We start from the raw sequence: 483779 nt of genomic DNA, 5'->3' as shown, positions 1-483779 counted from the left end.
ATCTGTCTGTTTTATTTCATTTGTCGACAAACCCACACAGTAGGACACTCAATCGAAACGGTCATACCTATCAGATAAGGTATACAGAAGATACCTTCTACATGGACGATCTCAACTCCGCTAGCGAATGACGGATCTCAATAGTAGCATGTAAGTAATAACCTACGTACTTGGAACTATTAAGAACCAGAGGTACAGGTCCAAAGCCCTGGTAAAGGAAGATGGTTGTGATGATCTGGGCCGCGGTCACCACGTAAAGCAAAAAAAGGTCATAACCCCAAGTCCAAGGCGTGAAGCGACCCGTGCTGAGGGATGAGTGATCGAGGGGGTGAAAAAGATGCTCGATCGTTAACGGAGTCTGTGGGGTACCTGGGCAACCCCACAATAAGCGTTACTGCGGAGCTCTGGCGTGGCGGACCTTTCTTTCTCGCGTAACTCGTGGGAACAATTATGATTGAAGTGAGTAAAAACAAAAACCAAAAAAACGGAGGTGCCGAACCCCTTTGCTAAAGGTGGTTTGAAGAGGTCTCCCCCCAGTGGGGAGAGTAGTGGAGCGACGGGGGCTGCATCCGGCAGCACCAGTGACCCCCCAGCAGTGGTAGAAAATAGCCCTACCAACGCGCTGGACGGGCCACTAACCGCGATGCGTAAAGTGGTAAAGCAGCTCGATGCTATAATCGAGTTCACTAACGTGAAGCAAAATATCGGCAAAGAGCTGAAACAGAGCCTGCTGGTGCTCCGGAAGGCTGTTCGTGTCGCAAGACAGGAACAGCAGTCTTACGCCAAAAGGGTGGAATATCGCGAGAAGTCCGACAGAGGAACCCAGACAGTGGCCTCCAAGAGCGAGGGAAGAGAGAAGGCCGACATAGGCACCTAGACAGTGGCCTTCTCCTTCTATGGAGCAGCCAAGTCGCTCGGAGCGGCTTGAAGCACTCTTCCCGTCTCGAGCCACCTGGCCTCCTGCGCCGCAAGGCATTGTGGGTGCGGGCGAACTGGTGGCTCCGGTGACGAATGAAGAGTTACTCGCAGTGGCTAATTCCCTAGCAACGAACAAAGCTCCAGGGCCTGATGGAGCTCCAAACAGCGCTCTCAAGGCAGCGATCATAGCGAACCCGAACATGTTTAGGCTAGCTATGCAGAGATGCCTTGACGAGTACCGCTTCCCCGATAGATGGAAAAGGCAGAAATTGGTGTTGTTGCCGAAGCCTGGGAAGACGCCAGGCGACCCATCGGCGTACAGACCAATCTGTATGATCGACACGACTGGCAAATTGCTTGAGAGGATCATCCTCAATAGGCTAACCCCGTACGCAGAAGGTTCGGACGGCCTGTCAAGCAACCAGTTTGGCTTTCGGAAGGGTAAGTCCACGGTGGACGCTATCAACTCAGTGATAAAGACTGCCGAGATAGCGATCCAACGAAAAAGGCGAGGCATTCGATACTGTGCGTTAGTGACTCTCGTGGGTTTGTACCGGATCCTGGAAAGCTACTTCCAGAACCGCGTACTGCTATACGAGACCGATGCCGGTCAGAAAAGGGTTCCGATTACCGCCGGAGCACCGCAGGGCTCGATCCTAGGCCCGGTGCTATGGAGCCTCATGTATGACGGGGTTCTGAGACTGAAGCCTCCTGGGGACAAGATCGTCGGCTTTGCCGACTACGTGACCTTGGAGGTCTATGGGGAGTCAGTCCCTGAGGTAGAACTAACTGCAGAACACGCGATCAACACGGTGGAGGAATGGATGAGCGCGAGAGGCCTGGAGCTCGCTCATCATAAGACGGAGGTACTTATCGTCAACAACCGCAAGTCGGCACAACATGCTGTTATCCATACTGTTCGTATGTCCTCGTTTCGACGTCGAAAGAAGAGCAATGCTTGACGTCTGCGGCTGGGACACAACCCCTGATACCCTTATTCAGCGGATGTGTCAATCGGTGGAGAAATGGAACGCAGTCTCAACTGCAACCACCCAGATTGCCTGTAGGCTACAGGGAATTTGGCGCACCGAGCAACAGACGACGGGTTCGACTAACTAGTGATTGGTTAGTTGGAGCGAAAACAGTCGAGCGCAGAGTGAGTGAATGGTCTGTTCATGCTGAGGCAGGTTTGGCGCAGCGACTGGCAACCGCGTAAGGGGTAAACCCAGCCACCCTGAAACAAGGCAGAAGAGCGAGTGTATAGGCGTATATGTAAACTGCCTCATGCCAAGATGGGAGGGTCGTAGCGTAGTATGTTGGAACTTAGCTATCGATGCCTCGTGGCGTGGCAGAGGAGCGAAAGGATGAGCATCCAAGTCAGTCTCACACGATATGTTAAGGGTGAGCACAAAAGTCAGCCTCAAATGGTATGTTAGAGGTGAGCACAAAAGTCAGCCTCACAAGGTATGAAAACGGTGAGCACCCAAGTAAGCCTCACATGGTATGACAGAAGTGGAGCCTAAGAAAAACGCCTCGCATGGGATGCCACAGGGAGCGACAGGTGTGTAATAGAGTGGTACGACTGAGAGTGAACCAGGTGATAGGGCGAGCATCCAAGTCAGCCTCACATGGTGTGTTAGAGGCTAGCACACAAGTAACCCTAGCAAGGAATAAAAAAAAAGGTGAGCATACAAGTCAGCCTCGCAAGGAACGAAAAAAGTGAGCTCAAAAGTAAGCCACAGGTGGAGTGTTAGAGAGTGAATCAAGGTGTGACAGAGAGAGCACGCAAGTAAGCCTCATACAGGACATATGAACGCATGAGCGAGAGTGAGTGAGTACATCAAGTACAACCATCCCCCCTAGAAGTAATACCGAGAGGTAGTCCCTGGGGGGAACAATGGCGGAGCCCAATGGAGTTTAGTCGGTATCAATGGCGGCGTCACCATGAGAGCCCGACACACCCCCAGTACACCCCGTGTGGTAGCTTGGCATCTACTAATAGCACGTGTACTGGGCTAGTACGTAAATGTATTGTCCATTGTAAAAAAAAACATGGACGATCTCAAGACTCAACGGAACGACTAGCTGTAGTCATCAAACTAGTCGAAAGTATAAGTGGCGACATCGGCATGGAGTTTGTTCTAGAGGCATCCCGATCTGTTCAGCTGCTGTCGATATCGGTGGCTACAAGATCGACGATGGTGAGATGATTTGGTACATGGTGCTTGGAGAATCGTAAAAGTTTTTCGGACTAGTTCACTGAACTACGAACTACCATTAGTTGCTTATGTCTGTTCTGGAAAATACCCGTTGAAGCTGTACGAGGATCGCGTTATTCTATTGGACCAATTTTTGAACCATAATCGTCTGGGTATACTGGTCTATGATAAAGGGTCGACAACGAGTCATCATAATCGACATCGTTGTTCTACTGGACCACAATTCGGTAGATATTAAAGGAAACAAAATTTCCCGATATTGACCCTAGAGTTAAATGACATGTGAAGGTTGGAGGACATCCGGTGAATTGTTCTTGTGGTGCTTTCGATGATGGGAGCCGCTCCAAGGAAGCTGCTAGAGGCACTGAAATAGGAGGAGGAGCTGGCTGCTATCCAGAAGTTGCAGATTCTCAGCACATGCCTGATCCCCCGAGACTTTTTGGAACATGACGATATGCTGGATCCAGAAGCGTAGCTTAGCTGAGCTTTTATGCGCTTTGTGTTAAATTTTGGAAAGGCTACCTGGTGGTAGGTGAATCGTCAATAAATATAAATAGGTATATACCGAAAAAATGACAGCTCTATCAGTTCGTCTACAACCATGGCGAAAGCAGTGAAGCAATTACGTTCGATGGTTTGTAATTAGCGCCGCTTCTATACCGATGCGAAGAAGGCCGCCATCGTGGCACACTTTGTGTCAGCAGTTCAACGGTTTTGCGTGACCACAAAGTGCAGCAAGTGCTGAAGCTAGAGACGGAAGGCAAGGTGGCGAAATCCGTTCGCGCCTTGGACCGGGAAGTCAGTGCAACCGGTCAGATAATCAAAAAGCATTTGGTCAACATCGATATCGTCGCATGAGGAAGCAAAAGTGGTCACTCAAATGCTGCGGCTGACAGTCTTTGCTAAGAGTGTCTTCTCTGCAATGTGGCTGGGAGCATGGGCGATGGGACGTACCTGGCACTCGACGACTATATCACGTCCTCAAGGAAGTGTAGAGTTATAATTGTGTACATAATCGAAATGAGTAATTCGTAGCGACGATTTGAGTAAAATAAATTGACCGTGTATGTGGAGAGTTGAAAGAAAACGCACACCAATGAGAACGGTGGCGAACAAAGTAAAACCGAAAGGGAACGGCACATGGACACGGACAACGACAGTGATCGGAAGCGAAAACAGCGCGCACCGCTCAGAATAACCGGACGTTGTAGCAGTGATGAAGTATAGGGCAGAACACTACAGGAAGGAGATGAGCAGCGATGTAAAGTAAATCTACCACACGAAGCTCCTGAAGAAGGTTCTCTCGTGACTGACAATCATTGTCCACAAATCCTGTCTTCTTTTTTGCAGCTTGCGGTTAACAGGATAGTGTACAGTACGAAGTGCTTACCGTGTCTTCATTAACCTTCCAGCAGTCGCGCTAGTGCACTGAGTGCACACTGCTCTGAAAATCTGGCGAAATCGTCTTAGGGTACCAGCGGTTGCTCGTTTAAGGGGCCATTAGCGCGACTCGCGGAGGGTTAAGAAACACCACCAGCTTTCTGGTCTCGGCACATTATGCAAAGCGGTCACTAGAGGAAATGGAGCGTTCCAAGATCCCAAACGTCTCCAAGTACGCCAATCACCCAACGTGCTCAAGCTGTGCCCAATTAAAATTTTCTGGGTAAATCTAAAGCGGAGGATCTACTCGAGCCATTTCTTGACGAAAACCGAAAAGATACTGATCAATAAAGCAACCAGGGAGCTGAAGAATATGTCAACATTCTTCTTTTCAGGAGGTATGACCAAAGTTCCGACCTACTACCGTGAGGTTGCGCGACTAAGAGCGGAGTCATTTTTATAAATTTTCGAATTAATACAGTAATCAATGAAAAGTGGTTTTGTTTTGATATTTTTATCATATTTTTCATCCATCCAAAAATTGTTTCTTAATACAAACGGTAAGCGTTCAAAAAAATATGCTAACATCGGAGAAGTTGAATTCCAAAACCCATCTTTCGTTTAAAGCTTTTATTTTTCACGTTTCCATTTGTTCATATATTAAAGCACTTTACAATGATCTTATCTAATCGTTCATTACTGAGATATTTTCTTTTGTTCATTAATAAATAGTGGCCCTGCAGCTGCTGCTGCCGCAATCATTGGAATGAAAATGTATCCTTACATACTACTGCACTACCAGGTTTGCTGCCCCGATCACTGCACTATCACATCATTCCGGCTGGCGGTAGACACCGTTAAACAGGACCGCCTGCGTCGAATAATCGTAGATGATAAATACGAACGGATGGTTGCAGTGGAAGATGGCCGGATCAACCGGTCGCGACGACCGGAAGCTGAACGCAATCGTACTGGAAGCCGCTACCGATCCCTCTTCGTTGACAGTGATTTTGGATTTCTGCTGAATCTCGTCGAAACCGATCTGTTCCTTCTTGGAGAAACCGGAAAAGTTTGCTGAGTTTTCAAAGATTTTACCCATGCCCATCCGGTCCAGCACCGTCTTCATATCTACGGTTTTCTCGATGTTGAACTTGGGTAGCTTAACGTCCACCCGGCGGGTGATGCCTTCGCCGACGACTTCGCTGAGGATATCCGTGGAGGAGGTTAGCCGAGCTAACAGTTTGTCCAGCGCGTTCGGTTCCGCCGGTGGCAGAAAGACAAACATCGATACACGGGCATCTTCGTCCTCGGAGTTGTATGGCAGTTCCAGGATGTGGCAGGCAAGTTTCTCGTTGGCGGCTGTAATTTATAATACAAGCTTACTGGTAGTACTTTAATAACATGCAGTGTTAAATAAACATACTGTGGCTGAAGGTTCCCTCGACGTGCATCATGTCAACAAACTCCTGTCGTTCGTTTGATATGTAGAAGATGTCTTTCTTGGTGTCCTCAGGCTTGAACTTGTTCTGCCAAGTGCCCTGCAAATATGTGGTGAAATTGTTATTCGAGTGCTTCTTGACAGTAATGATTTGCATCATCTTACCTTGAAGTATGCTGCGTTTGCAATCGCTAGCTTCGTGTTCCTTGTGATCGAACCGGGGATCAGCAAGTCCTTGATCTCACCATGAGTCGCATTCTCCACCCAGTTGTTGATATAAACACGTTGCGCTTCCGGCTCGTTCTCAAAGTCTAGCTTTTCAATCTCCTCGAAGAATTTGTCCTCCATGCATTCCTCGACCGGAATGTGCTTGCCGAAAAATAGTTTATCGATCGAGGTAAATTGAATGTCTTTGTTGTTGCTGAATCGCGTGCTGAGCGACTTTTTGCCGATATTGTACGCCTGCCATATCACCGGCTTTTCCTCGGTCCAGTGAAGTTCCAGGCCGGTACGGAGTAGCTTTTCCGTGTCCGACTTAGCGCCAAAGTACATCAGCAGTAGCACGTGGTACAGACTGTACGGCGAGAAAAAGATGTTTTCCGTTGGCGTGGCCGCATTGATAGCTTCGAGCAGTTTAAGCGTGAAAATCGATTCACCTTTGTATAGCCGATTTCGCGATAGAGGGTTATCTGCTTTGGTGTGCTGAATGTTGTCGTTCTCGGCTAAACATTGTCCGGCGACGTTCGGTGCGGCCATAGCCGCGAGGAGTAGCGCGAAGACAGATGTGAACCACTTCATTCTGTAATGGGATGGCAGGTTGTTAGTATACGTGACTTATCAGTAGTAAATTTTGAGGATAGAAAACATGTTTTTGCTTTCCTTATCACAGTACGAGCATTTCATTTTGTGATGAACGGACAAGGACAAAACTGAATGCTGGACAACGCCTACTCAAGGGCACTCCCAACTCAATCCTATAGCAAGTATTACGGAGTCGTGACCTTCTGTTAAGGAAGTATACCATTTATCGTAGCTCAGGTCACGGTAAAATGGGCATAGCCGACTGAGATTTTTGCTTATGGTGAAGCTAATGCCATTTTCAAATCATATTTCCCAAGAAGTCTACACGGAAACTATGGTCTTCGGACTGCCTTCTACGAAGTAGAAGCACTATTCTTTTGCATCGAAAACCGTGTGTCGTTAATCCGACAAAGTGCCTCGATATTTAAAATATTTCGTTGTCGCAACATACAATGGAATGTTGGGGAATTTCCGAGTTATACTAGGAACATTTAAAACCCTTCCGAGGTTATAAAATTTGCACACTGTCAATATACTTGGTGCACAGTTTTATCCCCTCTACTTTGATTATCGAATCGAGCTTCGTGTAATCAATCGGTCAGCCGCTGTTTAAATTATCGTTTCTAAATAAAACCACTATTTTTTACTGTTAGCCGCTTCGTCGAATGGAACAGTTACAAGCTAGTTGTTCCATTGTCGTCTTGGGATTTCCCAGTCAACGTGGTTCGGCTGCGCATGAATCGTGCACCGGCTATTTATTGACCGAGCGTGTCGCAAAGGGTATATTTCTAAACAGGGACTAGAAGGTAATGAAAATGTTTTCGTGGTCGGTCATACCGTTGTGTTCAGAACATTACGTTTGGGTTAGCCAGGTACTTCTGAAATCTTAGAAAATGGTTTTATTGATTGTTATGAATTATCAATACGCCAGCCAGTTGATGCATCGATGAATGTTTCTACAAATAAAGACTGTTTGTATATGTAATTTCACTCTTTCCAGCTGAACGTACAGCTGCATCACAGGCTGCAACTCTGCCATTGATTTTCAAGACCGCGTGAAAGGTATGCATTTTATTTACCTTACCAATGACAAACAGACGACCGATAAGTGGCGACTGAGCTGAGTATGTGATCCTTCGATCACTTCGGAGGGTATTCGAAGATGGAAGCCGGTATCATATCGCCGGAGAGGAGGAGCTCCGAAACCATATGTGGTAACAGCTGCATCGTCGAATGTGGGGAACCGTATAGGTAAATGTTATGCGAAACTCAACCACAATGCATTTTGCGTGGGTTGAATGGAACAGTCATAACAACATCACTTCCCCTCTGCGACTGTCGGAACAAGCCGGAATTTGAAGCAAACTAAACAAACAATGATTGTGCACGGCGCGGTATGTTGGCGAGTTGTCGGAAGGTGAGTCATAATTGAATGTAAACCGAGCCTCTGCGTAGACGAGTCGCCGTGTGCTTGCCTAGTGGTAAGGACGGTTGAGACGAACTGACACGCAGCTTTGTATACTGGTGTATATTTAGTTAATCAAAATTAATTCAGTTACAAAACAAGAACAGGTTTTCGTATTACTTGATCGGCATACTAATCGGTGTACACAAGCTGCTTGAAGTCATTTTTGTGTAGCAAATGTGAATCATGTCATATGAAATGTGTTACACTTAAGAAAATCGATATTTTTTTGGAACATCAGTAAAGGCATAAGGTTTTACGTCTTTCCTTTGAAAACCATTACCCACAAGTTCCCCCAGAAAAAAAACATTCTTCACAAAAGCATTCCCTATAGAAAGTACCAATTACTGGGAAGTTATTTTCAAGTAAAGCGTAACCCATTATGAACAAATACCCAGAAAAATGATTAGCCAGAAATAACCATTACCCAGCCACATAAGCGTGCTCATCTTTCTCCATTGGCGGGGTTGGCCAACCATTTGTATTTATTAGAAAAAAACTCTAGAAAGAGAACTGCGGAGACTCCATTTTGGATCGATTGGATCCGCGTTTAGCTGTCAAAAACGAATCCAATCGAACATTGCCTATATCCTTATAACATTGGACGTGTTGCCATGCAATGCCGGGGCATACGTTGCCAAAAATGCTGTTTTTCTCTCCGCAGTTCTCTTAAATTAAATGTGTATGCGAAAAACGTATGGTCTTGTCTGAGTCTAATGATGACTTCAATCATGTACAAGGGTTGAGATTTGACAATTCGTGTGAATGATCGAAAACCAGATACCAATTTTCTTTATGTCGTTTTCGATTGAGAACCTAGAAACTAACCCAGGTTAGTTGCTTCAAACAAACGTTTTTAATGGAACTGAGTTGGGTTCTCGCAAAACAGCGGTGGTGTGAGTGAACCCGAAATATATTTCTGGTTGGAACCCAACCCGGTTTTCAGTTCAGTGTCGCATAACCTAGGTTCGAAACAGGCTTCAAACAAATGGTTTGACAGCAGTTAGGTCCGAAACTGAGTTAGTTTCTGCCTCAAGCGAAAACGACATTAGTCATATTAGCACGAAAAACAATTCTCGCGTATTTTTTGAGAAGGGCCAATAAGCATACTGTCAAAATTCACTTTGAGAGGAAATTCTGGACAAACCATTAATCGCCGATTATAAATCGCAGCAACAGACGAAACAAAAAAACTTTTCTCTTTCTTAAATGTTAACGTCGTTAATTCTCGGCGAGTGAGTTACGGTTTGTCCGGAATTTTATTTCAAAGTGAATGTTGACACCATGTTTATTGGGCCTTCTCAAAAAACACGCGTGAATTGTAGTCTTGTTTTGTTCATTGGTTTGGTTGTTATTTGGATGTTGTTCACTAGGAGGTTAATAATAGGTTTGTTCCAGTACATGGAAGTTACTCCCTGTTGCTCCGGAGCAAAAAATTCTTGCTCCTTTTCACTCCGGTTTGCCACCAGAAGAAGAAAAAAGAGAAGAAGATAGTACAGGAACGATTTTCTCCCTGTTTGCTCCGGAGTACTTCCAGTTTCTCCTGGTACTGGAGCAAAACTAATAGTCTATTATCTTTCTCCAGACAAAACCAGTCTAGAGGCCGTGTGGCATCCTGCTTCCGGCTGCAAACATGAGTCAAGGTGTTTCTCCGTGCCGAAGATTGAAAGGCTGGCAGGACTAAAATACGCCAGTCGCGTACAAAGTTTCGAGGGTCTTACTCTTGCTGTGTTACGAGAATCTCTGACACAGTGCGCGTTTGTTTCTTCGCAAAACGTGACATTCAAATTATTGTCATGTCCCTAATACCAGTGGCGTAGCACCTACCGGTCGGCTCGTTGTGGAGGCGTTCTGGAGGCTAGTAAAAATTGACGGCAGACCTTGACACCTACCGGGCGGCTCGTTGTGGAGGCTAGTTGGAGGACTGCAACGAGTAGATCGCGGCGAAACGGGGAGCTAAATGGTTGCTGGTATTGTGACAAAACTGGGAGCTTATTGGTTCACGAAACGGACATCTGTACCGAGACAAATTCCGCCACATTCTGTAGTACTTGACTGACGGCGAACATAGACTGGAGAGTGTGCGAGAACTATTCCGATAGTGACCACCAGGCGATTCGCTAGCGCTTCGGTCAATGGAACCCTGCTGCAGCACAGAGAAGGACGACCGGCAAGCTAAAGTGGAAGACGAAAGTCTTTATCAAAAACCTCTTTGTTGAGTCACTTCGGCGAATCAATTACGTCGATGCGGCTGAAGGATTGTGACGGCTTGTGACTTTACAATGCTACGAAAACTGGAGCCATGCAGTAGACGGTAGCTTACTGATTAAGCTGCACGCTGCTTGGCTTCGAGCGAGAAGGCGGGTTCAGAGAGCATGAGCGGAGAGTGAGAGAGGAACGCAAGCAACTTTGCGAGAAGGGACGCTTTAAAGTGGGAGATCAAGAATAGCAAGCCAGTTTATCTTAAGTAGCTGTACTGAGAAGTAGACGCAAATCCCTGGGGGCGCGTACTGAGTCGTCATGACGAAGAGGAAAGCTCGTCGACATCAGCTGAAATAGGCTCGGATAAGCTAAAAATAATTGTTAAGGGTCTCTTCCCGAAGCACGATTCAACTACCTGGTCACCGACACCATAGGGCTAAGAATAAGGAGGAAATACAGCCGAGTAGCAAACGACGAACACAGAGAAGCGTCGATGCAACTAAAATCAAAGAAAACCCCCGTCCGGATGATATACCAAACGTGGCGCTGAAAGCTGCGATCCTTGCATGGTCAGGATTTTAGTGCAGAAGTGTTTAGATGATGGCAATTTCTCCGAAATCTGGAACGTTCAGAAGCTGGTGTTGCTGTTATAGTCAGGGAAATCACCGAGCCATCAAGCCTCGCATAGGCCAATGCCGCAGCGCTGCACAGAAGAATGAGCCAGATCCTGAAGAGGTACTTTCAGAGTAGAGTACTGCTGTACGACACGAACGAAGGGCAGAAGTCAATGCGAGTCGCAGCGGGCGTTCCTCAGTTCCAACTCTTTGGAATGGGATGTACGATGGGGTCTTAACACTGCGGCTGCCCGGGAAAGTGAAAATCGTGCGTTTCGCGGAAAACGTATCACTAACGGTGATGAGTGAGACACTAGGAGAAGCGGAGGTGTCGGTGACGGAGACAATAGACGCGATCGAAAGCTGAATGAACGGGGTCAAGATGCAAATAGCTCACCACAAGACGGATGCGTTGTTGGTCAGCAACTGCAAAACGGTTCAGCGGATACAGATCTCCGTCGAACGGTACGTGATTGCATCGAAGCAATAGGGACCTTTAGGGGTGTGCGGGTTAAGGCATATTCTGATGCAGAATAGTACCGTGAGTTAATATCTCAGTCCTTTTTCAATTTTTAGGCCCGAAACTATTGAAAAAGGCATTTTTTAGCTTGTTTCCTTTTAGGACAATAACACATCCAAATCCATGCGACTTGCACGACTCTGTAGGTTGCCTTATCAGATCTACCATAGTTTGCATATGAAACTTGGGATGGCAGGCTGCTAGCGGATTGCAAAAGTACCAGATCATGGTGTATGGGGTGCTGTCCCGGTTAACAATGAGGCGAATGAGATATTTGCAGATACGTCATTTAGTAGGATAACTGTCAGTTTGTTGGTTGAATTTAATTTGGTTTTCTAAATTTAAAAATCAGAAAAGAATAATTAAGGTTTAAGAATGATATAAGTGTACTTGTAAGGACACCCGCTATCAATATATATGAAAAACTGACACAATTTTTTCAAATTAAAGATCCCAATTGGGAGTGATAATCGACGACCGGTTGAGCTTTAACAACCACGTTGATTACAGTCGGTCTGTTTCGTCATTGATACTGTGATATGGAATTCCTGCCTGGGGTGCGGCGCTGAAAACCAAGCGGAACCGCGAAAAGCTGAACAGGATGTTACAACTGGTGGTAATACGAGTTGCGATTGCGTACAGAATAATATCTTCGGTGGCAGCATAGGTTATCGCCGAATTGATCCCACCTGCATCACTCGGGCGGAAGATATCAAGCGCTACAATCAAAGAAACGCCAGAGATCTGAGGAAGGTGATGAAAATCGATTCGATGGTGACGAGGCAGCAGAAATGGGACAATACGGAGAAAGGAAAGTGAACCTATCGGCTCATATTAAACCTGTCGACGTAGGTCAATAGAAAGCACGGACCATCCACCTGAAACAGCTCCTGTCTGGTCACCGCTACTTCAGGAAATATCTTCATCGGTTCGGGTACGCAACGTCAGCATTGTGCCGGAGCGTGAGAACGTCGAGGATACACCGAAGCATGTGGTCTTCGAATGTCCAAGGTTTGAAGCGAAGTGCATGGAGCTACTTTAAACAGGAGGACCGGACATCAACCCGGGTAATGTAGCCTAAAGAATGACAAGCTTCCTAAAGACGTGGAACACAGTCAACAGAGTTATGATGTACATCATGACCGCCTTACAGTAGAAACGGCTTGATGAACATTGAGCAACGGTTACGGGAGAGCAATCACCGCCATGGAACCCTCCGCAGGAATAAGCTAGATCGATCGCCGAGGACTATTCGAATAGACTGCAACAGAGCACCGGGTATGGGTCGTCGAAACGCTAGCGAACTGGCCTCCACACTCCATCCGGAATCGCCAGACCGACCACAGCACTCCACCGGTTATTCCGATAGAAATATAGCGAAAACCAAAGAAGAATGGGTATTGGGAGAACTTCTTTCACCAGGGAACTCTCCGTCAGCGTAAGCTAGATTCACCGCTGGGAACTAGATTGAGTAGACCGCGACGAGATACCACCAGCCACGGGTCATCGGGGCATCAGTGAACCGGACGCCTTGCTGCATCGCAATCGCCGAACTGACCTCGGAACCTAGCTGATTGGCTTTGGGAGAACTTCTCTTGCCGGGGAACTTTCTGTCGCAATAGGTCAGTCCATCGTCGGGGACTAGAGCGAGTAGTTCGCAAACAAGTCGGGGAGCTGAATGGCTACGGAAGGAAGTAGTGCTAGATGGCACAAGAAAACAACTACAGGGCTTAAAGGAGTTGCAGTGCTAAATGACACCGGACACGAAACCAAAGGGCTCAAGAAGTTGTGGTATCGGTAGCGGGAAAACTTCTTTCGCCGGGGAACTCTCCGTCAGCATGTAGTCCGATTCACCGCTGGGAACTAGACTGAGTAGACCGCGACGAGACATCACCAGTGGCGCGAGGCTCCAGAAAACCGGATGCCCTCCTCCACCGGAATCACCAAACTGTCCTCGGGATCTGGCTGGCTGGCTCGCTTTCGAACATCTCTCGCCGAGAAACTCTTCGTCGGAGTAGGCTAGATCAATCGTCGGGGACTAGAGCGAGTAGTTCGCGAGCAAGTCAGAAGCTCAACGAGGAAGTGTTACTAAATGGCACAAGGGAACCGAAGGGCTCAGTAAATTAGACAGCCTGAAGTTTGCCGCCCAGACTGTCGTCTTATGGGAAGAGCACCAATTCTAGACCCAAAGCTAGCTTTCTTAATACAGTACAGAAATCTGACCTCCTTTCTTCTCAAATCAGTGGAAAGTTTAATCGACCACTACATTCAGGATGTTAGCTTGGGAGAGAACCCCGCTTCATGCAATGTAACATGTATATCAGCGGGGAAGTCTACTACCATCACTACTGTTACACAATGTTGTCTACAACATTGAAAAGGCTTTTTCACAAAAGCAATCAAGTTTAGAAGTTTTTCTCAATATTGAACGTGCTTTTGACAACGTGTCTTTTGAAGGCAGTTTGAAAGCAGCAAGAACTAGATACACGCAATGCTTAGTAACCGGCATCTGTGCTCATCGTTAAGACAAGTAGAGATAAGGAAACTGAGTGACAAGTAGAGATAAGGAAACTGATGTCCTTAAGGTGGAGTCCTGTCACCACTTTTATGGAACCTTGTCGCCTATGGTTTGTTTAGGAAACTTAATGAGCTTGGGTTTCCGACATATGGTTTGCCCATGATTATGATATAATGATTACCGGTACTTGCATTGACACACTTTTTGATTTGATGCAACAAGCACTATGTGTTGAGCTATGGTGTTTTCATGTTGGACTAACAATTAATCCAAATAAAACATCAATGGTGTTTTTATGCAACGAAGGACTACAACCGGAGCTCGTTCATTGCAGTTCGTTTACTCTGCAATTATTGTCGCAGATCAAGTTAAATATGTTGGGGTAATTCTTGACTCAAAACTTAGTTGGACAGCTCATCAATTTCAGAATCAAGAAAGCTTGCATGGCCTTCGGCCAATGTGAAGGCCTTTCGGCAAATCTTGGAGAATCAAACCCAAGTTCATTCAGTGGATCTACACAACAATTGTTAGAACAATACTGACATACGGGTGCCGTGTTTGGTGGCAGAAGGGCGAAATCATGACAATCCAATCAAAGTTAAACTATCTTCAGAGGATGGTCTTGATGGCGATGACTGGTGGGTTCTCGATAACACCTAACACAATAGATCGTGCAATTAGTCGCACATTACTGTGACCCAATAATTACTTGGGATGAGCATACACTTGCTCCCAGTGATCTTACAGTCACATGTAGTTTTTCCTTTAAAACTTCCAATGTCAGAATTCCTCCTCGCGAGAAATGGCTGTCTGGCAGGTTGCATCGTAAACTTGAAGAAGCTGGATGGTGATACAACTTAAAGTTTGTTATACTGAAGGTTCTTTGTTGGAGGACCGAGCCGGTGCTGGTGTCTATTGTCGTGAAATGAGATTAAACCAATCTCATTCGTTTGGTAGATACTGTGCCGTATTCCAAGCAGGAATATTCGCGATTTTGTGTGGCGTACAATCGGCACTTCAACAGGGAATTTAACTTAGCATTGCAAATGCTATCTACCTTCTATGGGCACCCGGTCAGTCCGGTTTTACTGGAAATAAATGGACGGATTGGCTAGAGCTGACGCTGCGACTGACTTCGTTGGTCAAGAACCAGTTCTGCCACTGTCGATAAGTTGGATAAAGCACAAGATTCGCCCTTGGGCTGCATCCGAACATGCTAACCATTGGCGTAGCTTGCAAACTTGCGTTCAAACAAAAACATTTCTGCCGGATGTGAGTCCGAAAATGTCACAGACTTGGCTGCCTTTTTCCAAGCACAATCGCAGCAGTCTAGTCAGAGCTCTGACTGTACATTGCAAACTCAATTGTCACATGGCTACTATTCAGCGTGCTGAGTATTATTCGTGTGATCTTTGTGAATCCGATTACGGTACTTCATATCATTTGATAGGTAACTGCCCAGCAGTAATGCCATTGCTTATCCGGATTTTTGGTTCTCCATATATAGATAGGCAATTGTTGCTAACCCAGTGTGGTAAAGAGCTAGAGTTTAAGCTATATTTGAATGACAATATCTCTTGGGGGATGTTGTCATTCTTTTATCTCAATATCTGCTCGGGGTTGCTGATATATCCGTTCACTGCTTAAATGAAAATTCTAAATCGCTCCTGGGGTTGGAAGTTTTACGTCTGCTATAGTAGCACCTGTAGATCGTTCAGCATCCTTCCGGGGGCGCAAAACACTCTGTTTTAATTGTTCTGTGTCGTTATTTTCCTTACCCATAAACTTACCACTTCCCTTATCGTTCCCATCAGGGAAGTGATGAAAAAGCAGATCATGGCAAGGCACAAATCTCCGATCAACATGGGAAACGTGCCATTTCAGTCAGTCGCTACTGATTTCAGGACGCGAGAGGCGAATTTCGGACAAGACGAGAGTTTCCAATCAGCCACGCGCATCAGGATACAACACTCAGTTTGTCCAAATTTCAACTAGTCAAAATAATAAGAAATGACCCCCTTTTGTATGCAGTTTAAATGAATCAGTATCCTATTCAATGGAAATATACTACCTTTTCTATTTCACATGTTTCGCTAATTGCTTCTTAAACGATGTTTACTCTTAGTCGTTTAGCTTCATTTGCGCTGTTATTGGAGAAAAGGAAAAGTTTACAATGCAAAAACCACACCGCGAAAAAACTGGAAAAGTTAATGGAGTGATTAAACAAAGCTACGCCAGCATATATTATAGTAAAACAACTGCCAGCTGGTGGGTTATTTATTTACAAAATGCATATCTAACTATGGATACCTACCTACCTTCTAGCAGATAGACCAACCCAAAAAGCGGAAGTTCAAACAAGTGATTCGAAGTTGTTCTTTTCATGTCGGTGGCCCAAAAAAGTTTACATTTGCCCCGACGATATATAAAGCATGATAAAAGAAACAGCGCGCAAAATGTGTACACGCGTAATTAACGAGCTTACGCAAACACGGCTCATAAAACCGACGAAAGAACTCTGTTCAATTCTGGCAATGTTTTGGTTCTCACTTCAGTAGTGTTACGGGTAATTGTTTTGATGCTTTTAATTACCCAACTGGAAGAATGGGAAAAGCTATTTCTCCAGGCAACGAAAAATTTTTTCTATGGGTAGATGACCTCGCTTTCCAGATGGTTTGAAGTGGCCAACTGTGGAGTAGATGCGCCTCGGAACAGATTCAGTTTGTGTGTGCAATTTGGATGACTAAAACATGAAAAGATTGTGTACAAGACAGCGTCGTTGTTTAAGCGGCTATATCCACTTGATTGGGTCGAAAAATTTCGAATTTTTTCTTTGCTTTTTCTTAATGTGCCTTTCTTCCAGAATGTTTCTTCAAAGTTTCAAAATAATCTGACTCTTAGAACTGAAATTACATAGCACCAAATAGCCGAAGGTGTCCTGCGGCCTGAGTGAGTGTTCAGTTTTCGTGGTTCAGGGTTTTCCCCAAAAGACAAAACGTGCATTTATTTGAAATACGTACCTAATGCTGGTTTATTCCGGGAGTCACGTTCGTCAGAATGTACATTAGTGTTGGTGCACTACGTCTGCCGCGTTACAAAGTATTTAGGCAGTTGTACCGTCTCTTTCTAGTAAGCAGCGCCGTAAAAATACTGTTTATGCAGTTCCAACTAATTTTGTAAACTGATAACTATTAATCAAGACCAAAAAAAGAAATTTCGCAGATTGGTTGATTTTTTCAAGCATTTGGAGTATCTTTTGCTGCTAATGCATATCAGTTTCTCGTGCAGCGGGACGAGAGACGCACGTCGGCCTCGGAAGGTAGTCAGTATGGCCTCGGAAGAGATGTAGATCGAACATTACTCATTTTAATATTGGCTAAATTGACGTTAAACTTTAAACGTAATTATCTCAAAATCGGATTTTTTCGAAAACTGCTTAGCGGTGACCACGATTTTTTGGAAACAATTACAATGGCTTACTCGTGAAAGAATTTTTTTTATTTTGATTGCATTTCTATTTTTAGGCTAAAAAAACCAATTCATTAGATCATTAAAAATCAACAATTTCGGAAGAATTATCACCATTTTGTAACAAAACAGAATTCTGTCAGATTCTTCGTTCACGGAGGCTGGTTTTAGTATTACAGATAGACCGTTCTTGATTTATCATGGTCACCGCGCATGAGGTACGAATAAGATGATTCGTGGCAACATATATATTACTACTCAGTGGTCCAGAATGTAAATTTACCAAAAATTTTAACTTTTTGCTGAAACTAAACAACTTAGCCCTACAATATGTTTTAGAAAGTATTTGTAGTTTCCAAGGCCCTTCTTTTCGTTGAAACAAAAGCTAGGGTGATTCTAAATTTAGAAAGATTTAAAACTGAACCTATTAAGGGAAGCGTCTGGTGTAAAGTGCTCAAAACGAAAGTCATTTTGTTTTATGTTTTTGAAGACTACAATGGATCTTTTGTGTAATGTTAAGATTTATTTATACATTAATTGTATACGAAAAAAAAATATTTTCAGTCACACAGCGTCATACGAGCGTTCTAAGAGTAGATGTCCAACCATTTCGACGTCGAGGAGCGCCGCGGCCAACATGATAACTCTCAATAAAATTATCTGATACGGGGAATTCAATAAGTTTTGTAAAGCTTAGACTTGTAGTTAGTCGATGAACCACAAAAAATAGAAAAAAGTTCGAGTTTCGGAAAATGGCTTCATGAAAACCGAAAAATCTCCTATTTTACTATGAAATTCGCTCATTTTCTTCAAAATAACATGGAGAATTTTTTTTGTTCAGTTTTCTATGGTTCATCACAGGCTACACATATTGGGCATCTTCATAAAAAAGCAAGTAAGTTCGTTGATTAGTTTTTGAGTTATCGTGTTCGCCAATTTGAAAAACGCGGTTTCGAGAAAAACGATTTGAAAGGGTGTCCTACATCAAATTGCATCTCGGAAGAAACGCTGTAGAAAATGATCCATGGTGTATTTTCTCTTGAAAATTTTAGTAGAAGTAGTTTAGAGTGTGTTGTTTACACTGTATTTTTATCGCTGCCAGTTTTTCGAAAATTGTTTCCGATAGATTGAAATCTGCGTATCTTATAGCAAATACGCGCGAGGAATACATGGCTAATTAAAACAAAAGAAGTTCAGCGTGGCCACCGAGATTGCGGGAGACTTTTCTAGTGGTTCAATATTAGCAATTAAGCAAATAAAAAAGAAGTCGATTATTTGTACCCTCTACACCGGACGCCCCCTTAACGGTTCGAGATAGAGCTTGACAATCTTCGATGAAGTTTAAGTAGAACACATTGTAGACAAATTTGTTGAAGACACGCAAGGTGTATCTTTTGTACTTTCCATAGCACGAGAAATCCAATTGTACACTGAAAATAATCGACACGATAAAACCATATGCAATTTAACAGCACTTTCATGTGTGTTCACATGTTAAAAAGTAAAAGAAATGATTTCCCTTTGAATTTCACATGGAAATCCTTCCACATGATTTTCGCACGAAAAACATATAGTGCATTTCTACATGATTTCACCGATTCTTCTGCCAATGAAATCTATAAGTAAAACTATGTGACATTCACGTGTAATTCATTTGGAAATTTGAGTCAATGGTATTTCTTATGATGTTGATGTGCTTTTCATACAATGTTCACATGAATTCCTTTTGAAAACCATATTTCCCACACTCGAATGGATTTTCAAACGGCAACCGTGTGCATTTCATGTGTTTGTGGATTGAAATAATTCAATAGATTTCCACACGATGTTAACGTGTTTATTTTTTTCAGTATGCTGATACTTTCGATATAATCGTAGTCGTAGTATCGATACTTGAAAATATCGCCATTCGATTCCACACTTTTACAGTAGCTTAATTCTCTGAATTAGGTAATATACAGATCGTTTGTTTGACAATTCAGCAGCGGGTTTTGTTAGTAAACCTTTTTCTCTGCTCCTGCGAATGGAAAAAAACCCTTTCAACAAACTTCGTTTATTGGTCCGATTCGTTTGATGTTGGATCCAGTCGACAATTCTGTCGGACGTCGAATGTCAGAAAAGATAAACAATAAATACAGTCGTGATTCGCTGGTTGGGCCACAGCCTTGTCCAACTAACGAATTTGATTCGCTAGTTGGACCGACTGACAAATGTCAAAAACTCTCCAAAGGAGAGGTTGGCAGTGTAAATGCATCTGTTCACATCTCTAAATAGTCAGATTGATTGTCAAAGTAAATTTGACACGAGATTTTGACGTTCAGATGCTTTTTAATTGGACAATGGTCCAACTAGCGGAGGTCCAGCTAAAAAGCGGTCCAGTTAAAAAATGTCCAACCAGCGAATCACGACTGTAATTGGCTGATCAGAAAGTCTCATGGACTGCTCCAATTATTTTGGTTTCTATTGAACAGTGGTATTTTTGAAGATTGTACGATCAGCCTGCTTCCAAAGTTAGCTTCAGCCATCTCTAGCATGTCTGTAGGCACCGGTGGTTCTTCGGAAGTAGGTACGGCTCTAGTTGCCTAACTTAATAAGAAATAGTGTAATTGAAACACGCACCAAAACTGTGTTGAGGAGATAAAAGGGAAAAAGATACCACATCGAAGACATTTGGTACCGGTGAGCTTGTTCTAATTACGTATTATTTCAATTCTTTAATTTTTGCAAAGGGTGATACTTCCTCCTTTATAGCGTTTTCGTAGGATTTTCATTTTTTCTGTTCTCGGAGCTGCTTAGGAGTTTTTGGTTTTTATGTTTAGTACTAAATAACCGATTTCGCCAATATTATCTTATTTCAGAGAGCGAGTAAAAGCACTATAACCTTGGCTCATTTCCAGGGCAGGGTTAATAACATCTGCCCCATCCCAGGAACCTAGGACCAAAGGAGTGACATTAACCTTCTTAGCCACGTCACTCCCAACGATTTATCAAAACCCCACCCCATCAAATTGAAATGGTTAGTACGGTTATCCATGTTTCTTCCTTATTCAAGGTTCAAAATAATTCGTTGATAAAATCATTCAATAAACGAATAATCTGATTGCTGTGTAATTTTGAATCATCTTCATTTTGTACGCTTCACAGTTGGCCTGGCCACTTTAATGATTGTGTCACATATGTGCCACAAACATTAATATTGACAAGATAACTTGTAGGCGAACGTCTGCAATTTTCCAGGATCCCTACATGTTTTGGCTGTGTATATGTAGAAATATCTAGACTAGACAGGGAGGAATGTTAGTCCGATACATGTTGCTGCTAGAGATCGAGGAATCCTCTACATTTATCACGGCAAGGGGCGAGTTGTTAGTAATGTGCCAATAGCGTTATTATGTAATGACACACTTTCCAGGTTGTATCGATCCGGAGTTGAACAATGTTCACAGATCTCATTCTGGTGATTTGGACTCGTGGGCGTTAGCACGCACATTGGTTTCCACTGAATCGGTCAAGTGGGCAGTTGACAGCTTTGCTCCATACAAATCACCCGGAAAAGATGGAATACTTCCCGTGCTACTGCAAATGGGATTTGATATTCTTAAACATGTCTTGAAAAAGATTTTGCTTTCCAGTCTTGCTACCGGGTATATCCCGAAAGCATGGCGAGAAATAACTGTTAGATTTATTCCCAAAGGGGGGCGCTCAAGCTATGAAGAAGCCAAGTGTTTTAGGCCTATCAGCTTAAGTTCTTTTCTTCTGAAAGCTTTGGAACGGATAATCGATCATCACATCAGGAACGTTAGTTTAGTTGAATATCCACTGCACAAAATGCAACATGCATATCAGTGTGGGAAATTCACGATCACTCTGCTTCACGATGTTGTTTACAACATTGAGAAAGCCTTCTCGCTCAAGCAATCTAGCTTGGGTGTATTTCTAGATATTGAGGGTGCTTTTGACAATGTGTCCTTCCAGTCTATTCTGGAAGCGACGCGCGGTCAGGGGATACCTGCATGTATCTCGGGTTGGATAAACGCAATGCTTAATAACCGCATACTTTGCTCGTCACTGCGACAGGCTGAGATACGGAAGTTGAGTATTTGCGGTTGTCCTCAGGGCGGCGTTCTGTCACCTTTGTTATGGAACTTAGTAGTTGACGGCTTGTTGAAGAAACTCAATGAGCTTGGATTTCCAACCTACGGGTTTGCAGGCGATTATCAAATACTAATTACTGGCTTTTGCATCGGAACAATCTTTGACTTAATGCAACAGGCATTAAAAGCTGTCGAACAGTGGTGTCTACAAGTTAAACTTTCAGTTTACCCAAGCAAAACTTCAATAGTTCTTTTCACGAAGAAGCGAATAACAACCGGGGTTCGTCCCTTGCAGTTTTTTGATTCTGAGCTGCTGTGTGCAGATCCAGTCAAATACGTTGGAGTCATATTGGATTCCAAACTGAATGGGTCTGCTCACATTGAGTTCAGAGTCAAGAAAGCGTGCATGGCCTTCGGGCAGTGCAGACGAACTTTTGGAAAGACCTGGGGTCTCAAACCTAAATACATCTATTGGATTTACACGACAATTGTACGTCCAATACTGTCATACGGATGCCTTGTGTGGTGGCAGAGGGGAGAGGTGGTGACAGTCCAGTCAAAGCTAAACCATCTGCAAAGAATGGCGCTCATGGCGTTGACTGGTGCTTTCACCACGACTCCGACTGCTGCTCTTGAGCCAATTCTAAATATCAAACCATTACACATACACCTCAAACAAGAAGCACTATCATGTGCACACAGACTGCAGGTTACTGGGCTTTGGAACAGTAATCATGTTGATCTTGCTACCAGTCATACACGATTGTAGTCACAAATGGTTACATGGGGTGAAGATATTCTTGCTCTCAGCGATATTACACTCACTTGTAGTTTTCCTTACAAGACATTCCATGTGAAGATTCCCTCTCGAGAGGAGTGGTTGTCTGGCTTTATGGAAAGACAACAACAAACGCAAGTGGTCTGTTACACTGACGGTTCTCTGATGAAGGGACGTGCTGGTGCTGGTGTCTACTGTCGTGAAATGAGATTGGAACAATCTCACTCACTAGGTAGATACTGTACTGTATTCCAAGCAGAAATCTTTGCGATTATGTGCGGGGTGCAACCGGCCCTTCAACTGAGTTTGTCCGGCAGAGTTATAAACTTCTGCTCCGATAGTCAGGCTGCAATCAAGGCCCTTAGCTCAGACAAATCCCGGTCCAAGCTAGTGATCGCATGCCGAACCCAAATCGAAGAACTAAGCATTGTCAACACTATCTACCTTGTCTGGGTGCCCAGACATTGCGGTATTACTGGAAATGAATGGGCTGACGAATTGGCCAGGGCAGGTTCAGCGATTGACTTCGTTGGTCCTGAGCCCGCGCTGCCAATTTCGACAAGTTGGATAAGGGAAAAAATACGGTCCTGGGCTTCGTCCGAGCACCGCAATTATTGGAGAAATCTACAAACGTGTCGCCAAACAAAGGCGTTTCTAGAACAACCATGCCCAGTGGTTTCGAAAAATCTCTTACATTTTTCGAAGCTCCACTGCGGCATGCTGACCAGGGCTTTAACCGGCCACTGCAAACTCAATTATCACATGGCAACTATTCAGCGCGCTGAGTCTTTTTTATGTGATCTTTGTGAATCCGACTACGGAACCTCATATCATCTGATATGCAACTGTCCAGCGGTAGCGCAATTGCGATTTCGAGACTTCAGCCGTCCTTATATAGACGAAACCATGTTTGGTCGACTGAAACTCAGAGACATACTAAAGTTTCTTATCCAATGTGGTAAAGAGCTTTAGGCTTATTCGCAGGCAAGTTGAACTACTTGTGAGTTTAACTTACCTGTTGTTTATTTTTGTTTTGTGCTGTTATTTTTCCCACCCTTCCAATTCTACTTCCCCACACCTCCTTGTCCTTTCCTTCCGCTCAGGAAATGATGAAAACACACGGCAAGGCACAAATTCCCGACCATGTACGGGGAACGTGCCATTTGAGCCAATATATTCTGATTCCTGATTTCACATATGTGCCACAAACATTAATATTGACAAGAAAACTTGTAGGCGAACGTCTGCAATTTTCCAGGATCCCTACATGTTTTGGCTGTGTATATGTAGAAATATCTAGACTAGACAGGGAGGAATGTTAGTCCGATACATGTTGCTGCTAGAGATCGAGGAATCCTCTGCATTTATCACGGCAAGGGGCGAGTTGTTAGTAACTGTGCCAATAGCGTTGTTATGTAATGACTACTCGGGGCAGCCAGTTGCCGAGAATTATATGTCGTGTTACGATTGGCCAAATAAGCAACTGAGGAGCATTGCTTTTACACAATGTATTTATGTGCTTCTTATTTTTTTCTTGTTGCAGGTTCTATTCTTGTAGATAATAGGAATTGCACACGTACAATGGTTTCGTAGTAAGAGGGGTTTTTATTAATAATAAACTGCAAAAATAATATGAAAACAGGAATGGAAACTGAGTTATTTCCGTAGCATTAGTACAACAGAATGCCTATTCAAAGTAAATAATAGAATGCTGATTCTAAGCAATAACTTCACCGCGCGCGTTTTATTTATTGTTATGATCACTACTGGTTACCCGAGCAAACGAAAAGCCTATAATACCCATTTGGTCATGGGGTTTGACATGGGTGTTTGAAATGGGTTCAAACCATGAAAAAACCATCACCATGGTCCGGTAGATCCCATATAAAATACCATATGTTGGTGTATTTATGGGTTATTGAGACCGTTTCATGGTGCCTTGTGACAAACAAATAAATAAAGTTTATTTTGGAAAACAACCTAGCAGATAGAGAACAAATAAACGGTATGAATACCAATCATTCAATCACGAAGAAAGGAGGAATAAAACACGCAACACGAAATCATATTGGAACACAAAAAACAAAGAGGGTATTTGGATTTTCGAGAAAAAAGTAAACCGACATTTGGAACAGATTAGGAAGATTGCCACGAACATGTCGGAGTGCCTATAAACTACTTTCAACTACCCAACATAGGGGTGTAGAAATAACAATTAAAATACGGGCAAGAAAAGTATTTGACAACTATCGCAGGAAGATAATCAAACAATGAAATGATATTTAACACATTTCAAACTAGGACAATCAACCTATTTTCAATATAAGACACTAACAGAGATTAGCAGAATATGAATATTACAAGTGCAACATCAGCCCAAAGTGGTGTGTGCCCTGTGGAGAACTACCCATTGCGTTCGACAAGGATGGAATATGGAAGCCATGTTAAACAACCCAACACGTGTGACGGACATGGAGCTGGTCGAAGGTAGGGGTGAGTAATGATATAGAATACAATTAAGTCAGACATTATTCCTACAGAAGGCAAACCAGCAAAAGGGTTGCCTTCTGTAGGAAAAAAAAACTCGGATAGAAAAGAAATCAAAGTGGAAACGAGCTGGGCCACAACTGAACAATATCGACCGTTTTCGCGACAAGGATATGAAAAAATTTCTTCGTGCTGAATGGACAATTCTCAACCCTAATACATGACTGAAGTCATCATTTCATTCAAACAAGACCATGCGTCCTTCTCACGCACACCTAATACCTCGTGGATTAATTTCTTAGTTGGTCAAATGAGTACCAAATAAACATAGAAATTAATCTGTTCAGTCCAATGCAATGTCAAGTGAATGCGACAAAATACGTGAAACTTTAAAAATAATAAAATAAAGACTACTACTTATTTGCTACAAAATAAGAGCAGAAAAAACAGTTGCATAACCAAAGATACTGCACTGTTAACGAATTACCCAACAAAAATAGGTGATAAGGGAGTGATCCGAAGCGAACAGTTACTGTGTTTGGGCAGGTTACACACTGATGGAATCAGCACAAATCGTCCTATTCTCAATGGATCTGCAAAATGTGTGTATTACATTGATGATAATCGTGGTCGATTAGTGATCGTATCTGTACGACGAAGATCCAATTCGAATGTTTGGATTTCACTCGATCATTACGGGAAGGACCAAAAGTAACTCAAGCTGCCCTAAGCTTGAGGAATGGGGTATGATATTTTGCACGGGGAAATATTTTGAAAAATGCTTAGAGAAACTTGGATATTCACGTTCACGTAGACGCATACAATATCTTAGAAGGATCGAATTGTGATGGTAAAATTAGCGATATTGTGCTACGTCACCGGTTCCAAACGTTTGATGCACACGTGTATTCCAACAACGCGTACGATTCCGCGAAACAAAGTAAACCACGGTAGATTGCTAGAGCAGAAGTATTTATTGTGTATATCACCAACTGAACTGTGATGATGTGCTGTACGTTCCAACTGGAAATTAATTTAACGTTCAGAGAACCCGAAATGTTGTTTTTCGCTATTTTTGAACAACATCCGGAAAAGTCTGAATGCGTTGTATTATAATCTCCATCAACGGATCAGAAAAGTTGAACCTGGGACATACCCGTAACTTCAATCCCACGGTCTGCGAAGAAATAAATATTCATTTCCATAGAGATTCGCTAAATATAATTTGATAACCTAATTCCTGGCCTCACTGAAAATGGCTTTAAAATGTATGATACATTGTTGTCTTACAGTAATTTAGAAGCAATATTCAAAATGAATCATATATCGTTCGACTGGAATGCTTCTATGTGGCACTTCTGGAAACCATCGCAAGATATTGAACTTACGACCCCAGATTTAATTTGTTTGATTGTTTCAGTAGGGCTGTTAATGTTCAGGCTTCTCGACAGCCAGGACAATTTGTATGAACTTTGAAAAGCTTATTTTCGTTTATTATATGCTTATCGTAGTATTTAATTATTCAACATAATTAAATATCGTTTTTGTTTCAAAAAGGTGTTAAATTAAAACTAGAAGTAATTCAACAAACAATATATTTGTAAAGTTACCCCCAATGACGGCATTATAAGTATCAAAGTATATCAAATACATAGTATAAAGTCTCGTTGCAATGAAACAATACACCATTATTCAGTTGAAATATTTCTTCGTCTCTTGTAAACAATCTGCAGCCAATGTTCAACAGCAAAGTGGTGGTAAAAGTATAGGTTAGGATGGGTCACGTCACAGAGTACAATTTAACCGACCCAGGGAATTGAAACTACATAAAGAGACGTGAATTAAGTCCGTGCTGTCCATCTTTCACGAACACACGTCCTCAAGTAATCTCCTTGATAGCAGTCAACGATTCGAATTCGCAAATTAAAAACACCTAACTAATGCACCAAAACGCCATGTTTCATCCCCTCTGAAGGTCAACTGCCACTTGAGCCGAACCCGGTCATTGGTTGGACATATTAAACAGGATGGCGCGTATGACACCTTTGGCGCGAATCCGCACCACCTCACCCCATACACTACAACTCGTCACAAAGCTTAACTGTTTTTATGTGTGTATTACGTAAAAAATGACGCCAAAGGGGAGTCATGATTCAATTCCGAGTTACTCAATTTCTTCAACTTCGGCAGCCAAACAGCTACAGAGGCCAACAGGCCGTGTACGAACGACGTCGCTTCACTTTCGTTTTCTTTCCTCTGATGGTGGTAGCAGCAGTTGCATCGCCGATCTGTGCCACGATAAAGCGAATTGGCAGCAGATTGGCCATTATGGCATTGCGAGTAATATGTTACACATCAGAGCAACGGAGCATCTGTTGCACAGCAGATGCACTCCATTGTGGTTGATTGATCCGTGACGTACAGAGGAAAAACTATGATGATGATCACCGATAAAACCGAGACGCTCATCATGCAATCTTCTATCCCCCACCCTTGAGTCTATTATGTTGATCACGTAGAGCGCGTTCTGTGACACACAGTTCATAGTTCGCGTGATAACCTATCAAATCGCTCGATGCACACTAATCACTTGGGGATTCCCGCCAACAAGACACATTCCAGCTAAGACACGACGGAGGATCGCATTATTAGAAAACTTAATCTATATACAAACGCCATATTCCAATCACGTACGTTTTTCTCCCTCTTCCAGTTCTTTGGATTGTAGATTACGTACACAACACACTAACTCTAGACGATAAAACAAACCGGTCCAACCACCACGAGGCGTACTATGAAACTGATCTTGATCACACACTATATCGAAGGTACGATTGCAAAAAACAACACCACTCACGTGCTGAACGACCCGTCGCGAACGAATTGCAGCACTGGACTGAGTAGGATCACCTCCGAAGCGTGAGCTTATTAGCCGAAGCTTGGCAGCCAGCACTTGTGGGTGGATCACAGAAGGCGTGATGATTGAAGTAACCGCCGGTAAGTTTCTTTGTTAATGACGATCGATTTGGTACGTAATCAGGTCAATTTGATAACGATAGCCTACTAATTGTAGTCGGGCGTCATCTATGAACGGTCCATGGAAAGTGCACCCCCCAACACGAGAACCGGTTGTTTAAATACACATTCGCCCTGAGAATATTTTCGAAGCTTTTTTCTTGTATACTCTTCGAACGAACATTGAAGCACAAACAAACAGATGTTGGATATTTATTGAATTTGTCGTTTAGTTGGAAAATTGTTTGTTGGAATTACACTAATGTTCAATAAACGTACTTGCAACACTGCGATCGCTCAAACCATAAATCATTCGGTTTAATCTTATATTAGACTGTCAGCAGTTCTCAAAAGCCCAACATGCGATGATTGTTTGTCTGTGACTGCACTTTCGTACTTAGACGATGATTGCATGATGGGCTTATCCCAGTAGCACTTTCTCATTGCGCGAGCGAGTTGCGGATGGCGGAATAATGCTTTGTTTTGGTTCCGGTGTTGGAAATTACGCGCGGTTATTTGTCAGAACAGGGCATTATCAGGTATTGTTGCAGGTGCGCGGTGTGCAGCTGGTTCTGCTGATAAAGCGACCATCCGCACGGATGAATATTACCGAACGTGGTGTACAGGGAAGTCCATGCACTCCATGCACAACAATTGATTTGATACGGGCGGGTTTGAAAAGCTAATCGAAAATGTTTATAATTATATGAATAATGTGAGCCACCGCTGCATCTTATATAAACCGTGTACCGGGAGATGTTTTAAAATGAACGAGCACTGATGATAACCGGTAGGTACTTCTACTCAGATTAGAGATTCATAAGCTCAGACGTGTAGCGGCCGCACTGAATTTATTTATGGGCAATATGGACAATATATACGACAACCTAATAATTATTGAGAGTTGAATTTGAAAACTATACATCTGATTTACAGCTGATCAGGGGTTATAAAAGTTGAACTGTTCTAGCAGCAACAGTTTATTCAATCTAAATAAATTGTAATATGTTGAACTATTTGCCGAACAATGGATCGTATCAAACTGCATGAATCCCAAGCAACCAAAAGTCCCGCATAAGTTAATTTTAAGTTCCACCGAAATGTTCTTACTGCTTAGAACTCGGGGAAAAATGTACAAAAACCCTAATGTCTCAGGGAACGGGTTTGGGCTGTCATCACCCGACCCACTAAAAACCTCTGCTCTTGCCCAGAACCTGATTCCTCCCTGGCATTACCTTACGGCATTAATTCGGGGAGGGGTTTTATGTGCATAGCACCCACTCTAATTCAACTACTTAGTAGTTAGTTCCTTCTGTAGGGTTATAACCCCACTCCTCGACACACCACCAGTTCTCCATCATCCACACAGACTGGCAATTTCTGCATGGTAGTCAGAAAGCTGGCTGTGAGTCGAGAATTAGTGCTCCTCCCCTACGAAGACAATCTGGGCGGCAAACTTCAGATTGTTCAATTCACCGAGCCCTTGGGCTCTCTTATGCCATTCAGTACCATGAATCGGCTCCCTTGTGCCAGTTAGCACCGCAACTCCCTTCTCGTATAATTCAGCGCGATTTACTCGTTGAGCTCCCGACTTGTTCGCGAACTACTCGGTCTAGTCCCCGACGGTGGACCTAGCCTACTCCGAAGGAGAATTCTGCGGCGAGAAAAGTTCTCCCAAAACCGAGCCAACCATCCAGGTGTCGAGGTCAGTTCGGTGATTCCGGTGGAAAAGGTCGTCCGGTTCGCTGGTACCCCGACGACCTGCGACTGGTGGTATCTCGTCCCCATCTACTCAGTCTAGTTCCCGGCGATAAATCTAGCTTACGCCGGCGGAGAGTTCCCCGGCGAATGAAGTTCTCCCGATACCGATTCTTCTTTGGTTTTAGCACCACTACTTCTTGAGCCCTTTGGCTCCCTGTCAGGTGCCATTTAGCACCGCAACTCCTTTAAGCCCCTTTGTTCCCTTCTCGTTCCATTTCGCTCCACTTTCCCGATGAGCCATTCAGCTCCCGCCCTCACTTGTTCGCGAACTACTCGGTCTAGTCCCCGACAATGGACCTCCGACGAAGAATTCCCCGGCAAGGGATGTTCTCCCGAAACCGAGCGGTAGATTTCTCCTGATACCAATGTTCGTTTCCGTGAGCCATTTAGCTCTCCACGTCGTCCCGATGTACTCGATCTAGTCCTCGGCAGTAGATCTAGCCTACTCAATGGGCCAGCCAGTAGGTTCTGCCAGTAGGTCTACCCGGCGATTCCGGGTGGAGCTTCCGGTTCACAAGTGCCCCCACAACGCACTGCTTGCTGTGCGACGTGGTCTACTCGGTCTAATCCCAGGCGATGGATCTAGCCTAGACGTCCGGTCCACAGGTGCCCGACGACCCAAACTCGGTGCTACGTCACGTATTACTCAACTTGTCCCCCGCGGTGGGCCTAGTCTACACCGTCGGAGAGTTCCCCGGCGGCGGAATTTCTCTCGAAACCCGTGGCTTCTTGTTGTTCTCTTCGCCACTTCTTCTGCAGCTCGGAGAGTATGCTCGTAACCACTCTGTTGACAGCGTCCCAGATATGTCCGTCGCGGCACATCGCTTCGACGATATTGTCAACTGTCACAACAGGTATACCCCTACGAGCTTCTTCGAACCTAGAGCATTCGAAGACCACGTGTTCCGGTGTCTCCTGCACAGTCGCACACTCTGGGCAAAAGGGTGACGAAGCATGTCCAAACCGATGCAAGTACTTCCGGAAGCATCCGTGCCCGGACAAAAACTGCGTCAAATGGAAGTTCACCTCTCCATGCTTCCTTATGCACCCAAGCCGACACATTTGGGATGAGTCGGTGGGTCCACCTTCCTTTCTCCGCGTTGTCCCACTCATGCTGCCGTTTAGCCAACGAGTCAACTCGGACCAGTCGCCTTGCGTTACGTGTATTTCTCCGCTGGTAGCATTCCACGTCCTCAGCCAGGGCGATGCAGGTGGGGATCATCCCGGTGATAACGCATACTGCCTCCAACGATATTGTTCTGTAGGCACTCGCGTTTGGCATGATTCTCGCTATTGCGTTCGTTGCCTTCGCCGATTTTTCACAGGCGTACTCGACGTGGTTGTTGAAGCTCAACCGGTCGTCGATTATCACTCCCAATTGCTTCAGTGCACGCTTCGATGCAATCACATGCCCTCCAACGTTGATCTGCATCCGCTGAACCGCTTTGCAGTTGCTGACCAACAACACATCCGTCTTATGGTGAGCTATTTGCAGCTTGACATCGTTCATCCAGCTCTTGACCACGTCTGTTGTCTCCGTTACTGACACTTCCACTTCTTCAACTGTCTCACCCATCACAGTTAGTGACACGTCGTCGATTTTCACTTTGCTGGGCAACCGCACTGCTAGGACTCCATCGTACATCTCGTTCCAAAGAGTTGGACCGAGAATGGAGCCCTGAGGAACACCCGCTGTGACTCGTATTGACTTCTGCCCTGTACTCATCTCGTACAGCAGCACTCTGCTCTGGAAGTAGCTCTTCAGGATCTGGCATAGATAGTCGGGATCCCTCGTTCTGTGCAGCGCTGCAGCAATGGCTTCCCAGCTGGTGCTGTTAAATGCATTATTCACATCTATTGTGACCACCGCCCAGTATCGATCTCCTTTACGCTTATGTTTAGTTGCCTTCTCGGCACTCTCGAACACTGTCCAAATTGCACCCACTGTCGATGTTCCTTTTCGGAATCCGAACTGCATCTAGGACAGTCCGCGCTCGCCGTCCGTGAATTTCGTCAACCTGTTAAGAACGATCCTTTCCAGGAGTTTTCCGAGTGCATCCAGCAGGCATATGGGCCTGTATGAGGCCGGATCGCCCGGTGGCTTCCCTGACTTCGGCAGCAACACCAGCTTCTGGACCTTCCTGATTTCAGGGAAGTTGCCTTCATTTAGACACTTCCACAGCACCATCCTGAACACGTCCGGATATGCCAGGATCGCAGATTTCAGCACTACGTTTGGTATTCCATTCGGGCCGGTGGCTTCCTTTGATTTCAGGCGCTTCGATTCTTCTGGGAGCTCGTCATTAGTCAGTTGCCGATCGTCCGTATTTGCTCCTTCTTCTTCGCCGTACGGTGTTGGTGGCCAGACAGTTGGATCGTGCTTCGGGAAAAGACCCGCGACGATTGTCTTCAGCTTAATCGGGCACATTTCGGCAAGCGTCGTCGAGCCCTTCATTTTCGCCATCATGACTCGATACGCGTCACCCCAGGGATTGGCGTCTACTTCTCGGCACAGCTCCTTGTGGCAATCTGACTTGCTAGGTCTAATCTCCCGTTTTAAAGCGACCCTAGCTTCCCGAAACGCTGCCTTGCGCTCTTCTCTATCTGGTTTCGATATCACTCTCTGAGCCCGCCTTCTGGCTCCGAGACAAGCAGCGCGTAGAGTGCTAAGCGTCTCGTTCGACCAGTAAGCTGGACGCCATTTGTTTCGTGGTTCCAGCTTTCGCGGCATTGTGGCGTCACAAGCCGCTACAATCCTTCTTGTTAGGTCGCCGCTTCTACGTTTTTGGTCTCAACCGTTCCGACGAAGTGCCTCAACGAAGAGGACTTTGTTGAAGGCTTTCGTCTTCCACTTTCGTTCACCGGACTTCCTTCTCCACACTGCAGCAGGGTTTCGTTGACCGATACGGTAGCGAATCGCCTGGTGATCACTATGCGCATACGTTTCGCATACTCCAATCCATGTCCGCCGTCAATGAAGGACTACAGAATGTGACGTCGATGATTGACTCCCTCCCTCGTACGTCCAACTTCGCTAGAGCTTCCTGCATGATACACCCTCTTGTATTGGTTACTCTACTGCCCCATTCCACAGAGCAGGCGTTGAAGTCACCACCAACGAGTACCGACTTCCGACCGATCAACTGTTCGGTTAACTGCTCCAGCATTGAGCTGAACTGCTCTACTGTCCACCTTGGAGGAGCGTAACAGCTACACACGAAGACGCCGTTGATTTTGGCGATCACGAAGCCCTCATATGAGCGTTCTATCACTTCTTGAATGGGGAATCTGCCCATAACTTGTATCACAGCCGTTTCTGATCTACCCGCCACCCAGTTACCGTTGACAGGGGGACTTGATACGGCTCTGCGATCAATGCGAAATCGCACATAGCTACTGTCGTACACTGCCACAAAAGTTGCTGTGCAGTGTCACAGTGATTCAGGTTTATCTGTGTTATCTCCATTACCATTGACCTGCAGTTGCCTTCTTGTAGGCAGGGCATTTAAAGCCACCCGTCTGGTGGTCGTTTCTGTCCGCTGGGGTCCAAAGCAAGTACTTCGGCATCTGCGTGCAGTCTCTCGCAAGATGGCTTGTCTCCCCGCATTTCCAGCACATCCCGGATCTGTCCGGGGCTTTGCAAGCCCCTGCTATATCTAGACCTTTTATTTAAAACGACATATCTACAATGAGTGTATCCCTCAACTCTTTGCATAATATGCTAGTCAAAACCATCGTCTTTCGATCTGTACTGTAAAATAAGTGAAAAGTGCTATAGTGACGCCGTAAAAATCGAAAGAGAAAGTAAACAAAGAGAGTCACTCATTGTAGATATGTCTTTTTGAAAAAACGCTCAAGATATGTCCAAAGCCCAAGCATTTGAAACATTTCTCCGCTTGTTTATGTACTCGTGGGGCGTCTCTAAGTAGGCATCTCGACCATCCAACCGTAACTTTGTCTACCTCCAGTGCCTTTTCTGCAGCGGTTACCGGTAAACGAATCATCGCTGTCTGAGTTCCTCCGTAACCCTTCTTTAACCGGATTGTCATGTGCACCTCGCCCAGGTTACAGTGCTGCTTCAGAACTCCTCTCAGCTCATCTTCCGTCGTGATTTCATCAAGCACACAATCACCATCTCCGGGTTTAAGGCTTTAACTTTTGCCTTTTCTCCAATTGATTTGGTAATAGGCTCCTGCAAGGTCGCGCTGCTTCGGTTCGGGGTCCACTCTGACCGTCTTGAGCAGCGTTGCATACGTCGTCGCGTCATTAGATTTGACGAGCACAGCTTCTCGCTTTGACGCCTTCTGACGAGCCGAGGGTTTTCCTTTCCTGTTCTGCTCTCCTTTTCGCTCCTCCTTTTTTTGCTGTCTCGCGCGTTTCTCCTTCCGACCTACAACGGTACTCCAGTTTTCTCTCTGTCGGATGGTGTCATTTCCTTTGGCGACAACAACGTCCTCGAGTGACACATGTGAGTGTCTGACGTCCACATGTGTCGTGTAAACCGTTTGGAATTTTTTTTGAGTCTAATCTGTGCTAAATTGGGCACTACTTCAGATACATCGTCTAACTAAACACCCAGTTGGTACTAGTTACTGACGAGATGAATTCGAATTAATTTAAGTTAGGTTTTGAATGGAATGAATTAATTTAAGTTAGGTTTTGAGGCATTGTGGTTGCAAAAGAAGGCTTGTAGAATCACATTGTGCATTTATAATTCAAATAAATTACCCTTATATTTAGCGAGCATCATAGAATCATACGTATTAAATATGGGAATAAAAATTTTAAAGTTCACGCAAAATTGAACAAGTAAATTTTTCGGTAGTTCACGGTTAAATGAAATAAGTCATATAAAAGACCAAATGTTCCTCGTTAAAATTGTTATAAAAAATCCACTGAATGTTTCCAATTTCGCATTTTAAACCACTTTGATGCCCACGATCGCATATCAGTCCCATAAAAGATAGGAAATCCCATAGAAAATGGGACAAATATGCGATCATGGGCAGTTTGAAAATTTTAAATTATTTTTATCAAATTGTACATTCTTGGGGGACATCACGCAGGGCTAGGGCTATAATTTAAAATATACATATACTTGTTCTTAAAATATAAATTCAACAACGAGGAAAGTAAAATGTCACTTTAGAAAGGATTGATTGATCCGAAAAAAATCAGATCCCTTTAATACACAATTTATTAATTAATGATATTTTTTTGGTAAGCAAAAACCTTCAAAATAATTGTTGTTTCATGTATTAAATTCTTCTCCACTGTGCGTCGTTCCTAGGGTCACCACCTCTGGCAAGGGTTTGACCCGGAGATTTTTTTTTATTTTGATTATAGAGGTTTTAACCTTAAGGTCATTCGCCTCTTCGGGTTAGAAAAATCTCTTATGAAAATTTCTAACCCTATGTGCGGGGTCGGGACTCGAACCCAGGTGCGCTGTGTACAAGGCAATCGATTTACCAACTACGCTACGCCTACCCCCGACCTGGAGATTTTTAATGACCTGCTAGTAGACTTCAAGAAACATATGAGTATTAGCTGGAATCAAATAGAAATGGGAATCAAAGCGATTGCTCGACATTTATCGCTTTTTATTACCCAATGAGTTAAAGGTGATAAGTATATCCTCATGCATTCCTTCTGAAACTAGTTAGGGTATCAATATATGGTTGATTGGAATTTTTTTTTCTTCCTTTTTTATTTCGACTATGTTAGTCACATTTTCTTTTTTACGTTTTAACGACATTCAATTAGCTAGAGATTACTGGGTAGGGAAAGTTATGAAACTTAGAGCCATAGTACTCAAGTGAGAGCAAGGATGTGAAGTAAACAGATCGGAAAACTAGAAGTGGCAGGGTCATTAGAACAGGCTTAATATCGTGCGGGCTTAATTTTTGCCTTCTGATAATGAGGGTCGAGCTTAGGCAGAATAACTACGAATCACCCGAGTTCACTATCATGTGTCCTTGATAAAGGTAGACGTATCTATCTTTACCGTGACAACCGGCAAAAATTAAGCCACGCAAGATCACCACTGAAAACCTGTCGACGATTAGCATCAATCTGAATGATGATTGCTGCTGTTCATCTCTGTATGCCTTTTGCATGCCGGGATAGATTTTTATTAGACTATTGTCACTGTTCTTACAGTCGTGGCGGGTTTGCTACATTGTGTTGATTGGAATATTTTCAAAATAAACTCACATTTGCAAAGTATAATGCGCGCCGCTATTCAGACCCGTTCATGTTACGCTGAAAATTTTTCACAATTGTAACGGTTTTGTACGTTTAGCTTGGTTTAGAATTTCACTTCCCCGGTTAATCGCAAAAAATACAAGAGCACCAGCCACTCTCGCTGTGGAGGATAGGCCAAACGAGCATTGCCCTCCGACACAGCTAACAGGAAGAGCAGAGAAGCAGGATATCAGAACTGCCAGGGAATCACTACGGTGTCTTCCAAGATTCTTTGTAGGGACCGAATAATCCCGTTTTTCGCCCCAGTTAGATCCCTGCAAAGAAGCAAAGGCCAACTCTGTACCCAATATCTAAGGACCGGTAAAGGAGCAGCAAACGTTAACACGAGAAGAAATCGTTAGATGTTGACCCAGCCGGTTGAATTTGACCAACGCCATCCTATCAAGCAGCAGTTGCGTAAAAGCATGAGCAACAAAGAGGTGATTTAGTGAAATTGAAGGAATTTAGCTTTTTTTAAACCATTTTGAGCGCCTAAAATAATAAATTTCAGTCAAACGGTGGGATATTTTTTTATCTAAAATGATGCGCAAGATCAATCGAAATTTTCAATCGAATTCCGAAATATTTCTTGGCATCTTGAAAAAAGGGTTAGTCGAGCAAATAACTCTTAACTCTAGAGGTGATAATAGCACTACTTACACTTTTCAAACATTTTGAAAAAAATTAGTACTAAAATAGTTTAAATTATCTCTTCTCTCCCGGTCAAACTCGGAGGGGTGGCAACCCTAGTCGTTCCGTTTCCGGCCTCATTGCATGTTCTGCTTCCACATACTGAAAAACTAGTACGCACCCATGTAATATTGTCACATATTTTAAATCTGGTAAAAGTCGAATGTAGCTAAAGAATTTCTTTATCCAGTGCTATCATTATCTCATATTTTGATGTTTTGCAACTTAGTCCAACACCGACCATTTTTAAATCATATCAGTGATAACATTTAGAAGTGAGGTCTGGGAGAGGTCATTAGGGCACCCGACTGAAGCGATTAGGACAGGGAGTGTGCAAATGCCAGCTCACTCTTGCTAACGTTTCGTGAACCTGAAGATTCTCAAACACTTCCGTGGATCGTATAGGCGAAGTGATTACTTCTGAGCAAACGAAATACTCTACGGATACCTCCTCCTTTTTGGCCCTTAATATCCAGCTGGTTATGTTCAATTGGTAAAGATTGAACATGTCATAATTTAAGTGCAAACCATGTAATAAAACGGTTGTTTTGCAACAATAGGTAGTAGTACTACGTTATATACTTATTAAACGTGCAACTTTCATAACGGACCCCAGATAGAATTTTACAATAGCATTTACCCTACAAACAATCATAAAACAATAAATATTATAGTTATTACTGTTTCAACATTGTTCGATGCCAAGTTCTCACAGTAGATTTACAATAAAATTTCATGTAACAATAAATTTCACTGTTCAGCAAAAAACTGATACAGCGCATTCACATTAAATTTTAGTTTTCGAGAAAAAAATGGAGAAAAATTGATGTTAAGATACATAACCACCCCCCTTTTTCACTGTAAAAGTCTATTTTACATTGAACTTTACTGTAAAAACGTTAAAGTTTATTGTTGTTGTATTGTAGCATAACACTAAAACTTACTGTAAATTATTGTAAAATTACTGTACTGTCACAGTGAAAATCATGGTTTTGTTACTGTACATTTCTATTCGGGACCGCACACCGCAAGTATTTTCAAGGCGCTGAAATTATACAATATTGTGTTTCGTGCGTTTTTTTACTCCGACAAGCTGGAAAACGATGATCCTACCTCGCATCATGGTTGACACTTCGGTTTGATGCAATGATGCCAGATTTCCATTGAATACGGAATAATTTCTCGGGAATATCATAATAATGGTATTTCTTCTCAATACTTCAATTCTGATGCTAGAATTAGTTAACTGCTTATTAAGTTTTGTACGTCATACAATTTATATTACCCGGAAAACAAGTACTGTTCTCGAGTAACACTTGATAAGTATAGACACTCATAGTAATAGACCAGCGAAGGTGCTTTTATCGAGCCAAACGAACTGTCAAAATCCGGAGCCAAACGAGCATGACGTCATTCAATGCAAACAAGCAGAACAAGTATTGCGATTTTATTTAAAAAAATATATTTTGTTATTCACAGTAGGCTTCATTTTTCGTGTTCGTATTAGTATTTCACAATGTTATTTAGGAAGATATTTATTTTGTTCAATATAACTACACAAAAAGTATTTTACTTATGCTCTTTTTCATCAACTTTGTGTTTCTGAAGAAATTGGATTTTTTTCTTTCTTTTCTCAATTTCTTGTTGCTCAGTATCAAACATATAACTTCTCTTTTGATTCATATATTGAGCCACCTGAAAAAATATTTTCATAAAAACAGATGATCGAATACAGTCGAGCACGTTCGAGCTTGCACATTTTTGGGTGATGCCAGTTTAACATGCTTGTTTTTCTAGTTGCCAGTTTTGTGGTTTTTACATCCGCGAGTCTATTACTATGAGTGTTTATATTGATAAGGACAAATAATCCAGCGGTTACAATACATATTGAGGGGGTATTCAGGACGAATCATTACCGTATCACAATATTCATGATCTCGTTTTACTTAATTAGTTTTCGACTGGTCCCTACATACCTACATTACCAATAAAATCTTTAATAAAGGAATCGGAACTTATGCAAAAGCCTACAAAATCAGCAGTACAATAAATTATAAATTACTTTATAATTTAATTATGGGGCTACTGTGCTTGATTGGAAAAGGTTTTCCTCCAAGAGTATATAATAAAGAACCTGTTTTGGCCCTATTAGTGAAGGTGCTTCTTTATTTCATGCATTACTCGCCCTACAATCGATGGACTCGTATAAAATTTTCATCAACATCTTTGCTTCGTTATCAAGAACCAACCTATTGTAGCGATTGGCGTTTCTTAAAAATTATTTTTGGCTCGTTCCGAATTTTGCTATCAAAATTTAGTTTGATTTCAACGTGGAAATGCGTATGTGGGAAAAATAAAAATTATTTCTGGCAACTCGGCCCGTGACACCCACTCGATCTGTCAAAAGGTGAAAATTTCTTCTGCTGTGTGTGCAACGAAATTTGCAGTGCTCCACCTCGAAGACTGAAATCATGTAAAAATCAGCCCAAATCGGAACCAACCTAGCAGAAAATGGCAACGCAAAAGCCCGGTGAGTGGGCTAACTCACTTTTGGCCCGTTTCGAAGAGCAGGTAAGCGCGATTGGTGTGGCTCGCAATTCCATCTTGCAGTGCGTAGCCCTAGCTGGGCTGGGATTCTGCCATCCGGCAGAGTTTTCATCCCGCGATCGATCGATATCGAGTCGCGGTGGCCTTGTCGGAGTTTGTGGCGGAGTGTGTGGGCGGTGCCGTGCGGTGGTGTGAGTGCCGGTTTTTCATGTGTTGGTAGGGGGTGGTGTAGCGATAGGTTTGTTTTGCTTTTTACGCACGGCGGTGTGCGTTCGTTCATGGGGGTGGGTACGTTTGTTTACTAACAATGTAGTACGCACGATGGGTGGGACTGGTGTTATGAATGGAAGGACTTTTGTGAATGAGAAACTTTCTACATGAATGAATGATTGATAGCATTTTCGCTTCTACATGCTGCTGTGCAAAATAGATGGTATTTTGGATTTTGACAGTGCACTACACCGGCGTAATCGATTCTACATTCGTTTAAACTTGGGTTTAATCAGTCTATCTGTTTTTGTGGCTACACGGATGCTTTCGGCGAATGTTTGCTCTTAGCGCATTCCGGGCCGATTAATTTAAATTGTTTGTAATAAATAATATTTGAAATTCACCTATTTTAGCTGCCGTATCGAACCGGTCCGCATGGAACGCAGGCACGACTAAGCATCGATCAGACGATGACCTGTTTGATACAGATCTCCCGCTATCGGTTTTCGTTGGTCATCTCCGGCCTAACGAAAATGCTGCAGCGAGTGAATGAAATCGTAAGTAGAGGAAAAGCTGAACTGGCTCATGCATGCATCCGGTTCTCAACGTTTGATTCTAGTTCATTATTTTACAGTTCCAGCCACCGGCCTGCCGAGGACACGAACCGGAACGGTGCTGCTATGATTCGTTAATTATTATACTGGAAACGCTAGAGCGCTGCCTGTCTGGTCAATCGAAGGATACGGCTCGCTTCGAAGAGGCAATGAATGTGAAGTTACTATTGAGAGAGATTTGTCAGTTTATTGGTATGGGGTTTGGTGTTTTTTGACGATTATCAACTTTTCTATATATTTTATTCTAACTTGTAGACATTCAAAACGAAAACAACCAGAATGCAACTTCGCTGAAAGCTCTCGCATCCAAGGTTCTCTATGCACTGTCGCAAAATCATTTCGGAGCTGTCTTCAATCGTATTTCGGCTCGACTGCAGGAACTCAGTACATCTTCGGAAGAGAATCCAGACTACAGTGACATCGAGTTGATTCAGCATATTGATCTGGATGTAAATCGGCTTACGAAATTGTTAACTGAGACCATTCAGAAATTTAAATCATTGAAAAAGTCGGCTCACTTCATTTTACTGAACTCACTGGAAAAGGCTCTGTGGAATTGGATTGAGTTTCACCCGAAAGAGTTTGAAGATCTGCAGCGCAACCCGAACGATGAGCTGTCTAAAGGTTGCGAGACTTTCTTCGACATTCTGGACTCTTACGCAGAGAACAAGAAAGCTCGGTCAGCTGTTTGGCCACTGCAGATCATGCTTCTGGTTTTGAGTCCGAAGGTATTGGAAGAGATTGTTAATGCGGACTCGGGTGCTCCCTGTTCGCCGAGACACCTAAAGAAAAAGCATTTCATGGAAGGGATCAAGAAGGGATTGGGAGCGCATGCCTCCTCTAAACAGTCAACCGAATCGGCAGCTATCGCGTGTGTAAAGCTTTGCAAGGCTTCCACATACATCAACATCAACGATTCAAATAACGTCACTTTCCAGCTAGTGCAAAGTATTATCAATGACCTCAAAACGTTGCTGTTCAATCCTGCCAAACCGTTCTCCCGTGGACAGGGTTATAACTTCCAGGATATTGATCTGATGATCGATTGCTGGGTGTCCTGCTTCCGGATTAAGCCGCACAACAACGAAGCTCTGAAAGTTTGTCTCAGTTTGAACTCACCGCCTGCGTATCACTTCGTGATTGTTAGTTCACTGCTGAAAATTGTTACCCAAGCGAGACTGCCCTGGTGGCCACAGATTGATCTGGTTTATGCACGTTCCGGAGAGCTTAGGGCACTGTTTACAGACACTTTGAACAAAGCAACGCAGGGTTACATAGCGCATACTCCGCTGAGAATGATAACTTCGTTGACACTCAAATCTAAAGACGCCCAGAGTCGCTTGACTCGACCCGACGAAGGCCCGGCACATAAAGCTCTGCTGCTACTGATGGTTCGGTTGATTCATGCCGATCCGATGCTTTTGTTGAACAGTCTTGGTAAAGCCGGTCATGAAGTGCAAAGTTCAACTCTTGAACTGATCAACGGACTTGTCTCGCTGGTACATCAACCAACGATGCCCGATGTGGCGCAGGAAGCTATGGAAGCACTATTGGCGCTTCATTCTCCGGATAAAATCGAGGTATGGAATCCGGAAGCTCCCATCAACACATTCTGGGACGTCAGTTCCCAAGTACTGTTCTCCATCTCGCAGAAGCTGATCCAGCATCAAATCGCAAACTACACTGACGTACTCAAGTGGCTACGTGAGATTCTGATCTGTCGAAACACATTCCTCCAGCGGCACAAGGATTACGCTAATGTAGGCAGCCAGATTGCCATCTGCCGGCAGGCACACATCAAGTTAGAAGTGGTGTTTTTCATGTACCTGTGGTCGGTAGATTTGGACGCCGTTATGGTTTCCCTGTCCTGCTTTGGTTTGCTTTGCGAGGAAGCCGAAATACGTTCCGGTTCGGACGAACTCACCGTTGTGTGCATCCTAGCGAACTACCATCTGTATCAGGAGCTTTCGCACACGTCCAGCACACTTACCACGCAGAATGTGGAGTCCCGGTACAACTTTTACGAACATACGCAGGGCAGAGCGGCACTGCAGAAGAATATTATGTCGCTGTTGCGTAAAATCGAACACTGCGTCAATGGAGTTCAGCCGGCTTGGGAGGAAACGTTTCGCAACTGGGAGGTAACCTCGAAGCTGTTACAAAATTATCCCAAAGGTAAACCCGAGGAAGGTCAAGCAGAGGTGTTTCACCGGAGCATGGGAAAGAGACGGGCCAGTCATCAGAGCTCGGAACACGATCTGGAAGAACAGATTACCGAGTGGGCAAACATGACCTGGTTTTTGCTAGCTTTGGGAGGTGTTTGTCTGCAGAAACCTCGCCTTCAGCGCGTGACGCAAAGTCAGATGCTGCCGATTGGTGTCAGTGGTCCCTCGTTGATGCAGTCGACAACATCGTTGTCCAGTTCCAGCTCTGGGCGAGGTTCGATGCATCCAATAATGGGCACCTTGGTGTCCTCAATTGGGGGTGGAAGTCAGGACGTCCAGTATTGTCCAGTAACGCAGTTCATCGGACAGTTGCTTCGACTGTTGGTCTGCAATAATGAGAAGTTTGGTCCGCAAATACAGAAACACGTCAAGGAACTGGTTGGACAGGAAATGTCTGCCCAACTGTATCCGATACTGTTCGATCAGATTCGAGCGATCGTGGAAAAGTTTTTCGACCAGCAAGGTCAGGTCGTGGTGACAGATATCAACACGCAATTTATCGAACATACAATTTACATTATGAAGTCGGTGCTGGACGGTCGACAAAGCAAAGATCAGAATGATCAACCCTCAAATGCTGAACATCTGGGAGTCACGAGTATCGAAAACTTAATGTTGGCCATCGTAAGGTATGTCCGTCATCTAGACATGACGGTGCACGCAATTCACATCAAAACCAAGCTCTGCCAGTTGGTTGAAGTTATGATGAAACGACGTGATGATTTGGCGTTCCGGCAGGAGATGAAATTTCGGAACAAGCTGGTTGAATACTTGACGGACTGGGTCATGGGAACGTCCCATCAGATAGCACCCCCTAGTTCGGGAGATGTGACTATCATAACACGCGATCTCGATCAGGCCTGTATGGAAGCAGTGGCAGCACTGCTACGCGGACTCCCTCTACAACCGGAGGAGTCCGATCGTGGTGACCTGATGGACGCCAAGAGTGCTCTTTTCTTGAAATACTTTACGCTGTTTATGAATCTCCTGAACGATTGTGTTGATGGATCAGAGGCAGATAAGGATACGAACAATCCACCGTTACTTCCACCACGTCCTCGAGTAGCTGCCGGGAAGTTGACGGCTTTGCGAAACGCTACCATTCAAGCAATGTCTAATCTGCTCAGCGCCAACATCGATTCCGGACTGATGCACTCCATTGATCTTGGATACAATCCGGATCTGCAAACACGGGCTGCTTTCATGGAAGTGTTGACGCAAATTCTACAACAGGGCACCGAGTTCGATACACTAGCAGAGTCAGTTATGGCAGATCGATTCGAACAGCTCGTTCAGTTGGTGACGATGATCAGCGATAAAGGCGAACTTCCAATTGCCATGGCACTTGCATCAGTCGTTACAACCTCCCAGATGGATGAACTTGCTCGCGTTCTGGTAACCCTGTTCGATGCCAAACATCTGCTCTCTCCTTTGCTGTGGAATATGTTCTACCGGGAAGTTGAGGTTTCCGACTGCATGCAAACCTTGTTCCGGGGAAACTCGCTCGGAAGTAAAATCATGGCATTCTGTTTCAAGATTTACGGTGCCAGTTATCTGCAAGGATTGCTGGAACCACTGATCCGACCGCTACTGGATGACCCAGTAACCAGTTTTGAGGTGGATCCCGCTCGTTTGGAAGCCAACGAAGACATCGAAGAAAACCGGAAAAATCTTATCGCCCTCACCCAAAAAGTTTTCGACGCCATCGTCAACTCCGCCGATCGTTTTCCTCCGCAGCTACGCTCGATGTGCCATTGCTTGTATCAGGTCCTGAGCAAGCGTTTTCCCAACCTTTTGCAGAACAACATCGGAGCCGTCGGAACGGTCATCTTTCTTCGCTTCATCAATCCGGCGATCGTTTCCCCGCAGGAACTGGGAATCGTTGGCAAACAGGTTCCCACCCAGACCAAACGGGGTCTCATGCTGATGTCTAAAATTTTACAGAACATTGCAAACCACGTGGAATTTTCCAAAGAGCAGCACATGCTATGTTTTAACGATTTTCTACGATCACACTTCGAGGACGGTCGTCGGTTTTTCATCAAAATCGCGTCGGACTGTGAAACAGTTGATCAGACTTCCCACAGTATGAGTTTCATCTCGGATGCCAACGTGTTGGCCTTACACCGTTTGCTGTGGTCCCACCAGGAGCGAATTGGAGACTATCTGTCGAGTAGCCGTGATCATAAAGCCGTTGGGAGGCGACCGTTCGATAAAATGGCAACCCTACTGGCCTATCTGGGGCCTCCGGAGCATAAACCGGTTGATTCGCATCTGTTGTTTTCGAGCTACGCTCGCTGGAGTTCGATCGACATGTCCTCAACCAACTTCGAGGAGATTATGGTGAAACATCAAATGCACGAGAAGGAAGAGTTCAAAACTCTCAAATCGATGAACATTTTCTACCAGGCAGGAACCAGCAAAGCTGGCAACCCTGTGTTTTACTACATCGCTCGACGCTACAAGATCGGCGAAACCAATGGCGATCTGCTGATCTACCATGTGATCCTGACCTTGAAACCCTTTTGCCATTCACCGTTCGAAGTGGTAATCGATTTTACGCACACCTGCTCGGACAATCGTTTCCGCACGGAATTTCTACAAAAATGGTTCTATGTTCTCCCGGAAGTCGCCTACGAAAACCTCCATGCTGCCTACATCTACAACTGCAACTCGTGGGTTCGTGAATACACTAAGTTTCACGATCGAATTCTTGCCCCTCTGAAAGGCTGCCGAAAGCTGATCTTCCTGGACTCGCCGGCAAAACTTAACGACGTAATCGACCCGGAGCAGCAGAAACTTCCCGGTGCAACTCTTTCCCTCGACGAAGATCTCAAAGTTTTCAACAACGCTCTTAAACTTAGTCACAAAGATACCAAAGTAGCGATAAAGGTTGGGCCAACAGCACTGCAGATTACTTCAGCCGAAAAAACCAAAGTCCTGGCACACTCCGTACTGCTGAACGATGTTTACTACGCCTCTGAAATTGAGGAAGTCTGTTTGGTGGACGACAATCAGTTCACACTGTCGATCGCCAACGAAAGCTCGCAGCTGAGCTTCATCCACAACGACTGCGACAACATAGTCCAAGCGATTATCCACATTCGTAATCGTTGGGAACTGAGCCAACCGGATTCGGTTACCGTTCATCAGAAGATTCGACCGAAGGATGTTCCGGGTACATTGCTAAATATGGCTCTGCTTAATTTGGGATCCTCGGATCCCAACCTGCGAACAGCAGCCTACAACCAGCTATGCGCTTTAACTGCAACGTTCGACCTAAAGATCGCGGGCCAGCTTTTGGAGACCCAGGGTCTATGTATCCCCTCGAACAATACGATTTTCATCAAATCTGTCAGCGAAACGTTAGCAACGAATGAACCACACCTCACGCTAGAATTTCTGGAGGAGTGCATCCAAGGTTTCCAGCGGAGCACGATCGAGTTGAAGCATTTGTGCTTGGAGTACATGACTCCTTGGTTGGCCAATCTGGTGCGGTTCTGTAAACCCTCCGACGAGGGCAAACGGCAGAAGCAAGTGGCTTTGATACTTGAAAAGCTGATCAATCTCACGATCGAGCAAAAGGAAATGTATCCTTCGATTCAAGCAAAGATCTGGGGATCGATCGGACGGATTACGGAGCTGATCGATATGGTGCTGGATAACTTCATACATAAATCAGTAAGCTCTGGACTGGGATCACCGCAGGTAGAAATCATGGCTGATACGGCTGTGGCACTGGCCTCGGCGAACGTTCAGCTGGTTGCGAAAAAAGTCATTGGCAGGCTGTGTCGTGTGATGGACAAAACTTGTCATTCGCCTACAGCGTACCTGGAACAGCACATGATGTGGGATGACATCGCGATTCTTGCCCGCTACCTGCTAATGTTGTCCTTCAACAATTGTTTGGACGTCGCACGCCATTTGCCGTACCTGTTCCACACAGTTACCTTCCTAGTTTGCAGCGGATCTCTTTCGATGCGTGCATCGACCCACGGTCTAGTCATCAATATTATTCACTCGCTATGTACCTGCACCAAACCGTCCTTCTCAGAGGACACCCAACGAGTTCTACGACTTTCGCTGGACGAATTCTCCCTGCCTAAATTCTATCTGCTCTTTGGCATCAGCAAAGTAAAATCTGCTGCCGTCACGGCTTTCCGTTCATCCTGTCGTCACCCAAACGACCGCTGGCTTGGCAATGAACGTGTCTCGCAGGCACCGCCACCCGATCGTGAACGGCTAGCACTCCCATCGCTGGAAGTCATTACGGATGCTCTGCTTGAAATCATGGAAGCTTGCATGCGAGATATCCCGGAGTGTGATTGGCTACAAACCTGGACCTCACTGGCTAAAAGCTTCGCTTTCTGCTACAATCCTGCCTTACAGCCGCGGGCTCTTATCGTGTTCGGTTGCATCTCAAAAAGCATCACCGATCAGGACGTCAAACAGCTGCTCCGAATCCTAGTCAAAGCTTTGGAATCCTTCACCGATACTATCCTGCTGGAGTCTCTAGTCATGTGTCTTACCCGGTTGCAACCGTTGTTACGTCCCGAATCACCCATCCACAAGGCCCTGTTCTGGGTAGCTGTCAGCGTACTTCAGCTGGACGAGCCCACACTCTACGCAGCCGGATTGGCTCTGCTGGAGCAAAACCTGCACACCCTCAACTCGCAGCAACTTTTCGACAAGCAAAACATTGCTGATGTTATGATGACCACACGGGAACCGCTGGAGTGGCACTTTAAGCAGCTCGATCATGCCGTCGGTCTGTCGTTCAAATCAAACTTTCACTTTGCCCTGGTGGGTCATCTGTTGAAGGGCTTCCGGCATCCGACGCCGACGACGGTTTCGCGCACTTCACGGGTGCTGACCATGTTGTTGGGAATTGTGGCGAAGCCTCATGAACGCGATAAGTTCGAGGTGACACCGGACAGTGTGGCTTATTTGACGGGTAAGTGATCTGTATAATTGTATTGCTTTGAACTATTTGCGGCCAGTGAGTGTGAAGTCAGCTTTTTGTAAGGTTTCTACCAAACAGCAAATTTTTGTCGGGCAATCGCACTATTTGTGAAACTCACTATAGTCGGCCGCAGGTTCAAATCCTTGAATGGCATTTTTCAGTTTGCTAGTTCCTTGTTCTGTGGGAGCCAAGTGTTTGAAAACAGCATGGGCAAGGATGGGTTAAACACAGTTTCATCTACATAAGGACAACCGAAAACTTGAAAATGTAATCACGTGAATGCAGGGCATTTGCGTTTCAGATATGAGGTAACATAGTCGGTTCTTTGACGGGCTGGAGGTGTCTGATTCCACCGCGCCAATAACACGAAAGCAACGGCTGTCTTTACTGGATCAAAATATTTGGTACCGGAACAATTCGGGCGTTCCTCTAGCTGACCGCCACGCAGTGAGTCTTCTCGTTGTAATCGATGCTACAGTTACCGGGAACCCAGTAAATCGCTATCAGTGGGTTATACTCACATGTACGAAAGGGTGGGTGGATTTTCTCGATGCAAGGCAGAAATGACCACCTTAAAGTCGCAATGATTGCTGAACTTGGTGACTATCAGCGGTAGGATTTGGCTTTGGTTTCGCTATCATGTTAAGGTTGGGCCCGCGGTCATTCCATGCCCGATCACGACCTTGGTGTTCGCGGGCAATCGGTGGCTGACCTACGTTCGTGTACTCCCGATGGATCTCGCTTGCTGTCCAAGAATTCCAGTATTCTACTGGCAGTGAGCTACGGTACCCGAGCAACTATTTTGGCTCGGGTATCGTAGGTGCTAGATTATTGAATGTTATCAATGAACACAAAAAACAGATCACAGGAGGCGAGGGTGAAAATTTTGAAGATGATTTTTCGTTCTGAAGAAGTATATCATTCATGCGAGAAGCAAATGTGATTTCATGAATATTATCTTAACCCTCAAAAGGGTAAGGGGTTTTAGAGGCCCGGGTAGTTACAGTTCTCTAGTTTGAATGTACATGTAATTTGAAAAACAAATGATCGAGCGTTTTCGGGTTTTCGATTCTCTCACTGATAAAACTTCAAAAAAGCGGCTTTTGATTTCATTGGGTCTTTTGGGCGATTCTTCTTGAAGTCACAATTTTAGCTTGCCGTTTTGAGGGTTAAAAAAGATGAGACCGGCAGGAGTCGAAACTGGATCTCCTTCCCCAACACGCAAATACTCGAAGTTCTTACAATTTCCCACAGGTGAACACTGTTTCGCTGTTTACAAGTTCGAGAAGAAATCTTCAATCTGCAAGAAGAATTACCACGGTTCTGTGAAATTCGTGCCATTTGAGCCAATATATTCTGATGCAATGTCAATGGCAAAAACATGAAAAAAACTGGTCCTAGTCGAAAAGGTTAGGATCCGTGGTCCGAGAGGAGTTGAGGAATTCGTTACATTTTTAGGTCAAGATTCGTCTCTGCCGATGATGGATTCAGCAGTTGCGGATAGTATGAGATTGCTGGAGTCGATTGTTCCTTTCGTCGGACGAATTATATTTGTCACATAGAAGAACAGTCGGTGATGTTATCTTTCCGTGTTTCTGGACCATCGGAGAAAGTGAAATGATATAACCTTAGCAATATCCAAACTGCAAATATCGCGCTACTCCCGAGTCCCGGTAAAATACGGCGTTGTCTCACACGATAGAAACGATTGTATCCCATGTTAGACGACGGTGGACGGCGAAAATAGCCGGTGGAGATCATCTTGAACCGCACGATCAAACGACGTGAAGAACGATTTGAGGTAGACTAGGTTAACAAATACAACAACTTTGTCTTTCCAGATAGCAAACCACAAGCGCTACGTCAACTCCAGATCTCGAGTAGAAAATGGACTCGAACCCCGAATTCCTTGAGCGATATTACAGCAAAATTCAAGATGTTGATAAAGATATGCTAGGAAATTGGAGCCTGAGGAAATAGCCTCACTTTAGCGTGGTGAGCGCCGAGAAGTTCCGTTTGGTCATGGATGCCAAAGCCAAGTCACATGAACGATCTGCTGCTGAAGGGTCCCGATTTAGTTCGGCCATTGATTGCGATTGTGATTCGCGCCAAAGTGAAGAGGATTGTTTACTAGAGAGCTTTAACCTCGATGGGTCATTCACCCTTAAAACATCGTAATTGCATTTCAATGTATTGTATTTATCTTAAGTCTACTTTATTTTAGCTGCCTGGGCTGGCTATGTTCGGACTGGTTGGTGGACCGCGAGAAACTTCTCCGCAGCTCCGGTTGAGAGTGGCAGATGGCCTGCGTGGGGTTTCCTCGGGTTCCGTTGCTGAGCCTGGGGGTGTGGGGGAGGGCCCAAAGTGTGCATGGTTGTAGTTCTCGCTATCTCTCCCTGTCTCGCCAGCCCCGGGAGGTTGTAACAGAGCCCCCATTGATGTTCGGCTGTTCGGCTCAGAATATGAGTTATGTAAACCCAATATTCACGGATGATATTATCGATGAGTTAAAGCAAATTTCTAGTGCAGTAAACTCACTGGAACAAAAGACTGCTGCTTCACCCGCAACAGATTCCTCCCCTAGTTTAGAGGCTGAGATGTCCGTCGAGGCAGCCAGTAACTCAGGCTGGCGTTTCCTTGGCAACTCTAAGGTATGGAAGGCTGATTGGTCCGAATACGACGCACGTAAATTGCGTCGTCTCAATCAACAAAAAGCGGAGGAGAAAGCAAGAATAAAGAAGAAACGGAATAAACAGAGGCCCGCTAATGCACTTGACACCACCCGAAACAGTAATAATAATACTAAGCGTCGCAAGAATCACGGTTACAAGCACCACACAATTTTCGACAAAAATAACGGATGTAATTACAACCACAGCAGATTTGCGTACCACGATAACAAACGCCGTGACATCGACAATCTTCCGTTGGATAGAGAGCTACTGGCTGAGGCAAAGAAACGTTTTTCGAGGCCACCTTCAACTTCGTTCAGACCTACCATTGCATTCCACAGAGGTGATGTTTTAAACCCGTGCCCTACCGACCAACCTAGCACCTCACATCGAACAGCTGCTGCCACACCTATGTACCCCTCCGGAATTGGCGCCTGTCAGTGTTTTTGCCGCTATCGACGCGCTCATTAGAGCAAGATAATAATGAATTGACAAATAATATTGCGATTCAAGATTTAGAAGAGGTAGAGCTAGGTCTAATTAATTCCCATTCAACTAACACTTCTCCTAGAGAATCTCAGTCAAGAACAGAAATCTTGGTCTATTGCCAAAACTTTAACCGCATGAAAAGTGCAGCTAAGATGAATGTGATTCAAAACAAAATATTAGGTTGTCATTATTCCGTAATTTTAGCAACTGAGACTAGTTGGGACGAAACAGTGAGAAGTGAAGAAGTTTTCGGGAGCAATTACAATGTATTTAGGGATGACCGTGATTGTCATGTATCTGGTAAGAAGTCAGGAGGGGGCGCTTTGATTGCGATTTCAGCAAAACTAAATGCAGAAGTTATCAAAACTATAAAATCAAAAGAATTCGAGCATGTGTGGGTGAAAGTACATGTTAAAGACGAAACTCACGTTTTCGCTTCGGTGTATTTTCCTCCAAATTTTGCTCGAAAAACGACTTACGAAAAGTTTTATCATGCTGCTGAATGCATTATTAATAGTCTTTCCCCGCACGTAAAAGTTCACATATATGGCGATTTCAATCAACGCGGTATTGATTTCATACCAGATGCTGATAATGAGAGCATCCTACTTCCTGTTGTAGGGGAAAATGAAACTTTGCAGTTCATTTGCGATAAATCTGCCAGTTTAGGACTTAATCAAATAAATCACATAAGAAATCAGCGACATTGCTATTTAGATTTATTAATGACGAATATAGACGAAGACTTCTGTGTAACGGAATCACTTACTCCCTTATGGAAGAATGAAGCTTATCATACAGCCATTGAGTTTTCTATATTCTTGCATGTTAACGACAGACCTGGTGATAGTGAATTTGAGGAGGTATTTGATTACGAGTCCGCTAACTATGAAAGCTTGAGGCAAAAAATTAATGCAATAAACTGGCAAATGATTTTAAGAAATGAAGAAAATGTTGAAGCTGCCGTAGACATATTCTACAAAATATTATTTGAAGTCATTCACGAAGATATACCATTGAAAAGAAGAAGGCGTCACTATAACTCAAAACATCCCATCTGGTTTAATAGAGAAATCAAAAATTTAAAAAATCGTAAGCAGAAAGCACACAAAATCTACAAAAAATACAACAGCGAAGATAACTTAACAAATTATTTAAATCTATGCGATCAATTGAACCTTGCCATTGATATCGCGTTTGAAGAGTACAATGCAAGAACAGAACGCAATATAAAAACTTGCCCAAAAAACTTCTTTAATTACGTAAAAACTAAAATAAAATCGGATTATTTCCCAACAGAAATGCATCTTGATGGAACGGTAGGCGATAACTCAGAGGAAATCTGCAATCTTTTTGCAACATTCTTCCAGGAAGTTTACACTACATTTTCAGAGAAGGATCGAGAGCGTGAATACTTTTCATTCCTCCCAGAACTTTCAAGAGATATTAACATTAAACAGATAAAAGTACATACAATCATGGATGCCTTAAAAAACTTGGATAGCTCTAAAAGCCCTGGACCTGATGGCGTTCCACCGGTGTTTTTAAAAACTTTGTCAATAGAACTAACCGCTCCTTTATTTTGGCTTTTTAACATGTCTCTAGAATCAGGTTGTTTTCCTAAAACATGGAAAAGCTCTTTCCTAGTTCCAATTTTTAAAAATGGTAAAAAATCCGATGTGCGTAACTATCGTGGAATAGCTATCATCTCGTGCATTCCCAAGATTTTCGAGGCGATTGTTAATGAAAATTTATTCCACCAAATCAAGAACAGAATTACCCATGTGCAACATGGTTTTTTCAAAGGGCGTTCTACAAGTACAAATCTACTCGAATTCATTAACTACACATTAACAGCAATGGATAACGGAAACCACGTTGAAGCTCTTTATACAGATTTTAGCAAAGCATTTGATCGCATCGACATACCCATGCTACTTTTTAAATTAGAAAAAATGGGGTTTGAGCCAGGACTTCTTACATGGGTACAATCATATCTTACAAATCGTGAACAAGCTGTTAGATTTAAAGGGATAAAATCAATCCCAATTCAAGTTACATCAGGAGTCCCTCAAGGGTCTCATTTGGGCCCGCTATTCTTTATTTTATTTGTTAACGACATTTCCTTCATTCTAAAAAATGTAAAAGTTCTTATATATGCTGATGATATGAAACTATTTCTAGAAATAAGAAATGGTGAAGACTTTCAGACATTTCAAAACGAAGTAAATATATTTTATACATGGTGTAATAAAAGCCTGCTGAAATTGAATGTAAAAAAATGTAATTCCATAACATTGAGTAGAAAGAATAATATACAGAACAATAGAATCTTATTGGGAAATCAACAAGTAGAAAAGTGTGACAGAATAAGAGATCTAGGAGTTATTATAGATTCCAAAATAACATTCATAGATCATTATAACACAATAATTAACAAAGCAAACAGCACACTAGGTTTTATTAAACGCTTCAGCTATAATTTCCAAGATCCCTACACAATAAAGACATTATATGTAGCCTATGTGCGTTCAACACTAGAATATTGTAGTATAGTTTGGTCGCCTTTTTCAGCAACGCATGCAAACCGGATAGAATCAGTACAAAAGCAGTTTTTGATGTTCGCTCTTCGTAAACTAGGTTGGACTGGACTACATTTGCCATCTTATGAAGCACGGTGCATGCTAATTGACATTCAAACCTTGAAAGATCGTCGTGAATTTTCTATGGTATCATTTGTAAACGACATTGTATCACATCGTATTGATTCAATCGAACTTTTATCGAAACTAAATTTTTATGCTCCTTCTCGACAACTACGTAACCGCAGCATCTTTTGTACAATTCGCCATCGCACTAATTATGCCAAGTTTGGCCCTTTAAACCAAATGATGAATATTTACAACAAACATTGCGAAAGCATTGACTTCACTATGTCGAAAACAAAACTTAAGCAGCAGTTTAAAGTAAACCAAAATTTCAACTAGTGTTAAGTTAGTTTAATAATTATTGTAAGAAACCGGTCTACATCTGATTGACGACTTGAAATAAATAAATAAATAGATGGTGCGGTCGTGGTGTTCCTGTTTGAATACCTTCGAAGAGTTCGGTTTTGGCTGAACCCTGCACCCGGAAGTGAGTGTGGCAGAGGCCCACAGTTGGTGGAGTTGATTGCTTTTGGCTGATCTGGGCCGTGGAAAACCTCTCCAGCAACCGGGAGAGTATGGCAGTCGGTCACGTTTGGTCGTATTGCCTTAAATACGGTGATACTAGTCGGCGTATTGTAGAAATAGGAGGGATACCCCCTCCCGGACCAGGTCGTTGGCCCGTACGTTCCGTATAGATTCCTCCAGGTCATATTATCGCTGGAGGTCCTCGAGCTCCCGACAGTTACAAAGGAGATGTTCGAGGAAGAGTCGTGTTCACCAAGGTACGCAATCCGGTATTGGTTCCCTGGAGACTGTTTGGGCGTGGGTCACTCTAGTGTCTTCCACCCGGAGTCGGGAGAGGATCCTTTACTCCTTCAGGGTTACTCGGTCGGTCCAGCTGTCGGCTGATCCCTTGACCTTCTGTCAAGATCTGCACCAATAGTTGGTAAATCCGTGCAGATTTGTGATGTGATGTGATGTCGGTTGTTTCTTTCGTCTGGAAGTCCGGCTCGGGCTCATCTGCTGTGTAGGGCTCGCCGGTCGGCATCTATGCTCTCTCTGATACCGCTGTGGCCAAGGAGTGTAACCAGTGGATCTCGGTGGCCTGTACAATGGGGGGAGGGGTAGACGTTCCGAATGCGATGTCCCTCAAAACTGACAGAGTCGGTGAGAATAACTGTTGGTTCGTTTTTCCTTCTTTTGGCCATTGCCAAAAGGAGGACGGCAGTAGGGGAAAGACGGAAGGAGAGCTCGCTCTGACCCCGTCGTCCGCCTTAGAGCAGTCGGTGTATACATTGAGATGTTGTTGGTAGACGAGTTCCCTCTATTTCGATATAATGGGAGGGGCTTGTTGGGGAACTCTCTATTTTGGATGCGATGGTGTGAAGGTAACATTCGTCACCCGCTGTCTTCTCAAGGATGTTTAGTGCCAGCTTGAGGGCTACACTGACTGCTTCCCAGCGGCAGGGGAGTACTTCAGCCTCAAAGCAGGCTTCTTCGGCAGGGGTGCTTGGAGGTAGTCTGAAGGCTAACCGCACCGTTCCGTGGTATAGTGGCCCAAGGATAGTGGAGAGCCCGTCTAGATTTCGACACGTAACTGTTAGGGATCGTCCGATGTTAAGTGCTGTTCTACGGTTATTATTGGGGTGACGGAAACAGATAGTGCGGTCCAGTCGCTTTCTGCCTTCGCAGTTCTTTCTTATTCGTCGGAAGTTGGGTGTCAACGTATGTTTCCTGTCGAGGGTGACTTCGTGGATAACTAGTTCCTTCCGAAAAGGTATAATAGTGTCGTTGAGGCGGGTTGGTCTGGAGTTCGCTAGGTGGTGAGTGCCGTAGCAGTGAGTGGTAGAACATTTTTCGGTGAAGATGTTGAATTCTGTGGCGAATTCCCATCGGCTGACGACGTTGCACAGTGGTCCAAAACGCGAAAAACGTGCTCGTTTTGAATAACTTCGAAATGGTTAGTTATAGCGATTTACTATCTTCGGAAGAATTTATGACAATGAGACACTCCATCTTTATAAGTCAAAAGTTTGCACTCTACATGAACGGGCAAACCACTCTATATGTATTTGAAAGTACAAGAAAGATGCTGCAAGATTCTGTATGAATCACTTGTATCCGGTTGTATCCATGGCTCTGGTAGCTGGATTTAAAGAATATCGTTTATTAGTCTAAAATATTGATACGAAACATATTCGGTAAAACTGTTGAGATAAAGTGGTGGTACCTTCGGCAAAGTGTCGGGGAATATTCTTCTTAGAAACATTGCCGAAGACACCAGTTTGCGACCTTTACTAGTTTCTTAGATATGGTGCAATATTTATGAAAAGCCTACTAAAAGCGATTCATTCGGTAATCGCGCATGCTTTGATTACTTTTTGCCCGTTCATGAATTATTTGAGTGCAAAGTAGGCCATTTTTCGACTAAAAATTGTGAATATCTCAGAATCTGCTCAACATATTAAGTTGCTTCCTTCACCGAAATTTTGTATTTCATCAATTGTGATAGTTTTGTAGAACAATTTGAACTTTTAAAAAATCTTGGAAAGAAGTTATAATAAAAAAATTAATATTTTCGGTATTTCCTCTAATAATGCTCAATATCTCAAAGAATATTAAAGATAGACTATTACCACCTTCAGTAAAGTTTCTTGTAGAAGAATTTACTACAACTTTGCAGAATACACCAATTTGCTATCTTTAATTATATGAGAAATAAATTTTGAATCTCACTTATAGGAGGATTAATCATCAAAGATAAAGATGGGGCGTCTCATTGTCATAAATTCTTCCGAAGATAGTATATCGCTATAACTAACCATTTCGAAGTTATTCAAAACGATCACGTTTTTCGCGTTTTAAACCACTGTGCGTTGACGGCCGCCTGCAGTGATATACTGGTACGTGTGATGGTCTTCCCCATGGCCACCAGGATTATGTCGTCGGCGTTAACGAACATGTAGCTGCCTACGGGTTGTGCTGCGAAGAGCGAGTTTATCCTGACGAGGAATAGTGTCACGTCTAGCACTAATCTTTGTGGCTTTGGTCCCGCCTATGCAGTCCCGGCAGCGGCGGTTGGTGAGGTAGTTCTGGATGAATGTGCCGAGGTTTCCCTGCAACTCCATCGTTTGAGATCTTGGAGTACGCTTTCGCTTTTCGGAAGGCGTGGTCTTCCAGCCACGTAGTCAGTCACCGGTTGACCATTCTTTCCAGAGTTTTAGCGGGGCAGGACAGCAAACTGATTTGGCGGAAGTCACCAGTGGTACAAGCCCCCTGGCATTTTTTGGGAATGGGTACTACATGGGCTATAGTTTCCATATGCTTCTGGGAAGGACCCGCATTCCCAGATTGCGTTGTAAGACTTTAGAAGAGCGATTTTGTCTCTAAAGGGAGATGTCATAGGATCGGGTAGCCCACCCTGTCGGGGCTGTCGGATTTTCCACGAGCAGTACTGAGGGCGGCGGCGTGTTCCATTCCGGTGTTGTCGGTAGCTGAAGAACTGGGCGTGAAGGTGGTCAGCGGGGCTTGTAATCTCCTTTTACGCTGGACGAAGGCAGCGGGCAGGGCTTCGTCGGCGGTTCAGGATTGGAAGTGGTGTCCTATTCTCTTCGGAATTTTCTCATGGTGGTGTTGTTGACCGATAGGTAGAAGCCGTTATGTCGGCGTTTTCCGCTACGCATTTACTCGCCTACACAGCTCGGCGGTTGTGGAGTCCGGGTGGATGCCGTCGATGAGGTTGGTCCAGCTGGTTTCCTTGGCCGTTGGGATCGTTGTCCTTGCGGTATTTCGGAGGGCTTCCCGACCAGGGTTGTTAACACGTAACATTTTTCACGATAATTTATCGACGATACTCGTTAACGATAATGTATCGTCATCGGAAACTCCGTTAACGATAATGTATCGTCGCCTTCATCGTCATCGTCGATAATTGTATCGTTGTATTCATCGTCATCGTCGGTTCATCGGTTATAGCGATACATTTTGCGTTACTTTCCCGTTTATTGGAGCTGAAGTTGATGCGGTTAACTTTCAATTGTTTAGATATAAATACTTATTGAAGGACATGTTGTTGGCAGTTGAAAATCAATAGTTTTGGACATACACTATACACAGCGGGGTCCGACGATGCGTCAAAATGATTTTTTTCAACTTTTCGGGAAAGTGTATTATATTGAAGGGAAAGTTGTTGGCAGTTGAAAATCAATAATTTTGGACATTTTCAATACGCAGAAGGATCCGACGATGTGTCAAAATGGAATTTTTTCAACTTTTCAAGTAAGTTGCTGCACAGAAGAGTCCCAGGTGCATAGTGTTTCCAAGCAGCAAAAAGGTGATCAAAAATGTTTTGACCATGAAGAAAACAAATTTTGAGCTATTGTGTAATTAGTAATTTTTAGCACGCAAAAACATATATTGAAAAAGCTACTAAACCACTATTATTAGGCCATTCACAAATTACACTACACATTTAAGTGGTTGCGTAAGCACGATATACTTCGTAGATTGCAGACTGATGACTCTCATTCCCAGCCAGACTTGAGGAGCATTGTATGGGAATAACAATTGATCCAGTCCAAGCGAGAGTTTCGCCTGAGAGCCACCATTGCGAGCCACGACCATCTTTACAGTAACTTGGGATGAGAAAGGAAGTGTTGATGTGGTACTTACTTAACGGAAGGCACCGACTCAGTGACACTCCCACAAGTACCACGGATTGGGTAGTGGGTGGGTTGTTAGTCAGGGTTCGCTTCAAGCAAGCGATGTGACCGAGACTATATTTTCGTGCATGTTTGAATAGTTTATTGACTGTAGGATACGTAAATCTTCTAGGCGTTTAAACTCTGGCTAATCGTTTATTGAAATTGTTTCATCGAAAACAACTTGAACTCCGGACAGCCGGCTGTCGGGAGTGTTGTCGACAATGTAAAATGGACCGTAAACAATGAGTTTAGAAGTGGTATAGTGGAACATTCAAAAATTATGTCAGGCAAAGATTACCCAATACTAACTAACTCTCTGTCATATTGCCACGTTATTTTTCCCCTTGGTCTAATACGAATCAAATTCTTTTAGTTTTTCCTTCATTTTGTAATAGCACTTTTATGCCGCTACTCGCAAAAGTGTTCATGTTCTATAGAATTTCTTATATACATGGCGCAATCGTGCGTAAAAACGGCCGATTGCGTCAAAGCACATGACGTGCTCCCCTCCCATTTATGTCACAATTAGTCATATCTCTTTCTCTTAATAGCGTGGCAGAATTCATAAATGGTCCTTATTGGTATAATCACAAGCATATTGAGATCCCGTAACTTGAAATTTTCCACTTCGTTCGAGTAAACGTGCCGATATTACAATGAAGACGCGAAACAGAAAAAATACAAATACTGCGTTCCTAAACGATATTAACATCATGTACGAATCAAACACCCCCCGTTTCCAAATAGTACGTACTTATTCTTAGCTCAGTATAATTGACTGCTGAGTTAATGAACTAAAAGTAAAGCATTAAATATGACCATAAAACAATTGTTCCTCGTGCTGAAATGATTGCCGCAAATTGGTAATTGGATTTGAATTGATCTTGCCAATTCTCCACCCTCATACATAATTCAAAATTCATTCACTCAGACAAGACCATGCGTATTTCTCACCTGCATTAAAGACCCGGTGGATTCGTTTCCTAGTTGGTCAAATAAACACTAAACAAACAAATAGATTAGTTTGTTCAGTCTAAAGAAATGTCAGCTCGATTGGCATCAACCGGCGGATACGTGTTCCCTTACAATGTCATTAAATGAAAGTACATTTAAAATTGCATACGACAAAATATGTGCAATTCAGAATATAACGAAATGAAGATTGCTTAATTATTTCCATTTAAAAAAGATCTAAAAAAATTAGTTGCATAACCAAGGTGGTTCATTTTCAAAGATAGCAGTGCTGATGAATCACTGTATAAAATTGGTGATAAGGGACGCGGACGAAAATAGCTGACCACCGCCATTACAATACACATTTAAGTGGTGCGGTGATTAACAGATTTTATTATAATTTCAATTTACACTAGAAGATTTTGAATTTTAAAAAGGATAATATACATATTTCCAATGTATGATTTTTTTCTAGTTGAGAATCTTTTAACCCCCTCCTCCGTTTCTTCTCTCCACTATGTAACAAGATGCTTCATGCTTCCTTCTTTTACCCTCAAATATGTAGTGAACGGCCTCATAATAGAGTTTTATTCGTTTTTGAATACAGTGAAGACCCGTTTTTATCAGCCCCTTGGTGAATTTTAGGCTGATAAAACGATGCCATTGACAAGATCGGCACATATTTTTTCTGTTCCTGAAGAGATGAAGTCGAAACGCAAACAGCTGGACTAGTATATTTTTTCTTTCTTTTTAATAAACCGCAGCGGTTAAAATATTCTTCTTTAGTCCCTCGACAAATCCTCATAACCCGTTCTGATTATTTCCCTTAAGAGGTCTTACAGTACAGTATTATTATTTTTGTATATTTTGCAACTCTAAGATAAGAAAAATACGCTGAAGAAGGAATTTACTCGAACTAGACTTGAACGTAGGCTAGAGCCCACCAAACGGTTTTGATAGTATTTGTTTTACAGGTTCGTCTTGGTGAAGCTATACCTGCGGAAATTTGCGGCTTCCATACTAAAACATTGCTTTTTGGACTCTAAAACATTCGATAACTTCTAAGTTGTAAGAGATACAAATAAACCTACATTACAAAAATTCTGTATTTTCTTATGCTGAACGAAATCTTGGAACATTTTGAAATTCTACAAAATTACCAGAAAAAGTATTTTGAAAAAAAAAGCAATTTTCTGGGGTGTATCAAAGAAATCTTCACAAACGTATAATCATCGACAGATAGACACATAGTCTCTTCAGCGAAGTTTTTTTTTTTTTTATTCATTTCGTTTATTTGATAGGCACAAATGCGTTAGCTTGGCGGTGCCAAATTCTTTTGTTTTTACATTTTGGATATTTTAAAACTAGGAGGTTATAATGGTGAAATATTTTTTTTTTTTAAAAGAAAAATTTTACAGCTATCTTAAGACTAGAAATAAGATTCTATATACAAGAGAGGGAACAAAAGATTTTTTTTTATGAAAAATTTTAAAACAAGGAATTCAATAGTAATAGTTTTTAGGAAATATTTACAGTTATCTTAAAACTAACAATATAGTTTGGTACACAAAAGGGGGAACAAATGTTTATGAGAAAATTCACCGGTGTTTTAAAACTAGGGATACAATTCTATTTACAAGATGGGGGACAATAGTTTTAACAAAGAGGTAAAATTACAACTATCTTAAAACTAGGAATACAGAATACAAATTTGAACTTTTTTAGCGGAGACTTATGCTTGGTCAAGATATTCAGAGGGGGCTGTAGAAGCAGTTGTATCAAGGACAGGGGAGAGAAAGCGTAGATGGTGACCGGGAGAGAAGAGCAAAACTTGCAACTTTCGGGCAAACGGGAGATCAGCGAGACAAATTAGCGCCTCAGTCTAGTAGGTCGGATTGGCGGATGGTATTCTTCGGACCCGCGGGGAATCCTTCAAAAGTCATCGGACCTCGAGTCGCTCTCGCTTCAGTTTCCGTAGTGGTAAGTGCGACGGCGGTTACATAGTTGCAGTCTGGAGCTGATCGGTCCCAAAAGGCAGGAGAAAACTTCTAAAACGAGAAATAAAAAGAGAGGGGCTAAATTGGGATATTTATCGTTTTTATGAAAGTATAAATAAGGGACATATAGGGGAAATCACGATTTGCCAGCATATCTCGGACTGGGACATTGGGTGGTCTACCTCGGGCCCGAAGGGAATCCTTTAACTGAGACCTGGCGTCCAAATACCCGGCGCATACCCAGACAACGTGCTCGATGTCGTGATAGCCCTCGTCACAAGCGCACAGACTACTCTCCGCAAGCCCAATACGCCGCAAATGCGCATCCAAGGTGTAGTGGTTGGACATAAGTCGGGACATTACACGAATAAAATCCCGACCCACATCCATCCCCCTGAACCAAGGCTTCGTTGATACCTTTGGGATAATGGAATGTAGCCATCGTCCAAGTTCACCATTGCTCCACGAGGTTTGCCAACTGCTGAGTGTCCTCTGACGACAAATACTAAAAAATTCGTTGAAGCAGATTGGTCTTTCATATATGTCACCATTTAATGCGCCCACCTTTGCTAATGAGTCGGCCTTTTCATTGCCCGGAATAGAGCAATGAGAGGGGACCCAAACAAAGGTAATTTGATAAGATTTTTCAGATAACGTACACAAGGACTCCCGTATCTTCCCCAGGAAATATGGGAATTGCTTTTTGGGCTTCATCGCACGAAGAGCCTCGATGGAGCTGAGGCTGTCCGAAATGATGAAGTAGTGATCTGTGGGCAGAGTGTCGATGATCCCAAGGGTGTACTGAATTGCAGCTAACTCTGCGACGTAAACTGAAGCGGGATCATTGAGCTTGAATGAAGCGGTGATAGTATTGTTGAAGATACCGAAGCCAGTGGACCCATCGAGATTTGATCCGTCAGTGTAGAACATTTTGTCACAGTCGACTTCTCGGAATTTATTATAAAATATATTGGGGATCACTTGCGGGCGTATATGGTCCGGGATTCCACGAATCTCTTCCTTCATGGATGTGTCGAAGAATACAGTAGAATCAGAAGTATCTAGGAAACGAACACGGTTGGGAGTATATGAAGAAGGGTTAATGCTCTGTGCCATGTAGTCGAAGTACAAGGCCATAAATCGGGTTTGAGAATTAAGCTCGACGAGCCTCTCGAAGTTTTCAATCACCAACGGGTTCAGAATGTCGCATCGGATGAGCAATCGATATGAGAGTTCCCAAAATCGATTTTTTAGCGGAAGAACGCCCGCCAGCACTTCGAGACTCATCGTATGGGTCGAGTGCATGCAACCCAAGGCAATGCGCAAGCAACGATACTGGATTCTCTCCAGTTTGATGAAGTGTATGTTCGCAGCGGAGCGGAAACAGAAACACCCGTACTCCATCACCGACAATATCGTTGTTTGGTATAACCTGATCAGGTCTCCTGGGTGGGCACCCCACCATGTTCCAGTTATTGTTCGGAGAAAATTGATCCTTTGTTGGCATTTCTGTTTCAGATACCTAATGTGACATCCCCAGGTACCTTTAGAGTCGAACCATACCCCGAGATATTTAAATGTGAAAACCTGATTGATCGTTACACCCATTAATAGAAGCTGGAGTTGCGCCGGCTCACGCTTCCTAGAAAAAACAACCAACTCAGTTTTCTCCGTGGAGAACTCAATACCCAGCTGAAGAGCCCAAGCAGACAAATTGTCCAAGGTATTTTGTAATGGTCCTTGCAACTCGGCAGCTTTGGGCCCTGTGACAGAGACCACGCCGTCGTCTGCAAGTTGCCTTAGCGTGCATGAATTGGCAAGACAATCGTCAATGTCATTCACGTAGAAATTGTAGAGCAGGGGACTTAGACATGAGCCCTGGGGAAGACCCATGTAGCTAAATCGCAATGTTGTTAAATCGCCATGCGAAAAGTGCATGTGCTTTTCAGACAACAGGTTTAGCAAAAAGTTATTTAAAATTGGCGAAAGACCATGCTGGTGCAGCTTCTCTGACAGAATGTTGATAGAAACTGAGTCAAAAGCCCCCTTAATATCCAAGAAGACTGATGCCATCTGCTCTTTGTTAGCATAGGCCATTTGGATTTCTGTAGAAAGCAACGCAAGGCAATCGTTCGTCCCTTTGCCTTTGCGGAAGCCAAATTGTGTATCTGACAGTAAGCCATTTGCTTCAACCCAATTGTCGAGGCGATACAAGATCATTTTCTCGAACAACTTCCGAATACAGGACAGCATTGCAATCGGCCGATACGAGTTGTGGTCGGAGGCTGGTTTTCCTGGTTTTTGGATGGCGATGACCTTCACTTGCCTCCAGTCATGAGGGACAATGTTACCCTCAAGAAACTTGTTAAATAAATTCAACAAGCGCCTTTTTGCAGTGTCAGGCAGATTCTTCAGCAAGTTGAATTTGATTCTGTCTAACCCTGGGGCGTTATTGTTGCATGATAAGAGAGCAAGTGAGAACTCCACCATCGAAAACGGTGTTTCGTTCGCGGTATCGTGAGGAGACGCGGCGCGGCACGTTTTCTGTACCGGGACAGAGTCCGGACAGATCTTCTTGGCGAAAGCGAATATCCAACGGTTTGAATATTCCACGCTCTCGTTGGTACTATTATGGTTACGCATACGTCGAGCCGTACCCCAAAGAGTGCTCATCGCTGTTTCTCTCGTTAACCCGTCGACGAACCGGCGCCAATAACTGCGTTTTTTGGCTTTCATTAGACTCTTCATTCGCCTTTCTAACGACGCGTACTGTAGATAGCTAGCGGGTAACCCGTCTTCCCGGAAGGCCTTATATGCAGTGGACTTTTCCGCGTACAGCTCTGAGCACTCTTTATCCCACCACAGGGTGGGAGACCGTCCATGGGTATTCGCGCTGGGTACTGGTTTAGTCTGAGCTTGATTCGCACTGTCGAGAATCAAGCCAGCCAAAAACCTGTACTCTTCCTCCGGAGGAAGTTCTTGAGTGGATTCGATTTTAACGGATATCGCGGTCGCGTAACTCTTCCAATCAATGTTCCGTGTGAGGTCATACGAGACATTGATTGTTTCCGATGGTCTTGAACCGTTAGCAATTGAAATCACGATAGGCAAATGATCGCTACCGTGGGGATCAGGGATCACCTTCCACCTGCAATCTAACTGTAGCGATGTCGAGCATAGCGATAAATCCAACGCGCTTGCGCGTGCTGGTGGTGTAGGAATCCGCGTCATTTCTCCCGTGTTTAAGATGGTCATGTTGAAATTGTCGCAAAGATCTTGGATTAATGTTGATCTATTATCATCATGAAGACAGCCCCATACCGTACCGTGCGAGTTAAAATCTCCCAGAACTAGCCGCGGTGCCGGTAAGGATTCCGTGATATTACAAAGCGTTCGGTGCCCTACCGAGGCTCTAGGAGGAATGTAGATGGAAGCAATGCAAAGGTCTTTACCTTTGATTAGAACTTGACAAGCGACAATTTCAATGCCTGGTGTCGAAGGGAGGTTAATTTGGTTGAAAGAATAGCACTTTTTGATCCCCAAAAGTACTCCTCCATAAGGGTTTTCTCGATCCAGACGGATTATATTAAAGTCGTGGAAGTTGAGATTTATATCGGAAGTTAACCAAGTTTCACATAATGCGAAAACATCACATTTTAAACTGTTTAGTAAGAATTTGAAGGAATCGATTTTCGGGAGGATACTTCTGCAATTCCACTGTAGGACAGTGATCGAATCAGTGACCTCGTTTGATGACTTAGCCATCGAAGGATACGATCGCTGCAAGGAGGGGCCATTTAGCAGTCAACTGTTTCAAAAATGTTTGCACCATAGGGAGAAAATGTATCAGAATGCTTTTAAGAGGATCAGTAACATTGAAAGCTGTGAAAATTAAGTCCACTATGTCAGAAAATTTCATTAGTCCGCTACTGGACTGAGTATTTGTTTGAAAAAAGGGAACACTTGGGGTTTTTGGTGTCCCTGGAAGTGGTGGATACTCCTTGTTAGAATTAAAATTTCCAAGTCCTGGAGCAAATTGCTTCGGCTTTAGTGCATCACTTCCGTTGGATTTATTGATTGTAGTTGGCGCACTCTGAGTGGATGACACCTTGGCACCCTTACGAGGCAATCTAGGGGAAGCTTGATTTTTCCTCTTCCTGGACTCCCCTGGGTTAACCAAAGATGTTCCCTCTTGTGGGTCGTCAGATTCTTGCTCAACGCCAGCCAAAAGAGCAAAGGAATTTTCGGAAGGGACAGATGGCGAAGCATTCTTAAGAATTTCTGCATAAGAGCGCTTCGAGCGTTCCTTAAGGGAGCGCTTAATTTTATCCCCGCGCTGTTTGTACGCGGGGCATGATTTAAGATCATGCGGAAGGCCCCCGCAGTAAATACACTTCTCAGTTTCTCCACTGCAAGCGTCATCCTCATGTTCTCCCTCGCATTTGCCGCACCTTTTCTTATTGCCACAATAGGTGGCTGTGTGGCCCAGCTGCTTGCAATTGCTGCAGTTCATTACCCGCGGTACAAACAGGCGAACCGGTAGACGAACCTTATCCAGGAGGACATAGTTGGGGAGGGAAGACCCGGAGAAAGTCACCCGAATCGAGTCTGACAATGAATAAGTTGTCTTATTATTCTCAGTTTTTGCTGAATACAATTGCTTGCATTCCAGAATCTTCACATGTTCAAGTGAGGGGTCCTTAAAGCAACCAACTCCATACTTCAACACGTCTTCGCACTTCAAACCCGGCTCGGCAACGACCCCGTCGATCTCCACTGCCAAACAAGGTATATACACCTTAAATTGCTTTGTAAAGCGCTCGTTGCGAGCAATCTGGTTTGCCTGGTCGAGGTCATTCACTAATATGCGTATCTTATTAGCTCTAACACGTGTTATCTGAGCTACGGCCGGGTAGTTAGCAGTCAGCTCCCGTGAGATCTCTAAAATATTAAGCGATTTCGTAATGGGCCGGAAATAGACCACCCAGGGCCCAGTTGAACTGGGTGGGTATGTTTTAATACGAGGAGGACTGGGGGAATCAGGGGAGGGAGTAATTTCGGGTTTATCCGGTATATCCATGGGAATATCATTCCCATCCAATGTTACTTCGCCCTCGGCCATTTAGGCACGAGGATAGCCCGTGGTGTAAACGAGAGATGAAACTTATATTCAGGGGAAAGGGATCTAAGAAATAGCGACAGATCGGGGGAAAGGGAAATGAGAAAAAAAAAAGATACTTAGCTTATATAGCGGCTTGTCCGGTTATTGAACTATTCACTTCACCAACCTAGGCACCGGCGAACAAAGCCTGCCGCAAACAATGACTGGCCTTCACAATGTATATATTTATATTGATCCACTCTATGCACAGCACAAGAAAACGATCTGCTTCGATCGAGAGTTCAGACGATTGTGATTCAGCGAAGTTAATACTTAAGATATTCTCAACAACTTCGCCACTTTTTATTTTCATAAATGGCCAAACAAAAACTTGCTTCTCAGCTTTAGAGGGATTAATCACCCAACTAATACTTATTAAATGCAAAAAAATATAAATAAACTTTGCTGAAGACATTATAGCTAAAAATGTTTTTCTTGGTGCAAAGAATTTCTTTCACCTTTTTGCCACTTTGGAAACACTGTGCACTGGTGGTTTCTCCTGTGAATTGAAAATGTCCAAAACTATCGATTTTAAACTCCCAACAACCTGCCCTTCAATATAAAAAGTTTGCGAAAAGTTGAAAAAATTTCTATTTTGACGTACCAACGGTACATGCCCAATAACTTCTTCAATATAATAAACTTTCCCTAAAAGTTGAAAAAAATCCATTTTGTCACATCGTCGAACCCCCTGTGTATAGAAAATATCCAAAACTATTGATTGTCAACTGCCAATAACTTTCCCTTCAATATAAAACTCTCCCGAAAAGTTGACAAAAAATTCCATTTCGACACATGGTCGGACCACCCGTCCGTCCGTTCGTCGTGGTTTGGAATCGATTGGGAACCCGGGGCTTCCGGAGGTTGCGTTTGGTGGTAGTTGAGTTGTCTCTAGATTATCAACAGATTGAAGAATCGGTGAGTGTTGGTGGTATTCAATGGAGGTTTAAACCACCTGGTGTTCCGCATTACTAAGCGATTGGTACGTTCCGTTAAAACTACTCTTCGTGCGATGTTGCAGGAACGACACTCTACGGACTTGACACTACGGACGGTGCGATTTGCATTGCCCGAGACAATGAACACAGTAAACGATCAATCGTTGACTTATGTTACAGACGACCTGTTGGATCCTGAACCGTTGACAACGAGCATGTTGCTGCTGGGACGGTCAAGTTCGACCATGATTTCGATAAATGAGAGTTGAACTGTCGTACAAGCAATCCCAGATTTGTGCGAATCGTTTCTGGCGTAGATGGTTTGCAGATTTTCCTATTATCTGTTTACTACCAGGAAGTAGTCTACACCGGCCTTTACACAGGTTGCCTTAGCAATTGGGCTGGGAAGCAGGTCAGAAGCCGCACGGAAGCTTTTGTGCTACAGGGGTCTCAAAATGGTAAAGACCTTCCGTATTGCAGGACAAACTTCACCCCGTAAAATATCCTGCTGTGGATTACCATCTGACTAGTGTAAAGAGATGTACGGCGGTTGCAACACTTGTGGCGGTAACAGATCTTTTTAATTAGTCGCAACTTGATCTCGCAGTCGACATTGTACCATCGAAGGTGTGGTACGACGGTGAAGCAATGGTAAGCAGTATCATTTAACAGGATCAACATCCCTGCTTTTACCAGCGGATATGTTAAATCTAACTGATATCGCTTATCGGCCCATTGCCTTTGCGACGGCTTGAAGTTTTAGACGGGTTCATTCTATGGTCCGACCAGCACAGTGTCATCGGCGTAGACGAAAACGTAGATTCTACCAGGCAGGCTCGCGAACAGAGAGTCCATGGCCACCAAGAACAGTATGACGATGAGTACATATCCACGGTGGACCCAGTTGACCTCCGGAAAGGTGTCGGACCGGCCACTCTGGATTCCCACCCGGAAGGTATGATTGGACTGGTAATCGCTAAGGAATCGACCTAGGTTTCCAGTGATCCCCAAGATGGCCAGCTCTCGCAGTATACTAATACCGTGTAACGCCACGGAATATACTCTTGATCCGCAGGAACGCATGCGGGATGGTGGCATCTTTAGATAGGGTCGCAAATTGCGTACCTTGCTCGTTACTTATAGTCACGAAGTCGATCTCTTGTTCCCTTTTACGGTAACGCCATAGCCGCTGTTTCATCACCTTTCGGCCAGACCTCTGAAGTCGTGGAGTCTGGAGAGGCACCTTCATAAAATCTGATCAGGCTGGCGTTGTGGGTGGTATCTGATCGTACATGACCTGAATAAGGAAGGGAACGGCAAGAATTGTTCAGTCACAAAATTCTGCAACAGTCAAGCAAATAGTGGATTCCGTTTGTCCGCGGAGGAATGTTGAGAACAACAGCGTCATTGTGTTCGACTATTTCGGCGATATCGTTCCTTCTCCTGTTGCATGCCCGTTTACATCTCCCATGATGATGATGATTCGGGTCTCCACCTGGTCAATGAGCAGCTGGAGTTTGTAGCCCTCGTTTCGTATTCTACCAGAAATAGACAGGAAAATTACGGTGCACCTGACTGTGTATTCAATCCTGCGGAAGACGACAACTACTTCGGTATTCTGTGGTGTCGGTCGGGATGGTGCAGATAGCTGACAGCCCAGGAGCTTACCCGGAAGAGGTTGGGTCTCCCGCATCAGCAGTCGCTGGACGGGGTTAGTACGGTGAGGTGGGTGCTCGCGTTGTCGCCAATCATACTCGGATTTTAGTCGAGTTGGAAGGGTCTTATCATGAAACGAAAATTTCTAACATTTATTTAGGGTATTGGCCCTCTTGCGCAAAAATTTCTTCATAACGATTTTTCCCTTCAGGGATTTTTTTTGCATGTGCCGCTTCCTCATCAGCAAACTAGACCATTTGTGCTTTCTAGTCGAGACATCACTCGAAATCAGTCAGTTGTGTAGGCGTTGACGCAAGACGTATGAATTTTTAATCAATCGTCTAACTAGTGCCAGTATTGGTGCTAATTTGGATTTATAGTCAAACTGGCCCCAAGTAGGTGCTAGTTACTGATGAGAAAAATCCGAAACGTAAAGTTCCAACCTTCAGAATCATTCACCTGCAAACGCACCGCTTTCTGGTCGACCAGAAATAATCTTATCACCACTTTCATTCACAGCCCTGGTTTGCCTGTCCGAGGAGGTCCGTTCCCGTTGTCACGTGAAGCACACGTTACCGCGATGGCCGGTAGAAACCGGTGTCGCCGCGGAACCTGGTAGTGGTGGTGATCATCTGGCAGCTGGGGGTACTGCCGGTTCGCAAGCCGGTACCGCTGGTAGCCAAAATGTGCGCCGACAAAAATCCTGGGATATGCTGGACCAATCGGCGATCCAGTTCGCACGTCAATCGCACAAAGTTCAACCGCATCAGGTAAGCAAGTTCGCACAAAGACTGTTTGTGGCAATGTATACCTGCTACGGCAGATGCCGTAGTAATAATACGATTTTCGTTTCACTACAGTTCTAGTTTGAGTATTCAATTTCTAATAACACAAAAAAAAACAGTTGTTCATATCCCCTTCTTGTGTAGAGTTTAATTGTTGGACACATTGACGTAGGGTATTTAGTGAGGATTTCATTGTTTTCCGATCGGGTAGAATATGTTAATTGGTTTTAGTGATACGCTAGATTATCATACCTGACCTCGCGATGGTACGTTAACTCATGTCACCTTGTTGAACTTCTTTTTCTTGAACCAGTTGAGTTTGGTAACGTGTTAGATGTTTACTGTCACTAGAAGTTATTTTGTAAGAATATTTCGTTATCGATCATTTTATTGGTGTGTCTTTCTTTTTTAACTTTCTTATACACGAAGTATACAGAGGCAATATGTCAATCACCTTTTTTATGTACAAAATTCGGCGCCTAGTTTGTTTTAGTTGGTTTACCATGGAACGGTTGAGATTGAACAAATTGACATATCGAAAGACATGAGAAAGTGCTTCTCGCAAAGTAGTAGTTTTAACCTGGGAGGACGTCGATGTTTAAAGAAATTTACTGCCAATGGATTCTTTTGATTCCAAATCCGGCAAAACGATTTTGCATTACTAGATAACTAGTTTTGTTCCTAACCAATTCTAATTATTAGATAAGAAAAAATATAACTTGGTAAACCAACGATACAAACTTATTCTCTTCCCAGTATAACAAGTAACATTGCAACATACATTTTCCTAGTACAAAATTATTTACGGAACCCATTTTTGTATGCACCCCACCGTTTCCTAATCTAGGACCCAGCTATCAGAGGAAAATCCTGGCGAAGTTTAGACTTAACCCATAATCCGCATCTAGGAATGATCAGTCATTCCACGTTTGTGTCACATGCCTGTACTAATACTAATACGAGCACCCCCTCTGCGTATAACACCACAACCAACAGCAACAACACGATCACCAACAATTCAAACAACACCGTCGGCAGTAGTCAGCTCGGTGGTGCCTACCACCGGAGTGATTTCCGCAATCGTCGCTCCTCGTCGGAACCGGTTAATCACCAGATGGTGTTGACTAACCCGAACATTGCCAAACTGTTGGCCCTCAGACAGGCTCACATTTACCCAGCGACTGGCATCTCTTCCGCTCCCCTCCCTACTGGTTTTGGTCAAAATTGTAGTACTGGAAATGCAGCTACTACCACCACCACCACCACCAACAACCTGACCACTGCTCATACAAGTTCTGCCACTACCACCAGTACGCTAACGATCAATACGGCCAACAGTAGTGCCACTAACAGTACTAGCCCGGCACAGTCTATCGAAGAGATTGAAAACGACGATGAGGCAAATAACTTCATCGTCGACTGTTTGCAAGACATTTCATCGATCAAAGTAAGGAAACTATGTGCAGAAACTAACTCGCAACCAGCAATCCAAATTGTATTCTTTTCTCTCGAATATCTTGCAAGAATCAATCTCTCTGGTTTCTCTTTGTCTCTTTTCTGTTATCACTACTTTCTATTCCACACACCCACTTAGCAATTGGCAATCGGTTCGTCTACCCCGAAATCTCTTTCGATCTACCTTACTCTGTCCTTTTCTGTGAGTTTGTATTAGTTGATCCCCGTTCGCGCTGCATCCCACTTGATATCACTTACACTAGGTCTGTAACTGTCCTGACCTGGTCCTGGCTGACTGGCCAATCGGGGATCTAAGAGAAGACCAGTCAATTACAGCTATCGTTCTATCCTACTGCGATATTTTACCCGCACTAAACCTAGTTAAAACACATAATTTATAGGGTAACTGCTCCCTAATTCATCTTAGCACCTCTATTCATCTCACCCATTTGAACACATTAGTTAGAGCAGTATCTGCTATCTCTACTCAACGCATTAGCTCAAATGGTAGGATGAATAAGGGTACGTTGTGCTCAACTTTTCGCTTCGCTCAAACGCGAGTATTTTACATTTCCCAGGAAATTTTTTTAACTGTACTGCTTCTTAGGAACGAAGCAAAGATGATGATACCTATTTAAGCGCAATCCACTAACTTTAAGTCGAGTTATCAACGAAATAGTGTGATATCCTGACTAATGAGATGAATAAGGGCTCGTCTACCCTAGTACAATTTGAAAGGTAATGAATGAATCTGATCGTGGCTGGTCTTTTCTTGGGCGGATTTATATCGATAACTACTACTACATAAAACAGATCCAAGGTTTCTGCCCTTTTTATAGCATCTCCCAGCTCAGCAGCATTTACTGTTCTTCACTTTATCAAGTCCGTATGCTTGACCCCGTTCTACCCTATCGATAAAAAACATACTTTTATTCTATTTTGTAATTCTTTGATACCTCACGCACTTTCGATTGGCACACAAACACGATTTTTACGAACGTTTTGAGTTAAAAATTCTTCAAAAATATGGTCTGGTGCTTTACATCAAAAGAGTATATTGTTTGTCATAGTAAAAACCAGTTGTTCGAAGGAAGACCCATGTTGAAAACCTGATTATCAGCTTCAAATAAAACGGTGTTATCCAACTATCGTATGATTGGTAGCTATATTCAAATGTGTGTGTTGCAATATTGATATGCCCTTTTCAGATTTAGTTTTGAACCATCTTCATATTGATATAGTTTTAGTGTGTAGCTATAAGCTAACAGGAAGTGGAGAGTTCCACCATAATAATTCTCGTATAGATGTTCACGCAGTACGGTTCAGAGAATAAAGTTAATGTTACCAGTGATATTGCGTTTTGAATAAGAGAATAAAACATGGTGTCAGAAGCTATCGTGAGCTTGTAATGTTTTCCGGCGTCACAAGGTGAAATCACGGAAATTTTAGTTTGGAGCGATACAGTAAAATCGTGTTTGAACGCGTCGTTTCGCAACGGCGGCCATTTTGAATTAAGTGTAAAACGATTGGTGTACGGAATTCCTCATCGGCATGGATCCGAACCAATTTCGGATGTTCTTGGAGCATCAAAACAATATAATAACGCAATTGATGAATACGGTGAATGCAACAGCACAACAGCGGTCACAACTAGAGCAGCACGCAAGCATCTCCCCAGTTACTGTTCCAGTGCCTCACCCGGATAGAATTTTACAATAGCATTTACCCTACAAGCAATCATAACACAATAAATATTATAGTTATTACTGTTTCAACATTGCTTAATGCAAAGTTCTCGCAGTAGATTCACAATAAAATTTCATGTAACAATAAATTTTACTATTCAGCAAAAAACTGATACAGTAAATTCACATTAAATTTTACTGTTCTCTAGAAAAAAAAATATATCGAGAAAAATAGATTTTGTTAATGTTAAGATACATAACCACCTCCCTTTTTTACTGTAAAAGTCTATTTTACATTGAAATTTACTGTGAAAACGTTAAAGTTTATTGTTTTTGTTTTGTAGCATAGCACTAAAACGTACTGTAAATAATTGTAAAATTACTGTACTGTCACAGTGAAAATCATGGTTTTGTTACAGTACATTTCTATTCGGGCAGCCATCACCGTTGTCGTTGGAAGGTGATATGTCTGCAAACTTTGAGTTTTTGAAAGGAATTGGTGCAATTATGTTAACGCTATGGGAATTAACAAATGGCCACAAGCAGACAACGTCAGGAAAGTGAGTGTTTTACTCTCAATCATCGTAGAGCAAGCCAGAAGAAGTTTTTTTAATTTCGAGTTAACTGCAGAGCAACAAGAGAATCCAGAGGCTGCGCTCGCAGCTATAAAAGCAAAAGTCGTGGTAAAAAAAAATGTCATCGTAGATCGCCTCGATTTTTTTTCTGCCGTTCAATCCTCGGACGAAAACAATGACGACTTCACATCTCGCTTAAAAGGACTTGCCATAGCGTCAAAGCTAGGGGAGCTGTAGTTAGAACTGATTGTATACAGGATAATTACATCTAACAAATGGCATCATCTTCGTACCAAAATGTTGACAATGACGGATATCACCCTGGACAAAGCGGTCGATTTGTGTCGGGTACAGGAAATAGCATCTAGGAGGTCGCAACAGCTGGGCGTTCTTTCTACTACGTCAGAGGTGAATAAGGTCGTCAAGGGAAAGCAAAGAACGCAACGATGTAAGTTTTGTGGAGACTATCACGAATTTTCAAAGCGAACCTGTCCTGCATTGGGAAAGCGTTGCCATCGTTGCAAAAAGAAGAACCATTTTGAGAAGATGTGCAAGGTTGGTGAGAAACATAACGTGCGGAAGTCCAGACGAGTGAAGGAAGTAAAAGAGGAGAAGTCAGAATCCGAATTGACGTCGTCAGACAACGAATCGGGCGAGGAAACGGAGGAAGAGTATGAAATTGGGAAAATATTTGACAACTCGAATTCAGGAGGCAGCGTATTAGCCAAGCTAAACTTGAAATTTGGTGAAAAATGGAAATCTGTGCTTTGCGAAGTGGATACGGGAGCAAGCACCAGTTCGTTGGTCACGCCCATCTGATCAAATTGTCGGGAAAACCTAATCTACCAATAGCAGGCAATAGCCTTCTAAGTTTCGACTGCAGAGTTTCGGCGGTAACCCTATCAAAGTGTTAGGCCAAGTTAGAGTAGCTTGTCGGCGAATGGGTCAGAAATATATATTCGTGGTTTTCCAAGTGGTGGACGTCGATCATTGTCCACTTCTGTCAGCAAAAGCATCACGCGAGCTAGGTCTCGTCAAGTTCTGCATTCTCGGTTATATTTGGTGGAGCGAAATCATCGGCGTCTACAGAAGAACAGCAGGAAGATCTATTTAATGTTTATAGAATAAAAGCGTAAAAAAATCATGGAAAACCATCAATCATTGTTCGAAGGTTACGGAAAGCTACCGAGCACAGTATCGCTAGAGATAGACAACATCTCACCGACAATACAAAACACCTCGTCGTATACCGATTGCAATGCGTGGTAAGCTAAAGAAGGAACTGAATAGCCTTGAGAAAGATGGAATCGTGGTCAAAGAACACAGAATGGGTGAGTAACATTGTATTGATCCAACGTGGAGGTCCAGGTTCTGGGGTGAGAATTTGTCTAGATCCAGTCGTCCTTAACAAAGCATTGAAAAGGCCACATCTACAATTTGTGACTTTGGACGAGATTCTTCCAGAGCGGAGGAAAGCAAAAGTTTTTTCCACAGTGGATGCGAAAAAAGGATTCTGGCAGATAGTACTTGACGAGCCAAGCAGCAAACTAACTACCTTTTGGACACCGTTCGGTCGATATCGATGGACTCGTCTCCCATTTGGCATTGCCTCGGACCCAGAAATTTTTCAGCTTAAACTACAAGAAGTTATCCAAGGATCGAAGGGTGTCGAATGTATCTGCTTGTATCCGGAGTAGGAGAAACGCGGGAAGATGCTCTGATTTCTCACAATGAAAACTTGGAGAAGCTTCTGTGTCGATTAGAGGAACATCACGTGAAGTTCAATAAGTCAAAACTAAATTTGTGTGAAAGATCGGTTAAATTTTATGGGCATGTTCTAACGGACCAAGGACTGCAGCCAGATGAAGCGAAAATATCAGCGATTAGGAATTTTCCAAGACCAATAAACCGCAAGGAAGTGCATCGGTTTGTTGGGATGATCACATACCTGGGACGCTTCATTAGAAACCTTAGCGACAATTTATCAAACTTACCGAAACTTATTTCGGAATCCGTGCCTTGGAAGTGGACTTCAACGGAAGAAAGCGAGTTTAGGAAGGTCAAATCACTGGTCAGTGACCTGAAAGCATTACGTTATTACAACATGAACTAACCGCTGACCATAGAGCGCGACGCAAGCAGCATCGGTCTCGGAGTTGCCGTTTTCCAGAAGGACGGTGTCATAGGATATGCGTCAAGGACCCTTACGGCAACCGAGAGGAATTACGCGCAAATAGAAAAGGAGCTTCTAGCCATACTATTTGCCTGTGTCAGATTCGACCAATTGGTAGTTGGGAATCCAAAAGTAACCGTCAGGACGGATCACAAGCCTCCTCTGAACGTTTTTTTTTAAAAAAAAACCCTTCTATCAGCGCCTCGTCGGTTACAGCATATGCTACTCAATTTGCAGCGATACAACATTTCTATAGAGTACGTCACCGGTAAAGAGAATGTCATCGCGGATGCACTCTCACGTGCCCCATTGTCGATCTCGCAAACGACGGAAGAATACAGAAAGCAAAGCATACTCAAAGTCTTCGAAGAAATCCAGGAGGTTAAATTAAGCAACTTTTTGAAAGAATCCAGTGCAAGAATTGACGAAATTATACGCGAAACCGAAAACGATCAGTCTATCCAGCTGGTTATAGACTTCATCCAGCATGGGTGGCCTGCAACTGTCGATCGTGTTCCTGATGGTGCTAAAACTTATTTTGGATTCAGGAACGAGCTGTCTTTTCAAGAGGGTTTGGTGTTTCGTAACGACTGTATCGTAGTTCCATATGTGCTTCGCAGAAAATTAATCGGTAATTGTCACGCCAGTCACAATGGTGTCGAAGCTACACTCAAACTAGCTCGAGCAAATCTCTTTTGGCCAGGAATGTCTTCGCAGATTAAAGATGTTGTTAAGGAATGTAATATTCGCGCTAAATATGCAGCATCCCAGCAAAACCCCAGCATGAAAAGTCACGAAATTCCTATCTATCCTTTTCAACTGGTTTCTATGGATGTCTTCTTTTGCGAGCAACAGGGTATGAAGAGAAAGTTTTTGATTATCGTGAATCACTATTCGGACTATTTCGAAGCCAATCAGCTGAAAGACATAAGTCCCGAATCTGTAATCGAAATCTGTAAACAAAATTTCGCACGCTACGGTGTTCCACATCGCGTCATAACCGACAACGGAACAAACTTCGTCGATCAAAAGTTTGCAAAGTTCGCCTCGGATTGGGATTTTGAGCTCGCTACTTCGGCACCACACCACCAGCAAGCCAACGGGAAAGCAGAGTCAGTAGTGAAAATCGCAAAACATCTTATGAAGAAAGCGGAAGAGAGCGGTGTGAATTTTGCTATGCATTACTGCAATGGAGGAACATTTCAAATAAAAATGTATCCAGTCCAGCGGCTCGATTGCTATCGCGTTTCACTAGGTGCGGAGTGCCGACCGCAACAGCAAATCTGCTTCCATCCATAGAAGAGGATGTATCTGCGAAAATTTAAACCAATCGTAAACGGTCAAAGTTACGATATGATCGTAGGTCACGAATCTTACCAGAGCTGCAAGTTGGTTCCCCAGTGTATGTGCAGTTCCATCCGGAAACATCAAAAACTTGGATGAAAGGAACCATATCGGATCGTTTCAATGAACGCTCGTATTTGGTTAACGTAGAAGGAAGCGATTATCGTCGCTCGTTGGTACACTTGAAGCCGCGTAAGGAACCTGTTACGGTGCCAAGCCACAATTCGCCGTCCTGTCTAGAAAGCATCCGTACACAGGTAAACAGCAACCAACTCGAACAGCCAGAATTAAATTCAACAGATGATCAAACCGAGCAGGGACAGTCAGTAACAGCAGTGGAAGAAAAAAGTTTGATGCAGTGTGCGCCTACTGCGATGACAGATTACAGTCCGCAAACAGCTACAGTGCCGCCAGTATCGAAGCCTAAAGGGATTCGGCCTATTACACCATCACAGACAAACCGTCCCATTACACTGTCACAGATAAACCATCCAAGAAGAAAAATTCGTATGCCCGTCAAGTACAGCGATTTTGCACTAACGCAATGATATCTTTTAAAGAACAGAGAGGGTGTTGCAATATTGATATGCCCTTTTCAGAAATAGTTTTGAACCATCTTCATATTGATATAGTTTTAGTGTGGCTCACCTCCCTAGCTAATTGATAAGGACCGCTGCCGGAGCAGCCAACAGAGATGGACCAGGCCGTTGTTGTTCCGGCCGTACGGAGAAGTCCGTCAGCAGTAACCAACGACGCAGTGTAGTGTGCAGCGAAGGGGATCGGTGGAATAAAATTTGGTAAATTTAGTTTATTTGTTTGTTTGCTTTTTTGTTGTTATGAAAATCTGAAATTCTGATAGAGGCACCTAGGCCGCTCTGACAAGAAGGGTCCGTTGTGATTTCATCCATGTCCTTGTACACAATCACCACCTCCGGGTTTAGGGCTTTAACTTCTGCCGTTTCACCCATTGGTTTAGTGATACTCTCCTGCAAGGTCGAGCTACTAGTCGTGTGATTTTTCTTCAACTCGAAGAGCATCTCGCCTTTTTGAGTGCGCCTGATTCTTACCACGTTTTCCCCCAAAACTTTCAGCTCCGGGTCCTCTCTGACCTTCTTGAGTAGCGCTGCATACGTCGTCGTGTCATTGGCTTTGATGAGCACGGCTTCTCTTTTTGGCGCCTTCTGACGAGCCGATCGTTTTACTCGTCTCTTCTGTTCTACTGTTTTCTCTTCCTCCTGCTTTTGCTGTTTCCCGTGTTTCTTCTTTCGACCTACAACGGTACTCCAACTTTCTGCCTGTTGGGTGACGACCTTTCCGTCGTCCACAACAACGTCGCGGAAACTGACGTGTTCTCCACTCCAATCTGCCTCTCCTTCCCCTGCTTCGTGGGGGGGGGGGGGGGGGCTAGGAAGATAGTAGCCTTAGCCGACGCCAATGCTTACTCAGCTACATACGCCCTCCGTGTTACCGTGTCCTACTCATTCACGGCAGACAATAACGCCTTCCGGATTTTGAGAACCATCTCTTTAATGTCCTTATGGACATTATTTCTCACATCCACAAACTTGTGGAGCTCCTCCATCAGGGACTTCACTGCCACTACTCTGTGGGGTGTAATCCATCCCGCTCTGCTGTGGCTGTTGTTGCTGCTGCTTCTCTTGTTTCCGCTGAATAACCTCAGTTGCTCTTGGTGGTGGTGACCTCACCAGAGCCGGATCGGCGTGAAATCGGGAATTCGTGACGAGTTTTAAACGTACCCGGAGACCTGCCAAGGTTTTGTTAGGACGGAGGCAGCCTTGCTGTTAGCCCACTCGCCATTTCAAGTCGATGTCATCCTTCCTTGCTCAGGGAGTAGAACAGCACGCCTGTCAGCCCGAAGTCGTCGTCCAATTCGAAATCCGTGTCCTGTCCGTTGACGTTTGCCATGGCCAGTATGCCATAATCAGGATGCTACTGGCCTCGATCCTGATGTACCGGTTGGGCTAGAGTGCTTTTATTGCTAGGGTCTTAGATTATTGGAATCTTAGGATCTTAGCAGAAGCGGCATAGATTCGCTTCGTCGGAGCTGCTTTCGGAGTTGTGGTTTTTTAGAGGTTTAGTAGAGCCCAATCCAAACCCCACCACATCGTAGCAAAACTCCCCAACTCGCAGTAGGGCCGGGGGAGGGGGTTTCGTTAAGCCCCTAGACTCCGCTCCTTACTGTCCCTGTTGCCCCCTGTCCGTGTGTATGTATGTGTGTAAATGTGCGTTTGGGTGTGTGTATGTGACCAAAAATCTCACTCACTTTTCTCAGAGATGTCTGTACCGATTTTCAAAATCATAGTCTCAAATGAAAAGTACAATGTTCCCATCGGTTGCTATTGCATTTCTAATCGATCCGACTTCCGTTTCAGGAGTTACAGGGTGATGAGTACGATCACGCAGCAAATCCCGACTTTAAAGAATTCTGCGATGTAAAAATGTGACATTTTTTCCAAAATGAGACCACAACTGCTTGGAGTTATTTAAAGACTATTTGGCCACCATCATCGGTTCCGGAAGCCCCGGCGGAAGAACTCAAATTGAGAATAACACCGATTTGATCAAACTTAGTCCCAATGAAAGTTGTTTCAACTCCGTAAATGGCCATTAAATTTCATTTCGATTCAAACCGATATCGCGATGAATCCAAAAAGGTAAAAAATTCGCTAAAATGTGTGTCAAACAACGTGTATTTGCCGTTCTAGGTCACTGAGGGCCAACTGAAGTCTCGGCTTCGGAATAAACTCACATCAGTTTATCGAGGATGCTTGGATCGATTTTCACACTTAGTCCCCAATGAAAGGTATATTATCGGATCGCTTATACTGCCTATAATCGCAAGTCAGTCCCATGTAGATAGGGAATCCTATAGAATATGGGACTGACTTGCGATTACGGGCAGTATAGGTCACATGCAATATTCCCATTTAAACCGAAACAACATTTTTTCAAAGAAGAGATCCCCATCCGTCAACAGGTGAGACCCGTCGTCTCGGGTAGCACGCCATCTACCTCCACCTCACGAGCTGGGATGTACACCATTTAATCCGACCATCGCAATCAATTGCGTTTAAGTTGAATCGGCTCGAGTTCTTGCACTAAAAGTGATTTTTCAAGGTGGCCCACCAGTGAAGATTTGGTTTGAAATGATTTTGAGTTTGGAACTATTTTAAAATTGTAACTAATTTAAAATTTCTTAAAAAGTTGAAAATTTTTGGTGGGGTTCAAAACCCCCGAACACTCTTGGCTCCGCCGCTGGTTTCGAGTGTTTCCGCGTCGACACATAGCGTCTCAAGTTCGTGGCTGTCGATCCATTGTATGTATGTGCAAATCATACTGAATATGTAATAAACATTCCCATTTGCTCCACTAGGTAGATTAAAATAGGTTTTTTGATGACATAGATAGGTTAGGTTAGGGTTTCGATAGGCTTGAATTCTCCACTTGCTGGCAAAAACGAGTGCTGAATACGCTACTCAACGGGTGACAGCGACGGCGGTGTGTTTGCATCGAGCGAGAGGCGGTTATCGAGAAAAGTTAGAAATAGGGCGAACCACGGCGATAGACGTCTTGACAGCATTATTTATTTTTATGAACAATTTTCTGCCACGTTAGCTACGAGTGAAGCGCACGTGTGCGATGGTGAAAATTTCCTAAGTGGGCCAGCTAATCGTGAAGGAGCATTCCAGCGTTCCGGCTCTCCTCCACAGTTAACCGCAAAGGAGAACGAAACAGGGCGGACAAAGGTGCTCCCTGGGAAGTGCAGTGCGGTGAATTCCGCGATCGCTCGCGGCGAGTAAGCGATCCGGTGATTTATCATCACCATGGCTAGGGCGGTTCCAACAAAGGAGCCAAATTTACCTCCCTAGTAAATTGTAAAGAACCGCTGCCGGTGCAACCATGGAGACCCAGTAGAACTCGATCCGGCCGATCGAAAGAAACCGCCGACCTTTCCGCCAGTAGAAATCCGGTAATAAGGGGAGATGTGGAGAAATAAAACGATAAAATTTAGTTTATTTTTTTCTTTCTGTTTATTTTTCTACGAAGATCCAAAAATGTTGAAGAAGTAGCCGTGTGGCCCTGTCAATAAGGGTCTACCGAGTAGGTAAAAAATAAAACCCAAGTAGTGGGCCAACCCCTACTGACAAAAGTATGCGTATGACTTCCGTTTTGGAAAAATTTAAATGACCCAGCATACTAAAGAAAGACATAAGTCTTACATCAACATAAGATTGGACTACTATTTTGGCGTGGCTTGAACATGTGAAAAGAGTAGGTGATTATTTCAATGTAATCTCGTACGATTGTATTACTGAATTGAAGATAGGATAAGATCCGGATACGAAATTTATTTACAAAAAATGGTTAAGAGGAGTAATTACATACCTAAAAATTTCACCGAGTGTTGAGTAATGATCCTGCGTAAACTTAACGAAGATCTTCCACGAAAATCAAAATTTGCCCTAACCCACAGTTTGCCCATGCAATCTATTGAGACGATTTATAGATCGTTTTGTAATACACCCGTCGAATTGACTTTGGTCATCATAGAAAGCAATTCTGTAACTCATGAAAATAATTCACGCGATTATTAGTTTTCATTTGGTTATATTTTTCAAAAATTCACTTTTATTTGGCGTTAGTTCAATCAAAGTTTTAACCATAATTTATAATAAACATACTCCGCCTTTTCCAAGATTTTGCCAATTTCAACAACACCTTGATCTTTTTGTTTGCTTGTACTGAATTAGCAACACTTCGAATATGCGCTTAATACAACACGCATCACAGAGGATACTGATAAAGGGCTCCGATTGAAATCGGGTTGCCAGCGGATTTTTTATCTTCTCGTACCACTAACTTAAGTTTCATGTGTGTTAATTATCCACCTTTTCCTGGTTTTTCTTTTGTCACTCTGTATTGTGCCTGCCCGATGATGCTTGTCTATGTGGGATTATCAACAACATTGCAACCATATCAACATCTTCGATGTCACCACCTTCTCCAAAAAACCATTCCAACCGTTCCCCATTTTTTTACAAATGTTTTTTCTTGATCATATTTATTTGTTTCAACGCTATATTTAATTCACTTCCGTTCGTCAAAATATTATTTATTCAAAACCCTGACAACAAAACTGCCTTTTTTCTAAAACACTATATGCATGATTTTTGAAATTCGTTGCAATACAATGTTTCACCTATCGTACTACCCAACATCAATTGCGAAATCGGCAACACTGGACATGAATAACTTGCCACCAACAATTGCATGCATTCTTATTCATGTTAATTTCCATTCATTTCTACGTTCTATTGTTCCTCTGTTGTGCGATATGTGCGTCCCACCTCCCCCATTACCTTCTTTATGTTGTGAACACCTTCCCCCTTCTACGAACAACGAACGTATTTGAACAGGACAAATGTTCAAACACAGCCCGGTTACACTTCAAGACGCAACGTTCGTTCTCGGTTCCTACACCCCGGGAACGGCAGGAAAAAACCGCCGGAATAAGCGAACGGCAGAAGGTATCATCATGCCATTTTCTCTTTGCCTCTCACTCTGCCTTTTTCTATATATTTCTCCACGTCACCGGAGTAGTGGCCTATATGAAATAATTCACGCTCTGCTCGAATCACGTTGCTACGTTTCACCTGCCTACTTTGATATTTCTATACACCCGTGTGTGTGTGTCCACATTTGCTTTTGTAGATTTTTGTATGTGTATTAAGTAGGTGTGTTATCTTTGATGATCGATGAGTAAATTTGTACTTTACAGCTATTTTCTTATATAGAGTTTTAAGCACAAATGACAGTCCTTCCTCAGCGCTAGAGCGAAGCACTGTCACGCTCACTTTTGGATTTCAATACTCTTAATCATATTTCTAATCTTCCTTCCCCCAACAGGAACGTGGATCTCGTTCTTCGGTGTCGAACGAATCGAACGTGCTGCTCGATCCGGAAGTCCTACCGGATTCGTCTACTCAGGCGCTGGTTCTGACGGTTCTGGCAACACTGGTCAAGTACACCACCGATGAAACGGAGACGCGAGTTCTCTATCAGTATCTGGCCGAAGGGTCGGTTGTTTTCCCTAAAGTGTTCCCGGTCATGTAAGTAACTTTTTTTTGACTCAACCTTAGAGTTGACTGCAGTGGTTATTCTTTCATCTCCAGACACTCCCTACTCGATCAGAAAGTGAACAATGTGCTCTCCGTTTCGACTGATCAGATAGTGCTGGCATCGGTTCAGAGCATCATTCAGAACATGCTGGCAAGCGAGGATGCTTCGCAGCAACCGCTGCATTTTCTGCAAAGTTGCGGCTTTGGTGGTTTGTGGCGTTTTGCAGGACCATTTACCAAGGTAACTGGCGGATGCGGTCCCTGGTCCCTTCGATTGCTGGAATTTTTACAATCAATTTCTTTGCAGTACAACATGATGGTCGAATCGTCGGAGCTGTTCGTCAACTGTCTGGAGGCAATGGTCGAAACCTGTTTACCGATGGAGGACAACTCTCCGATGCCGCCATCTCCACGACCGTACAATCTCAGCTCGAGTCTGAGCAGCCTGACGCTTGGTTCACCAACCGATAAAGGTTCATCTTCTAACTAAACCTCTTCCCAGTCTCGTCTCAGTGTGTACTGTTTCGGTGTACCGATCACTTGCGTTCTCCTATCTTCTAGTAGTTAGTATTAAAGTAACTTCTTTCTATCTATGTCACTCTTTCTTTGTTTTGGATGTAGTTTTTTTATCTTCAAAAAACAAGAATTTCTCTACTTGCAGTTAGCAAATGTTAACATGCTAAAAGGTTGCCGATTTATTGTTGGATGACGTACATTAGGTTTCCTTTTTCATCTCATAATTTACGTTTGCTTGTACAGTATAGTTTGACTTAGTTGTATTTATTGTAGATAAATGTATTTAGTTACAACTTACAAATACTCCAAATGATACGTTAGCTAAAACGAACACTCAAATGGTCCTAAAACTAAAGTTTGGCCCAAGTAACTGAAGTAAAAAATTGATTTCCTAAGTAAAATAATTGATTTTATTAATTCTTTTTATAGTCTATTTCATATTCAAGAGTTGAAATACCTTTTTAATAGATGTATGAAGGCTTGGGAACTGCTCAGTTTGATGAAGGTTCGCTAGTTCTGTTAATCGGTCCTTGGCCACTGAGTTATGATTTTGATATTCATTAGATCTATGGATCGCTTGTTATTCAGTTGGCTCGTTTTTCAAGCTATCTTAGAGTTGGCCTACCTCCGTAACTGACTTGGGAATCTGTTCCGCACGAACACTCTGCTCATAATTTCACAAATATTCACTTGTGTAGCGTTCCGCCCTATACTTAACCACTGCTACAACGTCCGGTTGTTCTGAACGGTACGCGCTGATTTTGCTTTCGATCACTGTCGTCCGTATCCAAGTGCCGTTCTCTTTCGGTTTTACTTTGTTCGCAACCGTTCTCATTGGTGTGCGTTTTCTTTCAACTCTCCACATACACGGTCAATTTATTTCACTCGAATCGTTGCTACGAATTACTCATTTCGATTATATACACAATTTTATAACTCTACAACTTGCATCTCTGTAAATTTTACTTTGACACCGGATGTGTAAAATCTTCTTGTTCTTTTTTCTTTTGTTAAAGTAGGGCATTGTCCTGCCCTTTGGTTTCAGTTGGTGTACAATAAAGTTGAATTTGGCGGCGGTTTCTGACCAGTAGGATTCATTTCTCGAATCGCTTCTCGTTGCTCTGTCTGCGAAGGGATATAGCTGATTGCTGTGGTACGTGCTTTTTAGTAGCTCTTTCCGGGTCAGTTGCTCTCTTCTGATCTGTAGTGGCATCTGCCCGGTTTCCCGCATGGATCACGTGGGTTGGAGTAGTTTTTAGGTACCGCATCGCATTGCGTAGGTACGAGTTGTGCACGGTTTGGAATTTCTGTAGGTTCGTCTTAGCCGCGTTTCCGTAGATTTGAGCACCGTATTCTAGGCGGCTGCGTTTCCGACCTTGCTAAGCATGTTGGGGTTGCTACTTTGCTTCCCGAGCATCTTGTTTATGTTTAAGGTCTACGCTTTCCCTTCCTATTTTGATTTTCACTCCGCTGGTGTCTTTTCTCGTGAAGGTCACTGCTGCACTTTTGGAGACGTTGATGCTGAGTTCTAGCTTCTCGAGACCTGCTTGGAGCTGGGTCAGGTAGTTATTGGCTTTTGCAGTTGCTTCTTCCACCACCACCACGGCAAAATCGTCAGAAAACTGGACGAGTTCGCATCCATCAAGAATGATCTGATGCATATTCGTTGTGTAGAAATTGAAGAGTATTAGTGGGCATCCTGGGGAAAGACCTTCGCTAATCTCTCTGTAGGCAACTCCTTCTTGTGTCTTGAGGATTACTCGGCGATCGTTGAGGTAAGTGTGGAGCCAGAAAATTAACTTATTTGGAATCTGCAGGGATTACAGGGTGTTTAGGAGCTTACAGTCGAAGGCACCTGTGCACCTAGTACTTCCTCGACCTGTAGTACCATTTCGTATCCATTCTAGTTGATGTGGGTCTCTGATGTAGGTTTCCGGACCGATTGGTTTGGAACTATTCTGCCTTCTCCAGTGTTTTTTCCGGTTTCCTATTTACTGGTTGTGTGGGCGCTGTGTCCAGGCCCTTCATGATGTGCCATAGCTACCTTGGCGAGGTGCTTTCGTCCACAGCCTCGGAAAGTTCCTGACAGTACGCTCGCCTTGCCCTTCTGATGAGTATTTAGTATTGGTTTTTGCAGCCTAATGCGATATGTCATGGTTTTGAGTTGGTTGTAGTTTCGCAACATTTCTCGCTTGGTCTTATAGTCCTGACTTATTGCCTAGGACCACCAGCGCTTTAGGAAGTTCCCATTTTTGTCCTTGACAATGAAGCTGGCTTTATTGATGCTCTCTTCGAAAATTGTTTGCATTTCCGCTAAGTTGTGGATGTATTGCAGTTTTAGCTGATTTTAGATCCGCTGCTTTGTTTTTGTTCACCAGTTTCACTGTTCCTGGTATCTGCGGGATCTCGCTCCCTATTTCTAGTGCGATTATCAGGTGATTGCTCCCGAATTTCTGGGGGGTGTTTTTGACGGCAAGCCTCCTGTCGCTAGTGTGAGGTCGATTGCTGTACTATTCCTGTTGATCGTGGACATGTACGTTGGCGTGCCATCATTGAACAGTACGAATTTGGAGGATTCAAGGACGCTGTTGAGCAGGAGTCCTTTGGGGAATTTTGACGAACCAGGGTCCCAGCTTTGGTGATGACTATTGAAGTCGCCCCCGATAAGGATTTCTTCTTGTGTTTTCGAGCGTCTCGAAAAACTCCAGAAATTTCCTTCTTGTTTCTCCGCAAAGGCTTTGCCCCGGTGGGATGTGCACCGAGACCAAAGTGAGTGGGGAGAATTCTTTTGCTAGCTTGATCCCTACCGCTTCAATAGGCAAGACGTCCTCGAACTGAATCGTTTCGTAGTCTAGAGTCTCGTGCACCAGGATGTCTACTTCCCCGTAGCCTTGATTTCGTCTGGCGTATACAAGTCTAAAGTGGGCTAATCTGAACGGTTCTTCCTTTTTCAGCCAAATTTGCTGCAGCAGTGCCACGGTTACTGAATTTTCCATGAGAAAGTGACTGAGCTCTTCGCGTGTTTTGACGGGGCGAAGGATTTGGACTTATGCTGCAGGATTTTCAGCTTTTTACACACCACTGTGGCGGTCTATGTTGGCTCTCGTGGGTTCTTGTTCGGGGTGCGGATATCCTTCAATGATTGATTCTAAATCTTGACCTATCTCGACCAGTAGGTGATCCCTGTCCAATTCCGATTCTACCTGTTGTATCCTTAGTACAATCTTTTGCTGGAGGCTTTTAAGGTCGCTTACCCAGCGTTTGGATCTCATCTCTGTGAGGAATTCTTCTCGCTACCACGCTATGAACCGTTCAAAATCGGTTACTCTGAATGGGTTCTTTTGGCGTTCTGTAACATTTTCTCTTCCTCGAAGTTTGTGGGGACCACCCTAATGAATATTGTGTTGTTTTTGTTTTTGGGATCGTACGGTCTTAGGTTGGATTCTGTCAGCTGTATTCGTCTTAGTTCTGTTTCGAACTCAGTATCGACTTTGAATCGGAACTTCCCCAGTTTGGTGATTTCTGAGAATTTGGTAAAACCTTTCCCTTTCAAAAACTTCCCAAGAAGAGTCGGGTGACTAGGGAAGTTTGGCCATCCTCTTATTCCGAGATGTCGTTTTCTGCTTTCTTTTTTGTTTGTAGCTTGGTGACACGGCCGCTGGTGTTTTTCCTGCTCTCTATGATTCGTTTGATCCTTTTGGCTACCTCCGCGCTTGCTACCGCCATGACCGAGCCGAGTGCATGCTTCCACCCGGAACCTTCTTTTTCGACCTACGCTGAAGGGTAGTTACCGTGGGTACGAAAGTTATCCGCATTTGTTTTTTTTTTTTCGACCGGACACACCGCGATATGGCTTCGAACCCGAATGTTTCGCCTGGTTTAGCACTGTCGATTTAACCCGGATGTTCGACCGACGATTCGTGTCCGACTTGTTCGCGACGGGAGTTGTACGCACTTTTTCCGATTTTCCACCCTTATTGTACCGGCACTATGTGAAGGGATTCTCCCCCTCAGAATTGTAATTTCGCACTTACATTCGCGCTCGTAATCAAACGGCGTAGAGTTGCTGCGAGATGTGCCACATTTTGCCTTTTCCGTCCGAAATTTAGTTTATTTCACTAGTGGTTTGACATGTGATACACGCACTGCCCGGTTTTCATTTCAGATCGTAGTTTAATTCCCGAAACTCTTTGAGCTGTTTTGTCCCCTTGGGAACGAATTCTACTGCTCTTTAGGTATTATTTTTCTGGTTTTCACTGGTGGAACGAATTTTCACTCGCTTATTGTCCATCTGCGCTCTTCACTACAGTTGAGCTTTCCCCTTCAATGTTCGATTATTTTTTAAGGGAAACGGAGAATATCCGGCAGAAGTAGCAAGATATTTTTACATCGAAAAAACGTTTCCTGTCACACGCGAAATTGACGCCATCTTCCAACGGTTTTGGCAGTTTCCGTGCTCGATGAAATCAAAACAAAACATTGGAGCAGCATAACTGCAGAAACAAATCAAAACAAAAGCATAACTTTTGTTGCCAGAATTATTGAAAGATACGAAAATAAAGCATGCAGAGTTGCCAGTTTCATGAAATTGGTCGGAGTTCGAGCAAAATTGGATTGAAATGTGAGAAATTTGTTGCAATTTTTTCGAATTTTTTTAGCAATACTCAATTTGATAGGAAATTGTTTTTTTTATTATAGAGGTTTTAACCTTAGGGTCATTCGCCTCTTTTCGGGTTAGAGAAATCTCTTTTGGAAAAATCTCTAACCCTATGTGCGGGGTTGGGAATCGAACCCAGGTGAGCTGCGTACAAGGCAATCGATTTACCGTAGTCCGTAGTCCCTGAAAATTGTTTAAATTTTCTAAAATTACCGAAAAAATACGAATTCATGCATAATCGAACGGAATATAACAATTATTCTGAAGCGAGGTTCCCTTCGTGTTTTCCAGTGTGTGCTGTTTACTACTTCCCTTTCGATTCCAAAGCTGCCTAGCCGGTGTAGACTGCTTGATTTTTTTAATCAGTTCCCTTACGTAACCGCGTGTTGTCTTCGTCATCCCATTTTTAAAACGAACTTTTTCTTTTTGGAGTAATTTGATCTGGATTGCTTTCAGTTATATGCTCGGAGTGTAGATACCGAACACTCGATTAGGACTGTAGCTGGCATCAGTTGTAGGAACATCATTGTTTTGTTTCTGGTATATACCTGTCAAATGGGTCAAAAAAACAAAGAATAATCCGCTAACGTCGTTTCATAGCGACTAATCATTTTTGTATCTCTTAGCCAGCAAAACAATGGCCATTCGTGACTGGTGTATTTTCGCTATTTAGAATGCACAAATTGTCTGATCCTGTACTGATCACATCATTTTTCTGCTTGCCTCTCGTTTCTTCTGCTGTAAAGTATATGCGTTCGACATTTTCGGTCTTGAATGCATAAACATAACAGCAGAATCAGAGAGACGGAAATGAAAAATAAACATTTTACCGATTTGAAGTTCAACCACAGACTATCAGACATAACACTCGAAAATTCGCGGTTATTTTAAATATATTTCCATATCAACTTTTGAATAGGGCTACTAAGATTTGTAAAAATTTGTTATAATTTCAACAAAGAAAACATTTGAAATTGATTCTACCAAGGGTAAAGATGTTAATTCATGCGTATTTTTCATGAAATTCAGCTCGGCAGCGGAATAATGAGCAAAATAAGTTTGTTTACAAAAGTCTCATTAGCCCTTTTGAAGAGTTAATATTGATTTGTAGTTTGGACTGTGACCGCTTCTGAAATAATTGCGCCACTAACATATTAACAAGCATATGGGACATAGACCACTAGTGAAAAATTATTCGCAAGTCTGAGCTAATAAGTATTTGGGACCGTAAATAAAAGGTGGAGCTACTTATCTTGGAAAATTACCGGATCGATATTTTTAAAGAAATTCCCTCATAGTGTTATGTCTGTTAGTCTGTGATTCAACTAAACGATTTGTTCTTGTTACAAACAGGCCGCATTTTTCTGCGTGCACGGAGAACTTGCATTGCCTAGCAGTGGGTAATCTGAAATCTGTGCATCCTGCTTCCTCCAACGAAAGAGAGAGAAGCCGATTTTACCCAAAAATAATGAAATATGACGTAAAGCCACTAAACTTCATCCCATTAATTTTTAGTAAAAACATCATTCCCTCTCCTTTGTTTTCCGACAGTGAAATAAGGATAAAAATTACCTACTGGTAGGTAATGGAATTTAATGTTTCTGCACAAAGAGAGTGTACCAAAGACTCTTACTAGAAAAACGTTCGTTACCTTGACAGGTATATACCAGAAACGAAACAAAAGGAACACCACCGACAATCCTAATCTAGTGTTCTGTATTTACTATGTGTGACGTTCGGCGTTTGTTAAACGTCCAATGCTTTGGACTTCCTCTTACTCGACGAATGGCGTAAGCTCCTATGGTCAAAATAAGAGCTGTTTCCATATTATGAACCGGATGTGTTGAGCGCCATTATACCGTATCAAATGCTGGACCGAGTATTGTAACAGGCAGCATTGTATTTCTACTGATTTATTTTCCAGGCGAAAAAGAAAAATTCTAAATATTTCGTCTACTATGAGTGTCAACTTCTTAACAATTGGATGTATGAAAACTTTATCGTTGTATTTTATTATTAGTGTTTAACATTGATCATTAGTTGCTATTTACTGCGATTGCATTTTGTAGTTCCTATTGACCTACTGGACCTACGTACCCAATACCTATTGTTAGCATTTCTTGAGTTTATTTTATCATTGATTTTTTATAAATAAACGTTCGAACAATCGGTAATTTTTTCATATTTTATATAGTTGCAAGCTTGGTTGCAAGTGTATATTTTAAATACACCAGAACATGATAGAAAGTAAAAAAAAAATTTCATCCATCAAACGTGTTCTTATAATTCGAAGAACTCAAGATAAACATATTTTCAAGACAAAAGTTCTATTACTATTTAGGTATTGCTTCATTCTAGGGGCAGATCACTCAAAGAATATATCTAGAGAAAATTTAGAATAGGACGTAAGTAACAATGAGAGATTCTCTTTGGGGTCTTTCTCTTCTGTTCATTACTCGGCCATTTCAACATTTACTACTCTACTCTTTGCATAATATTCTAGTAAATACCGTCGGCTTTCGATATGTACTGGAAAATTAGTGCAAAGTGTTGTAATGACGTCGTAATAAACGAAAGAGAAAGTAAACAAAGAGAGGCTGTCAATGTTACGTCCTATTGAAAATTTTCTCTAGATATAATAAATATGCATCTAATTGCATAAAAAAGCATTTCATTTCCATTTTTGCATCAACTTTGCACTCCTCGTAGAAAAGCCTGTTCAACAATCGTCTCTTCGTTCGACATTTCGTTGGATGTCGAGCTTAAATGGTTTTTCGCAGTGCTCTGACGTCTTGCACGCAACGCAAAACAAATGCATTTAATCTCGCTGATTTTTAAAAATGCATAACAAGTGATCTTCCCCTAGGCTTCAGTCCTAGTTTTTTTTATCGACGATTTTGTATTACTTTGAAAAGCATGTACTGAAATTCCTAGTTATATTTTATATCACATATCGACCACGATTTCATCAAATTCTCTTACTTTCTCTCTCTTTCTCTTCCGATATCTCTCGTCGTCTTATTTTGCATTGGTCAATTTTGAAATTTGTAAAATTTCTACCCACCGTTTCTGATGTATTGGTTTGCCTTATTTACAATTGTTTGAAAACAAAACAATAAACAACTATAACGAATGGCGGTACCGCAAAACTAACACGTAGCATTTTCATCAGAATCCCTAGATCACGACGGCTTTAGTGGTAGTGTTAGTTCACTGCGCAGAGCTTCCTGCAGTAAAGCACGTAGTACAAAGCATCGATTCGTTGATAGCCCGACCCATAATATTTGAACAGCACGCAAACATAGAAACCCCGATATCATCTGTTATCCACCATCACCACCGCCACTACAACTACTAAAAACCAACCCTATAATATTATGAGAGGCAAAAAGTTCCGAGTAAAACACAGAAAGAAAAAAAACTTTACGTAGCTTTCTTTAAAGTTATCTGGATGTCACAAAGATATTTAAAGTAAACATGAGTATTTATAGGCGGACAAGCGCGGCGGGGTGAATCTTATACTGCAAGCATTGATGTGCATTTACTACACGTTTAACCTTTTTGACACACCCTTGTGAAGAATCAGATTTTATGGTACTTTTCCAAGGCTATCGGAGTTCGATAACAATCTTTGACTCACAGATAACAGATGCGTAGGCCCGTACTTAAAATGTGCGTAAACCGTCATCTCGGGTAAAGCGAGCGATCAAACACATAAAAAATTTGTTGATGACACAGCTGTCGAAACTATGCAGTTGAAACGCAAATGTCTACTTACTTACAGCAAACAGTTGAGTAGATGGCAGCAATGTGCTACAGTTGCGATTCGCTGGTTAGGCCACATCCGTTGTCTAACTAACGAATTTGATTCGCTAGTTGGACCGACTGACAAATGTCAAAAACTCTCCAAAAAAGACGTTAGTAGTGTAAAAGATTGATAGATAAGTTGTCAAAATAAATTTGAGATTTTGGCGTTCAGATGCTTTTTAGTTGGACTAGCAATGGTTCAACTAAAAAGCGGTCTAGTTAAAGAGTGACCAACCAGCTAATCACGACTGTACTGATTTCGAACGTACATCACTTTTAATATTTTGACAGGTTTTAAAATAAATTTTGTTTCAACCTAAACGTCTGTTATCTGTGCTTAGGCTGTGTCATACAATCTTGGTGGATCTGACACATTTTGCATATTAGGGTACATTTCAATCAACGATTTAATGTTTTTAAGTCAATATCACTACCGAGCTGCTTATGTACCATCATGAACATCAATTTGGTCTTGTTCTTAATGTTGAAAAATGTCCTATTTTTATAATATGTTTTCGTTTACGACATTTAAGGGATTAAAACACATCTCGTTGTACTAACGTCAAAATACGCACTATAATTGTGTTAAGGACAAGACGAAATTGAGCGGCTTTGTGGTACATGAAAAGATGGTCAATCGCCCCATGCACATACTAGCCCGCGCTGCGGCTATAGTACGAATCCTATTGTTGTAACACTTAATAAAATAATCGATACATTCAGTGAGGCATATTTTTGTAAGATACCAGCACCTGAATACATCGGATAGTAATTTCATGATCGAAAGGATTATGCAAATTATTTTTTTTTCAATTAGTAGGAATTTATTTGATATTTTCTCAAACTTTTTTTAGTACAAAAACGTGACTAAACGCGTGCCAATATTTTTTTTCTGTTGAATGATAATGAAATTTCAGTTGTTTTTTTTAAGAATAAAGTACTAATGGTAACTTATGGCAGCTCTAGAACTTGTTAATGACTGAACATCTATGCATAGGTATATTTACTTGTTTTGTTTGAGAAAATAAAGTGTACTGAGCACAGATACTATCGAAGCTTGTTAAAATGTATGTATATTTTACTAGTTTGTTCGAATCTTCACACTAACAAGGTGCACAAAAGAATACCGCACTGTCCACATAACAGATAACATAATAAAGAATAAATATTTTTGTGTGAATTTGCCTACATACTTGACTTATCCGAAAATTCCCCATAGTTAATTAATCCTCGCGTCGTAACTTTTTCAATTGTTTAAAAGTTATAAACAAAATTCTATGCGAGTTCACTGTAAACTCTCATTACAACATTAGCACCGCTATACCAAACTAGACGTATAGCATTTTGAAATTTCTAGTAGTGCGAAATGTTAAATTCTCGACAAACATGATTACGGCCTAAAAGCCAACTGTCAAAATCCACTTTGAATGGAAATTCTGGACAAACCGTTACATGCCAATCACAGATGTTGGTAGTAAACGAAAGAGAAAAGTTTTCTCTTTCATAAACTGTTGTGAACTGTGTTCAGCTAGTATCGGTTTGTCCGGAATTTCCATTGAAAGTGGATTTTGACAGTTGGCTTTTAGGCCGTAATCATATGTTTGTCGAGAATTCCCCTATTTACGCGTGACTTTTTGGTTGATAAACTAAAAATTATTGTTCGAACAATCGAATCAATTAATCAAGCTCTCGAAAATTACTCGTTTAACGGATAATTTTCATAACATAATAACATATGATTACGGCGTAAAAGCCAACTGTCAAAATTCTCTTTAAAGAGAAATTCCGGACAAACCATACCTGCGAAAACTTTTCTCATTTGTCAACTACCAACATTTGTGGTTGACGAGTCGCCGTTTGTCCGTAATTTTCATTCAAAGTAAATTTTGACAGTTGGCTTTTACGCCGTAATCATATGTTTGTCGAGAATTGATTATTTGCAAAAAATAGCATCCCGAATAGTACAGTAACAAAACCATGATTTTCACTGTGACAGTACAGTAATTTTACAATAATTTACAGTAAGTTTTAGTGTTATGCTACAATACAAAAACAATAAACTTTAACGTTTTTACAGTAAATTTCAATGTAAAATAGACTTTTACAGTGAAAAAGGGGGGTGGTTATGTATCTTAACATTAAAAAAATCAATTTTTCTCCATACATTTTTTTTTCTCGAAAACAGTTAATGTGAATGCACTGTATCAGTTTTTTGCTGAACAGTGAAATTTATTGTTACATGAAATTTTATTGTAAATCTACTGTGAGAACTTGGCATCGACCAATGTTGAAACAGTAATAACTATAATATTTATTGTTTTATGATTGTTTGTAGGGTAAATGCTGTTGTAAAATTCTATCCGGGATCACTAGCTCGGATGAATCAATGAAAGAACAACTGTTGAAAAAAATCTACTCATATATCCACCGTCTCTAATTTCATCTACTTGATTCGTATCTCATATATAGACTCTACCTGAACGTCATACATACACGCAGAATTTTATTTATGCATCGATAGCATACTTTTCTATCTGCCTCTCGTTTCTTCTGCTGTAAATTTTATGCATTGGACATATTCGCTCTATCCACTCATTGAATGCTTACTATATGCATGAAAATGCATAAAAATCACAGCGGAAGAAAAGAGGCGGGATTAGAAAGTATGCTAACTATGCACAAAGAGAATAGGGAAAGACGAAAAGTGAAAATCAGTCAAAACGGCAACACTCCCTTTATGATGATTTTAACACTAGAATTTTGGAAACCGCTTCCACAGGCAGCACTTTAAATGACTCCTATTATATTTTGAAAACAAACCGTACGTCGATGGTTGGATTTGTTTATCAAAAGATGTGCATTTCGAAAAAAAAAGAGATGAAATAATTCTAAAGCTTATTTTTACTCATACATATACTCTAGAATGCACCTTACACTCTAGAATGCACCTTACAATCACACTAAATTCTGACGAAAACTCAAATTTCTTTTTTAATAGATGTACAATACTTATCTCCTCTAACTCAGGCATGAGTAATGTTTAGGTTTGTTCCAGTACCAGGAGAAACAGGAAGTACTCCGGAGAAAACAGGGAGAAAATCGTTCCTGTACTATCTTCTTCTCTTTTTTCTTCTTCTGGTTGCAAACGGGAGTGAAAAGGAGCAAGAATTTTTTGCTCCGGAGCAACAGGGAGTAACTTCCATGTACTGGAACAAACCTTTTATTTACATTGCACGATTGGTCGGCTCAATAAGGTATTTTTGGCTTCACACTATTCGTCTCTTTCCCTATTCTCTTTGACTATGCATATTTTTGTTTCTCAGTGTACATGTAACTATTTCATTCACACTGACGTACACTGAGCATGTCCTCTCTTTCGCGCATTCAGTGTGTTTGTGGAAATCAGAAACAACCAGTGTTGCCACAGGTTCAAATTTTCCAAAGTAAGGTTCAATTCTCGACAAACATATGATTACGGCCTAAAAGCCAACTGTCAAAATCCACTTTGAATGGAAATTCCGGACAAACCGTTACACGCCAATCACAGATGTTGGTAGTAAACGAAAGAGAAAAGTTTTCTCTTTCTTAAACTGTTGTGAATTGTGTTCGACTAATAACGGTTTGTCTGGAATTTCCATTCAAAGTGGATTTTGACAGTTGGCTTTTAGGCCGTAATCATATGTTTGTCGAGAATTTATTGTCACAGGTTTAAAATATTAAAATTTTAATATTACAGATTTACAAAGCTACAGAATGGTAATGATTTTTGACGGTTTATTTGCAAAAACACATCTTTGTTTAGAATTTAGAGTGGTGCAATGGTATTTTATGAAATTATTCAGAATTCGTTTGCAACTTGGGAATAATTAGGAACCGAATTTTTCCATTGCCCTGAAGATCTATATGATTTTGTACTGCCTTCATTATAATGGGTTCAAGGGTTCAACAAGCAAATAAAAACTATTAAATTTAGATGGGCGAAATTCAGGCAAGGAATTTATCTCATTAGATGAAATTCAATCAAAGGAATGGATTGTTTGAAAGGAACATCCTTGTTTATGTTGTTTATTCGATGTCCTTTCTATGAATTATGGTAGAACGCGGTGAGTTTGGATAGCGTGATCCATAAAATGGCTTGGCCATTTTTAATAATCTTTCCAGTAGTGTAATTTTTTTTTATTAAAGCGAGTGTATATCATAATTTATTGATAATCAGGTTCAACGAAAATAAGTACGGATGAACACACAAGGTTCAAAATGAAAGATGGCAACACTGGTAACCGCAATGACAGCTCAGCTACCCAAAGTCGCCATTTTACTAGTCAAAAGTGAAAAGTTTTCTTACCCATTCGGTTTGGATCCGCGCTGGTGCATATTTTCACGGGAAAATCGCCCTTCCCAAAGTGATCGCGGACGGCCAAAGTGGTATCATTCGATAGCCGTCGGTCCGTAGTACAGGTGTGCAGTACTTAGAAGTTGAAAATTATTCGCTTTTATACCATTTGAGGCGTTTGAAAAAGAACGGTGCAATTTAGTTCGGTCGATTGCCGCAGAGCAGCTTGCATCGATTGGTGTGGGTTTATAGGTGTTGCAGGCGGGTAGCGCTACGGAAGAGGGTTTTCTTCCTGACGACCGCACTTATACTACTATATCGACAGTGAACCGAAAGCCGGTGTCTAGTGTGTTGGTTATAGAAAGTTGGAAGACAGCCAAGTGTAGTGGAGCGTTGAAGGTGTTTTTAATTTAAATAGAGAATTTAAACACACGGCAAACATGGATATGTCTGGTCCTCCCAGGGGTGGCTTTCGGGGCCGCGGAGGTTTTAGCGATCGTGGACGCGGTGGTTTCGGTGATCGTGGAAGGTAAGTTTTTTTGGCTGTGTTCTTGTTTAGAGACGGGTAAATCGACGAGATCATTTCAAATGGGCACATAAACAAAACGTAAACAATTTCGGTTAATACTTACTTCAAATGGACACTAGCAAAGCTTTATACACATCTCAAATAAGCCGATTCTGAAGCCTGGCTTTTTGCGAAATAACATTATCGAAAAGGTACATAGGCAAAATAACTTGTTTTGTTTATGTTTCCTTACACTTCCCCTCAAAAATTAACGGTTAATATACGCCAAACAACAAAACGGGAAAAATTGTTTATGGGTACCTTTCTTAATGAAAAAAAAACTACACTCGAAAAGGGTTCCAAAATATTCCAACCCCGAGAACGGGATCCAACGCCTCGCCAAAAAGGGTTTATGAGAGAAGGCATAAAACCAGTGTGATGTTTTAAAAGGGACCAGAACATTTATTTTTTAAATAAATCATATTATTCGGAAAAATGGTTACATTAACACGGCATTATGCTATTTGGTCCTTATATCAAGCTGTTCACAAATGGGAATATAACATGCGAGGTAATTTTTCAGACTCCATTTTCTCAACAAGAGCATATTGTATTTAAGGGTGCGGACCATTTGGCATAGACATTTGGCATAAAGTCATTTGCCATAATGGTCCTTTGGCATAATTTGGGAAATTGATCACACTGAAGGTCATTTGGCTTAATGGACATTTGGCATAACGGTGATTTGGCATAATAATGGTTGCCGTCGGAAGCGGGGGCCCCTCGCAAGCAAACCTGTGATCCACTCGTTTGCCCGGATTACTCGAACATAGGGGCTTATAAATTAGTTTAAGTCCAACGGAGCGACAGCGATGTCGGACAGAACGCGAGTTGAAGCGATGTGGCGATGACATTAGTCGTAAACGTTTTTTTATTAATTGGTAAAGAAGAATAATCTAATTTTGGTTCAATTTTAATGTTAGCACTATTGGTGCACAAACTCATTGACTTTATCATTTAAATATTTAGCTAGGGTTAAGTGCCTATTTTCACCATACTAAGCAGGGTGCCTCACTAATTCATTAAGTTCTCGGCCTACAATCAATGGAATGCGTAAAAATTGACATCAACACCTTTGCTTCGTTGTTAAGAACCAATATTATAACACAAATACACTGAAAACAGTGAAATTTTCGCGTTTGAGCGCAACGAAAACTCGAATCGAGTTTTCGCGTTTGAGCGCAACGAAAACTCGAATCGAGTGCCCCTATTGTTGCGCTACCATTTGACTCAATGCGTTGAACAAAGATGCCAGACACTGCTCTAACCAACGGCTTCAAATGGGTGAACAACATAGCGAAAATGGGCTCATCACCCTAGTTGCCGTTATGACCAAACATTTGAGCAGCTCAAATGTTTGGTCATAACTCAAGCTGCTTACAGCTTGAGGTTGAGCTTGAGCTTGTGCGACCACCCCTGGGCTGCTACTTCCGTGTTATCGATCGGGACTAGCTGATGTTGCACAGGAAATCAGTAGATAATTATGCTTGGGATTAGCGAAACATCTTTCAATGTACAACTCCTGGTAATCCTAAGGTGTGATCAATACCGGCGCCGGCCAACGTAGATCGCGGAAGGAAAGGGAAAGGAATTGTTAAGTCTGTTACTTGCTTTTGCTAGAAGGCCGTATATTCTACTGCGCACTCCACAAGTATCACGGGAGGAGGATATTTTTGTTAGTACAGTATAGAAGTTGGATAACTTCTTCTTTACCGACGCCAGAGAGGTGATTCCACTACCTGGACTAGAATATCGGATCCACCAATTTCATGGACTTTACTTCCCTTCCGAAGGAAGACGTGACCACAGATTTTTTCACCTCAGAAATAGAATTGAACCCAGGCCAACTGGAATGAGTGGTGGTCACGCTTACCACTCAACCACCAGCGCCGTCATTGAGCAACATGTCAGCTGCTTACAACTGCATAACTAACTTTTCCTCGAACGATAAACGATATTGCCAACATACAATAAAAATACATAGCACACACAAGAAAGGATATAGGGGAGACCGGGGCTAGTTGGCGGTGTTTTCAGTTTTCAATTTTTATCGCTTTGATGTAGGTAGATCTTGCAAAATAGAACACGCGGTATGAAAGAGCAGTAAGGTAAGTTGGCGGTATGTGAGTGTATGCCAAAAACTAAGCAATCAAATGGAGATTCAATTACTTCAAGGGTCCTTTTGGAACGTGATGAATGTCTTTTCGAGAAAACTATATTAAGCAACATTTGCTATTATATTTCATTTTCAATACCCCGGCATTTTGACTTTAACGCGTACTCTCTATTCAAAAGCAAATTTTCGAAATTCTACATGCAATTTGCCGGAATAAATGTCTCCTACATTGGTGAGAGGTAATTGTTCCGAATCGCGGCTTTTTCGAAAAGAGGGTTAATTTCTTTTGGAAATGGTTCTAAATGGCCTATTTTATAACAAACAATAAAAAAAAAAAATTCGGGGGAAAGCTTTAAAGTAGCTTAAACTGGAAAAATAAATTGTTCCCACTTACCTTACTAACAATGGTATTGCTCATGAGAAAGTGACATTAAGGGTGAAGGTAGTGTGATGCGGCTTTTCCGCATAGTCGAGTCCAAGGATTCGAAGCGGCGCAAAGCCGCTGAGAAACCGACGGACGAGGTGGTGTTGATCTTGCTATCGAATGGTGCAATCAAACCTGTAATCCACTCGTTTGCCTGGTATACTCAAACATAGGGGCTATCTGTAGTTTAAGTCCGACTGAGCGGCAGCGAAGTCGGAATGAAGCGATGTGGCGTAGCCACATTCGGCTCTAACATTTTATTTTTGTAAATAAATACTATCCTATTGTTACTAAATAAAACATTGTTAATGCCTAATGTGGCTACGCCACATCGCTCTTTGTCATGCTGTCCGACTTCGCTACCGCTCAGTCGGATTTAAACTGCGGATAGCCCCTATGTTTGAGTATACCGGGCAAACGAGTGGATTACAGGATAGCAAGATCAAAACCACCTTGTCCGTCGGCTTCTCAGCGGCTTTGCGCCGCTTCGAATCCTTGGACTCGATTATGCGACAAAGCCGCATCACACTACCTTCACCCTTAACGTTACTTTCTCATGAGCAATGCCATTGTTAGATAGGTAAGTGGGAACAACTTATTTTTCCAGTTTAAACTACTTTAAAGCTTTCTCCCCAATTTTTTTTTTCATTGCTTGTTATAAAATAGGCCATTTAGAACCATTTCCAAAATAAATTAACCCTCTTTTCGAAAAAGCCGCGATTCGGAACAATTACCTTTGTGAGACACACAAGAAAAAGATTTTCCTACTTTGGAGTAAACTCCAGAAATAAATTTTTTGATGACTTTTTTCGCACTGTAAATAGTACCACCAACTTGCCCCACGTACAGCACTGCCAACTTACCCCAACCGTATATTTTATTAAAAACTATTCAAAAAATTACTTTTGTTTGTGGCTAGATGTAATATCTATATGGATACGGATACTGAAATTTACTTGGTATGCTCGAAAACACAATATCACCCTCAACTTCCACCAAACAAATCGTTTTGCAACAAAACCACATTGGATAACGTGTTTCACATAACTTGAGGTACACAAGAAGAAACAGCGCTATATGTTTAATAGAAACATAGAAAAAGGGATTCCGCCAACTTACCCCAACCGCCAACTAGCCCCGGGCTACCCTACTCAAAAACATCCTGGTAATCAATAACTTGGTCACTGCATATACCTATACAAACGACCGGTATGCTAAATTACTGTTTTCCTTAACATATCAATATTTGTACGAAAAGACCTTCAGCAGTAGCACGGCTCAAAATTATGCCGAATTATCTGACTTCTCACATAGTCTTAAATTATGTGTTTCCCAAATGACCTCCAGTGTGATCACTTCTCAAAATTATGCCAAATGATCGTTATGCCAAATGTCTGTTATGCTAAATGGCCTTAAGTGTGATCAATTTTCAAAATTATGCCAAAGGACCATTATACCAAATAGCCGTTATGCCAAATGTCCGTCATGCCAAATGACCTTCAGTGTTATCAATTCTCAAAATTATGCCAAAGGACCATTATGCCAAATGACCGTTATGCCAAATGTCTTATGCTAAATGGCCTTAAGTGTGATCATTTTTTCAAAATTATGCCAAAGGACCATGCCAAATAGCCGTTATGCCAAATGTCCGTTATGCTAAATGACCTTATGCCAAATGACTTTATGTCAATTGACCCAGACCCGTATTTAATACAATATGAAATGTTGACATCGAAGTTTTCTCAAGTAGAGACTTTGAAGTTGGATAAAAAGTAATTCATTCCAATTTCTGTAGTGGCAGCCAACTGATAATTTTTAAACTGATCCCGTATTTGAATGTTATACGACGTCCTGTTTTTCTTCTTTTATATTCTGATACTCAAGAAAAGACGCGTTAAATGGACATCCCCTACAAAAATAAACACATCTGGAAGGCCGACCTTGGTAAACACTGTCATGATTCTTACCACTACTTTATTACCTGTTATTTGTTTCATTCGCGTACTGAGAAATGGTTATGCCATTGGCAAGGACGGACTCCCGGCAGAACTTCTAACAGTCGGGTGTGACCGGCTGGACGAAACAATCCACTGCGCGGTTGGTTTCATCTAGGTGGAACAATAAATGCCTTCGGACTGTAATAACTATAGAAGAATAACGATCTTCACTGTCGCTTATAAGGTACTCTTTCGTGTTCTGTTTAGCAGACTCGCCCCGTTTTATGAATCCTTTGTTCGCAGTTAACAAAAAGAGAGTTGCGAGAAAGTTGATACGGACAAGATATTTACTTTGCGATGAATGCTGGTTAAATTCGTGGAAAACAGCTTGTAGACTCAGGAATCTCCCTCCATCCGAACGGTCGCGGAAGTCGCAAATGATGTTTTGGAAATGATGAATTTCTGAACCATACGCTATTCATATTTTTACAAGGCTGGTAATTTTTAGTGATTTGAACACGATCTACGGGCGACATTCCGACATATACTGAAATGAAAACTGCTAGCAACGACGGGTGCTGTCAATGCTTCGCTATACCGGATGAAGATCTTGTAATTGCGTTAATTGAGCTCGAAAAGTCCATATGTAGTATTGTCAACCAGTCACGTACAATATGATTGTTGCAGATACCGAGGGAGACGAAATCTTGCAGAAGGTGAAACATTACGTCGTCAATGGTTGGCCAGTAAACAAAAAACTGCTGGAAATCCAGAGATTGAACTATTTCTTGCTCAACGGGAGTCACTCAGTCTCGCAAACAAGGGTCTCATGTACAGAGAAAAAATATTATTCCCAAAGAACTGCAGCTGCGAGTTCTGGACCAGCTTCATAAGGGTCACTGGGACATTGATCGAACCAGATCATTGCACGGAATTATGTATACTGGCCTAACATTGACGACCATATCGCCAACATGGTCAAGTCGTGCTATGAATACGAGTACGAAAATATCGCTCTCATCGTGGCCAGAAAGGCCGTGACAGAGGGCACACGTCGAATACGCTGGGCCAGTGAACGGAATATACTTCATGATTTTGGTCGACGGTCTAAGTGGCCGGAGGTAGTACCTACACAGCGTATTACCACTGAAAAAAACTTAGCCATACTTCGGAGCATTCTTTTGAGGTACGGTACACCTGAAGTATTGGAGATAATAGCAGACAACTATCCAGCGCGATTTTCGAAAAGTATTGTGATTTCAATTTGTATCATGCACAAGCAGTGTGCTATCCTCAAAGCAACGTACAAGCAGAGAGGTTTGTAAATACGTTCAAACATTCACTGATGAAAACCCAGGCAGGAGGCGAGGAACTAGAAGCCATCAGCACATTTCTGCAGTGCTATTGATCTACACCGTCTCCAAGCGTTTCGGACGGAAATTCTCCAGCGGAAGCTCTCCTAGGACAGCGCATTCATATTTTCTTCCAATCAAATTTTAGAAGGTCGCCAGTTTTAAACACTCCCATCTGTTTGATTGAGTACAACGAACTGCAGCAGGAATTTCTTCAGGGAGCTGTTCCAACCGGATGTGAGATGCTGTCCAAGACGTCTGCAACCTCAACCTATTCCAGCGTTGGCTCAAGGCTATCATCCACCGCGGAACCGAAAACCTTCGGTCTGCTACAAACACAATCTATACTAAAGGGGGAGGCTACATGATTGGGAACTCCAGTGATATATCGCTCTCTTCTAGCATCTGAACAGAACACTAAAATACAGTACCAGTTTCACCACCCACGCGATCAAACAAGAGCACACGCGAATGGCACATGGTTGTTATAAAATCGAATTTATACACGCGAAGTTACATACACGCTAGCACACGCGACAAACACGTTAACATACAAACGCTTGAACCGTTCGCGATCGTCCACGCACACGTCCACGCCGGCGTTCTCGCAAGAATGATAACACCCCGGTGATAATGTAAACAATTCAGCACTTATACATTTTCAAGGGCAGCTTCAAACGTGAACGTACAAACGCCCGCGCTCGCGCGACTATGAATCGGTCACGTCCGGAAGTCTCTTCCCTTGGTCCTAGTCCATGCGTTCAGTTGGACCAATCGAAAAATAACGCTCATCCACTAGACAAAACGTTCCATGGCGACATGACCGGGAAGTCTAGTGATGTGATTAGTGGGGACTCACTCTCTTCTAGCATCTGAACTGCACACTGAAAATTAAGTATCAGACTCACGGAGGGATGAATCAAGAACACATGCGTATATGTGAATAGCCACATGATCATAAAATTGAATTTATACGTGCGTTTAAGCTTAATACACGCTAGCACACGCGTCATGCAAAAGCCCACGCGATCGAGCACTTTAACATACAAACGCTCGATCCCCTGGCCTTGGAAACACAAAAACGCCCCGATGATTTAGTGGACGCTACTGCACTTAGAATCTGATCAACGCGATCTTAAGCGCGAACAAATCAACGCTCATTTCCGTGCGATCGTGAAATCCCTACGTCCGCACATCTAAACCGTACACTCGATATCATATTCAAAATCACAACCCGCTGCAACGGGCAGTGTTTTTGTGGGTGACATTTCCCGCCTCGTCTGCAATTGTAGTGAGTGATTCTGACAGACAGCCTTTCCGAGAACCTACCTCTACCGCTCCAGCAGGACAACGCAAAAATTGTTTTTTTTTGTTCTTTATCAATTGTTATTTGATGGCCACCTATTAATAGGGATTGGTTTGGTCGGACGCATTCTCACCCCACGAACATTATTGGGAACATCCGCGAAGAAGTTCCTTCAATTATAAACTGTGACGGAATCGACTTTTCCGTATCTTGATATGAATTTTAGCGATATTAGCGGTACGCAGAGATAAATCACTTATGCGTGCCTCTGATACTTGAGGATTTTAATATGCAGGGGAAATACGCATTGTTCAGTTTGAGTAAGATGTGCCTTGCTATCCACAAAGTAGTGACCTCCAATTAAATGGACTTGCGTCCCCGTACTACTTTTCAATCATCAATTTACGTGCTAAATTCGCTCTAGTTTTAACCATTGTCAACGGATTTCAACCGAATTACTTGTAAACGACTGAGAATTTACTCAAGTTTCTTCGACTGTATATTTTGGTTAGGTCAGATAACCGATTCCGGATTTATACGGAAATTCCGTGGGGTCCGTCCGAGGGTCATGTAAGCTATTTTCTTTAATTATTTCATGTCTAGCTTTAAGTCTGGTATTATTATAGCCCGTACATGATCAAAATTTATATGCAAACCCTGCGAAGTCATTTTGGGATGGTAATGGCCATATCTGGGCATCCTGGAACCGGTTCCAGGAAGGGACCTAGTAAATCCGAAATGCGCTAACTTTACCAAAAAACCATATCAAATATAAATTTTCATGAAAAATACACAACGATGCAAATTGGATGCTCATAGACTATTCCTGGACCATTTCGGAAGCATCCGGGACATCCAAGAAATGATTCCGAGAGATTTCCTGGAAACAGGAAGCCTTATCTATGAAATAATTAAACTTTATAGGTATATGTACATACATCAAATTACATCAGTTTGATGATCTATGAACAATGCAATTCTGTTTTAGGTCATCTGGGCATACACTTAACGACCGGTTCCGGATATTCCGGTATCCGGAATGTTTTTAAAATAATATCACATCAAACTGATGTTATTTGATGTACCGCATGTCCAATATATTCACAAAAATGTTTTATCCAATGAACCGGGCTCTGGAATAACTGGAACCGGTCGAAAAGTGTCCTTGTGTGCACAGATGAGCCAAACCGTGATTGCATTTCTCCACGATCATCAAGCTGAAGTAATTGGATGCACCGCGTGATAGGTACATCCACCAAAAAGGTTTGGTCCGAAGAACCGGGTCATGGAATAACCGGAGCAAGTCGTAAAATGTCTCAGCATATGCAGATTACCTCAAACGTGATTGCATTGTTCTCAGATCAACATGCTGATGTAATTTGATGTGCCGCATGACAGGCATATTCACCAAAAATGTTTGGTCCGAAGACCCAATTCCGGAACATTCGGCTTCCTGTTTCCGGCAACCGGTTCCAGGAAATCTCTCGGAATCGGCTCTTGGGTGTCCCGGATGCTTCCGAAAGGGTACAGGAATAGCCTATGAGCATCCAATTTGCATCGTTGCGTATTTTTCATGAAAATTTGTAATATACAATATGGCTTTTAGGTAAAGATAGCGCATTTCGGATTTACTAGTTCCTGGAACCGGTTCCAGGATGCCCCGATATGGCCATTACCATTCCATGGTAATGACTTTGAAGGGTTTGCATATAAGTTTTGATCATGTAAGGGCTATAATAATACCAGACTTAAAGCAACCGTTGAAAACTTAAAGAAAATAGCTTAAATAACCCTCGGACAGACTCCACGGAATTTCCGTATAAATCCGGAACCTGATCTGACTAACATATACAGCCAAAGAAACTTGAGTAAATTCCCGATCAACAATTGACAATTGTTAAAACTAGAGCGAATTGAGCACCTAAATTGATGAGTGAAATGTATCACGGGGACGCAAAGGGTAAAAGAATTAGAAACAGGAACTAGTACTTTTATTGAGATGGGGCGGAATAGTATATGGCTTGTGGCCTTCGACTGGTTTTGATTCACACGTATTCATGATTTGTTATAATGTGCCTTCATTCTTACAAGTGGACTAATAAGTTTGCTTAGATAGGGATACATGTTGGTTCTGGTAGTTGTCGACTGCTTTCACCTTGGAATGGTACCTGATTGGATTGATGACTTTGGAGACCCCAAATTGGTACCTGGAAGATTGATTTATTTTGAGTATTTAATTGATATCGGCTATGAAAACTTTCTGATTAGACTGTTTCTCCGTTTGTTACATTCAAGCTAATACACTCTGTGATCTGATCATAAATTTAATTACGCTTGTCTACCTTCGTCCCCTGGACATGAAATGGGCTTTTTCGTGACGTCCCTATCGTGAGCCCGCCAGATAGACTAAAACCGTCATTTTCCCCTTAAATTACAGGTCTGCACCGTTCTACGGAAGCCGCGGTGGCGGGCGCGGTGGACCCGGAATGGGTCGCATGATGGGAGGCCCCCCGATGATGCGAAGCCGAGGCATGATGCGCGGTGGTCCTCCCCGCGGTATGGGTGGACCTCCACGCGGTGGTCCACCGATGTCACGTGGTGGCCCATATGGGGGACGACCACCGCTAGGGGCAAGCAGCTACCAGTCGTCAGCTCCTCGCTCCAGCTATCAACCGTCAGTTACGAACGGATCCGGTCCGCCGCCGTCTTCGACAACCGAGAATGGTGGTGGTGATTTGAAATCGGCTGATACTACTACCACCAAGACGGTGTCGACCGTTAGTGGAAGCACGCCCACTTCGACGTCTAACTCGGCCGTACCATCAACTGTGCCGAAAAGTGGCGCTCCGTCATCGTCGCAGGTTCCAAGCGCGGAATCGGGTCGGGTAACACCCCCACAACCGATTAAAACGGCGGATTCGAGCAGTATTTCGCATTCCAGAGAATCACATGAATCGTCCTATCAGTCAAGTTCATCTTACCATTCATCGCGGGGCATGGGATACAGAGGTCGTAGTAGCTATCCACCCCGTGGCATGGGACGTGGTCGCGGAGGATACGGCGGTGGCTACGAAGGTCCCAGACCATACCGTGGTAGTTATGAAGGTGGTAGAGGCCGTGGTCGTGGTAGTTACGGTGGTGGTGGTCCCGGAGGATACGGCCAGCCAAGCTATAACAGTGGTTACAATAGTGGTCCTCCACCATCGTACGGTCAGATGGGAGGTTATCAAGGCGGCTACAACCAAGGGCCACCGCGGCAACAATTCGACACACGTCAACCATCCAACACGACCACCGTTACACCGATCAAACGAGGTGGAATGCCAGGTGGTCCTCCTGGACCCAAGCGAGGCCGATATGATTCTGGACCACCAAGCCGTTCGATGCCCCCGAAGAGCATGCCACCGCATCATGGAGCTCCTCCACCGGTCTCGTCCTACAGTGCTGCACCAGCGAGTCACGGAGGTTATGCGGAACATGTACACCCAGCCGCCAGTATGGATCAGTATGGAACCCATGGAACTACCAGCGCCACTGGATATGGTTCTACCGGAGCAACACAAACCGGTTACGCCGCCAATGGTTATGGTCAAAGCACTTATGCTGGAACTGCAGTTTCCACAACCGGATATGCCACAGGAACGGAGTACGATACGAGCCACTATGACTATAGGTAAGAGAGGAAGTCAAGGCAGAAGAAATTTAACTAAGAGCAACTTTTATTTTTAGTACCGGAACTTATGATACCCGGTATCAGACTAGCTACCCTGCGGATTACAGTCAGTCGTATGGTACAACCACCGATTACAGCGCAGTGTCGACCGAAACTTATCCTACCCAGCAGTACGATGACCGATCAGGTTATGCAGGTTACGGTAAGTACTACTAAGCCTTCTTTTTCATTCTATATTGCAAACCTGTTCCTTATTATTACGTTCCGTTACCTACTTGTTTGAGTTATCTATCCGTAAAGAAGAGAGACAGAAAAATCGATCCACATGAACGAAAAAAAAAACAGTTTTACTATAGAGTACCAAAGATGAATAGAAGATGATTCCTTTCCTTTTTATTTCGATTAAATTTATGATTTGTTCACCGGTGTAGAATTTAAGCAGTAAAATAATACAAATCGTTCTCATTTCACATATTTTATAGACACGCAAGCCTACTCGCAGGGCTATGCAAAGACCGATCAGTACGCGCATGGTGGTTATTACTAAGCGAAAGAAAAAGCAAAGACCGCAAAAAAGCAAGTGTGTGTGTGTGTGATTGTATGCGTTAACGAATCATAAAGCTATAAAACAGTAAGCAAACAAAAACAGCAGAGCAACAGTAAGAAAATGATGAATACCCAAAATAATACTATGCAGCAAATAGTATCGGATACTTGACGCAGAAAGATCGCAGTAGTGTTGCGATTCACACATACATCCATCTTAACAGCAAACAAAAATGCACGCTGAGAACGCAACTAAGGCCCGATAACCCACGCTAGGACTCCCATCGTCTAAGAGCATAAACAAACCAAAAGAAAATATCTATGGTAAAATGTGATGTTGTCGGCTGGTAACGATTTTGAAATGCATACGAGGTTCGGATTGAGTCAAGAAATAGTGAGAGAGATACTGTAAAGGATTTTGTTTTTACGTAAATTAACTAAAATGCTTCTTTCAAAGCAGCGTACGACATATACTACATTTTAATACAGTTTTTCAAGTTGTGTAGTAAACATCAGGACGGAATTATGGAGCAAATACATTATTGAAAACATTTACTGATTAATTGAAAATAAAACTTAAAATACAATCTAGTACAGTAGGTGTCGAATGGTAGAGGATTAATATTCATAGTATCTTACTCACAGAAATAAACACAGTAATACTGGATGTGCACAATTTCGAACTACAATCAAGAGATTAAAAAGAAACGTCCCCAGCATAAGAATAAAAGTATTTTGTCTCTGCAATTATTTTGTGTAAAATTCATACATTTTTAGTTTTATTTTTTAAAAAAAGCCTGAAACAAAAAAACGAAAGAATAGCCAACTTTGCTCTTGCTGTTTTACTCATAATTGATTATTAAAAAAATAAGAAACGTACAAATCACACACTGATCAATACACAGTTATATATAATTAACCTTGAACTTATTACAGATCGTCCTAACGATGAAATGTTTCGATTCCACAAAGCGAAAGTATAACTCATTCTTATTAGCATAGCACACATTACTACGTTTAGCGAATTTTGTCAATGGGCGCATTTCATTGACGGAGTAATGGGCTTGCTTTAAGCAATCTGTTTCGCCAATTACGTTGAAGTTGCATATGAAATGTTCGTTGAACGTAGTTTGTGAGATTTATATAGAGGAAAATTGTTCTTTTCAACTCATCAGAAATTACAATGCGCAATCTTTATTTTTATCCTTAAATTAGTTACATCTTATACCAACAACACTTTTTGGTAGCTAAAACTGCTAAAAGCTAGTTTTGGCTAAATAATATTGCATCGTAAGACAAAAATCGTGCGAGTGTTTCCTAGAAATATTCAAGAAAATCTTTGTAACAGAAGGAAAGGAAGATGTGATACGAGGCGTAGCTCGGAAAAGTATATACGAAAACTATGGAAAACAAACAGCGTCCATAAAGCAACGATCGTGTATTGAAAGTAGTATTCCAGTTAAAAAATTGTACAATAATAAGCGATGAGCGGATTCCTTCAAAATATTTCATAATTTTCAGTTGAGTTTCTATCACGAGATCGAGAATTTGGACACTTCTTGTGTGTATCATTTATATTTGAGTTCCATCGCTATACTGTGTCTGAAAAAAACCATAAGATCAATGCGAGATTATAAATGTTTTGAGCCACCAACCATGAAACTATGATTACGTTAATACTATCTAATGGCGGGAGCACTAATACCTACTGATATGCTAATAATGTGTACAAAAAGAATATTACCAAAACAAAACGAAATAAACTAGAACCAGATTTGTGATCTGATCATAATTTTAATAATTCACGCCCGCGGATCTAATCTTGTATATTGTATGTTTCTCCTTACGAGAAATATTGAAACCAACATTAAAAGTTTATTTTTTAGCGATTTTGTTAGAACCTTGTAGAGAAAAATGGGACGAAGTTTCTTTGCTCGGAGAATGTACAATACAGTACAGTACATGGATGGAGAAGCTGAATCAAAAACCTGTTTCCAAATTATCTATCGCTATGAATGATGAACACATCAAGCGGATCCATTCGAACAAAGCATAAAATATCAGGCATAAGCTGTAATCATCACCACGTCCACCCACAATCGTTCAGAAAAGGCTTGCAGGGGAAAAAGTCACTGTGAACAGGTTGACAACGAACTTGCACAGTAGTCAACGATTGCAACCTTGGAGTAGCTTTCCATTCTCAATGTACTCGTTTCGACAATTCTAAGTTTAGAAGCATTTTATCTGCGCTGCGTCGGTCATCGGGGAAGAAAAAAAAGCTGGTGCTCCTTGCCTTTGCATCTTGTTGATTGTTACTGAAGGGAGTTGCTGTTAGTGGGATATCTATTTACAAAACCCTGGATTTACCTTGGTAAGTGATATGATCTATGCTGCTCTTAGAAGTGTCATCATGCGTCAAATGGTGTGAGCAGCCGATTGACGGAAATATTTGACAGATTTATCATTTGTTATCGAAAATTCTCGATTTGTAAAATATGCAATGTAATCTCCAGATAACCAAATATCGACGGTTTTGCTAATAATTAAGTCAAATGAATATTTCTCAAACGATTGAAAAACAATTTTAGTTTTTGTCATTGCTTTCTTCTGAAGAAAAGTTGATAGCAAATTGAATATTTTTTAGTATAATTAACTGTAACCGTCATTGAATCGTTATAATATAAGCAATGGAATGACAAATATGTATTATTTTCTTAACAAATGAATGAATCGAATGCAAACAATACCCGATAAAGCTATTATGCTACCTCTCGAAAAAAAGAATTGAGGATAAAATAGTTTAAAATTAGCTTGCTTTTTATTATACTGACTACATCCTAGAAAAAGAAGTAGGGAAGTCTATTTCGGATAGATAAGAAAAATAAGAATATTTTTTTAACTTTGCACAAGAATATGTTGAAAAAAAAAACAAACAAACAAAAAATGCTAGAAATGATAAAGAATCTTGTTTACCTAATTGGAACAGAAAATCTGGATTTGTTATTGCGTTCATTGGCCGTATACCACACAGTCTCTAACTGTAATTGTATGATGATTAATTTGGAAATAATTCTTTTAGTTTACATACTACTCAAAATGTAATGTTCCTAATAATATGACACTTGGAGTAGCGCCGGGTAATACTTAATAATACGCTTTTTCATTAACCCTTGTGAAGGCAACCTAAAATCCTAACATTAAAGGGCAAGCCGGGCCTCTCAGGCCCGTCTAAATTCAAGCTCCTTTTTGCCGTTCTCATATAGAAAGGTTATGCAATCGGTCGAAATTTCGACTTTTTAACCGAGACCCGCAGGGCCAAATCTCTTATACCATTCGACTCAGTTCGTCGAGATCGTAAAATATCTGTGTGTGTATGTAGGGTTGTATGTATGTGGCAAACGATCTCACCGATTTTTCTCTGAGGTGGCTGGACCGATTTGTACAAATTTAGTCTCAAATGAAAGGGGCAGCCTTCCCATCGGTTGCTATTGATTTTTTTTATTGATCCGACTCTCGATTCTGGAGTTACGTGTTGAAAAGTACAATCACACACAAAATTTCCATAGAAACTGATACCACCATGATGTCCAAATGATGCAATATATATTAAAATATGTGCAACATTACTTTGCTTTGCATGTCTAGATCATTAATGACCCACCGAAGGCACTTCGACCACATTGGCCAGGTATGGCGGTTCTTGATGCCCCGGGGGAACTTACCAAGTTCCTAAGATAATGTCATACCTATTTCTCAGCGAATTCTTTACCGATTTTTACAAACCTGGTTTCAAATGAAAGGTACAGCATTCCCATTGGCTGCTATTGAATTTCTAATTGATCCGACTTCCGGTTCCGGAATTACAGGATGATGAGTACGAACACGCAGTAAATCCCGATTTCAGCGTATAAGGCGATGGATGTAAATGGTCAATTTTTTTTCCAAAAGGTGAGTACTCGGAAGATCACTTCGACTGTCTATTGGTTCTGAGCTCCATTTCGTTTGAACACGACCAATAAATGTTTCTGGGTTGCTATTAATTTCTTCTGATGCATAACCGGAGTACATATTCATATTTTTCTGCATCAGATTCATCGTCGGAAGCAATATCATTCACATCTTCTTCCTCGCTTTGCAAATCAGTTTCAAAATCGTCTGCTGTTGAATTTGCTCGAATTTCTTCCATTATTTCAGATTCTTTGAGACGATTGAAAACATGGGCATATCGTCTTATAGCCATTTAAATTTTTTGTTGCTTTTAGATTCTACAATTTGAATAATTACGACAACTATAACACAAAGAATAGACAACAAAAATAGACAATAACGACAGAGTTAGGTTATGTTGTATCCAAATAACTGTCAAGTAGACCACAGTGGGTGCAATAAAAGTATATACCCAAAAAAATATGACGCACGTCATTATCGTATGCTATTTTTACAATTCTTATAAAACAAATGTATAGAATTCGCTCAAACTTTCAAGATTTATTTCTTATAAGAAAAGGTAAAGATAAAATCAATCAAAACATGAAAAAAAAAATCCTTCTAATATGAAGATGAACTCATCAAAATGTTTTTTTCGGATAAATATTAATGTATAAAACCCGTGGTATTCCTAGTAAATGTTGCATGCACACCGGGCCTGCCAGGCCCGGATTGCCTTTTTGTGCATGTAAAAAATTCAAACATAGCTGCGCATCACTCCATAGATGAAAATTTCACAATTCTTTATTTTTGTTATAGATTTCAAAGCTACTTATTAAAATTTCCATGCCCAAGCTTATAGTGCATACACATTTTTTTGTAACTAAAAAATTGTAACGTGCCGGGCCTCTGAGACCCGGTTGCCTTTTTGAGGGTTAATTTTACTGTTTCTGAGACCTTTTGCGATGAACTATTCTCAAAAAAACACAATGCTTTACTATACGTAATACCGTTCAGAAATGACACGAAACGCATATTCATTGGGCACTATTCTCACAGTCACGTCACCCATCGACCAGAAGAAAATTTCCTTCTCGTCACTAAGTGATGTGACTGTGAGATTAGGGCTCATTATAGTACAGTGGAGACCCGAATTTGTTAGCTTTTTGACTCGATTTTATAAGCTTCATATGAAAATTGATAGTTGGTAGTTTAATATGCTCAAGCAGACGAACCAAGATGAATTCGAGTAAATTTTTTCTTGTGCATATATTTCTTATTTTAGAGAACCGAAAAATTCAAAAATAAAAATATATTATTTTTTAAATTTTGCGCTGTCAGACCCACTTAAGGGGAACCTAAAGTAAATAATCAGAAAAGGTTGCGAGGCTATATCTAAGGAACACAAGAATATTTTCGCTTATAGCTTCGGTTTATTAATGTTGGACAGAGAAAGGATAAAATTCTCAAACGAAAAAAAGCAGTTTTTTTCCACACCGTATGTCAGATCTTCATAAAAATCAATCAGCAGTACTTGAACAATATTCTACATATGCTGATTGATTTTTATGAAGGTCTGGCATACGGTGTGGAAAAAAAACTGCTTTTTTCGTTTGCGAATTTTGCGCATTCTCTGTCCAACCATAAAAAGACAAAAAAAATTTAGTGGTTCACCTATTCCCGTGGTTCATCTATCCCCTCTCCACCATATAGATGAAACAATGAATATAATGTTCAACATTTGAAGTGGTCGTTCTGCTTAGACAAAACAATGCGTAGTACCCCCACCAATTCAGTGCCCCAAGGATTAGGTCTCAGCTTTTTAAAATACGCAAATATAGCCTGTGCAGTCTTAAAGTGTGTAAGCTCGTCAACTGGAGGATGCGTGCAATCAGGCTTGTTATGGATACTTGAAAATCAACTTCAGGGCTGATTCTGAATGCGAGGAAAATTTAAGTAATAGGAGCATCATTTTATTGTCCATTAGATTATGCAAAAATAAGAAAGTTGTCTTCGCACTCAAAACAAATATGCAGATAAATAAATTCGAGATTTACTTGTGAAGCGGTGCAAGAAGTTACAAAACTTCCTAAATAAAATCTTAGCGTACGATCTACCTATATTTCCGAAAGACACGGATTCTGGGCACATTCCAGGACTAAAGTCACATTTGTTATTCGTTGATGACTGAACCACTTTTCACTAACCTAGTCTCAAATGGAATGTATAATTATCGTTTGCACATAGATCAACACTCCTCCCCCCTTCCCTCATTCATAGATCGGATAGATAAGAATGGAACAATTGCACGAATAGGTAGATTAAAACAGTTTGTTTTGCAAAGCCTCCCTCATTCATTTACTTCCAAGGTGATTGAAGTTTCGCGTCGAGTAGGATGCCTCCAGTTCAGAGGAACTATAAAGTCATTCACCGACCAAACCATTCCTTTTTACATTATGTGGACAGATGGAAGGCATGGGGTTGGCATCTTTTACATTGACGGGCATAAGTGAAATGCGTAATTCATATCCGGTGCATATCTTTTCGATAAATCTATTAAAAAAGTGTCAAATTTGGCCTACGTGGTTTATGAATGGTCCCTGAACTCCAGAAGTCGCGTTAACCCATTATGTCCTAGCGTATGAAATTTCATACGCAAAAACAACACATTTCTGGATCATACTTGTTATACAATAAAGGCGTTTTCAAACTTCTAGTCTTCTGTGAACGTTAATTAATACACTATAACTTATAATGTGCATGCGCAATAATCTTGTTTCGGATTGAGAACGAATGACCATGAGTGGTGTGAAAGATGTCACTCAGTGCGAAAAAATGGAAGAAATTGTGTTTTCCTCCTATTTCGCAGAGTGTCGCAGCAACGTGCGATGGGTATTAGCTAGTATTATATAAAAAGGGACTCAAGCAAGATCCTTGAGGTAAACCAAAATAAATATATCGAGATAGTTTAACCATTTAAATAAAAGTGCATAATTTTGAAAGAGAAAAGATTATTAAGAAAATGAACAATTATAACAGGAATTCCTAATTCAAACATTTTTTTGTGAAATTATTGATCAATATTGAATCAAAGTTGAATTTGTGATGCTAAAAGGGCAGTACAATCCCTTGTACTTCTATCTTTTCGGAAACCATATTGAGAATCTGATAATATTTCGCGCCACTTAATAGGTAAAATATTTTGTGTTATAAAAATATTAAACAAATTTACTAAATGTATCTTTCCATCATCTGGTATATTGGAAAGAACTTTAAATTTTATTTTATCTAAACCAGGAGAACTATTACATGTGGTGGATAAAGCATAGTTGAATTCTTGCAATGAAATAGTTTAACCTAAATGAAGAAAAGGATTAGAGGATAATTGAGTAAATATTTTATTATTGGATGGAACATAATCAGGACAAATTTTTGATGCAAACAATTACAATTACGTAGCCTCCTGGCAGTCGACCATAGTGTGGTCATTGAAGAATTTTTATCAAGATTTTGAACAAAATTTCGCCAATAATTACGTTTTTTAAATTTAGTTGTACGTATAAACATAGCTTCTAATTTTCGGTAGATTAAAAAATCACGAATTAATCCTGATGATTAAAATTGTTTGAAGGCTGCTGATTTAGAATTTAAAAGAGATGATTTTTTAGAATCCCACCAAAATGTTGGACGTTTTCTCTTATTATCATAACTTGAATTTTGTTTAGTTTGAGATTGCAATAAATTTTGAAATAAAATATCGCAAAACAATTTATAATTATTGAGAGGATCTACTGAATAATCAAAATTTTCTAATAAAGAAGAAACTACAGCAGAAAATTTAGTCCAATCAATATGTTTAGTTAAATCGAACATAATATGTTCAACAGAGTGGTTTAAGCTAGATGTATACATTTAATAATTTAATAATATTGGTAAATGATCACTACCATGTAAATCTTCTACAGTTTCCCAAGAACAGTTCAAATGCAATGTGAACATAAAGAAATATCAACTGAGGAATTCTTAGCTGGGGTAGTAGCAATTCTGCTTGGGGAACCATTATTTAAAATTGATAAATGTAATTCATCAATGATATCCAAAAGAATGATGCCTCTGCCATCATCCCTGTCACATCCCTAAGAAAAACTATGAGCATTGAAATCACCTAATATGAAATATGGTTCTGAAACAGTAGTAAGTATACATTTAAATTCTGAAGAAGAGAAACTGTTATTTGGAGGAATATAAATTGATAAGATATGGAATTTTGAATTTTTAATTAAATTCTAAATTAAACACACTCAATAGAGTTGGACGAATGCCAATCATAACTCCACCAAAAGCTACATTTCTATCTTTCGTTATAATATTAAAAGTAGGAATACGGAAAAAATTGAATGGTCTAACCAAGTTTCACAAATACAAAAAAAAATATCTACATCATTATTACAAATTGATGATTTCAAGTGATCAATTTTTGGAATAATGCTTCTACAATTCCATTGAAGAAATTTCAAATAATTTCTATTTTGATGTGATGTCATTACAAATTCGATAATAATTGAACAATGATAGGCAAATATGAGGATAATTTACTAAAAAGTGATTAAATCAATGGAATGAGATTACTTAATATTTTTTTCCAATGATCGCTACAACCTAATAGATCAATCATTTAAAATGTTATGAAACAAAGATTTTGATTTATTAGAATCAGAAGGTTTATTTTCAGAATCATTTTTAGGGAAACGTGGAACATCATCAGATGATGTAAGTTTGAGTGGAGGGAATTCTTTAGGATTAAAAATGATCGATTTATGAGAGTTGTGGTTTTTCTTTAGTTCACGGTGAATATTACTTCGTCTTCGTTTAATTGAAGGATGATGACTAGAGTGAGGTTGAGGATCAGAAGAATTAGTATCATCATCATTAGGAAGGAAATCAAAAGAATTTTCAGTAGGAATAATTAAAGCGGAAGATTTAAGCAATGCAGCATATGACATTTTACTTTTAGTTAATGCCTTTTGATGCAATCTAGTTTGGCAATTAATATAAGCAGAGCATTCTTTCAATTGAGAATGAATACCTTTGCGTAAAATACATTTTTCGTCAGAAGAATTACAAGAAGAATTAATATGATTATCACCACATTTTCCACATTTTGATTTATAAGAAAAAAAAATTCAGTGCGACCGAAAAGTGGGCAATGATCACAATGCATTACTTTGGGAGTGTAAATACGAACCCGAAATAATACATTATTTACGTATAAAAAATCTGGAAGTGTAGATCCAGAAAAAGTGACACGAATAGCATTAAATGTAATAAATTTAGAATTATGATTTTCAATATTTTTTTTATAAACGCATTCACTATGAAGTACGTAAACAGAAGAAATACTTCTATTTTTAAATGCCCCACATCCATGATTGAGATTCAATAAATTCATCAAATATAACTCCATCAATTTCTACAAGATCCGAAGGGATATAAATTCGGTATACATATATCCGAAAAGAGTTTGGAAGATACTAAGGAGTTCGCATCTGTACAATCAGAAAATACAACCCTCAATTTATTTAAAGAATTTTTTTTAATTTCTTTAACAGATTTAAATTTCTTATAAATTTCGGATGAAATGAGAAGTACATTTACAGGTTTCTCTTTTTTCTAATCTAAGCAGTATAAGGTCCTTTTGTGGACAAAGGATATACCCTTATACGATTTTCTATTTTTTAACAAAATCATCTAAAATTTTTGGAGTTTCGATCAGCTCAATTGAATCAGAATCAACAACATCCATGACGAAATGGAGAAAGTAAGTTAAAATATAGTGACTAAAATGTAGCAGATTACAGGAAACATAATATAGAAAATAAATAAAATAAACAAAATAAATTCAAAAGACTGATTAAAATTAAGAAAAAAAAACAAAATTCTTATTCGATTATAGTCCCTTTTCAGAAACTGAATGAATTCCTGAATCCTTTTTTTCCGAAAAAGGAACACAATTCGCCGTTGTCTTCGTACAACGTTTTTTTCGTCCTTCTTCTTTTTTCTTCACGGTACTTTTCCGTATTGGTCCTGGAAGGACAATCTCCTTTCTTGAAACTTTCTGCAGCTTTTCCCTTGATTTGACGCTGAAATAAAGGAAAATTTTAGGTTCGCAGCAAAATGTTCAATTCATCATTCCTAATTTACATATTAGTCACTATTTGTGCTCGTGAAATACATCACAAAGTCATAAAGTACTTTTTCACTTTCATGATTTAGTTCATCTACATGAACTTATTATTTTCACGTGAATAATTTCACAGAGCTCACAGAAAATATTCATTGGTCGTGTACTGGCTCTTGATTCCTTGTATAGTAGTCACGACTGACCATTTGTGCTCGTAAAATAGTTCACGAAGTCGTAAAATATTATTCATGGATTCGTAAAGTAGTTTTTGATTTATAGTACGTTACTCACGATCTATCCTGCGTACTTCTGATATTTAAAAGATATCCCTAATTACACTCTGCAACTCTGCACACTATCTTCAAATTCTTTCGAAAACTGTTTCGCTAAATTTGGAATATCCATAGAATCATTTCTGTTCCGTGAACTGTTTCATGAAATATAACGTAGTTTTGTCCAGTTGCTAGTGATCAGCCAAAAGTATGAGCAGTAGATACAAGAATACTATCGGGACCTCGAACATCGTTATTGGATAAGGTTCAGTGTGATGCGTGGAATGAAAAAGAAAACGACACTGAGCGCCTAAAATATATTGCTGAGTCAAAAATCGTGTTCGTGAAATAATTGATAAAACGAGATACTGCGAATTGGTTACATTTTCATGAGCCAGTTTATATTGTCACGTTACTCCGAGTAAAAAATTCGAAGGGAACCCCAAAATAACATCACGATAACGCTGAGGGAAATTATGAATATATTGATATAACTGTTGATATCTTGAACATGAATTACATTATTCTGCTTATAATAAAATCATGAATAAAATAGCACGATAACGTGAGTAGAATTTACGAAAATCGTAACTAAGATCCTGAAGTCATAAAAATAAATCACATTACTCTGTCAGAAAAAAAATCCAATAATAGTCATGAATAAAATATCCCGATAACGTGAAGAGCAATAAGGTAAATCACGATTAAGCTTCTGAAATCACGAACATCGTTTAACTGTCGGTTCTTTCAGTTGATATTATTAATGCATTCCAGTGTATCCCCAAACTATAAACAAGAATCATAACAAAAATCAAGTATGTCATGGGAACAACTGCATTTACCCAACCAAATAACCATAGTTCACGAAATCGTGATTTTTCTTTCATAAATTTATGAACAGATTTTTTTCCTGTATGGTCGTTACAACGCTGTTACCGCACTTCAGCCAGATTTAAAAAGAGTTGCCGCTGCAATTGACGACTTCCAATTGACGATATACCTTTTTGCGAGAAAAAATTCAAAAAAGTTTGAATTTATGTAAAGGCATAAAGCAATGATTTTATTGCCTTATTAGCATATAGCTATGTTTTAGTATTGTGGTAGGCTTTTTTCCGAACCCCCTTTTTATTTAAGAGGATTGCGGTGATCACGATTGAAGATCAAGAGATCAACTAAAATCCTAAAACTCAAAAAATGTCATTAGTATATGAGTATTCCTACCTTAACGATTAGTTCAATAAATTATAATTTATGGTACGGGAAAAATTAATCACGATCAATTGAAAAAAAAAATGAAGAAAATCGGTGGAGTGTTTTTTTCGGCAATCGTGATCACGGAAAATCCATTTGTGAAAAAACTACATTTCAAGATAATCGAGTTTAAATTTTCAAGTTACCACTGCTCTTTTTTGTGGACGAAGCGCTGTAACTTACGATCTATTTTTTGGATCTCTATGAAAAATTGGGAAAATACTCTCAAGGAGTTGTACTTTCAGATAAAGCAATAAAAAAATTGAAAAAAAGCTACATACCTTAAAGTAATGTTTTTGTCTATCCTTAAATGTAACTTTTCTAAGTAATTACCATTGATGCCATAGGTTATTTTGGTGTAGATATATCAAATATAATCAAAATAATGTGTTCATTTTTTTAGTTCGCAAAAATGGACTTTAAGCAACTCTAATTTACTAAGTAAACATAAATGTCTAATAGCAAGTGGTTAAAATTATGGACATGGTATTGGAAAACAGGTGGATATTTAGCAAAGATGGGTTAATGATAAAATGAGATTATAAACATTTCGACCGTTAATGAAACAATACCTTTAATGAGTCATGGAATAACATTTCGATTTGGCCTCATCAGTGTCAGGTAATCGCACCACCACATGGCCGTTAAGTTTAAAAAACTTACTATTGTCAGATGATTTACATTGTCTTATTTTAATAGCTAGAATAATTTGGAAAGTTCAGCACGCTTCTCCCGGAAAATTTAAATTAGAAAAGCTTACGCGTACATACTGTAGCGGTCATGTCATATTCAGCAATATTTTTCAAATTTAGTAGAACCAGTCTGATTTGTTTGCGCCAAGAGTTAGACAACCTACCGTTGATCGACTCTTGCGAAACACCCTAGCAAATACTCCTCTCCACGAGGGGAAGAAATTAAATTGCCTGTTGAGATTCTCCTGAAGACGAAAACCATGACGATCCTTCGCTTGGAATGCATGATTGAAAGGGACAGATAGAGCCAAAGGTTAGCTGACAGAATAAAACAGCTAGTAGGGTCGTTGATTTCCGAACTTGCCCGAAGAAATTTGCGGGAAAATACGCGCTTCCTGTAAGTTCGTACGAAATTACCTTCCCTAATCTGAGGATTAACGCTGCTAGTCCATTTCGTCCCTGTCCGCCAAACATAGTGAAAGTGCGCGTAGTTTGTCCGGTTTAGTTTGTCCAAAGTAATTAATTTGACGTAATAGTACTGTGAATTGGTCTAATTCTTTGCTCTCCCATCTCAGGTCAAGTTTAAAGTTGAGTAGATAGTACGTGCGTAGGAAAGTGTGTGCAGAAGAAATAGTAGAAAAGGTAAATGTGCTCAAAGTTTCATGCCATTGACCCCCACATGTGCTAATGACCCCGTCGTGCAATAGCCAGACGGCATTTTTTATTTCGCACAGCATCTACGAACAAGAAGAAGGAGAGAGGACAAAATCACACGCGCGCAGGTCCTAACGCAGGACGAATTCGAACCCGGCACCGTCACGCCGCCGGGAGGAAGAACGGTCCGTTTCCGTCTATCGTCGGGAAACCCAACGCAACTTTTCCGGCCGATTAAAGCATAACCAGCATCCAACAACCGCTGGTCAGAAACCGGCGCGGCCGATCGATGTGATCGCCCGTCATCGAATCGCCCGTCATCGAAACAGCCACCGCATCGCAGAACGATCGACAGCAGCAGCAGAAACCAACAACAGCAGATTGGGTGAGTCGTATCGTTCTTGCTAGATAAGAGTGAAGGGTGGCGTCCAGGGAGGACGCCACAGTGATTTAAGCCGCCAGAGCGCAAAACGCTTAAGAAGTCGTCCACGGACGGCTAGAATTTAGGGACGCGTCCATGAAATAGGTTGTGTGTCGGCCATTACATTCGAGTTCCGCCATTCATGAACGCCACACACAACCCAATTAGTTAAGTCACCCGGGTGCAAAGCAATAGCTTGTTGAGCGCTGGAGCCGTGAGGTGACGTCACCGAATTGGGAGATTTGATGAAGGAAAGCCTGTTATGTATGGTCAATGAGCACAAGTAGGGAGAGAACACGCACACAGACATAGAAGATAGGCCTAGAATTTTAAAAGTGAAAAAAATACAAACATGCAATAGAAACGAAAATCTTTCCGCCTGTAGCGTAAATAAATGTTGTTTAGTCTAAACGTACTAAAATGTTTGTAAATCGGTGTAGTACTCCCTCAAGGTTTTAGTCTCGTTGAAGTATGGTTACGTCATTTCGTTCTGTAGTTTTCGTTTTGTTTCGCTGTCTTCCGCTTGGCGGAATTTGATTAGTGGTGAAAGCTTCGCTTTCTGCATGTTTGTGCCACCTGGTGGTGTGTGGCAGCAGTTCCAATGATGATATATTAGGTATGGGGAATTTCTTACTGCGAATTATCTGAGGGTGATGAGGTTTTTTGATGATTGCTGCTAGTTGATAATAGGGTCTTCTACCCGACTTTTGGAGGCTAACTTTTGAAAAGCCTGTCTGGTTCGATCATGATTAATTTCTTTTAGGTGAATCTTCTTCAGGGACTCGCCCTAAGAAGAGTCTCATCCGGGCAAACAAATCTTGGCGTGCAGTCTTCCTACGGGAAGTGGCGCATAAGCTGCACGCTTGCTAGGGATCGACCAGGGCTGGCTACAATACACGATGACCAAGGTCTGCTGCACTGACTTATACTAGCTGGTAAAGCTCGATTAAAATATATGTTCTGAACTATCTAACAAATACTACGTATTGTTTGGGATAGTAAAATTAACTGGTTGTCATTCCGGATGCAGTATTATCCTCAACGATGGCATCGATTAAAAATGACAATAATGAGGCTGTAAACGTATTTCTAGGCATTAAGTCCATTACTATCACGAAATCAAGCAACCAGTAGTTAAATATTAAATTTCATACAGAAATAAGGTGCACGGTTAGTCGCAGTATTACAGTTAAATAAATACCTGCTTCAATATATTAAAAGATTTAATCACTGACACTATTTCAAAATGGGGTTGTGTACATGACACAACCGCGTTGTAAGAATGGCACGCTTCAACGTAGAAATTGTTTGAATAAATTTAGTGTACATATTTCTTCTCTTATTAGTAATAAGAACGTTATAGTTTTCTTGAGTTACAACAGATGTTTTCTTAATTATTAATTTGATAATACAAACTTCTCTACAATCTACAAATAAAATTTCGATTAAAGATGCTGAATTATGTACTGGTGTTTCAAAACTAATAAACGAGGAAGGACAAACGTGAAAAACTTCAATAACTGATAGGACAACAAAGTTATCATAATGTAAAAAATGAATTTGCTTAGCGAGTTCTATTAGGTTGATGGTTCTGGTAGTCTAATGTAATTTGGGTGGCAATCCCAGTATCAGTTCAATGGTTAAAAATGATGACATATTATCTGGAACATAAATTTGAAGAAACAAATCTATAAGTCATGACGATTGATTTTAAAACTTCATACAAGAGAAAAGGTTATAATAGCTGCTATATAATAAAGAAAACCTCGATGAGTTATCGTACTTCCTTCAATGAATATCAACTGCACTAAGGTAAAAGTAAAAGTGATCAACAATAGGTAAGATTTAAGGTAACCTATAATAGAGCAAACAAAATCGTAAATCCCGTTCAAATATGCCTATTTTGTTGTGTATTTTCCAATTACAGCTGAAATCTGGATGCATCAGATAATTAAAATATTCAACGGATAGCATTCACAAAGTAAGAGTAGCACGAAAGGTAACTATCCAAAACCGAACGATTTACAATAGAGATGAACACAGATAATAGATGACAACAGACCATGGCGCCAAAAATAAAAAAAATACAAAACAGAGTGGTTTGAACGAAATGTGCACCGTAGAAGAAAGATTGAAATGATTATTAGATAAAAAAAACTGAAGACAAAACCTGATCCTCTCAAGATAAACCAAGGACGAAAGTGTTGCAAGAATAGGATTTTGCTTTTCCAAAATGGCTGACAATTTGAAGGTGTTCAATAATAATTAATCTGTTTACGTTAGTTGATTTTTTAAAGGATAGAAATGTCATTTTTGGCAAGCTGGTAAAAGAATAACGGGTAAATCATTCGCGCCAGAATCGCTTGATATAAACGCAGAAAAGAGGTTAGCCAAATATGCTGAGCATAATTCGAATACATTGACATCTTATTTTCTGCCTGTCAACAGCATACAGAAAAGGTAAAGTGTTGTAGGTATACTATTACAGGTAAACATTCGATCCAACTAGCAACGGACTCAGCGACGAATGCAGAAGTATTAGTGTGCTGTACTGTGCACCTACGGCGAACCGAACGGTCGCTGAATCCGAATAAATTGCCAGCCGGTTTTGTATTGCACATCATTCGACAGCGAACAGAGTTAGCATAGACAGTAGGTCGTCGCTTTATATCATTGCAGAAATAAACCAAAAGTTAAACGTTGATCGAAATACAGGCAGTGCAGTGAAAAAAGCTCTATTAAAACTAAAAACATGTTTTTTTTCAATACATGAAGTGAATCGGAAAATTTGATTGCCACGCTGTTTTCAGCTTTCGCAAAGATGGCTACCAATTATCAGCAAGAGTGACATGCAGAGATATGTCTATTGTTGTAGGATTTGATCGTGTGAAAGGTAAATCATTTCGGCTCTCAGCATGGCGGTATAGTGTAGTACAATTTCGGAATCAATGGTGAATTTAAGCCTAAAGTCAGCCATTTTGAAAGTGAACTAGCTCTTCTTAAATTGTTATACCAAAGACAACCGCGTTTCTAATTTATTTTTTTGTATTTTTGCCCAACAGCGCACAATAATTACGCTCCAGCTGGATAAACTATCAGAGCTTATGGATAATGCCGCAAGAAAAATCATGCTATGGATCGTCGTGTATATCGAGACAATACGGCAAATTTAATTCGACCGGCGAGAAGGGTGTATAAAAATGTCACTCACACTAAGCAACTTTGGATGCAGCCGGCTGTCTGCACGTGTTTCGTGTGCCGAATTGGGGTGCTTTGCCTGTTATATCAGCTGGCCTGGCGCACATCAGCATGATGTAGTGATGCTGCATAAGTTTCCGCAGAATCAGGAAGTTGTGGATTGTTTGCAACTGGATCGCTGTGTATGTGATTCAGCAAGAATCAATGTTAGGAAACAGTTGGCTCTTCAGATCGACGCCGCTTTAGAATTTTTAAGGTAAACTACTACTAAATTTGCAGTGAATTCATATTTCATGTTCATCTTTACAAAACTAGGTCGTTTTAGAATATTTACGTTAAATTATCAAAACTTTAATTTCGGATATGTTTTAGAAATTCGTTTTTTCCCTCTCTGGGGCCACCATGATGTTGGTTATTTTCTTTCTTATATATTTAAAGAAACGTCAATAGTGATTTTGCTCGTCTCTTCAAAACTAGGTCGTTTTAGAATATTTGTTTTGTTTTTTAATGACATTGCAAATCTCTTCAAAACTAGGTCGTTTTAGAATATTTACGTTAAATTATTAAACCACTTTAATTTCGGATATGTTTTAGAAATTCGTTTTTTCCCTCTCTGGAGCCACCATGATATTGGCTATTTCCTTTCAAAGAAACATCAATTGTTGCTCATCTCTTCAAAACTAGGTCGTTTTAGAATATTTGTTTTGTTTTTTAATGACATTGCAAATCTCTTCAAAACTAGGTCGTTTTAGAATATTTACGTTAAATTATTAAACCACTTTAATTTCGGATATGTTTTAGAAATTCGTTTTTTCCCTCTCTGGAGCCACCATGATATTGGCTATTTCCTTTCAAAGAAACATCAATTGTTGCTCATCTCTTTAAAACTAGGTCGTTTTAGAATATTTGTTTTGTTTTTTTAATGACATTGCAAATCTCTTCAAAACTAGGTCGTTTTAGAATATTTACGTTAAATTATTAAACCACTTTAATTTCGGATATGTTTTAGAAATTCGTTTTTTCCCTCTCTGGGGCCACCATGATGTTGATTTTTTCTTTCTTGTTTATTTAAAGAAATATCAATAATGATTTTGTTCTTCTCTTCAAAACTAGGTCGTTTTAGAATATTTGTTTTATTTTTAATGACATTGCAAATCTCTTCAAAACTAGGTCGTTTTAGAATATTTACGTTAAATTTTAAAACTACTTTAATTTCGGATATTTCTTTTCCTCTTTTACTGAGTGTTCTGTTTTTCGCATAACACTTGTGCTTCGGTTCTTTACCTAACTTTCGAAAAAGTATTTAGTCCTGGGGATTACTATTATCTGGTAGCTTTTAGCTACCTTTGACTTTTCGAAGGTAAGGATTGCTCGCTGTGTATAAGGTAAGACTAAGAATGTTCTTTTATTAATTCCCAAGGCTTATTTTATATGCGCTGGCATGTTGCGCGACATGTTTGTATTTTTGGTTATTCTGAGTAAAGCCAATTGGAGAGAGACAGAAAGGCTACCTAGAATTGGTCGCTACTCGGGCAGAGGGTGTGTGCCCATAGATAGCACTGGACGTAGGGAAAAACGCTTGTAAAGCGAAAGGTTCTATCAATAAACCTTATGGTCCTTGCCAAGTAACTTACTATCTTGAATTTCACCAGTTAATTCTTAGACTCTAAACTAGAGTGGCGATCTCGACAATAGGATGTACAAGCGAGCAATATAAAGCATATATCGTGTTCATATTGGTGCGCCATATATCCTGTTTCATCAGACTCGTGCCTATGTGGTCGATAAATACTCCATCCTGGACGACTCTGACCAACAATGAATTTGCCATACTGAAAACTGCTGCCGCAGTTACCATAGTTGTGAATATAGAACGTGGAGAAAGGCGAATGAATGGCCTAATTACCTCATTTAATATATTACTTTGTCTCCTTTCTACTTGAGAAATTCTCACAATTTCTCGTTTCATTTTAATTCGGTGTTCTTTAAAATTGGGATTAAAGGGTTCAGGTTCAGATGCATGCATTACACTATGCTCTGATTTTTGTCTACTATTCTTCGATTCTGGAATTAAATCCTCTCCTTCGACGTCTAAAACTACGTCTAGTTTAGCAATCGTGTGTCTAAACGCTTCCATTTTGCTTAGGATCTTAGCCTGTCTAACTACGCCTGCCATTCCTAAAATCGCATAGAAGGAAGTCAAAGATCGATCGTTCACATCCTTCAATGTTTTATGGATTAGTGGTCGCGAACTGACAAACCACTCTGCTTGAATGAAGGTTGATCGTAAGACTGCACTTTTAGGTGACCTTTTAGACATATCGTCTATCTTGGCACAGAGCACTTTTTTTATAGCTATGCTTAACCTTTCCCAGACGGCTCTAAAATGTGGAGCTGTTGGAGGGTTGGAAATTTTAAACTCCGTCGGCTCTCCTCGTTTCACTGTTGAATTGAGATATTGTAGAAACCGCTCTAAATCTCTTTCGGTCTCAACGAAATTGGTTTCGTTATTGCTGCGAAGCTGAGTTACTTTACCTCTACGCCACATGAAACATAGGAAGAAGCCATCGGTACTCATATTTCCTCCCAATTCAATATGTTTATCGCGAGTAATTAAACAAGTGAAAATTACTCCCCATTTATTTTCTTTGATATTTCTACCGTTTTGACCGTTGAAAGGTCCAAAATAATCCTTTCCGCTATACTCAAACAGAAACGCGTTTAAAATAGTTCTTATAAACGGGAGATTAGTCGTCCCTGGAACTGTTATGTGAAAAGTATTCACAATACAATTTGTATTCCAATCTACTTCGCGCTCTCATGACTCCAGTGTTGATGTCAATGAGGGGATATACTTTTTTAAAATAATCATTTTTGGTCAAATAGTGCCTTATTTGCTTTCTTTCTTCATCATTTTGGATGTCATATTTTAGCATCCTTTTTATTTCTTTCGCAAATGCTTCTTTTTGAACATTGTTAATATTTTCGTTTTCTGGGCTGTCGAGATTTTTATTAGTAGTAATTCTTTTGTTTCAGTGTATAGGCTCCTAGATTCCTTGATTAATTTATTCAGTGTTTGGTCTGGAATTAGGTGCTCGTTTTCTAATAATTCCTCTTCAAACCCTCTGTAATAGGTTTGGTTCAGTTCGTAAAATGTTGAGTAATGCTTTGGTTATGTAAGTTGGTTGCGTTGCGTATAGCACAATATTTAAAGAAACATCAATAGTGATTTTGCTCATCTCTTCAAAACTAGGTCGTTTTAGAATATTTACGTCAAATTATCAAACCACTTTTATTTCGGATGTTTTAGAAATTCGTTTTTTCCCTCTCTGGAGCCACCATGATGTTGATTTTTTTGTTTCTTGTTTATTAAAAGATACATCAATAGTGATTTTGTTAGTCTCTTCAAAACTAGGTCGTTTTAGAATATTTGTTTTGTTTTTAATGACATTGCAAATCTCTTCAAAACGTCAAACGTCGAGTGTATCAAAGTTTTCTACACTATCATCAACATAGTGCTGTTTCTTAATTACGCGTACAGCATCTGGAAACTGCTGTTCGAAACATCTCAGCGTTTGTATTTTTTACAGCTTGCGCGCACGATGGTGAGCAAGTTGATCCAAACGTCATTACTTGCATGACGCATATTTCCGGCGCTTTAGTATAGTCGCAATCGCGCCAAAGAAATCTTTGAGCGTTTTGGTCCTCAGCTCTAATTCTTACCTGGTGAAACATTTCCTTAATATCACCCGTTATTGCAATTTTTCCTTCTCTGAATCGCAATAATATACCGAAAAGAGAGGTAGTTGCATCCGGTCCAGAAAGAAGGGCGGAGTTGAGAGATACTCCTAGAACTTTAGCTGCTGCGTCAAATACAAGTTGAGCATATTTCGAGATATTTTGGCGTGGGGTTTAATACCATTCATTAAAATCCGAAAGTTTTGGCACTCCGGTGTTTTGCGTTAATACTTCTGCCCATTTCATTTGTAAATTAAATGGCAGCTTCTTCACCAAGTCTTCGACGAGGCGGTGGCCGTGAAGGTATTCATATTGTTGAATTATCTGAATATTTGTTACTAAGTTGTCCAGGGCGTCAGATAATTCGGCAACTGCTGCTCTGTTCTCTCTTTTGATTTTCGACAGCTCGCCTAGCAGTTGGTCATAAATTAATTATGGATTTCCGAAGTTTTCTTCCAATCGTTCCATTATCTTCGGAACTTTATCTGGTTCCGACATTGGTGATTGGCTACTCTTTTTGCAGCGTTACCCTCCAACACTTGTTGGAGTGTGCTCATGTTTTCGAGATTGCTGAATGGACCTTCTCGTGTGGTTTCATCGAAGATTTTCTTAAACTTCGGCCACTCTTTTGACGATCCATTGAATTTAGGTAGCGCTAAAAGTGCTTGCCTTTTCAGATATATTGTCCAATCTGGGGTTTGACGGACGTTATCTTCCTCGCCGTCCCAATCTGATGCTTCTTCCTTGGGTTCTGTTTGTCTCTCTGCTAGTGTTAGTGGTGTTGTCGTCTTTTCCATCAACGATTTTATGGCCTTAGTTAAATCTGCCAATATTTTGTCGTGCGTCATTGGCCTATCGCTAACATTTTCATTAGCGGCGTGGTTCTTTAGTTGAAGATTTTAGGATATGTTTTAGAAATTCGTTTTTCCCTCTCTGGGGCCATCATGATGTTGGTTTTTTCTTTATTGTCTATTTAAAGAAATATCAATAGTGATTTTGTTCGTCTCTTCAAAACTAGGTCGTTTTAGAATATTTACGTTAAATTATCAAACCACTTTAATTTCGGATATGTTTTAAAAATTCGTTTTTTGTTCCTCTCTGGAGCCACCATTACGTTGTACCATGTCAGCATTGCCAACCAACGTTTTAAGTATGAGTTCTTTTCAACTTATTTGCTATAGAAACATTTGCATGGGAATCAACCACTGAAATTTCAATAATTTCAATAACTTCTACATTTGCGGTACAGATCCGCAGCCGCAAGCATAACAAAGCATTCACATTGGTAAATGTTTTGCATTCTATCGAGTCTTAGCGGGTGAATATCACACTGCTCATCAACTTGTACTAACCCAGTGAATCTAGTGGAAAAATGAGTCGGCATTTTGGCTCCAGCTGGAATTCCCGCTGGACTTGCTAGGTAAAGTTTAGCTTTCTATCGTGTGATAAGAAAGAGCGCTCCTAGGCATTTTATAGCCTTTTTTCGCGTGTCATCTTGGGCCCTATTCTCACAGTCACGTCACCTAGTGACTAGAACAAAATTTACTCTAGTCACTAGGTGACGTGACTGTGAGAATAGGGCCCCTTGTTCCACCTGGGACACCGTTCTAACTATTGCTACCGCAATGCTTTCTCCCCAAGCGCCGCTTATAGGTTGGAACAAGATTGATAGCGGGAATGCGTATAAGACTAAATATTTGCGACTTTGTATTTGCTCTACTTAAGAGCACTAAGATAAGATATGAGACTACACCACAGTAATTTCAATAATTTCAATAACTTCTACATTTATGAATTTGTTCGTTTTAAAAACTGTTGTCAACCACTGAAATTTCAATAATTTCAATAACTTCTACATTTACGAACGGTTCCGTTATGAATTGTATCACTGCCAAACTATGACAATGACTTTTTCGTATCGGGAATTTGCGCAAAATACTATAATCTGCTTGTTTTGTTTCCAAAAAGTTTTATTTCTTGAAGAAGCAAGTATATTGCGTACGGTTCTTTAACGGGATTGTACCTAAGGACAAGAAAAGGAGAATATTGATACTTCTCCTGAACTGGTTTTCGGAACAGGAAACACGCTGACCGCTTGTTGCTTGATATACGACGATAAACATTCTTTAACTTAGTTATTTACATTTCAATGTCTTCCTTACCCGTCTTTCTCACTGCTTAACGCGCTTAACGTATTTTCATGTTCAAAACTAGGTCGTTTTAGAATATTTGCGTTAAATTGTCAATCCGATTTTTCATCTCTTTTTCTTTTTCTTCTCTGGATCCACCATGATGTTATTTTCTTTTTTTTGTCTAAAGAATTATCAATAGTGGCTTTGTTCATCTCTTCAAAACTAGGTCGTTTTAGAATATTTAATTTGTATTTAATGACATTGCGAATCTCTTCAAAACTAGGTCGTTTTAGAATATTTACGTTAAACTATCAAACCACTATAATTTCGGATATGTTTTAGAAATTCGTTTTTTCCCTCTCTGGAGTTACCAGACTAAGTTTTGTTGCAGTTCCGTGTAATATAGTAAGCACTGTGCCCGATAATTGTTTTATGACATTCAACCACTGAAATTTCAATAATTTCAATAACTTCTACATTTGATCGCACTTTTGAAACCGAGCAAAAGTAAAAATCCTATCGATTCGAAGAGTTGGTATATTATTTGTCTACTATATTTTCACCACCTACTTGGATTTCGATGAAATTCTATAGTTTATAATTTTGTAATGGTGTGTAGCTATAAGGTAGTTAGTAAGAATAAACAATTGTTAATCACAAAAGAAATAAATTACGACATTATTATTCCTTATCCCACCTGTTTTTATCTTAGTATCACATTCACGTTGGTCCTAGTAATGCACCGCAACAAACCTCCCTACGAAAGCAGTATATTTCACAGTGGAAAAGCGCAAATATGCGAATATACTAAAGGATGAATCACTGACGGAGCGTCGAAAAAAAAATATTTTAATGTACCAAACCATAGATTGCTGACTGGCGCGAGCGTTCGAACGTAATAGAAAATTGCTTTGACGTTTGAATCGAGCGATGTTCGAAAAACGGATTCTTTCGATCGAAACCGATAATGCAACCCAAACAAAAAGGGCAAGTTGCTGGCTAACGGGGGTCTATTTGCCAACTAGGATGCGCTAATTGCCCTTCAATTTGCCAGTAAATGGCTATTTCAAATGCAACATTAGGGTTACTTGCCGCCGTCATTTTTTGCCGCCCTACCCGCCCTTAAACAACCCCAAAATCGCCCACGGAACGCGCCATTTAATCGCCCTTAATTGCCTAATATAAGAATTACTAATAATACATATTTTCGGATTCATTATCTACTCACATAAACTTATCAGTATACTAGGTAATCACCACCAAACTATAGGAAAAATCAATGGCTAAATTGGTATTGCACACCAAAACTTACCACAAACTGACGTTCAAAAATGTCGTTTTCGATTGAGAACCTAGACACTAACCCAGGTTAGTTGCTTCAAACAAACGTTTTCAATGGAACTGAGCTGGGTTCTCGCACCACAGCGGTGGTGTGAGCGAACCCGAAATATATTTCAGGTTGAAACCCAACTCGGTTTACAGTTCAGTGGCGCATAACTTAGGTTCGAAACTGGTTTTTAAACAAACGGTTTGACAGCAGTTAGGTCCGAAACTGAGTTAGTTTCTGCCTCAAGCAAAAACGACATGAGACTTTAGGTCAGAGATCTTGATCTACTATACTTACACACGATCCCACAATTTCCCACATTCGTTGGCTAAATGACGTGCACTAGACAAACAAAATACAAGCGAGAACACGCCAATTGTTTCAAAAAACAATTTTAAGCTTAAGCCAAACATGAAAGTATTGAAATTGCCTTTAAATCGCATTAGAAAATTGCATTTGTTCCTAGCAGCAATTAGCACAGGCGAGTTGGGCTGGATGTTGTTGGCTCGAATCAAAACTTGTCGAAAGTAAACAAAGTTCATTTCATATCGTCAACCTGGCGCCCAGGTGGTGAAATCAACGGAGTGCTGGAGCGTTGCCAAAAAAAATTTATTTCCAGATTAAATTTTACTAAACTTCCCAGTTTAACTCAGTCGGAATGCTGGCTGGTTCTAATTCGTATTCTGGCTCCGGTGACACAACCGATTCAAGTTAGAATGTTTAAGGGGTACCTTTTCGATGCGGCTTAGCCGCATAACCGAGGCCTAGGAACCGAAGCGGCGCAAAGCCGCTGAGGATCCGCCGGACGAGGTGGCCACCGACCCGCCATCGGAAGCAAGCGAACCTGTGATCCACTCGTTTGCCCGGCTTACTCAAACATAGGGGCTATCCCTAGTTTAAGTCCGACTGAGCGGTAGCGAAGTCGGACAGCACGCGCAAAAGCGATGTGGCGTAGCCACATTGGGTGCTGGACACAAAATAAAATTGGCAACGCTAGCAAAATGTAAACACAAATGAACACTCCGGATGAATCTATCGTCAATTGACATTTCGACGAGTTTTGATTCGAGCCAATAATATGGGCCCGGCGAGTTGAGTCAAACGTCAAACTGTTTAAATCGCCTGACCGTCCGCATTTTTTTGACTGCGAAATTGGTCGAGTTGATCCAATGTGGTATGAACAGGTGTGACAGATCACACGGTTTGCAAACGTTGGAAGCCACAAAAACGTAAACAATCCAATCGCTTTGTATCCTCCATGAACCAGTTATCAGTATCATCGGTAAATATCCGGGAATGCAAGCCACCGGAAGAAGGCGAAATTCATAGGCATAACTATGAAATGTGGAAAGATTTGTTGCTGGGTTCTCTGTCTCTGGCAGGAATCGTCGATGAAAGGACCAAGTGCACAGGATTAAAGTTAAAAGCCGGTTCCAGTTCATATCGTTCAGCAATACCGTATTGATAAATCGTAAACTAACGGGTCGTTTGTTGTGTCAACCCCGGATGTTGGAGAAGGAAAAAATATTAATTGTGGACTGGAATCTCGATTCCAAACAGCATTTATCGGTTGTTCGGCCATCTATGGAAGTTGTACTTCAATGTCAGCTTCTTTCTCCGAACAGCCTAGCCGTGTAGTGTCGGTAGTGGTTGTTTCAACCGGCTAAGAATTGCACTACGGACTACCTGTTCCAGTGGTAAAAACCCACCAAACAGGGAACCCTAATTCCATAGTGTCATGCGACCCGTGCTGTGGGTAAAATTGTTGAGGGGGTTTAAAATATTCTCAATGGCAAACGGAACCTGGGAAAAATTGGGCGAACTCCCCAGTATGCCAAATTACGCAGCGGAACGTTCACTCTACGCACCCAAGTTTTTTCACCGATGATCCGCTTAATTTTGCCGAATCTTTGTTGGCTTGCTGAGACTCTCGGCTGATGGTAGTTCGGTGAAATTTTGAACGTTTTCGATTATCAAATTTCGATGTGTACAGACGAACCTGCCGTCTGGTATCTGGCCAAGAATTGAGCCACTGGGTTCCTGCTCCCATGTCGTAGGAGGAGACTGAAAGTAGGAGACCCTAAGTCAAGGTGTAGTTCGTATGCCAGTCACGCACGGAGCATTTTGGGTTTTGCGAATCTCTGACACAGTGGACCATTATTTTCTTCGCAAATCGTGGGAATCCAATGATCGTATACCATTTAAACCTGACATGGCTCGCTATATGCGTTAACAGCCCAACTTGCTTGGTGTCCTCTAATTGTGCAATTTATGTTGGAAATGAAATGTGCAGTTCTCTAATCAACAATGGTTAGAATAGCACAAATTAATCTCCAGCATAAACGTACAGCAACTATGAATTTATCCTGACTCATGTAGGAAGATAAAACTTCCATAGCATTGGACAACTCCAATTTGGTTACTAAATTTCATGGATATTTTCCAACTATTAGTCAACTAGACGACTTAGATGACGTCGTGGATACGACAAACTCATTCATAGTAGCATCATACGAAGAAGCTTGTTTACTTCGTACTGTTAAAACGACTAGGTGAACCCCGTGGTGGAGGGCTGAGCTTGAAAGAATGAAGATGGATATGAGAAGAGCTTGGAATCGGCGTCAGCGTGATGATTCGAGGGCTTTCAGGTCAGCTCGTAGTGCATATAAGAAATAATTGGTAAGAAAAAAGGAATCGGTATTTTTAGTAACTTTGTTGGTATTGAAATTAAAAATCGGTTTAGATATCGATAAATCGGTATATTCTGCAACACTGTTTTGGGGTTTATCTACGTCAAAACAATGTTTTTGACAAATTGGAATGAACTCTTGGAGTTCATACCCAGTAAACGAAACGGTGAATAGCCAGATTAAAATTGATGCCGGCGAGCGGTAGGCTACTGGAACTTTGTTATAGGCTACCCGCCGTTACTTTATTTCATATTCCCCACTCGAAGTTCATCCAAATGGTGTAAAAGTATGGAGAATCGAGTTAAAATTGGACAGGGGAATACAGAGTAAAATGGGAAGTTCGAAGAATTTTTGATTGTTTCAATAGTTAGAGACACCAAATTAACGTGGCAGTATTCAGAATCGATCCAGCGATGAAAACGGAAGCTGTTCTGCATATAAATTTTTTTGACGAGAAAGGTCTATTACGACAATAGCGTTCGCACGATTCTATGGGAGCGGAACGAACGGTATGATGAAAGCAAGACGATTTATTCTGCACTATGGCATCCCTCATAAATGTGTACCATATGCCAACCATTGCATCAATCGTTTCAAAACAATTTTCAATATGGTTCGTTCAACAATAGATTAACATTGCCTAGTATAATATCGAACATAACCAGTGTCCTTTTTCCATATTCGACCGTACAAACAACGGGTTGTTAAGAACAGTCACCATACCAAAATGTGCTGTTTTCCAAATACATTTTGACAACATACCATTCAAGAACCATACAGATTATGGTGGAACGCATATTTTAGGTTTAGCGATGGATAAAATATTAGCTAGAGAAAAAAATCTTTTCCCCTTCACATTTCAATTCTATCGATTGATGAAATATTATTTTGCTCTCGCCATCTTCTGAAGAATGCTCCGTTGACACTAAGTGGACTAACACTTTATCCAATTGTGTTATCTCCGTAATATTGTTAGACGAGGATTTTTGACCATCTTAAACTACAGATTTTTGGGTAAACAGATATACGAATAACAAAGCCCACCAGAGCAATACTAACCTCGGGCGCCAAAGGACAATGTAGTATACAAATCTCCAATATAGTATACACGGAAGGTATTGGAAATGGTAACTAAAATGGGTATGGTAGTATAACAGTTCAATTACAATGGTGAAATATATCAGTAGTATTCCCAATATGGTGAGCATTATACGAATAGTTTGGAAATGGTTTCGAAGATTTCTGGAATGGTATTTATTTATACGGGATATTCCTCCCTAAGGAGGAAAAATTGAGTAAACACCAAAATATCTCCCCAGGAAAAAAATTGTCGGTGAAACCACTCTACGTAAAGGGCACAAATTCTTACTTATAATAGGGATCTTTAATTTGGAAAAATTGTGCCAGTTTTTCATATGTATTGGTAGCGGGTGTCCTTACGAGTACACTCATATCATTCTTAAGCCTTAATTATTATTTTATGATTTTTAAATTAAAAAAAAAACCAAATTAAATTCAACCAGCAAACTGACAGTTGTCCTACTAAATGACGTATCTGCTAATATCTCGTTCGCCTCATTGTTAACCGGGACAGCACCCCACACAGCATGATCTGGTACTTTGTCAATCCGCTAGCAGCCTGCCATCCCAAGTTTAATCTGCAAACTATGGTAGATCTGATAAGGCAACCTATAGAGTCGTGCAAGTCTCATGGGTTTGGATGTGTTATTGTCCTAAAAGGAAACAAACTAAAAAATGTTTTTTTCAATAGTTTTGGGCCAAAAAAATGAAAAAGGACTGAGATATTAACTCACGGTACTAATCTGCATCAGAATATGCCTTAACCCGCACACCCCTAAAGATCCCTATTTATTCTAACCTAATACCACTCATGTGAGATTCATCTTACGAATGCCAAAGTACAATCTGAGCCACGCCTGTATACAATGGATTTGATCGTAATGATTCTAAACGTCGTGATCAAGAACAAGAGTGTATGTTGTATTTGAAAAATCGTAACTCAAAGAAACAAGACCCAGTGAAATTAAATGCCTCTTTTTGCCGTTTTATAAGTGAGAGAATTGAAAACCCGAAATCGTTGGATTATTTCAATTATAAGTTCTTTGAAACTCGAGAATATTAAGCGGACCCGTTTCAGGGTTAAATTAGACCTGCGTCATCCGCGAAGGCCATATATTTGACCTCTAACGCCATCTACGATCGAACGGTGAAGCTTTCCGCGCCAAAAGCTAGCGGAAAGCGTTCGATTCGTTGTTGATTTGACGCTTTCTGGTTGCTGTATTGGTGCTAGCGCCGCACACCAACACCAATTGGTGAAAGCATATCGCCGCGTGCGGCGAGGACAGAGTCGGCACGGCATGCCAAACAGGTTATTTGCTGCTCCAGAGGCATTCGGTTCGGTGTGAAGCAGAAGCAGCAGATGGACCCAATCCTGTCTGTAGTACAACAGGCCAGTCGCAGTTGTAGTGTGGCCGTGGTCGAGTGCAGTCGCGCAGTGTTTTGAAACCGCGTTCAGTCCGAAACGTGCTCTCCTAATTATAGAGTGGGGAGGTGGTGGAGTGTGTCGCTCCGCGTAGCAAGTGTCATCGGCAGAAGGGAAAACAGAGAAGCATGAGTTGGTGTCTTGTTGCAGTGCCGCCGAGCTTCAGCATAATGCCCTTTTGCGGGATGCACTTTTAGTGTGGAGTTTGAAAACAATTATTAGTAGAAAGTGGCCCGCGTGCAGATTGTGTGGCAGGTATTTGGAAGCAGGCAGCTGATTTGCCGGGTGCGGGTTGTTGAAGCGATAGCCAAGGAAAGGCTCGCGGGAAATGGAGACTGGCCGGTTTAGAGCGATGCGCAATCATTGATCGGAACTGGGTGGCTGCTGGCATTTTGGGCTTCTTGTTGATACTGTGTGTGCGTGTGTATAAAAACATATTGGTTGTTTCTTTATTCGGTTGTGTTCTTGTCCGCGCTGCCGGTAGTTTAGTGAAGCTGTGCCCGGTGAATCCGGGATTCAAAGTGTGTCGTGTGTTGATCAAGGAGAGGACGACGAAGCTGGCGATATTTTAACGACTCGACAGACGATCTACTGGAAGAAAACGGACTATTTGCGTACTGCCAGAATGTTTGTTGTTATGATTAGTGTTTGTGCGCTCGTACTTCTGTCTGGTTCATTAGACGCAGCCTAGCTGGTGAGGTTTTGAAATGTCAACAAGCGAGTCAAATTTAATAGAACTACACATTCTAAAGTCGTGCTGAATAAATGCTGTCGGAATAATTGAGAACTTATGAGCAGAAAAGAACATTTCGTATGCTAAAGATGTTATCAGAAGCGTTATTTTTCGAACATCGTAGCTGTTACGCACGTTTTGGTGGTAGTTACTTGTGATTAATTCAATATCAATTCTTCAAAAGGGCTAATGGGATTTTCATAAACAAACTTATTTCGCTCATTACTCCCCTGTCGAGTCGAAATTCATGAAAGATACACATGAATCAACATCTTTAACCTTGGTAGAATCCATTTCAAATGTCTTCTGGGTTGAAAATATAACAAATTAAGAGAAATCAGCAAAACAAAAGTTTGTTTACAAATCTTATTAGCCCTATTCTAATGTTGATATGGAATTAAGGTAGTCCTTGTAATGTTTTTGGGGTTTAGAATCGAGCAATATTGCAAATGATAGGTACCCATTGTTTCAACTGAAAATAGGCAAATCCAATATAGCTTGAAACGAGGATAAGAACAGTTACGAAGAATCCTTTCGAATCTCGATGTATTTCACCTTTTCTACAGGTTTATCCTTAGCTGTTGCTTGTGGCACTAAAAACTGGATTCTAATCGCACTGCGCACTTACCATTCTTCTTTTAAATTCTTATAGACTGGTTAGGTCGATTGGTCTGTCTATGAGGTATCATCTCTGTCACTTGAAACACACTTTGAAAGTGCGAAATCCAGGTCAGTGGGAAGTGCGCAATACTAATCAAAATTAGTTTCGCTCGCCCCTTTCCTAACCAACTTTTTTTTTATCGTATCTAGGGTTTCAAATCTATTTTTCCTTAGAATTTTTCGGGTCATGAAACACGAAAAACCTGTTTTGAGTAAGATATGGTCGGTATTAAGTCAGACCGGACTAAGTGACAAAATATTGATTTCGAGAAAAACGAGTTTCAAGTTTGAATCGCAGCATCCTTTACATTATAATTGGAAATATTTTTTTGCCATAATTCTTGTTTATTGTTACATATTTAAAATCTGACAAAAGTCGGATGTAGCTGACGAAGTGGTTTATCCAGTGCTATCATTTTCTCATTTTTTGATGTTTTGCGACTTAGTCCGGTCTGCCTTAACACCGACCATATGTGCTTCTTTCGCAGAGCTACAAACTGCTCTATTTTTACATTTTAATGCTCATTACAATTTACCTAGAATATTTACAATACTCCAATTGCATGGAAGAGATAATCAAAGACAGTCTAAATTGACAGTCTTTATTAGTTCTCAATAATATTGCAAACCAACGAACTTATATCAAAAAATCATGTTTCACCTTTAACCCTTTCATGCCCAGCTTTTTCTAGTGTATGTAGGGTTTCAAAATTATTTTTCCTTGGAAATGGCAGGGTCGAAAACACGAAAAGCCTTTTTTTCAAGAAGAGAAGTGCTTCCCTCGCAATTTATTTTCTGTCGTCAACGTAAACTGTCCCTGACAGCACTGCACAGTGGTCTGAAACGCCAAAAAACGTGAACTTAATTCACTAGAGACCAAACCATCGAGTATATTCACAGGGTGTCTTTGGAGGAATTGTTCGTATGAATATTCCCCACAATTTGATAACAATTAAAATTATGCAGGGCTTACTTTGATCGAACTAAAAAAATTAATTTTATTCTGACGCGATAGAAAGTTGGTGTCTTCGATAAAGTTTTAGAAATGCTCATAGTGAAGAATTTTGTTGAAGCACTTGAGCTTGTAGGACTAAAGGTTACCGATTTATAAGGCGATTTCTATGGCAAACCCCTTAAATTAGAAAAACTCTAGAAAGAGAACTGCGGAGACTCCATTTTGGATCGATTGGATTCGCGTTTAGCTGTCAAAAAACGAATCCAATCGAACATTGCCTATCCTTATAACATTGGACGTGTTGCCATACAATGCCGGGGCATACGTTGCCAAAAATGCTGTTTTTCTCTCCGCAGTTCTCTTACTAGAGTTTTTCTACCTTAAATCTAGTTTTTTTAATATAACTTTTTTCATTGTGATTTTTCGTACAAACTATGTTCAAGACAAATGTGTAGGTATCAAAGCTACATAATATTGTTGAAAACTGTATGTGAAAATACTTATTCGTTTCAAAATTATTGAAGATTTTTACATTTGTTTACGCCAACTTCAACTACGTATAAGAAAGAAAGGTGCAAACCAAAATGCACAAACAGGCACTTTTTTCACTGTCTAAACTATGCACAATAAAGCTAAGAAGGTTTGGTGCGTGGCACTCTAGAACCCTATGAATAGGGTAAGTTGTTATGTTTTTTTTAATTTTTCCATTCAAAAATCAGCATGAAATTTTTTTTTTCGATTTTTTTTCGTAAAATTTAGTAATTAATGGTATGACATCCTTTTGTAAGCATTAAATTCATTATGACATGTCTATTTGAGTATATATTAGAATGTGATCTCCAATGATATTAAACACAGAGGCGACGCGTGGTTCCACCGTCAACCTGTTCAATACCACAAAGTCCCTCAAAATCGTTGATTCTAACATCAAACTAATAAGACCAATGAAAGATGTTCGTCGGACGCTTTTTTCTGATGTTTTTGTGATCGCAGGAGTCGAGCAAAACAAATTTGTTGTCGAAACCCATCGGTGAATCGTCAAACAAACATCTTGTGTAATACCTAATTCAAGAGAGTCCCGTAGAGAATAACAAAAATATATAAAATATCCGTGTAGGCAACCAATTACTTCGCATTGAAAAGATTCCTTAAGTTAAATTTAAACAACACAATCATGTCTAAAGGCATTATTGAATATTCATAAATCATGTTATGATTCGAATTAACCTGTGAAAAAAAAGATTCTATTTTTTACACAGATGATTATCCCTCCTTCCGTATAAGGTAGGTTGACACATTTATTAACCTGTTTAAAATCTTAATGATGCGACAAGTAACCAATTATTTTAAATATATATGATTTCCACCAAATAGGATAGACATTTAAATGTTCCATATTCAATTCAATGAATCCAGAAAATTTATTTTGCTTGCAAAATGTCGTAAGAAAGAGACTTAACATTATTACAATAGAACGCGAAACGATTCGAACAAAATCTTTTTTGAAGTTATGCCCATTTTACATTTTCAGTAGACATGTTTTCAATATGAGTCATTCCACGCGAAGTGATCAAAAAAAGATGCAAACTTGAAGTCGACCTTCACGGATTTGAACCAAATTTGGAGGAATCGTTCATCAGGGGCCAGAATCTAGAATCTAACCGCAAGATGGCTTTTGAAGAAAATTGTTCAAGGAATTTAGAAAAAAAATATAAATTTTTGGGGGCAGTGCTGCCAACTATGCGATTGTTTCAGTTAATTATAAAAGTTAATTTTTCTCTCAATACATATATTTTAATTTTGAAAATTCTAATACCATTGCGTTCTTCAGACATTCTTACATGAAAAACACTTATCATCCCAATATAATATGAGCGCATCCTGAGATATACCGTTTTGAAGGGAAAAACTCATTTTCTCATATAAAAATCCATTTTTATTGGCCAAAATTGAGAAAATCATCAAATGGTCATAAAAATCGACCCTGATCTGCTAGAAGCAAACCAAAAACGTAGTTTGTCATCATTTCTCGTCTACTTCACGAAAAATTATGTTTGAACTCAGAATACTAAAGTTGGTTTTTTAGTGTGGTGCGGTTGCGATTTTATATGGGAAATTGCGATTTTTTCTATTCAAAACGGCGTATCTCATGATCCGCTCGAATTATATTGAGATTATAAGTGTTTTTTATGTAAAAATGTCTGAGAAACACGATGGCATTAGAATTTTCAAAATTAAAATATATGTATTGAGAGAAAAACAACCTTTTAATATTTAATTGAAAAAATCGCATAGTTGGCAGCACTGCCGCCAAAAATTAATATTTTTTCTAGATTCCTTGAACAATTTTCTTCAAAAGCCGACTTTCGGTTAGATTCTAGAGTAAATAGAACCGGAGATATGATCAAAAGAAAATCAAGGGTTTTGGCAGATTGTCAAAACGGGGGGTGCTTCCATGTCCCAAGGGGTGGTTCAATTGACACAAAAATTTGGGTTTTTATATATTGGCCCTAGATGAACAATTCCTCCAAATTTGGTTCAAATCCGTGAAGGTCGATTACACGTGTCTTGATCACTTCGCATGGAATGACCCATATGTAAATGCAAACAGCAAACAATTTCTACGAAGCAAAAATAGATGGTTCGTTATTATCGTCGAACCAAGTAAATCCATATGCGCTTATAACTTGTGTGTCCCAAGTGGACAAAGATCTGGTTAGATTACCCAAGAAAAGCGTTCGGCCGACGGATGTTAACGTACGGCACAGGTGCGAAACGTGTTTAAAATTTATAAAGCGCTCTCGTTTCGCACACAGAGCTCTAACGAGCATGTGGACATCACTACAATGCACGCTGGTTCAATATTTGATTCGAACCAGTGCAAAAGAGAATAGAAAAAGCCATCGCTCTTGGCTCTCACACTGCTGTTTCAACCATCACCCATGCTGCTGCTTCTTTCAAAGCATGTGGTGAGAGTACGATATGCGTGCATGTTTGAGGTTGAACCGATGAAACAATGAAGACGGAAAATTTCTGAAATTCAACTGGAGACGCTAGAATGGCTTATCGTTCCAATCTGAATGTGCAGCTTTACTGCTTGAAGATTTTTTCCTTCGTTGAAAATATTTTGCGTGGTACATACTGCAGTTAATTTAAACTCAAAATGGGTTTCGGTTCGTCTGATTTGGCTTACGTGTTCAATGAACAGGTTGAACGTACCGACGTGTCGCCTTTGATTAAAAACTTCACATTTTTGCTCCCACGTTTATAAAATCTGAAATATTCAGGTTTAAGTGAAAAAAATACTTGTAATTGAATATCAAACCAAAAATTTCAAGTATTGGGGTAAAAAAACTTCAAAATTTTTTTTTGCTGATTTTTGTACGGAAAAGGCCAAAAAACATGATAAAGTAAGCTTACCCTATTCATAGGGTTCTAGAGGGACACGCACCAAACCTTCTTAGTTTTATTGTGCATAGTTTACACAGTTAAAAAAGTGCCTGTTCGTGCATTTTGGTTTGCACTTTACTTTCTTATACGTAGTTGAAGTTGGTGTAAAAAATGGGTGGGTAATGTCAGAGACATAACCGGAGTGAAGTAGAATACACTTAGGATTATTTAAATGGATATGTAGGTTATCAACGGGATTTTGCGGAAAAGGGAAAGCCTTCTAATTAATTCTTCATTAAAATAATGGAGGTCCTGAAAAGGACCGTTTGTTCGCTTTGGCGAATGATACGCTGGATTCGATTCTCGTTGGATGCTGCTGACTTCTGCTCTCTATTTTCGGAATGAAATGTTGTCCATGGGTGCGATACTGACATGATTGGTGGAGCTGTAGCGTTATAAACCGTTTATGATTTCTTTTTGCATCTTATGGTGAAAATATTAAATTGCTGGATCAATTAAAGAAAGGTGGCGTTTGGAAATTTTCAAATGATTCGTTATGATAATTATGGTTAAGAAATTAAAATTAACAAATCAAAATTGGGGATAGTTCTCCATCGTCAACTAGTTTTCTTCTTTTCAAATCTGCAACATTCTTTGAAAATATTGTTGAAATTTTATTGATGAAACGCTGAAAATGCGTTTGGCAACACTGCCCACTAAATGGATGGTGGGGGAAAGGCGCGTATTCGTTTAGGTTATGCTAGTATTAGTAGCAGAAAGGAATGAAAAAGTGCATGGCACGAAAACGAGCGAGCAAGAGAGTGATAGTAGTGCGTATTCGCGCGTAAATATTGGTCGGTCGGTTTTCTCATCATTCGTTGTACACCAGAATAGCAGTAATTTCCGCGCCATAGCCCGTACCAAACAGGTCGTCCGCAAGCAGACAGCAACGAAAACCATCCGCGAAAGTACCTCAATCGCTGGTGACGTTGAGGAGCCAAATGCTACGGAACAGGAACTGTCACCCTGTGAGAAATTCGCCGCTATCGGAAGTGAACGGTATTTTCCTTCCACGATAAAACAAACCAATGGTCCTTTTCAATAAATTATATTGAAAGGAATTTTTAATTGAATTTATAATTGAAACTCCATATCACTTCGGTTGTCAGACTTTACATGCTCGTCTTTTTTATTGGAACTGAAAAGTGCATAATCTGTTTGCCGATGAGAAAAATCCGCTAATTATTATCACAATTTGAATTATTGATCATCGTTGAAATCAGTTCGTTTGTCGCCGGCGACCCGCTTCGTTAGTTCCTGGAAGGAATACTCCCCGTTAGCAGCAGCAAACAAAGGCGCTCTCAAAATTGCCTCCATCACTAGACGTGTACAGAAGTCGCATTGTTTTTGCAAGGAATCGGCGATATAATCACAACAAACGGTCCTTATTAGGACCACAAAATCGTTCTCAGAAGAATTACAAATGAAATTTCCATTTCGTGCTTTGGAAAATAACTTCCCTCTTATCGGATTAGTTATTTTCTATAATAATATCCGAAAAATGTACGATAAAACAAATGAACTGACCAATTTGACGGAAGCAAGAAAATACCTACAAAAATTTGAATCAGAAAAGTGACATTGACGGGAAGATGATTCGATCGTTTCTAATGGCGATTTCGCTTGAACCTGAAACTGAGTCAGGTTCTAACCCCAACTGCTGTCAGTTCATACATTTTGACAGCAGTTGGGGTTAGGAACTGACTCAGTTTCGCCTCAAACGAAAACCACATAAGTGTTTGGCGATTGAAGTTGCCGATTTGTTTTCCAACGTCAATTATTTGCGCGGTTGGCGAAAGAAATGATTTTCAAATTTAATTCTTTCTAATGGAACGATAGCGCTGATAAGGGCTAATTTGTTTGCCGAAGAAAATATTCTCCGGGTGGGAGATTTTTGTTCCAATTGTTCCTGCTTTCTAATACGGAGCTGCACAAATTAATCCATGGAGATGAATCCTAATAATCACCCTCCCGGTATTGACATCTGACAAGTGGACTTGCTGAAACCGACTGAAATGACAATTCTTTCTGACCAGATTTGCGGCTTGGTTCATGAAATTAGCGGGAGCCAATCAGGAACGAGCTTCAGTCAGATGATTTGAAATCGGTTTTTTGTGTGTGTGTGTGTGTGTGTATGCTATCTTACATCCATCAGAAATGAAAATGATGGCTTCTGCTAGTAGCACGTTTCAACATAAACTGATTCATCCACCAGTCGTGTACAGCTCACAAATATTTCTCAGTATTGTACAGCCAACCATTCGTGCCAAGCAACCAAATACGAATGTTGATAGAAACAAATCTGCAGCGAACCTATATTTAAAACTTTTCATCATTTAAGTGTTCGGTTGGTGCACCATATTGACGGCGCTGGCCGAGATGAGCTGAAAATTTTCACCGGCAGTTTTTGAAGGATCTTTTTAAAACACAGTATTTTCGGTATTAATGCATGTTATACATACTCCAAATTTTAATACATCATTGCGGAACATATTTTCGATCAAATTGCCTTAAACCTCAAATCATTTTATTAAGTATGATGGAAGTTATGAACGTTCAAAATCTGACGCGACTGCCACAGCCGATATTTTGAAACGGGCCCCCATGTTGAAACGTTAGAAGTATTCTACTTCAAAATGTAAAAATCTTTAATAACTTTGAAATGAATAAGTATTTTTATATACTAATTATGTAGTTTTGATACCTACACATTTGTTTTGAACATAGTTTGCATCAAAAATCACAATGAAAAAAGTTATATTAAAGAAACTAGATTTAAAGGGTTTGCCATAGAAAACGACTAATAAATCGGTAACCTTTAGTCCTACAAGCTCAAGTTCTTCAACAAAATTCTTCACTACGAGCATTTCCAAAACTTTGTCGAAGACATCAACTTTCTATCTCGTCAGTATAAAAAGTTATTTTTTTTAGTTCAATCATAGTAAGCTATGTCTCATTTTAATTGTTATCAGATTTTGGGGAATATTCATACGAACAATTCCCCCAAAGACACCCTGTGAATACATTCGATGGTTTGGCCTCTAGTGAATTAAGTTCACGTTTTTGGCGTTTCCGACCACTGTGTACTGCTCCATCGGAATCAAATCAGACTTATTGCAATAACTTCAGCTCTAGAGCTGATCCTTGCGGAACTGAATTTAATGAATTTCTGCATTTGGATTGAACCATAAGTTTCAAAATCGTTATTACAAATTTTTGAAAACTCGTAGCTAGTTACCGTCTTCGTCAAAGTTGTTAACCAAGGTTTGAACTATAGTTTTATAAAGCTGGTTTTTCATATTGAGTGACATAGCGATCTTTATTACGGTAAATGCAAAATAATTGATTTCCCCATATAAAATCCCATACAAACTTTGAACGCAATGCGCAAACCCGGGAAGCAACCGATCGCTCCCAAACTTTGCACAGGCATTTGGGACCACAAAAGGAACTCAAAAAGTGCTGTGCTGAGAAATGTCATATCCGAGCCACTCTATTGGGATATCTTTTATACTTTTTGTACGCTTTCTTTGTACTGCAAACTTTGAAAATGATTATTGAAGTGTTAATAAGAAGCAATAATCCCGATATCCGGCTGTTCGGAGTTCGAATTGCTCGTTTCGAATTCTCGGAAATTGATCGCGAGCGACTTCGTACATATTGCCAAGATCATATTGTCTATAGATGTAAAGATTAGAGATGGGCAAACCGATTCAGTTTGATGAGTGAACCGTGTCCGATACACTCACTAAAATGAATCGACTCTTTTGGTCGATTCAGTGACTTGTACTTTGAAACATGATTGTTTGAGATAAGATGAGAAAAAAACCAGAGCTTTAAGAATCGCTTCCTTGTTATACAGATTTGAATAAATTTTCTATAGCAGTTGCATTTTCAATAATGGACTGAATTTATTTTATGTTTCTCGAATACTATTAGAAAGAATGTTGACGTTAAAGGTACGTGTAGGCGTTTTAGTATAATTTCAAAAAGAGCAGGGTAAACTAATTTTCTTTCCTTTCATCAAATAGTTGGATCACCATGTGAGTGTGAGAAGAGGTTCTGCTATTATTTGACAATCTCAAATTGAACTGTTGTTGAAATCTTTTCAAATGCTTCATCTAGCAGTAGCTATGCCAATTTGGAAACCATCAGAGGACTTCGATTTACCTTCGGTTGATTGAGGCACACATTTATGTTGAATATAACAGCTGTTTTGTTGATGTTGATGGAACAATAAACAATATGTTTTATTCCGTGTATACAAACAGTGTTCAATGTTTGTCATTCATTTGGTTTCATTCGATCTAAAGATTCATAATCATGGCAAACTGTCAAATAGGGCATTGCAAAAAAAATTGTGAAAAATGTCAAAGTAAGCTCAGATGCCGAATTTCACATCATTTGGACAATTCTAGACTCCCGCCCACTTCGCTTGAAATTTTTGAAATTGGTACTATGGGAAAATATGGAGGAAAAATATATTAAATGCTATAACTTTTGAAGCAACAATTAGAAAATTACAGTTTATATCTCTTTTTACTGGAAATAACCTTTGAATGGGGATATTCCTGCTTCTAGAAAAATACGGCAAAGTGGGGTACTGGGTCATTTTGGCCCCAAAATCCACTATTTCGAAAAAAAATTCTTCTCCGTGATGCAAATAATAGGGGAACCCGGGGCTATTACGACAGTGGGGGTAATTCGGAGCCTCTCGATTTCTCAGAAAATAGCAAGACTTTCTGACTATCGTACATATTCGTGGAACCGCTATTCTGAAACAATAATTTTGAAATCTGAAATTGATTCTTTGTTCTTTGTAGAAAGGAGATACAACGTGTTTCGTTTTTTTTTGCCATTCTCAAAATAAAAATCATTGCAATGGAAAAACCGTGATTAAAGCAACAAATAAAAGTGAAAAAAACATAAGGTAAAGTGTTTTGGAAAGCTTGAGGCTCCTATTTTATGGAATGATTTTTGTTTGGGTGAAAACACAAATATTTTCGAGACGCTCACCGCATTTGTACTAAATGAGCGAACGGGGCTATACGGACCCCCTATTCCGTCAACCACCGTTCAGCGGCTTGCGGCTGTGCACACCGTTTCACTCGGAACAGCAAAGAAAATACATGGGTCGCCAATCGACAGCTGTGACATACCAAATTAAGTTTTTGTGAAGGATTTTTTTTGCTTCTTAAGTCTCTCTTATAAATACTTTATAGGTAAAAATAATTCCATTGCAAAAAATTGAAGAAAAATGACCGTCTGAATTGCCCCGTAGGGAGCTCCGAATTACCCCTACATTGTAAAAGGATGGAAAAACGTAGAGGTTTGCAAATCGTCGCCTAGCGCTGCCATTGAATGGTGGAAATGAATCTTTTATGGCATCAAAATGTAGCTGAGGTTTCAAACTAACAATTAGGACCTTTGACCGGTAAATTTTCTCACATCTATCCACCTAAAAGGGCGATTTGCTTAAGTAGGTCCGAATAGCCTCGGGTTCCCCTACATATTTTGCAGTTTTTCTAATGTGAAAAAATCTCAGAAATCGAACGGAACCTTTTTGACCTTTGTCCGAATACGAGAAGCTGGAATTATAGGGCCTGTTGTCATTCATATTACATTTTATTATTTTCTCGTGCATATATCTCTATTATTCTTCAATCAATTTCATAAAATGTTGAACGTGGAAAATTATTAGGAATACAACAAAAATAGATTCGTTAGCGGTAAAATTCAGAAACTTCAAATTTTTTGTCATTAACTCTACAAATCACATTTTTTCATTAAATCTCCTAATACCTCAACTTCCCCTATTTTTCCACGAATGAAACTTTTCTCATTTGATCCCTAAGCGTATTTTACACTAAAAGTAGTAAATAAAATAAGAGTTTTGTTGTTTAATGGAGTTAATATGTGCGATTTTATAATAAAAATATGAAATCGTAACTATATGTCAGATAATTTGATGTTTCTGAATTTTACCGGTAACGAATCTACATTTAATTTATTTCTAAGGATTTTCCGCGTTCAACAAGGTACAAATTTTTAAAATTGAGTAAAGAATAATAGAGATATATGCACGAGAAAATGATAAAAGTTAATATGAATGACAAAAGGCCCAATGACCCCAACTTCTCGTATTTGGACAAAGGTCAAAATGGTTCCGTTCGATTTCTGAGATTTTTTCACACTAGAAAAATCGCAAAATATGTATGATTTGTATAACGGAGCAGAAAAATTAATAAAAATAGAGGGTTTTGGGATCAAAATGACCCAGTACCCCACTTTCCCGTATTTTTCTAGAAACAGGAACATCTTCATACAAATACTATAAAATGAGATATAAATTGTAATTTTCTGATTGCTACTTCAAAAGTCATAGCATTTAATATATTTTTCCTCCATATTTTCCCTTAGTGCCAATTTTTTAAAATTTTAAGCGAAGTGGGCGGGAGTCTAGAATTGTCCAAATGATGTGAAATTTTGCATCTGAGCTTACTTTGACATTTGTCACATAATGAGAGGGGGGCCTTTGAGAATTAAAAAAATTGCATAACCCTATTTGACAGTTTGCCATGATTATGAATCTTTAGATCGAATGAAACAAAATGAATGGCAACCATGCAACAAGATATGCAATATTACTTTTTTGAACCAAAATATAATCTAGTGATCAAAATTGCTCGCAAAAATTTTAAACGGAATTTACTAAGATCACAATACTTCCTTCCAGTAGTATAAGAAGTTCTGCTCGTTTGGATCCATCAAATTTTCGTTCGTTTAGATACGTCAAATTCGTCTTGACCACACTCTATCCGCAAGTGCCGTTGAGGTGAGCAGAAATGCTCACCTAATAAGCAAATCATCATCGGTGACGACGGGAGGAGGAACGATGCGCCATATCGTGATGGTTAACAATGTTCTGTGCACTTTACAAAAAACATACCCATCAAAATCTAATTCAGCATTTTCGTATTGGAAACATATTGAATAATACACGACGACAAGGAGGGGGTTGGTCGGGCTATAGAGGAAGCGGGTTTATGGCTGTGAAAATGCGTGTTTCGCATTGTCGCGATGCTTTTAGAGCGTAGGGGAATTGTGGGAAAAACCGACACTGTGGGTAAAACCGACACCCCACAACTTTTCCTAGAAATCAAATTTTTATTCATTTCATAATGATACAATATTATTAGTACGTTTATTTAGAGCATTTGAAGAAAAATTGGATTTACGTTAGTGCGCCGAATGTCATAAAAATTAACAAAACATTCGACAGCAGCGTTCATACTCGTCTGGATGTAAAATTTCGTTGGTAGATTTTAAGGTTTTAACCGAACGAAAGCTTTTCAAATCACCCCATTTTTCAGTACCTATTATTATCGGCCTGTCCTATGATCAACTAGGTGCATTGAAGACGAGTTTGAAAAATTCAATATTTTTAATTGCTTTTATAAAAAAATGTGCACTGTTGGGGTAAAACCGACACCCTATGGTTAGGGTAAAACCGACACCCTGTTAAGATGGTTGTGTATAGTTGCGATTCATTTCAAAATACTGGGGATCTTTGTGACACTTCAATTAGCCTATTAGAACACTATAGTATTAGCAGAAACACACAGAAATACTTTTATTGTGTTTATTTCTTGTAAGTCTCTTTAAAAATCAAAAATTGGAATTTTTGCTTATCTGATTATATCGAAGCTTTTGCTATTTCTGCAAAAAGGTCATCAAACCGAATTTATAGTGTTCTCTTGGTTTGTCATAGACGAATTTTATCACAATGAGACAATGATATTATGTATACTCCAATAGATCGTTGATGATCAGAGTCCGAAAAATCAAATCTGAAAAAGATAGTTTTACTAAGAAGTGTGTGTGTCACTTATAAGTGAATGAATCCAATTAGCAGAACGTAGAACGCTTGAAAATCTTCTCTTATGAAATAAAATGAAACTGGAGGTTGCAATGATGTGCGCAAGGATTATTTGGAAATACTCATATCAATAAATAATCCTATAGCATAAAATACTCTTATTTATAGTACTACGCTTTCGAACTTTCTTCCCCTCACTACATGATGAAGCAATAAAAAGCACATATTTGCATCATACATACTCACACTTTATTAATCACGCATATATCTCATGTTTAATAAAGATAAAGATTTTAATAAAGTGGAGAGAAAATAAATTAAAGCGGGTGTCGATTTTACCCCTATGGGGTGTCGGTTTTACCCGCAGTGCTTACAAAAAGTCACTTTGTTTTCCAAGTTTTACAACCAATATTTTTTAATGAAATTAATTTTTTGAAGTGCTGAAAAAATTAAGTCTAGTTAAGAATTTTCTGAAGAAGAATTCTGCATAAAAATTATAATTTTATTGGTTTTGTGGCAACTTAGAAAAAGTGTTAAGCTTAAGGTGTCGGTTTTAACCATAATTCCCCTACATATACCAGACCTAGCACAGACAACACGTTGCAGTTTGAACGGTCGTTTTTTTGCGTTGAGAAACGATGACATCTCAAATAGTGTATCGTCTGTGGTACATTGTGCGAGTAGTGTTTGCATTTTAATCATAATTTCATGCTTGATCGAATCGTTTTTTCCTCTATTGCGTAGCTGGATTTGTTCGAAACCAGGTTTGAAAGATTTGAGGCAGTGATCATCGATGAGTGAAATAGTGAAGCATCGAAAGAATTACAGAACCAACCAACACCAACCAATCTCCGAGAAGATAGTTAATATTTTTACAATATCCATACGGTTCGAATAAGAGTGTGTCCGAAGACGTTAAATCAACTTGTGAATAGGTTGAATGTTTAATGTTGGTGCTACTAGAATAATTTATGTTCCGAGGTTCATACCGGTTGGTTTATTGTATCGCTGAAAAACCGGCGAAGAGGGAACCAGTTTTCAGATTTGGAACATCTAGTTGGCAGAGGCAGAAAAAAAATCTGACAGCATTGGCGATGATGGGCGACGAGTGCAACGTGGAGCAGTTGTTTTGCTGGTAAGTATGCTGCTAAAATACTAGTTTAGTGAGATTCTTCGCTGTGGATTTCGAGAACAAAAATAGCTTCACGTCCTAGATTCTTCGCTTTATGTTAGTTTAATCTAGGAGTCGACCAAGATGGCTTTTAACTTATTGTTTTTAAAAGATAGTGTGATTAAGCTGTTTGTAATAGAATGACATCCAAACCGTGTTGATTCACCGAAAACAACTATGATCGAACCAAAGTTAACGAATTTATCTGTATATAGTAATATACTTCAATTTTTCTGGTGGAACACAGAAGCCAAATTAGGTTAATAGTGCATAGAATGCATGCTTCTAATACAGAATAATGCTTTGCTGAAGGGAATCGTCTTGGCTGTACCATTTCCGCTGTATATAAAACCTTTTCCTCTAGACCCTCTCATTCGTTAGTAGGTTGGTTGTACTATACCAACTGTCATAGATTCATGTCGATGCGGATGCAGGATGCATTTGTTGGATTGAGCCGTCTTTCCTGTGCTCTTCGGTAAATTGCACGTGCAAAACGTGATCGAAAGTGGGAAATAAACGAAAATAGCGTACCCCAACTATATACTGAAACCGAGCTGGCAGTCAGATGAGCAGAGAGCAATTGATGTGCACACTGCTTAAGTTACTCCGCTTGTTTTGTGAAGCAGTAAATAAATTGTTCCATGAGTGCTTTTTGCGCGAAAAACGGTTTGGAACGTTTTCCTGTAATTATAGAAGAAAATAACTTCACGAGCAGCGAAAGGTGTGGCCGTCACACTTCTACTATTTTATCCTTGTTCTATTTTCCTTTCTCGTGCACACTTGTTCGAAAAGCATGTAAATACTGTCATTAAGGTAACAAAACTGTATCATGTTTGTATCTTATAGGAAAGACAGCATTCTTGGCAGCTAGGACCAACTGGTGCTCGTCCGAACCGAAGTGACCAGTCACTGAAAAGTTACCGTTAGGTAGAAGATGAAACCCAACCCGGATCCCTTTGGAATTGAATAACTAATGCATTCAGGAAAGCTTACACCTATCTCCTCGTTTTTTACGATAGTTCATTTCGGTTCAACTAGCTCGGGAACCCAATGAAAGGATCGATTTTACGAGTTCTATTCCATTCCAAGTCATGCATGCTTTACACGTTGCAGCCCGAGTTTCCAGGCGATTTTCCACCTTGCTGTTAATTTCATAATGTTTTGCTATCGGATGCACAGTGGGACTTTCAAAGGGCACAAAACCACAAAATGGCGAAATGTTGCGTCTAATACTAGTTTGAGATTTGTTTCGTGGATTATCAATCGAATATTGAATTCGTACAAGATATACGAAAAAGTTTTAAACTCAGGTAGCGTTAAAACAACATATTTTGAAAAGAAATGCTAAGAAACATGGACAAGTACAGTCATAGGCGTAACACGAGTGAAGTAGAATTCTTTGCGAATCAAGATATGTTAATGCACATACCAGCGATTATTAGGGGGACCCGGGGCAATTAAGACCGTGGGAGGTAATTCGGATCCCCTCGATTTCTCAGAAAATCGTAAGACTTTCTGGCTGTCGAACATATTCATGGAACCGCTATTCTAAAACAATAATTTTGACTGCTGAATCTAATTCATTGGTTTTACATTTCTTATAAAAGAAATGTATAGAATTCGCTCAAACTTTCAAGATTTTTTCCGAGGCCCGGAGGGCCGAGTCTTATATACCAATCGACTCAGCTCGACGATTTGGGACAATGTCTGTGTGTGTGTGTGTGTATGTAACGGACAAATTCTCATTCGTGTTTCTCAGCAATGGCTGAACCGATCTTATCCAAACCAGTTTTAAATGAAAGAACTAAAAAACAGTATGAACGCTATTAATTTGTTTTTGATTCTGATGTTTAGTTTCCAAGATATGAATGCTTGAATGCGTAGAAATGGCGTTTTTTGCAGTTTTTTAAATTATCTGCCGAAATTGACAATATAGATTAACAATTTATATACATTTAGACAGCTTTAACGAATACCTTTCGAACAAGCTATAGATTGTTGAAATCGGACTATTATCAAAAGAGATATTTAACATTAAATGCCGACGAAAGATTTTTATCATTTCCCATTGCCAGAAATATGACCAAAAACATGTAATCTATTATTAACGCCAAAACGGCTTATTTTAGGTCAATAGTATCTTCGGAGAATTCAATGGAGGTAATATTCCCTTTCTTTTGGTATTGTGCTTTTGCTGATTAATCCCCCTATGAGTGAGATATTATCACAAATTTTCTTGGAAGTGATTATATCAAAATGATGCCTTCAGCAAATTTGTAGCTCTTACTTTTGCGAATAACTTTGCTGAAGACATTAAATATCTATTTTGAATACTTTAAAAGTTATGGCTTGTTGTTTGTTGATTACTCTTTGTCGCCTATTTATTGTTCAATATAGTAATAATCCATTGAAATAAGCCAAACATTATTACGATAAAACGAATTTTGTATTTCATTTTTCTATCTGCAACCGCTAGAAATAATCACCGAACACTTCCAAGTTGTCTGGTAGGAACTTGATAACTTATCAGTGCAAAAATGTTCATTTGTACGAACCTTCTCACTGCAATTTTTCAAACTTGTGACCATCGGATCGATCTGAAACATATCGGAAAATGAAAAGCGAAATAAATAACTCCAAGCAACGGCATAGCCAAGAGAAGGTTTCGGGGTTTAAGACAATACAACCCCCCCCCCCAATACACCCAAAAAAATATTGGATTGAAGTTGAAAATTTATTGATGCTGACTGATTTAATTCAATATTACAATAACAATTATCTGATCCGTAGATTGATAACCTGTTGTTGTAAACATCATGAGGACTTTTGATAAATTGTCGGAATGGGGTCTTGATATGTAACTGATCTATTGGTCTTGATTTCACAGTTGTCTAATTGCATCCATATCAAATTCCTGCCTGAAAACATTCCAATAGAAAATTCCAGAGTTCTGTAATCAATCATAATCCTCAGATTTATTTTCAAATTGAGCTCGTTTTTGTAGAGATGTACTGTAATAAGGGTCTTTATTTAATAGGAAGCGAACATAAAATTGATTTAATGTTTATGAAACATAGAACTGCTCACCAAAAAAATGCATAACTTTCAACATTTGCTAAAAATGTTTTCCCCTTTCTCATTCACTCTAAAATTCGTCAATCTAATCCCGACCGGGAGGGCCGAGTGTCATATGCCAATCGACTCAGTTCTTCGAGATCGGAAAATGTCTGTGTGTGTATGTGTGTATGTGGAAAAAAATGTGACCTCTGTTTCTCAGAGATGGCTGGACCGATTTGCACAAAGTTAGTCTCAAATGGAAGGTACAACCTTCCCATCGGCTGCTATTTAATTTTTTATTGATTGGACGAAAAATGACGATTTCCATTCGACTCTAGCAGGTTCTAATCGATTTTGATGAGCATTTGATTTTTGTTGTATGACCAATTATATGTATAGGTCAAATGTTTAAAAACAGTAATTTAAGGTCAAGATAGCATCATTTTGAAACCGCCAATTTCGGAGGTTTAGTATCTTCGATGAGTTTTACAAACGTTAAACAGCGCATCATTTGATAAAATAATTTTGACGGTATATCGTCCAAGAAGTATTTATGGTGAATTTTATTCATGAACTCTGTTACTATTTTCTGAAAAATTAATTCTGCATAATTTTAAAACTTCAAAAATCACGGTTTCGGAATTATGCCGTTTGGACAGTATGATCGATTTTCACCAAACCGAATTTCTGGTTACGCCGTTGATTTCAAGTAAGTGGAAACAAAGTCGTTCTACACTCGTTCAAAAGAAACTTCTTCGAATGCTGAATATCTATTATAACACATTGAAACCCCAATTTTATCAGCCAAATATGAACATATGTTTGATGGGCTCTAGCAGACGAACAAGACTGAATTCGAGTAAATCCTTTCTTGAGCATGTTTTCCTTATCATGAAGATATGCGAAATATGCGAAAATAAAAAGTTCATCATAATCAGAAATAGTTATCAAACTACATCAAGGGACGAGAAGAATATTTTAACAGCTTCAGTTTATTATAAAGAAAAAAAATTGCCCGATTTAGTCAATGTCCCCATTTTGTCAGCCTAAAATACGCCATGAGACTGATAAAAATGGGTTTTTATGGTATGTATTATTCACTGTGTTTCACATTAATAGGTACATTTCATTTTCCAATTCGTATTCCAATTAATTGGTATACTTAAGGGTTTATATGTTGCAGATAGAGAAAATACTGAAATTTTCAGGTTTTTTCCTACACAATATTACGAAAGCTCATTAAACAATTTTTCCTAATAAGTTTGTGAAAATTATAAACTATTTGAAATTTTTTAATAGTTTAATTTTTTATTTAACCGTGATTTTTTAATAAATAGTGACCATCGCTTCACAACGTAGTCTATTTTTCATGGCTTGCGGTGAGCACGATCTCTCGAATTGCTGAACTGAAAATTATGGAATAGAAATTAATTTTTAGTATTCTTTACAGACCCGCTGGTGCCCTAAGACGATTTCGCTAGATTTTCAGAGCTCTGTGCACATATTAGTTCTTAAATAGGAAATAAAACCAAGTCTGGAAATATTCACTGTTAATTTTCTTTGAATGGTATCACTGCTAGTATCACCAGCGTTGATTTCTTAGTTCTCAGTCGCGTTGGAAATTTGAGTAAAGTATAAACTTCAAATCGATTCAAAAAAAAATTTCGATTTTTTTAGCTCAGTACAATATATAACCCCTTTAGGAAAATTCAGTTTTCCCACCACAATATAGATATTTTATTAACAGAGCATTAACAATAATTCGTTGGTATGTCTATTTTATGGGCCATTTTTTCGCTTTCCCATTGATTTGGTTTGAGATTTCTAGCATTGATGTTGTCCTATGCTGATTTGAGCGATTCTCTGAGTCCTGCCACTATCCCATGTAGTATGTGTTATCAAAAACATCGCGAAGCATCAAGTTCTAAATGTTCTCAAACGATATAATATCCGAAGAGTGATAAGAGTTATAAGAAATGTCTCATCACACTGTTAGGTGGATTAAACACGTTTTTTTTTAGAAAGGAGATATAACGTGTTTATTTTTTTTTGCCTTCCTCAAAACCAAAATCGTTATAGTGGTATAACCGTGATTAAAGTAATACATAAAAGTAAAAAAAATAACAGGCAACTGTTTTAGAAAGCTTGAGGCTCCTATTTTATGGCATGATTTTTGTTTGGGTGAAAACACAGATATTTTCAAGATGCTCAGCTCACCCTTTTTGTGCGAAATGAGTGTGCGGGGCTAATCTGACCCCTTATTCCATCAAACACCGTTCAGCGCCATGTGGCTACGCAGACGATTGCACACGCCACAGCGAAGAAAATACATGATGCGACAATCGACAGCTATGTCTAACCAGATTAAGTTTTTGTGGCGCAATTTATTTTTTTTTTGCTTCTTAAGGAGTTTCTCAAATAAATATTTCCTAGGTAAACATAATTCCATTGAAAAAAAAAATAAAAAAAATGACGTACTGAATTGCCCCGTAGGTAGGTTCGAATTACCCTTACATTGTAAAAGGAAGAAAAAACGTAGTTTTGCAAATCGTCGCCGAACTTTTATGGTACCAAAATGTAGCTGAGGTTTCAAACTAACAATTAGGACCTCGGACCGATAAATCCCTTCACCACATCTATCCACCTAAATGGGCGATTTGCTTAGGTAGGTCTGAATATCCCCGGGTTCCCGTATCTAAATGGAAGGTGGACTTCTGGTTCCGAAGTTACGGGTTAAAGAGTGCGGCCGCACAGCAAATTCCCATATACTGGTGCCACCATGATGGCCAAATGAAGCAATACATATTAAAATGTATGCAAAATTACTTGGATTTGCGGGTCTAGATCACTAATGACCAATCTAAGTAGCTTTCATACCATTGGCCGCCTATCACAGTCTACTTTCTACTTCTGCCCAAGTCAGACGTACAATTGAACCAAGTGAACAACAAATAGCAATACCTCGATCTAGTGTGAATTGTCTCGAGAACAAAGGAAAGATTTAATTTATTCTTCCCATCATGAGTAAAGTTGACGAAAAAACTCTGCTCCGACCCAACACAGCGGTCGTTGACTTTAAATTCTGTTCAATACGATTGAGTTTTCGTGAAGTGGAATACCTGCTGAAGGTGAAGATGCAGCTTAAGCTTAAGGAGGTTATGTATCTTCAGTATCATCATCTTCGCAATGTATTACTCGTATCATTCAACACGTTAGCCCAAGCCGAACGTTTCGTTTTGCAGAACAACTTGAAGCACGTGGCTGAAAGTGATAAAGATGGAATTAAGATTCCCGTGTATATAGAAAAAGACTACGTTAATGTAAAGCTACATGACCTGTCACCACGTACCCCTCCTGATCTAATTGCAAAATACATGTCGCAATACGGAGAAGTAGAATCTTTTACACGTGATACGTGGAGAAATTTCTTCCCAGGTACTCCTAACGGCGTTCTTGTGGTGAGGATGCGGATTGAAAGACCTATCCCCTCCCACTTGACTATAAAACTCAAAACCCACGAAGCTACTATTAACCAAACTACGTTATGCACCCATGAGGGGCAAACTCCTACATGCAAGTATTGCAATCAGCCAGCGCACCACGGACAACCTTGCGCGGAAGATACAGAGGAGAATGCATCTCTACCGATTGCCAACGCATCCACGGCAAACCAACCAAAAAAAGAGTTTTCAATACCAACACCTGAGCCACAAACGGTTGCCAAATTTGTGGCAGCTGTTCAGTCCATATTGACCACTAGAGTGGGACATGGTTATATGAAAAAAATTAAATTTCGCTCCGAGTAACTTTTTGGGTCCCATTTAGCTCCCAGAACAACTCTGCAAATTTTTAGTTCGATCGGTGAAACTATATTTTTGCGCCCACGGTTTAAAGTTTATATGGGATTTCGTATGGGGAAAACGTCTTTTGCAAATTAATTCTTCCAAGAGTCGCCCGTTACCTCCTAAAAATTAATAGATGTCTGATTTTTATAGGAAATTTGTTAAGGAAATAAAGTTTAGAAGACCATGAAACGATCTGATGCTTGTGGAAAAAGTTATTAAGAAAAAACCGATTGATGCCCTGATGATTGATGAAAATTTCACTTTTCATAGCATCACTGTTGCTGACTATCGAATTATATACAAATTTTTTAACTTTTTCTAATTATATACAAAAAAGCCTCAATTAATCCCTTAAAACCCTTACGAAGTGGCCAAACAGTATAGATTATTGATTTAGACACATTAAGAGAAGACCAAAACAAAATTGCATATAATTGGACAACCAACAACAGTGGTGCTAGAAAAAATGAATATTTTATTAATCGTCAGACCATCAATTGGTTTCAGCTTAATAACTTTTTTCTCAAGCGTCAGATCGTTTCGTAGTTTTCGAGACTTTGTTTCTTTGTTAAATTTCCTACAAAAAACACATAACGGTTTATTTTTAGGATGCAATGGGCGACTCCTGGAGGAATTATTTTGTGAAAGTTAATTTTTCCATATAAAATCCCATGTAAACTTTAAACGACGGGCGCAAAAATATAGTTTCAGGGATCAACCTAAGAATTTGCACAGATGTTCTAGGACCCAAATGGTACCCAAAAAGTTGCTCGGAGCTGGAATCTATTTTTTGTCCCACCCTATTGACCACAGCAAAAGCAGCATCCTGTACCCCAAAAAACCACTGTAAGCAACATCGGTGAAGAAGGTAATAATAATGACGACGGATTTACATTGGTCACCCGTAAGTGTAAGAAGCAGGAAAGAACACCTGATACCGAGCACCAAGGCACTTTTAACGATGATGACCTTGATGTGAAGGACAGGAGAGAATGAAATGATCTCCATAACGCAGTAGGCGGGCCGCGAAAGAAGGTCTCCGCTCGCAATAAAAAGTTGCGCGCTTGAGATCCAACGAATAATCAATATTTGTTTTTTTTTTTCTACATTTTGTAAACATATGAAAGATCCACGGCTCCGTTAAGCTACCGCTATGAGCCGTGTCAAATAAATGAAATAATAAAAAAAAAAATTGGCCGCCTATGACGGTTCGTGATGCCCTCGGAGAACATGCCAAGCTCCTAAGTTAATGTTCCATCTATTTCTCAGCGAATTCTTTGCCGATTTTTACAAACTTGATTTCAAATGAAAGATATGCCACTCCTATTAACTGCTATTGAATTGAATTCAGATCTGGTTGTGGAATTATGGGATGTTAAGGAGCCATTCATAAACCACGTAGTCTCAGTGGGATTTAAAGAGAATTGTGTTCAACATACTAGTCGGTTCAGCTAGCTATATTTATGCAGACACTTCGAAGCACTTCGAAACTATTGAGAAAACAACTCTTTAGGCGACCATTCAAACTAAGACCCAAGGATTTTTTGGACAAAACAACAACCCGACACGATGTTGTTCCTTGCGTATATTTAGATAATGTTTTGGTCTTATGAAAAACCCTCCCCAAGGTTGAGGGGTTTGACGGTATTGCAAACATCATCAGGCATATTGCGTGCATCAGCGCTAAAGAACAACTGCTTTAAGATGGTTATTGCAGTGCGCCTCGATAGTGGTGCATCGAGGAGACCGAGAGGGATTATGGGCCTTTTTTATGTTCTATGTTTCTTCATACTCTGCACCAGCGCATACAAACGCTCAATATACTGAAATCTGTGCGCGGTGATATGGCCGACTGGCGGGTCGAGGTGCATCGACTTTTACTGTGTGCCGTGTTTGCAAATATTGTTCCACAATTTGATGGTGGTATTCGTGGACGGGGCTCACAGTGGGAGTCATTGTGTGTCCATTTATCGGTTGAATTCGTCATCGTGCATATACTAATTAAATTAATTTAATAATTGAATTAATTTAATAAATACATAAGTAGAAACCTATTAGTTATCGCTTTGTAATAATCGTAGTTTTTCGTACTAGTGTACAATTGTTATGTGCTAGTCGTATGTCTATCTATGTATGTGTTCGTCTGAGTATTTGTGGCAGTTGGGTCAGGAAATCGATATGATAGAATAGTGGCTAATACTTCTGGCGATCAATCTGTGCATTTGGTTCTATTCATTCGGGAAAGTCGGATTGGATAATTTAGGGTACAATGAATTTACTGACAGACGTGAGTCATCCATTCCCGGCCAGCATAGCATGATGAAAGTCTAACAGCTTGCAATTGTCGTGACAACATTTGCTGAATTTAAACGACTTTGATTGCATGTTACATGTGTTTTTCTGTTCTACTTCGCTAGTCTGTTTCTTTTGTACATCTATTAATTTGCTTTTCTATTACTAATGTATACCAAAATAGTATCGGTCAATTTATACACTTCTAATCAAGTGCTTTGTATCTTTTTTCTTTATTCGGCATGTTATGATTCCTTTTATTAGTATATTTCTGCTATACGCTATCTATACTCATATAGGTACAAACGCTCGGGGCCTTCGCGATAACACAAACCTGGCCACAAACGCGACCATGCAATTGCAATAATCCACACATACTTACACCCGCGATTTCGGCTACATGAAAAAACCCCGGTACCGTAAAACGGAGAATCTTTGATCACCGGGGTAAGTTTGATCAAATGAGACTTTTTTCAGTGACGTGCGATAAGATGATTCCCTCTAGCAAAATCATCGAAACAAAATACAGACCATATTCTAACCATGTTCAGCATCTACCGGCAACGATTGTTTTGAAATTTAATGTACCTTTTATGAACATAAATTCAATTTGAAAATGATACAACTCCATGCATCGTTTCAATCTGTTCAAACAATTCCTTGTATATTAATGAAATCAACCAACTTCAACTAAACTGATCACTTTTTTAGAAACCGTAAGTATTTTTGTCCAATAATTTATTTAAAAAATCCGAGATTTTCATTGCTAACTGTTTTATGTCGACTATTTCCCCGAAAAAGTTCGATAAAAGTCGGCCGTATCCTTCCAGGCAATTTTGTTTTCTTACGAGACGACACAATATTGGGCCATAAAAACGCCTTCAGATATGCAATTTACACAACATTTGGAGCGTTATTTCTTATTTCGATACGCATATTTTGCTGATCAAAGTTACCCCGAAAACAACGAATGAAAATTTACAACAAATTTATTTTATTTTTATGGTAAAACGAAATAAATTACCGAACAATTTGGACGTTTTCAATCTACGAGTACCAGTACTTGTTTTAAAAATTCAAACAGCTACATCTACCGGATTTGAAGAAAGTTATTGATCAATGTTCCCACGTTTTACGTTAGTTAAGTAAACGTAGCATGTTTAAACTTCCAAACGCGGTCTCAAACATTAACCCATCACTCGCGCGATCATGAAACGGTCACATCCGGAAGTCTTACCTCGGTCCTAGCAGTCTGGACTAATGTCTTCAGTTGATCCAATCAAAAAAGTGACGCTCATATTCACTAAACAACACGTACAATGGTGACATGACCTGGAACTCTAGTGATTCTCTTCTACCATCTGTACCATACACTAAAAATTAAGCATCAGACGATAAAAACAAGAATACACACTACATCATTATAAAATCGAAATTATACACGCGAAGTCACATACACGTGACAAACACGTTAATATACAAATGCTTGAGCCCTTCGCGACCATCCACGGCACCTACACCCGCGATCTCGAAAACATGATAACATCCCGGTGATAACGTGAATGTCTCAGCTCCTATAAATTTTCAAACGCGGTCTCAAGTGTGAACCTAAAAACTCACGCGGTCGCACGAACATGAATCGGTCACTTCGGATATTTCTATCCTTGATATCAGCAGACTAGGTCCATGCCTTCAATTGGATCAATTAAAAAACAGAAAGCTCTCATATCCACTGGACACCACGTTACATGGCGACATGACTGAGGACTCTAGTGATATGGGGTAACTTACTCCCTGTCAGAATGTGAATTGTACACCAAAAACTAACTATCAGAATGAAGGTCCGCGTGACCATCCAAGAACGCACGCGTATATAGGAAATGCCACACAGTTACAAAATCCAGTCTTGTACACTCAAAGTCACAACGCTTAAGCCCTTCGCGATTAACAACGCATACCTACGTTCGCGATCGCGCAAACTTAATAACACCCCGGTAATAAGGAGAACGTTTTAGCACTTACGAAGTTTCAAACGCTGTCTCAAACACAAACCTACAAACGTCCGTTTTCGCGCGCTCATGAATCGGTCACGTCCGGAAACCATTAGTCTCTGTCCTAATAACTTAGGTCCATACATTCAGAAGAACCAATCAAAAAATAAAGCACATATCCACTAGACAACACGTATCATGGCGACATTACCGGGCATTCTAGTGATATGGAAGATCTCTCACCCTTTTAGCATCATAGCAGTACACCAAAAAATAAAGTACTAGATTCACGGTCCGCGCGCGATTATCCAAGAACACACGCGAATATGCGAAAGGCACACGGTTATAAAATAGAATTCATACACGCGAAGTTACATACACGTTAGCACACGCGACATACAAACGCACGCGCAATCGACGTACATATGCTCGAGCTCTTCGCGATGATACACGCGATCGCGAGTCCCTGCGCCCGCACATACCTGAACCGTACAATGAATATCACATTCAGAACCACGGCCCGCTACAATTGGCCTAATGCTGTGTTTTAGTGGGCGACATTGCCTGTCTCGTCTGCAAATTGTAGTATGTGATTCTGACGGGGAGCCCTTCCGAGAACCTAGCTCTACAGCTCCAGTAGGACAACTCTCGAAAAAAAAAAAATAAACATGTCGTTTGCAATTTGGCATTTAACCCAATTCGTCGCTGTTGTGCTATCTTATGACAAGCGCCATTTAGCACTTTTCGAGAAAAACGATTTTTAAAGTTTGAGATTGAATATCTTAAAATTTATAAATGTTAGAAGCTTTTCGGAGAAGGCATTCGATGCTTCTATCTTTTCTGAAGTAAACTCTCGATTTGTGCGAAGATCGGTTGACTATATTTACAGTTTTTGCTTAAAATGTAAACCAAAGTCGCTCACATACGTGTCATAAGTGTGTATTGATGATAAAATATGTATGACGTGTCACAAATGTGTACAGAAGATTTCATATAAAAATGAATTATAACTGATTCGTAAAATTATGCGTTATAGATCACTATGTCCAATATCATACTTTTCCATGCGATAGCAGCAATATCAGGTTACAAAATGATGGTATTAGAACACAAAGTTTTTCCAATTTTCCTCCTTTATTCGGGAAAAACAATGAACAAAAATTAAAGGGTTGTGTACAGGACACGACCACGGTGACATTAAAAATATAGCTTTTTTTATCTATCACACATATCGACACACGTTCTTGTTCACTCGCCTGTTTTCATATGTTACAATTGGCTATATACCCTCCCCATTAAAACATAATTTATTGAAGGTCTTTTAACGGTAATCTATTAATTAATCAAGTATCTCACTAGGTGATTGGCATTATTTGGCTGATCCATCTAGTAAAAATAGGCTGGTCTGTCCAGAAAATATATTCAAAAGAAAAGTTCCATATTGAGAGCTGTGATGAGGAAACCCACGCCCGCCAACGGAAATATACAGATTCTCCATAAAATATGAAATTTCATTTTCCATTTAAATTTTCAATAATGTACTAATGAACTTAAGTAAACAATCTTAAGTGTAAGTATTTCTTGATCGATTAGTGGTGGAAAAATGAAATTATTTGATAAATTACATTGTTATGCAACGTTCGCACTACCAGTTAAAACGGGTTTTTATGCTATCTTGGTGACATTTTTCTTGTTGCTAATTATTAAAACGTGTTATAACTCTGTAGTGTAAACATTGTATTATTAAACCAATTCTGCAGCGTTTTATGTTATATAGGTGTTTTATGTGGTAATAGGACTGACATAATTATATCTTCAGTACAGCGGTTTGTTTCATAATTTAAAACAGATTTATTTTAAAATTTAAATTAGTATACCCAACCGTATTTGTTGTATACCTTAAAACGCAATTAGAACTGTGTTTTAAATACATAGGGTAGGACAGATATTCTGACTGGATAAACTGGGAAAACAATTTTAAGTCCAGTAACGCTTAAGACATGGTTTGAATTTGAATCGAAAAAGAACACCCGCTTCAACTGCTGCTGGGACGGTAAGTTCTGTTTTAAAATTTTCCGTTGTGTGCAGTACGAAACAAAAGTGTTTGAAATTAGAAAACAAAAAGTTCTGCTGGGAATGTGATTGTTTCCGATGCAATTACACTCAGATTTTTCACGCAGGGGATACAGGCCGTGTAAATGAAAACCGCGTAAATTTCAAAATCCGCGTAAAAAACCTGATATAAAATATATATAAAATACTACGCTGCTGAACAGTGCAATAACTACAGAAGCACGTTGTCAGATGCCTTACTGATAAAAAACATATAACCGAAATATGAAACATGAAAACCAATTGGCTCTTTACCCTACGCAGCTACAAAGCGCCGTAAACATGGATTAACAAGTTACAACGCACACGCATGCATACAAATAAATATATTTTTTTCAAAGGCAACACTCTTAAGCAGCACACACCGTATTGAATTAAATCCAAACCACCCCGCCCACCCACTTTGCAAATCATTCTGTGACACCATGCTGGTACCCGACAAATCCGCACACGGCCACCGCTGCCGAAAATGCATAGCGTCCACCGCTTATTGTAGTGCCCAGACGCTGCAGCTATGATCTTACCCGTTCGACATAAGAACAAAAACTGATTCAAACGGGTACGCGTCACCTCTATTTATAAACTAACCGTATATGGTTTAGTCACTTAGGTGCGAGTGTGTGCAAATGCCAACGTTACCGAAAATCGATAGCGCTTATTGCATCGCCCGGAGACGACGTTGCTCGTGTGGGATAAGAGCAACAACTGATTTAAACGGACATGCGTTGCTTCTATTTATGACTTTTCGTGTTTCATTGAGCAACTAAGCTGCCCTCTTTTAACGGCTGTGTCTGAGAAATCTGCCTCACGAATGGTATTTTTCCCGTTTTTTGTGAACTTTTTAATTTTACCAATTTCCAAAAGTCTACTTTTATTGGGGAGATATTAAATTATTACCAATATTTAAGTTAGGTATTTCTGAATCGGTTGGTGTATGAATGATTAAAATCCATCTAGTAATATCGGAGTTATAAGCGTGCAAACCTTACATAGTTTCGTTACATGGGAGATAGTTTAGATTTTAGAATGACACCTAGCCCCAGATAGTGGAGTAAGACATTTTTAATGTCAAAATTGGTTTCATTGACAATTTAGAGACAATATGTATCAAACAGTGTTATTGTTGACAGATGACTAGACGAAACAAATGTTCTTCTTGCATAATCCATCACTACATTTCGGTATACTTTCCAAAACAAGTGGAAATCTTAAAAGGAAATTTGTTCAATAATCATGAATGTATAAGCCAACCATTCCCAGAAAAAAACTATGGTAGGAAAAGTTTTGCTCCCGAGACAAGAACCTAGCTAATGCTTATGGTTGATCTGCATAGGAATTACCTATGTCACCAGAGACATCTGTTGGCTTGCTATAAGCTTTTCGGCTTATAGCAAGCCAACAAACTAAGAATGTTGTCTCTTTTTTCTTTGTAATAAGATAGCACAACTCCATCACTCGAGAAATTGGCGTTTGTCATAATCGTGTTTCGCTATATCTCAGTAACCCAGCAGAATTTCAAAATTAGGAAAAAGCGACTTTTTGGAGATTTTAAAACTTAGTAACATGGCATATCTAACTCAGTTCACCCCAAAATGGCGTTTTTCATAAGATAGCACAACAGCGACGAATTAGGGAAACGTGTCTGATAGGGAGAGTGGAGATGCCAACTTGTCGTTAACATTTCGCAGTGAATTTCTTCACATTCATTTGGGATATATTTTATACTTTTGTATGCTTGCTTTGTACCGCAAACTTTGGAAATAATCATTGAAGTGTTAATATGAAGCAATACTTCCAATGGCTGGATGTTCGGAGTTCAAATTGCTCGTTTCGAATTTTCGGAAATTGATCGCGAGCGACTTTCGTACATCTTGCTAAGATCATATTGTCTATAGATCTCTATTATATTCCACGCGGCTTTGTCCTTTTATGTAACGCCCCGCGGAAGAATAGTTATTAAAATGCCTATTTCGAACGGCATTCATATTTCTACTGGAGGTAGCACACCTGAAAACTTTGATCTAAAATGAAAAGACAAAGCGCATGAGTACTTAGCTAAATCACAATATCTACCAAGATATATGCCGATTCATCTCCCTACCTACTAACACCAAACCTATCCTGTGACACTTGTGGATGATGCAGAGAATTTCTCGGTCATAATAGTCAAGTGTTGAACTAACATTCCTTCCCATCCCAAAATTGATCTGCATGAGCGTGGCCATCAACGTTATTGATCATACTATAATCTTATTCTCTTTAGGTTGCACGTTGAATATGATGTACTACTACCAAGCATCATACAATTGGTTCAATATGCAATTTCAACAGGATTTGATCAATCACGGAAAACTCACGGGCGGTCAACTAAGCTAAGCTAAGCAAATTATTCATTAATATGGGTTAATTTTATCCATATTATTATTTATCTTATTAATTTATCTTGTTTTTGGTTTTATTCATATTATTTATTTAATTTATTTTAATCATTTTATTAAATTGTTAGTTTTTCCCAGTTCATATATTTTATTCAGTTACTTCATTTTATCAATTCGGTTTAGTCAGTTCTTTTTGTTATTGTATGACACTTTGTTATCTTGAAACAACTTGTGTGCATGTAGGGTTTCAATACTATTTTTACTTGAAAACGGTAGGGTCAATAAACACGAAAAGCCTTTTTTCATAAAGATAGATGCTTCCCTCGCAGTGCTAGAAGCTGCTCATTTTTTACCTTTCAATGCTCAATACAATTCTCCTAGAATATTTACAATAGACCAATTGCGTGGGAAACGTAGCCAAAGACAGTCTAAATTGATAAGTTTTATCAGTTTTCAATAATATTGCAACATAACGAAGATATATGAAAAATTAATTTTCTGCTGTCAACGTAAACTGTCCCTGGCAGCACTGCTCCATTTGAATCCAATCAGACTAATTGCAAGTTCTAGAGCTGATCCTTGTAACTGTTAATACTCAAATGAAAGGCAACAGTCACATTTATTAGCCTTACTTGTTTTTGTGAGCAAATCTTGCCTCAATCGAAAGCTATAGCTGTTAAAAAACGTTGTTGTTCACAAATGACATGGGCATGAATAGGTTAGTTTTTTCATTTGAGCTAATTTGATTTATTTATTTTATTAATTTGATTTATGTTAATCATTCTATCCATTTTATGAATAACTTTTTTTTATTTTTTTGCTTCATAATTATTTTAAATTTTTATTTGATTTATTATTTTTCTTTAATTTATTCAGTTTATTCGAAGTGTTATTCGTGCAGGACTCGAAACTGTGCTTATATCACATCTAGTTGCTAACCAACTTCGCGTGTGATCGGTAAACCAATGAATAATACAACAGTGATATGTGTAAGAAATGTCTTATTTCACTGATATGTGGATTAAATCGGTTTTTTTATTTTGTTTTCTGTGGTTCATCGACAGGCTAAACATATTGTGCATTCTCATAAAAAAACCAAGTCAATTCGTTGATTAGTTTTTGAGTTATCGTGTTCGCCAATTTGAAAAACGCGGTTTTGAGAAAAACGTTATTAAAGGGTGTCCCACCTCAAATTGCATCACGGAAATAACGATGTAGAAACTAACCCATTAGATATTTTCTCTTGAAAATTTGGGTAGATTTAGTTGAGAGTGTATTGTTTACACTGTATTTTTATCGCCATTAGTTTTTTTGAAAATTGTTAGCGATAGATTGAAATCTGCGTGTATTATAGCAAGTATGCGCAATGAATGAATGGTTGTTTAAAGCAAAAGAAGTTTTGCGTGGCCATGGAAATTGCGGAAGACTATTCTAGAGGTTTAACCCTTGTGACGGCAAGCTAAAATCCTAACATTAAAGGGCAAGCCGGGCCTCTCAGGCCCGTCTAAATTCAAGCTCCTTTTTGCCGTTCTCATATAGAAAGGTTATGCAATCGGTCGAAATTTCGACTTTTTAACCGAGACCCGCAGGGCCAAATCTCTTATACCATTCGACTCAATTCGTCGAGATCGTAAAATATCTGTATGTGTGTGTATGTGTGTTTGTATGTATGGATGTATGTATGTGGCAAACAATCTCACCGATTTTTCTCAGAGGTGGCTGCACCGATCTGTACAAATTTTGTCTCAAATGAAAGGTACAGCCTTCCCATCGATCGCTATTAATTTTATTATTGATCCGACTTTCGGTTCTGGAGTTACGTGTTGAAGAGTACAATCACACAGCAAATTTCCATAGAAACTGATACTACCATTATGTCCAAATGATGCAATATATATTAAAATATGTGCAACATTACTTGGCTTTGCATGTCTAGATCATTAATGACCCACCGAAGGCACTTCGACCACATTGGCCAGCTATGGCGGTTCTTGATGCCTTGGGGGAACTTACCATGTTCCTAAGATAATGTCATACCTATTTCTCAGCGAATTCTTTACCGATTTTTACAAACTTGGTTTCAAATGAAAGGTACAGCATTCCCATTGGCTGCTGTTGAATTACTAATTGATCCGACTTCCGGTTCCGGAATTACAGGATGATGAGTACAAACAATAAGCAAATCCCGATTTCAGCGTATAAGGCGATGGATGCAAAAAGATCAAATTTTTTCCAAAAGGTGAGTACTCGGAAGATCACGTTGACTGTCGATTGGTTCTGAGCTCTATTTCGTTTGAACACGACCAATAAATGCTTCTGGGTTGCTATTAATTTCTTTTGATGCATAACCGGAGTACATATTCAGATTTCTCTTCCGAGTCTGCATCAGATTCATTGTCGGAAGCAATATCATTCACATCTTCTTCCTCGCTTTGCAAATCAGTTTCGGAATCGTCTGCTGTTGAATTTGCTCGAATTTCTTCCATTATTTCAGATTCTTTGAGACGATTGAAAACATGGGCATATCATCTTATAGCCGTTTAAATATTTTGTTGCTTTTAGATCCTACAATTTGAATAATTACGACAACTATAACACAGAGAATAGACAAAAAATAGACAATAACGACAGAGTTAGGTTATGTTGCATCCAAATAATTGTCAAGTAGACCACAGTGGGTGAAATAAAAGTATTTACCCAAAAAAATATGACACACGTCATTGTCGTATGCTATTTTTACAAGAAATGTATAGAATTCGCTCAAACTTTCAAGATTTTTTTCTTATAAGAAAAGGTAAAAAGATAAAATCAATCAAAACATGAAAAAAATCCCTGCTAATATGAAGATGAACTCATCAAAATGTTTTTTTCATATAAATATTAATGTATAAAACCCGTGGTATTCCTAATAAATATTGCATGCACACCGGGCCTGCCAGGCCCGGCTTGCCTTTTTGTGCAAGTAAAAAATTCAAACATTGCTGCCCATTACTCCATAGATGAAAATTTCACAATTCTTTATTTTTGTTATAGATTTCAAAGCTACTTATAAAAATTTCCAATCCCAAGCTTATACTACATACACATTTTTTTGTAACTAAAAAATTGTAACGTGCCGGGCCTCTGAGACCCGGTTGCCTTTTTGAGGGTTAATAATAAAAATCAAGCAAATAAAATAGAAGTCGTTTTTTGCCCACTACACCAGATAAGGGCGCTGATGAGAGCTAATGAAATCGAAATATTTGGTTTGACTTAGCAAGCCAATGCAAGATGCACTACACATCTAAGTTAGTGTCGGATTCTGATGAGACGAAGTTGAAACGCAAATTCCATAGCTTATTTAGTTTGTGCTCTTAACGAGCAAAGATGGTTTTTTAAAAAAAATTCTCCTTAATGGAGAAAAAATTGTTTTCACCTAAATTGTTCTCTACTAAGAAAAAATATGGCATAGTGCAATTATAACGATTTCATCTGAAGACCATTTGATACCTAAAACAAGTTGTCATTTCAATCAAGTAAATAGCTTTCAAGTTATGATTTTCAATATTCGTAACATGCTTTTTTTTAAAAATGCAGTCTCAAAATATGCGAACATGATTAAATGAAACTCTAGTGCAGTAACTCACATTTTTAAAATGTTTCAAACAGATTGAAAATGATTTTTTGCCTTTCTCATATAGAAAGGATATGTAATCACTCTGAAAACCGACTTTTTAACCGAGGCCCGGAGGGCCGAGCCTCATATACCATTCGACTCAGTTCGTCGAAATTGACAAATGTCTGTCTGTGTGTGTATGTATGTGTGTGTGTGTTTTCAAAACTCGCTCACTTTTCTCAGATATGGCCAAACCGAATCGCTAAAACTTGATTTCAGATGAAATCTATAACGCTCCCATAAAATTCCCCCTGCTATTGAATTTTTTGTCGATCGGACTTCCGGTTCCGGAGTTACGGGTTGAAGAGTGCGGTCACCCAGCAAATTCCAATATAAAATGGTAACACCATGATGTCCAAATGGTGTAATACATATTAAAAAGGGTGCAACATAACTCGAATTTGCGGGTCTAGGTCACTAATGGTCATTCTAAGCAGCTTTGACCACATTGACCACGGTTCTTGATGTCCCCAGGTACTTTCCAAGTTCGTAAGTTAATGTCACACCTTTTTCATAGGGAATTCTTGACCGATTTTTATAAACTTGGTTTCAAATGAAAGATACAATACTCCCATAGACTGTCATTGAATTTCATTCATATCTGACATTGGGTTCCTGAGTTACAGGATGGTTATTGCGGCCACATAGGAATTTCCCATATAAACCGGTACAATCGTAATACTTCAAAGATTCAAAATCCATTTCTATTTGCAAGTCTAGGTCACATCATTTCTATTTGCAAGTATATATCACTGATGGTCAATCAAAGATTCTTTGAATATATTGTCCACTATCGACAGTTCCGGGTTCTGTACGTATTGCAGAATTAGTCACATCAATTACGCGGTAATGGCTGGACCGATTTTCATAAACCAAGTCTCAAAGGGGCGTTTAATATGCGGTTGGGGTGTTGCATACTCCATCAACCCTCTCAGAACTTCCCCTCACACTATCTCTTTCTACATAACCCCCCCCCCCCCCTTTTTTTCCCTCCCCTTTGACCTACATTCTCTTCATCCGCCATATACATTTTTAGAGAATTTTGTCCTATAGCCATATATTAAAAGTGAATTTGGAGTAGCTCAGCTCAAATTTGATAGCGAACAGATCGGATCAATTCATCTTATAGTGATAAATTGATTGTGTCAAGCATTTTATTATATAAGTTTTGCCAATAGTTGGTGATAAATACGAATGAGAACATAAACTATCCTATTTCATTATCGTCAAATAAGTTCTTGCGGATTATATTTCAACGTACTTTAGTCAACTGTAACATATTTTTACTACAAATTTTACATCAAATGATAGAATCTAACGACATTCTTGCTATGACTTTCAGCTATCAACTCGGTATCGTTTGTTGATTTTAATCAACGATTTTATTTAGGCTAGCCTCAATTCGGTTGATTTCGTAACTGTGTTTTCGATTTAGATATAACACTTATCTTTAGAAAAAGCGCATCTTTTATAATCTAGCCAAATATTAAAAGACAACTTATTCGCTACACACTTAATTTGAATTACTGAATACAGTAAAATTTTGCTGGGGCTTTGAACAGCAAACCGTTCGGTAATCAATTCAGTAAAACATTTCGGTTACCGAACTCTCCGCAATCAGTTCTCTCCACACGTCAAAAAATTCTGGTCAGTCAGCAGTTTCCTCTGAAATTGGTGACTTGACAGATGATTTGCTCTACCTGTTTTTAAATTTTTGACGAGGTTCGGTAATGTTGGTACAATTTTGTTGAGCAATTAGTCAGTATTTTAATGTTTATGTGCCGAAAATTACCGAAGTGCTGATAAATTCAGTGAAAAATATTGCGGGTTTCAACAAATTATTCGAAAAATTACTAAAAATTGCTAAAAAAATGAAAACTCTACCGCAATTTTTTAAACAATTTGCTGACAGCTTCGTAAAAATATCACTTTACTGTTCAAGCCGTCAACAGATATTACTCTCCGCAAAACAGATCTATCTTTGTCACACACGTCCATAGCGAACTAGTCCCACCGCTTGATCACATTGTTTCTTCAAATTGATGTTCTTTGTGTGTTTCAAACAACTCGAATAATTTAAAATCATATTCGATTTTGTTCTGTTTGCCTCCATTGCCAGTTTATAAAAGAAGCAAATGAGTTATTTTAAGTCTTCGATCTTTTCCTAATACACTAGTGATAACACTATTTGTTTTTTTTTGTATGGAATTGTTACCTTCAGATTCGTCCAAATCTGAAAAAATTAGATCCGTCAAGATATTGAAAATATATTTTTTAGCTAATTATCAGCTAATAATTATTGCTGAAATAATACTATTAATGTTAGAAGTATGATTCGAAACAGCATCATCTTGAATATAACCAATCATGCTTACCATGTTCTTGAACATTACGAAAAAAATATTTACACAGCTAAACTAAAAAGGCAACCATTTAGCGAAGCTACAACCAGAAAAAAGATTTCACAAACAGTACTACTTTCATTAGTTGATATCTCAAATCAATCGACCCATCAAATACGTCATTACGAAGCAAATTAAATTAGTTTCGCTTTGAAATATAAATGATTTATGGCTCTCTTATTCTCATATTAGGAGATTACTTCAAAAATTGAATTCAAAAGTTTCAAATGAACGGTTCTAACACTCCCACTAGCTGCTATTGTATTTTTTGTTGATCCTACCTCCGGTTTCGGAATTACGGGTTGAAGACTGCGGCTACATAGCAAATTCCCATGTAAACTTGCACCATGAAGATGTCCAAATGATGCAATACATATTGAAACATATTTAACATTACTTAGATTAGCCCCAAGTAACCATAAGCATTAAGCCATTGCACTATATTGGCTATACATTTGCACTAATGTTGCAATGTTGCATTGAAACTCCATTACGGCATTAACAACGCAATAAAGCTCTATATTAGCATCAATAATGCATAACTGCACAGCCGACATATAGCATTATAGCTTGCTCTATATGCGTATATAAAGCTGATATAACGCGTACATGCTTCAAGGATCTTTAAAGCATGTAAGCTTTACAAGTTCATTTAATGCTATTATAGAGCAAATAAAAAGCTGATATAATGCTATTGTAATGCTGTGGGTTTATTTGTTACGCAACTCTTCTTGAAGATTGTATTCGGCATATTTCATTTCAATCGAACATATGCAATATAGTCCAGGAAGCAAACGCAGCGCACTTACTGTGAAGGACGAGGCAGGGTACCTCAGTTCGAGACTTACTAAAGGTAATTTTCGTAAACATTCATATCATGTGAGAACGAAAACCCATTAAGGATATTCATTACAATGCATTAGAACAGAGTCAATTACGGCTTTAAACAGAATGTTTTGTTTTAAAATTTTTCCTTTTTACTCATCATACCGAAAGGAAACACAAGAAATGGTTTTAAAAACCATGGCGAACAATGACAACCAACTGAAGCTTTTGAACAGCATTAGTAGTGCCAATATAAGGCTTTCAAATTTGACATTTGTACGCTTTTGCTATATAATAGCATTAGTACTGCAGAAAAGAGCTGTCAATCTCTGCACAGTAATAGCACTATATTTCGCCTTTTCTGGCATAATATCAGCATTATATAAGTATTTAGGGATTCACGGCTTTTAAGGACAGCTTTATATGTGGATCTAAAGCAGATATTAGGCTACGTTATAATGCTTATTGGTTACTTGGGGCGGACCTAACTACAGACCAATCAAAGTAGCTTTGATCATATGACGGTTCTTGATACTCCCGGGGAACTAGCAAAGTTCGTAAGATAACGTCACACCTATTTCTCAACAAATTCTTGACTGCTTTTTACAAACTTGGTTTCAAATGGTAAATACAATACACCCATTGACTGAATTGAATTTCATTCGGATCTACGTTTTGATTCCGGAGTTACTACGGTTACATGGGAATTTAAACCGGAACAATGTACCGGTCATATTCCAGAACTAAAGTCACATCGGATTCGGTGATGACTGAACCCATTTTCACCAACTAGGCGTCTCTCATATCCTCTTTTACAGTTATACTCCCTTTTCCCTCCCACTGCATTCTAAAATATGTTAACGCGAAGACAACATCAACCTCATGCTGATTTATCCATTTAAATATTATATTTTTTATTCCAAGGACGTCATTGTCAACATGTTGCTCATTAGGTTCGTGGCAGTCGTGTCCTTTGTAAATATGTAAATAGTGTAATAAGAATGTAATAGACATTTTCACAATTATATTGAATATAACTTGCTATTGAATAAATGAGAAAGGCACAATTACACCATTAGGTGGATTAAAACAGGTTTTTTTCCACTATTCCTGCCAAAATGGCTCGATAGTCAAAACGGCGTATTACACTGTGCGATAACTAGATCAGAAATCGTTACACAGAAAAAAATACACCAACGACTTTCAGTACATATTACTTGCACTCGAAGCCTTCTTCAGTACAAGAAATAGTAAAAATAACAAATAATTCAGTGAAGCAACGAATCGAAAACGACAGAACGGTCGAAGCTGTTCCAACACGTCGATCATTTTCAGTGCTGGCCAATGTATTCGGTTTCGGTTCTCCGGGGAAAATCGTCAGCTCGGTCGCGACTGAATTTAGCTCTATGTCAAAATCGAAGGAACTATAAAGTGGAAGATTTACGAGCACTTACCGGGGATATATGACGGTCGCATTACATTTTTTGTTGTTGTTGTGGGGTTTAGCCTGACCGCCTCGTGCCATTTGAAAGGTATTTTTGGCTCGGTACACAGCTGATGTTGCTGTTGGGTGGTTAATTTAATCGCATTATGGCGTGAATCTATGCAAACTTCCGACTTTAGATTTTATTACCGGCGATTATAGACGAGATAATATGATCAGAACGAACATTAACTGGCGATAAACCCTCGTTTTTTAAATGTCAGTCGTTTATGTTCGAATACTGGGGGGTTCGCTTCTGGAAGTATTTTAATGCACTAAAGTTATGAGTGTGATATATGTATTAGATATCGATTTCTCATTCTTGAGTATATCTAGCACGATCTTATATTTTATTAAATTGAAAACTCGTTTGGGTTGGTTGAAAATGACTACTGATCAGGGGCTGAGTAGAAACCCATGAGTCATATTTAAACAAATTGAAGAAACTCAGTATTTTATAGCATACTAATACACTTTAGTTTGATTGTAATTGGAAATAACAAACTATATTTTCACACCTCCACTGCCAATAACACTCGCGTTCACACATGCTGAACCGATTTTGGCACATCATAAATGTGTACGACGCTGTACAAGACTGGTGGAACAGTAATAAATGTACCACCCGAAGGAAAATCCAAATGATTCTGTTTAATAGAGCAGCTGTTTTACAGGTGCGTTTTACTCATTTACTTAGCTAACCTAACATGGAAATTGGTCGTGACAAATTGAGAATCCTTCCTACCCATCGGGATTTCACAATGAGTCGTCCGGCATCGGCACAATGTGTGAATAGTAGAGCACTTTATAGGACACCTCTCGTGGAGGCTAGCCGACGACTCTATCAGATAAACAAATAACATCTTGATTGCCGTCGCCTAGCCCAAATAACGATCCGAATCGACTTTGCAGCCAGCGAGTGGAATTCGACTTTGCCGCCATCAGGAAGAGCGGGGGATTATTCAATGATGAAGTCATGCTACCCATTCGGCAATATTTGAAACCGTTTGGCTATTGGTGCGAGGGTTAATGTTCCTATCTTTGCCCGGCATCCGGCTATCAGTTTGGATTTTATGAAACAACCTTCCTTCTGTGCAAGCAAGCAGCAAACTCATATCGAAAAACAGCAGCGGACTCCAAATAGTCTACTAAGTGTCTGAAAGAGGAGGCGGCGGCGGCGGCCATGCGTTGTAGTCTGGATTGGGATATGCGAGACCGATAACGACAAGATGACGCCAGACTGAGACACTTTGCTTTGTTGAGTGACGGAGGCGACCGACCGACCGACCGTCCAGTTTCGTACGACAGAGAACGAGTTCATACATCACACAGAACGAGTGGACGCTATGTGGACGAAATGAGGCGCGTATAATACGGTAGGCGACACACGCCGATATTGATTTAGTAGTTACGGATGCTGATGCGTCAAGTCGGGTGGAAAATGGAAATGTGATGGAAGAAAGTTTTTACTCTCCGAAGCTGGTATTACAAGTTCTTAAATTCATCGCATTCGCTTGGTGACAGAAAATTAAAGTCTCCGCTAACTTCAGAACATACAAGGATAATGACAGAGAGAATAAAAAGCAGTGATTTTTCGATTGTGAATTTCCGAACAGATAGCTCCGTTATTGCCGTAGCGTAAGGCCTCATTTGACAAATTTCATGAATGTTAGAACTACATCTTCTCAAGCGTTGAAAACAAAATAGAACCCATGAATGGATTTTTATACCCTAACCTTGTTGTCGAACCAATATAAGGGTATAAATATAAACTCTTTAAATAGATTTCAATATTGCGTCAGTAACACGGCGTTCTAAATATAACAAGCACTCAAGAACGATCGTGAATCATGCTAGGAATCATGAACCAGTTAACGAATACATAAACAACGGTTTTGTAAATTATTTCATGGGCACGCATGGTCAGGCGTGACTATTATTCTAGGAATCATGAACCAGTTCACGTTTCCATGAATAAGATATCATGATTATTTGAACTATTTCTTGACCACGAATGTTGAGTTATGACTAATATATTAGAAATCATGAATCAGTTCACGTATACACGAATATTTTTTTTCCGATTTTATGAACTATTTCCTAAGCACGAATGATCAGCCATGATTATTATACTAGGAATTATGAATTAGCTCACGAATACATGAACATTATTTCATGATATTGTGAACTATTTACGGGCACGAATGGTAAATTGTGACTAATATACTAGGAATCATGAATCAGATCACGTATACATGAATACAGTGATGACCCGTTTTTATTAGCCCCTTGGCGAATTTTAAGCTGAAAAAACAGGGACAGTCAAAAAGCTGATAAAATCGGGTGCGCGACGTTTGGCATAAAAACGTTAGGCATAAGTACGTTAGGCATACGTATGTTAGGCATACATATGTTAGGCATAAGTACATTATGCATAATGGACTATTGGCATAATTCACAAAATTAAAAAAAAATAGCCCAAGGCTTCGCTATTATAGAGATTTCAATTTTTTTTCGGGTTAGAAAATATGAGACTCCAAAATGAAAAATAGCAAGCGAGATATTCATTCCTTGCAAGTGTAGAGTTTTTCTCTATTTTTTCCGTGGACGAAATGAAGAAAGTATTCATTCATTTAAGTGAACACATTTGGTACAAGCACATTTCAAGCCTCTTAAATGTATTACCAATGCAGTTATCCAAATATTTAAAAAAGCAAAATAATGAACAAACATTTAATTTTGGCACCAATAGAAACTTGCAGTGTTATGAAGGACGAACTAAAGGTATTGTTTCAGAATAATTGTCTGACCTCTCCAACAATCAAGCAATAAGGTAAATTCCTGAATAACGTCTCCGGTAGCGGGGACGGTCAGAGTGATGGCGTTCAATATTGGATGGTGGTACGACGAGCGTTGCGGACAATCTAGTGAGATTCTTCTTTTTGTATTTATAATTTTCACTTTCGTGGATGTGTTTAATGGAATGGTTTCACTCAAATCCAAATGATTAACTATGCCTATAGCAGGTGTGCGGCTCGGGCATGGGAAATTTAAAGGACAGCTAAACATTATTTTTAGAGCGAGTAAAGGCGCTTTATCCTAGGCTTAACAGCCAGGGCAAGATGTAAATACCTCTGTCCCATCCCAAAGGACCGCAGGAGTGACATTAACCTTCTTAGCAAAGTCACTCCCAACGATTTATCATATCCCCTTCAAACTGAAACGGTTTGTACGGTTGTCCTCGTTTCTTCCTCCTTTAAGTTTCAAAACGATTCGTCATTCAAATTATTCATTAAGTGAACAGTACACGAAAAAACTCTCCCTCATAGCAGACAGTTTCCGTAGTTCTATTTTTGATGGCCTCGAGAATATTATCATTGACCTTAATAATATGAGAGATAATCAATATAGAAGCAGCAATATTCGTATATTCGTTGAATGAATAATAAAATGCATCATTCTTTCTTTCATGGGTTGTTCTTCAAGGTAATATATTTTCATCTTGGACAATTGCATCATGCATGCATGTAGGATCTAATCTAAGTTAACACTTTCATTCCCATTGTTGTAGCGTTCATGGGGTTTAAGAAGAAACGAAAAACCCGTTTTGAAAACCCGTGCTGGAGGCTGCTCAATGTTTACCTTCCGATGTTCAATACAATTCTCCTAGAAAATTTTCAATAGGGAGAGTTTTTTTTGTGTACTGTGAGGAGTTATCGAAACGAAATATGCTACGAAAAGATAGTCGAAAAAACCAAAAAACGTTTTAGTAGTTTTCAATAACAATGAGAAATAACGAAGGTATATCAAAATTCCATTTATCAACGCTAACAGAAAATATCTCTGGTAGCAATGCTCTATCAGGCTAATAGCAATAACTTCAGTTCTAGGGACTTTTAGCGCTGAATTGAAAGGTAATAGTCCCAGTTACTAGTCTTACTTATTTTTATGAGTAAATTCTACCTAAATCAAAAGTTACAGCTGTTTAAAAACGTTGTTGTTTATAAGCAACATGAGCATGAAAGGGTTAATGTGCGTAATTGATACACTAATACGAACGAAACTGATTTTAAACAAGAGTGTTTAGCTTATTTTAGTCATGTGCAATTTATCGGTTGCTCGCCAAGACATTAGCGCAAGCTGGGTTTCTGCATGCCAAGCATTCGTTATGCATCTTTTATATGAGTGAAGATTTCTTCAAGTATACGCAATAGAAAATTAAAAATTTCAAACATTTGCGCTATTACGACCCGAGGCCGTCAACGCCAAAAGTGATTTCTTTACAATTATACTTCAATATCATAATTTATGCCTAACGTCGGTTATGCCAATCGTTCATTATGCCTAATGTCCATTATGCCTAACGTATATTATGCCTAGCGTATATTATGCTTAACGTTCATTATGCCTAATGTCTTTATGCCTAACGTCCCTTATGCCTAGCGTACGTATGCCAAACGTCCGTATGCCTAACGTGTTTATGCCTAATGGGGTACACCCGATAAAATCGGGGGCTGATAAAATCGGGTCTCCACTGCATTATTTTGTGAATTATTTCACGAGGACGGATATTAAATCGTGACAAATATATTTGGATTCATGATCTAGTTCACGACGATTGAAAGGATTCATGAATAAAATCCTAAGTTCCGCGAAATAGTTCACGAGAAAATATGTTTTGATTTTGTGAACTAATTCTCAACCACGAAAACTAGACCATGTTCAAGATGTAATAATTCATGAATCAGCTCACGTCGTATTGTCGGACTCTTATTATTTTTCCTAAATCTGTGAATAAAATCACGAGTTAACCTTTGGTTTTGTGTATAATGTTCATAAAGTTGTGAACTAGTACTCAAGTGAGAGTAAGGATGTAAAATATACAACTAGAAGTGGTATGGTCATTAGAAATAGGCTTATACTCATACGAACTAATCTTTTGTCTTCTGTTGGCAGGAGTCGAGCTTAGGCAGCATAACTACGAATCACTCAAGTCTACCAACATGTTTCCTGGTAAAGACAGACTTTTCCCTCTTTACCGTGGGAACCGACAAAAGAAAAGCCACGTAAGATCACCACTGAAAACCTGTCGACGATTAGCATCAATGAAATGCTGCTGTTCATCTCTGTTTGCCTTTCGAATGCCGAGGTAAATTTTTATTAGACTATTGCCATTGCGTTTGCTGTGGTAGCGGGTTTGCTACTGTGTTTAAGGTGGTGGCTGTGTCTTCAGTTGTGAGCTAGTTCACGTACAGAAATTCGATTTGGTAACCGTAAATGAAGTTTAGAACATCAAAACCAAAACCTCCACTTATAAAAATGTTATATAGGCGTTAACGAAAGGAAATTGAACATGATTATAAAATACATGAATTTTGTTCATGGACTTGTTTTCGTAACGTAAAAACGTTCTGAAGAGACGAAGTTGAAACGCAAACATCTTTACTAATCATAGTTAGATTTGAAGCAATTTAATTTTTTTAACCAAGTTTTTCCTAACGGAGTTATATTGCAATTGCGGCAGATTTATAGCCCAAAAAATTACGAAATGTTTGAGAACGTGTACATCACAATAAAAAATTGAGCTTTCTTTGTTGTGTGTTTTTTCAAAATTAATTCCAAATAAAAGTTACGTTATTTTTCAACAAGATAAAAACCCGCCTCAATACTAGTTTAACCGTAAATTTCCGTTCTTTTGAACATAATTGTAGCTCTTCATACTAATCTCTAACAGAAAGTTACTGTAAGATGCTGTTTGAAATACACCATGATTGTGGTGTATCGAGGCTGCCAGGAGCCTTTTTCATGTTGCATTCTTTTCAAACTATCACCCGCGTTAACTACGTAGTATACGAGTCATACGACGTACCTAACGTTTACCGAATGAATGTCTAATTAACATGTTCTTCTTTTGCTATTTCTTTTCGGAAACACTCAAAAACACACAGACGTGACATATAAACGCCCACACGATAAAAAGAACATGCACAATAACATACACACGCTTGAACTTTTCGCGGTAATACAAACACAATCGCTAACAAAATCATCGATTGAATCAACGTGTTAGCACTTACCAATTTATAAACGCGGTTTCAAGCGCCAACATACAAACGTCTGGTCTCGCGCGATCACGACTCGTACTCACAATGGAACTCCCACTCAAAAATACGTAACATATGTACACTAGACTACAAATCTCAGAGCACTATATTTGGAGACTCCAACGAAATGGGGGCCTCACCTTCCTTCGTCATCTGAACCGTTCTCTCAAAATTAAAACGGCTAAACAGAGTAACGGCTCGCGCGAATATTAAAAAACCCACGCGAATATGCAAACGACTACACGGTTACATAAACGGTACAAACCCGCGCAAGTTATAAGTTCTAATACACGACATAAAAACGCCCTCTCAATCAAATGCGTAAACATAGAAACGCTCGTGTCGTTCGCGATAATACAAATCTGGTCACACATGCGGTTATGTATTCGCGAATATTTGCGCACAGCTGCGCTCCGCGCCGTCTTTAGTGTAATTATACCAAGACAGTTCCCACGCGAACATGAATCGGTCACCATCCGAGGGCCTCTACTTTAGGTCCTAGCAGTCTAGGTCTATGCTTTCACTTTTCGGTTTAAAAATATAAACTCATTTACACTAGAAGTCTGAGAATGCTTACCCCAGCAAATTCTCATGACTTCAAACACCATACTAAATTTCACAACCATCAAAACACCATACTCTAGAGATATGGGGAAATCGCTCCCTTCTTGATATGAACCGTACACTTACATTCGCGGTTCGTTCGAACATTCAACGCGAATATGTAAACGGTTACACGGCTATACAAACGAATTTATACACGCTCTACACACAGGCTCACGTGATCAAACCCGTTGGCATACAAACGCTCGATTCCTGTGTCATAATACAGCTCTGGCCATAAATTCGAACAGGCAGTTGCGATCATCCACACAAAACTACGCTCGCGAACTGGCACATTCGTGAATCGGTCACGTCCGGAAGCCCTCATCCTTGGTCCTTGCAAGACTCGCGGTCCGCGCGAACATTCAAATTCCTAAACGAATATGCAAACAAATGATAACACGGTTATACAATCGAATTTATACATGCGGAGATACATAGTCGCCCAGCACACTCGGCAAACAAGCGCTCACGAGACCGAACACGTTAACATACAAACGCTCAAACCGTTCGCGATGAAACACAAAGGCTAGCATACATTCGCGATTGTCCATGCACAACTACGCCAAAGAATTCGTAAACACAACGACACAAGATGATTTAGTGAACGCTATGGCACTCTGATTTGACTATTTGATTAACGTGTTTTCAAACGCGAACAAATAAACGCTCATGCCCACGCGATAGTAAAGTTCCTCCGCCCGCACATGTTAACCGTACACTCAACATCACAATCAGAATCACAGCCCGCTGCAATTAGTTTTAAGCAGTGTTTTAGAGGGGTTACAGCAGTGTTTTAGAGGAGTCTCGTCTGCAACTGTAGTGAAGGATTTTGACAGTGAGCTCTTCCGAGTACCAGGCTCCAGTTGGACCACCCCATAAAAAATTTCATCGTTCTAACCATTATTTCTGTTTCTAGATGTTGACTGCTAAATCCCATGAGTCATTTGGAGCAAAAAAATAGTTTCTTGGGATTCCAAAAATATCCAGAACTGATCGGATTGAAACGAAAAATATGGTGCCAGCCATAGTATCGTTAAGAGCATACGTCTACGAACATGCTACCGTTCATTTTGTGTCTGCAATCAATAGCATAGGACGATTAAGCCTAGTGATCAAAACACGCACTTCCGGGTGTACAACCGATGTTTGACCAATTCCAGTTACAACAAACTTGATAGATTTTACCTCGAACTGCATCAAGCAAATAGAAGACAGCGTTTCGGCATCGTTCACCAGTGAATCTGGGGTTCCACAGGGCAGTAACTTAGGTCCCCCGTTGTTTTCAATCTTTCTTCACGACATGGTGCTATTTTTGGGAGCAGGAGTTATGATTGTTTATGCTGATGACCTGACCTGAATCTTCCGTGGTGTGATCTGTTGATTCTTCCACCGTATCCTGACCGCTGCCAAATTTTTAGCGTTGAAACAAAAATTTCATATCAAATCAACGTGAAATGCCTCGTGCATACATGCTGGGAAATAGCGCTAAATATTGACGCATGTCTTATGTATAACCTCATGGCTCGCGATATTTGTGCTGTTACAGTCAATCTGACTGTTGATAACACAGACAGGAAAAGCTTCTATTGTTTAGCATATTTGCCGCATAATGAATCACCACCTTCTGATGATTACAAAAGGGTTGTATCATACTATGTCGGAAACGGGCTTCCACTCGTAAACGACAGTGATTAGAATACTCATCACATTTTTAGGGGAAGCTCAGATATCAATTTCAGAGGTACTAAATTAATGGAATACTTAAGCAGCACAAACCTGCACATATTCAAAAAATCGTTCAGCATTTCCTCGAGATTGCAGGGCAGATGTGTTAGATGTAACCCTCTGCGCTGACGGTATTATGCAAACTGGCTTGTTCAAACCGTCGTTATCTGATCATACATATGATATCTTTGTCCATTTAAATATCTCCCTAGATGTCGCCACATATCGTAATCGCAAATCCGCGAAATGGGTCCTCTAAATATGCAACAAACTCACTAAGAGTACCAAGAAGCTTGGTCGTTTTGAACTATGCGTGCTTTAAGAGGTGTTCAGTTCAGTTGGTGGAATGCCAAAATTGTTAGACTCAAAAAGTTACGTATATTTATTTATTTATTATTTATTGAAAAGAATCATCTGACAAAACTAGTTTTTATGAATGGCAGGAGTCAAGTTCTAGAATTGTAGACCGTGAATCTTTCTATGTGAAATTGTGCTACGGTCTCCCAAACTCGAACAGATACGTGGAGACAGTTCGCCTACATGCTGTTATCGGCTCGTTGAATCCAAACGTCGTACGGTGAAATCTAGGGTGGAGTAAGCCAGATGAGCGTACAGAATGTTGCGAATCACAAAATCAAGGATCTTCGGGGAGACAGTTTCAGCGTTGAGTAGCTTGGCTATAAATACTAAGTTCCATGTAAGCTGATGTGGACTCCAAATCAAAGAAGCATTGTCAAGTAGTGGGCGATCCAGCGAGCAATATAACGCATTCATATAATGCGGATCCTTGAAATCCCGGCCGATTTTAGAAATAAATCTGAGTTGTTGGGTTGCTTTTGAAATTAAAGTTGAGCGATACTGATTGAACGTTAGCTTCGTATCCAACAAAATACTGAGGTCGCTAACGCTATCAACTAGTAAGATTTTGTCCATCGATTTGGTAGTCGTAACGTATCGGACTGAACATGCGGTGGAAAGTTATAACTTGGCATATTGCAATGCTAATAACTAGCTAGCCAGTTTTTATGACACCAGCTAACAAATGTATCCAGAAGCTCTTAAAGACGGATGCAGTCGTCGATAGATCAAACTAAGAGGTATACCTTCAAATCATTGACCTAAATCACTTTGCACCCCACACCAAGCAAAAAAGCAGTGTCGTTGAAGAATAATACAAACAGTAGGGGTACCATGATGCTACCTTGAGGGCCTCCAGAGCTGTTTGTAAATTGTGGAAACAAGAGGCAAGCTGCACACGTAGGGCTCTTTCACTCAAGTAATGACCCAGTCATTTTAACACACACTTTTTAGGCAGTATGGAGCCATCACCGACGACTGTCCCTAAGTTTTTTAGGCAGTTCTAATGCTTGGGCTTTTGCTTGTAGAGTTATGACAATCAAATTCATAAAAACGAGTCTCCAGTCTCCGAAAAATATGGATAATGTACAGCCGCATCCGAACTGGTCTACCATTGGCGTAGCTTGTGCTCAAACAAAAACATTTCGGACGAATATAAATCCGAAAATATCGATGATTTTTTTTTTTGCATTTTTTAGAGCGCAATTGCAGCAGGCTCAGGGTACTGAATACAAATGGCAAACCCAATTATCACGCGGCTACTATTGAGCGTGCTGAATATTAATCGTGTGATTTTTGTGAATCTAATTACGGAACTTCAGATTATCTAATATGTAAAAGCACAACTATTGATTATTATCTGGGTGTTTTGGATCGTCATGGTTAGACGAACTTATGCACACGGACTTAACACGCAAGAATATTTTATTGTTCCTAACCCAGTATAATAAAGAGCTATTGGCTTTATCAGTAGGGCTCACTATATTTTTCAGAGTGAAGAATCCAGGCGTTCACTGTTTGGCATTGTGATTGTATTGTGTTTTCCAATTGCCTATCTTTTTCACCTCCCAAAGTCAAGAGACAGCATAGTAAGGTCCAAATATCCGAATAACATAGGGATCGTGCCAATCTAGCCAGTTTATTCTACTTCCTGATTTCTGAACTTAATACTTCCTACACGGAAAAAACTGATCATAAATTTAAACCAAAAATCATGATTTCGTAAAATGGATGTGATATTTCCTTTTTCCTGTACTACATTTCTGTGTTCTGTGTATTCCGATATGTTATTACCGCATGCTGTTCCTCCATTGCGAATATAACTATTCATGATGAGGCGAATTCATTCATTCGGATTCATGTTTTGTGTAGCTCAGTAACAATTTCATGAACATGTAATGTATTTTTGGCGCTCTGCGCAATTGAATATAAATATATAAACTATGTTCCATTTCATGGTAGCTGAATTGAAGACTAAAGGGCGAACACGAAATTATTGCGACACATTCAACAGGGCATAACTTTTTTACCATTGGGTAAAAATCAACCAAATTTTGCACACTTTCTCATTGATGTGTATTGTTTACATGCTGTCAAACTCGAAGTCGTGTTTTTCGATTCAACGAAAATGGAGGTGAACCAACGCGAGTCGAGAGAACAAATTCTTTCCAAACACCTGGAATTTTCTGACCTGTCGCACCGGCAATTGGGAAAAATGTTGAACATTCACCATTCAACCGTCTCCAGAGTGTTGAAGCGGTTCCAGGAGCGGTTAACGTTGGACCACGGCAAAGGAGCTGGAAGAAAACCGGGACCGGAGAACAAAAAGACGGAGGGAAAGGTGAAGCGGATGATTAAAGCAAATCCCAACGTCTCAAGCCGTGATTTGGCTAAAAAGATCGGCATGTCGCAGAGCTACGTCCAGAATGCAAAGAAGAGAGCTGGACTACATACATACAAGGTACAGAACTTCCCAAACCGCGATGAGCGGCAACAATCGACGGCTAAAACTCGGGCACGGAAGCTCTACGAAAAGATGCTGACAAAATATAGCTGCTGTGTGATGGACAACGAAACGTATATAAAAGCAGATTTTAAGCAAATTCCGGGGTTGGAGTTTTTCACCGGCAAGAACAAGTTCTATGTGGACGACAAATTTAAGAAGAAGAAAATGTCGAAGTTCGCCTCCAAATATCTCATTTGGCAGGCCATCTGCTCTTGCGGACTGAGGAGTGAGCCTTTTGTGACAAAGGGCACAGTAAATGGCGAGATCTACAAATCTGAGTGCCTCGAGAAGCGTTCTTGCAGCAGCACGACGAAGCTCCGCTATTTTGGCCAGGTTTGGCATCATGCCACTATTCTAAAAGTGTCCTGGAGTGGTATGAGGCCAATTCTGTCCATTTTGTTCGAAAGGACATGAATCCGCCAAACTGTCCGGAGCTGCGCCCGGTGGAGCAGTACTGGGCAATGATGAAGCGGGAACTTCGGAAGAGCAAGAAGACAGTCAAAGACGAGAAGGACATGTTGAGAAAATGGAAAAAAATTGAGAAACTGGTACCGAATGACACTGTAAAGACGTTGATGGAGGGCATCAAGCGAAAATGCGTTCAATTTTACACTCAAGGCTCCATCGATTAACTTTTCTTTTGATTTTTGAAGTAAATATATGTATAAAACTACCCTAAAATTTTGGTTTGATTTTAAACATTATAAGAAAATTGGCATGACATTTTCGGTGTCGCAATAATTTCGTGTTCGCCCTTTAAATCACCAGGGCTTTTTAATGCTTGCGAGCCTAGGTGTGCGAGGGTGATCGCGTGGGCGTTTGTATATGTAACTTAATGTAACTTTTCGTGTATAAATTGGACTGTATAACTGTGTTGTCATTTGTTTGAATTTAAGTGTACGCCTCCGATTTTGGCGCTGAAGGCATCGACCTCGGGTGCTAGGACCAAGGATATGGGTTTTCGGATGTGACCGATTCCCGAATGCGTGTATATAAAATGTAGCATTTACTTGATCATAAGAGCATTTTGATGATTGCCAGTTTTGCGGGCGTAGTTTTGCGTAGATGATCGCAATTGCATATTCGAGTTTGTGACCAGGGATGTACTATCACGCAGGAATCGAGCGTTTGTATGTTAACGGGTTTGATCACGTGATTGTGGGTGTCGCGTGTATAAATTCGTTTGTATACCCGTGTAACCGTTTACATATTCGCGTTGAATGTTCGCGCGAACCGCACATTCAAGATCTAGAAGGGAGTGAGTTTCCCCAATATCAGCAGAGTATCCGCCCTATGCGCTCTGTGACCAGATTTGCATTATCGCGAAGGACATGAGCGGTTCTGTGTTAACGCGTTTTTATGTCGTGTATGCTGACGTGTTTATGACCTCGCGGGTTTGAACGATTTGTATAATCGTGTAGCCGTTTGCATATTCGCGTGGGTTTTTGAGTGTTCGTGCGATCCGTTACTCCGATCTTTAATTTTGAGAGTGCGGTTCAGATGAAGGAAGAAGGTGAGGTCCTCCTTTTACTGGAGTCTCCAACTATAGTGTTCCATATTTTTAAGTTGCAGTTCGCAGACGAGTACGATTCGTTATCGTGAGAGATCGGACGCTTGAAACTGCGTTTATAAACTGGTAAGAGCGTTAGTGCGATACAGGATAGTGCGTGATGCTGCCTATTCACTTACACTTTTTCTACGACTTACGGGACACTGAAACACGAGCATTTGAGTCGTTTTATTGCGGTCTCCAGGAGAATTTCGCCGACAGCGAACTGTCAATCCTTAATACACCGTTGGTCTCAAAGCAAAGTGAATTTACTAAAACTGAACAAACTTGCGGACTAAATTAACCAGTTGGCTCCGCTCAGAGTCTCCTATGAATATAGTAACTATAAGTTAGACAATGCAATGAAAAATAGGATTGACAGGATTTTAGTGCGCTTCTAGCACTTTGTGTCACATCATTATGTTTGTTATACATACTAAGAATACCAAATCATGTGATGTGATGACCGAAAGATTAGAGAAGCAGTTCAACCACTCTTACCTGTAGAGATTCTCATTACACATAATAACAGACTTCTGAAAGAAAAAGTTTTGTTTCACAAGTGAATCAAGAACCAATGCTTTGCAAGTTATTTGCCAAAATTATACATTTTTTATTTTCGAATTTGACACAATTTACTTAACAAACGCTGTAAAATAAAGTCAATGGGATTTCGTGGGGCAATATTAGTCAAACCTCCCTCCCCCTTACCACTCCTTTCCAAATCCACCAAACCAAGCAGCTTTAGCGATCACTCACAATATTGTAAGTGCTCACTTACCGACAATATATGTGAACTAAATTAAAACTCGTCAAAATGTATGATATATTTGGGCTCGCCATTGAATACATTATTCATCGTTTCTGTATCACCAGCTGTGTTAAAAAACCTTAGCACGATTGGCGGTATCACTCCGTTCTGAATTTTAATACATTCATTTCAGTCTGAGATAACAAGATTTGTACATTCCGGTTCCCAAGATGTTTTGTGTTAGTTGAAGCCGTTCGTTTTTTGATGGAAAATTATTCACTTATATCATACGATTCTTCCAAATGTTCAATAAACCTGAGTAGAACTCAAATTCTAGAACATTGTCGGAAGAGATCACCTTTTTCATCCGAGGCGGGCGGCGTAACTCATTTACGTTCGTCCCAAACCGGACCAGTTGCGTGTGAAAACCTGAAAACCCTTTTAAGTTGTTTATTCATCGAAGTCACCTGAAACTCCCGCCAGAATACCAAAAACCGAGGACAGACCACAGTCGCCGATTCCTGCATGGACTGGCTGGCGTCTCGTTCGTTTTTCTCTTTATTCTTGCATGTTACATTCATTAAGCGTGCCGTCCAATTTTCTACGGCACAGGTAGGTAGGCTGCGCGAGGGAAGGGTTCCCAAGTGAACCGCGTTTGCGTGTAGAGATCACGAGCTGAAAACCTGTTTTTGGGGGCTGAAATTCACCGATTATTCGACAGTGGACAGTGGATGCTTGTGGTGCCGGCGGCTCGACCGACCAGGGCGGGGGTTCAAACACACGGCCCGCCGATAAAGGGAATGAAAATGTTGCCCCTTCAATTGCGTATGACATTGCCATCGAGCGTCCTTCTTTTCGACATTGGTTGGTTGGTTGGTTGGTTGATTAGATCAAAAGATCACTTCTTTCATTCAACTTTGCGTGTGCAAATGGGCCTTGCAGGGATCATATAGGTTAGTTTTATGCGTTCAAACAAGTTGGCCATGCGGAAGTCACTGTTTTCACAGAACTTCCGTTGCTGACTATAAACCTTTCAGTCCCTAACAAAATAGAAATGGTGCCGAATTATTTCGTGATGACTACAAATATCGTTTGAGATTACGTATTTCTCAATAAAAACATACCAAAGGCCATTGACGTAACTTTGCATCTGCCGTTGTAAACGAACAGCCAAAAATCTTAATGAAAGGATATGACTTTTGGACAGACAAATTCTCCAAGAGCCGGGTCACAAATTACAATCTAAGATGCAGAATTATCAAACTACGATTTGATTTATTTTACATGATCGCAATTACTGCCTATCGGTGGTATAATTTGAACCACAATCAGTGCGAACACTAATATTACAAACTCTGCAATTACCGGTTGGTTCGTACATATTTCACGATTTTTTCTTTCTTTCTGGTTCTGCACCTCGTAAAACAAGACAAACCAACACAGTAGTAATTCGATAGCGCAGTAACAAAAACACAGAATTACACAGAGGATGCAATATGGTCTATGCGTCGGCTGTAGCTTTGAACCACAGACAAATAGATGTGAGATGAAGCAAACGTTAAACGAGTTGTTTCCATTGAAAAATTGGTGAAATTTGCTAATTTTTCGAGGATAATAATTTTCTTGCAATTGAACTTTTCCTTCGGTCGGTAGCAATAAAACTTTTTCGCACTGGACGGAAAACGATCAAATTTTCCACATTTTCATTCACCTGAACAATTTGTAGCTAGGGTGGGCGCTCCTATAGTTGAGGTGTACCAATAGTTGCAGTAGTGGGTTATACGCCTAACTAAGGTACCAATCATTTACATTTTTTATCGATTCATTGCACTAAAATTATGCGTCAATAAAACTGTTATCCTTGAAATTTGCTCAAATAACTAATGAAAAGAATGGTTTTCTTTGAATTTTGAGCTCCCTTGCACCTATAATTGATCTTATGCACCTATGGTTGCCATAAGAAATAATGGGAATTGCAACAATAGGTACCGAAATTAGCGATTGCACCATTATTAGTACATGTGTTCCTATAATGGTACAAGCGGTTTTGAATACATGAATACATGAATTGTTTTGAATATTAACATTGCCCATAGGTCTATTAATCGATTTTGTAGCAAAAGTTTTCCTTAAGTACCGTAAACCGGGGTGACTTTGATCACTCGAAACTTTTTTCGTAGATCGCTTATTAAACCAAAAATGTCTACCGAATCATTTTAAATTGAAATGATTTTTACTCTAAACTTATAAAATACTGATTTGTTATACTTTTTGAGTAAATTGTTCGGTTTTCGGGTACGAATTTACAAAAAAAAACCGAAATTTGACTTTACCTTATTTTTACGAAGCATCGTAAAGTGTCTATTTTTTATAAATCAAATAAATCTCAGATTTGAGCAAGAGTAATAAATTACAAGCGAGTTTTTATTTTCCTTTAATGTGGGATGTGCCAAATTTACTTTTAAGAGTTTGTTTATTTTAAATACAATTTTTTGTAAAACTAGCTGGCAATTATTTTTTTATTTATTTATTTATTTCGTCAATCGATGTAGACTACAGATTTCCTTAATTACTAATGTGTATATTTCGTGAATTTAGTATAAATGAAGCAATTTCAGCTTTTACTGAATCATCCTCTTACGCGTTAGAATTTCTTTTGTGTATAAAATATTGCTTTAGTTTCAGTTTAGACATTGTAAAATCAATTGAGTCGCAATGGTGATTATAAATAGACATCATTCGATTTATGGGGCTATATTTTGCATAGTTTGTGCGAAAAGGAGTTATTGAAAATATACTTCGATTTCGTAGCTGTCGTGAAGGTGCATAAAAGTTCAATTTGGATAAAATTTCAGCTGAATCGATACGATGCGAAACGATATTATTAATGAATGAGAGCATTGCAAATTCGCGACGCTCCTTTAATGTTTGAATATTGATAAGCAAGCAGCGTGCTTCATAAGATGGCAGAGGGAATGCTGTCCATCCTAATTTACGAAGGGCAAATAATAAAAACTGTTTTTGTACCGATTCTATTCGTTCTTCATGTCTGCTTGAAAAAGGGCACCAAATAATACTGCAATATTCCAATATCGACCTAACATATGCAATATATAATATTTTTATTGTATAAGGATCTTCAAAATGATAGCTAAAGCGTTTTATAAAACTGAGCATGTTGTTAGCTTTGTGTATAATTGTGTTATAATGATCAATAAAATTTAACTTTGAATCTAATATAACACCTAAATCCCTAATTCTTTCACATTTTACTACAGTCTGATTTCCTAAGGTAATCTCAACATTCGGTGTTTGTCGTTTTCTACTAAAGGTTATTGAATTACACTTTTTCACGTTTAGTTGTAAGAGGCTTTTTTGACACCACATGTGGAAAATTTGTATTTCGTTTTGAAATGTATTAATATCCTCGGCATTTCTTATCTCCAAATAAAGTTTCATATCGTCCGCATAAATTAGTATTTTCAGTTTTTTGAGAATGAAGGAGATATCGTTCACGTATAAAATAAACAATAGAGGGCCTAAATGAGAGCCTTGTGGAACTCCTGAGGTGACTTTAATTGGATTAGATTGCTTTCCATTAAATTTAATTATTTGGTGACGTTCGGAGAGATATGATTCTAACCATGTAAGTAGCCCAGGCTCAATGCCGATCTTTGTCAATTTATAAAGTAACATTGGGATGTCAATGCGATCAAATGCTTTACTAAAGTCTGTATAAAGTGCCTCCACGTAGTTTCCATTATCCATTGCAATCAGTGTATAATTAATAAATTCTAGTAAGTTTGTTGAGGTCGAACGACCTTTGAAGAAGCCATGCTGGAGGTTGGAAATTCTGTTTTTTATTTGAAGAAATATTTTTTCGTTAATGATTGATTCGAAAAGTTTCGGAATACAGGAGATTATGGCTATACCACGATAATTACGTACGTCAGATTTTTTGCCAGATTTATATATAGGCACTAAAAAAGATTTTTTCCATATTTTAGGGAACTGTCCAGATTGCAAAGACATATTAAACAGCCAGAACAATGGGGCAGTTAACTCGGTTGCTAGGTTTTTCATAAATAATGGTGGGATTCCATCAGGGCCAGAACCTTTTGATACATCTAAATGTTTTAGAGAATTGAAAATGTCTTCCACTATGACATGATTGACACTAATATCCAAAGGAAAATCGGGAAGAAAAGCGAAGTAATCGCGATCACGGTCTTGTTCAGAAAAAGTCGTATATATTTCTTGGAAGAATGTTGCAAATAGGTTGCAGATTTCTTCCGAGTTATCACGTACGTTGTCATCCAAGTGCATTGTTGATGGGAAATTGTCTGATTTTAATTTAGTTTTGACGTAGTTGAAAAAATTCTTTGGACAAGATTTGATCTGCTGTTCCGTTTTTGAATTATAATCCGCAAGTGCAGAATCTATGGCCATATTTAGTTTATCGCAAATGTCGAAATATTTTTCCAAGTCCTCATTATTTTGGTTTTTCTTATATAGCTTATGGGCTTTTTGCTTCCTATTTTTCAAACTCTTAATTTGTCTATTATACCAAACGGGATGCTTCGAGTTGCCGTGTCGTCTTTTTTTCTTAATAGGCACCTCTTCATAAATTATTTTGAAAATAATTTTGTAAAATACGTCCACTGCGGTTACAATATTTTCTTCATTTCTAAGGCTATTTTGCCAGTCGACACTACTTAGCTTCCGCCTGATATTGTCATAATTGGCTTTATGGTATTCAAAGACTTCTTCAAAGTCACAATCGCTGGGTTTTTGAATTTCATGGATGAATAAGGAAAATTCAATAGCAGTATGAAATGCTTCATTTTTCCACAAAGGAGTTAGAGATTCAGATACACAGAAGTCTTCCTGAATGTTTGTAAATAAAAGATCGAGATAGCAATTCTGTCGATTTTTTACGTGATTTATTTGATTTAGTCCTATGCTAGCAGTTTTGTCGAAAATATACTGCAATGTTTCGTTTTCTCCCACGACTGGGATTAAAATATGTTCGTTTTCAGAGTCCGGAATAAAATCTGCGTTGCGTTGGTTAAAGTCTCCGTAAATGTGAACTTTAACCTCGGCTGGGAGTTCAGATAAAATTTGTTCAGCAATTTGGAAAAAAGCTTCGTACGATGTTATATTAGCATGCTCTGGTGGGAAATATACAGAGGCAAAAACATGCATTTCGCCGGCAATGTTTGATTTAACCCACACATGTTCAAATTCCTTAAACTTCACTGTGACTAGAATTTCTGAATTAAATTGAGCTGAAATACCCACAAGGACTCCCCCGCCAGACAAATTTCAAATTTCAAATTAGTTTAAGCTGAAATTCGCTACATTTTTTATTGTTCAATATTCCAACGTGTTAAAAGTGATGAAACTTTTTGTACATTGATAAAGTACTGAAATAAAACAATTTTGGCAGTTTTAAAGGTTTTCAGAATATTTTATTCTAGTTGGACACAAATTATACGAATTTCGGTTACCCGAATTTTAAAGTACATTGAAATACTTTGTATAATATCAATTAACATCTATTTAACAATGAGTATCTTTCCAGAATTAGTTTAAACAAACATTTGAATGAAAAACATTGATATCAATAACTTAATGTGGGTGAACATGCACGTTATCAAAGCCACCCCAGAATACGAAAACGATAAATTCAATGACTGCCGCCAGACATCATTCCATCCAACGATGTACAGGCTTGCCAGTTCCATGCATGCAATGATTAGCACACAGCACAGAAAAAGCAGAATGCTCTTTTTTGGAGTTCAGTAAACGGATTTCAAGTGTGCTAGGGGTGGTTGGATGCGAGAGACGCCGCTCTCTTGCTCTTTAAATATGTGGCGTGCTCAGATACACGGCGTGCGCTCCAGAGTGTACTGCGGTGGGTGGAGGGTGCTCTTTGGTAAATTTTCTTCTGGCAAGCGGTAGTGCGTTTGACGATTTGATTAGCATTGGTTGTTGTGTTGTGTGATGGAGATGATGTTGGCTTATTGGATGCTAATATAATATGTTTCTGCTGATGATTTGATGCTCAAGGCAAACTAGGACAACTTTTTACATATCATCGTATATGCTGCCATAAACACAGTTTTATAACGATCCGTAGAACCAGATTAATTGTATAACTGGTTATGTTCCGCCAAATGACTCAATGCTCATTTTACTTACTTCGCTGCTCAACTAGTGAAATGCTCCATGAAAAGTAATGTCCTGGCACTACATTCCTTGTCGGTTATTATCATACGTGAAAATTGCAGGGTTTTTGCGAAAACTCAGAACTAAGACTACTTGTTTGGTGTAGATTTGAACATATTATTTATGTTGTCGTTTTTTAGTTGATATTTTTCGGTGAAAATCCATTTAAAAAACACAGTTTACCGTTAACGTTTCAGCCTACTTTTTTATTTCCTTTCAGCCATCCTCAGAATTCTTGCCCAAGTGCGTCTTGCCACCGCTGGGGGAAAATTGATTTTCCCCCAGCGGTGGCAAGACGCGCTTGGGCAAGAATTCTGAGGATGGCTGAAAGGAAATAAAAAAGTAAGCTGAAACGTTAACGGTAAACTGTGTTTTTTAAATGAATTTTCACCGAAAAATATCAACTAAAAAACGACAACATTCAGGAACGGTGACTGAAACCTTGAAATACATATTATTTATAGGACAGTCGCCTTAACACTCCAATGATGACATTCCACGCACAAATGAGGAATTTCACGACGATCCGTCTGAAAATAATTAAAATCCTGATCGACCATCTTGGATTCCTCTGAAACTTTTCACATTTCATCGGAATGGAAAACTAAACAGTTTCCACAATCAGTAAGATTATTTTGACTCAAGAGTAATTTTTTAAAAGGGTGTAAACATTTCTACTTGCATTAATTTCATTTTGTTTTGTTCGATTACTGTATTTTATACAGCAAAACTTTCTGAGGACGAGTTTGAGAGATTTAATATTTATGTGCGAAGAAAATATACACTTTTCTATTTTTTTCTATATTTTAGAAACAGAGAGAAAGAGAAAAGAAATATTTTGAATGTGATTGTATGATGGAAAACTTATCGGCAAAAATGTTTTTCTAACAATAACTTTATACATGTTTTTAAATTTCATGCTAATTGTCACACAAAACTGTAATTTTATTACAGAATATAATTCTTAGTCTTATTTTAAATCAAAATGTATTTAACGAAAATCTTCCAAAATGCGATAGTTTTCGAGATATTTGGAATTTTGTTCCAACAAAAACAGTTAACAGTTCTTTTTAAAAGTTATTCGTGTTACCCAATTATAAAATGTCAAAAATCTAATGTTTATCGTTTTAAAGACGTTTTTCTGTGTATTTGGATCATGGAGAAGCTGTCAATAAAAAAATTCCTAACAACAACTTTTGACATATTTTTATAATTCTTACTATTTGCAGTCAAAAATACAATTTTGTTTTTGAATATGATTCTAAACGCTATTTTAAATCAAAATGCTCATAACAAAAATTTTCTGAAATGTAGTAGTTCTCGAGATATTTCATATTTTGTTTTAACAACATAATAGTTTTGTTTTATTACGACCTTTTCAGAAATTATTCGCGTTTCTCCATCATCAAAAAAAAAAAACTTTTTCAAAAGGCCCATAACATTTCCTGTAACTTTCTCTTTGACATCAAAGTGATATTGTAAGCCATTTGAAACCTATACGAATACAATCAAAATACTATCCAACCATAGGGTCTTATGATTAGACTAAATAGTTCGATCATATTGTGGTTGTTTTCGTATAGCTTTAAAATGGTTTACAATATCACCTTGATGTCAAAGAGAAAGTTACAGGAAATGTTATGGGCCTTTTGAAAAAGTTTTTTTTGATGACGGAGAAACGCGAATAATTTCTGAAAAGGTCGTAATAAAACAAAAGAATTGTCTTGTTAAAACAAAATTTGAAATATCTCGAGATTTCACGACCACATTTCAGAAATTTTTTGATATTAGCATTTTGATTTAAAATATTCAAAATTTTAAAATCATATTCAAAAAGAAAATTGTATTTTTTACTGCAAATAGATTTTTTTTTAAATTTTATTACATATTACCCTTCCGGCAGTCAAGTGCACACTGCTCTGAAAATCTAGCGAAATCGTCTTAGGGCACCAGCGGCTGCTCGTTCAGTGGGCCATAAGCGCGACTTCCGGAGGGTTAACTCAAATTCGTGTTTATAAATCACAAAACCTTTTTTTCCTCGATTTAGGCTGAAACTTAACTTTTTAGTGGGCGTCCGCCATATTGGATCGGCCATTTTTAATCTCGAACAAAACTGATTTCAAATTCGTTATCAGCGATGCCCAAAACCCATAATTCCATGCAATTGTTACAAAATATTGACATTCCACTACGAATAGTTAATCGAAAGTGTTCTCAAAACTTTAAAACGCGTTTATCTCAAAACATGATTTTTCAGAACTGCGTACAATCTTATTTGAAAACGGTTCAATTTAAAGACTTCATCTTTTGACCTCTCGAAAGGAAACCTTTTTAATTGAAGGATTGACCTATAAAATCTACAAATTCTTTGTATTCACTATTTTTAGTCAAGCCTTAAGGTGGAAAAAGGGCTGAACAATCGATCTCAAAGCTATTATATCATTCCTCCAATAAATTTAGTTTACTTTAGAACCTTATTATTAGTTTTGTGTTTCAGATCGATCTTGAGGCAGCAGGCTGTACGCAGTTCGTATCGAATTTGGCGTGTTCCATTTCTGCTACATCAGAAAGGCGTTTAAATGTCTATGTGTACCTTAAAATTAAAAAAAAAAATCGAGAACGTATTGACCCGAACTGAACCCGATAATTCCGATTTGAATAATCCGAATCCGACCCAGTCGCGGTTCAGGTTTCAGACTTTAAAAAATTCCTCCTCCTTTGCACCACGCGTTTGAGTGTCATGTTCACTGTTAGGTCCGTTTGTTTGTAGGCTTTACGGGTCGTCATACAGCCTATACATGAAGAGGGTCATAATAAAAATAAGTCTATGTTCTAGCACTTCGTTTACAGCACGCGCCATTCTCGGTGCCAGGCAGTACGCAAAAACCAAAAAAAAAAAGTATCAACACTGCTCGTTCGAATGGCTGAGTGCGCACAAATTTGAGTAGGCTGGAAATTCTACCGGGTCACCATGGTTTGCGAGGTGACTTCGAAATATGGAGTTTCATACGGCTTACGCACGAATCTATTTTAATTGTCTATTCATGTATTTACATGTCTCGTTAATTTCTCTGCAATAAAAATATACCATTTTCGCTTTGGTGGCGATTATAAATTCAGAGAATGCATTTGATGACAATACGAATGAACTATAGCACACCAAGATCGTGTTTCAGCTTCTGTATTTAGTGCCCAACTTATTTTTGACACGATACTCTAATTATATTGGACTGAAAAACCTTATTAGGGACATATATTCAATTGAGGTTTTATGACACTCTTGAAACCCTAGTTTGAAATTAGAATGCACTTGTAGTGTAAGTTACTGGGTTTTGGAACAGTATCCCAATAGATCGTACCGTGCAACTAGCCACACAAGGTTGTGGCCCCAAATGGTATCGTGGGATGAATTTACACTTGCTCTCAGAGACCTTACACTCACACGCAGTTTTCCTTTCAAACCTTCAGTATAAGAATTCCTTCTCGCGAGGAATGACTGTCTGGCTGGATGGAGCGACAACTTGAAGGTTACGTAGTTTGTTATACTGACGGTTCTTTGTTGGAAGGCCGAGCCGGTGCTGGTGTCTATTGTCGTGAAATGAGATCAAACCAGTCTCACTCGCTTGGTAGATACTGTACCGTATTCCAAGCAGAAATCTTTGCGATTCTGTGTGGCGTACAATCGGCACTTCAACAGGGAATTTGCGGTAAAAGAATCTATTTTTGACAGTCAGGCTGCCCTGAAAGCACTTAGTTTGACAGATTCGAGATCGAAATTAGTAACCGCATGTCGAGCTCAAATCGAAGAACTTAGTATTTCAAATTCTATCTACCTTCTATGGGTACCCGGTAGTTACGGTATTACTGGAAATGAATGGGAGGATGAATTGGCTAGAGCGGGCGCTGCGACTGACTTCGTTGGTCCAGAACCAATTTTGCCACTTTCGACAAATTGGATGATGTAAATCAATTTTGGCGTAAGACAAGAGGGTGGGTAGTTTAATGTAATTACTAGAAATTCCGTTAAGCTGTTTGTTAATGTTTTAATAAAAAACAATTTAGTGGAATTTAAATCAAAGGAAACATATTGGGGAATTTGCTTTTTACAAGATTTGCTCGGGGAAAACATTTTTAGGGGGTTTGAGTCCAGCATCGGGTTGAAAGCAGTATAAGGCAGGACCATAGACTGTCACGACAGCGAGCAGCGGGGTGGTCCTCTTCGGACAAGCAGAAAATCCTTCAAAATGGGTCACTCTTTCAGGTCGTTTTCGTTGATCTTTCTCGGGCCCGAAGGGAATCCAATAACTGAGATCTACCGCTACAATACTCGGCGCAGACAATATGCTCGATGTCGTGATAACGCATCCCCGCAAGCGCAGGGATTGCTTTCCTCAAGTCCGACACGACGAAGTTGCGCAATCCAACGTGTAATAATTTGACATGATCCGGGACAAAACACAATTGAAATCCCGATCAACATCCATCTCCTTGGACAAAAGTTTCGTCGGCACCTCCGTCGTCCTTAGGTACGGAATCCGCCTTCTCATTGCCCGGAATGGAGCAATGCGAGGGGACCCATAGTAAGGTTTTAGATAAAACGCATAAGGACATACGTATTTTGCAAAAAAAATACGAGGAACGCTTTGTCGGTTTCGACGAGCGGATAACTTCAATAGAACTAAGGCTGCCCAAAACGATGAAGTAATGATCTGTGGGCAACGTATAATTGATCTCATGGGTATACTAAATAGCAGCAGTTCTACGACGAAGACGTAGACGACGCAGGTTCATTGAGCATGAGTGAAACGGTGATACTTTCATTGAAGACATCGAAGACGGTGGACCCGTAAAGATTTGATCCGTCACTATAGAATATTTTATTGCAATCGACTTCGCGGAATTTATTATAAAAATATTTCGAATCACTTGCGGTCGTGTGTGATTCGGGATTCTATGAATCTCTTCCCTCATTGATATGCCGAAGAATGCAGTTGATTCAGAAATATCTAGGAGATGAACACGGTTTGGATTATATGTGGGATAGTTTGTGTTCTGTGCCATGTAATCGAAGTCCAAGGACTTAAATCAGATCTGAGAATTAAGCTCGACAAGCCTTTCGAAATTTGTAATCACCACCGGGTTAAAAATATCGCATCGGATGAGCAATTGATATGAGAGATCCCAAAATCGATCTTCCAGCATAAGAACGTGTGACAGCACTTCGAGACTCATCGTATGGATCGACTGTGTGCAACCCAAGGCAATACGCAAACAACGATACTGAATTCTCTCTAGTTTGATAAAAGCGGAGTGAAAGCAGAAGCACCCGTATTCCATCATCGACAGTATCGTTGGTTGGTACCAGCTGATCAAGTCTCCTGAAAGGGCACATCACCATGTTTCAGTTTTTGTACGGATAAAGTTAATCCTATGTTGGCACTTCTGTTTCAGATACCTAATGTGACATCCTCAGTCGAACTATACCCCGAAAAGGCATTCGTTCAGTCTTTTGCCTTTGTGGAAGCCAAAATGTGTATCTGTCAGAAAGTCATTTCTTTCGATTCAATTGTTGAGGTGGAACAGGACCATTTTCTCGAACAACTTCCGAATGCATGGCAGTATTGCAATCGGTCGATACGAATTGTGGTCGTAGGCTGGTTTTTGTGGTTTTGGGATGGTGATCACTCTCACTTGTTTACAGTCATTAGAGACAATGTCACTCGCCAGAACTTGTTGAATGAAATCAACAAACAACTTTTCGTAGATTCAGGTAGTTGAATTTGATTCTATCTAACCATGGAGCGTTATTGCTGCATGACAAAAGATCAAGTGAGAATTCCACCATTGAAAACAGGAATTATTCCGCAGTATTGTAAGGGGACGTGCGACGTGGCAGGCCTTTTGTTCCGGAACAGAGTCCAGGCAGATTCTTTTTGGAAAATTTTTACCCTCCGGCACTCGCGCGAATGGCTCCCCGAATGAACAGCCGCTGGTGCTGAAAGAAGATTTCGCTAGAGTTTCTGAAGGTGTTACACTAAATACAACGGCGCGAGTGCCGGAGGGTTAATATTCAGCGGTTGGAGCATTCTACGCTTTCGTTGGAATTGTTTCGGTTGTGCATATGTCGGGCAGTGCCCCAAGAGATCTCATTGCTGTTGTAGCATTTATAAATTTACAAACGCGGTCTCAAGCATTAACCCACCGCTCGCGCGATCATGAATCGATCTCGTCCGTAAGTCTCTACCCTCGATCCTAGCAGCCCAGCCTCATGCCTTCAGTTGGACCAATAAAAATGACGCGCTTACACACTAGACAACACGTTTCATGGCGACATGACCGGGAACTCTAGTGATATGGGAGATCTCGCTCTCTTCTAGCATCTGAGCCGTATACTGAAAATTAAGTATTAGATTCACGGTATTATCGAAAAACACACGTGAATATGTGAATGGACACACGGATATAAAATCTAATTTACGCACACGAAGTCACATACACACGATAAACACCTTTACATACAAATGCTTGAGCCCTTCGCGATCATCCACGCAACCTACAACCACGATCTCGCAAACATTAACATCCCTGTGATGATCATGAATCAGTTACTTCCGGAAGTCTCTATCCTCAGTACCACCAGTCTAGGTCTATGCTTTCAATTGGGTCAATTAAAAAAAGAAAGCTCACATATCCACTGGACAACAAGTTCCATGGCGACATGTCCGGTAACTCTAGTGATATGGAAGATCTCACTTTGTTCTAGCATCTGAGTCGTACACCAAAAATAAAGTATTAGATTCACGGTCCGCGCGCGCACATCCAAGAACACACGCGAATGTGTGAAAGGTACACGGTTATAAAATAGAATTTATACACGCGAAGTTACATACACATTAGCACACGCGACATACAAACGCACACGCGATCGAACACGTTAACGTACAAATGCTCGAGTCCTTCGCGATCATACACGCGATCGCGTCGTCCCTACGCCCGCACATACCTGAATCGTACAATGAATATCACATTCAGAATCACGGCCCGCTGCAATTGGCATTAAGCAGTGTTTTAGTAGGTGACATTACCCGTTTTGTCTTTTTTTTACAATGGAGAAGACGTTTACGTCCTAACCCAGTACATGTGCTATTGGTAGGTGTCCAAACTACTACACGGGGTGTACTGGGGGCGTGTCGGGCTGGAATGGTGACGCTGCCATTAATACCGACTAAACTCCATTAGGCTCCGCCATCGTTCCCCCCCAGGAACTACCTCTCGGTATTACTTCTGGGGGGATGGCTGTACTTAATGTACTCATTCACTCTCACTCACGCGTTCATACGTCCTGTATGAGGCTTACTTGGGTGCTCTCTCTATCGCACCTTGATTCACTCTCGAACACTTCACATGAGGCTGACTTTTGTGCTCACCTTTTTCGATCCTTGCGAGGCTGACTTGTGTGCTCACCTTACTCATTCCTTGCTAGGCTTACTTTTGTGCTAGCCTCTACCATACCATGTGAGGCTGACTTTTGTGCTCACCCTTAACATACCGTGTAAGACTGGCTTGGATGCTCACCCTTTCACTCCTCTGCCACGCCATGAGGCATCGATAGCTTAGTTCCAACATACTACGCTACGACCCTCCCGTCTTGGCATGAGGCAGTCCACTTATACGCCTATACACTCACTCTTCTGTCTTGCTTCGGGGTGGCTGGGTTTACCCCTTACGCGGTTGCCATTCGCTGCGCCAACCTACCTCGGCATGAACAGACCATTCACTCTCTTATTTTGCGCTTGGCCTTTTTCGCTCCAACTAACCAATCACTAGTTAGCCGTGCCCGCCGTCTGTTGCTCGGTTCGCCAGATTACCTGTAGCCTACTGGCAATCTGGATGGTAGCAGCCGAGACTGCGTTCCACTTCTCCACCGTTTGACACATCCGCTGAATAAGGGTATCCGGGGTTGTGTCCCAGCCACAGACGTCAAGCATTGCTCTTCTTTCGACGTCGAACCGATGACATACGAACAGTATGTGTTCGGCAGTTTCGTCTACACCTGGGCAGTCCGGGCAGACTGGGACCTCCGCGTGTCCGAACCTGTGGAGGTACTGACGGAAACAGCCATGGCCTGACAGGAATTGTGTCAGGTGGAAGTGAACTTCCCCATGGGGTTTTCCCACCCAGCTCGATATGCTAGGTATCAGCCGGTGGGTCCACCTACCTTTCGAGGAGTTGTCCCACTCACGCTGCCATCTGGCGACCGAGGTCACCCTGGTGCGCTCGCGGGCTCCCCTATTTCCACGTAGCTCAAAGCACTCCTCATCTTCCCGAATGACCAGCCCGACTGGCATCATGCTCGCTATCACGCAGGATTCATCGTGTGATACCGTGCGGTAGGCAGATATCACTCTGAGGCACATCACGCGGTAGGTGCTCTCCAGTTTCTGTAGGTAACTGGTTACCCTCAGTGCTCTTGACCATGACGGGCCGCCGTACCTGAGGATAGATACGGCAACGCCTGCCAGTAACCTACGTCTACTGGCGCACACCTTTGAGCTGTTGGACATCATTCTCGATAGAGCCGCAACAGCAGTCGACGCTCTCTTGCATGTGTAGTCGACGTAGCTGCCGAAGGTCAGCTTGTCGTCTATAATGACTCCAAGAGACTTCAGACTCCGCTGTGAAGTGATCTCGACTTCTCCCACATGAATAACTGCATGTTGACTTGCGGTTGTTGACGATAACTACCTCCGTCTTATGATGAGCGAGCTCCAGGCCTCTCGCGCTCATCCATTCTTCCACCGTGTTGATCGCGTGTTCTGCGGTTAGTTCTACATCAGGGATTGACTCCCCGTAGAGCTCCAAGGTTACGTCGTCGGCAAAGCCGACGATCTTGACCCCAGGAGGGAACTTCAGTCTCAGAACCCCGTCATACATGAGGTTCCATAGCACCGGGCCTAGGATCGAGCCCTGCGGGACTCCGGCTGTAATCGGAACCCTTTTCTGACCGGCATCGGTCTCGTATACTGGCTATAATCGCAAGTCAGTCCCATGTAGATAGGAAATCCCATAAAACATGGGACTGACTTGCGATTATGGGCAGTATAGTAGTACGCGGTTCTGGAAGTAACTTTCCAGGATCCGGTACAGACCCGCCGGTAGGTTAAGCCGGTGTAACGAGAGCGCGATGGCATCCCAGCTTGCGCTGTTGAATGCGTTCTTCACGTCAAGTGTCACTAACGCACAGTATTGAATGCCTCGCCTTTTTCGTTGGATCGCTATCTCGGCAGTCTTTATCACTGAGTTGAGAGCGTCCACCGTGGACTTACCCTTCCGAAAGCCAAACTGGTTGCTTGACAGGCCGTCCGTACCTAGAGGATGATCCTCTCAAGCAATTTGCCAGTCGTGTCGATCAGACAGATTGGTCTGTACGCCGATGGGTCGCCTGGCGGCTTCCCGGGCTTCGGCAACAGCACCAATTTCTGCCTTTTTCATCTATCGGGGAAACGGCACTCGTCAAGGCATCTCTGCATAGCTAGCCTGAACATGTTCGGGTTTGCTATGATCGCTGCCTTGAGAGCGTTGTTTGGAACTCCATCCGGCCCTGGAGCTTTGTTCATTGCTAGGGATTTAGCCACTGCGAGTAGTTCTTCATTCGTCACTGGAGCCACCATTTCGGCCATACCCGCACTGTCTGGTAGTGCAGGTGGCCAGGGGCTTGTGGCTTGAGACGGGAAGAGTACTTCGATAATCGTCGTCAACCGGCCCGGAGACCGTTCTGGGGGTGAAGAGCCCCCTTTGGTCTTGGCCCTCACAATCCTGTAGGCGTCACCCCACGGTTGGCACTCTCACACAGGTTGTCGAAACACGCTCTCTTGCTGCCTTTAATGGCCTTGTTAAGGGCCAATTTCGCAGCTCGAAACAGTTCACGGCGGTTCTCTCTTGCATCCTCGGTGCGAGCTCTTTGCATCCTACGTCTAGCTCTGAGGCAGGCTGATCGTAGAGCTGCAATCTCGGCACTCCACCAGTATATCGGGCATCTGCTGTTTCTTGGCAGGGTTTTTCTCGGTATAGTGGCGTCGCACGCGCGTGGTAGAACAGCTACCAGCGCATCCCCGCTTAGATTGTCGGTGTTGGCCTCCAGTCCCAGGGCCGCGTTGAAAACTTCGCTGTCGAAGTGATTGGTCTTCCACCCGCATACCTGGCCGGGATCTCCCGCCCTCGAATGCTGCACACCATAGTTGATCTTAAAGTGAATTGCTTAATGATCTCTATGGGTGTAGCCCTCGTCTACCCTACATTCCATGCCTGGAACCAATCTCGGGCTGGCAAATATTACGTCAATCCGCATGCACCCCTTTCTACGGAATGTGATAGCGGAGCCATTATTAGCTAGCACAGTATCGAGTTTCGCAAGCGCCTTCATTAGCGTTTGACCCCTGCTATTTGTACAGCGGCTGCCCCACTCCACTGCTGCCCAAGCGTTAAAGTCTCCCGCTATGACTACCGGTTTCCGGCCCACTAGGTCCGACGAGAGCCTGTCGATCATCTGGTTGAACTGTTCTATTGGCCACCTTGGTGGAGCGTAGCAGCTGCAATAGAACACACCATTGATCTTGGCAATCGCAACACCCTCGGCGGAGGAGTGTATTACCTCTTGAACCGGGAACCGTCCCGTTGTACAGATTGTCACCATTCCAGACCCGTCCGACACCTAATTGCCGTTGCCGGCAGGGATGTTGTACGGGTCTGATAGGAGGGCGACATCTGTCCTCGACTCCGAGACCGACTGCCACAGCAGCTGTTGGGCTGCTGCACAATGGTTAAGATTTAGTTGTGTGACTCTCACGGCTTCTTCTTATTTACCTCACCGAAGGGACACGAAGGTCCGCCCATAGTATGTTTATGGGCTTGCTTCTTAGCGGTGCAGATAAGGCACTTGTGCGCCTTAGTGCAACCCCGCTCCTTATGCCCCTCCTCGCTGCAGCGACGACATAGTTTGCTCCTGTCTATGCCCTTGCACTCGTAGGATTTATAGCCGGACTCAAGGCACCGATAGCACCTATCCACTGAAGGCGGCTGGGGTATGCTAATTGGGCATACCGACCAGCCGATCTTCAGTTTACCTTTCTCGGTTACCTTTTTGGCATCCGCTTTCAGTAGCCTGAGGTAGGCTACTTGGGTGCCGGAGGGTCCCCCTCTAAAACGCACAGAGGTCTGCTCGATTGTCACGTCGCATTGCTCCTTGACGGCTGCGACGACATCGTCTGCGGTCGTGAACTCGTCCAAATGCTTGCACTGGAGAGTCATTTCCGCCCCTAGCGACCTAACCTGGGCGCCTTCACCAAGGACCTCTTGTGCCAAAGCCTTGTACACTGCACTAGATTGTGCACCTCGCTTCAGCACCAGAAGCATTTCTCCTGTGTTGGTGCGTCTCACGCTACGCACGTCTTGCCCAAGGGCCGAGAGGCTTTCGGCCGCCCTCATCGACTTTAGGACGTCGGCGTATTTGTCCTTGTCGGTTTTTAACCACAAGGCCTCGCCTTTGTCCTTGGCCTTCTTCGCGGGCCGCGGTACCTCCGGTGTCGGTGCCGGCTTCTTCTTGGTGACCAGCGTCCAGGGGTTTACGCCCCCCTGCCCCGGTTGCGCCGGGTTGCTGGTACCATCACTCTGCCCAGCGGGGTCATTCTTGACCTCGCTTACCTCGACCAAACGGCGTTTGGCCTTGACGGTTGCACGCCGTGTGGTGTCGGTTTTTGCACCCTCGCCTGGTGACTTCCTAGAAGGTATAGGCCACTGTCTGGGTACCTATGTCGACCTTCTCTCTCCCTCCCTCTTTGCGACACGAACAGCCTTCCGGAGCATTAGCAGGCTCTGTTTCAGCTCCTTGCTAATATTTTGTTCCGCGCTAGTGAACTCGATTATTGCATCGAGCTGCTCCACCACTTTGCGCATCGCGGATAGTGGCCCGTCCAGCGCGTTGGTAGGGCTATTTTCTAACAATGCTGGGGGGTCACTGGTGCTATCAGATACAGTACTCGTCGCACCACTATTCTCCCCACGGGGGGGAAACCTCGCCAAACCACCTCTAGCAAAGGGGTTCGGCACCTCCGTTTGTTTGTTGTTTTTATTTTTATTCACTTCCATGTTGATACCCACGAGTTGTGCGAGAAAGAAAGGTCCGCCACGGCAGAGCTCCGCAGTAACGTGGTAAGGGACGCTTACTGGAGGGGTTGCCCAGGTACCCCACAGGCTCCGTTAACGATCGAGCATCTTTTTCACCCCCTCGATCAATCATCCCTCGGCACGGGTCGCTTCACGCCTTGGAATTGGGGTTATGACCTATCTTGCTTTACGTGGTGACCGCGGCCCAGATCATCACAACCATCCTCCTTTACCGGGGATTTGGACCTGTAGCTCTGGTTCTCAATAGTTCCAGGAATCAGGAATCAGAATATATTGGCTCAAATGGCACGTTCCCCGTACATAGTCGGGGATTTGTGCCTTGCCGTGTGTTTTCATCATTTCCTGAGCGGAAGGAAAGGACAAGGACGTGTGAGGAAGTAGAATTGGAAGGGTGGGAAAAATAACAGCACAAAACAAAAATAAAGAACAGGTAAGTTAAACTCACAAGTAGTTCAACTTGCCTGCGAATAAGCCTAAAGCTCTTTACCACATTGGATAAGAAACATTAGTATGTCTCTGAGTTTCAGTCGACCAAACATGGTTTCGTCTATATAAGGACGGCTGAAGACTCGAAATCGCAATTGCGCTACCGCTAGACAGTTGCATATCAGATGATATGAGGTTCCGTAGTCAGATTCACAAAGATCACATGAAAAAGACTCAGCGCGCTGAATAGTTGCCATGTGATAATTGAGTTTGCAGTGGCCGGTTAAAGCCCTGGTCAGCATGCCGCAGTGGAGCTTCGAAAAATGTAAGAGATTTTTCGAAACCACTGGGCATGGTTGTTCTAGAAACGCCTTTGTTTGGCGACACGTTTGTAGATTTCTCCAATAATTGCGGTGCTCGGATGAAGCCCAGGACCGTATTTTTTCCCGTATCCAACTTGTCGAAATTGGCAGCGCGGGCTCAGGACCAACGAAGTCAATCGCTGAACCTGCCCTGGCCAATTCGTCAGCCCATTCATTTCCAGTAATACCGCAATGTCCAGGCACCCAGACAAGGTAGATAGTGTTGACAATGCTTAGTTCTTCGATTTGGGTTCGGCACGCGATCACTAGCTTGGACCGGGATTTGTCTGAGCTAAGGGCCTTGATTGCAGCCTGACTATCGGAGCAGAAGCTTATAACTCTGCCGGACAAACTCAGTTGAAGGGCCGATTGCACACCGCACATAATCGCAAAGATTTCTGCTTGGAATACAGTACAGTATCTACCTAGTGAGTGAGATTGTTCCAATCTCATTTCACGACAGTAGACACCAGCACCGGCACGTCCCTCCATCAGAGAACCGCCAGAATAACAGACTACTTGCGTTTGTTGTTGTCTTTCCATAAAGCCAGACAACCACTCCTCTCGAGAGGGAATCTTCACATGGAATGTCCTGTAAGGAAAACTACAAGTGAGTGTAATGTCGCTGGGAGCAAGAATATCTTCACCCCATGTAGCCATTTGTGACCACAATCGTGTATGACTGGTAGCAAGATCAACATGATTACTGTTCCAAAGCCCAGTAACCTGCAGTCTGTATGCACATGATAGTGCTTCTTGTTTTAAGTGTATGTGTAATGGTTTGATATTTAAAAGTGCCTCAAGAGCAGGAGTCGGAGTCGTGGTGAAAGCACCAGTCAACGCCATGAGCGCCATTCTTTGCAGATGGTTTAGCTTTGACTGGACTGTCACCACCTCTCCCCTCTGCCACCACACAAGGCATCCGTATGACAGTATTGGACGTACAATTGTCGTGTAAATCCAATAGATGTATTTAGGTTTGAGACCCCAGGTCTTTCCAAAAGTTCGTCTGCACTGCCCGAAGGCCATGCACGCTTTCTTGACTCTGAACTCAATGTGAGCAGACCAATTCAATTTGGAATCCAATATGACTCCAACGTATTTGACTTGATCTGCGCACAGTAGCTCAGAATCAAAGAACTGCAAGGGACGAACCCCGGTTGTCATTCGCTTCTTCGTGAAAAGAACCATTGAAGTTTTGCTTGGGTTAACTGATAGTTTAACTTGTCGACACCACTGTTCGACAGCGCTTAATGCCTGTTGCATTAAGTCAAAGATTGTTCCGATGCAAAATCCAGTAATTAGTATTTGGTAATCGTCAGCAAACCCGTAGGTTGGAAATCCAAGCTCATTGAGTTTCTTCAACAAGCCGTCAGCTACTAAGTTCCATAACAAAGGTGACAGAACGCCGCCCTGAGGACAACCGCAAATACTCAACTTCCGTATCTCAGCCTGTCGCAGTGACGAGCAAAGTATGCGGTTACTAAGCATTGCGTTTATCCAACCTGAGATACATGCAGGTATCCCATGACCGCGCGTCGCTTCCAGAATAGACTGGAAGGACACATTGTCAAAAGCACCCTCAATATCTAGGAATACACCCAAGCTAGATTGCTTGAGCGAGAAGGCTTTCTCAATGTTGTAAACAACATCGTGAAGCAGAGTGATCGTGGATTTCCCACACTGATATGCATGTTGCATTTTGTGCAGTGGATATTCAACTAAACTAACGTTCCTGATGTGATGATCGATTATCCGTTCCAAAGCTTTCAGAAGAAAAGAACTTAAGCTGATAGGCCTAAAACTCTTGGCTTCTTCATAGCTTGAGCGCCCCCCTTTGGGAATAAATCTAACAGTTATTTCTCGCCATGCTTTCGGGATATACCCGGTAGCAAGACTGGAAAGCAAAATCTTTTTCAAGACATGTTTAAGAATATCAAATCCCATTTGCAGTAGCACGGGAAGTATTCCATCTTTTCCGGGTGATTTGTATGGAGCAAAGCTGTCAACTGCCCACTTGACCGATTCAGTGGAAACCAATGTGCGTGCTAACGCCCACGAGTCCGAATCACCAGAATGACATCTGTGAACATTGTTCAACTCCGGATCGATACAACCTGGAAAGTGTGTGTCGAAGAGACAATTAAGAACATCTTTTTCGTCCGTCACATAAACACCATCTCTGGTTTTTAAGGAGTTCATCTGAAAATCATTCGATTTGGAGAGAATTTTATTTAATCTGCTAGCCTCGTTCAGACTAGAGACATTAGTGCATAGGCTTTGCCAGCCAGCCCGTTCTGCAGATCTAAGACATTTCTTATATGCACTACGAGCTGACCTGAAAGCCCTGGAGTCATCACGCTGACGCCGGTTCCAAGCTCTTCTCATAACTTTCTTCATTCTTTCAAGCTCAGCCCTCCACCAAGGGGTTCCCCTAGTCGATTTAACAGTACGAAGTGGACAAGCTTCTTCGTAGGATGCTAATATGAATGAGTTTGTCGTATCCACGACGTCATCTAAGTCGTCTAGTTGACTAATTGTTGGAAATTTCATGGATATATGAAATTTAGTCGCCAAGTTTTCCAAAAAGAGGTCCCAGTTTGTAGATTTAGGATTACGATATGTCACCACATTGAAGGTGACATCAAAATGATCGAAAAATATATATTTATGATCGGATAGAGACGGTTCAGTTTCATTTGGAACCTGCCAATTTCCCAGTTCATGCAAAATTCTATCAGAGCAAAGTGTTATGTCTAACACCTCCTCCCTACCAGACCTCGCAAAAGTTGGTCGGTTTCCCACATTCAGAATATGGAGATTTGTACTACTTATGTACTCCATCAGTTCAGAGCCTCTCAGATTGATGTCTGAGCTGCCCCAAATGATGTGATGAGCATTCGCATCACTGCCGATAATGAGCGGAAGCCCATTTCTGCTACAATATGATAGAACGCTTTTGAAATCATCAGAAGGAGATGATTCGTTATGCGGTAGGTATGCTGAACAATATATATATTTTTTCCGACAGTCAGTGTAACTGTGACAACACAGATATCGCGAGTTGTGAGCTCCGATATGAGACACGCGTCAATAGCCTTATTTGCAAGAATGCAAGCACGAGGCATTTCACGTGGGTTAGTCATGCCTGTCTTGTTGTAAGCAATGAAGGCAGTGTTAAGTAACTTTCCAAAATAGAAGTTTCCTTTATGGAAATACGGTTCTTGAACCAATGCTATGGAAGCTTTACCTTCCTGCATTAGTCGAGATAAATTCATAGTTGCTGTACGTTTATGTTGGAGATTGATTTGTGCTATTCTAACCATTGTTGATTAGAGAACTGTACATTTCATCTCCAACACAAATTGCACAACAACTAGAGGACACCAAGCGAGTTGGGATGTTAACGCATATAGCGAGCCATATCAGGTTTAAATGGGACATGATCATTTAATTCCCACGATTTGCGAAGAAAATAATGGTCCACTGTGTCAGAGATTCGCATAACACAGTAAGGGCAAAACCCAAAATGCTCCGTGCGCGACTGGCATATTTTAGACCCTCCAGTCATTAAGTCCTCGGCACGGAACTACACCTTGACTTAGGGTCTCCTACTTTCAGTCGCCTCCTACGACATGGCAGCAGGACTCCAGTGGCTCAATTCTAGGCCGGATACCACACGGCCTCTGGGCAGGTTCATCTGTACACATCGAAATTTGATAATCGAAACTCAACAAAACTTCACCGAACTACAATCAGCTGAGAGTCTCAGCAAACCCCCAGCCAACAAAAATTCGGCAAAATTAAGTGGATCATCGGTGAAAAAAAATCGGTGTGTAGAGTGAACGTTCCGCTGCGTAATGCAGCATACTGGGGAGTTCGCCCAACTCTTCCCAGGCTCCGTTCGCCATTGAGAATGTTTTAAACCCCCTCAACAATTTTACCCATGGCACGGGTCGCATGACACTATTCCCTGTTTGGTAGATTTTTACCACTGAAACAGGTAGTCCGTAGTGTAATTCTTAGCCGGTTGAAACAACCACTACCGACACTACACGGCTTATCTAGGCTGTTCGGTGAAAGAAGCTGACATTGAAGAACAGCTTCCATATTTAGATGGGCGAACAGCCGCAGAAGGAAGAAAGGAAGGATAACGGGAGGAGAGGGATTTGGGCTAAGCGCTTATTTAAAGGCGGCGCTGGCTCGCCTTGTCAGGGCTGCTTTAGGGCATGTGGTATTTAGGCCTAGAACGTATAGGGCCCACTACCTCGTACTACCACACCCGCAGTCAGCCCCCGCTGCTGGTTCGGGTCGCGAATCACAACTAGTTGCTATCGCGATTAAGCATTATCCACCACCTATGACCCGCCCGGTTGCTTGCAGCTCAGCTTCCCACGTAGCGTTCCTCCACCACCACGGGGCCCGGGTCACGCCTTGGAATTGGGGTTATGACCTATCTTGCTTTACGTGGTGACCGCGGTCCAGATCATCACAACCATCCTCCTTTACCGGGGATTTGGACCTGTAGCTCTGGTTCTCAATAGTTCCAGGTACGTATGTTATTACAGACATGCTACTATTGAGATCCGTCATTCGCTAGCGGAGTTTACCCGCCTTGTCTGCAAATTGTTGTATGTGATTCTGACAGGGAGCCATTCCGAGAACCTAGCTCTACAGCTCCAGTAGGACAACTCTCGAAAAAATACCCGATGCATAATGGATATCTCGGAAACACGTTTCTTTAAAATTGTGAAAAAATGATGGAGCGGATCTGTTAAAAACAACGAAAAGCTTTCAAAGGATTGCATATCTGACCACTGGGAGCACCACTATCACCAACATTAAGTGCTCCATTTCAGAATGATCTACTCTTCGCCCTGTTAGGTTGAATAATCAAGATGTGGCTCTTTTGAAAGATTCGCAATACCAACTCCAGCCAACAGTTCAAATGAATTGAACAAACACACGAACGTCGGCATCATCATCATCATCAAATATTTTTAACGATAAATACAATTGCAAGTACCCACTATCTTTCGTTCTTTTCCCTGCAAAACTCGACGGGGCACCACTGCACAAAAAAAATAATAACTTGCCGCCATAGCTGCGGTACGCCGAGAGCTCCTCTGACACGACCAAGCAGGTGCACGTATTTACTGTCTGTCTGTCTGGCTGGGTTCCCGAGCAGAGCAGGTTTCGACTTCCTTTTGGACGCAATTTTGAAATTAAACGGGCAAGGCAGGAAAAAAAAATATCCGCGGTAGATGGCGTCACCGGGAAACATGTAGCTCGAAATTTTTATCTATAAAACTGTGGCCCCAGATGACTGCTGCTCCAGCAGGTTCAGCAGGCTCTCTCCACCAGACAACAAAGGCGGCGGCGATCGACGCCGGCTGGGGATTTGCACGTGAGCAACAATGAAAACAAACGAAAAAAAACAACAAACGTATAACAGAATGGAAACGTTTAGTGAAAACGTTTTGCGGCGTGGAGGAGAATTTAGTGGTTCGTTCCGTGTTTCATGTGTGTATGGAAATAGCACTTTAATTGTTCTTGATCATATCAGGGAACTATATTTCGGAAACCAGTTTTATATTCGATTTGTTCTGAAGTTCTGAAGTCGGAACTAACCTTTTCTTTTTTACTGTTTTACAGATCCTACAGTGTAACTGCCGAATTGGAATCCGGATAGAGGTAAGGATTTCATTGCTACTAACCTAGTTTTTAAATTCAAACTCAGTTAATGATGGTTTCGAAGATTATGGAAATGCACCACCTATCCAACACATGCCAAGTGTTAAATGATCTCTCCGCAATCAACACTCATTTTGTCAGCTTAGTTACATATGCTTACACAGTTGATCTTCCCGGCTCGGCACTCACGTTCAACGCTTTCCTATTTTCACTTGGCCTGTCAGGTTGACGGATTGACTTGAATTGGGATGCACATATGTACATATTTAGTTACAGGCGTGTAGAACGCCCAGTTTCCCACCCGATACGTGATACAGCGCCATCGCCGCAGCACTAATTCCTTCCAATGAATCATCATCCCTGTTCCCACCGTGTGATGTGGGCTGTGTGACCGACCGGCTCTGTTACTGTGATGATGATCTTCATGAATGAAACTAATTTTCAACCGCCTTCTCTCTCTCGCCGACATTTTTTACCCATTTCGTCCGGTTACTGTCAACCAAATCGGGCGTATTTTTCATTCACCGCGTTTGGTCCTACGGAAAACTGGTTTCTCTTGCCTCGCCCGTTGGCTCGGTATAGTTATTGTCTAATCAGCCCAACCGGTTGGTGAGGACCAGCCACTGAGAGAAGGCACCTAACAGCCAGCCCATTCATGCAGCCTTTCCGCGCCGTTCATTCATTCGAAGTTGGGACAAAAATGGCATCAATTATGAAATACACGTTTGTAGATGCCGGAACGGCTCAGGCGGGCCCAATTGGACTAGTTGGACTAGTATACGTATGGTAGGACTTCTTTTGGGATTTATGCGGTATATGTTTCATCGAAAGAGCATTGTCGGGCTCGTAGACTTTCCCTCGGTGTTGTGTGGGAAATGATTCGGCAGTGGCAGACAGAAAAATAAACATTTAAAGCATGACATGATTGTTCGAAGATAAGCTCTTAGTTGATTTTGAAAAAGAACGAATTCAATTCGAACTTGTCACTTCGATTCACGCGGATTCCAACCTTAAGCACTGTTGCAATATATGACACGAAACGAAACGGAACGAACCTTTTCCTTCGCTGTTCATGACATGTCTCCAAAGCAATTATGACCATCGTGTGGTCTGCGGTGGCTGGAATCCATACAAGGAAAAGGAAGAAATTGTTCCGCAAAAGGAGTGCGATAATTGACGGAATCCGTACGACGACGACGACGACGACGACGTTGGGTCGGGCAGTGGCCGCGAGACAAAGACCACCATCGGGGAGTTAAGCTTTTTCCATCGTGTTTTCTAATTTCGAATGCTTCCTTCCTTCGAAGCATAGCAGCTATAAGAAATCGATAATCTGAAATCTAAAGTCTGAAATCGGAAACTAGAAATGTTGAATCTTCACTTAAATCGCTTAAATAACATACCTGAACTGAAATATTATGTTTTAAATCTATAAAAATCTAAAATCTGAAAGCCTAAAATTGGAATATGAAAGTCAAAATAATTAATTTCAAATCAGCAATGTGAAATCTGTATTCTAAGACTCGATATCCGAAATCAAAAATTTCAACAGAGCATTTTCAAATTCGAAGATATCGAAGTTTAATTTTCTGTACTTTTAGAGATACGGAAAACTAACATTCAGGACATCCGGTAATCAGGAAATTTGAAAATCCGTTGATCCAAAATTTTTGGTCAAGTGCATCCAGAAAACCGGTTGTTCATGAATGCGATTAGCAGGTAATAGGGTTATTATGAAACTTATAATAACGGATATCTAGCAATTTGGAAATCTGGATATGCAGAAATCGAGCAGAAATTTTTATAAAGCGACATCCGATTATTCAGATATCTTAAAATCGAGGAATCCGAACAAGCTGACATCGTATATCTTGAAATCCAGAAATAGAGTATTTCGCAAACTCAAATTACATAAATTCTGTAATCTGGAAGTCCGAAGAACTGATTATTCAGAAATCCGAGAATCTGGAAATTTATACATTCGTAATACCAGGTTTTCGGTAATTTGGAGAGCTGGATATCTGTGAAGGTAATAGTGAAGTTCGGTAAGCTCCAAATCCGACAATTTGGAAATTTTCTAATCACAAAATCGAAACATCCGGAAATCGATAAACCCATATATCATGAAAGTTATACGTCCGGATCTTTGGGAATTGAGATGATCGGAAATTGTTTTTTTTGTAGACTTCCTATCTGACGAACTGTGGAATCGGTAAATCTTAAAAATTAGGTCTTTGAAATTCGAAATTTTGTGATTCATGAATTCGATTGTTCGGAAATTCGAAAATTTGACAGCCCAGAAATTCTATGGTAGATAATTCGAGAAACCCGAAATTCCTAAGGCCTGAACATCCAAAAATCGGATAAAGTCAGACTTTCGATTATCCTGAAATGCGGTTATTCTGTAATTTGGTTAACAGGCACGTAGCCGGAGGGGGGGCTAGGGGGCTAAAGCCCCCCCCCCCCCCCGAAAATTTTCAAAAATAAATTTAAGAAACAACATGTTTTTCGGTGACTCTTAAAAAAATTGTATCTTGTTTGGTTTCAACAAATTAATGCGAGAATTGTGAGGAAGATTGCTATTTCGAACCACCGAAGACAGCGGTCAGGATATCTACTCAGTATGCTGAGTGTGATAAAACAGTTCCCTTCATATTGTGTGACTCGTCGGAAGACAAACGAAACTGCTACTTTAATTCTTGCTGTGGGGATCTGTCGAATGATTGAGTCGCAGAAGCAAGAAGTAGTGCTCCAGCCAAATACGGAGGCTATTGACTTCAGGTCTTTTCGCATAAGATCGATCTTATGCGAAAAGACCTGAAGTCAATAGCCTCCGTATTTGGCTGGAGCAACATTAATGATGTGAAATATTTGCTGAAGGTGATTATGGAGGTTATGCTTACGAACATCGCCTTTAACGAGTTTAACCATGTCAGGCGTTCAGTGCTGATGCCATTTAACAAATTAGCCCAGGCGAAACCAGTCATTTTGCATAACAACTTGTAACATGTGGTTGATCCTCATATATATGGACGATGAGAAAATCAATGCTCGGCTACAAGATCTGATACCACTTACTTGCACCGTGGCTATTAAAAGATTCCTGTCACATTTGGAAAAAATGGTATTCATTATAAAGGACACATCTAGGAAGTATATTAAATGGTGTTTTTGTGGTGAAAATCTAGGTGAACAGACATATTTCCTCCAACTTGACCCTGCACGTAAAAACTGAATGCGATAGTATTATTTTACACATTATATCTTTGCATATACATAGTCTCCAAAACCATTTCCTGAAAAACAAACATTTGCCAAATTTTGGCTGCTGTTCGGATAATATTGACGGCAAAAACTGCGTCTAGTATCTCAAAATCAACGGTCGGCACCATCATTGAGGAAGTCGACACTCGTGACCCGTCAGAAATTCGCGAACATGGACATGGCAGTAACCACTATGATGATAAGGAAGTGTACGAGATAGAAATGAACACCACCGCGACACTGTTGGTTAGGAAAAATATTTCTCAGCCTAGTAAATAGTTCTCCACACGCAATCGCTAGTTGTTCGCACGAGATCTGTAGGACAACCATTTACGTTTTATCACTTTCATTGTTCACATCATGGAAATATATTGAAGACACAAGGCTTCATTTAGCTAATGCATTGAACCGAATAAAATAAACGAAATATATAATAAAATTGCAGAAGTTTTATAGAAAAGTGAGCTCAAAAACTGTCCCAAAATGAGAACTTTATCGCTAGTGGTTGTGTCTAACAAAAATCAGATATTATGTTATATATTAGCCAGAATAAAGTTAGTTAAAGCATAAGCAGATTGAATTTCTGTAATAGGTTAGTGCACTGTACGCTTAGTAGAAACATCAGGCATCTCACTCAAGCGTGCTAGACAAAAACATTTCCGTTAGTTGATGACAATATAGTCGAGAAGACAGTTTTTGTTTTCGCGTCATTTTAATGCAATAGTATTTCTGTTGACACTCAATTTCATTTTATGCGGAGAATGCGGTCCGTATTTAAACATTATTAGTCCGCAAAGTAGTTATATTTTAAACAATCGAACAATAAGCAAGAAAAATGCCAAAAAATAAACAAGCCAAAAAGTGGTAAAACAGCGGTTTTTCTGAGGTGTTCATCAACCCAAGAATTGTATACCGTCGTATATTACTAATGTTGTTCACATACAGAAACGTACATAGTAGCGGTAGGACTATCTGTTGTGATTTTATCCTTACTTTTCAACGGATGTCAATAGATGCTAAACCACATATTAGTCAATCAATCATAATAAACTTAATGTTGTAAGCAGCAGCATTTCTGTCTCTTTCGATGGTTTCCAATTAATGTCCATGTAAGTCTAAAAACGACGTGACGATACAGTGAACAAACATCAGTAGCCTATCACGGAGAGCGACTAAAATGTTGTAACTAGTTGAGTCTACAGTCAATAAATTGGGATTAATGTTTCGATTTCATGTTTTCGTTTTATTTGTGTTCGTTATGGAATAAAATGAGAGAGATGAGCAGAGATCACGAAGAAAAAGAGAGAAAAAATAATAAATAAATTGAAATCGACCCAAGAGCAGCTGTTCTATATTTTCTGGGCACTCAACTACAGAACAACAGAAATCATCCAAGAAAGTTGGCCTTACACCTACGTTACTCTTCGACAGAGGTGAAGTAAGTGCGATGTATACCCGTCCATATGTCGGAATAAAGAGATGCTGAAATTATTGAGCTTGTTCATATTTATAATATTTCTTTTTTTTTAATCTAAAATTTTATTTGAAACGGCTCAATGCGTTAGCACAACTGATCCGTGGGTCTTTTAATTTTTTTTACAATAAGTAAAAATAAAAAAATTCTAAGAATGTCGGTCTGCCAGATCTTGTTGACGCTGTTTGCTGCTGCGTGTTGAGATCTTTTTCCTTGGCGGTGAGGCCGCTTGGTGGTCATTCAGTCTGTCTTCTCTCGCGTTATCGTTCCCGTCCATGTCGTCATCGGTACTGCTTTCTTCCTGTTCACGATCAGAGGTTCTTATTTGTTTCTTGTTCTTATGGGTCGCTGTTGTATATCCGTCTTCATCGGTATTTGCTTCTTTATTGGCGATGCTAGTTGTTGGTTTGGGAGCGGTTGTCGTGGTCGTTGTACCTGCATTATTGGGTAATTGGATCGTTGTTTTAGGTTTATCTGAAGGTATCGGTGGCTGCTTGTTAGAGTTGGCTGTAGTAGATGAGTTTTGACTAGTTGCTTCGGCGCATGTTTTTCCGTAGTAGGCTGTATAGTTACAGAATTGGCATGTTGGGGTCTGCCCGGGATATGTAATTAGCGTTGTTTGCTTATAGGTCACGCCATCCTTCGGTGATTTGCATTCGATAGTCATGTAAGAAGGTATTGGTTTAGTCACTCGCATTCTCACAATACGAACGCCATTGGGAATGCCGGAGAAAAAATTTCTCCAGGTGTCATTCGTAATAGATTCTACTTCTCCATATTGCGACATGATTTGTTTGATGAAATCCTCCTTCGTGCGCGGGGCCAAATCATGGATACGCACGTCCACCATGTCGTTTTCCATATGCACGGGGATCTTGATTCTGGTGTTATTAAATTCGACCTCGTGTTGCATGTTGTTCTTTGCAATAAAGTTTTCGGCCTGTGCTAAGCTTCTGAACGTGATCAAAACACAGTTTTTACGTGATGTAGCTGAATGTAGGTAACTTCAGCGAGATTAAGCTCCATTTTCACTTTAACTAATTGTTCCACTTCCTTAACTGTTCGTGTTATCCCGTAGCACAGGCACTTTTGCTTCATTTGGCAAACTCATTTTACTCCGCAGCCGGGGGCAACGATACAATTTGTATGTGCACTGATATAGAACAATAGCTAGCTTGATTCACTGGTGCCTGTAGCCTGCTATAGCGTAGCAATTTTTTTTGCTTCTGCTTTTTGCGACATCAGAAGGTAGACCTTCTAGTTCTTTTGGTAATACATTTAACAAATTTCACGTACCGTCAAGTCCCCAGTTACCGTGCGTTTAGGTGGATTTGACGTGACTTCAAATCCTGTTTTTTTTATCAAAATGAAAACCGCCCTCATAGTCACCGTAAAAATACCTATCTAAATACGTCACAATTTAGAAATAATATAAAACTATTACCAACAAAACGAGAATAAGTAGTTGAGGACATTTGTTTGGCACCAGTGCACGTTATATGATCAACTTACGGTGTATTTAAAATTTTGATTCAACTTTAGTTGGAATGTTTCAATAAAACGATGAAACGAAAGGATTTGGGATCTGGATCTCTCCGATGGATTTAGGGAGCTAGTTCTTTAAATTTCGTGATTTTGAAACTGCACGGTGAACGACACATGCACGGCGACTGGCGATTTGAAGGAAAATTAGAAGATATTAGTAATCAGTGTTTTCATTCGATTTTTAGACAATTTTCTTTAATCAATTAAATTGTGGGCAGTTTCCTTCAGTTGATTTAATCATTTAAATTTATATTTTGATCCTATTGATTACCAAAAATCCTTCCTAACTGGGGTTCTAATCTACCCGACCAAGGCTAGTCTTGAAAATAGTTTCATTTAAATAGAATATATCAAAAAATTGTGTTAGCATGATGCCTTGGAACTGGTAATACTCGCAGAACACCAGACAAAGAAAATAGAAGTTGAACCGTCTCTGCGCATCTACAAATCGCTTGCTAAATCAGAAGATTTTGTACGAATTTCGACATTCTCTTCGTTCGAACATTTTATGGATATTTTTCTACTCATTTCGGTTTAGCATCTTCTACGCCTTTTAAAGGTGTAGCTTGGAACACCTAGTGTTTTCCAGCACCGTCAAGCATTGTCATATTCGGTTAGCGCATAAATACTGTGAACTCTAGAATATACTTTGTTGCAACGAGAGTAAGTACTATAACCTTTCTTGTGACAATGAACATATTTTTAGGATTGTCTTTGATTTGGAATTGATTTCATTATGAACTTTTCAAAATTTAATTTAGTTTCTAGTGACTATATCAAATTGTCAGAATTAAAAGCTTTATGCAAATTTTTTTAAGCCCCTCCCGAAACAAAATCCTGGCTACGGGCCTGTTGGTTAACCAAAACTCTGGAAATTCAGAAATCCGGTTATACGAAAATCAGGAAATTCGAAAACAAAGGTTTATACATTTGGAAATATTCTAATTCATTTACCCAAAAATCCGAAGACCTAACATTAAAAATAACTAATAATTAATCATGAAATCCGGGAGCTGCAAAGTTAATTGGAAATCAGGTATGTAATTGGAATGAACACCAAAGATGGCGGGGTTGGTGGTTGAGTGGTAAGCGTGAAAACCCACCCCAGTGGGTCTGGGTGCAATCCAAGCGGAGCTCGACAAAAGACAGAAAACACAAGACAACACAGAAGACAGCAGATACAAGACAGAAGATAGAAGACAGAAGGCAGAAGATGGAAGATAGAGGATAGAAGATAGAAGACAGCAGACAAAAGACAGCAGACAGAAGACAGAAGACAAGACAGAAGACAAGACAGAAGACAGAAAACAGAAGACAGAAGACAGAAAAAGGAGACAGATGACAGAAGACAAAAGACAGAAGACAGAAGACAGAAGACAGAAGACAGAAGACAGAAGACAGAAGACAGAAGACAGAAGACAGAAGACAGAAAACAGAAGACAGAAGATAGAAGATATAGAAATTAGAAATTTTTCCAAAGAGATTTTTCTAACCCGGAAACAGAGGCGAATAACCCTAAGGCTAAAACCTCTATAATCGAATTAAAAAAATTAAAAATTTCTGAGAATAAATTCTGAGATTCTTAAAATTTTTGAAACATTTAAAACATTTTGAAATTCTAGAAATATAAATTTTTGAACTTATTAAAATTTATATTATTAATTTTATTTTTAAAACATTTAAAAATTTTGGAATTTTGGATACCTACAATTCTTAAAATTGTTGAATTTTGTAAATTTTTACAAAATTTGGAATCTATTGGTTCTTTTTTAAATTTGAAATCGCAATTCGAAAATTGAAATTCAAAATTAAAAATTCGAAATCAAAAATTTAAAATTATAAATTTAAATTTGAGATTTGGAATTTGAAATTTGTAATTTGTAATTTGATATTTGATATTTGATATTTGATATTTGATATTTGATATTTGATATTTGATATTTGATATTTGATATTTGATATTTGATATTTGATATTTGATATTTGATATTTGATATTTGATATTTGATATTTGATATTTGATATTTGATATTTGATATTTGATATTTGATATTTGATATTTGATATTTGATATTTGATATTTGATATTTGATATTTGATATTTGATATTTGATATTTGATATTTGATATTTGATATTTGATATTTGATATTTGATATTTGATATTTGATATTTGATATTTGATATTTGATATTTGATATTTGATATTTGATATTTGATATTTGATATTTGATATTTGATATTTGATATTTGATATTTGATATTTGATATTTGATATTTGATATTTGATATTTGATATTTGATATTTGATATTTGATATTTGATATTTGATATTTGATATTTGATATTTGATATTTGATATTTGATATTTGATATTTGATATTTGATATTTGATATTTGATATTTGATATTTGATATTTGATATTTGATATTTGATATTTGATATTTGATATTTGATATTTGATATTTGATATTTGATATTTGATATTTGATATTTGATATTTGATATTTGATATTTGATATTTGATATTTGATATTTGATATTTGATATTTGATATTTGATATTTGATATTTGATATTTGATATTTGATATTTGATATTTGATATTTGATATTTGATATTTGATATTTGATATTTGATATTTGATATTTGATATTTGATATTTGATATTTGATATTTGATATTTGATATTTGATATTTGATATTTGATATTTGATATTTGATATTTGATATTTGATATTTGATATTTGATATTTGATATTTGATATTTGATATTTGATATTTGATATTTGATATTTGATATTTGATATTTGATATTTGATATTTGATATTTGATATTTGATATTTGAAATTTGAAATTTGAAATTTGAAATTTGAAATTTGAAATTGGAAATTGGAAATTGGAAATTGGAAATTGGAAATTGGAAATTGGAAATTGGAAATTGGAAATTGGAAATTGGAAATTGGAAATTGGAAATTGGAAATTGGAAATTGGAAATTGGAAATTGGAAATTGGAAATTGGAAATTGGAAATTGGAAATTGGAAATTGGAAATTGGAAATTGGAAATTGGAAATTGGAAATTGGAAATTGGAAATTGGAAATTGGAAATTGGAAATTGGAAATTGGAAATTGGAAATTGGAAATTGGAAATTGGAAATTGGAAATTGGAAATTGGAAATTGGAAATTGGAAATTGGAAATTGGAAATTGGAAATTGGAAATTGGAAATTGGAAATTGGAAATTGGAAATTGGAAATTGGAAATTGGAAATTGGAAATTGGAAATTGGAAATTGGAAATTGGAAATTGGAAATTGGAAATTGGAAATTGGAAATTGGAAATTGGAAATTGGAAATTGGAAATTGGAAATTGGAAATTGGAAATTGGAAATTGGAAATTGGAAATTGGAAATTGGAAATTGGAAATTGGAAATTGGAAATTGGAAATTGGAAATTGGAAATTGGAAATGGGAAATGGGAAATGGGAAATGGGAAATGGGAAATGGGAAATGGGAAATGGGAAATGGGAAATGGGAAATGGGAAATGGGAAATTGGAAATTGGAAACTGGAAATTTGAAATTTGAAATTTCAAATTTCAAATTTTGAAATCTGAAATTGAATTTGAAATTCCAAATTTCAAATTTGGGATCTGAAAATTGAAATTCGGAATTTGAAATTTCAAACTCCAAATTTCCAGTTTCCAATTTCCCATTTCCAATTTCAAATTTCTGATTCCAAATTCAAAATTTAATTTTTAAGTTTCAAATTGCAAATTTCCAATTTCAAATTAAAATTGCAAATGAAAATTTCAAATTTTGAATGTTAAATTTTAAATTTCAAATTTCGAATTTTCAATTTCAAATTGAAATTTTCAATTTGAAATTTGATAATTTAAATTTCCAATTAAAAAAAAGAATAGTTTCCAAAAATTATACAATTTCAAAAATATTAAAATTTTCCAAAATTCCAAAAATTTTGAATATTTTAAAAATTTCATGAATTTTAATAATTTCACATTTCACATTATTTCAAGAATTTCGAAAAATTTGAAAACGTCAAAAATTTTAGGAATTTCAATTTTTTTTCAAACATTTTATGGATTTTTCAAGTATTTCAAAAACTTCTTATTTTAATGTTTTCAGATGTATTGAAAATTTCAAACATTTTTTTTCATGAAATTTAAAAACTAAGAATTTCAAAAACTAAGAATTTTTACACCAAAAACTTGAAAATTTTTCAAAACTGATTTTTTTTAAATTCCAAAGCTTTAAAAATTTGAGAATTAAAAATTAAAAATTGTAATGGTCCTAAAAATTTAAATGCATCGAAAAATCCGAAAAAAATCTCAAAATACGTGTGCTTTAAAAATTTAAAATAATTTCAATATTTCAAAAGTTTTAACAAAAACAAACTTTCAAATATTAAAAATATTTGAAATTCTTCACAAATTTCAAAAAAGCGATAGTTTTAAAAATTTCATGGATCCATTTTTTTTTATTTTGAGCCGCGCTGACTATCCTTATTATCGATTTCAGAAAAATAGTCAAAGAATTTTTTTTAATATTTGAAAGTTTGTTTTTGTTATAATTTTTGAAATCTTCAAATGATTTTTTATAATTTTTGAAGCACATGTTTTTGATATTTTTTAAGCCATAAAAATTTTAAAATTTTTGATATTTTTAAGTCTTGAAATTTTTGGAAAAAAATTGTCGACAATTTCTCCAAAAATTTTAAAATTTTTGAAAATATCAGAATTTTATAAAGTTTAAATATTCAATGAACATCAAAAATTTTAAAATCGAAATATTTCAAAAATTTCCAAAGATTACCTTTAAAATTTTTTTAAAATATTTCTTCAAAAATTTTAGATTGCTCAAAAGCCAGCATTGTATTTTTTTTTGTAAATTTTGGAGATTTTAGGAATTTTCCAAATTTTAAAAGCTTTAAAAATTTAAATATTTTTAGGAATTTAAAAAAAATCTAGAATTCAAAGATTTAAAAAAAAAATCAAGGAATTTCATGAATTTTGATTATTTCAAACATTTTAGAAATTCTAAGGATTTCAAAAATTTCAAAACGTCCAAAGATTCCGAAAATTTTATTTATTTCCAAAGCTTTAAAAATTTCAATGATCTTAAAATTTTAAAAAATTTCATGTATACCAAAAATTTAAATTTAAATAACTTTAACGATTTAGAAAATTTCAAATATTTTTAATGTCTTAAAAATTTTTAAAGAATCATGAATTTTAAAAATCTCAAATATTTAATTTTTTTAGATATTTCAAAAATTTTACATTTTTCAAAAATTTCAATATTTGAAAATTTCAAAAAATCCTAAAGCAAAAGTTTTTAAATTCAAAAAATTTAAAAATTTTCGTATGTTCCAAAGTATTTTCAAACTTTAATTTAAAAAAATTTAACATTGTCAAAAAAAATTTAAATAACTGAAATTTATGAAAATTAAAAAAAAAATCTATTTCAAGCATTTTAAAAATTTGAAGAATTTCATAAATTGGGAAACTTTTCAATATGTTAAACATTTAAATTATTTTAAGAAATTTAAAAGTTTTAAAAATTTTAATTATTTCCAAAACTTCAAATTTTAAAATATTTAAAATTCGTGAATCTTTTAAAAATTTCAATTGATTTGATAAGTTCAAAAATTTCAAGAATATCAAAAAGTTCAAAACTTTAAAAATTTAAAAGTTTTAAAAATTTCAGGGGATCAAAAATTTTGAAAATTTCAGATAGGGTAAGGTGGGGCAAATCCGACCGTTGGGTAAACCCGACCTCCCTCTGTTATCGAAAATCAGAAGCACTACGCGAACTAATATCAATGTTGTCGTGTAGAGCATTGAAAATAATCATAATGGTGGCATGACAGCATTTTATTAGTCTACATTAAGATGCTCAAACGACAATAAGTGTGTTTTCACAACTTTTGATTTGATTTTTGTGCATCATTGACTTCAAGATATTTCTGATTGTTGAAGTGATAGCATAAAATTGTAAGCGGATTTAAATTCTTTGATTTAAGTCCTACAAAGTGCATAGATGAATTTAGGCCAACTTTTTTCATATTTTTTTTATTGCGTCGTAATGAAAAATGACGCGGTGGGGCAAATCCGACCTCTAAATAGTGGGGTAAATCCGACCGCTTTTTTGCTAAGAAAATGTTTATTTATCAATTTGAAAAATATTTTTATTATTATTATTTATTATTTTTTTCACACTATGGTTCATAATTACAAACGAAAAACACAAAAACGTGATGAATATAGTATTCGTCGAGCAATTGCTCCGATGCAAATGGGAATATTTTTACGTGCTACTGCTCGTGATTTTGACATTCCAAGATTGACATTGAATTCCATTTTCTTCATGTTACAATTGAATCACATAACATTCATCGATTTATCATTGAACAACCATAAAATTTGGATAATATCTGTACTAAATCAACCAAAAACATAGGCGGTCGGGTTTACCCCACCATTTTTGAAAACAGCAAAAATGAACTTTTTCGTAAAACGCTTTTATCTCCAAATTTTCTAAAGACACAAATAAAATGCTATATATAGAAATTTGCCCAGAAGTCTAGTCTTTAATTTGGTATATAAAACGACTTCATCCGATGTAAATAGAGCATTTTACAGCAAAAATCATTTACTAGGTCGGATTTGCCCCACCTTACCCTATATTTAAAATTTTAATATTTTTTAAAATTTTGAATGCTTCAAAAAATTTTAAACTTTTAAATAATTTAAACATTTAAAAATTGCAAATTCCAGAAATTTAAGATGTTTAAAAAAATTAAAAATCTCAAAAAACTTTAAAAATTTAGATTTTATAATTTTATAAGCCTAATTTTATTTAAAAATTTCGAAGATTCCATTTTTTTTTAAATTTTAAATTCTAAAGATTTTAATATCTTTAAATTTAAAGAAAAAAAATTTCAAAATTTTCAATGCTTAAAAATTAAACAAAATTTTCAAAAATTTCAAAATCTTTAAAAATTTTAACAAATTTCTGAAACTTAATAAAAAATTGAGGCATCAAGCATTTAAAAAAATGAAGTATTTCAAAAGTCTCAAAACTTTTTATAATTTCGCATAGATTAAAAATTTCAAAAATTTCAAGGCCTCAAAAAATGTAAAAATTTCAAATATTTCAAAAATCCTAAATTTTCCAAAAATTTCAAAAATTATGAATATTATGAATTATGAAACTTCCAAGACAGCGAAAATTTTAAAAATTTCAAAAAATTTTGATGTTTCTATAATTTCAGAAGCTTTAAAAATCTCAGGGATTCCAAAAATTTTAGAATTTTTAGGAATTCCAAATATTTCAATAGCTAAAAATTTTCAAAAAATTCAAAAGCTTCAAAAATTTTAACAAATTTCTGAAATTTTAAAAAATTTGGAGGCATCAAGAATTTTACAAATTTTAAGCATTTGAAATGTTTCAAAACTTAATAATTTCGCAAACATAAAAAATTTCAAGGTTTCCAATGATTAAAATTTTTTAAGTATTTCAAAAATCTTAAATATTCCAAAAATTTCAAAGATCATGAATATTATAAAACTTTCAAAACCGCAAAAAGAATCAAGAATTTGCCAATATTTTTAAAATTTTGAATTTTAAATTTCAAAGTTCAAATTATAAATTGCCAATCAAAAATTACAAGTGCCAAATATCAAATAACAGATGGCGAATGACGAATATCGATGACAAGAGAAGAGGCATACGTGATACGAAATTGGAAAGATGAAAAATGAAATCTACTCTCGAAGCCCGAACTGTTTTTGGGACATAAATTGAAAATGATCTTCTGAATAGATTTGGAATTTTTTATTTTGAAGACAAAAAACATAATAATCGATTACATTGATGTTGAACCTGCATGGGTCCCGCTTAAGTAATGCTGTGGCCAGTTGGATAATCTGCAATAAAAAAATTTAACAAAAATTTATGTAATTTTTTGATATATTTCAGACTGTAAAAATGCATAATTAATCCAAACATTTCACACAACACGTATGAACGCCCACAGTAACTGATTGTGATGTCTCGGTTAGCCAAGCAGTCTAACTGGCAGCAAGTTGGTGTCAGTTACTGACGAGTGGAACACGAAACATTCAAATCCAAATTTTTGAATAAATCTATTTCTAGACAATCTAATTTGTAAGTTCGTGTAACTGCAGTGAATGTGAGACTCATCAAAATACATTAGTTCAAATAAAAGCTATTTTGGGGTACTCTAATCAATTCGCCGATGAAAATCCATTATTCAGAATAATTAATTCTAATTATCACAACTAGACCATTAGCAGAGGAGAAAGTAATGAGAGTTTACTTCACCCTCTTTGGTTGCTTCTAGTTTATGGAATGCCGCATCTGCTCGTAGAAGTCAAGAATTCCAACAAACACCTAGCCTTGGGAATGTGCCATTTTCACCGCTCTCCGTTACTAAGTGGAATGGACTTCCGAAGCAGCGAAACTCACGAATGGCAGGTAGTTATACAGCTATATAACTATGTGGGGAAAATTAAAAAAAAAACCGCCGCAAAAATTCAGCCGGAAAAGTGCCATGCCACACTTAGCGTCAGCTGAGGTTAGTATGCCAGTGCCAGGCACCGAAAACAAGAGCAAAAAATAAAACGACCATTCAAGTGATTTTGCTCCAATTCTCACCACTACTGCTGCTGCTGCTACTGTTCTACGGGAAGGCGATGGCGGCTTTGTACGGAGCGTTACAGTGCAAATGAGTAGGAACAAAATAGGGCAGAGGAAAACCTCCGTCTGGTGGTGCTGTGGTTGGGTTGGACTAGAAGAAATGTAAACCATTGCATCGTTTTCCGATTAGGGTTCCAGGAGGTCAACGTTGTTGTTGTTGAATTAGAAATTTGGGCAGCGGTTTTCGGGTTCGGTGCTTCCATTTACATCAAGTCACCGGTTCAAAAAAAAAAAGAAATAAAAAAATCTAGGTTATTACTTGATTATTTTTGTTCTGAACTCAAACTGTTCCACATAAGCTTGAAGCGTCACTGCAAGCAGACTGCACATTACAACAGCCGAACAGAAATGGGTGAATAAGAAACGGTCTGAATAAAAAGTAATTAGCTTAATTACAGGTCAAGAATAACAAAAAAATAGTTCCATCTAGACGAAGTTTTCGGGAGTTGGTAGAAGTTTTTTTTTTTGTTGCTGTTGTTGATAGCCGGTGAGTGCATTTATACTGAGGTTCTACATAGCCGAAGGTTGGAGGGGCTCTTGACTGACTAGGCTGCGCGGAATGCCGAGTGTGAGGAGGCGAGATATCCGGTCGGTGGGGTGAGCTTTAAATGATTCGATTCCTGAAATGCGGAATGCGGTCGCTCACGAGGCGTAGATCAGGTTTTTTATGTGTCCGTTCTGGCAGTTTTCGACTACTATTTAGAAGGCGGCTGTGGCCTGCCTAACGTCTGAGCATGGTGTTTAAATTTTATGTCCGAAAGTTGCTCACTGCCGGTGGGGTTCGGTGGGCATTTATCGGAAAGCGCATTAAGTTGATTAATGTGAAAGGAATGAGAGATGGGATGTTGCCTGCGCTCGCTCCGGTCGGTTAGATTGGTCGGCACGAATAGAGCGCTGTAGTAATCGGTAAATGCGGTGTTTCCCTACCTTTCGTGTGGGCGCTCCAATTACAAGGGCATTTGATTTGAAATGAGCTTAAAATTGAGTAATTTTTCGCTCGGGCAACCGGTTGTTTCAAAACTTGCGATGGAAAGCTTGATGGTCGATTTGACATGGGATGGTGCTAGGCGATACTTAAAATGGAATTTTTGACAAAATTCAAATTGTTTGCCTAAAAGCGCTGCATAACACACAATATATCTTTGACACGATATTCTCATTTCCGCGCAATTAGGTTATCAAACTTGTATGGTTTTATCCATTTTTGTCTCATACTAGCGTTAATTAAATGAGCGTTTCTTTTATCTTATTCTTTTTTCGCTGTAGAAAATTGGTTCAGTCTTAACCGAAGAAAATATGTGCTTTTACTTTTGGAATATGCCTGGAACCCGGAACTTCTGGAATTATCTATAGTGGGCACTATATTCAAAAATAAAATTTAATTGGACATCGTTGAGTTAGATCTGAAAATCGAAGTAAGTTTATGAAATTTGCGTTTCGACTTTGTCTCATCAGAATCCGACACTAACATAGTGAAAGGACTAAGCTAGCGCCGCGGATTGACGCTAGCTCCAAAAACAGGAGACACAAATTGTGTTCCTGAGCAAACCCCTACACTGATAGAATATATTCGTAAATTGCTAGGAATTAGATTGGTACAGAAAATTTTCATAAAATATACGAATTTTTCGTACATATAATGAATCGTTCGTAGTTCTATTGAAACACTTTTATTTTTCATTACGATTGTTTAGTGAAAACCACGAAACGACTTTCGTTGGCTTATTACGAAATTGCTTCATTAGGCAAACGAATTGTTCGCTGCTATATACGAAAGTCTTTATAATATTTACGAGCACCATTCGTCAAACCGTCAACGTCAAAGGAGTTTCAATAGAATATGGAGTCATTATTGCTATTCGTCAGATAATTGTTGATCACCACGACGGTTTTGGTCTGACTATTTAGTAACCGTATCCGTGTCCGCCGGTTTCAGGAAGATTTCCTAAACTTCTTTCGCTTCCATTTGATCCAGAATCCGCAGCAGTACGGATTCAGTTGAGCCATCGTGAACTGCTCGTTGGTTTTGAATGAATAAGTTAGTTTTTCTCTGCGGGAGCAATGTCAAAATAATATGCTATTAAATACGAAAAATTCTCTTAGATAAACGAAAAGAATTCGTGCGAGATTGTTCGTAATATACACAAATGTTTATTAAAATAAACAAAACATTTCGTTTCATTCGCTAAAAATAATATCGTTTTTAACGACGACATTCGTGCAATGTACACTAAATTAGTAAAATTAACGATAGCTTTCGTTCATCAAGCGGCCATTTCTTCATACCACAAAAAAATCGATCTGTGTCATTTATTAAAAAAATCGGTGTTGGCAAACATCGATCCCAAAAGATCGAATGAAAAAATAAGAGGATAATAAATACGAAAACTTTTCTAAGATGAACGAAAAGAGTTCGTGCAACCAATCACATCGTTCGTAATATACATAAACGTTTATTAAAATAAACGAAACATTTCGTTTCATTCACGAAAAATGATGTTGTTATCAACGATAACATTCGTGCACTGTACACCAAATAAGTAAAAGTTACGAAAACTTTTGTTCATCAAGCGGCCATTTCTACACACCACAATCTTTCTAGTCCTCAACAATGATGAGCAGGTTGAAATAGAGTCGAATTTGCCAGATCGATCCCTTTTAATTAAAAAAAAAATCACTGCTGTTAAATATCGATCCTAAAAGATCGAATGCGAAGAACGAAATCGTTTGTAGTATACATAAACGTTTATTAAAATAAACGAAACATTTCGTTTCATTCACTAAAAATAATGTCGTTATCAACAATTACATTCGTGCAATGTAAACTAAATAAGTAAAATTTACGAAAACTTTCGTTCATCAAGCAGCCATTTCTTCGTACCACAAATCGATTTTTATAAATTAAAAAAAATCGATGTTATCAAACATCGATCCTAAAAGATCGACTGCAAGCAATAAGAGGCTAATAAATACGAAAACTTTTTAAGATAAGCGAAATAAAATCGTGCGACCAACAAAATCGTTCATCATATACATAAGCATTTATGGAAATAAACGAATCATTTCGTTTCATTCACGAAAAATAACGTCGTTATAAACGATAATATTACTGCAATGTACACTAAATATGTAAAATTTATGAGTGCTTTTGTTCATCAAGCGGCCATTACTTCACACCACAATCTTTCTAGTCCCCAAAAGAGGTGAGCAGGTTGAAATAAAATCGATTTTGCCAGATCGATCTTTTTAGTTAGTTAACAAAATCTTTGTTGTTAAACATCGATCTTAACTTATCGATTGAAAAAATAATATGCCAATGAATACGAAAACTTTCTTAAGATGAAGGAAATAAATTCGTGTGAGCAATGAAATTGTTCGTAATATGCATAAACGTTTATTAAAATAAACAAAACATGTCGTTTCATTCATGAAGAATAATGTCGTTATTAACGAAAACATTCGTGCAATGTAAACTAAATAAGTAAAATTTACGAAAACTTTCGTTCATGAAGCAGCCATTTCTTCGTACCACAATAAAATCGATTTGGCCACATCGATTTTGAAAACAGCAACAGGCTAATAAATACGCAAACTTTTCTAAAATAAACGAAATAAATTCGTGCTACCAACGAAATAGTTCGTAATAAACACAAACGTTTATTAAAATAAACAAAACATTTGGTTTCATTGATGAAAAATAATGTCGTTACCAACGATAACATTCGTGCAGTGTACATTAAATGTGTAAAATTTACGAAAGCTTTCGTTCAGCAAGCGGCTATTCTTGTTGATGAAATGAACGAAACCTATTATTTACAATGCACGAAAATACTTCGTTGCAGAAAACAACGAATGAATTCGTGCATTGCATAATCGATTTCATTATATTTACGAATTTATATTATCAGTGTAGTCAAGCGTGATGTCCCACAGGAAAAGGAGCTCATTATAAGCTGATGAGAACTGGTAAAATCGAAACATGCTGTTTGGCTTAGTAAGCCAATGCAAGATGCGTCAATCCGGCGCTAGCTTGGTCCTGTCGTTAAGTTAGTATCGGATTCTGATGAGACGAAGTCGAAACGCAAATTCCATAACTAATTTAGTTATAGGTTTTGTGCTCTTCACACGCAAAGGTGGTTTTAAAAATTTTTCTCACTAATGGAGAAAAAATAGTTTTTACCACAATTGTTCTCCAATATTTCTCCAAGGAGAAATATAACATGGTGTATTTTATGTCAGTTTCAATAGATTCGAACCTCGGAGGCGATTGTGCCACTTTATATGGGAAACCCTCGTGTGACCACGCTAACCAACCTGTAACTCCGGAACCAAAAGTCAGATTTGAATGATATTCAGTAGCAGTCAATGGGAGTATTATATCTTTTATTTGAAATGAAGTTTGTAAAAATCGGTCAAGAATTTGCTGAGAAATTATTTGTTATGTGTTATTTATTTATTACAAAGGTTCTCAATCGAAAACGACATAAGTGAAAGCTGCCCTCATGGAACATTGCATTTCGCAACCGCTACAACGCCGCTTTTTCCTGAGTAACTCAAAGACCATCGACAGTACTTACAAACAGGGTTACCAAAAGTACAGAGTAATCAGCATTTATACAGATTTGTCAGCCATTTTCAGACCAAGAATCTCTACGTACAGATATACAGATTTTTGTGTCTAAGGACAGATATACAGATTTTAAAGGAATTATGTTAGAAAAACTCTTGTTAGAAATATTATTTCCAGTTTCAGTAAACTTCCCCTCTGTCTCTTTCAGCTTAGCTCTCTGTATTAAAATTCTCTGCTTTTTTTTAGAGTGGTCACTCACTCTGAAAGATGAAGGTTTGTGATACTCTACGCTACGTAATTCTACTCCAAGAAACGTTAATTGTGACTTTGTTAATTCTTAATCTTTTGTACGAAAACTGGTCGACTTAATGTATATAATATTACACATATCAACAAAAAAATTTCCTATGTGCACATCGATAAAGTTCAACTTTCTGGATGTAAAATATCCGAACGATTTGTATTGTTTTTTTACGAAAATGTAAACAGGTCATTGTTTGACTGATTTAAACCACAGGAGTTGCTTTTCAAATCTGTGTCGATGCAGATATGGACGCAGATTTTTTGAAAGTAAATACAGATGAACAGATTTTTGAGTACAAAAATACAGATTTACTTTTGGCAACCCTGCTTACAAACAGAGCTGCCATTTATACAGACTCATCTGTATTATATAGATTTTTAAACGTAGATGCTGATCTGATACATAATACAGATTTAATACAGATTTCATTACATAATACAGGTTTAAATGAATTTTCAATTAAAAACATTTTTTCGGGCCCTACCCATAGCCGAAAGTAGCCATTTCTTCAAATAATTATTGTCAAACGAACCAAAACACTCTTTATATGTATTTATATCCAAAAATGTATTTAGCCGTTAAATGTGCAGCTTATTTTAAAGTTCTTATATGGAATTTCTTTTTTTGTTTTATATAGTGGACGTTACTTTATTTTTTTCGTTTAGTACAGACAATTACAGATTTTCTATTGGGACGATACATATTTTCATCCAAATCATCTGGCAGCTCTGGTTGAACGATGTAGCGCACAATGATAACCTCAGCAGTTCTTACTCCAATCTGCTCGAATCCATTGGAAAGTTTTTTTTTATTTCGAGAATTGTCCTACTCGAGCTGTAGAGGTAGGTTCTCGGAAGGGCTCCCCGTCAGAATCAAACACTAAAATTTTATTTTATAACCGTGACCGCGTATTCGCGTGTTTCTGGATGATCGCGCGCGGACCGTGAATCTAATACTTAATTTGCGGTGTATGGTTCTGGTGCTAGAAGAAAGTGAGTTCTTCCATATCACTGGAGTTCCCGGTCATGTTGCCACGGGACGGACGTGTTGCCTAGTGAATATGAAGGTTATTTTTGACTTGTCCAACTGACTGTATCAACTTCGTAAGTACTAAAACGTTCACCTTATGACCGGGGTGTTATCAAGTTTGCGCGATCGTGGGCAAACGTTTGTGTACGTGCATGATCGCGAAAGGCTTAAGCGTTCGTATGTTAACGTGTTTGTCGTGTGTGCTCGCGTGTATGTGACTTCGCGTGTATAAATTAGATTTTGTAACCGTGTGGCAATTCACATATTCGCGTGTGACCGTCATTATGATATTTAGTTTTTTAGTCACCTTATATCACTAGAGTTTCCGGTCATGTAGCCATGGAACCTGTGTTCCAGTGGCTTTTTTTGTTTTAATTAGCCCAATTGAAGGCATGGGCGTACCGAGGATAGACTTCCGGAAGGATTCATAATCGTGCGAGCGCGTGAATTTGTAGGCTCATGCTTGAGAGCATTTAAAAAGAAAAAGTGCTGAGACGTTTATTATCACCGGAATGTTATCATGTTGGTGAGATCGCAGGTATAGGTTACGCGAATGATCGCGAAGGGCTCAAGTGTTTGTATGTTAACGTGTTTATCGCATTTATGTGACTTCGCGTGTGTAAATTCGATTTTATAACCGTGTGTCCATTCACATATTCGCGTGTGTTTTTAGATGATCGCGCGCGGACCGTGAATCTTATACATAATTTTCGGTGTACGGTTCAGATGCTAGAAAAGAGTGATTTCTCCCATATCCCATAGAGTTCCCGGTCATGTCGGCATGGGACGTGTTATCTAGTGTATATGAGCGTCATTTTATTAGTCCTACTGAAGGCTTGAGGGTAGGCTGCTAGTATCGAGGATAGAGACTTCCGGACGGGCCGATTCATGATCTCGCGAGCGGTGGATTAATACTTGAGACCGCGTTTGTAATGTTATAAATGCTAAAACATTCACTTAACTACCGGGTTGTTTGAATTTTGGCAAGATCGCGAGTGTAAGTATGATGTGGATGGTTCGTAATTGTGACCAGGTTTGTGCTATCGCGATGGCCACGAGCGTTTGTAAACGTACGTGGGAAAGATTCCGAGATTTTACGTTTAGAATGGGAGAGAATATGCAATTTATTGTGTTTGTGAGTTAGAATGAATCTGATTGAAGATATAGTAATAAAAGGAAAAATAGGTCAAGCAAAGATGGATGAAGTTAGAACACAAATATAGATTATTTTAAGCATGCATGGATAATGTTAAGACAGAGTAAATTGATCTATACAGCGGGAAACATAAAGATTTTCTATAGTGTAAATAAAAATATATTAACTACAGAGAGAAATAGATATTACATGCATCTAAACTACTTTTAGGTGTTTGATGATGTGGTCGTGTGGATTGCATTTCTTCAAAAACTACGTATTTCAGTTTATTATGTTGGGCTAGTTGAGCTTTAACTAGAGACTGAACAGTGTGTTTAAGAAAGAGGTTCCATCCATAAGAGATTGTCGTCCCTGTTTCTGAAACATAGGAAGCAGAATGCCAGTTCACTGGTGAAGACATTGCACAGTGGGACGAGCCCGGACTTAAGTCCATATATGAATGTTTTGCAATATTCTCGCCAATATTTTTCTCCTATCAACTGAGACATCAGAGACATTTTTGCGAGATTTTAAGTGATTTGAACGTAATGTGAATTTTTGGCAGCTTTTTTAAGGACATAACTCAAGTGTTTTTTTGCATAATTTGACCATAGGAACTACATCCGGTTATTTTAGTTTTTCAAAGAAATGGTTGATTTTATGTATTGCATTACTTCATCAAAATTACCTGTGTGATAAAATTACATCGTAAAATCGCCAAAAATAAGTCATTGGTTGTTTTAGGTAGTGTTTAGATAACTGTCTGTCATAAATTTTTATTGTATTCGAACTTCTAATGCGATAACAATAACGACGCCCGTGAATAAGCAGTCAAAATTTAAAAAATGTGAATGGAGGCGCATAGTTATTACTGAATAATCACTTTATAGCTAGAATAATGACACGAATACATGCACAACTTTCAATTAGCATTGAGAGCATGATCTACAAGGGTTTTACTAGTGATCAAGAGTAAGGAGCCGAGTGGGAAGTATGTTTTTTAGATGGTAGAGGTATTTAGAATAATTGAAAATCAGTAAATATTTTCAACCATCTGAAATAGGTTACAAAATGTTTCTGGAACTATTTCTTGCTAACATGCGCAGTAACTGTCAAATAGACTGAACACAGTTGAGTTCTAGTCATTTGATAAGACTATTTTGATCCAAATTTGCATAGCACTGATATAGCTTAAGGGTATGCGATATTATCCAAATAAAATAAGACCATTTTAAATGAACCATATACACGAAAAAAAAGGTTTTGGATTTATTTTCATTTAAGATATGAAATAAGCAATCTAAGTAACTTAAAACACACCTACGATAAAAATCGTTAACCATCTTGTTGATTAGTGAATTTAATTAAACATTTCACTAAGACGCTCAAAATGTTTGTTTTGAAAATGATAGAAAACGTAGCTTTCATATCAAGTAACCCACTAATGAATTAAATGTTCCAAAATTAGTCGAACACATCTTATTTGATCCGTGAAAACAAAATAGTCATTTCTAAAGCCCCATCATGAAATGTCAATTCCAAAATTACTATTGAAAAAATATCATTATAAATTATAATCATTATAAAAGTCAAAATACTTACTTTTGAGCCCCTCTAATAAGTAGTAAAGTTAATTTCTATTTTTATAATTAAAATAGGGAGTGGGCGTAGCGTATTGGTAAATCGATTGCCTTGTACGCAGCGCACCTGGGTTCGAGTCCCGACCCCGCACATAGGGTTAGAAATTTTTCCTAAGAGATTTTTCTAACCCGAAGAGGCGAATGACCTTAAGGTTAAAACCTCTATAATTGAAATAAAAAAAAAAAAAAAAAAAATAATTAAAATAGACATTCACACACATTAAAATAGACATTAAAATAGACATAGCGCACAAAAACTTCTTTAAACAAATTTTTGAACCTTCACAACAAAATAATTTTTGAGGCATCCTAACGCATAATTAAGAAATTTATTACATGTGGTAATATTTGTGTCGATATCTTCGTCGGTAGAGCTTTGATTTTCGCTGTTAAATGTTTGGTGCTTTTTGTGTTTTCGTGGGACTCTGGTATAGCCGTCTTCTTTCTTTTTTTTTTGTTTTCCTAAGGTATGTTAAATAGTGGCTTGAGGATATCATGGAATATCGTTTGCTCGGCATTTATTTTTTGGCCGACTGTCTGCGGTGTACCAGCAGATGTCGAATGTTGTTTGGTAGTGTTGGTTGTAGTAGATGAATTTTCTTTAGTTGTTTCTACAACTGGCACGTAGGCGTCTGCCAAGGGTATATGCATTAGGGTGGGACAAAAATTAGATTCCTGCTCCAAATATATTTCAACTATAGGTACTGTTGATTAAACTATATAGCTGAATCATATGTTGGTTGTTTTCATGTAACTTTAAAATGTTTCACAATATCGCCTTGATGTCAAAGAGAAAGTTGCACGAAAGTATACGGGCCTTTTGAAAAACCTATTATTGTTGATGGAGAAACGCGACTAACTTATAAAAAGGTCGCAATAAAACAAAATAATTGTGTTGTTAAAACAAAAGTTAAAATATCTCGAGAACTACTACATTTTAGAAAATTTTTGTTAAGAGCATTTCGATTTAAAATGGCGTTTAGAATCATATTCAAAAAGAAAATTGTATTTTTGACTGCAAATAGTAAGAATTATAAAAAAATGTCAAAAGTTGTTGTTAGGAAAACTTTTTTATTGAAAGCTTCTCCAGGATCCAAATACACTAAAAAAGTTGCTTTTACGTCTTTAAAACGATAAAGATTAAGTTTTTGACATTTTTTGATGGGGTAACGCGAATAACTTTTAAAAAGAGCATAATTACACGAATTAATTGTTTTTGAAGTAGCAAAATTTCAAATATCTCGAATTTGATCGCATTTTGGAAGATTTTTGTTAAATGCATTTTGATTTTAAATGGTGCTTAGAATTATATTCTGTAATAGAATTACAATTTTGTATGTCTATTAGTATGAAATTTAAAAACATGTACGAAGTTATTGTTAGGAAAACTTTTTTACCGATTTTTCTCCATCATGCAATCACATTCAAAATGTTTCTTTTCTCTTTAGGTTTTTGGTAACAAAATATTTTAAATTTAAAAAAATGGGTTTTTTTGCAATTTAAATTTTTATCATAAATTGTTGTTTTTTTGAAAAATGACACAACATTTTTTTCAGTGTATATTTTTTTCAGACAGAAGTATTCATTCCCTGTAACTCGTTCTGAGATAGTTTTGCTGTATAAAATACAGTAATCGAACAAAAAAAAATTTGAAATTCATACACGTAGAAACGTTTACGCCCTTTTGAAAAGTTGCTCTTGCGTCAAAATAATCTTATTACCTGTGGAAAATATTTAGTCTTGCATGACGGTGAAACGTGGAAAGTTTCATTGGAATCTAAGATGGTCGGTCACGATTTTAAAGATTTTCGGACGGATCTTCGTGGAATTCTTCATCTGTATATTTTTAGGAGCTGGCGGGTGACTTGGAAGAATTATTTTGCAAAAGATGATTTCCCGATACGAAATCCCATGTAAAGTTTAAACCACGGGCGCAAAAATATAGTTTCACCGATCGAGCTAAAAATTTGCAGAGTTGTTCTGGCAGCAAAATGCGAAACAAAAAGTTACCCGGAGCAAAATTTTATTTTTTTCATTATAACCGTGTCCCACTCTAATATGCATAGTGTTCTTTGTATGTAATGAACACCTTGAGATGATTTGTCTTCGAAGGTCAAGTAAGACGGTATAAGTTGGTTCAGCCGCATTCGTACCACCAGAACACTTTTAAGAATGCCAGGGAAAAAGTTTCTCCAAGTGTCGTTTGTGACGGATTCCACTTCTCCATATTTCGACATGACTTTTTTAATATAATCCGTGCTAGTACGAGGTACGAAACCATGTAGGCGAATTTCCGTTAGATCAAGGCCCGTATACACGAGGAACCTGGTTTTGACGTTTTCATATTCAACGTCGTATTGCACATTGTTCTTCGCTACGAAGATTTCTGCCTCGGTTAATTAGTTGAACGTTATTAGTACTACTTGTCTCGTATGATATAGCTGTATATGTGAAACTTCTGTAAGAACAAGTTCTATTTTCACCTTGATCAACTGTACCACTTCACGTACTGTGGTCTAAGACGGATCTGCGAAAAGTCAATTGCGATTGTGTTCACCCGTAATGGGCGAAATTTATTTTGTGGTTCACTCTGTTCACTCGCAGTTGGGGTCAACTGTGTCGTTAGAGCGTTAGGGCGGCGCAGTTTTTTGTGTGTATACTGTTCGCAAACGGTGCGTCATTTGTGGTCTAGACCCGCAAATCCATCTAATGTCGCATCCATTTTAGTGTATATTACATCATTTGAGCATCATGGTGGTGCCACTTTACATGGTAATTTCCCGTGTGACCGCACTCTTCAACCGAATCCGTAACTCCGGAACCGGGAGTCCGATCAACTAAAAATTCAAAAGCAGTTTGTAGGAGCGTTATACCATTCATATCAAGTTGTTTCCGAGCCTTTGAACGGAGCAGACCGATTTACTTCACAGTGGTGTGTTTATTCAGTGAGTGAAGGTCAGCCTTTGTGCGTTGTTTGCAGCCGTTTTGCTGGTGCCGGCAGCAAATCCAGTACATTGTTCTCGCTGGAGCAGAATAATCGACGTTACTACAGATAAGTTTTGTTAGCTTTTTTATTCCCTTCGTGTGCTTTTTTTTTCTTTCCCTTCCTCTTCTCTACTGTAATCTAATGAAAAAAAATATATCTATACATTTCCATTTATACAACGCTCTGCCCTCGTGCTTAAATTGCACAGGAAGAAATATCATCTGATGTCATCATGGAAGTCCCTGATCCTCCTAACACTCGCATTGCTCCCCGTATATAGCAGTACCCATAAGATTCCTCTGGGCCATGGGTGCGATATTTTCGGACCGGAGAGAAATCGGTTAATATATTAAAACTCTCGGTATCTGACTGCTAACTACCCGGCTGTAACTCAGATAACACGTGTTCGGGCAAGCAAGATACGTGTTATAGTAAATGATCTCGGCCAGGCGAACGAGGTTGCTTGCTGTGAGCGCTTTACGCGGGAATTTAAGGCGTACGTACCTGCTATGGCCGTAGAAATCGACGGGGTTGTGTCCGAACCGGGCCCGAAATGCAAAGAACTGTTGGAGCACGGAGTTGGCTGCTTTAAGGACCCCTCACTCCAACAGATTAAGATCTTGGAATGCAAACAATTGTATACCGCAAACACCGAGGGAGGTAAGACTACCTACTCTCAAACAGGCTCGCTTCGGGTGACCTTCGCCGGGTCTTCTCTTCCCAACTACATCCTCCTTGACAAAGTTTGTCTACCTGTTCGCCTGTTTGTACCGCGGGTCATGAGCTGCAGCAATTGCAAGCAGTTGGGCCATACAGCCACCTATTGTGGAAATAAGAAACGATGCGGCAAGTGCGAGGGAGAGCATGAGGATGACTCTTGCGACAAAGATACTGACAAGTGTATTTGCTGCAATCATTAAATCATGCCCTGCGTACCAGCGCGGGGATAAAATTAAGCGCTCCCTTCAGGAACGCTCGAGGGGCTCTTATGCAGAAATGCTAAAAAATGCTTCGCCATCTGTCCTGTCCGAAAATCCCTTTGCTCGTTTGTCTCGTGTTGAACAAGAATCTGATGATCCTAAAGAGGGAACCTATTTCGTTAACCCGGGTGAGTTCAGAAAGAGGAAAAATCTAGCCTCCCCTAGTCTACCTTGCAAGGATCTCAAGATGTCGTACTCTGAGAGTTCGCCAACAACATCTAATAAGTGTTCCCTTTATTCAGACAGACATTTAGTCCAGTAACGGACTAATGAAATTTTCTGACATCGTGGACTTAATTTTCACAGCTTTCAATGTAGCTGATCCTCTTAAAAGCCTCCTGATACGTTTTTTCCCTATAGTGCAAACATTTTTGAAACAGTTGACTGCGAAATGGCCCCTCCTTGCAGCGATCGTATCCTTCGTCATCAAACGAAATCACTGATTCGATCACTGTCCTACAGTGGGATTGCAGAAGTATCCTCTCGAAAATCGATTGCTTCAAATTTGTACTAAACAGTTTAAAATGTGATGTTTTCGAATTATGTGAATGTTGGTTAACTTTCGATATAAATCTCAACTTCCACTTCCAGACTTTAATATAATCCGTCTGGATCGAGAAAACCTCTACCTCTATAAACAAAATAAACCGAATTAACCTCCCTTCGACACCAGGCATTGAAATTGTCGCTTATCAAGGTATAATCAAAGGTAAAGGACCTTTGCATTGCTTCCATCTACATTCCTCCTAGAGTCTCGGTAGGGCGCCGAACATTTTGAAATATCACGGAATCCTTACCGGCACCGCGGCTAGTTCTGAAAGACTTTAACTCGCACGGTACGGTATGGGGATGTCTTCATGATGATAATAGATCAACATTAATCCAAGATCTTTGCGACAATTTCAACATGACCATCTTAAACACGGGAGAAATGACGCGGATTCCTACACCACCAGCACGCGCAAGCGCGTTGGATTTATCGCTTTGCTCGACATCGCTACAGTTAGATTGCATGTGGAAGGTGATCCCTGATCCCCACGGTAGCGATCATTTGCCTATCGTGATTTCAATTGCTAACGGTTCAAGACCATCGAAAACAATCAATGCCTCGTATGACCTCACACGGAACATTGATTGGAAGAGTTACGTGACCGCGATATCCGTTAAAATCGAATCCACTCAAGAACTTCCTCCGGAGGAAGAGTACAGGTTTTTGGCTGGCTTGATTCTCGACAGCGCGAATCAAGCTCAGACTAAACCAGTACCCGGCGCGAATACCCAAGGACGGTCTCCCACACTGTGGTGGGACAAAGAGTGCTCAGAGCTGTACGCGGAGAAGTAAGGCCTTCCGAGAAGATGGGTTACCCGCTAGCTATCAACAGTACGCGTCGTTGGAAAGGCGAATGAAGAATCTAATGAAAGCCAAGAAACGCAGTTATTGGCGCCGGTTCGTCGGCGGGTTAACGAGAGAAACAGCGATGAGCACTCTTTGGGGTACGGCTCGACGTATGCGGAACGGAAACAGTACCAACGAGAACGTGGTATATTCAAACCGCTGGATATTCGCTTTCGCTAAGATGATCTCTCCGGACTCTGTCCCGGTACAGAAAACGTACCGCGCCGCTTCTCCTTACGATACCGCGAACGAAACACTGTTTTCGATGGTGGAGTTCTCACTTGCCCTCTTATCGTGCAACAATAACGCCCCGGGGTTAGACAGAATTAATTTCAACTTGCTGAAAAATCTGCCTGACACTGCAAAAAGGCGCTTGTTGAATTTATTTAACAAGTTTCTTGAACGTAATATTGTCCCTCATGACTGGAGGCAAGTTAAGGTCATCGCCATCCAAAAACCAGGAAAACCAGCCTCCGACCACAACTCGCATCGGCCGATTGCAATGCTGTCCTGTATTCGGAAGTTGTTCGAGAAAATGATCTTGTTTCGCCTCGACAATTGGGTCGAAGCAAATGGCTTACTGTCAGATACACAATTTGGCTTCCGCAAAGGCAAAGGGACGAACGATTGCCTTGCGTTGCTTTCTACAGAAATCCATATGGCCTATGCTAACAAAGAGCAGATGGCATCAGTCTTCTTGGAAATTAAGGGGGGCTTTTGACTCAGTTTCTATCAACATTCTGTCAGAGAAGCTGCACCAGCATGGTCTTTCACCGATTTTAAATAACTTTTTGCTAAACCTGTTGTCTAAAAAGCATATGCACTTTTCGCATGGCGATTTAACAACATCGCGCTTTAGCTACATGGGTCTTCCCCATGTCTAAGCTCATGTCTAAGCCCTTTACTCTACAATTTCTACGTGAATTACATTGACGATTGTCTTGTCAATTCATGCACTCTAAGGTAACTTGCACACGACGGAGTGGTCTCTGTTACAGGGCTCAAAGCTGCCGATTTGCAAGGACCATTGTAAGATACTTTGGACAATTTGTCTGCTTGGGTATCGAGTTCTTCACGGAGAAAACTGAATTGGTTGTCTTTTCTAGGAAGCGTGAGCCGGCGCAACTCCAGCTTCTATTAATCGGTGCTACGATCAATTAGGTTTTCACATTTAAATATCTCGGGGTCTGGTTCGATTCTAAAAGTCACATTAGGAATCTGAAATAGAAATACTAACAAAGGATCAATTTTCTCCGGACAATAACTGGAACATGGTGGGGGGCCCACCCAGGAGACCTGATCAGGTTATACCAAACAACGATATTGTCGGTGATGGAGTACGGGTGTTTCTGTTTCTGCTCCGCTGCGAACACTACACTTCATCAAACTGGAGAGAATCCAGTATCGTTGCTTGCGCATTGCCTTGGGTTGCATGCACTCGACCCATACGATGAGTCTCGAAGTGCTGGCGGGCGTTCTTCCGCTGAAAAATTGATCTTGGGAACTCTCATATCGATTACTCATCCAATGCGACATCTTGAACACGTTGGTGATTGAAAACTTCGAGAGGCTAGTCGAGCTTAATTCTCAAACCCGATTTATGACCTTGTACTTCGACTACATGGCACAGGGCATCAATCCTTCTTCGTATACTCCCAACCGTGTTCGTTTCCTAGATACTTCTGATTCTACTGTATTCTTCGACACATCCATGAAGGAAGAGGTTTGTGGAATCCCGGATCATATACGCCCAGAAGTGATCCCTAATATATTTTATAATAAATTTCGAGAACTCGGCTGTGACAAAATGTTCTACACCGACGGATCAAATCTCGATGGGTCCACTGGCTTCGGTATCTTCAATGATAATGTCACCGCTCCATTCAAGCTCAATGATCCTGCTTCAGTTTACGTCGCCGAATTAGCCGCTATTCAGTACACCCTTCGGATCATCGACACTCTGCTCACAGATCACTACTTCATAATTTCGGACAACCTCAGCTTTATCGAGGCTCTTCGTGCAATGACGTATACGAATGCCTAATCTGCTTCGACGAATTTTTCATGTCGTCAGAGGACACTCAACATTTGGCAAACCTCGTGGAGCAATGGTGAACTTGGACGATGGCTACATTCGATTATCCCAAAGGTATCAACGAAGCCTTGGTTCAGGGGGATGGATGTGGGTCGGGATTTTATTCGTGTAATGTCCCGACTTATGTCCAATCACTGAATCTTGGATGCGCATTTGCGACGTATTGGACTTGCGGAAAGTAGTCTGTGCGCTTGTGACGAGGGCTATCACGACATCGAGCACGTTGTCTGGGTGTGCGCCGGGTATTTGGACGCCAGGTCTCAGTTAAAGGATTCCCTTCGGGCCCGATATGCTGGCAAATCGCGATCTCCCCTCTATGTCCCTTATTTATACTTTCATAAAAACGATAAATATCCCCATTTAGCCCCTCTCTTTTTATTTCTCGTTTTTAGAAGTTTCCTCCTGCCGTGTGGAACCGATCAGCTCCAGATTGCCACTATGTAACTGCTCTTTTGTATATAGAATCTTACTTCTAGTCTGAAGGTAACTGTACACTTCTTTTTAAAATAAAAAAAATATTTCGACATTGTAACCTCCTAGTTTTAAGATATCCAAAATGTATAAACAAAAGAATTTGGCACTGCCAAGCTAACGCATTTGTGCTTGTCAAATAAACGAAATGAATAAAAAAAAAGTGTCAGCGTCGACATGGTGCTCATCAGGTTCGTGGCAGTCTCGCACTCATATATACTTACCAATGTTATATTGAATGTAACCAGCTATTAAATCATTGCTTTGATAAATGAGAAAGGCACAATTGAACCACTAGGTGGATTAAAACAGGTTTTACATTTCTTATAAAAGAAATGTATAGAATTCGCTCAAACTTTCAAGATTTTTTTCGAGGCCCGGAGGGCCGAGTCTTATATACCAATCGACTCAGCTCGACGATTTGGGACAATGTCTGTGTGTGTGTGTCTGTGTGTGTGTGTGTGTGTATGTAACGGACAAATTCTCATTCGTTTTTCTCAGCAATGGCTGAACCGATCTTATCCAAACCAATTTTAAATGAAAGAACTAAAAAACAGTATGAACGCTATTAATTTGTTTTTGATTCTGATGTTTAGTTTCCAAGATATGAATGTTTGAATGCGTAAAAATGGCGTTTTTTGCAGTTTTTTTGAATTATGTGCCGAAATTGACAATATAGAATAGCAATTTATATGTTTTAGACAGCTTTAACGAATACCTTTCGAACAAGCTACAGATTGTTGAAATCGAACTATTATCAAAAGAGATATTTAACATTAAATGCAGACGAAAGATTTTTATCATTTCCCATTGCCAGAAATATGACCAAAAACATGTAATCTATTTTTAACGCCAAAACGGCTTATTTTAGGTCAATAGTATCTTCGGTGAATTTAATGGAGGCAATATGCACCCAAAACAAAAATCTCTTGCAATAATTGCAAGCGACAATCACTTGCAAATAATGTTAGCATCGCTTGCAATTTTGCAGTTAAAGCCGCTTGCAATTGTTGCAAGCATATAAAATCACTTCATCTCTCTCTATACGTACATACGTTTCTTCAACACACTGTCAAAGGATTACCACCACATTCACGTGCCTATGCTGGTTGGTATAGCAACGCACGGCGAGTTTTTATTTTCTGTCTACTTTTTATTCATTCCTCACCAACATCATCAAACGCAGTTTTGAGATTTATTCATTACACACGAGACAGCATCAAATTGCGGATGTGACGATTGTACGAGTTTTAACGTGCTGTTCTCATGTGTAAGGACATATCAGTGCTTATAGTTAGCGCTATGATGCGCAAGGACGTGAGTTCAAATCTGGCTGCGTGTTTTACTTTTTTCATTAATCGTGAAATCATCCAATAGTTTATATATGATTTTTATCCACTTATTACTATCTGATAGTATGGTTGGGTAGATAAAGAATTGCTTAGCGATCTGTTTGTGCGGGGTTCATTTTTCAATGCCAACAGTCTTTTTTCTAACTCATATTGGTCACCAATACACATACATCGCTAATACATAGGCAAAATTCGCATTTTCTGTTTCTTGCATTGTATGCAAGAAAGCTTCTTGCAATTTTTGCACATTACCAGAACGCTAGCAATTTTCGCTCGTATTTATTGCATTAATGTAAGCGAATCTTACCGGGTACGTTTTGGGTGTGCCCTTTCTTTTGGTATTGTGCTTTTGCTGATTAATCCCCCTATGAGTGAGATATTTTTCCAAATTTTCTTGGAAGTGATTATATCGAAATGATGCCTTCAGCAAATTTGTAGCTCTTACTTTTGCAAATAACTTTACTGAAAACTTCAAATATCTATTTTGAATACTTTAAAAGTTATGGCTTGTTGTTTGTGGATTACTCTTTGTCGCCTATTTATTGTTCAATATAGTAATAATCCATTGAAATAAGCCAAACATTATTTCGATAAAACGAATTTTGTATTTCATTTTTCTATCTACAACCGCTAGAAATAATCACCGAACACTTCCAAGTTGTCTGGAAGGAACTTGATAACTTATCAGTGCAAAAATGTTCATTTGTGCGAACATTCTGACTGCAATTTTTCTAACTTATGACCATCGGATCGATCTGAAACATATTGGAAAATGAAAAGCGAAATAACTAACTCCAAGCAACGGCGTAGCCAAGAGAAGGTTTTGGGGTTTAACACCACACAACGCACCCCCCCCCCCCACCACACCAACAAAAAAAATTAGATTGAAGTTGAAAATTTATTGATGCAGACTGATTTAATTCAATATTACAATAACAATTATCTGATCCGTACATTGATATTCTGTTGTTGCAAACATCATGAGGACTTTTGATAAATTGTCGGAATGGGGTCCTGATATGTAACAGATCTTTTGGTCTTGATTTCACAGTTGTCTAATTGCATCAATATCAAAATCCTGCCTGAAAACATTCCAATAGAAAATTCCAGAGTTCTGTTTTCAATCATGATCCTCAGATTTCTTTTCAAATTGATCTCGTTTTTGTAGAGATGTACTGTAATAAGGGTCTTTATTTAATAGGAAGCGAAGTAAAAATTGATTTAATGTCTATGAAACATAGAACTGCGCACCAAAAAATGCATAACTTTCAACATTTGCTAAAAATGTTTTTGCCTTTCTCATTCACTCTAAAATTCGTCAATCTAATCCCGACCGGGAGGGCCGAGTGTCATATGCCAATCGACTCAGTTCGTCGAGATCGGAAAATGTCTGTGTGTATGTATGTGTGTATGTGGAAAAATATGTGACCTCTATTTCTCAGAGATGGCTGGATCGATTTGCACAAAGTTAGTCTCAAATGAAAGGTACAACCTTCCCATCGGCTGCAATTGATTTTTATTGATTGGACTTCCGGTTCCGGAGTTACGAGTTGAAAAGTGCAATCACACAGCAAATTCCCATATAAACTGAAATGAAAAATTTTCAAAATCAAATTTGTATTTTTGATGCCAAATGACTTTATAATGCATGAAACATCGAGATAATGTTTGACAAAAATTGATTTTTTTGGACTTTGGTACATTTTTGCCTTTCTTTTTTTTTATTTCGATTATAGAGGTTTTAACCTTAAGGTCATTCGCCTCTTCGGGTTTGAAAAATCTCTTGTGAAAAATTTCGAACCCTATGTGCGGGGTCGGGACTCGAACCCAGGTGCGCTGCGTACAAGGCAATCGATCTACCAACTACGCCACGCCCATCCCCTTTTGCCTTTCTCATACAGAAAGGTTATGCAATCAATCTAAAAATCGTCAATCATACCGGCCCGGAGGGAGTATGCAGTGAGTGGTTGCTATTTTAAAAATAAAACTAGTTTAAAATTTCTTAACAAGTTGAAAATTTTCGGCAGGACCCGGACCTCCCGGATCTTACTATGTGATACTGAAACATCGCTTGAAACCAGCGGCGGTCAAGCGATGTTTCAGTATCACATAGTATCTCAAGATCGTGGCTTTCGATCCATTGTATGTATGTGCAAATCGTACTGAACATGAAATATTCATTTCCACCATTTTATTGAACATAACCATCGTAGTCTGGACAAGTGAGACAAGCACAATTGCACCACTAGGTGGATTAAAACAAGTTTATATTTTGGGAATGCATCGAGTTGAGACGCAAACGTAATATGATTAATAACGAGGATAACACTTTCCGAATGTAGAGAGAAATTTATGAAAAATGACGATTTCCATTCGATTCTAGCAGGTCCTGATCGATTTTGATGAGAATTTGATTTTTGTTGTATGACCAATTATATGTATAGGTCAAATGTTCAAAAACAGTAATTTAAGGTCAAGATAACATCATTTTTAAACCGCCAATTTCGGAGGTTTAGTATCTTCGATGAGTTTTACAAACGTTAAACAGCGCATCATTTGATAAAATAATTTTGGCGGTATATCGTCCAAGAAGTATTTATGGTGAATTTTCTCAGGTTAATATTCATGACTACAATAAAGTCTCAACAAATTCGCTAAAATCACGAACTCTGTTACTATTTTCTGAAAAATTAATTCTGCATAATTTTAAAACTTCAAAAATTACGGTTTCGGAATTATGCCGTTTGGACAGTTAGATCGATTTTCACCAAACCCCCACCAATTGTAAAATTGGTATTGTAAAAAAAACGTAAGGGCGATACTTCAATGCTGATAGGTGGGACCGAAAAAGTAAACAATCGTCAAAGGGGCGATACTATCATTTTGTCAATTTCAATAGCAAACACAAATTTTAATTTAATAATTTCAAATACTTCATGAAGTTTTGGGTTTCGATCACTGAATCATGCAATCTAGGATGTAAAAAACACAATAGTTCTTAAATAGGAAATAAAACCAAGTCTGGAAATATTCACTGTTGATTTTCTTTGAATGGTGTCACTGCTAGTGTCGCTTTTTTCCAGAAAAAGCGTTGATTTTTAGGTCTCAGTCGCGTTGGAAATTTGAGTAAAGTATAAACTTCATTTCGATTAAAAAAAAAATCAATTTTTTGGCTCAGTACAATATACATAACCTCTTTAGGAAAATTCAGTTTTCCCACCACAATGCATTGATTGAGGAATTTAGATATTTTATTAACAGAGCATTAGCAATAATTCGTTTGTATGTCTATTTTATGGGCCATTTTTTCGCTTTCCTATTGATTTGGTTTGAGATTTCTAGCACTGATGTTGTCCTATGCTGATTTGAGCGATTCTCTGTGTCCTGCCACAATCCCATGTAGTATGTGTTATCAAAAACATCGCGAAGCATCAAGTTTTAAATGTTCTCATACGATATAATATCAGAAGAGAGTGATAAGAGTTATAAGAAATATCTCATCACACTGTTAGGTGGATTAAAAGCGTTTTTTAGTTCATATGTTACTATGGTAGACTTGGGTGCAACTCCCAACTCCTACTTAGCAGAAGGCAAAGGACTCTTCACATTTCCTTTCGATCATGTCCATATGAGCCTGCCTAGTTCTAGTTTTCCGTTCTCAGTTTATAACTGATTCACTTTAGAATACCTATCCGTCATTGCTTTCATTGTCTCTTAGTCTTAAATTTGCCGAAAATAGCCAACAAAATCGATACAGCACAAGGAATAAGGTTTTTCGGTGTTAAAGACTTTGTGTCTTCAGCGAAGTTGTTGGCAAAAGCATGCTCTACAACTTCACCGAAGACAATCCCCGTATATGTATTGGAAAGAAAGTTGATGAATATCACATTTAGGAAGATTAATCCTTAAAATCACAACAACACATGAATGGGCGTATAACGCGCACCAATTCCACCGAAGACGCCATTGACACAGGTTTTAAAGATTAATACATCGCACGATTTTGACAAAACCCACTGTGCGTCCTAAAGTGAGACTCGATTCATTTCAATCAAACTGAGCTAAATATAGGTACCCTAACCTGGCTAATTGGTGGGAAACCTAGAACCGCGAGTTAGCAGCTGTACCAAATCAAGCAACCAGCTGAATAAATAGCACATGTCTCCGCTTGAATAAGAGTGGCAACAGGATAAGAATGAAAGAGTACGAGTCAACCCGCAATCGTCACCATCGGGCATGCAAAGTGGAACATCCATCACCGGTCTGTGATCAGTTGTTTGCACTTGGATGCTGCCCATATGGTCACCAACCATGATGATACTGGCAGATTATCTTGCCATAGTTCTGTGCTATCCTTTTGGTCCACGTACCTACGTACTGCTAGCTGACACAGAAAGTGAAGTGTGGACACAGTAAAGCACTCGAGGCTGTCAGCATCTGTACTGCTAGTGTCGCTTACAATTTAGTATGCAGAGGAAAAACAGTTGCAACAGTTTAGGGAAGCTATCAACAACCGAGCTTACGTTTACAGTGCCTAGATAAAGTCAGTTCAGTGAAAGCTAAGTTTCGGGACATGGAATCCCGTTAAGGAAAGTTAACCTTCTGTTTCAACAGACTTCTTGAGCTACTTGCTAGTAAAAGGAACAATATTTGATTTCATAATTAAGAAATTCACTGCTCCCCATGTAGTTTGCAAAAGTGTGTTGTGTGCGTAATTTCCATGTATTAGAAATTTAAGAACTTTGTACTTTTAAAACAACTCAAAATATTCCACATCCAACCAACCAAGTGTTCGTGTTCTATGTGGACCGACTTTACAGAATCTAATTTACTTTTAATTAATGTATTACTGAAAACTATTTTGGGTAGAAAACCGATGAAGAAAGCATTCACAAGACGCCACTCCACTAACCAAAAAATATCAACTAAATTGACAAGTTGAAAGAGCCTGGCACTCTTGGATGGATTGCGAAATTATATTGAGAACCGACAAACTCTAATCGACAAATATTCACACAGTCATTGTTCCTTAAAATAAATTAGTCTCAGCAAAACAAAACTTGAAAAGCTAACAATAAATAATTCCAGATGGCTAAAAATATTCAGAATAAATTTTCAAACCGCGGCAGGCTGTAGCGCGGAACTCTACCCGGTTCATCAGCCCGACGTGTTTAACCGAAACCGAAAATCACATCTCAACATTTATGTTTCCCTTCTTGAACCACGCTACCCGACTGTCGGTCCCATTTCAAACCCGACCGACGGAAGTGTCACACGAAACGTTACTTGACACGTGTCAGCGCAGCTGTCGGAAGTGAATTTAACCTGCCGCTCACGGATGCTAATCATATAAGGATATATGTAGGTATGTCTACCGACTAGGTACCACCGTACCGCATTTCGCATCCTTTCCATCCAACAATAGACGTTAAACTCTCTTGAATCTACATTCCAACTCTAAAAGCTTCTGCCAGAGTCAGAGTTAGTGTCGAATTGCACGCCTGGTGCCTTTTCGCTTGCCGCAGGGTGGAGGATGGCACCGAATAACATTTTCACAGAAATATAGGACACCGCACCGCATGCACGTATGAACATTCCAATTGCTGCCATGCTCATCACTTGATGGAACTAGGACCACAACGGGGCCGCAAAACCATGCAAAAGGGGTTTCAAGTGGCCGGGAGAAAATGGCTTACTTTTTGCAAGGACCTAACCTCCTCCCCACACCCAACGATTACAACTCCGATGGACCCGTTTGTCGGGGTAGCCTTTTCACTTTTTCATCAAGCTCGACAAAAAAAAACCGGTTCACATATGCAGCCGCTTCTAGTTTTGCATTCAGTTTTCCACACGATCATTGATTTATTACATCGCATTCATTGTGTATCGCTTGTGTGAGCTGCTGGTTCTATAGTTTTGGCCTCGTGTTCAAAACTAAGTACATTCCGTTGCGCCACGGGCGGCGTTGGGGGGCGAGGGGCAGTGAAAATTTTATACATTCATTTTCGAGTTCGAGTGTGCTTCCGAAATTGTATTGCTATATGTGGGGGTCCACCGGTCGGCGAGCCGCGGTTCAGCGTTTTGTTGCCGGCGCTAAACCGGCATGTGCGAGGGTAATTCATTATTTACAAACATGCAATCGAAGGAAGTTTGGTGTTTTTCCGTTTCCAGGCAGGTGGAAGCGATTTAGCGTAGTTTTCGGTGCAGTCCTTTGGTGGTTGAACTGGGGCACAGGTTGTGGAATAATTATCTGTTCCATTTCCGGTTGCTTGAGTTTCTTATGGAAAGTTTAATGTTTTTAAATAATGAGACTTTCTACTTACCTAGATAGCATGTATGTATGTGGGTCGACGCAACTTGCTTTATTGAAAAAAAGTTTTTTATGACCTGCATCGGATATTGTAGAATTTTACAACTGAGGGATGATTGTTTGAAACTGATTCACCAAAAAAAATGCTTGGTTTCCGGAAAAGAATGGTTATACTATAAAAGGAATATCCGTTATTGATTATTCTATCAATCTCATCAGTATCTGGCAGCCTTAGACGGAAAGTACAAAAAGGAGGTAACCCGTCAGTACAGAAATTCTGACGAGATCATGGTGAGACCGAAGAATGATTCTGCACTTTTCTAGCAGAAAAAACTACAAGGGGCAGCCCTATGGGGTTGTACGAACTGTAGACGTAGGACTATACTACTTAATGTAAAATATTTATTTTCTTAGTACTTAGTGTGTGGAAAAAAACACCCGGATCGGTGAAGAAAAATCAAATTTTAGACAATATAATCACATCTCATGTATAGACCAAGCTTTCTAGTTGCTCTCAAACAGATCCTAAAAGTTCAAACACCCATGGATAACCCCAAGTTTGTAGATGTGTTTCGATGCCACAGGATTGAAAAATGGTTAATATTACGTTATGAAAACTCAATTCTTCCGTGACAATTTTTTTTGCCTGCAAAATGCCCTGTGTGTATGCAAAGCTCATGAATTGTTAGGATATTTGCATTCATCGGAAAATTCTATCCAACGCTGCGCATTGCATACATACAGGACATTTTGCAGGTCACCAGAAGCTGTTCATTTTACCACCGCCACATGTTCATTTTACCCACTCGCTATAACCATGTCTCATTTTTGGACATGTTTAGAAATCAAGAATGTTTGAAAAAATGTGTTTATGACAAAGTATTTTTACCAGATATGTACAAAACATGTCTAACAAGAAACATATAAGGTGATTGTAATATCTCATTCACTTATTAGTTAGAAAATAATGACTTTGCTTAACGTGTTCATTTTACCGCCAGTTCCCCTACCTACCAACACATTCGCCCCAAACATTAAACCCAAGCGCACAATGCAAAATGAGTCAACGCTGATGATGATTATGGGTAGAGCGAAAGAGACAACTAGTACCACCACGACACTATTAGCGCATTTCACCAAAATTCCACGCGGCCTTTCTCGATTGAAAGGAATGGCCGCGCTTAGCCCATCTGTCATAATATCGTGATTTTGCATAGCGAAGGGCTGAATGATAACACATTTTGTTCCAAAAAACAGCCCTGCGTTATGCAACACTTTGTGCAGGTTGATTATACCAGTTGCAAGTGGGGCCAAATTCACCAAGTTCCGTAAAATTCCTTTTAAATTACAGAATTGATAAAATCGCTTAGATGAGCTAAACTAATTAATCAAATCCTGTTTTAAAAACTGTCCTTGCGTTTAAACCAAAATGGGAAGCTTATTACTACCGCTACATTACTTAATTTCAAGCGCAAATAGCAAATACATGTGCTAGTTAAACCAAAAATTTACTGGCAACATTACAGCGGCATTTAGGAAGCAGTTGGAGCGGTCGCCTGTTGGACGACACAAGGTAGCGTCCCTCCACAGTCAGTGTAACGGACTTCTAGCTCAGCTACACTGGCTGTAAAAAACACAGCGCAGTGATCTGCTTCACCAGCCGTTCAACAGGGAACTGAGCGTGTCTGGCCAAGTCCGTTCTTTAAATAGTCGATGATGACGTCATTCATAGAAGCGTTGCGCGCTAGGTACACCAATCTGTCGTACAGGGTTTGGGAAGCTATCTTCTGTATGTTAATGCGCGATATTTTGACAAGGTTGTATATTATTTAATTTTTTAATGCTATGATATCAAAAATCTTTGGGTTTATCTATTGGAATCTATCCTTAGAAGTATTTCGGGGCGATTTGTGCAAAAAATTTGAAAATTTATCGTGAGATGGCTGAATTATATGCGTTTAAAATTGGACCACTTTTCGTTACATACCACTTTTGTAGAATTTGTAGAGTGCACCCCCATATCGAAAACAAAGACGTAGTCCTACGTCAAAAGTGTTTAAAACCATGTTGAGCAGCAAGAACAATATACTTACAACGTTAGTAAGACATTAAATATCGTATTGACATCGTCTCATCAATTTATGGCAGCCGACTTGGAAGCCGTGTAAGGTCCGGCGGGCAACCTGCTCTCGTGTCGGAAGAGGCGACTAACGACATGCTAGGAGTTCCTACGTCAAGGTATTGATCCGTACTGAAGACAACCTGGACGGACCTTAAGGTTTGGCATCATAGCCTTTATCCATTCTATATTGAGTCAATCACTGACAGACGGCGCCGGTGCTTGAGTGGTAAGCGTGACCGCCACTCATTCCAGTTGGCCTGAGTTCAATTCCAGCCGAGGTCGTTGAGATTTTTCTGAGGTGAAAAAATCTGTGGTCATGTCTTCCTTCGGAAGGGAAGTGAAGCCACTGGTCCCCCGGTCCATGAAATTGGTGGATCGATACCTAGACCAGGTAGCGGGATCCCCTATCTGGCGTCGGTAAAGAAGAAGTAGATCCAACTTCTATACTCTTACTAACAAAAATATCCTTCTCCCGTGATACTTGTGGAGTGCGCAGTAGTATATACGGCCTCTAGCAAACGCAAGTATCGGACTAACAGTTCCTTTCCTTCCGCGATCTACGTTCGCGCCTGGCCTGATCAATAAACACTTTAGGATTACCAGGAGTTGCACATTGAAAGATGTTTCGCTACTCCCAAGCATAATTATCTACTGATTCCCTGTGCAACTTCAGCTAGTCCAGATCGATAACGAAGTAGCAGCCAGGGATGGTCGCACAAGCTCAAGCTCTATATTGAGCCAATCACTGACACTATTCCTTTTCTGATTCGCTATTCCCGATTGTGTACCAACATTTTAGGTTTCTTCTTACGGTTGTACAATAGCCGTTACGGATGAAATCTAATTTTACACTACGTAGCAGCATACATTAAGCTACCGACTTTTCCACGCCAAAGTATAACTTTCGAAGCTTTGGTTCAAAAACCGTATTTAAAAAAAGTAATCTTTCAAGTAGGAAATTCTTTGAATTGGCCTAGGATGAAGCTGTCGAATGACACAAAATGTTTTTGTGTGGCAAGCGATTTGTAGATGTGTCAAAATAAGTTTTTTTTTTAATTAAATCTGGTACCGTCTACCGACAAATTTACATTGACGAATACCTCCAAAAGTAACTTCTTAAGGTTTCATGAATGTCTGACACTAGCTTTGTACTACATTTGCTTTGCTAAACAAAGGTAAATATTTCAATACCCCAGAACATCACTCTGTCAGAAAATTTAGGGCCATCGCAAGCTAAATCTTCGTAAAATCGCACTCCTGGTCCTTTCGTCAAGATCACCCAGTGCAGTACTCTGCGTCAATCTTTCAAATTGGAACCGCTCATCTGGTCGTCTTTCCCAGTACAGTGAAAACCCGATTCTATCAGCGCCGGATTTTATCAGCGCCCGATTTTGTCTACGCCCTATTTTGTCTACGCCCGATTTTATCAGCTTTTTGAGCCAATTTTGTCAGCTTCATATGCAAATTGATGGTTGGTAGTTTTATGGGCTCCAGCCGACGAACCAAGTTGAATTCGAGTAAATCCTTTCTTGAGCATATTTTTCTTATCTTAAAGCTCCAAAAATATGTTTTTTAAATTTTGGGCTGTCAAACCCCCTTAAGAGAAATTTAAACTAAATAATCAGAAATGGTTATAAGGCTATATCTAGGGACCAAAGAAGAATATTTTAAGAGCTTCGTTTTCTTAAAGAGAAAGAAAAATATATGTCCAAATTTTGTCAAAGTCCCCGTTTTATCAGCCTAAAATTCACCAAGGGGCTGATAAAAACGGGTTTTCCCTGTATTGTCCTTCTCCCATCCTTTCTTCTTCTGGGTGCCCGATGGATCAAAAGCCCTTGTCATTGTGTTTATTATATTTATTACGCAATATATCGTTTGCAATTTGGCATTTAACACAATTATGGAAACGTGTCTGATAGGGAGAGTGGAGATGCCAACTTGTCATTAACATTTCGCAGTGCATTTCTTCACATTCATTTGGAATATCTGTTATACTTTTTTATACGCTGCCTTTGTACTGCAAACTTTTGAAATGATCATATAAGTATTATTAAGAAGCAATACTCCCGATGCCCGGCTGTTCGGAGTTCAAATTGCTCGCTTCGAATTATCGGAAATTGATCACAATCGACTTTCGTACATTTTGCTAAGATAATATTGTCAATAGATGAATAGATAACAGAGACCAACGACAGTCGTAACATCACCTATTGAATAGATAACTCTATAATATTCTACACCGTATAATCCTTTCATGTAACGTCTCACGGAAGAATAGTTATTAAAATTCAATCGGAATTCATAATTCTACTGGAAGTCGCACTCCTGAAAACTTTGATCTAAAATGAAAAGACAGAGCGCGTGAGCTAAATCACAATATCTACCAAGATATATCCTGATTCATTTCCCTACCTACTAACACCATCCCATCCTGCGACGCTTGTGGATGATTCAGAGAGTTCCTCGGTCATAATAGTCACAAGTGTTGAACTAACATTCCTTCCCATTCCAAAATTGAGCTGCGTGGGCGTGGCCATCTACGTTATTGATCATACTATAATCTTTGTCTCTTTAGGTTGCACGTTGAGTATGATGTACTACTCCCACGTATCATACAATTGGTTCAATATGTAAATTCAAAAAGCTTTAATCAATTACGGGAAACTAATGGACGGTCAACTAAGCTAAGCTAGGCTAGCTAAAAAGAACGGAAAAAATTGCATAACCAAGGTGGTCCATTTTCAAAGACAGCACTGCTGATGAATACTCCGGTAAATCCGGATTACCGGGAACCAGATAGATTTAATAGAATCAAAAGGTGGAGGAGTTCCTTAACCCAAAACACAAAAAAACGAAATTGGTTATGGAATTCGCATTGCGACTTCATCTCATCATAATCGGACACTAACTTAGTGACCGGACTAAGCTAGCGCCGGATTGACGCTAGTTCCAAAAAACACAATTTGTGTTCCTGAGTAAACTAGACAAGTGTGATGTTTCGTAAAAAAAAAGAATCTAAAAGTGCCCAATTCAGTTATCAAAAATCTGTTTAAATCCACCTAGTGGTTCAATTGTGCCTTTCTCATATATCAAAGCAATGATTTAATAGCTGGTTACATTCAATATAACATTGTTAAGTATATATGAGTGCAAGACAGCCACGAACCTGATGAGAACCATGTCGACGCTGACACTTTTTTTTATTCATTTCGGTTATTTGACAGGCACAAATGCGTTAGCTGGGCGGTGCCCAATTCTTTTCTTTATACATTTTGGATATCTTAATACTATGAGGTTACAATGTCGAAATATTTTTTTATAAAAGAGAAAAAAATGTACAGGTACCTTAAGACTAGAAATAGGATTCTATATACAAAAGAGCGGTTACATAGTGGCACTCTGGAGCTGATCGGTTCCACAAGGCAGGAGGAAACTTCTAAAAACGAGAAATAAAAGAGAGGGGCTAAATTGGGATATTTATCGTTTTTATTAAAGTATAAATAAGGGACATATAGGGGAGATCGCGATTTGCCAGCATATCGGGCCCGAAGGGAATCCTTTAACTGAGACCTGGCGTCACAATACCCGGCGCACACCCAGACAACGTGCTCGATGTCGTGATAGCCCTCCTCACAAGCATACAGACTACTCTCCGCAAGCCCAATACGCCGCAAACGCGCATCCAATATGTAGCGGTTGGACATAAGCCGAGACATTACACGAATGAAATGCCGACCCACATCCATCCCCCTGAACCAAGGCTTCGTTGATACCTTTGGGATAATCGAATGTAGCCATCGTCCAAGTTCCCCGTTGCTCCACGAGGTTTGCCAACTGCTGAGCGTCCTCTGACGACAAATACTAAAAAATTCGTTGAAGCAGATTGGTCTTTCGTATATGTCACCATCGAATGCGCCCGCCTTTGTTAATGAGTCGGCATTTTCATTGCCCGGGATAGAGCAATGATAGGGGACCCAAACAAAGGTAATCTGATAAGATTTTTCAGATGACGTACACAAGGACTCCCGTATCTTCCCCAGGAAATATGGGAATTGCTTTTTGGGCTTCATCGTACGAAGAGCCTCGATAGAGCTTAGGCTGTAATTTCTGTTCATGTTATCATGATATTTTATTTTAGAGCTTACTTTTAAAGAGGTTCATGATATCAGCCGTTTTATCATGGTATTCGTAAATTCTCTTCGCTTTGTCATGATCTATTTTTTGGTTACCAACGATTTTTTACTCGGAATAACGTGACAATATAAATTCGCGATATCTGGTTCTGTAAACTTATATCGCGCACACTATTTCGGGTTCTTAGTGCAGTTTTCGTTTTCTGTCCGGACATCACAATGAACTTTATCAAATGAATAATGATGTTCGAGGTCCCAATAGTTTTTTTTTATATCTACTGCTCGTACCTATTACTGGTCGCTAGCAGCTGGGTATTTCATGAAAAAGTGGAACAAAAATGATTCCACGAATAATACTCCAAATTTTGTGAAAGAGTTCACGTAAAAATTTCATTACCTTGTTGCATGAAATTGTTAATGATTAGGAATATCACAAGTACGCAAATAGATACTAGATACATCGTAAATCATGTACTAGGAATCATGAACCTGTTCACGAATACATGAATATTTTATGATTTCGTGAACTTTTTCATGAAAACGAATGATAAGTTGTGACATTTATACTAGGTATCATGAACCAGTTCACGAATACATGAATAATATTTCATAATTTCGTGAACTATTTCATGAGCACGGATATTGGATCGTAACTAATATATTAAGAATCACGAACCAGTTCACAAATACATGACTTCGTGAACTATTTCACGAGCACGGATATTGAATCGTGACTAATATGTTAGGAACCATGAACCAGTTCACGAATACATCAATAATATTTTATGGTTTCGTAAACTATTTCACGAAAACGAATGGTAAGTTGTGACTTTTATACTAGGTATCATGAACTAGTTCACACAGATATTGGATCGTGACTAATATATTAGGGATCATGAATTAGTTCACGAGGATTGAATGGATTCATGAATAAAACTCCGAATTTCGTGAAATAGTTCACGAAAAACTTTCCAGAACATTTTGATTTTGTGAGTTAATGTTCCTATATCTATGAAAAAAATCATGAGTCAACCTTTGGTTTTATGAATAATGTTCATAAAGTTGTGACCTAGTTCGCGTATTGAGAATCGAATTAGAAATAACTTGGCGGAAATGGTGACTGAAGTTCACAAAACAATTACAAATATTTCCACTAATGAAAGCGTCATCCGGGCGTTACTGGAGGGAAATTGGGACAAATCAGTGCTTTGAACGTGCACATGTGTCATGCGAACTGTTTGGAATTTTTTTTGTATCTAACTAGTGCTAATTTGGGTACTAGTTTAGATTCATCAGTCTAATTTTCCCTTATGGGAATTAAGATTGCATAATCGACATGTTACTCAGATTCGTAGCAGTCGTCGATGAAAATTCATCGGGTGTCACGTCTCTCTGTCCTAGCTTGGTGTCTCTCTCAGGCACAGTTACCCTACTAGCATTTGTGCGCGCGATTTAAGAAAACTCTTGCTGCCCGACCACTAGGAAATATAACAAAGTGTCCGAGTAGTCGTTTTGTAACAGAAATAGTAAGATCAAAAGGAATAACACCAAATAATTTCCAACAAATGAAAAGATTGTGAATAAATAACCAACTTTATTACAAATATTTTGTATGGCGGACATATCCACAACTACAGACACTTTATTCACAGACTAGCGAAGAGTTAAAAAGTGCTTGTCAAAAACTACAGCCAAACGAGCATGATGGTGTCGTGACGGGAAGTAGAGGGGGAAGCTCATGCAAAGCTTGTGGGATCATCCGTGATGCTAGTAAATATTCATGGTTGCTAGTTTTACTGTTTTTGCCACCGCAAGTCTGTGCACAAAGTGTCTGTATCCACAACCATCTACCCAACAATAGTTTCAACATAAATGCACAGTCGAAGACGGGAAAAAACATCACCTAATTAACAAGCAAGCGATTGTCGTACGGAATGGAAACGAAAACAAACTTTCTTCTATCCCGACGATGATGCTGTTTTTGATAATAATAATACGATGGCATCGGAATTTCGCTCGCTGCTATGGGAAACAGATAGAAAGAAGAAGTTCGGAGAAAACAAATCAAGATACTGACGGAATGGGGTCAACTAGTCCGAAATCTGGGCGACACATCTAGACCGGAAGCGAACAAGTTGATTCGAAACAGGCTAATGAAGATGAACTTGTTGCAGTGATTGGTTTCAGCTGGTGTCATTTGCGGTGGTGACAGAATAATAATAATTTCCTTTCAGAAAAGAATAATTAGTTACATGTGTCGGTAGAAAAATGTTTGGATAATTAGGGAGAAACGACGCTGAATTTCCTAATAAAGACCCAACATCTCAATGTTCATGTGCCAGTTTAACTTTGAACGTACACAAGACTTTTCAATATCATTAAATTGAATAAAACTCAGCAACATTACATCGAATTATGCCGGAGAAAGAACATTGACAGTTCTAGTTTTCAATTGACGTGAAATTGGTAAACAAAACATAGAACATTACACAATGACACAATTACAGAAGAAAGTGACAGTTCAACGATTCGAACCCAGTTAGTGAGGTTAAACAGTTTTATGCAATGTTCTATTGAGTTATCGAGTTTTTATTCAGAGATGAATATATAGAGATGCGCGAATACTGAAGCCGAAGGTTCCAATCGAACTCAATACAACGGTTCCAAACGAGCAATCTAAACAAATATGGTGGGTTTAAGAAGTAACTCGTGGGGAGTATTGAGATTGAAATAAAATAAGAAATCCATGTAGTTATGATTACATACGAAAAGTGTAAACTTTATATACATACATACTAAATAACTTGTCTGATACAAATAAAATACGAGTAAAACACACTAAACAATACAAAGCCATAGATCGATTGTCTAGTCCTAGGTGTCTAGGTTGCATTCTATATAACTGGTAGTCGCAAAGTCTGAGCTTTATAAACTTATCGACTAGTTTTCTTCTAATATCGTGACATTCGTCATGATAATTAATTTTGAGTGGCATCAGCAAAGATATACGACTGTACGACAATATTGCTATTACTCATCAACTGCATTTTCGATATATACTCTCTAGTGCAACGAAAACATGTACACAAGCTCAGTTGCGTAAATCTATGCGTTTACGAGTTTCATGATTGAGTATTTTGCGAAATATTTCTCAAAAGAAATTCGTCAAGCAGTCATTAAAATAACAAGTCACTCGCTGTTTACATAAAACTCCTGGTCGCCAAATAACTTGGTAAACCGTGCAGCCAAATTCTCTATTTTTCTCTCCGCGTGTTCGGATGTGAGGATTAACAATCCTTAGAGCAGCCTTTTTTAGTTGGCAGCTTAAAGCTGAAATGTTTTATTTCAATTAGTTTTAGTTTCATTATTTCAATTTATCGGAATTCTTACAAATTTTGTTTCTCCTTTTGTTCCCTCAAAGGGCTGTTACAACCGGTCCGCAAATCGCTCTGGCCGGGTTTCTGATGATCGGCTGTTGGAAATTTGTCTGATATATGGCTATCTATTTAGTAAATACAAATTTGTTCTGTACTGACCTCATATAACTATCTGTTAGCGATCCGAAATCCAACGCACACCACGTGGAACAGTTCCGGAAAATCTATCGCCTGCATATTGTTCTCATATTAGCTTAAGTAAATATATTGCATGTTTAGGTTAACTTACGTTTTAATAAGTAGTTATAAGTTTTAATCTGCACTTCCTACACCGATAATTTTAGTAATTTTATTTAGGTTAAGAAGAGAAAACTTTAGATTTAGATTTAGTTTGATAAGAACAGCTTGTAATTTAGATTTCTATACTTCGAATGACAGTTTAATCTCTTTCTCCTTCTTCGTACACTGTTAACTGCCTGTACGTATTGCCGTGTATAAATGTACCCAATAATCCTACAAACCAGGGGGGGTGACTACCACAACACCGCGTGTCTTTATATTTAAAACATCGTCTTTGTCTTTATTCAGAGATTCGGCGTCTGCAGCAGGAATGACTGTTTATCAAGCTTACAGTATTATGGTCGTGGTATACAGAGCCGTAGCGTGCGGTTGGCCCCGCCAAGGGCCCCAGCCTTAGCGGGTGGCGCAGAAATCTTGATCTATTTAATAAAATTAATGTGAATAAGTTTAAAAACATGCCAAACTGTTTCACGTAGGATCCGGACACTTTATTCTATAGCAGCGTTCCAGTTTTTTTAGATAGCGAATTATTTGGGAAAATAGATAAAAGACGAGAAAAGAAAATTGATCTTGCGCACCTACTTTTGCGAACCCGACACTAAACTGATCAGCGGCAACATTGTGCAAGTTGTGCAGTATCTTGAGTCGCGTTTCTTCGATTTTCTTATAACTTTCGCTTGAAAATTGAGCAATATCGTTCGATTTGGCGGAGTTTGTGCTTGGCAAATTTTGTGCATTTAACAAAATGTCCTAATCAAATATCTTAAAACTAGTGTGATTAAATACGTCTCCGAAATCCAGATACGGGAAAGGTAAAATCAAATAGTGCGGAGAACTCTTTCGAACTTCTGAATTGTTGTGATGACTCGACAGCATAATTGGTCTCATATCAGGAAGAATCGTACCTCATAATCAGTCTCTGAACCCGCTTAGATCATATTGATCGAAGCCACATTGCAAGGATTCCAAATGACATTGCCGAATTCATTCCAGCATCGAACGCACCAACGAACAGTAAATAGTTGAAAACTCAAAGGATCACGAAATTCGCTGGAGATCTTAAACATGAATCTCAGTTGTTGATTGTAGCACAGAGGTGATGAGAGTAAATAATCTAGTAATCCAAAATTTACACCAAGATCTTAAATGTAGTCGTATAGCTGTGTATCGTTTGTAGTAATATTGTAGACATATTCTATGGCGTTTTCAGCGCAACAAAAGTTGATGACAATACAATTGAGAATACACAAAACCATATTCTGCACACATCAGTCGTTGGGAGTATCCAGAACAGTTTGTAGTGCGAAGACGAAATATATTTTAAGTGTGTGCTACCAGGACTTAAAATATATCGGCAACGTCGTTAACAAACGGCGAAACTAGCTAGCAGTGGTGCGTGTGTACTGCTTCGAGGAACTCCAGTGTTATTTTCGAAAGGTAATTGAATTGAGCAGTGGCAAATCGAACAGAAACTTGACGATAAATAAGATACGATCGAAGTCAGTAACAGAACCTAGTCGTACAACCATGTGGATCTTTGTGAGCCCTGATAAAAGAATTTATCCATTATGTTGATGGTTCTGAAAAACTTGTTTTTATGCCTACAGCCACTAATTCTTTGTCAGATCATCAGTTTCCGGGCGAATTTATTGGTAAAAATAAACTTGGATTTATTGGGGACATCACCTCGTGCTACAGCCAGATTTTCGGCGTGTGATTTGTGGGATGAAATTTCTTTTTTCGTTGTCTATCTACCACAACTTTTTCAATGGAGCGCGTGTCAAAATGACACTTTCTTCACTTAAATATGTGTATTTTTCAAACAATTCGTTGTTGAAATATTCCCTATTTGACCACTAGAGGCGCTGCCACAGAATAAATAAAGTGTCCAAATTCTAATTCCGTTTTTGATTTAGGCGAAACTTAGTTAGATTATAATCCCAACTGCTGTCAAAATATTTTGACTGACTGCGCACAGTGGCTTAAAACAGCGTTTTAGGGACTTAATTCATAAGAGTCAAAACTGTGCATATTAGCGATTTTAACTTTTCTACAAAGTTTGTGTGCGTCATCTTTTAACAATATTATTTAAAATTAAATGATCATAGTAGTCTATAGAAAATTTATCTTTTGAACCAGAAGAGATAGCACTTCTGTCTTCGACGAAGTTGTAGAGGAGAGTATTTTTATAAATTTAGCAGCGGCATACAAAATTTCCATTTGGTTTATGATTTTTGAGAAAAGATGGGTGAAAAATAATTTTTTGAATTTTCATTTGCGATGAACATACGAGCTATTATTGATACTGCATTTCAACTTCAAAGAGCCGGATGGAAATCGAAAAGAAGTTTTAGCATCATACTAAAATGTTTTTTTGAACACTAAAGCATGTTTTACCATATGGGACATTCCACGCGAAGTGATCAAGGCACGTGTAATCGACCTTCACGGATCTGAACCAAAGTTGGATTTGAACCAAAATTAGAGGAATTGTTCATCCAGGGCCCATATAAAAAAATCCAAATTTTTGCGTCAATTGAACCACCCCTCGGGTGATTGGAGCAGCACCCCCCCCCCCCCTCCCCCGTTTTGACAAATTGCCAAAACTTTTGATTTTGTTTTGATCATATCTCCGGTTTTATTTACTTTAAAATCGAACCACTAGATTTTTTTAAAGAATTCAAGGAGTCTAGAAAATATATATTTTTGCCAAATATGCAATTTTTTCATATAAATATTAAAAGTTATTTTTCTCTCAATACACTCAGGTTTTTTTTCACGCTGTTTTTTACGAGGTTTTTCACGCGGATTTTCCAATGAACGCAGTTTTTTACGCGCATTTTCCAATTAACGCGGTTTTTGCAAAAATATGATAAGTCCTTTTGAATGCAAAAGACTTAGAAGATTTTCGGAAAGTTGGAAGAGACTGGTTTGGAAGACTCCTTATGGTCCGCATCCCAACAATATGGATATTTTCGGAATGGTCTTGAAGAGTAGATGCCAGAAATTGATTTTTGACGCCATTTTGAAATCAAAGATGGCGACTTCCGATTTAGCGAAATTCGCCATAAGCCAATCCATATGGGTATTTTCGGAATGGTCTTGAAGAGTAGATGCCAGAAATTGATTTTTGACGCATTTTGAATCAAAGATGGCGACTTCCGGTTTAGCAAAATTGGTTATAACCCAATCAATATGGTATTTTCGTAATGGTCTTGAAGAGTAGATGCCAGAAATTGATTTTTGACGCATTTTGAATCAAAGATGGCGACTTCCGGTTTAGCAAAATTTGTTATAACCCAATCAATATGGTATTTTCGGAATGGTCTTCAAAAGTAGGTGCTATAAATTTATGTTTGACGCCATTTTGAAATCCAAGATGGAGACTTCCGGTTTAGTGGAAATTCTCTACAACTCATGCAATATGGGTATTGTCGGAATAGTCTTGAAGAGTAGGTGCCAGAAATTTATGTTTGACGCCAGTTTGAAATCCAAGGTGGCAACTTCCGGTTTAGCGAAATTCGCTATAACCCAATCAATGTGGGTATTTTCGGAATGGTTTTGACGAGTAGGAGACAAAGGTCGATGTCTGACGATTTTGAATTCCAAGATGGCGACTTTCAGGTTAGCCACGTTCACTATAACCCAGTCAATATGAGTGATTTTGGTTTGATTTTAACGTTTGATCTTAACGAGTAGGTTCCAAAAATTGATTTTTGACGCCATTTTGACATCCAAGATGGCGATCTCCGATTTATGGAAATTTGCTATAACTTATCAATATGGGTATTTTTGGAAGTGGAAGTTGAAGTACAAATAGTTTTAATTAAACAGTTGAATGTACTTAATTTTAAGCAGTATGTTTAATTTTTTCGCATCGTACTAAAAATGTTGTTTTGAACACTAAAGCATGTTTTACCATATGGGTCATTCCACGCGAAGTAATCAAGGCACGTGTAATTGACCTTCACGGATTTGAACCAAAATAGGAGGAATTGTTCATCCAGGGCCCATATAATTATCCAAATTTTTGTGTCAATTGAACCACCCCTCGGGTCATGGGAGCACCCCCCCCCCCTTTTTTTAACAAATTGCCAAAATCCTTGTTTTTCTTTTGATCATATCTCCGGTTTTATTTATTCTAAAATCAAACCGCAAGATAACTTTTAAAGATTTCAAGGAGTCTAGAAAAAAATATTAATTTTTGGCGGCAGTGCTGCCAACCAGCCTTCCAAATGAACATCGAACACCATGTTCGCTCTTGTTCTTTGCTCATCTTAAACCCACATTTCGTGTGCAAACTCGAACGAGATAATGCGTACCAAAACACGTACACATGTTCGTCTGCACAACCGAACCCTATGTACGTACGCGGTGTTCGTACACACAGGTTCTTGTCACCAGTTTTCTCTTTCTATCACTCATCATCACTAGTGTTGACTCATTCTGTTTTGTGTTTGCCTTTCTTGTGTCCGCACACGGTGAACGTACACGGTGTTTAAACCTAAGTTTGCACACCGTTCGCTTGGGTTCAGTGTTCGAGGCGAACCTGTACATAAAGGCAAAGCAAGTTTGAGGTTGAACGCGTGCACGAAATTTTGTACACAGGTGCAAACTTATCGATGTTCATGGGAAGACTGCTGCCACTATGCAATTTTTTCAGTTAAATATTAAAAGTTATATTCTCTCTATACATATATTTTAATTCTGAAAATTCTAATGCCATCATGTTCCTCAGACAACTTTACATAAAAAACACATATAATCTCAATATAATTTGAGTGGATCCTGAGATACACCGTTTTGAAGAGTTTTCGCAATTTCCCATATAAAATCGCAAGCGCACAATACTAAAAAACCAACTTGAGTATACTGAGTTCAAATATAATTTTTCGTGAAGTAGACGAGAAATGATGAAAAATTACGTTTTTTTCTCAATTTTGGCAAATAGAAGTGGATTTTAATATGAGAAAATGCGAGTTTTTCCCTTCTAAATGGTATATCTCGGGGTTCGCTCAACTTATTTGAGATTATATGTGTTTTTTATGTAAAAATGTCTGAGGAGTACGATGACATTAGAATTTTCAAAATGAAAATATATGTATTGAGAGAAAAATTAACTTTTAAAATTTAATAGAAAAAATCGCATAGTTGGCAGCAGTGCCGTCAAAAATAAATATTTTTTCTAGATTCCTTGAAAATTTTTCTTCGAAATCCATCTTGGGGTTTGATTTTAGAGTAAATAAAACGGGAGATATGATCAAAAGAAAATCAAGGGTTTTGGTAAATTTGTCAAAACGGGGGGTGCTCCCATGACCCGAGGGGTGGGTCAATTGTCACAAAAATTTGGGTTTTCATACGTTGGCCCTAGATGAACAATTCTTCCAAATTTGGTTCAGATCCGTGAAGGTCGGTATCAAGTTTGCATCTTTTTTGATCACTTCGCGTGGAATGACCCGTACACAAAAAAACTCAATATATTTTGTTTTTCCGTTTTCGAGAACAGAATTTTTTTAAATTAGTAAGAAAACATGATAATAACTCCAATGCCTCTAACAGTTCTCAACACTGTCGGTAGAAAAGGCTACACCCGAATGCAGTCAGTGCTGTCAGTTGACTTGCTACGAAATTAGAGTGTAAGAAATTGAATTGAAACAACGTAGGTTTACATTGTAGTAATATTAGCAATAAAAAATCTCTTTCCCATTCCCCAACCGTCGAGAGGAACAAACCGCGAATAAAAGTTTTTTCCACTGTACTAGCAATGCGTAGTTATTCCTCGTGAACCATATTCCATCGGTATCCCGTTATCGATTGTGCCTTCACGAGTCGTCCGTGTGCGAGTCCCGAAAGTTCGAACCGCCGGAAATCACGATCCTGCCTCAACAGCCTCCTTAAATTATTGTTCGAAAGCTCAGTTAAAGAGGATGGCCAAAAAATATCAAGGGGGCGCTAAACTGAAACTCCGCCAGGAGCGCCAGAATCCCACGCTACTGCTCTGTGTATCTAATCTAATTACCTGGGATAGTTGTTTCGAGATGATTATTGCATGTAATCGGTTTGGCTTATTGTAAGCGCAATGTTTTAAATATTATGTTAACGTTTTTCTTATTTATTTATTTTGCGAAAAGTAAATATTTTCTGAATGCAAATTCCTATCCTTGGTTCGATTATTTTTGTTTATTTGCTACGCCGATCGGTTTTTGTTAAAACATCTTTCAACTGCGGTAGACCGTTCTGTCCCCCGCGCCTTCAGTAGAATGCGTATATTAGTTCGAATTAGCATGGCTGAGAATCGCCGCAGTTGCGGCTTCCAAAAGTCCCAATTGACAGACCTTGCTGGCGTTCGTTGCCACCTTCTCTGGTGATAATCATCAGAGAGCAACCTGATTTACATTTGATTGACTGACAGCTCGGGGCTAGAGTTAGACAGACCCAAGCCGGTAGCAAAACATCCGTCGTCCGCCGTCCAATCAACCGACACGGGAAGGCCAATCAGATAATTCGTCCCGAAAAATAGTTTCATCTCAAGTCGCGCAAGCCTCAGTGGAAGGCAGGCAGCTAATGTTCGGTTCGGGTAGGCAGGCTATTGTGGACTGTGAGCTCTCAACCTCGGATGAATTTACTCGCAGATTGAATAATTTATGTACGTCTTATAAAGTCGTTAGCGAGTGACAGTTATTTGCACTTTTAAAGTGACACAGGCGATAATAGAATAAAGGCGTTGAATTATTGAAATTCCTCGTCTTGATGGCTTCCGATGAGCGCGTAGGATAGGGTTAGGGTATACGATGCGATGGGGTCGGACGATGTGCGACGTTGGACGATGATCTTCCGGATAATTTGGCTCCGTCGTTTCTCGTTGGGTTGAATGTTTCCGAGGAATGTTCCTAAAAGATTCTGAAAGAGGAAGCCGAACTGACAAAACAAGGTAATCCATGTGAACCACGCTCAAAGCAAAACCGGTATAAACATGCGGGGTTTGAGGGGGAAAGGGAGGCGCGGTGGCTTCGCGAGAAGTCAGCGAAGCGAAAGACATGACAGCCAGTAATGAGGTGTTAAACGCGACTTGGGAGGTGGCTGCTGCCTTTTAGCTTGGCTCTCTCTCTCTTTCTCAAGCGTAATTTAAACAAATGGCCTCTTAATAACGGTCATCAACGTTTGTCGGTGGGATACAGCACTGTGTTCATTTGTGGTGGCTTGTTGGTTTTTTTTGTGTCCGGCGTGAATCGTAACAAAACAAGCAAAATCACAACTTCTGCAATTAGTCGTAGGAGAAAGAGATGCAAACCCGCGCCATTGTCTCTTTCTGTATTATTTGTCGCGTAAAGCTTACCCATTCCAAAGCAAAAAATTAGCATTAAAAGCGACCGAAACAAATTTCTGCTGAACAACAACCCTGGAGTGAGTAGCAAGCCAATTGGAAAAACAGATTATCAAACTTCGCGGCGAACGGCGATGGGGACACGGGCAATGATAATAATCAGATTTAGTGCTTTTATGAGATCAACTCCTACGCTTTTAGCGGTCTCCTGTGCTGTTTGTGGTTGACCAATGGTCAAGCCGGCCGGCGATGATCTGTTGATGACGGGGGAGGGCTGTAGGGGATGAAGCATAGCAAATGAGCCATCATCATAACTAAGGATTAGTCGGTCGTTTTACTCTGCCTGCCCACCAAAATGCCGCAACCTGTTGGATGGACAGACAGACTGGGTGACTCGCTAGCAGCCCTTGGTAGGAGTCACAACAAATTGATATCAGCTGTCATACGAATCAACGATGTTTTGCTCGTAAATTATTTGTGTCAGTAAAAACTTTCTAATCGAATGGGAATTCAGTCCATGCTCAGAACTAATTATGATAACTATGATGATGCATTCTTCTTCTTCTTCCAATTCTGTTTATTTTCCGTCGGCCTATTTCCGCTACGAGGCCAAACACCGACGCCAGAGAGGTGACACTCCCACTATCTGGATTGGATATCGACCCATCAACTCATGGACCGGGGACCAACGGCTTTACTTCCCTTCCGAAGGAAGGCGTGACCTCTGATTTTTCTCACCTCTGAAAAATCTCAACGACCTCGACTGGGATTGAACCCTGACCAACTGGGGTGGGTGGCGGTCACGCTTACCACCCAACCATCGGCGCCGTCTATGATGCATTGAAAAACCAAATACATTGCAGCGATGAAAATGCAACTTCAATTCCCAACTACTCAATCACCTTGATTTTAAAGGAGACAAAATACGATGTTTAATTCTACGATTAATAACGATTTCGACGACCCTACTAAAATCAACTATTTTATCGAATCGCTGAACTTTTTAATTTAATATTAGGTCTAAAAAATGTTTCCATTACAAATATGCACATTTATCTTCGATTCTCCTAATTTCAAATGACTAGCTTGTTTCTAGCTTCGTTACAAATCGGAACTAGCTGATTTGCATAGAGCATCAATAGATGATAATATCTGGGAGTAACGAATCATCTTTTAATGTACAACTCTTAGACGAAGATCGCAGCCGAGACGGTAAAGAATAAAGTATGTTTTTTTAGTGTTTCCCATTCTCCTCGTCAGTAACTAACACCAACTTAATGCTAATTAAATGAGTCCAAACCAGCATCATCACTCAGTACCAGCCAGTTATTTAGCGTTCACAAAAGACGTATGACTTTTTAGGATTTTAGTGTCTAACTAGCGCCGTTGGACTCATCTAATTAGAATTAAGTTAGTTACTGACGAGGAGAATACTACCCATATATGCATAAGAGTCCCATATTGAAAAACAGCAAGCCGAGAAAAACGCTGTTCAAGATTTACATTTTTCATTGAGCCTTATGGATGGGACAACCATGTTTGGTATTTTTTCGATATTTTCTAAACGCATCGGGTAATCTTATTTGTGCATTATGATTCAGTGGTGATTCAGAATACAATCCAACAGATATCTCATTTTCGACAAAAATCCATATGGGACTCTTATGCATATATGGGCAGAATACGAAACACTAAAAAACCATACTTTATTTAAGGTCTTGTGTCCTTACGCATAATTTTTTTTGTCTTGAAATTTTCCCGCTTGGTAATTTTGCAAAGAAAAAGAATGTTAGTCCGGTACTCATTTTTGCTTACCCCTTATATATTACCGCGTACCTCACAAGTGTTAGTAGGGATAGGGATTCAATTAAAAACTATTCGCGCGCGATTCAAGATTTTAGGAGTGTCTGAAATCTTGGGCACCAAGAGATTAATTGCCTAAAAATAAAATTAAAGAGTATCGTAACGGTGAATAGACAGAAAATGTCTAAAAACACATAATTCAAATATTATTCCTACAGAAGACAAATTAACCAAAGAGTAAAGCGTCAAACAGTTCGAAAAACATTGAGAGTAGTGAACAAACTGAAACTACAATTAAAAAACTGTCGATTGTTTTAGCGACGAGAATAGAACATAATTTTGAGTGACCCAAAACAAGCATTAACTGTACTGAAAACCTTACATTGTGTGTCAAATATATGAGAAATTGGACTTTATTGTAATTCTAACTACTAGAAAGAGAACCAAGCAGGTTTATCTGACGTAGATTGGAAGAATGCTATGAATTAATTTACTTATTTCATACAAAAAATTAGAATGTCTAAAAGATAAAGAAAATGAATGAAAGAGATCTGTTTTTGTCATTTTCAAATTTCAAATTTCGAATTGCAAACTTGGAACTGCGAACTTGGAATTGCGAACGTGGAATTGCGAACTTGGAATTGCGAACTTGGAATTACGAATTTTGAATTGCGAACTTGGAATTGCGAGCTTGGAATTGCGAACTTGGAATTGCGAACTTGGAATTGCGAACTTGGAATTGCGAACTTGGAATTACGAACTTGGAATTTCGAACTTGGAATTGCGAACTTGGAATTGCGAACTTGGTTTTGCGAGCTTGGTTTTGCGAACTTGGAATTGCGAACATGGAATTGCGAACTTGGAATTGCGAACTTGGAATTGCGAACTTGGAATTACGAACTTGGAATTGCGAACTTGGAATTGCAAACTTGGAATTGCGAACTTGGAATTGCGAACTTGGAATTGCGAACTTGGAATTGCGAACTTGGAATTGCGAACTTGGAATTGCGAACTTGGAATTGCGAACTTGGAATTGCGAACTTGGAATTGCGAACTTGGAATTGCGAACTTTGAATTGCGAACTTTGAATTGCGAACTTGGAATTGCGAACTTGGAATTGCGAACTTGGAATCGCGAACTTGAAATTGCAAACTTGGAATTGCGAACTTGGAATTGCGAACTTGGAATTGCGAACTTGGAATTGCAAACTTGGAATTGCGAACTTGGAATTGCGAACTTTGAATTGCGAACTTGGAATTGCGAACATGGAATTGCGAACATGGAATTGCGAACTTGGAATTGCGAACTTGGAATTGCGAACTTGGAATTGCGAACTTGGAATTGCGAACTTGGAATTGCGAACTTGGAATTGCGAACTTGGAATTGCGAACTTGGAATTGCGAACTTGGAATTGCGAACTTGGAATTACGAACTTGGAATTGCAAACTTGGAATTGCGAACTTGGAATTGCGAACTTTGAATTGCGAACTTGGAATTGCGAACATGGAATTGCGAACTTGGAATTGCGAACTTGGAATTGCGAACTTGGAATTGCGATCTTGGAATTGCGAACTTGGAATTGCGATCTTGGAATTTCGAACTTGGAATTGCGAACTTGGAATAGATTAGAAGAATGCTATGAATTAATTGACTGATCTCATATAAAAAATTAGAATGTCTAAAAGATAAAGAAAGTGAATGAAACAGATCTATTTTTGTCATTTCCAAAATTCGAATTTCGAATTGCAAATTACGAATTTTGAATTGCGAATTTTGAATTGCGAACTTGGAATAGCGAACTTGGAATAGCGAACTTGGAATAGCGAACTTGGAATTGCGAACTTGGAATTGCGAACTTGGAATTGCGAACTTGGAATTACGAACTTGGAATTGCAAACTTGGAATTGCAAACTTGGAATTGCAAACATGGAATTACAAACTTGGAATTGCAAACTTGGAATTGCGAACTTGGAATTGCGAACTTGGAATGGCGAACTTGGAATTGCGAACTTGGAATTGCGAACTTGGAATTGCGATCTTGGAATTTCGAACTTGGAATTGCGAACTTGGAATTACGAACTTGGAATTACGAACTTGGAATTGCGAACTTGGAATTGCAAACTTGGAATTGCGAACTTGGAATTGCGAACTTGGAATTGCGAACTTGGAATTGCGAACTTGGAATGGCGAACTTGGAATTGCGAACTTGGAATTGCGAACATCGAATTGCGAACTTCGAATTGCGAGCTTCGAATTGCGAACTTGGAATTGCGAGCTTCGAATTGCGAACTTCGAATCGCGAGCTTCGAATTGCGAATTTCGAATTGCGAACTTCGAATTACGAACTTCGAATTACGAATTTCGAATTTCAAATTACGAATTTCGAATTACGAATTTCGAATTACGAATTTCGAATTGCGAATTTCGAATTTCGAATTGCGAATTGCAAATTTAGAATTGCGACTTTCGAATTGCGAATTTCGATTTTTACATCTTTTCAATTTTCCATTTTTCCATATCATTATATTTTCAATTTTTGCGTTTTACCAATTTACTATGTCTCATTTTTCAATATTTCCACTTTTTACCATTTTTTCATTTTTCAGTTTTTTAAAACTATTCATTTTTCCTTTCTTTCTTCTCCAATTGCTTTTTATTTATTTTTTCATCTTTCCAATCATCAATTTTTCCATTTTCTCCTATTTTTCAATTTTTTTATTTCTTCTTTTTTAATCATTTCAATTTTTATTTATTCATTTCTTCCATTTTCATTTATTTTCTTCTTTTCATATATACATTTTCTTTTTTTACTAATTTTTTTTTGTACATTTTCTTTGTCCCAATCTCTCATATTTTTTGCTACATCAGTCTTTGATTTTTTTGACAGTTTTCAATTTCTCTTTTTGCTATTTTGGAATTCTGCTGCTTCATTTTTCCAGGGTCCTATTTGACCGTTTTTATTCTTCTGCTTTTCATGTTTTTTTAACTTTTCCCAATATTTTAGGTTAAGAAGGACCCGAATTACATGATGTTTAGAAATTAATTTCTATATTTTTCAATTTGTTCGAGTTTTCGTTTTTCTACTTCATTTAATTTTTATTTCGTTTCAGTATCCCTATTTTTCTATTTTTTTTTATTTTTCGATTTTTCCATTTTGTTTAATTTTGTTCAATTATCTCATTTTTATATTTTATAAGATTTTTTTTGTGGTATCGATCGGGGAAAGCAGATCGAAATGGTTAGTTAAGCGAAGAGTGAAAAAAAATTCGATCCAATGCACAAATTAAATGGTTCACTGTCGCCAATGCCATAGTCATGTTTTCTGGCTATGACGTCATCATATCCCAGGGGTAGCACAAGGGTTTATCCCAAGGGTTGCAAGTTGGAATCTTACCTCTCGGCAGGGAATGCTTTTTTTCACATAATTGTTTTCGCTTAACTCACCATTTCGATCTGCTTTCCCCTAACAAAAAAATCTAAAATAAGGTATTGACACTTTCGTCATAAACCTAAAAATAAATTATGTCTTATATTTTCCATATTTTCATTTTACCATTCCTCGATTTTTTTTTATTGTTCGATATTTCCACTATTTTATTTTTTCCATTCTTCCTTCATTCAGTTCATTTTCCAATTTTCGTCTTTCCAATTTTTCTTTCCCTTCTTTTTTCAAAATTTTCATTTTTCGAATTTACTATTTTTTCGGTTTCTATTTTTTTCATTTTTCATCTTTTTTTGTTTTCTCATTCTTCCATTAATTAGGTTCATCTATTTAATTTTCTATTGTTCCCAGTTTATTTTTATCCACGCTTTCATATTTAAATTTTTGTATTCTACAATTTCATATTCCTTTTTTATTTTTCTTTGTTTTTAGTTTCTTTTTAATTTTCTTGTATGCCCAGGTTTTTTTACGCGGGGGATGCGTACCGCGTAAAAAACCCGCGTTAATTGGAAAATCCGCGCAAAAAAAACCGCATTAATTCGAAAATCCGCGTAAAAAAACTCTCAGCAAATGACTTAGAATATTTTTGGAAATTTTTTTGAATGGATTTCGCAATTAACGCGGTTTTTGCAAAAATATTCTAAGTCCTTTTGATGGCAAAGACTTAGAAGATTTTCGGAAAGATGGAAGAGACGGGTCTGGAAGACTCCTTATGACCCGCACCCCAACAATATGGGCGGAATTGATTTGAAGAGTAGGTGACAGAAATTGATTTTTGACGCCATTTTGAAATCAAAGAGGGCGACTTCCGGTTTAGCGAAATTCGCCGTAACCCAATCAATATGGGTATTTCAGGAACGGTCTTGACGAGTAGGTGCCGCAACGATTTTGATGAGTAGGAGACAAACGTTGATGTTTGGCGTCATTTTAAAATTCTAGATGGCGACTTCCGGTTTACCGAAATTCCCACATGAAAAATCTGGTCAATCATCCAAAACGCCCTCAGAAATGAGAGATGAAAGAGACGTATGTGGTGTGAGTTAGGGGTTTGAATTTATTCAAATTAAACATATTGCTTAAATTTAAGTAAATTCAACTGTTTAATTAAAACTATTTGTACTACAACTTCAACTTCCAAAAATACCCATATTGATTGGGTTATAGCGAATTTCGCTAAACCGGAAGTCGCCACCTTGGATTTCAAAATGTCGTCAAACATAAATTTCTGACACCTACTCTTCAAGACCATTCCGACAATACCCTTATTGTTGGGGTGTGACCATAATGAGTCTTCCAGACCCGTCTCTTCCATCTTTCCGAAAATCTTTCAAGTCTTTGCATTCAAAAGGATTTAGAATATTTTTTGCAAAAACCGTGTTAATTGCGAAATCCGCGCAAAAAAAGTCTTTTGCTGAGAGTTTTTTTTACGCGGATTTTCGAATTAACGCGTTTTTTTGCGCGGATTTTCCAATTGACGCGGTTTTTTACGCAATACGCATCCCCGCGTAAAAAACCTAAAAAATAAAATCTTCCAAAATTCTTCTAAGTTCTTTGCATTTAAAAGGACTTAGAAATTTTTTTGAATTGAAAAGGACTTCGCAATTCGAAATTTGAAATATTTTTGCAAAAACCGCGTTAACTGGAAAATCCGTGTAAAAAACCTCGTAAAAAACCGCGAAAAAATCGAGTGTATTTCATCGCTCCATCTATTAATTTTTGCGTTTTCCACTTTTCTCTTTGTTTCTTTTTTTCATTATGGCAATTTTTAATATACTCATTTTCCATCTTTCATTCCATAATTTTTGCATTTTTCCGTTTGTTTTTCATTCTACGAATTTCTTATTCTACTTTTTTTCATTTTTACTTATCCTTTTTCGTTATTTGTCATTTGTCATTTCCAAAATTCGGATTTTTTAAATTTTACCGTTTTTTAATTTTTACTTTTTTCCGGTTTTTCATTTTGTCATATTTGATTTTTTTATTTTTTCATTTTTTTCAGTTTTACTAGTTTATCTTTTTTATCCTTTTTCTGTTTTTAATTTTTTTCATCTCTTCATTTACTTATATTTCCATTCTTGTATTCTTTCGTTGTTCCTTTTCCTTTCATTTTTATATTATTGCAATTCATAAAATCATACTGACTAATCTTTTGTCGTTTGCTGGAACAAATCGAGCTTACTACGAATAGCTCAATTCTACCATTATGTCTCACGGCAAAGACAGGCTTATCCCTCTTTACCACGAGAACCGACCAATTTTAATTTGTTCCATTCTTCTGTTATTTTACTTTGGCCTTTTTCGGTTTTCCAGTTTTTAATTTCATCATTTCTCATGTTCAATTTCTTATTTTTCGATTCTTTCATATATCCATCCTTAATTTTATTGGTCTGTTCTCCATTTTCTAATCTTTTTATTTAACCATTATTATTTGATTCTCTTTTTTGAATTTTTTTATTTCATGCGTTTTCTTTAAATATTTTCGATCTGTGCGTTTTGTGCATCTATCTGTTAATATATTTTGAATATTTTTATATTCATTATTTTTCCATGTTTTCGTTTATCCATTTACCCATTTTTTTTAATTTGTCTGATTTTTTTATTCTCATTTATTCACATTTTCATTGATCTATTTTTAATGTTCCTATTTTCTATTGTTTTTCCTTTTTACATTTCGTTACTTTACTTTTTTCCATCTGTTTATCCTTTCAATGTTTTATATTCTATTTCTTTCCTTTTTCATATGGTATAATTTTCAATGTTTTTTTATTTTTCCTTTTCCTTGTTTCTCCATTTTCTCATTGTTTCTTTTTGCTGTTTTCGATTTTTCCAACTTTTTATTTTTTTTCATTTTCACAGATTACTATTTCTTCATTTTCTTCTATTTTTGTATTTTTGCAAATTTCATAGGTCTCATTTTTTCAATATTTCCATTTTTTGTTATTTTAAATTTTTCCAAGGTTACATTTTTGTACATTTTGCTAATTTCTGTTTGTTTTAGGTTTTTCGTTTTTTTGCATTTCATCATTCTATCATTATTCCATTTTCTCATTTGTACATTTATACATTAGGGCATTGCAAAAAAATTTTTTTTTAAATTCTCAAAGGCCCCCCCCTCTCACATTGTGACAAATGTCAAAGTAAGCTCAGATGCCAAATTTCACATCATTTGGACAATTTTAGACCCCCGCCCACCTCGCTTGAAATTTTTTGAAATTGGTGCTATGGGAAAATATGGAGGAAAAATACATTAAATGCAATAACTTTTGAAGTAGCAATCAGAAAATTAAAATTTATACCTCTTTTGGAAGAAAATAATCTTAGTATTTGAATGGAGATATATTTGTTTCTAGAAAAATACGGGAAAGTGGGGTACTGGGTCATTTTTGCCCCAAAATCCCCTATTTTTAATGATTTTTCTGCTCCGTGATGCAAATCATACATATTTTGTAGTTTTTCTAATTTGAAAAAATCTCAGAAATCGAACGAAACCCTTTTGACCTTAGTCCGAATACGGGAAGTTGGGGTTATAGGGCTTTTTGTCAGTCATATTAAATTTTATCATTTTCTCATGCATATATCTCTATTATTCTTCAATCAATTTTCATAAAATATATCTTATTGAACGAGTACAATTCTGAGAAATAAAAGAAAAATAAAAACGTTAAAGGTAAAATTCAAAAACATCAAACTTTTTGATATTTACTCTACAAATCCAATTTTTTTCATTATTTGTCCTAATACCTCAACTTCCCCTATTTTTCCAGGAGTGAAACTTTTCTCATGTGATCCCTAAGCATATTTTACACTAAAAATAGTAAATTAAATAAGAATTATGTTGTTAAATGGAGTTAATATGTGCGATTTTATGATAAAAATGTGAAATCGACACTATATGTCAGATAATTTGATGTTCCTGAATTTTACCGGTAACGAATCTATTTTTGTTATAATCCTAAGGATTTTCCACGTTCAACAAGGTATAGTTTATGAAAATTGAGTGAAGAATAATAGAGATATATTCACGAGAAAATGATGAAGTTTAATATGAATGACAAAAGGCCATTAAACCCCAACTTCTCGTATTCGGACTAAGGTCAAAAGGATTCCGTTCGATTTCTGAGATTTTTTCACATTAGAAAAAACTACAAAATATGTATGATTTGCATCACGGAGCAGAAAAATCATTCAAAATAGGGGATTTTGAGTCCAAAAAGACCCAGTAACCCACTTTCCCGTATTTTTCTAGAAACAAATATATCTCCATTCAAATACTAAGATTATTTTCTTCCAAAAGAGGTATAAATTTTAATTTTCTGATTGCTACTTCAAAAGTTATTGCATTTAATGTATTTTTCCTCCATATTTGCCCATAGTACCAATTTCAAAAAATTTCAAGCGAGGTGGGCGGGGGTCTAAAATTGTCCAAATGATGTGAAATTTGGCATCTGAGCTTACTTTGACATTTGTCACAATATGAGAGGGGGGGCCTTCGAGAATTCAAAAAAATTTTTTTTTTGCAATGCCCTATTATACATACATACTTATTTATTTTAAAGTTTTGTATTTTTCTGTTTTTGCATTCTTTTTCTCATATGTTCAGCTCTATCAGCTATTTCGTTTTTGTTAGTTTTCGTTTTTCTATTTTCCATATTTTTCTGTTTCATCAGGTTTCTATTTTATCGTTTTTTAGTCTTCCACTTTTCCTTTTTACATTTCTTATAAAAGAAATGTATAGAATTCGCTCAAACTTTCAAGATTTTTTCCGAGGCCCGGAGGGCCGAGTCTTATATACCAATCGACTCAGCTCGACGATTTGGGACAATGTCTGTGTGTGTGTGTGTGTGTGTGTGTCTGTGTGTGTGTGTGTATGTAACGGACAAATTCTCATTCGTGATTCTCAGCAATGGCTGAACCGATCTTATCCAAACCAATTTTAAATGAAAGAACTAAAAAACAGTATGAACGCTATTAATTTGTTTTTGATTCTGATGTTTAGTTTCCGAGATATGAATGTTTGAATGCGTAAAAATGGCATTTTTTGCAGTTTTTTTTAATTATCTGTCGAAATTGACAATATAGATTAACAATTTATATGTTTTTCGACAGCTTCAACGAATACCTTTCGAACAAGCTATAGATTGTTAAAATCGGACTATTATCAAAAGAGATATTTAACATTAAATGCGGACGAAAGATTTTTATCATTTCCCATTGCCAGAAATATGACCAAAAACATGTAATCTATTATTAACGCCAAAACGGCTTATTTTAGGTCAATAGTATCTTCGGAGAATATAATGGAGGCAATATGCCCTTTCTTTTGGTATTGTGCTTTTGCTGATTAATCCCCCTATGAGTGAGATATTTTCACAAATTTTCTTGGAAGTGATTATATCGAAATGATGCCTTCAGCAAATTTGTAGCTCTTACTTTTGCGAATAACTTTGCTAAAGACTTTAAATATCTATTTTGAATACTTTAAAAGTTATGGCTTGTTGTTTGTTGATTACTCTTTGTCGCCTATTTATTGTTCAATATAGTAATAATCCATTGAAATAAGCCAAACATTATTTCGATAAAACGAATTTTGTATTTCATTTTACTATCTACAACCGCTAGAAATAATCACCGAACACTTCCAAGTTGTCTGGAAGGAACTTAATAACTTATCAGTGCAAAAATGTTCATTTGCGCGAACATTCTGACTGCAATTTTTCTAACTTATGACCATCGGATCGATCTGAAACATATCGGAAAATGAAAAGCGAAGTAAATAACTCCAAGCAACGGCGTAGCCAAGAGAAGGTTTTGGGGTTTAACACCATACAACTCCCCCCAGCCACCACACAAAAAAGAATTGGATTGAAGTTGAAAATTTATTGATGCAGACTGATTTAATTCAATATTACAATAACAATTATCTGATCCGTAGATTGATTACCTGTTGTTGTAAACATCATGAGGACTTTTGATAAATTGTTGGAATGGGGTCCTGATATGTAACTGATCTATTGGTCTTGATTTCACAGTTGTCTGATAACATCAATATCGAATTCCTGCCTGAAAACATTCCAATAGAAAATTCCAGAGTTCTGTAATCAATCATAATCCTCAGATTTATTTTCAAATTGAGCTCGTTTTTGTAGCGATGTACTGTAATAAGGGTCTTTATTTAATAGTAAGTGAAGTTAAAATTGATTTAATGTCTATGAAACATAGAACTGCTCACCAAAAAAATGTATAACTTTCAACATTTGCTAAAAATGTTTTTGCCTTTTTCAAACACTCTAAAATTCGTCAATCTAATCCCGACCCGGAGGGCCAAGTGTCATATGCCAATCGACTCAGTTCGTCTAGATCGGAAAATGTCTGTGTGTGTATGTATGTGTGTATGTGGAAAAAATATGACCTCTGTTAATCAGAGAAGGCTGGATCGATTTGCACAAAGTTGGTCTCAAATGAAAGGTACAACCTTCCCATCGGCTGCAATTGAATTTTTTATTGACTGGACTTCCGGTTCCGGAGTTACGAGTTGAAGAGTGCAATTACACAGCAAATTCCCATATAAACTGAAAGGAAAAATTTTCAAGATCAAATTTGTATTTTTGATGCCAAATGAATTTAAAATGCATGAAACATTGAGATGTTTGACAAAAATTGACTTGTTTGGACTTTGGTACATTTTTGCCTTTCTCATATAGAAAGGTTATGCAATCACTCTAAAAATCGTCAATCATACCGGCCCGGAGGGAGTATGCAGTGAGGGGTTGCTACTTTAAAATTAAAACTAGTTCAAAAAATTTTAACAAGTCCGGCCGAACCCGGACCTCCCGGATCTTTTTCCATGATCCGCCGCTGGTTTCAAGCGATGTTTCAGTATCACATAGTATCTCAAGATCGTGGCTGTCGATCCATTGTATGTATGTGCATATCGTACTGAACATGTAATATTCATTTCCACCTTTGTATTGAACATAACCAGCCATGGAATCATAGTCTGGACAAATGAGACAAGCACAATTGCACCACTAGGTGGATTAAAACAGGTTTATATTTTTGAAATGCGTCGAGTTGAGACGAAAACGTAATATGATTAATAACGAGGATAACACTTTCCGAATGTAGAGAAATTTATGAAAAATGACGATTTCCATTCGACTCTAGCAGGTTCTGATCGATTTTGATGAGAATTTGATTTTTGTTGTATGACCAATTATATGTATAGGTCAAATGTTCAAAAACAGTAATTTAAGGTCAAGATAACATCATTTTGAAACCGCCAATTTCGGAGGTTTAGTATCTTCGATGAGTTTTACAAACGTTAAACAGCGCATCATTTTATATAATAATTTTGGCGGTATATCGTCCAAGAAGTATGTATGGTGAATTTTATTCATGAACTCTGTTACTATTTTCTGAAAACTTAATTCTGCATAATTTTAAAACTTAAAAAATCACGGTTTCGGAATTATGCCGTTTGGACAGTATGATCGACTTTCACCAAACCGAATTTCTGGCTACGCCGCTGATTTCAAATAAGTAGAAACAAAGTCGTTCTACACTCGTTCACAAGAAACTTCTTCGAATGCTGAATATCTATTATAACACATTGAAACCCCGATTTTATCAGCCAAATATGAATATATGTTTGATGGGCTCTAGCAGACGAACAAGACTGAATACGAGTAAATCCTTTCTGGAGCATGTTTTCCTTATCACGAAGATATGCGAAATAATGGAAAATAAAAAGATCATCATAATCAGAAATAGTTATCAGACTACAACAAAGGGACGAGAAGAATATTTTAACAGCTTCAGTTTATTATAAAGAAAAAAAATTGCCCGATTTAGTCAATGTCCCCATTTTGTCAGCCTAAAATACACCATGAGACTGATAAAATGGGTCTTTATTGTATGTATTATTCGCTGTGTTTCACATTAATAGGTACATTTCTTTTTTGGAGATTTTTTTTATCGCATCGAACTACAACAATTTTTAGGGAGTTTTCAAGGGGTTATTTTATAGACTTCTTCCAAAATTTGGCGAACCTATTCCAATTCGTATACCAATTAATTGGTATACTCAAGGGTTTATATGTTGCAGATAGAAAAAATACTGAAATTTTCAGCTTTTTCCTACACAATATTAGGAAAGCTTATTAAACAATCTTTCCTAATAAGTTTGTGAAAATTATAAACTATTTGAAATTTTTTAATAGTTTTATTTTTTATTTAACCGTGATTCTTTAATAAATAGTGACCATCGCTTCACAACGTAGTCTATTTTTCATGGCTTGCGGTGAGCACGATTTCTCGAATTGCTGAACTGAAAATTATGGAATAGAAATTAATTTTTAGTATTCTTTACAGATTTAGCTCGCCGCGCAGATAGCTCTGAATTAGACCCGCTGGTGCCCTAAGACGATTTCGCTAGATTTTCAGAGCACTGTGCACCCAGCGCATTAACGCAAGTGACGGAAGGTTATCGAAAAGTTTCGTGAAAATGAAAAAGTAATGATGATGATTTTCCCAAACGGTTCGTTTTCGAGAGGATTTTATTTGTTCTGTGACATTAGGATTAGCGATAATAATTCAAATCAAGGATACTACTAGGAAGTTTCCTTTAGAAAAAGTCGATGTCGAAGTAAAATTTGGAACTTCAGAGATAGCGTGATATCAGGAAGTGCGATTTCATTTCAACGCTTTTTTGTGAAAAGGGCGATACTTACAAATGTAAACATAAGGCTTTTTTCATACATGCGAATGAGGGCTTTGAAACGCAACAAATTAACCTAAAAATTTGGATTCTACGATATTGCTTTCTTAAACTACAGCAAAAAATACAACGGGCGAAACTGAATTTTTGTTTGTTTACTTAAAGTTTCTCCCTCCACGTTCAATGCAAACAAACAGAGCGATACTTTTTTTGCTAGCAGTTTAGAGGCGAAACTGTTTTTCGTATTTTTTAGGATTATCAAGCTGATACCAGCTATAAATAGTAACAATGATCGCTATTGAAAAAACCCGGACGAAATCGGTGGTGTAAAACGGTAGTTATTGTAAAAAACGTAAGGGCGATACTTCAATGCTGATAGGTGGGACCGAAAAAGTAAACAATCGCCAAAGGGGCGATACTATCATTTTGTCAATTTCAATAGCAAAAACAAATTTTAATTTAATAATTTCAAATACTTTATGAAGTTTTGGGTTTCGATCACTAAATTATGCAATCTAGGATGTAAAAAAACACAATAGTTCTGGAAATATTCACTGTTGATTTTCTTTGAATGGTGTCGCCCTTTTCAAGAAAAAATGTTGATTTCTTAGTTCTCAGTCGCGTTGGAAATTTGAGTAAAGTATAAATTTCAAATCGATTCAAAAAAAATTTCGATTTTTTTGGCTCAGTACAATATATAACCCCTTTAGGAAAATTCAGTTTTCCCACCACAATATAGATATTTTATTAACAGAGCATTAACAATAATTCGTTGGTATGTCTACTTTATGGGCCATTTTTTCGCTTTCCCATTGATTTGGTTTGAGATTTCTAGCACTGATGTTGTCCTATGCTGATTTGAGCGATTCTCTGCCACTATCCCATGTAGTATGTGTTATCAAAACATCGCGAAGCATCAAGTTCTAAATGTTCTCAAACGATATAATATCCGAAGAGAGTGATAAGAGTTATAAGAAATGTCTCATCACACTGTTAGGTGGATTAAACACGTTTTTTTTCGGTATTTTTAGATCAGAATGACTCAAATTACATGATGTCAAAAGGTTTTTTCTATATGTTTTAATTTTTCGGACATTTTTGTCCTTTGTTTCATTTTTTTTATTTTTCTAATTTTTGTTTCCTTTTATTCATTTATTCATTTATCTATTTTTTTGTTTTCTTATTTTGCTATTTTTCCCAGTTTCTGGTTTTCTCTTTCGTATTACGTCTTCTCATTTATCTATTATTTCATTTTCCTATCTCTCCATTGTTTTTTTTCAATCTTTTTCTTTTTTATACCCTTTTTAATTTGATATGTTCCTCCAGTTTTTTCATTTTTCTATTTTCCCATATTTCTCATTTTTTCAATTTTTCCATTTTTTTTGTTATTTTAAATTTTTCCAAGGTTACATTTTTGTACATTTTGCTAATTTCTGTTTGTTTTAGGTTTTTCGTTTTTTTGCATTTCATCATTCTATCATTATTCCATTTTCTCATTTGTACATTTTTTCCACTTATTTATTTTAAATTTTTGAATTTTTCTGTTTTTGCATTCTTTTTCTCATATGTTCAGTTTTGTCAGCTATTTCGTTTTTGTTAGTTTTCGTTCTTCTATTTTTTCAATTTGTTCTTTTATTTTTCTTTCATTTTACTATTTCGTATATTTTGAATCTTTTTCCCATTACGTAATCTATCTATTTTTCCTTTTTTCCTCCATTTTTTCATTTTCTTTCATTTTTATACACTTACATTTTTCAATATTTTTATTTTTCCGTTCTACCATTCCTGCATTATTTTTTCATTTTTGGATTATTCATTTTTTTATTTTGTTATTTTTCATTTTTTTCGTCTTTTCAAATTTCCTTTCGCATTTTATGCAAATTAACATTGGCGGTTTCCCATTTTACCATTCTTAAGCTTCCATTTTTTAATTTGTTCCATTTTGTTAATTTATTTAGTTTTTTGTTTTTCTATATTTACATTCATTCATGTCTTTTATTTAAAAAGTTTGTAGTTTGGCATTCCATGTTTTTTATTTTTCTATGTTTTTGTTCAGTTTCTAATTTTCTCATGTGTCTTTGCTTCATTTATACATTGTTGCCTTAGACTTTTTCACTATTTTTACATTGTTCATTTTATTTGATTTTTTCAATTTGACAAGTTTAATCTATTCATTTTCCATTTTTCTTTTTGTTCAGTTTTCCATTTTTCAGTTTTAAATATAATTTTTTCATCCTTCCTTTGTTTCCATTTTTCGATTGAATTTCCATTTATTTTTTTTATTTTTTAATGTTCTAGTTTTCTCATTTTTTCATCTCTTCGTTTATCGATATTTCCAGTTTTGAGTCGTTTAGTTTTCCCATACATCCACTATTTTTCATTTCCCTTTTTTGAAAATTTCCATTATCCATTTTTTCATTCTTCGATTTTTACTTTTTTCAGTATTTTTATTTTATAATATTTTAATTTTTCCTATCTTTTTTTTAGTTTTTTTATTTTTTGATTTTTCCATTTTGCTATTTCATCTTTTTTATTGTTCCATTTTCTCGTTTATTTATTTACTTATTATTTATTTGTCCATTCTTGCATTTTTCCGTTTGACCTTTTTCTTTCATTGTTACATTATTGCAATTTCAATTTTTTCCCATTTTTTGTTTTTCTTTACTTTCGCTTTTTCCGTCTTGTCAGTTTTTGTTTCACTTTTTTCATGATCCACTTCTTATTTTTTTTAATTCCTTCATCCATCTTTAATTTTATTGTTATCTTTCCCCTTTTCATTATCCATTTTTCGAATTTTTGTTTTAATTTTTTCGTTTTATCTTCTTTTGTTAGTTTGTTTTTCTTATGTTTTTTCCCATTTCTCCGTTTGCCTATGTTTATTTTCAGCCATTTTTTCAATATTGCTACATTTTAATTATTACATTTTTCTATTTTCTTTTTTGACGTAGGACTACGTCTTTGTTTTCGATATGGGGGTGCACTCTGCAAATTCTACAAAAATGGTATGTAACGAAAAGTGGTTCAATTTTAAACGCATATAATTCAGCCATCTCACGATAAATTTTCAAATTTTTTGCACAAATCGCCCCGAAATACTTCTAAGAATAGATTCCAATAGATAAACCCAAAGATTTTTGATATCATAGCATTAAAAATTAAATAATATATAACCTTGTCAAAATATCGCGCATTAACACACAGAAGATAGCGCTTCCCAAGCCCTGTACGACGGATTGGTGTACCTAGCGCGCAACGCTTCTATGAATGACGTCATCATCGACTATTTAAAGAACGGACTTGGCCAGACACGCTCAGTTCCCTGTTGAACGGCTGGCGAAGCAAATCACTGCGCTGTGTTTTTTACAGCTAGTGTAGCTGAGCTAGAAGTCCGTTACACTGGTCGCCTGTTGGACGCTACCCTGTGTGGTGCAACAGGCGACCGCTCCAACTGCTTCCTAAATGCCGCTGTAATGTTGCCAGTAAATTTTTGGTTTAACTAGCACATGTATTTGCTATTTGCGCTTGAAATTAAGTAATGTTGTGGTAGTAATAAGCTTCCCATTTTGGTTTAAACGCAAGGACAGTTTTTAAAACAGGATTTGATTAATTAGTTTAGCTCATCTAAGCAATTTTATCAATTCGCAGGGCTGTTTTTGGAACAAAATCATTCAGCCCTTCGCTATGCAAAATCACGATATTATGACAGATGGGCTAAGCGCGGCCGTTCCTTTCAATCGGGAAAGGCCGCGTGGAGTTTTGGTGACACGCGCTAATAGTGTCGTGGTGGTACTAGTTGTCTCTTTCGCTCTACCCATCATCATCAGCGTTGACTCATTTTGCATTGTACGCTTTGGTTCAATGTTTGGGGCGAATGTGTTGGTAGGTAGGGGAACTGGCGGTAAAATGAACACGTTAAGCAAAGTCATTATTTTCTAACTAATAAGTGATTGAGATATTACAATCACCTTATGTTTCTTGTTAGACATGTTTTGTACATATCTGGTAAAAATACTTTGTCATAAACACATTTTTTCAAACATGGTTCTTGATTTCTAAACATGTCCAAAAATGAGACACGTTTAAAGCGAGTGGGTAAAATGAACATGTGGCGGTGGTAAAATGAACAGCTTCTGGTGACCTGCAAAATGTCCTGTATGTATGCAATGCGCAGCGTTGGATAGCATTTTTCGATGAATGCAAATATCCTAACAATTCATGAGCTTTGCATACACACAGGGCATTTTGCAGGCAAAAAAAATTGTCACGGAAGAATTGAATTTTCATGACGTAATATTAACCATTTTACAATCCTGTGGCATCGAAACACATCTACAAACTTGGGGTTATCCATGGGTGTTTGAACTTTTAGGATCTGTTTGAGAGCAACTAGAAAGCTTGTTCTATACATGAGATGTGATTATATTGTCTAAAATTTGATTTTTCTTCACCGGTCCGGGTGTTTTTCCCCACACACTAAGTACTAATAAAATAAATATTTTGAATTAAGTAGTATAGTCCTACGTCTACAGTTCGTGCAACCTCATAGGGCTGCCCCTTGTAGTTTTTTCAATTTATTTTTTTTTCTTTTAATGGTTAAATTTTGATTTTTTTATGTTTTGAGAAATTCTTCCAAATTTTCGTTTTTTACTAAATTTCAAATTCTTGATGTGAACAAAAATATTACTTCATAGAGAGTGAATGTAAATTAAATCCTCTGGTTTTTATACATGACAAAGAATACAACCTCCAGGCATGGTTTTTAAAAAATTCGTTTTTTTTCTGGGCTGTAAGAGCTTCCTTCATTTTGCATTCTGTGACATAATATGTCGTCTTCGTCCATTCTATCGAGGCTGCGGGTGTCTTTGTGCCTACGCTCGGTCTCTCTTTGCTTGGCAATAGTTCAGCGGCTTATCTTAATTGCCGACTGGGCAGAACCAGATTCTGAAATTTCTTACAATTATACTACAGTGAAAACCCGTTTTTATCAGCCCCCAATTTTGTCAGCTTTTCGACCCGATTTCGTTAACCAGCCATAGTTATGAGACTATGTATACGGAATAATGTTAAATATTTTCACAGCTTCCGTTTAAAATAGAAAATAAATAAATAAATATGTTTTGTCATTGTCCCCATTTTGTCAATCAACGGGGCTGATAAAAACGGGTCTTCTATGTAGATTGTAAAAGTAGGCTAAAAACCTAAAGCGTAAAACCAGGACTAGTTTTTTGAGAACTTGGGAGTCAAGCTAGTCAAGCTCGCAAGTTCGATTATCGGTTTCAAGCAACTTAATTATACAACCTTTCGGCTACTATTAGAATGAGAAGTTATTTTATGTCTTCGGAATCAATGAGAATGAACCCAAAGAAAATCAGTACAAACTGAAACAACGGTCAGCACTTAACGCGCGACAACGGCTATGACCACTTATTATCATCAGCACGCGAAATGAAGAGGCACCAACTAGTGCGGCGTGTGTGTATGTTGCAGCAATCAAACGAAACACCCGACGCGACACAGCGCGAAAGTGAGCGTTGTAAACATCGCGGTTGTTGATGGCACACGAACACCTAACCTATATTTGCACGCGATGCACTGATTGTGGCACATCAACTACTGCCGCCGGAAAGTGTAGGAGTGTCCAATGACAACAGAATGGATGCTACCGTGCGCGCCGAGTGGTGAGACTGCATGGAGCTGTTTGGTGCAGTGACCTGGATTTTGAGAACTAGTGAACAAGCTACTGCAGTCAAGAATGTGGTGTGTATGTGTATGTAGGTGTGTGTGTGTGTGTGTTTGTAATTGCACTTAGAGAAAGAAACAAAACAATGCCACCACACACCACAGGTTACTAATGGGATGGCCTATCAGCGGCAATTAGGACTATTGGAAGTACCGTAGCGCCATAGTTTCTACTATCCATTATTTTATGGTGATTGCTGGTTTTTTTCCGTCTGAGAAATTGTTCAAAATTTTAAGGTTTTTTTTGACAGATTGAATGCTTTGTACAAAACCGGTGCAGTGTATTGTTTCTGTCATTCATTTTGTTTTGTTTCGATTATAGAGGGTTGAACCTTAGTGACATTTGTCTCTTTTTCGCGATAAAAAATCTCTAACCATGTGCATGGTTGGGAATCAAACCCAGCCCAACTTCGTACAATGCAATCTATTTACCAACTACGCTATGTCCGCTCTTGTTTTTCCATTTTTTTTTCAATTATGTAGACATGAGTTTGGTCATTTTAATATAATCAATTATGTCAAATATTTTATTTATAATATAAACGATGATAATTCTAATTGGTATTTTTATACGTTGAATAAGTTATTGTAAAATTTGTAAAATTTTGCAGAAAGGGTTTGTGATCAGCCTGTGAATAGTTTTTATATGTATTATGCACTAATTTTATTAATATTTTGTCCATGGATTCATATTGTACTTCAACTTCTTCGCATGTCGGAGTGTTCGTATCGAATTTGTCATCACTTCCACTGTCGTTTGGTAGTCGTCGAGCGACTCGAGCTAATTCACACTTAACATGTTCCAGTAATAAACAAAAAGTAAATTACATAAGTATGGCTTTCCATTTGCAAAAACCAACTGGGGTGAGTATAAATAAATTTCAATCTGAATCGGCTGACACAGACGGTTCTCGTTCTCGGTTGTTCGCCCCAGGCCAAAGTTCCGCTCCTCTTCTTGATCCCGCGTTCAACCCGATATCGATGTGATGACTGCGAAGGGAAAAATCTGCTGCCAAACGTCTCGGCAACTAATAATAACAAATCCGAACCGTTCATCGTGCGAGACTTAACCCGTTTAAGGCCAAGCCTTCCAGGATTTCAGTACTTCGGTCCCGTACTGAAAATTTGTTTATTTTTTTTTGTCAACCAAGTCAACATTTCGTGACGTTGATATCCACACGTTCTCATCTCAGCAACAACATCTCAATGGTTTCTGATACATAAATACTAATTTGTCAGGCGCCGCTGCAGGCAGACGCCATCGCCTACGGGCCAGAATGGGTTCAAAGTTTCCAATCTTCGTTATAACAGAAAATCAGCATAAGGCGGCCGCGAATATTGCAAGTGGAAAACATGAGCAAACGTGATCGGGATTAGCATCAAATGCGACGAGGTGTCGAATGATCTACGCTGTGCTGTCGTAGTGTCGCAAGCCGAGTTGGATAGATTGTGATTTATAGTGGTCAACTTTTACAAGTGTCGCATTGGCACTAGACTAGGTACGGTAACGCGACGACGGTTCGACACGGGCTTTCAGGATCAGTGACAAGGGGCTAAGGTTGATTACATTCCTCACATTACTGATCAGATGGTTGTCCGGTGGATTGAAATATCGATTTGGTTGATTTGTCATTCACGAAGTGCTTGATCGTGTTTAAAAGCAAGGTGCTGTTTTTGTATTAATTATCTGTAGTTCTAATGGAAATTGACAAATTGAAGGAAGGCGGAAAATTTACGTGGGATAAGTTTTGAACAACAGATACTTTAGCCTTGAGCAGTTATTTCTTGATTAGGCCTTCTAAGGCTTCCAATTTAGTCACAAAATGAAAAATAAATTTCGTCTTTTATTACATACTTCGAAAAACCTCCATTTTCCAATGTGGCAATATATGTTTTCAACACTTAAAGCAGCATAGTGAATTTTAATTGATCTTTTAAGAAAATGTCAATTGAAATTTGACACTATCATCCTTAAAGTTAAATGTGGATTCTTCCCATCAGTAACTAGCACCAACTTGGGACCAGTTGGACTATCTATGTTTGCTATTCGAGACATCACTCGAAACTACCCTGTTATTTAAGTGTTTACGCAAGACGTGTGATTTTTTAATTTAGTGTATAACTTGTGCCAATTTGAATTTATAGTCTAACTGACCCCAAGTTACTGCTACTTACTGATGAGAACAAACGAAACATGAAAATCTAACCCTAAGTTAGATGTTGTGCCCCCTTGAAAAATCGATTTTTTTAAATCAAGACGAACATCGAGTTTGTTGAGATGCGGGTTCGCTCATCCTCGAAGTTTCGGTCTTTATCGGTGGGATACCGAACCGATTGCTGTTATTCAAATATAGGCCAATCTTTCACATCAATTATCGATAGTAGTTCACATTTTCCACCCTTACACTATGTTCTAACAATGAACTTAAAGTTACAATTAGCAGTAGAACTCTTCACGGTCGGGTGTAGGTATACAAACGACCGAAACAGTAGAGGCATTGATTTAGAAATCATTGAGAGCGACTAAAATGTTGAGACTGATTGAATCTTCAACAAAGCAACTGTAATACTTTACGATGGTGGAACATGTAGGGTAACAGTTCCCTGATTCATCTTAGCACCTCTATTCATCCCACCAGTGTTTGCTATCTCTGTTCAATGCACTAGCTTAAATAATAGGATGAATAAGAGTGCATTATACACCCAGATTTTTACGAGTTTTTTTTAACGCGGATTTTCCAATTAACGCGGCTTTTGCAAAAATATTTTAAGTCCTTCCTGAAAACAATTTCAAACAAATGAAAAGAACTTAGAAAAATTTTGGCAGTTTTTATTTTGCGCAGATTTCGCAATTAACATGGTTTTTGCAAAAAATATTCTAAGTCCTTTTGAATGCAAAAGACTTAGAAGATTTTCGGAAAGATGGAAGAGACGTGTCTGGAAGACTCCTTATGGCCTGCACCCCAACAATATGGGTATTTTCAGAAAGGTCGTGAAGAGTAGGTACCAGAAATTGATTTTGACGCCATTTTGAAATCAAAGATGGCGACTTCCGGTTTAGCGAAATTCGCTATAACCCAATCATTAAGGGTATTTTCGGAATGGTCTTGAAGAGTAGGTGACAGAAATTGATTTTTGACGCTATTTTGAAACCAAAGATGGCGACTTCCGGTTTAGCGAAATTCGCTATTACCTAATTAATATGGGTATTTTCGGAATGGTCTTGACGAGGAGGAGACAAAGATGAAATATGTTTAATTTGAATAAATTCAAATCCCCAACTCACACCACATACGTCTCTTTCTTCTCTCTCTTCCATTCTCACCGCACTTTTCTGGATGAACAAATAAAAATATTTTGCATTTTGCTGGTTTATGATTAGATCTTATATTTGAGGGTGATTTAGATGATTGCCTAGATTTTTCATGCGGGAATTTCGGTAAACCGGAAGTCGCCATCTAGAATTTTAAAATGACGCCAAACATCGACGTTTGTCTACTACTCGTCAAAACCGTTCCGAAAACGCTCATATTGATTGAGTTGTAGAGAATCTCGCTAAGACGGAAGTCGTTATTTGGGATTTGAAAATGGCGCGAAAAATCAATTTTTCATGGAAAATCCTGCGGGGAAGGTACAGATTTATTTATTTCTGGCACCTACTCGTCAAGACCATTCCGAAAATACTCATATTGATTGAGTTATAGCGAATTTCGCTAAACCGGAAGTCGCAGCTTTGATTTCAAAATGGCGTCAAAAATCAATTTCTGGCACCTACTCTTCAAGACCATTCCGAAAATATCTATATTGAATGAGTTAGCGAATTTTGCTAAACCGGAAGTCGCCATCTTTGATTTCAAAATGGCGTCAAAAATCAATTTCTGACACCTACTCGTCAAGACAATTCCAAAAATATCCATATTAATTGAGTTATAGCGAATTTCGTTAAACCGGAAATCGCCATCTTTGATTTCAAAATGGCGCCAAAAATCAATTTCTGGCACCTACTCTGGTAGACCATTCCGAAAATATCTATATTGATTGAGTTAGCGAATTTTGCTAAACCGGAAGTCGTTATCTTTGATTTCAAAATGGCGTCAAAAATCAATTTCTGACACCTACTCGTCAAGACAATTCCGAAAATATCCATATTGATTGAGTTATAGCGAATTTCGCTAAACCGGAAGTCGCCATCTTTGATTTCAAAATGACGCCAAAAATCAATTTCTGGCACCTATTCGTCAAGACCATTCCGAAAATATCTATATTGATTGAGTTAGCGAATTTTGCTAAACCGGAAGTCGCCATCTTTGATTTCAAAATGGCGTCAAAAATCAATTTCTGACACCTTCTCTTGAAGACCATTCCGAAAATATCCATATTTATTGAGTTATAGCGTATTTCGCTAAACCGGAAGTCGCCATCATTGATTTCAAAATGGCCTCAAAAATAAATTTCTGGCACCTACTCGTCAAGACAATTCCGAAAATATCCATATTAATTGAGTTATAGCGAATTTCGTTAAACCGGAAGTCGGCATCTTTGATTTCAAAATGGCGTCAAAAATCAATTTCTGGCACCTACTCTTCAAGATCATTCCGAAAATATCTATATTGATTGAGTTAACGAATTTTGCTAAACCGGAAGTCGCCATCTTTGATTTCAAAATGGCGTCAAAATCAATTTCTGGCACCTACTCTTGAAGACCATTCCGAAAATATCCATATTTATTGAGTTATAGCGATTCGCTAAACCGGAAGTCGCCATCTTTGATTTCAAAATGGCGTCAAAAATCAATTTCTGGCACCTACTCTTCAAGACCATTCCGAAAATATCTATATTGAATGAGTTAGCGAATTTTGCTCAACCGGAAGTCGTTATCTTTGATTTCAAAATGGCGTCAAAAATCAATTTCTGACACCTACTCGTCAAGACAATTCCGAAAATATCCATATTGATTGAGTTATAGCGAATTTCGCTAAACCGGAAGTCGCCATCTTTGATTTCAAAATGACGTCAAAAATCAATTTCTGGCACCTATTCGTCAAGACCATTCCGAAAATATCTATATTGATTGAGTTAGCGAATTTTGCTAAATCGGAAGTCGCCATCTTTGATTTCAAAATGGCGTCAAAAATCAATTTCTGACACCTTCTCTTGAAGACCATTCCGAAAATATCCATATTTATTGAGTTATAGCGTATTTCGCTAAACCGGAAGTCGCCATCATTGATTTCAAAATGGCGTCAAAAATCAATTTCTGACACCTACTCGTCAAGACAATTCCAAAAATATCCATATTAATTGAGTTATAGCGAATTTCGTTAAACCGCCATCTTTGATTTCAAAATGGCGCCAAAAATCAATTTCTGGCACCTACTCTGGAAGACCATTCCGAAAATATCTATACTGATTGAGTTAGCGAATTTTGCTAAACCGGAAGTCGTTATCTTTGATTTCAAAATGGCGTCAAAAATCAATTTCTGACACCTACTCGTCAAGACAATTCCGAAAATATCCATATTGATTGAGTTATAGCGAATTTCGCTAAACCGGAAGTCGCCATCTTTGATTTCAAAATGACGTCAAAAATCAATTTCTTGCACCTATTCGTCAAGACCATTCCGAAAATATCTATATTGATTGAGTTAGCGAATTTTGCTAAACCGGAAGTCGCCATCTTTGATTTCAAAATGGCGTCAAAAATCAATTTCTGACACCTTCTCTTGAAGACCATTCCGAAAATATCCATATTTATTGAGTTATAGCGTATTTCGCTAAACCGGAAGTCGCCATCATTGATTTCAAAATGGCCTCAAAAATAAATTTCTGGCACCTACTCTTGAAGACCATTCCGAAAATATCTATATTGATTGAGTTAGCGAATTTTGCTAAACCGGAAGTCGTTATCTTTGATTTCAAAATGGCGTCAAAAATCAATTTCTGACACCTACTCGTCAAGACAATTCCGAAAATATCCATATTGATTGAGTTATAGCGAATTTCGCTAAACCGGAAGTCGCCATCTTTGATTTCAAAATGACGTCAAAAATCAATTTCTTGCACCTATTCGTCAAGACCATTCCGAAAATATCTATATTGATTGAGTTAGCGAATTTTGCTAAACCGGAAGTCGCCATCTTTGATTTCAAAATGGCGTCAAAAATCAATTTCTGACACCTTCTCTTGAAGACCATTCCGAAAATATCCATATTTATTGAGTTATAGCGTATTTCGCTAAACCGGAAGTTGCCATCATTGATTTCAAAATGGCCTCAAAAATAAATTTCTGGCACCTACTCTTGAAGACCATTCCGAAAATATCTATATTGATTGAGTTAGCGAATTTTGCTAAACCGGAAGTCGTTATCTTTGATTTCAAAATGGCGTCAAAAATCAATTTCTGACACCTACTCGTCAAGACAATTCCGAAAATATCCATATTGATTGAGTTATAGCGAATTTCGCTAAACCGGAAGTCGCCATCTATGATTTAAAATTTTCGAGACCCGTCTCTTCCATCTTTCGGAAAATCTTTTAAGTTTTTTGCATTCAAAAGGACTTAGGATATTTTTGCAAAAACCGCATTAATTGCGAATCCGTACAAAAAAAACTTCCAAAAATATTCTTTTGCTGAGGGTTTTTTACGCGGATTTTCGAATTACGTGGTTTTCTTACGCGGTTTTTTTCACACAGTTTTTCCAATTAACGCGGTTTTTTTACGCGGTACGTATCTCCGGCGTCTCTGTGTACTCGTCTTTTCACTTCGCTCAAACGCGAGTAATTCACATTTTCCAGGCCAGATTTTTTATTGCATTATTTCTTTGGAACTAAGCAAAGATGTCAAAACCGATTTAAGCACTATCCAGCGACAGTTGGCCAAGTTATCAACGAAATAGTGTGACATCTTGACTAATGAAACGAATTAGAGATGGTCGGGTTTTTGGTTCTGTAAATTGAAACTTCTCCAGATCGGGTCTTTTTCCGAATTTTCAAATTTGAAGTTCGGGTCGGGTCCGGGATTATGGTAGTTTAAACTTTCGGGTTCGGGTTTTTTGAATTTGAAATTTTCGGGTTCGGGTCGGGTTCGGCTTTTGAACAGACCACATCCAACCATTTCTTGACGCTGTTTACGTCTATACACATCACCCAGTCTCTTTTTGTAGTATTTAACTTAACTTCGTGATACGAATGGATGACACATATAACCGTACTAGATTTTACCACCTTTGAATAGTTAGAATTCGTCATTTTTTTGATGCTCAAATATTGTATTTTTTATTCATGTATACAATTATTTCTTTTCAGATACGCTAACTGCTCGAATTATTTTACATTTTCTTGTTCGGGTCGGGTTCGGGTTTTTAAAATTTGAAATTATCGGGTTCGAATCGGGCTCGGGTTTCACAAAATTTTTATTCTCGTGTTCGGGTTGTATTCGCTTCTTTGCGAGATCTCAGGTTTTGGTGTGCGTGAATGATCGCAAAGGTCTACAGCGTTTGTATGTTAACGCGCTGAATGCTAGAAGAGAGTGATCACTGGAGTTCTCGGTCATGTTGCCATGATCCAACTGAAGGACGAGGGTAACGAACATTCGGATGTGACTGAATCATGATCGCACGAACGCATGTGTTTCTAGGTCCGCGCAAGAGACCGCTGAAACATTCACTCAATTACCGGAGTGTTTTCATGTTTGTGAGATCGCGAGCGTTATTGGGCGTGGAATAAGCTGTTTGTATGTTAACGTGTTTGTCGCGTCTGCTAGCGTGTATGTAACTTCACATGAATACATTCGATTTTATAATCGTATGGTCATTCGGATATTCGTGTGTATTCTAGAATGATCGATTGGACCGTAAATCGTATGCTTAATTTTCAGTGTGCGATTCACATACTAGAAGAGAGTTCCCGCATGTCACTAGAGCTCCATTTCGCCATGTTGTCTACCGAATATTTTTTGATTGGTCCAACTGAAGGCAAGAGTCTAGGCTGCTAGGATAGATTTGCGGACGTGACCGATTTATGATCGCGCGAGCAGTAGGTTAATGCTGGAGATCGCGTTTGTAAATTTATACGTGACAATACGTTCATTTAATTCGCGGGGTGTTTTAATGTTGGCGAAATCGCGGGTGTAAATATGGCCGTAATAATCGATAGAAAAAGTAAGCGAAGAGAGACTTTTGATGCTAATGTGGTCTTATTGAAAACCCCCGGTTTGACGTTTTCATGTTCAACGAAGTTCAACCAGGGTGACACAATTTTAGACATCTACATTATGGTCAAGGACACGAAATTATCGCGAAGAACGACATACTCGAAAAACTGAGATAGGAGCCAAATGCTTGCAGCGGCTACACGCCAAAACAGGGTAAAGCCGAGAAACAGGTTCATCGGCGTAAAATGTATGTTCGACACTTCCCGATCAGAAACACATAACATTATTGCATTCTGATCGGGTTCTCATGAAAACTGAAGACTATGAACGACTTGCCAAAGTGTTTCGAAACAATCAACAACATGAGATATGTTGACAAATCGTGCCGGATTGGTTATTAGGTGGGAGCAGCGCTCTGAGTTGAGTTAAACAGACCAATGAGTACGGAAACAGAATTGGTCGTCAAACGGTGAGATAACATAGTTCTCTCAAGTCTCCTATCTCATGCCTCCACGCGAGTCTAAGTCTATTGATGACATTTGGTCCTTAGACTGGTGACAACTAAGTGCGATTATTGAATTTAGCAATTAACACTAGACAAACACAGGAAGATCAAATATGTTTCGAGAAGACGTTCAGGGGGGGGGGGGTTTAGTTCCTACATCTGTTTTTAAGGGACAGGGGAAAGAAGGTAGATAATGATGATAGGGATAGAAGATAATGACGGAATTTTACTGAAAATAGCAATATTTATTTCAAATGAGCAGAAAAACCCCTTGATTGAAAACTCAACGCAGGGGTTAGGTATTTTTAGCATAGAATGAGTGCAAAGTTTAAAATAAATCGGCTAAGTAGTGTTTGAATGGTAGTTAACGTGTTTTTCCAGAAATGTTCTACAAAAAGCTTCGTCACCGAGTCATTTGTTGATACTTTTGCATATAAAAATTACAGAATGTTATTGAAATGATACAATATACAAAAGTTCTGATCAATTCGCTTCAACCAATATTCTAAAAAAAAATCGCAGCAAAAGTGTTTTTTTTTGTTCTGAAACCATTTCGCCTTCCTCCCCCCCAAATCGGTGCAACTATTCTGAAAGAATATTGATAGAAACTGAGTCAAAAGCCCCCTTAATAACCAAGAAAACTGTTACTTTCTGCTCTTGGGTAGCATAGGCCATTTGAATTTTTGTTGAGAGCAACGCAAGGCAACCCTTTGCATTTGCGGAAGCTAAATTAACTAAAGCTGACAGTGAGCTATTTGCTTCTACCAATCGTCGATGCGAAACTAGATAATAGCAACTTCCGGATGCTCGACAGCATCCGGAAGTTGCTATTATCTAGTTATCATTGTCTAGAATCATGTGGGACAGTGTTACCCTCTAAAAGCTTATTAAAAACAATTCAACAAGCGTCTCTTGACAGACTTTGGTAGACCAGTTGAATTTGATTTTGTTTGGACCTGTTGCTTTATTATTACATGATAAGAGAGCAAGTGAGAATGCCTCGATCGAAAACGATTTTTCGTTCGCGCTATAGTGAGGAGAAGCATCGCGGTAGATCTTCTGTTCCGTGGTGCAATCCGGACTAACCTTCTTGGCAAAATCGAATATCCAACAGTTTGAATATTCAACGCTCTCGAACATCCAAAACTAGTGCAATGTAAGCTAGATAGTGTTTAGTTTAGTGATTAGAATTTTATATTTTAAGTGTATACTATATGTTTGACGACAACAAATAAATAAAATAAATAAATAAAGTACTGTTTCTGTTTCGCATACGCCATGCCGTGCTCCAAAGAGTGCTAATCGATGTTTCTTTCGTTAGTCCGTCAACGAACCGGTGCCAGTATCTACGTTTCTTTGCTTTCATCGAACTTTTCATTCGAGTTTCTATCGTCGCATACTGTCGATGGCTTGCGGGTATCCCGTCGTTCCGGAAGTCTAATACGCGGCGGCCTTCTCGGCGTACACGTCTGAGCACTCTTTGTCCCGCCATGAGTTAGGAGACCGTCCGTAAGAGCTCGCGTCTGGTATGCGTTTAGTCTGAGCTTGAATCGCGGTATCAAGAATCAAGCCAGCCAGGAACCCTTACTTTTCCTCTGGAGTAAGTTCTTCTGTGGACGCGATTTTGCCGGCCATCGCGAACACGTATTTAAAGCTGTAAAAATACGGTCCACAATATCAGAGAATTTTATTAAGCCAGTGCTAGTTTGTTTCTCTGGCTGAGATATGGAAACAATTGGGGTTTTTGATGTTCCAGGAACTCCTTTTCTGAGTTTATGTTTCTGAGACCAGGAGCTACTTGCTTCGGTTTTGCACCAGTAAGTACTGTTATTTTTGGAGGGCCTTGACCTTCTGGCCTTAACAACGAAGCTTAGGAAATGAAATGTCGTTCCTTTTTCTGTTGCTTCTAAGCGCTTTGTTCGTGGGTTCATCAGAGTCGCCTGACAAGTTTGTATAGATATTCGTAGAAACCAATCGCTTAGCTATCTTTAATATTCTGCAAAAGGTCGCTTAGAGCGTCCCTAAAGGGAACGCTCAAGTTTCTCCTCGCGCTGTTTGTATGCGGAATTTATCGAGAGATTATGTGGATTTCCCCCACAGTACAGAAGCTTTTCGATATCCCTTCACACAAATCACCCATATCCACATCCCACAACTAACCTTATTTCTACAATGGGAGGATGAGTGTCCCAGTTGTTTGCAATTAGTACAGTTCATGACCTGTGACACAAAAAGGCGAAAAGGTAGACGAACTGAATCAAAGAGGAGTTAGGTCGGCGAAGGTCACTCAGTGAGAGTCTGAGTTGATATATGTCCTCTTCTTGTCAGTAGCGACCGATTCCGAATGCAAACGTTTGCAGTCCAGTATTTTTACTTGCTGAAACATGGGGTCTTTAAAAATGCCAACCCCCTGTGCCAGCAGATCCGCGCTCTTTAAACTCGAATCGGAGACGACGCCGTCACATTCAACCCAATTAGCTGGTACATATACTCTGTACTCCTTCGTAAAAGGCTTGTAGCCAGCAATATCATTTTTGTGCTTCGCACTATTTACCACGACCCGAAGCGGCGAATTTTCGATATTTCCGGCTCGGCCGAATATCGTCCCGTCAGAACTCGATAAATCTTTAATAAATTCAAACTCTTTTTGTCTTTGGCCCTGAAGAATATCACGTAAGGCGCGGTGGACGCGCATGGAAATTAGGGTGGGACAAAAATTAGATTCCAGCTCCGAGTAACTTTTTAAGTACCATTTGGGTCCTAGAACAACTGTGCAAATTCTTAGCTCGATCGGTGAAACTATATTTTTGCACCCACTGTTTAAAGTTTACATGGGATTTTGTATGGGAAAATTAAATTTTACAAAATAATTCCTTCAGGAGTCGCCCATTACTTCCTAAAAATAAATCGTTATGTGGCTTTTATAGGAAAACCACGAAGCGATTTGACGCTTGAGAAAAAGGTTATTAAGCAGAAACCGATTGATGCTCTGACGATTGATATAATATTTATTTTTCTAGCACCACTGCTGTTGGTTGTCCAATTATACGCAATTTTCTTTTAATCCCCTCTTAATGTGTCTAAATCGTTTATCCATACTATTTGGCCACTTCGCAAGGTTTTGAGGGATAAATTGAGGCTTCTTTTGTACGTAATAAGAGAAAGTTAAAAATTTTGTATATTATCTAGACCGTCAGAAGCAGTGATGCTATGAAAAGTAAAATTTTCATCAATCTTCAGGGAATCAATCGGTTTTTGCTTAATAAATTTTTCCACAAGCATCAGATCGTTTTGCAGTCTTCTAGACATTATTTCCTTGACAAATTTGCTATAAACATCAGACATCCTTTTATTTTTAGGAGATAACGGGCGACTCTTGGAAGAATTAATTTGCAAAAGACAATTTTCCCATACGAAATGCCATGCAAACTTTAAATCGTGGGCGCAAAAACCGATCGAGCTAAAAATTTGTGGAGTTGTTCTGGGAGCTATATATATATATATATATATATATATATATATATATATATATATATATATATATATTTATATTTATATTTTATAGATTTACCTAAGAAGGAAAATTTAGATGAAAGCTATTTTTTTCGCTGATTAGAAGACTGGTTCCAAACACTTTTGCGCGTGAAACGCACAAATCCTTTAGATAAATTAGTTATGAAAATTGCGTTTCGACTCACCAGAATCTGACACTAGCTTAGTGCCAGCGCAAAATTGACACTAGTTTCAAATACGGAGGAATCAAGTGTATCCGTCTAGAGTCAATCCATGGCTAGCTTAGTACAGGTACTAAGTTAGTGTCGGATTCTGATGAGACGAACACCAAATTCCATAACTAATTTATTTTTAAATATTTTACTAAACAACATTTTTCTCTAAAATGTGTACGTGAAAATATTGTTAAAAAGCGCGTTATTCATCATAAAATATCAGAATCCGTTATATGTATGCATGAAGTACACAGTTCGACATGTGGAAGAAAAATTACCTGTTGTAGGTATTTACCTAATAACAGTTCAGGTGATTTTCTAATTTTAGCACAGTAGGACAATTTCAGGGACTACTCCTAGCTCGGGATGTCTGGTGTCTGGTCACTAGAGTAGTAATAGTAGATGCAACCGTCAGATGTCTTTCCCATAAAATAGACAGCAAACAGTGAGAAAACAACAAAACTGAACAAAGCACATCTTAATCCCACCTATCGCAGCGAGTGGAGGAGGAAAGCTGCAAGGTTTGGCCACAAAGCATATCGACCAAGAAATTGCTGGCCTACCCACAGGGAGTGTGTGCAGTGAATGTGCTATAGTCTATATAGCACGGTCAACCCTACATATATCAAACTAATGGCAAAGTGTGTCGACGAAATGTCTGGCCGGGATTTGGATTAGACAGAAAAAGACAGAAGGGGCGAACGAAGGAACAGCGTGTGGCAACAGCAACAACAACAACACCAATAACAAAAAATGCTTACCGAGTGTTGGAATTTATGACATCGAAGTCAGAAAGGTGGTGCCAGCCGGCCTGGGGACCAAGACCAAGTATTTGGATGGACAAAAACAAAATCGCCGCTGATTATCGGTCGTTTTGTTTTGGTCTTGTCTCCGTCGTTAGCTTGGATCTTCCGTTTTCGGCATACCTACAGGTCGGAGGATGTTTGATTGGGGGTAATATTTCATGTTTACTAACGGGGACGTTATGGTTTAGTTGAAATTGAGTTATAGCTTCAATAGAAAACTTTTACTTTTTCACGTTTATTGGAGGCGGATTCTTACGAGTGTTTTGATATTTTTAAACATATCTGAATCTTAATGTTGTCTACTCATAACCAGACCATTTTGATTCAAGAGCAATTCTTGAAAAAGGTGTACGAGTTTTTTTAAACACTTCTTACGAAAAAATATCCATCAAGAACCATCATTTGTACAAAAAACTGTACGTGAATGAGTGTCAGGAACTTAATCTTTCTTTGTAAAATATTTCAACGAAAAAAGTCACATTTAAAAAAAATCTAAATTTCTGGCCAAAACTAAAATTTTAAGATTTCGTTTGGTTTTGTCAGAGATAGGAAATATTGTGAATGTAAGTGCATCATGGAGAACCTAGGGTGATGAGCCCATTTTCGCTATGTTTCTATTATCACCCTACCCATTTGAAGCCGTTGTTAGAGCAGTGTCTGCCATCTTTGTTCAACGCATTGAGTCAAATGGTAGCGCAACAATAGGGGCACTCGATTCGAGTTTTCGTTGCGCTTAAACGCGAAAATTTCACTGTTTTCAGCGCATTTGTGTTATAATATTGGTTCTTAACAACGAAGCAAAGCTGTCGATGTCTATTTTTACGCATTCCATTGATCGTAGGTCGAGAAATTAATGAATTAGTCAGGCGCCCTGCTTAGTATGATGAAAATAGGCACTTTACCCTATCAGTAAAAAAGTTTTTTGAACAATTTTAAGGATTTTATATTCATACTTTTTATCTTATTTTCATGTGTGATTCACATTTCCCCGCGAAAGTAATGGATTTTTCAAAACTAACGTGATATTTCCTCTAGTTTACCACGGTGTCTTTTTTTAACAACTTTATGCAAAAAAAAATTCAGCATCTCTGAAACTTCAGGTTATGAAAGAATGGGCTTTCCCCTTTCATTTGAAACCAAAATCAAAATAATCCGTCGGGGGGTCTAGAGCAACTTTTTTTTTTTGAAGTTTTTTTTCTTGAAAACATATATTTTACAATCATACGTCTCCCAACCTTTGAACGGAACGGATCGTTATATTTCACAGTGGTGCTCGGTGTGTAAATTTTAGTGAGTCAAGGTCATCCTTTGTTCGTTCGTTAGCAGCCGTTCTGCTGGTGCCGACAGTAAATCCAGTACATTGTTTTCGCTGGTGCGGAACAATCGACGTTGTTTGCAGATAAGTTTTGCTTTATTTTTTTCCCTCGTTTGCTTTCTTTCCTTTTCCCTACTTTTACTCTACCTTGTAATCAAATAATAAGACACATTCCCGTTTATATAACGCTCTGCCCTCGTGCTTAAATGGCCGAGGGCGAAATACCATCTGATGTAATCATGGAAGTCCCTGATCCCCCTAATACTCGCATTGCTCCCCGTATAAAGCAGTACCCAGAAGGTTCCTCTGGGCCATGGGTGGTATATTTTCGGACCGGAGAGAAACCGGTTAATATATTAAAACTTTCTCGAGATCTGACTGCTAATTACCCGGCCGTAACTCAGATAACACGTGTTCGGGCAAACAAGATACGTGTTCTAGTGAGTGATCTCGGCCAGGCAAACGCGATTGCTTGCTGTGAGCGCTTTACGCGGGAATTTAAAGCGTACGTGCCTTGTGTGGCCTGTGAAATCGATGGGGTAGTGTCCGAACCGGGCCTGAAATGCGAAGAACTGTTGGAGCACGGGGTTGGCTGCTTTAAGGACCCCTCTCTTGAACAGATTAAGATCTTAGAATGCAAACAATTGTATACCGCAAACACCGAGGGAGGTAAGACTACCTACTCTCTATCAGGCTCGCTTCGGGTGACATTCGCCGGGTCCTCTCTTCCCAACTACATCCTCCTTGACAGGGTTCGCCTACCAGTTCGCCTGTTTGTACCGCGGGTCATGAGCTGCAGCAATTGCAAGCAGTTGGGCCACACAGCCACATATTGTGGAAATAAGAAACGATGCGGCAAATGCGAAGGAGAGCATGAGGATGACTCTTGCGACAAAGAAACTGAAAAGTGTATTTGCTGCGGGGGCCCTTCACATGCTCTTAAATCATGTCCTGCGTACAAGCAGCGCGGGGATAAAATTAAGCGCTCCCTTAAGGAACGCTCAAGGCGTTCTTATGCAGAAATGCTAAAGAATGCTTCGCCATCTGTCCTGTCCGAAAATCCCTATGCTGGTTTGGCTAACGTTGAGCAAGAATCTGACGACCCACGAGAGGGAACATCTTTGGTTAACCCAGGGGAATCCAGGAAAAGGAGAAATCCAGCCTCCCCTACATTGCCTCGTAAGGGTGCCAAGGTGTCGTCCACTCAGAGTGCGCCATCTACAACCAATAAATCCACCGGAAGTGATGCACAAAAGCCGAAGCAATTTGCTCCAGGACTTGGAAATATTAATTCTAACAAGGAGTACCCACCACTTCCAGGGACATCCAAAACCCCAAGTGTCCCCTTTTTTCAAACAGATACTCAGTCCAGTAGCGGACTAATGAAATTTTCTGACATAGTGGACTTAATTTTCACAGCTTTCAATGTTACTGATCCTCTTAAAAGCCTTCTGATACGTTTTCTCCCTATAGTGCAAACATTTTTGAAGCAATTGACTACTAAATGGCCCCTCCTTGCAGCGATCGTATCCTTCGATGGCTAAGTCATCGAACGAGGTCACCGATTCGATCACTGTTCTACAGTGGAACAGCAGAAGTATCCTCCCGAAAATCGATTCCTTTAAATTTTTACTAAATAGTTTAAAATGTGATGCTTTCGCATTATGTGAAACTTGGTTAACTTCCGATATAAATCTCAACTTCCACAACTTTAATATAATTCGTCTGGATCGAGAAAACCCCTATGGAGGAGTACTTTTGGGGATCAAAAAGTGCTATTCTTTCAACCGAATTAACCTCCCTTCGACACCAGGCATTGAAATTGTCGCTTGTCAAGTTTTAATCAAAGGTAAAGACCTTTGCATTGCTTCCATCTACATTCCTCCTAGAGCCTCGGTAGGGCACCGAACGCTTTGTAATATCACGGAATCCTTACCGGCACCGCGGCTAGTTCTGGGAGACTTTAACTCGCACGGTACGGTATGGGGCTGTCTTCATGATGATAATAGATCAACATTAATCCAAGATCTTTGCGATAATTTCAACATGACCATCTTAAACACGGGAGAAATGACGCGGATTCCTACACCACCAGCACGCGCAAGCGCGTTGGATTTATCGCTTTGCTCGACATCGCTACAGTTAGATTGCATGTGGAAGGTGATCCCTGATCCCCACGGTAGCGATCATTTGCCTATCGTGATTTCAATTGCTAACGGTTCAAGACCATCGAAAACAATCAATGTCTCGTATGACCTCACACGGAACATTGATTGGAAGAGTTACGCGACCGCGATATCCGTTAAAATTGAATCCACTCAAGAACTTCCTCCGGAGGAAGAGTACAGGTTTTTGGCTGGCTTGATTCTCGACAGTGCGAATCAAGCTCAGACTAAACCAGTACCCAGCGCGAATACCCATGGACGGTCTCCCACCCTGTGGTGGGATAAAGAGTGCTCAGAGCTGTACGCGGAAAAGTCCACTGCATATAAGGCCTTCCGGGAAGACGGGTTACCCGCTAGCTATCAACAGTACGCGTCGTTAGAAAGGCGAATGAAGAGTCTAATGAAAGCCAAAAAACGCAGTTATTGGCGCCGGTTCGTCGACGGGTTAACGAGAGAAACAGCGATGAGCACTCTTTGGGGTACGGCTCGACGTATGCGTAATCATAATAGTACCAACGAGAACGTGGAATATTCAAACCGTTGGATATTCGCTTTCGCCAAGAAGATCTGTCCGGACTCTGTCCCGGTACAGAAAACGTACCACGCCGCGTCTTCTCACGATACCGCGAACGAAACACCGTTTTCGATGGTGGAGTTCTCACTTGCTCTCTTATCGTGCAACAATAACGCCCCAGGGTTAGACAGAATCAAATTCAACTTGCTGAAGAATCTGCCTGACACTGCAGAAAGGCGCCTGTTGAATTTATTTAACAAGTTTCTTGAGGGTAACATTGTCCCTTATGAATGGAGGCAAGTGAAGGTCATCGCCATCCAAAAACCAGGAAAACCAGCCTCCGACCACAACTCGTATCGGCCGATTGCAATGCTGTCCTGTATTCGGAAGTTGTTCGAGAAAATGATCATGTTTCGCCTCGACAATTGGGTTGAAGCAAATGGCTTACTGTCAGATACACAATTTGGCTTCCGCAAAGGCAAAGGGACGAACGATTGCCTTGCGTTGCTTTCTACAGAAATCCAAATGGCCTATGCTAACAGAGAGCAGATGGCATCAGTCTTCTTGGATATTAAGGGGGCTTTTGACTCAGTTTCTATCAACATTCTGTCAGAGAAGCTGCACCAGCATGGTCGTTCACCAATTTTAAATAACTTTTTGCTAAACCTGTTGTCTGAAAAGCACATGCACTTTTCGCATGGCGATTTAACAACATCGCGATTTAGCTACATGGGTCTTCCCCAGGGCTCATGTCTAAGTCCCCTGCTCTACAATTTTTACGTGAATGACATTGACGATTGTCTTGCCAATTCATGCACGCTAAGGCAACTTGCAGACGACGGGGTGGTCTCTGTTACAGGGCCCAAAGCTGCCGACTTGCAAGGACCATTACAAAATACCTTGGACAATTTGTCTGCTTGGGCTCTTCAGCTGGGTATTGAGTTCTCCACGGAGAAAACTGAGTTGGTTGTTTTTTCTAGGAAGCGTGAGCCGGCGCAACTCCAGCTTTTATTAATGGGTGCAACGATCAACCAGGTTTTCACATTTAAATATCTCGGGGTCTGGTTCGACTCTAAAGGTACCTGGGGATGTCACATTAGGTATCTGAAACAGAAATGCCAACAAAGGATCAATTTTCTCCGAACAATAACTGGAACATGGTGGGGTGCTCACCCAGGAGACCTGATCAGGTTGTACCAAACAACGATATTGTCGGTGATGGAGTACGGGTGTTTCTGTTTCCGATCCGCTGCGAACATACACTTCATCAAACTGGAGAGAATCCAGTATCGTTGCTTGCGCATTGCCTTGGGTTGCATGCACTCGACCCATACGATGAGTCTCGAAGTGCTGGCGGGCGTTCTTCCGCTAAAAAATCGATTTTGGGAACTCTCATATCGATTGCTCATCCGATGCGACATTCTGAACCCGTTGGTAATTGAAAACTTCGAGAGGCTCGTCGAGCTTAATTCTCAAACCCGTTTTATGTCCTTGTACTTCGACTACATGGCACAGAGCATCAATCCTTCTTCCAACCGTGTCCGTTTCCTAGATACTTCTGATTCTACTGTATTCTTCGACACATCCATGAAGGAAGAGATTCGTGGAATCCCGGACCATATACGCCCGCAGGTGATCCCCAATATATTTTATAATAAATTCCGAGAAGTCGACTGCGACAAAATGTTTTACACTGACGGATCAAATCTCGATGGGTCCACTGGCTTCGGTATCTTCAACAATACTATCACCGCTTCATTCAAGCTCAATGATCCCGCTTCAGTTTACGTCGCAGAGTTAGCTGCAATTCAGTACACCCTTGGGATCATCGACACTCTGCCCACAGATCACTACTTCATCGTTTCGGACAGCCTCAGCTCTATCGAGGCTCTTCGTGCGGTGAAGCCTAAAAAGCAATTACCGTATTTTCTGGGGAAGATACAGGAGTCCTTGTGTATCGTTATCTGAAAAATCTTATCAGATTACCTTTGTTTGGGTCCCCTCTCATTGTTCTATCCCGGGCAATGAAAAGGCCGACTCATTAGCAAAGGTGGGCGCATTAAATGGTGACATATACGAAAGACCAATCTGCTTCAACGAATTTTTTAGTATTTGTCGTCAGAGGACGCTCAACAGTTGGCAAACCTCGTGGAGCAATGGTGAACTTGGACGATGGCTACATTCGATTATCCCAAAGGTATCAACGAAGCCTTGGTTCGGGGGGATGGATGTGGGTCGGGATTTTATTCGTGTAATGTCCCGACTTATGTCCAATCACTACACCATGGATGCGCATTTGCGGCGTATTGGGCTTGCGGAGAGTAGTCTGTGCGCTTGTGACGAGGGCTATCACGACATCGAACACGTTGTCTGGGTGTGCGCCGGGTATTGTGACGCCAGGTCTCAGTTAAAGGAATCCCTTCGGGCCCGAGGTAGACCACCCAATGTACCAGTCCGAGATATGCTGGCAACTCGTGATTTCCCCTATATGTCCCTTATTTATACCTTCATAAAAACGATAAATATCCCAATTTAGCCCCTCTCTTTTATTTCTCGTTTTTAGAGTTTCCTCCTGCCTTGTGGAACCGATCAGCTCCAGAGTGCCACTATGTAACCGCCATCGCCCTTACCACTACGCCTGCATAGAAGGAAACTGAAGCGAGAGCGACTCGAGGTCCGATGACTTTTGAAGGATTCCCCGCGGGTCCGAAGAATACCATCCGCCAATCCGGTACTCGACGACTTACTAGACTGAGGCGCAAATTTGATACGCTGATCTCCCTCCCCCCCCCCCCCCCCCCCCCCCGTTCGAGCGAAAGTTGCAAGTTTTGCTCTTCTTTCCCTGTCTCTCCCCTGTCCTTGATACAACTGCTGCTAAACTGATGCGGAAATAAGCCACCCTTTGAATATCTTGACCAAGCATAAGTTTTAGTTAAAAAATTCAAATTAGTATTCTGTATTCCTAGTTTTAAGATAGCTATAATTTTTACTCTTTATTGAAACTCTTGTCCTCCATCTTGTAAATAGAATTGAATCCCTAGTTTTAAGATTTCTGTGAAATTTCTCATAAATATTTGTTCCCCCTTTTGTGTACTAAACTATATTGTTAGTTTTAAGATAACCGTAAAATATTTCGTAAAATACTATTACTCCCCCTCTTGTATATCAAAGTGAATCCCTTGTTTTAAATTTTTTCATAAAAAAATCTTTTGGCCCTCTTTTGTATATTGAATCTTATTTCTAGTCTTAAGATAGCTGTAAACTTTCTTTTCCTTTGTAAAAAAAAATATTTCAACATTGTAACCTCCTAGTTTTAAGATATCCAAAATGTAAAAACAAAAGCATTTGGCACCGCCAAGCTAACGCATTTGTGCCTATCAAATAAATGAAATGAATAAAAAAAAAAAATATATTTTACAATGGAACTAGTTCATATTTCTGCCCCTAGATGGTGTTTTAGACATTCGAACAACACTAAAAGTGAAAATCTGATAGATTATTTAATTGTGTACAACTTTGTTACCAACTAAAAACCGATTTGAAATTATCCCGAAAAGTAGTTTAATATTTTAACGAATTCTAAGTCTAAGTTAGTTTCACAGAAGACCTAGTGGTTTGTTAATTCACAAGCACTTTTTTTATTTGCCAAATAGTTGTGTTTAGTTCAATAGTGAATTCAGCGGAATTTGAGAGCTTGGAAAGTCATCTTTTAGCTGAAAATTATAATTCCCTGATACAGGGCACCATTCATATTTTTGGGATGAGAAGTTTTAGATAAGTGTTGACCAAACTAGTATGATATTAATATTCTTTTCCATGATGGTAAGTGATTCCTCCCGCAGAAACAGCCTTTTCAATTATGTATGCCATCTTCTTCATTTTTTCGATTGTTTTCAGGGATGACTGATAACTATTCTTACATGAATCTCCTACTCTGTTAGCATCTTCGTATAAAATTGACTTGTTCTGAACTTCAACCTTTATATTTGAACAAACTCAATGAAACATTTAACGCACCATTGCAATATTTCGCGGATTTCATTGCAACACTTGGTTCAAAACGCTTATTATCCGTTTTCAAAATTAACTCAATGTGACAAACAGTGAACAAAAAACTTTGAGTTTTTGGATCAAGATATTTTTTTTTGGGATATATTCTAGGACTTCTATGTATATAAGGTTATTGTTGTTCTCAAATCATATTTTGTTTTCAAAAGTAATACATATCGCATAATCTAGGATCAATTTAGTAACGATATCTCGCATAATTGATAGGAAATGGCCGTAAAATCCAACTGCCACAATATGCTTTGCGGAGAAAATTTGAATAAATCATTTCACACTAGCCACTAATTTGGACAGTTACTGCTATGGTTTGCGTTAAACTAGAAACGGTGTGTCCCAACATTTCGTCTTGAACGGAATTATAACAGCTGACTTAAGCGATCATAACCTAAATTATACGATGTATGGTCCTTTCTAAAACACCCGTGTAACAAAACATAAATGTAAGCAAACCCTTGTAACCAAGCAATACCTTCCGATGAATGGTAGTCCCTTCGAACCTATCGGGAAAGATTACAAACCAAAAGCACAAATAGTTTTCTGACTCTGTCAAACATCCTAATTTTCAGAAGTTCAATTAGAATTGTCAACATAATGAATCCCGTCTTATATTTTTATGCCACTAAACCCAATTATTTTTTTTGGTAATATAATAAGTGCGAGAAAACATATTTCCAAACCACTAGGCCTCGTGTGAAACTATCTTAGATATAACTTTGTTAAAATCTTAAACAACTTTTCCGGATGATTTCAGATCAATTTTTAGTGGTCAACAAACTTGTAGACAATTAAATTTTCTATCAAATTCTCACTTTTAGTGTTGTTCGAATGTATAAAGCACCATCTAGGGACAGAAATATGAACTATCTCCAGTAGTAAAACTTATTGTTACGAAAAAAACTTCAAAAAAAAAAGTTGCTCTGGACCCCCCGACGGATTATTTTGATCTTAGTTTCAAATGAAAGGGGAAAGCCCATTCTTTCATATTCCGAAGTTTCAGAGATGCTGAATTTTTTTGCATAAAATTGTTCTAATAAATACACCGTGTTTACCTTTTCACACTAAGGCGATAGGGTGAACCGTCCAAAAGTTACAAGAAACCATTAGCTATCTGATTCATTCGAAACAAGAACGGAACTTTTTTAAAAAGCCGAACCGTCCTTGTAAGGAATTAGGTCTGTAGGTTTTAATCCTTAAGCAAATAACGTCAATTTCGTATTTTATAACAAACAAATATGTAATCCGTTTCGAGCTATAAATACACAACAGAATCGCCTGTTCGGAGCAGGTTCGCTCTTGTCAAGCTATTAACAGTTCCACAATCCTGGGCCCTGCAGAAAGCATTTGGATTGAGACATAACATCGTTTCATTTAGCAACAACAACAACACCAACAAAAAACCAACCCGTGTCGGCTCCTATATAACCCATAAGCAGGTATCGCCAACAGCATTCCTAGATCAGTTTATGAATATTTATTGCATAATTGTATAATTTTATGCTCTCATTTATAATAGCCGCGCGACCCAAAGAACTGTGACCGGTAATTATTGCGTGCTAATAGCAGCTCTGCCCTGAGCGCCGTGGAACCGTCATCATCACCGTCGTTTTGGACGTCGTCGTCGTCACCGTCCGGTCCGGTCCGTCGATCAGTTCCTCGTGTTAGCGCGTGTGACTAATCAGAAAAAAAACCATCGGTAAAAGGCGAACCCTAGAGCCGCGCGAAAGGAGCAACAAAACAGCTCATAATGTATATCATTCGATCATCGAGAGAACATAAACATTACCCAACACTCTGTAGCTATAGGCTTCGGCTAGAGCTCGGCACATGGATCGGTTTCAGTCGCTTTTTATTATTAGCACTAGGGTGATTTGTTTATGTTAGCCTTACTAGGCCCACTATGCCATTAATTACTTCGCCTGCAAACGATGAATTGCGCATAAACTGGTATCAGCATCTTTGCTTCGTAATTAGAAATTTCAGGGAAATGTTTCCGGTTGTGAAGTAGAATACTTCTAACGTTACAGGGGTTCCATTTTATGGTTTTCAGCCGGAATAGTTTCCGAGGTTTTGAACGAGCAAAACTGCATGAAATAGCTGTACGGTACCGAATACAATAACTGGATTTCTGCGCTATTTAATAGGAAATATGCGCAATAATTTTGTTTCTAATTCTGTAGAATGTATGTACGATTACTACAAATGAGGGAAAATAATTTTGTGAATACAGTTCTTATCTGTGATTGATTGCCTACCGTTCGATCGGCAAGCGAGCATTTTATTGCATTGTTACATCCGCTCAATAAAAGAGTATGAACGGTGGTTGCGCGTAAAAGAATTTGCCTGTTTGAAACTTAATTATACACTGAAACCTCCATTTACGAACTCTTATTTTTACATAATATTCGATTTACGTAACTTTTTTACGAACTAAATTCGAAATGACTAACTCTTTTTTACGAACCAAGTTCATTAAAAAATTTGAGTAAGTGCAGTACCGTCTAAAGTTGTATACAATTTAACATATTTCTTTTTTTTTACTAATAAAAGATGAGAATTTTCGGAATGGGGTTGATGAGTACATCCGGTTTAGATGAATTCTCTATAGCTTCAACAATGACCCTATTTTAGAATGGGATTAACAAGTAGATGACGGAATTCGATTACAGAAGCCATTTTGCACTATGATAAATTCTTTATAACTTCAACAATATGAGTATTTCCAAAATGGGAAAATTATGTAGTTAAATATATTTCTTCATGAGTATACAAATATAGCTTGATGATGAGCGCAAAATGAGACAAGTTAGTTTCTTTTCGTTCTTATTGTATCCAACCTTGCTCTAGTAATTAGCGTAAAAAACTACGCACCGATTCTCGACATACAAAGTTAATCGTTGCAGGTATTTCAGTAGTACTTATGTTATACCGTTTAAAATACGTCTCAGATAGCATAACAACGCGCGAGAATGATTATTACATAAGAAATAATCATCCACGGAGAAATAATATATATTTGTCATTTATAATAATACCAAAGTTTATACACCATAAAGTATGCTTGTATTACGACACCTTAACATAGGTATATCGTAAAATTTCTAGAGACGCTTTTCATTATATTGTAATCGCTTTTCATTATATTGTATGATTTTCGGAATGTCGTGTTTCGCCGGAATGAAGAAGCAAGGAATAATAAAATTGTTCGCCTACCGTTTGATTCGATTAAACATAAGCAACACACTGGACTGTCGACAGTTCGGAGCTGAAGTTGCTTTTTTTACAAACCAAGCATTTCAAAATTAATCCAACAAACTATAAATCTATCATAAATTCTCGGCAGCCAGCTGCTCAGAGCAATAAACACATGATAACAATTTTGGTAGTTGCATAGATCATATCACTTATCAAGGTGAATTCAGATTGTTGTAACTCTTTAACAGCAACTTGTTTACTTTATAACGACATTAAATTAGCCAGAGTTTATTGAGTGGGGAAAGTTATTACAATTTGGAGCCATAGTACTCAAGTGAAAATAAGGATGTGAGAAATACAAATCGGAAAATTAGAAGTGACAGGGCCGTAAGAAACTAGCTTAACATCATACGGACTAATCTTTTGTTTTCTGCTGGCGCGAGTCGAGCTTTTGCAGCATTACTACGAATTACTCAAGTCTACCCAAAATGTCTCACAGCAAAGACAGACTTGTCTCTCTTTACCAGGAGCTCCGAGTAACAAACTCCTTCCCGTGGCAAACGTGGAGAGGCAAAGGTAACAACGTTTAAAGGGCGAACACGAAAATATTGCGACACCGAAAATGTCATGCCAATTTTCTTATAATGTTTAAAATCAAACCAAAATTTTAGGGTAGTTAATCGATGGAGCCTTGAATGTAAAATTGGACGTATTTTCGCTTGATGCCCTCCATCAAACTCTTTACAGTGTCATCCGGGACCAGTTTCTCAGTTTTTTTCCATTTTATTAACATGTCCTTCTCGTCTTTGACTGTCTTCTTGCTCTTCTGAAGTTCCCGCTTCATCATTGCCCAGTACTGCTCCACCGGGCGCAGCTCCGGACAGTTTGGCGGATTCATGTCCTTTGGAACAAAATGGACAGAATTGGCCTCATACCACTCCAGGACACTTTTAGAATGATGCCAAATCTGGCCAAAATAGCAGAGCTTCGTCGTGCTGCTGCAAGAACGGCAAAAGGCGCTTCTCGAGGCACTCAGATTTGTAGATCTCGCCATTTACTGTGTCCTTTGTCACGAAAGGCTCACTCCTCAGTCCGCAAGAGCAGATGGCCTGCCAAATGAAATATTTGTAGGCGAACTTCGACATTTTCTTCTTCTTAAATTTGTCGTCCACATAAAACTTGCTCTTGCCGGTGAAAAACTCCAACCCCGGAATTTGCTTAAAATCGGCTTTTATATACGTTTCGTCGTCCATCACACAGCAGCCATATTTTGTTAGCATCTTCTCGTAGAGCTTCCGTGCCCGAGTTTTAGCCGAGTTTCGATTGTTGCCGCTATTCGCGGTTTGGGAAGTTCTGTACCTTGTATGTATGTAGTCCAGCTCTCTTCTTTGCATTCTGGACGTAGCTCTGCGACATGCCGATCTTTTTAGCCAAATCACGGCTTGAGACGTAGGGATTTGCTTTAATCATCCGCTTCACCTTTCCCTTCGTCTTTTTGTTCTCCGGTCCCGGTTTTCTTCCAGCTCCTTTGCCGCGGTCCAACGTCAACCGCTCCTGGAACTGCTTCAACACTCTGGAGACGGTTGAATGGTGAATATTCAACATTTTTCCCAACTGCCGGTGCGACAGGTCAGGAAATTCCAGGTGTTTGGAAAGAATTTGTTCTCTCGGGTCGCGTTGGTTCACCTCCATTTTCGTTGAATCGAAAAACACGACTTCGAGTTTGACAGCATGTAAACAATACACATCAATGAGACAATGTGCAAAATTTGGTTTATTTTTACCCAATGGTAAAAAAGTTATGCTCTGTTGAATGTGTCGCAATAATTTCGTGCTCGCTCTTTAGCAATTCTACTACTAAGGGTTTCCAAAATTCTACGACTAAGGGTTTCAGCGCAAAAAAAAACTTCTTTTGCGATTTTTTTAGAACTGTGCGTGAAGCGAATTGATTAAAACTTTTGTACGTTATAGTATATCATTTCAATAACATGGTGTAATTTTTCTATGCAAAAATATCGACAAACAACTCGGTTACGAAGCTTTTTGTACAACGTCTCTGGAAAAACATGATTTGCGGTGTTACTTGTAATTCCAAAACTACTTAACCGATTTCTTTCAAACTTTACATATACATTCTAGGTAAAAAATACCTAAGCCCTACGTTGAGTTCTTAAGAAAAAAAAATAAAAGGGGGTGTTTTACTCATTTTAAATAAAAATAACAATTTTTCACGAAAAAATCCGCCTTTTGATGAGTAAATACCCCCTTAAATGAAAAAAATATCTCAAAAACTCAACGTAGGGGTTAGGTATTTTTGAAACATAATGTGTATGCAAATTTTGAAAGAAATCGGTTAAGCAGTTTTTGAATGACAGGTAACACCGCAAATCATCTTTTTTCCAGAGACGTTGTACAAAAAGCTTTGCCAACGAGTGAAATGATACACTATAATGTACAAAAGTTTTGATAAAATTTGCTTCACGCAAAGTTCTAAAAAAATTCGCAAAAGAAGTGTTTTTTTTCACGCTGAAACTCTAACCCCCCTTAAATATTCACCAAGCAGCTTTCTTAGTGTGGAGTTTTTTAAATAACCATGCAATTACTACGTATGACAATAACTGACAAAGAATGCAGTGCCAGAACATTACTTTTGATGGAGCATTTCACTAGTTTATATGCAAAATTCACAAACAAAATAAGTAAAATGAACATTGAGTCATTTAGCCAAACATAAAATAAACCGGTCTTAACGTGGATATATAAATCCCGTCATACATGCAACAGTTATACAATTAATCTGGTTCTACGGATTGTTATAAAACTGTGTTTATAGCATCATATACGATGATATGTAAAAAGTTGTCTCAGTTTGCCTTGAGTATCAAATCATCAGCAGAAACTTATAATATCAGTATCCAATAAGTCAACATTATCTCCTTCACACAACACAACAACCAATGCTAATCAAACTTAAAATTCGGTCATTGAACTCCCAAGAAAAAAGCGTTTCTGTTAGGTGTGCTGATGATTGTATGCATTAAATTGGCACGCCTGTGCATCATTGGACGAAATGATGCCTGGCGACAGTCATTCAATATATTCCAACCGAAGAGTTTGAGCTGACACAAATCGTAGCAGCTGCTATGAGGTCAGAACGCAAACTGATGATTTTTTTAACATTGTAAATGTCTTACTCCACTATCTGGGGCTAGGTGTCATTTTAAAATCTAAAATATGTCCTATGTAACGAAACTATGTAAGGTTTGCGCGCTTATAATTCCACTATTACTACATGGATTTCAATCAATTATACACCAACCGATTCAGAAACGCCTAGCTTAAATAATTGGTAATAATGTAATATTTCTGCAATAAAAGCAGTCTTTTTAAAATCGATAAAATTGAAAAGTTCACGAAAAAAGGGAAAATTGCCATTCGTGAGGCAGATTTCTCACGCAGAGCCGCCAATAGGAAACACCTACGTGACTCAATCGAACACGAAAAGTTATAAATAAATGTGCCGCATGCCTGTTTGAATCGGTAGTTGCTCCTTTGCCAAATAAGTAGCATCGTGGCTATAGCGTCTCCTATGACAGATTTGAGCACCCAGCAAACTACGCTTCTATGAATGACGTCATCCTCGACTATTTAAGGAATACCATTCCTCGGGCGACTTCATTCTCCCGTCGAACGTTGGGCCGTAAAGAACAGCAGTAGCAGCCAGGCATGTTACGACAATGCGCTGCGATGAGTGCTGCATTTGATCACTGCTACTGCTGGGGGTGGAGACGACAGGAAGACTGGTCTAGGCATCTAGCGGCCAAGTGCTCGTGATGTCTCCTTTCCATGGCTCTTATTGGCTGTTTTGATTTTTCCGATAACGTAATTCTCGGTTATATAACTCAGCATTGATCGGGCGAGCTCATTCTTTGGGCGAACGTCGGAACGGAGACGATAGCAGTAGCCGACCGATATATTTAAATTATGGTGTGTACTGCTTTGCACACCACACCTGGAGAGTTACGGCACTCAGTATCAGTGCTAGTTGAGAGCATGCCGTTGCGATGAATCTAGTACCGCGTTGCTTTTTGCGACACTAGAGTTTTTAAACTGACAAAAAACAAATCGACGGTTCTCAAATTTGGAAAGACGATTGTTTTGATCTTCGTGGAACACCATGAAACTCGGTGTATTTACACTGGCACACTCTTTTGCTCCCTTCGGTGCGTGTCGGTAAGATTTGATTTATCATACGTCTCCCAACCTTTGAACGGAACGGATCGTTATATTTCACAGTGGTGTTCGGTGTGTAAATTTTAGTGAGTCAAGGTCATCCTTTGTTCGTTCGTTAGCTGCCGTTCTGCTGGTGCCGACAGTAAATCCAGTACATTGTTTTCGCTGGTGCGGAACAATCGACGTTGTTTGCAGATAAGTTTTGCTTTATTTTTTTCCCTCGTTTGCTTTCTTTCCTTTTCCCTACTTTTACTCTACCTTGTAATCAAATAATAAGACACATTTCCGTTTATATAACGCTCTGCCCTCGTGCTTAAATGGCCGAGGGCGAAATACCATCTGATGTAATCATGGAAGTCCCTGATCCCCCTAATACTCGCATTGCTCCCCGTATAAAGCAGTACCCAGAAGGTTCCTCTGGGCCATGGGTGGTATATTTTCGGACCGGAGAGAAACCGGTTAATATATTAAAACTATCTCGAGATCTGACTGCTAATTACCCGGCCGTAACTCAGATAACACGTGTTCGGGCAAACAAGATACGTGTTCTAGTGAGTGATCTCTGCCAGGCAAACGCGATTGCTTGCTGTGAGCGCTTTACGCGGGAATTTAAAGTGTACGTGCCTTGTGTGGCCTGTGAAATCGATGGGGTAGTGTCCGAACCGGGCCTGAAATGCGAAGAACTGTTGGAGCACGGGGTTGGCTGCTTTAAGGACCCCTCACTTGAACAGATTAAGATCTTGGAATGCAAACAATTGTATACCGCAAACACCGAGGGAGGTAAGACTACCTACTCTCTATCAGGCTCGCTTCGGGTGACATTCGCCGGGTCCTCTCTTCCCAACTACATCCTCCTTGACAGGGTTCGCCTACCAGTTCGCCTGTTTGTACCGCGGGTCATGAACTGCAGCAATTGCAAGCAGTTGGGCCACACAGCCACATATTGTGGAAATAAGAAACGATGCGGCAAATGCGAAGGAGAGCATGAGGATGACTCTTGCGACAAAGAAACTGAAAAGTGTATTTGCTGCGGGGGCCCTTCACATGCTCTTAAATCATGCCCTGCGTACAAGCAGCGCGGGGATAAAATTAAGCGCTCCCTTAAGGAACGCGCAAGGCGTTCTTATGCAGAAATGCTAAAGAATGCTTCGCCATCTGTCCTGTCCGAAAATCCCTATGCTGGTTTGGCTAACGTTGAGCAAGAATCTGACGACCCACGAGAGGGAACATCTTTGGTTAACCCAGGGGAATCCAGGAAGAGGAGAAATCCAGCCTCCCCTACATTGCCCCGTAAGGGTGCCAAGGTGTCGTCCTCTCAGAGTGCGCCATCTACAACCAATAAATCCAACGGAAGTGATGCACAAAAGCCGAAGCAATTTGCTCCAGGACTTGGAAATATTAATTCTAACAAGGAGTACCCACCACTTCCAGGGACACCAAAAACCCCAAGTGTCCCCTTTTTTCAAACAGATACTCAGTCCAGTAGCGGACTAATGAAATTTTCTGACATAGTGGACTTAATTTTCACAGCTTTCAATGTTACTGATCCTCTTAAAAGCCTTCTGATACGTTTTCTCCCTATAGTGCAAACATTTTTGAAGCAATTGACTACTAAATGGCCCCTCCTTGCAGCGATCGTATCCTTCGATGGCTAAGTCATCGAACGAGGTCACCGATTCGATCACTGTTCTACAGTGGAACAGCAGAAGTATCCTCCCGAAAATCGATTCCTTTAAATTTTTACTAAATAGTTTAAAATGTGATGCTTTCGCATTATGTGAAACTTGGTTAACTTCCGATATAAATCTCAACTTCCACGACTTTAATATAATTCGTCTGGATCGAGAAAACCCCTATGGAGGAGTACTTTTGGGGATCAAAAAGTGCTATTCTTTCAACCGAATTAACCTCCCTTCGACACCAGGCATTGAAATTGTCGCTTGTCAAGTTTTAATCAAAGGTAAAGACCTTTGCATTGCTTCCATCTACATTCCTCCTAGAGCCTCGGTAGGGCACCGAACGCTTTGTAATATCACGGAATCCTTACCGGCACCGCGGCTAGTTCTGGGAGACTTTAACTCGCACGGTACGGTATGGGGCTGTCTTCATGATGATAATAGATCAACATTAATCCAAGATCTTTGCGATAATTTCAACATGACCATCTTAAACACGGGAGAAATGACGCGGATTCCTACACCACCAGCACGCGCAAGCGCGTTGGATTTATCGCTTTGCTCGACATCGCTACAGTTAGATTGCATGTGGAAGGTGATCCCTGATCCCCACGGTAGCGATCATTTGCCTATCGTGATTTCAATTGCTAACGGTTCAAGACCATCGAAAACAATCAATGTCTCGTATGACCTCACACGGAACATTGATTGGAAGAGTTACGCGACCGCGATATCCGTTAAAATTGAATCCACTCAAGAACTTCCTCCGGAGGAAGAGTACAGGTTTTTGGCTGGCTTGATTCTCGACAGTGCGAATCAAGCTCAGACTAAACCAGTACCCAGCGCGAATACCCATGGACGGTCTCCCACCCTGTGGTGGGATAAAGAGTGCTCAGAGCTGTACGCGGAAAAGTCCACTGCATATAAGGCCTTCCGGGAAGACGGGTTACCCGCTAGCTATCAACAGTACGCGTCGTTAGAAAGGCGAATGAAGAGTCTAATGAAAGCCAAAAAACGCAGTTATTGGCGCCGGTTCGTCGACGGGTTAACGAGAGAAACAGCGATGAGCACTCTTTGGGGTACGGCTCGACGTATGCGTAATCATAATAGTACCAACGAGAACGTGGAATATTCAAACCGTTGGATATTCGCTTTCGCCAAGAAGATCTGTCCGGACTCTGTCCCGGTACAGAAAACGTACCGCGCCGCGTCTTCTCACGATACCGCGAACGAAACACCGTTTTCGATGGTGGAGTTCTCACTTGCTCTCTTATCGTGCAACAATAACTCCCCAGGGTTAGACAGAATCAAATTCAACTTGCTGAAGAATCTGCCTGACACTGCAAAAAGGCGCCTGTTGAATTTATTTAACAAGTTTCTTGAGGGTAACATTGTCCCTTATGAATGGAGGCAAGTGAAGGTCATCGCCATCCAAAAACCAGGAAAACCAGCCTCCGACCACAACTCGTATCGGCCGATTGCAATGCTGTCCTGTATTCGGAAGTTGTTCGAGAAAATGATCATGTTTCGCCTCGACAATTGGGTTGAAGCAAATGGCTTACTATCAGATACACAATTTGGCTTCCGCAAAGGCAAAGGGACGAACGATTGCCTTGCGTTGCTTTCTACAGAAATCCAAATGGCCTATGCTAACAAAGAGCAGATGGCATCAGTATTCTTGGATATTAAGGGGGCTTTTGACTCAGTTTCTATCAACATTCTGTCAGAGAAGCTGCACCAGCATGGTCGTTCACCAATTTTAAATAACTTTTTGCTAAACCTGTTGTCTGAAAAGCACATGCACTTTTCGCATGGCGATTTAACAACATCGCGATTTAGCTACATGGGTCTTCCCCAGGGCTCATGTCTAAGTCCCCTGCTCTACAATTTTTACGTGAATGACATTGACGATTGTCTTGCCAATTCATGCACGCTAAGGCAACTTGCAGACGACGGGGTAGTCTCTGTTACAGGGCCCAAAGCTGCCGACCTGCAAGGACCATTACAAAATACCTTGGACAATTTGTCTGCTTGGGCTCTTCAGCTGGGTATTGAGTTCTCCACGGAGAAAACTGAGTTGGTTGTTTTTTCTAGGAAGCGTGAGCCGGCGCAACTCCAGCTTTTATTAATGGGTGCAACGATCAACCAGGTTTTCACATTTAAATATCTCGGGGTCTGGTTCGACTCTAAAGGTACCTGGGGATGTCACATTAGGTATCTGAAACAGAAATGCCAACAAAGGATCAATTTTCTCCGAACAATAACTGGAACATGGTGGGGTGCTCACCCAGGAGACCTGATCAGGTTGTACCAAACAACGATATTGTCGGTGATGGAGTACGGGTGTTTCTGTTTCCGCTCCGCTGCGAACATACACTTCATCAAACTGGAGAGAATCCAGTATCGTTCCTTGCGCATTGCCTTGGGTTGCATGGACTCGACCCATACGATGATTCTCGAAGTGCTGACAGGCGTTCTCCCGCTAAAAAATCGATTTTGGGAACTCTCTTATCGATTGCTCATCCGATGCGATATTCTGAACCCGTTGGTGATTGAAAACATCGAGAGGCTCGTCGAGCTTAATTCTCAAACCCGTTTTATGTCCTTGTACTTCGACTACATGGCACAGAGCATCAATCCTTCTTCGTACAATCCCAACCGTGTCCGTTTCCTAGATACTTCTGATTCTACTGTATTCTTCGACACATCCATGAAGGAAGAGATTCGTGGAATTCCGGACCATATACGCCCGCAGGTGATCCCCAATATATTTTATAATAAATTCCGAGAAGTCGACTGCGACAAAATGTTTTACACTGACGGATCAAATCTCGATGGGTCCACTGGCTTCGGTATCTTCAACAATACTATCACCGCTTCATTCAAGCTCAATGATCCCGCTTCAGTTTACGTCGCAGAGTTAGCTGCAATTCAGTACACCCTTGGGATCATCGACACTCTGCCCACAGATCACTACTTCATCGTTTCGGACAGCCTCAGCTCTATCGAGGCTCTTCGTGCGGTGAAGCCTAAAAAGCAATTACCGTATTTTCTGGGGAAGATACAGGAGTCCTTGTGTATCGTTATCTGAAAAATCTTATCAGATTACCTTTGTTTGGGTCCCCTCTCATTGTTCTATCCCGGGCAATGAAAAGGCCGACTCATTAGCAAAGGTGGGCGCATTAAATGGTGACATATACGAAAGACCAATCTGCTTCAACGAATTTTTTAGTATTTGTCGTCAGAGGACGCTCAACAGTTGGCAAACCTCGTGGAGCAATGGTGAACTTGGACGATGGCTACATTCGATTATCCCAAAGGTATCAACGAAGCCTTGGTTCGGGGGGATGGATGTGGGTCGGGATTTTATTCGTGTAATGTCCCGACTTATGTCCAATCACTACACCATGGATGCGCATTTGCGGCGTATTGGGCTTGCGGAGAGTAGTCTGTGCGCTTGTGACGAGGGCTATCACGACATCGAACACGTTGTCTGGGTGTGCGCCGGGTATTGTGACGCCAGGTCTCAGTTAAAGGAATCCCTTCGGGCCCGAGGTAGACCACCCAATGTACCAGTCCGAGATATGCTGGCAACTCGTGATTTCCCCTATATGTCCCTTATTTATACCTTCATAAAAACGATAAATATCCCAATTTAGCCCCTCTCTTTTATTTCTCGTTTTTAGAGTTTCCTCCTGCCTTGTGGAACCGATCAGCTCCAGAGTGCCACTATGTAACCGCCATCGCCCTTACCACTACGCCTGCATAGAAGGAAACTGAAGCGAGAGCGACTCGAGGTCCGATGACTTTTGAAGGATTCCCCGCGGGTCCGAAGAATACCATCCGCCAATCCGGTACTCGACGACTTACTATACTGAGGCGCAAATTTGATTCGCTGATCCCCCTCCCCCCCCCCCCCCCCCCCGGCGTTCGAGCGAAAGTTGCAAGTTTTGCTCTTCTTTCCCTGACTCTCCCCTGTCCTTGATACAACTGCTGCTACACTGATGCGGAAATAAGCCACCCTTTGAATATCTTGACCAAGCATAAGTTTTAGTTAAAAAATTCAAATTAGTATTCTGTATTCCTAGTTTTAAGATAGCTATAATTTTTACTCTTTATTGAAACTCCATCTTGTAAATAGAATTGAATCCCTAGTTTTAAGATTTCTGTGAAATTTCTCATAAATATTTGTTCCCCCCTTTTGTGTACTAAACTATATTGTTAGTTTTAAGATAACCGTAAAATATTTCGTAAAATACTATTACTCCCCCTCTTGTATATCAAAGTGAATCCCTTGTTTTAAATTTTTTCATAAAAAAATCTTTTGGCCCTCTTTTGTATATTGAATCTTATTTCTAGTCTTAAGATAGCTGTAAACTTTCTTTTCCTTTGTAAAAAAAAAATATTTCAACATTGTAACCTCCTAGTTTTAAGATATCCAAAATGTAAAAACAAAAGCATTTGGCACCGCCAAGCTAACGCATTTGTGCCTATCAAATAAACGAAATGAATAAAAAAAAAAAAAAAGATTTGATTTATTTAGATACTCGTTCCGCATATAAGATTAAAATCTTGTAGCATTTTGTAACAAAATTCCCCCTCGTCACACATCGTCACAAATTTGCTATATCTATTTACCCCCTAAAGTGCCACGTCATTTATGCATGGCCCGTTATCACCGTGCAGGCTCTTATCGAAGACTGCATATCAAGAAGACTGGCAACTCTGTCCAGAATCTGGAGACATAGCATTAGTATCGAGTCAAACCTACCGGAACTCTAGCGGATTTCTGCCCGAATTCAGGCTGGAATCTACCCCAATATTGGCAGAAACCAGCCGGAGTAACGGATTTTTTTTACTGGGTAGACTGGATAGCGAAATAAAAATTTTAGGCAGTTTCCGGATCCAGCCTGGTTCCCGGATCTAGTACCCGAATCCGAAACTGTCCCTGGATCTAGCCCATCCCCTTTTCCCTTACCAGGTCCGGACCTGAGCCAGGCCTAGACTTGGTGCATAGATCCAGACAAGTGTCGGAATCCGGACCGTTTGAGTTTATTTTCAAAACTAAATATATAACTCGAAAGAAAGTTGAAAACGGCTGACAAAAATTGATATTTCTTATGTAAAAAAAGTCCGAAAAATCGATTGAAGACATTTAGAATCATCTCACGAAGCGTATACACCCATTTTACCCCAATTCTCCGCAAAACTAAAGTTTGAAGTTAATCCTGGCTTTATATTTCGGTAAAAGGCTATATGCGGCTGATCAAAAGTGATGATTCTTATGTATAAAAATCCAGGTTATAGTTTGAATATAGTTAGACTGGTCGCCCGAAACGTATGTACCCGTTTTACCCCAATTCTTCTCATAACTCAAGTATAAAGTCAAACCAGGCTCTACATTTCAGAAAGAGGCTGAATGCGGTTGATCAAAAGTAGTATTTCTAATGCAAAAAATTCTGGGAAATCGATTGAAGATAAACAGAATGGCCGCACGAAACATGTGTACCCGTTTTACCCCAAATCTTCCCATATCTCAAGTGAAAAGTTAAACCTGACTGTGCTTCTCGAAAAGAGGCTGCAGGTGGCTGATGAAAAGTAGTAATCCTTATATAGAAAAATCCGGGGAATCGGTTGAAGATAGTTGGAATGGCCGCACGAAACGTTTGTATCCGTTTTACCCCAATTATTTACATAATACAAGCGTGGTGATACACCTTACTCAATATTTCAGAAAGAAGCAGAAAGCGGTTGATCAAAACTAATTTTTTTATGCCAAATAATCCAAGCAGTCGATTGAAGGTTTTACCCCAATTATTTACATAATACAAGCGTGGTGATACACCTTACTCAATATTTCAGAAAGAAGCAGAAAGCGGTTGATCAAAACTAATTTTTTTATGCCAAATAATCCAAGCAGTCGATTGAAGGTAGTTCGAATGACCGGACAAAACACGTGTATCCGTTTTACCCCAACTTCTTCCCATAGCTCAAGTGTGAGGTTAAACCTGGCTGTACTTCTCGGAAAGAGGCTGAATGCGGGTGATGAAAAATAGTAATTCTTATGTACAAAATTCCGGGCAATCGATTCGAGATAGTTGGAATAACCGCGCAAAACGTGTATATCCGTTTTACCCCAATTCTTCCCATAGCTCAAGTGTGAGGTTAAACCTAGCTCTGCTTCTCAGAATGAAGCTGAAACCGGTTGATGAAACGTAACAATTCCTATGTAAAAATTTCCGGGAAATCGAATGAAAATAGAATGACCGTACGAAACGTGTATACCCGTTTTACCCCAATTCTTCACATAATGTATGTGTGAAGTTATACCTTACTCATTATTTCAGCAAGAGGCTGTAAGCGGCTCACCAAAGTAGTTTCTCTTGTGTAAATCAGTTCAGGGAATCGATTGAAAATACTTCGAATGACCGCACGAAACGCGTTGACCCGTTTTACCCCAATTCTGTCCCTTATACTTGTGTGTGATAATACTTACCCAACATTTCAGAAAGAGACTGAATGCGGCTGATAAAAAGTAATTTTTTATGTTAAATACTTCATGGAATCAATTGAAGGTAGCTAGAATATCCGCACGAAACATGTGTACCCGTTTTACCCTAAGTTCCTCTGATAATTCAAATATGAAGTTAAACCTGGCTGTACTTCTCCGAAAGAGGCTGACTGCAACTGATGAAAAATAGTAATTCTTATGTACAAAAAAATCGCGTTCAGCCTGTTTTTGAAATGATGAACAAGGTATAACTTCACACATACATTACGTGAAGAATTGGGGTAAAACGGGTATACACGTTTCGTGCGGTCATACTAGCTATCTCCAATCGATTTCCCGGAATTTTGTACCTAAGAATAACTACTTTTCATCAGCCGCATTCAGCCTCTTCCCGAGAGGTACAGCCAGGTTTAACTTCACATGTGAGCTATAGGAGAAATTTGGGGTAAAACGGGTACACATATTTTGTCCAGTCATTCGAACTATCGTCAATCAATTCCCTGGACTATTTAACACAAAAAAATTACTTTTAATCAGCCGGTTTCAGCCTATTTCGGAAATAACGAGTAAGATATTACTTCACACATACATTATATGAATAATTGGGGTAAAACAGATACAAACGTTTCGTGCGGTCATTCCAACTATCTTCAACTGATTCTCCGGATTTTTCTACATAAGAATTACTATTTTTCATCACCCGCATTCAGCCTCTTTCCGATAAGTACAGCCAGGTTTAACCTCACACTTGAGCTATGGGAAGAAGTTAGGGTAAAACGGATACACGTGTTTTGTCCGGTCATTCGAACTACCTTCAATCGACTGCTTGGATTATTTGGCATAAAAAAATTAGTTTTGATCAACCGCTTTCTGCTTCTTTCTGAAATATTGAGTAAGGTGTATCACCACGCTTGTATTATGTAAATAATTGGGGTAAAACGGATACAAACGTTTCGTGCGGCCATTCCAACTATCTTCAACCGGTTCCCCGGATTTTTCTATATAAGAATTACTTCTTTTCATCAGTCACCTTCAGCCTCTTTCGGAGAAGCACAGTCAGGTTTAACTTTTCACTTGAGATATGGGAAGATTTGAGGTAAAACGGGTACAGAGGTGTTAAACGGGCATTCTAACTATCTTCAATCGATTTCCCAGAATTTTTTGCATAAGAAATACTACTTTTGATCAACCGGATTCAGCCTCTTTCTGAAATGTAGAGCCTAGTTTGACTTTATACTTGAGTTATGAGAAGAATTGGGGTAAAACGGATACATACGTTTCGGGCGACCAGTCTAACTATATTCAAACGATAATCTGGATTTCTATACATAAGAATCATCACTTTTGATCAGCCGCATATAGCCTTTTACCGAAGTATAAAGCCAGGATTAACTTCAAACTTTAGTTTTGCGGAGAATTGGGGTAAAATGGGTGTATACGTTTCGTGAGATGATTCTAAATGTCTTCAATCAATTTTCTGGACTTTTTTACATAAGAAATATCAATTTTTGTCAGCCGTTTTCAACTTTCTTCCGAGTTATATATTCAATTTTGAAAATAAACTCAAACGAAAAGGAGAATTGGGGCAAAACGGGCATGATAGCGTACTTTACGGTTATTTTAAATACCTGCAATCGACTCCCCAGACATTTTTACATAAGAAGTATTCATTATTGATTACAACACTTAGCCTTCTATCAAGCTATTGAGTAAAGTCGCGTTTTTGATACTTTTTTTCCCACTGTGCGATGTTCAAATACGTAATGTGCCGTGTAGAGAAAATCGAAACTCGTCTTTGTTCACGTGTTCGCTTCGCTTGATGCGCAGTACAATTACAAGCGATGTGCTACACACTTGCAGACAATCTGATGCGTTAATATTTATTGTATAAAAATTGATGAAACATGAGTGCGACGCAGAGAAGATTTTATTGTGTTGGTATTGCCGATTGGGGAATTTTTTGTTGGGACCGATATAGTTTTAAACGTCTTGCTATTAGAGCATTTTTTCTTATTACCGTAAAGGTATTACGGTCGAGTTTTGGGAGTAGACTTCGAAAATTCCAAACATTTTCACATACCAAAAAATATTCAATTTGCTCTTTTTTTTGTCACGCAAAGCTCACCGTATTAAGTCAAAGTCCTCCATTTTGAATTTCAAAATGGCAATAGACATCGATTTTCATTCTTTAGACAACTTTCCCAAACCAAAAATGTTCACATTTCATCATTTGATACGAATTATCGCCAATACAAGGTCGCCGTTTTGAATTTCTTTCCGCCATCTTGGTTTTAGTATTGCGGCGAACATCAATTGTGGTAGGTACTGTAAACAAGTTCGCAGAATCAAATATTTAGATATTGCCCTATCGTCTCTGAATAACTAATTTCACTCATTTCACTGCACATCATTTTACTGCTTCTTATTTCAACCGAAGCACCGTGTACAGAAAAAACCAGGTTCGGTTTTCCAAACCAAAAACGGTGTTGAAAATAGATCAACACGAGTTGCACACATCTAAATGGTGCTGAGTAACTCGGTTGAGGTTTTGGTTTCGTTTACCGTGTGAACGAACTCAAAGCCGCACACGGTGTGCACCACTAGTTTACACGGTGCGCACATGCACCGGCACCGTTTGGTTTTCTCATCTACCTATGGCTAGCACACGCGACAACGAACATCAACACCCACGCGATCGAACACCTTAACTTACAAACGCCCTCGCCTTTCGCGATGATACACAAAGACGAACATGCAAACGCTATCATCCACGCACAATTACCTCCAAGATTTCACAAACACAAAAACGTTCCGATAAGTTAGTGAACGCTATAACATCTATAAGCTGGTTAACGCAGTTTCAAGCGCGGACAAATAAACGCTCATTACCACGCGATTATAAAGTTCCAGTAGAATAACTCTCGAAAAAGAAGTTTCATGTTGTTTCAACTCTTGTCGGTGACTATTTAAACTTTTAGTTGTAATTCAAAATTATGACTTAATTCAGCCAATTGTGTGACGAAATGTGTCGGTATCAAATCACGAATATTTATCACTACTATGTTCGCAATATCTCAAACAACTAATATTGCAGTTGTCTCCCTTCATATTAAACCCTGTGTCACCAACTGATTATTTATTTTTCCTTTTTTTTTCTCACCCCACAGATTCAGCCTGCGACGTCACCAGGTCTGAGCTTTTCTTCGACCCGTGCCCATTTCTCAATCGGAAACGCTGCTGAATCATCCGTTCTGCTGCTGCTGACGGACTGAATGCCCTGCGGCGGCATACTCGTATTGGCAAACACAGTTCGCGTTAAACGCTGAGCCGAGAGATTGATAAATCTGTTCGGTTCCGCACCAGCAGCCAGCAGGGAGGAGCATCCACAGAACCAAAGTGTTTGGGTTTCGTTTTTTGTGTGCCATTGCCACCATCATCAATAGCACCAAACAAAAAAAAAACACCAACGTTAAGAACGGTGGACGACGACGTCTAATTCCGCGCGCATAATGCCATTAATCAAGTTGATTATTATTATGAATGTAATTAAGTGGAAAATGTTGGCAAACGAAGAGGAAATATTTCAATAACCTGCGAAGAAGTCAAGAAGTGCTTATTTTAGTGCGAAAGTGTTGTTGCGTCGAGGGCCGCCAGCGAAGAGAGGACGCCGCCGGTCACCGTGTTTGGTGTGCTTCGTTTCTGCCCTTCGCACACCCAGTGACTGTGATATTTATAGGCGGCACCAGGCAGTTGAGAACGCCGGGCGAGGAATATTTGTGTGTGCGGTCATCCCCGGTGCCAAAGGAAAGAACGCGATGGCGCTACGTTGGCTCGAGCTGTGTGTTAAATATAGATTAGTGTTAATAGGTTTTATTGTTGTAATTTATTGTGCGAGCAAAGTGTCAGCCAGTGCCAGAGGGGGTTCTGTGGCGTCCTTGGCGGAGGATGAATTCCAAATGGGCGGCTACTATCAGAATCCATACCAGTCGAGAAGGCGCCATCATTATCGCGAAGGTCACCAACGACGATCTTCCTACAGGCGAGTACGGGCTCCACACGATGGTCGAGGTCGGGTCAAGAAGAGCGGTGTGGTAGAGGGCATTCTCGCTCAGGATTCACCCATCAATGATATAATTCGACAAGCGCGGGAGCGTAAACCGAACATTATTCTTATTTTGACCGACGATCAGGATGTTGAGCTGGGGTCACTCAACTTCATGCCTCGGACGCTACGATTGCTTCGTGAAGGCGGTGCCGAGTTCCGCCACGCTTATACCACCACGCCGATGTGCTGCCCGGCGAGGTCCTCCATCCTGACGGGAATGTATGTACACAACCACAATGTCTTCACTAACAATGATAACTGCTCCAGTACCACCTGGCAAACCACCCACGAGACTCGTTCGTTCGCGACCTACCTCTCGAATGCCGGCTACCGAACCGGCTACTTTGGCAAGTATCTGAACAAGTACAACGGATCGTACATACCGCCGGGTTGGCGGGAGTGGGGAGGTCTCATAATGAACTCCAAGTACTACAACTACAGCATCAACATGAACGGGCAGAAAATCAAGCACGGATTCGACTACGGGAAGGATTACTATCCGGATTTGATAGCGAACGATTCTATTGCCTTTCTGCGACAGAGTAAACATCAGAACCACCGGAAGCCGGTGTTGTTGACGATGAGTTTCCCGGCGCCGCACGGACCGGAGGACTCGGCGCCGCAGTACAGCCATTTGTTCTTCAATGTGACTACCCACCAGTAAGTATTAGTTTTTTTTCCGAATTTTTATTTGATAATGTCTTAGAAAATTTCATATGCATTAGAAAACGGTGAAATTTTGATAAAATCAATTGTTAACCAATTGGTGGTAAAATAGGAGAACATGTTTAACCTTGAGTATATTTCTTAGAATGCACTATGCTTGGAGTTTAATTCTCTTTTCAATAATATTTTGTGATGAGTTCCTTGCCAACTCTTCATCAAATACATTGTGAATGGAAAACAAAACTTGTACTAATTTACCTAATGGAATAATTTCACATCTCTTTTACGAAAGATATTTTATTTTATGAAAGGTTTAATATGGAATTATTGAAACACAGTAAGTGTACTAGTAAATTTTATATATTTATCGCATAAAGGCCAAATAAGTAGAGCCGTTGCGTACATGTATTTAGCTAATTTCACATATATTTGATAAAGTATTGGAAAGTGGTTTCCAACATTTTCGCTTCACGCCATGCATAAGTACTTGTTCACAGAAAACAACGTTCATGGATTCATGAAAAAAATCACAATTTTGTGAACTGAACGATTTACGAAAATCGTGATCCTGAAATTATGAATAATAAACCTGGTATTCATAAAACTATTTGTCTTACCAAAAAACTAGTTCGCGTCAAAAATATTCGTAGTGCTACAGTTACAGTTAAACGATGTTCATGATTTCAGGAGCTCCTTTGTAATTTTCGTAATTTTTTATAAAGGTATCGTAATATTTTAGTCATGAGTTTACCATTGTTTTTTCGGCAGAGTAGCATGATATATCTTCATGATTTCAGGAACTTAGTCACGATTTTTGTAATTTAATTGCTGGCTTGTTCTGAATTTGACACGTTGTATAGTTTGATTCATGTTCATGATATAGGCAGTTTTTATCATGATATTCGTAATTTCTCTTCGCCTTATCGTGATATGTTTAGGTACTAATAGTCTTCTTCTGTTTACTGCTCGTTCCTATTATTGGTCGCTAAAATGTGCACATAACTATATTACATTTCATTAAATAGTGCATGAAACAAAAATAATTTCGTAAACTTTACTCCAGATTTTGTGAAATATTTCACGTAAAAATTTCATGGCGATGCTCAGAATTGCATGAAATTCGAAGTGATTGGGAGTATTTTCTAAATATCACAAGCACGCAAAATAGATCCTGAATCTTGTACTAGGCATCACGAATCCATGAATAATGTTGTATAATCCTGTGAACTATTTCACAAACACAAGTGGTCAGTCGCGAGTATTATACTAGGAATAATATTTTATGATAGTATTAATAGTTCAGAAAGAACTATTTCACGAGCATGAATAGTTAGTAGTGACTATTATACTTAGAATCACGAACCAGTTCACAAATCCATGAATAATATTATATGATTTTGCGAACTATTTTACGAGCACGAATCGTGAGTTGAGACTGACATGCTAGGAATCATGAATTGAATCGTATCTCGTATTGAAACGCGACTGAAATATTCGGTATCATGAATTGGTTCACGAAAATTGAAAGGATTCATGAATAGTATTTCGAAAACGTGAACGTAACGTGAAATATTTCACTTGGAAATATTCAGACTGTTTCAATTTATTGAACTCATTCTACAATTGCTACTACTAGATCATGATTAAGATGTAGTCGGACTCTGAATAATGTTCATAAATCTAAGTCACGACTCCACCTTTGGTTTATGAATAATGTTCATAAAGTTGTGAACTAGTTTTAGTACAGAACATCGATTTAGCAAGAGCATGACGTAACTAAAGTTCACAAAATAAAAATAAATATTTACACTTATGAAAATGTTATTCAGGCGTTACTGAAGGCAAATTTAACATAATTATGAAACATATGATTTTTGTTATTGCTCATGTTTACGTAACGTAAAAACATGATTGATCCAGAATTCATCACTTTATTAACGATTTTGAGAACATTTTTCCGTGTACAGTCGCATCTGGACCTTTTCTCATTGCCTACTTCTTAACCCATTCATGCCCATGTTGTTTGTGGACAACAACGTTTTTAAACAGCTATAACTTTTGTTTGAGGCAAGATTTCATCACAAAAATAAGTAAGGCTAATAAATGTGACTATTGCCTTTCATTTGAGTATTAACAGTTGCAAGGATCAGCTCTAGAAATGAAGTTATTGCAATTAGTCTGATTGGATTTCGATGTAGCAGTGCTGCCAGGACAGTTTATGTTGATGACGGAAAATGAATTTGTCATATATCTTCGTTATGTTGCAATATTTTTAAAAATTGATAAAACTTATTAATGTAGACTGTCTTTGGTTACGTTTTCCACAATATTGGACTATTGTAAATATTCTAGAAGAATTTCAATAAGCATTAGAAGGTAAAAATTGAGCAGCTTCTAGCATTGCAAGAGAAGCCCCTATGTTTATGAAAAAAGGCATTTTGTGTTTCTTGAACCCACCGTTTTCAAGGAAAAATAGTTTTGAAACCCTACATGCACTAGAAAAAAGTTGGGCATGAAAAGGTTAAGCATCCGTTACATACTCTTTCTCAGATCTCGTTTCATCATGGCCGAAATGGTTTCTATTTAACGTCATTCAGAGCATTTCAGTGTATTCATGTCCGCGGAGAGAAAATGCTTTCGGAGTAGTGACATGATGCTAAATTCGACTTGAATTGTGTGTTTTCAAAAACGGCAAAACATTTGCTGCTCTAAAAATAACAAAAAAACACTCTATTGAAGGCTTTTATTTTTGAACATTTCACAATTAGTTGTACCTGTTGTAAAGAAAAATGCACTTTCACAGCTACAGCCGGCCAAATAAGGTATTTCGATGCGAATCTCGGCATTGTAATTTAACCCTTTCATGCCCAACTTTTTTCTAGTGCATGTAGGGTTTCAAAACTATTTTTCCTTGGAAACGGTGAGATCAAGAAGCACGAAAAGTCTATTGTCAAAAATATAGGTACTTCCATTGCAGTGCTAGAGCTGCTCAATTTTTACCTTCCAATGCTCAATACAATTCTCCAAGAATATTTATAATAGTCCAATTGCATGGAAAACGTAGCCAAAGACAGTCTAAATTGATAAGTTTTATCAGTTTTCAATAATATTGCACCATAACGAAGATATATAAAAAAATCATTTTCCGTTGTCAACGTAAACTGTCCCTGGCAGAGCTGCTCCATCGGAATCGAGCCAGACAAATTGCAATAACTTCGCTTCTAGAGCTGATCCTTGTAACTGTCATCACTCAAATGAAAGGCAATAGTCACATTCATTAGTCTTACTTGTTGTTGTGAGCAAATCTCGCCTCAATCAAAAGTTAAAGCTATTTAAAAATAAACACAAACAACATGGGCATGAATGGGTTAATGTAAACCGATCCTTGAACCATCTGAGTACTAGTACTTCGGATTTTTCGGTACTTTTTAAAGCAGAATATTAGACATTCTGTATTTTCCATGTGAGTATACACATTTTTAAGTTCCAATTTTTTTTGAGTCCATTTTGGTCGTAACAAAACACATAAATGCGCTTATAGAGCTGCGTCGCCGATCTCAGTTACAAATTGCTGGCGCGCTGACAATTTTTACCTGAAATAGGCGCCGCCGCGCCACAGGCGCACACTTCTAATTGCGCTATGCATATTAGGGCAAAATAACTCTCATGTGGATTTTACAGTCTCTCGTTGAAGCTGTACGAGGGGATGGCATAACATAGCGTAGATTTTTTTTAATTCGAGAAAACAAACGCTCGTGGCTATCGCGATAACACAAACCTGGTGAGAAATACGAACATGTAATTGCAATCATCCACACCTATATACGCCCTTGCCGTGTAGTGGCCAGCATAGAATAGCACTACGGATCTCCCGTTCCGGTGGTATGAGTCCACCAAACGGAATAACCCCAATCCAAGGTGTGAAGCGACCCGTGCCGAGGGATGAGTGATCGAGGGGGTGAAAAAGATGCCTGATCGCGGTGGGGTACCTGGGCACCCCCCACAGTAAGCGTCTCTTACCAAATTATTGCGGAGCTCTGGCGTGGCGGACCTTTTTTCACGCGCTACTCGTGGTACCAAAAATGAGTTGCGAAAATAAAAATAACAGTAAAGTGGGTAAGGTATAAGATGATGCGGAAGCGATGGAGGTGGTGAACCCCTTCGCCAAAAGGGGTTTGCCGAGGTCTCCTCTCAAAGGGGGGGGACGGTGACTGCAACCAACAGCACCAGAGTCTCTTCAGTGGTGGTAGGGGATAGCCCTATCAACACGCTCAGCTAACCACTACCCGATGCGGGTGGTAGTCAAGCAACTCGATAATATCATCGAGTTTACAAGCGGAAAGCAGAACTGAAACAGAACCTGCTGGTGCTCCAGCAGGCTGTTCGAGTCGCAAGACGAGAACAGGACGCTTGTATCAGGTCAGTGGTAGGAAGAGAGAAGGCCGATAAAGGCGCCCAAACTGAGGCCTTCTTCTTCTTTGGAGGAGCTACTATAGCCCAAGAAGCGATTGATTTCACCTTGACGACCAAAGAGGGCAAGTCTGCGCTTAACCCGAAGCGACCCAGGCAGTCACCAGGCGAAGCTGCGCGAAGCAACGCTCAACTACGCGCAACCACAAAGGCCAAACGTCGTTTGGACGGTGCAAACCGGGGTGCAAAGGATACCGAAGGGCGTCGACCCGAGAAGGTGACTTCTCGGCCCAAAAAGGCGAAAGGCACCAACCGGACGCAAAGTGCCAGGCCACAAGTGGGTACCAGCCAGCCGGTGCCATCGGCACAAGGGGGCGAAAATCCCTGGCAGCTGGTCAGCAGGGCTAAGCGGAAGTCGAAAGCACCTCGACCCGCAAAGAAGATCAAGGACAAAGGAGAGGCTCTGTTGTCCTCTGCGGAGGGTGTCGCGATTGCCAAGATCAATGGTGTGTTCTATTGTGGCTGCTATGCCCCACCAAGGTGGCCTATAGATCGATAGGCTCTCGTCCGACCTGGTGGGTCGGAAGCCGTTCGTCATACCGGGAGATTTTAACGCTTGGGCAGTGGAGTGGAGCAGCTGGTGTACAAATAGCAGGGGCCAAGCACTACCGGAGGCGCTGGCGAAACTTGACGCAGTGATAGTCAATGATGGTTTTACTAGCACATTCCGTAGGAATGGGTTCGAGTCATGGATTGACGTAATGTTTGTCAGCCCGGGTTTGGTTCCAGACATGGACTGGAACTACACCTACACGCATAGTGATCACCTAGCAATACGCTTTAGGATCAACTATGGTGTGCAGCATCCGAGGGCGGGTAATACCTGCCAGGTACGCGGGTGGAAGTCCAATCACTTTAACAACGAGGTTTTCACCGCGTCCCTGGGACTGGAGGCCAACACCGACAGCCTAAGCGAGGATACGCTGGTAGCTGTCTTAACACGCGCGTGCGACGCCACCATGCCAAGGAAAACCCTGCCAAAAAATGGCAGACGCCTGGTATATTGATGGAGTGCCGAGATTGCAGCCCTACGATCAGCCTGCCTCAAAGCTAGACGTAGGACGCAACGAGCCCGCACCGAGGAGGTAAAAGCGGACCGCCGAAAAGCGTTTCGAGCTGCGAAACTGGCCCTTAATAAGGCCATTAAAAGCAGCGAGAGAACGTGTTTCGACAACCTGTGTGAGTGCCAACGCGAATCCATGGTGTGACGCCTACAGAATCGTGATGGCTAAGACCAAAGGGGGCTCTTTACTCCCCGAACGGTCACCGGACCGGTTGGCGAGGATAATCAAAGTACTCTTCCCCTCTCGAGCAACAAGTCCCTGGCCTTCTGCGCCGCAAAGCATTGTGGGTGCGCCCGAAATTGTGGCTCCGGTGACGAATAGAGTTGCTCGCAGTGGATGATTGCCTAGCAATGAACAAAGTTTCAGGGCCTGGTGGAGTTCCAAACAGCGCTCTCAAGGCAGCAATCATAGCGAACCCGAACATGTTCAGGCTAGCTATGCAAAGATGCCTTAACGAGTGCCGTTTTCCCGATAGATGGAAAAGGCAGAAGTTGGTTGGTACGACCCATCGGCGTACAGACTAATTTGCCTGATCGACACGACGGGCAGACTGCTTGAGAGGATCATCCTCAACAGGCTAACCCCGTAATCAGAAAGGCACGGACGGCCTATCAAGCAATCAGTTCGGTTTTCGAAAGGGTAAGTCTACGGTGGACGCTATCAACTCAGTGGTAAAGATCGCCGAGATAGCGATCCAACGGAAAAGGCGAGGTATTCGATACTGTGCGTTAGTGGCACTTGATGTGAAGAACGCATTCAACAGCGCAAGCTGGGATGCCATCGCGCTCTCGCTACGCCGGCTTAGCCTGCCGGTGGATCTGTACCGGATCTTGGAAAGCTACTTCCAGAACCGTGTGCTATTATACGAGACCGATGCCGGTCAGAGAAGCGTTCCTATTATCGCAGGAAGGCTCGATTCTGGGCCCGGTATTATGGAATCTTATGTATGACGGAGTTCTGAAACTAAAGTTTTCTCCGGCTTCGCCGATGATGTAACCTTGGAGGTCTACGGAGAGTCAATCTCCGAGGTAGAACTGATTGCAGCACACTCGATCAGCACTGTGGCGGAATGGATAAGCGTGAGAGGCCTGGAGCTCGCTCAACATAAGACGGAGGTGGTTATCGTCAACAACCGCAACTCTGTACAACATGCAGTTATTCAAGTGGAAGAAGTCGTGATCACTTCAAAGCGGAACCTTAAGATTCTTGGGGTCGTCATAGATGACAAGCTGACCTTCGACAGTCATGTAGACTATGCATTCAAGAGGGCTTCGACGGCTGTTGTGGCATTATCGAGGATGATGTCCAACAGCTCTAAGGTGTGCGCCAGTAGACGTAGGCTACTGGCAGGCGTTGCCGTATCTCTCCTTGGGTACGGCGGCCCGTCCTGGTCGAGAGCACTAGGGGTAACCAGTTACCTTCGGAAAGTGGAGAGCACCTACCGCTTGATGTGTCTCAGAGTAATATCTGCCTACCGCACGGTATCACACGATTAGAGCTTCCATTTCCCGACGGTTTTCAACTTCCCGGGATTCGGGAAATAAATAATAAATTTCCCGGGAAATCCCGGGATCCCGGGAATACAGAAGAAAAATAAAAAGGTGAATGTTTCTCTTGAAAACAAAACAATAAATTGAAAAGTTTTCAAACCCGTTTGATTGCATGTATATCTGCCCTAAAGCAGTTGTCAGAAGATAGCGATTTGGAGGCCTACACATCATTCAATCATTTGATAACTCGTCAATAAGTTTACGCAAAACTTTTACTTGGCTATATGTATACCCCAAATTTTGATAACTACGATTACGATTGAGGCGATATACTAAACGCAGCTGCTGGAGTTACTGTCCAAAATTGGAATTCGTTGTTCTGATACGATGGAATGGTATCAATTTAATGCTTAGCACCTTCTTTGGTAATTTTGAATGAAAAGATTGAGCTGCTTCTGGGTAGTGTGCAGTTACTTACGATCAAAAAAGGAAAAGTTATACATGGAATCCATTTCCGTCACAGTAGGATCAGCATCATTTAGAATTAAGTGTGAATCAAAATCAAGCAGATAATGGACGAACTGTGCAGCGATGGATGAAGCCTATTACATATCGATTTCCTGTTACGGGCAAGTATCTGGATTGCTTGATCGTATCCCTTCAAAAATCCTGCCTGCATCCTTGAAAGCATTCAAAGAGTTTGGATGCGCAGGATATTGGACAGATACAACGTTATGTATCTCTTTTCATACATCCAAAAATTTACAGATATTACAGTTACAGTATAACAAATAAGACGAAATATGCATTCGATGAACCGACCAAATATTGCTGTAGACGTTCTAGAAACATTCCTTATTTGAAATAGCGTTTACGTTAAGCATGTTATCACTACAAACCATCCCAAGTTTTGAAAGAAACACGCATCGATTTTTTAAAAAAAATAACGCAATTTCCATTACTAAATTGATTGCAAGCCCTTTCATTCAAGATCTAACTATTAAAATAAACTATTAAAAGAATTGTTAAAAATTTGATCAATCGGTTCATCGGTGGCAGAGATATCGTGCGCATCACTAACGCTACTGTAAGGAAATGGTTCGGTATAAAGGCCGGCAAATTAATCCATTTTTGAATGAAAATTTGAATGAATGCAACATTCTTTAGCAGTGTTTTGAGTATGGCGTGGACTATATACCTAAATAAATCACGAAAACATCAGTGAGCCTAAAGATATATAGTCCATTGATCTGCATATCAGTTGGAAAAGCACAATCTGCATTCACTACTCACTCCAAATGTTTGCCGGTAAAGATATTTCCTACAGAATTTCATTTGCAGAATCTAAGTCTTATGGAATAAATTAAAAATCTTTTTTCCCGGGATTCCCGAATCCCGGGAATGAGAAAACACAATTTCCCGGGAATCGGGAATCCCGGGAAATCCAAAAATCCCGGGATTCCCGGGAAATAAATTCCCGGGATGGAAGCTCTACACACGATGCATGCTGCGTGACAGCGAGCATGATGCGAATTGGGCTGGTCATCCGGGAAGACGAGGAGTGTTTTGAGCTGCGTGGCACTAGAGGAGTCCGAGAGCGTACCAGGGTGGCTTCGGTCGCCAGATAACTCCTCGAAAGGTAGGTGGACCCACTGGCTGATACCTACCATATCGAGCTGGGTAGGCAGACCCCATGGGGAAGTTCACTTCCATCTGACACAATTCCTGCCAGGCCATGGCTGCTTCCGACAGTACCTCCACAGGTTTGGGCACGCGGAGTCCCCCGTCTGCCCTGACTGCCCAGGTGTTGACGAAACTTCGGAGCACATACTGTTCGTATCTCCTCGTTTCGACGTAGAAAGAAGACTAATGCTAGACGTCTGCGGCCGGGACATAACCCCTGATACCCTTATCCAGAGGATGTGTCAGGCGGTGGAGAAGTGGAACGCAGTCTCGACTGCAACCACTCAGATTGCTTGCAGGTTGCAGAGAATCTGGCGTGCCGAGCAGCAGACGACAAGCATGACTAACTTGTGATTGGTTAGTTAGAGCGGAAAGGGCGAAGTGAGCGAATGGTCTGCTCATGCTGAGGCAAGTGTGGCGCAGCGGGTGCAACCGCGATAGTCACACCGAAGCATAGTCACACCGAAGCATGGCAGAAGAGTAAGTGAATAGACGTATGAATGGACTGACAGCGTAGAATGTTGGTACCTATCGCTATTGATACCTCGTGGTGTGGCAGAGGAGTGTAGGGTGAGCATCCAAGTCAGCCTCGCATGGGGTGGCAGGGTTGAGCACCCAAGTAAGCCTCACAAGGAGTGTCAGAGCGAGCGTCAGGGTGTGACAGAGCGAGCACGCAAGTAAGCCGCATACTGGATGTATGCGTGCGTGAGCTAGAGTGAGAGTACATTAAGTACTGCCATCCCCCCAGAAGTAATGCCGGGAGGTAGTTCCTGGGGGAAAGATGGCGGAGCCCCATAGAATTTAGTCGGTATTACCCGTTAGTTAGTCGAGCCCAACACTCCAATACACTTCCGTGTGGTAGCTTGGCAACTACTAAGCCCGTGTACTGGGCCAGTGCGTAAATACATTCTCTATTGTAAAAAAAATCTACATACGCCCGCGATCTCGCCAACATTAAAACACCCCGCTAATTAAGTGAACGTTTTAGCATCTATGAATTTATAAACGCGGTCTCAAACAATAAACCACCGCTCGCGCTATTATGATTCGGTCACGTTCGGAAGTTTCTACTCTTGGTCCTAGCAGCCTAGCATCATGCCTTAAGTTGGACCATTTAAAAAAAATGACGCTCATATTCACTAGACAACACATTCCATGTCGACATGACCGGTTGATGTGGGGGAACTTCCTTGTAGTATCTTAATTATGCCCTGAAAATTAAGCATCAGATTCAAAATCAATCATATCCTCGGCCCTAGTACCATGGGTCCATGCCTTCAGTGCTATGGGGGACTTCACTCTCTTCTAGCATTCAGCACGTTAACGTCCAAACGCTTAAGATCTTCGCGATGATCCACGCAAACATGAAAACACCCCGATGATTAAGTGAATATTTTAGCTCTAATATACTTATAAACGCGGTCTCAAGCGGGAACCTACAAACGACAATGTTCACGCGATAATGTATCGGTCACGCCCGAAAATCCCTTCCTTCGGTCTTAGCATACTAGGTCCATCCGATCTGATCCGAAATGACGATCATATTCACTAGACAACACCATGGTGACATGACCGGGAACTTTAGTGGGGAAACAGACTCTCTTTTAGCATCTGTACAATACACTAAAATTTAAGCATAAGATTGACGGTCCGAGCGCGATCATTTTCGCGAATACACGCAAATATGCGAATGGCCACACGGTGCTAAATCTAATATATGCATGTGAAGTTACACGTTAGAACAGGCGACATTCAAACGCACACGAACCCGTTAACGTACAAACGCTCGAGCTCTTTGCGATGATACACGCGGTCGCGAAGTCCCTATGCCCGCACATATCTGCACCGTACAGTAAATATCATATTCAGAATCACGGCCCGCTACAATTGGCCTTAATTAGTGTTTTAGAGGGTAACATTTCCCGGTCTGTCTGCAATTATAGTGAATGATTCTGAGGGGGAGCCCTTCCGAGAACCTAGCTCTACAGCTCCAGTAGGACAACTGGAAAACAAAAGAAATAATTCTCACCAGCTTAATCAGAACTTCTTTTCTAGCGGGACATCACGCGGGACTAGGGGTTTGCTCAGGAACACAAATAGTATTTTCGGCTTTGTAACTAGCGTCAATCCGGCGTTAGCTTAGTCCTGTAATTAAGTTAGTGTAGGAGTTTGATGACACGAAGTCTTTCGCAAAATCCATTACTAATTTATTTATAAGTGTTGCGTCCTTAATACGCGAATGTTTAAAACAATTTTCTTCTAAATGGATAAAAAATCAGATTTCTAGCAAATTTACGAGCAAATGCACGTGCAATTTTCAATAGTTTCGAAAAACGTTTAAAACTAATGAAGAAAAACAAATTAGGAGTGATCCTAAAACATACAATATTCCAACATTTTTTGAAAACGTTTTCACAGGGCCACCGAGAGGGGGGTGGGGCCGGCGTGTTTCTCCCCGTACCCGGAGTTTTGGGGGTCCGGATTTTTAACGGAAACTAAAATTTTGGTCAATACTTTAAAAAAAAATCAATATCTTGTGCATGATTTTTAAAAACTACTGCATACTGGATATCAAATACATGTATTTGTACCCAATTAGAAGATCAGACCAGGGCGGGCATAGCGTAGTTGGTACATCGACTGCCATGTACGCAGCTCATCTGGGTTCGATTCCTAACTTCGCACATAGGAATGGAGAATTTTTTCAAGAAAATTTTCTAATTTGAATGAAGAAGTTAATGGCCTTCGAAAAAAAAATTAGATCAGACTTGCTATGGGTAAAAAATTAATGATTTAATTAGAAGTCATGAGGTTGTCTTCAAATTTCGTCAATATGAAATCGATTTTTTTGATTTATTGTCATGTCTTCACAACTGCTGGGTAATTATCAAAAGTAATTAGAAAGAAAAAGAAAACTTCTCAACCTTCTATTTAGGGTTACCACACCGGTTTTTGAGGCAAATTCCGGGTCTTTGTTCATGTAATTCGGATTTCACCGGATGAATCCAGTGGGTTATTTTGCAATTTTTTCTTCATCAGGAACTCTCAGCATCATTTTATAAATCGTCTAGCACACAGTCATCATAAACATCATTCTCGGGTTGCAGACCCTAATCGATAAGTAGGGCCCCTCTCGGTGCTGGCCAATATATTTAAAAAGTGCTCACCACCATTTCCGTTCAGATTCACTTTACCCCACAGGACCTTCACTTCAATGGATCAACGGATTATATGCCCCTCACAAAGATTCTTGAAAGACACTGAAGTGTGATTTTATGTCCCGCGTTTGTTTACTGTAGAGCAGAGCACGATTCGCTTGGGTTATCCTTCACAGCGAGAGTGGCTGGTGCTTTTTGATTTTTTGGAGATATTCAAGGATGTGAAGTACTGCACTCACTAAATCAACAAAACTTCACAAATGCGAAAAAATACACCTAAATGCTCTACCACAACATTACACTATGCGGTGAATGTGAAGAATATATGATATATTTTGTGCTACGAACATAAGAAATAAAGTAGAGCCTATTTAGCTTTATGAATGTTTTCGAAACCAGCATAGCGTAAAATCCAACCACAACCTTTATTTGTAATTTGCTCCATGTTTCGCTATTTTCCCCGTTTTTACATGGATTTTTTAAAATTTTGTTAAAATTTCGTTGATCAATTTGTTTCAGCACTTTACAAAGCACTGTTTTTGGGCAACTTAGTGGAATGTTATATTAAACACTTTTCTTTTTTCGCATATTGATACAAACACTGATGAAGGCATATTGATACAAACACTAATGAAGGCTGCAAGTTGTGGTATATATGCAATTTCATCATTCTTCTTTTTTATCTATTTCCATTGTTATCATATTTTTATTTTATCCTGCTTTTCACGCTGTTTATTTTTGCATTTTTATCCATACCACTTACCTTAATTTATAGTCATTGTTGAGTTTTTACATTTTATTTGCAATTTTTCCATTCTATTTTATTTTTTCTGTTGTTTCATATTTTAATACCCTGCTTTTCCATTTGTTTCTTTTGTCATTCCATCAAACTTTTAAAATTAGTCTATTAGTTCCATTCATTCTTATCATTCCCTTTTTCTATTTTCTTTTTCCTCTATATATTTTTGCATTTGTCCTATTTTAAATTCATTCCAAAATGTCTCATTGTCCCTTTATCTACATTTCTCGTATTTTGGTACATGTTTTCTAGTTTTTGGCTTTCCGTTTTCCGTAGTTTTATTTTTTCTCATTGCTAATTTATTACAATTTTTTTTATTTTTTACACATGTTCCTTAATCTTTCATTTTGTTCATTTTTGTTATTCTTCATTTTTCCATATAACCTATTTTGAAAGTGCTTTTTTCTGTTGGCCAAAAGGTTTGTTTTTTCATTTTTTTTTATTTTTACAGAAAACATTAGATTTATTTTTTGCCATTATGCGCATTTTTTCTTCGTTTTACATTTAGGCTGTTGTTTGAATTTCTGTCAAGTTTCATTTCTAATGTTGTTTTCCATTCTTTAAATAATCTAATCTATTTTTTTAAATTTTTTCTTGGATTTTTTTCAATTTTGTGTGGTGCTATAGTATACCGTTTTAGTTTTATACTATTTTTTGTTTTCCATTTTGTCCGTTTTTGTTCAATTCATTTTTTTTAACTTCTTCATGTTTATTTTATTTTTGTCTTTTATATCTATTCCTCTACTTTTATGCATTCTTAACGCTTTATTCACTTTTTCTATCGCTTTAAATATTTCTTGTTTTTAATGTTGAATATATTTTATTATTTTCGAGCTTTTCAGTTTTATGCATTTTTATTTTATATCAATGTTCGTATTTTTTTTTTAGTTGCTTTTTTTTCATTTTCATTGGTTTTCAAAAATTTTCAACATCTGCCGATTTTTTATAATTTTTACCATTTGTTCAACAATGTTCGACTTCTTTAATCTTTGCAATTTGATTGTCTAGTTTCCTGTCTTCTTTTATCGATTCTTACAGGTTTTGTTTTGGTTTTTTTCGATTATATATTTTTTGACAATTGACTTTAATTTGTTTAGGTGGTTGATTTTGCGATTTTTAGTTTTTCTGTACACACTTTCAATATAAAGTTTTCCCTTTATTTTGTTTTTTGTACAATTGAACAAAAATTGAACCTTAGAATTTTTTTTGTTTGGGTAATGTTTATAATTTTTGCAATTATGTACTACATTTTTAATCTTTCCATTTCTTTACTTTTACTAATACTATTGACGAAAAATTCCTCTTCAAAGTCACCAAAACTTACGAAGACGTATTCAAAATACTATAGAGTATTAACAGCCCTCCGTTTTTACCCTCATTGGCACTACAAACAACTAGAGCAAAAAACTGGTACATAACAATGTAATTTCAGTGTTATATAGGTACATAATATCAGTAAGTACAATGGATTTCAAACTTTACCTTTGTGATGCACGGGCAATATACAGTAGTGGGGGCCCGTACGTTGGACCCCCGGGCCCGTATTTTCTATCTACGGCCCTGCGTTTTCGAATATATTGAATACGGTGTAAGTACAACAAATACATTGATACCAGATCCCTGACTATTGTTTCGCTAGCAATGGACATTGTTTCTATACTTACTTCGGTCTCTCCTAGTTACGCTTCCAAAGCAAAACTCAAATTTATAGCCCCCCTATACATATTGCTCATCATCAATTGCGCGTTCAGTGACTCGCTTCCGGATCATCCATATCCCTAGAGTCAATGAAAATGGGAATTATGCATGCATAGTTAGATTTCAATTTTAGACAGTTGAATAAAATATAAGCTATGGATTACGGAATGCACCCGTCCGAATGAATACAATAGATACTGGCAGATGATGATGCTGCGATGTTAGAAACCGATGTTGCACACATTAGCACACCGCGCCCCATCATCATCAGCTGTCGTGGACGCGACCGGACCAACAGAACCATTTCGTCGTTTCTATCGTATGGTGGCTTTACGGTGCAAATCTCGTCTAGATTGGTTCCGCCCAATTAATTAATTATCACCAACTGCTACCGTAGGGGATGCATGCTGACCGGTTCGCTTCCGTCGATGACCTGCCCCGGTCATATGTTGGCATGTGGGGTGGCCTACCGGTCGTACAGTCGCTCACCCCTTGGTCTGTGATTTGCGAACGAGCCCAGCTCAGTCAGTCAATCGGCTGACAGTGTGATTAATTTTGAATAAACTAATTTGTAACGAGTGCCGTTAGCTCGCCGGCTGCTTTCGGTTCGTTGATTTTTGATCCTGCTCCGATCGGATCGGTTAATTGGTTCGCTGGGGGGATGGGTGCTGTGACTGACTGATGCGAGTTTAATGGAATCCCTGAACTCCGGTCGATTATCAGCCTGGATGTGAATTTTCAACGAGGGTGAAGGTGCGTACATTGCGAGTTGACATATCGGATGTGGGTGCTAACATGAGCAGTTGGCGTGCAGTGAACTATTTCGGTCTCTAGGAGAATGTTTACCAAATTTTGATAACTTTTTGTACAAAAACTTCTGAAGAGATCTTGAAAGAGTGCAAAATTACAAGTTTATCATATCAAACCGCTGCGTTGTATGAAATAACAAAATCGAAAAACTTTATATGTATAACAAGTCAATAAAAGATTTAAAAAACATTTTTAGGCCACTTTATCTGACCAACAAACCAACAAAGCTAGCCGAATGGCTCAGTAGAAATAGAAGAGCATCGACCGATGTTGAATCAATATATGCATTTATGCCAACTTTTGGCCAGATTTGACCGTCTGAATAAAATCGACCGTCCGACAAATTGAAATTAATCGCCCAACTTTGCCACCACAATGGGAACCTCCGACAAGCTGCAAATGCCTCCAACCATTTCATTCATCGTGCCGAGAATCAAGAGTATCATCGAAATTTGAATTCGCTCGGTTGGCTTTGTGGTTTTCCCGTTGCGTTCGTTCGGTGTTTATCAAATGCGGAGATGGGACCCGGTTATGTAAAGTGCCAACAGATTGATTGTACGATCATCCGGTTGCCGGTCGAGTGGTCACACGGTTGGGAGATATTCGATGAAATATACCAGAATAGGTGGATTGAATAGTCCGTACCTGAAAGCTTATAGTTTGTAGATAACTGGGTTGAATTGATACCTCGATGTGTATGCTTTTGTCGATGTTTCCGCGTTTAGTACAAAGTGCTGTCAGAACAGGTCAATCTGATAAATCAGGTGTTTTCCTTGAAAATATATTTTCCAAACTGATCTGAATCAAGCCTGTACATTTTTTTACTAAATTATTCATTCAATTTATATACCTTTGAAGTCTGTGGAATTCAGTGTTTCTTTCGTGATATTTTACATGTTTCACGAAATAAATATATAAATAACTATATAAATCAACTAACGTGTATCGAATAAATTATGTTTTCATGTCTTTGTAGAAAAACCTGTTTTAATCCACCTAGCGGTGCAATTGTGCCTTTCTCATTTCTCTAAACTATGGCACGGAGGCTGTTCATGTTCAACATAATTGTGGAAATGTCCATTACATTCTTAGTACACTTTGCACTTATACACAATGGCATGCCAGCCACGAACTTGATGAGCTACGTGTCGACGGTGAAACACTTGAAACAAAAAAATATCATACTCCATTAGTCTAATCAGCATTAGATCAATGTTATCTGCTTGCTAACTCATTTTGTCATGCGGGGATGGGTATGTGAGGAGGGCGAAAGTCCCATGAACGAACGACTCCCCAGCTTAAATTGGTATGCTTTGTAATATAGTGGTGGTTTAAAGATGATGGGGTTGAAAGGGAGGGGTATGAGGTGGTGGTCTGAGGGGTGATTTAAAGAGATTTTTAAAGGAGGGGAGTGAACAGTAGAGGGGGATGTAACCCCTCTCCGTAAACCATCAACTACGCCCCTGTTAAAATCCAGAAACCTTATGCGAGTCGAAAAAAAAAATTGGCCGGGATTAGGTTGACGTTTTTCAGAGTGATTGCATAACCTTTCTATATGAGAAAGGCAAAAATGTGCAAAATCCAAAAAAGTGAATCTTCGTCAAATTTTTTTCGTGTTTGCATCAAATCTCGACGTTTTATGCACCTTGAATACATTTAGCATCAAAAATAAAAATTCTATTTTTAATTTTTCCTATAGTTTTTATGAGAAATTTCTGTGTGGCCCCACTCTGAAACCCGTAATTCCGGAACCAGAATTCCGATCGATCCAAAACTCAATAGCAGCCGATGGGAAGTTTGCACCTTTCATTTGAGACTAAGTTTGGGCAAATCGGTCCAGCCATCTCTGAGAAAAATGAGTGACATTATTTGACACATACGCACATACATACACACACACACACATACACACACATACACACACATATATACACACATACACACACACATACAGACTTTTTCCGATCTCGACGAACTGAGTCGAATGGGATATGACACTCGGCCCTCCGGGCCGGGATTAGGTTGACGTTTTTCAGAGTGATTGCATAACCTTTCTATATGAGAAAGGCAAAAAATGTGAAAATAGTGGAAATTCATGGAGTTACTTCTGAGTATAAGAGTCAGGGGAGGGAGGGTGGACAAAGATGGCAGGGGGAGAAAATTATATCAGTTTCAGGCATCGGAATATCAACGAATATCCATCGGGTGGCCTTCATCAGGAAGAATCATGTACTGAGACGACGGATGGTGCTCCTGAAGATGGCAGGAGTTTCTCCAGACGATTTCGTAGTACGGCTCAGATGTGGATCGGCTACATTTAGAGTTGTGCGTGTGATGTTCGTGCCGTAGGTCCCGTGTTTGTTGGCTCATTGGACAGAGATCTTTTGTGTCACCTTGGAGTCGCATCAAACCATCGTGGGTGTATGGTACAGGTGAAAGAGTGCGCTTCTGAGAATGATAAGGAAAATAAGAAGGGGCAGTTAAATTTGTATATTGATGGTTTTTACGAAGGTGTATTTAAGGGGCATATAGAGGAGGTCGCGGCTTGCCAGCCCATCTCGAACCGGGACGTTGGTTGGTCTTCCTCGAGCCCGCAGGGTATCCATTAGCCGAGATCTGGCGGATTTGTACTCGGTGTACGCCCAGACAATGTGCTCGATGTTGCGATAGCCGTAGCTACAAGCGCAGATACCACTCTCCACGAGCCCAATACGCCGGAGATGTGCATCCAGCGTGTAATGGTTTGCCATGAGTCGGGACATCACACGAATGAAGTCACGACCCACATCCATCCCCTTGAACCAAGGTTTCGTCGATACCTTGGGGACTAAGTTTGCCAACTTTCGAGGGTTCTCTGATGAGTAATACTGAAAAATTCGCTGAAGCAAATTGGTCTTTCATAAACGACACCTTCTAGGGCACCCACCTTAGCTAAGGAGTCCGCCTTCTCATTGCCCGGGATGGAGCAATGAGAAGGGACCCACACTAAGGTAATCTGGAAAGATTTGTCAGATATAGCACTCGATAGCTCCCGTGTTTTCCCCAAAAAATACGAGGAGTGCTTTCCATGTTTCATCGAGCGAATAGCGTCAATGGAACTGAGGCTATCCGAAACGATGAAGTAATGGTTTGCGGGTAATGTTTCAATGACTCCAAGGGTATACTGACTGGCAGCTAGTTCTGCGGCGTAAACTGAAGCAGGGTCACTGAGTTTGTAGGAGGCGGTGAACTTTTGATTGAAAATACCGAAGCCAGTGGACCTTTCGAGGTTCGATCCGTCAGTATAAAACATCTTAGAACAGTCGACTTCTCGGAATTTATTATAAAAAATGTTTGGAACCACTTGTGGGCGTATGTGGTCCGGAATTCCACTAATCTCGTCTTTCATGGATGTGTCGAAGAAAACAGTAGATTCAGAAGTATTTATGAAATGCACACGGTTGGGATTGTAAGAAGAAGGGTTAATATTCTGCGCCATGTAGTCAAAGTACAGGGACATGAAACGGGTCTGAGAATTGAGCTCAACAAGCCTTTCGAAATTTTCAATCACGACCGGGTTCAAGATATCGCATCGAATGAGCAATCGATATGAGAGTTCCCAAAATCGATTTTTCAACGGGAGAACGCCCGACAGCACTTCGAGACTCATCGTATGGGTCGACTGCATGCACCCTAAGGCGATACGCAAACAACGATACTGAATTCTTTCGAGTTTGATGAAATGTATGTTCGCGGCGGAGCGAAAGCAGAAGCATCCGTATTCCATTACCGACAGTATCGTTGTTTGATACAACCTAATTAGGTCTCCTGGGTGGGCACCCCACCATGTTCCGGTTATTGTACGAAGAAAGTTGATCCTTTGTTGGCACTTCTGTTTCAGATATCTAATGTGGCATACCCAAGTACCTTTCGAGTCGAACCAGACCCCTAGATATTTTATTGTGAAGACCTGAGCTATAGTTTGACCCATTAATATAAGCTGTAGTTGTGCTGGGTCACGCTTCTTAGAAAATACAATTAGCTCAGTTTTCTCCGTGGAGAATTCGATACCCAGCTTAATAGCCCAGCCAGACAAATTGTCCAAGGTTTTCTGTAATGGTTATTGTAGATCAACAGCTTTGAGTCCCGTAACAGAAACACGCCGTCGTCTGCAAGTTGCCTTGACGTGCACAGACATTCATCAATGTCATTGACATAGAAATTGTATAACAGGGGGCTTAGACATGAGCCTTGGGGAAGGCCCATGTAGCTAAATCGTGATATCGATAAGTCACCATGCGAAAAATGCATGTGCTTTTCCGACAACAAGTTTTGTAAACAGTGGTTTAAAGTCGCTGAAAGACCATGCTGGTGCAGCTTCTCTGAGAGAATGTTGATCGAAACTGAATCAAAAGCCCCCTTAATATCTAGGAACACTGATGCCATCTGATCTTTGCTAGCATAGGCCATTTGAATTTTGGTTGAGAGCAACGCAAGACAATCGTTCGTCCCTTTGGTTTTGCGAAAGCCAAATTGTGTATCTGACAGTAAGCCATTTGCTTCGACCCAATTGTCGAGACAGAATAGGATTATTTTCTCGAACAGCTTTCGGATACAAGACAGCATTGCGATCGGATGATACGAATTGTGGTCGGAGGCTGGTTTTCCTGGTTTATGGGATGGCGACGACCTTCACTTGTCTCCAATCGTGTGGGACGATGTTAGCCTCGAGAAACTTATTAAATAAGTTCAACAAGCGTCTCTTGGCAGAGTTTGGCAGATTCTTCAACAAGTTGAAGTTGATTCTGTCTGGCCCTGGAGCCCTATTGTTACACGACAAGAGAGCATGTGAGAACTCCACCATCGAAGAAGGTGTATCGCTCGCGCTATCGTGAGGTGACGCTGCGCGGTAGATCTTCTGCGCCGGGGCGGAATCCGGTCAAACCTTCTTGGCGAAATCGAATATTCAACAGTTTGAATATTCTGCACTCTTGTTAGTACTGTTTCGGTTTCGCAAACGCCGGGTAGTTCCCCAAAGAGTGCTGATCGATGTTTCTTTCGTTAGTCCGTCAACGAACCGGCGCCAGTAACTATGTTTTTTGGCTTTTATCAAACTCTTTCGTTTCTAACGTTGCATATTGTCGATAGCTAGCGGGTAACCCGTCATCCGGGAAGGTCTTATACGCGGCGGCCTTCTCCGCTTAAACGTCTGAGCACTCTTTGTTCCACCACGGATTAGGAGAACGTTTTTGTATGTTCGCGCCGGGTACTGGCTTAGTCTGAGCTTGATTCACGCTGTCGAGAATCAAAATCACGTCAGCGTACAAACGTTAGAGCCCCTCGCGATTTTCCACGCAACCTATGCCAACGATTTCGCAAACATGATTACACCCTGGTGATAAGGTGGACGTCTTAGCACTCATAAACTTACCAACGCGATCTCAAGCGTAAACCTACAAACTCCCGCGCTCGCGCCATCATGAATCGAGATCGTCCGGAAGTCTCTATCCTCTATTAAGAAAAAAATAATTCCCATATCCACTACCGTTCCATGGCGACATGACCGGGAAGTGTAGTGTTATGGGGAACTCACTCCGGGTCAGAATGTGATCCGTATACCGAAAACTAAATATCAGAATGACGGTTCGCGAATATGTGAATGGCCGCAGGGTTTCAAAATCGAATTTACACACGCGATCATCTACGCACACCTATGCCCGTGATCGAGCAAACTTGATAACACTACGGTAATTACGTGAACGTTTTAGTACTTACCAAGTTACCAACGCGGTCTCAAACGCGAACCTGCAAACGCCCGAGATCATGAATCGGTCACGTCCGGAAATCTTTACTCTTCATTCTAGCAACTTGGGTCCATACATCCAGTTGGACTAATCAAAAAATAAAGCTCATATCCACTAGACTACACGTTCTACTGCGACATGACTGGGAACTCTAGTGATATGGAAGAACCCACTTTCTTCTAGAATCTGAACCGCACGCGAAAAAATAATTATCAGATTCACGGTCCGCGCGCGATCATTCTAGAACACATGCGAATATACGAAAGGCACACGGTTCTAAAAGAGAATATATCCACGCGAAGTTACATACACGTTAGCACACGCGACATACAAACGCACACACGATCGAACACGTTAACGTACAAATGCTCGATCCCTTCGCGATGATACACGCGATCACGAAGCCCCTACGCCCGCATATACCTGAACCGTACAATAAATATCACATTCAGAATCACGGCCCGCTACAATTGGCCTAAAGCAGTGTTTTAGTGGGCGCCATTCGCCTGTCTCGTCTGCAAATTGTAGTATGTGATTCTGACGGGGAGCCCTTCCGAGAACCTAGCTCTACAGCTCCAGTAGGACAACTCTCGAAAAAAAGCCTGTTGTAATTCTAGCTCCACACATCCAATAAAAGAAGCTGGAAGCTTTCAAAAAAATCTTAGAAGGTTGGAGAAAAACCGGGATATAGACTTATAAAATAATATTATTATTAGCGTCACCAGTTATACTGAACACTAGAAATGAAGCACAAAATGGCTCAAGTTGACATGAAACGTCGAGAGAGTTGCATAAAATAGTAAAATTACAATATCAGCGTGGATTGCCCGTTCCAACTTTATCAGGTAGGCCACTTTACCTCTTCGTCAATTCTCGCTCCACAACCGGCAGCGGTATAAAGACCTTTGTTTCAACCAAAAAAACAGTACAACGCGAATCTATTTTTATTTTGTTCCTAAAGATTTTTCACGTTCAACAAGTTACATTTTATGAAAATTGATTGAAGAATAATAGAGATATATGCACGAGAAAATGATAAAATTTAATATGAATAACAAAAGGCCCTTCAACCCCAACTTCTTCTATTCGGACAAAGGTCAAAAAGGTTCCATTCGATTTCTGAGATTTTTTCACATTAGAAAAACTGCAAAATATGTATGATTTGCATCACGAAGCACAAACATTTTTCAAAATGGTGTATTTTGGGGCCAAAATGACCCAGTACCTTACTTTCCCTTATTTTTCTAGACACAGAAATATCTCCCTTCAAATACTAAGGTTAATGCCTTTAAAAAGAGGTATAAATTGTAATTTTCTGATTGCTACTTTAAAAATTGTAGCATTTAATATATTTTTCCTCCATATTTTCCCATAGTACCTATTAATTTCAAAAATTTCAAGCGAAGGGAGGGCGGGAGTCTAGAATTGTCCAAATGATGTGAAATTTGGCATCTGAGCTTACTTTGACATTTGTCACAATATGAGAGGGGGGGGGGGGCTTTGAGAATTCAATAAAAAATAAAATTACAATGCCCTACTGTAGGTCACTAGATGCGCAAACTACGAACAAAGATCAAGCTCGAACATCCATCACATGGCAACGCTATTATTATAATAACTTTTATTGGTGAAATGCATTAGAGGTAGCTCATACTAGGAAATTAATATGATGTTAGAATAGTTCTGTTAACAGCACGAATATAAAAAAATCTACGATTATCAAACATCCAGTAGCTTCAGCTTGTGTGACCTCCCTGGGTTCCAACTCCGTTATTAATCGGTACTAGCTGAAATTGCACAGAAAATCAGTAGATGGTATTATCGGGGAGAAACAAATCATTATGCAATGCACAACTCCAAGTTGTTAATTGATCAACACCAATTGGAAAATTCTTTGAGAAACTCAACATAGTGGTTAGGTATTTTTTGTGTAGAATGTGTATGCCAAGTTTGAAATAAATCAGTTAAGAAGTTTTTGAATGGCGAGTCACACCGCAAACCGTGTTTTTCCAGAGACGTTCCACAAAAAGCTTCGTCTCCAAGTCACTTGTCGATATTTTTGCATAGAATATTATTGAAATGATGCAGTATAATGTACAAAAGTTTTGATTAATGCGCTTAACCATAAATTTATACAAAAATTCGCAAAGAAAGTGTTTCATTTTTCACGCTGAAACCCTTACTCCCTCCTTAAGTCCAATTGCAGCGGGCTGTGATTGTGAATGTGATATTTATTGCACAGTTCAGATATGTGCGGGCTTCGCGATCGCGTGTATCATAGCGAAGGGCTCGAGCGTTTGTGCGTTAACGTGTTCTATGGCATGGGAGGTTTTAAGTCGCGTGTGCTACTGCTAGCGTGTATGTAACTTCGCGTGTTTAAGTTTTGTTTTATAACCGGATGTCCATTCTCATATCTGCGTGAATTTTTGAATGATCGCGCGTGGACCATGAATCCGATGTTTTATTTATAGTGTATGGTACAGATGCTAGAAGAGTTGTTATAATATTTCCGCATATCACCAAAATTCCGGGCATGTCGCACAGTGGCACGACGAGTGACAAAACCCCAAAAATCAACGTCTTGGAATTTTTTAGTAAATATTTATTTTATTTTTCTCTTGGTTTCAATAAAAGTATCTCAAAATTTTAAGGTAATCGGAGAAAAAATGAATTTTTAACATGTCGCTGAAGCAAGTGATGTCGGGGATTTCTGTTCAATTCAATTCATTCGAATTGTTTGTACTTTCGAACTTCAAATGGCGATATCTCAAGAACTACGTGGCCGATTGCGATAGTTTTGAGCTCTTTGGAAAGATAAATAAATATGATAAACTATAGATGTAAATTTTCGTGCAGAAATCAAAAAATTTTGCTCTGAATTAAGAAAAAGCTATTGAGAAATTGAATGTCATATCAGTAATTTATCTATTACGCCTTACAATTTTTGAGATGGTCTCCCATGGGTCACTTATCATGAATCTGACTCAAAATTTAGTGTAGTTTCAAGATATATATGGAGACGCCAAGTAGCTCAAAAATCTTCTTACAAATTAATTGCCTAAACAACATCATATTACTAAAAAATAGTGAGTTTTATTAATTTTGACAACCAATTCTGCTATACAATGTGATTAGCTACTATTATTAACGTGTATATCAACCCTTTAACGACCAATGCCTTGAAATGGGTTAACATAAAAATAGTCGGAAAAAATTATCCTGGAATTTCAAAACTGACAGCACAAATGAATTCAGCGACCCAAAATTAGTTAAAACCCCAATTTTTAGCCATATGAACCAATTTTCATAATTTTATCACAACTTTGTGTGGCGAGGTGCCACTGTGTGTCGCCACGGACGTGCTAACTAGTGATTATGAGCGTCATTTCTTTATTGATTCAATGGAAAGCATGGATTTCCATGGCTTGACCGATACATTACCGCGCGAACGTGGGCGTAGGTTCCCGCGTGAGACCGCATTTATAATTTTATTAGAGCTAAAACCTTTACTTCAACACTGGGGTGTTTTCATGTTTGCGAGACCGCGGGCTTTGGTGTGCGTGGATAATCGCGAGGGCCTTAAGCGTTTGTATTTTAACGAGCTGAATTCGAGAAGAGAGTGAGATTCCCCATATAACTAAAGTTCCCGGTTATGTCACCATGGATCGCGTTTTTTTAGTGAATATGAGCGTCATTTTTACGATTGGTCCAACTGTAGGCATGGACCTATGCTACTGGAGCCGAGGGTGAGGAATTTTCGGACGTGACCGATTCATGGTCGCGCGAACACATGTGTTTACAGGTCCGCGCTTGAGACCGCGATTATAAGTTTTGAAGGTTATAAGTGTTAAAACGTTTCAGGAATCAGAATATATTGGCTTAAATGGCACGTTCCCCGTATGCAGTCGACGATTTGTGTCTTGCCGTGTGTTTTCATCGTTTCCTGAACACAAGGAAAGGAGAAGGAGGTGTGAGGATGTAGAATTGGAAGGGTGGGAAAAATAACAGCACAAAAACAAAAACAAACAACAGGTAAGTTAATTTCACAAGTAATTCAACTCGCCTGCGAGTAAGCCTACAGCTATTTACTTAAGAATAGATAAGATAAGAAACTTTAGTATGTCTCTGAGTTTCAGTCGTCAAGCTGCAGTTGCACAGGATTCACAAAGATCACATGAAAAAGACTCGGCGCGCTGAATAGTTGCCATGTGATAATTGAGTTTGCAGTGGCCGGTTAAAGCCCTGATCAGCATGCCGTAGTGGAGCTTCGAAAAATGTAGGACATTTTTCGAAATCACTGGACACGGTTTGTTGGTCTAGAAACGCCTTTGTTTGGCGACACGTTTGTAGATTTCTCCAATAATTACGATGCTCGGATGAAGCCCAGGACCGTATTTTTCCCTTATCAAACTTGTCGAAATTGGCAGGGCGGGCTCAGGATCAACGAAGTCAATCGCTGAACCTGCCCTGGCCAATTTGTCAGCCCATTCATTTCCCAGTAATACCAGAGTGTCCGGGCACCCAGACAAGGTAGATAGTGTTGACAATGCTTAGCTCTTCGATTTGAGTTCGGCACGCGATCACTGGCTTGGACCGTGATTTGTCTTATCTAAGGGCCTTGATTGCGGCCTGACTATCGGAGCAGAAGTTTATAACTTTGCCGGACAAACTCGGTTGAAGGGCCGATTGTACCCCGCACAAAATCGCAAAGATTTCTGCTTGGAATACAATACAGTATCTACCTAGTGAGTGAGATTGTTCTAATCTCATTTCACGACAGTAGACACCAGCAGCAGCACGTGTCTGTCAGAGAACCGTCAGTGAAACAGAGCATTTGCGTTTGTTGTTGTCTTTCCATATAACTAGACAACCACTCCTCCTGTAGGTCAGCGCTTGAGCCGCGTTTTTAATTTTTGATGGTTATAAATGTTAAAACGTTTACTCAATCACCGAGGGGTTTGCGAGATCGCGAGCGTAGTGGTGTGTGGATGAAGCTCAAGCGTTTGTGTGTTAACGTGTTTGTCGCGTATACTAGCATGTATGTTACTTCGCATGGATAAATTGAATGATCGCGCGGGCGTGAATCTGATGCTTAATTTTCAGTGTGCGGTTTAAATACTAGAAGAGAGTCCCATTATATTACTATAGTTCCCAGTCATATCGCCATGGAACATGTTGTCATGTCATGTGAATATGGGTGTAATTTTTTTGATTGGTTCGTCTGAAGGCTAGGCTGCTAAGACAGAGAGTAGAGATTTCTAGAAGTGACCGATTCATGATCGCACCAGCGGTGGCTTAACCTGTGGAGTCACGTTTTGTATGTTTATAGGTCCTAAAATGTTCATTTTATTCCCGGGGTGGTTAAATGTTGGCGAGATCGCTGGCGTATGTGAGGATGATTGCAATTGCATGTTTGCGTTTGTGATCGGGTTTGTGTTATCGCGAAGGCCACGAGCGATTGTACGTTTGGAATGGGAGAAATCGTGAGTGCGGATGAAAGAATATGCAATTGATTGTATTAGAATGCATCCAATTTAAGATCTAATAATAAAAGGCAACAGAACACGCAGAATAAGGAATAAAAGGTGCAAAGAGATTAATTAGGAGTGTATAAATTGAGTAGTGGAAAAGCAAACTACCAGAAGTACAGCAAATATAGACTAATGAAGTAGAAGTAAAGAACACATGTAATATACAATCAAACTACTTCCACTCGGCAAAATGCCAACTAATGTTGTTTATTTACCACAAACGACAACTGCATTCTGTTAGAATTTTATCTTGCTATGCTGAGCGGGAATGGATTATTCACGTGCGTCGGTAAATCAACTGTACCTCAATTATCCTCTATTCTATCATATACGCCAGTTCTGCATCCATTCCCTGACCCAGCTGTCACAAATACTCAGACGAACATATACACAGCTAGACATACGACTAGTGCATAAGAATTGTACACTAGAACTACACACCTAGAAAAAATAGTGTAAATTTACGTCTCCTGACCCTGACATATACGAGCATCAAAAATGACTTAGTTTTACGTTTGATTTTAATTTTACATGACGTTTAATTTCGTAAATCATGTAATTTTACTCCACATACAGCGTTTGGTCTGAATGGTAGGAAGTGTAATTTTATGTTATTGCGCATGTAAAGTATATGTTTCATGTAAAATTAAACGGAACACGGTAATGTTCCGTCATTTTGTAAATTACGGTTTGTTGAATTGTGTCATGTTTGCATTTACGTCAACGATAAAATTCAGATTTTTTTGGTGTGTACAAATTAAAATTATATTACAAAACGACCACTAATAGGTTTCACACTTTTACATTTTTTTAATTATCCTGTGAACGATGACGAAGTCAACTGACCATTGTACGAAATGCCTTAACCTCACAAATTTGACAAGTGCTGGTCCTTTTGTTTACAGTTTGGACTTAACAAATTTTAGTTCCATTAATTACCAAGAAATTTTATCGCAAAACTACTTACCGATTCAGAGAACACTAGAAGCAATTGATAAAAAAAATAATTAGTTCACTTCACAGATCTTTCGTATAAATTTTCGCGCAGCAGGGAATAGCACAATTTAATTGTAAGGCGCTCTAGAGAACCTTTATGCTTCCAAAAACATGATTCCTTATATATTTCATATGCTTTATATTGAGAATACGAATAATCTGTAAGTTCAAATTGTAATCAATAGGACCACCACCTGTCACATTTAATGCATGACGTCACTGTGCAGTGACCAACTGACAAATTGACACCCCCACTGCTGTGGAATTTGGTCCCTCGGTCTGCGGGAATCGCCTATCGCAGGAGCCACGCACTGCACAACCTACACCGACAACAGTTGACTTACGAAAGAGGCAGAGTCTTGCGGTTGCCCGAGTTCGTTGAGTGAATGATGTATGTCGAGAGCGTGAGAGTATGTGTTCGTTCGTTTGCAGGAGATGAGAGTATGCAATGCGTTAGGGTGTACCCCATATTCCCCTTCTTCTTTAAAAAGGGTAAATCTCCGGGATTCAACAAAAGTCGAAAGTGTTCTCTTTGCATTTTTGGTTTAAGCTTTATTAGTTTGACAGTCTTTCTAAATTCTAATGGTAGGTGCAGTAAGTAAATTGTGTATTTACATTTCTAGATCCCACAAAATACGTTTCCGCTCTGGATTATGCTTTATTTGATTGCTGCGAACGAGAACGATTAAAGGAAAAAAGGATAAATGTTTTAGTCAGTTCGATGTACTGCAACATTTTTTATTGGTTTCATGTTTATATGGAGAGCTATTAATCATGAAAATGAAACTTCTATACCCGACCAAGAGACAACTTGTCCACGGAGTTGTTAAAATAGTCTGATATATAAACTTGAGACCAATAAAAGCGTAATTATTATCAAAACATATACGAATTACCTCCAGTGCCTCAGTGAGGTCTGTCAGCTTCCTCTGCCTCAACCAACCGCACGTAGTTTTCCAAATAAGCAGGGATTTTCTTTTCTCTGGATGGTCGCTGTTGAATTTCTTTTAGGTCGTCGTACGCATCTCGATTCGGCGTTCTCCATTCGTGAACTTTTTTTGTTTGGGACACGTGTCGTTTGAGCTGTTGCCCGTCGTTTCCTGTAAGTACGAGGTTTCCCTTCCTTTCCTCCGTAACAGTATATCGCTTCGGATCGAACCTGCTGTCTCCTTTCGTACGTGCTTGACGCTCAACAATCACAGTATCTCCTGGTAGTATTTTGCAGATCCGAGCGCCACGTCGTCGATCTTCGCTCAGTTTTCCACTTAACTTAGCCTTTTGGTCTCTTGCGTTGATAATATCATCGTTATGGTGTGTCTTTCCCGGGTTTATTAGAGGTAGTTCCCGTCTTATTTTTCGTCCATACATCATTTCCTCTGGGGGGACTTTAGTGATTGAATGGCAGGCTGAATTATGAGATCTAATCGCTGATTGCAGTTCATCTTCATAGCTTTTACCAAGTGATGCGGCTATAGACATTGCTTTATTAATCAATTTCATGCAGTTTTCTACCAGACCATTTTGTTGCGGGAACAGGGGGGTAGAGAAAATGTTCTTTATTCCACGCTCGTAGCAATATCTACTGAATTCTTCGCCATTGAAAGGTGGGCCATTGTCCGTTTTAATAGTTGCTGGAAACCCTTCCTTATGGAAGATATCTTCTAATATTTTGCGAGTGCTATCGAAGTTGGTTGTCTTCACAGGGCGAGCGATAACGAACCTTGAGCGATAATCCACTACAACTAGCACATGGATTCCCCCGAATCTAGCATATGGTCCATTGAAATCCAAAGCTATCGTTTCCCAGATTGTTCTGGGAGCCATAATGCGTTCCATTGGTGGGACTCTCTCTGGTCTTCCATTCGTAGCGCAAACCTCGCAGGATTTTACCCAGTCTTCTGCATCCTTGGGTAATCCTGGCCACCAAACCCGTTCTCGAAGGATGCTCTTAAGTTTCGCTGACATCGGGTGGCCCTTATGAGCTATTTCCAAGGTTTCTCGTTGCAGTGCTTTTGGAATTACAGCACACCCTTGTTTGACGAGGATACCATTCTTTACGTAAAGTTGATCTGCGACCATCTCGAATCGACGCAACTGCGTGGGCCAATCTCCAGATTCTATTGCTGTCATAACTTGGGATAGTGTAGCGTCCTCTGAAGTCGCCTGTTTTATATGTTCTTCAGTCAAGAACCCAGCTTTATTAGCTTCTATTTTTGCAATCTCCCAGGGGCTTTCCGCTTCGTCGAATGCTTCGTCTTTGCCAGCGTAAAGTCGAGATGAGGGATCAGCTATATTGAATTTATCTTCTACATACTCTACCGTGTAGCTGTATGGGCTGAGCCTCAGAGCCCAACCGTCAGCTCGAGTGAGAGCTCTTTTCGAAGTTTCTCGGGAGCGATTCAATATGAATGCAACCCCTTTCGCGTCTGTTCGGAGCGTAAAGTGCCGCCCAAGTAGATAGTAAGAAAAATATTCTACCGCCCAAACGGCGCCTAATGCCTCTCGTTGATTTTGGGGATATCTTTTCTCTGTAGCTGTTAACGCTTTAGAGGCGAAGCTTATAACGCGAGGTGTCCTATGAATATTTTCTTGGATAAGAACAGCTCCTAGGGCGTTTGGAGATGCGTCCGTATAAACGATTGTATTGTCTGTTTCTGAGAAATACCCCAAAGCGGTTGTGCTTTTGATTATCTTTTGCTTAGTAGCCTCAAAAGCGGTGGACTGGCGTGCACCCCATCTCCATGTTTTTGTTGTGGCGACCTCCCACAATGGACTCGTTACGTCTGCGAAATTGCTAATATATGGACTGACGAAGGAGGCTAATCCTAAAAAACTTCGAAGCTCGGAAGAAGTTGAAGGTTCACGGAATTTCTGGATGTGTTTAACCTTAGCTTCGTCAATATGGAATCCACGCTGATCGAGCTCATGGCCCAAGAACTTTATGTGGTCCTTGTCGAATTCACACTTTTCAATGTTCAGGGTTAGATTATTGGCTCTTAAAACCTGTAGTACTTTAGCCACAGTTTTCCGTAGTTCTTCGATAGTTTTTCCGAAAGTCAGGATATCGTCTATGTAGACGATGACGTTGTCTATGTCTTTTAGGATTCGGCTCATTTCTCTTTGAAAAATTTCAGGGGCGCAATTGACCCCGAACATTAGCCTTGTAAAGCGAAACATGCCATTTTCTGTAAGAAAAGTGGTTAGATCTCTAGATTCTTTCGCTAATTCCAAATGGTAGAACGCGCTTGTTAGGTCTAGCTTCGAAAAGTATTTCGCTCCGTGGAGTTTGGTTTTCATCTCTTGGATTAGAGGTAACCGATAGTATTCTCGCTTTATGGCTTTATTAGGAGCGCGCATGTTTACAACGAGGCGAAAATCATCTTTTCCCTTAGAAACAGCGGACATGCCGCTTATCCATTCAGGTGCGGAGGTAACCTTTTCTATAATGCCTCTTTTCTCCATTTCTTGCAGTCTTTGCTTCTTCCCTGTATGCGGCGGGTACATTATAATAGGCATTTTTCTCGGGTTGGACGGTTTCATCGATGCTGAATCTAACCCTTACGCCAGGCATTTTTGGGAAAACGGCGAGCTCCTCGGTTCTCGTAAAGCTATTGATCAATAACCCGACTTTTAAAAGTCCCATGTCACTAGCTGTCCCTCGACCAAGCAGGGATCGACGACCTCGTGGGACTACCAAGAATTCTGCAAGAATAGGAGGCTTACTAGCTCCCACTACCTCTATCTTTACTTTGAATACGCACTCAATCTTCATAGGCTGGTCAGTTGCGTATGCCCGCAATATTGAAGAGTCTGGCAGCTTGACTTCCCTAATCATTACCAGGCCTTCCCTAGCGTCTTGTTGTAACTGGTCCCAATCTTGGCCTCCGATTACATTGGCATCGGCTCCGGAGTCGATTAGAAATTCTATTGGGGTGGATGAGTCAAGTTTGCATTTTATTAGCACGTCCTTCATTGAGAGTGTGTTTATTTGCTGTGGATGAATTTGCAATATAGAATGTCATTTGTATATATCTTCAAATTTAATAAGGCGCTAAAGTGTTTGGTATTGTATTGAGAGTTTTCCTAAGTGTTTCTTCATTAAAACCCCTATTTATGTCTAGATTTAATAGTCATTCAGTTGGGTGCATTCTGATTCTCTGGTTTTATTTAAAAGGTGTTATTTTCGTCATAATGATTTTTTTTGACTGATCGACCGTTCCATGAGATGATTTCTAGGATTATGAGGAAGTTATGTTATTTTGGCTAGATGGGTACTATTACAGCAATCATTTACAAACATTTCACGTTTAGTGACTTCTTTTATGAACCAAGATAAGGAAACAATAAAAACAAGCCGAGGAGTGGGTGGGGAGCGGTCATTGTCACATCCATGCATGAGGCATAAAATACCCGTCGCAGGTTCAGCTAGGCTCAATTTTTATTGAGGATTATTGGGGCTTATTGGTGCTAGGCAATAGCTCACATGTTAGCACAATTAAAAAATACACAACCATTTTGGGATGAAGTTGTTCACAACAATAATACGGATATTTGTACGGATTACAAGATTTATTTTGTAATTTAGGCAATGAATTATGTATTTTTGGTTTCATTATTTTTTTCCCAACGTATAACATTCGATTAGAAATAAAAACGAGATAAGCTGCTTGTTAGAGTTCATAGGGGAATTTTTATCCAATTCCGAAAACAAAATACTAAGAATATTTTAAAAGAAAATCATACCTGGCTGTTATAATAATCGGTTTTCGATTCGCGGTTTTCCTCAGCCAAGTTAGTCTCTTTCATTCGACACGTGGCGACGAAATGACCGCGGGCACTGCATCGATGGCAATTTCGACTCTTTGCTGGGCATTCCTCTCCTTTATGTGCTGGTCGGTCGCACCTGGAACAGCGTCCCCGCTTTCCGAGTTTATGCCGGGGCTGCACGTGACTGCGGGATGGTTGAGGGTTATTGTTATAGTTACTGTTCCAGTTAGGTCTGTGGTTTGATGGTCTAGGTCGCCGTTGAATTTGTGGAGTGTTTCGTGTTCTTGCTACTGCTTGTATATTTATGTCAGAGTTAACGACAGGAATCGATTCTGCTTCGAACGCCTCGCTTCTTGTTGCGGATTGCACAACGAACGCCACATCATGGCCAAACGTACGCGCAGCCTTTGCGAGCTCGCGGTTAGTCATGCCCTTGAGCAGTTGAGACCGCACAAAACGTAATTGATCACTTGCGCTGTATCGGCAGAGTTGAACTTTCGCCATGAGGCGTGCATAGAAAGACATCGTTGATTCCCCGTTATCCTGCTTCATTTGGGAAAACGCCTCGTGCTCGGCGGCTGTGTCTGTCATGCTGTGGAAGTATTCGCTGATATTAGAGACCATTTTCCGGTAGCAATCGGGTTCATCGAGACTTGGTCGCAATCCGGCCGCTCGAACGATGGTTTGTAGATCGTCACCCATTGCCAGATACAGCAGTTTTGCCTGACGAACGGGATTCGTGATGTTGTTCAGAGAGATGGCAATCTGGAATTTTTCGATGAACTGACTGAATGCTTCCCACATGGCGGTCGCAACGATGTCCTTAGGGAAAACTGGGATACCTTCTAAGCGCACTGCTGATTGTCCTTCAGAAGTAGTGACAGTATCACTGATCCGGCCCCAAGAATCGCCCGCTGAGTTCGAAGTAGCACCACTATCACCCGATCTGGACGTAGTTCCGGCTTGCTCCCACGGCTTTTCGAGGATTACTTGGGCCAGATCCACGATTGCTTTCTGCAGCCCTGCAAACATTTCAACGGTGACGAAGGAAGGTTGTTCAACGGTCACGTTCGGTGCTCCTTTCGTGTTCCTTTCACCCTCTGGATCCAATTCCTTCTCTGGATCCGTCTCATCATCCAAAAGTGTTTCGACGTCGCTTACTAATTCCTCCGCCTCCTCGGTTGACGCAAGCATCCCCTCTGGGATTATTCGAACGTACCTTCCGGCTTCGTTGTCCATTACCCCTGACGAAGTCATATGGAAGTACACATTATCATTTATTTAAAGGATTCGATGGATCTAGTAGTACTCGTTGTTTTATAATTCGCATATAATACAAGGTACTAAAACCTGTTAGTACATATCCCGGTATGCCCACCAAGAATGAAAAAAAAAACTCGAGTGAAACTAGATGACAGCAAAAGATCTGTGACCAAAACAATATGGCTGTCCCAGCTCATTCAACGAGAGAAAGAAATAAGAAAAAAAAACCCAATCCGGGCCGAGACCTCTCATTCAGCGTTCGTCCCGAAACGCTTTCTGTATAGAGAAAGAATCTAGTCATTGGTCATTTGCGTCTCTTTCTAATTACAAGCACAATGCGTCCCACACTTGCTATTTTTAGCATACATCCCGTCATGCTGTTAGCTTGCACACGTCCCGATATGCAACTCGAGTAGCCAGAACTCTTAGCATACGTCCCGATACGCCGATATATACATATTTTTTTCTTTGCACCCGTCCCGATGTGCAACACAAACAAAGGAATCGAGATGGTCTCTCGCCACTGCATATCCAAATGCATTCATTCATGCCGCTCCGTCCCGAAACGCTTAGGCTCAACTTAGAAGGAACTAGAAAAATGATGCGAACATTTCTCTAGAACGAAATAAAATGGCCGTCCCAGCTCATTTTCCCTTCGTTCCTAAAACAAAAACAAAAATGGCCGTCCCGGCTCATTTTTCTTTCTTCTCTGAAAGGAAACGAAGATGGCCGCACTATTTCCATGCTTTATTTTGCTTTTTTTTAATTTATTTTTCACTGAAAATCAACTTTTTCTGAGCGTCCCGCATCATTGTGATTTTCTTTTTAGGCGTCCGTCCCGGAAACGCTTTAAGAGTGGGTAAAAGAATCTATGTGCTAGCAAAAATGCCGCATAAGAGCTTACCTTTGCTCGTGCCTCTCCAGCAAATTAGCACTGATATTCTCACTAGTTTGTTTTATTCTTTTTTTTTTATTTTTCACTATTATACTATTTTACTGCGGTAGACGATTCCCACATGAAGCCAATAGTTCTTTTGAGCCTCTAAAATAAGGCATAAAAGAACGCTGGCAGGATCGCCATTGTGGAATTTGGTCCCTCGGTCTGCGGGAATCGCCTATCGCAGGAGCCACGCACTGCACAACCTACACCGACAACAGTTGACTTACGAAAGAGGCAGAGTCTTGCGGTTGCCCGAGTTCGTTGAGTGAATGATGTATGTCGAGAGCGTGAGAGTATGTGTTCGTTCGTTTGCAGGAGATGAGAGTATGCAATGCGTTAGGGTGTACCCCACAACTGCAAGCCGTGTCTACCAACACTGCCATAAATCTGTGGAACAATGTTTTCAAACACGGCTGATGTTGATATACGCGGTTATCAAACTTTGACAGTGTATGTTTACTATGGCGGTATTGCAGCTGGTGTTACACTTTTCTAGAAATTTTCGATATAAACGATTTTGTTAGATTTTGTCCGGGGAGTGGGTTTTACCCAATCTTACGCTAAAAGCAGATTGTGAACAGATTCCTGTACTCCTTTTCTGGAGTGGTACATGGCAAAGGAGTGCTAAAGCATCTTAATCCCCCGTGTGGCTAATTCAGAAAAAAACTGGGCTATCGTGAGGCAGGCATTTCGGTAGCATCCTGAGGAAGTGAAAGCAGAAATGAAGAAAACAATGGATTTACACACAAAAACAAGTTGGTCCAAACGATGCATAAGATTTTACGAATACTGATAAGAGGAAGGAATGATCAGTTGAATGGGTGATTTTTACGAACCTTTTCTTGTGACGCAATTTGATTCCGTGCACCGCTAGCAAATTGTATCAGAATTTAAGGCTCGTATAAAAATTTCTTAAATCTCAAATTGTATCAAAAAGTTGTGCTTTCTCAGACCGGAATCCAAATGTGATTTAAATATATCATGGAAAGTCTCAATGTACTTATGAAACTGTGAGACCATCATCGCTACTTAAGAAGTTGATTAGGTATATAAAATTTATTTAATTGAGTGAGTCTCCTTCCGCGTTTGTTGGATTAATCATTTAAATCATTCCTACTCGATCGAGACTGCGACAGTAATAGCTCCATTACGTCGCCACAATAAAAAAAACAGATCTGCATGTCGAGCCACTTGCCGCGAGACATGATTTATGGTCTGTCAACAAAGAATTAATCCCAATTACTTATTCATTCATTAGACAGCGATTACAATTGATAATCTCTGAAACGGTTTTCATTCGTTCCACCCACAGCACACCCGCCTACGATCACGCTCCGAATCCAGACAAGCAGTGGATCCTACGGGTGACACAACCGATGGCACCGATTCATCGCAAGTTTACTGATCTGCTGATGACGAAGCGACTTCAAACGTTGCAATCGGTCGACGTGGCCGTGGAACGGGTCTACCAGGAGCTGAAGAATCTGGGCGAACTGGACAACACGTACATCATCTACACTTCGGACCACGGCTACCACCTGGGTCAGTTTGGCCTAATCAAGGGCAAAAGTTTCCCGTTCGAGTTTGACGTTCGTGTTCCTTTTCTGATGCGAGGTCCCGGCATCGAACCGGCCAGTGTGTTCGTATACTTATTTTGTGTCTTTTACCAGCAACGTTGTTTTAACTATTTTTTACGTCTTTCAGGGTGGACGAAATTGTACTGAACGTTGACTTGGCGCCGACCTTCCTCGATATTGGAGGAGTGGCTCCTCCACCGCACATGGACGGTCGCAGTTTTCTTCCGTTGATTCTTAACCGTCACCGGAATGCGGTTGATAAATGGCCCGATACATTCCTCATTGAGAGTTCCGGTCGGCGGGAAACTCCGGAACAGATACAGGAGCAGAGGATTAGAGCTGCGGCTGCGAGGTACGGTGCTCGGATGAATGGAGTCAACGGGACGGTGGCGCTATTGGAGCGGGAGAAAATTGCACGGTTAGAAGCTGTAACGGAGGCGGAAAAAAGGGAGGAAGTTACGCTGGATTTCGGTTCACATGAGCACGATGATGAAGATGAGGAACACGATGCGGATCAAGAGGGTCAGTTGCAAGAGTCATAGAAAGAGGTTGACTGTTTTTTACTAATCGATTATGTATTTTGTATAGATGATGATCACCACGGCGAAGATTCGGACACGGAGCATGCAGAGGCACGCCAGGATCACGAGGACTATGTCATCGACCATCAGGAGGCGCAACACTTTGGAGTTAGTGAAGGTGTGTAATTTTAGGTTTAAAGTATCCAAGGATTTAGAAGCTTACAAATATGTTTCCCTTTTTCATAGCCCACCACGATCCGCTGGACAACAGCCTGCCCATGACACCGTACCGATCGAAAATGGAGCGGCTCAATAACGAATGCTCCAACCCGTCCGTTCAGCAAAATTGTGTTCCGGGCCAGAAGTGGCGCTGCGTAAGCGAAGATGGCCGCTGGCGGCGGCACAAGTGCAAGTTTCATCTCCAGCTGCAGAACCATCTGGCCGAGATCAACAAACTGTCTAGTCAGAACAAGCGTAATTGCGCTTGCTTCACCCCAGATGGACTGATCTATACCAAGATCAAGTCGAAGCGGGACTACAAGCATCACATGTTGGGGCGAGGCGAAGGACATCGTCATCGCCGACAGAAGCGAGATGTTTACTCACACGAGGAGCTATTTTTCGAGGCTAACCCGGAGATGATGGACTTGTTGGCGATTGCCAAAACGGTAATGGACTTGGAGGGAGAACGACAGTCTAGTCACAGTAACGGTAGAAGTAAGAGAGAAGCTATTGGAAGCAGTCAGATTGAAAGTGTTATTCAAGAGCTGCAAAGTACGTTGAAGGATATCGAACGAAACTTCGAGCTAAATTCGATATTGAAAAAGCACAATCAATCGATAGAAACGGAAGAGGGGGCAGGAACAGGAACCAAGTGTTTCGTAACAACTGTCGGAAAGGTGAACTGTTCGAATATAATTTACGAAGACGAAACCAGCTGGAAGCGCAGCAGGATCCAGGTGGATATGCTGATAAAAGTGCTAAAGAGTAAGATAAATGATTTGAAGGACATTCGAAAACATTTGAAGGAACATAAGCCGCCCAGTTTTCGTGATGATGGAGATAATGACGATGGCGAAGAAGAGATTCACAGCGGATCTGTCGAGCTCGACTTTGATTTAAAGGCTACTACTACCAGCGCGACGTCGACTACTTCTCTTCCCACAACGCTAGTACCATTAGTTGAAAATGTAATCCCTAGAAAAGAACATTTCAATCGAACGGGTTTCGGAAAGCGCCCGAAACCAAACGGTGGCTTCCGGCGACGTCAGAAACCGGCACGAACTGATGACAATCAAGGTCCACTGATTGATATGAGTCTTTTCGAAAACAATAATAACAGTAATCGCGAAGATATGCTAATTGAGTCTACATCATCAAACAGTAGATCTAGTCACGGTAGACATAGAAGTAATGGACCATCGTCTAGTATTAACGGCAGACATCGCAACCGCCACCGTTCCGAATCACATCCTACTAGTAGCACTACGAGCACAAGCACGACCGAGGAAAGTTTCGCAGCAACCGACAAAATAGGCGACAGCAACTCCAGTACCACTGAGAAATCCATTCTGGAGATAACTGAAGAAATTCTCAAATCTATTGCTAGCACTACCACGATGGGCTATGAAGAGAGTTCCAGCCAAATCAGTTCAACGTCGAAAGCCGTCGAGACTGAAAGGGATCTAACGAGCAGCACAACCACGACTCATTTGTCGACCTCAACCGAGTCTCTGACGTCGGAGGAAGGTTTGTTCATATTACTACCGCACATACTAAAACATATCAAACTTACCAATCTCTTACAGTGCCCCTTCCAGTAGACCCAACTCTACCCGACACGGAACCTTCAACCATTGAAGAAGACATCGTTTTCCACGTAGAAAGTACTTCAAAGATGACAACGGTAGCAAACGAAATTTTCGGTGTCGACGCCATCACCCACAATCAAATCCCAGTGATCAAAAACGACGCTATGCTGCCAGCCGCCGAGTGCTACTGCGAACCGGAGGTTCAAGGGTAAGTTCGTTACTTGCTGTACCGTCGATGTCGTTTTGAAAAGGTATGACGTTGTTCAACATTTCCCCTTCGTTTTTCATCTCTCAAAAGACCGCTGCCGGACGAGAGAGAGTTAGCGCGGGAAACGCGTCGTCGGCTGAAGGAGGAACGTCAGCGGAAAAAGGAACGAAAACGTCACCGGAAGGCTAAACTGGAGAAGGAATGTCTTTCGGAGCGAATGAATTGTTTCAGCCATGACGCGAACCACTGGCGGACGGCACCGCTGTGGGACGATAAACCGTTTTGCTTCTGCATGAACGCGAACAACAATACCTACTCTTGCCTGCGGACTATCAATCAGACGCACAACTTCCTGTACTGCGAGTTTACGACCGGGCTGGTTACGTACTACAATTTGCGGATTGGTGAGAGGCAGTCGTATATGGATTTAGAGCATTGATGCTTATTTGGAATCTTATTGTTTTAGACCCATTCGAAACACAGAACCGGGAATCATCGCTTACTGTGGAGGAGAAAGCGGTTTTGCACGAAACTTTGGAATACATGAAGAGTTGTCGTGGAAAGAGCTGCACACTGCCGAAATATCAGCATAACGGTTTGGCCAGTCAAACGGATGGTAATCCGATTCTGCCAGCAAACGGAAGGCTGCCCGGGGCTAATGGAGCTGGTACCGGAAAGCGAAAGCATCACAGGGACCCTGTTGGAGGTAACGTTGATCATTTGTAATTTTTCCGAGAAATAGCTTGTCTCACATTGAACAGTGAACTTTTAAAGGATTTTTGTTTGTTTATAACGAAATGAAACGTAGTTTCTTTACGCTTCTGTCAATATTCCGCTTATTCTAACAACGAGACTAGTTTTAGAAACAGCAAAAATGTTCTGAGCAAGATTTTCCACACGTTTAACATTGGCGTTTAAAAAATATATCTGATTTGGAAAGGTATTTGTCTAGATATTCCAAGAACTGATTGATTGCAGTGATATGGAAAATTTATTTCAATTGTGAAATTTCCCGTACTTTTGGTAATTTCTTATTTCCAAAGGCTGAAGAAATTAAATCGACATGAGAAACTACAGAGCAATGCATTTTTAAATCAATAATTTTGATAAGGATTATCTCGATATTTTCTCTGATTTGATGTATATTACCGTCAAGTCACCAGTCACCGTGCTTTTAAGCGAATTTGGCATGACTTCAAGTCCTGTTTTTTTTTTATCAAATTGATAACCTCTCTCATAGTCACCGTAAAAATATCTTCAAGATACACCACAATTTAAAAATTATATAAAACTTTTAGCAACAAACGAGAATAAGGAGTTAGGGACATTTTTTGGAACATGTCATAGCCACCAGTTACCGTTATATGTCACTATTAACCGTGCATGAAGGGATTCATTTACCGTGCATTTAAAAGTATGATTTAACTTTATTTAGAAAGTTTGAAAAAACGATGAACTGACAGGATTTGTGGTTTCAGGGAACTAGTTCCGTCGATTTCGTGGTTTTGAATTAATCTTAGTTTTTCTTTTCTCTTCTCTTTTTTGTCTTTTGGTCGCTATTTCCATTTCCTTGATAGCTCGTTTCTGCTCTCGCTCCTTTCGCTTTAGATTTTTCGCTTCTTGTGGTGCTTTCTTTTCACGTTCTTTTGCTTCCATAAACTCAACGAATACTTTGCTGGTGCCAACTGAAGGCGGATGAAGAATTTCTCGCTTTTTCTTTGCTTTGTACGGAAGCACAGAAGATACCCTGAAAAATGACATTGTGAACGCATCTTCACCATTCGAAACCGGCAATGATCCATCGCATTCAAGCTGGGCTGATTCTGGAAGCACATTCTCGGTCGTATATTCTGCATCTGCTAAAAAGTGTAATTATTAACTTACTAGAATATTCCAACTTCACAATTGACAGAATTTACTTGTTTGGTCTGCTACAGAATCACTACTGGCATGAATTTTGAGAAGAACAAAGGGTACTGTAATGGAACAATCGCTTTTCATTCCTCGCCACAAGTAAAATAAGTTTGTATCCGCCACATTTCCTTTGCAGAAAACTTCATTTTCAGCCTTCTGGAACTCAGCCATCTGCTTAATGGTCAAGCGGTACTGAATCGCTTCCAAAAGTTTGACTGCCTCAGATTCCAGACGATCAAATTGAACATTGCCCGTGTTTATAGGAATAGTAACATGGCCGACCTCGGAAAGAAAGCGATTTATAGTCCATCGCATCTGGATTCCAAGGATAAATTCCACTTTTTCGAAATCCATTCCTAATCGCTGAGTTCTTGCCCCAAGGATACCAAGGCTTGCTTCATAATTGAAGATATTTCTGCCTTGTGGATTGCCTGAACTCCACGCCGACTGCGTTCTTCGAGGATCGTGTTTTCCCAGTGCTTCTTTAATGGTCCGAAAAAGCTAACGTCAAGTGGCTGAGTTAGCTGCGTGGAATTTGGATACAAAGCAATGAATATGATTTGGTTGCAGCGACAGAGATCAGTGCTCATTAAAGTCACATGACTCTTATGCCCGTCAACAAACAAGAGAACAGGAAACGGATTGTTGTTCTTTTTTAACCAGGGAAGAAAAACGTTCCTCAAATAATCATGGAAAGCATCTCCGGTCATCCAACCACTATTAGTTATTCCAATACTATAGTCTTCAGGAGCACTTCGAGCAATTTCTCCAGGGAGTCGACTCTTGTACAGAAATAAAATTAATGGTGGAAGTAGCATTCCAGCGGCATTTCCAGCAAACAGAACTGTATAGTTTTCTTTATCACTGTTTCCAAATACAAACTGGACATGCTTAATATTCTTTGGAGCCAAGTATTTTTTGTTTCGCACAACTAATTGGAAAGCAGACTCATTCAAATTGAAAATTTGCTGCGGCAATAGCAACAGATGTTCCATTGCCTCGCCTGTGAGTTGGTTAAGCACTTCTTGGAACCAGTTCCTTAGCTGATACTCAGTTGCAGCTGCTCGGAGTTTTTCAAATACATTGGACTTCCTGACTGAGATTTGAGGATGTCTTTTGACAAATAGAGACATCCATTTTTCCGGGAATTCCATTTTTGGACGGAGTTTTTAGCTTCTTGAGCCGGACATACTGTCCCACACTGATCCGGAGCCTTTTGAATGTGATTGGAAGACCCAAACAAGCAGAATTCGCAATCCATTCCACGATATCACGTTCGGTTTCCGCCGATAACACCGATGATCCACCAGGTTTCGATCCGGCTGTATATTTGCGGTTTATTTTATCCCGAATAGTCTGCGCTGGAACATGGAATACCCGGCTAACGAATCTCACTGGTAATCCACGCCGGACAGCATCGAGTGCTTTCTCCAAATCATCCCCAGAATAGCGTTGCTTCTGAAATTTCTTCTGGCTCATTCTGTATTAAATTAAAGGAATAGTTATTCATGCTATTCACAAACGGTGAATGGAGACTATTGATTTCAGAAGAATCCATTGACCGTGCATTTTTGTTTAGGTTGAAATGCAAATGAAACATATTGTTCAAATACACTTGTTGCGTATAACTAAAATACAAACCATAACCTTCAATTGCGTGATGATTTTGTGAAAAAAGTCATCTGATATTTTATTTTTTCAATCTAAAACGTTACAAACGTTGTACCCACAGTTTTACTTGAAACGCTGTCAGAGAGCTGATTGACTTAGAAAGTAAACAATCCTACACGTCAAAACATAATTAGAGACGTTTTGTCATCGCAAGTCTAACTCAATGACAACTCTTTTATTATAATTTAGTAGTGTACACGCAAAAATTTAGTAGTTTTGTCCTATTTCAAAAAATAATGAAATTTACTTCGAAACAGCACGGTGAACGGAGCACGCACGGTGACTGGCGACTTGACGGTACTCCGAGTTTCATGACAGTTAAGTTCATGTGTTATATTTTTTTTTCATAAAATAAAATATGTTCTGACATATTTCGCATGAACCTTTTGATACTCGCTGCCATTTACTGAAATGCATTACAAGGTAGTCGAACTCAGCGGGTATTCAGTATTTGTTTATAATATACCCAAATACCGGAGCTTCACATTTTTTTTGGTCCTCTGGTTGGTTACTTTTTAGTTTAACAGCTTTTTAGTTAGACCTTCGCTAGTTGGGTCATTGTCCAACTAACATGCATCAAAATGCCAAAATCTCGTGTTAAATTCACTTTGACAATCAAAGTGATAATAATAAGAGATGTGAGCAGATGCACTTACACTACTAACGTCTCTTTTGGAGAGTTTTTGGCGTCTGTCGGTTGGCAGGGTTACCATAGCCGGCGAGTAAATAACCAGGACAGTCGAAAGAGTAACACCTACCCCTGTTGCTGCACGCTCTAACATGCCTTGCGAAATTCTTCCCAGGTTCTCGGCAATAGTAAACAATTTGTGGGTGTTTGCACACACGCGGTTCTTACTACACCACAATCAGCGAAAGTTTTAAGCTGTTATCTCAAATGAGCTAATGATATAAAATATATTTGAGATCGTTTGCGAAGGACGGGAGAGATGTTTTCAGCACTAAATACATGTCATTGAAGTAAAGCAGAAACATCAATGGTCCCAAGTATCTTGCCTGGGCTATTCGTAAAGTAGAAATAAATGTCTGGCAAACCTCCAGTGCCAACCATATCTCTCGATCTGCGAGCTAGATTCGAAACTATTGCAAAATCAACCATTGTTTCCAAATTTCTTCATTTTAGCGTTTGTCATATTGTTAGGTTCATTTGCTTTTATTTTGCTTTTTTAGTTTTTGTACACGGTATTTACATTTAAGTGTTGTTGTTGTTTGCACTTTCCAGCTTCGATACAAATATGTTCTTAATACTATTTTTTAAGTTCAATTTACATTGGTGGTTGTATTGATTGCCGATTGTACGGAATTATGTTTGTTGTGGTCCACCCTATATAAGTTGACGCCAAAAACGAAAGTCTGCGAACGCGAATAAGAACTTTGTGTGGTATTTTGCCGCGTTCGCGGACGCTTCGCACCGTTTTTACGATGACATGATAACACGTTCTACACGTACACTTTTAGAGACGGTTCGGACGAATTCACTTCGCTTACCGCTACCGCATCGCATTCCGCGTAAGCATGTCATAGGCCTAAAGTTGGAGCGTGACGTTTCATACTTCCTGTTAGGGGCCGTACACTAATTACGTAAGGCTTTTTTAGAGCTTTTCAACCTCCCCCTCCCCCCAGATAAGAGTTCGTAATATTTTGGTGAACTCCCCCTCCCCCTACATAAGATCTTATCATGATTATCGTAATTAGAAAATCAAATTGTAAATTCATCAAATAAAAAGATAACGAAAACGATACGTATAGAATTATTACAAGAAAACTCATGACAAAATTTAACTGTAATGATCTGCAGAATTTTAATTGCATGCCAATCTCGCCCAGTAGAAAGAATAACTGCTGTCAGATATTCAGTAACTCCAATTTGGTCCACATGATCTGCTTTGCTATATTTCACTTCCTTTGAATCTATTTTCTTGTGATGTAGAATTTAAAAGAGTTTATAACCTCTTCTGGCACGAATTTATTCTGAGTTCCAGCTGCGACACTTATCGTACGCATAACTCCGAGTTAACCATCTTCGAATTTTCTTGAATTAAAATACAGTCCACAATCTGGAAATATTGCGGAATTGAAAAGTTTGAAAAGAACAAAGTCGGTCTAACAACACGAAGGGTATCAACACTTCTTAACTTGTAAGGCATATTGTGACTTCAGTTCCCGAACAGAACAATGTACAACCAAGAACCAAAAAATTACTCATATTGTTTGATATACAAGCATTATATGACACATTCCGCGGGCTTGTACACCAGAAGGATGTTTTTGTTTTGTCTTATTTTGGTATCACAAATTTTTTTTTCTCGTTTCGGTAGTGTTTAAACCATTGAAAAATTATGTAATCAAATTTTTGACATTTCTACAAATAGTTGAAAAATATATAGAGAACTAAAGAAAAGTTCTATTTCATGAAACTATTATTGAAATTTTAATCTGTTTAAAGGAATTTTTTCGTTATTGAGTGTAGAATAATAAAACTGGAAAGATTTTCACTCATATTTGACCACTAATTTTTTTTTTTAACTAATAGAAGTTTTGATTGTTTCTGTGTTGTAACGTCACGAAAAATGCATATTTATTCAGTTTATCAAAAAATTACAATTTTGTTCAAATTTATATTCCGGATTCTCTTTGTATTCAAAAATACTTTTCCAAAAAGCCTCCAACTTCTTTTATTGGATGTGCGGAACAAAAGTTACAACAGGATACACTTTGCGTTGTAACGTCACGTAAATTAACTTATCAGACGCTTAAATGATTTTTCAGATATAGTGTTAAAGCTTGCTTCGAATGGTTTATTAAAACGCTTTCAAGTTGTTTCATAAACAGGAAATTATACTAGCGTGATATTTAAAAATTCAGAATGTACACCTTCAAGTGCTTAAGGGGTTATATACCATCAACACACGCGACGTTACAACGATTTGACCTTCATTCTATAAATCTGTTATAACTTTTTCAAATGAAATCGTTCATCAAACCTCAATTATAGTCAATTATAGATTCAGAAAATAAACAAATTTTTATATATGATTCGATCTACAAAACTCGAATGCACTGGGCGAGGTATTTTTAATAAACGATTGTACAACGTCACATTATATTTCATTAACCCTCCGGCACTCGCGCGAATGGCTCCCCGAATGAGCAACCGCTGGTGCACGAAGAAGATTTCGTTAGTTTCGGAAGGTGTTGCACAAAAGCCAACGGCGCGAGTGCCGGAGGGTTAAAGTTCACCTCCGCTGTATTCTCCTCGACGCTGGCCGGTCATATGATACGTTTCGATGCAATCGCGCTAACAGCAACGTAGTCCAGGACATGCGTTGGAAGGTTGTGAGGGAATTTTCGAGTTTTGTACTTGGGGTAGTATTTAGGCATGAATATTAATTTGTTCCCTGAATACTTCTTTCCTCTTAGCAATCAACCATTTCACACTTCGCTATCTTCGACGAGCCGCCTGTTATAAGGTTGTCCGCGACCACAGTTGTAGCCGCACGTGCTACCAGTCCGGTACCAACCAATTCTTCCGTTACAAACCGAAATACATCGTTGAAGCAGCTACATCATCGAATTGCCTGTGGTATTAAATCCGTTATGGACAATTATCGAATTAACGGGAGATTGCAACGCAATAATTGGGGCTACAGAGACCTTTCTGATTGACCACACTAAATCTTCTCAATTGCTTAGAGTCGGATAAAAAGGCTTTGGCTGTGGTCATGGTCTCAAATGAGCACGAAAAAGACAGATGGAGAGTGTTTGTTGGAGTTTGCCGACATTTTAGATCCCGTCGAATCAACGACTGGATGTAACACATCCTTTCGTAACATCATGGTGATGTGACGTGTTCTTTTTCCCTGAATATTTGTAACTATAACTTTTTTATAAGATCTTCATCCAGTCGTCTCCCCAAGTAAAAAGTAACTATAACATATAGAATACTTTATTGTACCGAGCCCTATCGATTGTCTGGCGCTTAAATTGTGTTCGCTTCCTCATATAAATCCACTTGTTTAAGCCTAACAATACAAATATCATACTATAAACTCAGATCGGGAACCTGATTCCAAATTAAACAAAGCAATACTGCCAGTTTATTTTCTTTTGTGAAATATGTTATAAAACCTATTTTTCCGGCTCCGTTTGACTACCATATTGAGCCGTATCAAATAAATAAATGTGTCAAATGGCTCAAATCTATCTATAACAGATATGAAAGAAAAAAATTCTTTAAAATTTATAAAATAGATTATGTCGTGGTTTTTGGATAACCCCATATGTTTGTTCGAGTAAAATATCATTAACATGGCTATATGTAATAAATATTTAAAATTTTACTCAAAACAATAACACCAGCGTGATTTACAGAGTTATAGAAAAGTTGTAACGTCACGTCATAAAACAACCCTCTTCCAGTTTATTCAGTTTATGTCGATTGAATCTTTCGTAAAATTTTGTCTACTTTCTGAATATGTAATAAGGTTTGATGTAGGCGTTCATTTGATAAAATTTTAACATATTTATGGAATGAATATTCGTCAAATCGTTGTAACGTCACAAAAGAATGTGTCTGGTACAAATGAAAATAGTTCGCTTTTCTTATAAAAAAGAATATTTTCCTAATGGATTTAATTTTTTTAACTTGCTTTATGATATTACGTAAGGAAGGACAAACGCTCCCTCCCCCTCAAATAAGAATTTGTAAGATATTTTGGAACTCCCCCTCCCCATGTGCCCTTACGTAATTAGTGTATGGCCCCTTAGGTAGGATGGTTTTAGTTGCTGTTCGACGTCCAGACGTGAAGCCATGTTGATCGTCGATTAGGTACTGCTTTCATTTAGCCCGCAGTGGTCATTCCACGTTAGTCATCGATGTCTTGCTTATTTCCGTTTTTATAGACTGGAAACATACTCTTGAATTTAGTTGTGGTCTATTAGGAGGTTGATAACAGTCTATTATCTTTCGCCGGACAAAACCAGCTAAATGGGCGCGTAACATCCGGCGGGTTGAAGTACCTCAACCAACAATTGATCTATTGGGTCCGTGCTCCCATGCCGTATAAGCGACTGAAAATAGGAGTCCTCAAGTCAATGTGTTAATCCGTGCCGAGCACTGAATGGTTGGCAGCAGACTTTCCACGAACATGGCCAAGTTTGAACCTGTGTACAAAATTTCGCGCGTTCAACTTCAAACATGTTTCGTCTCGATGTACAGGTTCGCCTCGAACATCGAACCCAGATGAACAATGTGCAAACTTTAGTTCAAACATCCGTGTACGTACACCGGATGCGTACACGAGAACGATTCGCACGAGGCAAAAAGAGTCAACGCTATTGATGATGAGAGTGAGAGAGGGATAACTGGTGCCACGAACCTATATGTACGCACATCGTGTATGTACATGGGGTTCGGTTGTGCAGGCGAAGATGTGTACGTGTTTAGGTACGAAATTGCGTGTTCGTACACGAAGCGTGGGTTTAATATGAGCACAGAACCAAAGCGAACATTGTGTACGATGTTCAATTGGGAAAACTGGCTGGCAGGACTAAATTATATACGACCTCACAACTTGGGATATTTGTGCTCTCACGGTCAATATGACTGTTGATAACTTAAACTGAAAATACATTAATTGTTCTGCATATTTATCGCATAATGAACTATCACCAGTTGATGATTTCAAAAGGATTGTATCATGCTATGGCAGAAATGGGTTTTCCCTCATAATCGCGAGTGATGCAAATACCCATCACAACTCAACTAGAGCGGCATTGAATTGATGAAATACTTAAGCAGTACAAATCTACATGTACTTAATATAGGAAATCGCCCAACATTTGCACGAGCTAGCAGAGAAGAGGTCTTAGATGTAACTCTCTGCTCTGACGGTATTACGCATGAGTTGACAAACTGGCTTGTATCAAACGAATTTGAACCGTCATTTTCTGATCATAAGTACATCGTCCTTCATCATTTAAACGTTTCACTAGATGTCGTCACGTTTCGTAATACAAAATCTATGAACTGGAACCTCTACGCAGAGGCCTTGGCGGCTAGATTTCATGGGTATCTTCCGACGATTGATTTTCCAAGTGACTTGGATGAGGTCATGGATAAAACAAACTCACTCATAGTAACAGGCTTGTCCGCTTCCAATTATGTGTGCTTCTAGAGGAACCCTTTGATGGAATACCGAACTTGTTCGACTCAAAAAGTCATGTAGAAGAGCTTGAAATCGCAGACAGAGGGACGGATCGGTGGCATTTAAGTTGAATGGCAAAGCTTACACAAATGCCCTTCGATCCTCTGTGGTTGGAAAAGTCTCTGCACAAATGTCTCAACGAGACTAGTAGATTAAATAAGTTACTTTCGAAATCGAAAGACTTTCATATCAGTTCGATTAGAATTGCTAATGGTGAATACTCGTCCGACGAAGATGTAGTACTAAATTGTCTTTTTGATAAACACTTTCCAGGCTGTACGGAGCCATCATTGACGACTGCGCCTGAGTTCTTTTTCAGGTAGTGCTGATTCTTGATTATTCACCCGTATGCATGTGACATCCGTATCGATCAAATGGGCGATTGAAGGTTTTGCTCCGCACAATGTTACGGGAAAATATGGAATCATTCCAGTTCTTCTCAAAGAGTGAGCACTTCAAGCATATTTTGAAAAAGGTTCTTACTTGTAGTATTGCAACAGGATACATTCAATTAACGTGGCGGGCAATAACTATAAAATCCATTCCTAAAGGTGGCCGCGTTACTTATGAGGGTGCAAAGAGCTTTAGACCGATCAGTTTGACCTCCTTCCTTCTCGAATCAGTGGAACGTTTAATCGACCACTAAATTCAGGATGTTAGCTTGGTCGAGCACCCGCTGCATGTAATGCAACATGCATATCAGCAGTACACAATGTTGGCTACAACATTGAAAAAGCTTTTTCGCGAAAGCAACCAAGCTTAGGATTTTTTTCTTGAAATTGAAGGCGCTTTTGACAACCTGTCTTTCGAATCCACATTAGGAAGCAGTACGAGTATATGGAGCACCTTCATCTATCACGAACTGGATACACGAAATGCTTAGCAACCGACCACAGAACACAGATGTGCTCATCGTTAAGACAAGTGAAGATAAGGAAACTGACTGCGGGTGTCCTCAAGGCGGTGTGCTGTCACCACTTCTATGGAACCTTGTCGCAGATGGCTTATTCAGGAAACTTAATGAGCTTGGGTTTCCGACATATGGTTTCAACGACGATTATCATATAAGAATCACCGGTACTTGCATTAACACAGCTTTGGTAAGGCCGTTTTTGTTAATTTAGGTCCGTCAAAATAGGTTTAAACACTATGCCGAACATAAATTTTCGGTATCTAAAAACCGTTCAGGGGGGCGTTTGGGTCTTTGCTGTTGCTGTTAATGCGGACTGCTAGCTATTCTGCTTCCGGAGGATCTTCCCGGGGTATTTCCAGCCTGAAGTCGTTCAAACACTTGAAGTTAAACGACATTAAAGGGCTCTCATAATGCCTCCATTTTGCTTACCGTTTCTGTCGACTTGAGCCACGTGGACTATATCTAATCTTAGCGAGACCGTCCCTTTCCAACTGTCCGACGGCTGCAGCTGGTCGTGAGCAGAGTTAAAAATAATCGAAGCTCTTTTTTGATGGCTGAGAAGGAACTTGATGCGACTCGTGATGAATAGAAAAATTATTCATTCAAAAATCCATTCAGTTGAATATAATAATATTCATTTCGCTAATTATCCAGGCAAATGTATTCAAATGCCGGTAAAGCATGTAAAATAATTATCATCGCTTACATTGTGCCAGGGTCTACTTTGATTAGTTGCTGATCGTTCGCTTCGTGTGATAATCGGAGACGAATGAAAACCTGCGTGGATGAATGGGCGGTTTGTTCTTTGACGTTTTCAGCTGTGTCAGTGAATATTGAAAATGAATGCGCCTGAATATGATCAATTTTCATTCAATAAATTTGAATATTTTAAACTCTGGTCGTGAGTTGAATCAGTGAAATGCGCAAATCACCCCAAGCACTCATTTGGTGGTGCGTTACCCCTTAGGTTTGGGAACAATTTTTCACTAGTGGTCTATCATATTCAAATGTAAGTGGCACCATAATTTCAAATGTGGCCACAGTTCCAATATATTTAAAATGATTGTTAAAGCGGGCGAAGCATTGTTTTCGAGTGTTATATCTGTTAGTCTAAGTAATACATTGATGCCGAAGCAGTTTCTGGCAGGCAGTTTCTAGCACTAACGAGCTGCTCATTTGTGTGAGTGTGTTTTGCTCGCACTGTTTCTTTCTATATTTTTGCTACGTTCTCTTTCGGTGGCGCTTTACGACAGGCCTTTTGACTTCGATAAAAGATTCGAATCGACGGTTGAGCTGAGTGTTTTGATTCGACGGTTTACGGCAAGTATAACAGTTTCAGATATTCGCTTAGGGTGTAGATTACAGGCAAATCTTATCAGACACTCAATTCGGTTCGGCAATTTGCCAACAGCTGTGCAGTCAGTACATTTAGAAACTGATATCTCAGTAAAGTGAGATTTGTTTGCTTATTTTCAGTTTAATATTTTCCGAGTCTCAGCTATGAAACGTCACTTTTACTGAAATCTCAGCAAAAAATTGTTTGCCGAGATCTCAGCTGTTGAGATTTCGGCAAAAGATGCGAAAAAGCTGAGATTCGGAGAAAAAAATTAAGTGTGCATTTCGTAACAAACCTCTAGAATAATCTCCCGCAATCTTTGTGGACACGTTGAACTTCTTTTGTTTTAAACAGCCATGCATTCCTCGCCTATATTTTCTGTAACACACGCAGATTTCAATCTATCGGCAATAATTTTCGAAAAACTGACAGCGAGAAAAATATACTGTAAACAATACACTCTAAAATTTTCAAGAGAAATGAGTAATTTTCTACAGCGTTTTTTCCGTGATGCAATTTGATGTGCGACACCCTTTATTAGCGTTTTTCTCGAAACCAGGTTTTCAAATTGGCGAACAGAATAACTCAAAAACTAATCAACGAATTGACTTGATTTTTTTATGAGAATGCACAATATGTGTAGCCTGTCGATGAATCACAGAAAACTGAATAAAACAATCTTCTCTTATTTTGAAGAAAGGTGAGCGAATTTTACAGTAAATTATGAGATTTTTCGGTTTTCGTGAAGCCGTTTTCCGAAACTCGAACTTTTTTCTATTTTTTGTGGTTCATCGACTAAGCTTTACAAAACTTATTGAATTTCTCGTATCAGACAATTTTATTGAGAGTTATTGTTTTCGCCGCGGAACTCCTCGGCATGCAAATTATAGGACGTCTACTCTACTCTTGGAACGCGCGTATGTGTGGCTCCGCGTGATTGAAAATATTTTTTTTTGTGCACAATGAATGTATAAATAAATCTTAGCATTACAAAAAAGATCCATTGCTACCTTGCCTTCAAAATCGTCAACGGAAATAACCTTCGGTTTGAGCACTTTACACCAGACGCCCCTCTTAACGATGCGCACAGAGGTCGGTTGCTAAGCATTACGTTTATACAGTCCATGATATATGAAGGTAGTCCGTAACCTCGCGCTGCTTCCAAACTGCATTACTATTGCCAAAAAGTATTTTCGATGTTGTAGACAGCATTGTGTAACAGGGTGGTAGTAGACTTTCGCTGATATGCATGTTGCATTGTATGCAGCAGGTGCTCACCCAAGCCAACATCCCGAATGTAGTGGTCGATTAAATGTTCCACTGATTTGAGAAGGAAGGAGGTCAGACTGATTGATATAAAGCTCTTTGCCTCCTCATATGTGACGCAGTCACTTTTGAGAATGTTTTTTTGTTATTTCCGCCGCGTTAATGGAATGTATCCTGTTGCAGGACTTGAAGTAAGAACTTGTTTCAAAATATGCTTGAAGTGCTCATATCCGCTTCGTAGTAGAACAGGAATGATTCCATCTTTTCCCAGAGCCTTATGAAGAGCAAAACTTTCAATCGCCCATTTGATCTGTGCGATTGTCACAATTCAACGAGCACATGTCCAAGGATCAAAACTATCTGAAAAGTACTTGGGCGCAGTCGTCAGTGATAGCCTCGTACAGCCTGGGAAGTGCAGAGGCTTTTCCAACCACTTCGTTTAGAGTATCCAGGGGCATTATTGTATGCTTTGCGAGTTAACTTAAATACCTCCGACCCGCTGAAAATCTATTTCGGATTCCAGAAAGGGATGGTGCATAAGCATTTTACAGAGTAAAAAGGCAGTGTCTACGATGTATAATGGAAACGCATGATCATTTGTGTCCGCTCGGTGCCAAAATGACTTCATTTTGCAAAACTTTACTCACCAGTTTAATACAAATTAAATTTAAAATGTTAATGCAGCATGTTTAAAACGTCGTACTACAACTTTTCCTTCATTCCAGCTGCCAACGGAAACATTCCCGTCCACTTCTCGGACTTTGACGCCATGCAGACCAGTACTCCGAAGAAAAAGATCAAGTAAGTCTCTCTGCTTTTTATTACACTCCGTACACACTTTCCTAATTGTAACATGATTGTCCATTCTCCAACAGATGGGGCAAGCGGAAGCAACACTGGCAACAACAAAGACCTGGAGGAGGAGGTGGTGGTGGCGCTAATGGTTCTTCTGGTCAACATCATCACCCATCACAGCAGATGTTCCGCAGTGGGGAACAGTTTCCTAGTCAGAGCAATGAGTTTTTTGGTGGCCCCATCAACCATAGTGGCTCGAAACGTAACCGAACCAGTCGGCGACCGATTTGGAGAAGTACAATCTACACCGCTTGAACGGTTGATTACTGTGTTGAGGATCACACACGCAACCCAAATTTGGATGTGATGTATACTGCTTACTCGAATATTCGTTGAAGTTGTACTAGAAACCAAACTGGAAAAAAAGTGTTTTGTAAGATATTTCCCAAACGTATAGTTCTGCTCGTTTCTCGACATCCATGACTGATGTAAATTTTATTTCTGTTTCGCTTCTATAGTTGTGAATCATGTTCTTAGAATAAGTTCGTTTTAACAAAATATGTATAAACCATTAGTTGTTGATAAACTTCTATAAATAATTCAAACGTACTACTTTTACTTCTAAGGCGGAAGGAAATTATCTCTGTTTAGGCTACTGCCATTCCAAGTATACACAGGAAAAGTAAATTAACGATAAAAGCAGCTAGCAGAATTGTGGTAAAACTGTTGTTTATTTAGTTGGAGGCTGTTCAATGCCAAATAATGCAATACGTTGTTTGCCCAAATTGCACAAAACTAAGCTCATAGAAGCATCTATTTTGACCAAGAGGCAAAACACAAACAATCTAACGTAGGTTCGGCATTGTTGTATATCAGAAACATACATTTGCAAAGTATCGATACAGTAATCATCGTATTTATTACAGCAAAAAAGAAACACCATTTTAAGGATAGTTCAATCGATAGTCATCCGTTAGTGGAAATGATGGTAAGCTAGGTAATATAATCAGCATTTTTGTGTAGAGTTGCGTTAGCGAAGTATTTGTTTTGAAGCTTGATAAAACCATGAAGCCTATGTAGAATAGATAACCTCTCACAAGGCAAGCCAACCTCACGTTTAATCTGATAGACGGATAGTAGCGAGTGCGCAACAGATATATTATCAGAACTGGGGAGAGAAGGGCGCTCAGTGACAGCTTAGAAGGGATAAGTGACATCAGCTTTGTTACATTCTTAAAAAACATATAACCAGTCATCGGAAGCTGCTATAATGTAAACAAATAAAATTGTAGAACACGTGCTTGGGGTGTTTCACTATAGAATCAAGACAATACCGAAATTTTCTTCTATAGTTTTACTTAAGATTATTTCATCTATGCAGATAAATGAACATGATTGATGTTTTTTGTTGATTATAGAGGTTTCACCTCTTTTCGGATTATCTCTTTGGAAAAATCTCTAACCCTATGTGCGGGGTTGGGAATCGAACCCAGGTGAGCTGTGTACAAAGCAATCGATTTACCAACTACGCGCTGCCCGTTCCCCAACATGATTGATTGTGATGCTACAGTATGGAAGATTGAAAAATTATTTATTCAACACATACAAATAAAAGATCAACGAAACGAAAGACACAAAGATCTCCTGCAATTGCACTCATTTTCAGTTCGACCTTCGAACAACAATTTACTTCGATAACACAAAGTTCGTTCGTTAATTAGGAGGACCAGTTAAACGAATGTTACAATGTAGAACGATTTCGTCGGAGGCGGTATGCGTAATTGTCGGGATAATCCCCGATAATTGTATCACTCTGGCTGAGGACGTGGAATCCTACTAGCGGAGAAATGCACGTAATGCAAGGAGACTGGTCCGAGCGGACTCGTTGATCAGGTGGCAGCAGGAGTGTGACAACGCGGAGAAAGGAAGGTGAACCTACCGACTCATTGCAAATCTGCCGGTTTGGGTGCATAGGAAGCATGGAAAGGTGAACTTCCATTTGACGCAGTTTTTGTCCGAGCACGGACACTTCCGGAAGTACCTGTACCGGTTTGGACTTGCTTTGTCACCCTCCTGTCCGGAGTGTGTGAATGTGCAAGACACCGGAACATGTGGTCTTTGAATACCCTAGGTTCGAAGAAGTTCGAAGGAGTATGCCTGACAGTTAATACAGAGAAAGTGGCGAAGGGACCAACAAAGTAGCGCCACCGGCTTGGAAGCCGCCGTGAAACCATAAATCGGGTATCGGGAGAAATTCCACCGCCGGGGACCTCTCCGTCGGTGTAGATTAGGTTAACCGCCGGGGAGCAGTTGAGTATTGCGCGACGTAATACTGGTGTTACGCTTGCAACCATTCAGATCAGCTTAACATGAAGTTGAACAAAATAAACTTGCACAAAATACCCAACATTATAGGTAATCGAAATATTACCCAATACCAATAGATTGCGCACTAGAATATTAGCGAAGATGGGAACGAAATTCGCTTAAAAACATCGCACACATATTAAATTTTTGCGCAGTTCACCGCACGTCATCATTAATTGTCTCTGGTAGTCGTTTGGCGCAAGTGATTTCCGGTAAAGAATGTCAATAGACCTTTCTCGTCAAAAAATTTTATACGATAGGATGCTTCCTTTTTTATCCCCAATTCGTTACTGCCTATTGCCGCGATGATTTGGTACCTCTAACTATTGAAAAAATCAAAAATTGTGCAAGCTGCTCATTACACCCCATATTCTGAATACCTATCTTGTCTTGTTTCCCCGTATTTTTACACCATTTGGATGAATTTCCTGTCGGGAACAGGGTGGCCAGATAGAATTCCTTAATATCGGTAGGGTCACTAAAAGTTTATCGGTAGTTATCGGTAGGCCGGGTTGTTGTCCCAAAAATGTAGTGTTGACATACAATTGTAAAATAAAGAAAACACAGATCTCAGACCAAATCCAACCCAAAAAATGAATGTTGAGTAGGATGTGTCCAAAATCAATAAAAATCGGTAGTTTTCGGTAGGGATAACAAAATATCGGTAGTTTTGCCTTGGTCGTCTGTGAATCGGTAGCGAAGGCCAAAATCGGTAGGACTACCGATAAATCGGTAGGTCTGGCCACCCTGGTCGGGAATACTAAAAGGATGCCAGATCTGCATATATATTAGTAAATCTGCAGATTTTTTATTTTTACTGCAGATCTTTTGCAGATTACAAATATTTAGCAGAAAAAAGCCTATGCCAGCCAATTTATACACCAGCCTTCAACATTTTTGATCATTTAAATTATATACATACTACATTTCTACGTCGCATTTATTGAAGATTTTTGTAGCAATCTGCAGACTTTTATATTTTTACTGCAGGCTATTGTTTAAATAGACCTGGCATCACTGATGCTGAAATAATTCATTCATATACACCGAGCAAAAAGCATCTGAGAATTTCATAAGTCTCGATATATGAACCAGCCTTCTGACAATGCCATTGAACGCTTTAGAATGTCATAGGCAGGCTTATGAATTCATTTATCTTTATTCATGCACTCCATAGACGTACAAATAATGTATTTCATAAAACAGTTTTATGACTTCGCTCCAATATATGCGTTTAAGAATTTCATAAGTTTTTCTTATGAAACCCATATGAAATCTCTTATTGATTCTATAAAATTGTATTTTGTTTTTCGTAAACGTCACTTTTGTGAAAAGTTCATAATTGTTTCTTATGAATTCAGTACTGGCCTGCACGGCCAACCAGAAGCTAATAGTTTCAGGCCAGCACTTTTTGATTACCGCTGTTTCAAACAAAAGAAGTGAGATTTTTGTCAAATTGCTTCAAAATTTTAAATAATTGTTTTTTTATGTTATTGAATAAATTACTATGAGCATTAAATCAGTTTACATGGTTATGATTTTTACAGAAGTTATCCGATTATTTGAAATGAAATAAGTTATGCATATAATTAGTGTCTGACGCGTATTTTATGATTATCAAAATCATTTGAGAAGTAACAATCATTATCATTCAGTTGTCTAAGCCCAGTTTCCCACGAAATATTGACGAAGCGTTGCTCATTATGTACAAATTTTACCATTTATTGAGTTTTCTGTTCAATATTCTGAAGGGATCTACACTTGGCGGTTCATTTGTCCCTAATTTAGTTCAACAAGATGACCACACTAATGCACTTATTATGAATGACGTTCATGTTTTCCAATTCTCGGTGGTTTGTTTACTTTGTCAGTTGCGTGAGTTCGAGTGCAACGGGTTCCCATCTGTTAATTTCAAACTCACGTACTCCCATGTAAACAAACCACCGAAAATTGTCAAACGAAGTTCATCCGGCTCATTTTGGGGTTATGTCGGTTGGTGTAAAACATAATATCCTCTAAAGGTTGATTTTTACTGTTGATTTTTTGTCTACTAAAAATGCTCCAGAAATGTCAGCCATGTTCTATTTTTTATATAAATGTACAATAATATCCATAAAAAAAACTTATGACATTCATTCGAACACTGTAATGAATTTCATAAGACTGTTCTATGGAAATCATTATTTCTACTATATTTTCTGCTTATAAATACCAGCAATTTTCTTAAATGGGCACCTATGGCGTTCATTCGGACATTTTCATAAATTTCATAAGACTGTCTTATGAAAATAATAAGAGATGAATTTGGAAAATTTCCCCTCCAAATCATAAGACAAACTTATAAAATCCATTTAAAATCCTTATGTCTGAAAGTCATAAGACGTTTTTATGGAAATTCAAAGTAAATTTTGCTCAGTGTACTTGCCAAAAATATAGAGCATTGTATGAAAATGTATAACCTCACTTTTCTGACAGTTTCTGTGTGCTTGTTTACATAAGACTTGTTTACACGGACTTTTAAAATTTACATTACTTGAATACTTTCGATGCTCTTTGAAAGAATATCAACTCAAGAGGGATGAGGATTGGAACAAGGGTAACCTGATTCATACATTGACCGATCGGCGCTGGATGTAAAACCCGGTGGCATATGCTGAATCGCAAGATCAAACATTGGGCTATAAAACGATTGCTTTCTGGATGATGGATCCTTATCACATTTGTACACATTTGTTTGTTTGCTCGTGGGTTAATTCCTAACAAGATGATCCGATTGATTATTCAGTTTTAGGTGGTGAAGTTTACCTGAACTTTATAGGTAACGAATTCGGTCGATGATAAGTTGTTGAAATGATTTTGATCGTTCAATGCCCATATCGAATAACGTTTCCATTGGTCAGAATGCCTACCAGCGTATGATAGCTGCAAACATGAGGACAACAAGGTTATCGCTTTCGAATGGAACAATTATTTATTATTCGTGTTCAAGTTCCATTACAGCAAAAGTTTCGTCGATTATCGCATTGTCGTGGATTTAGCCGGCAAATGCGAAATAGCGCTCGGCATTGACGATAAGGAGTAAGAAGGATTTGATTGGAGTGATAATAATGCAGAGCATTAAACATTCTGATAGAATATCAGGGAGGAGAAATTATACGTAAATTTATATTATATCCCGAGTTGTCATCATTTTGGCACCGCAATAAAGCTATCTGCTGTTTTGTTCAAATTGGCACGAAATAACTAGGCAGCGAATGATAAATTTCATAGTCAATTTATTTACTTTTTCGGAAGGATAAGTAATTAGTATGTTGTGAATATGTGTCGCCGGTGCCGTGTGTTATGGTGGTACCGGACGGAACCGTCGGTCAGCAGACCGTCCTTGTCGTACTGGTCATAGATGCGAGGTTTTTTCTCATCTGATAGCACTTGACATGCTTCGGAGATCTGTCTTAACGCTCTCTACTTAGCGCAGGATACGCGAAACCGCTGCTAGCTTTCGAAAGAAAATTCCTAGCTGCTGCTACTCTATCAGTCTCTCTCTCGACTGAGGACTACAATTTCGGTCGATTAAATATGCTATGAAAATTGTACTTCCTGGAATTTCATTTAACGAGATCAAGTCATTGTGAGGAATTTCGCTGCGTTCCAATATTGCTTGCCTCTGTAGGTGATGACGTGTGTGGATTCACTTCGGCAGCCAGCTCTTATGTTTTGGATAATTTTGCTATCTTATTCTGCTGAATAAATCATCTGCCTAAAGCCTCTACGTTATACTACGGTCACTTTAAAAACGCTCTGCTATTTAATCTTGTAGCTCTCGGCAAGTCAGTCCTGGCACTCTTCTCGACTATTCCTGGCACTATACCGCTGACGTCGCACTTATGACGGTGATCAAACTTGGCGAGAGTGGCAGTGGTTTCGTCGGAATTGTTCACTCGACAAGCAGTAAGTGCAAGGACTCTGCTACTTATGCCTGAGCCCCTCATTGAAACCTTCGTCCTGCCGGAGTGTTAGCTTCGTCCGCTACCGGAGCGTATTGCTGAACCGAAGCAGTCTGCAACTGGCGCAGCTTCCTTCGAATCGGAATCGCTGAATATTCCCGTTAGCCGAATGTCCAACGTGGCCGAAGGCAAACCGATTGTAGCAACACCACCAGCCGTAGCTGACATTTTAGTCTTTAATCCAAGTCCCTGCCATTGACATAGCGACAGACGAGTGCGGCGCAGGCTGGACCATCGGTTGACTCGGTGCCGGACGGGGCGAAACAGCTGCAACATGAGCGGACCTAGTATGGGGTGTAAAGGTCATCAATTGCCATAGATCACAAAAATGCTCTGCGACTAACATTGTGAACAAAACAAAACAAATGAAATTGATCGCAACAACGATAAAATAATCTAAATTCTACCCAAACATTTGAAACATTTGAAAAGGGTCTAACTGCCAAACGTAAACCTTGAGAAAAATGCAAAAGAAGTTTTGGTCGAATTCATTATAATTCTATTTAAAAATTTAATACTGTTTTATTTAGTTTGATTGCGCATATTGTTTTCATCAGACACTCCCCTTAATTCATTGAGTACGTATTTCACTGCCTTTATAATCCTTTTGGAATCAGTTACAATAATCCTTTACAATCATTTTATAATAAGCGTATTGCTAGTTTGGACTTTTATATCAGCCGTGCTCTTTTATAATTTGTTATAAAATCATTAACAAAATTCTTCATAATCCATTGTTGCGTTATGTTTATGCACATGGCCAGATAGATAGTTTTTAACTGGGACGTGACGTGTGGATACGAAAAAACCTAATGTCAATTGCAGCCAGGAAGAGCTGTCAAATGCAGCCAAAGGGAACCGTCTAATGCAGTCAGGGGGAACTGTCAAATGTAGCCAGTCCATTTAAAATATGTGAGGAAGAAAGAGTGACTATGCAAGACAAGAGATCAAATGAACAGAAAAAAAGAAAAAGAAAACATATATCCACAGGTTTTGTCCCAGGATTTTAATAGAGAACATGAAAATTCGATTTGTTTGCATTTGGCAGTGGGCTTTTTTAAAATGTTAGGCTAGAAATTCCTTACTTCTACAATGAATCATGTACAAGAAAAGTAAAAATGTTAAATTTAAAGGATCAATGTATGATGCCAACATCAAATAAAAAATTACAGCTGAGCGACCTTGTTTGGAAAGTGTTAACATTTGGCAGCGAACCAAACCAAGTTTCTCATACTATGATCGAATCAACAAAAATTCCAAGACCATATAAACAATCTCTCTGAACTGTCAAAAAAGTGAGGTTAAACATTATCATGCAATGTTCTCCACCGAGAGGTTCACTTTAGTTTGTTTACATAACCAATGAACTTTGTACCGCGACTCACCACTTCATTTGCCGCGTTGCCAGGAACTCAAGCAAAAATATTCAAAACAGTGTTGCCCAAACACACATTTTGAGTCACACCATTCTTGCAAAGGTGAAAAAATACTCAACATTCTTGCATTTTTCAAATTTAAAAAAATCATTAAAAAATCACGATAGCTCCAAATAGTCTCATTTCAACGGCAATATTCTTAAAAATGTGTATTCTTTTGAATAAAAATAAGAAAAAAGGGGGTTAGGTCGGACGAAAAAGGTCTATTGGTCAGTCGGAAAAGTGAGCACGGAGTGTGCTGACAGTCAACGCTCTGCAAAAGACCAACGAATCCGACGGATTGGCCCTCCGACGGCAACGAATGTCGAATCACAGCTACTGCTTCGACATCGAGCAGAGATACCATTTGACGGAAAATACAGGAGAAAAAAAATACTACACCTCCATTGGAGGGTGTACTTTCCGGACTGAATTCTCGTCAGAACAAGCGGAGCATCGAACTTCGGAATCAAGGGAAGATTTTTGCGTGCTGGCAGCACGTTGGTATCGCTCAGAAGGCGGACACAGGGTGCCTGAGTAAAGCTATACCGACCAATTCTGTCACAACCGAATGGTGCAAAGCACACCCAGGTGTGGTGGAGGAAACATGAGGCATTGTGTGTGCGGTATTGGGAACTGTGTGGAGCGCCCCCACGCAGTTTTCGGTAAGCCCTAAAAACCTATTGATAGACAGTGAGGAAGATTTGAAGTAGAGCGGGATAGCGTGACAAAAAGTGTGAAAGTCATCAGATGAAGGAGGTGGCAAGAAGAATGGTAGAAAAAATGAGAAGAGGATTTTATGGGTAATAAATGCAAGTTCAAAATGTTCGGCCCTGTTCTGCGCGGCGTGTGACGTGAGACGACTATTCTCACCTTACTCTACGTGATTTTTCTCACCCAATTCTGTAGAGTCACTTCAGGTGACGTAAGACGCCCATTTAACCGCAATGGGGAATCTCACTTCACCCGAGTCGACTGTCAGAATCGGGTGAGAAAAGTCACAAAGTGAGGTGAGTTTAGTCGTCTCACGTCACACGCCACGCAGAATAAGGCCGGTTGTAAGTTTGCGTTCTTTTGGGAGTTAACCTGAGAAATCACAACACCGTTTGGCTCGTCGGAGCGCCAACGTACCGGAAATCAGGTTTCACAGGAACCATCCGACTGACCTCGACAGGGAGCCAGTGAACCGGAAACTACGCTCCACCCGGAACCGCTGGACAGACCTCAACACTTGGCTGATTGGCCCGTTGAGTAGGGTAGTTCCACCGCCGGGGACTTGATTGAGTAGATCTGGACAAAGCGTGGAACCAAATGGGTCATGATTACGAACATCGGTATAGGGATAAATCTACCACCGGAGAATTTACAGGTAGATTCATCGCAGTGAACTATCCGAGTATATAGTAACAAAAATGAGAGCAAATTGGCGCACGATACAGACACCGGTACCGGGAGAAATTCCGACATCAGGGATCTTTCAGTCGGAGTAGGGTGAATTCATCGCCGGGGACTGTCCGAGTAGATCGGGATAAGCTGAATGACTCACTGAAACAGAAGCTAAATAGCAACGTATTAGATGGAGACGGAAAGCAAGAGGAATTTCATGGATCAAGTGAGGTATGAGCAATAGAAAGAGATGCAACGAAAGTACAACGAGTTCTCCCCCATAAATAAACTCTCATGGAAGAAAACAGCAGATGATGAATGGAACCAAATTTCTCTATCATTCCCGTTTACAATCATACACATTCAATTCATTCGGACCACATCCGATCATTTTTCGCATCAAAGATAATCCGCTAAAGATTCTTAAGATTTTGAAACAACTGGGGCAGAAATATTCAGCCGTGACGTATCTAGAAAGTTCACCCAGATGAGCTCAGAATTGTGATATTCTTTCTAAAGCATACAAATGACGTTAGTAGTGACAAGTGTTATATGAAGGACTACCGCGTATACATGTCCGCTCACGAAGTTGAGATCGACGGTGCGGTAACCGATTCGAGTTTTTTATGTGTGGATTTGAACTAAAGCACGGGGTTGGCTGTTTCAAGGACCTTTGGCTCCACTGACAAATGTTTTTGAATGGCAATTGCACTGGCCGAGACAAAATTGTATCGGGTGACCTTTGTCGGAACTGCTTTGAGATTAATTACGTCTTCTTGGAAAAGGGCCGCCTGCCTGTTCGGCTGTTTGTACTGCGCATGATGCAAATGGGGTATTGTAGTAATAAAGCTTGGTGATTCAATTGCGTAGAGAACTATGATTATGACTCTTGCATTTCGAATTGTGAATAGTGTTGTGGGGAGATTCCATAAGATCAATTGACATGCCCCTTGTTCAAACAGCTCTCAAGGGATCTGAAGCATTCCCTTAAAATACTCAATAAGCACTCTCTTCGGAGAAGTACTAAACAGAGAAGCGCCACTCACCACAAAAAATCACAATACTCTCTTGGCTCAAGAAAAGTGTCCCTGGCGATCTCCATGTGGGGACATGTTCTATTGCTTCTAAAAACTATAAGCAGATGATATTAATGTTTTTCCATTGAGAGGCCGCCAAATATAACAGGAAGCTCGAGGAAACTCTGACACAAAGCTGAAGAAAACAGCTCTTGGTCGTAGAACAATACCTCGAAGTAGCACACTTATATTGACTTATTTCATAAAGTAGATCATAATTTCAGTGCCACCCTGAGGTTTGCTCGTTTGGCGGGCGCCAACCCGGCAAACCACACGCCACCGGCTTGACTTTATACAGCGATATTGTGACACAGGAGACTTCTGCGAATTAGCAAAAGAAAGTGGGACAAAATTTGAATATTGGTTGCTTTTCAAAAGAGATGCCTAAGGGATATATGGGGGAGATTCCGATCCGTCAGTAAATTCGAAGAACGTTACGCGATCTTATCCGTCATTGTCAATGCAGAAACCGTCGAGCTGGCAACACTACCTAGCAAAGGCAACGCGTCCGCGTCAAAAGCAACACGAAAACAGTGAAGCGCAGCATCAGTGGGTTACAGACGTCATTTGATGACAGTAGAGATACATCACCGAACAGTCAACGGCAAGACCACGTGGTCTTGTAATCGGTCTATTCCACATTAGCCGTGAACGAGAACAGGAGTGAACTGGGAAAATGCTGAAAATTAAACAAATTTAAAATTTAAGTATTAAAGTGAAGTAAAGTAGAGGTAGTAAAGAATGGAAAGCTACATTAGGAGTAAAGTAAAGAATTAGATAGAAGTGAGTTAACTGTGCTAGAAAGAAAGTAAGTTAGCAGCCAAAAAAAGAAGAAATATTTGTAACATGCACAGAAATTTTGCTAGGGTGAATTAACAAAATTGTTTGTTGAATTCAACTCTTGTAGTTTGTTGAACCAACAAACATATTTGTCTTATTAATAATCATTATTGGATTCAACAAATTATTTTATTGATAGTGTATAAAGTTTATTAAACGTGTAAAAGTAATTTTTCATGCGGCTAAAATCGTTTCAGAATTTATTGTGGGCTTGCAGGTAGTTGGAGTATTCATCAGTAAGTATTTCTGAAAATTATTTTGAAACCATAAATGAGTCTCTTTATTTTCAGCAAATAACCACCACCTACATTTCGGATAATCGACAACAAGTACGTAGAAGAACTGATCCTCCGTTCTAAGCGGAACGCGCCGAATTCATCTCCGGGATGACTAATGATGGTCGAATTAAGGTACTTACAATTAGTTGATAATAAATTAAACCTGTTTAAATTTATTTAATGACTTTTTATTTGAAAGAAACAACTGAATATATAATGTTCTGTCAGCTCAACAAAACTGATTGTTGATCCAACCAAAATGATTATTGAAGTAACAAATCTGTCAAATCACGGTAATAACTGTCACGATTGTAGAATCAACAAACATTCCGGATTAAAATCAACAAAAATGTTTGTTAGCCCTCAGATAACAAACATGTTTCTTGAGTTTGGCCCAATATTTTGTTGAATTTACAATCCATTTTTCTGCGTGAATTATTGAAATGTTTAATTTAACACCTTTAGCTCGCTGACGGAGCTAATTGCAATCTAGGGCGGAGAAAAGGAATAGCCCACCAAATTTTAAGGAACATTTAGAATATTATTACGCTCGCTAATTCCGAATTATAATTACAGTTGAAGCTAATTGAACACAATCACAAAAACTTCAAGTTAACTATAAACAAAATGGCTCAGAATGCTCGCTCTAGATAAGCTATTAAACAGCTTCTACTCTGACCTGCAATGATTTTCGCTATGTTTCTCCTTGGTGGAGACAATTTTTTTGGTTAAAATCTGACACTTCGAAAGTTATTTGCAAAATAACCCTGCTCTGGAGCATGGTTAAAATTGACAGAGTGATAGTTAGATTTGACAAATCGATAGTTAAAATTTTGCCCATGGTACAGAATAAAAAAAGGAAACAGTTTCTGTACCTAATTGCGGTTGCCAATAGTTTTCAATACAAAATGAAAATGTAGAGATGGAAACGATAACATGTTGTGTCAAGATTTGTTTGGGTTACTTCATGATGTGAATGTTTACGTTTCGAGGCTATGACTGTCATACTTAATGTAATAAGAAAAAAAAACTAATTTTAAAATATCGACAAATGTTCACACCTCTACCAACTTGTGGTCATCGTAGCTGTCAATTCTAAACAACTATCCAAATGTCAACTTTTGAAATGGTTCGCTCTCTCGGTTAAATTTTACCATTCCAGAGCAAATAACTTTCGAACTGTCAAATTTTAACTAAAAGTTAAAGAAATCGCCAAATGGTACACAGCCTAAGTTAGTGTTGGATTCTGATGAGAGGAACTCGAAACACCTCTCCAATAACTAATTTGTAATGATCGTATTTTTCTAATCACCCACGGGTTAATAAAATGTAGCTATCGACCAAACTCTCAATTTCTTCATGGAGTTTGCCAACATTCAAGCGCTCTCTGATGAGAAGTAATAGACAAAATAACTCATTGAAGTCTTTCGTAACTGTCATTTTCTAATGCACTCACTTATGCTCAGGATTTTTTTTTCTAGGCGAAGGGGCAGAGAAAAGCTGAGCTACACATTTAATTTTTTCTGCAAGTCAAATTGACGAAAACCGTGTGCTTCAACCCATGTATCGACACGGAACAGGAGCATTTTCTCGTTCAACTTCCGGATACATGAAAACATGGCAACCGACCGATTTAAGTTGTGATCGGAGACTAGTTTTCATGTCATGAGAGACAATGTTACTTGCAAGGAATTTGTTGAATAGTTTTAACGGGCGTCTTTTCTTTGATCCGTCAGATTTTTCAGCAAGTCGAATTTCATTCTGTATAATCCGAAGCATTATTGTAAGAAAGTTAGAACTGTCATCGAAAACTTAGTTTGTGGTATCGTGAGGGAATGCGACGCGCTTGTTATTTCTGTGCCAGCTTTCTTGAAGTGCGCGAATATCCTATTGGTATTGTTTTGCTTGCGCTCATTGATGTTTCGCTTGATAACTCGTTGACAAACCGGCACCAATAACCTCGTTGTTTCCAACGTCGTGTACTTCCTGAAAATTTCGAATCTTCAAGAATTCTTTATATGTGCGTAGACGTGCCACCGCGGGTTGAGAAACAGTCCGCAGGCATTGGCGTCCTGTGTGTGTTTAGTATAAGACTGTTGTGTGAATTCGATTTTACCGGATGTCCAAAGTTGCGTAGTTTTTTCAATCAATGTTTCGTGCTTATTTCTGGTAATCCCGAAGTTTAATTGTAATAACGATCAAGAGATGGTGGGCACCATATATATACAATCTAACTGAAGCGATGTCGAACAGTTTCTTACAGTCTCCAGAAAATCGTGTCATTTCATCCGTGTTTAAAATATTGCAGTTGTTACAAAACTCTTGAAGTAAGGTAGAAATAATTTTTGAAAAAATGTCCGCTATCAACATCTTGATTTCTCGCAAAATAAACCATTTTCAGGGATGTTTGCTACACAAAAATTAGCTAGGTTGTTATTTTTCTTAATATTTTTAACTTCAACAGCTGTAGAAAAAATATAATAGACCGATTGGTTGGTAAATGACTGGGCAATGCGTAATGTAGACCGGGCGGTTCGCCACAGTGGTCTTTAGTCTCTTGTCCGGTAACTCCTATCCCTACCTCCTCGCGGTGCCAGCTGGGGTACGAGTAACTATAGGAAAGATCGGGTAACCAACCCTGGTAGGACCATGGTCGTATACTGACAGGGCGGGGGGGGCTTCTATTTTCGGAGGGTGAGTCCATCCAAGCGTCTGTTCCTCATGTTAGGGGCAGCTGATGTATCGTCCACGTGTCAGCGTGGGACTCTAAACAGAGCTGACACGAGGATCCTCTGGCGAGACAGGGGGCTGGGGAAGGCCCAACAAGCCGCCCTGGAAAACTAATCGTTACGAACAGTGCAGAAGAAAATACGAATCGGAACAATCGCCAAAGACCTACGCGACGAAATAAGGACTATGATTGGAAACTCGGAGCATGGAACTGCAGGTCACTCTGCTTTCTAGCTTTCGACAGGATAATCTACGACGAACTTCAACCACGCAACTTTGAAGTCGTAGCACTGCAGGAACTTTTCTTGACAGGACAAAAGGTATGAAAAAGCGGGCATCGGGCGGTTGCTTTCTACCAGAGCTGTGGCACCACCAACGAGCTGGGAACCGGCTTTGTAGTGCTGGGTAGTATACGTCAACGCGTGATTGGATGGACTCCGATCAACGCAAGGATGTGTAAGTTGAGCATCACAGGCCGTTTCTTCAACTACAGCATCATCAACGTACACTGCCCACACGATGGGAGACCCGACGACGAGGAGGAGCGGAGCTGGAGGAGGTGTACGACAGCTGTTCGCAACGGGACGTGAAAATCGTCATCGGTGATATGAATGCTCAAGTAGGACGGGAGGTAATGTTTAGACCAGTAATCGAGCCAAACAGATTGCACACCGTATCGAATGACAACAGCCAACGATGCGTGAACTTCTCAGCCTCCCGTGACATGGTAGTCCGAACTATCTTCTTCCCCCGCAAACATATCCACAAAGCCTCCTGAAGATCATCTGACCAACGCACCGAAAACCAAATCGATCACGTTCTAATCGACGGGCGATTCCTACCGCAGTGCGAATATTGATTCGAACCATTACCTAATTGCAGTATTGATGCGCTCAAAACTCTCGACTGTGTACAACACTTGTCGTAGTCGGACGCAAAGGCCCAACATCGCGCAACTTCGGCACGCCGTGGTTGCCCAAAACTACGCACAGCGGCTGGAAGCAGCACTACCCACGGAACAACAGCTGGGTGCAGCTACTCTTGAAAATGGCTGGAGGGAGATACGTTCCGCCACAGGAAGTACTGCTATAGCGGTACTAGGTACAGTGATTCCGAATCGAGGAAACGACTGGTTCGATGACGAATGTAAGCTGTTAATAGAGGAGAAGAATGCAGCACGGGCGAGGATTCTGCAGCATGGAACGATACAGAATGTGCAGCGATACAAACAGGCAAACCTAGGTCCTCCGGAGAAAGAAGCGCCAACAGGAAGAACGAGATCGCGAAGCGATGGAACAACTGTACCGCGTAAACGACACACGGAAGTTCTACGAGAAGCTGAACGGGACTTAGACGGCAACCTTCTTACGAACGAGTGTGAGGTGATTGAGAGGTGCAAGTAGTACTATGACGAGCACCTCAACAGTAAAGCAGCAGAGGACGAAGGCGGTTTGGCAACGGATCTTGGAGCACGCGCAGAAGACGATAGGCTGCCAGCCCGTGATATCCAAGAAGTCAAGGAGGAGATCGGTTGGCTGAAAAACAACAAAGCTGCCGGTGTAGATCAACTACCCAGCGAGCTATTAAAATATGGTGGTGAACCACTGGTTAGAGCGCTGCACTGGGTAATCACCAAAATTTTGGTGGAGCAGATTCTTCCGGAGGAGATTGGGCAAACGCCCTATATTAACTATAAATAAAATGGCTCCGATTGCGCACTCAGTAGTGCAGCGCAGTGTGGTCATTTCATACTGCATCTCGATAAGCTACTAAACAGCTTCTACTCTGACCTGCAATGACCTTGCTATATTTCTCCTAGGTGGACAAAACTATTTTTCTCACCTAAGGAGAAAATTGTTTTAACCACTTTTTCGCGTAAAGGGCACAAAACCTATAACTAAATTAATTATTTGAGAGGCTTCTCGGAACACATAAATAACGTTTTCTTTTTTTTTTAGCTAGCGATAATCTGCGCTAGCTTAGTCCTGTCACTAAGTTAGTGTCGGATACTGATGAGAGGAACTCGAAACGCGTCTACAATAACTAATTTGCAATGGTCGTATTTTTCTAATAAACCACGGGACAATACAATGTAGCTATCGACCAAACTCTCAATTTCTTGATGAAATTTGGCAACGTTCAAGCACTTCTCTGATGAGAAGTAATAGACAAAACAACTCATTGAAGCAGATTTGTCTTTCGTAACTGTTATTTTCTGATGCACTTACTTCTGCTGAAGAGTCCGTGTCCGTGAGGAGATTGGGCAAACGCCCAATCTACAAAAAGGGTGACAAGTTGGATTGCTGCAACTACCGCGCGATCACAAGGTCCTCTCCCAAATTCTTTGTCGCCGATTGTCACCATTTGCAACGGAGTTCCTGGGGCACTGCTAAGCGGGATTCATGGGTTCCCGCGCCACCACGGACCAAATATTCGCGATTCGACAGGTTCTGCAGAAGTGCCGCGATTACAACGTGCCCACAAATCATTTGTTCATCGATTTCAAATCGACGTATAACACAATTGATCGAGATCAGCTATGGCAGATAATGCAAGAGTACGATTTCCAGATAAGCTAACACGATTAGTCAAAGCGACGATGGATCAAGTATTAGTGACACTCTCGAGTCCCTTTGAATCTCGAAGAGGGTTACGACAAGGTGATGGTCTATCGTGCCTGCTGTTCAACGTTGCGTTAGAAGGTGTAATAAGGAAACCGGGGATAGACACGAGTGGCACGATCTTCAGGAAGTCCGTCCAGCTTCTTGGCTTCGTCGACGAAATAATGGCACGGAACTTCGAGGTGATTTTGGAAATGTACACCAGACTGAAAGCTGAAGCCAGCAGGATTGGACTTGCTATCAACATTTCGAAGACAAATTACATGAGAGGAAGAGGTTCTAGAGACGACAATGTGGACCTCCCATCCCGAGTACGGATTGACGCTGACGAAATCGAGATGGTCGACGAATTCGTCTATTTGGGCTCACTGGTAACCGCCGACAATGATACCAGCAGAGAAATTCAGGGACGGATCTTGGCGGGAAATCATGGCTACTTTGGACTCCGGAGGACGCTCCGGTCGAACAAAATTCGCCGCCGCACGAAGTTGATTATCTACAAGACACTGATTTGACCGGTGGTCCTCTACGGCCACGAGACCTGAACTATGCGCGCCCTTGGAGTATTCGAACGAAAGGTGTGGCGTACCGTCTATGGTGGCGTGCAGATGGAAGACGGAACGTGACGCAGGCGAATGAACCATGAGTTGCATCACGTGCTGGAAGAACCATCCATCGCGCATACCGCAAAAATAGCGAAGGGCTGACACGTCGTAAGAATGTCGGACGACGACCCGGTGAAGCTGGTTCTTGATGACGACCCTACAGGAACAAGAAGACGGGGCGCACAGCGAGCTCGGTGGATCGACCAGATAAAGTACGACCGGCGAACCCTTCGAAGACTGCGAGGCTGGCGACAAGCAGCAATGGACCGAGTGGAGTGGAGACGGCTATTGCATACAGCAAGAGACAACCAGGCTCTAGCCTGAACGGGTAGTTGGTTGAAAAGGCCCACGGGGTCAGAGAATCGCTTAACAGAGCTAGGACGAAGCCCATGACATTCCGTTCTTGGCAGAGATACTTCAACCTGCCGGATGTATCTTGGTCTGTAGGTTGGTTCGTACAAAATTTTATGATTGAAACCCAACAAAATTACCACGAGCTTCCGCCAGCTGAAAACATTAGTAATTCAAGACGCTAAAGGCTTATTAGCTTTAAATCTAAGCCATCCGGCAGACTCTTTTCACAGAAAAATCAGCAATCGAACTGTCACACCGGCAGCGAGCCTACCGAAGTCAAAGAAAATCGGGTTGAGTTCCATGGCGCTCTAAACAAGTTCCTAGAATGCGCCAAAATTAGTTAGTGGTACTCGGAAAATAATTGTTCCTAAAACCGTGAATAAAGTGCCATGAATTCTGAAGGTTTTTACGTTATGTAAACAGGATTATGAACAAAAATCATGTGCTTTATAGTTATGTTCAGTTTCCCTTCAGTAACGCCCGTATTAGGCTTTTATTAGTAGAAACTATTTGTCTCTGTTTTGTGAACTTCAGTCACAGTTTCCGCCATGTTAATACCAAATCGATTTTGTGTACGTAGACTAGTTCACAACTTTATTATGATTATTCATATTCCAAATGTTGACTCATGATTTTATTCATAGATTTAGGAACACTAGTTCACAATATCAAAAAAGTCTGGATATTTTCTCGTGAACTAATTCATGGTTTCTAATATTGTCTGAAATTAATTATATTTATTATTTAGTTACTGCATACCATCCTTATCAAAAAGAACTCCGAGATGAACTTATTTTCAACCCACTGAACTATAAAATTTAATTTCCTTTGAGTGAATATTTCCTGTAACACATACATACATATATTTTAGATATAAATAGCAACTGATGCAACTCTGTAATTTAGATTTAAAATATCAGTCGATTATATAAGTTGAAGTGCGTTGTTCAACCGCTAAACCTCTGAACTCCCCAAAATTAGCGTCCGTGAACCTTGTCGGCGAGTGATTAAACAAATATATAAGTCACGACTCAACATATGCTCCTGAACTAGCTCACAAAATCATTATATATTGTTTATGTATCCGTGAACTTGATTATGATTCCTAATACAATAGCCACGATTCACCATACGTGCTCGTGAAATAGTTCACGAAATCATTAAATATTATTCATCCGTGAACTGGTTCATGATTCCTAGCACATGATTTACGAGCTACCTTGCGTACTTGTGATATTCAGAAGATATCCCTAATCATTTTCAATTTCATGTAACATGGTCATGTATTTTCACATGAATTATTTAACAAAATTTGGATTATTGTTCGTGGAATCATTTTTGTTCCACGCACTATTTCATGAAACGTCATATAATATATATCCTGCTGCCAGCAACCAGTATACCAGTACACCGCGCAGGTATAGGAAACTATTAGAACCTCGAACAGCCATATTCACTTGATAAGGTTCAGTGTGATGTCTGGACAGAAAACGAAAGCTGCGCTGAGCACCAAAATACATTATAGAGTTACAAATCGTATTGGTGATACAGTTCACGGAACAAGATACCGTGAATGATTCACACTTTTATGATCCAGTTAATATCCAAAATATCCGATAGTAACCAAAAAAAATAACATATCGCGATATTTAAGGCGAAGAAAAATTAAGAAAGTCATGATAAAACTCATGAAATCATGAACATGAGTTATATCCCTACACGTGTCGAATTCGAAAGTAAGCTCGAGAATAAAATATCCCGATACCGTGCACGTAAATTACGAACATTGGGACTAGGATCCTGAAACCATGAACATAAATCACACTATATCAAAAATCGTGACTAAAATATCTGGATAACGTGAATTGAAATTGCGGAAATCGTGACTAACATCCTGAAGCCATGAACATAAGTCACATTGCTCGTGATTAAAATATCGTGATTAAAATATCGAAAATCGTGACTATGGTCCTGAAATCGTGAACATGAATCACTCATCACAATGAAGTCAATAGAAATTGCAAAAATCGTGACTAAGATCTTGACATCATGAAGATACATCACACGATTCTGACTGAAAAATCCGGCAGTAAAATTTTGACAGTAATGTGATAAGAAATTACGAAAATTGCGAATAAGCTCCGGGAATCATGAACATCGTTTAACTGCCGGCTATGAATTCCCAAAATATGAACCAGAATCATAACCAATACTAAACAGGTCTAGGGAGCAACCACAGTAACTCAACCAAACATTCGCTGTGTATTTATTCTGGGCGAACTAGTTTTTTGAAAACACAAATAGTTTCATCCGAGGTTTATTGTTCATAAATTTAGGAACGATTTTTGTAAATCGTTCAGTTCACCAAATCGTGATCTTTTGTTCCTGTATTTATGAGCGGATTTTTTCCGTGTCGTGGACAGGAACAGCCTATAAAACGTGGTAACGATGACGTAGACACTACCAAGCGATAAAGAAACTGCCACACACACGAGCATAAAGACAGTTTTCGTTTTGACGCATGCTAGATTTTGAATCGAGTTATTTTAAATTTGGCAAATACATCGTTAATCCGACAAAACAACCGTAGAACTCTCTGCAACGAAAATCTGTCCGAATGGATCAAAATCAAATTATCGAACCTCCAGCACCTCCGCCTTCCGAAACTCTCAATCAACGAAATCGCAGCCAAACTCTGCCGATTCTCGGCCTCGGTATGTAGAGTGTCTATATTATTAAAACAGGTTCGTTCATATCACCGCTGTTTATCACAAACCTTACTAAGTTCTAGCAAAAATAGTTAACTGAAGGGACAAACTTGGTTTTGAACATCAGGTCACAGTACAAAGCAAAATTATTGAAATTCGTGATAAGCAAGGTTTCCTTATTCACTGGGTGCTTTTTTATTGTACAACAATCATCCACTCAAAGCTAAGCACAAGCCTATATCGCTATAACCTGCAGATAGTAATCCCCGCCCACCGAAGTGTAAGCTGATATTGACGTACTTTCAATTGTTCATGTTCCAACGCTGTTTTATAAGGATTCATCGATAGGTATTTTAATTTGATTCAAGCTTTTTATACATTAATTACATTACATGTACACTTCCTCAAAGGTAGGAGCCAGAGATTATTGAACCCAAGTGACCAACAGGAATCTACCCACTGACCTTGCGTGTTTGGTGACAAAACGGAATTTACCTAAATCTCGAGGGGGGTGTAGAATAACCTAAATCATGACAACATCGCGATGAAAGCCGGTAACCGAATTGCATCACTTTTTGACTTCCGTGCTCGTCGGTCGCAATACAGTGAAGCCATTTTTATGGGGGGTACTTATCTCAAAATTCAAAACCAACCAACACGTAAAAATTCTGTGCAACAAAATTATACTAAACATAAAGTCTTCGAAACGAAAAAGTAACCTACCACATAAAATCCACCTAAAAACGACTTGAATGTTCTATATCCTATCTCAGCGGTCTATTGTAGTTAGTAGGTGTACAACCTGTACATAAAACAAATAGCACGTGCTTGAACGGAAGCACGCCGGACCGTCTGGGTGCGACGAATGTAGGTTCGGAAGTCCCACAAGTACCCGACCTGTTTGTTAGCCACGGACGATTTGTGTACTTGACATAATGATGCAATGTCCGACCGGGATTGACGATAGTATAGCTGAGCATTGGTGAGCTAAGTTCCGATCCGATGAGAAACGGATTTGTCGTGGGTTCCGGTTCATTGCGTGTCATGTGGGCATCGATTATTTCTGCTTTTTATTCTATCTTTGATTTATGCGTGCTTTTGGAATTTGACTTTAAATTATACTGACTCATACTTGTAGTCGATCTAGGTACCTTAGGAATAAGAATAAATTGGTTTAATTTGCAGGTTCTCCACGTTTATCGGAGATTTGGAAGCATGACCTATACATTCTATTAATATGTAATTGTTGGAAATTGTCCTCAGGTTGAAGAAAACGAACTGCTCTGCCTGAACTGTTCTCAGAGCTTACTTTACCATTACCTTCTAACCCGTGAGCATTCACAAACGCCTTATCTCGGGAGGGAGGTCTTTTGGTTTCCTTATTACCCCTCTCCGGTTCGACGAACAATGAAACCTCACTGGCTTCCTCGATGATTGAAGACATGTAGTTCTCAAATGTAGTAATATCAGGTCTCAGTACTCTTCGCTTATACCGTGCCCAATCCATCTTAATACTCGCAGGTAATTTTTCTACGAGCTCTTGTAGAAGAGACGGGTTACCCAGGTGGGCGATTTGTCCAGAGGCAATCAGCTGGCTGCACAGATTCTGCACAACCAATCCATATGTAATTAATGTTTCCAACCTGTCAGCTCTGGGGGGAGGCGTAGAACGAACTTTTGCTAACAACGAGTTCACTATTATTTCCGGTCGACCGTACAGCATTTTCAGCGTGGCCATAACACGGGGCACTGCATCCGGCATCAATAAATTGCAACGTACAGCTTCTAGCGCATTTCCTTTCAAGGACCGCTGTAAACGCATCATATTTTCTGCTAACGAAAAACCGCACAGCGCAGTCGAATTTTCGTAACTGTTAATGAATAACGGCCACTCCAAGGGATTTCCTGTGAACACCGGTAACTCTTTCGAAACCACTTGCCGAGCAGCCAATTGTTGCTGCGATGGGCCCGCCACTGCAAGAGGTGAACTGATTGCTGGCTCAGGTATGGATTGAGAGATATCAGGCACGCCGAGAGACGGAATATTAGTTTCGATACGCCTCGGGTGTGGGGTAGCTATTAAGTTCACATTTGGGTGCGGTGTGCTATGAAGAAAATGTTGCTCGGCTGCGTTGGATTGAAATACCCCGGGATCGCGAGTGGACGGGGGTAACGATCGAAAACGCGGTGGAAGACTTTGCATATTGGGCGTCTCAGCTAACCTATTACCAATCACTAAATCTTCTACCCGATAGTTTATTTGTTCAAGGATGTTTTCTAAAGTCTTACCTCCTGAGCTCTGATGGAGTGCATGAACATTTGGATCATACTCTAAATTCGGAACTGGTCGAGTCGCTGCACCTACGTATGCATTACTCGACGAAGGTATCGGTATGATACTACTAGCTGCTTGTACAGACGGGACTGGTCGGGTCGCTGCACCTACATATGCATTACTCGATGAAGATATCGGTATGATACCAGTAGCTGCTTGTACAGACGGGACTGGTCGGGCCACTAATGCACCCGTAAACGTAGTGTTTGTTACTGTATACGGTCTGTAACTCATACCCGATGTAAGTTGTCGAACTGCCGAAATCGGTTGTTCTACTACGGCACGTGTAGCATACGCTGGATTCATTAGTGGCAACGTGCAGGGAACTTCTTGCACTGTAAGCACATTTTGGTTTCTTTCTGTACCGGTAAGAACAGCAGTCGATACAAGCGTCGTCGGTAACATCTGGCTATTTCCTCCAACAGTCGTAAATGGTCGCTTCGGTGTGTTACTCAACCCTACGCTACTGATAGGAACTGGAATGAAGGGTACCGTCGATTGTACAGCAACAGCTATAGTGGCGTTAGTTGGTTTTCCTTGAGTTGCGGCGAACGACGTGGTTCCGGCGGGAAGGGTAGCTTCCGATTCCGTACCTGCTGCCTGTTCCTGCTGCTTCTCCATCCAATCCTTAACCTTACTACGACTGCTTTGCTGACTACGTAGCGATCGATTACTCCGATTATCGTTTTCCTCCAGTGTCGATTGAAGTACCGCATACCGTTGCTCTATATAGTGCTGGTCAATCTCCCTCTGCAGTTTCAGCGCGTCTTCCTGCTGCGCTAACTTAGCCTGCTTAATGGCAAGATCCTCAGCCAGATGCTTAGCATGCATCGCTCTTTCCTCTTCTAACCTTTTCAACTGCAACTCAGCTTGCGCTTGGGATGTCGACCTCCGAGACGATTTCGATAACGCTGGCAATATCTGCAAATGGCACTTATTGCACCGCCACGACCGGTCTGCAATCGAGTGATTCACCCCAGCGCATCTGAAGTGATGCCAGGTGTCACATTGGTCACACGCGACCATATCATCATCATCATCAGGATTATTGCACAGCGGGCAATTGTTTCGTACCGCGGTCGACATTGTGAGGTTAGGTGACTTACCTCACGGATATAGTTATGAACGGTTTTAATCGTATATAGCGATAATTCTCAGATGTCGAATGTGCACAGTACGGCCGATGATAGTATCCTGATGTGGTACCATAAAACTCTAAAAAGTTTGTTGGAAATTGTCCTCAGGTTGAAGAAAACGAACTGCTCTTTTAGCTTTTAATCGCTTTTTAGCTGTAAGTTTTATTAACTATTATTTATAAATTTTCCAGCACACATTTCATTCACTTACAGTTTTAGTTCTCCTATATTTTAACTCCAACAATTCAGACAATTTTAATATAATTTTATTACTCTTAGCTTAAGTTTTAATTCACGTGGTATCTATGATGATTTAAAGACGATGGTATAATTTCTGGTTTGTTTTGTTCCTTCTTCCTCCGCTCTCGACTTATATAATTCACCATAGACTGGCGCGCTGATCTGCTGTCGTCTCTTCATAGGGTTGCCTGGCTGAGCTGATGTAGGTTGCGTCAACAGTAATAAATTCCCAAAAGGGAAAATTGGACTAAACCGTTTTGCGCGTTAAGGGCACAAGACCTAATTTTAATTAGGCTTTGTTTTTTTTGTGTTTCGAATTCATCTCGTCAGTAACTAGCACCATCTGGGTGTCTAGTTAGATGATGTATCTAAACTAGTACCCACATTAGCACTAGTTAGACACAAAAAATCCAAAAAGTTCACACGACATATGTGAACGCCTAAAGCCACATGTCCCGAGCGATGTCCCGGGAAGCAAGTATAGTTTGCTGACGAGAAAGAGACGGTTTAGCCCATTTTCCCTTTTGGGAATTCATTGCATATTACCAGGCGGTTGGTTTCTTCAACCAAAAGACAAGAGTTCGTTTTCGCTTTCTCGTGTTACTCGCAAATTGAATTCGAAACTCGAAAAAAATAACTTAATTATTATTCATTCTATAAATGTTTTGTTATTACTTATTATAATTTTTTGATATTATAACTACTAACGAGAACACAATATGTTACCTAAATTGAATTCTGATATTTCAATCTGATCGAGAATGGTTTCAATATAGTTTTTTTTTCAGAATTCATCTTCCGTTTCACCAAGTTCTGCAAAAAACCGGACTTTTTTCGCAAGATTTAATGTTTTGAGAAAACTCACAGAAGACAAATAAATTGATAAAGATCCCTTAGATACATGATTCCTGAAGAACATATTTATAAGCTTGTATTTATTTTCAAAAATATTTCGGATCTACCGCTAACGTGGATGATGCAGAATTCCATGAATATGGACGTGTATTCTTCGCAGAACGGTGAATCTGCATATCAGAGAAACCGTATATTAAAAGAATAACTATCTTACGCACGTGACTGAAGTACACTTTATATAAATTAAATTTGCGATTGAAATTAGTTAAGCATAGGGTTCGTCGCGGTGCGGATGTGGGCGGTAAATGGATAGTCCGCACCGCAACCGCAAAAAAATAATAAAACCGCACCGCTTACCGCAACCGCATCGCATTTACCGCACCGCACCGCGCGGTAATGCGGTAAATGCGGTAAAAATAATGTATTTTAAAAATTGTGCTGAAAAATTATTCATTTATTTTGTATAGCCATTTATAGTAAAATGTTATTCGAAAATTATCTTTGACGGACTCCTCAGAATGTAATATTTATGAAAATATTCAACTTTGCAAGTTTTATTAAGAGGGGTAAGGGCTTCGGCGTGAAAAAAACACTTTTTCTCGATTTTTTTAAACTTTGCGTGAAAAGAACTGATCAAAACTTTTGTACATAGTGTATCATTTCAATAACATGCTGTAATTTTTCCATGCAAAAATATCGACAAACGACTCGGTGACGAAGCTTTTCGTAGAACGTCTCTGGAAAAACATGATTTGCGGTGTTACCTGCCATTCAAAAACTACTTAACCGATTTCTTTCAAACTTTGTGTACAGATTCTATGTAAAAATACCTAACCCTTACGTTAAAGTTTCAAGATAAATTTTCAATTATGGCAAAAACTGTCCAAACTATGCAAAATTTGGCATCTGGGCTAACTTTGACACTTGTCACAATATGAAGGAAGACCTTGAGGGAGACTTTGAGAAACACAAAAAATCGCCATGCCCTACACTAACTTCGAAATCTTTACTTTCAAAAAGTTACAAAATACTCCTAACTGAAAAATATTATTTGTTAATTTGGTAGACAATATTCCCAGTTGGACGAACAATAGAGGCACGTGAAAAAAAATTCCTCCAAATTCGTTTGGTTTGATGATGATAATTACATTCTTTGGATTGTTTTTAAGTCGTAGTATGATTAGTTCTCCAAATTAATCAAAATTCGCAGTTGAGAAAATGTCATCGAAAATTATTCATAATTCCACGATTGCCAAGAGGAATCAGGAGAAATGATGCATTTTGTAATTGGATTTGACAGTAAAATTCAATTGTTTTTCAATGATTGGAATTTGCGTTTTATGTATTTGAAAAGGTTCGTTTGTAAATTTTTTCTTTGAAGTATAAGATAAATAGTTTTCAAAATATGACGTAAAAATAATGGTGTTAAATTATATTGGACATAGCTTATAGATTTTATTTCTTAGTAACAGTATGTTTTATCATATTTGAATGATCAAAATGTAAAAAATCAAGTAGCGATAGATCGAATACAGATTATATTCGGATTTATTTTAAAATCATTGTGAAGTCTATGGAAATTAGAACAATTAAATGTTTATCATGTTTCGCTATTGTAGGGTAATAAATAAAACCCGAACGTTCTGACAGAGAGATGTTCCTAATAATGACATTGCTAAGCATTCGTTCAGAAAATAAATCTAGTTGCATCCTTCGTTTGAGAAAAGTCATAGTTTTAATTCACTTTTTAATGCAGACTGCAGACTTTATCAATTATTTTTTGAAGTGCGGTTGCGGTAATACCGCGCGGTAAAAGCTCATTTTCCGCACCACATCCGCGGGAAAAGTGTCTCACCGCACCGCAGTTTTTTGCGGTGCGGGTGCGGTAAATACCGCGCGGTTGCGGTAATTACCGCAACCGCGACGAACCCTAGTTAAGCCTACAAAATTTTCATTATTCAGCAATGAATTCATAATCTCGCATCGGGTGAACAGGCGAAAAGAGATCTCAGAAATGGAATATGATCCCGGCTTATGCACAATCAAGGATACTGTATTCGTTCCAATTTGATCATGTGTGTTTTGCTCTGTGACAGAAACCACGCTATCATTTGCAATATGTATTGGTGTTCATAAGTTGAAAAGAAACTCATCAATGTCAGTGGGGTAAAGATTGTAACAGAGGCCTTGTGAAGAACGCATGTAACCACTTGCCGCTACCGTATCGCTATGCGAAAAGGTAATGTGTCTTCCTGACAACTAATTGTACGAATAGTTTATTAGACTTGAAGGTGAAGTTCAATCGAGATAACAATTGCTACAGAATCGTAGGCTATTTTATAGATCAAGCATTCCGAAGCCTTTTGAAGAGTATGCTAATTGAATTTTTGTTGAAAACAGTGTAAGTCAGTCGTTTGTACCCTTTTCTTTGCGAAAGGCAAATTGAGATTTGATAACAAATCGTTTGCCTGCACCAAATTGTCTAGGCGTAGTAGAATAGTATTGCAATCGGCCAATGCGAATTGTGCTCGAAAGCTGGCTATTCCGGATTATGAATAACAATCTCTGTTACTTGTCTCCAGTTTCGTTGACCAACTCTTCTTGATACGGCTCATTGCTGGATACGGCAAATTATTAAACAAATGAGTTTGATGCTGTCTGACCCAATGTTTTTGCATAAGAACGACATACGGACATACCTTACAAAGTTGAATATTCCTCGTTTGTTCGAAAAAATTCCATCATTGTTTCGGTTGCATGACGATTTTTGCCTAAGGTTTTGTTTCAATTTTGAACGAAAAATATTCGCACGTGCCTATCCCTCGAATTCGGAATCTGCACCACCGTCGACAGCCACATCCAGGTTCGTTTACCTGAACATAGCTTTAGTTGTTATCTGTTCTGGTATTCTAGTTTCATGCCCAGCCAACTGTAGTCTGCCGTGCTTTGAAAGCATTGCGATGACAGCATATTTGTAGACATGATCTGCATGTTTGTACACACCCACCAGTCGATAAACTGTCTCCTTCCTTCTGCTAGGAAAAAATTCTGTGCGCGTCCTTGAGCTAAGGGATTGCAGTTGGATACGAAAACAGATGAAGATCCCCTGTACAAACGCAAATGTCACTAATATCACTTGTGTTCCAGGATATATGAGCTCATCGTCAACAATATACCGCTTCAATTTCTACGTCAGAACCAACGCTGTGTGAGCTGCCTGTCAGTCCGATTTTGGCAGCCTCTCTTTTGACAGACATAAAAGCCTCTTAAACTGCGCTACGATCGACTCCAACGATATCAATGTCATTCGGAAGCCAAGAAGCAGGAACCAACAAATGAGAAAGTGCATAGCTCTGCTTCAATACATCTAACGTCATAAACGAGTCGGATGTTTCTTTGACTATTCTTATGTTTGGTTTGACTCATCCAGCGACATATGAATCAACCTATTCAGTTTGTCGGAAAGCCATGAACTAGTATTATCTGGCACCACTGTTCGTTTCGTTTGCCTTGAATTGTACACTGCCTTGAAATCCACAACCAGACGACGAGTTCGCAAGTTGTGATTTCGGAACTCAGGGTTTGTAATCGAACAACGGGTAAATATAGCATAAAATCCAACACAGTTGAATCAGCACTAAACATTCCAGAGTGTCATTTTTTACATTTCTTACAAAAGAAATGTATAGAATTCGCTCAAACTTTGAAAACTTTTTCCGAGGCCCGGAGGGCCGAGTTTCATATACCAATCGACTCAGCTCGACAAATTGAGACAATGTCTGTATGTGTGTGTGTGTGTATGTGTGTATGTGTGTATGTGTGTATGTACAAAATGTCATGTAATTATCTCAGCAATGGCTGAACCGATCTTAATGAAACTAGTTTCAAATGAAAGGCCTAACGCTCCCATTTGACACTATTATTTTTGTTTTTCGATATGTTGTTTACTTTCTGAGATATGGGTAATTTTGTCAAAACAGGGCTGGTTTGAAGCGAATAACATTCGAACAAGGCAACTGTATCACGTGAAATAAACAGAAACAAAAAGCTTATGAAAATACCTTTCTAACAAGCTATAGATGGTCAAAGTCCGTTCACGAGCGGCGGAGATATTAAACATTTTGTATTTTCATTCTTCGCTTACCAATTTCCACTAACTAAAGCCAAGACCGTTCCATACAGAGTATTGCTTTGCTGGTTTTTTAGGGTCAAAACTAAACCGATTTTGAGTATCCGGGTATGCAAACACATCTGCGTGATTCAAGGATTTTGATTCCGAAAACATTTTGTGAATTTACTTAATAATCAATTACCTATTTCTCAAAAATTAATAAGCAAGTTCATTTCAAAGACAAAATAATGTGTAAATTCACTTCAATGTGCAAATTTGTCCAGAGTTTTTTAATTTCGATTATAGAGGTTTTAACCTTAAGGTCATTCGCCTCTTCGGGTTAGAAAAATCTCTTATGAAAAATTTCTAACCCTATGTGCGGGGTCGGGACTCGAACCCAGGTGCGCTGCGTACAAGGCAATCGATTTAACAACTACGCTACATCCACCCTCATTGTCCAGAGTTGATGAATTTACCCGTTGGATTGAGCAATGCGTTCACTCGTGAGATAAACGTTGGATGGTATATGAATACATCAAGTAATTCTCCTAGTAGTGAGAAAATAGATTTCTAATATAATTCATATTCATAATATACTCGTAGTATCACCAAGAGCAACTGTATTTTTGAATAACAAAATTGTAGTGAAAATTTATCAGTTGCATTATTGAAAATAAAGATTTAAAGAATCAAAATTTCGCACTATAAACAAAAATAATGTCACAGCTCTAACCATCATTTAACATTCCTCACAACTGACACTTAGTTGTACTGAAAACCCCAATATACATTTTTCATGATCAATGTGACTAAAAGCATATTTATTTGCGAAAAAATACGACATGTAATTTGAAGAATGTTCGTGTATCAAAGCAGTCCAGGGGCACTTCCAATACTAACTGGCTTTTCGATGAATTTAAGTGCTTATTCTGGTAGTTTGAACCATTTCTTTGCAATGGTATTGCTTTGTATAGGACTCATTAACCCATATATCCAGAACGAGAGTTCCGAACGAAACAATTCGCAAGTAATAAGGATGGGTGGAAAAAGACTGCATTGTAATCGACTGCATGTATGAGTTTTATGCCATCGACAATAATATAATTGCCAACATAGCCTGGACACTTGACACTCTTTTCTAGATATTTCAATGCGATTCATGAAAACATTCTTACATTTTTCCTGTGTTTAAAAAAGGGAACAAATGCCCTATATCAAACTATCGCGGGATAGCTGCCTTATGTGCAGTATCTAAGCTATTTGAAATTATTGTGCTCCAATTCATCACTCACAACTGCTCTAGATACATATCTGATACCCAGCATGGTTTTATGCCCAAACGGTCAACTTCAACAAACTTTGTTTGCTATACATCTTTCATCATCAAGTCCTTACAAGCACGACTTCAGGTTGACAGCATATATACCGATTTCTCTGCTGCTTTCGATAAGATAAATCACCAGATAGCCATGGCCAAGTTCGATAGGCTTGGGTTTAATGGTTCCTTTCTGGCTTGGATCCAGTCATATCTGGCTGGTCGTGACATGACTGTGAAAATTGTAGACTGCACAACCATGCCATTCGAAGTGACCTCTGGGGTCCCACAGGGAAGTCATCTTGGACCCTTCATATTTTTACTCTATCTAAATGATTTAAACTTGTCATTGAAATGCTTTAAGTTGTCATTCGCCGACGACTTCAAACTATTTCATCTAATCAAAGATTCTGAAGATACCGATTTTCTTCAGACACAGTTGGATATTTTTTCAAGTTGGTGCAGCGTAAATAGGATGGTATTGAATCCTTCAAAATGTTCCGTTATCTCTTTCTCCCGCAAACGCACGATAATTAAATATGACTACAAGATTTCGCAAACCATTTTCAAGCGAGAGTCATCCGTAAAAGACTTGGGGATTCTACTAGACTCTAAAATGAATTTTAAGGATCACATAGAATATACAATTTCCAAGGCCTCTGTTACTGGGGTTTATTTTTCGTGTTTCGAAGAACTTCGACGAAATATACTGCTTAAAGGCACTTTACTGTGCTCTGGTTCGTTCAACGCTTGAATATGGTGCTGTTATTTGGGCACCATATTACCAAATCGATATCCAGCGCATCGAAGCTATTCAACGCAAATTTATTCGTTTCGCTCTTCATCGACTTCCATGGAGAGATCCAGTAAACCTCCCGAGTTACCAGGACCGCTGTCAAATTATTAATCTCGACCTGCTGTGCGTTCGACGAGATGTCTCTAAAGCTGTTTTCATTGCTGATCTGCTACAATCACGAATTGATTGCTCTAATCTCCTACAATATGTGGATTTCAATATTCAACCTCGTAGTCTTCGATTTCATCCCTTTTTAAGAATACCTTATGCCAGGACCAATTACGGGTATAATGAGCCATTTGCTAGTATGTGTCGTCTATTCAATCGTTGTTCTAATGTCTTTGATTTTCACTTGTCCCGAGATGTTGTAAAGCGATTGCTCCATAATACCCTGTCATATCAATAATAATCTCAGTGTTAGTTTGTAAGCGCAAATATTGTACTCGTAGTATTAGTTATAGTGAATCGTTTATATGTATCATTTGGATGTTTGTAATCTGTTGGTGCAAAAGATGAGGAGGTTTTATGCCTGCTGGAGAGCGAGATTGAAAGGATTTCAGCTCCAGCGGGCTTTTCCCTGCTCCCAAATAAAACAATAAAACAATAATGCGAATGAATACTATTTACAGGTGGCCTTTTCTCAGTTTACTATTTCTAATTACGCGTTAAAATACTGGACCTGAAAATTCCATTCTATACAAAATCATTTTTCAGATGCCTGTAACCAAAAAGATATCTTTTAATTCCAAAACAAATTCCTGATTTCTAGATTTTCTGATGACTAGTTAAGGACCATCAATAAAGTAGAAACACCAGATAATCCTAAAAATTCCGTCAAGAAAAGAAGAACGAAAACGTGCTCTTTGCAATGGGATTTTCACAAATATTTCAGAATATTCTGAAACAATGGTTTTGGAATTCATGAAATTCGTTTTATTCATTTACTTCATTTCAACAACTTTCTTAAAATATTATTATATTTTCTCATTTTTTCCAGCTCATTCCTTTAATGTATTATATTCGATTGCATTTTAAATATTTGACTAATAATAAATATATGATCATTTCATTTTTAAGATTTTTTTCATTTTGCATTGTTTTTATTTATTTTGTTTATGTGACCTAATTTTATTTATTGTATTCATTCAATTCTTTGTATGCATTCCGATCAGTTTATTATCTTATGTATCTTATTCGAATTATTCATTTAATTTATTTTATTCACTTTTTTCTAATATTTTTTTCTGATATTTTTCCGGTTCACACTTTTATTCATTTTAATAATCCGACTAATTTTGTTCAGTCATTCACTTTTTTCATTTAATCTAGAACATTAATTAGATACAATATAATTTCTTCTATTAATTCTATTACTTTTTAATATCGCTGATTTTTTCATTTTAATAATTTAACTGCTTAAAAACAAACAAAATGAAAAAATGATAAAAAGATAGAAAGCATTTTTATTGTGATAAAAATTCTTTATTTTGTTTATATTATTCATTCCATTCATTTTATTGATTTTATTAACTCTCTGTTTATCCTGTTATTTATGAACATTTTCAAATAGCTTTACTGCCCATGCTCGCAAATCAGTCCCATAAAGATAGAAAACGGGACAAATATGCGTTCATGGGCAGTATAACTTTGGGCTTGGACAAGGTTTCTTCACAAAAAAGTAAAACTAATAATTGTGACAATCACCGTTTATTTGAGCGCTAATAGTTGCAAGAAAGATCCGTATAACTCAAGTTATTGCAATTGTTTTGATTGGATTTCACTAGAGCAGTGCTGCCAGAGACATTTTCAGTTATCAGTGAAAAATTATATTTTGATATATCTTCGTTTTCTTCAAATATTTTTGAAAACTGATAAATCTTATTAATTTGGACGGCTACCTTTTCTGCCCAAACTATTCAAAACTTTGCAGGAGATGTGTATTAAGGATTAGTATGTAAAAAATCAGCAGCTTCTAACACTGCTAGAGAAGCATCTATCTTGATCAAAACAGGTTTTTCGTGTTTCTTTACTCTAACACTTTTAAGAAAAACAGCTTTGGTATCCTATATATGCGACAAAATAATTAGGTATGAAAGAGTTAATTTAATCCATATTATTCATATTAGGGTAAGGTGGGGCAAATCCGACCGTTGGGTAAACCCGACCCCCTCTGTCATCGAAAATCGAAAGCACTAAGCGAACTAATATCAATGTTGTCGTGTAGAGCATCGAAAATAATTATAATGGTGGTATGACAGCATTTTACTAGTCTACATTGAGATGCTCAAACCTTATTGTTGTTTTTACAACTTTTGATTTGATTTTTGTGTATCATTGACTACAGGATATTTCTTATTGTTAAAGTGAAAGCATAAAAAGTGTAAGTGGATTTAAATTCTTTGATTAAAAGCCTACAAAGTGCATAGATGAATTTAGTCCAACTTTCTCATCATTTTTTTTTATTGCATCGTAATGAAAAATGACGCGGTGGGGCAAATCCGATCTCTAAATAGTAGGGTAAATCCGACCGCTTTTTTGCTAAGAAAATGATTATTTATAAAATTGGAATATATTTTTATTGTTATTTTTTATTATTTTTTCACAATGGTTCATAATTACAAACGAAAGATACAAAAACGTGATGAATATGGTATTCGTCTAGTAATTGCTCCGAGAAAAATGGGAATATCTTTACGTACTATTGCTCGTGATTTGGACATTCCAAGATTGACATTGAATTCCATTTTCTTCATGCTACAATACATAACATTCATTGATTTATTTTCAATGATAAATCCATGTAATTTGGGTAGTACCTATACTAAATCAACCAAAAACATAGGCGGTCGGGTTTACCCCACCATTTTTGAAAACTGCAAGAATGAACGTTTTCGTAAAACACTGGTATCTCAAAGTTTTCCCAAGATAGGAATAAAATACTATACATTGAACGTTGTCCAGAAGTCTAACCTTTAATTTGGTATATAAAACGACATGATCCGATGTAAAATGAGCATTTTACAGCCAAAACCATTTACTAGGTCGGATTTGCCACACCTTACCCTATTTATTTTATTATTCCAATTTTTTATGGTTTATGGTTTTATTCATATTATTTATTTCAATCATTTTATTAAATGGTTAGTTTTTCACAGTTTACATATTTTATTCAGTTTCTTAATTTTATCAATTCGGTTTTGCCAGTCCTTTATGTTATTGTATGATAGCTTGTTATCCTGAAACAATTTAATTTTCTCTCTTAATTTCATTACGCTTTAATATCGTCTAATTTTAATTTGAGCTAATTTGATTTATTTATTTTATTAATTTGATTTATGTTAATCATTCTATCCATTTTATGAATAACTTTTTTATTTTAAATTTTGTTTTGTTTTATTATTTTTCTTTAATTTATTCAGTTTATTTGAAGCGTTATTCGTGCACATCTCACATCTAGTTGCTTGTAAATTTAGCGTGTGATCGGCAAGCTAATGAATAATACAACAGCGATATGCGTAAGAAATGTCTCATCTCACTGATAGGTGGATTAAATCGGTTTTTTCTTAAAAATTTTCCACGTTCAACAAGGTACATTTTATGAAAATTGATTGAAGAATAATATAGATATATGCATGAGAAAATGATGAAATTTAATATGAATGACAAAAGGCTCTATCACCCCAACTTCTCGTATTCGGACAAAGGTCGCAAAGGCTCCGTTCGATTCCTAAGATTTTTTCAAATTCGAAAAAATGCAAAATATGCATGATTTGTAGCACGGATTAGCAAAATATTAAAAATAAGGGATTTTGGGGACCACACTTTCCCGTATTTTTTGGAAATATCTCCATTCAAATATGTACTAATATACCCAGGTTTTTTTTACGCGGGGGATACGTACCGCGTAATAAAAACGGGTAAAAAAACCGCGTTGATTGGAAAATCCGCGTAAAAAAGAATCGCGTAATTCGAAAATCCGCGCAAAAAAAAACTCTCAGCAAAAGACTTAGAATATTTTTGGAAGTTTTTTTTTGTGCGGATTTCGCAATTAACACGGTTTTTGCAAAAAAATATTCTAAGCCCTTTTGAATGCAAAAGACTTAGAAGATTTTCGGTAAGATGGAAGAGACGGGTCTGGAAGATTCCTTATGGCCCGCACCCCATCAATATGGGTATTTTCGGAATGGTCTTGAAGAGTAGGTGCCAGAAATTGATTTTTGACGCAATTTTGAAATCAAAGATGGCGACTTCCGGTTTAGCGAAATTTGCTGTAACCCAATCAATATGGGTATTTTCGGAATGGTTTTGACGAGTAGCAGACAAACGTCGATGTTTGCCGTCATTTTAAAATTCTAGTTGGCGACTTCCGGTTTACCGAAATTCTCGCATGAAAAATTTGGGCAATCATCTAAATCACCCTCAAACATAAGATCTAATCATAAACCAGCAAAATGCAAAATATTTTTATGTGTTCATCCAAAAGAGTGCGGTGAGAATGGAAGAGAGAGAAGAAAGAGACGTATGTGGTGTGAGTTGGGGGTTTGAATTTATTCAAATTAAACATTGCTTAAATTTAAGTAAATTCAACTGTTTAATTAAAACTATTTGTACTACAACTTCAACTTCCAAATATACCCATATTGATTGGGTTATAGCGAATTTCGCAAAATCGAAAATCGCCATTTTGGATTTAAAAATGGCGTCGAAAATCAATTTCTGGAACCTACTCGTTAAGATCATTCCAAAAACACTCATATTGACTGGGTTATAGTGAATGTGGCCAACCCGGAAGTCGCCATCTTGGATTTCAAAATGACGCCAAAAATCAATTTCTGGCACCTATTTTTCAAGTCCATTTCGAAAATACCCATATTGTTGGGGTGCGGGCCATAAGGAATCTTCCAGACCTGGGAGGGAGAAACAGACACTACGCACGAAGTGTAAATAATAGCACTTGTCAAGAAGCAAGAAAACTTTCGACAGCCAAAATCAATCAAGGTGGGCGACGCATAAATGAGAAAATTTCTTTTTGCGTGTCATATATGCAAGCGTGTTACCGGCACATGACTTCAATCGTGTGATGGAAAGGAGCTTGGGACAGTATAAAATCAGTGAAAGTTTTTTTTTCCGGGTGCTTTACATTGATTTAAAGATAAAGTCAGACGACAGTTTGCTTCCAGTACTCGAGTGAAAAGGGACAAATTTTGGAACGATGTGTCTAATCTTCTATTTTTAAAATAGGATTTTTATGCCGTTCTTCTACTTCATTCTACCACGGTTTCCTAAAAAATTTCTTACACTGATTATTAAAAACCGATACAATATTAAATTCAATCTGAAAAATAGAATTTAATTTTATAAAAATTTAACTAACAGAATCCTTGAATAAGGAAACTCGCCGGTAGAGGCATGTTTATCTGATTTGTGAAATGTTGACCAATATTTGATAGGTAGATAGGTACGGCTGCTGCCTTGGAACGTAAATATCCACATAATGAAGTAACCGAAAAAACGTTTGATATAACATGTTTTCGTTTTTATATTTGCCCTTTATTTACTACTGAAAAATATTGCTAACCTAAATAAAGCACAGAAAACTGTTTCCACCTTCCTTTTTACATCATCCAACAATTTTAACCGTCGAGCTGTCAAATTTAGCCAAGGTTATTTTGCAAATAACTTTCGAAGTGTAAGATTTTAACTAATAGATAGAAATGGAATTTTTTCATGATTCGGATCATCAGATTAAACTGCATGAGCACCCGAACATTAAAAATATTATGTCGATGTCAAACTTCATGTCGAAGTAACTTGCCATTTTTTCGAAACTTTGTTTATATTTATTAGCATGCATCTAAGCCTACGTTGATGATTTTCAGTTTCTCAGTATACTCTCAAAAGAAACTTTAAACTGGAGAACCGTCAAATCTGACTAGCAAGGCGTCACTCATTCTGGAATTGTTAAATAAGTCACAAATTTTTAAAACTTTCTTCCCACGATTTACACCATTATTATTTGTCTTTACTATAGATATGAAATTAGCTTTTATCACATGTTTTAAATAGAAAGATGATATAAATTACTTTAAACCAAAAAGTATTTTTGAATTACCAAAAAACGTGCACGTCACAGCATATTTTTTGATTCTATATTCCCATTTCTTGGAGTAGAGAACATTTACAGCGTCGTCTCATTTCCATAACTGGTTTCATAACAAGCATAAAATATATTTTAGGCGTAGTTCATTGAGCTTGTAGGCGACGATACAGATAAATTACATAATTCAAACACCATAAATACTTATTAAGATTAATAAAGATTCAAGTGAAAAAGACGCTTTTGTTGAATCCCCCTCCAGTTGTTTTTTATAGTGACCATTTCCTCTTTATGTTCGTAAACTGTCGTTCTGTCTGGTATTTTGATTAATTCATTAAAATGTAAATATTATTGGAAATTTTCATATAAAATTAGCGTTTATTTTACATTATAGCAAGATCGCAATATTGTCTTAAAACGATCCTCGAAACTTTTGAACGCATCTAAATTCTTATTCATCATTGAATACATAGAAATACAATTTATTTGATAGTGGCAGCACGGATTACCGAAAAATTCATCTGGCTAATTTGAAAATGGCATTAAAATCACAGAAAAACTTTAATAATATTTACTGCTACACCCAATCTAGACAAAAAATCAAGGAAACTCATCGTTCGGAAACATTTTCAAGCAAGCATATGATAACAATACTCTCATTTCCTTGATGAACACTTTTTTGTGGCTCGGAGTGACAGTTTCGTTCTGGCTGGCTATGACATTCACATTTATTGAGTCTGCTTCTCCCTCCCAGTTCCAGACCCGTCTCTTGGTGGAATGTCGGGAGAAGTCCGACAGAGAAACCCAGACAGTGGCCTCCAAGAAGGAGGGAAGAGAGAAGGTCGATACAGATACTCAGACAGTGGCCTTCACCTTCTATGGAGCAGCCATGTCGCTCGAAGCGGCGACCAAGTTCCCCTCGAAGGGAAAAGGCAAGGGCAATCGCAAGACGGCGTCGAACGCGAAGCACCCTAGGAATTTGCCAGGCGAGGGTGCAAAAACCGGCACCACACGGCGTGCAACCGTTAAGGCCAAACGCCGTTTGGCCGAGGTAAGAGAGGGCGAGAGTGACCTCGCTGGGCAGAGCGATGGTACCAGCAACCCAGCGCAACCGGGGCAGGGGGGCGTAAACCCCTGGACGCTGGTCACCAAGAAGAAGCCAGCACCGACACCGGAGGTACCGCGGCCCGCGAAGAAGGCCAAGGACAGAGGCGAGGCCTTGTGGTTAAAAACCGACAAGGACAAATACGCCGACATCCTAAAGTCGATGAGGGCGGCCGAAAGCCTCTCGGCCCTTGGGCAAGACGTGCGTAGCGTGAGACGCACCAACACAGGAGAAATGCTTCTGGTGCTGAAGCGAGGTGCACAATCTAGTGCAGTGTACAAGGCTTTGGCCCAAGAGGTCCTTGGTGAAGGCGCCCAGGTCCGGTCGCTAGGGGCGGAAATGACTCTCCAGTGCAAGCATCTGGACGAGTTCACGACCGCTGACGATGTCGTCGCAGCCGTCAAGGAGCAACGACGTGACAATCGAGCGGGCCTCTGTGCGTTTTAGAGGGGGACCCTCCGCACCCAAGTAGCCTACCTCAGGCTACTGAAGGCGGATGCCAAAAAGGTAACCGAGAAAGGTAAACTGAAGATCGGCTGGTCGGTATGCCCAATTAGCATACCCCAGCCGCCTTCAGTGGATAGGTGCTATCGGTGCCTTGAGTCCGGCCATAAATCCTACGAGTGTAAGGGCATAGACAGGAGCAAACTATGTCGTCGCTGCGGCGAGGAGGGGCATAAGGAGCGGGGTTGCTCTAAGGCGTACAAGTGCCTTATCTGCACCGCTAAGAAGCAAGCCCGTAATCATGCTATGGGCGGACCTTCGTGTCCCTTCGGTAAGGCAAATAAGAAGAAGCCGTGAACGTTACACAGCTAAATCTTAACCGTTGTGCAGCAGCCCAACAGCTGCTGTGGCAGTCGGTATCGGAGTCGAGGACAGATGTCGCCCTCCTATCAGACCCGTACAACATCCCTGCCGGCAACGGCAATTGGGTGTCGGACGGTCCTGGGATGGTGGCAATCTGTACAACGGGACAGTTCCCGGTTCAAGAGGTAATTTACTCCTCCGCCGAGGGTGTTGCGATTGCCAAGATCAATGGTGTGTTCTATTGTAGCAGCTACGCTCCACCAAGGTGGCCCATAGAACAGTTCAACCAGACGATCGACAGGCTCTCAGCAGACCTAGTGGGCCGGAAACCGGTAGTTATAGCGGGAGACTTTAACGCTTGGGCAGTAGAGTGCGGCAGCCGCTGTACAAATAGCAGGGGCCAAGCGCTAATGGAGGCGCTTGCGAAACTCGATATTGTGCTAGCTAACAATGGCTCCGTTAGCACATTCCGTAGAAACGGGGTGGAGGCATGGATTGACGTAACATTTGCCACCCCGAGTCTGGTTCCAGGCATGGAATGGAGGGTAGACGAAGGCTACACCCATAGCGATCATTTAACATTCCGCTTTAGGATAGTGTGCAGCATCCGAGGGCGGGAGATCCCTGTCAGGTACGCGGGTGGAAGTCCAATCACTTCGACAGCGAAGCTTTCACCGCGGCCCTGGGACTGGAGGCCAACACCGACAGTCTAAGCGGGGATGCGCTGGTAGCTGTTCTACCAGCCGCGTGCGATGCCACTATGCCGAGAAAAACCCTGCCAAGAAATGGCAGATGTCCGGTATACTGGTGGAGTGCCGAGATTGCAGCTCTACGATCAGCCTGCTTCAGAGTTAGACGTAGGATGCAAAGAGCCCGCACCGAGGATGCAAAAGAGAACCGCCGTGAAGTGTTTCGAGCTGCGAAATTGGCCCTTAATAAGGCCATTAAGAGCAGCAAGAGAGCGTGTTTCGACAACCTGTGTGAGAGTGCCAACGCGAATCCGTGGGGTGACGCCTACAGGATTGTGATGGCCAACACCAAAGGGGGATCTTCACCCCCAGAACGGTCTCCGGACCGGTTGGCGACGATTATCGAAGCACTCTTCCCGTCTCGAGCCACAAGCCTCTAGTCACCTGCACTATGAGACAGTGCGGGCACGGCCGAAATGGTGGCTCCGGTGACGAATGAAGAACTACTCGCAGTGGCTAATTCCCTAGCAATGAACAAAGCTCCAGGGCCGGATGGAGTTCCAAACAGCGCTCTCAAGGCAGCGATCATAGCGAACCCGAACATGTTCAGGCTAGCTATGCAGAGGTGCCTTGACGAGTGCCGTTTTCCCGATAGATGGAAAAGGCAGAAATTGGTGCTGTTGCCGAAGCCCGGGAAGCCGCCAGGCGACCCATCGGCGTACAGACCAATCTGTCTGATCGACACGACTGGCAAACTGCTTGAGAGGATTATCCTCAACAGGCTAACCTCGTACGCGGACGGCCTGTCAAGCAACCAGTTTGGCTTTCGGAAGGGTAAGTCCACAGTGGACGCTCTCAACTCAATGATAAAGACTGCCGAGATAGCGATCCAACGAAAAAGGCGAGGCATTCGATGCTGTGCGTTAGTGACACGTGACGTGAAGAACGCATTCAACAGCGCAAGCTGGGATGCCATCGCGCTCTCGTTACACCGGCTTAGCCTACCGGTGGGTCTGTACCGGATCCTGGAAACTTACTTCCAGAACCGCGTACTGCTATACGAGACCGATGCCGGTCAGAAATGGGTTCCGATTATCGCCGGAGTCCGCAGAGCTCGATCCTAGGCCCGGTGCTATGGAACCTCATATATGACGGGGTTCTGAGACTGCGCCCCTGGGGTCAAGATCGTCGGCTTTGCCGACGACGTAACCTTGGAGGTCTACGGGGAGTCAATTGCTGAGGTAGAACTAACCGCAGAACACGCGATCAGCACGGTGGAGGAATGGATGAGCGCGAGAGGCCTGGAGCTCGCTCATCATAAGACGGAGGTAGTTATCGTCAACAACCGCAAGTCGGCACAACATGCAGTTATCCATGTGGGAGAAGTCGCGATCACTTCACAGCGGAGTCTGAAGTCTCTCGGAGTCATTATAGACGACAAGCTGACCTTCGGCAGCCACGTTGACTATACATGCAAGAGAGCGTCGACTGCTGTTGCGGCTCTATCGAGGATGATGTCCAACAGCTCAAAGGTGTGCGCCAGTAGACGTAGGTTACTGGTAGGCGTTGCCGTATCTATCCTCAGGTACGGCGGCCCGTCATGGTCAAGAGCACTGAGGATAACCAGTTACCTACAGAAATTGGACAGCATCTACCGCGTGATGTGCCTCAGAGTGATATCTGCCTACCGCACGGTATCACACGATGCATCCTGCGTGATAGCGAGCATGATGCCAGTCGGGCTGGTCATTCGGGAAGATGAGGAGTGTTTCGAGCTACGTGGAAATAGAGGAGCCCGCGAGCGCACCAGGGTGACCTCGGTCGCCAGATGGCAGCGTGAGTGGGACAACTCCTCGAAAGGTAGGTGGACCCACTGGCTGATACCTAACATATCGAGCTGGGTGGGAAGAGCCCATGGGGAAGTTCACTTCCACCTGACACAATTCCTGTCAGGCCATGGCTGTTTCCGACAGTACCTCCACAGGTTCGGGTACGCGGAGGTCCCAGCCTGCCTGGACTGCCCAGGAGTAGATGAAACTGCCGAACACATACTGTTCGTATGTCATCGGTTCGACGTCGAAAGAAGAGCAATGCTTGACGTCTGTGGCTGGGACACAACCCCTGATACCCTTATTCAGCGGATGTGCCAATCGGTGAAGAAGTGGAACGCAGTCTCGGCTGCTACCACCCAGATTGCCTTAGGCTACAGGTAATCTGGCGAACCGAGCAACAGACGACGGGCACGGCTAACTAGTGATTGGTTAGCTGGAGCGAAAAAGGCCAAGCGCAAAAAAAAGGGAGTGAATGGTCTGTTCATGCTGAGGCAGGTTTGGCGCAGCGACTGGCAACCGCGTAAGGGGTAAACCCAGCTACCCCGAAGCAAGGCAGAAGAGCGAGTGTATAGGCGTATAAGTGGACTGCCTCGTGCCAAGATGGGAGGGTCGTAGCGTAGTATGTTGGGACTTAGCTATCGATGCCTCGTGGCGTGGCAGAGGAGTGAAAGGGTGAGCATCCAAGCCAGTCTTACACGGTATGTTAAGGGTGAGCACAAAAGTCAGCCTCACATGGTATGGTAGAGGCTAGCACAAAAGTAAGCCTAGCAAGGAATGAAAAAGGTGAGCACAAAAGTCAGCCTCGCATGGTATGTCAGAAGTGGGGCCTAAGAAAAATGTCCCACATGGGATGCCAGAGGGAGTGACACAGGTACAATAGAGTGGCACGATTGAGAGTGAATCAGGTGATAGGGTGAGCACCCAAGTCAGCCTCACATGGTATGGGTGGGGCGAGCACAAAAGTAAGCCTAGCAAGGAATGAGTAAGGTGAGCACACAAGTCAGCCTCGCATGGAACGTAAAAGGTGAGCACAAAAGTCAGCCTCATGTGGGAGTGTTTGAGAGTGAATCAAAGTGCGATTGAGAGAGCACCCAAGTAAGCCTCATACAAGATGTATGAACGCGTGAGTGAGAGTGAATGAGTACATTTAGTACAGCCATCTCCCCAGAAGTAATACCGAGAGGTAGTTCCTGGGAGGAATGATGGCGGAGCCCAATGGAGTTTAGTCGGTATTAATGGCTGGTCACCATTCGAGTCCGACACGCCCCCAGTGCACCCCGTGCGGTAGATTGGACCCTACCAATAGCACGTGTACTGGGCTAGGACATAAAAATCTTCTCCATTGTAAAAAAAAAAAGGTCAAACCATCGAATGTATTCACAGGGTATCTTTGGACGAATTGTTTGTTAGAATATTCCCCACAAACTGATAAAAATCAAAATTAGGCATGGCTTACTACGATCAAACTAAAAAAATAACTCAATCGATAAAAAATAACTATATACTGACGAGGTAGAAAGTTGGTATCTTCGACAAAGTTTTAGAAAGGTTCGTAATGAAGAATTTTGATGAACAACTTGAACTTGTAGGACTTAAAGCTAACGATTTATAAAGCGTTTTCTATAGCAACACCCTTAAATTTAGTTTGTTTTTTAATATAGCACAACAACCTACAAGTTCAAGTTGTTCAATAAAATTCTTCATTACGAGCATTTCTACAACTTTGTCGAAGACACCAACTTTCTACCTCGTCAGTATATAAAGTTAATTTTTAGTTCAATCACAGTAAGCTATGCCTCAATTCAATTTTTATCAGATTATGGAGAATATTCATACGAATAATTCCTCCAAAGACACCCTGTGAATAGATTCGATGGTTTGACCTCTAGTGAACGTTTTTGGTATTTCCGACCACTGTGCGCTGCCCGCTGGCTCGTGGTGAATTTGGATTGGTTTGTAGTAGTTGTTAAGCCAACCGACTAAACTTAAACTTCTTGTATCTCGCAAACCTCATCCATCCGGGGCGACCGTTAAGTACTGTTTTGTGTTCTTACTTATTTTGTTTTGTGTTAATCGTCATGTTTTTATCCATAGCTACTTTTCCTTACTTGCTGTCCAACCTTCGCGATACATCTGACCTGCTCAGGTCTGCTGCAAATATCGTCACCTGTTGAGACATGAACCGATCCAGAGGTGTCGATCAAAAGGATTTACATCTGTTTATAGCCACCTTCGCCGGGCTTCTTAGCCTTCTTGGTGCTAGTCGTTCCTATTTATCTGCTAGCTGGTGCTGATAACTTCTCGACGGCGATATTTCACCCTATACCAATGCCCATTCTCGCGATCCATTTCGCTGCCATTCCAACGGAATAATCATTGGCGGTAAAATTTCTCTAGACAACGATATCCCGATTTTCTCCAATTTCGCGTTTTCCTTCTTACCTGCCGTTGCTAGCCCGCTGACCGATATCTGCTGTATACTCACTACTGTTGCTAATATCGAAGCTTGTCGAAATGTGAACCGATCCTTCAGAGAAACCGCCCAACTTGACTTACATCCCTTTCCAGCCACCCTCGCAAAGGTTCGTCCTTGACTTGTTTCTAGGGTGACCGAATTCAAATGACATTTTAGTTGTCAAAACGGTTTGCAGTATATTTTTTCCTGAACAAGAAGTTAATAATTTTTTAAAAGTTATTCAAAACCTTCATGGGGGAGATGCGGGTTTGAACCCCCAAAATCCCTTCCCCCCTTGCGCACGGGCCTGACTTAGACAATAAACTGGTTTGGGAGTGAGTCACATCTTTACAACAACTGGCAACTTGGAATAGAGTAATGATATTCTGGGTACCTAGCCATCAAAGGAATCGATGGTAACGAAGTGGCCGACGAATTATTCAGGCGTGGTTCATCAAACATGCTTGATGGACCAGATCCATTTCTAGGCATATCTACCTGTGCCATCAAACTGGAACTTTCGGTTTAGGCAAGAGACCAACTACTAAACGACTGGCGTGACATAGTAGGAGCTCGACAAGCCAGGAAATTCATATATCTAGATACAATGAGAGCCAAAAAACTAATGGATCTAAAACGAAAAGACTTACGTATAATCACAGGTTTATTTACGGGACATTGTCCTGCTAAGTATCATCTGAAAAAAGATGACATTTGTCTATTCTTTAGCTACGAGCTCGAGAGTTCGGAGCATATTCTCTGCCATTGTGCAGTACTATTTCTTCGAAGGAAGCGGTATTTCGGAAGCCATCTAATGACGCCTCGCGAGGTATGGCATACCTGTCCCAAACGGATCCTCAGGTACATTAATGTGCTACTTCAGATTCGAGTGATTCTACTATTCTAGGATGAGTCTAGGGTGTAGCTCGGGTGCCCAAAATTAAAAATTCGAGATCTTTGGTTGATTCTCCGTATTAGCAAGTTGGGTTCGGATCAGGTTCCTCAAATTTTAAAGTTTTCGGGGTCGGGTTCGGGTTTTACAAAATTTTCATTCTCGGGTACGGGTAGTGTTCGGGTTTATTCTATTTTAAAATTTTCGGACTCGGGTCGGGTTCGGGTTTTTCAATTTTCAAGCTTTCGGGTTCGGGTTCGAAAAAATTGAAACCCGACCATCTCTACTTAGAGGGTTAGAGGTGACAGATGGGGGGGGGGGGGGGGTAGGTTGAGAGATGGAGCGGTAGATGGAGGGTTCAACACCGAACTTCATATAATACCTTGCATTTGAGACTTGGTTAGTGAAAATTGGTTGTCATCACCGAGGTGGCTTTAGATCTGGAATTTGCCTGGAGCCTCGGGACTTCCGGAATTATCGATAGTGGACAATACATTCCAATAATTTTTGATTCGCCATCAGTGATCTAGGCCTGCGAATCAAAGTAAATTGATGTTTATTTCAATAGATTTTAATCCTATGAGGTATTACAATTGTACCGGTTTATATGAGAAATTCCTATGTGACCGCAATGACCCCGGAATCAAAAGTCAGAACTGAATGAAATTCAATAGCAGTCAATGGGAATATTACATCTTTCATTTGAAATCAAGTTTGTAAACATCGGTTAAGAGTTTGCTGGAAAATAGGTGTGACATTAGCTCGGGAATTTGGCGAGTTCCCAGGGGGCATCAAGATCCGTCATAGGTGACCAATGTGATCAAAACTACTTAAATTGATCATTAGTGATCTAGACCCGCAAATCCAAGTAATGTTGAACGTATTTGAATATGTATTACATTATTCGGACATCATAGGGTTATCAGTTTATATGGGAACTTGCTGTGACCACACTCTTCAACCCGTAACTCCGGAACCGGAGCGTCTTATGGGAGCGTTATACCGTTCATTTGAAACTGAGTTTGAGCAAATCGGTTCAGCCATCTCTGAGAAAATTGAGTGACATTATTTAACACACACATACATACACGTCCGGCGTACTGGTGGAACGAAAGGCTAAGCATCCTCCGGGCTACTTGCCTAAAAGCCAGAAGACGCGTTCAGAGAGCAAGATCTTAGGCAGTCAGAGAAGAGGGTAAGGTAACATTCCGGGCGGCCAGGGCCGCTTTTAAACGTGAGATAGTGCTAAGCAAGTCCACCTGCTACAAGGAGCTGTGCAGAGAAGTAGACGCTAATCCCTGGGGGCAATGCTTACCGTGTCGTTATGGCCATGGATCAAGGGTCCAATGACGCCAGTCGAAATGTGCGGCGACAAGCTGAAAATTATCGTGGAGGGCCTTTTCCCGAAGCACGACCCAACCGCATGGCCGCCTACACCGTACGCTGATGCAGATGGTGGAAATGCAGGTGACAATCGGGTTTCCAACGACGAGCTCCTTATAGTGGCAAAAGGGCTGAAAACGAAGAAAGCTCCCGGACCGGATGGTATCCCCAACGTGGCAATGAAGAGTGCGATCCTGGCGTTGCCGGACATGTTCAGGATAGTCCTACAGAAATGCCTGGACGATGGCTACTTCCCGGATAGATGGAAGATCCAGAAGCTGGTGTTACTGCCAAAACCAGGGAAACCACCAGGAGATCCAGCATCGTATCGTCCTATATGCCTGCTGGATACTCTCGGATAACTCTTGGAAAGAGTCATCCTCAACAGGCTGACGACCTACGCTGAAAGTGAGAACGGACTATCGCAGAGACAGTTGGGTTCCGGAAAGGAATATCGACGCTGGACGCCATCCGCATCGTCATCGCGAACGCGGAGAAAGCATTGAAGCAAAAGAGAAGGGGTAATCGCTACTGCGCCGTGGTAACGATAGACGTGAAGAACGCGTTCAACAGTGCTAGCTGGGGAGCCATCGCCGTAGCGCTGCATAGAATGCGGGTTCCGGACTATCTGTGCAAGATTCTGAAAAGTTACTTTCAGAACCGAGTACTGGTCTACGAAACGAACACGGGGCAGAGGTCGTTTAGGGTAACGGCGAGAGTACCTCAGTGCTCCATACTCGGCCCAACGCTCTGGAATATTATGTACAACGGAGTGTTAACCGTGGAACGGCCCAGGGGAGTGGAGATCGTCGGCTTTGCAGATGATGTTGTCCTGACGATAACGGGCGAGACCCTTGAGGAGGTGGAGATGCTGACGGCAGAGACAGTAGGCATCGTAGAAACCTGGATGGTTAACGTCAAGTTGCAGCTGGCTCACCGCAAGACTGAAGTAGTGCTGGTTAGCAATCGTAAGCAAATCCAGCGTCTCGAGATCCACGTCGGGGGACAATCCATTCCATCGATGCGCGCGCTGAAGCACCTGGGTGTGATGGTTGACGATCGGTTGAATTACAACTGCCATGTCGACTATGTATGTGAGAAGGCTGCGAGGACAACTAGCGCATTGGCAAGGATTGGAAATTCCGCCGCCGGGAAACTCATCGACTGTGTAGACTGGGTCCACCACCGGGGACCAGTTGAGTAGTACGCGATGTAGCACCGGGCTCGGGTCGTCGGGGCGCCAGCGAACCGGACGTCAGGCTTCACAGGAATCGCCGGACCGACCTCGACACTCTACCGGGTAGCTCGTGAGTAGGCTAGATCCACCGTCCGGGATTAGACCGAGTAGACCGCGTCGAATAGCCAGAAGTGGGTCGTAGGGGCGCCAGTGAACCGGAAGCTACGCTCTACCCGGAATCGCTGGATGGACCTCAGCATCTGTTGGCTGACCGTTGAGTAGGCTAAGTCCACCGCCGGGGACTAGACCGAGTAGACGAGGCGGGGAGCTTAATGGCTAACAGAAACGTACATCGGGAGCGGTCTGCCGCCGGGGAATTCACGATAGGGCTGATTCGGCGCCGTGGACTACCCGACAGAATCGTGACGAAAAGGGGAGCTAATTGGCTCACGAAACAAACACCGGTAACGAAAGAAATTTCGTTGTCGGGGAACTCTCAATCGCAGTAGGATAAGTGGTAAAGCTGGAAGATTTTAGTAGAGCTAAATGGCTCAAGAAAACGGGTATCGGTGTCGGGGGAAATTCCACCGTCGGGGAACTATCGGTCGGAGTAGGATGAGTTCACCGTTGAGCACTATCCAAGCGGATCGTGATAAGGCCGGGAGCTGAATGACTCACGGAAACATGAGCTGAATGGCTCAGGGAATCAGCACCTAAACGGCTCGCCACAGGGACGAGAAATAAACGGCGACGTAATGGATGGAGACAAGAAGCAGGAGAGGAATCGAGAGTTAAATCAAAGCTCATAGGTCGTGCCACTCCATGAACCAAGCGAGGCTCCGAGATAGAGCAGCAGAAAGAGGTGCGACGAAAGCGCAACGAAACCCCCACCCCCCCCACGAAGTAATACGATGACGTAGTTCCGTGGGGAAGAAGGGCGTAAAAAGTATGGAATGTTTTTAGTGGTCAGGAACGAACGTGAGTCGTGAGTCCCACACAGTGCCAATACACTACAGGCCAGGCTTTTGAAGCTTTTTTTAACCTTACTATAAAAAAACACACATACATACACACAGACATCTCGACGAACTGAATCGAATGGGATATTACACTCGGTACTTCGGGCCTTGGTTCGAAAATCGATTTTTGGAGTGATTGCATAGCCTTTCGTTATATGAGAAAGGCAAAACATTATAAGCACAATATACCACATACAAAACTTACAAGTGAAATTACAATTAATATAGAGAAAAACCGCGCGCACTACTGACTTCCTCGAATGTTGGAACCGAAAGAACATTCTTGGTAGTCGCTGAGCCTGACTCAGCTCGGATGATACCGAAAACCCGCAATTTCTGCGATATCATCCGAACTGACAGCTAAATTGTCAAAACTTTGGCAGCCCTTCCAATGGCTGCGACAGCGATGTAATGAGATACCTTGGGTGAGCGCCTGCAACCCTTCTGCGTTAGCAACCCACCCATCTCAGATGTCAACCTGGACTTGAAAGGCCATCACTCACATTTTGATGTTGTGAGCAGAGTAGGAGTTGGGATTGGGAACGGAGCAAACAATTAACGTAACCACGGCACGGCACAAATCCCAGGCCACACACGGCGAACGTGCCAATTGAGCCAATTTATAATGATATCTCGAATCCTATAGTGTTTGTTGAATTGGTTTTCTGTGTACTGTTAGGTGTTTTTTTTTCATCACTAAATTTTGGGTCAAAGAAAAAAAATTATGCAAAACTCCTATCATATTTTATTCATGCTATTTGCAAGAAAAAATCATCATCATTTCGGCATATCAGGAAACCTCTGAGTTCTGAAGCTATATTTCATCTTCCACTCAATTACAGCTGATTCAATTAGCCACCAATTTGTTCGCTTCGCTCTGTTTGCGCCCGATTTAACGGCAAATCAAGTATATATGTTGCTCGGTTATTATGACAATTATTACTAGCTGGGAGGTGTTCTCGCCTATTGTAGCTTTTTGTTGAAGATTCCATTGACTTTTTTCTTATCATGTGGTTAGAAACTGGTCCTCTTTCATTCCAGTTTCAGTGCTGCAACAATAGAAAACTCTTCTATTTTCCGTTTCCATTTTGGATCTAGCGACAATCTGGAGCTGAATCAGATCCTGATGAGACGAGGTTGAAACGCAATCGATTACTCTATTGGAAACCGCTTAAACGGCCGCAAAAGTTTACGTTCGAGGATCGAAACTGCCGCTGGTACCCTAGGATTGGGGTTGGTTGATGAAAGTCACACTTGTTTCACTGCTGGTAAGCAGAGCTACTGTAACACTCACTGATAAGAAGTGTAATCCTTGGGTTGTCAAAATTGTTATGTTCACTGTTGATTGTTACAATGTTTGTCTGTTAGCCGGAAACGTAATGCCAACAACACTTCCATAGCTTTCTGTTTATTTAGATTAGCACATCAATTAGAAGATCTCAGCTCTGACAAACCACCGAACTTTTGAACATAAAATTATTCTTCTATAGCAACCTAATGTGTTTTTCCTCGATTTTTTGAACACCCCGAAAACCGGCGTTTTATATCAAAACAGACCAAAAACAAAAAGAAGCGAGAATTAAAACCGCCCCAAAAGCGCGCGATTTGCCTGTGTCGCCCGCCGTCTATTCCGTGTGTACTTCACAACACAACACAGCAACCGGCGCCGCACGACGACGCGCAAAATGTGTTCAATTTAGAATGCGCCACACTCCACGCGGTTTCCCAGTTCGAATTCGATTCGAACCCTCCTCTTCGACAAAATAATGTCGGTTTGTTTTAGTTTAATACGTATCGCATCGCGGCGACACTCCGCCAGTACTAGAACGGTCGCCGCCAGGAGCAGATGTGTGTGACCAGCCAGGAACCGGATTATTTGCTCTGATTAGCCGACTATTTATACTATACATTTGCGTGTTTTTACTTTTTGGTTTCGCACTTGCACTGAAGTTGCCGGGAAGACATTTAGAGAAAAAAAAGTTGTTGAAAGATAAAACTGTTTTACTTCACAGTGAGTGAACATTATATTATTAATAGATTTACGAGTTAGTGTCCCATGCATTTTCCCGTGAGAACTCGTGTTATCTAAACAGTAGTCCTGGCTAGTTGATGGTTCCAGTGATTTTGGTGTGGTTCTTTGTTATAAGAAGTAGGTACGCCTCGTGCGAAACGTGAGACCAAAATTGTGCGTAAAAAGGCTGAACGCATTTGTCGCTCGTGCGCGCTGAGGAGGGCTGCGGTGTTTCCATGGCTGCATGATTGTTGGAATTTTGGGAAGCTGTGACAGGCAGCGCGGAAGTTATTGTTGATGTCCGCATCACTACATGCTCCGGTGCTTCAGTTATGCAAATTTGATCCGATTCATTTGTATTTGATGGATGGTGGCGCTGGCTGGCTTACAGAGTGACGTTGTTGTAAACAATTACTCATTCCAAGGTTAGTTTTAAAGTGACCATATTTAATCACATAATATCCGACATATTAGCGTCTAATGATTTGTCAGCACTTTCGTCTATATTGTATCGCATCATGCGTTGCTAATCATAACGATATTCCACGAATCGACTCATTAGGACCGATTGCTTATAGATCGCGTTGCATCGAAAAGTGTAAAACTATGCCACACTAACAAGTATGAGAATCATGATAGCCAAATATGACAGACTTTAAGTGGCAAATGTGTTTTTCGATAAAGATAGCTAGAATGTTTTTTTTGAAAAATTGAAACAAGATATTGCAAATCTGATATGAAACGACCCTTATGCTAAGAAATGAAAGGCTTTTTTGAGGTTAAAAAACAAATTCGTATTGTTTTTGTATTATTTATTGGGACTGTAACCTCCATAGGTCATCCGACCATGCAAATTTATTTCACATTTGTATTATCCATTAAATTGGAAAATAACAACAGGTTTTTTAGACAATTAGAAGCGAATATTTTGCGACCATACTTGAACGTTTTCGAAAACACCGGTGATTTTTTTTTCTAGTTCCTCGGGTGCAGCATTTCTCCGTCATTGTTATGAGCTGCTTTACCGATTGATGCGTCTTATCGGATGTACGCTGAATGAATACAACTGATAACACTATCAGTAACAATTTCGTCGACTGCACTACCGAGCGACACCGCGGGATTAGCCGGGCTGTGCAAAAACAAATAAAGGTAATCGAAATGTTTCATAATCGACTTTCACACACATTCTTAGAGTCATGTTATTATAGTTATTGGAATGCGCATCAGACTTCCTTGCTCTTACTTTAATTTCTTCAAAAGATCATTTAATAAAGGAACTCAATAAGTCAAATACAGGCCGTCCGAAGAAGGCATTCTTCGGTCCGATATATAAAAATAGTGGCATACATCAGCCGCTGACCGCGTGGACAAAGTGATTCCCACATACAGCATTAATTTCACTACAAATGGATTCAATTATATCAATTAGGAAAGAGCGAAAAGTGTTTGCCGGTTCGGTCTGAGATGCTCGAACCGCAAGTAAACTGGTAAACGAGACGACCTAAGTTTAGGTCTGTGACCGGTCAGTCCCGACATGTACATCGATTTGGTACCCACATTTAGGATTCAGACAGTGAAAATAGTATTAGATTTTGAAGGTTTACACTGCTGTCATAAATCACTGGTTTAACTTGGGAATATTTTTTCTTCAGTTAAAGGGTTATATACAAAGTTGAGGGGAAAAAGTAAGCTAAGTACGATATTTTTAAAGGTTTTATGCAACAATAATTACAAAAACTGTTTTAATCCAATTAATGGTGCATTCGTGCCTTTCTCATTGAGAGGCATCGAATTAATGGAATACTTTAGTAGTACAAATCTGCACATTATTAATGCAGCAAATCGCCCAACATTTGCACGAGCTGGCAGAGAAGAGGTGATAGATGCAACTCTTTGCTCTGACGGAATTACGCCTGAGTTGACAAACTGGCTCGTACCAAACGAGCTCGAACCGTCGTTATCGGATCATAAGTACATCGTCGTTGATCATTTAAATGTCTCGCTAGATATCGTCACATATCGTAATCCTAAATCTACGAACTGAGACCTGTACGAAGAGGGCTTAGCGACTAGATTTCATGGGTATCTTTCGACGATGGAATCTACAAGTGACTTGGGTAAGGTCGTGGATAAAACAAGCTCACTTATAGTAGCAGCATACCAAGAGGCTTGTCCGCTTCGAGTTATACATGCGTCTAGAGGAACAGTTTGGGGGAATATCGAACTTGTTCGACTCAAAAGGTTACGTAGAAGAGCTTGGAAGCGCAGACGCAGGCACGGGTCAGAGACATTTAAGTTGGCTCGCAAAGCATACAGAAATGCCATTCGATCCTCTGTGCGAAGTGGTTAGAAAAGCCTCTGCACAAATGTCTCAAGTCTCAACGGGACTAGTAGATTAAATAGGTTACTTCCGAAATCGAAAGATTTTCATGTCAGTTCGATTAGCACTGCTAATGGTGAATACTCGTCTGATGAATATGTAGTACTTAACTGTCTTTCTGACACACTTTCCAGGCTGTACTGAGCCATCACTGACGACTACCTTTGAGTTTTTTGAGGTAGTTCTGATTCTTGGGCATTTACTTGTAGAATTGTGACAAGCGCATAGATCAAATGGTCGATTGATAGTTTTGTTCCGTATAAGTTTCCGGGAAATTATGGAATCATTCAAGTTCTACTACAAAAAGGATAAGAACACTTCGAGCATATTTTGAAAAAGGTTTTTACTTGTAGTCTTGCAACAGGATACATTCCATCATCGTGACGGAAATAACTGTCAAATTCATTCCCAAAGGTGGCCACTTATGAGGAGACAAAGTGCTTTAGACCGATTTGTCTGACCTCCTTCCTTCTCAAATCAGTGGAACGTTTGATCAACCACTACATTCGGGATGTTAGCACGTGCGAGGACCCGCTGCATCCAATGCAACATGCATATCAGCAGGGGAAGTCTGCTACCACTCTGTTACACAATGTTGTCTACAACATTGAAAAAGCTTTTTCACAAAAGCAATCATGTTTAGGAGTTTTTCTTGATATTGAAGGTGATTTTGACAACGTGCCTTACGAATCCATTTTGGAAGTAGCACGAGGTCATGGAGTACCTTCATATATTACGAACTGTATACACGCAATGCTTAGCAACCGACATCTGTGCGCATCGTTAAGGCAAGTAGAGATAAGGAAACTTAGTGTCTGCGGATGTCCTCAAGGTGGTGTGTCAATGGCGTGTTGAGGAAACTTAATGAGCTTGGGTTTCCGACGTATGGTTTCGCCGATGATTATCATATAAAACCAGTATTTGCATTAACACACTTTTTGATTTGATGCAATAAGCCTTTTGTGTTGTTGAACAATGGTGTCTTCATGTTGGACTATCAGTTAATTCAAATAAAACATCAATGGTGCTTTTAACGCAACGAAGGATTACAACCGGAGCTCGTCCATTGCAGTTCTTTGACTCTGAAATTATTATCGCAGATCAAGCTAAGTACGTTGGGGTAATTCTTTACTCAAAACTTAATTGGACAGCTCACATCGATTTAAGGAGAAAGAAAACTTGCATGGCCTTCGGTCAATGTAGACGGACTTTCGGTAAATCTTGGGCACTCAAACCCAAGTACCTTCAGTGGATCTACACAACAATTGTTAGACCAATACTGGCATACGGGTCCTTCTTTTATTCAGTTCATTTATTCAATAGGCACAAATGCGTTAGCTTGGCGGTGCCAAATTCTTTTGTTTAACATTTTGGATATCTTAAAACTAGGAGGTGACAATGTTGAAGTATGTTTTTGATATAAAGAGGAAAATTTTTACAACTATCTTATAATTAGGAATACAATTTGATATACAAGAAGGGGAACAAGTGTGTATGAGAAATTTTGCAGCTATCTTAAAACTAGTAATACAAAATACAAATTTGATTTTTTCCAACATCGGTGTAGCAGAAGTTACGCCAGGGATAGAACATGATGACAGAGAAAGAAGAACAAACTTTAGGGCGAACGGGAAATCAGCTACATGACTTAGAGCCTCAGACTACCGTGATGTCAAGAAACGGGTTGATGGGTGAAATTCATCGGATCCACGGGGAATCGGGTCACTTTCTCTACAAGTTCTTTTTATGCAGGCGTGATAAGGACGACTGCGGACACATAATGGCGTTCTGGTGCAGGTCGGCTCCAAAAGGCAGGACAGGGAACTTCTAAAAATGAGAAATAAAAGAGAGGGGCTAAATTTGGATATTTATCGTTTTAATGAAATTGTAAATAAGGGACATATAGGGGAGATCGCGATTTTCTAGCATATCCCGGACTGAGACATTGGGTGGTCTGGGGAATCCTTTAACAGAGACCTGGCGTCACAATACTCGGTGGAAGCCCAGACAACATGAATGTAGCCATCGTACAAGCTCCACGAGGTTTGCCAACTGTTGAGTGTCCTCTGACGACATTTACTAAATAAAATCGTCGAAGCAGATTGGTCTTTCCTATATGTCCCCATCTAATGCACCCACCTTTTCTAAAGAGTCGGCCTTTTCATTGCCCGGGATAGAGCAATGAGAGGGGACCCAAACAAAGGTAATCTGGTAAGATTTTTCAGATAACGTACACAAGGACTCCCAGAAAATACGGGAATTGCTTTTTGGGTTTCATCGCACGAAGAGCCTCAATAGAGCTGAGGCTGACCGAAATGATGAAGTAGTGATCTGTGGGCAGAGTGTCGATGATCCCAAGGGTGTACTGAATTGCAGCTAACTCTGCGACGTAAACTGAAGTGGGATCATTGAGCTTGAATGAAGCGGTTATAGTATTGTTGAAGAAACCGAAGCCAGTGGACCCATCGAGATTTGATCCGTCAGTGTGAAACATTTTGTCACAGTCGACTTCTCGGAATTTATTATAAAATATATTGGGGATCACTTGCGGACGTATATGGTCCGGGATTCCACGAATCTCTTCCTTCATGGATGTTTTGAAGAATACAGTAGAATCAGAAGTATCTAAGAAACGAACACGGTTGGGAGTATATGAAGAAGGAGTACAAGTACAAGGACATAATTCGGGTTTGAGAATTAAGCTCGGCGAGCCTCTCGAAGTTTTCAATCACCAACGGGTTCAGAATGTCGCATCGGATGAGCAATCGATATGAGAGTTCCCAAAATCGATTTTTTAGCGGAAGAACGCCCGCCAGCACTTCGAGACTCATCGTATGGGTCGAGTGCATGCAACCCAAGGCAATGTGCAAACAACGATACTGGATTCTTTCCAGTTTGATGAAGTGTATGTTCGCAGCGGAGCGGAAACTGAAACACCCGTACTCCATCACCGACAATATCGTTGTTTGGTATAACCTGATCAGGTCTCCTGGGTGGGCACCCCACCATGTTCCAGTTATTGTCCGGAGAAAATTGATTCTTTCTTGGCATTTCTGTTTCAGATACATAATGTGACATCCCCAGGTACCTTTAGAGTCGAACCAGACCCCGAGATATCTAAATGTGAAGACCTGATTGATCGTTTCACCCATTAATAGAAGCTGGAGTTGCGCCGGCTCACGCTTCCTAGAAAAGACAACCAATTCAGTTTTCTCCGTGGAGAACCCAGCTGAAGAGCCCAAGCAGACAAATTGTCCAGGGTATCTTGTAATGGTCCTTGCAAGTGACAGAATGTTGATAGAAACTGAGTCAAAAGCCCCCCTTAATTTCCAAGAAGACTGATGCCATCTGCTCTTTGTTAGCATAGGCCATTTGGATTTCTGTAGAAAGCAACGCAAGGCAATCGTTCGTCCCTTTGCCTTTGCGGAAGCCAAATTGTGTATTTGACAGTAAGCCATTTGCTTCGACTCAATTGTCGAGGCGAAACAAGATCATTTTCTCGAACAACTTCCGAATACAGGACAGCATTGCAATCGGTCGATACGAGTTGTGGTCGGAGGCTGGTTTTCCTGGTTTTTGAATGGCGATGACCTTCACTTGCCTCCAGTCATGAGGGACAATATTACCCTCAAGAAACTTATTAAATAAATTCAACAAGCGTCTCTTGGCAGAGTCTGGCAGATTCTTTAACAAGTTAAATTTGATTCTGTCTGGCCCTGGGGCTTTATTGTTACATGATAAGAGAGCAAGTGAGAACTCCACCATCGAAAACGGTGTTTCGTTCGCGGTATCGTGAGGAGACGCGGCGCGGTACGTTTCCTGTACCGGGACAGAGTCCGGACAGATCTTCTTGGCGAAAGCGAATATCCAGCGGTTTGAATATTCCACGTTCTCGTTGGTACTGTTTCGGTTACGCATACGTCGAGCCGTACCCCGCTGTTGTTCTCGTTAACTCGTCGACAAACCGGCGCAAATAACTGCGTTTTATGGCTTTCATTAGGCTCTTCATTCGCCTTTCTAACGACGCGTACTGTTGATAACTAGCGGGTATCCCGTCTTCCCGGATGGCCTTATATGCAGTGGACATCTCCGCGTACAGCTCTGAGCACTCTTTATCCCACCACAGGGTGGGAGACCGTCCATGGGTATTCGCGCCCGGTACTGGTTTAGTCTGAGCTTGATTCGCGCTGTCGAGAATCAAGCCAGCCAAAAACCTGTACTCTTCCTCCGGAGGATGCTCTTGAGTGGATTCGTTTTTTTAACGGATACCGCGGTCGCGTAACTCTTCCAATCAATGTTCCGTGTGAGGTCATACGAGACATTGATTGTTTCCGATGGTCTTGAACCGTTAGCAATTGAAATAACGATAGACAAATGAACGCTACCGTGGGGATCAGGGATCACCTTCCACCTGCAATCTAACTGTAGCGATGTCGAGCATAGCGATAAATCCAACGCGCTCGCGCGTGCTTGTGGTGTAAGAATCCGCGAATTCCGTGATATTACAAAGCGTTCGGTGCCCTACCGAGGCTCTAGGAGGAAAGTAGATGGAAGCAATGTCTTTGCCTTAGATTAGAACTTGACAAGCGACAATTTCAATGCCTGGTCTCGAAGGGAGGTTAACTCGATTGAAAGAATATCACTTTTTAATCCCTAAAAGTACTCCCCATAGGGGTTTTCTCGATCCAGACGAATTATATTTAAGTCGTGGAAGTTAAGATTTCTATCGGAAGTTAACCAAGTTTCACATAATGCGAAAGCATCACATTTTAAACTATTTAGTAAAAATTTAAAGGAATCGATTTTCGGGAGGATAGTTCTGCTGTTCCACTGTAGAACAGTGATCGAATCGGTGACCTCGTTCGATGACTTAGCCTGCAAGGAGGGGCCATTCAGCAGTCAACTGCTTCAAAAATGTTTGCATTATAGGGAGAAAATGCATCACAATGCTTTTAAGAGGATCAGTAACATTAAAGCTGTGAAAATTAAGTCCACTATGTCAGAAAATTTCATTAGTCCGTTACTGGACTGAGTGTCTGTTTGAAAAAGGGTATACTTGGGGTTTTTGGTGTCCCTGGAAGTGATGGATTGTTGGAATTAGAATTTCCAAGTCCTGGAGCAACTTGTTTCGGCTTTAGGGCAGCACTTCCGTTGAGTTTATCAAATGTAGTTAGCGCGTTCTCAGAGGAGGCTATCTTGGGACCCTTACGAGGTAGTCTAGGGGAGGAAAGATTTTTCCTCTTCTTGGACTCCCCCGGGTTAGCAAAAGATGATCCCTCTTCTGGATCGTCAGATTCACACGAGCCAATAGAGCAAAGGTATTTTCGGAACGGACAGATGGCGAAGCATTCTTTAGCATTTCTGCATAAGAGTGCCTCGAGCGATCCTTAAGTGATCGCTTAATTTTATCCCCGCGCTGCTTGTACGCAGGGCATGATTTAAGAGCATGCGAAGAGCCCCCGCAGCAAATACACTTTTCAGTTTCTTTGCCGCAAGAGTCATCCACATGCTCTCCCTCGCATTTGCCGCATCGTTTGTTATTTCCACAATATGTGGCTGTGTGGCCCAACTGCTTGCAAATTGCTGCAGCTCATGACCCGCGGTACAAATAGGCGAACAGGTAGGCGAACTTTGTCAAGGAGGATGTAATTGGGAAGAGAAGGCTCGGCGAATGTCACCCGAAGCGAGAGTGATAGAGATTAGGTAGTCCTCCCTCCCTCGGTGTTTGCGGTATACAATTGTTTGCATTCCAAGATCTTAATCTGTTGAAGTGAGGGGTCCTTAAAGCAGCCAACCACGTGCTCCAACAGTTCTTCGCATTTCAGGCCCAGTTCGGACACAACCCCGTCGATTTCTACGGCCATAGCAGGTACGTACGCCTTAAATTCCCGCTTAAAGCGCTCACAGCAAACAATCTCGTTCGCCCGGCCGAGATCATTCACTATAACACGTATCTTGTTTGCCCGAACACGTGTTATCTGAGTTACGGCCGGGTAGTTAGCAGTCAGATCCCGAGAAAGTTTTGATATATTAATCGGTTTCTCTCCGGTCCGGAAATATACCACCCATGGCCCAGAGGAACCTTGTGGGTACTGCTTTATACGGGGAGCAATGCGAGTGTTAGGGGGATCAGGGACTTCTATGATGACATCAGATGGTATTTCGCCTTCTGCCATTTAAGCACGAGGGCAGAGCGTTACATAAACGGGAATGTATAGATGTATTTTTTTATAAGATTACAGTAGAGAGGGGGAAAGAGCACACGAAAGGAATGAAAAGGCTAACAAAACTTATCTGTAGTAACGTCGATTGTTCTGCTCCAGCGAGAACAATGTACTGGATTTGCTACCGGCACCAGCAGAACGGCTGCAAACAACGCACAAAGGCTGACTCATTGAATAAACACATCGAACACCACTGTGAAGTGAATCGGTCTGCACCGTTCAAAAGATCGGAAACAACTGTCTGCATTTTGTTTTGTTTCATTCTTTTCTTCGTTGCTATAAATAGCTCATGACCTGAATCTTCTAGTAAGAAAAACCTGCCATCAGACATCTAGATTAGAGCCGACAAAACTTCTATTCGCTAAAAGCACCTCTTTACTTATGTCTTACTAGAAAAAAAGATTAACGGGTAGCTACAGGACTGGAACCGACAATCTTCTACTCGCTAAAATTTACACCTTAGGCCATAACGACACATGATGAGAAGCCTTTTGAATGAGCTATATAAACTTCTCATCATTGCAGCAGCGATCACAAAAGAGACAACATGGTGACGTTGGTAAGTGTTATTCAAGTTATCTCTGCACTGAGAGAGCGTGTAGCTGTGTGGTACGATATTGTATGGCATAAATATGAGGTTGAACACATACGCATCATTTGGGAGTTTTTCACTCACAGTTCGAGAGAGAAAGTATTCCCGGAAAGGAATATCCCTAGATTGCCTTGGGTTAGTGGTAGGCAACTTTCAATAAAGGGGCCTGATGTGGATGATATAACTCGACTGGACTCTGCACTGCCACTAGGCTCGTCACTTCTCACCTTAGCAGGTGGTAGTACCGATGTCTTGGTCAGGCGGGAGGAGTCTTACAGATAATTATCGGAAATGGAAGCTATTGGGTTCATTTCCCGATTCTATCAAGTATCTTCCTGGAATGGAAATTTTCTTGATGGACCCTGGTTGTTGGCGGAATATTCGAAATGTATCTGGTTACGTTCTTTTGAAGGAAAGGCTATGTCTGCAAATTGAGCCAGTCCGTTTTTTTTTGTTAACTGGTTTTGTTATGGATCAAAATACTAATTATCTTTTAGATAAATCGTTCAGCTCACACCTTTGTGGGGGTATGAGGTGGGACTATCGTCAAAAAAAAAACATATGCATTTCCACTCCCAAAGATTCATTTTGGGTGTAGTTTTGATGGATGAATGCTCCTTTACACATCACATTGCACGCACATGAAAATAGCTGCATTTTTATTATCACCGTGGGTGTGTCCTGTACACAACCCTTTAATTTTGTTAGCAAACGGTTATTAGAACATTCATTATTTTCCTTATTATTAACTATTATAATTAATTTTGATGAATGGTTGTAGGAAAACGCTTAAAGTCCGTCAGGAAATTTCTGTTATGCCTTAACCATTACCCTCCCATCTCTTTCTTATCACGCGACTAGAAGGAATTCGCGGTAATAACTTATCAAGTGACATATTTAGATCATGTGGGCCTACCACCTGCGCCAACGGTTGTATCATTGCAATTTTTTTACTGCGGTAAGCAAAAAATTTCAAACCATTCATAAGCCGTAACACCTGTTGGATTCAATACGCCCTTCGTCGATAGAGTTGTCGTTATAGTGTCGGACGATTGACTTTATCACTTCGCGATTGGGAGCACTTGACCAATTTACCGATATAATATTTTTAATCTTCAGTTTGGATCCAGCTAAGTGTTTATTTCAATGCGTTGATATAGGGGAGATATCATTGATTTGATCATCTGCAGTAGCTTTTCAGGTATGCAATGATCCCAATCTTCCACAAGTTTAAAATAATCTTAGTTTTGTTTCTGTTCTCATAATACATTTGCTAATAAACTGACAGCAGCTGGAATTTCTAGGGTAACAGAATTTTCCCGGCAGGTGTTATCGTTCGACGGCTGATTAGCGGTGACATGTTGTCTAATTGGCCGATAAACCGATAAGCGACCAATTACAGTCTCATTACTAGCTTGAAAGAAAGATAACACCCCGTTACTTATATGATCCCGGAAACCTAATCTCAAATACTGAAGCAACTCTCGAGTATGGTCAGTTTGACATTCGTTGGTGTTCGTTGAATTTTGGCAAACGGCCGTGTGTAATGCGAACAGCCCGGGGACAACTTGACAGATAGTGCTTGTTTCATATATGTACCACTAATTTGATGGTGGCGCTAGTATGCCTTCTCCGTACGAGTACCACGAACAACGAAACGAAATAGTTTCAAGAGAAAAGCGTGTTTCGTTACGTGTGTTATGAACGCCGTCAATGCAGCAAGAACAACATTTAGAAAAAGCGTATTCCAAAATGTGGATAAAGAAAACAATTATTAGAGAAAAAATTATCCCTAACTGGAAACTGTCAGCAAGGTACATAAATCTTATTATAAATTTAGCTGGAAGTCGTTGTTTTTTTGGTTTTATTGTTGTGTGAAGTGTGTAAGCAGTGCTTTTTGCCAGAGAAATATGAATGAAAATCATTTTGGCCAATGAAAGTAAATCATGAAGCCAAACAATTCGTGAACATATGACATCTTGTTTCAAATTAATTAAGAACGTCAAGAATTCTAGAATGTTGTTTAGGAATATAAACGAAATATGTAGGATTTTCTACACAGTTAGCAAAATTTGTGCGCTTTTACCAGAATTCTGGCAGCAAACCGGTAGTGCCCGGTTTTAGCAAGATTGCTGCCAGGAATATACAATTATGTTCGACTCCTGCCAGAGTTTTGTTTGACTTTTGCAATAATTCTGTTCAAAAGATTTTGCGATGGTTTGGGACGGATCCCTTTAGAATTCATTTCGCATATTACTCAGCTCCAGTCCGACAGAAAACTAATTGACGGCGTCTACAGGAGGATTTCATGTTGGTTCGATTCTGAAGATTTTCGGAAATTTCAACATAAGTTGAAGTGGCTCGATTTTGAAACCCATCTTCTTGTATTTCTGAAAATCGATTTATTTTTCTTGGATTATTTAGATTCAAAATGGAATATATGTTTCTGTTAAGGTATGGACAGTTTCTAATTTGAACAGTGAAATAAATTTGGTGATAGAAATGCTTAAATTGTTCATTTTTTACAGATATAGAAAATAATAAATGGGATGCGCCTTTTTTAAATTTTGTTCCATTCGAGCCGCCATGACATCACCAAATCACCACAAAATTTGCTTATGAGTTCAATATATGGAAGCTGTCAAGTTGTCCCCGGGCTGAATGCGAATAACTCAATACTATTCGAAAATACCATTTGATTTCAAGATATCGTTGGATTGGACTTATCCTCATAATAGGGTTTAAATAACTGGCACAAACTGTCAACACTGTTTATCGATTGTTTGCACGTTTTCTTGCTCCGTATAGTGTTATATTTTTTAAAGTGCAGATACCTCTCAAGCTTGCTAAAACCAACATCAATTCGTTGATACAAGCCTTAGTTAACCCGACAGAACAGTAACAAGGGTAGGCCACCGCCAGTATCGGTATTTTCGGTACCATACAAAATTTATTATGAAAAATATGTAGACTCTATAGTGGGGTCCGTTTCCAAATATCGGTGTGCAAGGTGGCTTTTAATTATATTGAATTCTCTTCTAGATAAATCGTTCAGCTTATATCTTTGTGAAAAAATGAGGTGGGGCCATCATCATAATAATTCTAGAAGTTAAATATTACTAACTCCCGTTGTACTGAAGGATATGTTTAAATTCCTGCACTATTTGGACGAAATATATTTTTTTTTTTCAAAATATTAAGTCTTGAGGATGAAAGATAGATTTCTTACAGAACTTCAAAGGTGAAGTAAATGATCAATTCTAGAAAAAAAACCGATTTAATCCACCTAGCAGTGAGATGAGACATTTCTTACACATTTCACTACTGGATTAGTTTGCAGAACTCTTGAGAAGTAGGCACCCAACTAGAGGTACGATGAAAACAGTTTCTAGTCTTGCACGAATAAAATCTCGAATAAACTGAATAAATTATAGAAATCAACAAAACGAACGAAATAAAAAAGTAAAGCAAAAAATGAAATAATAGGTTTTTAAATTCATAAAATGAGTAGAAAAATTAATGTACATCAAAATTATAAAATACACGAATCAAATTAGATTAGGTTATTAAATAAAAACAAAGATTATATTTAGAAATAGTTATAAGATTAATAGAATAAATTGACTCATACTAACAAATTGAATGAAATAAAACGAATGACAGAACATGAAATGGATAAAATTAAAGTTATGAATAAAATGAATCAAATGAATCAAATGAATCAAATGAATCAAATGAATCAAATGAATCAAATGAATCAAATGAATCAAATGAATCAAATGAACCAAATGAATCAAATGAATCAAATGAATCAAATGAATCAAATGAATCAATTCAATTTAATGAATGCAGCGAATACAATGGAGATCAAATGAATGTAATGGAACAAATGAATAAAAAGAGTGGAATGAACAAAGAAAATAAAATGTATAAAAAATGAAAATAATAAATAAAACAAACGAATCAAATAAACAAAATGAGCTGAAGTGATAAAATGAATAAAAAAGAAGAAAATGAGCCGAATAAAATGCAATGATTGAAATAAAAAATTAAATGTAAAAAAGTGATAAATTATTAGAAAAAAAATTGCGTCAAATAAATTATATGGATGAAATGAATAAAACTGAAAAAATACTCAGATTAATAAAATGTAGAAAAAATGAATGAGCTGGAAAAAATGAATAAAATGCATTAAATGAAAACAGTGAATAAAATAAGTTAAATGAATGATATGAATAAAATGCACGAAAATTATAATCTGGTCAGAGTGAACCCAAATGATGAAAATAACAAAGTAGATAAAATGAACGCAGGTGAACAAAATGAATAAAAAGATACTGAATGAAATAATTAATTAAAATGCAATGATCATTTAAAGTTAAAGTTAAAAACATTTTTGAAAATAGATAACCCAATCTTGAATTTGAGAACCATTGCATCAGAAAATTATGAAATGTTTTTGAAAATCTTATCTTCTGAGAAAAGGCTAATTAATATACAATGGGATTTCTAGGGCTGCTATCCTTTTTTTATTTTAGTCTTTTCGTTTTCACGCTTCTTAACTTGACAGCGTCGTTTTAAGATTATTTAGTGTTTCAACATTATTGATGGACCTTAATTAGTTATCAGGAACCTGGAACGTTCAATTTGCTTTGGAATTCAAATTTTACTTTTTGGTCACATATTCCCGAAAAAAATTGTGCAGAATAGAATTTGCTGGTCCAGTAATTTAACGCGCCATTGATTATAGTAAAATGAGACAAGGTCACATGACACATTCTTTCGTGACGTTTACAACGATTTGACGAAGCTTCATTCGCCAAATATGTCATAACTATATCAAATACTATACAGATTCGGAAAGTAGACAAAATCTCACGAAAGCCCTTTGAACAGAGAGCAAAAGATGGAGAATGCGATTTGTAAAAGAGACAAGTAGATATTTCAAAGTTTTCATTTGAATTAAAATAAATAATGTGAAGTGTCTAGGCTATGTCGATAGCATAAAAGGCGTGCATTCAGTTGATTATAATGCAGTCTCTTTCCAGTCATTCTTATAGCTTGCATATTGTTTCGTTCGGAATTCTCGTTCAGGAAATATGGATAAATAAGCCCTGCACAATGCAATACTGTGAAAAATAAATGGTTCAAACTGTCAGTATTTCAAAAATGTAGTCAGATCAACTATCTGTCCAATGCATAAACTCTGATTGTAATCCTCGCTAATTTACGTGTACAATATGGAAAACTCGAACGAAACGTGTGCTGAATTATCCAATGCCTCTAATTGTGACTTCCATTGAAACTTCAATTGAAGTGTACTCAGTATAGAGCAGATATGGACGACGATTAGTTAGCAGACACCTTGTACTTGCATCCCCCATTGAGAGTGGGGACTTTGGGAGACTTTTTTTCTCGGATCTAATTCGTGGATATTTTTGGGCTTTGATCCGTTATTTTTCATGAAAGTTCATACCAATACAATATTGTTCTTAGTTTTCACATGACATATTTGAGCATATGTTTTATTCAAAATTCAATAGAGATACGAAGAGTTGAAATATCGCAAGTGCCAAAAAGTGCCACCTCCCAGTTAAGCCACATATTTTTCTGAGATAGCCATGAATTTCCTTTATTATAGTGTTTATACAAGCTTTGAATAGAACTGAATTAAATTTGAGTTGATGCAGTTTTCGATGGTCACCTGTCTACCCATAGTGCAACGTTTCGAAATTCCAATTTCACTTTGAAAATAGTTATAGTTTTCCCATAAGGCAAATATTTTGCAAATTTTCTCGGACTACAAATATTTTATTTGACATGTAGGATGTATTATTAACCTTGTTTCCGCGAGTCTCTTGTACACTAAAATGCAAAGAAAATAATAGGGTAACAGACAAAAAATAGTTTTGTTTTCTCAAACCTTCACAATTACATCGCACACATGAAATTTGCTTGAATATTAATAAAGATTAGCAGAGAATCTTATCACACAATTTAGAAATGGATAGAGAAATAGCAAGATAGATGTGAGTCGTGACAGTTGCCACCAACATGAAGAAAGAGAGAGAGAGATAGAGAGAGATAGAGAGAGAGGGAGAGAAAGAGAGAGTGAGATAGAGATGGGGAGGGCATGTGAGGAATGGCAAATGATGGTTTATGCCGAGACCTTATTTTTATAGGTATATTATGCGATATATTTATTCCTTACATCCTGATTATAAATAATGTAAGTAGCAATTTTTGCGCCATAACCAATATAATCTAAATTTTGCAAAGAGCCAAATTTTTGCTAGAGGTTTAAGATTTAAAAATATAGTTTATTTCGGTGATGCCACGAGTATAATTGTATGAGAAGTCTTTTATCTCACTACTAGGTGAATTACTTGATGATCTGTATAGTTCAATATTTACTTCACGATTGAACGCATCGCCTTATCCAAAGGATAAATACATGAATTCTAGAAAAAAATTCACTATGAATGCATTATTTTGTTTTTGAAGTGAACTTACATATTGATTTTTGATAAATAGTTCAATTATCACAAAATGTCTCCAAAATCAAATTCCTTGAATCACGTAGATGTGTTTTCATACCCCGATATTCAAAATCGGTTTAGTTTTGCCCCAAAACCACCAGTAAAGCAATACTCTATATGAAACGGTCTCCTTTTTAATTAGTGAAAATTGGTAGGCGAGGAATAGAAATACAAAATGTTTAATATCCCCGTCGCTCGTGAACGGATTTTGACAATATATAGCTTGATAGAAAGGTATTTTTACAAGGTTTCTAATTATGTGCAGGTTGTGGGACCACGTTGCTTTGTTTGAAAGTTATTTATTAAAAACCTGCAATGTTTTGACAAAATGACCTATATCTCAGAAAGTAAACAACATATCGAAAAACAAAAATAATAGTGTCAAATAGGCACGTTAGGCCTTTCATTTGAAACTAGTTTCATTAAGATCGGTTCAGCCATTGCTGAGATTACATGACATTTTGTACATACATACATACACACACACATACAGACATTGTCTCAATTTGTCGAGCTGAGTCGATTGGTATATGAGACTCGGCCCTCCGGGCTTCGGAAAAAGTTTTCAAAGTTTGAGCGAATCCTATACATTTCTTTTGTAAGAAATGTAAAAATGTTTTCATACCTATGTTATTCAAATGAATATATATTTTTAGTTAAAATTCGGATTAGGGTCGAACTGGTTGCCATTGGATTTAGTCGATACAAACTTGTCTTCTCGTCCAGCAATGCAGAAAAAAAGTAAATCGTTCATTGAATTAAAATTATAGTGTTCGAAGTGGCTATACTTTTTTTGAAACAAGAAGAATAATCGATCATAGTTAATGACACTTTAAAATTAATGTAATTTCCGGAAATGAATGTCTTGTTTTGCCCCTTTCTGTCTCTCAGAATTATCAACGATTGAAAAAATGTACGTTCTGCTAAAAATTAATCTCACTATATTTTCTGATGTGAATTTTCAGATATAATGAACTTTATATTCGTAAACATTGAATTTTCGAACCACCCTAAGTGCCAAAATTTTGAGGTGAAAAAAAAATTAACATCATATATGAATTCAGTGTCACAAAATTACCCCATTGTGAAGTTTTCATCAAATTCTGAACACTTTTGAGGTTTTGTCTGACTTTTGTATAGAAGGTGGACAGTTATGGGCGGCGCACAGTGGCGGATCTTCGAACAAAATTCGGACAAAACCTAAACCTTGTCTATTTTGGCTGAAAATCACAAATTAAGTTAATTTAGGGATACTGAGTTCACTTTTTGTCAACTGTGATAAAATATAATATTAGATGCATTTTTCCATACAGTGTCATTAAACCTTTCTTATCACCATGATCCCATTTTTATGTTAGATTTTCTGTTTTTGTTCATCAATATCAACAATTTATCAACATTATCAACAATGATAAAAAAATTAAGAACACTACTTTAAATTCATTGTGTAAAGTGTTGGTTTACTGTAGATTGTCCAATTATTTTGCACAAAACACCATGCGCCTCCATATCAGTAACAAAACTTTAAAATCTCATTAAATCCGTTTATGTTGCAGAATATGACCACTTGGAACAACTAACTGTGCAAATTAAACTCATCCGGCAATCTTTCTTCATCTTTGGCATATACCTAAGACTGAATTCAAGCCCCTATTTATACACTGCACATTTTAACACAACATACTATCGATTTTCCGGTGAATGCTTCATCAGACCAAGCAATTTCTCTCGCCGAATCGATGATCGCTATTGGCTATTGGTAAATGCTCTCTAAAACATCAAAAGGCGATTGCTTGACTTGGCGTTTGTCATTACCTGTTTTAAAAATTGACCTACATCATGAATTATTTGTTGTCAAAATTGACTCGAAATGCGAACAATGCTCGAAATTCGACTTTGATCGTTGCGATTTAGATGAACAAATTCTGACCTGGATGCCATCGACTGGTATAGGCTGTCCCTCGACACCGTAACAGATGATAAAGTGTCAATTTTCTATGATAAGTTTTATGAAGTTCTACACTCAAGAGTACCCCGTAAACGTTGCCGTACAATATTAAACCGAAATCAGCTGTGGTGGACTCCCGAACTACGACATTTGTGCAATCGCGTCCGTAATGCCCGAAAACGATTTTTTCGATCTTTGGAGAACAGAGAGAATCAATTCCACCACCGCTCAAGGCAACAAGTGTCGGTATCGAGAGAAATTCCGCCGCCAGGGAACTCTCAGTCGTAGTAAGGCTAGTACACCTCCGGAGACTATCCGAGTAGATCGTTATATAGCTGGGAGTAGCTTACGGAAATCGGAGCCAAATGGCTCACAGAATCAGGAGCTAAATGGCTTGCGGTAATTTACCGATGGAGAATATCCGAGTGACGTGACTAAATGACTCACGTACGCAGAGGATTTAAACGTTGTAATAGATGATCAGAAGAATGGAAAGCAAGATTAAGGTCGGAGCTGAATCGATGGATCAAGTGAGTCTCCGAGTTAATTGTGGAAAACTCGCGAGCAAAGGAAAGAGGTAATAATAAAGCACTGTACTGTAAGGCGTTGGACTTCGATAAGGGCGGAAGCATTTCGTGCAGACAGCACCGCTCCAATTCCGAACGCTGATAATCTGTCGGAAACACTAACGAGGGAACTTGACTTAATAATACCGAGGTAATTGGAACCCAAAAATGCCGGCGTCCGGCGTATTGGTGGAACGAAAGACTCAGCACGGCTAGTGCTGCCTGATTAAAAGCTAGAAGACGCGTTCAGATAGTAAGATCAGGAGCCAGAGAAGAGCGTAAGGTGGTCAGAGCAAATCCGTCGGCTATAGAGGAATTCCATGAGAAACCGGCCGACTACGAAATATGACCATCGTGTATTCGAATGGAAATTTGAAGTTGTGTTCAGTTTATGAATCTCCATGATTATCTCTGACAATTGCAATATTTTGATACAAAACCAATTTTTCAAAAGGGCGTAAATATGTCTAGGTGCCTTCAAAAATGTTTTGTTCGATTACTCTATTTTATACAGCATAACTTTCTGAAAACGAGTTTCAGTGAATAATTATTTATGCACAAAAAATATACACTGAAAAAAATGTGTCGTTTTTCACAAAAACAAAAATTTGTGTTAAAAATATTAATTGCAAAAAAAACCATTTTTCTTATTTTTTATATTTTGTCAACAAAAACCTAAAGAGAAAAGAAACATTTTGAATGTGATTGTATGATGGGGAACTTATCGGTAAAAAAGTTTTTCTAACAACTTTATACATGTTTTTAAATTTCATACTAATTGACATACACAACTATAATTTGATTACAGAATATAATTCGAAGTATCATTTTAAATCGAAATACATTTAACAAAAATCTTCCAAAATGCGGTAGTTTTCGAGATATTTGGAATTTTGTTCCAACAAAAACAGTTAATTCGTGTGATTATGCCCTTTTTAAAAATTATTCGCGTTACCCCATCATAAAATATCGAAAATCAAACGTTTATCGTTTTGAAGACGTAAAAGAAACTTTTTCATATATTTGGATCATGGAGATGCTTTCAATAAAAAAGTTGTCCTAACAACAACTTTTGACATATTTTTATAATTCATACTATTTGTAGTCAAAAATATAATTTTCTTTTTGAATTTGATTCTAAACGCTATTTTAAATCAAAATGCTTCTAACAAAAATTTTCTGAAATGTAGTTGTTCTCGAGATATTTTAAATTTTGTTTTAACAGCACAATTCTTTTGCTTTATTAAGACCTTTTTAGAAGTTATTCGCGTTTCTCCATCAACAACAATAGGTTTTTCAAAAGGTCCATAAAATTTCCTGTAACTTTTCTTTCAATATCAAGGCGTTAATCAAACCCATTTGAAAGTTATATGAAAATAACCAAAATATGATCGAACTATTTAATTTGATCATAAGACTCTATGGTTGAATAGTATTTTGGTTGTTTTCGTATAGCTTTCAAATGGTTTACAATATCACCTTGATGTTAAAGAGAATGTTACAGGAAATGTTATGGGCCTTCTGAAAATTTTTTTGTTGTTGATGGAGAAACGCGAATAACTTCTGAAAAGGTCGTAATAAAACAAAAAAATTTCGTTGGTAAAACAAAATTTAAAATATCTCGAGAACTACTACATTTCAGAAAATTTTTGTTAGAAACATTTTGATTTAAAATAGCGTTTAGAATCATACTCAAAAAGTAAATTGTATTTTTGACTGCAAATAGTATGAATTATAAAAATATGTCAAAAGTTGTTGTTAGGAAAACTTTTTTATTGAAAGCTTCTCCATGATCCAAATATACTGAAATAGTTTCTTTTACGTCTTTAAAACGATGAACATTTGATTTTTGACATTTTATGGTGGGGTAACGCGTATAACTTTTAAAAAGGGCATAATCACACGAATTAACCCAAGCAACCAGAAGTTCGGATAATACTTAAAAAGCACACTTTAAAGTTCACATCAGTTTTTAGCGAACTTTCAAGCTTCTTAAGCTTTAATGGAACTTGAAAGCTGCTTAAGCCGCTATTAGAACATAAAACGTACTGAAAAATTACTTAAAACGAGAAGCTTATGCAGCTCCCTTATACGAACCTTTGGTTACTTGGGAACTGTTTTTGTTGGAACAAAATTCCAAATATCTCGAAAACTATCGCATTTTGGAAGATTTTTGTTAAATGCATTTCGATTTAAAATGATACTTAGAATCATATACTGCAACAAAATTATGGTTTTGTATGTCAATTATTATGAAATTTATTTCTTTTCTCTTTAGTTTTTCGTTCACAAAATATAAAAAATTAGAAAAAATGGGTTTTTTGCAATTTAAATTTTTAACACAAATTTTTGTTTTTGTGAAAAACGACACAACATTTTTTTCAGTGTATATTTTTTTCGCACATATATATATTTATTCCCTGAAACTCGTGCTCAGAAAGTTTTGCTGTATAAAATACAATAATCGAACAAAAAAATTTATATAATAATGCACGTAGAAACGTTTACGTCCTTTTAAAACATTACTCCTTAGTAAAAATAATCTTACTGATTGTGGAAAATGTTCCCAAGCAACCAGAAGTTCGGATAATACTTAAAAAGCACACTTTAAAGTTCACATAAAGTTCTTAGCGAACTTACAAGCTGCTTAAGCTTTAATGAAACTTGAAAGCTGCTTAAGCCACTATTAGAACATAAAATGTACTGAAAAATTACTTAAAACGACAAGCTTATGCAGCTCCCTAATCGAACTTTTGGTTGCTTGGGTTTACTCTTCCATGCCGGTAAAACGTGTAAAGTTTCATAAAAATCTAATATGGTCGATCACGATTTTAAATATTTTCGGACGGATCTTCGTGGAATTCCTCTATAGGAGCTGTGTAGAGAAGTAGATGCCAACTAATAGGACAACGCCAGAATTTCTTTATAACGCCACTGTCAGTCGTGAAAAAAGCGCCCTACAACAACTAACCTCATGTGCTATATAAACAGACTGCTCCAGGATGTGGAAAAGTGAAAATAAATCGACACAATCTCTTTTGATTTTTCGAAGGCATTTGGTGAGTGCCTCACGCCCTTGCGATCGAAAAGTTTAAAAGGCTCGGGTACGCCACCCCCCTTCCCCCTCCCACGGTTGACGAAATGGCTTCATTCGTACCTCTCCAATCGAACAGCCTCCGCCAAGTAAAATAGTTAAAATTCAAGGACTTTTGGAATTTCTCCCGGAGTACCGCAAGGTAGTATTTTAGGACCACTCATTTTTACGCTTTTCATCAACGGCATCTGCTTAGTTTTGAAATGTGACAAACTGATGCACGCTGACGATTTAAAAATCAGCAAAATCATCCCGTCCACAGGTTATAGGTTATTCTTCAAGAAGACATTAACGCACTGATCCGGTGGTGCAAAGAGAATGGCGTGGAAGTCAACGTCAATAAATGCAAAGCAATCTGGTAACATCGATTGCCCAGTATTCCTGCAGGAGATACGCTTCTACATCCCGTACCAACAGCTTCAAAACCATCAGTTTCTATGAGTTCCCACACATCGAACTAGCTACGGGTACAATCAGACATCCACCTTCTGTATTAGAAATTTTAACAAAGTTAACTCGCAATACGATTTCAATATCTCAAAAGCTGTATTCAAAAAATAGAAATAAAAACAAGTATAAGAACGTGGCTGCGTAACTTTGGGTCAAAGACTATATGAAAAATGAAGGTAAAGCAACAGAGTTTCTTGGATTCGCGGATGCTATCGACATCATCGGAATCGATCGTAGAGCAGTGAAAGAGGGATTTGTGTCTTTTAGAAGGGAGGCGACAATTGGAATGACTATAAACTCCAACAAGACAAAGTACATGGTAGTTGGTAGGGAGCGAGGCTGCCTGAACGCTGTTCGTTCTGAAGTGGGAACCTATAGGCCACGGTACAAGTTTGTCGAAAAAATCATTTATTTTGGGATTCCAGGGACATGTTATAACGATGGTTTCCGAAAGATAAAAATGTGTGTTGTGGTAGCGAACAAAACTTTCTATGGTTTACGCAGTCAACTAATGTCGCGTAACCTGCGGGTATCCACCAAACTTACTCCATATAAATCGCTGATACTCCCAGTCGCTCTGAACGTCCGAGAAGTGTTATCACTGAAGGAGACTAGCTAATGAGTGTTGTATGTTTGGGAAAAAAAACTGCGCCTAATTTAAGATATGAGAACCCGTATTCGGTTTTGCAACTAGTTGATTTCCCCGCAAGACTCGAAACTGTGTTTTGTTAGTACGACAGCTCCGTTTTGTTTTGATTTTCGTTCCCCGGTTCATTAGTATTAGGTTTTACACCAACCGACATAACCTTGCAAAATGAGCCGGATGAACTTCGTTTGACAATTCTCGGTGATTTGTTTACATGGGAGTTACGTGAGTTCGAATGTAACAGATGAGCATCCGTTGCACTCGCACTCACGCAATTGACAAAGTAAACAAACCACCGAGAATTGTCAAACATAAACTTCATTCATCATGAGTTCATTCGTGTCGTCATCTTGTAGAACTCAATAGATTGTGTTGTAGTTGTCCTGTAAGTGGTGCCAATATTTTTAATAAAATACCTATATTGTCTATATTGTTTTGGATGCGCAACATCCGCAAGATGTTGTGAATACAAAAAAGACCCACGGCTCCGTTAAGCTACCACAAAGAACCGTGTCAAATAAACGAATTTTAAAACAAAAAGCATTAAAGTGAAATTTTTGTTATAGTCAAACGCCCTAGGTCCAATCATATCTATCCAGCAGAAAATTTTCCCCAAATGGTCGAGAATATTGAAAGATAGGAAACCGATTAGTCAGCCGGGCAAGCGATAAGAGTGATTTATGATGTGCAACGTGGTGCAAACCTATCTCACCCGAACAGTATTTCGGAAAGCCAGTTACTGCTCACTAATTGTAAGCTTATTTTCGGTGTTATCTCCGGTATGAATTAGATTGGCTACTCATCCGTTTGACGGGGCATAATGGTGAGAACGGCGCAAGACCTTTCGGGTCAACAGCAATAACAGCCATTTGTAGAGCATTATTGTTTCAAGGTTGAATTGCTAGACCAGATGATTATTGCCATTCATGATTATTAGCACTAACCGTAGCTAAGTACCTTGTCGTACGATTCTTTCTTGTTTCCGAACGTTGGAAAAGGCAATAAATCTTCAACAAATGAGGATCCTTATTATTAATCATCGCTACGAATGAATACAGACAAGACAGCATGCAAGCCTAATTGCAGGGAAAAGAGAGATAAAAACTCGAAAAACATAAACAATGTTGCAAATTTCACTTGCCGAACAGGTACCTAACCTAGAACGAAATTTCGTTATCCCACACTGACAGGTCGTGCGTTCGAAAGCTACCGAATTACTGTCAATGTGTTTGCGCGCGTGTGAGTGTGTGTCTGCGTATTTGAGTGAGTCTCGTCAAAGATAAGATAAGTCCGGGCCGATTAAACCGAAAAGAGTCCCGGTGAACGGCCGGCTCAGTTACCGATCGGATTTCGCAGTGGGTAGACACAACGCCGCGGTTTAGAACGATTCGTTTCAACAAAAAAAAGTAGGTGTAATGCAAACTACTAGCCTACTATCACAAAAGTGCAGTCTCTGCGAGTGCCTAATTGGTTTAGCGATGGAGTAAAGTTCAATTGGCATAGTACATATTCGTTTGTGCGGCCCCGTCAAGTGTTCCTTGCTGACATACAACTTGAGCCTAACCTAGATTGGTGATGATTGTGGTGATGATTCCGTGTTGGCGACAGTGACACTGGCCGGTTCCAGTAGTGGAAGCAGTACCTCGTACATAAATACACATATCTAGATAGATGCGGGATACCCCGATGTGCCGGTTGCTATTTGTTCGCTCGTTGGTTCGTTCCCATCTAGCGATTTGATTGATTAGCTGAGAAGTTCGACGGACCGGACCGGGATTCCAGATTGGTTAGAGACGTTCCCGGTAAGTAGTGCTGCATGGGTACTTCAGTGTAGACGACACCTTTGTGCGAAGTGAGGGAAGAAAATGTGATTGTCAATCGAGATGAACCATCTTTTCTCAAAGGCATTTACGGGTTCGCGTGTTAATTGGCCAATTGATATAAATGTTCTAATTTATTTAGTGACGCTGCGTTCAGTGCCGAGGTGACGAATGGAAAGGGGGATCTCATTGTGGCACAGGACAAAGAAGTTATTTCTGATTTACAATAATGCGAAAATAAATATTAACAATAAGGAAGCAGTGATATTTGTGACTTTTTGCACTTGACAATATTGTTAGGAAGAATTGGTCATCTAAAAGGATTACAATTTGTTTGTAGTTTAGTTTTCAGTGCAGAGTCCCATCACGGCTCTGTAGGCAAATCTATTTGACAAATTAGAATGAAATTTATAAAAATCAGAACAGAAGCGATGCGTTTTGAGTTACGGCTTTCATTCAACTGAATTGGAAATAGTGAGACAGTTCTCATTCATTGTTATGCCGTGTGGTAAACGACGGACAGAAATTGCTGGAAGTATTTTAGAATGGAATTGACCCATTGGGTTTCTGTTCGCATGTCGTAAGAAGCGCCTGAAAACTGTTGTGATTGTGGTTCATTAGGAGATTGATAACAGTCTATTATCTTTCTCCTAGAGGTCGTGTGGCATCCGGCGGATTGAAGTATCTCAGCCAAGAATTAATCCACTTTGTTCCTGCTCCCATGTCGTAGGAGGCGACTGAAAACAGAAGTCCGCTAGTCAAAGTTTTGAATGGCTGGCAGAACTAAAATATGCCAGGCGTGTACGGAGTGTCGTAGGTCTTATCCCTGCTGTTTTAAGCGAAATAATCACGCAGAAATGGGCAGTGATTCAAATGTCCACCACATAATTTGGGGCAGCCCATATGTCAATTCGAGAGGCACTGAATTGATGAAATTTTTAAGTATTACAAATCGACATATACTTAATCTAGGAAATCGACTAAAATTTGTACGACCTGGCAAAGAACAGGAGTTAGAAGTAACTCTCTGCTCTGACACTATTACGCATGAGATGGCAAATTGGCTCGTACCCAAACGGCTCATTAGATAATCACATATCGTAAGCCCAAATCTAAGAATTAGGAACTCTACGAAGAGGATTTGGCGACTAGGTTCTATGGATATTTCCCATTTTATTGACTTTGGATGTACTATGCGTGTTGCTAGAGAAGTTGAATACCGAATTTATTCGATTCAAAAAGTTATGTGGAAGAGCTTGGAATTGCAGAAGCAGGGACGGGTCGGAGCTTCCAAAAATGCCCTACGATCTCTGGGCGAAGTAGTTTGAAAAAATTCTGCACAAATGTCTCTAGTCTCAACGAGACTAGTAGATTGGGTAATTTATTTTTGAAACCCAAAGATTTTCGCGGCAGTTCTATTAGAACTGCTAATAGTAAACACTCATCTGAAGAAAGTGTAGTGCTCAACTCAACGATCAATGAAATGTTTAATCGACCACTATATTCGGGATGTTTGCTTGGGCAACCACCAGCGGGAAAGTCTACTACTACCCTGTTACACAATGTTGTCTACAACAATGTAAAATCTTTTCCGTAAACGCAATCCAGCTTAGGCGTTTTTCTTGATATTGGAGGTACTTCTGACTACGTGTTTTTCGAACCCATTTTGAAAGCGGCACGAGGTTATGAACGTACTTCATATATCACGAACTGAATACACGCAATACTTGGCAACCGACATCTGCGCTCATCGTTAAGACAAGTAGAATAGTAGGAAACTGAGCGTCTGCGAATTTCCTCAAGGTGGTGAGTTTGGATTTTTGATATATGTTTTCGCCGATGATTATCATATAATGATCAGCGGTATTTGCATTAACACACTTTTTGATATGAAGCAATAAGCCTGAAGTTGTGTTGTTGAGCAATGGGGTTTTCATGTTGGACTATCAGTTAATCCAAATAAAACATCAATGGTGTTTTGGCGTAGGACTACGTCTTTGTTTTCGATATGGGTGTGTACTTTGAAAATTCTACAAAAATGGTATGTAAGGAAAAATGGTCCAATTTTAAACGCATATAATTCAGCCGTCTCACGATAAATTTTCAAATTTTTTGCGCATGTCGCCCCGAAATACTTCTAAGAATAGATTCCAATAGATAAACTCAAAGATTTTTGATATCATGGCATTAAAAATCTAAATGACGTACAACCTAGTCAAAATGTCGCGCATTTACACACAGAAGATAGTGCTTCCCAAGTCCGGCACGACTGATTTGTGTACCTAGCGAAAAAAAAGAAAAATCTCACTTGCGGCTTTTTTAGACATAGAAGAAGCTTTCGACAATGCATCTCATAGTTCATTGTGGAGTGCTAAAGGGCGAACACGAAATTCTTGCGACACCGAAAATGTCATGCCAATTTTTTTATAATGTTTATAATCAAACCAAAATTTTAGGGTAGTTTTATACATATATTTACTTCAAAAATCAAAAGAAAATTAATCGATGGAGCCTTGAGTGTAAAATTGAACGCATTTTCGCTTGATGCCCTCCATCAAAGTCTTTACAGTGTCATCCGGTACCAGTTTCTCAGTTTTTTCCATTTTCTTAACAAGTTCTTCTCGTTTTTGACTGTCTTCTTGCTCTTCCGAAGTTCCCGCTTCATCATTGCCCAGTACTGCTCCACCGGGCGCAGCACCGGACAGTTTGGCGGATTCATGTCCTTTTGGAACAAAATGGACAGAATACCTCATACCACTCCAGGACACTTTTAGAATAGTGGCATGGTGCCAAATCTGGCCAAAATAGCGGAGCTTCGTCGTGCTGCTGCAAGAACGGCAAAAGGCGCTTCTCGAGGCACTCAGATTTGTAGATCTCGCCATTTACTGTGCCCTTTGTCACGAAAGACTCACTCCTCAGTCCGCAAGAGCAGATGACCTGCCAAATGAGATATTTGGAGGCGAATTTCGACCTTTTCTTCTTCTTAAATTTGTCGTCCACATAGAACTTGCTCTTGCCGGTGAAAAACTCCAACCCCGGAATTTGCTTAAAATCGGCTTTATATACGTTTCGTCGTCCATCACACAGTAGCCATATTTTGTCAGCATCTTCTCGTAGAGCTTCCGTGCCCGAGTTTTAGCCGTCGATTGTTGCCGCTCATCGCGGTTTGGGAAGTTCTGTACCTTGTATGTATGTAGTCCAGCTCTCTTCTTTGCATTCTGGACGTAGCTCTGCGACATGCCGGTCTTTTTAGCCAAATCACGGCTTGAGACGTTGGGATTTGCTTTAATCATCCGCTTCACCTTTCCCTCCGTCTTTTTGTTCTCCGGTCCCGGTTTTCTTCCAGCTCCTTTGCCGTGGTCCAACGTCAACCGCTCCTGGAACCGCTTCAACACTCTGGAGACGGTTGAATGGTGAATGTTCAACATTTTTCCCAACTGCCGGTGCGACAGGTCAGGAAATTCCAGGTGTTTGGAAAGAATTTGTTCTCTCGACTCGCGTTGGTTCACCTCCATTTTCGTTGAATCGAAAAACACGACTTCGAGTTTGACAGCATGTAAACAATACACATCAATAAGAAAGTGTGCAAAATTTGGTTGATTTTTACCCAATGGTAAAAAAGTTATGCCCTGTTGAATGTGTCGCAATAATTTCGTGTTCGCCCTTTATGAGAAAACATGGGTTTGATATTTACACAATAAATTGGATCAACTCAATGCTTGCAAACCGTGAAATAACTAGCACGCTTGGAAACACATCACTGACTATGAAAACAAATAAGGGATGTTCTCAAGGCGGAGTTATATCACCCTTATTGTGGTCATTAGTTGTAGAAGAGCTATTGAAATCCTTAACTGAAATGGGATACAAAGTGATTGGAGATGCAGATGATGTTGTAATCCTCGTGAGGGGAAAATGTGATTATGTTATCTCAAATAGAATGCAATCTGCACTGACCTTCACGTCGAAGTGGTGTAAAAAGGAGGGCCTGAACATAAATCCCTCCAAAACAATCATAATCCCATTTACTCGAAAAAGGTAATATTCCATATCAACATATTCTGCTCAACGGAACAGTAATTGAAAAGTCCTCTGAGGCAAAGTATCTGGAATTGATACTCGACGAAAAACTAAACTGGAATGCGCACATTGAGCAGGACTAGGGGTGCGTTAAAAATGCTGTCAGTATCATTCCAATCGAGCGCGAGACCTGTGCAAAGCACTCAATCAGGAGAAAATCGCTACGAATCCTTCTGGAACGAGGGCCATTAACAGGTCACGTGCTAAACGATAAAGATGTACACTCTTTCAAAATAACTCAAAATTGAGTGAAGCCACCATTTTTAGAATAAGTACACGTAGTCAACAAAGACGATGCTTTTCACCCTTTCATGCCCAACTTTTTTCTAGTTCAGGTAGAGTTTCAAAACTTTTTTTCCTTAAAAAGGGGGTCAAGAAACACGAAAACTATTTTTCCATAAAGATAGGTGCTGCCCTTGCAGTGTTAGAAGCTGTTAAATTTTTACCTTCCAATGCTCAATACAATTCTCCAAGAATATTAACAATAGTCTAATTGCGTGGAAAACATAGCGGAAGACAATCTAAATTGATAAGATTTATCAGTTTTCAATAATATTGCAACTTAACAAAAATATATGAAAAAATAATTTTCCGTCATCAACGTAAACTGTCCCTGGCAGCACTGCTCCATCGGAATCCAATCAGACTAATTGCAATAACTTCAGTTCTAGAGCTGATCCTTGTAACTGTTAATACTCAAATAAAAGGCAATAGTCACATTTATTAGCCTTACTTGTTTTTGGGAGCAAATCTTGCCTCAATCGAAAGTTATAGCTGTTTAAAAACATTGTTGTTTACAAACAACATGGGCATGAATGGGTTGATATAAAGACACCCAGAAAAAATCGTGAATTTGGCTGCTCGGTTTACTAAGTTATTCTGTCTGATAGTTTTGGCAACCAGGAATATTGTGTGAACAGCGAGTGACTTGTAGTTTTAATGAATGCTTGACGAATTCTTTATTCGAAATATTTTACAAAATACTCAATCGTGCAATTTGGAAACGTATTGATTTACATTACTGAGCATGTCTACATGTTTTTCCTCACACTAGAGAGTAAATATTCCAAAATGACGTTGATGAGTAATAGCAGTACTGCCACACAGTTGACTACTTTACTGATGTCGTTCAAAATTAATATTTATGACCAATGTCACGGTATTAGAAGAAAACGTCGTTAAGTTTATAAGTTTCAGATTTTGCATCTACCAGCTATAAAAACTGAGGGACCAGACAGTCGATCAATAGCTTTGTAATTTTTAATGTGTTTAAATTTACTCGTATTTTATTTGCATCATGAAAATTATTTTGTATGTGAAGAAGGTTTACAATCTTCGTATGTAAACATAATTACATGCATTCCTTTTTAATTCAATCACAATACTCCCCACGCTTTACTTTTTATATCCGCCATATTTGTTTACATTACTCATTTGGAACCGATGTTTTGGGTTCGATTGGAACTTGCGGCTAAAGTCTTCGCGCATCTCTATAAATATCACCTCTCCGGTACAGTCGTGATTCGCTGGTTGGACATTTTTAAACTGGACCGCTTTTTAGTTGGACCATTGTCCAACTAAAAAGCATCTGAACGCCAAAGTCTCATGTTAAATTAACTTTGACAATCAAACTGACAATTATTAGAGTTGTGAATAGATGCAATTACACTACTAACGTCCCTTTGGAGAGTTTTTGACATTTGTCAGTCGGTCCAACTAACGAATCAAATTCGTTAGTTGGACAGAGGTGTGGCCCAACCAGCGAATCACAACTGTAGTCAAGATGTGAGTCGCTTACTCAGTAGGGCATTGCAAAAAAAATTTTTTTTTGAATTCTCAAAGGCCCCCCCTCTCATATTGTGACAAATGTCAAAGTAAGCTCAGATGCCAAATTTCACATCATTTGGACAATTCTAGACCCCCGCCCACTTCGCTTGAAATTTTTGGAGTAAAGTTCTAATATCGGATAGAAAAATACGTCGTTACGTTGTTTACGTCAAATGTAATTTTCATTTTTTCTAAGAGTGTGTATTTAGTTACAAAATGTCGATTTTCTGAATGATATGATATTAAATCATCCCACAAGATGCAAAACGTCGTGTGGAATGCTTGAATATCGAGCATAGTGCCGAATATAATTCTTTGTTTGGGGCTTTATAGCTATAACGCCCCATATATGTCGGTCGCTGTCAAACTCCATATGATGGTATAGGGTTGCCAGGAGGCTGTTGTCAACTGCTTGCGGGAAGCCTTTCCTCCGGTGGACTTACGAGCGGTTTGTTTGGTACAGGCCATGAAGCGAAAAATGCTGATCTGCTACTTCTCTGATGCTGGTAGTAGGACGACGGTCAAACGCTCGTTTGCGTGCCTTCATTCATAAAAGTTCAACAATATTTTCAAAGAATGTTGCAAATTGTCAACTTGATATTTCGAAAAATACTATGAATGTGCTAAAGTCGACAAAATCGTATAGAAATTGCTTATTCCAGAGCAGAATTTACCGGTCTAAAGTGTATTCTACTTCACTCCGGTTATGTCTCTGACATTACTCACCCATCTTTTTTTGTTTAGTCTAAGCATCTCAAAAAAAAAATTCTCGTTGGGTGATATAAATTTCTTTGATTGTCGTAGTCCAGTTATGATACTCCAATTGTTTTTTATAGCTTAGATTGTCCACTTTTTCAGTTCGGTTTTTAAGAGACTCGCTAAGACTTGACCGGATGGTTCCGGACGATAAAATTAGTGGGAGACCCTTTTCTTACTAACTCATCGGCTTTTTCATTCTCTGCAACTCAAATGTCTTGGAACCCAGTATAAATTGATATGATTTTTCTCCGCCAATTTTCGGAGTGCAACAATAGACTCCTTTATTAGTTTTCTGCGACATATAGGAACTCTTAAGTACGGGCGAATAACCTAATGGTTAAAACTCAAATAAACAAAAAAAGGAACTCTTAATGCATTAAGCACAACCTGACTATCTGGAAAAATGCAGATATTTGCATAGAAAGAAATTATAAATCACTTCCTAGGTATTCACTCTTACCTTACCATACAGTACAAAAAATAATGCGGCAGTATGAATACACTGAGCACCTTTTCCACATATCATGAATAAATCAATATGTACCAGTGCCATCTACGAAAATAAACTCAAGCACCCAGACTCCAATATCATTACCTGAATGACTAACGGTTTCCAAATTTGTAGCTGCTGTTCAGGCAATATTAACACTGCAAAAGCTGCGTAAGGTACCTCCAAACAAACAGCCAGCACCAGCTGTGATGAAGATACTACCAAAGACGGATGGTCCACACCCGTAATTCGAAAGAAGCATAAACAAAGAAGAGCATTTGATCGCAATCATCAAAGCAGCAACTAAGACGGATGTGTACGATAACAAAGATATAAAATTACACTTGTCAGCACATAAAATGAGATTCGATTGGTGGTAAAATTACAAACTAATGGAAGTTACAGTAATATAAAATTAGAAGCGAACGTAAAGCTATACCAGTTTAACGTTCATGTATGTTGGACTCAGGAGGTTTACATGACTGTTTTTTTCATTTCTTGCTGTATTATAAGTTCTTTGACCAGGTATGAAATGAATTCAATTAGCGTCGAATGTTTCATGGATTCATTAAAAAATGTTATATCTATAAATTGCGCCATTCGTTATTGTATCAAAATAATTAAAGTTTAATTCATTTTATTTTTGATTTCTTTCAGATCTCAGCCGTTGGCCACGTTTTCCAAGCTCATTCAGTTGTCCAGCGAGGAACAGTCTTCCATAGTTAGTAGTAGAATAATAATCACCTGATCACCGACCATGATGCATTTCAAGGAAGTCTGTAACCGAAGGTGCATACTGACCTCCGGCGGGGTCATCCTAGTAGCCTTTGGAATCTTCTTCGCTTTCTGCTTCCACGCCGTTTTTCTCGACATTTTATACGAGGTACGTCAAATTACTGCTGTTCACGACAAAAACTAAAAGTCGGTAGTTTCCGTGCAAAAGGCCATATATCCGTACGAAGGCGGACCCAATTTAATTATCGACTAGATTCAAGTGGAAAATTAACCCCTATTAGTGAGTGTGTCACCTACCGCAACGGCAGTTACGACGCAATCAATGGCAGCAATTAGTCAGCAATAAATTCGAAACATTCGACTTGGAATTGATTTTTTCTCTATCTGTCACTGTATATTTCCAATTTTAGGAACTCAAACTCCGTCCAACGTCCCGAGGGTACGATGCGTGGGTCACTCCCCCGTTTCCACTATCGATGGATGTGTACTTTTTCAACTGGACTAATCCGGAGGACTTGAAGAATCAGAGCATCAAGCCAATTCTGGAGGAGCTCGGTCCGTATCGGTTTACCGAGCGGCCCGAGAAGGTGGATATCGTGTGGCACGATCACAATGCGACCGTCAGCTACCGGAAGAAGAGTGTGTACTACTTCGACGAGGAGGGAAGCAACGGCTCGCTGGGTGATGTGATTAGCAGCATCAACGTGGTGGCTTTGGTGAGTATGAATACATATATTCAATTCGAGGGGGTAGACTGGATTAGTTTGGTCATACAATACGTTCCCCGGGTTTGGTGGTGTCTTTTCATGGTCAAATATTTGTTTATCACGTTTGTGACGCGCTTTGAGGGAATAGATAGGAGAGATAAGATTAAACAGATACATTAGGTATTTTTTCGTCAATTTTTTCGGCTCTCTAATGCAGTTGAAGGTGACGTAAGATTTCTAGGGAACAGAATTTAAAACAAGTTTTACTCGTTTCTGGCCTTTCAAAATTTACTATTTCAGATGCATTTGTTGAAGTGTTAACGTTGTGATCTTTACATTCTGGGTGCGTTCCATTAATCTTGTCCAAAATTGGGTGAACCCAACTGGGATTTCCTGCGTGAGTAGTGAGTAATCATGTCGATACTATCCGGTTTCGAATTGCATATCGCTTGCCGTTGAGGATTGTTTTTCTCAGGGTGATTGCATGAGTGCCACATTTTGGGTAGGTGGATACTGTATCAGACACAAGGGTAACGTTCAATCTTGTTTCGTTTGTATTGAAGTATAGTACTGTTAAAATACTAGCGTTGGTGTGGCTAAATTAAAATGATTAGATAAAACAACAATATTGACACGAGAGTTAGTAATACTCTATATAAACAATATTCGCAGGTGGCGAAAATCGTCTGAGACTTATCGGGCACTTGAAGAACTGTATGAGTCTGGCGTCTGAATGAAACATAAAACTATCTGATTACTTGACATTTTCAAGTTGCTACCTAATAATTACTTTCCAGATTCTACTTTACACAAACACGATAAAACGGACTGCGCTTGGTTCGTGTTGCAAGTCATGAAAAACTAGTTCGACTGATGTTTTTTTTGCGCTCTTCGGAAAATGTAATGTCATCTCTAGTCTACCGTAAAGGATGTATTTATTGATCACTCACATCTGTTAGTTGCTTGGTCACCTCGACAGTGCGGCAATTTGAGCTGATAAAATGGTGTTGAATTATTTTTTTCAAGGAAAATTAAATCTAGCCCGGAAACTAATCAGAGACTTTAAACTCACTGTTCTTGGAACAAAATATTTTATTAAATTATTTTGTTGGCTGGGTCGGTTGCTTTCATTTGAACTAAAGAGATTGTTTATATATGAACTTAGATGCGGTTTTTGCAACGGTTTCTTGAGTTACAGTGTAAATAGCAGGCATTACATTTCCATATCAACATTTGAATAGGGCTAATAAGATTTGTAAACAAACTTTTGTTTTGCTGATTTCTCTTAATTTGTTATCATTTCAACACAGAAAACATTTGAAATTGATTCTACCAAGGCTAAAGATGTTGATTCATGTATATTTTCCATGAAATTCAACTCGGTAGCGGAATAATGAGCAAAGTAGGTTTGTTTACAAAAGTCTCATTAGCCCTTTTGAAGAATTACTATTGATTTATCCTCTCGCGGAGAGGATTAACAACGTTTTCCACCATTAATGATAACTTGTGGATTTGAAGCTAGGAGAGAATGCCTTATACCTATTAGGGCATTGCAAAAAAACTTTTTTTTGAATTCTCAAAGGCCCCCCCTCTCATATTGTGACAAATGTCAAAGTATGCTCAGATGCCAAATTTCACATCATTTGGACAATTTTAGACCCCCGCCCACTTCGCTTGAAATTTTTTGAAATTGGTACTATGGGAAAATATGGAGGAAAAATACATTAAATGCTATAACTTTTGAAGTACCAATCAGAAAATTACAATTTATACCTCTTTTGAAAGGAAATAGTCTAAGTATTTGAATGAAGATATATTTGTTTCTTGAAAAATACGGTAAGGTGGAGTACTGGGTGATTTTGGCCCCAAAATCCCCAATTTTTAATGATTTTTCTGCTCCGTGATGAAAATCATATATATTTTGTAGTTTTTCTAATGTAAAAAAATCTCAGAAATCGAACGGAACCCTTTTGACCTTAGTCCAAATACGAGAAGTTGAGGTTAAATGGCCTTTTGACATTCATATTAAACTTCATCATTTTCTCGTGAATATATCTCTATTATTCTTCACTCAATTTTCATAAACTATACCTTGTTGAACGTGGAAAATCCTAAGGATTATAACAAAAATAGATTCGTTACCGGTAAAATTCAGGAACATTAAATTATCTGACATATAGTGTCGATTTCACATTTTTATGATAAATCGCACATATTAACTCCATTTAACATCAAAATTCTTATTTAATTTACTACTTTTAGTGTAAAATATGCTTAGGGATCACATGAGAAAAGTTTCATTCCTGGAAAAATAGGGGAAGTTGAGGTATTAGGACAAATAATGAAAAAAATGAGATTTGTAGAGTAAGTATCAAAAAGTTTGATGTTTCTGAATTTTACCTTTAACGTTTTTATTTTTGTTTTATTCCTCAGAATTTTACACGTTCAATAAGTTACATTATATGAAAATTGATTGAAGAATAATAGAGATATATGCATGAGAAAATGATAAAATTTAATATGACTGACAAAAAGCCCTATAACCCCACCTTTTCGTATTCGAACTAAGGTCAAAAGGATTCCGTTCGATTTCTGAGATTTTTTCACATTAGAAAAACTACAAAATATGTATGATTTGCATCACGTAGCAGAAAAATCATTAAAAATAGGGGATTTTGATGCCAAAATGACCCATTACCCCACTTTCCCGTATTTTTCAAGAGACAAATATATCTTCATTCAAATACTTAGATTATTTCCTTTCAAAGGAGGTATAAATTGTAATTTTCTGATTGGTACTTCAAAAGTTATAGCATTTAATGTATTTTTCCTCCATATTTTCCCATAGTACCAATTTCAAAAAATTTCAAGCGAAGTGGGCGGGGGTCTAAAATTGTCCAAATGATGTGAAATTTGGCATCTGAGCTTACTTCGACATTTGTCATAATATGAGAGGGGGGGCCTTTGAGAATTCAAAAAAAAGTTTTTTTTTGCAATGCCCTAATACCTATTCAGTGCCTATCGTTAATATAGCATGCGTATATTTCTTCCTACATTGTTGGAGGAACGATTCTAATTTTTCCTTCTTTCGTTTATCGCTTCCATATGGACTTTGATCTTATCCTTCTTCCGTAATAGAGGATAAATCTTTATCATCAGTCTGGCTTTGGCGATAAAGTTTTATAACGCGCGGTATAGTGGACTAGCTATCGAATTTTTTAGCTCATCTGATGAATTCTTGATGTATGACCTTCAGGGCGTTTTTGGAAGGTTGTCACGATAATTTATTCTAACAATTATAAGATACTTTTTACTTATTAATTTATGTACATCCGGTAGATTTCACATCAGATGCATTGTTCATACTTACTTATAAAGCATGACAATACATTGAAGTCCTAATGATTCACTTTTATGAGTTGCAAGTGTATTTTCTCTACTCGCACTATCACAACAGGTTTCTAGGTATCCCAGATGCCTACACTATCTAACAATCTAACAGGTGAAGGAAAATAAGTTGAAATAGGTTAACTAACGAATGCAATATCGTTCTTTAAAACAAGTTTCAATGAATTCTGCACAGTTCCCCAATGATGATAAATTCAGTAGGACAGCTCTATATTACATTGTTCGTATTGCATCTTATTGATGGAAGATGTACTTGTCTACTGGAAAAGTTTTTAATCTGTCAACGTGTAGTTAAAGTATGACCAGTCGGTGTTAGAGTTCCAACTAGTATCCGACAAATTTCCGCGACGGAATTAGGCACCAAGGCTTTGTTTATCTTTGTATATTTATAATGTCGTTTTCGATGGCTGTGCACCGGAGTAGCGTTCCAACGAAAACTGTAGCGCTTTTCACTTCAGCGCAAAAATACATAAGAACTACAAAACCAGTGCGCGTAACTACAACGGTACCCATTATTTTTTATTTTCCAATCTTCCATGAGAGAGGAGCTTGTTCGACCAAATCTGTTCTTTAAATAGTCGATGATGACGATATTCATAGAAGCGTTGCACATTAGGTACATACATCTGTCGTGCCAGACTAGGGAAGCGCAGCCTTCTGTGTGTAAATGCGTGGGGTTTTGACTGTGTCATACATAATTTAAATTTTTAATGGCATGATATCAAAAATCTTTGGGTTTATCTATTGGAATATGGTCTTAGAAATAATTCCGAGCGATATGCGCAAAAAATTTAAAAATTTATCGGGAGATGGCTGAATTATAAGCGTTTAAAACCTGACCCCTTTTCGTTACATACCAATTATGTTGAATTTGCAATGTGCACCCCCATATCGAAAACAAAGACGTAGTCCTTGGTCAAAAAATTGGATTTAATTGCGTGGGATTTACTAGATTGTAAATCCCTACACTTTTTTTTATTAAACCATTGATCCATTGGCAGTTGCGGGAAGCGTACTTCTTCTAATTCCTTAAAATTTAGAAAGCATTTAGATCAAAATCAAAGAGAAAACCTACAAGGGGCAGTCCTATGGGGTTGCACGAACTGTAAACGTAGGACTATACTACTTAATGTAAAATATTTATTTTCTTAGTACATTTAGAGTCATAATAAATCAAATATATTTCTTACGTATAGTTTAAGCACAACCAATCAACATCGAATGTTACATATCCAAGCCCAAGCTTTCTGGTTATATTTTGCCATTATTGTAACTTTCCTAAATAATGCATACAAATGTAGCGAATGCAGTGGTCTTAATCATATATCGATACTATAAATATACAAGAATCAAAAACAATTTTATATATGGACTTAGATGCATTTTGCAACGGTTTTTCGAGTGTATTCATTCCTAAATAGGCTTTGTAGTATGTACCTATTAGCAGAATCAAAACAGGATAGGCTGAGGGGAAATGAATCACGTGAAGTGGAAAAGAATCAGTGAATTGATCGAACGTAAATAATAAACTTTCGTTGTGCTTTCCGTCGATTTGCGTAAATTTGTTGCTAAGAAAGTTTTCGTCTTTGCGCAACGGAAGCACAGATTGCTATCATGCAGGTTACTCATGCAACCGCTAACAGGGATGCCATATTGAAATCTGTGTTTCGGTCAAAAATATCTTTTTACCATCTGTGATAACTTAAACAGGAAAAAAATCTGTGACAAATTTCCGAAAAATTTGTGAAAAATCATAATATTTCCAAAAACCTGTGAAATTCACATCAAAATGGCAAAAATCTGCCATCTGTGAAAAAGAATCTGTGATCAAAAAGTGTGAAAATAAATTGTGAAATTGCAGAAAAATCTGTGAATATGGTAACCCTGTCAACAAATTAGATATACCTAGAAAAACTCTAGAAAGAGAACTGCGGAGACTCCATCTTGGATCGATTGGATTCGCGTTTAGCTGTCAAAAGATGAATCCAATCGAACATTGCCTATCCTTAAAACATTGGACGTGTTGCGATACAATGCCGGGGTATACGTAGCCAAAAATACTGTTTTTCTCTCCGCAGTTCTATTTCTAGAGTTTTTCTAGATATACCTTCATTCGCCTCAAACATTGAACCAAAGCGCACAAAGCAAAATGAGTCAACAATGATGATGATAGGTATTGCACAGTTCACACCAAATCGAACTGCACAGTTTGAAAGTGTGATGAATCAAAAGTGTGATCAAAAGTGCAACTCCTTTGACCTGACAGAATTTTGACATTGAAAAGTGTCAAAAACAGACTTCTTCTTACTTTTACTACACGGTAAAAAATCGTCACGTTGATGTAAAGTAATTTACTGTTGAATTCGCACTACAGTTTCGACCCGTTTTTATAAACTCCCGATTTTATGCACCCCCGATTTTATTAACTTTTTGTACCCGATTTTATCAACCCCCTTTAACTCATTCTTTTATACCAGCAATTCAGGCTTACGATTTTCTAATTATGTTTAATCAAGGTAGTAGGTCCTGAAGGTGGTAGTAGTCGAAATGTAGTGGAGTTTACTCAATTTTGTCCTATTTAAGTTAATTGATGAACTAGAACTATATTTTGCTTAAATTTTCAAAACAAAAATCAATGCAGAGGTTTTCGTGATAAACTAACAAACTTTCACATATTATCCGTGGTGAACGTAACAATTGAAAGAGACGCCGTATTCAATAAGTATTGTATGCTTAATAATATTGTTGTAGCTCATGACAAATTGCAAACAAAATTTAAACCAAAAACTATTTTGGCGGAAAGTCTGTGAATACCGGTCCGGAGGTCACAATTTAGCGCATATTTGTCTCTAAGAATATGATATCTGTTCTCTAGTTTGTCTACCCCTCTAAAACGATCTTCTGCCAGCGCGCTTGAGCTATCGCTAAACAAACTTCGAATTGAATCAGCTAACAAGATTTCTGTTCTCTTTTGTTATCTCCTATATCATCCAAGCAGATTGACTTATTCACTAGTAAGTAGGAACACACCAACCGAAACGAAAGCCACATAACCAAGCTCAACCCGACCATAGTATTTAAATGGATACACCTCTGTCTCTCGGCACTGGGTCACTTTGTTCCCTAAATCCCCTATTTTTATACTTTTCTGCTCCATGATGCAAATCATACTTATTCCACAATTCCTCCAAGGTGAAAAAATCTCAGAAATCGAACGTAACCCTTCCGACCTGTGCAAACACGAGAAGTTGAAGTTATAGGGCTTTTATCCATTAATATTAAACTCTATCATCCTCTCGTGCATATATCTCTATCATTTCTCAATCAATTTTAATAAAATGTACCTTGTTGAACGTGGAAAATCCTTAGGAATAAAACAAAAATAAACCAGCCACCGGTAAAATTCAGAAATATCAAAATTTCTGAGTTTTGATCTCGATTCCACACTTTTATCATCAAATCGCACATATTAATTCCATTTAGCAATACATTCCTTTTAAATGTACTACTTTTAGTGTTAAATACCCTTAGAAAACACATAAGAAAAGTTTCATTCCTAGGAAAATAGGAGAAGTTGAGGTATTAGGACATTTAATGAAAAAAATGTGATTTGTAGAGTAAACGTCAAAAAATCCGATGTTTCGAATCTATCCCATTCATTCCCAAGAACTTTCCACGTTCAACAAGGCACATTTCATGAAAATTGACTGAGGAATAATAGAGATGTATGCACGAGAAGATGACAAAATCCAACATGAATGACAAAAGGCTCTGTAACCCCAACCCCTCGTATCCGGACAAAGGCCAAAAAAGGTTCCGTTCGATTTCTGAGACTATCCCACATTAGACATACTGCAAAATATGTATGATTTGCATCATGGAGTAGAAAAAATATTGACAATAGGGGATTTTGGGGACAAAATGACCCACTATCCCGCTTTCTCGCATTTTTCAAGAAACATAAACATTGAAATACCAAAGTTATTTCCTTTAAAAAGAGGTATGGATTGTAATGTATTGAGTGCTTCCTCAAAAGTTATAGCATTTAATATATTTTTTCTGCGTATTTTCCCATAGCATCAATTTCAAAAATTTCAAGCGGAGTGGGCGGGGGTCTTGAATTGTGCAAATGATGTGAAATTTGGCATCTGAGCTTACTTTAACATTTGTCATAATATGAGAGGGGGGGGGGGGGGGGGGCTTTGAGAATTCAAAAATGAATATTTTTTGGCAATGAACCACGAATGCTCTGTGCCTAATTAATCAAAGAATAATTTCTGTATCGCGCTTTTAAGTGGATTTACTGTTAAATTTCGTTGACGGAATACATTGTCATTCATAATGAGACTATCTGCAAAATTTCAGATCGATTCTATGCTTGGAAGTTGGATTAGACAATTGTCGGACGGTTCGGTTAAATTCATGTTTAGCACTGATAGAGCATTAGGTTTAATTTTTCTGTAAACTAACAAATCAAGATAGTTCTCAGGTTGCTTCTAATTATGTAGGATGGAAGAAAGAAGATAAAAAAAATTTCCCGATTTTATCAACTTCCCCGTTTTATCAACTAAATTTTTTCGATTGGTTGATAAAAACGGGTCATAACTGTACTTGCCAAATATTACAATACGATGTGCCAACCCTAATAAAAAAATTATACGCGAACTTTAACCCATATAGTCCAACGATTCCACATATTGTTTGGATTATACCCTGAACAGGTCGTTAGGCTCTTGGATCATAAGATGTTTATTAGCGAAACCATTGGAATAGGTCATATCCAAGCACTACGAAACCAACAGTAAATCACTTCAATTTGGAATGCTTGGCCCATTGCTGTTGAGTGATCGTGTATTGAATCATGTAGATTTCCCCTACGATTTATCTATATATACCGTAATCGAAAATAAATAAATGCAAAATAAAATTGACCACAATAAAACCGTATAGCACTCACGCTCTAAAATAATCAGGGAATGCCGGTTTTTCACTTTGCGCTCTGATTTGTGAACATTTATTTGTTATTTATTGGAGATATTATCGTGCTGGTACTTTTGACAACTTGAAGAAAGATTAATCTATTCAAGATCAATAGATTTGTACAGTGGTGCGAATTCAACAGATATACATATCAATGTAAACGTGGATTCAATTAAATAGTTTTCAAAGGCTAGATCACATTGATGCGGATTGTGAATCATTAGAAAATCAAAACTAAATCACTTCGTTTGGTAGTGATAGAAGACAATATGATTCAAGTGCATTATCATTTGGATTAAACGTGTCAATTTTTTACCGTGTAGCTGTTGGGTTTGCATGGCTGCCAGTCTCGCGGTTTTTATAATAACTTTGATCGAAAAAAATATTTGTTTGTCGATTTCGTATCATTTTATTTGGCAACCGTGGAAAAACTGTGATGGCGAAGTGCATCAAAAATCCAACTTTCAACGCAATAAACAATAGAGCGAAAGAGACAACTAGTACCATTCATTCGATTTTAACAGTGTACGAAGCAGACGTGCTGTACTGTTTTGATTTTTCGTTGTGTTTTATTTGTGTGAATAACTCATCAAATTACCGTTGTAGTCGAAAATATTTGTTCACCGTGCCGTGTTCTTCTGCAAAGTTTTGTGTTGGTTTGTGTATTTGAAGCGAAAAACCAAAGATTTTCTGTAGTGATTCTTCGTTTATCTCGCGATTTTGTTTACATCACTGTGGATTCACCCACTAAATTTTACACCCAACGCAGGCGACTAGCGAAAAGTGCCACACGTCAAAAAGGCGGATAGAAAGTAGCAATGAATTCTGCTTGCATAACATGTGACTCTCCTGTCAATGAGATCGAGAAAATTACATGTCGTGGCATTTGTGGATCGGTTTTTCACCGCACTTGCATTCCTGGTATGCTGCGATCTGCTCTAGACTTGTTGTCTGGATTTAATAAGAACTTGTACTGGCTGTGCGACAATTGTGCTTGCAGTTTCAACAAGTGGATGGATATCCTGAACGCAGTCGTGTCTAATCTCTCCGACCGCATTGAGACACATTTTCCGGCTAATTCTGGTTCTGTAGCTCAAAGGGGGGCTGTCCATCAAGCGACTTCCGGGGGATCTACCTACTCCAAAAAGAAGTGGCGAGAATTACGCTAAAATTCGCGCCACTGCAGCCGCTGTCTGTGGTACTCGAGAAATTCAGGAGGAAATCAGAACAGTTGCTGTGAGCGGGCATACAGTGGATGATATCGTCGCCATGACCGAAGAATGCCTGGGAATAAGCAATACACCCAAAGCAATCTTGTTGGTTAAGAAGGATGCTAATCCGAAAAAACTCAATTTTGTTTCCTTCCGAGTCGAGCTTCCCAGTGAACTGAAGGACGTATCACTCAGAGCGTCTACTTGGCCAACTGGAGTGCTGGTTCGCGACTTTAACTTCAACCAGCAGAGACAGGATAGATTTCGTCAATAGGTTACATCGGACTACGGGATGCACCGCTGCTTGTACTATGGAAGCCCTCGATCCCCCCGCCACAGTCCAGCTACTGCAGCCAGCATTCACCAGTCTTCCCGGTCCTGTGTGCGGGAGTGGAAAAAGGGTCTTTTAAGCTTTGTACTGCTGCAAGTATCCATCTATTTCGAAACCTTCTAGCACCGAAATGTTCTTCGATTCCAGCTCACCGTCAGTTGCGATAAGTTCCTATCGGTATCAGACGCCACCTTTATGCCAGCGTTCAGGAGTGGTACCTAGCCCAACTGCATCGAATACAATCCTCGCTTTCCCGGTCACCGGGGCGCACACTTGCCACCAGTCCTGAGGAAACCCACCCATCACAGTCGAGCCTCTCCAGCCAGCGACCAGCAGTTGTCCTGGTCCTGTGGTGTAGTTGGGATGAGGGGTCTTCCACAAACCTACAGCAGGCAAATATGAAGCATCTGTGAGATCTTATTTGCCTCAAAACTCTTCGATTTCCAGCCTTTGATAACGCGGAACAAGCTGCAACTATTGGTGGTATCAATTCAACCGTTGAGGAATATGTTTTGATATCATCGTCTTCGTCGAAACGTCGTTAAACGATGACACGCTTTCCAGTCAGGTGTTCGGTACTGGATATGAGGTTTTTCGTTGCGACCGGAACCTTAGAAATAGCCGTAAATCTACTGGAGGTGGTGTATTAGTAGCAGTTAATCGCAGCTTAAGCTCTCCTCTAGTGGCACCCTGGTTTAGTCGGTAGGCTTAATCACTACATACCAATCCGACCTACCACGAGCCAGCAGGCAGGCAGTGGTGTCTGTTGGAGATTCCTTCTCGATAACAGACATTTATCCAATTTGTTGAGCTGAGTCAATGGGTACACAAGGCTCGGTCCTCCAGACCTCGGAAAAAACTTCAAAGGTTAAGGGTTTATATATTTCTTTAATAAGAAACGTAAAAAATCCAAACCCTCCCTATGAGAATTTCCTGCGCACGGGCCTGAATCAACTAGCGAGATAATTTATTAATTAATATAATAGATTAGTTTAAAAGTATAGCAGAGAGCATGGTGTTGTATTTGGTTTTAGAATTTTGTTGCTGTCAAATGACCTTCAATAAATTATGTTTTAATGGCGGGGGTGTATAGTAAATTGTAACATATGAGAACAGGAGAGATAGCTAGAGCTGGAGTAGATAGTTGTGATGGATTAAAATTCATTCGAGAATTATATTACACGCTTTTAAAAAAAGTTTCATGTTTAATGTCACTGTGGTCATATCCTGCACACAATTTTTTATTTTTTGCACTAAAGTTGGCACAGTGTGTATCCTTTATAAAAATGGTGAAGAACACAGTTACGTCTTCTCCCAATTTAAAATTTCTCAACAAGTTGAATATTCCGGAATGGTCCATATGTCAATACCACCCTCTGGATTCACCACTGTCTCTGCGTCTGCGTCTTGAGTTTTCTTCTCCAATTTAACTGTTTTTGTTTCCAGTTATTTCCAACAACAGATCAGGTTCAAGATTGATCGTAGTAGCCATGTGCGTCGGGTGCTAAAACTTGTCGTTGTTGTCAATTTGTTTTTCGGTGAAAATTTTAAATGTCGGGAAAAATAATTTGTAGTAATAGTAAAAATACCTTTCGGAGACGACTGACGCAACTAGGAGTAAGAGGAGAAGGGCTCTTCGCTACTGGAATAGTACAGTCCCAAGTGATGGTAGCGGAGTGAAATTTTTTTGGACCTTTATTACTGGTGAGCCCGTTCTAGTTATATCTTCTATCTTTTTTTAGCGATTGTTATATTGCTCAATTATTTCATTAAAACTTGGCGAGGGAATATAGACCACTAATAGGTTGATAACACTTTTGCTCTGGATCAAATCAGCCTAGATACCGTGTGGCATCAAGCGACTGGAACCAGGGATCGATCTATTGGATTCCTGCTCTCATGCCGTGGGAGGTGTTCTGGACTTTCGTTTTTGTTATTTATTGTCTTGGAGGGTTCTATTGGGCTCATTGCCATAGTGGTAATCAGAAACAGGGGTTTCATGGCAGTGCTGCAGTGAGGTTTACTGGTACTTTTCTGAATATGCAGCGGTGTTCGTGGGAGGAGTTTGTAGAGGAGAAGGGTGATACAAGATAACAAAACAACGGACTGGTTTTATTTGAAGACATGACCACATGACCTTTCCTTCAATGGAGCGTAACCAGATGCATTTCGAATGTTCCGCCAACAACCTGGGTCCATCAAGAATGTTTCCATTCCGGGAGCATACTTGATGGAATAGGGAGTTGAATATAATGGCTTCCGTTTCCGATGATGCTCTGTAGGATTCCTCCCGCCTGACCAAGACATCGGTACTACCACCTGCTAGGACGAGAAGTGGCATACCTAGTGGCAGTGAATCCGGTCGAGTTGTATCATCAACATCAGACCGCTTTAGTGAAAGTTGCCTACCAAACATTTAAAAAATGAACACCATTGTCAAGTAATAGATTATTTGCTTCACAGACAGCCATTGTGATTCTTATAGCATGAAATTAGATGAAGTGTATCTGTTACATTTTGTTTCTTTTCAATCAAACGCAGACGTTGAGGTTTCAGCGACTGGAGAATAGAATAATGCAAATAGCATTATTCTATTTTTTAGTCGCTCTAGCCTCAGTGTTTGTGTTTTATTGGAAAGAAACAAAATGGACCGGCAAAGCGAGTAAAGGCGCTTTAACCTAGACTTATGAGCCAGGGCAAGGAGTAAATACCTATGCCCCATCCCCAAGGACCAAAGGAGTAACATTAACCTTCTTAGCCAAGTCACTCCCAACGATATATCCCAATCCCCTATAAACTGAAACGGTCGGTACGGTTGTCCTCGTTTCTTCCTCATTCAAGATTCAAAACGATTCGTTAGTTAAATTATTCATTAAATGAATAAATTAATTGCCGTATAGTTTTGAAACACCTTTTAACCCAACTCTGCACAGTAGGCATGGCCGTTTTAATATTTGTGACATATTACAAATAATATGCTTCAAATATTAATGTTGACAAGAAAAACACCAAAGAATAACTGCGGTGTTTTCCAGGATGCTTTTCAATACTGGCTGTGTAAGGGTTAGAAAAGAATAGAATAGAATAGTTATTTCCAACAACAGATCAAGTTAGGCAATCTTCTTTAGAATGTGAGATTTTCGAATCTATTCGCTGATGTCGTTCTTACTAGATGTTATTACTGTCTCAGTTCCGAATCAAACCGTGGTGAAATATTGCAATTCGGAAACCTAAAAAGCACGAGTATGACCTAACATGTTGCTAGTTTAAATATAATTAGAAGAATACACTTTAAACGATATCAAATATTTATTTCTGTACTTTTACTTGCAGTCTGCAGCAAATCGAGCCCGAACCTGGAACTACGTTAAGCAGAAGGGTGTTTCGATGGGCTTGAATCTTTACAACCAGGATGTGTTCGTGGTGAAAACCGCCGGCGAGCTGCTATTCGATGGCTACGAAGACAACATGGTTCTCATGGGGAAGCAACTCTTCGATGCCAGCGAGGTACCGTTTGATCGAGTTGGCTGGTTCTATACGGTTGGTATCTTTTTCGTCGATCATTTCTAATATTGACAATAACATGACCTCTATTTGTTAAATTCAGCGCAACAACTCTGCTGATTTGATCGGCCACTATAATGTTCACACTGGAGTCGATAACATAGCGAAAATCGGATCCATGGCTGAGTGGAACTACAAACCGCGGACAGACTTTTTCGCCGGTCACTGCGGCATGTTGAACGGTTCCGCCGGAGAATTCTACCCGCCAAATTTAAGCAAAGACGTTCCGATTCAACTATTCACACCGGATATGTGCCGCAGTTTGTCGTTGGATTTCGAACGGGAAGTGCAAATTGCCGGCATCAAGGGGTACAAATATTCCGGTGGACCGCGCACAGTAGACAACGGATCGGCATTCCCGGAGACGGCTTGCTTCAGTTCGGGTGAGATCGTGCCCTCGGGAGTGCTGAATATTTCGTCTTGCCGGTATGGAACACCGGTGTTCATGTCGTTCCCGCATTTCTACGGAGCCGATGAGTACTATCTGAACCAGGTGGAGGGGTTGAGTCCTGATCGGAGCAAGCATCAGTTCTATATGACAATGGAACCGGTAAATGAGAGATTGTGTTTAGAATTCGATATCAGTATAAAGAATTTTAATCTTTGTTGCAGACTACTGGCATTCCTTTGGACGTGGCGGCTCGTTTGCAGTTGAATATTCTTGTGGAATCGCATCCAAATATTGCGTAAGTTGAATACATTATTGCGCCATGCCAGATTGAAATGTTACATTAACTTACCGCCCCAATGATTCTCAAACCATCTCTCGTCTCTTTTCAGCCTCTATGAGGACGTGGAACGGGTCTTCCTTCCGGTGCTCTGGTTCGAGCAGCACGTTACGATGCAGCCGGAGTTTTCCGGTGAGATTGCTCAGGCCCTTAGCATTCCGACGACGGCCCGCATCTGCGGCATTGTGATGCTCGTACTGGGAGCCGTGATGATTGCGTGGATCCCGGTCGAACACTTTGTGTTCCACCCGAAGCGACGGCGTGACGCCGTTAAGGATGCCGCCACAGAAAAAGTGCTGCTGCAGCAGAATCTAGCCAAGACGACCATCCTGCTGCCGATGGAGAAGGAAATGGAAGCGTCCGGGAAGAAGGCACATCAGACCGTCGAGGCGCATCCACTGATCGAAACCAGTTCGGTTCGATTGGTTAGTGAGAATGGAGTCACGAAGACGTGAGACGAGCCGTCGTCGGATGAGCAGCAACGGATATCCTACCAAAAAGACTTTCTTTCGCTATCGTTGGGGAGGGGGAAGAAGCCATCCAGTTCTCTAATTTTACTGTTAAAAGCAATAGTTTGTAGGTGCCTTAATTGTATTGCTGACACTTCACCAGGTGTTGACAGGCTAGATGACAATCGACTGGCGCGTTTGGTCCGAGCTAAAAAAATTAACGATCAAAGTCCTGTGGAGAGTAACGACTATGGGACATGTAAGGATTCCTCATTTAGGTTAAGTGTAAACGTTGGTTACCTTGAAATATAAGCGCCATTGAAGCAAAGTACCAAACTACTATTTAGATTTATAGTAAAGCAATACCAATAGACCTATATTTCCACTTCTGTTGGAGGGAAAGGTAATTTAACGCCATGTATTTCGTTTGAAGAAGAGAAACTGAGATTAGTTCGAATATGCCAACCAGATGACGGAATACATTTGGCTTTTAATGGCATCGAAAACAAAATCCAACGGGGGTTTCTAGTAGTTACTTTGATAGTCTGCATTTGAAAGACAATCAACAGGTTTGCCTATTTAAGAAGCGGATATTCCAGGTTTTTATACATTTAACGTTATATTTGGAACATTAATAAAATAATAAAATTAATAATCAAAAGCAACAAAAATAAAGCAGAACAAACCAAGTGAATGAATATATCACAGCATTTCGGGGTAAATTACACAAGTGACGATTGATAGTGACGTGCGTGCTGTTGCAAGGTCATTACCTAATGAATGATTCTCAAATGTCGTGGGACCTTTTTCGATTCCAATGGAGCATGAGTAAACTTTCTGGAAATATCATTTAATCAAAACCCCCTCCAAACCGAATTTTTCGCTACGCCACT

At 39.7% G+C, this 483779-nt stretch overlaps 5 protein-coding genes across 15 annotated transcripts; 4 read left to right on the top strand and 1 right to left on the bottom strand.

The window, feature by feature from the left end:
• Positions 1-5132: 5132 nt before the first annotated feature.
• On the bottom strand, positions 5133-27783 carry LOC131685218 (serine protease inhibitor 88Ea-like). The gene is made up of 4 exons (XM_058968795.1): positions 27597-27783; positions 6121-6754; positions 5941-6055; positions 5133-5876 (listed from the first exon to the last, which is right to left on the bottom strand). The coding sequence occupies exons 2-4, from the start codon at positions 6751-6753 to the stop codon at positions 5350-5352; spliced, it is 1275 nt and encodes a 424-aa protein (XP_058824778.1). The 5' UTR covers position 6754; positions 27597-27783; the 3' UTR covers positions 5133-5349.
• Positions 27784-39027: 11244 nt separating this feature from the next.
• On the top strand, positions 39028-92705 carry LOC131685217 (neurofibromin). 8 transcript variants are annotated; one of them, XR_009304751.1, is made up of 11 exons: positions 39028-39182; positions 39782-39925; positions 39988-40174; positions 40238-47161; positions 68908-69158; positions 70021-70620; positions 81844-81954; positions 82334-82536; positions 82600-82786; positions 82853-83108; positions 90879-91014. XR_009304751.1 is itself a non-coding variant. In XM_058968789.1 (11 exons), the coding sequence occupies exons 1-11, from the start codon at positions 39123-39125 to the stop codon at positions 91004-91006; spliced, it is 8946 nt and encodes a 2981-aa protein (XP_058824772.1). In that variant the 5' UTR covers positions 39028-39122; the 3' UTR covers positions 91007-92705. The 8 variants fall into 8 exon arrangements, 7 of the variants coding, with proteins under 7 accessions (XP_058824772.1, XP_058824771.1, XP_058824770.1 ...); XM_058968789.1 differs by having other exon boundaries at positions 40003-40174; positions 82853-83018; positions 90879-92705; XM_058968788.1 differs by having other exon boundaries at positions 82853-83018; positions 90891-92705.
• Positions 92706-95854: 3149 nt separating this feature from the next.
• LOC131685216 (pro-resilin-like) lies at positions 95855-129618 on the top strand. Of its 2 annotated transcripts, none has more exons than XM_058968786.1 (4): positions 95855-96387; positions 105999-107234; positions 107291-107436; positions 124241-129618. In XM_058968786.1, exons 1-4 carry the CDS (start codon positions 96299-96301, stop codon positions 124267-124269), a joined length of 1500 nt encoding a protein of 499 aa, XP_058824769.1. In that variant the 5' UTR covers positions 95855-96298; the 3' UTR covers positions 124270-129618. The 2 variants fall into 2 exon arrangements, with proteins under 2 accessions (XP_058824769.1, XP_058824768.1); XM_058968785.1 differs by lacking the exon at positions 124241-129618 and adding an exon at positions 107717-108456.
• Positions 129619-136712: 7094 nt separating this feature from the next.
• On the top strand, positions 136713-386016 carry LOC131685215 (extracellular sulfatase SULF-1 homolog). Its single transcript, XM_058968784.1, has 13 exons — positions 136713-137021; positions 151188-151578; positions 214110-214148; positions 330425-332022; positions 367793-368119; positions 368185-368579; positions 368646-368756; positions 368825-370327; positions 370387-370597; positions 370688-371001; positions 371064-371303; positions 384647-384722; positions 384797-386016. The coding sequence occupies exons 4-13, from the start codon at positions 331073-331075 to the stop codon at positions 385029-385031; spliced, it is 4362 nt and encodes a 1453-aa protein (XP_058824767.1). The 5' UTR covers positions 136713-137021; positions 151188-151578; positions 214110-214148; positions 330425-331072; the 3' UTR covers positions 385032-386016.
• Positions 386017-435148: 49132 nt separating this feature from the next.
• Positions 435149-483546, top strand: LOC131685214 (protein peste). 3 transcript variants are annotated; one of them, XM_058968781.1, is made up of 7 exons: positions 435149-435780; positions 467431-467656; positions 467919-468224; positions 481479-481685; positions 481753-482259; positions 482322-482395; positions 482490-483546. In XM_058968781.1, the coding sequence occupies exons 2-7, from the start codon at positions 467531-467533 to the stop codon at positions 482890-482892; spliced, it is 1623 nt and encodes a 540-aa protein (XP_058824764.1). In that variant the 5' UTR covers positions 435149-435780; positions 467431-467530; the 3' UTR covers positions 482893-483546. The 3 variants fall into 3 exon arrangements, with proteins under 3 accessions (XP_058824764.1, XP_058824766.1, XP_058824765.1); XM_058968783.1 differs by lacking the exon at positions 435149-435780 and adding an exon at positions 436369-436507; XM_058968782.1 differs by lacking the exon at positions 435149-435780 and adding an exon at positions 459092-459599.
• Positions 483547-483779: the final 233 nt, after the last annotated feature.

This window comes from Topomyia yanbarensis, chromosome 2, assembly GCF_030247195.1.
Source record: "Topomyia yanbarensis strain Yona2022 chromosome 2, ASM3024719v1, whole genome shotgun sequence".
Taxonomy (NCBI): Eukaryota; Metazoa; Arthropoda; class Insecta; order Diptera; family Culicidae; genus Topomyia; species Topomyia yanbarensis.
The sequence above is the reverse complement of the archived record's forward strand: the minus strand, read 5'-3'. Positions and strand labels throughout refer to the sequence as shown.

Coding starts and splice junctions, on each gene's coding strand:
- LOC131685218 (XM_058968795.1), bottom strand. CDS start 6,753: ATGAAGTGGTTCACATCTGTCTTCGCGCTACTCCTCGCGGCTATGGCC. Junction 6,056..6,120: donor CAAACGCAGCATACTTCAAG/GTAAGATGATGC, acceptor ACATATTTGCAG/GGCACTTGGCAGAACAAGTT. Junction 5,877..5,940: donor CGAGGGAACCTTCAGCCACA/GTATGTTTATTT, acceptor TATAAATTACAG/CCGCCAACGAGAAACTTGCC.
- LOC131685217 (XM_058968787.1), top strand. CDS start 39,123: ATGGCAACGCAAAAGCCCGGTGAGTGGGCTAACTCACTTTTGGCCCGT. Junction 81,955..82,333: donor GAATAAGCGAACGGCAGAAG/GTATCATCATGC, acceptor TTCCCCCAACAG/GAACGTGGATCTCGTTCTTC. Junction 82,537..82,599: donor CCTAAAGTGTTCCCGGTCAT/GTAAGTAACTTT, acceptor TTTCATCTCCAG/ACACTCCCTACTCGATCAGA.
- LOC131685216 (XM_058968785.1), top strand. CDS start 96,299: ATGGATATGTCTGGTCCTCCCAGGGGTGGCTTTCGGGGCCGCGGAGGT. Junction 107,235..107,290: donor ACGAGCCACTATGACTATAG/GTAAGAGAGGAA, acceptor TTTTATTTTTAG/TACCGGAACTTATGATACCC. Junction 107,437..107,716: donor ATCAGGTTATGCAGGTTACG/GTAAGTACTACT, acceptor CATATTTTATAG/ACACGCAAGCCTACTCGCAG.
- LOC131685215 (XM_058968784.1), top strand. CDS start 331,073: ATGGCGCTACGTTGGCTCGAGCTGTGTGTTAAATATAGATTAGTGTTA. Junction 368,120..368,184: donor GGCATCGAACCGGCCAGTGT/GTTCGTATACTT, acceptor TACGTCTTTCAG/GGTGGACGAAATTGTACTGA. Junction 368,757..368,824: donor ACACTTTGGAGTTAGTGAAG/GTGTGTAATTTT, acceptor CCTTTTTCATAG/CCCACCACGATCCGCTGGAC.
- LOC131685214 (XM_058968781.1), top strand. CDS start 467,531: ATGATGCATTTCAAGGAAGTCTGTAACCGAAGGTGCATACTGACCTCC. Junction 468,225..481,478: donor GCATCAACGTGGTGGCTTTG/GTGAGTATGAAT, acceptor TTTTACTTGCAG/TCTGCAGCAAATCGAGCCCG. Junction 482,260..482,321: donor TCTATATGACAATGGAACCG/GTAAATGAGAGA, acceptor TCTTTGTTGCAG/ACTACTGGCATTCCTTTGGA.